This window comes from Echiichthys vipera (genome assembly GCF_963691815.1).
Source record: "Echiichthys vipera genome assembly, chromosome: 4".
In the NCBI taxonomy this organism is placed as follows: domain Eukaryota; kingdom Metazoa; phylum Chordata; class Actinopteri; order Perciformes; family Trachinidae; genus Echiichthys; species Echiichthys vipera.
In genome coordinates this window covers 6,082,524-6,655,000 of record NC_139829.1, presented here as the reverse complement: position 1 = coordinate 6,655,000, position 572,477 = coordinate 6,082,524, and the positions used below count along the sequence as shown (strand labels likewise).

Genomic DNA, 572,477 nt, shown 5'->3' with positions numbered 1-572,477 from the left:
ATACATATAATTTCCCCGGTTATTCAACAGACATGTAGAAATAGAGCAGCCATTGTACGGAACAACCGTGCTGTTGTTAAATTGTGAATTAATTGTAATAGTGAGCAACCTGCATCTGAGCAATACAACTGCGTTTCCAACACAAAGACTTCAATTGGGTGGGACGCTCTGTATATTAATGTCCGCCAAAGTATGCATATTTTTTTTAATCTGTCTGAGAAAATGGCGCTGTCTGCAATCCATTAACGACAATCTCCCCTCAGCCCACTGAATAAAAACATGATGATGCGTCGGATTGTCTCTAATAAGTTAGTCTATGTTCTTCACACAACCCTGTACATATATTGGCCGTAGACTGTATGAAAAATGGATGTAGCATTCCAGTTGGGGTCCGTTCTCTTGATCCAATCTTAGTCGCCTACGGGAGTCACCATCTTGTCAGAATTTGACTCCACCTCATTTCCTTTTACCAAAAAAAGGGCATGTATGTGACGTTGGGAGGAGGGAGGTACGTACATCTGGCTGACGTATACCTCCGAGGAGAAGTGAGGGCCAGCAGCTAGCTGTCACTCAAGAGGCTGTGCCCCTAATTATTCATAAACTTTAACCGCCAATAAAATAAAAACTAGCCTGGTACAAAAAAAATTCACCCCCTCAGTGTTGTCATGGCGATATGACCTAAACATACAGACTAGAATGTTTTTTTTGTACCAGGCCTTAAACAGGTTTAAATATGCTGTGAAAACAGTTTAACATGGGGGTCAATGAGAATTTTTTTTATTGTGCAAACTACCCTGGTGGACACTCGGAGAACTGCAAAGGAAGTCGCTGTGATTGGGGCTTGGTACTGACACACTGTACGTAGCTAAGCAGTTAATCTCACTTGTCTGTGTGTGTGTGCTAAAACCAAAATGTGTGTGCGGTTAATGGCAGAATTGAACAATTCACCTTGTTGCGGAACATGATTCAACCGGTGTACCCCTGACTTCAAGTGCGCTGAGAAATGTTGAAATCATAACATCAATCTGACGGAAATCATTCATTCATCTTCAACCGCTTGTCCCTCTCGGGGTCACGGGGAGCTGGAGACAGACAACCATTCTCACCTGCAGGCAATTTTAGAGTCATCAATGAACCTAACACGTGCATGTCTTTTGGATGGGAGGACACCAGAGAACATGCAAACTCCACACAGAAAGGCCCCAGCCAGGATGTGAATCTGGAATCTTCTTGCTGTGAGGCGACAGTGCTAACCACTACACCACCATGTAAACAACAGTCGTAAGTGACACTCCCACCACCAGACAGCCTTTGGTGATCGCCGGAGCTGCCTGAAGCTTCATGAATGCAACCATATGCATAGTAAATCTTCATCTTTTGTTTTGTAGAATACCCATTTCCAAACCACACATTAAGAAGTGTTTGTTTTTGTGGAAAACAAAAGATGTATTTTGTGCAGCGAACACATTTTCAGAGCTCAGATGGTGAAGCAGAGCCTGTGGATGGGCAGGTCAGAGCGTAGCGGCATGCCAGTGTTGGCTCTGCTCTGGGCTGTAGCAGGGACACAGTACAGGCTGAAATGTTAAACCAAGGTCTTTTGTATTATTGCTGACATTATGTTTCATTCCCTAATCCCCTGCACCACCCCCCGGCGTACGCTTTTTGATGATCAGCACATGCAGGCACTGAGTGGGCGTAGTGGAGTAGGACAGACAGATAATGACCAGTACTTGTACCGTAATAGCCGCCAACGTCAGAAAAGCAGCGTTTTGACTCTCCCACTTCAGCTGCATGGTCCTCATCTTAAAAGATATCATTGTCATTCCCAGTGGAATATATTTTTTATCCTTAAGACTTATTATGAAAATACAGACTTCACAGTGCAGTTGTAGCTAACAAATTGATAGATTGTCTTTCTGTGGAATCTGTTTTTCTTGAGTAAAGAAGAGTCTGATTGCTTTAAACTTAATTAAATTGAGTTTGATCATTATGTGTTTTGTGTCGCTTTACATTTGTGTTGAATATTTAGCACACCGCAAAGATGATAAGTTCTGTGTCTATTTGAGAGGAAGTATCTAGTCAGTATCCCATATTCGTACCGTAAAAAGGGTCAGTAATTAACTTTTTTCACTCAGCGGCCAAGGTGGCGGGTTGATGATGTCTTTAACTGAAACAACTCTTCACAACATCATCGTACGGTAGCCAGTCGCTTGAAACAACATTATCTCTTAACCGTCATTTCTCACAAAATTTTCTCTGACCATGTCCTTTCGCTTCTTTGTCCTCCTTTTCTCCGGTGGCTAGTTTGGTTTAGAAGGTTCACCGACTCCTTGTAAAACATTGCCACATAATGACTTAATGCTTGCTAGCAGCACACCTGCTGTTTGTGCGTGTGAATGGACATACTACAGTTTCTCAACGCCATGTAAACACTGTACTCCGGGTAAAATCAGAGTTCTCATACCCCGGTTAACAGACCTATATATCTCCTTCAGTACCCCCATTATTTGTGCATGTAAACAGCCTTCCTGGATTAATATTGGGTTTTGCGTCTGAGCTTCGTGGGTTAGAACTCTCCCTCCCAACTCAGTGGTACTGGCTTTTGACCCGGAAATAGAATAAACCAGGAAGCGACGGCACCGAAAACAATTAAAAAAACAACAACAATAGAGCATTAACTTTAAACTGAGGGAGGACTTTGCCATGGCAAGTAACCTCTCTACCAAGAAGACTTGTTTCTATCGTAATTCTGTCCAAAAGTCGGCCATTTTCCCCTGCTTGCGATTTTGACAAAGGTGAACCGGAAGAAAAAGCCGTATTCCGACCAGCTGTATGTTTTCAGAGCGCCACCTACTGTACCGCAGGTAGAGTTACTCCGTCGTTTCCCAATTCAACCCTTACTCATGTATACAGGGGGGAACTTCAATAATCCGATTATTCTAGGGATGCTCGATATTGGCTTTTCTGCCGATATCCGATATTCCGATATTGTCCAACCCTTAATTTCCGATACCGATATCACCCGATACCGATATATGCAGCCTTTTTACACCAAAATTCATCACATATCACCTATTATGGAATTAACACATTATGCCTAATTCTATTGTGATGCCCCACTGGATGCATACATAAATGCAACACGGCTTTTCAAATGTAAACACAGTCTGTACAAAATAAGTTATTGAAAAAAGTGCCATTCATTTATTTGTTTGTGTTTTTAGAGAGAATATTTTGCCTCAAACACACTACAGACATCACAACAAGGAAGATGCATAGCTTCAGTCCAGAGTAGTAAACAAACATAGTCCTCTTTTTCCAGACTGAGTAACGCCTGAGCCGGAACTTGGCAAATAATACAATCAATAAATTAGCAGTTAAGCTCAACATGCTAACCTGTATTGGATCTAATGGATACAGCACCAGAAATACGCTTCTCGACGTGACTAAACAATGCTGTACAGTTCGGGTCAGCACTGGTCTGAGAAATACTTGTGACTGGGCGTTATACAGACATAACGGGGCTCCAGGAACTCCACACGTTTGGTGAATCCGGCATCCTGAACGATAGAAAAAGTTTGTTTCTCGGTGTCGGCTGTTGCTTCTTTTCATCACTTTGCTGCACAGATGTAGCGTTTAACTCCGCATGATTCTTCTTCAGGTGGATGATCAAATGTGATGTATTAAAGGAAGACGCCTTGTTTCCTCCTCTCATAACCAACACCTTGCAGTCATTGCAAAGCGCACACTTACTGTTAATAGGTGACACTTTGAAATACTTCCAAACCACGGACATCTCATGCACCGGGAGAGCTGAAGCTTGTTAGCCACGGTTAGCAACCTACGAGTGAAGCGTGTTGTTGTTGTTATACGTCATCAAGCACGCGCCTGTAAACGGCCCGTGTTGCATTCAGGTACACTCGGAAATGCTGAAGCCTACAGAACTAACATCGGATGTAAAAACCCGATACCGATAATTCCTGATATTACATTTTTAACTCAATATCGGCCGATAATATCGGTGTGCCGATATTATCGGACATCCCTAGATTATTCCCTTATTCTGCTTAACTACAATTCAACACTCAACTGGAGACTCAACCTTTTTGTGTGTGTGTGTGTGTGTGTGTGTGTGTGTGTGTGTGTGTGTGTGTGTGTGTGTGTGTGTGTGTGTGTGTGTGTGTGTGTGTGTGTGTGTGTGTGTGTGTGTGTGTGATAGAGAGAGAGAGTGTGAGAGTGTGTGTGTGTGTGTGTGTGTGTGTGTGGTATGACATCATCCAGTGTGGGGCTTTGTTGCCGTGACACCCGTGGCCTTCTTGAGCCCAGACACCCCCCGTGGAGACCAGAGAGACGTGTCACCTTGATCATTGTGTCCCCGGGAGACTGCCACACACACACTAAAATTTAAATTACTATGTTTGTGAGGACTTCCAATAACTACATTCATACCCCCATCTTCCTACTACTACTACTACTACTACTACTAATAATGATAATAATAATTCTGTAAACCCTATATCCAACCAACTACTGTAGCAGAGTTTCTTATCCTTTCTTTCCTTGTAAGGATGCCTCCTTCACTGCTGTTTGTATATTGCCACATCTTCAGTCATACTGTGAAGCAGAGAGTTGATGTTAATGGATGTAACGGATGTAACAACATGATCTATTTGAAAGACACATAGCTATAGTTTTTTATTACAACAATAACTGACACTAAGCAGCTCAAGAACTCAACCGTCACCTTTTGTTTACAAACGCAACCATCAGAGTCCACTTCCGGACTTTTTTTAATAAGATGTCGTGAATTTTTGAGCAGAACTTTTTGTAAGATATCATACGAACCAGAGAATACATTACATTTGTACAGGTAAAGCCGATTTTAATGAATTATTTTCTAATGATTTTCCTCTCAGGTCTTTCTAGTCATTGAAATATATTTCAGTAATTTTGTGGTTTTGCAACTTATTTCAGTAATTATCAAGATAATACTACATTAGCATTTTGGCCAAAGATGATTAAACTGTTGTGTGTGGTAACCATGGGCAGTCTGGCTGTATGTGTCACTGAGTGTAGTTTGCACATATGGATGGATATATGAAGAGGCAGCTTCTAGCTTTACATGATCAAGATGATTTCACAGCCCTCAAATCAATTAGGAGCCAGAAGACAATATGGACGTCGGCTGGCCAGCGGCCGCAGCCTCCCACTGGGGAAATCTTCCTCTTCTCTTTCCAAGCACGACTTCCAAGGACGGGTGTGATGTCTCGCAAGTGGAGGGGTGGAGGGGGGGCCGGGGTGGTTGCGGCGGCAGGGAGCAGTGCTCTCCAGAGCAGCCGGTGTCTCTCTTGTGACAGGTGATAAAGTTTGAAATGCCAACCCAGTGCACTCCAGGGTGCAGGTGTGGAGAATATGTCCAGGAATAGCCAAACCCTCTGTTCACAAGGCTCTCGACACCGCTGCGACAAATAATCGCACCCGCAGAACAACCGCCGGACTGGAGACAATGATACGTGTCACCTTGGGTTCTGTCTCTTTTTTTGTGTGCGCTTCCTGCTGCAGCATTTGTTTGGATGTTTGCATCAGGCCAGTGGTGATGTTCACAAGTAAAAGAAAGTCTGCATCTAAGAGGCAAATGACAGAGGCTTAACTCTTAATTCCAAGTATCACTGTAGGAAGACAAACACGTACAGAATCCCATTGGTAACAGTCATTAAGACTGAAACACTTGTGTCTTTTTATAAACTGGTGCTTGAATTGATATGAACTTTGTGAAGATTTATTTTGATAGTCTGTTTGAGTCCGAATTATCTTATTTCAGCTTCTTAAATGTGAATATTTTCTGGTTTATTTTCTCCTCTGTGACAGTAAACAGGAAATCTTTGAGTTGTGGGCAAAACAAGACATTTGAGGATGACATTTTATTGCCCAAAAAAGTAAACTATTCATGTAATTAGGAAAATAATCTACAGATCAATCGACTTTTATCATAGTCTGATACCATTTAGATTCAATTCAGGGATCGATATGAGACAATATTATCTGTTACAAAATTAATAGTATCACAATCGATTACATTATATCAATTCATAAATATGATTTGACATTTTATTACTGATGTTCTTGTGACTGATCTTTCATTGTCTGATCACTTCTGTGTTTTCTTTAATATTTCTTTAATTCCGGAGACACAAACAGAATCAAAGAATGTCAAAAAGCGCTACATCAATGAACATGCTAATGTACTCTTCAAAAATGCCATCTCCTCGCTACCACCTCTAAACCCATGCCATGCTGATGATCTTGTAAACAACTTTAATCCCAAAATTGTGAATATCATAGATGTCATTGCACCTGTTACAGTTAAAACGATTTCTGGTAAGCAAAAGGCACCCTGGAGAAAAGCTGCTGTTGTAACAGCCCAGAGAAGAGAGTGCAGGAAGGCTGAACAAATCTGGCGAAATACAAAACTTCATATTCACCATGACATCTATAAAGAGAGGCTCCAGGCCTACAATTTAGTCTTAAAAAGTGCGAGAGAAACATTCTTCTCCAATATCATAAACAGCAACACTAATAAGGCCAAAACCCTATTTGCAACTGTCGACAGACTGACCAACCCCCCAACACAAATACCAGCCGAACTCCATTCCACACAGAAATGCAATGAGTTTGCATTCTTTTATACTGATAAAATTGAAGGCATCAGACCTACCATCAATATCTCAAACAAAAAAGTTGGATCACCACCCTGTTAAGGCCAAAATAACACAGCAATGATTGCAAGCTTTAATGCCATAGACTCTAAAACTCTAGTGGAAACAGTGACAGATCTAAAGCCAACCACCTGCTGTCTTGATGCTTTACCTACCAACTTCTTTAAGAATGTCTTTGACTGTCTATCAACAGACGTATTGCAAATAGTTAATAACTCTATTCAATCTGGCAATTTCCCAAAGGCCTTCAAAACTGCAGTCATTAAACCTCTTCTAAAAAAGCGGAGCCTAGATGCCTCTATTATCAACAACTACAGACCAATTTCAAATCTACCATTCATAAGTAAAATAATTGAGAAAGTTGTACTCCAACAACTAAATCACTTCTTGGCTTCTACTGGCTGCCACAACAACCTCCAGTCAGGATTTCGACCTTTTCATAGCACCGAGACGGCCCTTATTAAAGTTATAAATGACATCCATCTTAACACAGACTCTGGCAAAACTTCAGTATTAATGTTATTGGACCTCAGTGCTGCATTTGACACTGTCGACCACTCAATACTTTTGGACAGGTTGGAAAACTGGGTGGGGCTCTCAGGCACAGTCTTAAACTGGTTCAAGTCATATATGTGGAGTTCCCCAAGGTTCAATCTTGGGGCCGACTTTATTTAACATCTACATGCTCCCACTAGGACAAATCATGCAAAATAATAACATTGACCACCATTGCTATGCCGATGACACCCAAATCTATGTAGCGCTATCACCAATGACTACCGCCCCATAGATCGTCTGTGCCAGTGCATTGAGCAAGTCAAACACTGGATGTGCCAAAATTTCCTTCAACTAAATGAGGATAAAACTGAGATAATTGTTTTTGGTGCTAAGAAAGAAAGGTTTAAAGTCATCCAACACCTTCAATCACTGTCCCTGAAAACCTCAAATAAAGCCAGAAATCTTGGGGTTATTATGGATTCTGATTTACATTTCGACAGTCACATCAAATCAGTAACAAAATCGGCCTACTATCACCTTAAAAATGTAACAAGACTGAGAGGGCTCATGTCAGCTCAAGACTTAGAAAAACTTGTCCATGCCTTAATTACCAGTAGGCTAGACTACTGTAACGGTCTCCTTGCAGGTCTTCCCAAAAAAACTATCAGACAGCTACAGCTTGTTCAGAACGCTGCAGCTACAGTTCTAACAAAGACCAGAAAATGTGAGCACATTACACCAATTCTTAAATAATTACACTGGCTTCCTGTATGTCAGAGAATTGATTTCAAAATCCTCCTGCTCACATATAAATCACTACATGGTCTAGGGCCGAAGTATATCACTGATATGCTCCCACTACATAAGCCTTCTAGATCACTAAGATCCTCTGAGGACAATCTGTTAGTGGTTCGCAGAGTAAAGTCAAATCAAGGGAAAGCATCTTTCAGTCATTATGCAACAAACAGCTGGAATAAACTTCCTGAAGATGTGAGACTTTCACCCACTCTGACCACTTTTAAAACTAGACTGAAAACTTTTATGTTCACCTCAGCTTTCTGCTAAATCTTTGCACTTTTAACGTCCGCACTGTTTTTATTATTATCTATGTTTTTATTCTCTTTGTCTTTCTGTAATGCATTTTAATTCATGACATGTTGTGCTGTGAAGCACTTTGAGTCTGCCTTGTGTATGAAAAGTGCTATACAAATAAAGTTGCCTTGCCTTGCCTTGCCTACTGAGCATTTTGTGACATTTAAATGACAAACTTTTTAATACAGAAAGGATTAATGACTGGTTTTCTAAATAAAGCTGCATCTTAAAGATGGCTATATGTATTGATATTTTGACTTTGCATCGATGTCATTGGCTCATTGAATCAATATATTGATCCAGTTCGATGTATTGTTACAACCCTAGTGGACAATGAAAGCGATCATTAGTTTCAGCTCTAATGAACTCCGGGTTTAGTCCCGTTCGAAATACTGTGACGTGTCTAAATAGACTCCAAAGTTCATATTTTACATTGGAAACAGAAGTTTGGCAAAATAATCTCAACTCATGGTCTACTTACTGGAGTTTCAGCCACATTAATGGGATGTAGTTGATCATGGATCTTCTGAGTTTGGTTCAAAGCTTGAGAAGAAACTAGTAAGTGGACATTGAGTTAAAATCTTTTTTCCTGCTCGCGATTGACATTCGGCATGATAATAAAACCAGCTGAGAGCGCTGGAGACATTCTTGTATTTTGACATCTTGCAGTGGTCAAACGTTTAATTTCTTTGCAAAATGACAGGTTATAAACAAAATATTCTGCCTACTCTCCCAAACTTAGCAAATGAAACCTGTTACAATAAAAGGTTCCCTTCCTGAAAGTTATCATACTCATAAGTCCAAAAGATTTAAAAAAGTAAATCCCTTCAGACACTCACTCATTTTGGTGAAATGCAGATGAAAACATAAGGTTAGACCAGTCTTTCCCAAAGTTAGTTTTCTTTTTTTTATTTTATTGGTTTGCCAAGCAGCAAAGCATAATGCACAACAATGCTATGATGTGTGAATTCATTTTCATAACCAAACTAAAAGTCAAGAAGAGAGTTTTTCTTTCGTCATGCAGGTGTGTTCAGCTCAGGTGCCGTGTGTTTAGAGCCCTTTCTCTCTCTACCTTCTTGTCAAACTTTAACCTGAAACATGTGTTCACACTCTCCGGCTGAGGTAACTGTCACTACCTCATTCTCCACTGCCTGAATTCATGATGTATCTTTCTAAGTTTCTGTCCCCTGTAGACACCCAATTTCTCTTTTTGTGTTTTGTGCTGAAAAAAGTACAGGAACCCCTGGGTTAGACTATTGAAAGTTATGTGCCTGCCTGTGCAATAATTAAAACGAGAAATGCCATAATAACAGTAATAAAAGTACTCTACATATGCTTGAAAAAAATGTGCATTTACTTTGGACAATACGTATAAGTATATCTAAGGTACCAATGTTTTAAAAGAAAACGTGTTGATTTTTTTCTCGTTATTTATTCCTTTTTTGTGCGAGGGAAACAATAAAAATCTCAGTTATGAAAAAAAAACATTTTAAAGGTATTCATCCCTTTATTACACTATCTTTGAAGGTGCACAAATTCATCATCATCATCATACAAACAACCTTTAATTTAGCCTTCTTTTACATCATTTTAAATCTGTGCATCGCAACTTATCTTCGTACAAACTGGTAGGCATTTCTAAATTTCTGTTGTGATTGGCTTGTTGTTCCCTTTCAGTAAAACCCTCTTTGGTCAAAGTAAAGCCTCAGCAGTTTCCTCATGCTCAGGCAGACAATGGTCTTTCGAATGACACACTGTAGACCCAAATAAATACATAACAGCATGCAGTTCCTTGTAATTTCGGACAGCTGTTGTTCTTATCGCAGCTCATTTTACCATTTACTCCGATGTTTTACTATTCTCACAGTGGCCTCCTGACCACAGTGTCTGAGTGGCGACGGGGGCTTCAAGTTGTTTTCAGATCTCTGCTGCTAATGTCTTGCTGTGGGCTGGCCATCTGTTTTTGCATCTCCCATGGAAGCTGGGCCGGGGACGGGCTCCTGGCTCCCGCCTTCACTCCACTTCTGTTGGGGGTAATAATGTGTGCTGGTTCTGGGAGCCCAACTGGTGTCCATGAGTTTGTCCTTTACCGCCACTCATCCTTGTCCCAGTCACGCCACAGTGAGGGCAGAGAGCCATGCCGTGATGGAGTGGACTTCGGGGGGCTACTTTTCATCACTGAGAGGGGATTCTGGGCAGCCAGAGTGGAGTCACTCTCTCCACACTGCAGCATCTCCCCTCCTTTATTTAAGCCGCATCATATCATCTTTCAGTGTAATGTAACATTTTTAGGCTCTTACTGCTACACTCCCATCCAAATAACATCACAACTTTTTTTAAAAGGTTGAATCAGATTTGGCATTATGAATATTCAAACTGGAAGACTTTATTGACCTGGTAGATTTTTGAAAAGGGTTCGGCAGTGCGTTCAGGGTGACCACAACGTTCACAAAATTAGTGATGTGACGTTTGCGAATGAAACGCTTCTTTAGAACTGCTTTTTGGTATTAACAAAAGGAACCGAGTCATTACATCCAACATACATGACGGGCAGGCATGCATGTACAATGCCTGATGGATTTTAACAAATACAAAGTCACCGCCCACCCCTCAAAAAAAGATTTAACAAAAAATGGTGAGCCACTTTTTAAACGGCTCTCTGAAAAGAACTCCCATCAAAGAGCTCTGATTACCATCACTACACATAATATAGTCAACAAGCCCGACAAGTTAGCCCTTCGAGCTAATGCATGCTAACTACACTTACAACTGATCGGAAATGTGACTTTTCTAAAAAAAAAAAATTTGCAGAAACTAGATGCACTAGAGATACTAGCAAAAGTTAGAAAGTCTGTTTTTGAGGTAAGACTAAATTATTAGCAAAAGTGACGTATTTTTTATTTATTCATGCAGCTCTATGGGGATGCTGGTCCCTCTGTCTGTCCATACAAACGTGCACAGATCGTACAGCATTCTCACTGTAGTTAAAGTTATTTTATATCTGTCACATGAGCATCGTAGATTTGCATTCCCACTTTGTGAACCTGCATGTCAACAGTTATCAGCTGATTGAATGGTATGTCAGTTGTCATCACTACCATAGATATGCGGCGATATGGCCCTACTCTACCTCATAGTTGGCGTAGTATGTAAGCTGGATCAACCATCCACTTCAATATTGAACGCAAAGAGCAACTGCTTGACTACGATGTTATAAGATGACGTCGACAAAGTTCCTAACCAAGCAACGTTAGATTTGTTGGAATTTACAACAGGACTCCCAGAGCTTTAAAAGGCCAAGGTGTCCGAACCGAGCTAATGGCCACCGTTACCTTGTGAACAGATGATGACATGGAGCTCATATCTATGAGGTAGATAAGCACTGATGACACCCATCCAATGAAGTGTTAACATTCAAAACAGGCGGTTTAATCGTTCTTTTTTCTTGCAACCTTTGTATTCCGAATCCTTCCTCACAAATTACAAATTACCAATTGAAAGCAGTGCATGATGACAGGTGTAGACAAAATTCCCTGTGACCTGTTTAAAATTATGATTTATGATGAAGATCTATATAAAAAATAAAACAGGAGAAATAATACAAAATAATAAAAATCTGTTTGACTTCGGACAGTAACGGAGCAAATGGGGGGGGGGGGGTATTCAGGTTTTTATCTCATTCTCCTCTTTGTTTTATAGTTTTATTAACCTCTATCAGTCTAATACATTGGGCTATTATTACAAACATTATAGCGTTTGTAAAGGAGACTGTAGACTTTTTATTTCAGTTTTATCAGTCAAGTTATTTGGTTTGCCCTTAACTTCTGGTTCATCTGGCCAGTCACGTAACAGAAAAGTAGTTCCCGAATCAATCAAGCCATCAATGGAGCAAAGTCAGGACTTCCTCTCAGGCCCTTGGGTCTGCAAATGTGCTGATTTTGACACTGAGCCATTAAAGGGGTGACTCGAGCCATAGATCAGGGTAATTGTGGCATTAGGCAGCAAATTGGAGCTAAAATAACCAGATGCAGGGGCCGATAGCCACGTCCCACTCCAGAGACGGTTATCCCGTGAGTTCAAGGAGAGTTCAAGCATAGAGAAGATACTGTTACCTCAGCGGGTCCGAGCACACAGACTCCTCCAGAAATTATCTTCACAAATATACGATTTCCGAAGGGTGTAATTGTCTTCACGCTTATGGTCATTCATGCCTCATTTCATTTTCCATAAGTCTATATTTTCCTTGGCCTATTACAAGGGTATGTTGCACCTAAGGCCTGAAAGATGATTTTCTTTTTTTTTTCCTGCGCTTTGGGAAGCTTTTCATCTGAAAACTCCTGTCAATATGGATTGTAAGAGATGGCGGTCGTGTAAACTTTTATGGTGGTAATAAAGATCCGCGGCCCTCCTCCCAACCCCCCATTTCCCATCCGATCCCTCCCTGCACCCCAACCTGAACAGAGAGAAACATGGGATCTGACACCGGCCATTAGGAGACTATTGGCCAATGATTTTCACCTCTGATGTTAATCTTTTCTATTTTCTGGTGTGTACTTGTGTTTTTTTAACGTGACCTCTGACAGGAAATCATTGTAACATGTATTACAGTGTGTTACTGCCACAGAGAGGACTATATAATGAAAGCTGCGTTTGTTGTTCGGGGGAAGTAGTTTCCTTTATTTAGAAGACTGTCATCCCCTAAAAAAAACTACTCCATAGGGCATTTGTTCAAGCAGCTTATTACGACCCATGTTAACATTTATACTTCCAGTGGCCGCAGTAATTATGATGGGAGCAGAAGAGGAAGTCAGGTGACGTGTAAAGAGCAACAAAGTCTGTGTGCAATGATGTCACACAAAAAAAATCATAATTCTTCATTTTGTCCTTTCATATAATGTAAGAATAAACTTTAGAAAACCAACAAAATGTTTACGTGCAGTTTGTAGTTAATTCTGCACAATGAATGAGCTTGGTGCCAGGGTGCACACAGAGTACCTTCAGTATTATTCATCAAAACGAGAAGAATTTGTTTTCATTTTCTGCTTGATTTCATTTTTCAAACAGTCATTCTACAACAAATACTGTGTTGTTTTAGACTGTCTAATGCTTCAAGCTGCTGAATTACTTTTAAGACAATCGCAAAGAATCATCCTTTTTCCCCTTGCATCATCACGTCATTAGCTTCTACAATGTGACAATGAGTCCAATTACCCAGAATCCCCGTTCTGACTGTCTGCGGGGGGCTGGCCCGTTGCCAGAGTGCGTTCAGCGTGCTCTGATTCACCGTACTTATCTAAAATGTTCATTTTTTTTGCAATTTACTCAGATGGTATGACAGTGTTTAAGTTTTGCCCAGTTTTCTAAAATTCAGATGAGGTTGGAGGCAGAAATGGCCTCAATGAATGCTCTAACAGACTGTCTTATAAGGAAATGTGGCAGCAATTAAAGAAGAAGTGTTTGGGTTAAAAGTAAAAAGGGGTATTGAATTGAACACATCATTTTCCCAAACGCCAGCCTCTTATAGTCGTCGATTCATCAGCAATTCAATTCAATTCAATTCAATTCAATTTTATTTATAGTGTCAAATCATAACAAAAGTTATCTCAGGACACTTTACAGAGTAGGTAAAGACCACACTCAATGACTTATTTATGATTTACATAGACCCAACAATTCCTCTGTAGAGTACAGTGGCAACGAAAACCTTCCCTATAACAGGCAGGAACGTCAGACAGACCCAGCTCTGTGGAGGACGGCCATCTGTCTTGACCGGTTGGGGAGGAAGAAAAGGAGAGAGAAAGAGAGAAAAGACACACAGATGGACAGGGAGAGACAGACAGACACACTTCCAGAGATGCAAGCAAAGCCTAACAGTAACTATAATATTTATAGTAATGTGAATATGACGTATATGTTAAGGCAGTTAATACAACAGAATAGTAGAAACAAGCACAGCTAAGGTGACAGAATATGAAAATGATAATAATTATGGTGGCAAACATGATCAATGATGAGTAGTGGCAAAAGCAGCTACAATACAGCTACAAATTTTATAGTTTATTAAACTAGTGATAGTATATATGAGTAACAGTGACAATAGCAGCAGGAAGCGTCATGTAGGACCACGGCAGCAAGCACCACCACGATCAGCAGAGACCTGCGAGACGACAAAGCACAAACAGCTCCGGGGAAGAAGCTGAATCAGTAACATGCATTGATGGGACATGAATGATTCAGACAGAGAGGAGAGAAGCTCAGAGTATCAGGAAAAGTATTATCCCCCGGCAGACTAGGCCTATAGCAGCATAATTAAGCAGAATAAAGTCTCATCGTAAGCCCTAGCTGTAAGCTTTATCAAAAAGGAAAGTTTTAAGTTTACTCTTAAATAAGGGGACAGTGTCTGCCTCCCGAATAACATTTGGGAGTTGGTTCCACAGGAGAGGAGCTTGGTAGCTGAAGGCTCTGCCTCCCATTCTACTTTTGGAGACTCTAGGAACGACGAGTAGCCCTGCATTCTCAGAGCGCAGAGATCTAGTTGGGTGATACGGTACTATGAGCTCTTTAAGATACGACGGAGCCTGACCAATAAGAGCTTTGTACGTAAGGAGAAGGATTTTAAATTCTATTCTAGATTTTACAGGTAGCCAGTGCAGAGAAGCTAATACAGGAGAAATATGTTCTCTTCTATTTGTTTTAGTTAGTACACGAGCTGCAGCATTTTGGACTAACTGGAGACTCTTAACAGACTTATTGGAGCAGCCTGATAATAAGGAATTGCAATAGTCCAGCCTAGAAGTAACAAATGCATGAACAAGTTTCTCTGCATCTTTCTGAGACACAATGTTCCTAATTTTTGCAATATTACGCAGGTGAAAATATGCAGTCCTTGTCGTTAGTTTTATGTGAGAATCGAAGGACATATCCTGATCAAAAATAACACCCAGATTCCTTACTGTGGTGCTGGAGGACAACACAACATCATCCAGAGTAACAATGTCTTTAGCTATTGAGTTTCGGAGGCCTTTGTGGCCAAGTACAATAATTTCAGTTTTGTCTGAGTTTAACATCAGGAAATTGCAGGTCATCCAGCTTTTTATTTCCTTAATGCACATTTGAAGTTTATCTAACTGATGGGTTTCTTCTGGTTTGATCGACAAATATAATTGTGTATCATCAGCATAACAATGAAAATGTATGGAGTGCTTCCTTATAATAATTCCTAAGGGAAGCATATATAAGGTGAAAAGAATCGGTCCAAGGACAGAACCCTGTGGGACTCCGTGACTAACTTTAGTGTGCATGGAGGATTTGTCATTAACATGTACAAACTGAGATCTATCTGATAGATATGACTTAAACCAGCTCAGTGCGGTTCCTTTAATGCCGATCAGATGCTCTAGTCTGTGTAGCAGGATGTGATGGTCAATAGTGTCGAAGGCAGCACTAAGATCTAGTAAGACAAGTACAGAGACAAGTCCTTTGTCTGAAGCTATTAGAAGGTCGTTAGTAATTTTCACCAGTGCTGTCTCAGTGCTATGATTTGCTCTAAATCCTGACTGGAAATCCTCAAATAACTCATTATTATGTAAAAAGTCGCACAACTGATTGGCAACTAATTTCTCGAGGATCTTAGCAACTTGAACAAAAGGCCCAGTGAGGGGAATACGAAACTTTTTACATGTGGGCGGGGAGGCTGGGGTTGGAGGGTGAGGAGGGTGAGGGTGGGGGGTGTTCGTGGCTGTAGGCAATGACTAAAACACAATCAACCTTCTCCCCATCTCCTCACGCTGCCGTGGCCTCAGCCCCCCGCTAATTAAAGTGATACAACATCTCACAGGCCAGTGCGCACATCTAATGGGCTGGGTGAGGCCCTCCTGCCTCATATACTCTCACTCTGTAGCTACGACCACACACACACACACACACACACACACCTCCACAGATCATGAACCCAGCACGGTAGCCAAGCCTCTTATCCTGACCTCAACATCTAATGTGTATCTGACCTTAAACAGGGGCCTTGTCATGTCTGCAGGCTCACATCACTCTATTACACTGATGTAGGTGTATATAATGTCTTCTCCATTAGACAGATGGAAGCGAAATGAGAGAAAGATGCTCAAGGAAAAGAAAGGATCTGTTTCATTTCAGACATCAAAAGAGCAAGTTCAAGAAGAAGCTCTGTTTTTAGCTTTGTGACGATGCATTTTTTAGATAATCCAAGGGCTTTTTAAATCGTTTATACATAGATGGATTATGAGACAATGGGTTCCCTGGACACAGACATGTACGTAAGAGGTTTACACATATACCCAAGGGTCTCATGTCTTGTGGTTGCTTTATGTCTCTTTGTAGGAGAGATGGGAAATTGATAAGACTTTGATACTCATGCTTCTTATCGGTTCGATATTTCCTGATTTACTCCTGATCGGCCTACAATGTTTTCAGCCTCAACTGTTGTATTATCTGAGTCTGAACACAGTGTAGATAATAATCCATCCATGGGTTTATATAACTAAAGAAGTAGGGGAATAGTGTGCTTTCAGGTCAGGCCAAAGAGCAGCGACAGCATCGGACTCAGGAGGAGGTTCCTGTGCGTAAAGAAAGGTGAACGAAAAATACAGACTCCATGTGCAAAGACGTTATATCAAAAGAACACGAACACTTTGAAGACTGACAATATAAAGAACAAATAGGAGGAAAAATAGTGTTATAATCACTTTAATGTATGGATGGCGGGCATTAAAATATTGTAACCATTTATCAAAAGAAAGGAAAACTCAAGACTGGTAGGACTAAAGGACAACAGGACAACAACAACAAAGATACAAAGATATAAGAAAACGGTAATTATAGAAAACACAGAGATAAAAATTAGAAAAAGGCATTAAGAAGGCAGGAAAGAAACAAAATAAGGACAGAAATAAAAGAGTAAATTATTTAAAAATACAAAGAAAGAGAAGACAGGCACAGAGGTAAAGAAAGACAACGCACAGAGAAAGTGAAATCTTAAAGGCGGTAGAAGAAAGTAAAACAAAACAGAAAAAAGGGAGAAAACACATAGAAGTGCTTCTTAAATAAAGAGAAAAACCACAGCCAAGACAGATAGAAGTATCAATACCAATACAAAGAAAGCAAAGAAATAAAGGGAATGAAAGATAAACAGTGAGACAACGATGGACTTCTGAGATGTAGATGGAGAGAAAACAAAGACGAGGCGAAGCAAACACTCATCAAGCAGCCTGTGTTTGGTCATTTGGAAACTCTTCTTCTTCTTGGATGATGTTCCCTTGAACCCAGTGTGTATGCATGTGTGTGTGTGCATGTGTGTGTGTGTGTGTTAGTGCACGCTCACACACATTGGCTGCTACTGCTCGAGTTTTGCCTGCCAACATCAAAAATGAAGTGGTCAGCGGACAGCTTGGCTTGTCACAGGAAGCAGTAGGCAGCCATGCCACATGTAGCTCAGAGGACAGGCCAAGGAGGGGCCGGGGGGGGGGGGTGAAGGGGGGAGAAAGCATCTTCCAACACCCCCTAACCTGATCTCATCACGCCACATCTGTTGATGTGAACCCATGAGGTGGGTGGGTGTCGTCATCCATATTTGATGAGAGTTACAGATTTTTCGTGTAAGGCTTAAATTTTACATCGGTGTGAATGATAAGACCAACTCCACTCACCTCCTCTCTCTACATTAATAATGAACACTGAGCTCGAAGGTTTTTGATTTGATCACTTAAACTGTACTTTAGATCTGGTAATACTCAATCACTGTATTAAAAGAAATGGACCTAGCCACCGTGGCGTCACACACTGGTTTGTGGACTACCGCTTTGAGGCTTGTGTCTGGCATTTTGGCCGTCGCCGTCTTCGTTTTTTGAAACAGACGTGATCATATTTGGACAAGAGGGTCAGAGGCATGGTTACTGAGCAGGCCTACCAGGTTCAGACTCAAGGCTCCTGGACCAGAACCTCTGTAACTGTTAACATGTGTTACTGGAAAGTCAAACAACCACTAAGAGATTTTAAGGGACTACAAAGAGACAGAAAACTACTACAAAGAGATGCAGAATGACCACACAAAGACACAGAAAGACCACAAAGAAATACAAAAAAGGCGCAAAATGACCACAAAGAAATAAAGAAAATCAAATGACTACAAAGAGACAGAAAACTACTAGATGCAGAACGACCATACAAAGACACAAAATGACCACAAAAAGAGATTAAATTACCAAAAAGAAATACAAAAAGACACAAAACGACCACAAATAATTACAAAAAGACACTTAACGACTGCAAAGAAACACAAAACACAAAATAACCAAAAAGTAATACGAAATAGACACAAAATGACCATAAAGAAAAAGACAAAATGAGTCTGGGTGTCGTCCTCCTGTGTAGGAGGTGGTGTGCCTTTTACATGTCTGTGTCCATTTTAACCGTTATAATATATTTAATATATTCTGCATTCATCCTGCATCACCACTACAGCTCTTCAGTGTTATCCAGAAGAACAACAGTATGGTTTACTTTAGCAAAACACAAGTGAAAACCAGTTACTGCCCAAACAAGACCACTTGGAAACCTTCCTGTTTTCTGAACATTGATGTTTCAGAAGTGCAACAGATATTACATTTTAAAAGCTCTATCTGCATTAAGAGTTGGTTCTGATCTAATGTGACTGTGGTGGCAGCAGGAGCGCAGCAGCCTGCCCCCGTCTATGCGTTAAGGTGGCATTCAGACCCAGAGAGCGCTCCTAATACTGGGGAGACAAAGACAGAAGAGCGAGCAAGGTTTTAACAATCCCACATCAGCAGGGCTCCATCAGCCGTGAAACAAAAGGAAAGGGACCCAGTGATTTATCCAGCAGAAGGAGGGGGAGGGGGGAGGAGGCAGCGAGGAATTATCCGGAAAGGTCATCCTCAATTTCTGTCCAGAAATGATCTTTTCCCACTATGTAATAAACATTTATCTCATCCCGTTATTGGCTTTATTAGATCTGACAGTTTAGTTAAGCCATTTCCAGCCGCCGCCGCAGGTCGTGACAGTTAACGTTGCGCAAAAAGTTCCATTGCTTAGGTTTGTATTCACAGGACTGAGGGAGCAAGGGCAGGACGTGTGAGCCCGGCATTATTACCACTGTGAAACAAAGGCTCTGCAGACCTGCTCGTGCACATTTAGACGCCCATAAATATCCCTCCAGCAAATGGCAGAGCAGAACATCCAGACACCAGAGCTGACTGTGTTTAAGACCAAACACTGAATGTCAACTGGGTCTCCTTGTTGTAAAAGCTGCACTTATGTAAGAGGTGAATGAGGGTTGGCAAAATAATGTAAACACCTCATGACAAAGGTGACTTAATGAAGTATAATGAATGAATAATTAAACACGGCCACAACTTTGTCTCGTCTTTGTGGATTTGCATGGAAGGCCACAGCGCTAACAATCACTACTTTCATACGTGAGTTTGTAAACAAAACTTTTAAGATGCTGCATTAAAACTCAGCACTGAGACTGCAGCCCACCTTTGAGCATATTATTTTAAAAGTAGAAAATATTTAGAAAATGTTTAATAAGCTTTTGGAACTGGATCAAGACACCTAAAGGGAACATTTTTATTATTGTTATCCCCCATTTGTATTTATTTATTGGTATATTAGTAGTAGTAGTATTCTCAACATTCTCAACCTTTTTATCTGTATTTGTATGTATATATATATATATATAAATACATATGTATATATATATATATATATATATATATATATATATATATATACCATGCATACAGTACACTGTAGAAAAGTCATAATACCCTTTTAAAGTAATATATATTTTTCCAGCGTGATTTACACATTTTGCCTTACAACATTCAAGTGAAATATATCTTTTTTTAAATTTTTGAAACTAAATAAAAGATGAAAAACTAGAATATCAGTGTTGAAAAAGTGATGAGTCCCCAGATTTAATACTTTGTGGAGGCTCCTTTTGCTTTAGAAGACGAAAAATTCCTTTATTAGTCCTGCAACAGGGAAATTCATGTTTTTCACTCTATTATTGTTTTCGTGTTACACACACACAGGCCCGAAATACAGACACATGCAGGACCTATATACCTGCAATTAATGGAGAGATGTTAGAGCGAGGGGGCTGCCATTGGCCGGTGCCCCAAGCAGTTGGGGGTTAGGTGCCTTGCTCAACAGCACCGCGGTAGTGCCCAGGAGATGAACTGGCACCTCTCCAGCCACCAGTCCACACTCCATTCATAGTCCACACAGGGACTTGAAGCGGCAACCATCCAGTTCCCAGCTAAGTCACCTATGGACTGAGCTACTGCCGCCCCGACAGCATCAATCTGTTTGGATCTGTCTCTACCAGCTTTGTGCACCTAGAGTGGAGAATATTTCCCCATTCTTCCTGCAGAACTGTAGGAGTTCAGTCCAATTCTGTGGTGATCGCTGATGGACTGCACTCTTCAGGTCCATCCACAGATGTTCTGTAGGACTCAGGTCAGGACTCTGACTGGGCCTCTCTAGGACATCCACCTTCCTGTCCTTTAGCCACTCTGTTGTTTTTATGGAGGTGTGTTTTGGGTCGTTGTCATGCTGAAGGTGAACCACCTGCCCATTTTCAAGTGTCTAACAGAGGGACAAGGGTTTTCCTCAAAAACACCACAGTTGATGTCAGGTGAATAGAATAGAAAAACGTTTTTAATCACAAGCTGGGAAATTGCAGTTTTATGTGAGAATGTTTATAATGGTTATTCTAAATGGACTCATCACTTTTCCAACACTGCTATTCTAGTTTTGAATTATTTTTTATTAGTTTTTAGAAATTTTGAAAGAAAAAATTAACTTGAATGTTGTAAGGAAATATGTGTAAATCACACTGGAATTTTTTATTTATTCATGTAATATCAATTCAATTGAGGCTGTAAAATGTGTGTATGCAGTTATATACCAAGACATATCTGAACAGTTAACGGAGGCAATTTATATTTCACTGTCCTAAACTCTTCAAACCATCATAAACACTGTTGCAGCTCAGCAGTGCTGTTTGCCATGTGAGTTTGCTACTTTTAACTTATCATTGTTTCCCTTTTGATGCAACTCAAAGGGTTTGATCGGTTGATGTGTGTGATTTTAATCAGCAAGTGTGTGGTTGAAATGATGTGAACGTGTAGCATTCACAAGCCAATATGCTGCTGCAAGTCATGAAAGTAACCTGCCATCTAGTGATTAGCAGGTTACAAACCCTTTAGAAACGCTGATAAATGTGGCTCTAGGAGGCTGCGTGTGCTCCTGTAATGACAGCCAATCCTGCTGTTGACGCCTGCATCAGTATGCAGCGATAATGGTGCGGTTGCAGAAGCAGTTGGGGTTGTAAACAACGTCTGTCATTCAGTTTAATAGACTTGGGGGCATTGTAATGGCTTTGTAGTGCTTTCACATTTACTGCACCAAATGTGTAGTACAGCGCCAGAAGATCATTTTACCTTTGAAATAGATTAAATAAACCTTTCATCGCTTTCACACCTCTTTCTTTCTTCAAGGACGCCCCTCCCTCCTCAATATATTCTATTCTCTATTTCAATCATTTGTGCGGGTAAATGACAAAAGGTCTTTGAGATGAATTCTTATTTGTCTGTTTGAATGTTTCTGTATTTACTCAGCTGTCTCCGGGTGAATTACAGCTCCGTCTTTGCCACCTTGCCAGCCGCCTCCTTTTCCAGCGTAAGTGATAAGAACACCACATACAGTATCCTCAATCCTCTTTCAAACAATGACCAGCCTGTGTGCCCATGTTCCTCCTATTTGAGAAAGTGCTTCTTATTAGTGAGATTTATGAGGCCTCCACCTCGCCACTCTTGTGGTGGACCAGCCACCTTAGGATTAGTCGTTGGCATCCCAAGGTTAATTAGGTTGATCATGTCTTTAAATAGCAGGATCATCATTGCTCTTCTTTTTTCTCTACTCCCCCTGGTTCCCTCTGCCGGATTGCAGCAGCAAGACTGCTCATCGGCTGGGCTCCCATTCAGGAGCTGTCAGGTTTTTTTTTTTTTTTAACCAAATCCTGGCTCTCAATGTGGGGCAGGCGGGCTAAGTTAGCGCGAAAGTGAAGTTGTCACTCAGAGACAGAGGAGGTGCGGTGCAGTGTGGGCCGGAGGAGCTAACGGTTTGCCTGCGCCTCGCCTCCAATCCAGACCATCTGTGGCCCCAGCTGGAGTGCCAGCGATGGTCTGGCACTTGTACCGCGCCATATTTACAGATCTAAACACAAATGGCTACTGCCTGATTGTTTCACGATTCATTAGTCAGACAAGCTCGGCTCCCGCGCCAGCCCAGCTGTTACAGAGTAAACCTTTGTCACTTAATAGGGCTGCTTATTGCCTCCCCATCAAACGTATTGATCTGTGGCCTCCTCCTTTAAGGTGAGGTGACTGGTAGCAGGGGGGGCAGACAGGAGGAGGAGACTGTGACATGATGGGGGGGGGGGAGAAGATGTACGGAGGGTTTATTAAAACATGATCCACCAAGGGAGATTGGAACGAGTATAAGGGGGGGAAAAACTACAATTGATTTTAAGCACACAGCCTGCTTCACTTCACCGTTCACCTTGGACAGGATTTTACTTCACACCAAACAGCTGATTTTCAACCAAATGTAAGTTGTGTAAAACCAACTCTCATTAACACCCACTAACATCTGGCTTTTGTCTTCAGTTTGTAAAATTGGCTTTTCTTTCAGAACATATGTCTGCAGTGGTCACAAGTTATCGGCTCAAACTACGATCTGCACTAATGGAAACATGACATCCAAGTGGACTCTCTAATTTTCTGCCCATTTTGTGCCACGATGCTATGCTGCTATGCTACTTTTGCTACTCTGTCATCTCAGCCACAAATTTCGTCCATCTCCGTGCGAGCAGCGCTCCAACATCGTTGGATATCGAGTTTGAAAACGTAACCACTGTAATATTTTCACTGGACTACATGCTACTTTCTGTTTACTTACCCTGTTTTATGGTGCATTTATGACGTTGAACGTGACAAACCAGAAAAAAATAACTGAAAGGAATACTCGTCTACTGGCGATTGGAAAGGAGTCTATCGTTTATTTTTAGCTTTTCTTTTCTTTTTTTAAACCTGCATATGCACACATATTTGCGATCCTGTAGTTTAATAAAAACCTGCAGGCTCTCCAACTGTGATGTCCCATTTTAAAATAAATTGTCTCCTGTTTTTTTCAGTGAGGTTTAGGCTACTTGCTGCCTTTGAAACCTTGGAAAACCTCAGAACAGGTTCAGGTACTAATGCTACAGAAAGGTCCACTATGTGCAGCAGCATCATGAGTGGGAACGTGCTGCACTGCACTGAAACACCAAAACTATCCTGGTAGACTTTAATATTTTAATATTCAACCTACACAACAACCATAACTGGACTTGCACTAGTCATTAACACATATTTAAGTGAGTTTGATACCACATTAATACATTTACTATTACTTTATTGTACTTTATGTATTATGTTGCTTTGTATAAAGTTAACTTAGCATGTTATCCCAAGTATGTGGAAACTCCTGTCCAAAATTGTCAAATCATATTTTAGTTTCTTTAGTTGATAGAAACTTTACTGGCAGACTTTGAAGTATCGTTATAATATACTATTCTAGATAATAGTGTGCCTTCAACTTTATGAAAACGATTTTGAGAAGGCCCTTTCAAGCATGACAATATCTGTGTGCACAAAGCCAGCTCCATAAACAATTGGGTTTTCCTAGTTTGGTGTGGATGAACTTGTCTGGTCTGCACAGAGCCCCTGACCTCAGCCCCACCCAACAACTTTGGGATGAACTGGAATGCTGACCATGACCCAGACCTGATCACCCAACATCAGTGCTCGGTAATGATCTTCTGACTGTTGGCGAGTACAGTAAATACATGCAAAATGATACACTTTAAAAACTTATAAGGAACTTTTGTATTTGTTTGTTTTTCCCTGCACAAACGACTCTTTTTTTGTCTTGTAAAAGTCAGGTAAATAGTCTGTAAGGTTTAAGTGAGGTTGAGGTCAGAGTAGCCAGAGCCAAGGTCCTACAGGACCCAATATAACAGGAACAGCTGCCTCAGCAAATAAAAGCTGTCTTCAAACTTACGGACCCATTCCTCAGAAGACAGAGAGAGGAGGGAAAAAACAAAAAAAGGCAATCCTCAGGTCAAGCGTTTTACACTGGTGAGTGGAAGAGGGTGTATTGATTTCACATTAAGAGCACCACGTGACGGGCTCCAAACTATCAAAGTAATTCACTGATCTGGACCTCAAAGACAAGCTCAGCTATTGGCTTTCTGCCATTTTCCATCCTGCTCAGTAGAATGTATGAACAGCGGCTGAGCATGCGGCGTATGGTGGCCTAAACGCCGCCATTGATCCAAATGGGGTTTTTTATGTGTAAATTTGTCACAGCTGATCACAAGGCAGAAGAAATTAAACTGGTTGAAGGTTGAGGTGGGTGGGGTCAGGGGTCAGTTGGAGGGGGATGACAATGGTGCAGAAAGGGAAACCCCAACGGAGCGATGAGGGTCGGATTTAACCAACACCGTGACATTTGTATTGACTCGCTGCCATCCCTGCTGCAACATGCATGTAGAGACTCTCTCTCTCTCTCTCTCTCTCTCTCTCTCTCTCTCTCTCTCTCTCTCTCTCTCTCTCTGCAGTGAATGACACGTGTACGGTAGAATAAGCATTACACGTCTCAGAACTTTAAATATCTGATTTAATTAACACGTTATTAGCTAATTAGCTCATGTTGATTAATGCTCTATTAATTCTCCACAGACCCAATTGAATCCTCAATGGCTACATTGGGCATTAAAGTGGCAAATGGTGTAATTAGCAGCCCAGGCTCTGGTGGCTCTGCAGCTGTGCAGAGTTGGGATGATTTTCAAATCATTTTTCTTATCGTGGCGTTCTTTCAGGTCTTTTCCATTTGTATAATGAACTTATTGTCCTGTGTAAACTTTCTCTGCTTGCATCCATGTGTCTTTTGGGATTTTCATGTGTGTGTTCATGCTTCATATTCTGAAACTAATGACAGGAAACATATAATAGTTATAATAGCACCTGCTATATTGTTTTGTTTTGTTTTGTCCATTGACATGCAATCAGCTGTTTGATGACAATTTAGTCTCTGGGGTGTTCTTAACCGGGCCAAGACTTCCTCTTCTGAGCAGCAGTCATGTTGATGGTTGGATTAGCAACTTGAGATGCAAGAATGGAGCTGAGAATGCAGATAAATAATAACAAAAAAGCGAATGAAAGGTTACTTTGTCGTCGAACAATAGACCGCTACCCAAATCTTGTCCCTTTGCCTACAGATTCTATATTCATATGCAGAATCTGTTTATAAAGCTAGGGATGTGGAGCCTAGGAGAATTAGCAACCATTTAAAGTTTTTATTTAACTTTCCGAAATTATACTAATTTTCATACTTACGTTTACTCACTTCTGAGTTTCTACTAGAACATGTTTTCATGCTTTAATGTTAAAAAAAAACATTAGTTTCCTCATCATGTCTGAATACACCTGAATTCACCCTTGTTCTGTTTTAGCACCTGTTTCTTTAAGTACCCCTCCTGAAAACGCCCAGTCTGCTCTGATTGGTTTCTGGGTCTTCCACATCTCTCTGCACCTTCATTGCAGCTGAGGAATGACTGTAATGGCACTGTAGCTTTTAGATATTTTTACAGTATCTATAAAGCAACTCAACCTGCTTAATAATACATTTAAAAAAAAGACATGACAATCTCACTTTTTACATTACTGGTCCTTTAAGTAAATGCATGTTGAGTATAAGCTACAGTATGTGCTGTCTGTGTTAGTGGTATGTCAGTTTAATGCTGAATGTGGCTGAATGCGGTCAGAGCGGCTGAAAAAACAGACCTCTCAGCCATGGATGTGTGCTCTCAGGAACAGAATTTCCGGGTCATGTGGCTAGCGGATCATTGCAACACGGTCTGTGCAACTCCTTCCGCATTGTTACAAAATCGTAGAGGTGCGCGCCTTGCGCTCAGACCCTCCATGCACAGGTGGTAATTGTGCAGTATCGTCAACCGTACTGAGCGCATTAATGATGAAACACGTTTTACATTGTTAGTGCATATTGAAAGCTATTTTTCACAAGTCATCTACGAAGCAATGCATCATATTTCATTATTTAGTCCTAATCTGCAAAGTAACAGCTGTCAAATAAATGTAGTACAATAAAAAATACAAAAGCTTTTCCTTAAAAAGCCCTGACGAAGGCCGACGGCGTGTGAAACATGTTGACTGTTTTAAAGGCTTTTTCATTATTTCCTCCCTCTGTGTCATTTTGATGTGATTGCCTTCTTGTTTGTCTGACTTGATTCCCCATTTTCCGAGAGCATACAACACCTGTTTAATCTACGTTTTATTATGGAGCGACCGGTCTTAACAATATTCCCATTTGTGATGTAAGGGACCAGGAGTATAAAGTAATATAAATTGTAAATTCTTAACTACTTAAAAATTGTACCTGGGTAAATGTACTTAGTTACGTTCCCCTGCCTCTAATTAGTTTTCCTCAATGTGTTGTGAACGCATCCCTGGCAGTTTAGGGTGTGCATGCCTATGTGTGTGTGTTTAATGTATGTGTGCTGCTTTTCTTCACACACACACACACACACACACACACACACACACACACACACACACACACACACACACACACACACACACACAGCTCAGGCTTTGTACAGCTGCCGACCCTCAGAGAGGCGTGCTGGGGCAGCGTGAGCCTCCAGTGCATCTATCATCACGCTGACAGGGCTGCCGTCCCCACACACTGTTCAAAGTGAGATCTTCAGTATGGCTGCTTAGCAAATAATTGATGGGGTGCTTCCCAGTTTTTAAGGAGAGGAGCGGTTAGACGGCAGGCCAGCGACAAGCACTTTTAAAGTGACATGTGAATCACTCTTTCATGACCCATAAAGCCATCTGGAATAACAAAGCACCCGACTACCGTTTGGGTCTTTATTCAGAGTTTCAGAGACTCACCGGTGGAGTCGCTCTTTTTTATTTTAAGTGACGATGCCTTGTCTCTGACTCCCTGGTTGTCTAATTGTCCTCTTGCCACTGTTTCTTTCTAAGGAACTGGTCATATGTCTGTGAAAAAGGTTAGAAAGAAGTCCTGTTTGTAATTCTGTCTAGTTGTCTGTAAGCATTATATATATATATATATATATATGGTAAACGTGAAAGACTTTTTTTTAGTCTTTCACAGTGTTTGTCACATTCACCCTTTCACACAGACATTCACACTGATGGCAGTGGACATCTACAGACCATCTAATCTAACGATTCACACCAAATGTACACACCCATGCACAGTACAGGGAGCAATTCGGGGTTCAGTGTCTTGCCCAAGGACACTTCGACATGCGGATCAGGGGAGGTGGGGATCGAACCGCCACTCTCTCATTTTCTTCTACTTTCTAAAACAAGTTAAGTTTTAAGTAGAGTAATGTAACTCTTGCTGAAAGGGGCCCACTGTCACCACAAGTGCAGCTAAATGTATTTTAGACACTGACATTAGCAATCAGAGTAGTATGCTTACAGTTCAAAGTACAAGTTTCAATAGGGCTAAAATCAACAGTTAGCTAGCAAATAAAACAAAGTTCTAACTGCATTTTAAACAACACACAGCTGTAAGCACATTACGCAAATTGAGTAGATTTAAAACTCAGATTTTTTATGCACGCACAACACTTTGTATCTCCTAAACTGCCTCCAAGAGAAGTTACAGTAGTGGGCGGGGATAAAAACTGCTATGGAGGGGGCAGTCAATAGCAAATGGACAAACTAAATTAAAGAAAAGAATGATGAAAGACACCTTAACAAAATCAATATCAGTTTAAGTGTATGGTGTCACCACTTTACTTTGCCGTCAGACAGTCCTTTCCATTGGGAGTATATATTGTCAACCGCAGAGCTTCCGCATTCCTATGCATGACAGCACCGTGCACCGTCACATAGGAATGCAAAAGTTCTACTCTAGCTGCCATAATCTCGCCGTCTGAACAAGGCAGTAAATAGAAGTTTTTTATTTCCTGTTGGAAAAGTTACAGTTGGTTTAAACATCGGCCGTGAGCAAGGAGGATGTTCCTGGATTGTACTGTACTGGACTGGACTAGACTATACTATACTAAACTGAACTGGAATGGACTGAACTGAACTGGTCTCAACTGGACTGGACTTACGACTATAAAGTATTTGCTGTTAAGAAAATCAATAAATCTAAACTAGTCACAAGTGCAGAACCAAAAAAGTTCTTTGTGTTCTGCTCCAGAAAAAAAAAAAAGTCAACCCTCTTAGCCTGACATCTGTATTGACAGAACATAGTGAACAGTTAAGAGTGATGCCTGCAACGTCTGCGTGCTGTCTTTCCACTTCCTGTTATTGTCCAGCATGTTTGAATGGCGTCTGGAGCCCACTGCACCTTCCCAGCAGATGGACTGCAAATATGGCCTCTGATTTATCTGGCCACTGATTAACTGTGAGAAAACAACACTCCACCAAATGTGTATGTGTATGTGTGTGGTGGGTGGCGGTGGTGGGGAGGAGGACGCTAATATATTCATGAAAATGTATTCATAAAAAATGATAATTGTGATCGAAACCCTTCCGCGGCTCAGAGGATGAGTCAATAAAAAGCAGGCGAAATTGACAGGCGCCTGTTATATGGACAGCACTTGCAATAACAGATGGGGGGGCAGAGGGATGGACTGTGCACGGGCGCCTGATTGATCACACCAAAGTGGGTGAGTGTTAAAATGTTACGCAACAAGCTTTTATTCCCTTCCTTTGCACTACTTCATCATACATGATTCTTTCTACAGTGAGGAATGTTTTGTTAAAATCTATTTTCAGGATGTTACAGCTTTGATGTTAACACTTTCTAAGGCTCTTCAAGTTATTCTGAGGTAATTCAACTTTCTTTAAATGGCAACATCAGCTCAAAATGTAAACATTAACGTGAATGAGGTTCATACTTGGAGATGAGTTTTGCCTCTCTTTCCACAAAGTTTTTTTTTTTTGCTCGTCAGACTTCAACTCCCTTGTTGTGAGCGTTAAACAGCGAGTTGGACAAGACTCAGACATAGATGAATGTCAGCCATTATCGCGGGCGGCCATTTGTGCTGGTATTTGACTCACTAATGATCGTCTTCCAGGCAGGGTTCATCAGCTTAGACGCACACACACACACACACACACACACACAGACTCAAACTCGGGGCTAATTTGTCCCTCTACTTCATCATTTCCCATAACAATCAGCTCATCCACACTTGCACACCCTCCCAGTTTGCCTTTTAAAGCACTCAGTCAGTATACGTGTTTTATGTGTATTGTGGAGGGAGTTTGGCAACAGGTTTTGCGGTGTTGGAGGTATGATATCATTCCCGGTGTGGACTCCTGGCCTGGTCCGACCCCCTGCTGGTCCGTGCCAGTCTCGTGTGTTGGCAGGCCCACTTGGACCCAGGGCATGGCAGGAAGATGAGTGTTGGGGGGAGGCTATTTGTTTATTTGCAAGTGCCTTCAGGAATAAATCAACTCAGGCTGCACAGGGACAAATCTCTATGTGAGAATAATAAAATCTTATCAACTTTTAATAGGTCTGATTTTTCTTATTTTTAGAGGAAGATCTGTTGTGGAGCCAAAAATAACCTCATTGTTTGTGATAAACTCGAATGTGTGGAGACAAATAACTATTCCATTACAACAGCATTCAAGTTCAGCACCATAGACTGTATAAAACGATGGATGACGCTGATCCACGTCTTCCCACTGAACAAAGTCAAAATAACCCGGATACAGGTGCCTCCATGTTGTAATTTTGGAGCCAGAGTCTGCATAGTAGTGATCGGACAGTAGAGTCACGTCATTGAAGTGACGTCCATACACCCGACCAATAACGAGTTGATCACGGCTGTTAGTCATGACATTTTTAGAAGTAATTGATTAAAAAAAAAATGTACAAGAAAAACCCTTACAGTATGCAAATCAATGCACCAATACCAAAGAATTTAGCCCACCCAAAAACAAATCGACTTTGAAGTTGTTTATTTAGGTTCTTCTTATAACTAACTGTCAAATTAGATAATAAAATAATTCTGCGTTTGTATTTGTTCCTGTTTTACAACAGATTTACAAGAGCTGTTAAGAAAAGTTAAGTTCACGTATCAGAATTTAATAGGTATCGGTACCGTAACATCTCTAACAATCCTCAGTGTGACAACGGAAAAGTACTGTAACAAATTAAGCAGCTGATCACAGCAAAGTCTTTGGGTGGTTAAAATTCCAGCTGGTTCTTAATGAAGGCAATAACAAGAGTTACAACATAGTTTTGATTGGTAGTTTTAACATTGCTTCCAATAGTAAATCACTATGTTGCCATGTGTGCCCACCACACATGGGGGTGGGGTATAAATGGAGAGGGCAGAGAAAGAGTTGGCAGCACCGTCTGAGCCCTTCAGTAAGGTCAGATCGCTCGCCCCACTCCAAAATATCCCTGGGAGAGGGGCGGGGGGTGGGGGGGTGGGGGGTACATTATACCTAATGATGCCTCGCCAAGAGTTGCTGAGTGTTGGGCATCGGGTGAGGGAACAGGGGGAGATATATGGCTCAGACCGAGGGGAGGGAGAGAGTTGGTGAACCCGACTGTGGGGACTCTTCTCCATCAAAGTCAGTCTGACTGCTCTATCTGTACCACGTGACTTTCAAGAGTTTCTCCACAAATCATTTTGCATCAAAGTTGCAAAAATAAAACTTATCTGACACTGCCGGATTTACTCTATCAGAATTGAGATACCTTGTTTCTAGAGGCATCTTTGGCGATAAGATGCAACTGCATCTTTTCTTTTTTTTTGCTCTTTTGTCAACTTTACTGATTCCCCTCTTAAATCCATACACACATGTTCCTATTACACTTCTGCCCTAGCTAAAAGCCTGACTCAGAAATTGGAAGTTCCAAATTTCAGATTACAAGTGAACGCAGCATAACCGGCAGTGACAAGCTCCACCAGCAGACCAACCGCTGTAAACAGCGTCACTAACATGGCGGCTTATTTACATCTAGCCCGCGAATGTCGCCACAGACACGGATATTGAAATAATCAGCAAAAAGGCAACAAGTGCTTTCATTAGTGGGTCATATGATCGATAACCATTGTTTTAACTCACTCTCTGATAGATAGTAACTCAGGGGCACAGTGGGACACAAAAATCCACCAGGGCCAATTCTGACTTCACTAGCCCAGCACCGGCCCACAACTGGCCCAACCCATCCCCTCCACCAGGACTTAACGGAAATATGACCACTAGATGGCAGAGGGCAAAATCACACAACTGACAATAAAGTGTAGGTTTAAGGCTTTAATGTGTTGCAGAGCCCACTAATCTGTTCGGACTGAGTCTGTTGTTATCCGTGTGTGTGTGTGTGTGTGTGTGTGTGCGTATGTGTGTGTGTGTTCTGGCCTTTTCAGCCCCTCCTTTCTCTTCTGGCCCTCTATCAGGTGTAACTGCGCCAACCCAATTCATTTTCAACTGTAAGAAAATCCACTACTTCAACCTTGCCCTCTTTCTCTCTGTCTGACAGCCGCTCATTCATCCCTATTCGTTCATTGGATCAACGCGGAGCGATCATTGGAGCGATACGCAGTTCCCATTTCCCATGAGGCTTTGCTCCGACTATTCTACATTAATTTATGAACAAAAAACAAATTCAATCGTTGGCCATTTTATATTTGTGGCCATGAAAGTTATGTAACATCTGAATCAAAATAATTAGATCAAGATAGGAGGCTAAACAAAAATCAGTAGGCTGGATTAATGAGAGTGAGTGTGACACTGTAGCAACCATGAGTGAGATGTAGAGACACAACAAGTGTTATATATAAGTGTCCAAATACAACAGTTTTATTGTTTATAGAGATCTTGGACATTTGCTCAGGAACGTGCTTAATTCTGTTGAGATTTAACTCAAAGGGCCGATCATGAACATCACATGGCTGGGCAGAGACGTGACGAGAAGTTTGGTAGTTTTAGGTTATGATTAACCAAAATCAGCGCTGACTGTCAGTAGGAAACAGAATGCAAACAGCTGGTGTATGTTGTGTTAAAGTTAGACTTTGGTTCGATATCAATGTCACACTATTTTTCCTCCTTTTCTTCCCCAACAGACATCATCGTGTAATTCCTGCGCCCACGAGAGGGCTCTGTCACTTTACCGTAAACATATGACATTTTAAACACACTTGCTGGAATGACTGATGCTGTGAGTTTTTAAGGGAGGTCAGCTTGTAAACGCTCTTACACACACACACAACCACAAATGACTGGGAGCAGCTAAGCAGCGCTCCAACACAATTGAGATACATGAACAAATATGAATATTTAATATTTAAGTGTTGATATTAATTATTCATAAAACCGGCACTTTGCAAATGGATTAAATTAATTATGTTGATAGAATTAGACTAGATTTGGAGGTTAATATAATAATGTTTGTATTATATTTGCTGTAATGGATTCAGAGCCATCTCCTATTAATTGGATTGATGACAGTTCAAAGCCGCCAGGGTCATTTGTGCATCATCAGGGCTTTACATTAGTCAAGTTGGATGAGGTGTGTGCACGACTTTTAGAAGAAAAGAGAGTCTTCTTTCTACTGCCGTCCAAAACTTGACACTGTGAACAAAAGGATGACACATAATAGAGGTTCAAAAGCATACAGTGTCACGCATAGTACAAATTCTCCTTCATTTGTCCTTTGTTAATACCAGAGATTAGGTTAGTACCATTATTTTATTACACAGTAAAACCAAATAAGTTTTACAACTGTAATGTAATCTCAACCAACAGTTAATTACTTGAATCTTTTAATGACAGTTAAGATATATGGAAACCCAAAACCAACAAAAGTAAGTAAAGTGTCATTAAGTCAAGTAAACAAACAAATATTACTGAACTTTTACTCGTTGTTCACTTGTTGGCCGTAGACAGTAATGTAATGTAGTGTAATAATGGCCGTAGCTGCCATGACATCACTCATTGTTCGGAGGACTACCGTTTTGAAGCCAGGAGTTTGGCATTTGGCTGTCGCAATCATCGTATTTTGGAGTCAGCAGTAGCCCGCAAAGGAGTTGAACGTGGGCCGCTGAGGGGAGGACTTCAACTTTAATGAAATATGAAATGAACACACTGTGAGAAGGTCAAAGCCGTAAAACTACACTGACAGCACCCACAAACAAAGTTCAAGTGGTATTTAAATGACCACAGTGCCGTGGATGTATATCACTAAACCTTTGTCCTATTTGATTCTAAATGGGACCATCATTTACTAAATAAACATCATGCTCTATTGAAGAAGACTTAAAACTAGAGATTGAGACATAAACTCATTAGGAAAATGTTTACTCAGGTAACAAATCAAGTGAGAAGTTTAGGCTCATTTTCTCATTGACTTCTATACAATCACACTTTTTGGAGCCAGTCAACTAAATGCAAAAATTGCCCCGAAAGAGGAATAAAATCTGAATTATTAGTAACAATCCCAACATTAATTGATCAGTCAGACACCTTCTTCAACTTAGCAACAGCTAAATGTGTCCCATATCTGTTCTCCCTCCTCCTGTCAAGGTCACTGGTATTTGACCTTTAACCTCTCAGGGCTGATGGGAAGATAAACTCCTGAAAGGCGAGCCGAAATGTTTTATCATTTATTTTAGATATTGTACTTCCCTTCATTTTCACAGGTCTCAATTTGGCCCCACAAATTTGTACACTTACATTTTTATACATTTATCATTTGAACTTCCCAATCAGAATCTACTTTTTTGAATCTACTTTTTTGAAAAGTTTTAAAACTTTCCCTTTTGTTAAAAAATAATCATTTTCATTTTGTGTTCTTCTCTCAGAGGGTTGTAAACAGAGTTGTGTTGTGCTCTTGCAGTTACACTGAAAGAAAAAGTAAATGTGTATGCAGGCTGCAGCGTCAACGTAGAAACCTTTAAATGTTCAGTTTCAGTTTATTTATTAATGAAATTGTTGAATTCTTTTAATAATAATAATGCACTTTCTTTATATAGCACCTTGTATTAAAATGCAAAAAAAAACAGAAAATCAATCGATAAAATCATAAAAAGATAAAATAATAATAGTGGTAATAAAGCAAGTTAATAAAAACAATTTTAAGATACAAAAGAAGGAAAAGTATCAAATAATATTGATGTTAAATGAACGTTATCTAAACAAAGATATTTATGTATGCCAGAGTTGATTTTAACGACGGAATATAAATCTACACAAAGCTATAAATCTGCCACTAAATTGGGCAAATTTGAATGTACAGAATATCAGCACAAAGTACCAGCGATCAGCAGCTTCAATCCAAAGACATCAGCCCTTAAAAAACCCCATCAGTCAAACACTACTTTCAAGTGGTCCTGTCCCTCCTTCCAGCCCTGTGCCAACACACTTCCTCGCCTTTAAAATCATATTACATTTGCTGAAGCCTGCGTATAAATTTTCCCCGCGTCTCATCAGGGCCCCCCGCTCAGTATGGCCTCTCCTCTGACTGATATTGGCTCATCATACTTAATCTAGGGTGAAATTTCCTAGTCTGTGCTAAATGACTTGCAGCCTTCACGAGAGAGGAGATATTTATTTTTCTCAGGGCTAATGACCTGTCCCCCGGACCCACCCACTGATGGTTATTTACTAGGGCCCAGATGCTTGGGCTCAAAATGAGTGGTAATGTCAGCGGGCGCCATCCTTCATCGGGCCGCCCCTGATTGAATCCGAGTGATCCCATTGACATTGACTCTGTGACTTTTAAGGCCATTACCTTCCACCGCCCACGATGATCACCTCATCATCGCTTCCGAGCTGACAGCTGATTAGCAACAAATTACTGACAGGAGAAGGCTCTGACACCGGGTGCAAGAGGTTGGAGGGTGTGTGTGTGTGTGTGTGTGTGTGTGTGTGTGTGTGTGTGTGTGTGTGTGTGTGTGTGTGTGTGTGTGTGTGTGTGTGTGTGTGTGTGTGTGTGTGTGTGTGTGTGTGTGTGTGTGTGTTTGTGTGTGTGCAGAAAGAGGTGGAGGTGGGGGGGTTGCCAAGAAGTCAGGGGCCTCCTCCTCCTTCTCCCATACACACACAGAGTCAGACACCCCGCATACACTCAAAGTAATAGCCATGTCTATGATGCAGCGGTGCCCTCGCCACTAAGCTCATGGTAATGTAATAAGTGTGGAGGGAAAATGCCAGGGCTCATATGGTTAGCCTTCCTGCAACGAGTACACAAGCAGCTGCTCTTCATTGGTGGAGAGGAGGGAGCGCGCTTCAGTTCTGGGGCTTTTCTGTTTTGAGGCTGATGTGGTTGATCCATAAAGTCGCTCAGTAGAGAGTTAAGGGTCGCCACTGGCAAAGCATGAGAAGAGCGGACTGTGAGCGGAAAGCACTAGCTGGGGGATATTGGCTAGATTACCAGTTTTTTTTTTAAACATTTGAGCGTTGTCGCTGAATTATCGCTAGGTCACACGAAAAATCCTTCTTGTCAGGCTCCAAGTAATGTGTTTGTGTTCAGATCAAAAATGAGCCGGCCAATCAGCCTCCTGTGTGAGGAGCTACTGGCAGTTGAGGGGAGAGTGGGGGGGGGGGGGGGGGTGACGGAGACACGGGAGACAACCGCTCGTTCAAAACAACAATGGCAGCTCCTAAAGAGGTTAGCTTGGATGCTGCAATAGCATCAGTTTTATCAGAACTGGAGTTTTTCTCAACCCCAACTACAGCGATTTCCTGTATGATCCAATACAGAAGTCCCAAAAATTGCAGTTCTCGGAGTTGGCCACTCGTTTCATAATAGAGCAGTTTCTCATTGACCCCTAATGTTAAACAGGCCATTTTCACCGCATAATTAAACCTGTTTGAGGCCTGGTAAAAGAAAACATTCTAGTCTGTATGTTTAGGTCATATCTCCATGACAACACTGAAGGCCCCCACTGGCCCTCACTTCTCCTCAGAGGTAAACGTCAGACAGTATGTATCACCCTCCCCCCAACACCACATACATGCCCTTTTCTGGTAAGAGGAAATGAGGCGGAGTCAAAGTCTGACAAGATGGTGACTCCCGTAGGAGTTGAGTCAAGTTGAGAGAACGGACCTCTACGGAGAGGCCATGTCTTTTTTTTATACAGTCTATGGTTTTTCTTCTTTACTTGATAGAAAAGCTGTTTTCTCTCTTCTCCTGATTGACTTCTATTTGACTGTATTACTGTAAATGTCGACCATTTGGGACAACAAGACATACGTTCTAATGTCAAACACCAAGGGACACACTATTGGTCATAGAGATGCGGTGATACATCTTATTAGCACTTCACTCACCTTATCTTGTAGCAGATGTGGCAGCACTGTTGCTGCGACAGACAATCTCAAGATATGTCATAGTTGAATTTCCCCTAATTTGACAATATTCTTCTTCAAACTGCCTCATTAATGTAACTTACATAACAATATCTATGTAAAGTTAGTTGACACTCACCAGCATTAGACCATTAGGTACTGATCTTACCAGAATAAGTAAGTCTGTAGCAGCAAATGTGTGGTGTGAGTGTAGTGAACTGAGCATGCTTTATTACTTAGAAATTCAACTTTTCATTAGCTTATAATTCACTGTACATATTTTAAAGCTGTCTTGAATAGTCTTGACTGTAATAAGACTACCTGCTTAAATGAAGACTACCATTAATGTTTTTTTAAATAAACGTTTGAGTTAACTAACAACCTGTCATTCTTTGACTGCAGTTTTATCCGACTTAATGCCTTCAAGAATCCTCCAAAAAAGGCTCCAGCCGGTCACAGACATCCATTTCCTCTTGAGGCACAAACAAACCTCCCTCGCCTCCTGGAGGAGCATCTGTTTGGGCCTCCAGCCCTTAAGGAACCCGGACAAGATGGCGGCAGATGAGCAGGGGAGATGCTCCATTTGCTGCCAACAGGATCCATTTTTAATGCTTGGGGGCAATTTCAAGCCCCCTTTTAATTACACATAGGTCCCAGTATACCAGGAGTCATGGATGGAGGGGATTGGAAGGCCTCTCTGGCCTCATAGGTGCTTTGGTTCTGGTCTGGGGACTTCAGTGAGATGCTGGAGTTGATGGTTGACCTCGGCACTGTGAGTTCTTTATGAAGTTAAAAGTCCCAAAAGTGCCAGAGGGGAGGATGAAATGGTCTCCACATGTCTCTCTCAGGAACAGATACACTGACTGAACTGGATGGAAAAAAGCACTTTCCTGCAATTAAAGAGGCAGAACATCTCACATACGTCCCACCAGTGGATCACAGTGATGGGTCGGGACTGTTAGACATGAAGAGATTCTGACACACAGTCATGACTGAGTAGTAGAGTCACGTCATCAGAGTTATGAGTCGATCATGGCTGACGTTTCACCACGTTTGAGTATCAAATAACTAATTTAAACCAGATGTACACGTTAACAAACGACCTACATCGACAGAAACTATCTTTGGGAAAAGAGGTGTGCATCTTTTTAGTTTGTCCCATCCGCTAACATGGGGGGGGGGGACTTATGAACTATACTGCAGCTAGCCACCAGGGGGCGATCAAAATACTTTGGCTGCACTTTTGGGGAGCAGTCAAGCTGTCCATCTTTTTATACAGTCTACGGTTGCAACAACAAGAAAACGCATTTTAGACAGGCATGTGGCAGCACAGCTGTAGCAATCGCAGCATCAGCCGTTAACTGAATTCATTTTCTGTAACCGGTGTATTATTAAAGCATGGTGAAATTAGCAAGCTAGATAGCTACCCAGCCAGCCGCTAGATGTGTAAAATTAGTAACATAATGCTTCATCCACTAACTCTTGTCACAGCAATGAAAGCACATTGCAATTATAATCGTCTTGCAATCTCATTTTCTGTAACAAATGCAACATGAAAGCATGATGGAGTTAGCACGCTAACTAGCTAGCCTTCAGTCTCTGGTACTGTCAATTCCCATCCCTGGCGAAAAGTCTACTAGCGACAGAGAGGCAGAGGGACAGGGGGAGTTTGCTGGCTAGCTAACTTGCTTAAAATTGCTTTTATCCCTGGTCAAAACAATCATACCAATTACTTTGTGATAAGTGTATTTAAAGTTGGTGTAACGTCATGTGATATTGTATCATGTCCATGCCACTGTTCAAGTTCAAACACACCACCTCCAGCAGTAACACCAAGGTAAACAATACAACCTAAATATTAACTGTAACTTATAACGTCATGTAACGCAATGTTAAGCAGCATATCGTGTGTCACATATCTTATCTAACTCTATTTAGCTAACAATATGTCTTATACTAGGCTGTTGTATTGAAATATTAATGTTGAATTGTATACATTGTTGTTATTGGTTGAGGTCATGTGTCTTATCCAAACTAATGAACTATGAGACATGCTATCATATCCTGATGTACACTGTTTCTGGGGGTCCGACGGCTGGACCCTCCTCCAATTTAGCAGAAGATGATTGGGGCCAGACGAGTCTTCAGTGTGTGATAGTAAATGTTTTTTCTTTAGCCAGAGGACCTTTGAGTGCAGCATTATGCTTGATGCCATACATCATCCTCTGTATCGCAGTGTGTCTTTCTGTTTGTCTGCTCCCTCCCCTCCGTCTGCTGCAGCTGAACTCTGGCCGCTGTGATGCATCACGGCCACTGTTTGATGGTGGGGGGCGGGGGGGGGCACAGACTCAGTCGTCTCAGTCTCTGGCCTCTGAGAACATCAGGGCATTTAAGAGAGCGATGAAGACTTCCCTCTGGTGGATTGGGTCACATTGGCGTGTCTGTCACTTAGCCCGACTGACTCTCCCCTCTCTGTCCGCCTGTCAGGATGGCAGTTGATAGCGGAGGCCACCAGGGGACCGCTGGCTCCCAGTGAAGCACCATTTGCTGCCCGCCGTGGAGAATCCCCCACCACCAGCTGTATTTCAAGACCGTGGCACTGCTCTCACGGCAGAAACTCCCGACAACAAGGCGAGGCCTCTCCCATAAAACATCAAAAGCATCCGCTGCAATGAAAACACAAGTGAGGGGGGCCTTGTCAATCTTTACAGCCCCTCTCCTCTAAGTGACTGTAGCCCACCGCCACTACACACAGCTTCCACACTATTCATTCATTTTTCATGCTGCGCAGTCGGTGATCCAAAATGTGCCATCTATTCTGCAGCTGACATGTCCAAACGTCTGAGTTACCGTATAATGCGGCACATAACGGAGCTGTCTGTGAAAAGTTTTATGATATGGAAATATTCTAAGAGCCTCTGTGATGAATAGACGTTATGGGGCCAGAAATAACCCTAACACAAGCTGAATGCATGCTTTGTTGTGGACATTCAAAGGCTTTTTGACTTGACACTAATATTTGAGTGACATGCCCTCGTATTGCTAATACATGAAATACATCTTTAAATAGCTGCGTCAAACATTTGAAACCCATTTATACTCTTGGACATTGTAAGTGTCTGTAGCCTAAGTTACTTAGTATACAATATAGATTCAATTAAGTGGTTATATAGTGCTGTTAGGTTTTAGCAGCAGCATGTTTAGTAGGGTTGTACATCTATCCCAGTTATAATCCGATCTAATCTAGATAAGATACGATTCAGGGAACGATACTTTTTTAATACTTTATTGTCATGATATCTTGTCATCCATTACCCATTTTATTTAACTGATGTAAAGATGACAATATTTTAGGCATTTTTACACATAAATAATGTGGGTAGGTGTAACAGCAAAAAGATCATAAGCTCATGAGGACTAGTTGATTTGAAGACCTTCACACACTCACACTCACACACACACACACACACACACACACACACATACACATACGAGCACACACAGTTGTAGTAGTCACCATCATTGAAATGTTAATCCTAACCTTAAAGGCCTCATGAAATCACATCTATACTGTCCTAGAATAGAAATACTTATTTTGGGGGGAAATCGGTCTGTTACATTCACTCCATTCTTTCATAAATATACACTTATAGTGAATTATAACAATGAACAAGAAATATGTAAACAATGTACATTCTGCAGCAGAAAACACTCAACACATGTAAAAAGAAGAAAAAAAAGCAACAGTATGTGGGAGAATAGAGATGGGAGAAAAATTTGTGCTACAGTACAATATATACAACACATTAAAGAATAATACTGCTGAACTGATAATGTACTATACTGTGTGTATATATATATATATATATATCCATGTCACATAAAATATACCTGATGTACTTTTGCAAAATGAGATCTTGTTTTGCAAGAGGTGACATTGTTCCTGGATGTTAAAGTGTCCATTTGAAAGAGGTCTTTGAGCACTGACACTTTATCAGCACTGTATTCACAAATCTACAATCCCAAATCCAATCCTGACCCTCAATCCACCGTGTAAAGGAGCTGAGGAGTATCCAAAACATCCTCTTTAAGCAGAAATATCTTCACTGTAAAGGTCTACAAGTCAACCTGGTTCTCACAGAGATAGGGGTGCAGACACACACACACACACACACACACACACACACACACACACACACACACACACACCACCCCCACAGAGATGAATCCTGTATGCATTATGTCCAGACTGACACGTAAAGAGGCCCTAGATTAACTGCTCCCCCCTCCAGACTTTTTTATCCCCTCCGTTCCAGGGGCCACGCTCATTTACATAAACAGATAATCCTTGATAAAAATTTCCATTAGACAAAGGTGAAATGGATCAATTTCTGCTGCCAAGATAAATCTCACGTTTTACACCGACAGGGTCATTACACAAGCCACATTTCAGGAATAATGTATTTAAAAAGTCCGCCGATAGCGGCCATTTCCCGCTTTCCAATTACCTTAAAGAAAAGCTTATTCTGTGGACAATAAAGCACATTACGGCACAATATGATACAGTCCATAAAGATCAGCGTGTTTGATGAGAGGTTAGCGAAAGCTCAGCATATTTCGGAGGGGATGTCACAACCCCATGGTTATCGCTGACACCTCGCTGTGCTCGCCATGCAAATGTCCTATTACGCCCAGTCCAAATAGATTAAGAGGCCTGTTCAGAAATAAACAGTTTTTTCCTGTTTTTTTCTCTCTCTGTCTGCGGTGAAGGTGGGGGAGAGAGAAAGATGGGTGGGTTGGTTGGGGAGGGGGGCGGTGAGGTGGATTGACAGGACAGCGGGGTGATGCCACCGGTCCAGGGCAGGGAGAGAATGGAAAAACTCATTAGTTTGCTTCCACCCCAATTCGCCGCTCTGCATTTGACCTTGAGACATCCACTTCCCCTCCGTGCCCTGCCCACTCACCCCCCCTCCATCCGCCCCCTGTCTCCTATTTTAGGTGGATCACACTGCTGGGTTTTGGATGGGCAGGAAGTCAGAGTGAATAAGGCTTCCCCCACACTGCAGGGACAAGAATCAACTGGTGTCAGTAAAAACTACGTTAAACACCTTCATCGGAATCATCCTTGACCTCTGAAATAGCTGATGTGGTGTTTGCTCAGTTTTGGATGGTGTACCTGTTATGTGACCACCTGACGACTGTTGGGTCACCTGTGTCTCGCCCAAAACTGTGTATTTAAACGGTGAAGACTATAGACAACTGCCAAGTAGCTTGTACGTTTTGCGCCTGCGTGAGAGCAAATAAGTCTCCATACGGACCACAGTAGTCTTTTATCGTCATTGTAAAAGGGGAACCAGAAGAGGAACAGAGCAGATTCAAGATGCTGGTTAGCCATTTAGCACATAAACAACACTACCCGATGCTGAAAGAACAAATGATATTTACCGTACACGAACGAACAATAACACACGCAGTTATGAACTGTTTCTGCTTAAAAAAATAATCTGACCTGATATAACAAGTTGGGTTTCCATCTTACAGCTTCTAGACTAAACATTCAACACCCTGAATCGGCCGAAAAACAGCTGACATGGGTCGATGCTGTAGGACGCGCCACAAAAACTAGGGACTGACGCCCAGTTGGTCATCAGTCAGTGCTGACTGATGACCAACTGTCGACCTGGTGTGTTCCTGCCGTAAGAAACCCCCACCCTGTCTATAGGAACAACACACCCATACTCAGAGTCTCTCCTTTTTGTTATTTTTCTTGAGTCATTGTCTATTTGCATCTATTTGTTTGTAATTTTGTGTCTCTATATTGTCATTTTGCATCTCTTTGTGGTCATTTTATTGTCGGTTTGTATCGCTTGTATCGCACCTGTAATAGTTTTACACTTACTTTTAAGTCATTTTGAATCTTTTTGTGGTGGTTTGGATCTATTTTTAGTCGTTTTGTATTGCTTGGTGGTTTTTTTAAAGGGAGGGCGTTACTATTTATCTGCGAATCATGCTTGAGTGCTTGTCAGTCACGGATGTTATGTTGGATGAAAGTGTCAAATGCTTTTGCTGTATTTTCAGATGCTGCTGTCACTGTCACAGCTGTAGGAGGAAGCTGGTGTGCCACAAGGTGCTCACACAATCATCACCAGATCATGGGTTAGCAGTCAAATTTGGGCACAATGATGCAAAGAACAGCCCTCAACTATGTCTCGGTTCCCTTCGATCATACCAAAGAGCCGTTCAAAAGAACTGGATCGTCGACAAACTTAACATCACTACTTTGGGACCTGGGCCTGATAGACATGTTCACGATTTTGACTTTTTGGTCTTTTGTGAGTGCCTCAACTTTATGGAAGTACACCACTCAAGGTCCTCTTCAAATTCAATGTATTCATAATAATCTTCACTCCAGTACAATTTTTTATTGCAGGTCTGTTCATTTTAACATATGTTATTTTTTTTTCTCTCTAATCTCACAGTGGAGTTAATATGACTGCCCTAAACATACTTAGGTTCCAAACTAGATCCAAAAGCACTGAATATTCTTATTTTGACAGGGAAAAGAAAGACATATTTGATTGCATACTATTATACTACTGTCAATGCTGTGGGACTTTTCTGCACTACGTGCATTAAGATGCTGCTTACAGGTCAATGCATCAGTAATCTATATCTAACAAAAAAAAGGATTTCAGCAAGAAGTAAATTCAGAGTCCTTTATTATTGTTCATCACTCTCATTCTATATTATTAGTGATTGATATCCATACAAGTCAGATATGATCACAAATTTGGAAATGAGCGTGGATCATTTGGTGTGAATGCAGTCTGAAACAGATCCAAACGTCACCTCTCCTGCAGTGGAAGGTTGAGGGCTAACCTCCCCCACTATCTCCCCCTCTCCCCCCCTCTGTCTCTGTTTGTGGTTTTCTCGCGTTTTCTGCATTTCATGACAGAACAACCCCTTCTGCTGTGAACAAAGTGTCCCTCTTTTGTCCTCGCTGGCTGGAAACCCAGAGAATCTCTTCTCCAACCTGAGGACGCATCCTTAACTTCTGAGGTATTCATTTTGCATTAATGCGAGCTGTAATTGTTTTCCCTGTGTGGCAGCGTGTGCTGTAGACTCACAGGGTCGACATGCCCGCAGAGACGAGGGAGGAAACAAAAGAAATCAGCTGCAGAGATCTTTTCTGTCCCACCATCCACCCCTCCCCTTAACGCCAGGAGACATGAAACCCATTATCTTGATGGGATCAGGCAGCATCCATCTTAATACTGGATTGCATATGATGACAGTGATGATCCTCAGAGCAACATGCCACCAGCTAGAGAGCTTCCTGGTGGCATGTTTGGTACGAATCTCATGAGAAAATGTTCTTAAAAAAAAAAAAACACTTACAAAAAGGCTCGGCTTGTATCTCAATCTGGTTTAATCCAGCTGTGAATTATTTAGCAAACGAGGTCTGTCTGCTCGTCTGTCCATCCACACATCCATTTTTCATCGTCCATGAGTCCCAATCCTGTCATTTCCTTAATCATAACGTCAATTATTGCCCTGATCTAATGCACTAACTTTTAATAAATCATACCAGTTGAAACAGCCCCCACTTGGTGCGTTATTTATTATTGGCCTGATGCAGGAGCCAGTATTTTTGGGGGGGTCTCATATACACTGAAGCTCATTCAGGAAGTTGATGTCTCTATAGAGGAGCCAGACAGAGATACCATAGCTCCACCTGCTGTCTTTAGAGGGAAGTAATGGCTTAATTTTCCACTCAGTCTACTCTCTGATTCATCACTCTACAGCTGTGAGGCTTTTGTTGTCCCCACACAGGGAAACAGAAACAACAACTGGGTTCAGTGTGATTTACTGTGTAAAAGTCACCTAGCTGCTCATCCAGACTTTTATTCTTGCTTGGGGTCTTTGTTTTTTTTTTGGTCTTGTTAAGATGCTTCAAAGTGTAAAAAGGCACAGAATAAGCCAAATGAAATACACATAATAAAATAAAAAGGGGGAGTTTGTATGTCCCACAGGTTTAGGATAGTGACTGTGTAACTGCAATATTTCCACTTTAGATCTGGCTATTTTATTGCATTACATGTCCCTTTCTTCTTCCTGATCATCTTCTGTCAACTCTCTAATGTGAAATAATAAAAAATTTAAAAAAAAAGATGCATTAAGAAAATACGCAACAAATCATTTAAACAATATCAACTGAAATAGATTTGAAAATTGCAGTTATTCATGCTGTAAAATACAAAGTTTACATGTTCCTCTCAGTGCTGACTGATGAAATAAAATCTAAATGAAAAAAGGAACTGAGGGGGGAAAAAAAGCCTGTTCCTGACACAATTAGGATTTAAATTTAAATTCTTTCTGATTTAGTATATCTGAGGAGGTGAAGAAGTGGGTCACATTTAAATCTGAATTTAAATGATGATAATATTTATCATCCTATCCTTCGTGGCCATATACTGTACAGTCGGTGTCTCCTCCTCACTGACGGACAGATCAGATTCATCAGCTGAGTGTTTTATCTGAAGCAGCTCCTGTTCAGTGGGTGTTCTGCTGCTCTGCTGTTGGGTGTCGACGTCCGCAGCAGGTGCAGAGTGACCTCCGCAGGACGCACGCTGAACTGCACTCTGACGTCTGTCACTCAAAACCACATCTGAGAAACACCTAAATGATTATTGATGATTTCCAACAGCAGCTCATTAATTTTTACTTCTTTAGTTATCGCAGCAACAAAATCACAAGAACCACAGAGTTAATATGCAGAAAATATCCTTAATGGATACGGTGGAGTGGCAACTGAATGAGAGTCTGTTAAGTTGAACAAGATTCTCTCTTTACTTTGAAGAGATCCATCAGTTTAATTTCGTTTTCCAAGTTAGATTTACGCTGCGATTAACGTCTGCAGGTCTGATACATTTCACTGGAGAGGCTGCTGTTTATTGCCTCACACTCAGAAAGTTAGATTCACATACTCATAAGTAATATCCAAATTAATTCTGGCCACAGCAGCGGAGTGATAAATAAGCGACATTACAGATTACTGCAGTTGCTTCTCATGAATCTTCTTGTATAGTTTGACTAAAAAGCTACAGAATGAAGACCGAAGCGTGTGGTGACGGAGAATATAATCTGTGTGACAGACTTCAGTGCATCTCAGCCTCTCTCAAATTAATGTAATGAAGTCTTGTAAGACCTCTGAAGTCTCTCAAACTGGTTTAAATTTTGAATTGTATGCAGCCATTCTCCAACTCTTAATGTTGTAGCCTTGGTTTAAGAAATAATGAGGTCATGATTCCAAATAATGACAATTAAACCCCCTAATACAAACTGAAAATGGATTATTTTGTTCAGTTTTTTAATTTCAATTAACTGTTCTGTTAGGATTATGTAAATTAATGAATTAATTAATTAATTTATTATCATTGTACCAGTACAACAAAATTTACAGTACAATCCCTTAAAGTGAAGAAATAATTTAACATTAAAAGCATCAAAAAGAATAGGCTAGACCTTTAAAAGACACATTTAAAACGACAAGCTTACACACCAACACGCGCACACACATACACACACACACACACACACGCACACCGTAGCAGCTTAAAGAGACAAAACAAGAAACAGTAGATTGCAGAGACCCTGAGCATCATGGACCATCATAGGTAAAGGTATTTGCGGTGTTCAGCACTGTTATAGCTTTTGGATAAAAAAGTCTATTAGCTATTAATTAGCTATACTATTTCTCCACATCACTTAGAATATAATACAAAGTTTATTCATTTATTATATTTGTATAGGTTTAATTGATTTTTGCCCACAAGCAGATCATTAACACATTTTTTTGTCTACTATTGTAATTGTCACTATTTATCATGTGCTCAATTTATCTTCTTTCTAGGCAGAAAAGAGGGCCCAGAAATCCTTTATTCAATCATGTTATTGTAACTTGTAACGATGTTTTTTGCATTTTCCCTGACAAATGTATAAAAATACAAAAATGTTGACTTCTTTTAACTTGTGTTACGTACGCAATGTACTCAACTTACACTAAGTATGTAAGTAACATAACAAGCGTACTTATTTTAACCCAAACCACAATCTTTCCCTAAATCTAACCAAGTAGTTTTGTCGCCTAAACCTAACACTACCCTGCACGTTGTACAACACCACAAAATGAGGTTCCCACAAAAGATAAGCTACGGAGGAAAAAGCTGTCCATTTAATTTAATTTAACCTTGATCTAAACAGGCAAAACAATGCTAATAAAGACTTAACAACATAGACAATGGTGTCATTAACATAGTTTATATAAGTCTCTTTTTACAGTTAACAATATCCTCAATTCAAAAGTGGAGCAGAAAACATGAACACATCCCGTCTGTCTGAGCATGAAAGACGGCCCCGGAACAAGTTGTTTTAGGTGAGTTGTTAAAAAAAGGTGGAGAGGTAGATGAGTACAAGTAACAATCACCAAAAATAAGCTTTTAATAAATCTAAATCTTCTTCCTACAAAACCAATCTGCGTCCCATGTAACCCTGCAGAAAGAGGATGACGGCAGCAGTGCATATGCAGGTCTAATCTACAGGCAGTTGTATATTAAAGGGCTTTCTTTTTGTGTATTGTTCTGAAAATGGACCAAAATACATACTCTTTGTGTCAAAAAGCTTAAACAGTTTGCCTGAGTGATAAGGATGGACTTACAAGTCCTGATCCATTAAGGATTACCAGGGAAGTTTCAGTCCAGCTGCAAAAAGTGCAACATGGAAGCATTAATCTCATTCAGCAGCTGCAGCTAAGTGTCCTAAAACAACCACCCTGCCCTCCTCCTTTTAATCCCTCTACTGTTGCAAAAATGTGTTTTCGCTTTTCTTTGGAATCCCATCAGGAATTACAAGATTGGGAACCAGATGTATCTTCTAAGACTAAAAAAAAAAGTAAAAGGAGGCTCAGAGATTAAGACTAATGCCTTTCAATATTGTTATACAGATGAAACTTTCAAAGGAGAGAAAGCAAAAAAGCTATTTCATTCCCAGAAAGAGCTCAGTGGCCCAGATGCTACGAGGATACATGAAGACATTAGTGTTGGAACATTAGTTTAAGGAATATTTAAGTTTTTCTTTTTGTTTGTAATGTATGGTCTTCATTCTGGCCCTGACACAGTTTTAATCGTGTATGGAATTTCTTGCCTAATAGCAGCTTGGTTTTGTTTAACATCGGCTAATTACTAAATGACTTTTGTGGACATTTGTAGGAAAATTCAGTTCAGCACCTGTAGTCCCAGCAGCCAACTAAGATATTCATATCCAAATTATCTTAAACAATACAATCAAATATGTATTCATTATTTTAAACACGGTAAATACAAGTTCTTCTTAGAGGCCAACATTCGGCTGTGAACTGAAATAAAATCTAAAGTATTCCATCTGTCTTAGTAACTTCCTTTAAGTTGATTTGACAAAATATGCATAATAGACAACACAACATGTATAATATCACTGTGTTATTTTATGGAGGAGCCCTCATACCCATGTGAAAACTTTACGAAGGGGTTCCTCAGGGAGCTTAACGGGGCTCATTTATAATCAGAAGAAACCGGCAACATTCCTCCCTTTTGAAAAAAAAAAAAAAAAGATTGTTCTCAATCCCATTGTATAGAACAGACAGACAGGGGTGAGAGAGAGAGGGGGAGACACACAGCAAAGGGCCGCAGGTTGAGTCGAACCCACGGTCGCGAGGTCCTTCAGCCTCTTTACATGGGCCAGCTGCTCTAACCACTGTACCACCAGCTGCCAGGGAAGCCTTTATTTAGTCTTTACATTCAGGTTAGAACAAGGCTAAATGCATTACATAAAACTGTTATTCAACATCACACAATTACTATATTTCATTTTCAAACAGGTCCTAGCCACATGTTTGAATACAGTCACTGAAATGCTTATTAAAAACACAGTGTGTCATGTTATAGCGTAAGAGATGCATTTTATAACAAGATCCTTTTCATGTTATTATGACATACAAACTTATCACATTCTTGTTTTAACAGTGTACTGCGTTCGTACAGTGGTAATATTACTGCTGATGAGGGATTCATCCATTATCCCTTGGACAGCAGCTTCCAGCAGCAGAACTTCAACAACCTGCATAATTAGCCATGTGCTTTTGTTGAAAACTGGACATTCACTGAATAAAATAAAGCAAACATCTCCATGTTTATAATTATAGTTTTTTTCCAGAAAGCAGAATCTCTGCACGTTTCCTTATTTTGACATTAGTTTCACATTAAAACTATCTAATTTATTAAATTATAACGGGATAAATAAGTATATTATGTAGTTTTGTTATTATATTAACATGCTTTGTCCAGTTTTAACCTGAATGTCTAGACTTGACTGCTCCATTTTTCTTTTTCTAGCAGTGGCAGCAAAATTCTGCCGTTCATGTGTAATCTAAAAAATGACAAACATAGCTCACTGCGTAGCATAGTCTTAACACAGTTTAGACTGTAAAATATTTTGTTATTCTAGTGTCTATGATTTCAGAGAGATAGAACTGATTTTGCATGATTTCTGGTATTGTTTCCTCATGAGGAGCCTTATTTTTGCAATGGCGGCTGCATGTGAGGTCTGATGTTAGCTAACGTTAACGCTAATTAACCCACTCTCCAAAGTAAAACGTTGGCTTTTTTCATTAGGAAGAATTTAAGAAAGACATAAGCTAACGTTCTTTTGTTTGATTATGTTGTAGTCTGTCAGAATTTCACGGTTTCCAAGATGTTGTGTGTGAATGTTTTTGACTGTGAATATATTTCAACACGTGGTTAGGACCTCTTTTACATTGGTGTAAAAAAATCACAAACACAGCTCAGATTTAACTCAGTCTAGGCTATGAGATTTTTTTTTTAGTGTCCACGATCTGCAGCAGAGATGAATCTGATTTTGCATGATTTCTGGTAATGTTTCCTCGTGAAGAGCCTGTTTTTTCTTTTTTTTAATGGCGGCTTTCTCAGGCTGGTTCTTTTCAGGAACATGTTAACAGAGTATTTTCACACTCTCCCTCTGTGGCAGTCTGACTTCACCCCCCGCTCTGTGGGAAGAGCAAAGAGCTGTCCCCGACACTTTGTGTCAAGGCCCGAAGCACGGTCAGCCAAAGACATCTAGACGTCCTCGATGTGAAGAGGAGAGGACGGGAGAGGAAGAGAAACTCTGTGTGACACGGGGGGGAGGAGGAGGAGGGAGGAAGAAAAGGCGAGGCCGCATCAGACGGCTGCCGAGCTGCATCCAAGTGTCAGGGTCCCAAAATAGTGGCGAGCAACGACCAGACTGAAGACACCAAACAAACAACAGCTCTCAGATCAAGTAAACATCGGTTAACACACAAGACACGACAAACTGTGAAGCCTCCCTCTGTCTTCCGGTCTCGTTAATCAGAGCAGGGGAGAAAGCAATCGGAGGGGACACCCGTCCTATTAGAGGAGGCTGCAGCCGTCTCTCTCCCCTCCTCTGACCGGAGTCCTTGCAAACACTTTGCCTTGGAAAAAAAACATTGACAAGCTCCCTCTGTGTGGTGCTGTGTGGACACAGAGGACAGAGTCTCGTCTCCAGCAGATGTCTTGTGGCGCCGACTATAAATAAAGCCAATGAGACCAGCCGGCCGCTGACGAGCACAAGCCGCCGTGAGGCCGTGTTAGCTTTGCAAAGGGCCTGTCTAGTCTTGGCACGGCAGGCGGGCTAACATTTGGCGAAGCCCCGCGTTGAAGCCTGTGATGCCTGTGAGCTTTGTGTTTAGGGTTTGAGAGGAAAATAAAGATTGTAGTGGAGTTGAGGTTTTATCAAAGTTGTTCTTCACGCTGCGGCAGGTGAGAGACGAAAAGAAAAGAGGTGCACAAAGAAAGCTCAGTAGGGAGTCACCTGAAAACAAACGTGGACGTCATGCATCGTTCATTTCTCAATTGAGCATTCGTTTAACCACTCAGTGAGAAGAAGTTTAACATCCAATGTATTTACCATAACGTAATGTGCCATTCAGTGCGCTGCAACAGTCAGAGAGGAGTGTAGCTTTGTGTTTCATTGATGACCCTGGTAATCCCAAAGGACATTGGTGGCCCAGGGGACTGTCTGTCTCCATTTAAACCTCTCTAACAGCGCCTTGTTTGGAAAGGAGAGACTCTCACTCGCAAAGACACTGCAGGCACCCTCAATTAAGATGTAATGCAGTGCCGTTTTTATTGCACATTTCATTTTAGGACGCACCCGAGGTTAGCACTTTATGAAGGAAAATATCCCAAGTCGGCCATAACATCGAACACTTACAGCATCGCCGCGGTAATCAGCACAAATGTGATATTTCGACACTGATAAAATGGCCGATACACAAATCACCCTCCTGCTTTTTATAAGAAACATTCAGAGTATAAGTAGGAGCACTTTCATTTCATGTTCCATTACACGCCGCCTAAGCGCACAATTACATTGAGGCACATTTCTCTACGTTAAGTCTGACAGGGAAATGGAGGACAGAAATCAAAGACAAAGATTGAGGAAGAAAAAAAAAAGGTCAGACGACAGATTGTCACAGGGAATCAGTGAGGAGTCAGGAAGAAGGTGGTAGGGCGGGAGATGGGAGTGGTCCTTATGAAATCCCTTCGTCAGAGTCCTACCGTGCATGTGAGAGGTGTGTCCTCTGTCATGAATGTACCACTGGTTTAACGGCTGTAATCTGCTGCCATATCCTGAAGGAAACATCCAAAAAAACACACGAAGCTCCCAAAACTTCACTGAAAACAAACTGCATCTCAGCGGTTAAACCCTAAATAACAAATCATATTTAAAAGGGCAACCGTATTAAAAAAGACTGTTTTACAAGTCTTTGCCTTACCAGTACGTAGGTCCATGTTGACAGGTAGTCAATACAAGTTTTTAATAAACTCTGGGTTCTCTAACTACATTGTTGGTGCTTTGTTTTATGTCTAGGGACTCTTCTCATGCTACTGCAGAGGTTTGGTGTTATTTGGAGCAGTATTAGTGGTTAAAAAATTCTGTGTGTTAGGCAGTGTTAGCCCTTTGGAGCAGTTAGCGTCTCTTCAGGTATTCTTTATACATGGTTGATCAACGAAAAAAAAATGTCTCCATGACTTATTTGATGGATTTTCATGCTGAAAGACCACAGGGTCCCTTTTCATCGAACTAACACTCTCCCGAAAAGCCTAGTCTGCTCTGATTGGTCAGCACTTCCTGGTCTCCGCTCCACTAATCTGTCTCCGTACTACTCCAGACTGTATGACTGATGACAACTGAGTGTATATTGGGATATTCTACCTTCAAAAGTCAAAAATAAAGTCTTCTAAACCAAACACAACATAACCGGACATGTTGCAGCAGGACTGTGATACTAAATCAGGGAGAAATAAACAACACAAGCAACAAATACAGCTTTGTTGGCCGTTAGCATGTAAGCTACATGTAGTAAACAGCAGCACGTTCTATAATAGTTTTGCGTAGTACTTCATGGGCGAGCCCGGCGTTCTTTCCCAAGAGCAGATGATCTGATTTGAAAATCTGGGAAGGTTTGATGTCAGACTGCAGAGAAAGTCTAAAATTAACTGACAGTAGTGACCACAGTTGTTTGCCGTTTTCCTGTGCAATGAGGGATTATTAGCAACATTTCACATTTCATCTCCAAAAATCTGTGCCAACTGTTTAAATTGCCGTCTAATCGTCATGTTTCGTGCCCTATAAGTCCAGTTTGATAATAACTAAGAAAATACACTGGAATTATCCTTTAATTTGCTTTTCCTTTGCTTTTTTTTTTTTCTTTTAAGTCCCACTCAGAGATTACAATTGTTGTAAGGCGTGATTGACTCTTTTGCTGCAGCCATTGACAATATTTGGATTTTATGACTTCTGGTCAACTGAAAAAGATGGAAGCAAGAAAACAAACCCAAGTTCCAGGCTCTAAAATATCTATTTAGAAGTGTATTTTATTTAGTTTCTGGGTATCTGATGTCCTGTGTTTTTATAACAAATTAAAAATGAGTGGCCAAGAAAAAAGACATATTGTACATTTTCCTCTGCGTTGCCTCATTTGTATCAAACACTGCCAACTGTAAGCCCACGAAATCAATTAATAACTGAGCAGCAGCAGCAGGAGAGTCTTGTGGTTTGCCCTTGCATGCACGAGTTACTATCTTAACTTGGCAGCTGACACTTTGTCAGAGTGGATGTGCTGAGAGGTGTATTAGAAGTGATAATGAAGAACACACTTCCAGTTGAGAAGGAGGCAATTAAAGAGGAGTGTAAACAGCAGAGGGAGGACTGAGTGTGACTTCCCTCCTGAGGGAATCCTCCCAACATCCCTCACACCTGAGAGGTCTGTGGAGAGCGCTCCTCTGATGAGGATGGTGCATGACGGTTGGCGACAGGAGGATGTAACACAGTTGCACAGTGCAGCAGGAGGCTAAGAGCTGCACTCAGTGGCCTACATTTAAAAAGGCAACTCACAGGTGGAATTTTTTTCACTAGTTTAAGTCATTTGAATGCCTTTAAATAGTGTGGTAATATCATTTTTGGCACGCTCTTAAGCTTTAGAGAATTGTTTAATTATTGGTTATTTGCCCTAAATTTGCCCTCACATATTTGGAATTCTGAATGAATTCTTAATTTAATACTAAAATATATCAATAAGTATAATTGATTCAATTAAAAACATGTGCAAGAAATTATAATATATATTTGATAGGAATATATGAGAAATAAATAAAATAAAATAAAATAAAATAAAGAGATAATAATACTTACAATGGATTATGGAGAAGGGGTGGAATTAAATAAGTGTATACTTCTTCCCACTCCTTTTTTAAAAAAAAGTCTAAGTATTTGTATTCATGTATCTTTATGCGTTCTAGTTTCGCAATATTATTATTTTCTCTTTGACCTTTTCTGTTTTATTTTTTAAATGTGTAACAGACATGTGTTACAGACAACAGGGTAATATTTGAAAAAAAATCAAATCGAATCTGAATACCCACATATTGTTTATTTTAATTTGCTGTGTCTCTCAGTGTATAACTATTACCTGTTCAAATATTCAACACATTTCCTTGGAAACGTGCCCTGCAGGGTGTGGTTCAGGTCTAGTTTTGGTGGTCTGGGCAGAAATAGAATTCATATTCTATTTCTATGTCTATGGGTTTGGTTTGGGTCGGTTGGTTTTACTCAGGCAGTCCTTTGGGCACTGCAGCGGAGGGGTCCTTCACTGATGACGTCTCTGGTGATTTGGAAGATGTTGTAGCCGTAACTTGATGCGTTTTATTTTAAATTACAGTTAATATATGTATACAAATGCGCAGTACGTACTACAAGCCCCAAAATGGAACAAACGGCACTTATACTAAATTAAAAGGTGAGTTTGTTGTTAATCTTTTGCTTCTAATCTAAGCGGCGCGTTAGCTAGCCTCTTCATAGCCTGTTCAGTCCCTTAATTAGCCAGTAGCTGCCAAACCGCTTCGAACATTTCGTTATTTTAAGTTTGACTCGTTTAAAGACAGTACTTTTACAACGTGCGGATTGTTTCAAATTGGTTTCTATTTCAGTTGGTTCTTTGGACATGTTTGTCTTAAATTCACAAAGCAGGCACGTTATGTCAACAAAATCACAGCTGTTCAAACGGGAAATGTACTAATTCTCGCCGTAATTTAACGGCTTAAATTGCGATATTTCTTAACGAAGTCTCATATTAGTTTTACCTCCATACAGTTAAAGTGGAAGGGATAATCTGGGGATCGTTAACCTTTCTAATATGATATGACATGTACAACAAGACGGTGGCTGCGCCTCTTTAAAGCTACCAATTAGTGTTAGATATCTAATAATAGCTTATCCAGTTTATTTCTTAAAGACGCCATGGGAAGAAGCAGCTTTAACTTGGTGACAAGATGCAAATGTGTCATTCGTGTTCTTGCAGCTGACAGTGGCTGGTAGATCAGGCGATCTTAAAAGTGTAACAACTGTAACTGGTCAACCATGATCTTTATTTACACTTGTTCTATAAGCTGCAGCCTTGATTGGATGTGATCTAACTTTTTTTTGTTCTCAGCTTCCGGTCAGACTAAAGCAGACTCCTCCTACGGCCCAGCTATGCCTCTGAAACCCCAAAAGAGTGCCCAGAATGCACACTACATAGAGGTGGGAAGTTATCAGTACTGGCCCGTGCTGGTGCCCCGGGGTATCAGACTGTACACCTATGAACAGATCCCAGTGTTTCTGAGGGAGAACCCCTACATCACAGATGGATACAGAGCCTACCTGCCTTCCAGACTGTGCATCAAGAGGTGACAAGTAATATTGGCTATTTAGGATGACTCAGGGATTGTTTTTAATCAGCTGTCTGTGGCATAAAAGTGATTAGTTTCATTTATGTTATATAATCATACATTTCAACAACAGTGGAGGAAAACAAACATATTCTTCTCTGAGGCCCAAGTGGCTGTTGGGCTCTAGGACTAACAACTAATTTACCAGATGTTTAAACTCTAGTCCACTACTTAAAAAGTAAGAAAACACTCAAAATGTAGCACAGTTTAATCTATAAAGTAAATGTGGTTCCGCCAAGCCGTCCATCTTTATATACAGTCTATAGTGTATTCCCTCAGATGCCCGACAGATAGGGTTTCAGATAACATAACTGGTTTAGATTCATTTTGGTTGTGTAAGTCATAGCAGCCAAGGGATTCCCTTTCTGCATGTTCATACATCATGAAGATGAATTAAAATACTATCAGGTTGAGTTGACTGATGTCAGCCTGTAGTAAAAGATGATTATTATTTTTTTGGAGGAGCATGACACATTTGTTTTTCTTTCCTCTGGGCAGCCTCTTCATTCTGTCCAATGAGACGGTGAATATCTGGAGCCATCTGTTGGGCTTCCTGCTCTTCTTCTTTGTTGGTGTGTACAACATGTCCTCAGTGCTGCCGGTCATCGGCGCCTCCAAAGAGGACTACGTCATCTACTCCATCGGACTCTTCTGCTTCCAGGTACCAGGACTTAGTTTTACAAGTTCACTTCAGTCACAACCATCTTTAGAAATGTCCAGCTAGGATGTCCCCTTTCATGGTGGCCATACTGGGATGATATCACAGTACGGCTGTGGGTATAGTGTTAATAAAGCCCCCGTATAGTAAGGCAATACGATACTAGTTTTAAAAAACAATACTCGATACCTTTTAGATACTAAGAAAATAAAGTCCTAGTCCTAGGCAAAATGTTTGCTGATACAGAAAAAGTCACTTCTAGATGACAGAAAGACATGTTACAACAACAGTTTAAGTTTCTCTGAGGTGCACCTGAATGCACCATGAAGTCCTGTTGGTGCCGACTGGCTTTACCAGTTTTTTTTGTTTACTTACAAAACTCATAGGTAAGACCGCATGTTTTCTCTTTTATGTCTGACTCCAGCAGTGGCCAATTGCATTTTTTTTTTAGCTCGGGCATTTTGATACTATGGAATGTATAATTAACAGAGATTGTATCGTTTTAAACACATCAAAAACTATCAATGCTTTTGACAATCCAACTCTACAGTGGATTATTATAAAAGGCAAAAATTCCAGCACAGTAATCGTGCATCTGCATAGTCCGCTGTCCTCAAATGTTGATAATCTCGTCAGGTCAGCTCAGCTCTGTGCACTTAACGTTACCAATAAAATCCACTCGATATAGAGACGAGAAAATGTCAGAGACTGAGCCAGTGATGTCACATCCTGTCCATACTTGAGCTTTACCAAGTGTTGCGGTGGGTTCTTCAGTACACAACTGTATGATGCTATTAAAACACCACATTGAATACCTCTGACATTACAGATTGTTTAAGTTAATTTGTCAAAATGACAGAATACAGTCAGATTAAGCATGAATATATATCAAATGACAAAGCGTGTTCATGTTTAGCCAAATTAACATCGGCAGGGTTTGTTTTATGTTAAGGTTTCTCCTTATGTAATGTGGTGATTTTCAAATTAGCCAAATAGCCTGGAAACTGAATATGCGACAGTTGCATGGTGTTCCCTTAATCTGAGCGGTTACAGAAGGACATCAGACCTTATCCAAAATATTGGCAGTTCTTCTCAACAAATAAAAAAGAATCAGTCCAGGAGTTGGCTGCACCAGGCTTACCACAGAGTCTTCTAGTCCAATTTTTAAAGAAAATGAGTCAATTAAAAAATAAATGGTTGGGACAACTTTTGTTAAATGATCCTCTCAGTGCATATCACACCCTTCACTGCTGTAATGCCCGGCTCCCACCTTGTTGTCCTCAGCTGTGTATGCTGTGTTCAGTGGGTTATCACCTGTTCTGTTGCCACCGCTCGGAGAAGACCAGCCGCCGCTGGATGGCGCTGGATTACGCAGGAGTGTCTATCGGCATCCTGGGCTGCTACGTCCCCGGGGTCTTCTACACATTCTACTGTAATAACGTAAGTTCACCTTCAACCTGCACTTCACTTCGGATTTAGTTTATTCATAAACATTTCAAATGTAGTTATTTTATCTTATCGACAACACTAAACAGTAGAGCGCTTACTCTGATCCCTGGTCTCATGCAAAATGGTGGTGGGGCAGTGTGAAAGTAACGTAACTGGTGTGTGATCTGTTTGCCTGAACAGCGCATAGCACCAACGACTGCGGCAGGCCAAGTCTCACCGTTACTTGTTGACTTTTTTCTGTTGCTTTTTTTACATGGATATACTCAACTACATAGAATAAATACATTAATAAATGATAATAAAAATAATATGCCGTTGAATGTAACAAAAATAAATGTAGGTATCAATTGATAAAAGTCAACCCGCAGACACAGGCTCGAGAAAGAAATGCATAGAAACATGTATAAATAAATACATAAATAATAATAATGAAAAAATTTAAAAAATTAATCTAAGAATTAATACAATTTAATAAAAGGGAAAATAGGAATTAATACAATGGTAATTAAATGAATAAAATGCTAATTAAAACAATATAAATCTGTCACATTTTATAAATTCTTTAAATGCCTACATTTATTATTTTGGTACATTTAATGGCATTTATTTTATCATTTAATTAAATTATGTATGCACTGTATGTTTGATTTTGGCACATTCAGTCCTCCATAGCTACGTAGCTATGAAAGCTTTCACAAGAAGATGATATTGACGTTCCTATTAAGTTAGTGCGGGTGTTACATTTTTCGGTCCTCCTCAGTGGAGGGAATCGCATGTGATGTGTCTGAAACCTTCATAAACGCAGAGTAAGTGGACCTCGGTGAGCCCTATTTCAGAAGAATCAAGTGTAATTGAACTGTTCCCCTCACTGCAGCTTCATGCACATATATACACAATATGTTTGTGTGTAAGCGTCACTGCACGGATCACCACTTTTAACGTCTAACCAACGACCTCCCCGGAGACGTTTTAGCTCACCATCCTCGGCCCGAGAAGCCATAATTGAATAAAGCTGAAGTGGAGCCCACCGTCTGGCTCTGCGCGATTGACTCATTGTTCCTGGTGAATAAGCAACACGACACCTTTGCTGCGCTCGCCGTTTGGAAAGCAGCCTCTGATGACAGCCGCCCACTGCCATGTTTTTTTTTTTTTTCCTTTCCTGGTTGCTTCTCCGTCATTTATTTATTTTATTTTTTTTACTCCTGAAGTATTTGGCTGTGCTCTTTACTGTTCGCTTTCCCCCGCATATTGGAAGCGCCGGATTATTTTGCCCCCAGAACGCAGCTGAAATCTGCTCCAGCCCAAACCAGATGGCTGTGTTCACGGAGCGGTCCGTCACTCCTGTTCCCCACCATATGACGTTCGCAAGTCTGGGAGCTATCTCAGCGAAAGGGGCCCCCCCGTCCTTGCCAAGACTGGGGCTCCGCTTCTGGGTGGCTCCACTCCTGTGGCACGCCAAGTCCCTACAGAAAGACTTGATTTTTATATTTAGCTAGTCAAAGTCTCGTCTCGTCGGAAGTGTTTTTAGAAAGGCAGATTTGGAGAAGGGAACAGGGTGTCTGTTCGGAGAAGAGCTTAAGAAATTTGGCTGGAGCCGAGCGGGGCCTTGTTCCTAGTGCAAATTTATTCACTGTGAAATTCGGCAGGACTCGTCACATGAGGAGAGTGTGACTGGACGGAGGCCTACATCCACACAAACGGACAGAAGGGACTGAGACAAGGCTGTCCAGACTGTGCACACTTACTTATAGAACTTTAAGAAACAGTGAGGACTGGCGTTAGCATATACGTACATACATCTTCACTGTTTTATCGAGGAAGTTTGTTATATCATCATATGCCTTTGCAAATTAAATAAACCCACACATGAAATGGTAGAGATCACACAACCTGTGGTGTGAATTTAAAACGTTGTTGGGGGGGGGTAATGCATTAGAAAATATCAAGTTGGAGTACTCAGTTACTCTATTTTTCTAAAGATCATTTATTTCTATGATTGTAAAATGTACTCCCTTTCAAGGAAATGTGAGTGACGTAGTGAGAAGCAGCCACGTGTCACAGTGAGCAGGAGAAGTGCGCGCTTGTTACCGTGCTCATGGTGTGATTTGACCCCTGACCTCCCTCGTCCCCGCAGTACTGGCGGCAGGTCTACCTAGTGACGGTCCTGGCGATGATCCTGGCCGTCTTCTTTGCTCAGATCCACCCTCAATACCTCAGCAAGCAGTGGAAGCAGCTGCGCTCGCTCATCTTCTGCCTGGTGGTCGGATACGGCCTCATCCCCACCGTCCACTGGATCTGCATCACCGGAGGCTTCTCCTCAGAGCTCGTCCAGGTGAGTTACAAATACCATAATATCCCCCCCCCCCCCCCCCCCCCTTTTCTGAGATGGCACATTTCATTTTGAGCTGCTGATATCGTTTGTTATAGAGGAAAAGTTTCTCTGTGGAGGCGTATGTGTGCTGGGAAAAGTAAAAACACTGTTAAAATGATTTTTTTCAGTTATAATATTTATGCAGCTGTGGGAAATAAATTATCAAATTATTGTGACGTATCTCCAAATTCAGTAGAGTTCGGTCTCTAAATGATAAGCATCTCTTAAAAATTGGAGGATTAAGAATCATTTGGGTTGTTTTATTTTGTAGTTCAGTTTTGTCCACTCAGTAGTTAAATGAATATTTCTTCCCTTCAGGCTTTTGTTCCTCGAGTTCTGGGGATGTACTTCATCGCTGCATTAGCTCTCATTTTCTATGTTTCAAAAGTTCCTGAACGCTACTTCCCAGGTGAGACTCCATTTAGATTTTCTCTGTCACTCTACTCTTCATTCATTATTTGAAATGATTACAACTGTCTGGAACAACGTACAGCTCCATAGTTTATCAGCAATGATCAATATCATAATACTAACCAGTGAAACGTTCAAAAGGATCAAGGTGGTTATTTATTTGCGAAGGGAAACAATGTTTTAAACAGATTTTGGGGCTTTTTGTAGAGCTGAAAAGTGTGCGTGTATCTGCATATCATGTATTGTTGTAGACTGATGATAAAATGATACCTAAGCTCAAGTCTCAAACTCCTTTATGATATTTCAGTCTGTAAAAGTAAGAATTTAATCAAAGACAAGAACCTGTCTTCACCGACAGTATGGTTAGAACAGTGTGTCAGCATTTAGTAGAGACTCTGCTTTCATTTTGTGCTCTGATGTTTCTGCAGGTCAGCTGAACTACCTGGGCTCCAGCCACCAGGTGTGGCACCTGCTGCTGGTGCTGATGTTTTACTGGTGGCACCAGTCGTCCTGCTTCATCATGGCGTACAGACACAGCCAGCCCTGCCCCGGCGCCCCCCACCATGCCTAGGATGCTGCTCCGCACGCCATGTTCCCTGACTCTGTTAAACTGTAAGAAGCGCGATTACTTTAAAATTATAAGAAGATATTTTAGACAGGGTGTCCGCAGAGTATTATATTCTGTAGTAATAAAATACTGATAAATGAATCTAGCAACAGTTAAGGCCCGAAACGAATGACTCCCACCCCCTCCCACAGCAATGGAGAGCTCCTTCAGTGACAGGCTGCTTCACCCGAAGTGTTATCGCAGGTCTTTCCTTCCTGTACAACCAGCACTGCTCCCAGTAGAACACACGCAGACGCACACGCACATGCACACGCACACGCACACGCACACACCGAAACTGACAATAACTGCACTATAATGTTCCCCAGCTGAGTTCTCTTCAGTGTGAAATACTTAGCTCGGGTGAATTTCGATCTCAATGTGCAATACTAATATTTTCCTCTGTGTATTGGTTTAAAATATTTAAAAATAGTGTATGTATTGTTCCTGTTATTCATATAGTTTATAGTTCCCTCCTTACATTGTTCATATTTTCTATATTTTACAACAATTTAAGTTTCTTATCGATGCTTCTTCTATGTTTGCTATCCACTTTGCTGCTGTAATAAGGACCCCCCCCCCCCCTGCGGATCTAAGCATTTCTCGGATATATTTTGACTTTTTTTTTTTTTGTCGAAAAGTCAAACTATACTACTATCTCTCAAAAAAAATGCATAAATCATAGGAGAGCCTGTAGGAAAAATCATAGGAAAGCAGTTATGGTATAATTCTTGAAAAAGAATACAATACATACATATGATACATAAAAAATATATTTTTCCAGCCTGATTTACACATTTTGCCTTACAACATTCAAGTGATTTTTTTTTTTCTAAATTTCTAAAAATTTATAAAAAAATAAAAAACTAGAATAGCAGTGTTGGAAAATCCAGTCCACAGTTTATCATTTTGAGGAGGCTTATTTTTCTTTAATCACAGCATAGTTCAGTCAGATTCTGTGGTGAGCGGTGATGGACTTCACTCTTCAGGTCCATCCACAGATGTTCTGTAGGATTCAGGTCTGGGCCACTCTAGGACATTCACCTTCCTCTCCTTTAGCCACTGTGTTGTTTTTATGGAGGTGTGTTTTGGGTCGTTGTCATGCTGAAGGTGAAACACCTGCCCATTTTTTCAAGAGTCTAACAGAGGGACAAGGGTTTTCCTCAAGAATGTGGGTGGACTTGGCAGCATCCATGTTCCCTTCAATCCTGACCAACTACCCAGTCCCCGCAGAAGAGAAACAAGCCCACAACATGATGCTGCCACCACCATGCTTCACTGTAGGGATGCTGTGGTTAGGTGGTGTGCTGTGTTTGGTTTCTGCCAAACATAGAGCTCAGAGTTCAGCCCAAAAAGTTCAGTTTTGGTCTCATCTGACCATAGAACCTTCAGAATCTTCAATATGTTTTTTTTTTTAATGATACTCTTATCTCTCAACTATGATAGTCAAATTTTTTTCAGGAGAGGCTTCTTTCTCTTTCTCTCCACCCTGCCACATGTAGAACTTGTGAAATTGTTGTCACATGCACAGTTCGACCAACCTCTGCCATTAAGACTTGGAACTCCTTCCAGGTCACCATGGGCCTCTTGGCAGCTTCCCTGATCAGTCTTTTCCTGGCTCGGTCTTCAGTTTGGCGGGGCGGCCCGATCTAGACCAGGTCTGGGTGGATTCATATTCCTTCCACTTCTGGACAATACTCTAAACGGTCCTCAGAGGGAGAGTTAAAGCCTTTGAAATCTTTTATATCCTTCTCCTAACTTGTGCCTATCCACAACTTTATCCTGGAGCTCTTTTGCAAGCATCGTTCCAACCATGGTGAATTCTTCTTTGTGTTACCATGAACTACCAAGAGAGGACTCCTCAAGAACAGCTGATTTTATTCTGAAGTCAAATCAAAGGAACAGCTGATTTTATTCTGAAGTCAAATCAAAGGAACAGCTGATTTTATTCTGTAGTCAAATCAAAGGAACAGCTGATTTTATTCTGAAGTCAAATCAAAGGAACAGCTGATTTTATTCTGAAGTCAAATCAAAGGAACAGCTGATTTTATTCTGAAGTCAAATCAAAGGAACAGCTGATTTTATTCTGAAGTCAAATCAAAGGAACAGCTGATTTTTATTCTGAAGTCAAATCAAAGGAACAGCTGATTTTATCCTGAAGTCAAATCAAAAACACCACAGTTGATGTCAGGTGAGTAGAATAGAAAAACTTTTTTGATCCCAAGCTGGGAAATTGCAGTTTTACCTGAGAATGTTTATAATAGTCATTCTAAAGGGACTCGTCACTTTTCCAACACTGCTATTCTGATTTCTTTTTAATTTTCAGAAATTTAGAAGAAGAAAAAATCACTTAAATGATGTAAGGCAAAATTTGTAAATTACGCTGAAAAAAATAAATATTTGTTTTATGTATTTTTATTTCCGTCTGTAAAACAAATTCACTATTTTACGATGATTTTCTATCGGCACTGTGTGTTAAATCATTGTTCAGTATGTGGAGTTTATTACCCAGGCCAAATGTCTTTTATCCCTTAATTATTTGAACCATTTTCTTCTCTGGCAGCATATTCCAGCATGCACAGGTGGAGGGCATGGAGACAAAACAGACAGGCCTTCAGTCTATCTCAGTGCCCCTACAGACAGACAGACAGACGGACACATTTGTACCTGCAAGTGTCTTCAATCCTGCTGACCTGTGGAGGAAAACATGAGAGGGGCTGCACACAGGAAGAGGACCTGTGACCTCCTGGATGTGTTTAAGATAAGACCGGACCTCTGAGTGGTTCTTGGCAAACAATTACAGTCATTGAAAGTCATTTTTACCACCTAATCACCAACAAACAGCTGAAACTCTGCAGTCTGAATGTATATAACTTTAACAGCAGCTTTGAGGGAATAAAAAGACTCATCAGAATGGTTGGAAAGTCAAGTAGCAAGAGATAATATTTCTCTAAGTGCCTGCTAATGGGACATGTAGCGCTTGTTGAATGATGTACTTGTTTTTTTAAAGGTTTTTTAACCAGTAGTTCTCAATTGGAGGCGCCCCCCACACCAAAAACAATAGATAAATATTTTTAGGCTTCCTTCAGAAAGTTAACTTACCTTTTTAAAAGGTAAAATTTCAAAGTTTTAATGTCACTGCTCTGCAGAGTTCTGCTTGAATTGAACATCTCTTTATACAGATCTGCTGAGCTTCACTCAACTCAAATCATCTCCAACAGATTGGCTTTATTTCCAAACTGCTGAAGGTTGTTTGTGGTTAAACTGTCCGGCATTTACTAATGAGAGAAGAAGCAACAAAAGAACTAATTCCTGTTTAGATAGAAAAACCAAAGACTGCTGTGGAGCAGAGCTCAGAAATGTTATCTTCATCAGTTTCTATGACATTTAGTGTTAATTATCTCGTCCTCCAGTGTGTGTGTATGTGCGCAGTGTTGATGTTCCTTTGTCTCACTGAGGATTGTTTCCACACCAGGGCGGTGAAATGTGCTTACTCTAAAAACAGGTACTGCAAAGAATCATGAACTGCACACGTTGAAGTACCTAGAATGTGTTTTTTTTTTTTTTTGTCACATGTCAGGCTGCGCTGCCTCAGTGTTCAAACGGACATTTCTATCCGAGCTGCACCGGCGATTGATCCTCATCTCTTTTAGTATTTTCTAGTCTTTCCCAGTGAGAGCTGATGCTCATTACGCTGGGTGTTGGTGAGCAGCTCAGCCTCTAGGGGCTGCTACTGAGACGTTTAGGCCTTCAAACTGTGTCCCAATTCTACATATTGAACTGACACTGACACTATACATGAATTATGTTGACCTTGCATCCCGTTTGTATCACTTCATGTACACTAAAAGAGACATATACGCAACTGAAAGTAGAAAAAATGTTTTCTGCAGCATCGGCAGACATTTTAGTTGCCTTTATGCATCAGTGTTGAAGCACGCCTGCACTACATGTTCTTTCATTGCTTTATTCTACATGTGGACAGATTACTCAAGTTCTTTCAAGTAGAGCTTCTTTTAAATGTGAATACTTTCATGTTCTTTTCCCCTCTCTGCCCGTAAACCCAATATCCCTGAGTTGCGGACACAAGATATTTTATAGACCCCACAACTAATTGATGAATTGATCAAAATAATTGACAGATTATTTGAGCCCCACTGCCACGTAAGCATTGGTTTGAAATTGGGACACAGTTTTGTTTTTAAAGATTCAAAGCACTGATTACACATTTTTGGAAATCTGTATTTGCAGTTAATATTGCAACTGCACTGTTCCTCTACACCGTGCAGCAGCCCTGTTGTCGACTGCACGCTCAGATGACATTTATTAATTTTTTTTACAACTGAAGTGCGTTTTCTGCCCAGCCGTGTTCACCTGCAGTCGTTAAACAGTGTTTTCAGACACACTAACTTTTTCTCATTTAGGGTGATGTGCAATGTTAAAGCTTAACTGTATTTAAATGGCTTCAATCCTAAATGCAACACATCCATGTCGGATCTTAATGGAAATACTCTGAATTTCAAAAATATAAAATGTTCAAAATCTCTCAAATGTTAGTTTTATAAACTCGAGTCTTAATGTTTAAAATGTTCAAGCATTTCTGTCAAAGATTCCCAGTTAAATTGGAGGCGCTTCATTTTGGAATGAAAGTCGTTTTTTTTGTGTGCGATATTAAATGTTTAAGTTTTAGACAAATTTTGCTCAACTTGTTTTGTATTTAAATTATTCATTATGAACCTGCTCTGTACTGTCTGCAACAGTTTCTCTAAATGCTTGTTTTGTAGCAGCGGAACATTTTGTATCTTGACTTTTTCGTACCTGAGCAATCAAACTGCTGAACTTGACTTTAAATAAAATTAACCATGTACTGTTTAAAAAAGTGTTTTGTTGTAGATTCCACTCAAACTACACTGAGAGAACTCCTTTTTATTGCATTAAACAGCAGTAAAGCATGATGAACACAATATCAGAGTTACCCTTGTGAAAAACAAAAGATGGAAAGTAGTATCAAATGGTTCCACCGGTGAAAACACAGCAGCCTGCAGGTTTAATTTAAACGTGCCAGTGGTTGTGAAGGGAAATGCAGTGCACGCACGGCGGCTTCATGGAAGAATTCAGCGCCAAAATGTGCTTCATGATGACACGTTACAGATTTCTCAGCCCGTTTTGAATTTGTTGTTTCCCTTTATGAATGTGCCAGTTCACATTCTGCGTTAAAGAATAACTCATGATAGTCCTTATTGCTGTCGTCAACAAATAACAGGAAAAGACCAAAACCAATATCGACCTGATCCTACTTACAAGTATTGCCCGTGTAGCCGAGACTTAATCTAAATGTGGATTAATCCACCGCTGAAAATAGTCCCCGACAAATGCACATTCCCCGCTGTTAAAGTAACATTAATTAAGTTTATTAATTAAACTTCATATTTCTGAGGTGTTTTTAAAGGAATGGTTTTAAATTTGGGTCTGAAGTCTGAACAAGCAGCAGCTTAGTTTAGCATAAAGATAGGAAGCGAGGGGAAACAGCGAGCTTGGCTCCGTTTAAAGCCTCTTTCTGACATTTTATAGAGCAAACTACAAATTGATTAATGGTCAAAATGACCACTCAGAGATTAATCGACAATGAAAATAAAAAATCAAACTATCCCTCAGCAATAAAGTGAATCAGTATATCTCACAAAACGTCAAACTATTCCTTTAAAGGTTTACATACAGAGCGTCAGACAGCACTCAATGCATTGTTGGTTTTGGTCTTTTTCTTTGGATTTGTTTAGAAAAACAAAAGATATAGAATTCTGCAGATTTTTTCTTTAACTGATCACAAAATTCCCATTTATTCCTCAGCATTAATTATTCTGAAAATGTTACAACATCTGATGTTAGGAGCACTGTTAGGAGCTGAGAAAATAGCGGTACAGCGATCTAATTTGGCTTTGTGTTTTATTTCTTCCTTAAATCTAACAGAATGTGTTGAGTTATAACTTAATAAAAATAGAAAATGAACAGTACTTACCTAGAAGTTTACTCTTAGGAATTGAAGAAAACAGTTAAGAGCCTAAATTTAAACATGACCCAATTAACAACTTCTTAAGGAAGTGAAATAAAGTTGGACTCTTTCAAATATTCAAAGTGTAACGCAACACAAATCACAGCCACATTCAGCTGCGTAAGGACTACTGTGAAATTATGCATAGAGAAACATCTAATAAGGATAAAATAAAGTGGTTAAGGTCAACTCTGAAACAATTCCACCGACGCAAAAGGCCGACGTCGGTGTCGTGGTTTCGGAGGTACTGTGCAGCGAGGCGGAGCCCAGCTCAGATAAGGCTTTGTGGTGCTAAAAAACATATTGGTAGATCAGAAGGCAAGCTGTAAAGAGCTTTTTGCAGCGAGTCAAGCGGTCAAACGTTAAGCTTCTAATCACAGTACAGATTTCTCGAGTGGGTTTTACGTTCCGCGTTAAAGATGCAGCATAAAAGGCTTCCCAACAAACAGGTACAGCTGAAAGATATGTGGAGATATCACTCACACTCCACAGGATTTAGGTTTCTGCTATTCAAACAGAGGTAAAAAAGAAGCGTTGGGACATTGTTAACTTGTCATTTCATGATTGGTTGAAGATGATCCAAAGCCAAAATTTAAAAAAAAAAGAAAAAGCTCAGGGGTTATTTAACAGCAAATGGTGGCAGTTAATGCAATTAAAGTCACTGCTTCGTGGGAAAAGGTGCAGCTCCGAACGGGTCGAGGTCCGTCGGCTGTGAGGGCGTTGGCGGCTGCTCTTGCGGTCCGGTGTGGGTGACCATTTCTGTGAAGGGCACCGCCCCGAAATCATCCATGCTGCTGTCTGCAAGAGCACCGTGCAGGGAGCCCGCCCAGGTCTTGCCATTGGCTGTGCCCATGTCGCTCTTGCTGTCAGAGAGTCCTTGATACTGGCCGTGCCGGCTGCCGTCCTGAGGGTGGAAAGGTTTGGCTCCGAACGGGTCTAAAAGGGCCTCGTCCACCGCCAGAGATGCTCCTTTGTCTTTCCCTTCAGCCATGGTTATGTCCACACTGATGTTCTCTTTAGAGTCAGAGGTGCTGAGGAACTCATTGCTGCTCTGCGAGTCTCTGCGGCCGACCTTCTTGTGTCTGCGGACTCGCTCAGGTGTGCGGTAGGTCGGCTTGTTGGTCTTGCGGCCTCCGGTCGGCGTACCGTGGTGGCGTTTGCCGTTGCTGCCGCCTGCAGTGACCTCCTGCTTTGTTCTTCTCTGGCGTGACGACAGCTTCTGGAGGCTGCGCTGCTTCAGCCTCTGCTGCTGAGGGCTGGACCACTCTGCAACAGACGGCTGGTAGATATCTTCGACGCTTCTCGAGGTGGTGGGAGGTGGTGCGGTGGGGCCCGGCTCGAAGGGAGAGAACCCGAAAATGTCAATGGCCTCTGGGGAAACGGGAGGCGTTTGGCCCATGTTGCCCGACTTGGAGAGGTTCCGGTTGAATGGAGCTTTGGTAAAAACATCAAACTCGTCCTTAGCTAACTGCTCATGGCTGACTTGCCTGAAAGGCGCTTTGGCAAAGATGTCTGAGTTTTCTGAAGGCTTGACAGGCGAGGTTCCTCCGAGGAAGGGAACAGATCCAAAAACATCCACAGATTCGAAAGCTGGAGCAGCTCTCGCTCCGCTGGGCGACTCCGGGGGGGTGATCAGAGTCATGGCAGAATCCTCCTGAGGGCTCCTCCTGGTGGCGGCCGAAGCTGCTTTACCGGCCGCGGCTTTCTTCGAGCGGCTCTTGACCCTCGTGGGGTCGTAATCTGAGTCGGAGCTGTGCTTGTCTTCATCCTCCTCACCCTCTTCTTCGGAGTCCATCAGCAGAGGCCTCTGTCCTATATTCTCTGGCTCTGTGTCTTCACCGTGCTCACTGTTCAGGCCTTCTTCCTCCTCCGGCTCTTCATCCTCGCTGCTTTTTGGCGAAGGAGGATCGGACTCAAAGTCGCTGTCAGACTCTTCACCAGGCCTACAGTTGCTCTTTTTGCCTGGTTTCTGCTCCTTGGCAGAAGCCGGCTGCAGGTCCTCAACGGGGGTTGAGATGAGGGCAGGAATGCAGACTTCTTCATTTGTCTCCTCGGTCTTTTCCTCATTGGTACCTGCAGAAACGGGACCCAAATGCAAGAGTTAGGATTCATATTTTGTGGTTTTCCCACATAGAAAGTAAAATCAGAGAAGGGGCTGGAGGCACATCTACTCTTTCTCACTCACTGATAAATTCTGGAACTGACCTTTCCTAGGTGGAGACTTGTAAGGGGAGTCACTATAGTCAGTGTCAAACATTTTTAAGGACAGAAACAGAAGAAAAATACTTTCTTGAGGGAAGGGGACAATAATATTCTCCTGAATGTACATGCGCAGATATTTCTAAGCTTGATGTTTTAAATAACAAAATGAGTGGCATAAGGAGAATCTTGACGCCAGAAGTAAGAGTTTTCATTTCCTAAGAACGCCTCATGGCCCCTTTGACCGCTGTAATATGTGGCATTACTGAAATCAGGATTACTTGGTTTACATTTGGAAGTCCACAAATACAAATCCCAACAGTTGGTCCGCTATTGAAGCAGAAGGAGCAGCGGAGGAGAAATCGCAAAACTCAATATGGTCTCAAAGCTGCTCTGACTTCTCTACTCTGACCCTGCGGTAAGAGCTTTAGAGGCAGAAGAAATGAGACGCCCAGCTTTTCAAGATTCACAGAATTGCTTTCAAATATAAATCTCCTGCTGAAAAGATTCAAGCCGTCAGTCACTTCCTTCATAGATAGAAATAAAATAAACCTTTGTCCAACAATTACGTCTCCTTTTCTTCTACATTTCTATATATTCTCACACATATTTGGCGTTTGCTGGAAAAACTTGTGCCTTGTGTAAATTTATTTCCAAGAGATTTGCGTAATGACAACTTAGAAATTAGCCTAATTAGCGAGTGGATATTCTCCAATTATATTGAAAGTAAATCGTGTCATCCACAATGAGCCAATTTATTGTTCCCTCTAAGTGGGGGCTCTATATTAGAAAGCAGAGAAAAGGACACCCTGCTGTGAACACAATCTCCACGTCTTCAGGCGTCCAAACTGGCAGGGCGGGGGGACAATTTAGCCAAAAGCTTTGTTGTTCAGAAATAAAACAAAAGATAAAATAAAGTAATAAAACATATTAATGTAGGGAACATGGGTCGCTCTGCATCTGTTGGCTCTGCCCGACTGCTCCCAGATTATAATCACCTTCACCTCTCAGTGCGAGACAATCCCACAACAGAAACATCTTTAATCAGGAGAGAACACTGACACAGATTTGTTTGGGGGGGGGGGGCTAAAGGATTACACACTTACACTCTGAGCTCTTAAAGATACAAATAAGTGGTGAAAACACGCGTGATTGCTCTCTTGTCTAAAAATCTGTCGGAGATGTCGGACAGCAGGAGCTTAGAGGAGTCTCTTCCCTCACACAACTACTACCATGAGATTGATTTGACGAAGCTGCACCCTTAAAGAAAAGAAGTTTATTCCAGAACAGAAAACAGAAGAGGGAGGAGACAGATTGCGTAGGGATGAAAAAAAAGCTTTTCAAAGTGGTTAAAAGACAGTAGGTAAATTAAGCCTGTGAATGTTCTCATGTGTCCAGGTCAACGTTATCCCCAAAGCAATTTCAGTCAAAAGCAACTGGACTTGGTTATTTGTCTACATTTCACCTCTCATCCAAGAGGCTTCATCAGTTCATGTACGCATCTGGCCAGGTTGGGACTGGTCCAACTAACTGGTGTGGAGATCCTTTTTCCTTGAGATGGACGTGGACAGCCACGGCATAAACTGCATGGCCCAAAACAGGAGAGCGAACTCCTCAGGCCTGGACTCGGCTGTCGGCCTTGTGAGAGGTTAAATACCTGGATCTCAAACCAGTTAGTTGGACCAGTCCCAGCCTGGTCCTGGACCAGTCCCAGCCTGGTCAGATGTTTACATGAACTGATGAAGCCTCTTGGATGAGAGGTGAAACGTCTTCCTAGACAAATAACCAAGTCCAGTTGCTTTTGACTGAAATTGCTTCAGGGATAGTAGGTAAGTTATGTCAGTGGATGAAGAGGAGGCTTGTTAATATTCAGGTTAGCTAAAGCTGCTACTAAGAAAGACAGGATGGAGACAAAAAAATACTAACAACACTTGTTAGGGGTTATTTTGTTGTTCAGTCAGTTATCATTCCTTGAACTAGATGGTGAATCATAAAACAGATCAATTACAGAACTTGGGAGTGTTACATCCATTTGAAGACATTAAACAAAGTGTAACACTACAGTGCTGTCCAATAGGATATCCTTTAAAATGAAAAGGCCCTGTTTTTTATGTGGTTTGACTGCTGTATCTTTGAAACCTCCTCATCACAACGGTCATGTCCCTCAGGTGTGAGGATGGAGAGAAAGAATCAGGACAGACGGGTCGAGACAACAGGCTGATGCCACTTGATACCAAGAGATTAATTTCTAAATATTATTTATATTGAAAAATGCATTAGCAAGATGTGTGATTTATTCAAAGTTTTTAAAGACTGTGATGCTTGTGTGACAATATGACTCAGTGGAGAAGAACACAGGCAATGGGGGCAGGAGACACATGAGGTCCGAGAGTCTGCACAACCCTCAGACAGTAGGTAGCTGCTCCCCTGATGCATACTTAATAAAAGTGTATTTCCTCGGCTACTTGTACTTAATCTTTTCATACACATGTTCTCAGGAAAAGTGCTAATAAGTGAACTTATAGTATACTCTGAAGTAAACTTTCATAAACTAGAAAAAGGGAGCTAGAAGTATATTAGTGGTAAATTAAAGTGTACAAAAGGTTACTGCCCTTACACTTTTAGTATAATCAAAAGTATAGTTTTATAAAGGGCCGATTCAGTCCCAAGCAGTATTAACATAGTGTACTTTCATTTCTAGTACAGTGACACAAGTATTCAAGTGTATACTTAATACTACATAATTACTACAGTAAGTGCACTTTAGAAAATGATTTTGTGGTTTTCTTCCCTATAAGGGCAGAAAGATGTATTTACATTTAAACATTTAGTTTACAGAGTGAATCTGAGGGAGGGTAACTGGGCAGGAAAAGCTTCCAGAGGAACAAAATGATCAGTTGAAAAAAGTTGGTCGATCAGCGGAAAAGTCATCCGATTTTGAATATTTTGTCATTAATAATGAAGCAGGAAACGCAGCATCAATCGGCTTCTCAAAGGTTAAATCTGCTTTTTGTGTCCAGTCATCACAGAAATGCATCATTTAATACCTGAAGGTCTGATGGTCACATTTCAAAAACATTTGTGGGAACTTGTTTCTTTTTTTTTGGGTGACATTTTCAGGGTCTGTTCACCTTTCAGGCATTTTCATGGTCCTTTTTCAAGCCTTACAGTTGTGGTTAATTACATTTTCTTTTTCTTCATTAAAATCCTGTTTAAAGAGACGGTATGCTGTTATAAACTAAAATGGTTTCGTAATAACAGAAGGATAAGAAATGAAATTATACTTAAATTCTATAGCTATTTGTTTTGGAAGAAATATGGATATAATTTCAAACACTTTTCCTTCTTGAAAGCACAACATAAAAGTTCAAGCATTTCCAGGGATTTCAAGCCCCCGTACGAACCCTGCGTTTTATAGATTTAACGATAAATCAGACACGTAAATGTCCTGCTTTCTTAGATCATTTTTAACCAAATCTAAGACAGATCTTTAGACAAAATCATATTACATTTTGCCAAAAGGTCAGCGCAAATATAAAGTAGTGAGTAAAAAGGTTTACGCAACATTAAAAGTGCGGATTTTCGCGCTTTCACACTAACTTTGACCAAAAAAAGATGGTTAAATTAAATCAGATGAAATGTTTTTGGCTTAATAATGATTTTTAAAACCTTATATGTATCAAATTAAATTTAAGACACTGTATGTATGGTGTTTTTGATAGGGTCTGATAAAATATACATTAAGACCAGAATGTACTGTGGCATTGCACACAATAATATTAAACAGTCACAGATATGATTATGTTGATGACGGGTTATGTTGAAAATCAATCATTTTTCAAGGAGTATTTTTGGAAACATAATAATGGCATTTTCCAAACTTTTAAGACTTTTTACAAAATTAAAAACAGCAGGCGGTCCAACAGAAGGAAGTGAAACCTGTGACAGGACCTTTTTAAAAGATATTTGGAGGAAAAAAAAGACAAATTACAGGGTTCCTACAGCTTTTTCAAGGTCAAATTCAAGCACTTTAAGCACTTTCAAAGTCGATTTTTTAAGATTTTCCAGCACCTTACAGCCGTGGTTAAATGACATAATTCTATAAATGATTATTTTGCATTTTCCATTTCAGGCTCTAACTTCTTGTATTTCTACTCTATAGCTGTTTGTTGTGAAAGAAATGCAGATACAACTTCAAGCCCTTTATCCAGAATTCAATCACTTTTTTTAAACCTTGAAAACACAACATTAAAATTCAAGCATTTTCAAGGAGTTCAAGCACCCGTACGAACCTGACTATAAAGGCTGGAAACAGTTCTTATTCATCACTCTGATCTTGTTTATCACCGTGACGATGGCCGGTGCGTCTCGGAGAGTACGCTGCTTACGTTTGAACGTTTCACACCCCTGCTTAGTCGACATTATTGTGCGTTAACGGTTGTTTTGACCGTCACCTTCGTCACTGTACGTTATATTTGATCCGACAACAGAGAACTCAAAACAAAGACAGCCATGTTAAAAGGAACATCTTGCATGTGGTGTAGTGGTGGAGAGACTAAAACTTTCCAATACTTTCAAAAGAGCTATAAAAAAGGAACCAACGTGTATATTGATTTGGGATGTTTTTTATTTATCAGTAACATTCTATAAAGAAATACATTCACACTCACAGTATGATACAGGACCTTTTTACATAGTCTGTTGCAAAATAACAAGATATGTATAAGACAACTTATTGATCTATAGGTTGCATTCTCTGCAGGAGAGGTACCCGGAGCTGCTGATATGAGGACAACTAAAACTGAAGAGCAACGCTTCTACTGAGGAGGAATTCAAATAGAAAGTGTCTGCTTCTAGGTCGGCTTCTAGCAAAGAGGGCTAAGAAAAGTGGGGAAACCAGACCCCGACACAGAGAGGATAAAAGCACAGGAAACTTGCAAATGTAAACAATATATATAACAACATATTCAACATCTAGGTTTGCTTGAACGTCCCGTAAAAACACTGGGATCATATTTCACCTTTACTCACACTTTAAAAAAATAAAAAAGGAAATTAAAGTGCAGTTAATGGCTCTGGTCGTCCCTTTCACTTTTCATTTTGGCTTTTGATGGTTTCGCCTGTCCACACTATATATGATTAATATATTCTGTATATATATACATACATACATACATACATATATATATGTATATATATATATATATACATACATACATACATATATATATGTATATATATATATATATATATATATATATATATATATATATATATAGCTCCATCCACCAATACACATGAACAAGATGTTTCTGAGTATGGCTGTCTTACTGAATGAAAAATGAAAAGAAATACAAATAAAAAAAATTTTAAAAACTGAAATGAAGCACAAAAAGGCCCAATAAAAGCAGGCAGTGATGTGAGTGGAAACATGAAGCAACTGTTCTCCAAACTTACCTTCAGCTAAAAACACACGAGTTACATTTTTACCAGTTAATATATTTGTACAAAAATGTGTGTGAGGACTAAGATGGGTCACTGTTCTCACTTGCTGCTCTAAGGCGGAATAACAGCAGCACAGTGAGCATTCACAAACATACAGCCCTTTAGGATTGCATGGATTTCAAAAATAAAAAGAATAAAAAATAATATTAATAAGCGAACTCATCGAGCATTCCTTTCAGCACAACCATTTACATTTACACCGCTGAGTGTGCCATCAGCCTGTTGTGTTCAACATAAAGAACAGCGTTGTGTCAGTTGGTGTTCATTAAAGTCCTGTTAAGCACATCTGCATTATGTGTTGCTAACATCCCGTCCTGGATTTGAACAGGCGTTATTGACGGCATACTTGCAGGTTCACCACATCTCAAACTGGAGTCTGATAAAATCTTGGTCTCAGTTCGTCTTTATAGATTATACAATATCAATTTTGAGGCCTGTCGAATCATGCCGTTACGAGGTAAAGAGGGAATAAATGTAAGAGACATTTAGAAAACGCAACAAAACAAAACAAACTTTGGCCACAGTCTTAGAAAACAGTTTTGCTGGCACTATTTTATTTTTTAATTAAAAAAAGGCCACTTAATTCTAATTATTGTTTTAATCATCAGTTAATCTGATTATTTGTACGGTTAATCAATGAATTGTTTTGGTCTATAAGATGTCAGAAAAAGAGTGAAAATGTTCCAAGTCCAAGGTGACTGTTGTTGTTTTGTCAGTCAAAACTACTGAGATATTCAGTTTAATATGATAGAAAACAGATGAACGCAGGACATTTCTAGATTCTAGAGGCTGAAATCAGCATTTTCTGCCATTTTTGCAGGAAAGAGGACTTTCAAGATGAATCCATTAGAGAAATAGTTACTGTTGCAGCTCTATTCATGTCATATTCTGATCGGTTGGTATTTAGATGAGGGTCTATAAGCAGCAGTCACAAACTGAGGATTTTGTCGTAAATATTTGACGCCAAAGCTCTACATCTGATGCTGTCCGATCGTCCAGAACCGACATTTTACATTGTCAATCAATCAAAGGTTTCTCCACGTTTTACTCATAACGGCCGACTGCCCTTCTGCACATTGGGACGGATCCCGTAGTATTTTAAAGACAGAACACAGTTAAAAAGGTGAAATCTAACTATAAAGCAAGGATTCTCTGTGACTCTGTCTACAATTCACATAGCCCATGGGGAGTGTTGCGTCGAATTTGGTGCAGTTTAACCAGATATTGCCGTGTGAGGAAACAACAAACCTTAGGTTTTTGCCTCTAACTTTTGCTGCTCCTCTTACAAATCTCGATCAATCATCACCAAAATTGGTCTTGATCAAGCCAAAACAAGTGACTGTTTCAGTTATTTGATGTCTCATTCAGTTTTGGTAAAGCTGGTCCTCAAAGTTTACTCAAATGCTGCGGGTAGGGCTTATATTACAGAAAAAGGTCTAGATCTCCTGAAGGCTTTGTGGTATTGCGACCACATTTGGTGGACGTGTGTAGGTAGGATGGACGTGACAAATCAAATACCATTTGGCCAAAAGGCGGCAGTAGAAGCATCATCTAACTATAAGCAGAGAGATGTTTGTCTGTATGTATGACTGTCCTTCGCATATGTCAAGAACCGTTTATCCGGTAAGCACCGCGAGCAGCACCAGCGGGAGTCCAAACAATCCGCCAGCTCTGAACGGGCACGCATCCTGAACTAGAGACTTTAGATTATAAAAAACTAACGCTCCTATTACAGCAGCTCTGCCTCTGAGAAATGATTTATTAACAGAAGTGAAATCCAAACGTCGACAGCTGATTAAACACAGAACGACAGAAACAGAAATTAAACCTGTCTGCTAGTTGACAGCGGTGTTTTTAAAAAAAACACACACAATCTAAAACAACCAACTGACACACTCTGATGGCACAAACACAGGAAGCTAAAAAAGTTTACGCCAGCCGGTCCCAGACGACGTGGGTCATTTGACCGTTCTGGGTTTTCAATTCAGTACAAAAGTCCCTTCGATCTGTTTGGTTTCAATCTTTCTTTCTTTTTTTTTTTGGTTTTCCAATTTCAAATAGAATTTTATATATTCTTTAAGTATCAAGTGAAGACGATAAAATATTTCCACACCTACATTCAAGTGCTTAGAGGGTTATATTGCATCGTTATCTCGTCTTATTCTACTCTAAACTGTAGCCAGTGGACTTGCATTAAGCCTGCATGTTTAAGGACACGAGATGATTTTACTGTAGAAAAAAAAAAAAAATCGACTTCCTCTCTCACCTCTAGAAAAAGTCTGCGTGTTTTAGCGTTGATACTGTTTATCATTAAATATATTCTGAGTTACAAACAGCGTTTCTGAACTGCCTATCAAAACCAATTCACATTGAAGGAGCAGGTACAGAGGCACAGAAGCTTATTGCTGCCACCGACGTAATACATGTAGAAATACTGCACTGATATTCACATTGTTATAGCGCGGCTATGGTCTGTGTTGGGGTTAAACCTCATGCAGTCTGACTGGTTAGTGAAGCCACATAAGGGCTAATGATCAGGTTACGTTAGAGTGGATGTTAACATCGGCCTCCACAGTAAAGTGCACAGTCCACACGGAAACATTTGAGGCTTCGTCCCAACAATAAAAAAAAAAAAACATTTTGTGAGGAATCTTTGCAGTTTCAGTGGTCGAAGAGGGTCGATGGTGTTTTAATGTAAACAAACGGCAAAAGGCCTCAACTTTGGAAGTTCAAGTGTCATCTTTGTAAACCCTAATGGAGTTTATTAGTACCAGGGCTGAGTGATGTTTCAGTTAAATTGGTATTCAGCAGACTTTATGGATGTGTACGACATTGTGAGAGTTTTTTGTTTGATTGTTTTAAATCTACCGAATAAAAAATGGAAGAGATGGGTTCCTGCGAGTCACGAGGATTAAGAGATATATCATCTAGTATGTTGGCGTCAATTTAGTTTGATGTAGCATCACTTTCTCAACGTAAATTCCCAAAATCCCAGGCCCCTTTGTACAACTTTGAGCTCAATCCGTAGAGCATCTGCAAAAGGTTCAATATACTTTAGTCAATGTGAAATGATTACTCTAGGACATAAAAAAAATAAAAAAATCTACATATTCTAATTAATCCTTTCCTTCTGAAACGCAGAGAGACAAACTGTTTAACATCCACCACGTCATGTGCCTCGGAGCTTATGAATTCCTTTTATCAATGTTGGCATGCTATTTTGACAAGTCAGCATTAGATCAGCATTCGTTTCACACATGAAAACGGTTTTACGGAGTAATGATTATATCAGGGTTCACACAGGGATGCTAATTGCACGTTGGTTCCAGTCTGAAAACCTGTGACAAACTGGAAATCGGCATATTTGCATGTTGCAAAACAATGACCTCAAAGTGTCAAAGCTCCTGGAAACTTGCAACAAGAAGGAATCACGGAGGAGAGGAAGAAACAGCAGCAACATTCTGAAACATCTTCCTATACAAAATCTTATTTAAATGCGACGAAAGCCATGTATTTGACGGTCTACGCACGAGAGCCACCGCTTCCCAACTGTGCAGCATGTCAGTTAGCGAGGGAAATAACATTAGCGTTACGTTTTACTTTGACTAAGAAACCCGAAATATAAAAGAAAGCTGCACAAATATTCTCATTACATCTACAACGTGTTCACACTGGGATAATAAAACAGTTGTGCGGAAGGTGAAAACCTGTTGCTTGATCTGTAATCGATAAAGAATCGGACCCATAAGAAGAATATAGAAAAAAAACGTCAGTATTAATAAAATCGTATTAATTCCCATCCTTATGCAAGCTGCAAATAAATAAAATAAAAGTGTTTAGCCTTGTCTGAACGCATAAGGAACTTCTTTAAAAAAAACTGGATTGTATCAGTCTTCTATTCTCAAATGTTACAAATCCCTAAAAATTCACAGCATGACAAATCGACAACAGCATGCGTATGATTCATGGAGTTAGTTCAAAGACCTATGTTTTTTTTTCATGTATATAATTGTGCACACATCACTCAGCCCTAATGAGTATCAGCCATGTGTCACTTCAGCCTCGTTCTGTTCATATTGCTTTTTAGTGCAGATTGAATTACAGACTTTATTTATGCAGCTGTGTTTCCTTGTTGGACACACTGTGAGTTGGAAGTTGTTTTATGCACTGAAAAGAGTGTATACTTTTATAGTGAGGCCGCTTTGTATTAGTACCTTGATCCAGGCAGGGAATGTAACCTCAAAACCCCGGCAGAGTTTGTGCCAGTGAGCTGTTATAGAAGAGACTTCAAACACTTCCTCCAGCTGACTTGCATAAAGGTTTGTGACAGCAGGGCAGTTAGAAATGATCCACGGGCTCAGTGTTAAAGGCCGGAGCTGACTGCAGTGAATTTAAAAAGTGCTTCATCTGCTGTTCCTGCTTTTCCTCCTAATTTAGTCACAGAAGAGCCTCGCCTCACCTTTTCCTTATATTTTATACTGAACAGAAGAAGTAATCTGCCGACCGACACTATGAAAAAAAAACTGAACTGATCATTGGTTTTGAATGCCCCCACTGTGGGTTCTGTGTGGCATAGGAGCTCCTGACTGGGGACAGAAGAGCTGGACAGAGAAGGGGGCAGAGAGGGGACAGGTGGCTCCACAGTGTTTGGTCCTCTCTGTAGAGACTCCTCTAAGACTTGCCTGCGCTGGCCACGAACGGGGCCGAGCCGAACAGGTCCTCTGGTGGCAGGGGCTTGGCGGTGGCAGGCTGGGATCGGTCTGTTTCCACACTGGCTGTCCTCTCCACTGGTTTGTCTGTACATGGAAGGTCACAGGGGGGGGATATTAAAATTAAGAAATACTCCTTCTAGTATTCATTCATTTTCCATTCTGACAAATAAAATATGTGTTTCACTGAACCAGAAACTATTTGCTGTACTAGTGCTGCAACTAAAGATTATTCTCATTATTGATTAATCTGCCAATTATTTTTTGGATTAATCGTTTAGTCTATAAAAAGTCAAAAAATAGTGAAAAATGTCCAAGTTCCTCAAGGTCCAAGGGGATGTCTTTAAATGTCTTGTTTTATGAAAAAACAAATCCATTTTAGTTTAATGTGATATAAAACAGATAGAAAAAAAGGGGAAATCTTGTTATTTGAGAGGCATTGTTGGATAAAAAAATACTTAAACAATCAATTAACAAAAGTAGTTTGTCTATCGATAGACTAATCAATTAGTCAACGATTGGATGCAGCTCTGGTACAAACACACACAGTTATGAAGAGATACTGTATATTAAACTAGAAAGCGTTCACTGACTGAAATCTTAAGAAACGTTTTATCTCTTAGCTAAATAAACATTGTAAGAATCAATCAACGGAAACAAAATGTCTTTTGTTCCAGAAAACGCATTATTGCTTTATACAAAAATAGCTAAAATCATTTTAAATACAAATTCCCTATAGTAAATATGAATCTGCAGACACTAATCCCTTTCATCACATTTTTTAAAATAAAATGATTTGATAAATGCGATAATGACATCACTGGAGGGGTCACTTGCTTGCTCTGAGCATGTCGAACTCCCGGTCGATCAGCTCCTCCTCAGTCAACTTGGAGAAGTTGTCCTCTCCGAAAGGGTTCCAGCGCGACATGTCTGGGGGGTTGGTGAGCGTGCTGTTGCAGCTCTGAGAGGGCGGCATGATCACATCTGAAGCAAGCAGAGGGTTTCCACTGTGGAGACAGGACAACAGAGACAAGGTGTTATTAAAACATTGCTGTTACAGTCATCACAGAGTAGTACGGCTGTAAGATAAAAAAAAAAACTCAAACCAAAATCTAGAAGTTCAAACGAGGGAGAACTCTCTACTCTCTCACAAATGTACATTGCTAAATAAATAAATACAAGTGTAAGCGACCACCAAAGCCCCTTTCACACATGCAAACAAACCTGAAATCATCTAGACATTAACCGACGGGGCTATACGTATAAACCCAAATATCAAAGTCAGTCGGATCAGACATCAAACAGAGTTTACCCTCCCAGCTCCACAGTACAAAGACCGGGCTATTATTCATGTGGATACACGTGTATAAATTTGAATGGGGCGTTTTCATGATGTATATAATATGCGTCAAACCATAGCAGAGCAAAACAAACAAGCGGCGAAGAAGAAAGTTGATTTACACAAAGGCGACGACGAAAATGTCTAACTGGAGAGACGATAAGATTCAAACAAACTGCCTGAAGATCTCAGGGGCTGTTTTCACAAACCATCTTAAGGCTAAGAGTAGGTCCTAACTTTCTGATTAAGGAGTAACTCCTAACTTTTTAAGATAAGTGTAATTCACAAAGCATTTTAGCACTAAAAGTAGCTCCTAACCCTATAAAACTCAGGAGTCATCTGGAGTGCTCCTAAGTCACTCAGAGTAAATGAGGACGGAGCTAACATGGCTGCTGCAGTCAACATTTTGGAGAGATTCAATGACAGTGAGCTTTTAAAAAGGTATGGCCTTAATGGAGACGGCATTATGGAAGTGGTAGAGTTGGTCAGGGATAACATCACATCACCAACCAATAAAAACCACCCAATATCACAGCAGATTAAAGTTGGTACAACTCTCCACTGTTTGACCACAGGAAAAATACAGCTGTTTGCTGAGGCGATCTTTGGCGTCTCTCAGCTGTCGGTCAGGAGGATTTTTCTCCAGACAATAAATTACCTATCCAGACCCCGCAAAGTGCTGCAGTTCATTCACATCCCCATTGAAGTGTTTCTATCATAAATTGGGACTCATTCCCTCTCAGCCAATCACTGTGGGCATAGAAGGGATGAACATGATGTCATCCATAGCGACGAGGTCAACCCCGCCCTCTAGTCTAATCTTAGGAGTCCCTCCCACTCCTTAGGAAAAGGTGGTCTCAGAGGTTTGAAGAAATGACTCTGAACTAAGAACTTTAAGTGTTCCTTAGGAGTACTCTTAGTGCTACGATCAAGTGTTTTGTGAATACGGCCCCAGATTTGCACCAACAGAGTACATTTAAAAACTAAAGGCTACAATGTTTGATGTTAATGAGCGCCTTGTTTTGCCTTTTATATGTCTAGCACTTGTATTTTTCTTACCATTATGTAAAGCACATTGAGTTGCCTCTTAATATGAAATGTGCTATAAATAAAGTTGCCTTGCCGGAGATTTTTCAATAACTGGTTGCTATTTAAAAAGCATTTGAAAGGTACATGACTAGACATAATTTATTTATTTACCTAGGGTTAGTGTACAAGGGATCCACAGGTGACAGCCCCCCCATCTGCCCCGCTCCAGCTGCAGTTCCAGCAGTGGGAGTGGTCGCGTTGTAGGAACCCAGCGGGATCTGGAACTCAAGAGGGGAGGACATATAGGGGAGAGGCTGCTGAGCGGGATGATGCTGCTGCTGATGTTGATGATGATGATGATGATGATGCTGCTGCTGCTGCTGCTGCTGTTGTTGTTGTTGTAGCTGTTGTTGTTGTTGCTGCTGCTGCTGCAGCTGTTGCTGGACAAAAGCCTGTTGGTACTGGTGCAGCTGTTAGGAAAGGGAGAGAGGGAGAAGAGGGAGAAGAGGGGGAAGGGAATGAGGGACGGACCTTTGATTTTAATGGCGCACAATGATGGCAACAAGATGATGAAATGTTGTTAGAAACTAGTTCTGGATTTTGGAAAGCTGGGGACACGGTAGAGGGGAGGGATGAAGGAATGAAAGTCAAACAGCACGATAGGATACCAAACTGAATAAAAATGAACTTCAGAATGCAATAAGGATCACCTCAAACACTGGCTGATCATTTTAAAAGCTACATTCCTTGATTTCTGGGGGGACAGAAAAACTCCAAAACAAGCTGATGAATAATGTTGGATATAATATTATCAGTCCAATATTCACTCAACTTTTAGCTGTGATTTGGTCTGCCAGCTCCTCATAAATCATCAGAGTCTTTAGCTGCTAAATGCTCCAGTTTGGACTGCAGATAAACATTATTTCCCTGATGATCTGGAGCGTCTTTCTCCATTACAGAACCCAGATTATTGGGGACCTATCATGCTCCTTTTCATGTTGGTTTCAGGTTCATACTTGCGTTTTACTAGAGCATGTTTACATGCTTAAGAGCATGTCCAAATAGCGTTTCTTTTCTGAGCACTAGCGTCTTTTTTCAGTTGTTCTCAATGAGAAGAGAGCATGTGTGTCAAAACATGGCTGCTGCACCCCTGTTGTAGCGCCTGTTTCTTTAAGGCCCCACTAACCGAAAAAGGCAGCACCTTCTACTTTGAAAAAATAAAATCTTCTAAACTGAAAACTACACAACTGGACACGTTCCAGCAGAATCCAAAATTGTGGAGAAATTAAGAACATCAGCAACCAAGGCTACAGGTTCCACTGCTGTTAGCACGTAGCTACATGTAGCAGTGTATGTAATGTAAACACAGAAGTATCGTGCCTGGAACAGATAACCATTTAAAAGAAATTCAGTGCAGATTTATGCCAAAAGTAGAGAAGAAAAAAATGTATTACACTATGACTTTTACACACAATTACCTCATTTTGGGCTTTGGCAACGTTTAATATCAAACTCCAATGTTGTAACATTATATTTAGATATGATAGAAAATAAGGAAAAGCATACAGAAATAGGCCACCTTTAAAAAAAATCTCTCATATTCAAGGATCTGCAGCCGCAACAACCTGATTTAAGCATCTAGAACTGTTCAGGGACTAAAGCTGGGATACACAATAGAGCAGCAATGCAGATCTTTGAATATAAAATCTTTTATCTGAATTCATTAAAACTGAAACGGAACTTTTCCATACGGTTCATAATTTCATACTTCTAACCTGGTTCTTCTTTCTTAAAATTTACAATTGTTTCCTCCTTCCTCCCACTGCCTCCCTTTTCCATGTTTTCTTAACAAACAATATTTGTAAAGCCTGTTAGAGAATAGCACACGCGCACACACACACACACACACACACACACACACACACACACACACACACACACACACACACACACACACACACACACACACACACACACACACACACACACACACACACACACACACACACACACACACACACACACACACACACACACACACACACACACACACACACACACACACACACACACACACACACACACACACACACACACACACACACACACACACACACACACACCTTGCGCTTTTAAAGCACTGCACAAATAAAGTTGATCTGTTGTCATTACACCATATCACAAATGTGCAGTCACTTAGCTAAGCCTCCTCATCACAATAAGGAGTCGGACTAAGATCATAGGGGAAAAACATTTAGCAGGTATCTTGGGAATAAAAAGAGTCATATTTAGAGGTGCTCTCTTCCCCTGCATGTGAACTGCTTCATTCGTACGGAGGCAACACAGAGGGAACTGCTCGATTTCACCCTCTGTTCGATCCCCTCGTGGCTTCGCTCCGACCAGATTGCCTCTGAAATAAAACAGATGGTACGCGTTCGGTGGGAAACGGGCTAAAAATTGCGCCGCCCTAGCAGAGCGCATTTGGAGGACCTGTGTTTGTGTGTTTGATTCAGTAGCTGCGTAAATACTAGTTTTCTGAATATTTGGACAGAGTCAGTAGGAAGTTTGAGCGTCTGCTTCCAATGCTGTTTGGCACAGACGTGAAGCGGCTCCACTAAAGAGGACTTGCTGCCAGTGTTTGGAACAGTGAGAGCAATTTTAGGCCATTCTGACATTAAATGAAATATTCAGCTCCCGTGTTGTTTCATGCTGTGTCTCCATGTGTTTCGCTGTCATTTGCTCAAACTATTTGTTGCAGTTTTTGGATGAAATCTTCTGCTCTGATATTCTGTCACGATTTTGAGTTAGAAGCATCCTTAAATGCCTGAACAAGAGCGGAATCAGGCTGCAGGATGTCCATTTTAGGGCAGACAGGAGAGGTGGATTGTATAAACGGTATAGAAAGTACATCGATATAACAGTACGCTACAGTATGAATTTTGATTATGCCATGCTGACTGGTAGAGCCCCCGTGAGTCGGGAAGGACTCCACAAAAGGCCCAGTAATGGAGTATAGCGGGACTTTCTACCGTAGAAAATGCCCAGTAAAATCTTCTAAACCAAACCACTACACCACCGGACATTGTCCAGCAAGAATGTGATCCAAAATTGTAGAGAAATTAGGAATATCAGCAGCCAAGATTACAGGTTTCACTGGTGTTAGCATGTAGCTACTGCGTTAATGTAAACACTGCAGTATCGTGCATGGAACAGATGACCATATAAAAGAAATTCGGCGCGGATTGACGTCATCTCGAGCAGAAAAAAACAAAACCGTTGGAAACGGAGCATTCAGGACGGTTTTATCTGCAGCCACAACAACCCATTTAAACTTGGTCCTATGAGAAGTTTGTGTAAATAATAAACTGGGGACGTTTCTTGGTGATACTTTTTTAACCTATTTTAGTCACCTGTAGTGACTCTCCAGTACAGTAACAGCTGCCATGCAGTTGCTATACTAGTGTTTTAGCACTTGATGTGCTTCCCATCACTCTATGATATAAATTTTATACCATACCGCCCTGCCCTAGCAGACAGAAAATCCAGTTTAAGCCTCAGAAGCTTTGTTGCCGGGTTCAGACCTGTGAAGGAACTCACCATGGCTGCGTACTGGGCCTGTGCCTGGGCCTGGGCCTGAGCCTGGGCCTGAGCCTGAGCAACCTGCTGCTGATACATTGGCTGCATCATCATCTGCTGCTGCTGCTGCTGCTGCTGGAGGAGGAGGGCCTGCTGTTGCTGCTGCTGCTGCTGCTGCTGCTGCTGCTGGAGGAGGAGGGCCTGCTGCTGCTGCTGCTGCAGCTGGAGGGACTGCTGCACAGCCTGTTGGTACTGAGGAGAGGTTGTAATGGTATTAAATACCTTAACATTCCTGCTTATGGCATCTTTTTCAACCGCATGGTAGAGCTTGACTTGAGTCACTCTTTTTTGATTTACCATTAGCATAATGTTGTGGATAGTTCCTTTTTAGTACCACCTTGGTTGAGGTTCAAAGTGAACTGAGCCAATAATAAAGTGGAGTTAAGACTCAACTCACAGAGAGAGACAACCCAATCAAAACCCAATATTTCCTGATTTAGCTGCATCACAATAAGTACTTTGAAATAACAAAACAAAAGGAGACTTTTACTGTGAAGATTTTATAGGAAATTAAATGTTTTATATTTGTTGTTTTACTTGAGCTCGCCGGCTTCTAAATAGTAACAGCAAACATTGTTACATTACATTCATTCATTCAGCTTCAATGGTGCAATAATATTAATAATGATCTAAATATTAATACCACAGTAACCACTCCACTTCATTCTCCTCTTTTTCATGTATATAGCTTCTCTCTATTCCCTCTCTTTTTATACACATTTTCATTGTTTTAAGTGTCCATAAATTGTTTTGTTTTTTTTGTTTTTTGTTTTCTTATGCACTAAAGGAGTTGTACTCGTAATTTTGTTGTATGCAACACAACGTTAATATAGCGTATTGTATTTCAATTCTATTCTGTTCTAAATGCTCTACTTCAGATTTCTTTTTTTATATTATTTGTTTGTGTTTTAATGATTCATGGATCAAGGTGAAGTCTGAACAGGTGCATTCTCAGTCTGCGATGAAAGCTTTGCAGGGTCTCCGCTGTCCTGATATCCTAAATTTTTGTGAATTGAGGTACATTTTATGAAACTAAAAATAAGGTTATTGTCTACCGGCAGGACTCTGTGCCGACACACCTTCCTTTTGCCAGACAACATTAAAGCAGGAACACCAAACCAAAAAAGCACGACACCACCAACAGCATGAAAGTAACATCAGTAACACAAGATTCTCAGAGGCTTCTGAGAAATGAGAAAAAACACTGAAGTGTGGAGCCGGTACCATGCATGTAGAAAAATGCTAGTGACTGTTCCAGTGTGGTGGATGTACCTGGAGGTATTGGAGTTGCTGTGCATTTGCATATTGTTGCTGCACTGCTTGTTGCTGTTGTTGTTGTTGATGGTGATGTTGTTGTTGTTGTTGTTGTTGTTGTTGTATCTGCTGTAGACGTAGGTCACCAGGCTGAAGCTGCTGCAGGACTCGGTGCTGCTGACTGCTGGGCTGCGGCTGCACGGATGGCTGCCCAGAGCCAGGGGTGGGAGCTGAGGGAACAGAAATACACACGGTACGTGGATTTATTACTTTCAACACCACAGCGAGCACAGAAGCCAACACAAGTAAACTGTATCACTGAGAGTCTCCTAAATGCCTTAAGATGAAACAAGCGTAAGAGAACGCCAGTGGTGGAGTCTTGAAAGTTTGATTTTACTACAGTGCTGCCGCTTTTCAATTTAATTTCAGTTTAGTTTGAGTTAGTTTTGAGAGTGCCTTTGCCAGTTTAGTTGAGTTGTATTTTTTTTTAAATAAAGCCAGGTATAATGTCTCAGAAGTATGTAGCTACATGATTAGAGAATTGCCTTAATGTTTATTCTTCATGCTACTTTACTCGAATGAATGTAAGGAAAGATCATGGAAATTCATGACATCGCATTTTTTTAGCTAAGAAACTAAAGTTGAAATGACTTATGTTTGTTATTATTTTAGTTTTATTGAATTTACCTTATTATCTTATTTAGTTTAAGTTTCCGAACAATCATTTTTACTGCTTATTTTCATAACAATAGAGCACACAGACATCAACACGTGCACTACTGGCATCCAAAATGAATTTTCAAGGTATAATAATCTGATAAACCTGATTTTTATTTTTAAATTTTGACAAAGTAGTAGTGACTGATACATTCTGAACTTTAAATCATATTTGTTATGTTTTAAGAATAGTTTTTTCCCCATTAAAAAAAATACCAAAAGAACTTGGCAGAGACGTTTCATACTCTTCCTGTGGTAAAGCGTGTTAGTTTTCGGAATTTCTTTATATTGTATGGTCTATTTTCTTCAATGGATATTAAATCCCATCGATGTTAAACAAACCTTTCTGGCCGTTGCTGACGGGTGCTGAAGGCACGGTCATCTTGACAGGGGTGACGGTGTTGGCTAGCGGCAGGACGTTACTGTTTGCTGCTTTTGGCCTCTGTCTGGGAGCTATTGATGTCTCCGTCGGGCCCACTGCATCAGTTATCCTGGAAAGAAGTAGTCGAAAATTATATATATATATATATATATATATACGGTTTGTGTTAAATTAAGCAAACATATTTCAATGCATTCCTTTCATTAGCCTGAATAAGATACAGATTTTTCTTAAAGCACATAAATGAAATGCAAATGATCAAGGTTGAAGAGTTCTCTCCTGTTATTATATTTTGTAATGTATCTATCAGTACCAGGGAAAAGTGTGTATATCATAAAAACTAAAGGCAAACATCAGTCAGCAGTACCTGGCTTTTGTCATGCTTTTCCTAGCAGCAACCTCACTAGCTGTTAGAGGCTCTGGCAGCGACGTGGGGATGGGAGAGTTCTGGAAAAAAGAAGCAGGAGAGTTATGAGAACAGAGCATAAAGGCTAAAGCACAGTGACTGATACAGTCCAGTGACTTACAAAGAGATTTGGCACTGGGCAGTCTTTTCCAGCTGATTTGAAGGCAAAGTAGGACACTTGGTAAATGTCTGGTCTCTTCTCCTGGTCGGGTTCGAGCATATATCCTGGAAAACACAGGGAGATCATTTTCATACAGCATCACTGGCTGATTCACCCTGGTTAATGTGCACCATCTCTCTTTGGCCACCTGGTGGAGCTGTTGGTTGAATAATCTAGAAACGGAAGATCCTCTGTCTGCAGGATGCATTTAGGGAAGTGGGATAATTTGAAAGAAAACTAGGCCGCCATGACTGACATTGAGTCTGGTTCAAACAGGCTTAAGTTGAGTAAATGCATGACAACAAAGTCAGTCACTCTGTGGGTGGGTGAAGTAACAGAACAAGAAAAGAAAAAAGACTGTGGGTGCAAATTACAATCTGAACTCCCTGTGCTGCCCTGTGTAATTGTGTTAAGTAAGGATAATTTGACACAGTTAAGCCTGCAGTCCAGTTCCTTTATGTGGAAAAAGGCTCAGCCGTGTTGTCTACAGCTTTCCTTTATGACAGTATGAACTGAAAACATGGCAGAAAAGGTAATAATACTGTACACATATCTAGAGAAATTATGATTATCTCCCAAATCATCAGAACGGACACATGCAGTTTAGAAAAGGGAGAACTAGAAGTGATTCTAACGAGTGATAGAAAGTAATGCTGATGTAGTATGATCTCCAAAATCATTAGAATACACATTCTGACATGATTAATCACAAACTTACTGATTAAACAGTGCAACTTGAAGGAGAATTTGGAGTTATCTGGAACAATAAAGGTTCCGTCACATATGGCGACTTGACTCTCCCCAAATGGAAGTGCGAAGAAACACAGCTTGTACAACAAGCATCCAAGTGCCTGTGGAGAAAACACAAACAGTCTTGAAAATAAAGTTTCTGTAAATAGTTTTGTTATTGTTCAGTTCATTTTCAGAATCCACATGTACCACTCTTCACATCGCCATAAATTAGATCCAAGGCACTTCTTCCCAAAGAAAAGACGTCACTTTTAAAACGGCTTCCTGTTACTGGCGTTAGTAACTTCTTCTAAAACAATCTGTCAGCACTCGTGTGATTCACTACTGAGCATGTTAACCAGTACAGACAAAGTAATGTTCACTTCACCAGTCTCTCCTCTGCCCTCCTCAGTCAGTACAGTAGAGCAGCTGCGGATTAAAATGGACGCCGCACTACGCTGCTCTGTAGCGAGCATGCAGGCAGATGTCTGCACCACTAGAGCAGAGCATTAATGCACATGAGAAATCTCAGCACCGCCACTGCAGAATGAATGAAGAGAAACACTGACAGGAATGTATTGAAATTTTTTAGAAAAAGTAAAAAAAAAATAAAATAAAATAAAAAATAAATAAAATGAAAGTAGGAGGATGGTATACATTGGTACCAAGCATGACATGCTAGCTTGTCGGGAAGGGGGTTATATAACACTCCAAAGCTTGGCTAAATTTGGCGAGAGATATGTCACCGAATATTCGCTGACTGTAGAGCTGCACTGTATCGTGTTGACTGTTGTTGTGTGCTCATGTTAAATAAATAAAATGTAATCTTAAAATGCTTAAATGTAAAAGAAATCCACCAGGTGTTCAAACTCATCAATATTAAATTCTCATATATTTCTGATAAAAGTCTGACCAATCATTTTATTCGGTCCGAATAAAATTATTTGCCGAGCTTCCTACCTTTCATCCGTCACTCTGTTTCACTCGCGCTGCTCATGCTACGTTCCAGTGCCATGGGCAGTCCGAAGTTTCGGACCTCCAACGAGGCAAAGTGCACTAAAAAGCCTGTCAAATGGGAACCTCCTACTAGTGAATTCAGAGTAGGTCAATCGCCCTAAAAATGTACTTGTAGCAGGTTCTACTTTGACAGGCTTTTCAGTGCACTTTGCCTAATTAGAAGTCCGAAACTTCGGCCTTCTCATTGCATTCAAACGCAGAATTTCTCTATGGGGGAGCGTCAGAGGTCAGGCAGGGGGAGAGGGTGGGACTTTGGAGGGAATAGTTGTGAGACTTGCAAGAAAGGTAGGTATCGCTTTAATTTAAACATTGCTATTTTTTAATAAATCACCAGATCAGATGGTTCCTCTCTGAGAATCTCTTTCATATCCAATCAAAAAAAAAAAAAAAATGTTTTACCTGAAATATACCTGATCGACCCAATATGGAAACAAATCAAAATCTAATCTAATCAGGATCTAATTCCTGCTACAGTATGTGGGTAGTAGCTGGTTAGTGTTGTATTACAATGAACAATCTGTGTGTTTTATAGGGCTAGAGGGACATCACAAATGGACATTTAAAAAACAGACGTCTACAACCACTTTATCATGTCAAGTAGAGTTCATCCTAGTGGTAAGTGATCGCCCCAACCATGGCCATGTTTGTTGCCTTTCTCTAACCCACTGAGCTACACAGGACTGCTGAGCAAAGAATAAATGGTCCTTATGTCACTGCTTTTAAAATACAGGCCCTGAGTCTGCTCCACTGGCAATATGGCTGTCCAAACAAATCCACATGCAAAAGTGTTCTGCTCCCAAAATCATATATTCAGTTGGCTCTATCTTTGGCTCCAGCATCTTTTTCTGTTGATGAGATGAAAGAGACTGTGGAATTAGCCGCCGCATTAAGGGAATGTTTTTTCTTTTAAGCGCTCTATCTGCAGACGGATATTCTTCACAGTTCTCCGCTCAACAAGCTAATCCAGTCTGATGCTAAACTCCTAAACTGAGCCGGAGAGCACATCCTCTAACAACCTTAAAAACCGCTCGGATTAATGCATGCGACTTTTCTTTGAGCCGAAAATGTATAAAATCAGCAGAGTTTCAACCGTGGCTAAACATAGACGAGGAAGTGAGAATGCAGGGGTTAGTCCACAGGAAGTTGGTGTTTTTGTTGTGCGTCCGAACAGTAGTTCCTACAGCCAGATGTCTGTTTAAAGCTTATGTGTATGTGTTTGTGATTATTAGGGCTGCAACTCACAATTACTGTCATTGGCAATTATTTTCTTCATTAATGGGATTAGTTGGTTGGTCTATAAAATATCAGGAAATGGTGAAGAAAATGTCAATCAGTGAAGATGACGTCCTCAAATGTCTTGTTTTATCCACAACAAAAGATATTCAGTTTACTGTCATAGAGGAAGCTGAAATCAGAGAACTATATCATTTTTTTTCTTCTTAAAATATTACTCACACCAAAAAATCAACATAGGCGGATATTAATTTAAAAGTTGACAAATTCAACGTTGCAGCTCTATTGATTATACTGTTTTTGTTGCAAAGGCAAATCTGAAAGAAGGGTAAAGAAAAATGAAAAGTAGTCAGACTTTTGTCAGTTAACTCATTAACTCATTATTAATTAATTATCATTTTATAGGTTTTTTTTCTGACAAATCCAGATGTCGTGAAAATTTTAAAAACTGCAAATTGCACAATATTGTCCCCTGTCTAAAAGTATTAGCATAAAAGAGGGAGACCTACTTCACTGAAACTGTCAGCTTATTTAATTTGCACTGGTGTACATACAGTATGCGTATGTGTTAATGTATATGCTTCTTAATAGAAATAGTCATTTGAAGATTCACTTATAACGTAAACATTTAAAATCAACACTTGAATGATGCGCTAGGGTTGGATTACTGGACAATATAGCAGTGATTGGTCCAGTACATTGCCGTTTGTTCATTATTGATTTTGCCAAAGAAGTGGGGGGCTTTGGGGGGCAACACAGCAGAGAGATAAAGCGTGGAAAAAACAGCGTTTATAAGCAGCATTATTTCAAATGTAACTCAGTGAATTTACTTGGACCAAACCAACAAAGACTGTTTGGGTACGTTTTATGTTGTTTCTATCCAGTTTGATTGAATATTTTTAATTATTTGTTATTAGAGCAGAGCTCAGTGAAACCGCCGCTCATACACATCTCCCAGCTGAAACTATGAGGGCGAGTGAAGTCTTTTTAGATCTTGATTCAAACGTGACAAAGTCAAATCAAGTGCATGCGTTTATAATGTGTTCCATCAACAGCCAAGTCTTTATACGCTGGCTGTTTTAACTCCCTGGGTGCTTCAATTTACACCGCTCGTCAAAATGGCTGCTGTCCAAGACCCTGTTCCTGCCTCTCTACCTCACACCTTCAAAAAAAGAAAAACCAGAAACAGCCTAGGCATATTTCACACAAACTCATCGAGGTCCTCATCAGTGCCTAATTATCTAAAAAACGGAGGGAAAATAGAAGAGGACAAGAGGCAGCGGGGAGAGAGGAACAGGGACGAGGCGGAGTGTTGTGAATGATGTTGCTCAATGTTTAATGAGGGAAAAACACTGTTGGAGAGCTGGTGGAGGCAAACAGCCCGGGGCGAGAGACAGAGGCGGAGCGAGAGAGAGGAGGAACCTGTCGGGGTAGAGTGACGCCCAGGATAAACCAGCCCTGCAGGGTGCATTACTTACACACACACACACACACACACACACACACAGATACTGTACACACATACAAAGTAGGCCCTTACCCATATATCAGCCTTAGTGGTGATGGCTTTCCCTGCGTACAAGTTTATCATCTCCGGCGCCCGATATGAAAGGGTCGTGTACCTGTGAGACACAACAACAGGAAATAGTCAGTTGCAGGTCAAACTTCACATTGTGCTGATGCAAGTTTTGAGTTCCTCCTTTAATGCTTCTCTATACTTCTACTACAACTTACCTTAAAGTCGAGTGCCTTCTTTGCAAGCTATAGATATCATTTTACATACAAAACATATAATAAACCTATTAAATGTACGACATTGGTAGAGATTAAACTGCCCAATGTATAAAAGTGCAGTTTATATGTTAATGCATCAATTAAATCTGCAATGGCTGATTTTTTTTGGGCCACTCGGAGGCAGCCACATGTTGTCTCTTCATTCCGATTAAACACAGTATTTTTTTAACAGATAAAGATTAGGCTACGCTTATATTATTAGATAACAGACTGGTGTGATTCAAACATTTCCAGTAACTCCAGAGCGTTGTTAAGTCCACAAAGTCAAAAAGTAATGACAAAGAAATTATAATTTCCAACATTCACAACGAAATATTCTGCTCCAGTACGTATTTGCTGGCGTTTAGCCGTTCAAAAACAACATTTACGCTGCAATATAAGAGCTGGAGCAGATGCAGTAATCTAATCTAAATATTTTATTGTTGTTCTTGAAAACCTGAATAGAAGCTTTGAATGTCAAAAAACAACATTCCATACAGCCCTGATAAAAATATAGTCTAGCAGCAACAGTTGCCTAATTCACCTTTCATTGTAACATTTGGGTTTTTTTCTACTCGAGTTATTCTGATAACAATAATCAAAGCAGCTGTTTTTTTTTGGATAAAACCCAGCTGGTTTATAAAATGCAAACACTGTTGAGTCAATGCAGTTCAGAGGACTGGCGCTTACGATCAGGAGAGTTTACACACGGCCATTTACTGCCGATAAGCACCACACATTGCACTTTTATTGCAGCTGTAGATGTGGGATAGTTAGCATGCCTGATCTGAATGGACAGCTGTGATTTGAAACACAAACATAAGGACATTCACTACAACTGCACCGCAAACCACAAAGCCACAGTGCACAGGGTTGTGACCACACAGGGGAGCCAGATTTACCGCCTCCTACCACACCATCATATGCATTGGATCTACAACAGTGCAGATTGTTTTGCAGTCACGTGTATATGTTTGGTTTACTTGCATAAAGTTATGCAATTATATGCAATTACAGCTCTATGTTTGGGGAACGGAGCTAAAGTATTCTAATCTGTGCTCTGTTTGCCTCGCAAGCTCACTAATTTTGCCTTATGGACACAAATAAAAAGACCTTGAGTTGCAACAGGTTGAGTGCAACACTGTATTTGACAGCAGTCTGGCCACACACCACATTTGTTTAGTTGTTTTCAGTTTAATGACAGTGGTGTGAGTAAAAAGTGCAGGCTGGCCTCGGTTTTAGGCGGGGAAATTCAAAGATTTTCGATAACGTTCATTTTTAAGCTGGAACGGTAATAGACCTTTTCTATGTGCATCAATTTTGCACCGATATGACTATGCAAAGGTACTCAGAAGGCCCTATAAAATCTTTGTTATAGGGCATTTCAGAATGTTTGTGAACAGGCGTCAAGAAAGCGAGCAGCTTCCACAGACCTGAAGCTGACCAGCTGCTACTTTAAACAGTGTTACACAGTTAAAAACAAAAAGTGTTGTGCTTGGGGCTGAGCCGCCTGACATACAGCAAAAGGTTCCTTCAGAAAAAAGTGAAGTAATCTAGCGGGACCTTTGGGTGAGGAGCTTAAAGTGAGTGGACGTGGTCAAAAGTACGAGTGCTACAGAAGGAGCCACTTCTAACGGGGCAGACTGTGAACAAACCTCCATCATTTGACATTTTCTCACAGAGAACAAATCTGTGTCTCCAGACCGACAGTTTTGGGCTAAAGTCTATCAAACTTTCTGTTGAACCTACAAATATAAATGATGGTGTAATGTTTAGAGTTAATTTAATGGTGTTAAACTAAAGTCTAACTTCTTATCTTTGTAACCATATATCGTTTTAACAGCCTAATTTATCTTTGTGTTAACAAGAGCGGTCAAAAGGTCGCTAACACCAGTGAATTAGCCATGTGTTTTGAATTCTGAAATTCACAATTTTCTCCATGTTTCTGTTATGACAGAAACTACAGGGCCCTACATTATTGCTGCAATCAGTCTGTCGAAGACCGCCCCCGTCAAAAAAAGACACTTGCAACAGGGAACATACCGATAAAGGTAACAATACCTTTCCCTTGAATAAATTCACTAGTTGTTTTAGCCGTTTTAGTTCCAGGAACTGAGGAGAAACTACAAGTCAATTTTCCGCTCTCAATTTTACACTGCATCCGAAGACAGGTGAAGATCGATCAAATTAGACCAATTACAGAGCAACAGCTTTGTTCAAGGCAGCAGAGTTCTCACACTGTTCTTTGTAATTTTCTCTTGTGTGACTGTGTGTCTGCATGGATGTTGTTGAGGTGGGCTACAAGATCTGCTGTGAGCCGAGTGTTCTGGTTTTGTTTCAGCTTTTGAAGCTGCATCAAAAACAATTAGCAAATTAAATTTAGATTCAAATCGATAAATTGCTCATGCTCCTCTCATTAGAACGGTCTCTCTTGTTTTCTCCATAACTCTGTTAAAACATCAATAATGTTACGATAATCAAAGAAAGAAATAGAAAACCCACAATCCATGTTGTAACAATCTAGAGGCATTAGTTTGGCCAGTCCATTCAAACTCCTGCATGATAGGCAGTAGCAGGGACTTTTTGGGTGAGCAGGAACTAAAATGGAAACCTTCTGGGGCTGAAATGCAGGTTAACTTCCTGACTATTAAAAAAAAAGTTCTGGGTTTCCCCTAAAGTTCCTGTGGTGCAAAAGGCCCAAAACAATATTGTTCCAGAGCATGGAAGTGGCAGGTTTATACTGTGTGTATATATATATATATATATATATATATATATATATATATATAGGGTTTTTACCAACACAAAGAACATGACAAAAGACACGCACTTCTTAATCTCATCCTCCACAGCGGTCACTCCATCTTTATGTGGCAGCAAGATCTTGTGAGTGGAACTGCCAAAGTCACACAGCACGTAATTTCCCTGGTCGTTCAGCAGGATGTTTTCAACCTGGTGGAAGGAACAGACAGAGGTATTACAAGAGTTGAATATGGCTGATTAGAGCACAGTGCTACTGATCATTCAATAACAGAGCTGTAACCGCAGCAGCAATGTGCCTGGAGCGGACGACCATAGAAAAAAATCCAGCAACAGACTGATGTCACCTTGAGCCGAGATGTACAACAAAAGGTTTTGCTTTTAAAAACTTATGAAAATCCCACTAAATGGAATTATTTTTCCGTGATGGAGCAGTGAGAGAAACCTATATTACAATAATTCTGCCACAGGAGTCTCATCATGGCTGCTCTGTGGCCTGTTATACATAAGGCTCATTAAAATAACAAGTCAGTCTGAAAACAGATTTGTTTCTCATTTGTATGCTATCAGTGTGTTTCTTTTTGTCAGACCTCTTTTTTTAGCGGTAGGACAATAATTGTCTTTATCGCGGATCATGAACCAAAAAAAAAAACTCATTATAAGATAATTGTGGCGATATTCCTTAAATTGGGACAATCATGACTATCCCAATGAGTGAACTGACTTCAGTTTGTCCTTTTAACTGTAACATTAATTTGGCCACAGCCCATAAGTTTCAGGTCAAATCACAGAGTTGATTAGATTTTACAGGAAATCCATCTTCTCATTTGATGTAGCGAATAAAGAGAAGTAGTAACTGTTCGTTGCCTGTACAATTAACATCCTTGTGCATGTATTTATCAAGCAAGACTACAACAAATGTAAGTTTGATCATTTATTAGGCGCTCGGTGCTCGCAGACAGTCCATGCTGCTACAGTTTTTTAGGACATATTATATGATGATGTTTTTTTTAAATGGCATCTTTAATCCAGGGGATCTTATGATTTATGAATACCTTATTTAAGTTAATTTAAAAATAGATGTGTCCCGTCCGTGATGCAGTGTATTTTTTTTTTCTTAAGGTAAAGTTTTTAGTTTTCAGTATATTTTGATAATAATTGGGATAATATTGTGAATCACAACTATTTTGGCCAGGACAATCATGACATTAAATTTTCACATTGTCCCGTGCTTAATCTTGATAACAATATATATATATATATATATATATATATATATATATATATATATATATATATATATATATCCAAAATAGCAAGTTTTCCGATAATTTCATATATAAATAAATATATAATATGAAATAACCACATGGTAAATACTATTTTTAATTTTCTCATTTTATTGAGAATTTCTATTGAAATTATAGAGGAACATTTTTTTTTCAGCTATCTGACTTTGTTTACATGCATGTGTAATGTGTAAAAGCACAATCTTTGAATGATATTCCCTCTAGATATACGCATTAGATTTTCTAAGAAACTGGATTTAGTATGTGCTAATTATGATGACATGATCGGATGTCACAATATCTTAAAGTAGGTTTCCATCACTAATCAATTCCATTGAAAGATGGTAAATTATCATAGTGAGTAACAACATAAAAACAGCCAAGAAAGGTATGAGGAATGCTAGAAAACAAAATCTGAGACAAAGTGCAACATCTAAAAACATAAAACCAGTAAGGCTGTAGGAGTTTTGACTGAGAGGAGAAGGACAGACCAAAAAGAGTATCAAGAAAAAGATTTTGCTGAGCTAATGAAAGCTCCACAGTGTCTCAATACTGTTGACAGCTCGGGGTTAAGGGGCTTTTTTTGCACTCTCACTTCCCCTGGCGATGCGTGACTGGCCCTCCGCGGGTCTTTTGTGTCGCTACGATGTTATGTAAGCCATGTAGGCTGAACAGACAGATACAGACAGTGAACAGAGGACAGGCCTGTGAGGCTGAAGGGACCGCACTGTTCAGAGCCTTGTCCAATTGGACAGAGTACAGCGGCCTACTGATGGGGCACTGAGGAGAATTCAACGAGGGTGGGAAATTACCACCGGCCTCCGAGCATCAGCAAAAATGAGGGTGAATCTGGGTCACAGCACCTCTTGATTTAAATACCAAGTGAGTGAGGAATCTCAAGATGTACCCGCTATTGTTTCCTGTACAAGGAGTAGGTTTGGTGCGAAAGGAGTAAGAGGAAAAGGACGAGAGGAAGGAAAGGAAATAAGAGAGCAAGCTGGCGAAAAGGGGGGGCGGCGTAAAAGGAAGCAGAGGGGTTAAAACAAGCAGTGAAACCAAAATGTTCTTTCTTTTGCTGACCACGCAGATTTATTTAGGTTTAAAAAACAGCATCTGATATCATTGTTGGGTACACATTTGATCAGATACCAGTATCGATACTTTTGTTTCTTTCTCCCTGTGATAACAAAAAAATGTAATATCATTTGTAAGAATAAGTCTGAACCTATTCATCTTATTTATTTAGAAGATCTTACACAAAATAAAACCTGTTCTGTCAACCTCCGGCCTGTCGGTCTCCAGGGCATAAGAAACGCTTTTGTACTTGTATCTCAGAGGAAGTCTAATCCCAACCACTGTGGGACAGAGTTTTGAAAAGTGCAACCACAGTTGTGATGGCTTTCGGTTCACCACCGCCAAAATATGGCACCAATTGATTTAACTTGAGTCAGTTCTTGGTAGTGCTGATGTCATTTTGGTAAGTCCCCTTAAAAAAAAGTACCAACTTCGGTACCAAACCCTACTGATAATGAAACTAATCATTAGCTGCATCTAATCAGTTAGATGGAGGGGATTTGATGATGGGACAGAGAGTAACTCCCTCCTCACCTTGAGGTCTCTGTGGATGACGGGTGTCTTGCATTGGTGCAGGCGGGCCACGGCCTCACAGGTGTCACAGAAAATGTGGAGGACCTCAGCCTCACTGAAGCCCACATTCAACCGCTGGTTCATCTGCTTCACCACCTGACCCGCTGCAGGAGAAAGGGGGATTAAAACTCACTATTACAATATTTCAAATGGTAACTAAATGCTAAACTAAACTTAATTATCAGTATAAGTTGGCTACAGTTCTCCTTTTTTGAGACCATAACAATAAGCCATCAAGATAAAAAAAAAAAAAAGGGAAATGCCATGTGTCATTTTGGTGCATGACAGTATCTTCTGCTTTTAACTTTAACATCTTTACAGGACAATAACATGTGCAAGAAAATTACGGCAAGATGTTTTTGCAATATTTTGCAATACTTGCTACCAGCTGGGCCATGAACGGGATCAATGATTTCATCCGTTTCTAAGTAAACTAAATATGTCACCATGTAAAGACTACATCTATCTGATTATTCTTAAAGAAACAGAGTAATGTTTGCATGTTCACTTTTCCATTGAGGGTCAAACCGATCAAAACAGCCACGCTGAGACAACGAGCTGCCACGATCAATAGACAGAGGCAGCAACAAAGCACGATTAAACATATTGACAAAAGAAAACACAAGCCACTTTAAGTACATAGCCTGATAAACTAAACATAAATAGTTGTTGAATGTTACAATCTTTTTATTATGGAAAAGTGCAGCGAAGTTGGCTTTATTGGGAAGGCACCAACTTCCAAAAGAGATGTGAAATGAAGACCAAACATCTTCCACCATCATTACTACAGTGTGCAACAATGACCAAACACATCAAACACATATAAAATTTAAATTTGCGGTGGAAATATTATTTTAGTTTGCATTTAGTTTAGTAAAATTTCATTTAGTTTAAGATAAGAGGATACTTTATTAGTCCTGCAGTGGGGAAATTTGCAGTATTACAGTAAAGAAAAGACAGGTAAACAATAGAAAAACAGAAAGCAGTACACAGTAAAGGCAAACTATAAAAAGACTGAAATGTTGAATACACAGTATTGCACATAGGAAATGTTGATATTGCACAGTAAACATTGTTATTTTGTTATTGGATGTTGTTTGATTAACAGTCTACTTGAAGCAGTGTTGATGATCAAGTCCCAAAATGACCCCGACCCAAACAAAAAACCAAAGTCATAGTCAGTAGTAGTTATAGTATAGTTCGGTATAAAACATTGTGGTCACATCATGGTTTCAAAACATGTTTGCGTTTACCTTTACAGTATTCCATGAGGATCAGGACCTCCCAGACGCTGTCCGACACAGCGTTGATTGTTGAGTCCAGGTAGCCGACGATGTTCTTATGGCCCGACAGCTCCTTCTACAAACGGGGATGAAAGAGATGCAAGTGATCAGGACACAAAGACACAGAAGCATGCAAGAAGAAAAAGAAGCTGTGCTTCTCCAGAACTGTTAAGGACATAGCTCCTGCTACACAAGCCTCAAAAGACACAAGGTAGCTATAGAGGTGATTACAAAGGATATATGTGGATTGTGTACACACACTGTCGCCCCTTTAAGTAAGTGCTGATGAGCATTCATGTTTGGACTTGTGTAGTGTTGCTGCTGCTATATTTGTTTAGCAGAAGAAAGTTTCTACTCAATGTACGGTTTAAAAAGGAGCATGAAAATCCTGGAAATCTGGAAAAACACTGGTGTTTCTTCATCTCTTTTTAAGCTGAATAAGCAACAATGAATGTGTTAAAGAGGACGGACAAGTTAATTATGTGTGAGAAGTTACAGATAAACCAGTTACACTGCCTAAGGCTGCAAACAGCCACCAAAATGTTTGACTTTGAAGAATACTAACTGCTCATAATAAATTCAGCCTCATAAACACACTATGACGTTTGTATATACCTCCTTGTTTCCCTATGTATGAGCAGTGTACATCTAATCTGCCCACCACCAAAGAAAAAAAACTGCTGGTGATTACTTCTTCAGAGAAATCCCCCCCAAGAAATTCAGCAAAATTCAGTCCTGACTCGTCTTTGCAGTGAAGCTACTGTGTGTCAAAGAGGTACTTTTTGTATTCATTCATGTTCTTACACCATGCTGAGCTCTTAACTCCACTAATCTCTCTTAACTCAATTCATTTGCTGGATTAGAGCATCACAGTGTTTGTTGTTTTTCCAAATTTCAGCATGTGAAGAGAGACTTGAAGGCTGTGGGTTGTGGAAACCGACACACCTAAGGCAACGTCTCAACAGGCCAGAACTGTGTCTGTGTCAGGTCAGATGTGTGAGTGAGTATTACACAGCTGATGGGGCAAGTGAACAAACACACAAAGCTGGCCAAACTGCTCAGAGTGAGCTGTCCACTGACACGCCGGGGCAAATGGACATCTGCTGTTGTCCAAGGCTACGTAATTTTCAACTTTCTGCCGAGACTGTTCACATTTATGTTTAAATTGACCAATATTTGACATCCTTCTGTCAATGGTGTGAATGGGTCTCAGGGGGCACGTAGTGGTTGTAGCACAGTTGTAGCAACCATGGCAACAGTCGTTAACTGAAGAGTCATCTACGCTCTCTTGGGGTGTAGATACCGGTGCTTCAACTGGCCAACAGCCTGCTGAGTGTAGCGTTAAAGCACGTTGGAAGTACTAGCCAAACACAGTGCAGTAGGACAAGACTATTTACCTGCTCAGTGACACATAATGTGGAAAAACACCATAGACTGTATTAAAAAAAATGGACGTAGCCTCTCCTTCGAGGGCCGTTCTCTCAACTTGATTCAATCGTCCTTGCCTATGGGAGTCGGCATCTTGTCAGACTTTGACTCCGCCTCATTTCCTCTTACCAAGAAAGGGCATTGCCTTAAACAGGTTTAATTATGCTGTGAAAACAGCCTGTTTAACATGGGGGTCAATGAGAAACTGCTCCATTATAAAACCTGCCCCTAGTGGACACTCAGAGAACTGCAGTTTTTGGCACTTCGTGATTGGATTAAACAGGAAATCACTGTGGTTGGTTACAGTTGATCACCCGCAATAAGGCGGGTCTCCCTTGCCAAAAACTGTAAGACAAAACTGTCTGAATGTCGACTAGATTATTCAAACTGCAACAATCTTGTATTCCTCACTTTGAGAAAGAAGTGAACGGAGCGCCATTCACGTGTATCAATGATCACCCAATGATCGAAACCCATTCAGAGTGATAAGTCACCTCCGGAGTCTCGTAAATCCCTCTGGGGCTGTTTGTTTGTAATGGAGACATGCCAAGTGAGAGGACTTTTGAGAGGGCCTGCTCTGCAACTTTCCAACCGGCCCCATTTTACCCCAACAGAAATGCTCCTATGAGTGCACGTAGCTCAAGTAGTAAATAACAGGTAGAATACAAAATAGATGAGAATATCTTACATTGAATTATCAGCTGCAATCATGTGGCAGTTCGGTGTAATAGCTTAAAAGTATTAGTCAATGGATGCATTAATACAATGTCACCCGGCACACAGCCAACAGGCTTTGCTCTTGCAAGACTGGAAATGCTGGCAAACAGGATTGGTTAGAAAGGTGGAATGAAGCCATTTACATGCACCTCGCTTTATGAGAGCATGCATCTTTATGAGGGCCTGTGTCCCATTTCAATGCCCTTAAATTAAATACCCCATAACTGAAAATGCCCTCATGAAATTTTCTGATAATGAGCACAGTATCTTCATTGCAGATTAAGCCCTCTGTGCACAAAAAAGGAGAGAAATTCTATTTCCATCTCGGGAAGTATTGAAGGGAAATGAAGTTAAACTCAAGAATGAGTTTAACACGTTGGCACTGCAGCAGAACAGAGGAATAAAATAGTGTGGAGATCAGCAAAATGAGTAGCTAATTGTGTTATTTTCAACTTCAATGAACTGCGTTTAGGGATGCTAATTTAGATATTTTTTTATAGCTGACCCTCATTTACCAATGCCAGTTAATTGACAGCTGGGTTTCTGCCTGGAATATACACATATAAAATGGCCAAGGAGGGATGATAAAATGTTAAAATATCTATAGGGTATGTATTTTATTTTGTTTTATCCACTAAGGTTTTATGTTTTCATGATGTAAAGTTTATAATCATATACTGTATAAACCCGCCAGTCCTCATCGATATAATGGCATGTTTCACGGTCGAAGCTCTTAGTAGTGAGCACCGTCCAGCAGTCGGTCCTAAGAGCCACGGCTTTAGCAGTAAAAAAGAGCTTAAAATGCAAGTTAGCACTAGCAAGTTAACTGGCAGTTAAATAATAAGTTGTATAAGCTGTTTCTGTTTTAACATGAAACAAATGTTACATCAAACATAACCAACAGGTGCATAATTAAGCACAAAGAATATATTATCTTAATTTCCTATCCTATGACTTAAATGTGTGTAAATAAAAAACAGTGAACATATTTAAAATAAATCTTTAAAGACAAGCAGAAAGACCTCAGTCGAGTTGATAGATAATGCGTCTTATGCGACTCACCATGATAGTGATCTCTCTCTTGTACACATTTAGGTCCGGGACGTTGTTGACGTACATCCTTTTTAGAGCACAGCGGACGCCGCTGTGTGTACGAGCCAGGAACACCACCGAGAAGCCTCCTGGAAAACACACAAGATGACAAGTTAGCATTACATCAGCCCACTTACGTTTCACACATGATAATTATTTTGTGTGGTAATGATTATATCACACAGATGTGTATAAACTGCCTTTTAAACTGCCTATTAATGATAAATTAGGCAATGAGAGTTTACAATTGAAAAACAGACTTTGGTTTATGCTCCGACATGACAGAAACAATTGCAAAAGATGTTTTAAGGTTAGCGTACATGTCAATGTACATGACAAATGTTCCATTACAAACTCCTTTTCCCCCCAATCTCATTTCTCACACCGATACCCGATTTCTGTTGAGCAACATTTAATGCATGCTCAGTGGACAGCAGTGGAAGACTGTAGTGTAACCAGGTGTGAATGTGGTACCTACAGGATGTTGACCTATTATTAACAGATATGTCAATCAGATCAGGTGGAATAATGGATTATAATAACAATGGAATGGAAGCTAGCTGGCCTCATTTCCCGAGCAAGTGGGCTAAGCTCATTTAGCTTGCATTGGACTGACTCAAACAGGGTGTAATCCTGTACTAAATGAATCTATTTGCTTAATAAAATATAGAAAGGATCGATACGAATGTGATAAGCTGATATTGCACTGGGTGAGCAACACCAGAAGTGGGGTTTCTGGTGAAGGAATAGACCCTGTGAGGGGCCACGGTGTTAATCTGTTGTCACTGCCCTCTGTGCCTCTCTGGGTGAATGGACTCTAGCACTGTGATGGGACAGACCTCAGTCTCATTAGGAGGGGATCACTGAGTCACTGTGTGGCGAGCATCAAAGTCCACCGACTGAGAAGGAGAAAGAAAGCATCGACAATGGCGCGCTTGTTGCCTAACAAGTTACTTTAGGTCAGCTGAACAGCATGGATTTGGATTTGGAATGAGCAGACACAGCAGTCGGCGCAAATGCCTTCATTGAAGAGTGCATCAACACTAGGATTCAGTATCGGAAGTCGATACCTATAAAATCGGCTGCAATAATGGAGTACCACGTAGTATCGAAACTTCTCCAGTAAATGATGCTTTTAATCAGGGTTGGTTTTTTTTACACAGATCTAAAAACAGGTGACTATTTTTATGGTTTTGCTCACAGCCAATCACTACAAGTCTTCTTGGATTGATTGTGACATGTGATTGGCCCACTAACGGATCACCTAAAACCCCCACAGTTTGTAGTGTGGGGAAGTTAAGCGTGGTGTATTTTAAAGAGTTTGCAATTCAGCATGCAAAGAAGGAAAAATATATAACCAGTTCAGCATGTCTTCATAGAACCGGAGTTACACCCAGGTAACTACGACATGTCCCCACAAAATGTAGACAGTAACAGGGGGCCGTTGTGAGCTCCTCCAGCCCAGTTTAAACTGGTTTGGTCTAGATTAGTAACGTTACATTCACAAGTTCACTTTTTTGGGCTGGATAATTATCTGCAAGATGTTGGAACAAATTCACAGTGTTGGACCCTTTGCACTCACTTTTAGAAGGCACGCTTTACAAACTTGATGTCCATCTTCTACAACAACTCCATGCTCATTTTGAAGATACACTAAATGCTCCGTACGAAATATTTAAGGAGCTTTTTTGTCTGGGAAAAGGTGAGGTCAGTTCCCTCTGACATGAATACTATATTACGACCTTGTCTCATAACAATAAATACATAAAATGCAGAAGATATTATTATAAATGAAGTACTCTATAGGTGTCAGTGTCACTTTAAGGGTACTGGTATTGACATCTTTTAAACGATACCCAGTCCTAATCAAAACATTTAAACTCAGCTCAGAGGTTGTGTTGTTGTGAGGTCAGTGCGACATAAAAATACCAATAATTTATGCAGGTTAAACCTGTCTGCCCCCATGAGGACAGTAAACAGAAGATGGCAGACCTGAAAGTCAGGCAAAAGCAAAGCAAACATAAACAAACTGAAGCATATTGTTTGCTTGTATGTAGTGACATCAGTGACAGTTAGTGTAGCAGTTACACTATCAGATTAGAAGAGGTGACTGATGCCATTCTGCAGCATAGAGAGATAAACAAGCAGCTAATCTGACAAAAGACAACCTGCTATAGCTGCTGATAATGCAGAGCAAGGCAGAGCGTAGAGATAGTGTAAATGAGAAACTACCATGAACCACAAACAAAGTGACGGTACATTTTGACTGGGACTGGTTAAATCTATTCGGTCTCCTCTAGTAGTTCAGAAAACATCAAAGGATTCTGGTGATTTTTGATGCCACTGATCCAAAGATTAGCATTTTTCCTGCTGACAGTCACAAGGCCAGGGTGAGCTGCATATAGACAAATAATTATATAGATATTATAGACAATAAAAAAAACTGCCGATGAGACAACAAGCAGCTTATAAAACATAATGCTGATGCTGCTGAAATGGGGAACATACACGTTTTGATATCAATATCCGTTGCAAAGGAAAGAAAATACAGAACAGGGAATTGAATAACTTTAAAGTTCACCGATGCAGTGAATAGTTAAAATAATGTAACAAAATAAAAAGATGAGATTTGCTGCTTATATGAACAGAGCCTCTGAGTAGCTGCAGACTTGCTGCCATCTCCCAAAAAATAACAAACTGAAACATAAAATCTGCCAGGACAAAGTACAAGAGGCAAAGCCGTTTACGCATACTGGATGCTGTTCGTTGATTTGCCTTGGCCCCTCCTGCGTGCTAAGGTTAGCCCGATGGTCACTCCAAACTGCACGGCTGGGCTTAAATGGATTTCCTGTAACGAGGCAGTTGAGTGCAGAGCCCTCCAGACACTTGAGGGGGGGAGTAAACATTAGGCAGGAAGCTAAATCATATGACATAGTCTTGTGAGAGGGCTCATTTTAAAGACGGCCGATGCATTCATTTATGAAGACTTTCGAGAAACTGAAACTCAACCATGTAGAAAACCACCATAAGAAAAAAAAACCACCTGTGAGTCATCTTGTGCAAATCTCAAGCTTTATGTACTGCTTTGACACAAAGAAGATGTAGGATGCAGATGTAGTAACGATCAAACTTAAGGCAAGAATGGAGGCAAGAAGATATGGGGGTTGCATGGGCCGGATGACAGATTTTACAAGGCAAATCCATTTGCTCTGGCAAAGGGCCAAAAGGCTGAAAAGAGCAGGCTGTTTAAGCATGCATGGACAAGATACAAAAGCTAACCTTCACAGAACAAATTGGAGAGCTACACTTAACACCCCAACAACCAAAATATTCCCACTGTGTTGCCTTAGAGCAGACTACATAGCATTTTTTTGTTGACATTTTGTCTTGGAGTAAAGTGAAGTCAGATGAGGTGTAGGGATTATAAAAAAATTCCAGTCTAGGGCTGGAACTACTGATTATTTTTATTATTCATTCATCTGCCCATTTTTTTCTTCATAAGTCATGCTGTGACTTGAAATTGTTTATTGCATGCAACGGTTACAGGGCTAGGCAATAATTTAATGGGATCATTTATTCGTATTGTGATGAAATGATATATCAAGATTTTGTGACAGAAACTTGCATCATCTAAATTGATAATAAGCACATAGTAACTAAATTTTCTCAGGTTAAGTTGCACTAAACTTCTTAATAGTATTAAAGTATTATTTGTTTGTTACGTATTTATTTCACACGGGAGTATACAAAACACGCTTTACCATGTGGTTATTTCATTCTATATCATGATAAACACGTGTCTGTTCCAGGAGATTCTTGTTAAGTAGATTTTTAATCTCAATGAGGCCTTTCCTGGTTAAATAAATTCTAAGAAATTAATCATATGGTCTGTAAAACATCCCATCCCAGTACCTCAAGTCCAAGGTGCTGCATTTAAAAGGAGCTGTACACAACATTCAGAACATTAATATAGCAGCAAACTATTATATATATTATAATATATAATATATTATATTGTGGGTTACTGGTGTCCTGAACAAAGAATAAAGTCAATTTCCCGCTGATTATCAAAACACTTACCCTATTACTGTCTGAGAAAAGAGCGACTGGGATGAATAACCTGCTCATCTTTTGTCTCGGAACTCTACAAGATAAAGTACAAGATTTGTCTTGGACCAAGATTTGTTTTGGACCAGCAACAGTGGCAAAATTCCCATAGTGTGCGTTAAACTTTACAGAATATACACCCATATATTAACAGTGAATTGTTGACCATCCTTCTCTGACTCCAGCTGTTACTGTCATTAGAAACTATTTCACCGATCCTGGCAGTCTGCGTTGTGTCTCTAGAGGGGAGGCGGCTTTTGGAAAATAAAAAGAAGATTGAGACGCTAAAACGCATCATGTCTGTCTGCTGGCCTTCTCTGGAACCGACTGAGGCCATATGCTCCAGGATCAGATTTTCACTAAATCACCACCCTGGGGGATTTTGTTGACTCCCGTGACTATGCCAGCCACGGAAGTGGTACACTATTGAGTGCATTATTCTCCTGAGTGGCTCTGGATGGAATGGCTTGTTTAAGAGCAGCCCAGCATACTAAAATTGCTGGACAAATAAGAGACCCCGAAACAACACAAAGGGTCCTTCACTGTACAGGAGAGTGGCTTCAACCAATCACAAAGACAAAGCTGTCTGTAACTAACATACAGATGCAAACGATACCATGCCACAGTTAACAATGGGCTTGACTGAGGGGTGCAAATACCCTCATGAGTACAGACTCCGAGAAACGATAACTGGGATTCTCATGTAACCACAGACCTGTTGATGTCTGATGATGACAGTGAAACAAAAATAACAAGCATAATGACTTAACTACAAAAAAAGGAGGGATTTAATCCAAGAGATCTGTGAAATTCTTCCTACTAGAGCCAGACCGATATAGCGGTCGAGTGATATTATTGGCCTATTATAGACTTATATAGTCATATACTGTATGTGGTTTGATATGTGCTGATATGAAAGTTATCTGTAATTTTTTTTCCGCATTTCATGAATCATCTGCCTTCATATCCTCAAGCATTCTTTAACTAAAGGCACAATTACTTGACTGACGGTTTTGTTAGAAGCTGATAGATGATTTTTGAGGTTTAAGTTAGACTGATAGTACAGCACAGGAAGTTTCCCGTGCACAGAAGTGTAACTGAATCCTTTCAAGGTTTTAAAGCACTGCTGATGGGCATGTCTAAGTCTGGTACTCAGACGAGCAGGAGCGGGAAGTACAATAATGGTGAGATGTGACTAATGGGCTCTGTCGGTTAGCTGGCTGCACTGAGGAGAGGAGATGGAAGCACTTCAGCTTGAGGACATGGTCAGTTGTCAGTGGCAGTTGGGAGGAGAACCCTGAATCCATCAGGCCAAGGAGAAAGGAGCGGGGTGCTGAATTTACAGCCTGGTACTGAGCGAGGGCTGTAATTACTGGAGAATTCTTCCCCGGCCCTGCATCAAGCGCTAGGGACCCTGACATCACTGCGAAGCCTGACTAACTAGGACAGTCCCAGGCAGCCCACATGACAGCCTGTGGAAAAGGCTTTGAAAGAGGAGCTCAACAGCCTTTGCGAAACAGACACTCGGCGTGCTTGTGTTATAGGCAAGAAGAGAAAATCTTCAAAAGTGGCAGAAGAGTTTCTCAACAAGTGAGGATTAGAGGATTTAGTAACATGCAGCCAATAGAGATCATACATTTAAGGCGCAGATGTTCTTCCTCTGAAGCATGAGGTCATCTGTAATAACACAGACCGCTCTCTGACCGTCAGTCTTTCTGTTCACATCGCCCATTTCAACCCACAGCTTTATACTTAAGTCAGTGTGACGTCTTAGCTTGTTAAAAAGCTACAAACTAAGAATGTCGTTCGTTCAAAAGTGCCTCCTTTAGCTGTAGAGCATCTTTTAAAGAGGAGAGAATGCCATTACTTTTAGAGCAAGCTTAGGCATTTCCTCCTGGAGACCCCCATCCCCTAATATGAACCCTCTACACTTCCCCTACGAGTCTGCACAGTTGTAAAGCTTGAAGATAAGAGTAACTAGCTTAAAACAACTTAAAGTAGCCTGTGGCTGCACAACATTACAAAAAGTGAGAAGGATATCTCATTTCCTCATCTCATTTTAGCTCAAAAGTGAAAATGATTATGTGAATGATGAAATTCTTCTATAGTGAAACTGTCACCATTCGAACGTTCCAATCAAAATGTCCATTTAACTACAAATATTAACGATTGTGTAATGTTTTAATTGAATTTACTGGCGTAAAACTCAAGTCGCAGGAAAAGAAAATAACTTTGTAAACTTTGCAAGAAAAACTTCGCCTATGACTTGTCCACGACGAGCATGACCTACCCTAAACACGTAAGTAACGTTAGTGTAGCTACCTGCCTATGTTCCGACAGTCTTTTTGTTGATTTTTTTTGACACATTCAGAATTAAAATCTGAAAAAGATTGCTGTGTCATTAACACGCAACAGACTTATAGCATGCGGCCGTGCACATTTGTAAAATAATGGTTATCAATTATGCTGAATTATGTTATTCAGTCTGTGAGGCTATACTTGGGGGGGGGGGGGTAAAATATATATATATATGCGTCGATTAGTCGACTAATCAAGATCTTAGCAAGAAACTCCGCCGGCGGCGGCAGCCCTAGAAATTAGCCACGCGGACACCCAGATCTCCTCGTTGTAAACACTGGTTACCGCTTTTTTTCAAGGGGTATTACGTCGCCCAAATTCACAATCAATTTGGGACCACACTTCTGTTTTTTTATGCTTAGTATAAGCTCCTTAATTTACATTTGGAGTGTATACCACCACCGCTGCTTATTTACTGTGACAACTGCATAATCAATGAAATATCTTCTCCATCCAATGCTCAAAAAATCAGAACCATGCCACTGTGGAAACGACACTTGATCAGTTTGATGCTAATGAAACAATAAGATTATTTTATCTAAGCTTTGTAACATTAAAAAAAAAAAGTGTTGTTTGCCAAAATATTAAATACAAGTACTGCTATATGACTATAATCGTCAACTTCAAACAAGTGTTACAAATACCGTATTATAGACTATACCAAAAGTGCATAATAAATACCATCCTTCTACACTGTTGCATTTCTCATTTCTCAACGGGCACGGTCTTTCCACAATAAATGTAGGAAAAGGATTTCCATCAACAGGCCAAGGTGGCCAGTTTGAAATGTTGCGCCAGCTGCTCTCGCTAATTACCAATAATAACGTTTTGATCCCAAGCGCTTTAGCAAATCCTTTGTGATTTGGTATTATAGAGACTAATGCGAAAAGGACTTCTGTTCTTTGGCTGATTAAACAGTGACCAAACAAGCCATAAGCCTGCAGAGCTGTAAGTCAATCCATCACTTTCATACCAGATATCAATCGCAGACCCTCCACAGACATATCTTAAATACCTGAAATCCACTTTAGGCTAACGACTATCTGTAAAAAAAAAACACTGCTTAATCCGTTACTCTCAAGTCCTCAAAAGTTCCACTGAAGAAACATTCAGAAAAGAATCAGTGGCATAGGTTGTCGGCCTTAAAATAGATATGCACTTGCTTTTAGCAGGCAGTTGAGAAATTCAGCACTCTGAGCATTTTCCTGACTGAACACCACACCGACATGGCATCTTCTCTGGACTTTTCAACTAAACAGAAATCCTGCTTTTGGCTTTTTGTATAGATGAAGATCTTTTAAAATGGAAACAATATGATTCTTAATTTTTTTCACAATTAATTTTTTTAAATCAAACGTCTGCTTTATTCATGTGCATTTATCATCCTTTTGCACACAGTTAACCTACAAAACACCAACGCTTACGTTTCCTCTTCCAAGGCCAAGGAGATAAGCAAGGTAGTTGCAGGTCAGATATTTTAAACTTTTAGAAGTGAGGGTGGAACTGTGCCAAAACACAGAGGAGATAGTGGGATGCTGCACGCATACTGTTAAAAAAAATGAAAGGTTCATTCAGACGGTGGAGAAGGCAGCTGAAAATCTCAATCTGGCAAAAGTTTCAACATCTGGGAGTGTAATTATAACCAGCATGCTGATTGCATTTCAATGTTACCAGTTTTAGAGGAAACACACATTTCACTTTAACTGTATAGAGTGCAGTAATGCATCTCAAATATGGATCAAGATTTAATTTTTCATATTCGCTTTTTGGTGAAAATGTGGTCACAAAAATATCTTTAATTAACCTTTATGGAACCTTTTCTTCTCATAGAGGATACAGTGTTTAGAAGATCCTTTAATGAAAAGATTATAAGTAGAATCTCTGACTCTCTTCATCACTTAACTTACAGGTACATCTGCTCTGTATTTAGCACCACACTGCACTTCCTCACAATGGAGAGGTCACTTTCAGCTGGCAAGTGCCTTGTACATCTGCTTAGTACAAGTGCAGAGTTTGAGCATGACAGTCTTGTATGAACTCCATTTCTTTCCTATGATGAAGTACTGCCCGAGATATATGAAGCATTTTGTCCCGAGCATAGCACTTAAAGGTTCCTTGTGAAGTTTTGGATCTCTGAGGGCGCAAGGAGCACAGGCATGCATATGTGCGGGTGACACTCCTGCCAATGGTTTCACACTATTCCACTGAACCACAGGTGGCGGTAGCATGCCAAGAAATGCAGCAATGCAACAACAAAGGCTGGTAAAAAGGAAGACCGCAAGCAAATAAAACAAATTTTAGCAATTTCGATTTAAAATAAAAATTGGCTTTGCATATTTTCATTCATACCGCACATAATGCAATTGGTGAATAGCACTGAATGCAAAAGTAACTTTTATTTGTTTGCAAGAGAGCTCCACAGGGAAGCTTTAAGGACATTTTTCAGCAGAATTCATGGCTGCCTTCTAGAGCGCCGTGTGTGATAAGTCAACTACGTAGATGTTTCTAGTCTGCATAAGTACCAGCCAATTAAACTTATTATCAATATTTAGCTCTGATCAGCTGCTCCTGACTCACTTCTACCTGGTCACGTTCTCCTGGCCCCAGCTGCCACCACCTCATCTTTCCAAACTAGTGTCTGGGTTCAGCAGTCCGCCTGGTTCTCTCCTGATCGAGCCGCAGCTGGATAGCTAGGTACTAATTAAGTCTATATTAAGTCAATTAAATTTACCGTTTCCCTACTTTAAGTTTTAACTTCAGTTTCAACCTCAGAACCCATCAGCTATCTGTCTGATGACAAATTAGCCTCTGGGGGCAACAGCTAATATTTCAGGGTTTCCTGTGTAGCCAGTGGATATCCAGGCCAAGACTTCCTCTTCCGAGGGGTGGTCATTGTTCAGTCCGATTGGAAACTTCAGCCACAAGAACAGAGTTAGAGCTGATAAAAACAGACACCTGCATTTGAATGCAAATAAATAATAAACAGCAGAGATGATGAGAAAATCTAAATCCTCGACAGACATCGAAGATGGTCTCCATAATTGCATGACAGCCAATGCGTTCTACCTCGTTTGTTTTCTAGATTACACAATACATTTTGTACAACATTTTATACCCCATTTTAACTACGTTCTTATGAGAAAAAAAATGTCCGCGTTCACCACTCTACAGTTTTTGATACTAAGCCTTACATGAATTGACATTTTGGCCTGGTACGCTGCTACAACGGAGGTCAGACAAGCAACAAAAACTTAAGGATTCATCTTCTGAGACTCATAATTATCCAAAGCAAATTATTCTGAAATCCAGCCATTGGTTTTTAAGATATCTTGTCTTCTACCAAAGTGTTAGTCAAGGGGTATTTAGTGTAGAAGAAAGGTTAATGGTAAAATGTTACCAGAATTATTCAGAATCATCGCCGTATACTTTCAGGGCAATATAAAGTCAGTATCTGTCCAACATATCAGTCAAACCTAACTCGTGACCAAAGAATAAACATGGATCAAAAATACAAACAATCATGGCTAAATAGGAAGATAAAACATAAAGAAGAGCCACAAGAAAATCAAAAAGCAAAGCATCAGTTGCAAAGAAGGTTTTAAAACAAAGAATAGCCAAAAGAATTTCACTGAATGTCTTGTCAGCTTTGTTTTAACCACCCCAAATCTAACTCTCCTATCTCCCCGTAAAACACACCGTAATACTGGTGTGAATAGTAACTCCTGCCTTGCAAGTGAGAACTGCAAACTGCAGAAACTTTATGTGTCACACAACTGTCAACATGGAATACAGCTCCCCTTCGTTATTCAGTTTTCCTTCTTCCCCTCTGGCCTACGTGTTAAAACACAGGAGCCTCAACTGCATTCAATCTCCTTTCTACCCCGACACAGGTGAATGATGCAAAGCACTTTAAAAGACAGATGCAAGTGTGTGAAGAAGTCTTTCTGAAGAGCAAGTCCATAAAAGGTAATATGAGGAGGTGCAGCCATGAGTGTACGTTTTTTTTCATTCTGGGCTTAGTGAGCTGGAAGGTTCTGGCAGTCAGCTCTCATACATCTTACCTCAACAGTGTTTACAAGTGAACCGACAGACACAAGTGGCTGTGCTTCGGAGGCTTTATGATGAAAATGGGAAAGAGACAGAGATGCTGCTGGATGAAAAGGAGACACAGGGTTGAAAACATTTCAATCAAAGGGTCAGTAGTGGGTCAACACCATCCTGACATACTGAGGAAAAAACAAGAAAGAAGGAGGGAAAAGACTGCCTTCTGCTGTTAAATGTGTTAGATTATCTGATGTCTTTGAGGTCTTGTTCAAAGATCAATGCATTTTCTGATAAGACAGCTTCACGTTCATTAATGTATGTAGGTTTATCCTCGTTACTTTGTCCACAGTCTAATGCTCAAAAAGGTCAAAAAAAGAAAAAGAAAAAAGAAAAAATCTTGGGCAAAGACATTTCCCGTTCTTATCCTTTGTGAGAAAAATTCCTTTTCATCACAGTAACATGAAAACTGTTGGGCATAATTTAGGACAGACTGCATACAGTTGTCATTTTGTCAATAGAGAGACTGGAGGCAAAACTGTGTCAGTGTAAGTCAGACTATAAAATGTTTATGTTTTGCTCAATGCGGTCAGTTCAGACTAAACAACAGCTATTTAGTGTAGGTAAGTAGTGGAGTATGCCAAGGCTATGCAAACATCACCAAAACCGTTTTAGTCTGCTTAGGACATTTTGCAGTCCCATGTGTTTGTTGCTGCTACAAATAGGCGACAGACAACAAGATTGCCCTCCTTTTTTTCTGGTGTGTCACGTTCAACATCAAACGTGTCAGAAAACAGGGTTAATAAACAGTAAAAAGCAGTGTGAAGGCCAGTGACAATGTTACAGTGCTGCTTGGGCAGTGACGGACGAAATTTCTGGTTGAGATGAAAAATAGTTGCAGAAGGGACTGAGGCCCGTCATAGCATTGCGGTGGAAAAGAAGTGAAAATTAGCATGTCTACCTGTGTTTCTTGTTCCCAACATTGTTGATCGGAGCTGGAACCGATAAATAACCGCGGCTACTGCAGTAGGAAAACTGGAAATATTGTTGTCATTTTTATTCACTTTTTTTTTTTGAGAAATTGAGATACTATGCAGTTATACGCCTTGTTGTTTTTTGTTTTGGCATATCTGGTTCTTTTCCAGCTGAATCAATTTGCGTTTGTTTGGGATGTTGAGGGGTTAGTGGAACTTTTCACACCACAGTCAAACTTCATTGGCTTCTCTATTATCTCTAAAAACAACCTGTGGGCACACAGGTGTAAAAACATGTAGTTACTTTAATGACTTTGTATTGAAAGTCAACAGGAAGAGACTACAGCAGTATAAATGACTCATCATAGGCACCTGCTGCGTAGATACAGCAACTCTTCAACCAACCAGTCTAATTCCAGGCTGTAGTCGGTTTATACCGTACTGTAGATTTAAACTTTGACAAGTCACAGCTGCTCTGTCACATGCCAGGTGTATATCACATGTACTACCTCTTTTTGTTGCTCTGATTTGACATTACATCATGAATAAGTGATCAAACTGTTCCCACAGAAACAACAATAAATATTGCGTCACATTAAACATTTGTAATGATTTTGTAATTAGAGAGTACTGGGATACGACATGCATAATTAGGCTAAATAAAAGGGCTGTCAAAAAAATCAATACTCAGTATTTAATCCGATACTAGTATTTAGTATTGATTATTTTCTAACTTGTAAAAGTAACAATACTTTTGCTGTCAACAGTGCGGACTCCACCTCCTCCGGTTGACACATTATGTCCCCCAGAAGCTCCAGCTCGACTCTCTGAGAACATGGACGCTAGTTCATCAAGTTAACAACACTGAGCTGAAAACCTTTACTAACGGTTTAAGTCGAAAACGAAAAAAGCTAAAGGGCAGTTTGGAAGTATTTAGCATACGAGCCTAATGACAGGGAAAGGCTAAGGATGTAAACAAGCAGCTAGTGTCTAATAATAAACAGTAATGTTAACGGCGGAGCTAAGCAGCCGACATCATCAGTCCTGTCCGTCTAACGTTAAGACGTTGATTTGACAGGACACAATAACGTGTCAACCAACAACGAGACACAAACAGTGGCAGCTGCTATACCACCTCTATGTAATCAGCAGAGATAATATGGAGCCGAGTCAGCAGAAACACGGAAGATAAACAGGACTGTAGCTGAATACATTAGCATGGAGCAGATCACTGTTTACACTGTGGAGAAACCTGACTAACAACTGAACCCAAGGTGTAACGTCCTTCATGGAGTCATTTAATGTCCACAGAAATCCCTGAGCTATACAACACAATACAAGAAACATTTGTCATATTCATATTCACCCTACAGTTGGGTGTTTTCTTTCTTATTTTCACTATGTCAGAAAACTTTTCAAAAGTGTTTGTGTGTGTGTTTGTGTTTGACGTTTGTATTCTTATCTTTTTTTTTTAAATTCTGCGTTCATTTTTTTTAATTTTCTTCCTGTGGTATCGAAAATACTATTGAGTATTTTTCTAGGTATCGGTATTGACTTTGAAATTCTAGTATCGTGAGAACCCTACTACATAACAGCTTTAAAACAAAGACTAAAGTCTCAACCATCTAAACATAAAAATCAGAGCCAGGGAGCTATAAGACAAGTTTTTCCTTCATTTGATTTTGATGGATGGATGTCTACATTCTTTTCAATAACAAACAAAAATCAAACCTGTTTGCACCGGCTTGTTGACAGTGCAGTCATCATTCATCACTTCTGACTTGTCATCGAATCGAGTGTAGTCATGCCGGAGTCACATAAGCCTATGATCAGTTTCCAACCTGTACTTAGTCTCTCAGGAAAACTGATCTCTACTGGGAGCGGACCAGGAAACACAATAGCTTATTGACACTTGGCCTGAGCAGTATATTGAATTATAATAATTATTTCTTATTTTATTACTACCATATCTATATTCTGGATATCAGAATGACAATGTCGACATCAATATGAAAAATAGATGACAACCACTGACTGACTGACAGAAACTGGCAGAATAGAAAATAGCTTCCTGTCCACAAGAAAACAAAAACATTGAACTGGTAGCAACTGTGCACTCTGTTATACAGACTTAAAAGCCTACAGTCCTCTGTTTAAGATAGTTTGCATTTCCTGAGACATTGGAGTTAATGTGTTTGTCATTGTGAATTTAGATGATGTAGTTATGTATCACGATATATGATTCCATCATCATACTATTCCCTTGCTAGACGATAGGTTATTATATTTATTGCCCGGCCCCAAGTACACTTAAAAAGATCTGCAGGCACATTCATAAAAGTTGTCCTCATTCAAGGTCAAAGCAACCAAATCATTTCTTTCATAAAAAGCACAAGAGGCAGCATGGTTCGCTGCTGTATTTGATTTGAATCATGCTGCATTGACTGTTTAAATCCTCCTAAATTGAATCCTAATGATGCATTCATTCATTCATTCATTCATTCATCTTCATGCGTGTCTCAAATATAGAGTTCTGATAAATACAAAAGACATAAATCCGTCACTGAAAGAACTCCGAAGTGAAACACTGTGTAGTGGACTTCCACAACAATGTCCTTCTGTTTGGCTCGATGTGGCCCAAGTTCCCTCCCATTTGGCCTGACGCCCTCCTCCGATAAGGTGATGAGGAATTGGGAGAAAATTATTCGTTTGCCGTTTCACAAAAGAGGAGAGGGACGACAACACTAGAGAGGCAGATACAGAAGGCCTCAATGAGCAAGCACAAAGGCAGTGATACCATCACGGGACCAAGTGCTGCGTCGTACCAGCATTCTTTCTAGGGTGCTAGAATAAGACAACAAAAGCGCACAATGTGCCTATTCATCACCAGTACAGTATGCTAATAATGTAGATGGGATGCATTCTCACTCGTTTCAATCAAATCACAATGTAACTGCTCGAAAATCAAAAGCATTTTGGTATTTAAAAAGGGTCTTTCCAACTCAGGGCTGAGAGATAATCAAGTAGTCATTCATTGTTTCATTTGTCTACTTTCACTGGAATTGTGTCATGTTGATATTGCGTTTTCATTTCACAAAGCTCAGTTGTGAAAACACTCTTGTTTAATGATACTTTGCTTGGACATTAGGTACGACGGATTTGTACCATGTCTGAGTATGATTGCCCCCGCTGGTCAGTTTCACATTAGCCATGTTGTTCCCTACTCAAGTACACTCATGACAGCATCTACATGACATTTGTTTATGTTTGTTGCTGCTTGCTGCTGTCGGGCACGGAGCTTTCCACCTGCTGCCAGAGCTCTGACAAAAGGTTGCGAGGCCGGATCTGGGTCTGTATTTGGCGGGTACGCTACCGTCTGATATAGAGCCATCCGTATCACAATGAGTGTGTTTTATAACCGGTTGAAAACTCCTTGTAGTCATGTTAAATAGCTTGTCTGTTTCCGTGTTTTGGTACAGTTGGTTTTTACACATGAAGCCAACCGTGCTCAGAAAAAACCTTTTCACCACCAAGTCACAGATCAACCAAATGTGCCCGGGAACGGTACGTAGTGTTCACACTAATCAAAAGACCTTTAGGGTCAAGTGTACTTGGATCCGGGTCCAGGTCACTGATGTGAAAGCCCCCTAAGAGTCTAAAGCCATGCTAACAGCTCTGTAAGGTTGCACTTGCTTTGAGCAAATTACTAGGTCAGCATGCTAACATGCTCAAAATGGAACAGGAATAATGTTTATGTTCATGATTTAATTGCAGTATGTTAGTATGCTAACATTTGCTACTAACCACAACACACAATTTACAGCTAATTTTTACAGCTAGTTTGCAGATATATTGTAAAGAAAATTAAATATGAGTGACAAATTTAAATCTTAATCTGATACCGGCGCTATATGGAAAGTCAGGGGATCACCACATGTATTACAATTTATCTTGAGAGGGACAGCAAATTTTATAACAATCAAATGGTTAATGAGACATTTAACTCAAAACCTCAAATGTTAACTCTCTCTCCATCTATAACCGCTATAATGAAAGTTAGGGTATTGCCAAAGTCGTAGGCTTCATCCTCTGAGGATCACCGATGCCTGTACAAAATACCATGTTAATCTATCAAACGGTTGTTGGTCAGTGTGGACCAAAGTGGTAGACTGACAGACACTTTTAAAAGGGGCAAGAGGACAATCGTGGCAATGGAGGATATAAAAACTTGGATAATCTTTCATCTTAGGTTTCTTAAACGCAATGCTGTTTTCAGTCTGAACCAGAGCAGCGCCCTCCACATTATTGTAAAAACACCAAATGAGGGAATACAGTGTGAAATCGCTCCATCTATGAAAAACGTTGCTATTAATAACATAATGCTGACTTCAACCATATAAGAGCCCTGCACCGAGTTTTCACTTTATCTTAACCGTATCAGACACAAAAAGGCAGCAGATATCTACAGCATATTTACTCAACATTTGGCTTTAGCTTTCATTTATTACAATCTCTGTGACAAAGCAAACACTGCTGAATAAATTCACAACAGAAAGCTTATCAAATGTTCCTGTTTCAAGTCAAACTGCACTTGCATTGATAAGATTTCTTCTGTATACTGCTAGTAGTGCACAGGCCAAAACCTGTTTGGCGAATGCATGGCGTTTGTCCAGATCACGAGTGGCAAAAGGACAATGTGAAAAAGCAACATGTTCACTGTGAACACAGCAGCTGTTTGCATGGACACAGTTATTTGCGTTTCTCCTGTTTCCATGAGCTGTGGCGCGTCATGGTCAGACCAAGGCTGCCCTCATCTCTTCAGCCTGTGTCTTACAAAGCACCCCAGTGTAAACGTGTCGAAATTCTGCTGGCAGCAGGGATGCAGGACTAATATGTGTGAAGTCAGCGCGTTCATAGGTAAAGTTTTGTTTTGTGACAGTTGTGTGTCAATTAAAGCCGAGAGTCAAGCTTTCTTTCTGAAGGTTTAAACGATGCATGAACAGACACAGGGAACCACTATGAAGCACAAAGTCTGCAGATCTCTGTTGCTTGAAGAGTGAGGTGACCTTAATAAGAGGAGGCGGTGATGAATTATAGCCTTGCTGTTAACATGCTTGTAAAAGTGCAAACAGTAGGAAGTGATAATGCCTGCTAATTAGAAAGAGAGGCACTGACAATTTAACACAAATTCACCAACACATGCAAACATGAACTGTTTGCGTTGTACCTCCAGTGAGAGGCAGGTACAGTACAGCAGTCGTGTAATGTGGTTGTGGTCTGGTGAACAAACAACACTGACATAAGGGCTGTTATGCAAGTTAAGCTGACAACAAGACATGTTCCAGAAGCAGTTATCTGTTAAATGCTTAGCTGCTGTTCAGCAAATAGCTTGATTAAATATTGCGACTGCAGATGCAGAGCTATCAGTTTGGGAACAGTTTGTCTGCCTTCCTAAAACTGTGTCGTCAAGCATCCAAAATAAAACCAATGGAGGTGTTTTCTCCAAAAGCTGCCCGTTTTCTCCAGAATAAAGAAAGACAGTTCAAGAGAGTCAATTCATTAGGAGCACCTATCTATAACTAAGAGTCTAAATTCAATAGTTCTGCGAAAAAATCCTACCTTTATGAATGTTCAGGTGTGAGTTTATGTTGAAATAATTTAGAGGGGTTGATTAACAGGTTTAATTTTGGAGGCTACAGTTTGGGGTGCTTGGGCTGTTGAATTACATTGCGTTATACAGACAGTTGTTACAGGTAAAGCAATTCTTACATTTCTGGCATTGTTACACTTTTCTTCTGTATTCTTAAAATGCTCCTAATAAGCATATGAAGAAATCCACCAGGTGTTTAAACTCAACATATAATAATAATAATAATATTCAAGTCTCATATGTTTCTGATAAAAGTCTGACCAATTTGCCGAGCTTCCTGCCTGTAATCCATTGCTGTGTTTCACTTGCCCTTCATGCTGCGTTCGAGTGCCGTGGGAAGGCCAAAGTTTCAGACCTCCAATTAGGCAAGTGCATTGGAATGACTGTCAAAGTGGAACCTCCTACTAGCGAATTCGGAGTAGGTCGATCTCCACCGAATTCGCTAGCTGGAGGTTTCACTTTGACAGGCTTTTTTGTGCACTTTGCCAAGTTGAAGGTCCGAAACTTCGGACTTCCTATTGCACCCAAGCGCAGCATTTCTTTCAGCGCATGTGTCAGGGAGCGTCAGAGGTCAGGCAGGGGGAAGAGGTTGGGACTTTGGAGGGAATTGCTGTGAGACATGCAAGAAAGGTAAGAATCACTATAATGTGTGTCTACTGTACTGTGATATCCCTGAACTTTGTCAGGCTTTTGGGGAAACTGCCAAACTTTCCAAACCCACACTTTATCAATTTCATTTCCACACATTTCCTAAATTTCCAAACTTTGGAAGCCCCAAACGATAAGAGTTAGTGGATAAAAGGGTGACATGCTCACAGATGCATCCTGTTCCCACATGTCATTTCTGTGCTCCTCTTGAAGACAGCAGCAGATAGAGCTAAAGAGAATCCACAAAGGCTAAAGGGGACTGGAGGGGAAATGACTATGTTCCTAGCACTTAATGTAGGAACTGTCCAGCTCTGCAGATATGTGCCTGGGGGGAAAAAAGCTAACCACATGGCGTCAAGAGAACTTTTGAGCTTGACGAAAGTCTAATCTTGAATATATATACAGTGGGTACGGAAAGTATTCAGACCCCCTTAAATTTTTTACTCTTTGTTAAATTGCAGCCATGTGCTAAAATCATTTAAGTTCATTTTTTTTCCTTTTAATGTACACACAGCACCCCATATTGACAGAAAAACACAGAATTGTAGACATTTTTACAGATTTATTAAAAAAGAAAAACTGAAATATCACATGGACATAAGTATTCAGACCCTTTGCTCAGTATTGAGTGGAAGCACCCTTTTGAGCTAATACAGCCGTGAGTCTTCTTGGGAATGATGCAACTAGTTTTTCACACCTGGATTTGGGGATCCTCTGCCATTCCTCCTTGCAGATCCTCTCCAGTTCTGTCAGGTTGGATGGTGAACGTTGGTGGACAGCCATTTTGAGGTCTCTCCAGAGATGCTCAATTGGGTTCAAGTCAGGGCTCTGGCTGGGCCATTCAAGAACAGTCACAGAGTTGTTCCGAAGCCACTCCTTCGTCATTTTAGCTGTGTGCTTAGGGTCATTGTCTTGTTGGAAGGTGAACCGTCGGCCCAGTCTGAGGTCCATAGCACTCTGGAAAAGGTTTTCGTCCAGGATATCTCTGTACTTGGCCGCATTCATCTTTCCTTCAATTGCAACCAGTCGTCCTGTCCCTGCAGCTGCAAAACACCCCCACAGCATGATGCTCCCACCACCACACTTGACTGTAGGGATGGTGTTGGGCAGGTGATGAGCGGTGCCTGGTTTTCTCCACACATACCGCTTAGAATTAAGGCCAAAAAGTTCCATCTTTGTCTCATCAGACCAGAGAATCTTATTTATCATAGTCTGGGAGTCCTTCATGTGTTTTTTGGCAAATTCTATGCGGGCTTTCATGTGTCTTACTCTGAGGAGAGGCTTCCGTCGGGCCACTCTGCCATAAAGCCCTGACTGGTGGAGGGCTGCAGTGATGGCTGACTTTCTTGAACTTTCTCCCATCTCCTCACTGCATCTCTGGAGTTCAGCCACTGTGATCTTTGGGTTCTTCTTTACCTCTCTCACCAAGGCTCTTCTCCCCCGATTGCTCAGTTTGGTTGGACGGCCAGCTCTTGGAAGAGTTCTTGTCATCCCATACGTCTTCCATTTAAGGATTATGGAGGCCACTGTGCTCTTGGGAACTTTAAGTGCAGCAGAAATTTTTTTGTATCCATGGCCAGATCTGTGCCTTGCCACAATTCTGTCTCTGAGCTCTTCAGGCAGTTCCTTCGACCTCATGATTCTCATCTGCTCTGACATGCACTGTGAGCTGTAAGGTCTTATATAGACAGGTGTGTGGCTTCCTTAATCAAGTCCAATCATTAGAATTAAACACAGCTGGACTCCAATGAAGGTGTAGAACCATCTCATGGATGATCAGAAGAAATGGACAGTACCTGAGGTAAATATACAAGTGTCACAGCAAAGGGTCTGAATACTTATGTCCATGTGATATTTCAGTTTTTCTTTTTTAATAAATCTGTAAAAATGTCTACAATTCTGTGTTTTTCTGTCAATATGGGGTGCTGTGTGTACATTAAAAGGAAAAAAAATGAACTTAAATGATTTTAGCACATGGCTGCAATTTAACAAAGAGTAAAAAATGTAAGGGGGTCTGAATACTTTCCGTACCCACTGTATATGAAGAGGCGATGGTGTCGCTGGCACATTCAAACATGTTTTTATCTGCTTCTCTAGGGCCTATAGATTATGTCTTTGGTTTTAAGGGAATCTCGTGCTTTTCATTTAACTGGAACTGCTGCCAGATAACAGTTGAACAAGTAAGCTCATGAGCATCAATCACAAAAACTGACCAAGTGCCACACACTGTCCAGCGGCGGGGCTTGATCAAACCTATGCACACTGTTGAACCTGTCCTTTGTGAAAAAAATGGACGGGAAACTAAATTACACAATTTGCCTTATGTGGTATTCAGTATGATTAGGAACACGTGAATAAATTGATCAATCTTCGAGGAAGAACTTCTGCTATCATGACGACCCCGGTTTCAGCAGAGTTCTGCAGTTAATTCAGATTTTTGTTTTCACTTCTAACAATCTGCAACACGATTCAAGACAACTACAATGTGTATCCTCTGGTTTATTGGTTTATTTACCTAAATGAGTAACACTTTTAACACAATCTTAATCCAAACATGCCTGCTGGTCTCTGAGCCACAGAGGTAGGTAAATTCCCAAATTAACCTTGACATGGTTACCACTTTCCCAGCATAGTAGTAGGTCTTTAAATAAAACAGGCCCTCCAAATGACGGCTGGTTACCTGCCAAGGAGTCCCGACCACAAACCCCCAAACCTCAGCAATGAATTATAGCAACAGTTGGCTGATGGTTAAGTCCTGTGTTGCTGAATGGGCAGCACATGGGACCACCGCTGACAGAAGAAGTAAAGTGCTCCACTCAGAGTCCAAAATTAGCACAGGCCACTCACCAAAAGCAAGTAAAAAAATCTATGTTGACGAATAAAATAAATGAACATATCACTACAACATCTAGGTGGATTAACCACGTTATGCTTTGACTTTACACACTGGTGGAAGCATGCAAATATGGTATAACAACCAATTATTGTATCACAATTCATTGATAGACCCTGCTACCCTGATCCACCGCTGCTACAGTTACACTTACTTTATCTAGCTCACAACGGTTGGGCTGCACCATGTTGGAAAAGAAACTGCCATTGGAAAAAGATCCAGGCGTCTGGATTCGACCCTTTCCAAAGTTTTGAAGCTGTAAATATCACATCACATGTTTTTGCTTCTGGTGAACATAATGTTTCAATCTCTCAAGTGTCCAAATAGCTATTAACTTGAGCAGATTGTTATGCCTCACACTTTTTATTCCACCTTCGAGGAGTGAAACACGATATTCTACTTTTGGAGACGGACTTCAGTATTTTGTCTATTTCTAAATGCAGCAGACACTGTGAGTGAAATGAAATAGACAATTGTTGTATGAGTAACTGTGCAGCCCTGACAGACGCAGACACACAGCTCTTACCTTGGAGCAGAATGATGAGCAAAGGTCACAATGTAACCCTGTGCTCCTGTAGCGAAACCAGCCACTTCACATGATTATATGATGACACAGACCCATGACTGCTTGCATGGAAGGGTTTTGTGTGTGTGTGTGTGTGTGTGTGTGTGTGTGTGTGTGTGTGTGTGTGAGAGTGTGTGTGTGAGAGTGTGTGTGTGTGTGTGTGTGTGTGTGTGTGTGTGTGTGTGTGTGTGTGTGTGTGTGTGTGTGTGTGTGTGTGTGTGTGTGTGTGTGTGTGTGTGTGTGTGTGTGTGTGTGTGTGTGTGTGTGTTTTCCGTTTTGTTTTCTGTGCAAGTGAGATCAGGTTTACAGTGTGACTCAACAGCATGTTTACAGTGCGTTACTTGAGGAGACAGCGCTAACTAAAGGCCTGAAACATTTAGTTGGTGTTGTTTATTCATAGTGACTAACAAAGAATGATTATAGTTTCAGTAACAATAGAAGGATGCACGCAAAATATATTTTATCACGTCTCTTTATAGTTTCCAGCTATAGTGAGCTGGGAGTAGCTCTGCACACAGTTTCCCTTTCACCTACCTAAACTCCGTCAAGTTTTTATCATGTGGGCTGACCTTGACTAATGAAATCCTCAAACAATAGAGAGTTGTTGATTTATGTAATAAGAAAAATATATTTTAAAACACAGGTGAACCCAGTACAGGAGATGGGATCTTTTAAGATCTAGTGGTCATTAAAGTCTAAAGCATATATGTGAATATCATTTTGCTGGGTGAAATTGGACCCCCCTTTTCCACTAATGTCTTATTAGTATTACTTTATTCTGTAATAAATACTGGTGTAGGAAAACATCAATACACTTGAGTATCACCATGTTCTGTTTTGAGATACAAAAACCATATTGATTTTTAATTAACCCTTTGAGACCGTCAGGACCGCTGGCAATCTCAGCAGACATTCGTTTTAAAAGACGCTGTAGTCTGCTCCGTAGTCAGGAAAGGGGGGTGAATAACTTATGAAGTTCAGCTACATTTTGGCGAGAGAAAAAAAAAGGGGTTTCTCCCATGCAGTTTGGGGCAAAAAACATGCAGTCTTCCCTTATTGTAAAATGGTGTACTGTAATATTTCTGCATACTAGAGTCCATAAACAGTGTTGAATGTCATAAATTAGGTCTGACTGTAAAGATGACACTTGTGGATTCAATGAGCCTAGTTGTATTCATGTGTGATGATGTAAGTCCCCATAGTAGTCATTTAATTGTTGGGAGACTACAAATAAAACTTGACCTCATTGGATATTAAGGTTATCAAAAGTATCGATTTTTTTTCAATACCATGTTGTTGTTTTCAAAACAATACAACATCCACATTTGTATGTGTTTATTAGTATTGAAGCTATTTAAAAAAAAGCAGATCAATACAATCAGATTTTTTTACAGATTCAAACCATATCCCTGCAAGATTCACAAAGTAAACAGGGAAAAGTTGTGAACTACACCAGCCCAGTTTAAACTGGTTTGTTCCAGCTGAGAAACATGACATTCACTAGTGATTTCAGCATGATGGGGTGGATGATTATCTCCAAGATGGTGGAACACATTCAAAGTGTTGAAGCACTTTGCAGTCACAACTCCCTGGTAATTTTTTAGACATCCAAAAGGCTCCCACGCTGCCGATTTTAAGGCGCTTAAATGGCGGATATAGAGCTGGAATGTCAGTTCCCTCTGACATTTTTGACAGCTCTTCTTCAACACTACAGGTGAGTGGCACGGTGCGCACAAACACACACTTGTTACATGAGTTTGCGAGATTCGTTTTCATAGGGCAAAGATGGGATATTGTAGCTTCTACAATTCTTACAATTGTGAAACCCTGACATTCTGAAACCGTGGTTATAGCAAAATTTTGTTTATCTGGACATCCCTACTTATGACCAATTAACCATCTAATTGGTTAATCAATCGAAGGGTGTTTCTAATGAATACACTGTGATTGTGAGTTACACTTCCTAGTTCTCTGCCTGTGTGACTGTACGCAAAGGAGTCTCAAGACAACATATTTGAACACAGGGTTTTGTTAAAGCATGGAGGAAATGTCTAATGTTTCCAAGAAGTCTGTCGACATCCTCAAGCACGAGCTGCACTGGGTAGGCATGTGTGTGTTTATCCAGCAAGCAAGAGCTGTTGTTACTTGTTTTTTTTAAAAAATGGTATGCAACCCCTAATCAAATTATTTCACACAAAACTAGAGGGTATCTCAGTGGGCTTATGGAGAATCTTTTAAGCAGCTGCAAAGAGAGGAAAAAGTGTCATATTCCCTGAAACAAATCCACATGGGGACAAAAGCAAACTGGCATTAACATGTTGGACAAAGTGTTATCTAATAATGGCTGGATCTTTGCATGCTGTGTATGTTGACACAGGAGGTTTGGACCGTTGTTAGCCTAGAGGCAGTGGAGCAGCTGAGGCAGAATGTAAACTACAGCTATATTTTGGGGTGTTACACGTTTTGATTCCAGCTATAGACCAAATAATCCCTGGTGCCCTCGCTTTAAAATACCAAAGCCTGGAAGAGGCAAGCGACCTATTTCAAAATCCCACTGCATGAAATTTCTTGAGGAATAAGCAAACAGATGTTTAGGGAGGGGCGGGGGGACACTCGGCTTTTTTTTATTGTGGAGTGCAAAACCAATTACCAACCCATAAAAGGAACAAAGCTGGAGGAGTTGCTTCACTGCTGTTTGTCTAAACAGAAGATGACGGGTGTGTCCCAGAAAACCCCACGGTGTATGAAAAGGGTTGCAGCACACGGTGTAATGCTTAATCTACTTCTTTCTACGTACCCTCTGCGATGAGCTCCTCCACGGTGACTTGAAACCGGCCGACTGCAAACACTTTCCCGAAGTAGCTGCTGACTCCGGAGCAGCTGGAGCCGGACCCTCCGACCCCTCCGAGCCCGCCGCTCTCGGACTTTGGCATCCTTGAAAACTTCTTCATCCTTTAATTGTTTTTTTTTTACTTCGTTTCTCTGCCAGCAGCGACCCAACCCAACGCAAAATGCAATGCAACCCCCCTGATTTGGTGGTAGATCAACACCACCACCACCACACACAGTCCAATTTAACTCGGTCGTGTCCCCCCTTCTTATCTATCTACTTATGTAGAGTCTTTTCTTCTCCTGCATGCTCCGCGTCTGGTTCTTCTGCAGGGACTACTAGCTGTCGGGTGGTGACACGACATGAAAGTACAGTACAGGATGATACAACCCAGTCGGTACCAGTGACAGCATGCACTCACAAAAAAACACACTAAAAAAACCCTGATAGGTTCGTTAGCTACTGTGGCACATGACTGTATAGCTCCCTGCAGCCGTTGCTAACATGGTGAGGGCAGTCAGGGGAGCGGCACAACAATACAGCTGGCACCGGTGTTGATATAACACCCACTCCAGCACAGTGGCGACGAATCCCTCCGGACGATTATATCCAACCGCCCTCCGGGGAAAATGGGAGCCTCGGCGCCGTTTTAGCTTCACACGCCCCGCCGTTCACTCCACTAGTTAGCTCGCTAGTTAGCTTAGCCGCTAACGAGCTAGAGCGGTTCCTCCTCCACAACAAGCCGAGCTTCAACGAGTGCAGGTGGGCTTAAAGAAAAGTAGGCAGCCCCGCGACCTCACGCACGCCCGTGTCTCATTAGAAACCCTCCCAGCGAAGACGTCTTCATTGGCTTCACCCGTGTCATCTCTCTCCACTCACCTCTGTGTTATTTCTCGCTAAACTTCTCGTGACTCCCACCCCAACAACCCGACGTGATTTTTTCTTTCACCTAGGATGGCGAAGGCGTGAACCCGCCCTACTCTGCCTGTGATTGGCTGAGCGTGAAATGTCGTTCATCCAATCATAGCGAACAAACCGTCGCTGGTGAGTGTTTGTTTTTTTAGAGGATTCGCGTCTAAATGGTAACCCAAATCAACTAAATAAATACAATTATAAATGCTTCTGATTCTAACTTTAAACGGCTTATTATGTGCAAACATGTCATTGTAAAACTGCTTTTATAAAATGAAGGGGTACATGATATGGCTTTTAAGTGGTTCCATTCAAGACAGCCACAAAATGCTCTTTAAAGCCACACATTAACACATTAACATTAACAAAGTCTATTTGCATTATAATGCAAAAGTTAACACAGTAAATATGTTGTATTTTATTACTTAAGTTGTAGACGACAATCATTTTGTCCTCATTTATGTCCCCACTCACCATCATCACATTTTCATTCAATATCAAAAACATAAAAAAATGCAATTAGTACCAATATGTTGCTGTTAACATGATGTTTGTTTACTTTAACTAGAATGTTTTTTTCAACACTGTCATGCCATACCATTTAAAACCCTGAAAGAAAAAAACATATAGCTAAATCAAAATAATGGGTCAGTCCCTGGGACATCATCAATGAGGAAGTGACATCACAAAAGGCATCATTTCCTTGTTTTTAATGTCAGATTGAGATCATCAAGTTCAACTCTGTTGCATGAATAAATGATGGTAAACATTTTTTTAGGAAAAAATAAACAGTAGTGTTGCAAAATATTACAATTGCATGATGTCCTGAATCCTATGTGGTGCTATTATCTTAGCTAAATACAGAGTTTTGGCTACTTTAAGCCAAAAAAGAATTTTTGACACTTCTTATTAAAGATGAAATTAAGTTAACAATTCAACCCCATTATGTGATACATTTTATTAATATTCTGATAAGAAATATCAGGTTAATGTTTGTTGAATTACGTGTAGAATTAGGATGATCAGAAACATGAAAGCCTTATCAAATCCTTATATAAATGCATATTTATATGTATATAGATGTGACATTATGACTTGCTTTTGCACTCATAAAGTGAGTATTTTAAAATAAAAATGATACTTCCATTAAGTGATCTTAAACATAGAGAGTCTCTTTAATAAGGTTCTTCTTAAAGTTAAAAAATCTGTAGGCAACAAAATAAGTGGGTGGTTAGTCATTTACCCAATGAGAGTGACAACCTAACGTGACGTGGCCCCGCCCCCTCTTATTGTTGTGATTGGGATAAGTGGGGAAAGTATGGAAGCCCTATAATGCCAAGAAAAGAGATTAATGAATGGATGAATGAATGAATGAAGTTATGCTCAATAGGAAATATTTTTTATTGACTAATTCCGGGCCCACGCTTCAAGATTATTTCAAATCTTAAGAGACATTACAAACATGAGAGACCCCACATATTTATATATAAAGATAAATTTACACTGATTTACTCACAAACAACCAGAGTACGAAGTGGTCCAAACATCACAGTTGGTGCGCTTGAAAGACTCAATGTCAATGTTTGACAGTAAATGTAATCAGGCAGTATGTTGTGTTATGGCTTGTAAATATTGAACATGTAAGTTACATATTATTTGAAATCAATGCGGCCAGGATGGACCTGCGAGCAGATCGGGGGCTGTTAAAAACACTGTTAACTAACCTGACACAAGAGGAAAATCTGGCAAGATAATCTTTAGAACCATCAGAAAATCAAGGCTTTTCATGCGCACCTCTCTGAATCAGTCCGTTTACATGCAGTTTAAAAAGCTGATTATATTCGCATTAAGGCAATACCCCGGTTTCTCGAACGCCATGTAAACACCACGTAAACACCATACAACGGGTAAAAGGGTTTTCATACCCTGGTTTACAGACCTAGATAACTTCAGTCATAGGAGTTCTCATGCATGTAAACAGGATTAATAATGGGTTTTGCGTCTGCACATAGAACTCCCCCTCTCCACTCCAAGGCGGTGGCATTTGACCTGGAAGTAGAATAAACCAGGAAGCAGCAGCGCCAAAAACAACGTGAAAAAAACAACAAGAGTGTTACATTTAAAACGAGGGAGGACTTCCCCATGGCGACTTACATCACTACCAAGAAGATTCGTTTCTGTCGTAATTTTGTCCAAAACTACACCATTTTCCCCCCGCTTGTGATTTTGCCAAAGCTGAACCGGAAGAAAAAAACATATTCCGACCAGCTGTATTTTGGCGGCGCGCCACCTACTGTACCGCAGGTCGCGTTTTCCCTTCCCCCCGCTCATGTGAACAGGGGGAACTTCAATAATCTGATTATTACCTTAGCTGGGGAAAGACCATTTTCGGGTTACTGCTGTGCATGTAAACACACTGAATGTCAAGGTAGTCGGCCGTAAGTGCAGCTAAGGCCTCAAACTTGCACTTTTTTCCCTTCAGCTTATGAATCCATAAAAGTTATAGGCTAATGAAAAGCACGCCTGACTCGAACTGAATCAATCTGTGGATTTTATTGGATTAGTAGTGAATAGTGAATTTGTTACGAAGTGTTCATCTTTTTAATGCCTAAACCTTTTATGTACATTTGCTTGGTGGCAATGTGCTTCCATAAGAAGCGCCCAGACAATGCTAATCTATTAAAGGGACGTGTGAGTGACAGACAGAGGAGCAGTCTGGCTTAGGAAGGAGAGCACAAAACAGGCTGGAAAGAATGCAATGCATGCATAAATATACATATGACAAGGCTACGCTAAAGTAATGTGTTATCCTCAGTCACATTCATCATCTTGTCCGTTATTTAAATCCCTAATGAAAACGACGTCTTTGTTCTGCCTCTTTTTTTTCAAAGGTTATTACTTCCTTGGTAGAATTAAATGGATCTCACAACACTCCCTTCGATTTTTGATGATCATTCACGGTGGAAAAACAATGTAATGTTTCACCCGACACTGCCAACGAGGAAGTGGTGTGACAGCTGCCTCTGTGAACTACAGGCTGTATGAACAGAGGCGTGTGTGCCAGAGACTCCACCTCATAACGCTACATGCCTTCATTCCTTCATGGTCATCACCTAAAGTCACCTCTGTCGTTTGTACGTGGGTCACTAGAGGTGAAAAATGTCTGCTTCTTCTACTGGTCACCATTAGCACATCCAGGTCAGTGGTTATAGGGGCGAGCACATGGCTGAGATGGGGATTACATAAGAGAAGAGGAGGAGCGGTGGTGAAGGATCACATGACTGTACAAACCCCCCACGTCTGGACACATCCTGTTTCTGCAGGGGGGATCTTTCCTCTCTGACACACTTATTGTTGCACAGCTGTGTGTGAGTGTGTGTGTGTGAGGGGTATGCTGCCACCTGTCGGTGTTTGAATACACATGTGTGCTCAGAAACATCATTCAGGAAGTAGATGCATGGACAAACATCCATCCTGCTGGAGTGTCTTTGGGGCAGAACCAGTTCTAAAGCTGACCTCTGACCTCCTGGAAGTTTAGGGGAGTCTCCCAGTGGCTATTTAAAGGGATGGTTTGGATCTTTAGAAGTGGGGTTGTATGAGCAGTCAGTGTGTTACCTACAGTATATTGCGGCTGCATGCCCACAGTTTGGAGAAGCTGACATGGAAGCTAATACATATACTGATGTGGACTGGGGCAGCAGCTAAATGTATTCTAAAGTTGTAGTTGTTTTGGCTTTTTAGGCCTTTTATTTGAGAGTACAGGTGAAGATTTTAAGGAAATGTGAGAGAGAGAGGGGATGGCATGAAACAAAGGGCAGCAAGTAGGAGTTGAACCGAGGACACTGCGGCAAAGACTTAGTCTTGGATTATTATTTTATTTATTATTATAGTACAGATGAATATTGACAGGACATGAGGGAGAGAGAGAGAGAGTGGATGACATGCAGTAAAGTGTCGCAGGTTGGACTCAAACCCAGGCCGTCATAGCGAGGACTTTCAGCCTTTGTATATGGGGTGCCGCTCCACCGCTGAGCCACCGGGCACCCCAGAAATATCAGTTTAAGTGTGCTCTATATTTAGAATATTCTGACCGCTTTATCTTGCTGTCAGACCGGGAGCTGAGGACGCCATTATATCTCGCTCTCTTCAAAAAGCACCAGACTCCTTTAAAAAACACAAAACAGTAATTTTTCTGTTGCAGAACACGGAAGTTGTTGCTCTACGGCTGTCGCAATCAGTTAGTTTGCACAATAAAAGCACATTAGCAGTAAATCACAGGCCCGGGCACTTCCAAATGCAGCCATAAAAACAATGGTGGAACAATTTAATGTGGATAAGCTTTTTTTCTAAATTCAAAGATAGAATTGTAAAGGGCTTTTTGTTGTACGCAAGAGCTTTTTCAGCTTCAGAAACATAAAGCGGAAATGTAAGGGGGAAACCAACAGTTTAAGGGGTTCGATAAAATCCCTTTGTCCTTAGCATACCCCCCACCATCAGCTTCGCTTGGTGTCTCCATTCATCCTCACACACAGTGAAACAGTGAAGTGTTGGCGAGCCCGCGGCGCTGGTCTCTACTGTACTTCTGAATGGCAGTCCAGTTTATGAATGGAGACTCTTCACGTAGGAAGAATATGTAATTGGTTGGGATTTCACGGACAAGTTTACATTTCCTTGATTGGTGTCAGGAGTGATAAAAGCTCTGCTCAAGAATTCCTGTCTGGTACACTTTACACTTGGTATCCTCACACACCAGTTTGGACCCTGGAGGGTAGCAATGAACTTGGCCTACATTTCCCCCCTGTGAGTTTCATTTTCTTCGCTGCTGTGAGAGCACACATTGTCACAGATGATACAGTAACAAATTATGGGCTTCATGCCGTCTAATACAAAGACCTACAGTGATGCAAAACACATGACTTAACGAGTGTGATAACAAAGCTATGAGTCTATGTCTAAAGGAATGTGATTAGGGCATGAGAAAAATCCACAGCTGCTCAAAAACACTATTTTATACATATTCATAAAATATACATATAAATATTCTTTATAATTGCATATTTTCACTGTCTGCTGCAACACTAGTGTACATACACTTACCTGCACTATACTCTTCCCATACATATTTGCACTACTGTCCATATTGTATATATCTCATCTAGTGTATTCATATTTAATGCGGGTGGATTACTGAACAGGTCTACCAGGCACAGGTCCAGGAGCCTATATGGGGTCAGGGCCCTGACTTAACCACAAATAGACACAAAACGGCCAAAAACATACACATAACAATTACAAATGACCCAAAACCATCAAAAAAAACATGTAAACAAATTAAAATAGGTGCAAAACCATCAAAGACGACCACAAAATGACCAGGAGGAGGTGCAAAACGACTAAAAATAGATATAGAGGGACCTCAAAGAGACAAAAAAAATAACCACATAGCAACACTGGATTAAAAATAGCAACAAAAACATACAAACAAATTATAAAAGGATAAAAAACGACCAAAGAAATTATAAGCAGATGCAAAACGGTTAAAAACAGATATACGGACACAGAGAGACACAAAATGGCCACATAGCAACCTAAAATGACTAAAAGTAGATGTAGAACAACCACAAAGACACAAAAAATGACCACATAGAAACATAAAACGACTACAAATAGATGCAAAACCACGCTAAAAAGATAGAGTATTTGAGTTTGGCCGTCTTGTTCCCATGTAGACAGGCTGGGGGCTTCTTACATGTCCGTGCCCAGGGGCCCATAGTCTAATAATCCATCCATGAAACACCACCACTGTCTATAGGCTACTTGTACTTACACCTGTGCAAAGAATTTGAGATTAAATGTTTCAGAAGCTGTGATGACTGATGTTCATCAGTAACGAAATTCAACAAGTGGACAGCTACAAAATCCTGGTAATAGGACGAACAACATACTACCTTTCTTTAGAAAGTGCACCAGAGACCTTCAGCTGAGGACAGGAGACATTTAGACTAAGTGGTGCGTAGCACTGCACCCAGAATAACCAGATGTGATCCCTGCAAATCTATCAGTCTAGACAGCCAAAGAAGGGCCATATAAAGTTTTAAGCCTCTCTGACTCGGCTATAACAAGCTTTTTTTTTTTTTATTTCCCTCCCTCTTAAGACCAGAACATCCAGGTTCCAGAGCAGCACATATCCTGAAGCTGTCCACCTCCATTAACACTACAAAAAGCACTGCCGTCCAAAGTTCAAATAATTGTGTTCAACAGATGTTTTTAATGCATTTTGTCTAGGGGGTTGTTTGATGTTGCAGTCATTTACCTACATGTGCTAGAGTTTATTTGTGGTGGTGTTAGCAAGAAGCTTACATTAGCCAGCTATCTGTAACTTAGCTAAGCTGCATGGATGTGGCGTTGATTGTTTAGTAACATTAGCTGAGGAGTCTGGATGAATTAGCTGACGTTATCCACTCAAATGCTACGTAAGCTAGCAAGCAACTCATCTGTATGAACAAGCAAGCTAACATTTGCAGCTAAAACCACAGTATATTTCACATGTTTTTTTTCACATGATTTTATCAGCACTTGAGGAAAAGGGTTTTGTTGTACCACCATAACACATTCCACACATGCTGTGCCTCCGTTACACACACTATGCAACCCTCAGCCAGCGTATACCCCAGGCCCGGGGGTCTGATCCCCAGAAGAACAGCATGTGTGTACATTTGTTTGACGCAAGCAGACTCCATTTAGCCATCACTGTAGGCTGTAGGCTAAAGAGAGGCGAGGGATTCAAGGGAGGGCGCAAAGCGTCACATCCTTTTCCTGGGAAATTCATCCCGAAACCTTCACATAGAAGCTGTCAAAGGCAACAGTGTCGGAGACAGTAGAAAATATTAATAGTTGTAAAATGTTACAGACAGAACCTTTAAAATGATGACATCAAAAATTTGCACACAGACAGCCTGATGTGCCATAAGTGCAGAAAACCTAAAAGTTTACAGTCAGCTCTTTAATTAGCCAGGAAGGAAGCCTCCCTTTGACCCGGTTTAATGGGACAAGACTGCATGTTATTTGGGCCAAATAACTTTGTATCTGCATGAATTATGGCTTATTGTCAAGTTGGGTTTTTTTGCCTTAAAATAGGTCAAACAGCATGGTTCGTTATAACTGTGCTTTTAAATATATTTGTGCTGATAACTTCCTGCTTTACTGGCTCAAAACACACACGCACTCGCACACACGCGCACGCACACACACACACACACACACACACACACACACACACACACACACACACACACACACACACACACACACACACACACACACACACACACACACACACACACACACACAGGGGATGTGAAGCTGTCAGAATATGAAGATGTATTGACGTAGGCCTGCAGCCTCTGTTCCTGTTTTGCCTTCAGTTCAGATAGAGAGGGAGGGGCGGAGGGTTGTTAGCAGCGTGAAGGAGTCTGGGTGATTACTTCGACTTTAATGAGGAAAACGTCTTTGCCTGCAGGCTCTCATCCACCTCAATAGTCTGTGACTGTGTCTGGGCTGAGTTTAACTGTCGGCTCCCTGCAGGACCGGAGACATAAAAACACGAGGTGCCGCAGAGAGACGACCACTAGATTTCATCTGATGTGTTTTACAGCATAAATAAAACAGCAGGCATTTATGAAACATTATATTTCCTCTCAGAGGATTCATGTCCAGGCAGGACGGAGAGAAACTAATCCATTCAGATCCTTCCCCTCCATTAAAACCTCGGTAAAGATGTGAGATTTACATCACACACTCTGGTCTTTCATTTGGTTCTGTTGTATTTTGTTGCTTGTGCAATGCTGTTTCTGCTAAAATTGTATCAAGGTATTTTATTAATATACTTATATTCTTATTATCTGTGTTTTGATTTGATCATTTCTGTGTTTGTAAAGCATGTTGGGCTTTTTAAAAGTGCTATAAAAATAAACTGGACTTGAAAGACGATTGATGTTTACGTGCATCTCCTTTAATGATCCAGAGGAGTAAAACTCTTCCAATAATCTCCACAGTTCAGAGTTCCCCTGGTCTCTGGAAGCCTCTTAGGGCCCCCTGCTGTCTGCAGACCTGCAGACATTTACAGCCTGCTGATGGGTCACTGGTGCCCTCTGCTGGGGACTCTGATGGACTTTCAGACTGTTAGTGTGTAAAAACAAACCATTTCAGCAGCTGTGAATAATTCATGAAGGTTTATCATTATTATTATTATTTCTGGAAGTTACACAGATACAAGAGAGAGACAGAAGGGTAAAGATCTGAATAAGATGCTAATAAAGAATCAAATTTATCTCGTTACTGACAGGACTACAGCATAATAACCTAGAACATATTTTAAGTATACACATTACTCTCCTCCTTACACTCATTCCCACAAACTCTTAATGTAATAATCTATTTTCGTTTTAGTCTCTTATTGTTTTACAGGACAGCAATTTACAAATATTTTCCTGTATTTTCCCATGAAGTTTCCTGTAAAGAAACATGTAGTTATGTACTTATTATGGGGGGGGGGAATTGAATTCCTCCTAAATATAAATCAAGTATTTAATTGTGGCACCTTAATTCTTTGTATTTACAGAAATGTGCGCTGCATAGATTATGAAAGCGAGTATTATATAGAGTACTTGTTATCTGTAGTACCAAGCTTTCGACATTTGGAGTTTTCAACAGTAAGAAGATCAATAACATTGTCAAGTTGATTTTTCCTTTAGGTTTCCTTTAAATAAAGTCCAACTGTAAGTTTGGGAAGTTGTTTCCTGTCGTATTTTGTGGATGGAAAGGGCTGCAACTAACGATTATTTTCATTATTGAGGAATTAGTTATTCGGTCAATAGAATGGTGAACAATGTGGATCAGTGTTTCCAAGAGTTCAAGATGACGACAAATGTCTCGTTTTGTCCACAACTCAAAGATAAATCTTTAAAGCATGACTCAAAACTATTACTTTAATAGTTGACAACTAATCGATCAACAGTTGCAGCTCTGGATTAAAAATGATAAAATGACAAAGATGGAAATAAAGACAGCGGGAGTAAAAGAACAAGGATGTTACTCATCATTTCCCCTCGTCAATCAGACAGAAACAAAACTGAATTTCATATTAAAACTTTGGTTGATGTTTTGAAATTTGAAAATCAATCTTTAATGACTGTGTCACATCGCACGCCGTCTGTCTCTCTGTTGCTGTGAGGCTGTAAACGAGTCATCAGTTGGTAGTTTGGAGATGAAAGTAAAGAAGTTGAAGATGAAGCAGGTTTCTTCCTTCGGCCTCAGGTGTTAGTTAGTCGTCGTCTCCTCCACAGATGGCCTTCACACAGTCCCCGAAGCTGTCCGACAGATCTGACTGGAGAACACAAGCGAGAAAAAAGGGTCTTCAAGTACAATTCTGTGTTTTTTTTACTCCATTTCATTTCCATTTTATGCTGCTTTATAGTTCTCCTCCACCACAATACAGAGAGAGATATTGTACTCTTTTACTTCATTACATTAATTTGACAGCTTTTAGTTACTTTTGCAGAATCCTATTATTAAAACAAAATATGAATCCACTAATAAATGATGAGGTATAATCAGGGCGTGTCCACATAGCCTCTTTTTTTATGGCAGAAAGGCGCTGGCTTGAAGTGGGATTTGTTTCTATGACAAAGACATTGATGTTAGCTAGGTTGCTACACCGCTTACAACAAGAAAACACTGTACTGGGATAAAAGCGCAACAGTCACCAGCTATAGTCAGCGTCCGGCCGATCTGCTCCCACAAACAAGCTTTTTTCTGTCTTTGTCGTGATTTAATGTTTCCTGAAAAGTAGCGACGTGATGACACCAGCGCGCTGGGGAAAAAAAGGCGCCTTTTCTCTTGGCGGCAATTTACGCAGTGGGATAAGCCAGTGAATGTTCTCATTTGTCCAGGTCATCGTTGTCCCCAAAGCAATTTCAGTCAAAAGCAACTGGACTTGGTTATTTGTCTAGGAAGACGTTTCACCTCTCATCCAAGAGGCTTCATCAGTGCACCAGTCCCAGCCTGGTCAGATGCGTTCATGAACTGATGAAGCCTCTTGGATGAGAGGTGAAACGTCTTCCTAGACAAATAACCTAGTCCAGTTGCTTTTGACTGAAACTGCTTTGGGGAATACGCATTGGGATCAATTGAATAAAAGGCTCTGGTGCCCAGAAAAAAACTTGCTAAGTGGACAAAGGCCCTTAAAGATTAAGCGACTCAGCAGCATATAAAGTGATTAAATTAGCCGTTGCAACATTAAAGTGATGAACACATTAATGCATCAAAATTAGAATCCATTAATATACAGTATTCTTAAATGAGCCATTCAGCATAATGACGTCTTAAATGATGCTAATACATTTAAGATTAAATAGAGGACTTAGATCCAGACCGATATAGCGGTCAGACATACATTATAGATATTATTGATCGATATCATTGGTGTTTACATTTCCTTATATGAGCTGATTTTTTTACAGAACATATAATGCAGAAATCATGAAATGGTGTCATATAGCTATTTTATTCATTTTTATTTATTGGTTATGTAAATAGTGACTGATACTGAACATACAGTTGGCCATTTCATTTATTTTTGACTGATACTGAACATGATGTTTATTAAGCTATTTATCAAATTTTTATTTATTCTGTAAATGGTCCGTAATTGACTGATGCTGAACATGAAGATTATTTAGCTATTTATTTTACTTTTTTAATTCATTCTGCATTTTAATGGTGACTGATACTGAACATACAGTACTATTTAGCTATTTCATATATTTGTTATTTATTCCGTATTTATTCCGTAAATCAATTGAATGATAAAAATATTTATAATAATAATTCATCTATTTGTATTATTTTATTTATTCTGTATTTAAATGGGGACTGATACTGAACATACAGTGCTATTGAGCCATTTATTTATTTTATTTATTTAAATGTCAGCAATTGACTGACACTGAACATGTGGCTTATTTAGCTCTTTATTTCATTTATTATTTATTTCAATAATCAGCAATTGACTGATGACATGATGATTATTCATCTATTTATTTTATTTATTCTGTATTTAAATGGTGACTGATACTGAACGTACAGTACTATTTAGCCATTTCATTTAGTTTTATTTATTGGTTATATAAAGGTGACTGAGTAAAAAAAGAGTAAATAAAAATAAAACATAGCTAGATGGTACTGTATGTTCAGTATGGATTAGTTGACAATGTAACACATTATATTTGTAATGTGTAATAATGTTAAAGATTCTTCAATAAGGTTATTTGAGCAACTTTGCAAAGTCATATCTGGTGCAAAAAAAAAAAAATGTAATTATTTTTTATTCCAGATCGAACATTTTACTATCTCAGCTGTAATATCAGTAGTTTTCCCGTCTAAAATCTGCATCGGTGTTAAAAGTCCCGTATCTGTGCGGCCCTAGAGGTTGCATTGAGTTACAGAAGCTAGTAAAACAGCGGTTGGCCTGTAGATGACGCCACAGCCTCGAGGAAAGATCTGTGTGACTAAAACTTCAATATTTCTTTCAAATGATGGATGTTTGCTTGTCTGAGAGGCTGAGCTACAGCTGCTGTAATTAGAATCAAGCCATTGGCTGGATGTGGCTTTGATTTACCGCCTTGGACACATCAGCTGTCTTTTAATTAGCCTCTTGGGCTGCAGCAGATGGGGGTGTCTTTTTTAAATCTCTAAATCATTTGATCAGGACTGGAGACCCAAATCCACCTGTGTGCAACCACAAGGTGTAAAATAAAAGAGCACCTAGAAAAGACCCACGCAACCTTTACCACCCAGCAAAACACATCTCTCACCAAATAAACAGTTTGTATTTGACCTATGAGTTACTGTTTCACAGCTCCAGTCCTCCTGCAGTGTCAGTGCAGTCTTTGTGTGTCTCAGAGGACCTTCTGTGCTTCTGCGTTCAGAGATATCAAAGTGGCTTGCCAGATAAAAATCAAGCTGTTGTCAGTTTCGGTCAGCGAGATCATTCTTCAAACTCCGACGACTCGTGAAACTTCAGACAGTAAATCCACAGAGGCCAGAACCAAACAGATCGGGCTCTGACAAATCCTCTGATCACACTTTTGGTTGCAGTGAATTGATGTTGCTGCAAGGATCCAATTAGTAAAATGTACTCTGATGAATTCAGGCTGTCCTCATCCTCTGTTTGTACATATACACCAACTATGAAAAGTAATGAACTGTAATTTGTGCGTAATCCATGTTTTTATTACCATAGAAATGACGTCGGAGCAAAGAAGGGAATCAGGTGAGGTAGTATAAGAGGGCAAAACTCCACGTGGGGAGGAGGGACTTTCACCACAAGCTTTTTTATGATACAAACTGTGTACAAACGAGTGTCTCTGATGCCTAAACGTTACGTGTCAGCGCTTTCATTGCACAGATATCATACGAACCCGTAGGTGAGAATGCTTTACTTTTATAATTTGAATGTAACGTTGATAAAAAGTAGTTCCTCACCTCGATGGCGGAGTGCAGCGAATATTCATAGAGTTTCTTGAACTCGGCTCTGATGTCCATCAAATCGATCTCAGACCGGCTAACCATGATCCGGGTCAGAGTCGACTCGTCGGTTCCAGCACCCTAAAAACACGTACATGCAAGAGGGAAATAACTGTTACACTTGTAAACATTAATTCATGTACAGTATTTTTCCTGCATTAGATCTGATGACTTTTCTCTCAATGATATAAAAATAAGCACGTAACACTGAACTCTTTTGTCTGAAAACCTTTACTCTTGCTGCATCTCCCCTGCACGACTCTACTCAACTCGACCTTCTGCAGCCTGCAGGACTACACATACGCTACACACACTATGTCGTGTAATCGACAAAGTGCAGACATTGTTGCAGATGAAAGGATCCAGTGAGTGTTATGAGCCAGGGGTTGGTCGGTGGTGGACAATAGCTTTGTCCTAAATTCATTCTACAGACTGATTCTAAGCAGGTTTTCAATTGAAGTGTGTGGACATAGGAAAAATGAAACAACAAATGTCTTTTTTTAATGGACCTACTATCGTTGGGTGTGTCAAAGTTGGGCACTTAATGTTGTAATAACTCCCATACAGTAAAAAGGGAGGACATCTATAGTACTGCTCAACGACTGCAGAACGCCGTTTTATCTAAAAACAAATACTCTCTGCTGAACAGCTTCATATTATGTTGCTGTGAGCGCGACATTGTTTGCGTCTGTACAATGTTCTACAATTGCAACATAATTATGCAATAACAACAGCATCATTCACCTTCATGCAGTCATGCAGGCGTTCTGCAAAGTAGGCCGGTACACTCTTCACACATTTCACTGCAGGAGGCCAAAATATAACAATGTGGTTAAAACAGTGTTAATACAAAGAGAAAATTATTTGAAAGTTGCTAAAGCTAGTGACGTAGTTCCACAAGGTTCTGTACTTGGACCACATCTATTCACCATCTCTTCACCTTGGGCCAGAACACCTCCGAAACCTATTATCTAAATATATAGTTACTTTGGATGGTATTGCCTCGGTCTCCAGAGTTAGCTTCGATCAGGATACATTATTTATTTAATTTATTGTAGAGTTGGTTGACATAAAAATGACAAATTCTTAAACAAAGTTATTTGTTCAGGAAAGCAGCCTTTTCAATACCTTTGCTGACTTAAATCGTTGCACGATTCAAATAGAAAAGGTGTATTTCTATAGTATATATTTATATTAAAAATATTGACTTCTGTGAGGTTGAAGATAGATTAACTTCTTTGAGGACTTTCCTCAATATATTGTCCGCCTACTTTTGGCTGCATGGTCAAATGGTGTGAAATATAATGTGTTAGAATTTTAAGTTAGAGCACGTACCGACTGCCACCAGCAGCTCCTCCAACTCCCCTGACATCTCTCCTTCGATGCTCTGCTGCAGGGTCTTTCCACTGATGTTCTTGTATTCAACAAGAGCTACGCAAAAGAAAAAAAATCTCACTTTACATTTCTAAATTACTCCAAATTCACCATAATTTGTAAGAACTTTATTCTAGTCCAGATTAAACACATAAGTTATATAGTGATAGAAGTTAAGACGTTGCATACTTTGTCTCAGTTGAGGTATACTCCTCTGGCAGAGGATGTCAACAAATTTAGATTCATCGGTGCCCCACTTCTTCTCCCCAGCTTCGTAAAGGGCCTGGGTGGAAAGAAAGCAAAATAAAGAGACTTTTACACAGTATATATAAAAAAGATTTTCTCTATAAAACATGCTCAAACACTCACCTGGGCGTCTTCTCTTGCCAGCTCTTTATCTACTGCGGTGCTCTCGTCCCTCTCGCCCTGGAAATAACATTTTAATCACATCAAGCACCCATCATTTTAAGCTGCACATGCCTCTTTAAACTACGGAAGCCCTTAGAAGCAAATTAGAAAAAGAATTCTGGTGATCCATTTTATAAATCTGTTAGAAATATAGGGTAGTTGTGCGTTTCAGCCTCTAATAAAAAATATTTTCCCCTGCAAAAACAAGTTTATTGCTGCAATCAAACGATTATTTTCATTGTCCATCAATCTGTCGATTTTTTTCTTGATTAATCGATTAGTTGTTTGCTCTATAAAATGGCAGAATACGGTGAAAAATGTGGATCGGTGTTTCCCAAAGATGACTCAAATGTCTTGTTTTGTCCCCAAAGATGTTCATTTTACTGTCAAAGAGGGGAAAAAAACCTGAAAATATTCACATTTAAGAAGCTGGAGGCAGAAAATTATATTAGATAAAAAAAAAAAAAAGACAAAGTGATTAATCGATTCTCAAAATAGTTGGCGATTAATTTTATAATTGACAACTAATGGATTCATCACTGCAGCTCAGTGCACTCTAAAAACAAGGTATATATATTGTTTTGTAAGGACATAGGGTAGTGGCGTACTTTCAAAATATTACAAACATTTACAAAAATGATTTTCACCTGCAAAAAAGAAAAAAATCCAACCCTTTCACAGAAAAAAAGGAACTTAAAAAATCCCGGCAAAACCTTTTTCAACCTGTTATCTTATAAACACATGAGAGAAAACTTTAAAAAATGGATTACCAGAACTTTATTTCTCACTTGCCTCTTAGGGCTTCCGTATTAAAACACTTTCACTAAACTGCCATTGGTTGGTTCACACTCCCAAAAACCTGTTGTGCAGACAAGCCTCGTTCAAACCAGTACAACTTGTTTTTTCTCCCTTTATGTTCAGTAATTATTATGAGCTGACTGTTTGTTTTGTACCTTGTTCTTTGTATCTATCAAACCAATAGGGAAGGAACACGTAAGCTGTGAATGTGACTAGATTCCTTCAAGAATAAAATGATGTATACAGTATGTTTAACTTAATTATGTCTCTAAGTAACAAATAAACTCCACTCTCGTTGCCGTTTGTATTCAGGTTTCCTACACCTTCTCCAAAGTCAAATTCAAGCATTACAAGGTGCATTTTCAAGCTTTCTGCGCACTGGTAAATTACCTATTTATATACCTATATGTACATAGGGTATGCTATTTATTTTTACTTTACAAAATCATGTTTTGTGACAACTTTCAGAAGAGTGACAAATCTAAGGAGACCTAAAGATTCAAAATGAGTCTCTTTAAGCAGATTTGGCATCCTGTAGAACCTAAAATTCAAGCAGTTTAAAGCGCGTTTCAAACCTTGAAAACACCACATTAAAATCAAAGAAAACTCTGTATTGTGATGACAAACCTCAGCCAGGAGGAGAATGGCGTCACCAAAGTCACCGGACACTTCCTCCCTCAGGTCAAGGCTCAACTTCTTCTCCGTTTCTATGGAGGAAAACATCCGAAACAAACTTTTTATTCAGATAATTGTAAATTAAACAAATCATAAAAACTTATAATAATAATAATAATAATAATAATAATCCGTTTCATTCTTTACCTTCTAAATAGACGTAATTGAGAGCTTTGATTTGTTCGTTGGATCTCGACGCAAAGATTTCAATCAAGATGCAGTCTTCTGTCCCAGCCCCCTGAGACATCACACACACACAGTTACTTTACAACATTTACATCATGAAATAAAATGAGCATGAGCTGAGATTTAAGTTCACACAGGACCACCACCATATATATTGTTTGTTTTTGTAAATGTCTCTATTTTCAATTTATGAACCTTGACTTTTGCAGTGGTAGTTGTTTCATTTTCTTTCCTTTTACCATGTTTATCATGCACCATTACTTATAATTATGGGAAAAAGTCCTTGTATGTGAAAACCTTTTGCTAGGCCAAAAAAATTATTCTGTTTCTGATACAATATATTAAGTGTAGGGAATTTGAACACTTTGGGGGCACTTTTGAAATATAAAAATAAGGGCATAAAGTTGCTGTTTTTTAATACAGAATATGAAAAAAAAAATCATTCAGTAATCACCACCTTGTGCCCATATGAGTAAATAAAAAAAAACATACTATTGCTCTTAGAGCATTTATATGTAACAATGTAAGCAAGTGGTGTAAGTCTTGAGGGTCATTTTTCCCTCTCAATCCTGTTTTTTAGGGGCATTCTGAGATTTCTTAGGGCACTTTCGCCCTTTGCCCCTCTTCATTTCTGAGACTGGATACATTATATTTAGTTCAACTCTGCAAGCTGAATGCGTTTTCCCTCAAAAAGGAAAGGATAAAAAAGGGAGAAACACTGACGTTCATGGCCCGCATCACTTCATGGCAGTCGAGCACCGCAGGAGGCGTGACGAGTGCCACCAGCATCTCCTCAAAGTCACCGCTGGTGTCTCCTTTCAGGTCCTCCACTAATGTCTGTGACGTGAAACACAACCAGTCACTTTTCAAACAGAAGCACGCTCATATTTCATGCAACACACAGCCACTCCCATGCAAATACAGCCAGGCCTCACACACAGAAACTCTGACAACCAGTTACCATGTTGAAGCTGCACAAGACAATATTTTAATACAAAATCAGTTTAAATCAAAGAATGTGACGCTCTGGTTGAAAGATTCACAATAAAACGGTTAACAATGCAACAATTTAATTACATACAGCATGTGTCATATTCATAAATAATTAGGATTTCTATTGAATTAGGTCAGGCTATATCTATCCTGATACATCGTGTCTTGATAATGATATATATCCCTCATCAGTATTACCTTTATAGAGCTACTAAAACCAGCAATGTGCAATATTCAGTGTCATATTTTCAACTGTTTCAATCACAACAAATGAATACCTCCTTAACTATAACATACACACATACGTATATACACTCACCAGCCACTTTATAAGGTACCTGTCCAACTGCTCATTAACGCAAATTTCTAATCAGCCAATCACATGGCAGCAACAACATGCATTTAGGCATGTAGACATGGTGAAGAGGATGTGCTGCAGTTCAAAGCAGCATCAGAATGGGTAAGAAAGGGGATTGAAGTGACTTTGAACGTGGCGTGGTTGTTGTACCCATTAAAGTGGCCGGTGAGTGTATTTATATATTCTTTTATATTCCTATTTATACTTTTTTATTCTTTTCTATTGCTAATTTCTTTTTGCTATGTGTGAATATATGTGAGCATGCTACTAAATTTGGTTGTGTAATGACAATAAAGGAATTCTATTCTATATTGTATATAAAGTTTTACTGATAACTTGATAAATAGTCTATATGGACTTTAGTGCAAAATGAATGTAACTAATAATTAAGCTACAGCTAAATCATGGACTGTGTTTACATTAATGCACACAAATAGTGTGACGTAAAAACAGAAACTGCAATCTCCAAATGTTATTCCCCTCAAATAGCTCACGTCAGATTTCTGAGAAATATTTAGCACTTTAGAAAACACAACTGTTTATCAGGATGTCTCGATATATGATTTCATCCCGATTTTTGAAAGATGATAAATTATCACTATACATTTTCGCCCAGCCCTAGTCTAAGTTTTGCCTTTTAGGGCGCACTCCCACTGTCCGTCCGTACCGTGCTCTGTGCTTTAGGGCACTTGTCCCCCCTCCCCCCGGGTCCGGCACGTCACACGCATTGATGAGGTCATCGCGATGCGTCGCTTTGTTTAAAAATCTTTCCAGAGTTTTTGTGCGTCTTGTCCAACTGTTTTTGAATATTTTCATCCGACCAAATCTAAACACTCCACCTTTCGCCGCCATTGTTTTAAATGTCACTTTATGTTTAGTGCAACCGTACCGCGCCTAGGAGCACTCAAACTGGTCAAACGAACTAGACTTTAGCCGTGAAACGTGCTTGGGCACGGCACGGATGGACAGTGTGAGTGCGCCCTTAGACTGGTGTTAATGCAATAACATAAACAGAAACTACACTATTTTTTTCCTTCTTAAATTTGGACCTAGTTATAATATCTACAATATCTAAGAACTAATGGTAACAAATCAGAAACACCTGCAGCCAAACAAGAGGAAAACCTATGTGTGGTTGTGAATACAGGGCAAGGCTGAACTTTTTGTTATGATTTAGTCTAAAAATAGACACGACACATTCAGTGTAAATGCATGTTGCCCTTGAGAACCAGCTCATGTTTCAACATAAAAAAAATGTGCCAATGAAGCCGCATGATTTGTTTAAAAACTCATGAATACAGATTGTTATTCTCTCTGGATAAAAAGCATCTTTTAAATAACGTCAGAGGTGATCTCTTACTCTGCCAGTGGCTTCCAGATAAGCTTCACAGATGACCTGCCTCTGGTCGTTGCTCCGGTGGGCCAAAATGTTAACAAGAGTCTCCTCTTTGGTGCCTGGAACATTTCAGAAAAAAATAAAATGTGAGGAAGGACATCAATAAACATGAAAAAAGGACAACATAAAAAAATCAATTCAATTCAGTTTTACAGTGCCAATTCATAGCATAGGTTATCTCAAGATGGGAATGTGGAAGAAATGGTTCTGGCTCTACAAACAGAGCAGTTACTACAGATGCAATAAAATTAAGAAAAAACCCTTTCAAGTTTTGTCTGCATAGCAAAAGTATGCAATGCCTTTATTTTATGCCCTTTGCTAACTGTCTATAACCATTAATATTCAATCAATAAAATAAATACATTTCCCAAAGAAAGCTAAAACCACACCAGATTGCATGAAATCCACTAAAAATAACAGCTAAGATTGCAGTTAGTGCTAACAACTCAGCTAAGCTAGTTTCCTTTAGCGAGTTTAGCTGTTTTTCCTTCATAATTAGATTTGTCTGTCTATTTTAATTTACTTATACCAATATGTTTGTACTTCAAAGTGTATAAATTACATTTTTCTCAATTACAGATAAGAGTGCGGGCAATTTTTCAAAGTAAATTTCGTTTCAGCTTTAGCTAAGGCTAGCTGTAGCTTAGTGTCAGAGACATCCTGTCATGTAGGCTACTGAAGTTATGTTAGCTGGTGTTTCCTTGGAACGATTAACCTTTGTGTTATACAGTGAGTTGTTGTGTGTGTGTGTGTGTGTGTGTGTGTGTGTGTGTGTGTGTGTGTGTGTGTGTGTGTGTGTGTGTGTGTGTGTGTGTGTGTGTGTGTGTGTGTGTGTGTGTGTGTGTGTGTGTGTGTGTGTGTGTGTGTGTGTGTGTGTGTGTGTGTGCATTTGTGTACCAATTCCTTCAATAGCATCCTTCAGAGCCACAGCATCATCCATTGGATTAAAGTCTTCTATGGGCTTGATGGTTCCTCTGTCCCCAGTCTGGAGAAAGGGCAGTTTATATTGTATACTCGATCTTTTGTCATTTGGGCAATAAAAATAATTATAATAATAATAATAATAATAATAATAATAATGGAAAGTTTTTTTTGGACCTACTTTTGCTGAGAAGGAGGAAGGTGAGTTCACAAGATCGTCCAAGTCATCCTGCGGAGTGTTTATCAGTTTTGTTTAAAATGAACAATCAGTCGGGGGAAAAAGCTTTGTCCTGACATAATAAAACAGACGTTGGCTTACCCATAAAGACGCCATGATCCCAACAGGAAGTTCCCCTGTAACTAAACACAACACATACATTATTATTTTGGATGTTGGTGAGCTCTATTCTTGATGTATTATGATGATAATCCATGCATAAAACAGCACAAATTTGAAAAAAATGTTTATACAATGAGGAGGATACAGTAATAATTTATTGTGTGTATTATGTTTTATTGTGTAATTACTCCCTCCTCGACTGTGTTGTTCCTTTAATGAGCTAGAGCTTGTTTAGCTAAGTCAATAAATGAGTTTACAGTTGTTACGTAACAGCATAATTTAATCTTTGACAAAATTCTATTCTATCTTTTAACTCGACTTTTGATTTATTTCAGAGGGAAACTATTTTATCGATGTTGATAAATTACCCACAGATCCCCAAATTTCCTCCCAGTTCAATGCTAATTAAAAAAGAAATAGCCTGCTGGGACATTTTGTGAGATTTCAAGGCAGCTTTATCAGAACTGTTATATTTAGAACAATGAAAAAAAAAAAACCCAATCATCCTCTGTCCATACTGTAATCATGCACCTTATAGCACCTTTGGGTATTTTCTTTTTGATTTTTCTTTGTCTAACAGAAGGCTATACTATTTCTAAATGTACTGAGGTTTCTGTGTAGCATCTGTCAACGTCTACAACAGGATTAAGCCAGCCTTGTCATGTTGACACATCTATGTTTGCCCATACAGTCAGCTGTTCTTATGATGAATGGAAAGTAAATACACCTTGCTGCCTTATTACTGACGCCAGCATTCCAAATGTAAAGCAAAACAGGGCCTTTTTATCGATTATTTATGATCACAAACGTCGATCAATGAGAATAATGTAAGATATCAGATGAGATGAAAATAACATCCCATAGATGAAAGCACATTCGAGATTATTGAGCTGAGTTTAGAGACATAACACATATCATTTAATAGAATAAACTTACTGTTGAGTTGTAAGCGAGTAATTGGCCTATACATTCACTGTGAGACTTTAATGTATGAGATTTGACTACTACTTCTACTACTACTACTACTAATAATAATAATAATAATAATAATAATAATAATAAAATAAATATAATAATAATAGTTGAGCAGAACAGTAATCCCCTGTACAAAGCTCAGCTCTAACCTTTAATAATGTGACTCCAACAGCCAAACACAGAATCAAACGCGCTGGAGGACAATAAATGAACAGACACCAAAGAAGCTCACCTGCTTTATTTGTGGCTGAACCGGAAAAGTGCTGCGCCACACCTGTGGGAACAGATATCTACCTGAGGAGTCATCTGACCACGCCCACTCTGCGCAGACACGTGCCGCCTTCAGGGACGGCTCGGACATTTTAACTATACATATATCTCCCCAGCGGCCTGGGAACGCCTCGGGATCCCCCAGTTAGAGCTGGTTAATGTGGCCCGGGAAAGGGAAGTTTAGGGTCCCCTGCTAGAGCTGCTGCCCCTGAGACCCGACCCCGGATAAGAGGCTGATGATGAGTGAGTGTTTTTTAATCTGTTTTATTATATTTCATCCTTGTTATGTTTATTGTGTCTGCACTGTAAATGGGGGTAACCTCAGTGTCTCTCGAGCTGAAATAAAGGTCATTGATTGATTGATTTAAATATATTGGTTTTATAAAAAATATTTAATTATTATACTTTTTATATTTTATGTCCATTTTTTGAAAAAAAGGGGTTTCTGAATATTACAGAGAGAACCTCTAATGGAGGAAAACCCTGTTATTTTCAGAAACATGTCCCTCTTCTCTCCACCTGGTCCTGGGTCTTCCCTGAGGCCTCCTCCCAGCTGGACATGCCTGGAACACCTCCCAGGGGGCATCCTTACTAGATGATCCTGAACCACCTCAACTGGCTCCTTTCAACGCAAAGGAGCAGCGGCTTTACTCAGAGTTCCTCAGGGATGGCTGAACTTCTCACCCTCTCTCTAAGGGAGACTCCAGACCCCCTCCTGAGAAAACCTGTCAGCCGCTCAAAAACAAATATAAAATAATCTTTAATAAAATAGAAAGAAATAATAAATGAGTAATGAGTTAAGCAGTAACCCTCTCTCTGGTTCTATTTCTAAATAAAAATCAAATTTTCTGACGTAATTTGCAAACAAGTTTATCAATATGAGATTTAAAAGAGAGTTTTTCATCAAGCCAGATGCCAAGATATTTGTATCCAGACACTTTTTCAATAATAGACCCATTTATAGCGTAAATGCACAGACTATTGTGGTCCAATTCTCTAGAAATATAAGAAATGACAATAATAGTCATAATATCTTGTGTGTCCACTTTTTTTGGTCATAAGGGTTAATGTACCCATATACAAATTGAATTCAACTGTGAAGACGTTAATGGAAGGGAAGAAATTTAGAGAATTTTGCTTTATGGATATGAATTTTACCAATAACAAGTGTAAGATTTGACATGTAACTTAAATATTTATTACTACATTTGAAATTAGTGACGATGTCCTTTGGCATAATTGTTAGAGTGTTTCTCTCCAAAACACAAGAGAAGAGGGGCAGCAGCAAAACAAATGCAAAGCTGTTTCTAGCTCAGCTCCACAAAAAATACATTTAACATTAACAAATTATGGGTGGGCGGCACGGTGATGTGGTGGTTAGCACTGTCTCCTCACAGCAGCAGGGTTAGTGGTTTGAATCCCAGCTGGGCCCTTCTGTGTGGAGTTTGCATGTTCTCCCCGTGTCTGCGTGGGTTTTTTCTCCGGGTTCTCCGGCTTCCTCCGACAGTCGAAAGACGTGCAGGTGTTAGCTTAACTGATGACTCTAAATTGCCCGTAGGTGTGAATGTGAGTGTGAATGGTTGTCTGTCTCTGTTTGTCTCTATGTGCCCTGTGATAGACTGGCGTCCTGTCCAGGGTGGACCGCGCCTCACGCAGGGACAAGCGTTTGAAGATAGATGGAAATGAGTGTAACATGGGTAAATATGATGTGAAATTTTAAAGTACATATGTTAGCTATGGATCTGGCATTGCTTACCCCCTGTCACTTTTTTGTCACTTTCAGGAATAACTGTTGTTGGTATAATTCCTGTCCCTGAACATCACATCCCATTTTGGTGAGTAGGATCAGAAAAAGCCACAAATACACACGTTTGATATTTACATTACATGTACAAAATGTGAAAATATTATTTACAGAAGCTTGCAGAAAAAAAGTAGCAGATTTGTCTATTTTCATCTAGGTCGGAATTCATTTTTACATTTGTACTTTTCCCCCAAAATGAAGTGAAAAGAATCAAAACAATTGTGGGTTTTCATTTTTTTTATTTATTACTAAAAAGGCACCAAATACAGGCATCATGTTGATAGCATTGTAATTATTTTTTCACAAAATGATAGCACCAAAAATATAGTTATTTCCCATAATTTCCTGTTCCCGTGTTGTTTTGATAGGCACACAGTTGAAAGAAGACAGGATGTGGGATCAGAGAGACATTTTCTTTTTTTTCTTTTGCAGTGCTCTCCATCCAGTGTCATACACTTAAAAACATGAACGCAACATCATGGGTACATCAGTAGCTGAGCATAACATAATACATCATAAGAGGGTAACATAATATTACATAAATGAGAAAAAAACAGGGAGTTTGTGTCTTTGGGCTGGACGAAGGCAGGCAGACACGCACGTCTCTTATAAAACACATCATTTTAAAAAGTGGTTATTGTCATTAGAACAGTAGTAAGGCGAAAGCACTCAGTCATGTGGACGGGATCCTAACCTTTATTCTTTTTTTGATTTTCAACTGTACGGCAGCGAGTCATTTATTACAATCACATGAAAATTTCCACTTTCTCACTCTTGTCAAAGAAAAAAAAAACACTTTGGATGATTTGTCTTGAAATTCATGAGGAAAAATACTGCATGGCACTTTAATATTGGCAGCTATCAGAGTACAGTACGGACACAAAAAAAAAGTAATTTGGGTTGAAACAAGAAGGATTCTCTGCTCCATGTGACAGTACAAATGTCTCTTAGTAAGGCTTGAATGCAAACAAAGTTCCTGCTCATGAAAGGGAAGGATCAACAAAAGTTATGGCATAATTGCACTTGAATAGGTATCATTCATTTTTGTTATTATTTACACTCTGCAGCACGCTTGCTGCGCTTAATACTTTCAGTCAGACGCAGCTGCAGCCGGAGTAGAAGTACCTTCGTTCTGTTGACGTTTTTACAGTTTATACAGCTGTACCCAGTGACTTTAAAAAAAAAAAGTTTTACATCAGAAGCTTCGAATGTCTGCTATATTTTACGACATCATCACCCTGAAATAAACTTAAATAACCACGCAGATCAGACAGGAGCCACTAAAAAGATGGTTGGTCTCTTCCTACGTTTGTATTTTTTAAACACATTTTATATTGTGCTATTTACGACAGACACTACAGTTGCTTATTAGCGATGGTCAGTTACCTTGATTACTAGAAACTTGCAGCTCCCTTCAGACAGCTTCCACCTTCTTTAGATTTTTGTGGTGAAATGAGCAGGTAATGTAAGGACCAAAGGCAGGACTTCAAAAGGACATAGGAGGCAGGATGTGTAGCCTTATATGGTATTATTGGGGCGTTAATTATGCTAATTTACAATTCTCAGGTGGCATTCATCATGTTTACGAGGGTCGTTTTCACATTTAGGAGCTGAATCTGAAGCGGCACACTCGCCTGAGTCGACCTTACTAAAACAGTAAGAGAAAGGTAAGATCAGAATACGAAAACTTTCTTGCATGAGGTCCAATGTCGTGAATGAAGGTTTGAAGCTTTGACCTATTCGGTACAGCCGAATGACAGTAAATATATCTTCAGAAACGGTGCACGATAACTTTAAGGATCAATGCAGAAAAAGGAGGACTTCTACGCCGGCTCCACAGTAGTGACATTTAGTAGCAGTGAAATGACTCAATACAGCAGAGAAGCTTTTGTTTTTTTGTCCAAACAATCACCAGTATCTGAGCTACCGGTCACCATTTTTGGTGCTAAAAGGATGAAAATGTCAAGTAAAACAGTGATGAGATTAACAACGGTGACAGGTGGATGTTTTGGCTGTTTCACGCAGCTGAGTAGTTGGTGGATTCCTGAGGTAGCCCAATTGCGAAATGATTCAAACACAGCGTAGCTGTCTGCACGTCACACTCTTCCCTTTTTCAAAGTGGTATAAAAATACATTAGCAAACATCTCGTTCCTTAAGTACAAACTTTCTTTTAGAAAATACCTCTCTTTTCATTTTACTTCCTCCTCTTCCTCGTCAGTGTTTCAGACCTCAGTGCCGTCGTTGAGGTTGTTGTGGAGTTTGACCTCCAGGTTGACCTGTTTGACCTTGGCCTTGCCGTTGGCCTCCTGGTTGCGGTTCAGGATGTTGATGTTTCTCACGGTGCAGTGTTTGGTGCTGAAGTTCTTCTCCACGCACTTGTCCATGCACACCTCCACCTTGGTGTTGAGTGGATACTCCTCGTACACTTTTTGAGCCTTCTTGCTCTTCTTCTTGGCCGACCGGCGGCAGCGGCGGAACAGGAAGCAGGCAGCCAGCAGGACCAGGACCAGCAAGGTGACGGCGGCCACGCCCCCGCCCACAGAGCTGCCCACGTGCGCGTTAAAGGAGGCGGAGGGCCCGGCCTCCAGGCGCAAGGACTTCATGTTGGTGCCGTTCTTCACCTGGTCGCCCTCGTTGTCATAGATCAGCGACTCGTCCAGCGTCAGGCGCCCGCTGCGATCCACCAGGTCTCGTTTAGGACGGCTCAACTGGTAGGTCACCGAGCGCTGAATCCTGGGGCTGGAGCGGGACTCCGGACTGATCACGTAAATGACCTGCAAGTACCACTGGTGCCCCGCCTCCACCTGTCAATCAACAGAGAGAGAGAGAGAGAGAGAGAGAGAAGGAGGACGTTAGCTAATGAAATATGTCACCACAATAAATGTAATTTTCTTCTTTCTAATAAAGTAATCTGGGATGTGACGGTTTTTCTCAATGAATGAAACTGAAATCAGATTTGTAACACGTGAACCAGCTGTAGTGCAGGTGGATCCACACACCTTGTAGAGAGCGTCGACCTTCATGGTAAAGCCGTCGACGCCCGGCATGGCGGTCATGGTCTGCAGCTCTGGGATGTCCGAGGCAAAGTGAGCCTCGAACGGGACGTCGTGGAAGAAGTTGTCACACACGTCCGGCTGTTTACGATCCTGCAGAGGAAAGACGAAGAGAGAAAATGATAAAACATCTAATTTAAAGGTTTCTATATTAAAAGTCACGTTTATAAACATACAATTTTTCAGTCAGTGGTTAAAAAAAAAAACCCTCTCAATGTCTTGCCTTAGAAAAATGAACCCTCTCAAAGAAAAAATCCAACATTTTGAAAAATAATTCCTGTGACCGTGGCAAAGACATGACCAGACGTCATTTAGTTCGAAGTGTAAATCTTTATGACGGTTTATATAATGTCTACAATATTTTCTTATGATTTTATTAAATTTAAGCAAGTTTTGACAGCACAATATGCAGCGAGATAACAATAAAAGGTCTTGATGCGGTGAAAAAACAAATATATTTGTTTATTATATCATCTATTGTCATCTATTGGAAGTTAGAAATAATTTTGAAGTTCAACCAGTGTATCTACAGTCAGAGGGACATCGCTGCAGGGCAAATGCAGGTGTGTCAACAACAAAAGACAACACAGACAGAATTTACATGGTCAAAAGAGTCAGTTTGCATAACCTGCAGGCTTTTGAATATGACGGTGGGACGGGTCAGACTGGTGTGGCAGGTAAAAATTCCATCAAGATCTGTTTGTATGTATGTTTGCCTGCTGCGTATACATCACAGGAAGAATAAGGTCATCTAGGATCTGAGACTCTAATATCACGATTATTGTCAGAGGAAATATCACGGTTTCAATTAATGAGAGAGTTTCTAAATGGACACTGGAAGGAAAATCAAACCAGTCAGTCTACTTTCTCTGTAAAATATTCAGGTTGAGCACATCCTCATAGAACTGGAGTTACATCCAGGTAACTACTACATGTCCCAGCAGATGTAGACAGGAAACAGGAAGACGTTGTGAACTCCTCCAGCCCAGTTTAAACTGGTTTGGTCCTCCAGCCAAGTTTAAACTGCTTTGGTCCTCCAGCCCAGTTTAAACTGGTTTGGTTCTCCAGCCCAGTTTAACATCTTTTTTTTCCGAAAATTCTCTAACTTTTTTTGGCACAAGTTTTCGACTTTTATCTCAAAGAATTTCTACTTTTTTTGTTTTTTCTTTATCTGAGTTTTTGGGCAATTGATTGGTAACACAGTCTGATTTCATATTTGAATTATGATCTTGGTGATGATATTTAACCCCAGGTTGGCAGACAGTTCGTGCATTTTAAATAACGCTCTTCAAATATGCGGAACAGACCAGACTAAACAGGAGAAAAAAAATATATATTTGTACCAGCAGCAGGAAGCGGTGTTTGAGGTGTTTGTTGGGCTGGATGCAGCCGTACTGCGGCCCCTCATTATACAGTGTCCCCGTGGGGTCGAAGAAGGGAACGTATCCGTCCCTGCCGGTGCAGAGGTACACCTTCTCCAGCTGTAGTTTGTAGGCTGCGTTCAGGTTCTGCTCAGGGTTCCACAGCACCCTGCCGTACAGAGTCTGACCTGCAGGGGGCAGCAAAGGGAGGAGGTTTATTTGATTTGTACATGAGCACAAAAATGTTTGATCTTTGTGAAGATTACAACATTATCTCAGTGCATTGGTTAGAACTTCCTTGTAGCAGGATGAGATATAATACAAGTATGACAACAGTGATGTTAGATAATGTGTTTGTCTACACGTACCCATGGAGAACGCTCCTTTGTAGTCCATCTCAGCCATAGAGACGTCAGCGGTGGCGGGGTCCATCATGAACACCTTCTCGTTGTTACACAGCTGGAACTCCGTGTTGAGGGAGTAAACCACAGGAACGGGCCGGTTGGTCTGCTGGAAGGCGATAGGCACCAGAAACCTGTCGGAGAACAACGTCGACAAGACGTTTCAGTTTTGTTTTGCCCTGTTCCCGCAATGCACCACCAGGCTCTCTTTAAAATGAAAGACGTACTTCTCTGGAGCGTGAGCCGTGCAGGACAGGGGTTTGTCACCGGGGTCGATCCAGGGTTGAGTGGGCTGGACGGTGCAGGGGACCAAGAAGACTGTGTACTCTCCAGAATAATCCTTCCTGTTGAAGGATTCACAGTGAAACAAAAAGGATTGTTACCAAGGCACAGTGAGGCGCACGCTCTCTTGTAGATCACAAGAGCTTTTGACGCTGCACTTCCTCTGGTCCTCAGAAATACATCATGAGTCGCTTTCACATTGAAAAATCCATCCTGACCTTGTTTTATCATGCTTTCATTGAATCGGTTTGATTATTTTCAGTAGGAGTTTGGTTTGGAAACCTCTCTCTGAAAAACAAAAGCTCACTAAACCAAATAGTGAAGTGGTCCAGCAGGCTGATTGGTGAGCCACAGCTCAACGTGGAGACCTTACACACAAAACAGCTAGGCGCATAACTCGTTCAATTCTAAATAACAGTTCCCATCCATCGCACACTGAGTTTCAGCTTCTCCCCTCTCTCAGGTTAACAATCTACATGTGTAGAACAAAAAGACACAAAAACAGTTTTATTGAGGAGTAAGTCATAGCTATATTTGGCACAGGGGAATTTTCTCAGTCCGACACACACAGAATGGATTTCTGCCTGTCTGACTGACATTTCCATTCAATGGATGTCCGCACACCGACTGAAACTCAACCTAGACAAGACAGAGTTGCTTTTTCTTCCTGAAAAAGGCTCTCTCACCGAAGATCTTACTATCCCCCTTTTTTTCCTAATTCTGTGGTAGTCCCCACCCACACCGCAAGGAACCTGGGTGTGACATTTGACGACCAACTCTCCCTTACCGCCAACATTGCTGCAACAACCCGATCGTGCAGATACAAGTTGCACAGCACCAGGAGGATACGTCCTCTCCTGACCCAGAAGGCAGCACAGGTTCTGGTCCAGGCTCTTGTCATCTCATGCCTTGACTACTGTAACTCCCTCCTGGCATACAGAATGCAGCGGCTCGACTGGTCTTCAACCTACCTAAGTTCTCTCACACTACACCGCTCCTCTGCTCCCTTCACTGGCTTCCTGTAGCTGCTCACATCCGCTTCAAAACACTAGCACTTGCTTATAGTGCTACTAATGGACCAGGCCCAGCTTACATCCAGGACATGATTAAACCCTTCACCCCAGCCCGCCCTCTCCGCTCCGCATCAGCAAATCTTCTTGTAGCTCGACTAAGTCACGACTGTTTGCCGTCCTAGCTCCAAAATGGTGGAAGGAACTCCCCATCGACATTCGGAAGGCAAAAAATCTACACATCTTCCTCCGCAGGCTAAAACGCAATTATTTCGACTGCTCCTTGGTTAAGACGAGGATTAAAAGAAGAAGAAAAAGCACTTATATGTAGCACGTAATACAAGCTCTCATAGTTTGTACAGTAATTGTTGAATGCACTTATTGGAAGTTGCTTTGGACAAATGCGTCAGCTAAATTAAATGTAATATTCTATGTATATACTCAGTGCTGTATTTATGCCTTTTACTTTTTTATTGTATTACTATTTTTTTTTTACCCATTATGTTTTCACAATCTAAATGATTTTTACTGATTTATTTGGTTTTATTTGATTCTATTTTTACTATTAGTTTTTATATTTTAACATGATATGTAAGAACTTTTTAATTTGCCATTTCCTCTTAATTTCCACTGTCTTAGTGAAAGTGAAATCCCGGAGATGTCGCTAAAAGCCTATTGCGGCTAACAGTGATTAGCTTGGGGCAGCAGGGTGAAGGCATTAAAACGTCTTTTTTCAACCACTAATACTGTTCAAAATAACACCAAACCTCTGCAGCAGCATGAGAAGAGTCCCTACGTATTCAGCTGTTAGCGACTGTTGGGGGCCTCTATTCGTTTTTCCCAAATGCGTATGAACCCTACTGCAAACAAAATCTACCTCCAGGTACTAATAAATAAACTTGAACTTGAACTTGATCTGCCAAGTGTGAAGTCAACCGGACGAACGGTTGTGGAGAAAATGGAAGGACAGACAGACAGTCCTTCCATTTTAGTTAAATATCTGCTGCATGGTTGGTGACACAAGTTTCCCTATATCTCTAAATTCTCCTTAGGCAGCAAATTCTTAAAGCAGCTTTGCAATAAAACTTCCAATATGATTATTATCCAGCTGGACTGTAAAATGTCAGCATGTCTCCCTCTGATCATGGCTGCGGATGAACGCACTGACCTGCTGTAGGAGCTGGTGGCCCTCCACAGCTGGTAGGGGGAGTCAAAGGTCTGAGCGCTCCACAGCAGCTGAATGTCAAACTCGATGCCTCCGAGATGGTCAGGAGCCATCAGGTGGGACTTGTGGCCTGGCAGAGTGTGGTGTTCAGGGACAAACTGACCTGGAGGAAGGAAACACGGAAGAAAACAATAGATGTTTGTTTTTTTCTGTGTTGAAGTGGATCGACTGAGAACAAAAATCTGAGTATATGTGTTGTCTGAATAAGACTAAAGGAAAGTTTTAAAGAACAACCAACAAGATACAGACTTCTCTTGGACCCTGACGTCTATGGTGGATGATGTGAACTGACCTCTGAACTTGGCGTGGGTTTTGAACTCAATCACCAGTCGTCCGTCTTCTCTGATGTAGATTCTGATGATCTGCAGTCTGGCAGAGAGGACGCTGTCAGTCTGGATACCTGTACCCAGAAACCAGTAGCCGGTGAGGTCAGAGGTCAAGTCGAGGTTAAGGTATAAGTGCAACAACGATCACATGAACAAAACAACAAAATATGATACCGATCCTTTCAGGCTATGTGTCAGATGCAAACATGAACCCAGTGCACCTCTACATCAACAAATGAAAGTGTAAAAAAAAAAACGTAACAACTGTATGTAGTCGTATCATTTCATCCTGCATCTCCTCGCTGCCGAGCAACATTATGCATAAATAAATATGGAGATACACGTCTTGTTGCAGAGTCAAGTTTAAATGTAGAAAGCACACTTCATGTTCATGCTTTGGTGTTTTTAGTAGCTTTCAAAAGCTGCAATAAATGTTCTTATAATAACTTGAGACTGAAAAGGTGTATAGAGACAGAAGAAATGCATAACAGGAGACTCGTACTAACTTTACATTAGAATAAGCTGAAGAGAAACACTCAGACACTCAGTTTGTAAGTTTTGGTCCTGACCTGTCCTCCAGAGCACGGTGTCGTAGAAGAAGGAGAACTCCATCTCAGTGTGATGCTCCAGAGAGGCCCAGCCTCTCGGCGCCGTCACGTAGATGTAGGACACGTAGAGAGGAACCTGAACTGTCAGGAAGGACTGAGCCGAGTCCCGAACCTGGAAGAAGAACAGCAATGCTTTAAGGTCCCTACGAGCCGGGAGCCCTCAGAGGGTCATATGGAGCCACTTTTTATCTTGATCTTGGTGGTGACGGATGAAAATGTACTTTTTCTCTGCATATGTTTACATTTTTCTCATTATACCCTGAGTTTATTCGTTTTTTCTTGTCTGACAGATGGGCTCAATAACTGATTAAAGCTTGATTTATGCTTGATGCATCCAGTTCTGTGCCGTGCGTTTTCACCTGTCTGTGCACATCAGATATTTTCGAACTAAGCGGAATCGGAGGAAGGAGAAAACGGATTACTTTTATGAAACCATGCTGTAGACGTGAGATTTTCATACACTGCCCCCTACAGTTTGGGAGAATATCAGTCAGCTGCGAGGAAAAAGAACACGCACAGAAAATAAAAGAACCAAAGCCTTTCATGTCTTTGCGACGGTCCATGCAGAAAGCACAAGTGAGGCTTAAGCTTGACAGTTCATTCTCGGCCTTGGAGACAGCAGCCAACAAAACAATCTCCACTTTAGGTCCATAAACTTGTTCTGGGACTTTTGACAGTACTTCATGTGGCATGTTGTTTCCAAGGTCAAGAATGGACCGTCAAACTCAACTCAAACATGGACAACAAGTCCTAAAAGTTCTCAGAATTATTTGAACTTTTGCTGTTTCATGACAAAAGACCAAACTTCTGACGATGAAGACTGTGTGATATGCTAGAAAACCACAGAAAGAAGAGGCCCTCAACTGTTCTTACGTACCTGGAAATCTGCGGTGACGGAGCCCCCGCAGACGTCAATGAGCTCCGTCATGTCGTAGTAGGCGTCAAAGGTCCAGATGCAGCTCTTGAGGTTAAGGTGCTTGTAGAGCTGGATGCTCTTGGCCTCCCGGACGTTGGGGTTGAACTGGTAGGGGCGGTCGTAGCCCGGCCCCAGAGAGATGCTGTCGTAGGATACGTCGTCCAGGAAACCCGCCTCTGTGGAAGCATGTTGTCAAAGTTTAGATTTAACTGGAACAGATCTGAAAAGACATAAATAATAATTTCTGAAGTTTACGTTTGCGTGACCGACCGGAGAGATCTTTCAGCTCTTTGAGGGTAACCAGGTTGGAGCAGACGTGCTGCTGCCTGTAGATGGACTCTGACAGCAGGAAGTGCAGGTTGTGCAGCGGCATGGTGGACACCAGGGGGAGCATGCCGTCCTGATGGGGGATCTGCACTGAGATATGGATACTAAACAAGGACACAGAGAGAGAGACGTTAACAAACAATATGTAAAGTTTTGTTCATCCAATAAAAAAAAAAGCACCGGTTTCTCACCGGTTGGGGTGCTCCTTGTGCTTGACGTCCAGGTATTTGAGCGTGGCGATGAAGGACTGAGCCTGAAAGCCCCTGGCGGTCCCCGTGGTAACGGGTGTGTGGCAGATGGAGCCATCTGTGCCGATGGTGGCGATGTTGCTCCTCAGCGGCGTTCCCAGGTGACCCGCCTTGTCCCTGGCCTGAGCGACGCAGCGGACATGGAAGCGACGGCTGAAATAAATACTGTCCAGGACCTGAGAGAGCAGCGTGGAGACACGTGAGACCATAAATGGGATGTTTAATGCGTTAGCCAAGTAAATTTAAAAAAAAGTTTTTCAAGCCTTTTTATTAATTAGGACAGACAGGAAATGGGGTCTTATTCAAAGACCTTCAGCCTCTTTAAATGGGGCGACTGCTCTAACCACTCAGCCACTAGCAGCCCATGCCAGGTAACTTTTAATGTTTTTACACCATCTGAGCGATCTAGCTGCTGCCTTTATCACACAGTTAGAATTGGTCATTATGTACCTTTGACTTTGCATTCAACTAAAGGGATAGTTTGAATCTAATGAAGTAGGGTTGTATGAAGTCTGTTATCCAAGAAGCAGGCTGGAGGGCCAACATAGAAGCTACGTATTTTAAACATTTTAAGAGGCCTAAAAACAGTTTGAGATCAGTTCAAATGTGCGCCGTTATATTTAAAATGTTTTAAAACAGGTCTATCTTGCTGTCAGAGAACGATCTTGACGCTGTTATCTATGCACTTTAAAGAAACCAGACTCCAGTGACAAAAACAGTCATTTTTTGAACAAAAGGAGTTGCTGGTCCAATGCTGCCTCGATCTGTTAGTATGCTTGAGTTATGATGTGACTTTGTTTTTTTTAAAGGATTAGGAAGTCACAAAACCGGCAAAGGGAGCGGTGGAAAAGCAACTTCTGTGTTCTGCTTTCTAAAATTCTGGTGGCTTTGACGAGAGCATAGATAAATATAACAGCTCCAGTTTCTTGTCCTAAAGGGCTGTCTGACAGCAAGGCAAAGCAGTGAATATTGTCTAAATATAGCGTACACACTGATATTGATTTTTTAGTACTAAGTACCTCTACAACCGCACTTCAAAACATTCAAATTATCTTTTTACAGAAATCCCAACTCACCATATGGTTGACGCTGGTATATGGAGTGGTGTCTGTGACTGTCTCAAAGGGGGACCGGGCACCACTGTTGTCGGTGGGCGCCGCCACTTCCCAGGAGAAGTGAACCTGGGTCTGGTTGATGCCGGCCTCCTCGCAGCGCTCCTTCATCACAGAGTACTTGGGGTAATGAGGGTCACAGGGGGTGACGCACACAAGAGGGTAACCCGGAGAGGGCGTCTTCTTGCTGCCCTCCTTGGTCACCTCCTGGACGTGATCATAGTCCGCCAGAGAGACCACCTGAGGAGGAAGGAAGGATGAAGGTTTTTCTTCTTTATTTCATTGTTTTTATTACAACAATAGAGGTGGGTGGAGCAAGAACCTGAGATGAGGTTTCTGCTGATGTACTGAAAGGCATTTGGTTTGAAATCACCAAACACATAATATCACAGCATGTGAACATAACTGTGAATTATTGTAAGTGCTTCTGTTTAAATGCATAAGAAATAGAAAAGCCTTAAGTAAAGCGCTGCACGTGTTTCCTTAAGTTAAGCTTATGAATACATTTCAGAGGAGATGGTTCTGCTTTCTATGAAGCCATAGGATTGCAATAAAGAAGAATAAATCTGTAAATAAATAAGAAATTGTATTTGGTAATTTCAAGTGGAATAAATAAAAGGAATAAATAAGTCAATAAAATGTGTAAATATAAAGAGGAATAAATAAAAGAGTAAATAAGCAAATAAAAATGAAAATATAAAGAGGAATAGATACAAGAGTAAATACAAATGTGGAAATATTAAGAGGAATGATGAAATGATTATTATTGTATTTATTTCTGTATATATTCATATGTATATATTCATTTATTGCATATAAATCTTCTGTATATATGAATTTATTTTTATTCCTTCATTTTCCTCATTCTCTTTATGTTTTTTTCTATTCCTATCCTTTTCCCTGAAGGCTCAAGCTGTCCAATGAGCCGAGGAGCTTTGACTTTATATTTTCATATTTATCTTCTTATTCTTTAATACTATTTTTGTATTCTAGAGTCAGGCTCTCTAAGAACTAAAAACCTCTTAGGTTTATTTTCTCTGTTGAAAAAACAAACAAACAAGCAGGTCCCTAAAGTCGTGTAAAAAGCTGCTTAAAACACGTTGTTATGTTCAGTGTTTGCGTGTTATCGCTGAATTAGTTTTGTCACTAGTTCAGTTCTTACGATAGGCGTGGCAGGGAGGATGAGGCTGCCTGAAGCCTCCTGGTCTAGTATGGTCACTGTTGCCGTGGTAATCTCCCCAAGCACCGCCTCCACAGGGTCGTCAGGGCCAAGTACCAATGAGAAGGACTCGTGCCACTCCCTGTCCTCATTGGACAAAATCTCCACTTTGAACAGGATGTGGTCCATCCCTACAGAGGAGAGCAAGGCGAGACGGTCAAATCATGTTTAGTTACAAACATACAACAGAATCATGTCTTTTGAAGTGCACTGACCAGGGGTGAATTTAAGCACTCGGCTCTTGGGATTGTAGTCGACTCCGGACTGGGCCGATCCGTCCCGGGTGCTGCAGCGGATCTTGGAGGTCCGGTCCAGATCCCCCCCACGGAGCACCTTGATGTTGAGCACCTCGATACCGTCGGGACCAGGAGGCTCTCTGACCTGGTAGGACACCTGCTCAAACTCAATGGTGGGAGCTGGAGGAACAGGAGAGGGTGTAGTAACTTGTTAATATAATGCACAGAGAGTGAGATTTAGGACTTTCATGAGATGGAGAAAGAAGACCAATGTAAAAGTGAGGTGCCACAGTGGTTTAGAGTCAGTTAGACTGCATGTATATCATGTACAGGCATGAAAACGGGTCAGGGGTGAAAAAGGGTGAGAGGGGTACAACCCCCCCCCCCCCCCCCTTAGAAAATTTTGAATGTTTCATATTTAAAAGAATCAATCTGAAGAATTTTGAAAGAAAAATCAATCAGTATAAATATATAATAAAGTATATATCTCAAATCTCATAAAATGTACAACAGCCAAATTTTAATCGCGCAATCTGCCACGGAATGAAAAAAAGGTAGTCCTTAAAGAGCGTGTTTGAACCCAACTAGATAAATTGTTTCAAATGTGTTTTGAAAAAAACAATTCATTTTCCACCGGAGGCTGGATGCCTTTTTCAGCAAGCTTTGATTCTTCTAGTCATATGTTACCTGTAGCTAATGTTGAGCCTGTGTCAAAGCGTTCAGTATTTATGCTCCACAAATATGGAACAAACTGCAAAGGTCTGCTGCAACTCCGAGTTCTTTTAAATCAAGACTGAAGACTTTTCTATTTGCCACTGCTTTTCAGTAAACTGCACTGTAACTTCTGTAACTGTAATCATCTTTTATATGTTTGTTTTTTTTAAGATGATTTTTTTTGGCAGTTTTTCAAGCCTTTATCATTTAAAACGGACAGTAAATGGGGTGAGAGAGAGAGGGGCAGACATGCAGCAAAGGGCCGCAGGTCGGAGTCGAACCCGCGGCCGCTGCCTGGAGGACCTTCTGCCCCTTTACATGGAGCAACTGCTCTAACGACTTACCAACCGGCCGCCCAAATACATGACCTTTTATGTATTTTCCCAATGCTTTCAATGTTTTATGTAGAGCACTTTGAAGAACCTTGTTGTTGAACTTTGCTATACAAAAAAAAAACTTTCCGGGCCTTCTGTTCAGCTTCCGAGTGCTTTGGTCTGCAAGAGTGAACTGCTTGTACACAAACCAATCAGTAGTATTCCCCTGCCTTCCCAGAGAAGAAACTGGTGACGCGAGGCCCTTCAAGCTAATATTTCCATGGTCTCGCACTTGTAGAGTGCATGTTTTTATCAAATTCAGGGCTCCATACCCCGCCCCTCCAGCAAAAAGAAATAATTTCTCATGGGATTTACACGATTCACGTACGCCAACTGTTTTGGTTTCAAAATGCTGAATTTCGCCGAAAGGTGAGTGACTTTGATGTATATGTGACTTATGAGGCGACTGAGCAGCTGCTTACCATCTTCATCGTTGGTGATGGTGATGGTGACGATGTCGCTAGCCCCCACCATGGCGCCGCTCCAATGGTCACCCAGCGGCGTCCCAAGATGCACCTGGAACTCCTCTTCGGGCTCAAAGACTGAGTCATCGTTGATGTGAACGCTGCAGTTTTTCACCTGGAAACCAACACAAATAAACATTTTTAATGGGCAGATAACTGAAAAACAAACAAACGCACAAAGAGACTTGATCTACTTTAGATGAACACTTTGAACTAAATTCTACCTTCTCTCCTTTGAGGAAAGTGATGCGTGACTCGTCGGCGTTCCTCCTTTCCTCGAAGTCGTCCATCACCATGGCCGACATGGTGCGAGTGAAACAACGCACCGAGGACTTGAAGGATAGGTCGCCTGTGCGGATGATGGGGATGTGCAGGACGCTGTCTTTCTCCTTCACAGTGTAGGTGCTCTTCTCAAACTGCATGCTGGGAACTGAGAGAGGAGACGACGGCAGTGAGACAGCAGATGATGGAGAAGCCTCAGCTGAAAAAATGAAATTAACATTTGTCTACTTACTGTCCTGGAACGTGTCAGTGATGACCACATTGGCTTCGTAGGGCTCTTGGAGGACGGCGCCCTGAGGAGAACTGAGAAACACCACAAAGGACTCCGATCCTTCGATGGTGGGGTTCTGGATGTCGTCCATGATGGTCAAACTGCACGTCTGTGAAAAGAGGAGGTCAGGGCGTTAACAAGGTTTCTAAAGGTATTTTCCTCACACGCATGCTGACTTGGCTTGACTCGGTTTAACTCGGCTCAGCATATCAGGGATTTGTATCTCCATTAAAACAAAAACTGGTAATAGAAACACAAATCAGCGCGGCATGTTTTGAAGAGTGCAGATGGAAAAACATTCTAAAGGTGTGCTTTTTCAAAGGTACGTAGGAAGGACACATTGCCTTTTTTTCAATATGTTATTTATATTTATTATACTATATGATGAGTGCATATAAAATCTGACATAAGGCTGAAAACACCCTGGCAGACTTCTCGTACTGCCTTTGATGGACGTCCTTGGACATTGATCACGAAAAGATATTAATGGAGAGGTCTCTTTACTCTCTTTCTAATCCAGCTGCCTTTCACTCATCATGTTTAGCTAATGTCCTCGCTGTCCTCACCTCCTCAGTTCTTCCGGGTTTGAACTCGACCTTCTTGGAGCTGGGGATGTAGTCGACCCCCGGGCTGGCTGTAGGGGGGTCTGAAGGTCTGGTGGCACACCACACGGAGGTCACAGAGGACAGGTCGCTGCCGTGGCGCAGCACCGGTATTTCAATTGTCCCTGTAGTGTGGAGATGATTGAGAGAATCAGAATACAGTAAACATTTTAACTAATAGACATCACCATGAAAATTCCCCAGTTGCTTACTGACATTAAAGTGTAATTCATTAAAGACATTTTTTTTTCGTGTATCAACAATTAACGGAGAAATCCAGACGCTAACAGCGGATGTGGCTAACACTGATTAGCTCGGGGCAGTACGGTGAAGGCATTAAACGCCTTTTTTAACCACTAATACTGCTGAAAATAACAGCAAACCTCTGCAGCAGCATGAGAAGAGTCCCTACACAGAAAACAAAGCTCAATGGGCTTCTTCCTTTTAGATTGACTTTGGTAATCCACTTGAATGGACTTTACTATGAGAGGAGCTGGTACAGGGGCCAGTAGGTAAGTCTTTAAAACACTCTTTTAATAAACTCTGGGTTCACTAACTACGTTGTTGGTGCTTTGTTTTCTGCTTTTTTGTTTGTTTGTTTTTGCTTTGCTTTCTAACTGTAGACACAAATGGACACAGTTTCAGCTTCCCACCAGTCTTTAAGACATGTTAAGGAGGCACAAAACCTCAAAAATTACCAGTATGTTTTTTCCCCTGGGGTGTCTCATCATCATTAACATAAATCTTTCTAATTTTTGACACTAGCTTTCAAGTTCAATTTCTGCTAAATCCAACAAAGTATTCGCGTCAACACACTCATTCTAAACAGTAGCCTGTAGCTAATTCAAATGGAAATAGAAGAGGGCAGCTATCATTTATCCTGTTTCCTCAGACAAATGACTAAAATGTACAGACTAACTTGAAGAAAAAGAGAAAAAAAGGATAATAATCTTGTTCCGACAAATGAGATGTGTAAATATTGAGGGAGTTCAGTTTCCTGTGTAGTGACAGCAGGACAGGAGCCCCACAGACGCTACTGACAAGAAACTAATGGTCTGAAACTTCCCTTTCCGATTTGTAACTCTTCTCTGCACCTTCCTAATTTCCCTGCGGAGATCATTAGATTTTCACATTTCCCTTTAATAATACAGCCACGTTCTGACATCTGAAAAAATGTTTCTGGGCGAAAGAGAAAAACTTCAAAAGTAACTATGAAAAGAGAATGATACCACAGAAACCACTCATACCAGCATCTTCACTGAAAGTAAAGGTGGCGTTCCCGAGAGTGACAGTGGACGCGTCGTTGGGTCCGTCGATGACGACCTTGGCCGTCATCACGTCCCCCATTCGGGCGTTCTCCGAGGCGTCGGACAGCACAAGCTCGAACTCCTCAGACAGCTCATACTCGCTGTCGTCGAGGAGCTTGACGTCGCAGGTGGACATGCTGACGCCGGGGCCGAAGATGACGCGGTTGTCGTTGGACATGCCGCGGCTCTTGTAGTCGGAGCCGGACTCCAGAGCGTGGAGGCTGCTGCCCTGGGCCGACTTGGCCACGGTGTAGCAGAGAGCTGACACGGTGCTGGAGGTGTCACCTGACAGGGAGAGAGGGAGGTGAGAACTTTGCATTTCTCTAAAATACACAACTTTTAAAAGTGAACAGCGAAGCTTTGAAGCATTCAATGGAATTCCAGCACAGCTCCTTTTCTATGTTCATACTTTATTGACTGCACTCTGGGCCTAAATACAGACATGTTTGCTTGAATTTATGTGGAACCATTAGAGAGGGGACATTAATTGACCTGTCCGAGGAGATAAGGTTGCTGGATCAGTGGCTTCTTTTAAATCACTTCTTAAAAACACATTTTTATTATAGACTTGTTTTTATGTGATGTCGCATTTTGATTGTATTTATACCATATCATCATATTTATCATCTGTTAAGTTCTTTTTATTTCTAGTTATTTGTGTCCTATCTTTTATTTCACTATTATAAAGACATGATAGGGTATGTGTATGTGTATAAGTGTATATATATATATATATATATACACATATATGTGTAAATTTGTTTTAATTTGTTTTCACAAATACATAAAGACAGGTGATGAAGTAAATCATCTAAATATTAAAAAACCACATGGTTAAGCCTATTTTTGTATACTCCTGTGTAGTGCTGAACCAGGTAAAGTAAAAACGTATGGACATTCCCTGAGATTAGGAAGTCACAAATTTAGGAGAAAAAGAGTCAGAAAGTAGAGAGTAAAGTCTTGGATATTCTCTGACATTTGAGTGGTAAATGTACAAGTAAACACATTTAATCCATATTGCTTTATTTGCGAGGTTGAAAGAACCTGATCCCATGATGATACACAAAGGACTGAACGTACTGAAATGCAGCAAAAAGCCTCATAGATTTGATTGTGCTTTTACTCTGTCTCTCAAAGCACTTTGTAAACTTTTGTTTTTAATGGTGCTTTACAAATAAAGTTGATTATTATTGATTATATTGTTTTTTACCATGAAGTGTTTCCATTTTCATTTGGCTGTGGTGAACATGGATCATTGAGCTTCTCTATACACTGAAACCTACAGTTTGGCATGCTCTTGACGGCATTTACGTATACACAGGTTAGTGTAAACGAACACTTTTCTGTGTGGTGTGCATGATGTTATTTTTTTTAAAAAGGAGCCAGCGAAATGTCCGTTTATGAAAATAGCTGGCCACCTGTAAACGTAGCCTGAGGATCTAAACTAAAGTCTCTGTGTTTTCAGCTTTAAAGCTTGTGGAGACTTCCTGCTCACAGTGAACAAACATGAATGTGAGCCTTACAGTATTTAACATCAGTTAAAGACTGCTCTGAAAATGGGAATACTGAATATGAAATGCGGTTAACATACACATTTACAGCCGTTTTAAATTATTTTATCTTAGAATCAGTATTCTTCAATTAACCTAATTTGAGAAACACTGCTTTAGGTGATAAGAAGCTCCTGATCTTAGATATATTCATTTCTGAGCTGGAAGAATCTAGATTTGATGACTAAATTAACCGAATTTCTTGTATTTTCTTGAGTACTGTTGAAAATGATTCAAAGCTTTTTTGCAAAGGCTCAAGTGTGGTTGGATAACTGGTTGGGGGGGTGGGCAGTAGTGCTGGGGGAACAATATGATGTCTGTTTAGTTTCCATTTATTAGCCAGGGTAGATGGTCTGTTACCTTTCCTCTCAATGGGTGCGTGGATGAAGCCGGTGCTCTCGTTGACGTGGTACGTCTTCTTATCGAACTGCAGAGTTGGTTCGTCCTCGGTGTCGTTGATGTTGACGAGGGCACGCGTGTTTCCGCCCAGCAGCGCGTACACAGGCATGCTCAGCTCCACGTGGAAGCTCTCTGTCCCCTCAAACACCTTGTCGTCGTTGATGACGATTGTGCACACCTTGGTGTCCTCACGCTCATCGAACTGGACCTGTGGATTAACAGGACAATGGTGTTGTGGGTCCATTATGTGTTTGTGAAAAAGAAAGAAAAGAAACTGAAGCCCCGATGTTATATCAAAATCTTAAATCATCAAGATAAAGCTAGAGGTAGACGCAGGCTGAAGCGTCAACACTTCGTAAAAATAAAATGATATGTTGGTGAAGCCCTATTACCTGTCCAGCATATTCCACGTAGTCCTGCTGGCTTGGACGGGATCCCACGCTGCTGGTGGAGGTTGCACTGCCCTGTTCGGTGCGGCACAGCACGATGGCGTACTGGTTCAGGTTACCTGTTCGCTTCACCGTCACCGCCACCATGCCGGCCTTCTCACTCACATTGTAGCTGTGGAACCATGACAGGAAGTGACACGTTATTAATGGATTAAGGACGTATGAGAGGTTCTGACTGGGATAACTTTTGGAATACAAAGAAACATAAAACAACACTGGAAAATAACTATAAAAAATGGCAAAACAAACACAAAGAGACACAAAACAAAAACAAAGAGACACAAAATGAACACGAAGAGACACAAAACAAACACAAAGAGACACAAAACAAAAACAAAGAGACACAAAATGAACACGAAGAGACACAAAACAAACACAAAGAGACACAAAACAAAAACAAAGAGACACAAAATGAACACGAAGAGACACAAAACAAACACAAAGAGGCACAAAACAAAAACAATGAGACACAAAATTAACACAAGGAGACACATAATGACCACAAAGAGACAAAATAATTACAGAGACACACAATGACCACAAAGAGACAAAAAATAACAAGAGAAAGACACACAATGACCACAAAGACACAAAATAACTACAGAGACACTAAAATAATTACAAAGACACACAACATAACTACAAAGAGACAGAAAATAACAAAAAAAGAGGCAAAAGCATCACAAAGTCTGTGTCTTGCTCCTCTGTAGGAAAGGTTGGGCCCTTTGTCTCATAATCCATCCATGTTGATAATAACTCTCTCTGACTGACTCACTCTCTGACAGTAAACGGACAGATGTTGGTTTGGGTTTACGGACCTTTTGTGCTCAAAACTGATGAGAGACCACTGGATATGGAAGACGTTGTCGCTGACCACATTTGGTTTGGAGTCTTTGACCAGGAACTTGAAGTTGTCCATGGTTTCCTGAACGTTCTCCTGGTGCAGCACGTAGCGGATCAGACCCAGGTTGATATCAGCTGGAGAGGAACAAGGTCAGACGATAAAGATCAGACGCTGAGTCAGTTCGTGTTTCTTCTCATCTTTTACACTCTTTTCAGTAAAAACACTGAAGGTTAAAAATCAGTGTTTATCCTCAGCTTGTTTCGCTGATAACATCCAGACATCTGACGACTAGAATAGAGTTAGAAACAACCAACATCTAAACAGTGATTTGTGAAAATGTGTCTTAAAACTGGATAAAAAGTCAGTTTATGAAGCTTCTGACAGTGAAATGTAACGGAGCGTTTCCTTGAAAATGACACATTTCTCTGGTCTGAACGTTGTTGGAAACACTTGTGATAATGTAAGAACACAACTCAACTAAATATATACATATACATAGACATTTAAATGGAAGAATGTTTCATATTATTCATATGAGGAGCTCTTTTCCAAAATGCTATAAATCCATTTGAATAGTTTTCAGGAAATTACATTTTTTACCCAGACCCACACATCTTGTCAAAATGGTTTATGGCTCAGTCTGAACATGTTGAACGGACGGACAAAACAAAAAACTCTCCTGCTTCAGAGCGCCGCCATGTTGGATCGTATAGAACGCTCACTGAATTCTGATTGGTCGAGAGGACGTATCGCATTTAGGCTAAAAATAGGTTTGGCTCTTGTCGCGGTTTGTAAAGGAACTGCATCTTGAGGACCATTTTAAACAAGGAAATATAGAGATTTGGCAGAAACACTGATGAAGCAGTGAAAAGGTTCTGTATACAGCAAAGTGGCATGACAAACCCATTTTTTTTTAATTTGGCTTTTATCTCGTTTTGGAAAAGAGCTCTTCATATTATATTAAAGTATTTTACATGCTTTTATTTCATCATGTTTTAGATGACTTAAACAGCCTTTTCCCATGCCTAAATATAAAAACTATAAAACATAGAAAGACAGTATAGAACTCCTGGCTGAGAGAGAATGAGTCCTTAAGAGTGACTTTAATCTGTGGTGATATTGGGTGGTTTTTTATTGGTTGGTGATGTGATGTCATCCCTGACCAACTCTACCACGTTCATAATGCCGTCTCCATTAAGGCCATACCTTTTTAAAAGCTCACTATCATTGAATCTCTCCAAAATGTTGACCGCAGCAGCCGTGTTAGCTCCGTCCTCATTTAGTCTGAGTGACGTAGGAGCACTCAGGATGACTCCTACGTTTTTATAGATTTAGGAGCTACTTTTAGTGCTAAAATGCTTTGGGAACTACACTTATCTTAAAAAGTTAGGAGTCCTAAAATTAGAAGTGAAACCCCCCTTATTTTTAAGAGTTACTCCTAAATTCTGAGCCTTAATATGTTTTGTGAATACAGCCCCAGATCTTCTAAACCAATCTATTCATCAATACATCAGTTACAGTAAACCAACTGTCTGCCACTGCATCCATCCTAACGACTAAAGCACTATATTCCTCCTCTTATACAGAATTAACAACACAATAAAGATGGATGTGGGGGCGGACAGCTGGTTTATGTAACTGATGTATTGATGAGTAGATATGTATAGAACAGAGATAGGAATAGATAAATCTAGTTTATTTATATATAGTGCTTTATAAATGAAGACATTACAATTATCATATATATCACACATTACATGGAAGAACATGGAAACACCGTGTTGTTGGTCATCAGTTCATTCATGTGAAAAGATATATTTCCGATTTAAAAAATAATGTTTTAACCATTACATAAAGAAGAAACACATTTGATCAAATGCCCTAAAGGACAATTTTACAATTACCCAGCATGCCCCTCTGACCTGACCTGAAAAAGGAAACTGTCTCTACATTGGTCGCATCTTAATAGTGAAAATATTTGTGAAGAACGGATAATGATTCCATATAATGGATATAATGCAGCCTCTGGCCTTTTTCCATTAGGAGATAATGAAGATGAGAATCATTAACAGCTTCCAGAGGACAAAAGGACTAAAGGAATGACTGTAGAATTGAGGGCTGAGGCCAGGAAAAAAAAAAGATGACAGTCAGTGTGATAGAAAGATGTTCAATGACCTCCAGAAAGTTCAGAATAAACACTTGTGATGAACTGAAAATAGTGCTAAATAAATGTGTGCTGTAATATCCAGAACATCTGAAAACATCCTCATACTGATCAGAGAATGTGACAGAAAATGAGAGTAAATGTCGACCGTTTGTAATGAACCACTTTATTCATATTTGTCTCTCTCAGGGTAAGGGCTTACTTTAGTTATTGAATATTTGAAATGATGTTTACGAGCTGGAGAACGCAACACATCAAAGTGACTGCAAGCTGCTGCACTCCAGCGTCAAGGATCAACATTTGACAAAAGCACACTGAGGTTGATCCCTGGCTGCAGCCCAGAGGTGACTGGGAGCAGGCTGCACACACAACCTCACACACACACACACACACACACACACACACACACACACACACACACACACACACACACACACACACACACACACACACACACACACACACACACACACACACACACACACACACACACACACACACACACACACACACACACACACACACACACACAGTCCTACATGTTTGCTGTTGTTTGTTGAGCAGACCAGAGCATAGTTTTGTGTTTTTAACCCTTAACGTTAGAATGTTTTAAAGATTTACACTGTTGAGGGTGGTACTCTTTTCACTTTTTCCATACTTATTCAGACCTGGAAGTTAAATAAAAATTAAATTCCATACTTTTCCATACTGCGTAGGAACTGTTTACTAAGCTCTTTTGTCAAAAAGTGAAATAAAAAAAAGAAGTAAATATTTTCTGTAAAAATGGAACATCTAGTTCCTGTGTACCTTGTGTGAAGGTGGTGACGGGATTGCCAGGTTTCAGTTTGCTCTCCAGGAAGCCGTGTTTTGGCTCCGCGGTGACTTCGTAAACCAGCTGTCCGTCATCTGTGTCTGGATCCACGGTCAGCAGCTCCTTCTTGGTGATTAGGTTGGTGGCCTGATGGATGAAAAACAGAGATGAGTGAAAATGATCAGCTCTGTAGAAGCATTTAGACTAAACATTGTACTGGAGCTATTACCCCACAGACATGTAGTAAGGCCCTACTGTTGATCATGACTGTGGTTCTGGCTTCTGTCTCTGGATAAAGGAAGGCAAACAATACTCTGTTCTGCCTCTAACACTTAATGCTTAAAAATATAGTTTAGATGGGTTTTTATAAGTAAAGTGTTTTTTTTTTTATAGTGGCGGGCTTATGAAACCATTTTCTTAGGGCTGCAACTAACAATTATTTTCTCAGTGATTAATTTTGTCCATCATTTTAATCTGGTTAATCCATTAGTTTTTGGTCTTTAAAATGTCAGAAAATGGTGAAAAATGTGGATCAGCGTTTCCCAAAAACCCAAGATGACGTCTTCAAATGCCTTGTTTTGTCCACAACTCAAACATTTTCCATTTACTGTCAGAAAGGAGGATGGGGACCAGAAAATATTCACATTTAAGAAGCTGGAATCAGATAATTTGGACTTTTTTTTCTTAGAAAAAGACTCACACTGATGAACCAATTATCAAAATAGACAACTAATCAATCGGGACAGCTCTACAATTTTCAATACCAGTTGTTAAAATTAATATATATTCTTTACTTATATTGAAACCACTTTTTCCTAAAAACACATGATTTAGAGGTATCTAAACCTGTATTATTCTAAAACCACCACAGGCAAACACACGAAGGTCAAGCACATGAATGATGCACACTGTGAAGTCTTACAAGCTGCAGCTGAAAATACGTTGTGCTCAATAATTTGTTCTTTCCAGCTGTTAGAAGCAGATGCAGGAGTTTAACATTGTATGCTCATTTTCCTCAGTGACTTAATCAGCAGTGCAACTACACAGCAGGGGACTCAGGATGAATGATAAACAACAACGCCTGCTCCAGAAACTGGTGGTTGCATTGTGCCGAGGTGTTTAAACCAGCAGGGGGAGCAAGTCAATTACACATAGTGAGTGAACTGACAGAGCCTCTTTTTGCACTTCTGTCAGTTTAATATGTTACGGTGATCAGCTGGAGAAGACACAGAGCTGTGTTTGAAACTGAGCATACAGACGACTCTGCAGCCTGCTGCTCAGTCACTCCACTCCGGTGAAACCACAGTTACCATTACCCTTTCAAATTGTTATTGGTTTTCTAGTCGAAGTGGAGACCAATAACAATTTAAAAAGGGTAATTAGAAAGTTGATCTCCATCTCCGGGTCCATTACTTTCTTTTTTACGTTCAATTAAACCTGAAACAGAGCAAAGGCGAGAGTGTTACCTTGTTGTCCATGTACTCCAGCCACTGCAGTCCAAGGTTGGTGACGATACGCGGCGTGCCATCGTCAACCGGCAGAATATCGATCTTGAACTTCTGCGGAGCAGCCGTCACGATCTGGAAAACCCCCCAAAAATAAAGAAATGCATCATTGAAGACGTTTTTTGAGAAGAATGAATTCAGACAACTCACGTTTGAGTTGAACAGCAGAACATAAAGTTTGGCGTCTAGGCTTCATCACTTAGATAGCAGATGGTTTACATGGGATACTGGGGAGTGAGAATTTAATATATATATATATACCAGCCTGTCTGAGTCTGCAGGTGGACGCTGGGGCTGAAAGAGCAGCAACACTGATGCAGGGCATCAGCGACATTGACAAGTCAGAGGGAGAAAAGGGAAATGTTTGCAGCTTAAACAGATGGCCATATTAGAAGGGTGTGTTTGTGGAAGAAGATATGTCACATGAGTATGAAGCAGTGCAGCTCAAGTTGACTGGCTGAAGCAGCTCGAAGCTACTGCTCCTTTTTTTAGGTTTTAATGGCCCAGGTTCTGAGATATCTGTTGCTCGGATTACTGCCTAAATTCCAACAGAACAGAGGTAAAGTGTCATTTGTGGTCGCTTAAAAAATGACATTTAACCAAAATTAACAGTTCGGTGTCTGAGGTGCGATGGGGAATACAGAAAGAGAAACTTTGACACATGCATTCAGAAGGATGCCTTCAACCAAAAGGTTTTCATAGGAGCTCATACATTATTTAATCACACAGCAGCTCCAGTGGGAACTAATTCACCTCAAACATCGGATTCTGAGCTGCCGAACATGTGTGACCATTGAACCAAATGTCCCCAGGCATTTAAAAGATAAACACAAGCCTGAGGAGTGTGTGTGTGTGTGTGTGTGCGTGTGTGCGTGCGTGCGTGCGTGTGTGTGTGTGTGTGTGTGTGTGTGAGTGACTGTCGATATCAATTCCTGTCTGCGGTCATTCAGTTTAATCATATGGACTATTTGTAGTGACAGGTGGTGCAGGACGGCTAAGAGGGACGGCTAAATTGACAAACGCAGGAGTCGATTCACCCTGAGGCTCGCTCATAACTACCACCATAAAGCTGACATTAACAACACACACACACACACACACACACACACACACACACACACACACACACACACACACACACGCACACACACACACACACACACGCACACACACACACACACACACTCACACACACACACAAACATTTGTCCTTCTACACTTGTGAGGACCCTCATTTAATGCATTCTAGACCAGTGGTGGCTGGTCCAGAAAGCAAACCACTGGAGGGTTGACAAGATGAAGCGAAGGGATTGTGACATGAATATCAAGTAACACATTGAAAAAAAGACAGAACTGTGCTCAGTTTTGAGACTCTTCTGAATCCTTTGATTTTCTTTGATTTTTAACCATGCCCCCACCACAGCGACTTCCTGGTTGATCCAATAAGGAAGTACCAAAAATCGCAGACCTCTGGATGTCCACTAGGGGCAGGTTTCCTAATAGAGCAATATCTCATTGACCCTCACGTTAAACAGGCTGTTTTCACAGCATAATTAGACCTATTTAAAGTGTAATTCCGGCATAAAATCATCCCATGGTTTTTTTCGACACTTCCATACATCAAATAAGCTATCAAACAGTTTTTTTCATATAACAACTATTAACGGAGAAATCCAGGAGTCGCTAACAGCCAGACATGGCTAACACATTAAACATCTTTTTTAACCACTAATACTGCTCAAACCTAACCTAAAACACCAAACCTCTGCAGTAGCATGAGAAGAGTCCCTAAACTTCTGTATCTGCAAGCATCTTCTAAATAAGTTTTAAATGACCTTTTATGTGTTTTAAAATGTGTTTTTTGTGTTTATGTGTTATTTCTCCCAATGCTTTTAATGTTTTATGTAAAGCACTTTGAATGACCTTATTGTTGAATTGTGCTACACAAATAAACTTGCCTTACCTACATAGAAAACAAAGCACCAATGTTTTCCTTCCTTTTGGATTGACTTTGGTAAACCACTTGAGTGGACTTTACTATGAGAGGAGCTGGTGCAGGGGCCAGTAGGTAAGTCTTTAAAACACTCTTTTAATAAACTCTGGGTTCACTAACTACATTGTTGCTGCTTTGTTTTCTGTGTAGGGACTCTTCTCGTGCTGCTGCAGAGGTTTGTTATTTAGAGCAGTATTAGTAGTTAAAAAAGACGCTTTAATGCCTTCACCGTACTGCCCCGAGCTAATCACTGTTAGCCACGTCCAGCTGTTAGCGTCTCTACTGGATTTCTCTGTTCATAGTTGTTACATGAAAAAACTGTCTCGATGTCTTATTTGATGCATCTAAGTGCCGAAAAAGACCATGGGATGATTTTGCACTGGAATTCCGCCAGAATTATACCTGAATTACAAGGCGGAAGGCCTTGTACAAAAACCCATTTCCGTCCCTTTTTTTTAAGATGAAATGAGGCGTAAAGCTACTCTGCTTCACCTTCCAAACATGTCCACAATTTACAAGAATATCCTGCTTTTCCTAAAATGACCCCACTTTCAAAAATGTGTCCAGTTTAAAAAAATGTCCAAAATATTTCGACAATTTTCTGACTTTTCATTGTCAAAATATCGTAACTTTCCCAAAATATCTTTTTTTTAAAAAAGAAAATGTCCACACTTTTTAAAAACGCCCTCACTCTGTGTCTATAACTCACTTAACTTATTCCTCACAAAGATAGAAGCACAAAACACACACACACACAGACGGCTGATTCACCCCTCCTCTCATTAAAAGCTAAGAACATGGACTCCACACACACACACATCCTTACTCAATTCAATCATCCAGCTGTAATAAATACATCAAGAAGCTGCCTCGCACACACAGCAACACACAATCTAACTGCAATTTCAGCCTTTGTGCTGTGGTAAAAATGTCAATACACACACACACATACACACACACACACATGCTCATACCTCCTTGCCGCCCTCCTCCACCATGAAGAGCAGGTTGGTGCCGTCGGCCACGCCGAAGGTGAAGCGGTCCTTGAGCGAGTTGGAGCCGTCGTGGTTATAGCTGATGCGGTTCTGGTAGATGTCGTCCATGGTGAAGCTGCTGGTCTGACGGTAGTGCTGGCCGTTGCTTGTGCGCTCGATGGTGCCGTGGCGAGGAGCCTGGACGACGGTGAAGACGATGGACTCCGCCTGCACGACGTGGTGTTGTTTTAAGTGATGGGAGAGGAATGAAAACAAGAGAAACAGTGAGGGTTTCGCCGAAGAAGACAGATTGATGGGATTAGCAGCCATAAGAGTATTTAGATTTTTCTCTTTCAACCAACAGAGAATAATCTTTGTGATGTAGCCAGAGAAAATAAAGCTGGAGAGAGCAGCTGGCTTTCTAAACAACAGCTTAGTTTGGCCGGCTTAGCTGCTGATCACCAGCTATTATTCAGAGGTCCTGCTCTTTTATCAAATAAATAAATAAAAAGAATGAAGATTTCTCAGGGATTTGAGTGTCCTACTTCAGTGTCTGCATCGGTGGCTTTCAGCTCAAACTCGGTGATGGTCTTCCTCACTCCTTCCTGAACCCTCATGCCAGGAACCTGGAGCAGAGGCAGGGAGTCGTCCACTGGCTTAATGGTGATGTAGAACGTCTGGGCAACCTGGAGACCACACACACACACACACACACACACACACACACACACACACACACACACACACACACACACACACACACACACACAAAGGTGTTTTCAGACAATGTAAATGTGTTAAATAGATTTGCACTTTTTTCAAGTCTTAAAACGGCCCAAATGTACCATATGTAATGAGATATTGTACTAAAAAATAAAAAACTTTGGCTTTAGATAGCCACTTGATTTGTATTCAAACTGCAGATGCCTCGTATTAAATGACCAATTACGGTGACTGACATCTCTTTAAATACACGCTTTTTATTATTTAGTTCACCTTTATTTCACTACTATTTCACTTAGATTAAGAATCTCTTTTTCAAGGGAGACCTGGTCAGACAGAAAATGCAAAAAAATACATAAATTCATGTGCATATTAATCGAAAACAGAATGTGGAAGCCTGTTGGATTATCTGGAGAAAAAAAAAGCATCACAGCAAAGCTGAAAACTTTTCTATTGGAAATATGTGCTTTTCACAGGACACTGATGACATGAAATTATATTTTAGATGTATTGCACTGAGAGCAATGATGACGGTAATGGTGCCAAATACATAAAATAACATTCGCTTGTAGAGGTTTCAGTCAAGTGAAAATACTATATGCAGTCACTTTCAGGTGGAAAGTTAACTCATCTGTAAAACCCGGATGACATAAACCGAATAGCACTGAAAAAGCTACAGTTATTACATAAACTGTGTACCAATGTGCCCGTGAGAAATTCCCTCTCACCACACACAAGAGAAGTATTCTGCTTTGGCAACATTTTAAAAAGAAACCTCAACTGTAATGCTTTAAAAGTGGTTAGTGATATGTCGTGTTTTTCTAACAGAAAACTGGACAGGCCTCCCGACTGGAGAGAGAGGAGAGTGGACAAAAGCAAAAGCACACCACTTCACACACACTAACAACTACAGTGGCCACAAAAGCCTTCGCACAGTGCAACCAGCCAGGCGTGGAGGCCAAATGACCTTTTTCACATGTTTACTCAAGTCCTTGTGGTCCTCATTAGTCTGGATTAGCAAGGCAAAATTATGCATGAGGCGAACTGGACGGGCTGGGGGTGGGAGGCCGCTTCCTCACCGCTCTAAAAGCTTGGGGTTCGTTAGATTTTATATTGGTTATTTGTCTATATATTTATACTGCACATGGAAAAGTAATTAGTGTGATACGGGTCAGAAAACCTTTACCGGCCATTTTAATGGAACGTCACAAGATATTTAATGGCAAACAGCTTTGTTTTAAAACAAAAAAGCCAAGGACAAAGCCCTCTGAAGGGCCTTTTATGTCGAGTATGAAAACTGTCTGCTTTTTATTCATCATCATGAGAACTGAGAGAAGCCGACGTGTCAAGTGGGGTTTGTTATTGTTAAAAGATGCTCAAGCAAGAATCACGTACGCGCCCGTCTCCCTCCTTGAACATAATTGTCTTTCCTGAACTTTTGATTATGTCATGGGGAACGCCTGACACTGAGCAGACCATGCTTTGGATGCTTAGGACGTCTGCAGCTTTTAAAGACAAAAGAGCGACAGTTGCTGTTTATTTCTGTCGTAGCCTACCTAATTGTATACTACAGCCCTGAACATAGCTTTCTTTAACATGGCACACAAGAATGAAGGGGAAAAGAGGCCATATACTCTCTAACTATCAATGTTTAATTTCATTTTAATAAGTGTTTTTTGTTGAAAAATGTTTGCTGTATGGTTTGTTTATTGATAGAGGAGGACTTTGGTTTATGTTCCAGATTTAACATATACACCTCTTGAAAGTGCTGAAGGTGTTCCCCAAGAAACCTCACTGGGTCTGCTTTTATTTCCATTGTAGACAATTTTTCCTCTCCTTTTAATGATTCACATATTTTTGCTGTCGGTAGAAAACCTTTTATGTCCAAAACCGTCATTTTTCAGGAATGTGAGGTTTTGCTGTTTTAGAATCTAATGATGTTAGAATATTTAGTCACACGCTCTTTTTAATATTTGTAAAACTAAAACTTTATAAAACTCACACTCAGATGTGACCAATAGCACTGATTTATGAATTGATGGATCATTTTTTTGTACTTGTCACAGTGTACCATCAAGTACCATGAAAAACGTTCTTCTTCAGCTCCCACAATTTTGGACCAAACTGAACCAAAACACACCTAACTGGTCGTCAAAGTCCCCCTGTTGAGCCCCTGATTATTCACCTCATTTGTCCCGTCGGACACAGTAAAGGAGAACTGGTCAGCGTGCTTCTCTTCTTCACTGGTGTGGATGTACTGGATGCTGCGTGATGCCAGATCGGCCTGGGTGAACGTGCTGATTCTGGTGCCTGGAGAGGAGGAGAAGGAGAAGGAGAAGGAGAAGGAGAAGGAGAAGGAGAAGGAGAAGGAGAAGAAGAAGAAGAAGAAGAAGAAGAGTTGTTAGTCAAGTTGGGAAAGTCTGTGTGAGAACTCATGTATGTCTTTCTTTGAACACCCACACACTCATTGACACACTTACAGTAAAGGCTGCACACAAACAACATACACACACTTATGCAAAGGAAGCACACACAAAAACATCATTAAGACATTCATTCTTTTTCTCTCTTTGAACACATGCTGCCACGCTCACTTTGCGTTACTTGTCATTCATGCATTTTGTTGTATTTCTTCCAATCGTTCCCACATTGAATTTCACCCGTCTTCTGTCCAATTCTTCTGTGTCTCTTTGTCATTGTACGTTTATCAAAAAAATATTTTCTATTTTGGCATCAGATGGTTTTATGAGCCAGTTGCTCTTCTCTTTTCTTTTGTTGGATTTTGTGATTTTAATCAGCGAGTGAACCTAAATCCAAATTGAAACGTTTTTAACGAGACTTATTTTTCACTCAGACGCCTCCTCGGGTTAAAAAACCCAGTGGGAAACATACTTCAGTTTGATTGCAGTGATCAAACACAACTCTGCGTGAAACTAAAGAAAATTGTCTAAAAGAACCAAAACATATTTCGAAACACAAGCCATCAGTTCAATTTCTGCTGATTTGTTCAGGCTGGATGCTTAAAGACACTTGCACACGCTTAAAGCGTTCAGAAAGGAGACAATGGAAGTCTTTGTTTGACACTTCAATGTATTTACGGATACGTTTGACACTGACATGATTTAAATATTTAGAGAGAACGGACAGAAGTTTTCCCATCTATGATATTTTATTTTCACAGCAGGCAAAATGTTATCATATGAATTGCTGTATTAATACCAGATGGGTGTAGAGATTTTCATACCTGAAAATGAAAGCCTGTGAGTCCTAGAATTCAAAGCTAACAGCGTTTTACCTTAATATTTAATTTTTTTTAAAATTGGGCTGTTAGTTTGTTACCGGCCAGTCATTGTATGAAGGATAGTCAATAAAAAATAAATGGACCTGTCATACAGCCGGTGACTTTGATGCAAAGGTAATAACTTTAGTTATTTCCCTAAACAGACGGGATGGGTGCAATAGTTATTTTCCTGTGCAGTTTGGACATATTTTCCAAAGAATACAAACCAACATCATTGAAGCAGGTCAAATATTATACAGGGAGGGTGCAATAACTCATTTAACATGCCGCCAAGCGCCTTAAGGAAATGTAAATAAGAGGCTTTTCAACATCAATCTTCTTCACATCAACTTCTGACACAAACAAAAGTCTGCGCTCCTCTTCGCTTGTGTCATCTATTCCCCCAGCTGGAAGCTTATACATCATCATAATCAGGACAGGCACACACAGGGACACAGAGACAATACTTCCAGCCAGAGATGAAAATACCTGCTTATTCACCCCATCAATGAAAAAAATGTATTTTGCAACACACTTCTATTCTGATTTAATTCTACGATATGAGAAAATAAAAAAATAAAAACTTTCTTATTTTCAAACATAAAGTCAACAGATGAAAAGGCTTCAGGAGTTAGGGCGTACTCACACTGTCCATCCGTACCGTGCCCCGTGCTTTAGGGTACTTGTCCCCCCCTCCCTCTCCCCCGCGGCCCAGGCCCGTTTCTACTCACACTGCCTGGGCCTCGGCGAATGCTTCTTGCTGCCTATACGTCATCATGCCGTAGCACGTCACACGCATTGATGACGTCATCGCGATGTGTCGCCCTGTTTAAAAATCTTTCCATAGACCTCAGAGTTTTTGTGCGTCTTGTCGACTGTTTTTGAATCTTTTCATCCGACCAAATAAGTAAACACTCCACCTCTGCATCACACCAACGTGAACCTTTCACCGCCATTGTTTTAAATGTCCGCGCATGGTCCCTCCTTTTTTCTACGTGCGAACAGGCGCACATAAAATGACTTCAGAACAGCCGTAGGCCTCGTGCTCGTACACAAGTGCTCGTACACGTGCACACTCGTACATGTGCACACTCGTACACGTGCACACTCGTACATGTGCAAACCTGCTTTACAAAAGCCCACCTCTCCCAAACGGGCTTGGCCGGCAAGCGTACTGCTCCTAGGCGCGGTAGGGTTGCACTCACACTGGTCAAACCAACTAGATTTTAGCCGTGAAACGTGCTTGGGCACGGTACGGAAGGACAGTGGGAGTGCGCCCTTATTTACTCAAAACCTACTGTCGAAAAGATTAGAGTAAGAAAAAAAAAGTACCATACACAATGAGGAACAGGCAGGTCAATAGTTTTAGTGCTGTATTATATAATTTACTATCTAAAATCATGTCTGACGCCTCGTGTTGTCTAAATCCGGCAAAAGATGATCATCGATATCTGCACTCACTGCTTGGTTAGGCATCATTGCTTTCTCCGTGCCAATTTAAAAAGGCATTTTTTTAAAGGTTTGAAGGTGGAAAAGAGAGTCAATATTTCTAAAGTCTTGTGGCAAAAACAGCTGAAGGCTCCAGACCCTCAGGGTAGTCAAGTGGGCAGATAGTGTGGTGAGCTGGAAGAGGATCTGAGAGGACAGAGGAGGAGGGAGGGTGTAGCTCAGAAAGACACAAAGGAGTGAAACTAATGAAGCCCCTCGGAGCAGATTGGTCTAGTTGGCTCACACCTCCTTTTTAGAAATTTGGAAGCAATGTCACGTCACTTCTGGAGCTGGCGGCGGTTTATGAGGAGTGATGTGGCAGGAAAAAACGCCCCCAACAGCCACAGGACCGCTGAAGTCTTGACAGAAGTTCATAAAAAGCTGCACTTCATCTCTTTTTTGGCATGAGCATCTGTACTCGGGACTCTTTTTTGTACTTTTGCACTGAAAGTCTGAGCCACACACACATTACCCTAAAACTCTGTGTGTCTAACAGAATTTGGGGTGAACAAAAGCAGTATTTGAGGTGAGGCGGTGAGACACAGTCAAACGCTGGACCTGAGAGGGATGTCAAAACCTGAGCCAGTTTATAAGCCTTTTTGAAGACTTTGGCTTTGAAAGTGGGCCTTCATCCCTCTGTGCGGTTACCTTGACACTCCTCGTAGGCTGACAAGCTATCCCGCAGGAGCAAGGAAGCTAGCTGTGCGTGTTAGCATGGATTGACAGGTCGGCTCAACGGCTAGCGGTAATTATCCAGAGCTGCTCGGCGGCTCTGAGGTGAGCTGATGCTCAGTGATTGGAGAGCGGTGTTAACACCCAGCTAATGAGCATGCTGCGAGAGCATTCAGAGATGTGGGGAATCCATTCGGCCAGGGCGGGTTTGTTTAACGGCACAGAAGCAGATAATCACCTCTTTGTGGTCATAAGATGCATCAATGTTCTGTTTGTTGTCATTTGTTTTTTTGTGCCTAAAAAGTTTAAGGTGACATACTGCATCCCATGTGGGAATAAAAACGGTGATGTTTATACTGCGGAGGAAATATGCACGTAAAAAGGTTGTTGTATTTCAAGAGTTTGGGAACACACTGAACACACACAAGGGAATTATCTAAGGCTGCAGTCATTCAGTATCTGTGAAAGTGTGTGTGTGTGTGTGTGTGTGTGTGTGTGTGTGTGTGTGTGTGTGTGTGAGCCTGTGTGTTTGTTTGTTTGTGTGTGAAAAGAAACAGGAAAGACAGTGTATGAATGTGTCTGTTTCGTAGGTGGCAGCTGGAATACACCAGAGATAAACAAGAGAGGAATTACACTTACCTCTGTCTGGTGTGAGTGTATGTGTGTGTGAATAGAATAAACCTTTCTGTATATCAATTAGTGCATATGAGTCTGCAGCAAATCCATTAGACTCATCAATGTTGCAATGAGGTTTTTTTTTCCAGAGTCTATTCTTTGTTCGTGAATAATGCATGCTGCAGTTATCAGTGGATTGTTGTAGGAGAGATACATTTTAATACACAATAATACAATTAATAATACAAGAAGTCAGTAATGATGTTGCCCTTGGTTTGGTTATATGTGTTTTGATAAGCGTTTTGTGTGATGATCAACTTAAATCCTCAATGCCAGTATAAATGTTATCTAACTCAGGTTATCAGTCTCCTATTATTTTGATTTTATCTCTGTTTCTGTATTATTGTATTCAAGAAGTGAATTGTTCAACGTGTAGTTTAAATGGAACTGGACATAATATGTTATCTACAAAGAAAAAAAACGTGTTGACACCTCAAAGTCCATTTAGTAATTGTTCTGGAGGTTTTCTGTCATGGCACATTGTCTTTATTAGCAGATGTGAGTGGTGAGCACTTCAGGGACTTCTCGTCGACGTTAGCTTCAAACAGTGAAGGGATGTTAAGCTGATGCCAGGGGAGATCATGTGCTACTGTATGATTGAAAGCGCCAGCACAAGTTGCTAGAAGGTCAGTGGGTGAGACTCTTTGTTTCTGTTGTTTCCGAGTAAAACGGCAAACCACGCCTCACTCCTGTTTTCCTTTAGCAAAAGTTGTGGAGAGTACCTGGTACTAAGCTCATTTTGTTATGCTTACTTAATTCTGCTGCTATAGGCCTAGTCTGACGGGGGATAATCCTGTTCCTGATCCCCTGAGCTTCTCTCCTCTCTGTTTGTATCATTCATGTCTCATCAATGCATGTTACTAATGCCTGCTGCCGTGGTCCTGCATGACACTTCCTGCTGCTATTATCACTATTATTCATATATACTATCATTAGTTTTATAAATTATGAAATTTGTAGCCATAAAAACATCCTCAGTAATATACGTATCTCATTGTATGGCAGCTGTAATTACCACTACTCATCATTGATCCTAATTATTATCATTGTTATATTCTATCACCTTAGCTGTACTTGTTTCTACTATTCTACTACGTAAATTAACTGCCATAACATATAAGTCATATTCACATTACTATGGATATTATTAGAGTTATCGTTACTATTGTAGTTGCTTGCATCTCTGGGACTGTCTCTCTGTCTGTCTCTCTGTCTGTCTGTCTCTCTCTGTCCATCTGTCTGTCTTTTCTCTCTTTCTCTCTCCTTTTCTTCCTCCTCAAATGATCAAGGCAGATGTCCGTCCTCCATAGAACTGGATCTGTTTGTTCCTGCCTGTTAAAGGGAAGGTTTTTGTTGCCACTGTGTGCACAAGATTGTTGTTGCTGCTTATGCAGGAAATGTTGGGTCTATTTAAACCATAAATAAGTTATAGAGTGTGGTCTTTACCTACTCCATATGTAAAGTGTCCTGAGATAACTTTTGTTATGAATTGGCACTGTAAATAAAATAAAATTCAATTTAATTACTTTTTTCATATGGAAAGTAGCTCCCGAACTCCAAAAAAGGCGTTACGGTGGAGGAGAAGATCTAAGCAAACAAAACTCACAGATACAACTAGAAAGTCCTCATTTATTACAGTGGAGTTAAGTTTGTTCTGTGTAATTCAATTCATGTCTGTACGGGGGGCCACAGAGAAGAAGTTACTGCTGATGAAAGAAACAATATTTCCTGATGCTGCTGCTTCAGAGGAAAAGCTTATAATAATAACACAACAACTTTTATTGTGAAGGATATAATGCAAATAACGTGTTTTTTTTTCACCGTTTTACAGCTGCTCCTCAGACCTGCCGGCCTCTGAACGGCAACAGTGGATAATCCCAAACACAAGATTAACTTGCAGACGTTTCTGTGACACGAGAAATACTTTGACAATCTAATATTTAAAAATGCAGCCAAAATACACACAGCTAACACCACTGAAAAGCCAGAAAATCCAGTGAAGACACGCCTTCCAGTGGGTAGATCTGTTGCAATGAAAATGCAAATCCCTTTCGTTCTAGTCTGACACGCCGGGTCTAACCGAATTGAGCCCCAGCCAGGACTTGTATGTATATGATAACATGATCATAATGTAGACAAACAGTACAGTAGACTAAATACAAGCAGCCGAGAAGATCGTAGCTCTACTCTATCCAGGACATCTCCCTTGCCCTCCCACCCCTCACACAGACTGTTTCACAGCATCAAAACCAGCTCTGCAAGGTTCTGCAGCAGCTTCTTTCCCCACTCTGTCAGACTGTGAAACTGCCACCAACAGAATGAGCACTTCACCACTTCTTCAAACACTAAATATACCCCACACCCCATCTTTTGCTCAAGTGAATATTATCTTTTAAGATAAACTATTAGCGTCTTGGGGCAGTGCAGAAGTTGAACATTTAAAAATTCAATACCTGCTGACCTTTGCATGCATTAAAAATGTGCAGCAATGGAACAAATGTCATAACTTTTATGAGTTATTTTTGCAAAGTCAGTAACCTTTTTGCATTATTGAATTCCAGGCTGAGTTACTTGTTCTCTTAACATAAAAGGTTAAGTCCAAGTCAGAAAGATTTTGAGGAGACAAGATCTGTAAATGAAGTCTCCACCACTGAAAAATGCAGTCATGGTCATGGTTTATTTTTCACTCTTTAGACTAATGCCTCAATAATGTTACAGAGGGCCTACATAGGGCAATTCAATTCAATTTTATTTACAGCGCCAACTCATAGCAAAAGTTATCTGTGGACTGCAGACGCTCTACCAGTTGAGCTGTAGTTCGGCCAGGAGATTTCTTTTATAGTGTTTTCTTTCAGTGCTAACGTTACCAGCAACACAGGTGGTGAATACATAATTTCCCTCTGTTGATTTTCACATGAACAACTCTTTACATCATCCAAAACAAGAAACAGTCCCAATCTGTACCTGAAACCCTGATCTCAGTGCTACAATAATTTATAGGCTACCATATGATAGCTCATGTAAACTGTTTAATTGAGTTGTAAACTGTTGTATTGACTCTTAGTAGAATGCTCTCTGGTAAGCAGTGACATGGTGTAACATTATGTTACGCTGTATGTCTAGTGCTTTTATTCTGAAAGGTAAATATAGAAGTTTGCTGTCGTTCTACCGTATCGTTAAACTATGGAGCCTGCCAGTTGAATTTATTGTAAGTGAAAGCAAAAGCTCATATTGAACCAATCTAATGTCTGGAGGTGTCATTATTCGATAGACATTACATAAATAAATCAAAGATTTACCACATAATGATAAGTTAAAAGAGACAACAACTAGTATAGGTATAAAAATATGCTCCATCAAAGGGATGACTCAGAGAATAAGTAACTCTCAGTTCCCAAACCTGAATCCAGATCTGGTGTTGGTACAGTACCTGGACTGGCGGCGTGCTCCAGGTGACCCAGGCTCGTCTGTTTGGTGATTCGGTATATGAGTTCACCCGGTTCGCTGTCCTGGTCGCTGGCGGACAGTTGCAGCGTGGTCAACTTCTTCAGCGAGTTCTCATCCAGTACCAGGCCTTTGTTCACCACCACAGAGGGAGGAAGACGGTCCTCTGGAGGAGAGAGAAAGACGATTAGTCACGAGAAGAAGAGGCGAGAGGAGGAAAGAAGCGTAAACACCTCCAAGCAAAGGTTTATTAGTAAAAGCGGGGTGGCCTTTCCAGAGTTTATGAAAACAATTCATCCGAAAGGGAGATAAAAAATATTGAGGGTCTATTTCTCATGCTGCTAAAAAAAGCATGGAGTGAAGCAGCGGAGGAGAAAGAAACAGACTGACTTCTGAGAGGAGATAAGAGGAGCAGAGGGGTGTGTTGGAGAAATTGAGAAATGACACAACAACAAGTTAGATAGTGGAAAAAGATTAAGCTGTGTGATGGCACATTGGTGATATACGTTTGAGAGATTTAGACAAACGGATCAGGAAAGATTTAGAGAAGGGCATGAAAGTAATCAGAGGGCAGTGTGGTAGGAAGAGATTGGAACATATGAGAGCTTCAGAGTCGTCACATCTCAGAGCGCACAAGAGGGAAAAAGTGAGGGAATAATAGAGAACATGATAAGACGTGAGCTGGAGAAGATATGAGCAAATCAAGACGCCGTTCAACCGTGAGGGACAGACGATCCTTCAGTCTCCGGGAGCCGCATTAGTCTGAAGCGAGTAGAAAAATAAAGTTTGGCAGTGTTGTTAGCCGTCACAGGCGACAAGAAACTATCCGTCGGAGTGGGAGACACAGACGTTTGATGATACAGTGAGCTTCATTTGCATGAATTTCTTCCACAAAACAGCTCTGACATTTTCTGAAATTATATAGCACGGCCCCCGGGCAAAATGGGATTTTGGTTATATATAATTATACTGATTTTAGAGACTTTTTCTATGCTGATTTTGCACCCGTATGACTCTGAAAAGGTACTTAGAAGTCTGCTTTCCTAAACAAATACCTTTATTGAAGAATACAGAGAAAATAAAATAATTGATCAAATAAAAAGCTGAATGAGCATCATGTTCAGCATCAGGGCGGACCATTTCAATGAAGAATAAATGCAAATAAATAGCTCAATAGTACTCTATGTTCAGTATATGCTTGAGATTTAGATAAATACAATTTAAAAAAAGCTATGACGCCATTTCAAAATCACACCAAGCATCATTTTCTGCATATGTTCTGTAAAACAATATTGTCATAAAAATCGACATTGATATCGTGTGCAAGACACCTGGATCAATACTGTTTTTCGATATTAATATTATCATTATTATTATTGTTATAGATATTGCGACTTGCAGTTTCTCGTGGAGGACTTATTGGGTCTATATAAATCATAAATAGAGTGTGGTCTAGACCTACTCTATATGTAAACTGTCTTAAGAAAAAAAATGAATTATTGAATCAGTCTGGCTCTTTTATATACACATATGTATGTATATACAAAAGTATTTATTCAAACCAATTTTTGGTCTGAAATGAAGCTATTTCCTCTGAAACAGCAAACGACAGTGGCTCAATTCATATTCAGGACGTGCCCGAGGTGCAGCAGCGATGATGCAGGACAAAGGGATAAAAATCTGTTGTTATCTGCCTTTTGAAGGGAAGCACTTGAGCCTGGTGGAGCGCTGACGCTAACAAGGGGATGAGAGAAACTTTACCGAGCACACTGATGAAGAAGGACTGGTCGATTAGTTTGTTGCCCTCTGGATCCGCCAGGTTGAACTTGAAAGACAGGCTGCCTCCCTTCTCCCCTTTCTCATGGCTGTACTGCAGCAGGCCTGCAAGACAGGGACCAGGGCTCAGTGTCAACTGTATATTGTCTCAATGTCAGCTCCATGCATTTAACACATTCACATTAACTGCCGGGGATAATTCAAGCTTTCAATAACCAAGTTACAAAGTAGAAGCGTTTTTTTGGGTGCAGTGTACTTCTGGGGACGCTGCTCTCCAGTACAGACAGCACAGACCTGGGGTGAGTCTGAGTGAGACAGAGGCAACTGAGGCTACGACATAACGTTATCTCCGGCCTTCTGCTTAGAAATGCAACTTTATAATTAATATAAAAAATGTCCCTGGCTCTTGTTTGATATCCAGTGTCGGCAAAAAAATGTTGCTGCACATTTCCGCTCTGTCGTTACTGTAGTAAACACGCATTTTCTTTTTTTTACTATATTGCGTGAACGTCACTGTCAATCTCAATGACGAATCCCGTTTCAAATTTGGCACTTCACAAAAAAAGGTTGCACACCTCCTGTTAACCTTTAGTGCTTTGATGAAGATGAAACATTTATTTTTAGGTAACGTATGAAAAGGGATACTTTGGACTTTAAAGTGTAAGACCGGCGTAAATCGACCCTATGGTCCTTTTCTGCATGAATAAACATCAAATAAGCCATCATTTTCGTTGATTAACTATAAGCCAGACATGGCTTACACTGATTAGCATCCAAAATGTCTTTTTTAACCACTAGTACTGCTCAAAATAACAGCAAACCTCTGCAGTAGCATGATAAGAGTCCCCACACATAAAACGAAGCTCCAACAACGTAGTTAGAGAAGCCAGAGTTTATTCAAAAAAACTGTTTTACCAGTCTGTGCCTTACCAGTAGGTCCATGTTGACATGTAGTCCATACTACCGAATTACCGAATGCACTGGAGTTCAGTTCAAGGAGGAAAGTTTTGAACTGTTGCTTGTAGTATCGTAAAACAGTTTTTTTTAATAAACTCCGGGTTCAATTGTTTTTTGACCATCAAGCTTTATCCTTTAAAGTTCTATATTTTTACAACAAATATCGGCTTCTAAATTTCTTGTCATCTCCAACATCAAGTACAACATTTTCCCCAAATATTTATCTTGGGGATACAGAAAAGTAGCTTAAAAGGAGCTTTAAAGTTAAAGTAAAAAAAATAATAGAGAAGCTTAAAAAGCTGGCACCTTTGTTGACGTCCTCCTGGGTGAAGCTCTGAACGGGACCTTTAACAGAAATCTTCTCCACACGTCCGCTCTTGCTAAGCTGGATTTTTCCAGTGGGGGGGTCTTTGGTCAGGATGTACCTGAGCTTCAGGCTGTCCGAGTCGACGTCTGTACCCTTCAGATTCTGCTCTGTGATCTTAGACGAAGACCCTGAAACAATTCAGAGCGCTCGGTGTCTTAATCTCCATTTGAACGGCTCATTCCAGACTTGTTCTCACACTCTCTAAGACGAGACCTTGTATCGATGTAAAGTGTGGACGCTCTCACCTGCCGGGAGTTGCAGGCCTCTGTTGACAGTCATTCGAGGTCCTTCGCTCTTTGTGACGTCCATGGTGAACTCCAGGCGTCCCACCTGCGTATAGATACCATCTGTGAGGGTGAAACCCATTTCATCTGCACCGCCGCTGACGGTTTCAGGTGTGTAGACCAGCAGCTGGTCGAGGACGTCCTGGTATGTGAAGGTAGAGCCCTGCGTGAGGACCCGGCCATTCTCCAGCGGCTGAGAGTAAAACTGCCGTCTGCGGAGTTTACCTGAGGGAATAAGAGAAGAAGATGAAGAGGGTGCAGGTGTGTGTGGTAGCCCAATAAAGCAGCACCTCAAACTGCCTCTGGTTAAACACAGTGATTATCTCAGTCAAATGGACGCTTAAGTTTTTCATGCAGTACATGAAAGACAAGACAGGTCTTTGTAGAAACTAATGAGACTTTTTAGATTTACGCTAAATTGCACCGATTCTTTAATCAAAGCCCAGGTTTAAATGGGATTTGAGCCTAAATCCTGGAGCTTAATGAGAGGACATTCACAAACACTCTCTCTCTCTCTCTCTCTCTCTCTCTCTCTCTCTCTCTCTCTCTCTCTCTCTCTCTCTCTCTCTCTCTCTCTCTCTCTCTCTTTTCCCCTCATATTTCCTTCTTTCTTTTAAAACTGTTCTTTTATATAAGCGAGGCTGGTGGTGAATCAATATTGGAAGATAAAAAAAACAAAACAACACAAAAACAGACATGACAGTATATTACCCAATAATTTTGATCTAAAAAAGGCAGTTACAGTGGAGAGATAATGTATTAATCCCTTGGCCGCCATACTGGTGCCAATACCAAAGAGCTTTGGCAGTAAAATCAAATTTAAAATTGGCAAAATTATTATTTAGATAACAGCTGTTGAAAAATGAAGTAAACAAGACTCTCTGAAGATGGATGCGTATTAAATGCCAGCTTTCAGTGGCATTTTCTTTTGATACTCAGTGTTACAGACAGATCTGGGTTGGTACCTGAAAAGGTTCTTTGCATGGACATGTCACGATCCCTGAAATGTAGTTTTTAAATAATTGATACTAAGATGTGATATCAGAGTTAAATAATAAACTTGTCTGTGCTCTGGTGAACAAACTTCAGTGTCAGGATCCCAGTCCTGTCAGTCTCTTCCCTCTTCCTTTTGTGTGAGTTTGTCTCCCTCTGTCTGTTTTCTCCTACTTGTGTCTTTCACTTAGTGATGGTATGTCGTTGCTGGTAGGCGTGGTCCCGCCCAGCTGGTGATCATCAACTCATCAGCGCTGGAGGATAAAAGGCCAGATGTGGCTCACCTTCAGCGCCAGACCGTTGTTGTATTTACGTGGTATCGTGTCTTTCTTGTTTGGCTACTAGTACTTATGATCGTGTTCTCTTTCCATGTTATGCTGTTCTTTGTTAATGGTTTCTTTGTTTCTTTTGTTATAGTTTCCCGAGTTCCTGTTTTTCGACCACCCGTTCGTGTTAGTCTCCTGATCCCCGCTTTGGTTTTTCCTCGTCTTCACCCGGACCCTGTACCTGTTTTCACCATTCCCTGGATCCTGTTTGTTTCTTGTTTCCCCATTAAATATCTGTTTAAATCTTTCCCGCTCTTCGGGGTTATTCCCCGCACCGTTCATCACATTCAGGGGGTAATGGAGACATTGTTTCTTAATTACCTTCTGCACTTACATTACTCTATGAATATGAGCATATGTGCAAAACTATAATATATCATCCGTCTCACTATACTCACAATACTCACAATACTAGAACAGGAATAATGTTCAGAGGGACCTGAAATTGTCAAAGCTGATAACTATTTTAAAGGATTGCAATTGCACCTGAATATTCCCCTAAAATTGTTTGAGAAAATATAATATAGTATCTGTTTCTTTTGTATTGCATATTAACTGTATATTGTGTTCACTCATTTGTGTTTGTCTGTATTGTTTATGTTTATTGTTGTATTGTTGTGGTGGTCTTCTTGACCAGGTGTCTCTTAAAAAGATATGTAATCTCCCTGAGACTTTTACCTGGTTAAATATATATACACACATATACAGTATCTGTGTGGGAGCATGCTGCAGAATCCTGACGTCTTCATTAGAATGAGTCTCCCTGATAAATCTGTGCATGTGTGTGTGTGTGTGTGTGTGTGTGTGTGTAGAGGCAGCCTATTAAATAGACTAGCTGCCTGGGACTCATTGTCCTGTACCAAATCACTCCTCTCCTGCTCTCAGTCCCATCAGCTGTACACCCTGCTGGTTTTATTGCGCTGGTACACTCGGTTTCACCGGCTGCTTTATGGAGCTTTTACTGGGGATGGATGTGAGGGAAAGGGGGGGATGTTATGAAGAATGTCCCCAAGCAGGTGTCTGGCAGAGGGGGGAAGGGTGGAAAATAACACCCGACGAGTATCACATGAACGTTCTTGGCTGGAGTAAACTGTTAAACTCTTTGAGCTCGGTCATTAAGAACAGAAATTTAGTTAATCTCATATTGTTGCATTGTTGTAACAATGTCATAATGTTTAAACTAGAGTTTTTTTATGAGCTGGCATTCCTTCTCATCTTCACCTGATAACAATAAAGAGATTCAGGTTGGACGAGTTTAAAAGAAAATGAATATGTGAGGTATAGCCATACTTGAGGAGACTTTTAGCCTTGACATATTGTTAATAATTGTGAATAGGTGATCAAAAAAAAAATTGTTTCGATGGCTTATTTGATGTATTTTCATGCCAAAAAAGTCCATGGGGTGCACGAATACCAGACTTAAACTTTTAAACTTCCAATAAATATGATTTATAGATGATTAATACATGTGTTAAGTGGTTTATTCCATGCTCTGGTTGGCTGCCAGCTCCTCTCTCTCTCAGGCCTCAAATGTCTGATGATTGGTTGACTTTATTATAAAGTTAGTATCTCAAACAAAACAGAATCTAATTTGTTTTTGATATAGATATTTTTTTGTCTCTCCTTTGACATTATTTTCACCCAGTTCCTGATTTCTTTAAAACTAAAATGGGTTAAGATGATACATTGCGTATGATTTATAGTTTTGTTTTTTGGAAAGCAATTTCTTTTAGTCTTCCAGGCTTCTTTGGCAGGCAGTGAAGAAGACTTAATTTGGGACAGTGAGGGGCGTCAGGGAAACAGAGTTTGTGGAGGTCAGTTGATTTTAGTGTGTGTCGCTGTGTCGTGTGCAGCGAGTGTGTGAGGAATGGCTGCAGTCAGCGTGCGGCGCTGCAGCGGACAGTCGGCGTGTTTGTCTTCTTTTAAACTGTTTGGGTGTCGGATGCGAGAGTAATGTGTTGACTAGCGTGTGTATGTGTGTGAGTGTGTGTTTGTGTGTGTGTGTTCCTCTCCATCACGTTTACAACAATTTACTATCAACGTGCTGGATCGCCCCCAGCATAACTCTCTGTTGGACTGTTTATTAGTTTGTGCTTTGTATGAATGTGTGTGTGTGTGTGTGTGTGTGTGTGTGTGTGTGTGTGTGTGTGTGTGTGTGTAGAAGGAATATCTGATAGTATACGTGTTTCGTACGGGAGTGTGTATGTGTGCATATATGCTAATATATCCACTACACATCTGTTAGCATAATTTCCCAGTGTGCTGTATGCTGTTCCTGAATGTACTTAAATATACATGAGAATCTGCTTTTGAAGCTGAAACATTATATTTAAAAAGCTGTAATTATAGCATCATAATTACAACTTAATTACTGGTTTAAAATAAAACACACTGTAAATACTTTACTAAAAGACCGAAATAACTGAATAAATGCACCTAAGGAGCGAAGGAGAATTAAAGGCAGACGTTTTCTCGTCTAGATAGTTGAAGGATTTATTGCAGGGTTTCTGTATTAGACTGCGTTAGTTTGAGCTATAACTGATTCAGTGAGGTGTGTGTCATCTACGCTCACCGTAGGAAGGCTTCCTGACGATGGTGAAGAGGATCTCATTTTCCGGCGTGTCCTGGTCGTGGACGCTGAGAGACGAGTTGGTGATGACGACTCCAGAGTTTTCCTCCACGTGGATGCTGCTCACCGCCACCACGGGCTCTCTGTCCTCTTTACTCTGCTGAGAGAGGACGAACGAAACTCTCCATTACATCGTCGTAAGCATGGTTTTATTGCTGTATGATGCTATATTGATTCTTTGGACAATGAGGTGATATTCGCTGATCGATATGAGACGTTTACACAACCAGCCCCATTTATATCAACTCAGAAAAAGCCACTAAAACCTGATTTGATGGTTTTGTTACTGAGCTCTTTCAGACATTTAAATGAAAAACACTTTATTATTTCAAAATAAAGGCAAAACAGGGGTTACTACACTTTTTCCATCCATGAATGCATACTTTTTTTAAATCATGTTAAAAAAAGAAGGAATTTTGCTATAAAAAACTAAAATTGTGTTTCGTAACACCAGAAAACTGAGACATTAAATTTCTTTGTTGTGAATTATAAGCATTTTCAAGCACTTCATCCAAAACTCAAGCACTTTTCAAACCTCGAAAACACTCTCACTCTCATCTTCAACCGCTTATCCGGGGTAGGGTCGCAGGGACCTCGAAAACACAACATTAAAAATCAAGATTTTTTAAGGATTCTCCAGTACCCGTACATCCCTGCTTAAAGATTATCTTGTGCAGATTGTGACGGCCCTGATCCTCTTACTTGGGTGCTGGTGTTCTGCTTTTTTGCTTGCAGGTCCCAGCACCTGGCCAGGCCTCCCAGCCGATTTAACCCCACCTCCCCAGAGACCAGCGTGGCAGTCCCTTCACCTGCACCTGATGATTTCTTCGTTTAGTTGTTCCTTGGTTTAACACTGACAACATACACCCCGCATGCTTCATGCATTCATACACCACTTATTCTGACACACCTCGCTGTTTATTTGCTTGCACATTTATTTAATAAATGTTACTTTTGATTATACGAAGTTGGTCGTGCATCTCCCACTTCTGTTGTGGCCCATGAGCCAGTCCTAACATGTTGAGGGCTCGTTTGCCATGAATATTACACCAGGACCTCTTTATGATGGTCTCTTAATAACTCTTAGTTTGTTTCTATTGAGAAAATTTGGTTGAGTTGAGCGTTTTGTTTTCACGGGAGCACATGTCATTTCAGTATGAGTGGCTGGGTGGAGACAGCTTTTGGATTTCCCAGGTGGTTGTGACGTAAGTAGCTATATATGGTGTTTGCTGCACTCTGCCTTGAGTTTAGGCATGTTTTGCAGCGCAATTTTCTGAATTAATGAATTGTCTAATAAATTGTCTTTATTGTCATTGTACCAGTACAACAAAATTAACAGGACAATCCCTGAAAGTGCAGAAATAATTTAACAGTTATCATGAAGTGCTTCGAGAAACTGGTACGTACAGTCCTGGCTGTGTGCGGTTGAAGGAAACTCAGTTTGTTTTGTTTTTTTCCCTCTCGCGCACTTCTGTTATCTTTAGAGTGTTTATCCATGTAGGAAGGGACCTGTGTGTGTGTGCTTTAACTGTAGGAGTGGTTCCCCTTCTATGTAAAGCGACGTCTCCCCTTTGGGTTTCGTTGGGGTGGGTTTGTAAAGTTGGGGTACGGCGTAACGGTTTCCTTTTTCCCTTTTCCCTTTGCATGGATGATATTGGAACAATGGTCATTGAATGGATAAATTGATCTGGATCGATGTATCGTTACACTAATTAAAGACTAACTGAGCTTGTTAAAAATCAAAACAGTTAACAGTACAGTACTTATACAGCTCACGCACACACACACACACACACACACACACACACACACACACACACACACACACACACACACACACACACACACACACACACACACACACACACACACACACGCACACAAGCACACACGCGCACACACACACACACACACACACACACACACACACACACACACACACACACACACATGCACAGACACACACACACACACACACACACACACATACACACACATACACACACACACACACACACACACACACACACACACACTGACAGCATCATCAATTCAACTCAAGCCATAAAATAGGCTTAAGTGAATGATTTGGAGGCAGAGTTTGCTTTTAGGCCGGCAGCTCGAGGACGGCGCTGTTTTTCATTTTTCTCAGCTCAAGTCACATGTACATTAAGGACGGTGCTTTTGTCTGTTTTCATGAAGCTGTGAGGTCCCAACTAAACTTCACCAGCTCAAACGTTTCTTTTTGACACAGAGCAGCTGTAATAGTCCTTGTGTTGTGGTCACAATAATGTTACGCTCCCTCTGCTGTCGATAACAAGTCTCTCTCCAGAAGCGCTCCAGTGAACTTGATTGGGAGCAATCAGCGGCCCATAAGACAGAGCAGCAACCTCCTCCACCATTTTTACTTTTTCTTCTGGTTTCCTTTTTCCTGTTTTTACAGCAATTGTTCACTCATCCACTACACTACTGACTTCATGGATTCCTCCCTCTTGATTTGATTCTTTTTTGGGTTAATAAAATCTCTTAATTTGAAAGTATACCCCTGTGTCTCCCATTTCTTTTCTCCATCCTATAAGAGCCAGGCTGTGAGAAGTAAACATCAAGAACCTTTACGGAGTTCTTTTGAAGACCAGAAATGATCAACAGAGATAGCTGATGTAATTTCCATAATACAGTCCAGGAAATAAACAAACCTTTAGAACAGGGGTGGGCAATTACGGTCCCAGAGGGCCACTGTCCTGCATTTTTTAGGTTTCTCCATGCTCTAACACACCACCTAAACTATTACTAAGGGCAGAGAGAAACCTAAAACATGCAGGACAGTGGCTCTCCAGGACCGGAATTGCCCACCCCTGCTTAAGAACATTTAAGGGTTTTATTTGTAGCACTGGATTCAAAAAATCCAGAATCTATCATATGAAACTAGAAGGAATCAGTTTGTACCAACCACCTCATGCTAACTTGTCGGGACTAAAGAAGTGCAAATGCTGTTTTGTAATTCTTAAATCAACTTATACCATACTTTGTTTTGATCAATAGTCATATACAATCATTGGTAGCCTACAATGTACAACCATCATCAACCACAGAACTGCTGTGGTTTCAGTGTCTCACTCAAGGACACTTAGACATGTGGACAGAGGGAACCATGGATCAACCTTGTGGTTAAAGGACAACCTGCTCGACCTCCTGAGCCATAGACGCCGCCTGTAGGTTTAAATATTACGTAAAACTTCCACAAACATGTTCACAAGAACCTACTGAACCTTATATACTTGACATCAGGATTATTGTTTATTGATTTAAACTTGTCTCTTGATTTTAGGCTGCCAACCTGGCCATGGACTACAGATGAAAGCTGGCAGCGGCTTTGAGAAATAAACTGAATAATCATATTAAAAGTAAGAAAAAACTAGTTACCTGGATGTCAATTTCAACGTTGTAAGCCTCTGTCTGGCTGTGTCCATCACTGATGTAGAAGCTGAAGACGTCCTGTTGGGCCTGAGCTTTGCGCTGGCCGTCCTGGACGTAGAAGATGTGGTCAGACGTCAGGTCCTCCACTGAAAAAGGCTCATCAGGGGTGATGACCCGCGAGCCGCCGACTGAGCCTCCTGGTGGACGGCACGATAGAGAGACGGTTCATATGAAATTTGAATCTCTTTAACTCATCTGTTTTGTCACTTTGTCACAGCGTCTTGTGAAACTCTCCATTCATGTGCGTTTCCAGCTGTGACTTCACATTACAGTAGCACTTTGTTACACCGTGCGTTAACGCGCTGCAACACAAAGCTCAGGCGACCAGTCACTGGGACATCACGTATAACATGCGACAGCTGGAATGACAGAAAAGAGCGTGTCTCTTTTCCCCAAACAGCCTTTTTATTTCCTTTTAGTCACAATTGGCAGTTTGGATGCAGGAGAGATGCACAGAGACACTTTTACAGTTTAATTCTGGCGTTTCATGGCGTCGGAGGAGAGTCGTAGTGAACGTACAAAATCAACCTTGAAATCTCTGAAGTTTGAGACAAAGTGTGAGCGCCTTTGTCACAGAAGATGGATGACTCTGCCGTGAGCTGAGTCAGGGCTGATGTGTGTTTAAGGCACAACACTTAATCACATCACATCTCCATCTGATGGAGATCTGGCTGTTACAAAGGTGAGTGAAGGGAGTCTCTCATGTGACCTCTCATATCTGAAATGTGGGGAAAAGTTTAGTTCTGTTCTCAAATGTGTTATCTAAGTAACACTGCAGGCATCTCCGTCTATCTCTGATTGAACAACTTGCAAAACTTTATGAGAGTGGAGGGGAGGAAATGAGTTGGAGTTGTTCAGGGACAGGAAGCACATGTTTTGTGTAAAGCCGACTGGGATCAAGAATTCTGTTATTTCACAGTGAAAAATACCTTTAAATGTTTCTGAGACTTTAACATTTAAGTCTACACTTGTTTTAAAGGAATAACTGACTGAAAACATTTGTACTGAATGCTTTGTAATTATCCCATTTTGCAGAGGAACTGCCAGCAGGCAGCGTAACTAACTACAATAAAAAATAAAACTACAGTCAAGTCTGTATTGTGTTAATTACTGTGTTGAATTGAATAAATCAATTAATTCATGACAAATCATTTAATGAAAACTTAAATGAGAAACAGTAGCTGCTGTCGTTTTTAGAGCCTGAACGGTTGAGGTGACGCTAGAGGAAAAGCCAGAGGTTCACTGAATTCAAAAAAGATTCATCCTTAGGTGAGCGTGAATTTACTCGACAATTTGCACTATTTGTATTGCACTATTGTATGTAGATATGTGGAGCTACATATGAAAACTCACATTCTTTTCATCAGATTGATAAAGCCACATGTACGCCTGATTCCAACAAACACTGCTAACTTCAGTCTATTATTTTATAATTTAAATATGCGGTTATATGTGTGTGCATACTTAAAGTGAAATACCGGTGTAAAATCATCCGAGGGTCTTTTTCGGCAAATACAATCAAATAAGCCAACGAGACAATTTTTTTCGTGTAACAATTATTCACAGAGAAATCCGGGACAGTTGCTAACAGTCGGACGTGGCTAACACGGATTAGCTTGGGGTAATCTCGTACGTCTTTTTTAACCACTAATACTCCCCCCACATAAAGAGGCTGAAGGACCTTGAGGCAGCGGCCGCAGGTTTGATTTGACCTGTGGCCCTTTGCTGAATGTCTCCCCCTCTCTCTCTCTCTCACCCCATTTCCTGTCCGTCCTATCTAATAAAAGGCTTCAAAAACTGACAAAAAAAAGAAAAAAAAAAGAGATTGTTTTGAAAGACTCACCTACAATTAAAATCATTACCAAAGTCAATCCAAAAGGAAGGAGCCCATTGGTGCTTTGGTTTATGTGTAGGGACTCTTCTCATGCTACTGAAGAGGTTTGCTGTTATTTTCAGCAGTATTAGTGGTTAAAAAAGACGCTTTAATGCCTTCACTGCGCTGCCCCAAGAAAATCTGTGTTGGCCACATCCGGCTGTTAGCAACCGTCTGGGATTTCTCTCTTAATAGTTCTTACACGAAAAGAATTGTCTCGTTGGCTTATTTGATGAGTGTATGTATGTATGAGGGATGATTTAAATAGAATAAAAATAAAAATGCACAGTATAGTATAAGGGAATGTCTTTAATGCATCCCTGTATGTTGTGCCTGTTTCTTTGTTAACCACACAGATGTAAATGCTAATGTTTCGCTCGAAGCTGTTTTGCATATAAATACAGAAAATGTGTATTCTGTTCTGTAATATAATGATGCATATGTACAACATCAACGTGTGGATGAATGCCTTTTGTGTTTCCGTGCATCCGCACATCAACACACAGCCTGTGCGCGTAGGTTTTTGTTGAGGCAAACAGGCGATGTATTGACGGTGACACCGGCTTGCCTCCCCTGTGTCCCGGTGACAGCAGCAATCCAGTCACCTCACACTGCCAACAGACTCTTCTGAATACCAACGACCGCCCCCTCTGCTCTAGCAGCCACCAAGGACACGGAGCGAGAAGACTGGAGCCAGCTGCTCTTCTACTGCAGCAGACAGTATGAATATCTGACTCCATGACAGTATCCTTCATTGCATCTGCAGATAGCACTTTACTGCACATAATATGGCAGAGCCTAATTTGTATTACTACGGCTTCACATATGTTATTATAAAAGAAAAGTGCTGCTTTCCATATTAACTCAGGACGCTTATCTTCTGCTGCTGGGGTGGGTGCCCCAATGTAAAGTAATAATCTGGAAGATTTACATTGAAGTAAATGTCTGGTAAGTCACTCTCTCTGGTAAGTCATCTCTCTCTGAATGAGGTAACACAATGGTGATTGAGCCTGGCCTCACTCATTGCAGCCCTTTATTTGCACTATTACCAACTGGGTGTATGCGGTGACATTCCCAGGAAAAATCACAAGCAGCGCTCAGCTGCTCACTCAGCAGTGTCAGAAGTGAGATCCAAGAACACATGCCGCAAAAAGTTACAGGTTGTAACTTTAAAACAGGATGTTAAGTTGCTTTCTAACTTCATGTCCGCAGAGTTTTCAATCACATCGCACAGCCTTACTTACTAACTGTTCTTACTTTCATTATTTTTCAATTACCTGGCAGTTCAAAAGTATCGTTTACAGATCCATTCTTTGCATTCTTTCTTTCTGTGGTGACGTTCCTGGGAAAAATCGCAACTTTGCACGAGAGGCGAACCGGCACCTCTACAGCTCCCAGTCCACACTTAGTCCATACAGCAATTTGAACCACAACCCACTGATTTGTCCCCAAAGTGGCAATTCAAGGGCACATAGGGTAGTTGTACACAAAACAGACAAAACAAAAACAGTGCAAAAAGAAGCAAAATACTGTAAAGACTACAATGACGCCAGCATCAGTGCAAAAATATATAATATATATAATATATATATTTTCCTGAACTTTTGCAGTGTTCTTTCCCTTCACAATAAAAGCCCTAGACATAAACACTGTGCTATTGTTAACAGATTTTCCTGTCATTTATTGGTCATGCCTGTCGGTGTGTAAAGGCCTTCACTGAACAGTTTTGTATCCTGCATGTAGGTCATACTGTGTGGGCGACTGTATTAATGAATCCTAAAACTCAGAAACTGCCTCATCAACTCTGTAAAATGAGCTACATATGCAATTACACACGCTATTATCCGCAATTGTATTACTTTACTGTAAATAACTTTTCTTTTGAAAATTTCTGTCAATATCACAGTCTGTTATAGCTCTCACAAGGAAACATTTTCTCTTTACAATTCATCTCACCTTTCTCATTTTTCCAAACAGTTCCTCTGAGGGACAGAAGAAAGTACAGCGGCGGTTGAGCGAGCATGAAGTTTGAAATGGGACTTCAACAATGGCTCCATCTGTATCTGGATATCTGGCAGTGCTAATCCACAACATAATCAAGCTGTGACAGATGGCAGCGGCACCGCGGGGAATTCAACCCAGAGATTGTGTGCGTATGAGTGTGACGTAAATAGAAATGTGGAATAGATTCGGGGTTGATGCAGGTGTGACTGTGTGCATGTGCACAGAAGTAACACCGTGTCACATGTGCTCATATGTGTATCGTATGTTTCACGCTCTGGTTTGTAACCTCATGACAACTCTGAAACTGTCATGCAACGCTAATGAAACACACACACATGAAGGGCTCACCTCTGTTCGTGTTTTCGATGAAGCCGTACTTTGGAGGACTGACGAGCCAAACCAGCAGGTCCTTCCTGGGCGTGTCCAGGTCCGACACTATGATGTGATTGGTTGACAGCTGCACTCGGCCGCCTTCCTGGACCTGAACAACAAAATACTGAAATAAGTCCAGATGTTTTTTGCTCCAAGGGTCATTTTTATGTTGCAGATAAGGGCTGGGGTTGGTTTATTAGTAGTCAGACATTTGGATCTCATGTTAGACCTTTTATTTACCCTCTTTGCTCAAAACAAACTGCAGAAAACTCCCAACCATCTCTAACACCAGGAAAGTCAGGACTGACTTATGACTTCATGTACATACTGACACACTTTCATTTACAACCAGTAAAAGGGAGGAATTAGAAAAGACAATCATGATAAGTAAAATGAATTTGCACACCAGGCTTTCATCCCAGAAAGCTTTTTTCAAATCTGTCTCAGTGAATGATTTTCGGAATTAAACTAAAGCAGGATCTTTTCCTGAACCTAACCATGTAAAGTGTTGGTAAGTAAGGAGTAAGGAATGAGAACGGGTCAAATTATCAGTTTTTTTATTTTTTTTCTGGTGACAGGTTTCTATTTACAGCAAGAACAACAAAGGGCCCAACAAGTGATTGAATAAAAAAATCACAGACACAACCACACACACAGGATTCATTTAAAACATTTTGCTCACGTTTCTATGATTATTTACAATAATTGGACCTGGTGGTTTCTGTAAATGTATTCTCAGTACATTACCAGTACCACTATTCGCAAATATTATAAACATGCAAAAAACTCTATATAAAGTCTCTGCTTTTATCTGTAGAATATCTAACTTCTGACTTAACTGCCGTTATTGGGGGCGTTAAATCCTAACAAAAAGTTTGAAGGGATAATAGACTGGCAAAGTCCCGCCCCTACTGCTAGACCCACATGGGACCTCTGAGATCGTAATGAAATTGCTCAGTTTAAGGCTGTAGAGAAAACACAATGAGAAAGACTACATGTCGCATATGTGATGTCACGTCATCTCCCTTTCTCACAGCGATTCACAGCCGATCAAACCAAGATGCCGGTGTGTTCTGGTCCTGAATGTTAAACAATATTATCCTCCCCTTTGAAAAAAAAAGGTGAAGTGCAGCGCAGATATCTCCATGTCTGTACCAGAGGACCAAGCGCGGATAGTGATGTTAGTCATTTGGGTCGAGAGCAGTGAAGAGTTGTAGTTCAGAAAGCAGCCTCACACAAAAACCGCCATTATCAAACTTCTTTGTGATAAATCATATTTTTTTTTTACATCTAACATATGGTATGTAAAATTCATGGCACAATTCAAACGGGACTAGAAAATCATTTTTATTAGCCGTAGGAATACATGCATCTGAAATTCTTATTGAGATCCCATGTACTGGAAATACACAGCCACTCTATGGCCCAGTCCACATGAACACAGGTATTTTTGAAACCAAACTTTTATGGCCCCCAGTTTAAAAAAGTTCCCGTCCACACAACCGGTGTGATAAAAAAATATCTCCTTATACACACGAACCGCAAAATTCGCCTCCGTCAGCTGGTCACGTCGAGAGCGCTCCACAAGTCTCCATTGATACAACTGACGTCTTACCGTCGCACAGTGAGACGTCAAACAATGTCGACAAGAAATAGCGGTTTTCCTCAGTTTTCTTGTCCACACATTACGGCTGAAAACGGACTTTTCGAAAAGGTTCAACCTGGACTCCGGTTACAAAAAGCTCTGGTTTCAGGAGCCCACAACTGCGGTTACGTGTGGATGGAAGGCCAAACCGTGCAGAGAAACACGGTTTCAAAAATACCCGTGTTGGTGTGGACAGCCCCTATAAAGTTGTTAGATAACTCTCGGCTGCTTGACATTTGTGGGGGTACTTCCACCTTCATAATGTTCTTTTTAGGTTCCCAAAAAAAAGCCAACTGTTAACAGGTGTTGGTTATACCTGTTAACTGGAGAAGTGTATTTTCAGACATATTTCCCACCTCCCAGCTAACTAAAGGAGTGATTTCTCTTTATGTGTCCTGGTTCTGCACTGCTTATACAGAATCCATCCCTGAGGGAGACTCTGCAGTGAGTACCAGTGTAACCTCATTAGGTCTTACATCATCTCTCCTCCACCGGGCGCCCCACACAGCTGGAGCTAGGCTCGGTCTCTCTCTCTGTTGTGCATTCTTGTTCCCTTCAAAACATATTTCACATTTTTAACAGCCGAAAGACAGATTCGTTACAGGGGGTAGTTAAACGGAGAATCCGATGGATAGTTGATGAGCGAGCAGGAAAAGGGAAGTCCCAGGATTCAGCACAACTCCAACTAAGAGCAGGCTTCTCTGTGTTCATTTTCATGTGATGCATGCTCGCTTCAAGTTGAAGAAATACATTATATAAATAACAAATCTGGACCGTTTCTTCCTCTCCACCATGACTTCTTATTGGTGTATGTTTCCAGCAGCGTATGACTTTTATGTCACTGTTTTGCGATCGAGAAGAAAAGGAACCGATAAGCTTAAAGGCATATGATTCTGGTTCTGATTCTGTTACCGGTTCTCAACTGGACCTGTAGCTGAGGAAGATTCTCAAAAGCTCCCCTGTCCGTCTCTCTCTTTATGATTTGTTTGTGCGTGTTGGCGAGGGCGTTATCCTGGCTATCCTGGTGTTGGTTAACGTGCTTCCTGTTGATTGTTTATTTTTTATGTGTAAAGAGTCTTTGAATACTGAGAAAAGCGCTACATAAAATTGATCTATTATTATTATTATTATTATTATTAACAATAAAGTAGGAAGTAGCAGGAAAAGAAAAGACTCAAGTAACTCAAAGTATGAATTTAGCTACAGTCCACCAATGTAACCGGGTTGGTCTGACACTGTCTGAGGGGCAACGTTTCCATGTGTGATGACTTCCTCTGATCCGTTGACTTGTTAAAGACTGACTATAGAGTATATGAGGGTTTCAGTCTCTCATGAGCAGGCAGGGTAATGGAGGGGAATTAATGAATGAATGTTTATGTAGTGTACCAGCCATGAAATTATAATCGTTATATATATGTAGGATCGTTCGTGTGAGTGTGTGTTTCTGTACTAAATATGTGTGTATTCAAGTTGTCCTCATCCACTGTTTGTTTAGTAATAAACAAAATAAACTAAAACCAACTGTAAGGATATATTCATGCACTCATTTTCAATAATACACAGAAAAATACAATCATACACCTTCTGAATTCAGGTCACAGATTATTTCTCAATAAAAGCAGCTATTAAATGTTTGATCTCCTCTAGAGACGTGGGAAATTAAAAAAAAGACTCCTGTTCCCTCCTGGTCCTGGAAAGAAAATCTCAACAATGTCTCCCACTCCCGTCTATCTAGTAGCGTGTGCTGTTAGCCTAGCTCCTGGGTGGTGAGTGAATGTGGCTAATCCAGTAAACGTCAGCCAGATGGACGTATCTCCCTCCCCCCATGTCACATCGATGCCCTTTTTTGGTCAGAGGAAATGAGGCGGAGTCAAAGTCTGACAAGATGGCGGCTCCCAGAGGCGAGGACGATTGGAGCAAGTAGAGAGAACGGACCTCGGCGGAGATGCTACGTCCATTTGTTATACAGTGGTTTGGTCTCAGAGTATTTCAAAGTAAAAGCAGTTCCTAAGTGTTAGGTCTCGGAGTATTTCACAATAAAAGCAGCTCCTAAATGTTTGGTCTCGGAGTATTTCACAAGAAAAGCAGCACCTAAATCTTTGGTCTCGAAGTGTTTCACAATAAAAGCAGCTCCTACGTCTTTAGTCTCGGAGCATTTCACAATAAAAGCAGCTCCTAAATGTTTGGTCTCAGAGCATTTCCGGATAAAAGCAGCTGATTAAAATATATTTGAAATAAAGCCTTAATTCACTGAGTAGGACGTGGAAATACGACCATTAAATTAGATATTAGATTAAAAATTCCAAAACTATCACCCAAATGTCAAGCTGTACTTGGTTACCTTAATGTAACGGGGGTGGTCACGTACCGGTCGCCATTTCACAGGCTTAAACAGAATGTCATATTTCGTAACACACCCTACGGCCCTATTAATGAGAATGCTTTGAAGTGAGTGAGTACCTTGAGGCCACTGTGGACTGTGACCACTGGCGGCTGTCTGGGCGTGGAGGTGATGGTGATGGTGCACATCTGGTTGTCGAGCCGATTGTTGTGTCCGTCATAAACAACAAAGTGGAAAATGTCGGTGACCGGCTGGCTGCCTGTCTCTAAGGAAGTGATGTACCTGCAGATGGAGAAATTGTGTGGTTTAATAACTCATTAGTGTTTGATACAAAGATCTTTAAATGTTAAATAAATTTCTGTTTATGAGTGTAATCCTGGACTTGGGAAAGCTTTGCATCAGCCCTCCCACAACAATGCAGCTGTTTATCTCTGCAAAGCACTAATAAAAATTGAAATTCATACCAGTATACTCTCTTCTAATCCCATTTAATTCACATAAAACAATTCCCTTCTCGTGTTTGTGCGGGCCGACATCACAGAGACAAAACTAATACAGATGATTTGAAAATTGCCCCCCGAGAGGATCGTCCTGCGCTAAAGCTAATCAGGGCCTGCATTATGGAAATGAAGCAGTTAGCATGCGAATATTTATATTTCATCTTGTGGGGCCTCAGTACCTCTTGCAGGTAATATCAGAGTGATGCTAATTAGCATCGCTGGTGCCAACAGGCTGAGTCACTGAACATAACGGGGAAAAGGACATTATTTCCTGCAAATTCATTTGTTTTTTACTGGGTTCTAGGTAACATTAATGTCCGTGGCGTTCTCGTCAGATTGAAGGAAACCAAATGTCTCTCTTACCACTTCCTGCTCTGCTGTAATGCTGAGGGGAACAAGATCCCTGACCGACTAAAGCTGCAGTGGAGAAATTGATCACGACTACGACTGCAGCGTGAAGAACCCTCAAGCCCTTTTTCTGTATTATCTCTCACAGAGTGGAATCAACAGAAGACTTTTCTGGTAAAACAGGCTCTTTATTAACGGCTCACAAATCCTTCCAGTGCCTCCGTGAAACTAAAAGCATATCACTCTTTCCTGCTCTTGACTTCAATCTAAAGTGGTTCTCATGTTTTAACTTTTGTTGAAGGATCCTTCATTCATCTGAAACACTTTTCAAACTCTTTTAAAACACACTGGATAAACTTAACATGTCTGCAGGTCAGGGTGAATTCGTACAGTATTCATCATGAGGGAAGTGTTCGCAAAACTCTTTGAATGTTTTTTTTATTGAAGAACTAAAAGAAGTGCTAATTCGCTCTCTTCTTCTTTATTGCTTATACAATGACTGCTTCTGGAGGGTTTTTGAAAGTCCTTTTTGGTTAATAGCTGCAGGTTTTATGCTGATTATCTGTCTTTATAAGCCTCCGAAGGAGCTTTTAAACTGTCATGGGAAACTTAAACCCTGCACTCAAACCAAGGATGTTCTTTTTGGCGCTTTTCATCTCAAATTTTTAGAGACGCCTGCCTCTGAAGATGAGTAAAATACTTCCAAATCACATTTGAAGGGTTTCTCTGGTCACAGCTAATTGATAAACAAAAATAAAGGAGGAACATACTCCAAGGTGTGATCATGAAGTTAAAAAAAAGACCCATGCATCAGTTTAACCTGGCAGAATTTTTCATGTTTGCTTTTAATTTGAAGCACTCTTCAGGTTTGGATAGAGTGATTCTACATTGTCTGCAAGATCTTAAACCTCTGATGTGTGAAGCAATCTGAGTCTGACCGCAGGATCATATTGGTGATCATATTGGGATCATTTGTGTTTGACCGATGTAAAGCAGGAGGCATTGTAGCGTTCATTCCGTCATCAGCCACGCCTTGAGATAAAGATTTTTGTTGCGATTTAATTTCAATAAACGGATCAAAAGTATCACGGAATAACTACATTTCGTTTCCCATTTGTGAATAGTCTGAAATCATAATCTGTCAGGTGTGTTCACAATTTGAACTGCTAAAAATGTTCTAATAAATATTGTGTGAACGCACTGTAACATTCGTACCAACAAAACTGCCTGTTGTCCATCCTACCTGATCATGTGCTTGCTGATGTCCTCCATGGTGAAGGAGGAGTACTCCCTCAGCTCCTGGTGCTCCTGCTGAGACTGGCTCCTGGTCAGGATGCCGTACATCGGCACGGACACCAACTGGATCTGAATCTGCTCGTCTGGGGACGTGTCATCCTGCGAGAGACAAAACACTGTGAGTGTAAAGTGACAGAAGAAAGAAATGATTCTGCATTTAGAGCACATTAACAGTTCCACTTCCTTTAAACTTAAAACAAGTTCATATTCACAGTAAATAAAAAGGGGGCAGTGATAATAAAAACGAGCCTTAACTCACACATAGTTGAAGGACAATTACAGTCTACAGCTGACAAGCCTGAACACAACAGTTGCTTTTTTTCAGGTTTTAAAGAGTTAATGCAAAAGGCAAAAAATGGCATGGCAATTTATAATATAATATAATAACACACTACTAATGTAAAATGCATTTGCAGATGCTAATGGATAATCAAAGGTAAAATGTATACTGTTAGGATAGGGAGATTTGATTTCCTCCCTGCCTATAGAAAGTACATAAAAATATTTTTAATAAATAAAATCAAAAAATATATTCATAACCACATAGGATCTGATGTATTTAAAAATACTGGATATACTACTCATGCTTATCTTTCCTCCACTGGGTTTCACTGGCATTTCTCTCCAAAAACAAAAACCTGAAATAGCATCTTAACTGACTCAATGTGTTCTTCAAACCGAAAGAAATATTGACAGCTGTCAGTTCACTCACAGTGTAGGCCAGGTGTGAGCGTCGGATCACCGTGCTGCTCTTCTCACCGACTTCCAGTGACAACGTGGCGGCCGGGTCCCGCTGGGGCCCGTCGCCACCGGCGCCCAGCACTTCTACCTGCACCACCGTTGTGGCCATGGATATGCCGTCGCTGACGGAGAAGGTGATGGCGTCGTCCTGGGTGGTGAGGCCGGCGTGTCGGTAGAGCAGAACGTTGCGGGTGATGTCGCTGAAGGTGAAGATGTCGCCTGGTGGGACGGAGAAGGTGTGAACAGAGGTGTGTGCACAACTTTTTACAAAATAAACACACAAAACATTGATTCAAGAGATTTCTAACTTTAGACACCTGAGCAAAATATTTCTTAACACTCTATAAGTTATATAAACTTTGAACATGTTTTAGTTTTTGAGATATGATCATTTTTATGAGCGTAAAGGCCTTTTGATAGCACAATCTGCAAGTGAAACTGAGGTTTTGTAACGGACGTACAACGTAATGATGAGAGAGACAGAAGCCTTAACTCTCTGCTGCAAAAAAAATGAATGCTCTAAATATTATGGTCTTTATTTGAGATTGTTTTATAGATCCGTTTTGAAAGAGTTGTAGTCCGCTTTGTGCTTAGACATTGCAAACTTTCCACGTCTGTCTGTGTGTGTGTGTGTATGTGTGTGTGTGTGTGAATGTGTGTCATGTTACCATTGTTCATGCTGATGTGTGTGTTGCCGTCGGTCTTAATCAGCTCTCCGTGGGCGGGAGCCTCCACCAGCTCAAATTCCAGCTCGTCTGGAGCTGTGTCAGCGTCGCTAACCGCCAGCTGCTGACCCCCTGCACACACATACACACACACACACACACACACACACACACACACACACACGAGGAAAGGAGCATGAAGAGAGATGGGAAGGGGAAAATTAACTGTCTGTACCAGACTGTAAACACTCAGACACACACAGCTCTTCCTCCATTATTGTTGCTCATCAGGGTCGTACTTCAGAGCTCATTACCTCACACAGACCACTTCATCATTTACTGGACCTGTCTTCTCGAAAATGTGTATTTTATGTGTGTTTCTATTTTCGTCTCACCTATGACGGCCTGTCCCCCCAGGCTGACCTCCAGTAACGGGTCCAGAACCTGAAACACCGGCGGCTGCTGATGGTTCGACAGGAGCAGGACGGCAAAGTCCAGCTCCGGAGTCGTGTGTTCCCCATCCGACACTGAGACACAGACACACACACACACACACACACACACACACACACACACACAAAAAAGAAGGAAATCAATCAGATAAGCAGACACATACACACACACACACACACACACACACAAAAAGAAGGAAATCAATCAGATAAGCACACACACACACACACACACACACACACACACACACACACACACACACACACACACAAAATAAGTAAATCGATCAGATAAGCAGACACACACACACACACACACACACACACACACACACACACACACACACACACACACACACACACACACACACACACACACACACATCTCTGATACCCATCAACTCCCTAGCTTTTTAAGGGTTTTTTTGGGGACAAAAACAAAACACGAATCAACTTCCTCAAGTTGAATCACTAAGCGCAAAATTATTAATATGAGAAAGCGAAAAAAAAAACCACACAGGAGCTAAAATTAATCTGCAGAAATCAATTAACCAAAAAGCTGAAACAATTTATCAGAGATCCAGGTGGAGGTTGGCTGCACTCATTCAATGTTTTCAGCCTCATGGCCCCACTTGTCACTTCTACACATGACAAAATAACTAACAAGTACAACAAGCCGATTATCACATACAGATATAAAAAGAGAGTGTGATCGATTAAGAATGACAGAGCAGAAGTGTTACTCTCACATTTTCCTAAGAGTGAAATTTGGATTGAAATTTGGATTTAATCTGCTGAATAATTAAAACACAGAAGAACTAGTCATATGTGCACAAGGCTGTTTATGATTTAGCGTTTTGGATAGTTGTAGAAAACGCAAGTAAGAGCAAACGACCGGAAAACAGCTGCTAAACTAAGCCGTGTGAGAGTTTGTACCTCAGAAGGACTTTAGCTGCCTGTTGCTGCACTTTCTACTCCGCTTGTACCCAAAAACACTATTTTGGAAATGGTATAATATTCTCAATATAGTGCACACTTAATATAAACTAATATAGATATTTTTAGGTGTCTTAAATCCGTTTAGCTGCTGCCCCTGTCCACAGCAGTACATTTCTTAGCATCTGTGTCTGTAGCAACATACACACTTCAAAAGATCCAAACTATCACCTTAAAGTGGCATTTTAATGCCTTCACCTTGCAGCCCCAAGCTAATCAGTGTTAGCCACTGCCGGCATTGAGTGACTCTCCCGGATATCTCCGTTAATAGTTCATCCATGAAAAAAATTGTCTTGATGGCTTATTTGGTTACCGAATATGCCAAAAAAGGCCCTGGGATGAAGAGCTGAGAGAAGATAAGAGCATCAGCGTGGAGGAAAGACGAGAGGAAGCTGGAGATGAGAGAAAAAGTGGAGGAAAAAGGAAGGACATGCATGGTAAAGATTAAAAGGAAAGGAAGAGAAACACGGAGAGGGGGAGATCAAGGGAGGAGAGAATATGAGAGAGAGAGAGGAAATCAAAGGTGGGAAGTGCAGAGAAGAGAAAACTGGAGAAATTGAGGTCAGAGGAAAGGAGAGAGAGAAAAAATGTCACAACAAGAAAGATGAAATCAGAGCGGAGACAAGAAAAGATGGAGAGGAGATGGAGGAAAAATGAGGATGGAGCATGGAAAAGAAGAAATTGCAGGATGTGGGAAGGACGGAGAAGTTCTCTCCCTCCTCTCTAAATTGAGGAAGATGAAGTATTTACCTGTGAAGTAGACGCTCAGCGACTCGGGCAGACCTGTTGGGGGTTAAAAAGACAAAACTTTTTAGAGCTGTGAGGTGGTAAAAGTGAAAAACAGTGGATTCAGGCAGAGCTGACGGGGCGTTGCAGTGAACATAAAAAGTGAACGGGTGATGCTATAGAGACATAAAAGTCAGCAGGCAATGTTGAAGATTTACTGACGCAAAGCTTTTCCTCTGGAGCTCCACACACACACCCAGATTAAGAGAAACTAAAGTCATCTTTGATCTTGGATTATGGGATATCTTCTGGCACGTACGTCTCTTAAAAAACGGCTCCGATTTACTTTGAAAATGTCTTTAACGCCCTCAGATCATTTTTAAAACAGTTCAAATATTCATTTATTGGTGACGGTGCATATGATCCAGGATTTAACATTTATAAAGAGACTTACATGAAAAACCCAAACGTTTACATTCTGAAGAGTGTTTGCCGATCAAAGTCAGATTGAGTTGACAAGATAATATGACTTGTACAAAATCATTTTCTGGGCCAAATGTAAACTGGATCACCATGGAGATAAGAGCTCTTTAAAGCCCAACACATGCACGGAAACCCTGATCTTATCTGGATGTTACACAGACGCACAAGCGCTTATTTCCTTTCAACACTGAGGGGGACACATATTAAGCAGGGGATCAAATATTTATTTCGGTGTATTCAGGTGGATCTATGCACCAATTTTTGGTGACGATTTCAAATTTAAAGCTCAAATAATATGACTCGAAGCAACCTGTTCTATTATGACTTAATTCTCAAAAGCTCAGATTATTATAATTTGAATGGCGCTAATACTCTGTTGTAGTTGACAGACTAGGATTCGTCTTTTCGTTTAAATTCTCGCTCTTATTTATTCATTATTTATTAGAGCAGCTTTTTCTGTTTTTATTTAATCGAAAGCCTTGACATCTCCTCTTCTTCTTTCTCTTCTCTTATTTTGAGATCATCACACTGTTGCATCTATGAGTCGCATTGAAGTGGTTCTTCAAAGTAAAAGTCCTCTTTTACACATGCTCTACATATTGAGGGGGATTTCTCCCCTGTGCACAGTTAGTCCGTACATTAAAAAGACTTTTACACTACAACTCCCTGATACAAAGCCTGTGTAAATGTCCGATTGAGCCCATGTGTCTTGATGACGTTTTCTATCATGCCGCTGAAATGAAACTGGAAGAAAGCAAACATCCAAGGGTGAAAAAGAAGGGTTATTTACACAAAGATGAATGTCTAACTAAATGGAGGGACGACAAGATGCAGGGACTTCTGTCGGTAAGGGCCAACGCCGAAATCATCAGACAGATTCAAGGAACGGTGAGAGACTCAATTGTTCGTGAACAAATTACAAACCAGCTACGTGACTCCACCTCTCGCCTAAACCGAACAGAGTATTTCCAGTAAGTAAGGGCGCACTCACACTGTCCATCCATACCGTGCCGAAACAGGTTTTACAGGTAAAGTCTAGTTCCTTTGACCAGTGTGAGTGCAACCGTACCGCGCCTAGCTGCGGCCCGCTTCCTGGCCACGGTTCGTTTGGGAGAGGTGGACTTTAGTAAAGCACGCATCGCGATGACGTCCTCAATGCGTGTGAAGTGTTATGGCGTGATTACGTATAGGCAGCAAGAAGCATTAGCCGAGGCCCAGGCAGTGTGAGTACAAACGGGCCTGGCCCATGGGGGGAGAGGGAGGGGGGACAAGTACCCTAGAGCACGGGGCACAGGGCACGGTACGGACGGACAGTGGGAGTACGCCCTAAGAACACATCTGACAGGGTGGATCTCCTGTCGTGTGTGAAGTTTATACGGAGTTGAAATGACAAAATAGTTCACGTTCATGTTTTCCTAGGTGCAGTGAATAGTCTGTAAGGTAGCAGGAGGAGACTTTTTTCTCTCTTCACTCTACCGCGCCTCTACCTCACTTGATAAGCCGCCACTCGTATAACTTTAGGGCCAATGAAGGTGGACATGGCAAACGCTGCAGATAAGTGTGTCAAAGCAAACAGAATAAATACTGCAAGTTAACTTAATACAAATCTGAAAATATAAATATATATATATATAAATAAAATAAAAAATGAGGAGAGAAAAAATTAAATCCTAAATAATTAAAATCAAAAAATGGAAAATAAAGAGAATTATATAGAAGAATAAATAAGTAAATTTCAAAAAATCGGAAATTTAAGAAGATACATACATAAAATAATAAATACACGTAGAAATATAAAGACAAATAAAGTTTAAAAAATGTATTAGTTAATTTATGTCTGTATATATTAATTAATTTATTAATAAAAAAATATTTTTTTATTACATTATCTCTTTATATTATCCGTCATTTATTTATTTTCATCCCTTTATTTTTCCTTATTTTTTCCTAAACAGAAATAAACAATTACATGTGAAAATAAATAGAATTTTATTATGTATATTTCCACTTATATTTTCATTCATCCGTAACTTTCTTTTCTTACCCTTTTACAGATTGTTTTTATTCGCGTCACTCTCATGTCTCCATATATACTGCCTCGTCTTTGAGCCAAAGGATTTTCAGTGTGTGAAGAGTCATTCACAATGTTCAAACCTTTCCGCTGAATGTGGCCAATGAAGGTGGACATGGAAAACAATTATCGCTGCAGGTAAGTGTCATTCTGGTGAACTCCTTTCCAACGGCATTCTCAAGCTGCATTACAAACACCTGTAGGTAGTTAAGAACACGGGCTCTCTCTTCATAAATATGCCGTCTCTGAGAATAAAGCCAAGGCACTTCAATCTTTTTTTACGGCTTGATATATATTGATAAAGACGATATTACACATCTGTCTAGAATGGAGTGTCCCTTTAACAAAACATCAAAGTGAGTGAAAGTAGATGACACACTCAAGAACTTGCAGCACCTCTATGAATAGTAAATCACCTGAAAATAACACGCAGCAGCGGCGAAATCCAGTGTTTTTATGTGAATATATCTAGGAAACTGATACAGTGTTAAGAAGCTGGGGCGGCTGATTGTGTCTCCGCAGGAGGTGCTTGTGGTGGGCGAGGGCAGACCGCTCAGCTACAGATCAATATGTGGCTGCTCAGGAGGAAACAGTTCGAAAATAAAGCCCGCCGCTGCAGCCAGCTCGCATTAATGATGTTTGCAGAATGCAAACATGCAGAGGGAATATTATGAAACTCACACACACACACACACACACACACACATACACACACACACACACACACACACACACACACACACACACACACACACACACACACACACACACACACACACACACACACACACACACACACACACACACACACACACACACACACACAAAAAACCCCACACACACACACGCAAACAAGCACTCAACAGTAATAATGGCCAAGCTGACAAACTGCTACACTATTACCCAATGACACAGCTGGTAACTCCTAATTAAATTAAATTATACAGGAGCTGAAGGATAGTGTGTGAGAGTATGTAAGCTTGTTTTAATAATTGTAAAGACTTATGAGAGGTTGGGAGGTGTGTGTGTGTGTGTGTGTGTGTGTGTGTGTGTGTGTGTGTGTGTGTGTGTTTGTGTGTGTGTGTGTGTGTGTGTGTGTGTGTGTGTGTGTGTGTGTGTGTGTGTGTGTGTGTGTGTGTGTGTGTGTGTGCGTGTCTCACCAATAAAGGAGTACTGGTAAAGCTCCTGGAGGTGAGAAGGGGCCTGCGGTGGTCTGTAGATGATCTTTCCCTTGTTGACGTCGGCCTGAGAGAAATGTTGCGCCGGTGTGTGCGGCCTGTCCCGATGCTCGATGGCTCCTGAAGACGACAGCAGCAGCACAGGAAGACTCTCAAGATTCAAGATTCAAGATTCAATCAGTTGTTGCCTCATCAACTGAGCTGGATTTGGACTTTGTTCCAGTGCAATCCAATGAAACCAAAACACATAATCACACAGCTGAAATGACACCATAGTACCAACAGAATACATAAGAAAGAATGAAAGAATAAATGTGGAAATATATAGACAGGAAAAAACGAAAGAAAAAACAAGTAAATATAAAATGCGGAAATATAAAGACAATAAATAACCAAATAAATAAGTCAACTTCAAATAAATAAATAATTAAATGAGTATGTTTTAAAAAATAATTTAGTAAGGGGAAATAAATACAATAATAAATAATAACATTTAAAAAATGGAAGAGGGAGAAGAGGAAGAGAAATATATAGAAGAATAAATAAGTACACTTTAAAAAATCTGATACTAAAAAGATATATAAATAAAATAGATAAATCTATAAAGAGAATAAATAACAAAATTACATTCTACATTGAATGTAGAAAAATATTAAAAATTATATAAAAGAATAAATAAGTAATTTTAGAAAATCCAAAATTTTAAAAGATACAGAAACTCAATAATAAATAAATGTGGAAATACAAAGACAACTGACAAAATATAAAACAATAATTATGAGAATTAACATATATTTGTTCATTAATGCTAATGAAACACTTTTCCCTGAACAAATATAAACGAATACATGTGAAAAGAAATACAATTAAATTATATTGTGTTATTTGTCTGTATATTTCCACATTATTTATTTCCAAATATGTTTTTTATTTATCCCCACATTTATTTTCTTACCCTTGTACAGATTATGTATTTATTTACGCCACTCTTATGTCTCCTTATAAGCTGCCTCATACTTGACCCAAAGACTTTTTCAGCGTGTGATAAGTCCTTTACAATGTTCAAACCTTAAGTGATGACACAAGATGAGAACACTTTCTATTACCTCTCTGTTAGAGCTATAAGAATGCACTCTTCGACACCACAAGTTTCCAAATCGGCCTTAAAAAAGAATAGTGTTCATTGAACTGATGGTGAATTTGTCTTCTCATTTCAGGGAGGAGGAGATTTTGGTCCCGAGGTCAAATGATCCACTCTCTACAGTCTGGCCTACGCCGGAGTATGACATTCAGGCTTGTTTCTCAGAGGAAAACCTGTTCTGGGGGCTTAAACACTCTCTCTTTTGCACAGCGAACAAAGATAAAGAACTACATATTTTTTTGATAGATAACACAGAAGTCTGGTGAAAAGGGCAGCAAGGAAGAACATTAAGCTCAGAACAACTATCTCAAAATCTAATGTCAGAAAATAAAAGGCTTGTGGCAAACTCTGATGTTTAATCTGCCTGTCCTCCTCCTCATTGGCTCTGTTCAAAATGATTTCTACAGATTTAATCGTCCATTAGTTGATGAATATGACCCATTGTAAATCGTTTTTCTCCCTTTCATTAGACGGAGAGCACCAGTCTGTCAGACGGTCCGATGGTGAAATGAATGGCTCCACTGCTGAACGCCACATTACATTCAACGAAAAAGGAAATCAACACTCATTCTTGTAACAGTCCAGACTGTAATTAAATCACTTCTGGACCGGGGTAAAGTCACTGAAACAGACTGATGAAGAAAAGCTAAACCCTTAAGCAAGGCATTGAGTTCTCCTAAATTAAGCATATTAGAATTTAAAATGATCATCTTTTCTAACATTTATCATTAATAGTAGACGTATAACTGTTTATCAGTAATAGATTTTTTTATCAGTAAGATGCAAAGAACTACTTGATCAGCTCTGATGCTGAAAGCGATGGAGCCCAGTGCCTTGCTTATGGGCACTTAAGTGATAATTAACGCGGAACAGTAAAGCTTAAACATTAGCACAAGCTCAGAAGATTAACTCACTGTGTCTAATCAAAAGGCTCCGGCCCCCTGACACAACTTAGATTGGAATTCTTTTAATCTGTGTGTGTGTGTGTGTGTGTGTGTGTGTGTGTGTGTGTGTGTGTGTGTGTGTGTGTGTGTGTGTGTGTGTGTGTGTGTGTGTGCCTGACCTTGTCCTTGCGGTAGGGGTTTGGTGATGTTGTAGATGAGCTTCTCGCTGGGAGTCTCAGAGTCGACGAAGGACAGAGCTGAAGGCGTTATCTCTGTCACCCGATCCTCCAGAGCCTGCACGAACATGAGCACACACAGACACACACACACACACACACACACACACACACACACACACACACACACACACACACACACACACACACAAAAACACACACACACACACACACACACGCACACACACACACACACACACACACACACACACACACACACACACACACACACACACACACACACACACAAACTAGGGTGAGAACAGAGGTAAAACAAGAGCTAATACATCCTCCACCTCTGACTGCCACAATGTAATTAAGGGATCCACACGCACAAACGAGTAGAAAACAATGTGTGCTCATCTCGAGTCCTCGTATATATGTCAGGACTCACCTGGGTGAACTCACTGGGTATCCCTGCGTGTCACACTATAACGCTCCAGTACGGCCGCTGTTTTAAACATGATGTATACTGAAACAAAGCAGCCACTTTGTTAAGGTAAGAAAAAGACGGATTGTGGGGTTAAAATATGTGGGTTATTGACGTTACTACAATGACGTGCGGGACACACGGGACATGAACCGCGATCTCCTCCATACATGGACTTTGTTGCTCTTACTTCATGCTCTGAGCGTATAATATTGCCACGGAGGGGTTTTACAGTTTAAAGCACGGTGCGTTTCATACTGACGCTCAAGGGCGTCTTGTGCGCTGGTATCGAAAGCAGAGGTCTGGACAGTAACAGCAGTGTCCCTGGCCCTGGGAACGGACAGAAAAACCACGCAACCAGCAGCATTTTGTGTTACTTTACTTCTCTGATATTTCGGATTTGCTCATGATTTGCTTATGTATTTTTCAAATGTTTTGTGTTTTTGTCTCAGCCCTATTGCAAATAAGGTTGCTCCTAAATATATTCCAAAGTTTAAATAAAGGTCATAAATCAGTTAATAAATATTCCCAGAGATTTCAGGGTGATTCTGAAATACATACTGAGTGATATTTCTTATTTTTCTGAAATAAAAATGAATTGTAAGTTCATTTTAAACAGCCTGAGTCTACAGTAAACTCAGGTCAGGCTGCCTCCAGAGAGCCAGATGGAGCACATTATGATTTCCAGCTTCAAGAACTTTTTTAAGACTATACGGCTGAAATATGATAGGAGAGAGAGCAAGAGGGCAACATGCGGTAAAGGGCTGCAGGTCGGAGTGGAACTTGGGCTGCTGCGGTGAGCACTTATAGTCTCTGTATACGGGGCAGGTTCAAGAACTAAATAACGGAATATTCAACAAATAAAAAACGCCAATAAAGTTTCTCCACATCATAAGACATGACTGACAGGTTTCAGGCACCAATCGTTGTGTTCTCTTAGAGTTAGAATTCTGAATCAGTTGAAAATGTGATCCAACAATGACACATGTATATGTCATAAACACTATTACATCCTCCAGGACAGTGGGTTAATACTGCAATAGGTGGAGAGCAGTATGTTTTATGTGTTACTTTTGATTTCCTATTAAAGCTATTTTTACCTTTCTTGCATGTCTCATAGTGCTTCCCTCCAAAGTCCCACCCTCTTCCCTCTGCCTGACCTCTGACGCTCCTTCCTCCCCCGACAGAGAAATGCTGCGTCTCAGTGCCAAGGTAAGTCCAAAGTTTCGGACATCCAACTAGGCAACATGCACTGTAATGACTGTCAAAGTGGAACCTTTTGCTAGCAAATTCGCGGGATATCGATTTACCCCATTCTCTAATAGGAGGTTCCTTTCCCTAGTTGGAACTCCGAAACTTCGGACTTCCCATGGCAATTGAACGCAGCATGAGAAGCACATGAGAAGTGCAGGTGAAAACATAGCGACGGATAACAGGCAGGAAGCTCAGCAAATAATTTTATTGCGACCGAATAAAATGATTGGTCAGATTTTTAGCAGAAATATATGAGAATTAAATATTGATGAGTTTAAACACCTGGTGGATTTATTTTAATTTTTAAGGTCCATACGCTTTTTAGGAGCATTTAAAGATTACAAAAGAAAAGTGTAACTGTCACACCGCGGTGAGGAATGTCCTGTCTTGGGCTTTTTGTCTTTTGAATTTCATGGTTTTATTTTGAAAAGTAACTCTCCTCTCGTTTCAGGTCACTTGCCCTTCCTCTTGTGTCACCGGTCTGGTGTCTCCCCTAATCCCTGATTGTTTCCACCTGTGCTCCCTTCCCTGGTGTATATATTGTCTTTGTCTTCCCCTGTCTCGTCGCCAGAGTATTTCGTCGTGTCATGAATCTCCAGCCTTTCACAGCCTTGCCACAGAGTTGCCTTGTAATTGATAAGTATTGCCTTGCTTGTTTTTCTGTTTCCTTGTATACCTCTGAAGAAGAGTGATTTTGATTTTGGATAAAGTTTTTTTTGGTTAGTTGTGAACCCTTTTGTTTTCTAGAAAGCCATAGCCTTTTGTTTTGTTCCTCCCTCCTTGTGGAGCGCTTTGATTTTGTAATTATTCTCTTGTCCTTTTCCTCCTCGAGAGTGATTTTCTGTTGGTGTAACTTTTCTTAGTTTATTCATTATTAGACCAGTGTAGTGTTTGTTTCTGGTTTCCCCTCCTTCGGGAGCGAATTTCAGTTTCTAGCCCTGTTTATTGTTTTCTTGTCTCTCCTCTGTCTGTTGACGAGGTAGAGTTTTAAAGCCATTTGGTTGTCACTTCTTCTGAAGGAGATAAAAGTGTTTCAGAATAAAAGCCTGTCATACTCGTTCTCCGACTGCATCTGAGTCCTAATTTCGCCAGGCCTGACAGTAACAATGCCAGAAAGGTAAGAATGGCTTTAAACACAGAAGTCAAGGTTTCCCTCACCGTGACCTGCAGGTCGCAGTCGGGGGCCAGCTGGGGGAATCCTGGGATCTGAGGCAAGACTCCTATGGTGAAGGTCTGGGCTTCGCTCTGCATGAGTGGGGCTGCCTCTGTGGAAACCTACACACACACACACACACACACACACACACACACACACACACACACACACACACACACACACACACACACACACACACACAAACACACACTCTGTTTTAGAGACTGAAAACTTGCATCTACAAGAAAACACCTCTCCCCTTATCTTCCTCCTCTACTCCCTCTGAAGCTTGAAGTGTTAATCTGCACATTGTCTCAAAACAATTAATGTTTTTTTTGGGCTGAACTTGCGCGAGCATTATGCATTATTTTCAGAGCTGATAGGCTCTCAGAAACAACAAGAAATAATAAACACATGCTCCAGTCTATAACTGTGACAACAGAAATTGAAGCTGACTTAAGGCTGCTCCGAAGGGACGAAACCACAGAATTTGATTTTCTCCATAAATCACTGTGAAAGCCACAGGAATATTAATAAAAGACAAACCAACATAAGTTCAATCCAGTGTGATGATCTCAGCTTGACCACATTTGAGTGTTAATCTGTGCCCAGTGTATCTCTTAATGAAGCAACCGCAGCCCTGATTACTTTTAAATTACTTTGTAGAATTCATAAAAATCTGTTTCAACATGGAGAGTGCATATTAGGACAGAGAAGGAGCCTCAGAATGGATTATTGAGCAGCAGGTTGCTCAGCGGGGTGACAGCAGCAGACAGCTGTTTCTGGACCACGACAGACATTTCTGTGAGGTTCATTAAAAAGGATTTCTCCTCTTTTCCAAACACCTTTCCTAAAGGTTTTCTGCTGACATTTCCTGCTTTCAGTGGTCAAATAATGTAATGCAAGAAATATTTTCACCAATTTAACTGGTACAAGATGTGTGGCAGATTTCTGATAATCTTTCAGCATTCAGTCGATTCTCCGTTTTCAAGAGTTACAATAAGTTTTTAAGTTACACCTACAGTCACTTAATTACATCTTCAACTGTAACTGTGCATTCAAGTTCTCGCTCACAACAGGCCGTAGCATGTTGTGATCATGTCACAGCCTAAGGGACGCCAAGACGTTTGGTGGCTCTGAAGAGAGCATAGATAACAGCATATAACAAAACCCGTACTATAAGCCTGATTCAGAAGTTGGAAATTTCAGATCTCAGATTACAAGTGAATGCAGCATAACTGTTAGTGCCGAGCTCCCCCGGCGGACCAACCGCTGTCAGCAGCGTCACTAACATGGCGGCGTATTTACATCTAGCCCGGGAATGTCGCCACAGACACACAGATTGGATTATTCAGCAAAAAAATGCTTTCATTAGTGGGTCATATGATCAATCACCATCGTTTTAACTCACTAACTGATAGATAGGAACTTAACAGACAATTAAATAGATGAAGGAGAACATCTTCAAGGTTGCAAAACAACTGTCTATAAAACAAACATTTGTTTAACAAGAAATAAATGCATGCAATCCACAAACACATTAAATTCCACTGACATCTACAGGAGCTTCTGGTTTCCCTCGGGAGGGCACGACCTTGGCTCTGCCAGTCTGACAAAGGTATCTTATATATCAGGTCTCTAGTGTTAGGCCAGTCCTAACAGTAGTTTTACAGCTGGATAAGTTGGACGTATAAGTCTATTTTAAGGCTAAAAAGTGAGCCACTCTGCCCCTTGAGGCTTACTGTGGATTAAGAGCCATGGTGTTGCTGAATCTAGACATCTATTTAAAGTCTGACCAGAAGTCAGACCTAAGTCAAAGTCCCTCTTTGTGAATCCAGCTCCTCGTCTATAGCCACATGTGCTTATTATCCCGAGCCTATAATCGGTTTGCTTGATTTGAGCTACCTGTTTTATAAATGAAAATAAAACGCTTGAAATGAAATATCTTGAAACGTGCATGAGCTGTGACAGCCAGTGTTGCTGCAGAGTTGAAAAAAAACCTCCTCTTTTCTCAGCTCTTCTTCTTTTCTCAACACATTTCACCTCTGTACATTTGCTTGCTTATAATGGTTTAAATTATAATTTGAGATTATGTTAATTGAATTGCTGAAAGGTGACGGAGAAGCTGGTGGAACGGTATTAATCCGCTCTGGTTTCCTGACTGAAAGTGTAAAACCACACTTGAATTTTTTGCTCTGCTCCTTCACGCCCACGCTACTTAACCAGTTTTCAACAGTTTAAAATGTTATATCAAACTGTGCTCGGGTTTCTTTTATGTACATAAGTGTCTGCAGCAGCAGCGACATCGGTTGTTCCTTATAAAAGCTCATTTTTGTCCCCACTTACTAATTCTGCTGCTGCTGCTGCTGCCTGTCATTTCAGTGGCATTTGGTGGCATTTAAGGGAGGGGAGAAAGTTCAAGAAGTTGTTGTCAGGTCTGTCAGTCAGAAGAAATGTAACGCCAGTGTGCGGCCTGGAGTCAGCGCCACCAATCACAAGTAATGGTGTTAGCAAGCGAGCCGGTGCTGAGTCAGCTGGATTTATTGAACGTGGTGTTGCAGCAGCAGTAAATGATTGATTATTCGCTTGATTCCATTCAACATAAATGACATTTTATTATATGTTATGTCATTTGAAATACAATTCCCTTCCCGAATCAAACTCGTGTGTACAGGCGTCACGTCTTTGATCTGAATGGTACGCATGAGACTCCTGCATGCAGTTCACTGACATCAGGTCTAATGAGAGCAGCTGACTAAAACAATCTCCATCTGGAGCCATCAGGGTTTGTTCTGCGGCGCGGCTTAAAACACTGATCGACTCATTTGTGCCAATTCTTTTTAAATTGTGTTGACTGAACATTAGAGGGATATAAACGAGACATGAACAGGGCATGAAATGGATATAAACAGGACATGAAGGGGACATGAAAGGGATATAAACAGGACATGAACGGGACATAAAATGGATATAAACAGGACATGAAGGGAACATAAAAGGGATATAAACAGGACATGAACGAGACATGAAATGGATATAAACAGGACATGAACAGGACTTGAACGGGATATAAACAGGACATGAACGGGACATGAACGGGACATGAAAGGGACATACATGAACGGGACATGAACGGGTCATGAACGGGACATGAACGGTACATGAAAGGGACATGAAAGGGACATGAACGGGACATGAACAGGTCATGAACGGGACATGAAAAGGACATGAAAAGGGCATAAACGGGACATGAACAGGACATGAAAAGGACAAGAAAGTGACATGAACGGAACATGAACGGGACATGAACAGAACATGAACAGGACATGAACGGGACATGAACGGTACATAAAGGAGACATGAACGGGACATTAACGAGACATTAAGGAGACATGAATAGGACATGAACAGGACATTAACAAGACTTGAGCGAGACATGAACGGGACATTAACGAGACATGAATTAGACATGAACGGGACATGAACAGGACATTAAAGAGACATGAACGGGACATGAACAGGACATGAACGGGACATTAACGGGGCATTAACGAGACATGAACAGGACATGAACGGGACATGAAAGAGACATGAACAGGACATGAACTGGACATTAACGAGACAAAAACGGGACATGAACAGGACATGAACGGGACATGATTGGGACATGAAAAGGACATGAACAGGTCATGACCGGGACATGAACTGGACATTAATGAGACATTAAAGAGACATGAACAGGACATGAACGGGACATTAAAGAGACTTGAACCAGACGTGAATGGGACATAACGGGACATGAACGGGACATAACGAGACATGAACGGGACATTAATAGGACATGAGCGGGACATTAACGGGACATGAACAAGACATGAGCAGGACATTAACGAGACATGAACGGGACATGAACCAGACATGAACGGGACATTAACGAGACATGAGCGGGACATTAACGAGACAAGAACGGGACATGAACAGGACATGAACGGGCATTAACGAGACATGAAAGGGACATGAAAGGGACATGAAAAGGACATGAGCAAGACATGAACGGGACATAAACAGGACATGAACAAGACAAAAAGGACATGGACAGGACATGAAAGGGACATGAACGGGACATGAACAGGACATGAACGGAACATAAACGGGACATGAAAGGGACATGAAGGGACATGAATGGGACATGAAAGGGACATGAACAGGACATGAACGGGACATGAACATCATGCAAGGGACATGAAAGGGACATGAAAGGGACATGAACGGGACATGAACAGGACATAAACAGGACATGAACAGGACATGAAAGGGACATGAACAGAACATGAACGGGACATTAACGAGACATGAGCGGGACATTAACGAGACATGAACGGGACATGAAGAGGACATGGATGGGACATGAACAGGACATGAAAGGGCATTAACGAGACATGAACGGGACATGAAAGGGACATGAAAAGGACATGAGCAAGACATGAACGGGACATAAACAGGACATGAACAAGACAAAAAGGACATGAACGGGACATGAAAGGGACATGAACAGGATATGAAAGGAACATAAACGGGACATGAAAGGGACATGAACAGGACATGAACGGGACATGAAAGGGACATGAACGGGACATGAACAGGACATAAACAGGACATGAAAGGGACATGACGGGACATGAACATCATGCAATGGACATGAAAGAGACATGAACGGGACATGAACAGGACATAAACAGGACATGAAAGGGACATGACGGGACATGAAAGTGACATGAAAGGGACATGAAAGGGACATGAACGGGACATGAAAGGGACATGAACAGGACAGGAAAGTGACATGAAAGGGACATGAACGGGACATGAACAGGACATAAACAGGACATGAAAGGGACATGAACGGGACATGAAAGTGACATGAAAGTGACATGAAAGGGACATGAATGGGACATGAAAGGGACATGAACAGGACATGAAAGTGACATGAAAGGGACATGAACGGTACATGAAAGGGACATGAAAGCGGTCTTCTGGGTTAAAGTCTGGTGTTTCCTCCTTATGCAAAGTTAAGCGCTCTTAATCCCGTAGCACTTGCTCTAATATTGCTGCTGACTATGACTTTTTATAATAACTCACCCATTAAATTTATTTTAAGACTTAAAGTTATACATAATGAAGGTTGTGTTCAATTTGAGTGACAGGTTGGCGCCATCACAGGTGGTTAGCGTAGATTGGAGCCACTTCAGTGCGTCCATGGTTTATACGGTCTGTGGTCACAACATGCAATCAGGGACTTCTATTCCTACAAACACAGTAATAACCCAACAATCTCTTTAATCAACCCCGTACATTTGCACAGATGCCCAGATGCCCAGATCCTTTGCTGTACAGGTTCAGTCAGTTATTCCATGAGCCACACAAGTGTGGGGACTTTTTTCTCTTTCTTCCACTCTAGAAACTCAATCACAATCTCTCTGATTGGCACACTGATGGGCACACTATTTAAAAAAAAAACATGCTGGCTTGTGCATGATAGAAAATTCATACGTAGAGTGCCGTGCAACCTACTTCCTTCAGCTCGCAGAAGCAGAAGGAATTTCAAATCAGTGAGTTCTAACAACACACCCCACACTTCAATAAATAACATGGAGGACAATAGAAAATCACCACCTCCCTCGCCTCCTCTGCTTCCCTTCGCCTCCTCTGTTTTCCCTCGCCTCCTCTACTTTCCCCTCGCCTCCTCTACTGTCTTCTACTTCCCCTCGCCTCCTCTACTTTCCTCTGCCTTCCCTCGCCTCCTCCACTTTTCCTCGCCTCCTCCACTTTCTCTCGCCCCCTCTGCTTTCCCTCGCCTCCTCCACTTTCCCTCACCCCCTCCACTTTCCCTCGCCTCCTCCACTTTCCATCGTCCCCTCGTCTTTTCCTCGCCTCCTCCACATTCCCTCACCCCCTCCACTTTTCCTCGCCTCCTCCACTTTCCCTCGCCCCCTCTGCTTTCCCTCGCCTCCTCCACTTTCCCTCGCCCCGTCTGCTTTCCCTCGCCTCCTCCACTTTCCCTCGTCCCCTCCACTTTTCCTCGCCCCCTCCACATTCCCTCGCCCCCTTCACTTTTCCTCGCCTCCTCCACATTCCCTCGCCCCCTCTGCTTCCCTTGCCTCTTCCACTTTCCCTCACCTCCTCTGCCTTCCCACTTCCTGTCAAAATGATGACACACTTGAGAATTTAATTTGAATCCTGCACTGTGTAATTGAAATGCGTTTGCCTTGATATACAGAGCCAAAACGTGGGGGCTGGACAGAGGGAGAGAGAGAGATGATTAGATGTAGCTACGAGCTCTTGGCTGCCTCTCGTTTTTCTAATGGAGTCGAGGTGAAAGCTGAGACTGGCATGGAAACGCTCTAACTTGCGCGGTGATGAATGCTGCATCGGCTTCACCAGGATTGTCTCTGTTTTGGAGCCAATTTGCGAATAATTTGGGGTCATTAACACTAATCAAGATATGTCGTTACGGTTGATTTTGAGTGCCTGTGAGTCACACACAAAGTTTGGTGCCAAGGTCTTAAGTGATGGAGAAGATTTCACTTGAAGGAGAGTTGGCAGGGAAATGAGTGAGAGAGGACAAAAAGGAGACACATGCGAAAGTACTGAGAGATGAACAGACTGAAACTTATATAATAAAAAAAAACAATGGCTGGAGAACATATTTTACAGATTCCTGTAAAAGAGTTTTATAGATACAATGGTTATAAAATAAAATAATAATAGAGACAGAGGTGAAACCAGAGGTGAAAGAGAGAGACAGATACATGAGAGGAAGAGGAGGCAGGAAGAAATAAATCCAGCCAGAGGGAGACATATTGGAAAGGGACAGAAGTGGTAAACACAGGGGAACACGAGTAACTTCAAAGAACAGTCAAGGACGGCGACACACGTCTCTGTCACCGTCTCCTCCTCCTCTTCTTCTTTCAGGACAAGACGTTCTTATCAGCCCCCTGGGGTTGCCTCGTCTCGCACCGGATCCATTTTCTTTTATCAAATTATTTATAAATACAGTCGTAGTACTACACACTCAGCAAAAGATAAAACAACCGTGTCATCATGTGTTTATTTTGACAGTTCATTCCTCTTGAAACGATTTCATATAATGGTCTACTGTGGGTGGTCCCATAACTCATCTGTTTCCTTTGAGCTTTGAAAGTAACAAATACAGTACATTTCAATGATCAGAAGAACTGAATGAGCAAGTTTGGATGGAAGTTACTTGTTTACTTGTTTTGTTGTGGTAACGTACTGACCACATAACTTAGGTTTATATCTGTTAACTAATATTTGGTGTTCTACTGTATAAGGAACGTCATAATGTGAGATTTTGATATGACCCACTGCACTTTTAAGCCCAGTTCAGACCAAAGTTTCGCAACAAGACCAGTTGAAACTTGCAACTACTTGCAACGTGCAGGTCTGCAATGTGAAATCTGAAACCTGCCAGTTCACACCAGTGAGAGGAGGCAACACGGTGAATCATCTCCATAGCAACAACTCTCTGTACTTCTGCTCTAACATCTGACTTTTCAGGCTTTTTTTGTAGCTGGTTATAATTTGTAGCATTATGATATATAAATGAGGTCAGAGATAGTGAGCAACTTGCTACAGCTGCATTTCTAGTTGTGATTAAAAGGAGAAAATACTGCTTCCCTGATTCACTGCTTTGGATTACAGCGCTCTCTCTCCTTAAGGGGTCTTCACATGATGTTTGTGTGTTTTGCGCTGGGCTCACCGCGAGGTTGGGCGCAGAGACCCAGTAAACGGCTAAATCAACATTAGCATTAAAACATCCGCTCGTAATCTGCCTATTCACAGACCTGATGGGACTGCCATTTTCTTCTGAGATAGTGATACAACATTAATCCGGTTTGTGTCGCTCTCTGGTTGCCTAGGAAATGTCAACGTCACACTCCTTGGGCCCCTTCCTTGGGCGCTGCCGCCTCCTTCATAGGAAATGAATGGAACAGCCGATGCAAAACGTTTTTAGCGTGTATCATGTGTAGGGGCCTTTATTCATTCCATTCACTCTATCTCTTTCTCTTTCACTCTCACAAACGTACGTCGAGCCTCAGTCCAAAACGGCCTTTTCAACCAGCTGACCGTCTCTAAGTGACTTGACCAGCTGACTTTGCTGAGACTTAATTGGCTGTTGATACAGGTGACGTGTGTTACGTTCTTAAACCAGCTGCTGGAGATTTGAAAAGCTGAGTCTCAGGTGATAACATCAGCCGGTTTGAGTCCAGACGAGACGGGTCAGTTCACACCGCTGCAACTTTCACCTGCGACGCTCTAAAACAGTTTCGTCGCATTGCGGATCATTGGTCTGAACTGGGCTTTAGACGCCATGCTTTGCCAAACTGAATATTCATCTTCTACAACAACTCCCTGCTCATTTTAGACACAGTAAATGCTACACGCTGCAGATTTAAGGAGCTTTTTTTGTGATACTACAATTCCACATATAAAACAATCCAGCATACATTAAGTGACTCACGAGATTCATTTTCAAAGAACAATAATGCATGAATGAAGAATCCAAAGATATCGTAGCTTCTATAACTCTTATGGTTATGAAACTGCGATTAATCCTGACATCGCGAATCGAGATATGAAATTACATATCAGGGTAAAAGCTTTAGTATCGTGCAGCCCTATTTCTGTAAATAGTCTATTTATAACCAAAGCATTTATCAGTTATACAGTGAAGAAAAATATGACTGTGTTTCGTTGCATGTGGATTTAAGTGGTGCTGCTAAATTTGTGCTAGTGTTCCTAAAATATTAAGTAGTAAGCTCCGGTGTTCCCAGGGTAAAAAGTAAGTCTGGTGCCCTGAAAAATATGCTCCCTGTTACCTGTGTAAACGTGTTGGTGTAGACAGCTGTATTCATTCAAATGGAAGCATATTTACTTAAGCAGACACCAGTGAGACGGATGTCAGAGACACGTCTGGTGTTAACAGGGTATAAGAGTCAGCACTGACCTGGAACTGGAAGGAGTCGCTGTCTGTGGCACTCCCAAAGTGCCGGTACCAGACGGTGCCGTCGTTGACGTCCTGCTGAGTGAAGGAAGTTGTGGGCGTGAAGCCGCGGTCGTCGGTTAGCGAGGGGTGCCAGTCCTCTGCAGGGCCGTCGGCTGGCATGGACACCAGGACCACCTCACCTGAGACAGAGCAGGGTGGAGGTGAGGAACCGTTTCATCTCAGTTATTAATCAGCACACAATTATTATAACGACTGGGATTATGTTCCACAATAAGGGGTTTCATAAGAAGTGATGGGCTTTCATCTTGGCCCATAACCATAGTGGAATCTGTCACTTTCTTTACATGTGAGTGTAGTAAAGAGTTCGTACCATGTTTAGGTTTTCCGTCTGAGGCGAGGATGGTGTAGACGATGTGGTCAGTTCCGACTCCCTTGTAGTCAGCCTGCAGGTATTTTTTATCTAGTCGCACCATGCCTCCTTCCTTTACCCAGGTCGTCAGCGCAGACAGCATGTGAGGAGAGTCAGCAGCCTGAAACACACGCAAATATGACTTCACTGATAGTGTCGTGACTGAAAAAGGGTAATGACAGAGAGGAATGACATGCAACAAAGGTCCCTGAAATAGCAAATACTTTGTTAAGTATTATTCCATATAAGGCACAGGTTGTCCGACACACATTTTCTTTAAAGCACGCACATACAGTGTATTTTAGAAACAATAACCTCCGGATGACTTTCAAGGAACAAATAAAACAAAATCAAACCAAAGATGAACGTGTAATTTTAACAAAAGTGACTGAATGGGGCGGCCACTGGCACAGTGGTTAGAGCAGTTGGCCCATGTAAAGAGACTGAAGGTCCTCAAGTCAGCGGCCCTTTGCTGCATGTCTCCCCCCCTCTCTCTCACCCCATTTCCTGTCTGTCCTATCTAATAAAAGGCTTGAAAACTGCCCTAAAATAATAAAAGCAGTAAATGCGGTCAGAAAACTTTATGCCCTGTTACCTTATTAACTAGGACAGAGCATGATGTGGTAAAACAAAGGTAAGGAAATCCCTACAAATCAAACTTAGGTCCATGTTTCATTCATTTTATAATCCATAATTTCAACCATAACTCAAAACAAAGTTACTTTAAGAGTATTGTAAACAAAGAAAGCTCTAAATGGCTCCAACAGTCCCAGTGCTGAATCTTAAGGACGTTGCCACCCCTCTACCAAGGTGCTTCACAAACATGAATTTTAACCCTTGTAGCATTGTGGTTGTTTTCTTTTTGAGCACAGCAAGTGCTGCTCATTTTCATATAATTTAATTTGAGATTAACAAGATCCATTTATGTGATTTCCATTTCATAACCTCCGTCTGTCTACAGGATTCACTTTGAGACTTTGACAAGATGTTTTTTTTTTCCTAGAAAGTATTTATATCAAATATAAAAGCAGTCATGACCTGGATGTTAGCTTGAACAAAATGCTGAGTATAACTCCGACTGACTGACAAACCCCTGGTGGTGTAGGCACTGATATATGAAGAAGCAGACTCCTTGTTCCTCGGGTGCAGCCTGATGCCTTTTTCACTTTGTTTTGTCACATCTGCTGTAACCTCAGGATTGTGAGTTGTAAAGCTCTGTCAATCAGCAGCCGTGTCACCGGCGCTCTGAGCCCTGGAGTCAGCGTATCACTCTTAGCTTTTTGTATTCAAGAACTGACAGCACAATCACACTTATTTTTGTGATGCTGTATCGATCAGTGACAGAGAAACTCATCGTTTTGATCGCCCTCTCTCAACAGCAGAGAACAAAGAGCAGGATCAGCTGCAGACAGCACTCAGAGCTTTTGGATGAATCAGTGTTGCTCGAGGACATTTCAGCAGCTGTCAGGAAGGGGTTTGAAACTAGACCTCTTACTCTCTGACTCTGTTTCACCAAGCTGCAAAGATGAAAACAGGTATGACATACTTCTTTCGCATCTACATTATACTTATATCACCAACCTGGTATTTATTCAGGAAACCGAGGACCTACATTTTACGTGGGTGAAGTTAAGGAGCTGAAGTCATCCATCTTTCAAGAAATAGTTTATATGAAAAAAGATACTGCTTGGGCAACTCTTGACTGTACCGAAATCATATGTAAATTCCGAAACAAGGATATACATACTTCAAAAATCTTGTTTTGCACTGAAAAGCCGTCATTAGCTCACAGTTAAAGTACATAAGGCCACACTGTATTAAGTTCCTGACCCTAAATTCTGGCAGTCTCTAGGAGGTGGTGCTACATCCAAGTTCCCTGTGCTCTTCGGGGGACTTAATTCGGGGTAAAATGGAAATGTTGGAAGGCTCTGTGGTTTCAAGGTTACCAGCTCTCAAAAATTGGAAGCAACCCGAAGTTGTAGTATCATTTTTGTAAAAGTGGAACATTATTTAAGCCTGAACTCTGGAATAGGAATGGTCCACCAGTGCCTACATTGGTATTTTTGCTTAAGCTTAAAGCTCAAGTCATTAAACCAAATAATTTAATAAAAACTTGTAAATGGGGTTAAGTTATAAAGCATTATAACTTCTTAGTCCTTAATACAACTTTTAGAACAGGTGTTAATAATATTCACATCAGGTCAACACACACACACACACACACACACACACACACACACACACACACACACACACACACACACACACACACACACACACACACACAAACACACACAAACAAACAGTTGACCATTTCCTGCAGGAGATCAGCACAGTGGCAGAACCACTGTGGCAGCGGGTGATAATGGATTACAATAGTTCGCACAGGTGTGTGGGAAAGAGTGTGTGGCTGTCTGTGTTTGCAGATAACAACCTGACGGCCATCTGTGGCTCTTATGCCTGCAGCTCGGCCGATTCAAATCACACTATTTCAGTGAAGCAGTTGCAGCAGCAGCAGGTGAAGAACCACAGACGAGCAGCAGAGGAAACACATAAGTCAACACGGCAGACGTTTAACTCAGAGAACCACATCATCAAGGAGATTCTCAACCTCTCCTGATGAATTCCAAGGTCACTCAAGGACACTCACACCCCTGAACAGCACACTCTCAAAATGAAATAGGTTAGAGGATTTACACGTTTGCCAATACTCATGATTTCCCCTGACTTCTAATTCTTTGTAATGCAGCTGCACCCCCACTTTTCTAATTTTCTATCTTGAAAAACACAAATCTGATGAGTTTTGTTTGCCCAAGTGAGATTCATGCTGCCCCTTTAGATGGACTCGCAAAGTCTTATCTCCTCCAGACATTCAGGTGTAGGTATTTCTCTGCTTCTTCACTTGTTGGTGAGCAGCAATCTGAATTTGTTTGATGTAATTCCAGACTGACGAAACATGGAGGGCAGATAAGGTGGATAAACAGATTGTTGAGAGAAAATTGAGAAGGTGAATTAAAGAAATGTCAGAGAGGGACAGGGTTTGCAAAGATAGACAGTCACAAATTAAAACTCACTTAATTCACAGAACTGAGTGACTCCTTGTCAGAGGTGCTGATGGTCTGTGAGCTGCTGATATAATTGTAATTAGTGCTGGTGTAAAGCTTAAAGTAGTGTTAATGCAATGTTCCTTTAACAGGCTGTGAACGCTCATGCAGATGATGTATCAAAGCTAAATGATAAGTGATGAGGTCTTTAGTCAACTGGAAACGGATCAAATGTATAACCTATCCTGAACATAATGGCTGATTAAAAATATTAATAAAAACAATCAAGGCTTCTTGATGATTGTTTTAGGTTAAAGTAGAATAAAAAAGTTTGGTAACTGCATTTTATTTCTGTTCTAGGTTGTATCAATCAGGTCTAAAAACATAACAATGGATTCTAACATGATTTTTTTTCATTTATGAATCACCTCTGCATTAGTTAATAACGCATATCACATGCCATTCATCCAGGTTTGCTTTGCCATGACCACCTCACTCTGGCTCTGTGTCCCACCTCGGCCACCCCAGTCCTGGAAACGCCACTGACTATACATAGGACAGGTTTACAAAATATACTTTTGAAAAGTGAAAATTACATTTGCTTTCATTCGAAAAAAGGAATAGTATTTAAAGCTCTAAGTTCCAACAGAGATGAAGGATTCAGTCACAAAAATGAGGACTGACTTGCACTTATTTGAGACATGGCACCCTGGAGGCTTAACTTGAGACTAGGAAGAAAAGGAATTCAAATCTTGATTTGGACTTGAAGGGAAATATATTCATGGGGCTAAAATAGGGTCAGACAGAGACAGGCGGACCTTTACACCGACCACTTCAAAGGTCAACTTTCACACACGTGAATGACTTATAAATGAATGCAAAATGCATATTCTTTTGGAGACTTTGTGGCATGACTCGGTCTTGTCCTTTAGGACTTGAGGCCTGTTTTAAATATTAAAATCATTTCTGGCAGCCAGGCTATTCAAAAGTGAACTTCGGCCGCTGATACTGCATCTGACCCATTAATTATGTTATTATTATGTATTAATCCTGCTCCAACCTGTCTTGTATTATGTCATGTTGCCCTAGGATCATGGTTGGTCACCAAAAGTACAAACATTATTTGATCACCCATGTCCAATTGTGACTGGAGTTTATGCTACAGATGCATGTGCAACTATTTTGAAGACTCAATAAAAATGGTTTATTGTTGTACTATTTTCAATATATCTATAATGTAGGGTTTAAAATGGTAAGGAAGTGAGGGGTTGTTGGTGGGAATAAGTGAGGGCCATAGGCTGATGCTATATTTTTCACACTCTTACTGTATGTTGGCCGGAATCTATGTAAAACCAAAACAACATTATTCTCCTCCTCTGCTGCAGTGCTTTTGAGAACAAATGCATGAAAAGTGAATAATCAGAGACCTTTAAAGAGCTTTGAGCCAGCAGGTCTGAGATGGACTGTAAATAGAGTTGACGCTGGATGCAGAGCTTTTGGCTGCACTCCACAAAAACAGAAATAAATGACTTTGCCGAGATGGAGTCGGCATCATCCATAAAACATCGGCTAGCTGCCTGCTGGGATGGTCCTGCTGTTGTAATGACAATGACATTGCCATCTTTCATTATTCCATAATTCCCATAGGGGAGGGGTGAACAGTATGAGCTGATGGACATGTCAAACAGTAAGTGAAAGTCACAGGAAGGAGATTGAATCTTTATCAGCGACACATTCAAATTTAATCTCAATGAGACGTGCCGTTGTGGTGTCTGAAATCAGAGCATGCGGCCAAAGTAAACATCGGGACTGCCAGCTTCAACAGACACAAATCACAGCAATCAAAAACGTAATTACAGACTCGGGAGGTGGAGTCTCGCTAAAAAAAAAAAAAACTCAAAATAAATTATCATATTCTCTAACAAAGATGAAGGCAAGTGCACAAAGGGAGAAGAAACTCAAAAGCACTCAGTTTCCTTCTGCTGCTTGACAACAAAGCTGAGCTATTAGTCTCCCAAAGCTGGGCCGCTGATCAGAAAAAATATCTAATTCTCTTCCATTTCTGCAGAGGAGCAGAAGAGCTGAAGAGTGTTCTCCCCGAGACAGTAATTGAAAGCCAAGGGTCCGGCTTCCTATTCATCTGAGCTCTAGCTCAGCTCAGGGCTCAGCCCCAGAGTGCATCCATCAGAGGGTCATTAAGGCCTGATTAGTCCCCTGCTTAACAGCTCAGTAATCCAACTTTCAGGAAGCTTATTGTCCCCTTCACAGCCTGGCGTCGACAGCTTCTGCTGCCGCCTGGATGTTGGGCTTGGAAGTACAAAGAGTGCCACAGAAAGAACTATGCTCTGAAAACTAAAGATCCATTGGTTTGGGTTTGTAAAAGTCCAGGCAGAGCCAATAATCCCTCAGGGTTTTATTTTTGAGCATTGTGGAAGTCAGGGTTCATGCAGTCTCCGTTGAGCTTTAAGTGGATTCTAGGTTTATTGCATTGATGTCATTTTCTTTTCTTTTCTACGCCATTTCTCATTGTCCTGTGATCCGTTAGGTTTGCAGCTTGTTCCTGTGCACTTTCCAAAGTAGCTTCCTCAGCAGGATGCCTACACTGTTACAGCTACATTGCAGGAGTTGGAAGCAGCTCAACGTAGCAGCAGGAGGTTCAAACTTCCATTTGGACTTGATTACCCGAAAATCCTGCAAGGTGACATCAGTAAACCGCACACTGCATGTTCATGTTTACCACGCACAGCTGCTCTGTGATGCAATATATGAAAGGAAGCCGAGAAAACACAAGAGGATGGAGATGTAATTTTTCATGAGGGAAGCTTCCTCTGCAGTTGTGCTCTCTTGCTCATGCAGTTCACACTTTGTCAGCCAATTGAATGGACATTATCAGTTGATATCACTACCATAGATTTGAGGCAGAATGGCCCCACTCTGTAAGATGACGTAGTATGAAGAGCAACAATGGGAGGGAATAGGTTAAAAAGACTGAAACTCTGCATAAGGACGAATGTGACATAGTGCTAAAATCCACATAGGGAGGAGGGTCTGGGTGGTGGATGGTCCCAAAACACAGGACTTTCACCTGAAGGACCGGTGTTCATGTCCTGGAAGAATTAACCAAACCACCAACTTTTTTCTGATCTTAACAAAGTGGTTTTATTATCTAAATTTAACCGTCACCTTTTATTGTCTAAACTTAACTGTCACCTTTTGTTCTCTAAACTTAACTATCACCTTTTGTTGTCTAAACCTAACCTGTCACTTCTTCTCCTTCTTCTCCTTCTCCTTCTCCTTCTTCTTCCTTCTCTAACAGGTACTCCCCCCCAACCCTTGCTGGTTCCTTGTCTCTATTCTGTGGTGGTCTACCTGTGTAGACCAAGCGGGAGGCAACAAAGAGGAAGTAGGAAGACTGCTACTGGGACTCGTCCAAAAAGCCTTGGACATAAATCCTTGGGCGTTCTCCCAGCTTTCCATCACGCTGTCCATCCTGCTCTATCTAATGCACGACAGAATGCAGCATCAGGACATTTCACAGTAAATGGAGACTGGTATGTGTGTGTGAGTGGGATGTTATTGATTTACAGAAGGGGAAGAAGCAGAGGAGTTGAGCCTGAAGCACACCATCTGTATGCAGCCAGACAAACAGAGAGAGAGCTGCCCTCCAAAACCAAACTGTAGTGTCTGCGTGAGCAGAAAATACATCACTGGAAAGTTTCTCTGTTGACAGGACAAAAGTACAACTGGACAAGGAGGCGGGCTGTGTTTCAGTACCATGTGGAGGTTTCTGTTTCAATGATATGATATCTAAACCAAAGTTCAGTGCACTTACTATCCTGGACAGCTGAGATAGAAAGCAGAAGAAAACATCTAATATCTTAAAGTCTGTGTAGAAGTCAGGTACAGCATCTGTTAGATGTGAGACCTGACTAAAATCTGTCAATACACGGCATGATTGAAACAAGATACAAGAATAAAGACTTACAAACTGACTCACAGTAGAGCTGGTGTGGATTTGATGTAGTTGAGAATCCTGAAAGTCAGTGTTGCTTTAAGAATCAAGAACATCTACTGTAAGATTAAAAAACAATGGATTAAAGATATATTCTGTATACATTTTCATCTATTTCAGTGGTTGTCTTTCTTTGTACGTGCCATACCACCTGAGAAAATATCAGGCTCTCTAAGACCAATGTTCAAATACAGTAGTGTAGGCCGACACTATTCAGCTACAGACAGGAAGGTTTATTCCTAATCAGAAGATGATTTATTGTTGACGCTCTTCAGCCACAGCCAGACTGTATGAAGAGAGCATCAGAACTGACATGTCAGTGTTATTTTACCTTGGCTTACTATCTTCCATCCCAGTTTAGCTCTTGAGCATGACTAGCTAATTGAAACTAAATTATTACAGTTAATGCTAAACTTATTTAAATTTTCATTTCATAAACTATATTTATTTAGTAATTACTGTTTCCTTTTTTTATTTTGGAGATTCCTTCAAGTAGCACCAGAGAGAGCTTGAGTACCACCAATGGTACAAGTACCACAGTTTGAGAACCAGTGATCTATTTAATTGTCTGTTAAGTTCCTATATATCAAAGACTAAGTTAAAACAATGGTGATTGATGATATGAACCACTTCTACTTGCCTCCCCCCCCCCCCCCCCCCCAAATGCTTTTATTGAATTCTGCAGACAAGTACGCAGAAAAAGTATGACAGTTGTACAGAGCGTCTGCTTTAAGGTGGAAAACCACAGACCAGAACAGAAAAAACCCCAACATGAATCCCGCTATCCCTCCCAACAACCCACGTCAGATAGGGTCACAATAACTGACCGAATAACCAAATAACATGTAACATAGGTAGAAAGGCAAGGTAAAAGAAAAAAAACAACTAAAACTAATAGCAAAAATAAATAACAAAATAAATAAATAAAGTTTTCTCAGCATCATCAGGAGTAACAGTAAGACTGTTACTAATAAGAGCCAGCAGTGGGTCCCAGGTTTGATGGAAACCTTAACTTCTCTAACCTTAGACATTGTAAAATTTCACGGATCCAACCGTTGTGAGTCGGTGGAGAAACATGTTTCCATTTAAGGAGAATGTTACGTCTGGCGAGCAGGGTGGTAAAGGCCAAGGCACGTTGTGTAGCAATGGGCAGATTTTAGACGGAGGGAGCCCAAAAAGAGCAGTCAGAGGATTTGGTTCCAAATTTGTGTTAAGAGCCTGTTTGAGGGTTTGAAATATATCGGACCAAAATTCAAAAAGCTTCAAGCACGTCCAGAACATGTGTGCTTGGTCAGCTGAGGACTGCTTACAACGGTTACAAGAGTCACTGTGACTAGATTATATCTTAGCCAGTTTAGCGTTGGTGAAATGGGCTCTATGGAGCACCTTCCACTGTAACAGGCCGTGCCTGGCACAAATCGAGGATGAGTGGACCAGTTTCAGGATGTCCCTCCCCTGAACCTCAGTAATTACTACCCCCAAATCCTTTAACCATGCATTTTTAGGTGAGGTAGTGGGGACTGGGTTCAGAAGAGCAATCATATTATAAATGACAGATATCAGTCTTTTGTGTTGTACATTGAGAGACAGGAATTGGTCCATCTCAGCTTCAGGGGAGCTTCGGAAAATGTGGGAATTGCTTCGGGATAAAATGTCTCATTTGAAGGTACCGAAAAAAGGTGGCTATTATGCAGGCTTGATTTGTCCGACATAGATGCAAAGGACGCAAAAACACCTTTGTATATGTTTTTTGATTCTGCCAAATAAAGGCGTTAAGTTGATTTGTTCAGACAAATTGGGAGACGTTGAAAAAGATACAGAAACTTTGGTAGAATTACCATCTTAATCAGATTAACCCCGCCCATCTAGACAAGTCTGACTTGCACTTATCCAATAGCGGCTGAAAGTTCTTTTGAAAAAAGTCCCTGAAGGAGCTGGTGATAAACACCCCCAAATAATTGATCCCTTCGTCAGCTGTTTTAAAGGGGAATATGGATTGTGGGAGTGATCTCGCCAAGTTGTTGACTAAAAAATAACTCACTCTTCTGAATATTCAACTTATACTTGGCTTTTTACAGAGTATTCCAATATCTGTGTCTCTGGCCATGTTAGTGACGCTGATGACAGTGGTTGGTCTGCTGGTGGAGCTCGTCACTAACGGTTATGCTGCATTCACTTGTAATCGGAAATCTGGAACTTCCAATTTCAGTCAGGCTTGTAGTAAGGGCAGAAGTGTAATAGGAACATGTGTGTGTATGGATTTAAGTGGTTAACATATAGGGGATGAAATGGAAGTAGAGAAGTGAATGTGTGTCAATAAAGTCAAGAAACAAGGTATCTCTGTTATTACGGAGTACAACTTTAAGTATGTTATGAGGACTATTTACTTGACTCAAACATGTAATAGACCTTTCCTCGATTGCAATTTGCTAAAGAAGACCTGATAATTGATTTGGACTTTGCTTAAAATCCTGAAATCGTCTGTAAAATTTGTTATTATTATTATTATTATTATTTAGAGGAAAGTGCTGTTTGCACGTTAAAGAAGTGAGAATTCAACAAAATGTCCTCATTTTCCTTAATGCTCTTACTGTCAAGGTCTGAAATGACTGAAGTACAAACACCCACACACACACACACACACACACACACACACACACACACACACACACACACACACACACACACACACAAACACACACACACACACACACACACACACACACACACACATTCAAGTCTCTAATGCTCGTCTGTCTAGACATCTTCAATATTGGACATGTGTCCTGAATCATCTCCAGTTCTGTCTTTCCCCCTCTTTTGGTCGAGGTGGCCGGCGCTTGTTGCCAGATAATTGCGTCCCTGTCATAAAAGCCTCCCCAGAAGCGATGACAGGTGAAGGATAACGGCTGCCATTTCAAAAGGTCTGACCTGCTCTTTGTGTAAACACGCAGGGCTCAGCCTGTGTCTCCAGAAAACTGTTTTCAGGGATATAGCCGACAGAGCTCAGAGACCTCAAGTACAATGAGTGAGATTAATGCTAAAGCTGAGGCAATTAAAGGAGCTCAGAAGAGAACAGTGGAATGTCCAAAATGTTTAGACATCAAGTCAGAGAATAAATATGGTCACTCAACTGTATAGCAACGTAAAAAAAAAACTTAAAAATCAAATTTTATCTACAACTTCTGCACATAAATGCACTTTTAAAAATCTGCTTTACAGCAGTCGAATGCAGTTACCTTGAATCCGACTGCTTCAATCTTGTATTCATGAAATATTTTTCTCTTTTCCTAACTGTTGAACTTTGAACTCTTGGAGGGAATATACAGAAATCCGTCCTTGAGTAACATGAACGCGGCTTGGTATTTATTCAATTGAAAACAGATTATTACTATAAAAGTATTTTCACTTCTGCGTATAAAAGTGCTTTCTGCTACCAGAGGAATATTTATCCACTAAGTGAGCCCTGAAATGGATAAAAATGAGAAAGACATCATGCTGTCCCTAAGAATCCTTTAGAATTAACAGTAAAACTGGTTATAGATCACCACAGTATGCTCATGACACAAATGGCTGTAATTATATAGGTGATTTTTGGTGGATTTGTCAGCAGGTTCACTTATTGTAACACAGTTTTTGTGAACTTATGAAGTCTGGCTCCTCCAACAAGATGATATGTTTGAAAAAAATCAATTAGTGTTTTTTTGTCTCCTTTCCTGTCTGAGTTACAGACAGGAAAGGTAAATTTGTGAAGAGCTGCTGCAACACATCATTCAGTATTAATATTGGATCAATGCAGATATTTTCCTCTGCAGAGATGTTTGAACTGAACCACTGAGCAGCAGGATGAATCTAAAAACAATACTCTAGTATATTTGTTATTTCTATTGTTTATTTCGTGTTTAAATTTTAATTTTAGTTGTAAGCCAGAGACAGTTTTCTCCACCAGCACAGGCCTCTTTCACAAGGGAAAAAATCTTTCTAGTATAGAAACAAACTACTAACAAACCCTTTCCTGACAGTGATTGATGGCCAGAAACAGTGGAGTATTTTGGAACTATACAAGGCAACAAACTGACATTATAAAGTAATACTGACATGGTGAACAAGAAAAGCCAGCAATGCCTCTTTTGTCTCAGGAAGCTCTCTCTGCTGGTACCAATCACAAAAATGTACTCAATAAGGCGGTTTGATGTCTGCAGAAAAATAACTAGAAACCCTGCAAGATCTTTACAACAAACAGAAACATTAGAAAGCAGAATAATTATTTCAAGATTGTTCCCATCCTTTACATCAGCAGCTCATCAGATTTCCACTCACTAAAACAAATACATTAAGATACTCTGCTCCTCCGCTCCCTTCACTGGCTTCCTGTAGCTGCTCGCATCCACTTCAAAACACTAGCACTTGCTTATGGTGCTAGTACCGGATCAGGCCCAGCTTACATCCAGGACATGATAAAACGCTATACCCCAGCCCGCCCTCTCCGCTCTGCATCGACAGATCGTCTTGTCGCTCCCTGACTGAGAGGAACACAGAGTCACTCGACTAAGTCACAACTGTTTGCCGTCCTGGTTCCAAAATGGTGGAACGAGCTCCCCATCGACATTGGGAAGGCAAATCTACACATCTTCTGCTGCAGGCTAAAAACGCAATTATTTGGACTGCACCTTGGTTAAGGAGATGATTTATTAAGAAAAAGCACTTATATGTAGCAGTCTAAAGATAAACACACTTACTTAATGACTTGCTCTTCTGGTTTGTACCCTAATTGTTGAATGCACTTATTGGAAGTCGCTTTGGATAAAAACATCAGCTTAATGAAATGTAAAACACTCTTTCACGAGACTAACTAAGACTAAACTAACTCTAGACCAAGACTAAACTAACTCCGGACTAACTAAGACTGAACTAACTCTGGACTAACTAAGACTAAACTAACTCTGGGCTAACTAAGACTAAACTCACAGGACTAACTAATACTAAACTAAATCTAGACTAACTAAGACTAAACTAACTCTGGACTAAGTAAGACTAAACTAACTCTAGAATAATTAAGACTAAACTAACTTTGGACAAACTAATGTGAAACTAACTCTGGATTAACTAAGACTAAACTAACTCTGGACTAACTAAGACTAAACTAACTCTGGACTAACTAAGATTAAACTAACTCTGGGCTAACTAAGACTAAACTAACTCTGGACTAACTAATACTAAACTAACTCTAGACAAAGACTAAACTTTCTCTGGACTATCTAATATGAAACTAACTCTAGACTAAGACTAAATTATCTCTGGACTAACTAATACGAAACTAACTCTAGACTAAGACTAAACTATCTCTGGACTAACTAATACGAAACTAACTCTAGACTAATACTAAACTAACTCTGGACTAACTAATACTAAACCAACTCTGGACTAACTAAGACTAAACTAACTCTAAATATAAATATCATGAATCTCCCATGATGCCTCTCTGTCCTTCTTACCTTCTTATTGATGTGTACTTGGAGGAGAATATTCTTGTAGCTGTGGCCGTCGTTGACCTGCAGCACCGCCCTGTCTTCTGCCCCCTCTGAGCCGTCGTGGATGTACTGGATCTGTTCCCGTGACAGCTCCTCCAGCTTGAATCGGCTGAGAGCCCTGTCACCGTGGAGACGGGTCAGCCGGCCGTGGCGGGGCGGTTCAAGGACCATGACCAAGACATCGGCTGGGTTATCAGGGTCGTCGACCTGCAGGACTGACTTGGTGATGATTGCCTGGGCGCCACGGCCCTCCACAGATAAAGGAGCAAGGGTCACGACCCTCGGAGCCTGGAAATGATTAAACGGAAGAGAGATACACGGATAATCAGATAGACAGACAGATCCTTGCAACACTTTGTTTTCATGGTAAAAAGCAAAGTTTCTGTGTCAGTGTGAAACTTTTAAAGGCTGGCTGAGAGCACAGCAAGATGACAAAGCAATTTCTCCCAAATGTAAGTTGGTGGTGGGGCATGCTGTCCCGCTGCCGAGGGAAATGAAGAAGATGAACGTGAGGTTAAGCAGGGCGCCTCATTAAGCTGCACTCAGCCGTACCTGGACGCTCACCGCGGTGGCAGGGACGCTTCATCACGCTAACATAGTCGTTTCAGGAGCACCGGGGAGAGCAGGAGGCCTCCTATTGTGGGCAAGGGTTTGACTTTATCCAGAGCTCACTGTGGCGCTCTCTGCCCGACTTTGTACCTCAGTGCTTGTGTAAAAGGGATATCGAGAATTAGAAGTGCAGAGCAGGGATATTAATATACTATATTATAGTAAAGTCATTTTGGCCGGTCCTCCCTTCTCTGAGGCACCAGACTGAATAAGAACTAGTTCCGTTTTTTTTGCAATTTTTTTTTACAGAAAAAAAGAGATAAAGCCCAATTAATTCATATCTTGGATATTATAATTGAAACTCTCTTTACATTTGAAAGTTACCCTCATGTGCCAAACCCACTGACAATCAACATTAACTCTGCAACTCTATGTAGCTTTTAGCCCCATTTTACTTGGGGCCGAGCTGTGATTAACCCACCTTACGCCACCTGCCCAGCACCAAATGGCAGCCAGACAACATCAGCAACAAGCTGGTGAAGACACTGGAAGAACTAGAAGCCAAAGATTTCTAAGGAGTTGGTGGAGACCAAATCTCTCCAAACAGATTCTATATACGAATGTAGAATCTGTAGGCAACAGAAGAATTGGGGAGCAGAAGCGGTCTGGTTTCTGTTTGTAGCCCAAGTAGTATTGGCCAATCACGTTTGAGCAAAAGCTGATACTGAGTTCTACTAAACTAAAGTCTTTCCTACTGAACACATCACAGTTTAACCGGTGAGATAAATGTTACACTCTCTGCTAGCACAGCACACATTGTTGTTTGCCTGTGTAGAATAAATGAGATGTCATCGCAGGATAAATGACAAAAAAAATGCAAAACAGTGGCCAGTGACAGCACAGTGCAACTAAGTGTGTAGGCTGCTGTTTAAGAGTGGTGAAGAAGAACTAATTTTTCCGGGAAAATGGATGTTTAGTCTGAGTGAGTACATCTTCTTGGGGCTAAAACATTCCAGATGAACTCTACCTTTGAGCATGGAGTTAATTAGTGATAGATATATTATCGGCTGACGCCTTTTAAAGTTCACTAAGTTCAATAAAGCTTTTTTTTAAAAACTGAGACTCGTAACATATCCGTATCTTCATTGGCTAAGGCTTAAAAATTATTCAGTGTAAAATTATAAAATCATTATTATTATTAGCTAGAGAAAAGAAGTGCATTTGCATCTTCTGTGTGTATGTTTTTGAATATCTAACACAAACACAAACTAAAAGGCCAAACAACAGCAATGATGCAGTTCATTTCCATATGACTCTCTGCCAGAAGATATTAGCAGGGCAGCTTGGCAGCGATGGAGGCGCAGGTAGAGAGGCATGGGCCGTGTAGACGCCACTCTGCCATGTTCCTATATCAAACCAGTTTTCAGGCCGGGACCTCCGAGCTGCTCAGCAGGGCTCGACTTCAATTTGTTGCCTTGGACGGCTTCTGGATGAGCTCCAACCCTTTGCCATTACAGCAGCAGCTTAAGTAAACGGGGGATGGAAGAAACAAGCTGGCGCCGGAAGAAACAAATGACTTGGGGGAAATCACACACACACTCACACATACCCTGTGTCATCACTCCTGCAAGAGGAAGACAAAAGGTTTTGGATGTGTTGGCGGGGGCTGCAGGTGTGTGTGTGTGTTGCTTTTAAATTGTGCAAAGACATGCCGGCTCTCCCCTGAGGCAGACAAAAACAAACACACTCAGGTGGGAGGCCTTTTAGGTGAAGTTCATGTTTGGGAGAAGCTGTCGTCACCCGTGGGGCTCATGGGGCCCTGCAGCAGACGAAGAAGCTAGCTTGTGCTGCTTCCTGTTTTGATTTTTTTTGTTATTAGTTTGTAAATGTTTGTTTTACCTGCTGTGATCATGATGGTTGGCGTTTCATCCACTTGTCTGCTAAACCCGTAGCTATGTCACGTAAATAAGGTAAGTTATGTATGAACTATGATCTGTTCATGAACCTAACCAAGCAGTTGTATGGCTAAAACTAATCAAACTCCAACCATTTCCCAGCGTTAACATGTTTAACGTGGCGATCGTTACGTTTATGTGATCTGCTGCCACCAACAGAAACAGAGGCGTTCATTCATGCTCCTGTGGGATGTAGGTCAGGTTTGCACTAATTTCCTGGTAGTACTAATTTATTTATTTATCTAAAGGGGCAAAACAAATAGATAACAGAAATCATCATGACACTTCCCCAGTTTATAACTGACATCAAGACTATTCTTTTTCTTTTTAATTGTTTTCTGAAATGTTGATTAATTAAATTCATAAATATGTACTAATTTGCATACATGTCCAGAACAGAAATGTGAACATGGTATAAGGTCAGGTTTCAAATTCTTGTTTCATTTTGTTGACATATTAGAGAGAAAACATAGTCAACAGCCATAAAAATACAACAATTTTCTCCATGTTTTTAGGAATAAAATGTTCAGGCTATGAATAATATATGAACAAAGCCCTCTGCAAAAACCTTCAGAATATAGAGAGGAATGCAACTGGAATGCCTGGTGTCTAAGTGGAGATTTCTGGTGAGAAAAACTCTTTTTGAGAAATCTGCCTTTAAAGATATGGATTGTACAATTCATACATTTTGACAAACTACAGGTGAATAGGGTAAACATCTTAAACTAACAGATCTCACCAGGAAACTTCCCCAATTATAATATTACAAGTTTTCTGAAATGTTCTGTTTAAATATGCAAATGAGTCCTTATCTAATGCTAACTTTTGTTGAATTCAAGAAAAAACTACGTACACAAACACACAGTTTAGTAAAATGTGTATTTTGGATGTTTTCTTTCCACCAGACTGGAAGAAGACATGTTAAGGAAGCAAAATCTTCACAAAATTAACAAAAGACCAGTACATGAACAAATGATGTTTTTGCATGAAATGTCTCTCCTTTAATGCAGACCTTATAGGTCTTGTATAATGTATGCATTGTATACGGCTGTGTGTGACTGCTGTCCTCTGTAAATTTGTGTTTTTAATCAGGCTCGGGCCCAAACTGCTGCCTCGGTTCAGGCTCCGGTTGGGCCGGGCCAGAAAGCTCTAGTTAGGGGTAGGGGCAAACAACCTATGTGGTGGTATGGGTTGGAGGACTTAACGTAAAAAAAAAAATAATGCTATGAATTTTAAATAACAATGGGCTTAAATCCCAGCGTGTTCTGTAATGAACACTCTCGACTCACTCCTGTCACCATTCTGAACTTCATCAACAACAAACAAAAAAATTCATTGCAGCAGGTTTCCCACCACTGATTGACAACTAAGGACACTGCACAAAGTCCAGAGCTGGCTGCCAAAGATATCACCAGATAAAAGAGAAGCAAAACGTCTCAGAAACGTAAAGGGTGCTCCTTTTAAGGGAAAAATGTAGACTACGAAAGCCCTGAGTGATTTCTGTGTGTGTGGGTGGGGGGGTCCACCTCTTTATGAATGCCATTAGCAGATAGTGGACTCTGAAAGCTTTTTCTCAAAAGAAGCAGTCAGAAGAGGGGAAGGCTATCCGCAGCTCAGATCTTTCATTCCTGAGGCTATTGCACTCTAAGGTGCCTGCTGGCTGGAGATCTGATGGAGATTTCAATCAACTATTTCTCTCTCTCTCTCTCTTTTTTTTTTCTTTTTTTCATATTTTTCATACAGGGAGGGCTGCATAAGCACAGATGGTATTTTTCTCTATGCCATCCTGCTTGATAGTCTACCTGTTCAAATGTGCCTTTTGCATTTACGGAGAATATGCAATTTAGTTTGTTTGTGACGGCTCTGGCTACATTCACATCAACGCAGACATACCTGTGTTTGTTCCCCGTCTCCCTATATACAGCATGTTGTGCGTCTGATATTTAGGTTTGAATACACTGAATGGATTTTTTTAATAAAAGTCTACAACCTTGACATTTCCTGTAAGACTGCCTGTAATACAAATGTACAAATACTCAAAAGATTTATATTTTCAAAGAAAAAGGCGAGGTGAATTTATGGGGATATGTCTTTGTAGCACCGGAGTAAACAACAACAACGCAGAGAGTTGAATCACAGTTTGTGATGCTCTTTGAAGTGGAGTGAAAGCAGAAATCACATGAAACTCTGTGGCTGCGGATTTCATCTTTGTGACGTGTCTGAGGCATTTTCTTGGAGTGAAGGGGTTCAAAAATGGAAAAAAAACAGCAGTTTGTTCTCAGACATGACCGTAAATTGAATGGACTAGACGATGGAGATTAAGTCTCGTCTTGGAGAACCCAACAAGTTCTCATGCTGTAACTTAAAGACAACGAGTTCTCTGATCTGCCACCTTAATACCAAAGGTTTCATTAAGTTTAGGCAACTTCTTGGTTAAGGTTAGGGAGGTAGTGCTGTTGGTTGGGAGAGGACTGTCTCACTTTGTCACTACAGCCCCTTTCACACATGCAATGTGAATCTGAACAGACCCCGTGGAGTTGTAGTCGTCTCAGTTGGACTGGACATTAAGCTCCCCAGTGTAAAGTCTGTAAAATGTCCGATTGAGCCCATGTGTGAATAGAGCAAACAACCTCATACTACTTAATTATAAGTCATTATTATTATTAGTTTGCATGTTGTCCCTGTGACTGCGCAGGTTCTCCCCAGCTTTCTCCCACAGTCAAAAGACATATTAAGTTAATTGATGACTCTAAATTGCCCATGGGTGTGAATGTGATGGTGAATGCTTGTCTGTCTCCGTCTGTCTCTATGTGCCCTGTGATAGACTGGCGTACTGTCCAGGGTGTACCCAAACTTACACCCGATGTCAGCTGTGATCTGCTCCGTCCCCCCGCGACCCCGATAGGGACAAGCAGTTGAAGATGCTGAATGGAGGCTATGTGATGGAACTTACAATTGAAATGTTTTGGGCTTTAAAACACAGAACAACACATTCTTCCTCTCCTGGTGATGCTGAGGTTCTTTATCTGAACATGCAGCATGTTCAGCTCTAGAAACACACAGAGACGTTGTACATCCCTTCATAAGCATGATATTAAAGTATATCCTGCTCCTTTGTTGTCCTATCCTGTGATATAAGTGTGACTAATGTTACTGCCTTACCTTGTATGCTGACTTACGTTTTCATGTTCTGTATTAGAAGCAAACTGCCCTCAGCACTGGGTCTGTCTCCCTACCAGCCTATGTGGTATGTGCCTGAGACGGGCCTTTTTCTGCAGAAAAATACTTTGAAAATACTACCACGGAGGAAAGCCAAACTTGTTTGGTGTCTAATCTTTGTTGACAGACTTCTTCCATAACAGCTATTAAATAATTAATAAACTCTGCTCCTTTTCTGGTGAGGACAGTCAGTGAACAGAAAGTCGTCCAAAACAAGTCATAAAGATGTCCAGAGTGAAAGTCTTTTCTGGAAGCTGTTTTGTAACCTAACTCTGTTTGTCAGTGGATGTCTAGAAGTAGCTCTGGCTGATGTCATTTCTAAACTAATTCTGGCACCACTGGACGTCCAGATTATAGCCTGTGGGAACGGTTTGTCTGTTTGTTCGTCCAGACTTTGGCACAACGGAAGTGACACCACAGACGTTTATGATCATCCCTGGATCTGTGGACTCTGTTGAAAGCAGCTCAAGCCCCACCTGCAATTTAATAATTAACTCTTAATGTATGTTATTTCTGTTTTAGTGGTGTTTTAATCTTCTTACATTCACACATTTAATTTTTTAAATGTCTGTTTCCTTGTTTATTTTGTAAATCACTTTGTGACATTCTGCTCTGGAAAGACGCTTAATGAATAAATTTATTTATTATTTACTGACTGACACACCCTGCCTCACCACACCAAGTGTGTCACGTTGCACACGTTTGTTGCACTGATATAACTTTACTGTATGAACCGGGACACATTCTTACACTGGTGCTAAAGACTTATAAATGGTGTGTTTGAAAGAAAGCTGGTGTTCAATATTGTCAAAACACATTCTCCAGCATAGAGCTCTGTGCATAAATTACTGCTCTTTCCTTATCAGCTGCTTCTGCTAATATTATCACAGAAAGCTGAGCTAATCGTGATGGTATAATTGAGCGCCCCCCCAAAACACACTCGAACACTGAAGCTCCACTCAATCACCATCTGCAAGCAGCACGCTGAGCTCTGCGCCTGCACCACTAATTTACTCGGGACTCAGGCAAATTTAAGAAAGCAGTCACGTATGCCAACAAAGTGGGTCTTGTCACTGCAGAGACCTTGAAAAATAAAACCATTTGCAATGTTTGCTAAACACTAAACAGGGACTTAGGAAGCCGTTTTTTCTCACCTACATAGATTATATTATTATGTATAATCTATAATAATTATTTATACTAATACACTAAACAAAAGACACATTTTGCTGGGTAGTGTCAGTGACGGATATGGATGATTTAGTTTTTCCTGATAAAGACAAACGGAGCATTTTCCACTCAGGTAATTGCATCATCACTTCAATTTGTTGCACACGTTTTCAGTTCTGCTCCTATCTGTCAGCCGTCTGCCACTTTGTCCCCTATGCTGTCTCTATCGCACACACACACACACACACACACACACACACACACACACACACACACACACACACACACACACACACACACACACACACACACACACACACACACACACACGCACATGCTCACTGTGTTCCACAAAAAAATAAGATCGATAGATGGGGTATTTTGTGATCCTGTATTAGAGGGAAGTAATTATTTAGCCCCTGACTCATGTGATTATTTATTCAGCTACATAATGTAATCAATCTAGTTAGCTTAATATGCTATCTAGTTGTAAACTAGTTGCTCTGCGCTCTATTAAGCTATTACAATTGTCCTCTAATGCTGCTCCATCTCCCCCTTTTTTTCTATACAACTGATGTGCAAATAAAGTTATGTTGTAACTTAATGGATTTTACTATTATTATTTTTTGTTATATATATATATGTATGTGTGTGTGTGTGTGTGTGTATTTTTAGTTGTGTTATGTCAAAGCACTTCGTAAATTGCTGTTTTTAAAGGTGCTATACAAATCAAGTTATTATTATTATTATATGCAGGGCAGATATTAATAGTCAGAGTAGTATAAATAACTAGCTGGGCAGCCATCTATGTTATTATGTAAATGCCTCAACGCTGCTCCTCTTTACTAAACTAATTTTGTGCAAAAGCCAAATATGACATCACTGTATAGTGCATGAAGTGCTCAGTCATCTTCTGAAACCCGGCCCATATGAGATAAAGCGCCGTGATTGGTTTGCTCAGGATTGGTTTCCTTCTTCCAACACCTCTGCTGGCTGTGTCATATTTATTCATTATACAGGGAAACAGAAGTTAAATCTCTGAACTTCTCATGTGTGCAGCATCTCAAACTAGAGTGTCTTTTTTTGTCTCTGAGGCAAACTTTCTGAACAAGGATGCAAGTATCGACTTGGCATTTTAACCTCAGAGCCCAGAGCGAGACAGTCCATTGTTCCACAGTAAAGTACATTTAGAAACAAATGTGCCCGGGCAGGCTGTTCTTCTCTATTATCTGAGATGTTGCTGAATTGCTCTGTGCAGCCGTCATTATTAGATATGTCAGTTTGAAGCTAATTCTCGGCTGGGAGATTATCGCTGACACAGTCTGAGGCGTTGATTCACAGTCACTGAGAGTAGCAGATGAAATGAAGGAGAGCAGAAGAAGTGCCTGTGTTATCTTGCAGTACCTGCATCGACACGGCCTGAACTGGAATCGTCTCTGGTTGAGAAAACAGCTGGGCATCAGAGACACGCACGGTGAACTCACCAGTCCTGCAGCAAGAAAGAAAGGAAAGAGAGGAAGAAAGATGGTAAGAGCGAGATAAATAAATAAAGAAGAACAGATAGAAAGAGAGAAAGAAGAAAGAAATTAAGACAGACAAAAAGAAAGTACATTGTTAAATCATGTATAAAACAGTTTTCGTTTAAAGAGGTTAAAATTTGTTTTCTCTCTCTCTCTCTCTCTCTCTCTCTCTCTCTCTCTCTCTCTCTCTCTCTTTGAATGAACCTGATCTGCACACAGCCTCTAGTTAGCCCCAGAGAGTTCTGGGAAAATGAGTCCTGTGAGGCTCCTCTAGTATCAGTCATTACATCTAATCGCCTCAGTGCTCTCTAGGTGAGTGAAGGACAGTAAAGTCTCTCTCTCTCTCTCTCACACACACACACACACACACACACACACACACACACACACACACACACACACACACACACACACACACACACACACACACACACACACACACACACACACACACACACACACACACACACCCTCATCATCTACGACATCTCCTCTCACCGTGCTGCCTCAGCATCATCAAAGACAAGGCTTATTACCCACAAGTCCCTGTGGCTGCAGACTAAATGACTGAGCAGGTTGTTGGTTTAGTGAAGACTGAAAGGGAGTTACGGCTACAAGCTGAAGCATATGAACTGTTTAAGAGCAAAAACATGTTGATGGCAGGTAACGATACTGGAAACATGTACAGATTACCCATATGGCGGCTGATAAAAATATAATATAGTGAATTTTTGAGCGGAAATTAAAGACCTTATAGACCTTTCCTGCATGGATTTTGCAGGATTTTTCAACGAGAAAGAATAAAGAATAACTAAAATAAAATAAATATTTTCAATAAACATTATGTTCAGAATCAGTCAATTGCTGTCAAATTAAATAAAGAATATATAAAAACAAAATAAATAGTTTCATAGTACTGTAGGTTCAGTATCAGTCAACTACGCACAATTCAAATTATTCAAACATTATGTTCATCCATCTCCAAGCAGTTGAAGATGGATGGATTTTTACATTATGGTCAGTATCAGTCAATTGCTGATTATTTAAATAAAGAATGAATAAAAAATACAATAAATAGCAAAATTACAGTATTTTCAGTATCAGTCAGCTGCTGACCATTTAAAATAAAAATGGAAAAAAACAGCTATATGACACTATTTCAAAATAACCCCAACCATTGTTTTCTGCATTAAAAAAAGGGTTTCTTATTGACGTATATGTTTTCCGATATGTGCCGTTAAGAAAACCTTTTTTTCAGATACCGAGATACGATATCTGGATATCAGCTGGATGACAAATATGGATCTGGCTTCAGTCGGCATCTCCGTTGAGCTCCTCATCTAACGGTAACACCAATAAACACAAATGATCCTGTTGTCAAACTTGAGCAATCGGCTTAGTGTTACACAGTATCACACAGTATCACATTTCTTTTCATTTGTCACCCATCTGCATATTCACTATCAGCACAACACTCCAAGAAGGCAACTTGGCGAGCTCCTCTTTAAAATTCATCCTCCACAGAACACACCCTCACAGCGCCTTTCAACAATAATACAAACTCTTGTGAATTACAATTTCTGGCAACCGAAGGGAGATTGGTCACAGCTTTAAAAGTGTTTGTTATGGTTGGAATAATTGTGGCCCATTAAAGAGGAATTGGACGGCTTATTAAAGTAAAATAAGGGATATATTTCAGACTTCTAAATCTCTTTTTATGTGATTCTGACTGGTATATTTGTTGGATTCTTTATAGATGAAAAATAGATTTTTTTTTAAATGCAGCCTTGAGACATGGAAATGGAGCAGCTTTTGATCCGTGTCCTTGTGTATGTGTGTAAACACTTCTCAGTATTAAAGAGACATAAAACTTGTGTCTGTGTGTTGACACTTGACTTGTTCTGTTGAGGCAGTAATGCATGAAACCACCGCTTTTATAGCCCACCACATCTAACAGTTAGATTTGTTGCTGTCTTTTGTCTGTGATTTGCTTTGTGTGATTAGAATACATTTGGACACGACATGTTTTACTCTGTTGGACTGTTCGAGGATTAAAACCTGAGCGTACAAATGGATTACTGTATGAGCCTACAGGGCACACAGAGAGATGTAGACACAAAACTATCAAGAATGTACACAGAAGGACTACAAACGGCCCAAAATGACCACAAAGAGAAACAAAATGAACAAACAACAAAACAACTTAAATTAGATGCAAAACAATCCATCAAAAAAAGAGGCAAAATTATTAAAAACAGATCGAAAATGACTACAAAGACACACAAAACAACCACAAAATGAACAAAAAGTGATCCAAAATGACTGAAATTAGAAGATGCCAAATTATTAAAAATAGATACAAAATAACTAGAGACACAAAACAACGACAACATTACCACACATAGATTAAAAATGATAGATGCAAAACAGTCAGAAAATGACCACTGAACAATACAAAAACTCAAAAAAAGATGCCAAATATCTTAAAATAGATGCAAAACAATCACTGAAATGAAAAACGACTACAAAGAGATGTAAAACATCCACAAAATTACCAAAAAGAGAAGCAAAATTACATTAAAATAAATAAATGCAAAACAATCACTGAAATGCAAAACAACTATAAAGAGCACAAACATCCACAAAATTTCCTTAAGACCCTTTGATCTTGGGTGTCTTGTTCTAACGTAGACAGGGCGGGGGCCTCTTACATGTCCAGGGGCCCATTGTCTCATAATCCGTCCATGTCTGAGGTCATTTGTTTGCGGCCTAGTGTCTGTAGCCATTATCCTCCACTCCCCGTAATTTGACAAATATGGCTATAATATGCATATTAAATCCTCTTTGAATTTACGTTATTGTCCCCATTAATCTACTGGCTCAAGACTGGGCACTGGACCATATTTTGCTAAATCACTGGCGTGCCTCCACTTTAGGCCCGACCAACTGAGTGAGGATTGCAAAACATTTGGCTTTCGATTGGCTGAACGGACATCGGGCTGAAACTCAAAATACTGCCGACTTGTTGCAGAACAGCTGTGGTGAGGAAATCTGGCACCAGGTTAAGCTCTAAAGATGCAGCATTCATTTCTTCTATACTTACTAGCAGGCTCTTTGATCTCTGGCACTGAGATCCACACTGTCAGACACAGCAACAACATGCAGGATAAATGCATATGCAGATTTGTCCACATTAACCAGGAAGTGTAAATGTGATGCATCTTCCAGCCCGTGCTCAGGTTAATGGAATTGAACTTTCAAACCAGAGTGCTACATAAATCAGACAGCAGACGGCAGACAGCTGGGCCAATAACAAGAGCAGCAACAGATAAAATGTCAGGAGAGGCAAGGTGTTTAATACTAGCTTTGAAAAAAGTTGTATATTAAAAGAGGCTCGGCGTATCTTACAACTGACACTTTGGCATCAAAAAAAGAGAAATTAATTTCAAAAGCAGATTTATTTGAAAGTGTGTGGAAAATCTAGCCTGGCTTCTCTTTACGCAGTCCCACTGAAATGTGACCAATTAAAGTAAAACATGAATAAAACTGTGGAGAAAGTTTCCATGCAGGAATCCAGGGCTCAATGGATGCTTTGATGAGTATGTAAAGGATGTGATGCTGCAACCTTCAGTGGCACTTACTCAGACTTTCTGTCAGTTGGCCTTTTGTTTCTGCAGACCCCAGACAGCTGAATCTCTAGATGTTGAATCTCAACGTTTCTGAACCCGTTCTCATTCTCGTCACATACCAGCACTTTGTTTTTATGCTCCACGGTTTCCGTTATAAAGTTTGGTTAGCGTTGTGAATTCAAAGAAAAACTATTACTTAGGTTAAGGCATTGAAACTATGTGGTTAGGTTTAGGAAAAGAACTTCTATTAAAATTACATTAAAAGAAGAACATCTATTATGTAATTAAGTTTCCCTTCCACATAGACATGAATGGGAAACAAGCCGTGCTTCTCCTGGGTTAAAGACCGGTGTGTGTTTGACCCGACCTCCGCCCTTAGCAGAGTTTGGGTCTTGTTCAGACCGGATGCGATAGACGCGATAGACGCGACAGAAGCAGCACTATTACATACAAGGTCAATCTACAGACGCAATTTCAAGATTGGCAGTGCTCTATAGTTATATAAACATATATAGATATATAAATATTTACGGTATATCTATATATATACGCGAAAATCAATTGATATTTGCATCCAACGTGCAAATTAAATATATTGAACTATTCAGCCGTCTGTTGCACCCGGTCTGAGCGCACCATAAGAAAGTCAGGTGCGTGTCATACTTATGCTAGAAGGGCGCACAAAATGTTCTTATCAATGTCACTGTGGTGACTTAGGTATCTGTTCTTTTTCATGCAAAGTGTGCTGAACTCAACGTTGCATCATCAAATTGCTATTTTACTGCAATCTTGGTGTCAAGAAAGAGCGTCTTCTGTTTGTTCTACAGCACGCACATACCTTTTTACTTATGTTTTGCTTAGTTTCCCCTATCATCCCAATCAACTGACGAGTGATAGAAAAATCAAAAGGTTAGTAGCTCACACACATGGCTTTTGCTTTGCTGTGGTGCCTCTGTTTACAGGCACCTGAAGGCAGAAGGTATCTGTTTCATCTGCAGTCTCTAACTGAAGGGATGTTGTGCACTGTCAAGCTGTGATTACACAGAGGCAGATCATCCAGTTAGATTTTCTGCAACAAGCAGCAGACTGTTGCAGAGTAACCAAAGAGCCCCCCCCCCCCCCCCCCCCCCCCCCCCGCTTATGTGCACACCAAAGGTGCAGTTAGGATTCGGTATTCTACTGTTTCTGTTGTAGTATGAACCATCAGCCGTGTTAGAGACGGATGCAGTGAAAACAGTTCACACAGTTCCAGGAAATATCCTAGATCAATTTAAACTTGTGCGTTAATGACCCCCTCAGGACTGTTCACCGGGGGGGCTGCTTCGTTCAGAACTCTGTTTTACAAATAACACTCGAAATGATGAAGGCACATGCAAACTAGTCTGGCCTGGAGCTCTGCATTTTACAGTAAATGATAATACAGGTAGACGCGTGGCTGTGACGAGCAACATGATGTTTTGGTTACATTTTATAGTGAAACAACAATGTGTTCTTTTTAAAATCCCAATTTATTTGTGTCTGACCTGGTTGTTGAGTTAACATTTAACAGTATTTCTCCACTGACCTGGCTTTGTCTCTCTGATGTCTGAGGCGGACCCGACCAGTTCTCAGCTCCGTCCAGGTAAAGGTGTCGTCTCTGGTGAGGTCTCGGCCCGCTTTCTCTCTGCCTCCCTTCTCTTCTCCTTCCGCCCCTCTGAACAGGACCAACCGCCCGTTGCTCGGGCTCTGAATGAGCTGGAAGATCAGCTGCTCAGACGGACTGTCGGGGTCCTTCACCTGCAGCAGGGTGGGGGGCAGCGGGGCAACACCGCCGAGGGGAACCAGCAGGGAACCGTTGACCTGGAGGGCTGGGGGGTGGGTGTTCACTGAGGAGGAAGAGGGAGGGCAAAAAGAAAAAAGAAAAAATGAAAATGAATGAGCTTTGGTGCAATAATAAAAGCTGACGTGAACTTGAAAACCTCTCTCTCTCTCTCTCTCTCTCTCTCTCTTTCTCTCTGAGGTGAATCACACACAAAAGAAGATATAAGACAGAAATAAGAATGAGTGGTACAACTTGAGGATATAAAAGAAAAGTAGGAAATTAAGCGAAATAAAGGTACCTGACATGTCTGTGCAACCTTTAGGCTGTTAACAATCTGACAGCGAGCTGGGCAGAGACATACTTTGACATTTTAGTGTCTGCAGAGACGTCTGTCCTCAGTCTCTAATGCATAAAAGTCGCACTGGGACGGAACTTTGATGAATGCGTGAAAATGAATGTGTTACATTACTTTTTACAACAAAAAGGTAATGCGAGTACTCTGTATCTGAGTAACTAACTTATTACTTTGTAAAAATAACTTTCATAACAAAGAAAAACATACAGCCACTAATTAATCATATTGATACATTTGAATGCATTTTAAAGCCTTACTTTTTTTCTCATTAAAATTGCTGCGAGTGGGTGCAGGGATTAGCCGAGGTTATGGGATGTAAAGGGGAAAGGTGTGTGCGTGCGTGTGTGTGCATGTGCGTGCTATGTGTGTGTGTGTGTGTGCGTGCGTGCGTGCATGCATGTGTGTGTGTGTGTGTGTGTGTGTGTGTGTGCGTGTGTGTGTGCGTGCGTGCGTGCGTGTGTGTGTGCGTGTGTGTGTGTGTATGTGTGCGTGTGTGTGTGTGTGTAGGTGGGGTAGAAATGGCTGATGAAATACGAGCAGGTCTTGGCGTGGCATTTTAGAAGTTGACTTTAATTGAAGGAAACTTTTTAAAGATCAGCTGTAAGGAGAGGCCACGTTGTAATCTCATTAAATCTCCTCTAATGATGCCAATAGGCACTCTAAAATCTCAAACTTTCAGCCATGTAATTAAAGTCACAAATGAGAATAAGTCTATAATTTAAAGCACTAGTTTTTCAACTTTTTTTTAATCTTGGCAGACAAAAAAGTTTTCGATCTAGGCTATTTCGCCTGATTAACTAGTGGATTAGTTGAAGCCTAGAGGCGGAAACATTTTCACTAGTTCACAAGATAAATGCATTTATCACATGATAAATGCATTTATCACAAAGGGTGCATGATAATATATTTCTCTATAAGAATCATGCTTTGTCAAATGTAATGTAAATCATCTCCTAACCGCAGTGTGATGCTGGAGGCCTGCAGTTTGACGAGCACTGTTTGAAAATAAAAATGTAAAAAATAACAGTACAATACTCTTCGAATGGCCTACCTCTGAGACAAGGCTCTTCTCACTGTTATTCAGGAGAATAAATTAGTACTTTACTAACAGAAATGTCAGCCGGTTAATGTTGGCAGCCTGTTCTTCCACAATTTTGACAGCTGAAAAGAAGGAACCTGACTTTAACCTTATTTAAAGAGACGCCACAGAGCTGAAAAACACTTTAACTAATGTCACTACAGAGGCATTCAATTATTGTTTTCAGCTGTGACCTGCAAGGGCTTCAGTTGGAAGTCTGTTTTTAAAGCTCACTGATGATATTTATTATTGTAACAATGAATACATTTCTCTGAATCCAAATCTTTGTAGCCTCAGGGGTTTTTGGAGATAAAAAGGAGCATGTGAATACTAGACTTACATTCATCAGGAGGTCAGAGACACGACTATTCAGGAATGCTAACGTTTTATCTGCTGAGCGTGTAGTCTGCCATCACATGCCAACTAAACTCGTTCAGGTGAATTCACAAAAGGACTGCATCACTAAACCTGCACAAAGGTGGGGCTTTGTTTTTGCAAACATTTTTACAAAATTGGAATGTGTTCTAAGGGTGAAATGCACGCCGAGCAGATTAGCATCTCAGTGCTCCTGTGCTATTTGCACGTATTTAAATGACGTAATATGCAAACATTTGTTCCAAAAATTACCTATTTTCATACAAATGAAAAACAATTCACAAAGTTCAGTGTCAACAACCTCACACTGTTACGTGAAAATATTGTGTGCCTGTTTAATGCTGCACTGTGAGCTAACACTGATTAGCTAGGGGCAGCACGGTGAACGCATTAAAACGTCTTTTTTAACCACTAATACTGTTCAAAATAACACCAAACCTCAACAAAGCACCAACAACGTAGTTAGTGAACCCAGAGTTTATTAAAAGAGTGTTTTAAAGACTTACCTACTGGCCCCTGTACCAGCTCCTCTCATAGTAAAGTCCATCCAAGTGGATTACCAAAGTCAATCCCAAAGGAAGGAAAACATTGGTGCTTTGTTTTCTGTGTAGGGACTCTTCTCATGCTGCTGCAGAGGTTTGCTGTTATTTTCAGCCGTATTAGTGGAACTGCCCGAGCTAATCACTGTTAGCCACGTCCGACTGTTAGCGACACTACCGGATTTCTCCGTTAATCGCTCATACACGGAAAAAAATGTCTCGATGGTTTATTTGATGACCAAATTTGCCAAAAAAGACCCTGGGATTGATGCGTCAAGGAAGATTGTATTTCAATGCATAAACCTGTGTTCTGTATTTGATCTTATTTCTGTTTTTTCAGTTTTAAATCTCAGTCATTTTCTAAACTCTGCTGATACATTGACATTGATAAGAAGTGTCCTCGGCTTTAAATCATGCCGTCTTCTCTGTCCGTCACTTTCAAATTCCTCGCCTGAACTTTAGATGAATGCCTCTGATCCTCGTCGGTCATGACCTGCAGTTCACGCTCTGATTATTGAATTTTTTTCAGACACATACAAAAAGAAAAAGAAAATGTATGCACTGTAATATCATTAGTGTAATATATTTTGTGAATCAGACCTTGAGACCTTGATAGCGGTTGCAAGTACTCATGCGGCCAATTAAAACCTACTTGGTGCAGCTGTAAAGGGTTGTTATGAAAGCTAGGATCTTTATCGGTAACCATTCATCAGAAAACTCAGCAAATCAAGGTGGTTGCCATGAACACCAAGATATAGAATCAATCACTCCTCAATATGTCTCTGCTGTTTGTCATTATAATTTCAAAATTCAAACTCTCAATCCTAAAGAGCTGCATATGTCTTTGTTGCAGATGGAGAAAGTTCCCAAGTATGGATTACAGGTTTCTCCAAGGTGTTGCCTTTTGTGTTTGATTGACAGCTGATTAATTAGTCAGGACTAGCTGAGAAACCCGTCCATCAGGCTAAATTTCTCACCATGAAAACTCCTTCATCCCAGTTAGAAAACAATACTGGGTATTTGTACTTAGTGTCAATTTGAGCCAGGAGCCAGTTGGTCAAGTCGTTGGCACAATGTGTCTCTGAGCATCAGGTGACTTGTTCTGGATACATTGTGAATTAGCAACGATTGTATAAATATTGCTGTTAAATTAACTAGACAGTGAGAGAAGCACACATATTTCACTGCATGAGCAGCGCCTTTGGAGGGACATTAACATTAACAACTTCCCCTTACACATGCATCAGTAAACTTGGTTAATCAGCCTGTTGCCTAGCAACCAGCCATGTGGACCTGTTTTTAATGTGACGTCTTGAGGATTTACTTTCATTATTTATGTTGCTTTCTTGATTTCATTCACATGTAATAAAAATGCCCTTTGCTGTGGTGGTATTCCCACTTCTTTCAGATAAGACTGACTATAAGGCAAATATAAACATTTATTCGAGGGACATTTGTTTGCATTTCTTTAAACCAATAACAATTGTTTTGTGTGGCTGTTGCAAATAAGAGAGCAGAGATAGCGGAAGGGAAGGAGAATGCAATAGCCGGCTAACGGCAGGCTTTCTACCGACAGGCTACATCTGGTGATCAGACCTTTTCCCCTTTACACAAAAAACAAATATAATGTCATTACCATGGCAGGTCCTTGTCTTCTGGTCGGCATAGAATCCATGTCCACAGTCAGGCGTGCAGTATCCTTCCATGAGGTAGGTTTGGTCATGACAAGCGCTGCAGCGTCCGACCCCGTCACATAGCACACAGTCAGATGAACAAGCTGAAGGAGACAAAGATCAGTCGAGAGTGTTGGAAGGAATCTTTGGACAGCTTGCACAACTTTTAATTCGATTAGGTTCTTTGTGCTCAACTACACAATGCCCTTTTCATACTTCTGTTCTCACATTAAATGATTCATCTCAAAAGGACACAATGTTTCTATAACTTCCAGCCTTGCATAGATGCCCTCTTTTGGACTCCTTAAAAAGGATTATATTCAATAAAACAAACTCTTACGTGTGCAGATTTGAGAGGAGGCGTCCAGGAAGTAGTTTCTGCCACATTCTAGCACACACTGACCCTGCAGGGTGGCGTAGGGAGGCTGGCATCGCCCGCACTGCCCAGGACCCCGACACTCCACACAGTGATCATCACAGCCTGGCAGAAAGAAACGCACGCACACACACACACACACACACACACACACACATGCACTAAAGCATTAAACACAGCGATACAACCAGTGATATGAAGTTGTGACTTCAAAGGGAGCAGTGTAATCGTATCAGTTTAATGCCTATTGCATTATTATGACTACTGTACATGGCAGTCCACGTGAAATTAAATAAGAGCTGTAAAGAACTTTAATATTGGACCTGAACAGTTAAAAGACCACGTCATGTTAAGGAACATGGAGAGACTTCAGACTTATAAAGGAGTCTCTGAAGGAACCTTTTGGATCTCCTGCTGTTGATGAACTGTTTTAATAAGAAACAGAAGATACAAAAAAAGTCTGCAAGGCAACTTCCAGTGGTCACTAATGCACAAGGATAAGATAAGAATGTTGTTTCTTTGTTTGTGATGATTGTCAGCGTAAGTGCTTTTTGTTGGACTGACCGAGGCATTTGTCTCCATCCTGATAGGTGCCAGGGGAGCAGCCCTGGGTGCACACTCCATCCTGCAACACGTATCCCTCCATGCACAGGAGACAGTCTGTCCGAAGAGGGCCTTTACAGGCGTTACAGCTCCAGTCGCACTCTGGAAACGGGACGGAGGTGCAGCACATGAGGAGGAGGAGGAGGAGGAGTTTGTGTGCAAGGATGTGAGGATGAGAAGTGAGGGCATTTTGAAGGCGAGAGCAAAAGGTGAGAGCAGAACAGAAGAGAGGGAGGGAGGGAGGGAGAGAAAAATAGATTAATACATTCATTTCAGCAGGGGATTTATTCTAAACCCATTTGTGTTTTTTTCCCCTTTATCTCTTATCACCTGCACATCTGTTGTGTTTGTGCTGCGCTACATTAATATTGACAAGAGAATTAAACACAATTAAGACAAATAAAACTCTGTTTGTGTGAGCTTCTAGGTTTGTATTAAAAGTAAATTAGGACACAGATTTTACAAAGACGAGATGACTTTGCACGGCATTCTCAGCAATTACAGAGTGACCTGGGGGCTATTATATTATTCAGAATATATGCTTATATAATTCTAACACTAAAAAGAGAATAAAACAGATTGTAAGATGGATAAAAGTGAAGGTTTTCATCCTTTGGTGATTTAAATGAATAAAGTGGCTGCAGTAAATGTCTTGATTAAGTTATATAAAAAGGTTTAACATGTTAAGAGCATTAAAGGGGAAGTTGTCGATATTTGATTATATCATCCCCACCATTTATCCTTTATTCTGTGGGGAGCTTGAATGTATACACCCAATGTCTACAACGAAGTTTGTTCGATAGTCAAGAAATTTCATTCAAGAACACGAACTGTGAACCTGCTGGAGGATCACCAAAGTCATTTCATACCGTAATATATACAGTCTGGGAACCATGAAAATTGTGCAAAAATGCAATGCAATCCATCCATCAGTTGTTGAGATATTTCGCTCTTTATCCCCAGAGCCCCCGTTAGCATCTTTGATTTCAAATTTTGTCAAGTTTGACTGACATATTTGTGATCTCTGCTGATCTGAAACATTTCAATTTTAACAAATTGTTTTTACCCCCAAAATCTCCTTAGTTCTTTTAATGATCAAAGCCTTACATTTGTAGTCTGTCAGATGGTGCTAGATCTGGAGTTCGATCTAGATCTGAAGTTCAAGAGTTAGTTAAAACAATGGTGATTGATCATGTGACCCACTAATGAAAGCACTTCACTTATTTCTGAGAAATACCATCTGAGTGTCTGTGGAGACTTTCCCGCGCTAAAAACAAATGCGGTGCAGAGTTAGTGATGCTTTTTACATCGTTTCCCTTCTCTCTTCGGAAGTCCTATCAGTGTGGAGCATGTGAAGGTATCACGCCTCATCGCTGCAGGTGAGAGCTGCCGATCTACTGACGTCATACAGTCGACACTGTTCGGTTTCCAAAGGAGCTCTGGGAGATGAAGTCCCACAGTCTCGCCTGCAATAACATCTGACCGCCAAAGAAGCCACTAGAAACAACGTATCTTAATTCTTACGTATTCTTACATATAAGAGGAGATACGTTTCTATCACTCTCCTGTTACTAAACATACGGAAGACCTAAGAATAATTTTAAAAATGTGTTCTCTAAATTGTTTTCTCTCCTGTGTCTATGACTCAAATTAAAGTGTTTGCCAGGATAATATCAAACATTTTTTCTCACTTGCCTCTCAGGGCTTCTGTATAAAAAATAATTTTAAAGTTTTTATACATTTCTCTTCATTCTGTCTTACACGAGAAGTAGTAACACATCTTACAGTTGTTCTTTTTACACTCTATGTTTTACTTTCTTACATGACAGTGTGAGGGTAGAAAGCTACTCCATACTGTGATAAAAGGCTTCCAGAGGGGTTTCCCCTGTATAAAAAGATCACAGATGTGTAGGTTGTTGGTAGACGTAACAGGGAACTTTCTACTGTGGCTGTGAACTGAAAGCTCCAAAAGATTTGTCAAAGCCCTTTTGGTTTTCAGAGAATGCTGCTTTCTAACGCTTTGGGTTCATTCAGGGTAGAGGGGATTATCCAGATAGCGGCTACGGCTGACCGGGAGGGGGGTGGCACATCGCCTGATGGATGTTGAAAACCACCTGCCATGGTGGGAGGCACTGCGAGCAGCCTCGCAGGAAATCAAACTGTATCTAGCCACTAGCAGTTATCTTAGTTTCTAATCCCATGTTAGACATGGGAAGTGTAGTTCCACCTCAGGGGCCAGTTCCTTTGGGCCCCTGATACCTGGAAAAATCTCATTACACTGAACCATATCGCTGATAAAGGGAAGCCTGTGAGGCGACGTTTGTGGGAAGTGAGCTTCACATGAAATGGCTTTCTGTGAATTAAGTGGATGTCTGTGTTAAGCCAGGCTGACATTCTGAACTTAAATCCCATCTCATCATTATTCCTTGAGATAAGCACAAGAAAACATATTTTCACACATCTTATTTTTGAGTTGGCAAAGAAAAGCAAGTGAGATCCGGCCTGACAGGATGTGGTCTGGGCGGGTTATTGGGTAATTGAATATATGAACAGAGTTATCGCATGCAGAATGAAAAAAACAGGATTAGTTGTTTAGTTCAGACATAGATCCTCTGAGGCTCATTCATCAACTTCCCTGCAGGATGGAAGATTTAATATAGTTAAAACACACATACACACACACACACACACACACACACACACACACACACACACACACACACACACACACACACACACACACACACACACACACACACACACACACACTCACGCACGCACACACACACACACACACACACACACACACACACACACACACACACACACACACACACACACACACACACACACACACACACATCATCATACTGTTCAGGATATGCATAGCTGGTCCCACAGTTTATGATTTTATCAATGGACCCCATAAACTCAATGTAGCACATTGCGCTACATGCAATATAGAGAGTAATTTATGAATATCATAAAGGGCGTGCAACATATCCTCATTATTAATCCAATGTCCCTCGACCTCACTGTAATGCAGTGTGTGTGTGTGTGTGTGTGTGTGTGTGTGTGTGTGTGTGTGTGTGTGTGTGTGTGTGTGTGTTGGGTTGTCATGGCGCCAGCAGCAGTGTACCTCTGCAAGCTCGGGTCGTGGTGTTGAGGTAGTACTGATGAGCGCAGCTGTCGTATTGGCATTCCCCAAACAGCAGCACCTTGGCCGGGTCGCGGCAGGAAGTACAAACCCCGGCCATGTCGCACGTCAGACACTGGCTGTCACATGCTGTCGGGACAAAAAGATCATCATTGAGGTCATGTTATATAGAGGGTCAGAGGGGAAAGGATCAGTGACAGGGTGTAATAAAAACATGTCGTCGCCATGTACCGGCTGAATGTGAATGTGTTGGAAACAGGAATGTTCCGCCCGTCAGGTGATCTCATCAATACCCAATGTATGTCAATAATTAGGTTTGTTTGCAATCATAACTACTACCATGTGGAATGAATCTGAATGCTAACTACTGTTTATCCGTTACTTTAGCTAGCTATTTTAACCGTTATCCAGTACTTTAAGCTAACCATTTCTACTGTTTATCAGTTACCTTGAATTAACTATTTCAATTGTTTATCTGTTACTTTTCACCAACTATTTCAACTGTTTATCAGAAACGTCTGCCCAACTGTTGGGGGCGCCGATCCATTTGCAGCACCCTCGCTCTGACATCTCTCCATTAATTGCACGTATATAGGTCCTGTTTGCGCATGTGTGTATGTATTTCGGGTGTGTGTGTGTAACCTGAATAATAATAATAATAATAACAGAGTGAAAAAATTGAATTTCCCCTTGCAGGATTAATAAAGGAATTCTTCTTCTTCTTCTTCTTCTTCTTCTTCTTCTTCTTCTTCTTCTTTAGCTAACCACTTTAACTGTTATCCAATTCTTTAGACTATTTCAGCTGTTAATCAGTTACTTTGAGCAAACTATTTTCACTGTTTATCAGTTACTTTAAGTTTACTAGTTTAACTGTTTATGAGTTACTTTAAGCTTACTAGTTTAACTGTTTATCAGTAACTTTAAGCTTACTATTTCAACTGTTTATCTGTTACTTTAAGCTAACTATTTTAACTGTTTATCACTAACTTTAAGCTTACTAGTTCAACTGTTTATCTGTTACTTTAAGCTAACTATTTTAACTGTTTATCACTAACTTTAAGCTTACTAGTTTAACGGTTTATCTTTTACTTTAGCCAATTATTTCAACTGTTTATCCGTTACCAGCTAACCATTAAACTTAAACACATAACTTTTAGCTATATATTGCTACCATTTGTTCATTACTTTTAGCTACCGGTTTAAACTTGTGTTTTCAGCTGTTACAGGTGATATTATTTTAATCAAATTATACACTCATCAAGCTTGTTTTTTCAAAATCACCTTGGCTTTTTCACAATCTTTGACCCCTGGCTGAGAATCACTGGTCTAAATAATCTATTGAACACTAAAACATGGTTTTATTGTCGTCATGATGGCTGACATTTTAATAACAATGTCTTTTGAGTTTGCAAATGATTCACCAACTCGACACCGTGTTGATTTGATTTGGTTTGTTTTCCTGCTGCCTAACAAGATATTTCAAATAGTCTTAACATTTAAAGGGTCATTTTAAAAGCAAACATTGCTATTTTGTGGGCAGGTCAAGGAATCTTTCAAATAATTCAATTTCAAACAATTTTCAACTATCAACTATCAACTACTCAGACGTACTTGAATGAGAACATTTATGGCACATGTATCCTATGAATGTCTATCACAGGATTAAGAAACCTTGGCAGAGGTATGTCCCTGTCTGAGTGCTTTTTAGTTACTAAAGCTCTTGCAAAGGTTGAGTCAAACTGTTATGAATACCAGGTAGCAGTATGTGCTATCTCGAATAAATGCTTTAAATGTTTTCAAGGCAACTTACAGAAAAATAACAATATAGAGACATTTTGACCTCAACTGCAGGTGCTTGAGTCACGAATACTGCAAACACACAGTAGATAATGCAGCAAGTGGAAAAAGGACATTAGCAAACTGTAGATGAACAGGACTACAAATATTTTTTATCTTCACTCTAAAAATGCAGATCGAGTTGAAGTCAAAGTTGAGTCAAGACTTCAGAGATGTGCTGGTACTACAGAACACCAGAACTGTGTAGTGTTTTTTACTATTTGGTCCTCCTTGTGAAAGTCATTAAATTACTACAAGGAAATTTCATTTAGTGTTGATTTTGGCGGCCCTGTGGATAAATGCGGTCATGGTCTTGTGTCATAAAGATGTCCAGGTGCCAGACTCCCTTCAAAAATCCTCTCACTTTATGGCAGCAGGGTCCTACAGTCTGCACCGCACAGTCCTAGTGTACAGTGCTGGCGCACAGTCCTGGTTCTTGTTCTTGCAGCTTCTTTCCTGCTGGAGTCTGCATGCCGTAAATCATCTTGTCTGATTTCAGGGGGAATCTGACCCAGTGGCAGGTGTGCAAAATAACTTGTTTGTTTATGTAGGTCATAGTATTACGTTAGTTAAACACTCCTTGTGGTAAATTTAGGAATACCCTGCAACACCATGTGATCTCAGATGTAATCTTTGAGGGTCGACTAAATGTTGTGTAGTAACATCTCTGGTTCTTGATGTGTTATCTTCCTCCAAATCAGACAGAACTGTCAACTCGTTACACTATGTTTCCATCTTCAGTCTGACTATATAATGGAAGCATGGTTAACTGACTTGGTTGTGATTGGCCAGTGATGTAAACACACAGCTTGAAAATGGTGTTAGTCCCGTGTCCCGTGGAGCTGATTGCCTAATCGCCAGTGGGCGGATTCTAAAGTCTGGACCCAGGCAACTACTTACCCTGACAGTTCCTCTGGCCGTTGTCATAGTAACCAAGGGGACATTTGGGGGCGCAGAGTCCCGAGGGCAACAGAACGCTGCCGGCGGGGCAGGAAGTACAGGAGAGAGGCCCTGCCCCACTGCAGGAATCACATGATGCATGGCATTCTGAGTAAAAAGAAAAGAATAAAATAAAATGTAGTATATTAACATATGACGAAACTTAAAATATTCCATGTGGACAATTTGGCTCATAGAAACAACATAGAAACAAATAAAAATGTGAGATAACATAGAATAATTTAGCATAAATATGATGCAAATAACAATATCAAAATATATATTAATGAGGTACCGGGTTAAATAATGGAGAATTATTGGGAACCGACATACTACTGACACATGGAAGTACAATACAAGGAAAACACTGTATGACATTTACAGTACATGCAGCATGAAATCTGTACTGTAGTTATGTGCCCATTGTGAAAATCTTGAAACTCAGAAATGTGAGATGGCTAAAAGCTGTTGAAATATCAAGTCCTTGATGAAAAAAAATATAAAAAATTCAAATTAAAACCACATTCTTGAGTTTAAAAATACATATTCATAAATCACACTAATCATTAAGGGTCTAATCATTCTTAGATTGCTCTGCTTCTCCCGCTCCCCTCATCACCACCACCACCACCGCTCATATCTGGCTTTTGCATTACAATAATCATCAAGATGGAAAATTATAATTTTACTCTGATGTGGCAAAATTCATCACCAGGGCCTCAATCAACAGCAGGAGGAGTGAGATGTCACCAAAACTAAAATTAAAATGTGCTTTGTCCATACGTGCATGATTATTTAAGATAAGATGAGATAAGATATTCCTTTATTAGTCCCACAAGGGGGAAATATTTGTATCAATAAGCGATCACTCTTGCTTTTTTCCTTCTGTGTGTGTGTATCTGTGTGTTCAGCTCAGTGTGGAGGCAGCAACTACAGCTGCTGAGCCACAGTGTGATGAAGAAGAGGATGACGATGAAAGATGGGATGAAGGATTATAATGGTAAGTAAGGTAATGATGATAATACTGATGTGATTCATCATAAAAATCCAATACAGCATTAATTTGAGCCATAAAAGAAATTAAGCAAAAGTGGTAAACTGTGTCAACTTGAACTTAATTTATTTAGATATTTGTTATTTGTAGAAACACCCAGAGAAAGTCACTTTAACTGAACTCCTTTGTGCAAGAGGAGAGGGAGAGACCCTGCACTGTCCTGTCTCCACTGATGTAAATTCTTTACACCAATGACTGCAGAAGCCAGCATGGGGACAGGCTCATCCTGAAACACACTGACGATACAGTTATCATCATCCTGCCCAATGAAGATGAATCTGAGCCGATGCTGGATGAGTTTGTCAAATGGTGTGATGAGGCCTTTCTCTAATTAAATGCCTCAAAGACCAATGATATGGTTCATCCCACCATATTAGACCTTCATCAAAGGAACTGGCATTGAGTTTGCAGAACTGTGTAAGTATCTTGGAACGGTCATTGATGAAAACCTGAAGCTTGATGCTAATTCCGATGCGGTCTGTAAGAAGGGAACGTTAGTACTTTATAAACTTTATGAACTCTGCAATAGAAAGGGTTCATTTGTGGGTGTTTTTGCTTATTGTGATGTCATTTCTTTAAATACTCCACATAGCTAAGGTCTGTTAACCTGACTATCGCCAGATGACTTTCGTTCCGCCTTGACTCCGCCTAGCTCCACTCAACCATCTGTGTTTTTATTTATACTCATTTTTATAAGGCAGGCGTTTTGAAAGTTTAATCTGCAATCAAAACCAAGATTGATCATGTAACGTGACAATGTCATCACAGGCGTTCACTGAAGTCTTCGCTCTTTGCTGCAAAAAGAATTGATGCTCTTGCTATTATGGTTTTGATTTTAGACCGTTTTTACTGGATCGTGTACCTAGAACCTGTTGTTTGTTTTGCAAACATCCATAGCGCCTGTATCATTCTGTCCCCTCAGCGCAGAGATGATGTTGTCAGGCACAGTTCGTGCACAAGCCACAGATCCCCCCCCCCCCCCCCCCCCCCGCGCTTGCTCATGTTACAATATCACAGGCACACACCTCAAGCTAGGCATACGCTAAATGAGTTGTTATCCATGAGTAGGTTAGCCAGACGACCTCCATGTAGCAAGTACTCCATGCTGCTTATTGATGAGAGAAGACACGGGCGCCTTCACAGGAATCTGGTGCATGCGCATTCGTGGAGAGAGCGGAGGAGCTTGGTGGTAGAGGCGGAGGAGCGGGAGAGTTGTTAACGTTCAAAATTTGATTGAGTCAGCTCGATCTGCCGACTGCAGCTTTAAGTAATTAAATACTTTAAATATAGATCATAAAATTATTTCTTTTTTTTACAAGACTTTTATTGAATCTTTATTGAAACTTTTTTACCATGATGCCTGTTATGGTAACCTGGTCAGTCTAAGTGACCAGCAGGCACTCCACAAGGCCATGATTCTGTTAAACTGCACAAATCACCCCCTTCACCTTGAGTTTGACTCTCTCCTCTGAGCCTGTGGATCAGTAGAGCAGCTCAACTCAAGACCAATAGGAGTAAAAACTGCACCCTCCCCTGTGTGAGAGACTGATGACCAGGAGTGAGATGTTTTGCTGGCCTAAGTAATAAACCCTAACCCTAATGTGGGTGGTGATGGCGTCACAATCTCTAAACTTGTGATACAATGAAACACTTTTTTCTGTTATCTTTTCTTCCAGCATGAAGCCTTTTGTACTACAGTACCACTTCTAGTGCAGAGTAACTGTTTCAACAATAATACCTCCAAATCCCCAAACATCTGTCCATTGTTTTCATCTTTACACAGTTTGCATCCGAGTGTCGAAGCATCAGCAACGGTGAGCTGGGAGGAAATGTGGGGATTTAGTGTACTTTTAGGCATTATAACAGAACCAGGCAGCGTATGTACATGTTTAAAGATTGAGGAGATACAGAGAATAATCTTCTATGAATGTTCCTCCGACGAAGTAAAGACTTATTCGTTTTTTGTTTTTTTTAAACTGGCTGTGAATTTAGTTTTGTTTCAAAGAAAAAATCCTACCAGGTCAACAAAAGGAACCCCAATTTTAAAGACATTGGACTGCTGAATGAAACAAAAAACATTGGTGGGATTTTTCTCACAGGTTTGCTACCACCTGACCTCGGACCTTGTTATGTAGTGCATTTAGGCAGGGGCTTAAAAGTCCTTACTGATGCATGCTCCGTGCCAGCCGTAGTGTCCCCGGGGACAGTGTGAGACGCAGTGATCGCCCAGCAGCCAGGTCCTCGCCACTTTACACCACAGACAGACGCTGCCGACACCCGTCTGGAGGTCTGCCGTGCAGCGCTGACAGTCTGAGCTGCACTCTGCAGAAAGGACACACACACACACACACACACAGGACGCATTTATTACTTCAAGGCAGAGAGCTGATGAATCTTTATACATGCACTTAGACTATTTAAAACCAGTATTTCTAAGGCCATCCATTTATTTAGAAGACAAATCTGTGAACATTGGAGGGCATTACAGCCTGAGGGAGCCTTCTTGAAAGATGTACCAAAAAAAGCAACAAATGATGATGTCTCATCTAGAAATGCTAAGTAATACGTAATGATTCTGCCTCTCTCCTTCTCTCTAACTAACGTCTCCTTTTTTCTTTTATATAATTGTTTGTACATGTCACGCACCGACCCACAGACCCGTATGTACCCACAGAAGGAAGCGCAGCAGGGTGGGCCGAATGGAGCCAAGATTAGCAGAACAATGAAGAACACTTTGGGGTGTTTTATCTGATGGTGTCTGCATTGTGACTGCTGGTGGAGGTGGTGGTGGGGACCTTTAAAGTTATCTGTCCGTGGCGAGATAACAATCTACAGTGAACAGCAGAACAACGGGGCTCTGCAGGTGAAGAGCTGTGTGTAGGCCAGGTGATGGGAACTGATGAACACACTGATTACGTTGGAGTGTCCATGAAAGCACTTCTTCTTTTTCTTAAACTGCGCCACAACAAGATCTGGATTTAGTAAGAAAATGCAACAAGTGATCTTCTCTCTAGGTGTTAGTTGGCTGAAAATGGTCAAAACTACTATTTTAACGGGTTTACCCTTTAAAAATAAGAGGAAGACTTTGACGTTAAGAGTTTAGTTTAGAGTTTAGATGTGCTTTAAAGGGCAAATGAGACACAAAGAGATTTTAAAATGTATTCAGCAGGAATAACAATGAAAAAAAGAATGAAGTCATCAATTAATGCAAGAACTGCACAGCTGAATCTTAAACCAAATGTTAAACACAGCAAAGAAACGCTTCTACTGCAACATTTCCAAGACTTATCTGACATGAACTAGAAAGAGTAGGTGTTGTTTTTAACATCTTTGCCCTGCAAACACTGGCATGTTATATTTAACTCCCTGTTTCCAAGGCTAGGTTATATACTTATTCATACACAGTACTTTCTTCAGGCTACTACTTTTTTCAATCGTTTCCTTTTCTATAAAAAAATATGCAGAAGTTTTAGAAGTGTTTAGCAGACGATGCTGACACCAGCAGAGTCGGGCTCGGGGCCCTGAGGGCAGAATCCTGTTTACCTTCAGTCTCCGGTCCTGAATCTGAATGCTGATTCCTGTAGTTTCATCTCTCCTGTGCATTTTCACATTTTGCCCTGCAGTGACCTGAATTTTAGGCTCTGTTTGTTTGGGTCTCGCTTTTCATTTTGGCTAAGCTCAGTCCGGTTGACCTTTGTGACACAGTTTGGGATCTGATTGAAGTTTAGACGCAAGAGGAGCGACAGTGAATGAAGTGGAGAAAAAACTACGTTTGATAATGCCAACTCATGGATGTTTATATTGTAATGGAGTTCTTGGTGGTTTTATTAGGATATACAGTATACAGTATAGTTTTGTTCAACAACATGATCGTCACCAAGTAAAAAATCTAAATTTTGGCTATAACAACGCCACCGTAGCATGACTTCAACGCCATAGGGCACTGGCTTCCAATTCGTCAAATTATTTTGCACTTACCTCTTCTACAAACCCCTTTCCTCTTAGTGTTAGACTAGTTTGCAAGTGTGTGAGTGGAAAAACATTGAGGTTGTACAGGTGAGTAGATGATATATAATGTTCCCGGCAACCTCTGTAGTCTCATTAAGCCAATTTGTTAGCTTTTAAGTTTTTACCAACTTAACGAAGTAGAACAAAATGTAAGAATCTCTGATTCTTGCGTAAACCACAGACCTTTTTCCAGGCATCTACCCCAAAACCTGTTCAAATAACATTAACTTTGTGCAATAATGATGACTCATGGTCATTTGGTTTGATGTTAAAAATACAGTAAATGGCATCTTTTACTTAGAAGTTAGACATTTTTTTAGTGGCTTTTCTGTGAGAACAGGGTCAACGATTTATTTATTAATTAGATATTGATAAATGTTTTAACTGAATGGGGAACTGTTTTCACCTTTCTCTTCATTTGTCTGACAGCTATATTTCTGAATGGCTGACATTTAACTCAGACAGTGAGGATTTCTGCCTCCACAACAGCTGTTCCTCCGACGAATGCTCGCAGAGCTCAGGCTCCTGAACGTGTCATCTGAACCAGGTGAATCACACACTCCTTCTGACACTGTCCAATATCAACAGTGTAAAGGAAAAAGTGGAAGAGGAACTTCCTCTCTTGTCATCTCTCATCCACACCTTACATATCACATCACTTTACAACAAAACACGTATCAGCTTTCCCCCTGCCAACACTCTGCAGGCAATCCGCTCTAGGCACTAAACAAATGGCTCCACGGTAGAGATAAGATAGCTCAGGCGTCAGGGATTATTGACTGTGCAGACTAAAACTGAATATAAAAATAAAATGCTATTGATTTGGGCCCTCAGAGTCCCTCTTTATGGCGTAGTTACCATTTTTGAAGCACATAAAAAGGTGGGAGATATAAATGCATTGCACACATTTATACCAGACATTATCCCATATCAGGCTCCTTTTTTCTACATCTCCAGAAATATATAGAGCAATAATTTCTAAAACATACATGACAATCCAAACTCTAATGTCTCAATTAGTCGCTTCCTTGTGGCTTTGTGCAGTTGAAAATAGCGTTAGACTTGTTTCTGTGAGTGGAGACGGAGCCTGAGTGCAACAGAAGTTCGGAAAGAAAGAGGAACAAAAGTGGGACATCTTCTTTATTTGAAGTTACAGGCGTAAGAAGAGACAAAGTGCTTCAGAGAAGAAGAGCTGTGTGGTCCTCTGACGCTGACTTCACCCTGTCTAGACATGTTGCCCCGACAAAGAATGGATTTTTTTTTTCAGACGCAGCTATTAAAGAAGTCCTACTTTCCACTTGGTGCTCAGTTCCCTTGGCCCTGTCCCCCAAAAACAGGAAAAGTTCTGCTGTTGTTTTAGATGTCAGAGTAATGATAAGGATTGTTCTGGAAACTGGCAGGGAGACACATAAGTCAAACTTCAAATGTCACTGAAACAAAGGCCTGCATTGATGCAGAATAGAAGCAGAAACAATATGTGTCTTATTTAGACATTGCTACCATACAAATGAGGAACAAGAGCACACATGACTTGATCTAAGTGGACCCATTTATACATTTTTAAAAAGCTACTCAACAACAACAACAACAACAACAACAACAACAACAACAACAACAACAACAACAACAACAACATACTTGGTAATAAAGATGATTCTTCTTATTATTATTCTTATGAAAAAGGGATATTATGTTCCTTAAAAATGAACCCCAATGGCAGCAAAACACACAGTGCATTTTCATGCACAGCAGTAACCCGAAAATGTTCTTTGGCAGGTTAAGGGAATAATCAGATTATTGAAATTCACCCTGTATACATGAGTGGGGTTTGATTGGGAAAATGACGGATTCATTTTAGTTCCCCTTTGTCAAAATGACACGCAGGGGGGAAACGAATGACTTTTGGACAGAATTACGACAGAAATGGGCCTTCTTGGTAATGATGTCAGTCGACATGGCAAAGTCATTACTCGGTTTAAAGGTAACGCTCTATTGTTGTAGTGTGTTTTTTCACGTTTTTGGCACTGTTGCTTCCTGGGGCCTGTTTCACAAAGCAGGTTTAGTGAAAACTCTGAGTCTGTTAACCCTGAAATGAGGGAAACTCTGAGTTTTCCGTTTCACAAAGGGAGGTAACTCAAACCAGAGACAGAGGGGTAACTCTAGCCTGTTTCACAAAGAGAGGTAACTTAACCTCTCGGTCAGTCACCATGGTAACATGCTCTCTGAAACTAACCTGGTCGGGACCAGGTTTTTCTCAGAAAACCTTGAGTTTCTCTCTGTCTCCGCCCTCTTTCAGCTACACACGGTGTTTGATTTCCTCATTCATTCAGTCAGCGGGCGAGTTTTGGCGTAGTATAGTTCCGTCTGTTTTTTCAGAAAATCACTGCAAACATCAGACATTAGAAGTTATATTAGGTGGTGACTATTTCCACTACCATGGCGTGTCCGTCTGATAACAATCCCGTGGATGAAGCTGCAGCATTACTGCGCAGAGAATTAAATATTCGTCGGGAGATGATTATCAAACTATTGATTATAGATCTTCTTGCATTTCCAGGCAATTCTCTTTTTGAGCGGTACTGTTTCATATCACAGCGGATATTGTGTGTTGCGCTGCGTTTTTTTGCAAAAGGGAGTTTTTTTTGCAACATATAGAACAGCCACTTACGGTAATATTTACTTTACAATGTAAAACATGCTCAAAATGAGGCGTCACCATGAGACAGTGCTGAGGTTTTACCTGTTTGAACAATGTTTTTATGTTTCATCTTAAGCTGCTGCCAAGTGCGCTTCTCTCCCGTGGGAATGCACTTAAATTAAATAAATGAATAGGCTACCACTCAAGCAGTTCCCCCTGTGATATTACTGTGATTGCAACAGGACTACATTTAAACTTATGCACTGACCCAAGCCGCAATGTTCTCCCGCACCGTCTCCCTCTCTTTTGCTGCTGCAGCGGAATAAACCTGCTCAAACTCACCGTATGAGCGCATTAATATTTACAGTTCCAGTTGTAGCGTAGCCCTCCGCTTCCCCATTGCCATGGTGACTCGTCGAATCAGGGCTCCATTGATGCTGTCTTTTTTTACTTGTGGTGCACGCGCTTAACTCCAGGTCAAACTACTCTGAGTTGATCAACCTAACGCAAATCTGCTGTTCTGGAACCGAAAACTCAGAGTTTCCTATCTCAGAGTAGATCAACTCAGAGTTCAGGGTTAGACTCAGAGTTTGTTGAACCTGCTTTGTGAAACAGGCCCCTGGTTTACTCTATTCGGGAAGGGGAGTTCTAACCCACGGGGCGCAGACGGGAAACCCATGCAATCCAGGAAGGCTGTTTACATGCACGAATAATCAGGGTACTGAAGGAGTTATCTAGGTCTGTTACCGGGGTATGAGAACTCTGATTTTACCTGGAGTACGGTGTTTACATGGCGTTTGAGAAACCGGAGTATTGGCTCAATCCGAATATAATGTTTTTTTTTTAAACTGCATGTAAACACACTAAATGAAAAGAGGTTGGAGCCAAAAATGAGGACATGATAAAATTATCCTGTTTACAGTGTCAAAGGCAGCAGTCAGGTCTTAAAGCACCAGAATCCAAGAAAGTTCCCAGAATCTACAGTCTTGAAGCTGTTTCTGTACTATGGTGTCGCAGAGTAACTAATTTCACTTCAGCATCAATACATTGTACATGCATATAAAGAGACATCGACAGCAGCTGTCGCTGTGGGCAACAATGTGTACTAAATGTATTTCCATGGAGGTTTTATTCTCTATTGACAAGAAGAAAAGTATATTATTTCAGTAATGGTATGCCTTGTTTCTATGGTGATGCACCCCTGTTATCCAACGTGCAGGTCTATTTTAAGCTTCGCATCATGTTAAATAACACAATTATGACGCAAAAATAATGTTGTGTAGCTGCTTAAAGCTTTGAGCTGAAGTGTTCCAGAAAACTCTTTTATTTGGACTTTAAGAAGTCAGATCTCAGAAGTTGGTTCTCTTTACATCAGAAAAGAAGGATTTCAGACAAAGGGAGAGTGAGAGAGAGAGAGAGACAGATAGCGCGAGCGAGAGAGAGAGAGAGAGAGAGAGAGAGAGAGAGAGAGAGAGAGAGAGAGAGAGAGAGAGGCAGCAGTTCGCCAAGATTAAACTGTCTCTCACTGCAGCTCGTATTTCTCCTCGTATGAGACTCACATCTTAGGCTTCCAGTAAGAGCAACATTTTTTTTCCTTTGTTTGCATCGCACAGGTCTTGATTCCTAGTTCCGTTTTTTTTTTTAACCTCACTATCACTATTATTATTTAACCTCTGGGAACCATTAACATCCACAGAAACTTTTGAAACAATCTGGAGAAGAAATAAGGAAAGCAAAATACATTTCATCTTGTAGCCTTGTTAAAAAAAAACATGACACCTACGAAAAAAACATGAGAGAATTTGTATTTATCAAAGTTAATGGATGTGACAATGACAAGATTTGCCTTTAAGTACCCCCCCCCCAACTGTCTACAAGAACATTATGCTTACCAGTGTGCAGGTGTAAATGTACTGCCAAACTCAAGTGAAGACTGAAACAATTAATAAAAGGTATTAAGTATATTGTTTTGGCAAAATGTGGATGCTTCACACACATCTTCAGATCCAAACAATCTGCACAGTTAAAAGATGAGTGTCATCAATTCAGTAACCGATCGAATGTCACCCCTCCTGTTCCTGAATTATGAAACATTAATTAGAATTAGACCTTGACCTTTTAGACAGAAAATGTCTTCACTTCATGATTTTTTTCTTATGAGATAATTGTGTGAAATGTTGTCAGAAGTAGCGTAGCGTTTGTGAGGAGCATCTCTGTCGGGGTCCTCACCTATATGAGTATTATCTTGTCAGACTCCCCCTAATTTCCTCTTACCAAAAAAAGGCATGTATCTGAAATACAGACTAGAATGATTTTTTGTATCAGGCCTTAAATAGGTTTAATTATGCTGTGAAAAGTGCCTATTTAAAGTTAAATTCCGGTGTGAAATCAACCCAGGGTCTTTTTAGGCAAATTCAGTCATTTGGACATCGAAACAATTTTTTTCGTGTATGGGGATCAATGAGAAATTGCTCTATTATGAAAACCTCTAGTGGACACTTGGAGAACTGCAGTTTTCGGAAATCGCTGTGATGGGGGCTTCCGTTTGACCGTATCTAATCAGTTCATCTTTGAAACCAAGTGGACGTTTGTGCCAAATATAAAGACTTTCCCTCCAGGGATGCCTGAGATATTGCGTTCACAAGAATGGTACATATGGATTGACGGATGCGTGGCGTCACCCAAACTCTTCTCACTGTGAGGATTTTATCATTTCACCTGATGTCCTTCTCTGCTCCGGATGTAATTTCTACAGTAATTAACACCTGGATTACATACGGATTACAGTGCATTGCTTTTTAGTATTTGTATGTACTAACAGTGAATGAGGACAACCTGACAGATTTCAGTCTCCAAACTTCTTTTTTAAATCCTGCAAATGCATTACTCACAAACGAGGAGCAGTTCAGGACTGAGTATGATGGCCCTGAACAGTTTAAGGTTTAAGGCAGGAGCGTTTTAAAGACGAGCGCTTATGGAATTTGTCAAATCACTTGGCTGGCCATATGAGCGACAACAGCGCTGCTGACGCTGTCAAATACGAATCAAGTAAGAAGAAGAGATAGAGAGAGAGTGAGACAGGAGTCAGACAGACGGGGATAATAAGAGGAGACAGCCAATAATGACACATCTGCCTCTGATGGCTGCTCTCGTATGCGATTGAGAGCGAAAGCCTCATCGCCTTAAGAGGTTATGTAACAGCGAAGGTACGGCCGGGTGGACAGAGGTAATCCTAGGCTGTGAGTGTGTGTGACAGAGAAAGTGTGTGTGCATGATAAATTAAGTACGAAACAGAAAGAAAGGAAGGTTTAAATAAAATAATGAAACAATAAAGGAGGAATAAAATGTGTGTGAAAATCTTTTGCAATTAGAGAGAGAGAGCTTAGTGTAAATGTGTGTGTGTACAGGTGTATGTGTGAGTGTGTGTGGATATATGTGTGTGTGTTTAGGTCCTTGCCATGCAGAAATGATGACCCCAGTATTTCTGTGGCCTAGAAGTGCCCCAGGCCATCTTTTATTAACCACAGTTTGGCTGAGCTTGACCCAGTTGAGATTTGGCTGCGTGCTGGTGTGTGTTTGCAGACAGATATGTGTGTAACCGTGCTTATCTGCTTGCCGGCAGTGTCTGTCCACATACATGTGTATGTGTGTGTGTGTGTGTCTGTGAGCTAAAGTCTGGTTGCAGTTTCACATCTCCAAACATTGTGCGTCACCAGAAACTGTAATTAAAAGTCAATGCGTCTTTGTTTTCCCCCAGATTGTGTTTACCCCCCTGCTATCTCTTTCATGCTGGCTTTCCATCGTGCAAACACGCCTGTTTTTAATCTACAACCAGCGGTCCAGATAGGTAAAAACTCATCTCATTACCCAGCAGGAGCTACCTTTATGCACTGCAAGCTTACCTTTTCTGTTTAGCTTCCGGCTGGTAGTTTATTATTTTCACCTGCCAAAGACAAATAGCATTTTCTTGTGCAAAATGAGGATGAGAAGTAGGGTGAGGAGGTAAGAAGTGTCTTAGGCTGGTGTTTATTAGCATAGATCTAAAGAAAGCTCCTCTTTATCCCCGTGTCATGTACAGTTTCTCTGAAAAGCGTAACTGCGAGCAAGAAACTCATTAAAAGTTTTTTGTTTTAAATTACACCAAAAGGCGTAGATACGTTTATGGAAAGAAACTTTTCTCCAGTTCGTTCTGGAGAAACCATAGTTAAATAAGTATTTTTTAACACTTTAAATTCACATTCAGAGTTCTCTATTTATTTTTATTTAAAGATGCCCTATTAGGGTATTTTTCAGGGTCATATTTGTATTTTTCCGGTCAACTACAATAGGTTTACATGCTGCGATCTTTAAGAAACACATTATATTTCTCATGTTTTCCATTGTGTGAGGCAGGCTCTGCCCCCCGTAATATTGTAGCTATTAATGCAGGATGATTTAAACTGTTGCTGTTTCAACAGCTTTCTACAAAGTTTCATCTTTAGCTTCAGCTCACTGTTGCACAAAACAGAATATAGTATTGCACGTGTGTTAGTGAAACACACAATGGGAGTTTTGGTGAACTTCTCACTCTTTTCAAAACTTTTTTTTCCAATCAAGGAAACAGATGCAGACGTTTTGTAACAATGATTCAACCATCTTTTTGTCCATCCAAGACTTCAAGTGTTCCAAACGTCAATGCCCTCAGTACAGGGGCCATATTATTCTATTCTTATGACTTAGTTGCAGACAGGTGTTCCTTGGTAGTGCATGGCATTTAACTGCAACATTATGGTTTCCAGCTTTTGGGACAGGAAGAAGTCCAGCTTGGTGAAACTGTGATTTCTACAATTTTTTCCCAATATGGCACCTTTTACATGTAAACAAATGGCCAGTCAATCACCTGCTATAATTTTTAAAACTCTATTTGTTCTTCGCTACAAAGAGAAACTTGCTTTGTGTCCAACTGTCCCTACGGAGAACAGCTGGACAAAAGTGCTGAACTATTTCAGCAAACATACATTTAAAATGACTTTTATTACAGCTTGTAGCTCTGCAGATCATTTTAGACCCAACAATTCAAAAGAAACAGACTGCAGGGCTTTTACGTAAAAACATGCCAATCTAAGAACATCTATTTTACAAGGATGGTTGGCATTTCTCATGAATAATGCAGGTTATTGGAGCTACAGGCTGGTTATGTCTCTGTGTGTGTGATCATGCGAAGCTCAGCGGGAAGAGCGACCTGCACTAACCCCACCAGAGTTGGTGGCTCTCATCCCACAGAGGCCACTCTGGGTAAAAATATGAGCACTCATGTCAGCGTATTTGATGAAAGCTTCGTGCACATGGCATACAAATGACACGCAATTACAAACACACACACACACACACACACACACACACACACAGGCTGACTTACTGAGGCACTCTCCAGTGACTGTGTTGAGGAAAAGGCCCTCTTGGCAGCTCGTCCTGCAGTAGCCGCTCTGTAGGGAGGCCAGCGGGGCGCAGGAGGTGCAGTCGGCCTGGGAGGGCCCGGAGCAGGACTCACAGGATGGGTGGCATGCTGGGAGGTGGAGGACATAGGGAGGATAGGGACAAAAGGGTCAAAATCAGGTTAAGATAATATAAGATGAAGTGTTAGAAAGTTAGGAGACAGGACAGGATGCATGAAGGAAAAAAAGGATGTTTAAGGAGTAGAAAACGAGGAGAAGAGATGGAGGTGAGGAGAGGAAAAAGATGATAAAGAAAGGAGGCAGGGCAGGATCAGGAAGAGGACATGGAGAGAGAAAAGGATGGAAGAGGAAGATAGAAGAAAGAGAAAGAAGAGGGTATAAACACATTCATGATGGAGGCTTTCATTAAGTACTACACAAGTGTGACTAACTACTTCTAACTAAAGTACAATGTCAGCTGTGGCAACAAAATAATAGGCCATTAGATACAATGATGGACATATTTGAGTACATGGAGATACTCTAGGGCAGAGACTAATGCCCGTACGGCTGCAGAAGACACAAGAGTGAAAGCAGGTATGATATTTACAGCAGACAAACATTAAACAGATCATTTCTAAGAATGAGGACCGTTATACAACCGCTTGCTCAAGGTTGTCATCTTATTCATTTCCCCACGCTATTCACCACCACTCTACTGTTTCTTTATGAAGACAGGGTTGCACAATTGAAAGGCTACCTCCACACGACTACATTTTAATTCTGGCACAGCGTTTTAAAAAACGTTAACAATCTCCGTCTGCACAAGCTTTGTTGGCTCAGTAGGGGAAATAATCGTGGTCCATATGAACACGACTGAAAACACATATCACCTGAGCATTCACTTACACTGGGCATCTTATTGAGTGTGAATGGTATGGATATGTATTGCCGTTTTTTCTGTTTTTGAAGTATTATTAAAATACGTATGTAGTCCCCGGGTAGAGTAGTTAGTACGCAAATATGGAAACCACTAAAAATGCCCATCCCTATCCGTAAAATAGTATGACCCTTGTTATTGTGGATATGTTGCAGATAAGTTATGTTATATACCAACTCATGAGAAAAATTTCTGACTCTTTAGCTGCTAAAGGCTCCACTTTCTTCACCTGTTAGTGCTAATAGTGTAGGGTGTGTCCAGTGGCTTTATCAGGTGTCTGCTGAGGAACGCTGACACTGAACCATACAGACACATAAAATGCCTTAAAGCCAAAATAACTACCAAATAAAAGAGTTGAAAAGGCTCAGCAGTGCTGCAGAGTTAATGATAATCCACTGTTTGTCATTACCAGCCACCCCTTAGTCATTTGATTCATTACCATTACGAAGGAAATATTGATTAATGGAGTTTTAACTACACACTGTGTCTTATTGCTGAGCATGAAAAGTCTCCAATGCACCAGAACTTTGTAAAAGTTAACTCTCTTTAAGACAGGAATAGGATACTTCTTCAGGGTAGCTCCTAATGAGCCAATCAACAATAAAGGAGGCGAGGCCAACTAAGCAAACAGAGCCCATTTATTTTGATATCCCGCGGGGAAACGTAATCTGATTCTGTGTATCTGATCGGTCAGGAAGACTATGTAGGTATACCTCTGCCTCGGCCGGTTCAATTACTCACACAAAGTTAGGAGGAACAACATTAAACTATTAAAAGATAAAATGATTTTTACCACATATTTTTTTTTGTCTTCCTCAAGATAAACAATAAAATTGGGTATGCTTAAAAAAGACTGGAGATAGAAGGGGTCGTCTTGCTCTACATGAGGTCGGAGACGGTAAAACGAGCCGATGCAATGAACGGGAGATTAGAGCTAATGGATTTTCGTTAACAAGGTGGAGGGGAGGGGAGTGTACACAGGCAGAAGAGTCCTGTTCAGCTCTTTTCAATGGTTAATGGTTAACATGCTAACTATTGTTAATCATTTACTCAAGTACCTGACACACTTGTACATTACTTTGAGTATATCCATTATACTTCATACATGTACTGCCATTTCATCTCAGAGGGAAATATTATACTCTTAAAGGTTCAGTAGGCAGCTTATTTTTGGCAGTATTAGGCAAAATCTTCCATAAAAAAGTAAATGTAAAATTAAGTGATGTGAGAGACGATCAGACTTCTCCTAGGCTGTGTTTGCTAGCCTGCAAAGAATCTACCCCGTGACGGAAGACTTTGACCAATCAGAGCAGCTGAGACAGCGAGCCCTGTGATTGGCTGTTCTACTAAAGCAGATGCGCGTTCACGTCTCTCCAGTGGAAACCCAGTCTGCAGCAATGGCGGATGACCGGACAGGAAGGATTGAGAGAAAGATTCCACAGTTGGAAACACTCGTGTTCAGTGCAAAACAATCTAAGAAGAGGAAGACGGATTTGTCATAAAGAGAGTCGGACAACAAACGCAACAATCAAACGCGTATCAATATCAGCATATAAGAGTAGTTGGGGATAACATTGGTTTGAACTTGGACTCGGAGCTCGCTGTTCTTCTCTTTGACGGGTAAACTGCTAAATGATTTGTCCTCTAAGAACTCCCTTTGCTGTGATGGGGTTCAGTTGTTTGGGCTGATTTACCAGGTAAACAGCCTGGTCACAGTGGCTACCGAGAACGCATTGTCAGAGGTTGCTAGTACGTTAGCCTCCTGCTAACCATAGCCAAAGGCATACGGCTGCTGCTAATACAAGATCAGGTTTGTGTTGCTACGTTGGAGTCCCGGATCACACTATGGAATATTCTTCACACACCTACAAGTTTGCCAAGAAGAAAAGTAAATCCCTTCTATAATTTTAACAATAGCAGTCATGATCGGGACGAGTAAGCAAACTGACACAGGTGAACGTATGAGTAAAGTTAGTTATCCATTTCAGTCTCGCCCGCCGTCTAATGAAGTCATTCAGCACTGTTCAGTATTGCCTAAATATAAATACTATTTACTATCCTTATGTGTTTTAAACAAAAATATTTTCTTACTGCCTACTGAGCCTTTAACTCCACACTCATGAGACATATAGTTACTTTTAACATAAAAAAACATGATGTATCTAAAACTGGCTCCAGATGTTCTCACGTGTAAACACAATAATATAATATACTATTCTACGCTCACACTTAACTTATTCCACAATTTAACTGATTACTTTTGATACCTTAAGTATATTTTCCTGATGATACTTCTGAACATTTAGTTCACCCTCAAAATGACCATTTGTCCATCAATTACTCAACGACTGAAACCTTTGTTTTTGCCTTGAGTGAATGGAGAACCAAAGAATGGAGAAATGGAGAAGCTCAGTACTACCCAAACACATGAATGTTCATTGAAACCTTACTATTTACAACACTAAAGCTCCTCATCACAGAAGCTTGCACAGGAGCACTACTCTGTTAGTCTGGTTGAGTAGAATGCCTGTGCACGCCACACACTGTTTATGGGGAAGTGTTGTTAAAAGTAAGGTTTTATTAGAACAAATGTGGAAAAACTTCACTAACATTAGAATAAGAATTACTTGATGAGCTTCAGTTGTCCTTCCTTTGATATATAAGTTTATTACAAAACAAATCATAATCCAGAGAAGATCTTGCATAGAAAGTCATACCAAAATGGAATATGTATAGACTGTGGTATTTCTACTTCTGATCAAAAGGTATTCAAACAAGACGTAACTTTTAAAACAGTAGTTTTTGAGAAATTTGTCATAATTACTGTTAATAATAGAGTGCACCTGCACCGATCCCACTTTGGTAACAAGCTGTGAGAAGCTCTCACCACTGACCTCACAGGAAAATAGACAGAATTTAAAACACCTACCTGTGGGGTTGTGGGCCAAATTAATGTTGTGTAATATCAAAGCTTTTCATTACACTGACTGAACTAAAAGCTGTGGTCTGGAGCCAAGAACAAGAGGAAGCACATAATAACTCATCCAAAACAGCTTCTGAAGAGAACATTTAAAAAAAAAAAAAGGTTCATTTGCAGCTCATCTTATTCTAAAATTTTTTTTTTTTTTTTTTTCAATTCACTGGACATATGAAGAAGATGTAACATTTATTTTTGGGAGATTGCACTGTTGACCTACCTGCATTAAAATATGGCCATCATAAATCACAACATTTCACAATTATGTTTTGGTTGCATTACACTCTATTATTATGCATATGCTGCTTATTTCCCCGTGTTCCTTCCAGTAAAGGTGTTTGGACACGTTTTCTAACTTACACCGTGAAAATAGCTTGTCTCTGGGTCAAACAAGGTGAATGGACAAGCACTTTCTTTTTTTTTTGGAATGTACCTTGTGTTACATTCTACAGTTAAAAACATCACTTACATAACTACATTATAAAACAGTTCACAACATTGCAGTGGGGAATATTGGATTTTCACTCAATATAGTTAATTTACAAATTCAGATTATCATTTAAATCAACTCTATTTACCCGCTGCAACATCAGAGTGATTTGTACATTAATCCGTCAGTGATTAGTCGGTTTAAGTCATTTTTTTAAGCAAAAAAAAATCCAAAGTTCACTGATTTCAGCTCCTAAAATGTGAATACTTTCTGGTTTCTTACCCCCTCTGCGACAGTAAACTGAATATCTTTGAGTTGTGGTCAAAGTGGTCACAGTTTTCTGATATTTCATAGATCAAACAACTAATTGATTGAAAAAAAAATGAAAATAATAGTTGTTTGCAGTCCTAATCTTGGCAAATTGTTGTCCTGAAGACACTAAATGTAGCAGGAAAGTTTTATTTTGCCAGGTGTTTAAATGCCTGTCTTTCTGTCTGCGGACAGATTTTCTCAATGCACTAACGTCTACGGTCAGGAAACTAAGATCGAAATGAAGACAGAGTCTGAATATGGGTGTGACCCGGGCAAGGGCGCTGGAAGAATGCGACTAGAAAATAGGGAAGTGTCCATGAGCTCCCACTTGACGCTCCCCATCACAAGATGGACTGGAGTGATGCTCATACTTTTGTACTTTTACTTGAGTGAAATCCAGAAAGTGGGACTTCTTAGAGTATTTCTATGCTGTGGCATTTACTGCTTTTTACTTTTTTTGCTGCTCTTGCACAGCTATCTTTGTGATGACCAGCTTGAGAATGAGGCCATCTTAGTGAAGTGAGGACATTTCGTCCAGTCCGCACTTCTTCAAAGGGCTGTGAGAGAATTTTAGGTTTTAGGGTTAAGGTTTTAGGTCAAGCCTGAGACAAGGGAATGAATCATAGAAATGGATGTGCGCACAAGTATAGAAATAAAAAAATGACAATGTGTGTGTGTGCGTGTGTGCGTGTGTGTGGTGTGTGTGTGTGTGTGTGCTCTCACCTAGGCACTGGTTGTCCTGGATAAAGAAGCCTTGTGGGCGGCTGGGGACACAGCGGCCCTCATGTATGCTGGACTGGGAGGGACAGGACGTACAGTTGTCTGCAGATGGCCCGGTGCAGAGCCAGCAGGAGGGATGACACTCTGAGAAGGGACACAGATCACATTTTCAAGCTGCAGCACATCCTGACACAGAGGATGCTCCATCTCCCAACTGTTTCTTCTTACTTTCTTACTGCGACCATAAGACGAATAAAGTGAATAGAATACCGACTGTCTTTGTCTCAAACTCTGCTGCATCAGTGTACTTTTGATAAATCTCCAGGAAAGTTTTATTTGTAGAGGAAGGTAAAAGATTGATTAAGCGCTCAGAAGGAACCCGCAGTGTACTGCTACAGTGAAAAGTTAACTGAGGGCATCGTGGGATTGTGCAGCTGTATATATTATTATACTTCCACTCCAGACACGTTTTAAAAGTACTTCATTCATATTTTCTTATCCCACATTGGACGTCAGATCATGTCTATTTTGGGTCCGTCAGTCCATGACCAACTCTGGATGTCTATTCGATGTCCAAACTTGGACGTCAATATCATCATTTGACCTTTGAACCGAGGACGATCATTTGGACGTCTAAGACAGGTGCAGGAAATGAACATGATTTGTGTTTTTTTTTTGTTATTTTACATTTTCCTGTTTTTCTTTAACTGACTTATTTTGAATAATCAAGTTATTTATTTCTGCATATATCTATTTCTGCATTTATCTAGGTTTTTTTTTTATTTGAAAATGCAATTAGTGATAAATAATTTCATAGTAACCTATCCATCTTATTATGACAGAACTCTCCGACAGTCAAATACTACCGGGCCAGAAAATGCAGGTCAGGAGCAACAAGCTAATGTTAGCACCTCTGCTAGGGTCGGTGGTCCGATCCCTGCCATACCTTGTGTCATGATTGTTGTGTCCTGGCGCAAGACCCTTCAGCCACCTTACCTCATCTGAATGCTGTATGTTTGAGGTGGTGGTCTGAGGGGCCATAGGCACTGAATGGCGGTCTTAAGGTCTGTGACCCTAGAGAAGTGCCAAGATATTATTATTATAGAAGTAGTCTAAAATGAGTCTAAATTGGATGTTGAAAAGACGTCCACAAAACCCATATTTGGACTATAAACAGCCATTACACGGAGGACTCACGGACGTCAACATTGGATGTTCGGTAAACGTCAAAAAAAGACGTCACCTGGCGTTACAAAACTACCCCTACTACTACTACAAATCGGACGTCCAAAAATGACAGAAAATACGTCACTCCAACATCACATTGCCCAGAGGGATCTTTTCTTAGTTTCTGTTGTTTGTTCGCTTGTTGTCTTGTAACCCTCAGTGTCTGACAGCTATGATGGCAGTGTGTTTTCTCTCTGTACTGACCGTCCACTCTGAGCTGGAGGTTTCACCTTTCTTTGGCAACTTTTGTATATCAGACAGCAATCGGCCAACAATTTGTGAGGTAGCGACTAAAGTTTAGCCATGGTATGTTTGAATCTCAGATCTTAGAGAAGAGCACCTCTCCTCCTTCAGGAGAGGAAAGTGAAAACACCTCTAGTGACAAACTCTGCACTGTACAGTCAACGTCAGACATTTGAGGGGACATATACATAAGAAAAACCAAAGTGTAGCAGCATAGATACATCCCGTAGTAAAACACTATCATTTACAACTTACTTGTTTTTATCTTGTTATTTTGCTTCTATCTTTTTTATATCGTTTGCATTTGCTGAAAGATCCAGATTAGACCTCAACGTAAAACCAAAACAAACACTATACATATACATACATACATATACAGGCTCCCAAATGTAATTATTTGGTTGTATGCCCACAATGATAATAAAGTATCTTACAGTGCTGCTCTTACTGCTGTAAAGGTAACTGTACACTTGTATCTTTTTCTGAACTGCAGCCAATTTCCACCACTATTTATTTTACCCTGCAGCCATTCTGCTGTAATCTCTCTTGTTCATTTCCTGTTCGCAATTTTGGAATCTGACTCACAAGCTTTTAGTCGGCTCTGCCACTTAGAAGTAATGTAACACTCAGATGAAGCCAATCAGAAGTTATGCATTAACGCCAGAGTCGGTGCCAGCTCAGAGAGCCTGATCCAAGAGGGCCACGAGCCAGCAGAGACTTCAGAAATATGCTCGGCTGCTTAGTTTAGACTTTTTAGTTAAGATGATGAAATAAATCTTCCACAGGGTTGTCAGTTTAGGATGATTTATATCTAAAGGATATGGATATCTAAAGGATTTGTAGCTTGAAGGTAGGGAGGTTAAAGCCAGAGAACTCCTCAGAAACCATGTAATGTGTCATCACTACGTTCTTGTTTCCCAACTCAGTGATGCGTCATAGCAAGGAAATCCAGAAGGAGAAGATTGAGTAGGCCGGAGAGCAAGATCACTGGTTTATCTGATATATTATTTCACTGTTTTTAGGTTTTGTTCTTACTTGATGGACTGAGGTTTCAAATCTTCAGGTTTTTTTTCGTTCCCAATGAAATAAAAGCTCAAATCAAGCAATCTGATGGTTCATAGCCGTGATATAATAACTATACACAATGGCTATGACTTCTCGTTCGTTTGCACAATTGTTTCACTTCGGGTCTAAAAACGTTACTTTGGCCCTTTCCAACGGGGAACTGAAGCTGTTTTTGCTGCATCTTCAAAGCCTCCAGACTCCTTGGCAAAAACAGATATTTTACAGGAGTTGCTGGTCTACTGGTGCCACGATCAGTTACTTTCTGACTTTGTCGAATGCTTTATATTTGTAAGTTTTGGCGACTGCAGACACATTCTTGTGTTTTTTTTGTGTTTTTTTACACTTGGCTTCAAATGCATGCAACATCCCCTACCCTGGATTATTTACCCTTCCCTTACATGCCCCCACACACTTCACCCCACACCACTGCTGCCCTGAAACAGGCCTTTTGTGCAGCCTTTGATGTCTGCTTTGGCAGTGCAAAGACAAATAGCTGAGCGGCTCTGGCAGCTGAGCCGAGCCACATACCGACCAATTGGCCGGCGGCGGTGGTGGTAGTGAATGAAAGAAAGACAAAAGGCCTGTCACCAACTGGCCATGAAAGAGCACCAAGAGCATGTGTGTTTGTGTGTGTGTGTGTGTGTGTGTGTGTGTGTGTGTGTGTGTGTGTGTGTGTGTGTGTGTGTGTGTGTGTGTGTGTGTGTGTGTGTGTGTGTGTGTGAGTCTGTGCACTGCCTGACTTTTTTAGCACACGGAAAATGCACTCAAGTGTGTGTGTTTATAATTACTGCTCTCTGGATTCTTTCAGAGGGCTGTCAGCTGCATCCGGGTCTTGTGTACACTCTGCATGACAGCTACTGGCAGGAGCAGACCGGTGCTCTACTTGAGCCAACACTGCAGTGTGTGTGTGTGTTTGTGTGTGTGTGTGTGTATACCTCGACCTGAAAAAAACATTTACCCTTAGGGAACACCTCTGTGTCAGAGTTAGGACCTTGAAAGATTGTAGCCCGAGACTGTATCAAATAATTTTGGTAGCTTTGATAGAACGTTTGGTAGCTTCAAACTCTGTGTTTGATAAACTGTATAATAAAAAAGGACGTATCTTCAGGTTTGAAAAGTGAAATCAATGGTGCAGTGTCTGAAAGCTGCATTCCCTCCTAATGTCCAGCAGGGGGAGACTCCACTTAAAGCTGCATTCTCTCTAATGTCCAGCAGGGGGAGACTCCACTTAAAGCTGCATTCTCTCTAATGTCCAGCAGGGGGAGTCTCCACTTAAAGCTGCATTCTCTCTAATGTCCAGCAGGGGGAGACTCCACTTAAAGCTGCATTCTCTCTAATGTCCAGCAGGGGGAGTCTACACTTAAAGCTGCATTCTCTCTAATGTCCAGCAGGGGGAGTCTCCACTTAAAGCTGCATTCTCTCTAGAGTCCAGCAGGGGGAGACTCCACTTAAAGCTGCATTCTCTCTAATGTCCAGCAGGGGGAGACTCCACTTAAAGATGCATTCCCTCCTAATGTCCAGCAGGGGGAGACTCCACTTAAAGCTTCATTCTCTCTAATGTCCAGCAGGGGGAGACTCCACTTACAGCTGCATTCTCTCTATTGTCCAGCAGTAGGAGACTCCACTTAAAGCTGCATTCCCTCTAGTGTCCAGCAGGGGGAGACTCCACTTAAAGCTGCGTTCTCTCTAATGTCCAGCAGGGGGAGACTCCACTTAAAGCTGTGTTTCTCTCTAATGTCCAGCAGGGGGAGACTCCACTTAAAACTGCATTCTCTCTAATGTCCAGCAGGAGGAGACTCCACTTAAAGCTGCAGTCTCTCTGCTATATCCAGCAGGGGGAGACTCCACTTAAAGCTGCGTTTCTCTCTTATGTCCAGCAGGAAGAGACTCCACTGGCTCCAGAAATAAATCTGATTCTATAGAAGTCAATAAGAAAATGAGCCTAAACTTCAAACATTTTTTCTAAAAAGTTTATGGTCTCAATTTCTAGTTTAAAGGCTTCTTCAGTACAGAATACATCATTTGATATCTATTATGCAAGTAGACACTTCAGCTTCTTGTGTTATATAAAAAAACTTCAGTTGTCATTTTTTAAAATTTTATTTGTCTGCAGTGAAACACCATACAGTCTATATTTTATATTACATTCACTGAAATTAAGAGGAGGAGCATCTTAAGACGGCAGAGAGGTCAAAGTTATAATCATTTATTTAAAGCGGCTTCACGTTTTTCTTCATAAACCAGTATTGCTAACGCTGTAGCCTGTGGATGAGGTTCATGTCTTATTTTTTACAGGATGAATAAAGGATGTTGAAAAAATTAATGATGAGTGACAATGGTAGGCTATGATTATGTTGTTGCGCTGGCATACAAACGTTATGTGCTACATAGAAGAACATGAAATCAATATATGTAGTACATGACCGACGTATTGATTGAATATATGTCTGTATACGGAAAAAGATTGCTTCACTGGAAGTTTCAGTATTTTTTTGTCTGCATTTCCTGTCTAGGATTGGCGCTGTCCTCAGATTGCTGTATGCAGCCTCTCAACCCATCATCACCCACCTTCCTCCCTGCCACCTTCCCATAACCCTCTTCTCCTCCGACTCAACTTTATTGGTGAGTTGAGATGATAATGAGATAAAATCAGAAACTTCACTTTTATTACACTGCTGTGCTCGACAACACAACAAAATTACATGGTAAACAATCAGAGACAAATTACCGTATTTTCCGCACTATAAGGCGCACCACATTATAAGGCGCATAGAATAGACGCTACAGTCGAGGCTGGGGTTACGTTAAGGACCGCCTCTAAATTCATTGATGTTAAGTTCGTGTGCTAGCCTGAGTAGCATCCAGCTGCAGACCCGGAGCACAAGCCTGTCACTTGACACAAGCCCCTCACTTGAAAAAAAAACTTTTGCGTCACTTCAATCAAGCAAGGGGCTTGTGACAAGTGAGGGGCTTGTGTCAAGTGAGGGGCTTGTGCTCCGGGTCTGCAGCTGGATAGTATTGGCTAGCACTGTTGCCTTCAGTCGAATAGTGATTGTACTGACACTTCTACTTGCTGCTCTCTGTTCAACAACCCACTGTTCGAGTTTGTCCTCCAACTGTAGCCATCTCGCTCCGTACCCTCGGAAACTCTGTTTAGTTTTCTTTACTTGGCGCAGGTCATCTTGTTGCTTCCTCCACTTCCGCACCATTGATTCGTTAATGTTAAACTCTCTTGCTGCTGCTCTATTCCCGTGTTCTACTGCGTGACTAATCGCCTTGAGTTTAAACTCTGCGTCGTAAGCGTGACTCTTAATAGGAGCTATTTTGGCGTCTTTACACAAACACACAAATGGAAATGAAACGGCACGCTTCGCGCAGTCGTATATCTCATCATGCACCGCGCGTTACTTCTTCTACGGGGGAAAATAGAGTCGGCGGCTGCTTACCGTAGTTGGAGACCTGTTGTGGCTCAATATTGGTCCATATATAAGGAGCACCGGATTATAAGGCGCACTGTCGGCTTTTGAGAAATTTGAAGGTTTTTAGGTGCACCTTATAGTGCGGAAAATAATGTATATGTTTCTATGAATGAGTTAACAACATGTCTGCTCATCCATAAAAACGCCACCAAGTCTCACCCTGGACATAAACACCCACTAAGTTCCGCAAGCCTTCATATCAACAGTCAAAAGAACAAACCCACACTTGTGTTGAATGGGCTTCCTGTCAAACCTCTCCCATTAATAAGAGGAGAGAATAAGAACGATAGCCAGTCTCTCATTCTTTTATTGCAGCTTGGATATCTAATTTGTTGTGCGGTGGAGAGCGCATATTGATTCCTGTAATATCCAAATTCATGTGCGCAGGCGTTCTCATCACACATTATCTGGTGCACGCGCTCAGAAAATCGGATTCATTACTGTGTTTTGTGCTGATGGGGTCATAATTTGAGGAGTGTGCAGTCGATGAGCTGGTGATTTAGTTTGGGGATGTGAGTGCTTCTTAATGCCTTCCTCAAACGACGCTCCTGGTGCAGTTCAGAGCTGATCGCCGCCTCAGTGCAGCACAGAGTTCAGCACGCTACACAGCAGAAACACAAGTGCAGGGTTATATCTCATTCATCTCGAGTGCCATCCCATTGATTCTGCTATGTTATGGTATGTCAGACCACTCCAATGAGAGTGGGGTTACAGACACATCAAGAATAAATGTGCTGTTTCCAGTCTGACTTTGCTATCGAACACACTGGAAGTATTATTATTGTGCTATAAATCACTTTAATTCTATTCAAATTGCTCAATTAAACTGCAAATTAGCCCGAGCTTCTCCTCTTGTCAGCTGGTTGTGATATCAGGTTTCCTTTTCTAACCACCTTTCCTTGTCAAGTTCAAAAGGAAACCAGCAGCTGTCTCCAGCTCCTCTGGGTCTCCATCCTAAACGGAGGGGACACTGAGGTGAAGAGGTTTCCGTATTGGGGTCACAACTGCCATTACATGGATACCAAGATCCTCCCAAGCTCTTCCAGCACAGTGGCCCTGTTCAGACCTATATTTAGTCTGAATTAATATATTTTCTTTTTTTTTTTAAAAAGACGGGTTTGACAATGACTGTCTATCACATTCTGTTTAAATTGTACCAGCCAAGAGCGTCTGGCATTACGGGTTGCCAGGGTTGTCTGTTGTTCGGCGCAGCTACTGTAGGCTGGCGCTGGGTGAAATGGTTATTTGTCCCAGCAGCTGTCAAGTGTTCACTCCATGGATTGAGGTTAAGGAGTTCAACGATATTAAAACACACACCGAAATGTCTACGTCTCTCCTTGATCGGTAAGATCACTTTCATCTTTACTTAGCTGTAACGGCCGGTGGCTAACAGTAACTGTCAGTCAAACTCCTCTGCAATACTTGTTTTTATAGTGTGATTTGCCAGAGGGGATGGGTTCAAACAGGCTCAAACTAACTCTGGTCTCCTGTAGGCTACTGGGCCGGGACTGACCAACATGGTAACCCAATTGCTGGAATTATTTTTTGTTGTTGCGACTACGATATTGAGACACTAGATGGCGTTGCTCTGCTCATTCTCCATATTCACCCTTTAACATCACATCTTGTGATCCGATCACAGGTGGACAGCTAAAAATGTAGCTTAGCGAAAGCTCAGACAGAAAGACTGTCCTTCGCCATCGTATCTCACATCTCTCCCTCGTCCTGTCACTTTTCTTCCCAGGCACATTAAGCTGACAGCGTATTGTGGGTGGGTCACCACTTCACTCTAACCTATCATGTCTCTCCTTGATGTCCCTCAGCCAATCAGGCTGTAGCCATCAAAAGTTTAAAAGTGGACTCTCTTTTCAGCTGTCATTCCAGTTTGACGGGCGATGGCAAACACCCACCTCCAACCCATTCCCCTCCAAGTCTTCAGCACCATCTACATCATCTGGACTACTTCTCCATTTCATCAGTCTCTTCACCTCTCCTCGTTCAGGGGTATTCTACTCTACCCTGGGTTTCATGCCCCCTCTAACACGATGTCACCAGGGTACTAATTGGCAAAGACTCTTATTCAATTCAATATTTATCTTTATTTTCACATCTAAAACTGGAATCATAAAGTCTCTCCTGATTAAAGTACAGGAGTGAATGAACCCAACACACATCAAAGACGCACTGACATTTATTTCACTGGCGGCTGGCATAAAAAGGCTGGTGGGCTTTTAATTTAAAGAGCCAGATACAGGGAGTCGTACCACTCAATGACAATCAATGTCAGTGTTTTTTTGTTTTTTTAACACGGCAGGTCCCTTTGACATCGTGGTCAGACAGTTAACAGTTAATATCCTATCATGTCGGGAAAGACGTCTAAAATATGGGATCACTTTGAAAAGAACAAGGATGACCCCAAGAAGGTCACATGCAAACTTTGCAAGAAAAACTTTGTCTATCACTCGTCCACGACGAACATGACCTACCACCTAAACATGCCTAGCTACCTGCCCATGGTCCCACAGTCTCCTTGCTGATTTTCAGAATTAGAATCTGAAATTTTTTGCCGGTGTCATTAACAGGCATCAGACTTATAGCAAGCGGCCATGCACTCTTGTAAAATAATGGTTATTAATGATGTTGAATTATCTTATTCAGTCGCTGAAGCTATACTATATATAAATATATATACATGTATATATGCGTCGATTAGTCGACTAATCGCACTGAATGACGACAACTGCTTGACCATGAAAATCCTTGGTTGGGGGCAGCCCTAGTAGTCTCATTCGTCCAGTCACTTCATCAGACTCATCAGAAGTAAAGTAAGAGACCCACTTATCAAAAGTGAAGTTGATCATGTTGGAGTTGTTTGTTGACCTCAGTGACTCTTGCAGTAATTTTCTTTCAGGCTCTGAGGCTTCTGGTTGAATCATCAAACCAAACTGGTCACAGGAGCCAGAATATTCAGCTCTTACATATTAAATGTGCAAATAAAGGCAAAACTATGATTTTTATTTGCTCATGTTGGCACAAGGCGGTGATCACTTTATGCATTTTATTCTGAGGCTAATTTAACATTAAAAAACAGAAACATTATACACTTATTACTAGTTTTTAAAAATGCCCCCAAATTTGTGTAAATGCCGCAACAGTGGGGGCAAAAGTTGCCCTTCAACTATTTTTTTAAATTTCCCACACTGTACCTGGTGCTCCTTTTGATGTAGGTTCTATTGTGCTTTTACGTAAAAGTGTTTAAATGTGTCCTGTAAAGATGTGAATATGAAGTGTTTTAATGCACCCTTTTTTATAGCAGATCTTTCCAATACAGGATTTTCTATTATATGATGTGAGTTTCTTCCGTTTTTTCTTTACAAAAGGGTACAAAAAGAACTCTTTGCGCAAACTTTCTCAGTAGTGTTCAAGTAGAAAAAGGTTCTTGTGTTCGGAATGCAGCGTTAGCGGGACGATGTGTCTGAACCTTCAGTGCAGCGTTTCACTCGACGGACAGTGAGATAGTGCACGTAGTGCTTAACCATCCTGCTCCAACATGTGCAGCTGGTTTCAAATGTGCAGCTGGGATCCAAAGTGTTTTAGTAAACAGACATTTGTTGCAAAGTCTCCCAAATAAAAACAACATATACAGAAAATATGTTGATGTTTCAATCTTCTGTTTTTATGTGTGCAGTGTTTCGCTGGACGGACGACCGAGCAGCGCGCATACGGCTAAACCAGATCTTGTGCCAACGTGTGCAGCTGGTTTTCAAAGTGTTTTAGCAGACAGACGTTTGCTGCAAAGTCTGAGACTTTCACACCAGCAGTGTGATTAAAAAGTACTGGAGTGATAAGAAGTCCTGGTGAAAGCTTGTTAAGTAGACTGTAATAAATAATGAAATGTATTTTTCGGTGCGCTATGCTCACTATTGGTCATTATGATAGTACCGGCAAGAAATCAAAACTAATTTCACTCCTGCTTAGAACCCTTAATGTCTCTGATATTAACCAACATAGCTCAGGTGTGTGTTAACCCGTCCTGTATGTGACGGCCTGCTGCAGCTCAACCTTCCATCAGGCAGCATTATACCTCCTGCAGACTGGAGAGAAAGGGGCTTTTCAGCTGTTTCACACACCTGACAGCTTGTCAGCTCAGGCCTGTGTATGTATGTGTGTGTGTGTGTGTGTGTGTGTGTGTGTGTGTGTGTGTGTGTGTTCACGTAAGCCTGGAGTCTGTGAGTCTCATGTGCATGTTTATATCCTGTCGTGCTCTGCTTCAGGACAGTAGCTGCTGAGGAGCTCTAAGTATCTGTCAGAGCGACACAGATTCTGTACAAAAGCCTCCATTGTTCGCAGGTGTACACCTGAACCCACTGACACTCCACTGAGGGAAAACCTTTGTAACGAAGAACAGAGGCAGACTGGAACAACTGCTCTACATGTTATCGTAAATAGAGCTTTAACGACACGTCATTTATCAAGCTGATCCTCAGCTCACTGTGACGAGCCTAATTTAGGAAGAGAAAAAAAAGTGTCAGACACAATAGCTGCTGTACAATGTGACTGGAGACAAGCAGTTCAAATCCAATTTTCTATATAACAAACACAAAGATTGCAACAGTTATTCATGTCACAGAAACTTCCTCCTGCAACATTTTAAGTCATACCTGAACAGGGTGTTCACTCTTTTCTCATTTCTTTTCCAGAACATTCTCAGTGATGATCTAGCTGGAATAAGAAAGACGCTAATATGATCCTCTCTTGTACAGTCTGCGGCTTCTTTTAACTATACATTTCAAAGTAGAACCAAATTAACATGATGGTTTGGACATCTCTCACCTCAGCTATCTTCTTTCTCTTACCTTTTGTCCCATGTCTTTATTTTAAAAAATAAAAATAACTTCAGGCTGTTCCGATGTGCACTTGTCAACGGTTCGCCTTCTTCACTTCATTTAGCACTGGAAATAATCAGCTTTTTCCTCTCATTTTTCATGTGTTTTCCATGACTGGAAAATGGGTCAACTATTTCCAGGTTTGCGAGTGCTGAAACAAGTCTAGCACAGAACATCAAATATGGAGAAAGAGATCCTGAGTATGGCTTGACATTTGTAGCCTTCAACTTAAATATTGTCTTTGAGGGAGAGAGCCTCTAAATGTATGTGGATCAGAAGGAGTGATCTGATCTAGTCTGAGTGTGTCCCAGGCCCCCCCCCCCCCCCAAAAAAAAAAAACCCCAACAAAAATCAGACGGACTAAAATTCTGACTTGCACTGAAACAACATTAAGTGCCCATTTGGTGAATCTGTTGTTCCTTCTTTGTCTCTGTATCTGCTTTGAAAGCTCCAAGCCAAGTTTCTACTTAGTGTCAATAGCCTTTAATTTGAACTTAAACCTCCAGTATTGACTCAGAGTTGGTCCCATGCAATCACACAGATGAATGGGTGTTAGAGGGCCCTCTAATAACCCAACTACTGCTCATCGATTTGTAATTGTGTCTTCCAGGATGATTAAGGGAATCCAATACTACTAACGGCTGTTAAATCCAGGTAAAGTAAACAAACGTACTTTGGTCGGCTCTGAACTTAAAACTAAACCATTTTGACGAATCACGCTACGACCTGGATGGTTTCAGGCTCCTGATCCCTCAAGTCAAAGGGATGCAGACTCAAGACCCCCTGTTGCAGGGATGCATTTAATCTTCATGCAAAATGAAGAATTTGACTTTCTTTTTTCAGGCTGTTTGACTCAATTCATTTTTTAAAAAGGACGCCATGGGAAATCCCAATAAACCTACCCAGAATGCAACCTCATCAGGAAGTGCCAAAAACTGCAGTTCTCTGAGTTAAGGTTTCATAATAGAGCAGTTTTTTCATTGACCTCCAAGTTAAACAGGCCTATTTAACAGCATAATTAAACCTGTTTAAGGCCTGGTACAAAAAAACATTCTAGTCTGTATGGTTAGGTCATATCTCCATGACAACACTGAGGGGGGTGACATTTTTTTAACCAGACTAGTTTTTATTTTATTGGAGGTTAAAGTTTATGAATAATTAGGGGCGTGGCCTCTTAAGTGACAGTTAGCCTCTGGCCCCCACTTCTCCTCAGAGGTAAACGTCAGCCAGATGGACGCATCTCCCTCCCCCCAACGTCACATCAATGCCCTTTTTTGGTAAGAGAAATGAGGCGGAGTCAATGTCTGACAAGATGGTGACTCCCGTAGGCGAGGACGATTGGATCAAGTTGAGAGAACGTACCTCGACGGAGATGTTACTTCCATTTTTTATACAGTCTTTACTTCAAACTCTTCATATCTCACACAGTTCACTGAAATCAAAGAGGTGAGAAAGACAACAAAAGCACCCCGACCCCGACATCCCCATTCCAGTTTTAAGTGTTCATGATAGATAACTAGAACAGTGAAACAGTGAATGTAGTGCCGAAGATCTGTTTGTATTTTAAGCTGTTTTCACACACCTATGCTTCTGGTTTTAGATGTGTAAAATTCCACATTAACGTAAAAAGCAGCTTTATGGCAGCGTGTGCTTTATCTTTCACGTAACAGCAGTTCTCTGACAGAGAGAAAGTAGCTGAACAAAAACGTCTTGGCTGTGCCCGAAGAAGAGACAGCAGGTAGAACAAATACCGTGCTCTCTGCCAAATTCACAACGCAGTGTGGTCAGTGCGTACAAGAGGCTGAACGGGGAAGTTCGGAGATAGCAGAAATGGACTGAATTTCACAGCACACAGTTGGAGGTACAGTACAGTAGGAGGGTGGTAAAGAAAACTGTCTTTTCATCTTCCCTTTTTCCTCTTTGTTGTTGTCCCGCTTCATTTTAAATAACTAAAAACACCCTCTGGCATTCTGGCGAGGAGGGGCTTAGCACGGATGCGTGTGTATGTGTGTGTGTGTTGGTAGGTTGGTGATAATTATTCTCACTTGATAGACTATCCCCTGAAACGTTAAACCCACCTTAAAATTAGCTCATTACACGCACAATTTCACACTCAAAAACAAACTAATCAGTTGACTCCACACACACTATCTTCATTCTGCAAACAGAAATACATCCTACACACACACACACACACACACACACACACACACACACACACACACACACACACACACACACACACACACACACACACACACACACACACACACACACACACACTACCTTCCAAGCACCAAATCAAGAACAAACAATTTTCACACACTGATTTGCTGTAACACTTTGCCCAGAACATATGTTTAGTATCGTCTTGGGGCGTAAATATCATCTACAGTAAACTCGACCACACTTTTAAGAAATATTTTCTCACAACAAACCTCAGATTCATATCTCTGTGATAGACGCAGGTGTTTGTTGTGTCTTTGTCACGAAACCTGGATTTCATTACGTAACATTTGTGCTTTAACTAATGATTATTTTCCTCACTCATTACTCTTTACTCAACTTAGCAACTTATTGTTTACTCTATAAAATGTCCGAAAAACAAAGACAAATTCTCAGGTAAGTTTCCAGAGACAATGAAACAAAAAAATGTCATCTTTCAACTGATTATTTTGTCTGACACGGTTCAAAAGCCGATAATCTGCAAATCGTTGAAGCTCGTTGAATGACTAATTATTTCAGCGCTTGTTACCCTTATTGAAATGAAAACACACCAAGCTTTATGTTGGTTTTTTTTGTTTGCCTTGTTACAGATTTTCCTTTGTGCTTTGATTGAACAAATGAAGCTTTGCTGACGTTGAGTCAAGGAATCTCCTGAACTAAGCACGGCATCACTACCTTCCTAAATATACTCCTTTGACAACAGGGTCAAGTCGCTCAAGACTATTCTCAAAATTTCGTGCATACTCACCTCCGCATGTCTGTGTGTAATCCACAAAGCTGTGTGCAGGACATCCGGCCGTGCAGACGCCATGCCGGAGGTGGCTGCCCTGCAGCAGGAGGGCTTCCTCTGGTTTCAGACAGCGGAGGCAGTCTGAGGCTAAGGGTCCCACGCAGGAACGACAGGTGGGATGACAATCTACAAGCAGCGGGGATGAAAGGTCAGAAGTTGGCGGATCAACAGTGGTGCAAATGTGTATAAAAAGCTTAGATATCAGCTCTTACTGTGACAGGTGCTGTCCTGGGAGTAGAGTCCCTCCCCACAGGCCTCCACACACTGGCCCTGGTGGAGAAGGCGCCCATCTGGACACAAAGTACACTGGGATACCGAGGGACCCCAACAGGAAGTGCAGGAGCTGTGGCAGGCTGAGGAGAAGAGGAGAAGGGTGCAACTGAACCACAACTGTCAGGTTGTAGAGGACTTTCTCTCTCATTCATGACTTGAGGGAGCCTACCTCTGCATCTGCCGTGAGTGTCCAGGTAGAGCTGAGCCGGACACTGGGAAACACATTTCCCATGATGCAAGGCGGTCCCTGGCAGACAGCTCATGCACTTGGGGTTGTCAGGGAAACAGGAGGCACAGGACGCATCACAAGCTGTGAACCACATAATGTAAATATTAATGGCTGTGTCAAGGCTGTGAGCATTTTTAAATATTAATATTTTTAACGTATTTCTGATGTCACAGAAACCACTGAATCAAACAGCAGCGGCGGTATGGAAGTCTCGCTGAGACGAGCGGTGGACAGTAGAAAACTGGAGGTGAGATCGCAATTATCCCAATTATCACAATTATCACAATTATTAACGGTGGTATGATAGCCGTTAGCCACATGAGCTGAAATGTTTAGCATTGCTTGATAACACCATCAGCTGCTCCGGCACTCTCTCATATTGGTTATTGTGAAAGCCCTAATCATAATCGTACTACTAAATATCAAACATGTTTGAAATTATTATTAAGATCTCTAAACCTCTGACAATACCAGATCATTTAGGCCCAACGTATGTCCTGTTCAAGGTGACAGACTTCTTCTGAGGGGTGAATCGAGGTTAAATCGGCCCGAAACTCCTGTAGTGTCAGCCTGAATTCACACAAATGTAGGATATCACTACTAAAGACATGACTGTTCTCACGTCTCAATGCCTGCTGTTGCTATAGAGAGGCCAGCGAGCTTGAGGTGCGGTTAAACAATGGATGGACACATTTAATTTCCTTTAAAATCTTCCCAATAAAAGTCCCCTGTTTCTTTGTTATTTAAAATCTTTAATTATGAAGAAACTAAATCAGGAAATGTGTGTTTCCAGCAGTAACTTGGAACTTTTAAAAATGTATTTCTCTCTGGTTAGTACCAGGTAACAGGTACGATCCACAACTTTTGCTAATGGAAAACCAAAAAAGAGTGAGACGAGTCAAGCTGTACCATGAGGTGGAGAGTGAAGACTACTATGGAAGTTAGTCCAACTTTTAATTTCAAATGTTAAAAAGTATGTATGTGTAGTTTTTGCTATGGTTATAGTTTTAAAAATCCTAGAGTTCATAGAGTGTAGAGTTCCAAATTAACATTTTGACATGTTCAGACAGATCTTTGCCTCCATTGTAACAGAGGCTGAAATCAGTGAAAGATTTTCCTACGGCACGCTGGAGGGGACAAAAAGAGGAAAACTATCAAACCTAACACAGGAAGCCCCGAGGAAGAAAACTGAGAAGTAAAAAATCTCTTCAGCTCTCTCCATCTGTTGACATTTTAAGCCAGGCCTAAAAGCACAAACTGGCAAATTCCAAATAGGTCTGACCTTTTTCTAGAATGTTCCCCAGGTTTTTGACATTTTGTGAAAGAGGGCTCCTCGCTGAGTGCATCAAGACTTTCTTATAAGCCGAAGGAGTTAAGAGTCTACCCCTCCTCAAACCCCTCCAGGTGCTTCAACCAAAGAAAGAGCTCAGCTCTGTGCTGCTTAGTTCACCATCACCCAGAGGGAGGCCTATTCTTGCACTTCTTCCTCTTACCACTCAAAAATAGAAAACATTCATATTCATAAAGGATCTCCTTATTCAAATAGCATCTGAATCCTCATTAGTACAAGAGAGAACTGCTAATTATTTCTTAAAATGGTTTGTTTGCTACGTCTGGGTACTGCTGACTTATCATTTTGGCACTCGTTGAGTAGATATTGGCAGGAAGCTCCACAGAGAAATGGTGTACATCATTTGATATAACCTGAAGTTTAATTTAGGATGCAGCTTTGTACACTGTGACAAGGTCTTCATGTCGTAAATCTGCAATAACTTTAGAGTGTATAAGAACATTATGATGGAAGTATATGAAGGCCATTCTCAGCTATGTCTCATAAGTTGCAATTTTTTGGTTGATACCCTTTGTTACACAGATTTATTGCTAAATTTACCAATTGAGAATTTAGTTTAAAAGTCCCTCCATTATCTCAAATAACACAATACTTTTTTAGTATTTTTCACATATTTCTCATATATATATATATATATATATATATATATTTATACACTGGAGATTAACATTAGAGAACAAATTACTAATACTTGATTTGCATAGGGCAGGGATCTGTCTCGGTACTCTGTGCACTTGTAGCAGCAGAGATGCAATGCAGAAACAATACCGCCTTTGTTTTCTATGTCATATTTTATGTCCATTTTTCTGGGAAACACAAAAAAGTAGTCCTTCAGGTAATAGAGAAAAGGGGTCCGACAGGAAAGTTAAAATAATATTGATCTTTAAATCGAGGTGATTTTAGATTTCCATAAGTTTGTGTTTGGGTCTGATCTTGATCTTAGACTAAACCTGAGGATCAGCTGGACTTATGAAACCAGTGTCTTAGTACAGAGGAATAGTAGGAGTATTCCTCACATTCCTAAAATCCTATTTATGAAAAGGAAAACCTGCTCCATCCATAACAACATCAAAGACACGCGTCAGCATTACCATAGCAGACGCCTTCTTGACTGTAGAAACCAGCGCCACAGTCAGGAACACATTCCCCATCTTTGAGCAACGCAGCCAACTGCAAACAGGACACACACTCTTGCTGGCCCGGCCCGCGGCACTCTGAGCAGGACTCATGACAGCCTGGTGGAAAGAAGAGAAAAAAACATTCACTGTAGGTTTCTATTTACAAGTATTATCATGGTCATTATGATGCATTTCCAAAATAAACCAAAGCCTATTTCAGATCTCTGCCTGAAGGTGAGAGGAACATTCACAAATCTTAGAGACTAGAAGCTCGGTTTGAAAGAAATACAATAAACCTCAAGACCCTAATGCACTTTACTCACAAAGGGCTGCAGGGATTAGTCAATGGGTTTTTTTGAATAGATTTTTGGTTAGATGCCTTAAATAAGGTCCGTGGTTAACACAGGCTTAAGAGATTTTAATGTTTCGATCTACGAGAAAAAATATGTCAATAAATGCTTGTGTCTTTTAAAAGGAGGTTGCTAACAGGTGGCTGAATGAGGCTACAGACATCATCACGCCATAGGCTACACGTAATCAGTTGGAGGCTAGTGGGTGGTGAAGCTAGTTATGTTCGCTTTTTACTTCTGGAGATTGTATTTAAGCTTCAAGTCCATTATTATTATTATTATTATTCAAATATTTGTATTGACTTTCAAATTATACACTCACAGTAGAAATCAATACCCCAGACAAGAGGGAAAGCAAAAAATAAATAAATGAAATAAAATATATAAAAAACAATAATGCAGTAAATATTGATGGTAATAATGAGAATAGCAAATAAATACTCAGTATCCACTAAGTAGTTATACATACACGGACACATACCTGCATATATAGTGTAAAATTTAACACGAAAAAAAGGGGGGGGAGGGGGCTGCAACATGTTTAGGGAAGTTCATCTTTGATGTACGATAGAAATGGTTGCCAGAATTTATAATATCTTTGGTTAGTGACCCGGACAGTGTATTTAAGCTGTTCAAGTTTGAGGTGGGATATCACCTCCTCCACCCAACGCCTGTGAGAGGGGGGCGTGACCTTCTTCTAACTAAGGAGTATCAGACGTTGAGCTAGCAGAGTGGAGAATGCTGAGGGACGACCCCAAATAATGAAGTCAATGGGTAGGGACAAAAAACTTTAAGGCTTCAAGTTCCTTTGTGGAGATTATCTTGCTGAACAAAACGTATCATTTTCATAAACTTTTGTTCACCACAGAGCTTACAGTATTTTCTGCAGTAATCCAAAATCCAATCCCAGTGAAGTTTTTGTCGAGGGAACCAGGGCGATGTCAGGGTCGGACTACAAACATACATCATCACTTCAGTTTGTGTGTGTGTGTGTGTGTGTGTGTGTGTGTGTGTGTGTGTGTGTGTGTGTGTGTGTTTGTGTGTGTGTCTGTGTGTGTGGTCTACATAGCTGCCATTACATTGGTATTTTATGAGTGCTGGTAAAACCGGAACTAAAACCACTGACAACTGTGTGAGCAGGAGGCTGGAGTGAGGTGAGCTATGTGGGGAGTCCACTTAAAGAATTAAGAGTGTATCTGCTGTGGGAGTGTGTTCATGTACAGTATGTGGTATGTGTGAGGGTGTGATAAGGAGAGACAAAGAGGGAAAGAACGAAACCAGGAACAAGACACACACACACACACACACACACACACACACACACAAACACACACACTCTAATAATTACAGTTAATTAATCTTGTTTTGTTTTTTGATGAAATGTGGGTGAAGTTTGTTTATTTTTGTGTCTTTGGACACGTCTGCACACCCATCTGTCTCTGTGTGTGTACGTGAACACATAGAAGCTCCAAAACCTTATTTCAACCCCAACTGGTATGACACATGATTTCCCAGCGGCCCACAGCCTGAAGCCAGATGCCAAAGAAGAAGAGACAAAAACAAACTATAAGGAGAACACAGGAGTGCTGTGACAACACTGGCTCTGATACAACTCTGGCACTGACAACAATGTTTACTTCACAACTTACACCAGATTTCTGAAGCAAATTCACATTTTGCTGCTGCTGTTTTGTTCTACACAAGCATTAAAGTAAGATTCCGGTGTAAAATAATCCCAGGGTCTTTTTAGGCAAATTGGGTCATCAAATAAGCCATCCAGACAATTTTTTCCTTGTATGAACTACTAACGTAGCTAGTCGCTAACAGCCTGCCGCAGCTAACACAGATAAGCTTGGGGGGTTTGTGACAAGGGAGTTTATTAAAAGAGTGTTTTGAAAGACTTACCTACTGGCCTCATTCAAGTCGATTACCAAATGCAATCCAAAAGGAAGGAATTGATTGATGATTTATTATTTATTCCAGCAAAACACGTAAACATTGTGGTTTGTAGCAGTTTGGTGAAATTTCCCACCCAGCATCTTTCCCGGCAGCATCGATACATTCTGCAGAGGGTATGTGTTGCCGGGAGACACACAGTGAGTGCAGGCACGGGTTAAGACGACTAGCCCACAACTTGAAGTGAAGAGAGACAGAATGGTTCGTGTTTATGTCTTTCCTGGCTGCGAAACAAAAATGAAAGCTTACAACCCAGAAACTTTTCATAGGCTGCCATTACGGTACGATGACCATGCTCTAATAAACCAGTGGCTTATTGTTTTGAATCTGGACATTGAGACACAGATGGAGACGCTCAGGCAGAGGGAGTACCATTTTCTGCAGTAAACCACAACATTTATGTCTTTTGCTGGAATAAATCATCAATGGGCTCCTTCCCTTTGGATTGCATTTTGTAATTGACTTGAAGGTCGCAGCTGGTACAGGGCCAGTAGGTCAGTCTTATAAAACACTCTGTCAATAAACCATGTTCACATACTACGTTGTTGGTGGTTCGGTTAATGTTTAGGGACTCTTCTCATGCTACTGCAGAGGTTCAGTGTTATTTGGAGCAGTAATAGTGGTTAAAATAGCAACCAATTTGCCGCTCCGAGCTTATCCGTGTTAGCCACTTCAGGCTGTTAGTGAACTCTCCGGAAAATCTACGCTAATAGTTTATACACGATAAAAAATGTCTCAATGCTTATTCGATGACCAAATTTGCCTAAAAAGTCCCTGGGATGATTTTACACCGGAATTTCACTTGTCCACACTCAAAAAATGGGTAATACAAAAAAAATGGTTCCTTGTAGATTGCTTATAGGTTGTAATAAATAATGGCTGTAGCCACTGTGACATCATCCACTGGTTTGTGGATTACCGTTTTGATGCCAGAAGTTTGGCATTTGGTCATCACCATGTTAGTATTTTGGAGTCAGATGTGACCATATTTAGAAAAGAGGGCATAGCTGAAGTGGACTGGGGTGAGCAAAGATCTCCCAGCACTGGCAGCGTTCATATGCATCTACTGCAGCCGGTTGGGAATGGGCAGTTTCAGTTAAGTTACAGTAATTTAGCAAACTACCGAACGTTGACAAGTCAAGACGTTTTACACGACCAAGACCTTACAATCAAGTCTGATGAAGTGAAAATACTCTGTGAAAATTAAAGTCCTAAAACGATAACACAGGCAAAAACCAAAAACCAGTTCACGGCTATTTTTATGTCCACAGTGCGATGAATATGTATCGCCAAACCTCTATCCTGATTGACAGGTGGCCGTGTAGCCCCGCCCTAAAGCATCCCCTGCTTTCTGGTCTATTTGATTCTAAATGGAACCATGATGTACTAAATGAACATCATGCTGTACTGAAGAATACTTGGAACTAGAGATTGAGACATAAACTCATTAGGAAAATGTTTAAGGAAATAAATCAGGTGAGAAGTTTAGGCTCATTTTTTTTTATTGACCTCTATACAATCAGAATACCAGTGGAGTCATCCCCTGCTGGATATTAGAGAGAATGCAGCTTTAAGACACTTCGCCCTTGGCTTCACTTTTCATATCAGGAAGTTATGCACACTGTCTTGTACAGTCTATGGGATCGTCTTAAATGAAATGTTTTTCAGGCCTTTTTGTGAAACCTCACATCAGTTTATGGAAGCATTCTTTGGTTGTCGATCAAAAAGAGTCCCTATTACCTATTTTTTAGCGCCCTTAAAACTGCTTGCCTTGAAACTTAACATTTTTGTGATCTTAACATTGGTATGGCTTTCACTCTTGATGCCTGTCTTATCAGATATAAAGTGGTAACATCCAGTATAAATCACTTTGGGTAATCATGCATGGGCACAGCCCTCAGCGTTTAAAGAGTTGTATAAAGAAACTTTTGAAAACCGAAGGCAGACATTTGATTGGCATGAGTTTGAAGACACTGACATACTGCAGACACTGCTGGCTGGTGTTCGTAAAAAAAAATGTTTTACAAAGTTTAAAAATTCACAGCTTTTCCTAAGTGATATTTGTGCCTCCATTTCTCCTCAGTGAGCTTGACGTTGCAAAGTAGCTGAAAACCTTGAAGGCTTCTTCAAAAAGGCAATCTTAGGAGAGCCCATAAAGGTGCCTTGTGGAACTTTAAAGAGCTTGTGAACCTTGAATTCACTTGTACTGAAATGTGCTCTATGAATAAAACTGCATTGCCTTTAAGATCTACAAAGCCTTGTATTGGTATCCTTGTGCACATTCGTCTTCGTTTGTGAAGATCACTTTACATCGGTTGTTAGATAATAAATTGTTTGTTGAGGTTCTTTTTATTTATTTATTTAAATGTTAGCGTCCTTCACTCCTGCACATGTGTGAAAGGATAAAGACGAATAAGTGAAAGTCAAAGGTAAACAAAGGTTGAGGAAGGGAAGTGAGGGGGATTCAAAATGCATAAGAAGTGAGCAAAACACAGCAGGACAAGAGGATATACACCAGAGGGGAGTGTAATTAATTTAATCAGCACCATTTAAGACACCAGAAGTTAACCAAATATGTTATCACGAAAAGTTGTCGTGAAGCAGCGTGAGATAAATCTCCTGATTCTCTTCATCATCGAGAAATCACACATTACCGACCAGAAACACAACATACTTTACCTGTTCAATCACACACACACACACGCACGCACACACACACACACACACACAGGCACACACACACAAACCCTTTATGTCATTAAAGGCACATCGAGTAAGTTTTATTTCCCTTGCTGTTTCGTTATTTTTATTCTTCAGCATGCTGAGCTTTTGTGTCACTGATGTTCTGATTAGAATTAGATTAGAATTAAAATTGGATTAGATTTTAGAAAGCTTTATTAATGCCCTATGGGGAAACTCATTTGCCACCAAATCAATTTATACAGACAACAAAAGGATAGAGACATTTCATTCACACAGCACACAACAAATTACAAAAACTCAGTACTGCTGCGGGAACAACAGACCTTCTGAGTCAAATGGAATGGTAATGGCGCTTTTATCCAAAGTGCTTTACAATTTTAGCCTTTCAGCAAGCTACCGTGCAAGGTGCTGGCCAACCAATTGGAGCAATGAGGGGTTCAGTGTTTAGCCCATGTCGACATGTCGTGTTTTGCAGTTTAAAATGAATTTAATTGTAAGCCAAAAGTATGGTTGAATTGTATTGACATTACCAGAGTCTTTATTGTTGTCTCTTTGACTATTAGCAGGATACCGACACAACAAGGCGGTTTTTTTATATGGAAGTAAATCTGTCATCGGATTTTGAAATTAAAAAGCCATTGATTTTTAAGCACTGAATATGTATGCAATGAATTCAAGATAAAACAAAATTAAAATATCAACACTGAATTTTATAAACTGGATTTTGCAGCTGAATTTGTCCTGTTCATTTTTTTTTACTTTGAATTTTTTTGTATACATTGTATTTTTCATCTGAATTTGGTATAAAATACAATTTTTACATTGGATTTTTTAGCCTTTTTTTGGGACGTAACCTATTTGAAAAAGAGTGGCCTATTTGGCCTCTATGGCAACACAGTGATCGCTTGTATTTCATCTACATGTCTCTTTATGAAAGCATGATTAATCTAAAGGACCATAACTCGCGAGTTTGACCCTCTGTTCACACATACTCCCCCAGAATATCACAAAGTTGCACCTCCAACAAGACTAAAACTTGTTTCAAGTGAACCACATAATTTCCATACTCAACACTGATTGGAGAATTTTTTTTATTCCTGCTGCCACATGATCGTTTCAATTGCAGGAAGCTCATTAAAGTTATATCTCCTTGAGTGAGGAAGCTGATTTCTGTGACAACCTGCCACCCGTTCTCACACATGTGGACTCAAACACTACGTATATACGCAACAGGCTGCCATTAATTGTGAAAGGCATCTGAAAATAGCATCACAGTGCTTCCCCCTTGTCATTGTGGTGCAACTTGGAGAAGCTGAGAAAGGTTCAGTTTTATGCAAACTGTCCTGACGTGCAGAAACTACATCCCAGGGACAACTAATACTGCATGTTTTGATTCCCTCGGGACAATCATGTCCCCGATCACAGTCAGCCTGATTGCAGAATATATATATTTAATGCAAATTAAGAGTCAGATATGGGTTAAACATTCATTAACGCTGTTATTAAAATAACCAATTAAAGCAATGCAGCCTAGATAGAGATATGTGCTCTCTCACCTTCTTGCCGAGACGTTTTAATTTGGGTTTTGTTTATCTCTTCCAAACAGATTGTGTTTATTTTCTCCATCTTATTTTGCAGCTTTTTCTTGTGTAAATGCAAAGTTGAGACTCAGCACATCTCCCTCCAGGCCTCCCCCATTTCCATCCCTGCTCTGTAGACAGCTTCATACAGCACAAGGTGACTAAAAGACTGGAAAAACGGAGATTTGTATTTGAAAAAATGCATTGTAAGCCCAAGTGTGTGCTCCATGTGGTGTATTGTGCATGCCTGATACAGTCAATACAGTGTTTATTGTGGTCTGTTTTGTGTCGCATTATTTAGTGTGTGTGCAAAAAATAAAATGAAGCTCTCTATAGAATCAATACTTTTCACACTGTGCTTTTCAACAACTCTTCTTTCTTTTTCTTTGAGTCTCTTCTTTTCTCACAACTTTTTTTTTCCTTTTATACATTCAGGGTGAAAAACTACCACCAACCACCAGCCAAATGGAGTATTTTATAGTTTTACTGTGGGTGGATGAATCTTTTCAATGCCAATCCAAACCAAAGAACCACACATCTTTTGGCCTATCAACTACAAATCACATACGTGTTAGGGTTACTTTTCAAATGACACTTTTTTTGTCTTCAGCTCATGTCATCATAACATAAGAATCTTCTCTAAGAGACTTAATAATGAATTATCTACCATTTATATATCTGAAAATTTGTAGATTTATGGTCATATTCAGCATCTTTTCCTTCACGCTACATCGAATCTCCACCTTTGAAAATTTGTGTCGGCTTCTTGACACACATCACTCTCAAATGTCTGCATTTTCCCAAATAACTCAACTGTAGTGTGATGCGTCAAAGATGTGACACGGTCAAAGTTTAAGGAAAATACTTCAAATCTCTGTGATTTATTATCCGTCTCAGGCAGAGTTCAGGTCTCTGCAAGATCATTTTCATACTGCTCTGACATGCATGCAAACTACCTGGGAGAGAGGGAATCAATCTTAACTTTTAGAATAAGCTCTGAAATATGGATGGCAGTAAAGCATACGCATATTGTAATTAGAGAGTAGTAGTTAACCGTTTATTCTATGTCGAAATAAGTCAATGCATAAGGATTTAAAGTGATGCACAGGGCATCCAAAGTTTACAGAAGAGTAAAGTTTCTTGCTCAGTGTGAAAAGGGTTAAAGTTGCCAGTGACGGTTGGAACCAATCCTTCAAAGTGACAGGTCGACTGACAGGTGAAATAGTTTCCTGGCTCACTTTTACATTTTTGTGCTCCTCAGCTCCTTCCTATTTCCGTGTCATCATTTCTCTGTCTATCTTCTCTCTCTCTTCCCATGGTTCTCTTTTCTCTCTGTCCCAGGCCTTTTCTTGCCTCAGCCCTCTGGCCTTTCTCCAGTTTCAAATTTGGATTTCTTGTCATCTCTGTGTCTCTCTGTGTGAGTGTCTCTGTTTCTCTCCAGTTCTTTTTTTAACTGTTCAATTTTAATGCCTCTCCTTCTTCTCCTCAGCATGGGTCCATGATACCTTCTCTGTAGAGTGATCCTACATGCTGTCCTGCTGAAACGAGACTCAGGAGAAGTGGAGTAATATATGTAGGGCAGTTTATATGGCACTGCATAACTTTTTTTTCCATTTAAGGGCAAACATTACCGTATTTTTTCAGATTATAAGTCGCAGTTTTTTTCATATTTTGGCCGGGGGTGCGACTTATACTCTGGAGCGACTTATGTGTGAAATTATTAACACATTACCGTAAAATATCAAATAATAGCCCGGGCTGTTATTTATCTCAGTAAGAGACTAGGCGTATATCAGCAATCGTCACACACACGTCAACCAATCAAAATTCGGCGGGGGCGGGTCATGGCAGAAGTGCAATGTGAAAAAAAAGATGCTACCTGCTACTTGGAGTTGGCGGAGTTGTTCAGAAGTGACACCGAGGAAGAAGAGTTCAGTGGATTTAGTGATTAGGAGTGACAGATTGGTTGGTAAACGTATAGCATGTTCTATATGTTATAGTTCTGTGTGATTAGTGACAGATTGGTTGGTAAACGTATAGCATGTTCTATATGTTATAGTTATTTGAATGACTCTTACCGTAATATGTTACGTTAACATACCAGGCACGTTCTCAGTTCGTTGTTTATGCGTCATATAACGTACACTTATTCAGCCTGTTGTTCTCTATTCTATTTTTATTTTAAATCGCCTTTCAAGATGAAATGTCTATTCTTGGTTTTGGATTTTATCAAATAAATTTCCCCCAAAAATGCGACTTATACTCTAGTGCGACTTATATATGTTTTTTTCCTTCTTTATTATGCATTTTCGGCCGGTGAGACTTATACTCCGGGGCGACTTTTAACCCGAAACATACAGTGCTTTGCATCTCATTTTCTCTATTGAATGGAACCTCAGAGGGAACTTTATCACATTTTCTCTACTGAAGGGAACCCTAGCAGAAAAGTATCACATTTTCTCTTTAAGAAGGGAACCCTAGAGGGAACTTTATCATGCTTGTCTACAGGTAGGGAACTATAGAGGGAACTTTATCATGTTCTGTCTACAGGAAGGGAACCCTAGAGGCAGGAAGTTTTTTGAATCTTGAATCTGCTGCACTTACGCATCATTGATTTTCCACAAAACAAAAATATCTTTGGATGAAGAAATGACCTCAGCAAGAGACATTTCTAAACAACTGTTCTTGCAGATGAAGCAAAAAGACACAACATGCACCTCCAACCAAACAAACAAACAAAAGATGGCACTACATGTATGAGTGGGTCACTCCACGCACAGACACATACTCCCACTCCAAAAATGGTCAAGCAAACAAGGGGATTAAGCGTCCTTTACCTTGTCCCTCACAGGAAAGCAATTTATTTTTCTGTACAGCCTGAAGCGCAAAGTTATCAGAAAATGTAATCCCAGCAGGCCATTTGCCAAAAAACCTCCTCTAAAGCCTACTCTGCATAAACTAGGGGAGGTTCAGATGAATGCACAGTCACACAGTGCAGAGGATAATCTTTGCTCTCTGTCCTTCTGGGACGGGCGGGGGACAAACGATTACTGTGCCGCCACAGTTCACAGCCGCCCGAACCCTGAGTGATGAAACGAGATGGGATGAGAGATACAGCAATTAAACCGAGCACAGAGGGAAAGAGTGCATTTGAACATTTGGAACATTCTGAAAATCCTGATTACTGGAGTGGAATCTGTTTTGCATTTGAATGTTTTTTTCTGTTTTTCTGATACCTGGGAACTGAGAACAAAACGCCCATATCTCCACTTTTATTTGAGAAGCTGCAAACCAGCACAGCGGCATGGCTGTGACCACAATCCAGCCATTATTGCATAAAAAAGCAACTAGCCAGCACTCTGTTGGTTTCAACTTCTAAACAGCATGGAGCAAGAACAAATGGTTCTTCTCCTTGATGACACTGAACTGCAGAATTTGCCCAGCATGCATACAGGAGAAAAAACAGATCTTCAACAATGGCTCTGAGTAAGCCCACACCGGTGGAACATTTTATACCACTCTGGCATGGTTGTTTTTTGGGGCAGGGAGCCAGAGAAATTGTGCGTTCCACATGGCTGCCTTGGCTCCTCACTGCCATAATCATAGCGAAACTGAAAAAAGAAAATTCAGGTAGCAAAGGTTCAGGCAAAATTGGGCAATCAAGTATCGATTGAATCTGTCCTGGCTTTCAAAGACACACAGAGCTGTGAAAATCATGACCAACAACAGTAGCTGCCAAAAAGCTTTTCAGGTTCTGAGAATAAATAGAATAGCTCTCTCAAAATGCTTTTCTTCTCAGGTGATGTGTGAATGAGACGTCTTGATACAACAGCGTAAAGACAGAGTAAAAATAGCGTTCTTGAAAGAAAGCTCTCACAGAACACAAGAGACTTTATGAATGATCAAGATGAAATAACATACGTTTGTGGCATTGATATTGTGTTATAGCAGCAGTCAGATTGTGAGAATTTGGTCCCATAGTTTGATTCTGATAATCTAAATCAGCCGTCATTGTGATCTCCGACCATTATGTATGACTGATATCGGAAAATGTCATCAAGTTTCTCTTCCTTCACCTGGAACAGTGTGAAATGGCACAGAGCACTGGGGCTGTAACAGCGTTAAGAGGTCAGAGTAAACTTCAGACCTTGGTCCACGACAGATTAATTGCTTTCTTTGAACAATGAAAGCAACTTCCTCCAACTTTAAGTTACATTTTGATGAATTTCACCAGAACTTAGATCAGAAAACATACATGGATTATTTTTAGAAGAGTTTGGGAACTTGTTAATTGCATCTGTGGAGATACTGTAGAGATAATTTGAAGATTTCTATCTCCCAAAGGACTTGTAACACTTTTAACTGCTCCCTTTAAAATGTCTTCTTTATGACATGTTTGGGTTCGAAAATATGTAATAAAGAGAAGACTTTAGAGCGAGCAGATAACGGTGTTACGGGTCCTTTGGGAGACAGAAATCACTGTTACAGTTTTTAGGACCCAGTGCCTGAATAGTAATCATATTTCACAGAGCCTATGTTTCTAAATAAGTGAGCATAACAGGGCGGTTTAAAAGCGAAGAGACAAGACGAAGCTTCTGCACTGAAACTAGTTAATTTTCCTTTACTTTGACTCCAATGAAACATCCAGTGAGGAGCTGCACAGTTTGTGCAACTAGCTTACTGTGTCTGTCTCACAGAGCCATTAGAGAGGGGAGGAAAAACAGAGGAGGGAGAAGTGGGTTAAAGAGGACAGAAACAAAAGGAGAGAGGGAAGAAAGAGGAGAGAATAATATCTTCAGCACAACGTCTCCCATAATTATTAACAAGCTCACTTTGAATACATGAACAAGCAGATGCAGTAAAGCCTTCAGTCTTGAGCCAGAGGCATTAAGAAAAAAACACAGAGGCCTCCGGGGACGCACTGGGCTCTGGGTGGTCCTGGTCCTCTGCCAAGAAATGCTACAATCCGCTGTAATTGTCTCCAGCGCCTTCCAAAACACCTCACACACTAATAACTGCTGTCAACTCTCATGTCCTTACCTCTCTTCTACCTCTTTTCTCATTCCTCCCTTCTTTTATCTTCATAAACAAGCGTTGGGATAGGAGTTAACTCAGGCTAAATCCACCCTAATAGCCTCGGCCTAAGCACCTACTGGTTTACAATCACACTGATTGTGAGTCCCACTTCCCACTGCTGTTTCTTTTTCGTCGTCCCCAGGAGAAACTGCTTGGAAAAAAACAAACGGGAGGGCTTTGCTCTCATTACAGCCAGTTGGAGGTTGAAGAAAATGGTCTGCTAGTTACCTCAGACATACTTTCTTTTCACAACACAAAAGTGGTTTTTATTCGGCCTGTTCGGACATAAAAAAATGAAAAAAAAAAGACGGACCATGCGCGGACATTTAACAACAACAACAATGGTGGTGAAAGGTTTGCGTTGGTGTGCTGCGGAGGTGGAGTGTTTACTGCAGATTTGGCTGATGAAAATATTCAAAAACAGTCGACAAGACGCACAAAAACTCTGAGGTCTGTGGAAAGATTTGTAAACAAAGCGACGCATCGCGATGACGTTTTGGACAGTGTGACGTGATGGACAGGCAAGAAGCATTTGCGCGAGGCCCAGGCAGTGTGAGTACAAACGGGCTGGCCAGTGGGGGGAGAGGGAGGGGGGGACAAGTACCCTAAAGCCCGGGGCGCGATGCGGAAGGACAGTGTGAGTGCGCCCTAAGACACCAATTATCTCCAGTTTACAATGCTGCCCTTTCATCCCTTCCCAGGAGATTCAACAATCTAACCTCAAAGAACAACTGTTCACAAATCGCCTCCTGTGACTCCAACGACTGTTGTTCAGACTCAATAGAGAACTAACGAAGTCTAAACCAACTTCCCACCAACGACTGCCACTCTAACGACGACTGGCACTTGGAGCACAAAGGGTCCCATTGACATCATAGGCCTTGTGAGAGGTTAAATACCTGGATCTCCACACCAGTAAGGGCGCACTCACACTGTCCTTCCGCACCGCGCCATGGGCTTTAGGGTACTTGTCCCCCCTCCCTCTCCCCCCGCGCCCCAGGCCCGTTTGTACTCACACTGCCTGGGCCTCGCGCAAATGCTTCTTGCTGTCCATACGTCATCATGCCGTAACACATCACACGCATTGATTTCCGTCATCGAAATGCGTCGCTTTGTTTACAAATCTTTCCACAGACCTCAGAGTTTTTGTGCGTCTTGTCGACTGTTTTTGAATATTTTCATCCGACCAAATCTGCAGTAAACACTCCACCTCCGCAGCACACCAACGTGAACCTTTCGCCGCCATTGTTGTTGTTGTTAAATGTCCACGCATGGTCCCTCCTTCTTTTTTCTATGTCCGAACAGGCGCACATAAATTAGTCAGAACCGTCGTAGGCCTCGTGCACGTGCCTGACAGGTGCGCGCGCTCGTGCTCGAACATGTGCAAACGGGCTCTACAAAAGCCCACCTCTCTCAGGCGGGCTGTGGACGGCCGCAGTTATGTGCGGAGCGGGTGCACTCACACTGCTCAAACGCACTAGGCTTTAGCTGAAAAAACGGTTTTGGCCCGGTCCGGAAGGACAGTGTGAGTGCGCCCTTAGTTGGACCAGTCCCAGCCTGGTCAGATGCGTACATGAACTGATGAAGCCTCTTGGATCAGAGGTGAAACGTCTTCCTAGACAAAGAACTAAGTCCAGTTGCTTTTGACTGAAATTGCTTTGGGGGTTGTCATCAAAAGACAATTGAAGTAAAGTGTTTTTGAAAGCAGCAACCATACATTGATTATTCGTATTATATTAAGTGGATAGTGTCATTAAATATCAATATTGCTTCCTGTAGGTTAAAGCCTTCTGCCTTGGCATGATCCCTTATTTATTATTGTGCAGACAATGCAAAGGCAACTTCCAAATGAGAGTCAAAGGTCAAATTTAAGCTCAAGATTTTTATGTTGCATAAAAAAAACTTCATTTGAAAAAAAAAAAGTGACATTTTCAAATAATATGCCTACAATTCATTTATCTGGACACCAAAACTATTTTAAAGTTGCTGAGTTTGGGTCTTGTGTGCAGTATAGAGTAGCAGTATAGATGCATGGTGACTGCATGAGGGGGGACTTACTTTGCTTTTACTTTACTTAACTATTTGAGAATGCAATATATGCAGTATTAATGCAGTGTACATGTCTGATTAATGCATGAGAGGGGGATTCTACAACAGATGCTGCCAGCATATACGCCACTCAAGGGGGACAGGGGCAGCATAAATGTATGAAGTGGGATTCCCACACTGAGTAATAACTAGCATTGTACAGTATACATCACACAGAGCTGGATGGAAGGAGGCAAGATAAAACAAAGCTGGCTGCTGTTGCTGCTGCTGATGCTCTTGCTGTGTATCCTATTCAATGCAATCCAAGGATCATTTGCGCTGGGAGGTCTGGAATTCCAATGCTCCTGACAATACTTATTAAGGTGTGAAATTGAGCTGCAGAACCACACTGTAATCACATTGTGGTTACTCTCTGCCACCCCCCCCCCCTTCTCTCTCTTTATATTTCTACCCATCATCCCCAGGAGTCACAGCAGGTCTTTCCCTCTCAATTGAGGCGCTTGGCTAAATAGTTCAGAGTATATTAGCATGCCCACAGGGGTTCAGCTCGCTGAACCAGAGGTCTATTTATTGGGCCAGGCTTTAGAGCTCTAGGAGGTAGATTGCTTGAGTAACAGTCTTTGTACATGGTCCCCTCTTTGTGATTTATACTGCTTCAGTGCGGTGTACAGTAGCATCGAGCCTCCCTTCTTGCTTAATCCACCGTTAAGACTACAGAGACCCCTGGTACATTTAAAACATAAATACACAAGGGTTTGTAGTAGTTAGATTGTGTCTGTGATTACATCTTCTGTTACACAACAGGAGATGTGAATGACCGTTATAAAGATTACTTAAATTCTGGTAACAATTTAAACACAGTTACATCAGAAACAGGGGACTAATTAGAGTCCAGAGTAACAGCCTAACAGACGTGTGGCTTCAGGAAGGTTCTCATCTTAATACGTCAAGTTGACAGGTGACACTGACTCACAGGAGCACCGAACATTATTCTGCACATTTTCATGGACAAAGTTTCAAAACTTTTCAAGAACCCATGATAACATTTCCATGGATTGCACGAACAGAATCCAAATGATTGTCTGTTTCTTATTGCATTAGATTATGAATTCATTTCTGGAGCCAAGTCTGAAAAACAACGCAGCAACATAAGTCTGTAAGCTTCATGCTACAAAATACTTCATAGTTCTCTAATGACCTAAACAAAATGTAACGGATATAAGCCACGGCGTATTCATACCTTGCTTGGCATTATTCAAACATTTCAGATTCAAACATCATTTCAGCTAGCTGTCATACATGGAGGGACAGACAGACTGTGCAGATGAAATTAAGAAACGTAGGTAGCCTGAGAATACTGCAAACATGGAACCCCCTTGCCTGCAAGTCACAAAGCTACCCACTAAACATTGGACATCAGATAGACATGCAGATTATGTCTATTTTGGGTCCATCAGCCCAAGACCGACTCTGGATGTCTATATGACAGGTGCAGGAAATGAACATGATGTGTTTTTTTTTGTTATTTTAAATTTCCATGTTTTTCTTTAACTGGCTTATTTTGAATAATATATATGTATATTTGCAAATGTATTAGTGTTTTTGGCAGTTTTCAAGCCTTTATTATGTAGGACAGACAGGAAATGGGGTGAGAGAGAGGGGGGGAGACATGCAGCAAAGGGCCACAGGTCGGAGTCGAACCCGCGGCCGCTGCCTCGAGGACCTTCAGCCTCTTTACATGGGGCAACTGCTTTAACCACCCAGCCACTGGCCACCGGCCACTGGCCACCCCTTATGCCAGGGATGTCAAAGTCAAAAACATCAGAGGGCCAAAAAAACAAAATTGCTACAAGCCGAGGGCCGGACTGGTTCAATGTTTATTAAAACATATTAAAATGATGCATATAACCTATTGAACCAAGACCTAACACAGTGTACCGTATTATATATAATAATTAAATAAATAATCCAATATTTTTGTATGGCTCCAGCAGTAATTTCAGGTGAAAACATTTTTCCACAGGCTCACAGACAAAAACAAACTTCCTTCAAAGAGAAAACACATCTGTATCCTGTACATTACATGAATAAAGCAATATATTCTTATGACTTTAGTTATTTCAAGGAAAACATTTTCAACAGGCAAACAGCAAAAAAGAAAATGTCCTTCAAAAATAAAATGTGTTCCTTAATATCAAGATAAAGACACACAGCTTTGCCTGTTACCTCCGTGAACATGTGCTCCGCCTCCCAACGAGCTTAAAACACCCTGTTCTCATCGTCCACCTTCCCTTTAGCCATTATTGGGGGGGGGGGGGGTGCTGAACGTTGACATCTGCCCTGAATGCTTAAGAATATTGAAGACGGGGCGGCCCACTTGCGGCGCTTCAGTGAGTTCGCGGGCTACCGTTGCATTGTGGGTAATGTAGTTTTTGCGTGAAAAACACCAGCAGGCGGCTGTGGCGTGCGGGCTGGTTCTAATACTAATCAAATATCATCCCGGGGGCCAAGATAATTCATTGGCGGGCCGAATCTGGCCCGCGGGCCTTGACTTTGACACCCATGCCTTATGCTGTATGTTTGAGGTGGTGGTTGGAGGGGCCGTAGGAATGGCAGACTTGAGGTCTGTGACCCTAGAGAAGTGCCAAGATATTATTATTATAGAAGTAGTCTAAAATGAGTCTAAATTTGATGTTGAAAAGACGTCCACAAATGACCACATTTGGACAGTACATTTTGGATACAGTAAACAGCCCTTACATGGAGGACCCACAGACGTCAACATTGGACGTTCAGTAAACGTCGAAAAAGGACGTCACCTGGCATTACAAAACTACCCCTTCAGTGGACCGAAATCGGACGTCCAAAAATGACAGAAAATACTTCACTCCAACATCACATTATCACAGTGGGTATGGTTGATGAAGTTCCAATGTGTAGTTCTGCATGATACCAGACTTTCTCTTAGAGCACAGGCGTTCCTTCAGTACAAGACTCATTTCACTGAGTTGCACCACAGGGCGCCACAGGAAGTCATTTTTGCCTTTTCAACTCTAGACTGGCCCTTGGACTTATTTCACCTCTGTCAGCAGCTGTAACACCATCATTGATGTACCCCATCATTTTTATCTTTAGCTGTTAAATACTTACAGACACAGATGTCCTGACTTAAACCAACCTGCAGAGCCCCACACAATTTTTGTCACATACAGTATCAAAGGTGTTTTCATGACTTTCTTTGCTTTAAAAAAACACACCAATGTAGGATAACCCGGTCAAAAGCACCCTGTTGCAGCTTCTGCAGTTTTAATAGATAAAATAGAATAGACAGATAAAATGTTTGCTAGGGTTCCTAATTTGAAGGTGAGTAGTTGCACTCACAGATGTCTACTTTCATTTTACACAACATGGAAATTAACTGTAACTTTCTAAAATGAATAATAATCAGTTATGTGTTCCTCAGATGACATTAAACACACAACTAATCATGTGTGTGAGGAGATGATGTTTGTTTCTTACAGGAGTACTAGTCAGTCGTCTTTATGTTAAATGTCTTGGTAGGATGAGAGTTAACAGAACAATAACTTTATGCAATAATAATAATTAAATGTGCAATACAAAAATACTGCATTTATACTGAACATTTCAACTATCATTCATTACTTTATACTGTTATTGTTGCATTTAACACTAATCATGGATCCTATTTTTCAGCATTAATAATATTTACACTGTTGTTTTATAGTAATAGAAATTCTTACATACTTCTATATCATATGATCATATGATCATATTTAGTATTATTATTATTATATTGTAAATATTTTTACATACTCCTATATCATATTATTATTATTATTATTATTATAAAGTGTGGTATTCAACATATTTTTACATACTTCTATATCACAATATGATGATGATGATGATGATTATTGTCATTATAATTATTATTATTACTATTATGATATTGTAGTATATTGTACATATTTTGACATACTTCTATATTATATTATTATTGTTATTATTATTAATATATAGTGTGGTATACAACATATCTTTATATTTCCTCTATGTTTACATATATATTTCTATTATGTTGTGATGAAACAAAAAACATGACATCATCCAGGAGCAACAGGGTCAACCCCGCCCTTTTTTCGTAGCTTAAGACTAATCTCCGTTCCTCATTCAAAGTTGGTCTCAGCAGCTTTGTGAAGAGGTTTTCAGAGTGTGATTTCGGAGTCCTCCTGGTGGGAGGATCATGGATGTTTTGTGAATACGAGTCCAGGTCTCTGCAGTGCTCGGTGCACGTTTTGCTTACACACCTGATTGTATAACATCCTAAATAAATAAGAGGCGGATTTGAACATACAGGCTTTTTTGTTTTTTTAAAGGGAATTATTTCCTGGCAGAGAGTTTCTGTTTTTGTCTCGTGGGTGTTGAGTGACTGACAGGAGAGTGCAGCTTAATGCAACAGTCGTGACTCGTGATATCAAAACGCAGCTTTTGTTGAGAGAAAGCACAATAAAACAGAAAACTTAAGCCAGAAGACAAATTAAGACTCTGGGATTTAAAAGTGCATTGCTATTTGATTTCCTTCATGTTCTTCTGAAAGACTTTGTGTGGTGGCGGCAAAGAGACAAATATTGAAAGAAATGTTAAAAAATATAGACTTTTCTTCACAGACATTTAAAGCACTCCCTGTGCCCGCTTTTAGAGTCAGACAAACTTAAGTGACTTTTCCAAAGTACTCTGCCGAGGACATTGAGCCAAAGTGCAGCAACAGTTCAGGAAGCATGCAATAAAAAGGGAGTCAGCAAAGCCACAACACTGAATCACTAATAGAGAGAGTGCTCTCCACTCAAAGTTACCCTGAACTGAACCACTGGAAACAAGTCACACAGAGTTTATGTGAAGCACCCCACACACTGCGGGGCACCAGCTGCCCCACTGTGAACCTGCTCATTTGCTGTACGCACTTTCTGCCCCACTGCAGTCAGAAAAATATCTGGTTTTGATGTCAGAATCTGATTCGTTGGACATTTTTTCACACAGAACAAAGACACAAAGCATAAAAAAAAGAAAAGGATGAAAGGAAAAAGAAAATGAGGAAAGTTGAGATTATAAACTTCACACATCAGCCAGTTTAGTCTCTATTTGATGCCATGGTGGAGGTCTCTGGCTGAGTGACTCCAGTAATGATCCTATACTGATAGATCATATACGGGTAGATATTTTAATATTGTCGGAATGTTGAACAGATGCTGTCTTGACTGGTTGGTTATTAAGGTTTAAATACTTTGTAACAAATAGTAACGATTGTGACAAATAGAGTAATCTGATGTATCTAACTATTATTGATATAATCAAACATATGTGAATTTAAACATTAAATCTTCATACATGGAAATATGTATTTCGTTTCTGTAAAAGGTAAGTTATTAATATAGCAAGTCAATTAAAGCTATTTTTACCTTTCTGGCATTGTTACACTTTTCTTCTGTATTCTTAAAATGCTCCTAAAAAGCGTATGGCACACTAAAATGTAAAAGAAATTCACCAGGTGTTGAAACTCAACATTATTTAACTCTCATATATTTCTGATTAAAGTCTGACCAATCATTGTATTCAGTCCAAATAAAATGATTTCACTTGTGCTGCTCATGCTGCATTCAAGTGCCATGGAAGATCTGGAATGCCTGTGAAAGTGGAATCTCTTACTCGAGAAATCGGGGGAGATCGACCCTCCCTGAATTTACCAGTAGGAGCTCCCACTTTGACAGACATTCCAGTGCACTTTGCCAAGTTGGAGGTCCGAAACTTCGGACTTCCCATGACACTTGAACACAGCATTTCTCTCTGAACGCACATGTCGGGGGAGGAGGGAGTGTCAGAGGTCAGGCAGGGGGAAAAGGGTGGGACTTTGGAGGGTGGGACTTTGGAGGGTGGGACTTTGGAGGGAAGCGACCTGAGACATGCAAGAAAGGTAAGAATAGCTTTAATAGAGCATATATATTTAAATTTATTAGTCTTCAAATTATGAATAACTGAATGGAATAAAAGATTTGTCTGAATCAACCTAATCTCATTCATTTTAACCCAAATTTAAAGAATGTTCAAAAGAAATGACATAATTCAGACGTTCAACAACGAGCTGCACTTCCTCAGAACTAAAAGTTCTGTTGGAATTGAATCTTTCTCAGCGTTACCTCCCCAGTTTGGGCACCTTATTTGTGGTTGAATCTGAGCCAAAGCACCATCCACAGAGCACATTAAGTCACCTGGCATGGTATGATACTCACGGCGACAGTGTTTGTTGTCATGCTGGTAAGACCCAGGAGGACAGGAAGCCAGGCACTCGCCACTATCGGCGCTCAGCAGGGGCAGCTGGGAGTCACAGGACAGGCAGTCCCACCTGCTGGAACAGGTGGCACAGGAGGACTGGCAGGCTGTGTATGTAGGAGAAGAGGGAGAGAAGAGAAAAGAGTCCAACTGTCAGTCACTTCAAAAAATTAATTTTCTTCTTCCTATCTGAGCTTCTTTCATGGTTACAGAAGTGCCTGTCACAGCTAAGCCCCCTCGTAGTGGAAGGCAAAGAAGCCAGAGAATCCGACTGCAGTTCATTAAAGGTGAACCCTGTAAAGTTACATTCACACCTTGGTGCCCTGGATGAGATGTTCAGAGCCTGCAGACAGAAACTGGTTGATGAATGGAGGAACGCCACAGAACTTTCTTTTAGAAAGTTTGATAGTGAGATGTGACGGTAAAAGGACATAAACAAACTACTTCAGAATCAATATTTCCAGGGCTAAATCACGTACTTTCTGGTACTGATATCAGCATTTTAAGTTGTATCAGAGGGATTTACCATACTGGAACTGGTATCAGAACAACTCAAGATTAGTGTCATCAATTTAGTATCCGACCAAATGTCTCCACTTCTGTTCCTGAGTTATGAAATATTATGTCATGGTGAATGTAACCTTTGGCCTAAATATGTGTTGAATATTTTCATAATTAGGAATTCTTTAGTTATGGGCAAAATGTGCTTTCTGAGGTCATAGTGACCTTGAACTTTGACCTCTAAAATCTAATCTGAAAATACCTCCAGGGGTAAATGAGATTTAAAGCTATTTTGACTTTTCTGGCATTTTGACACTTATCTTTTGTATTCTTCAAATGCTCCTTAAAAGTGTATGGCACTAAAATGTAAAAGAAATCCACCAGGTGTTGAAACTCAACAATATTTAATTCTCATATATTTCTTAAAAAAGGCTGACCAATCATTTTATTTGGTCTATTTGCCTGTCATCGTCGCTCGGTTTCACTTGCACTGCTCATGCTGCGTTCGAGTGCCATGGGAAGTCCGAAGTTTCAGACCTCCAACTAGGCAATGTGCACTTCGGAGTAGATCGATCTCCCCCGAATTCAATAGTAGGAGGTTCCACTTTGACAGGCATTCCAGTGCACTTTGCTTAGTTGGAGGTCTGAAACTTCGGACTTCCCATGGCACTTAAACACAGCATTTCTAACTCATCCCTGCATGTGTCAGTGGAGCGTCAGAGGTCAGGCAGGAGGAAGAGGTTGGGACTTTAGAGGGAAGCACTGTGAGACATGCAAGAAAGGTAAGAATAGCTTTTAGACTAAATCTTTGCTGTGAATGAACTAACATTCTCTCAGCAAAAATTCTTGAGAGGGTGCAACAAGTTCAGAGAAGCAGCAAATGGATCTGTCATACTTCTCTTGAACTGTTTTACATCATGGCAGGTAGCTGCTACTTCCCACATGAGATGGCCCTAATTTTGCCTCTGCCCATGCACACTGTGTGACTTCTTTTTTTATTTTTATTTTTCATGGATGCACTTCATGTGGGAATATGTTAAACTTCCTGATGAAGTGACAATGTTTTACTTGCAGATGAAGTGGAGGCAGGTAATGGAGAGTGGCAGCAGTCTTCACTGCTCTTAAAAAAACAAGAAGAGTCAAAAGAACATTCTGCATGTTGTCCGTATCACCTTCCCCAGCTCTGAGTTTTGCATGTTTAAAGTTTCTGCTAATAAAAGTTGTAATCTTTATATATATTAAGTTTTTATTAATTTAATCATCTCACCACCCAAAACATCTGAACCTGTAGCTTTTATGAAAAGACATTGCTTTAAAGAAAGTATATTAAAAAAAAATTCAAAAAGAAAAGTTGATGTTCCACTTGAGATGAAGTATATAACACTGAGAAAGGAGTTGTTTCATCCCAATATTCTGCTGAAACACACCCATATATGCTCGTACAGATCTTTCACTTTGGCAGCTAGATACTGTTTGGTGCAACGTAATCTACTTACAGACATTAACATAATACCAAAACAGTGTATATATATGAAGTGAGAGAAAATGAAACCTCAATTGTTCTTTAATGAGAACTCAAGATTACAGGACAAAAAGCTGCAAAAGAAAAAGAACTGATCCCCTTCAGACACCCACTCACACAGAGGCAGCAGGAGGAAGAGATGTGTCAACAGAGGAAAACAAAGATCATGATCAGGGCGAAGATGACAATGGTGAAGGATAAGAACCGATTAAAAAAAGAGATTGGGAGATCGATAGACTCGAGGCGAAAGGAGGAAGAGATGTCTAGACAGATGAAAAGTGGTCTGAGGGGAAAAGGAGGAGAATGAAAAGAGATGATCTTATCAACAGTGCAAGTTCAGGCTCGCGGCTTAATTTTCCAGCCCAAAGTATAAAAATGAGGCCGTGTGGGATTGACAGAGGGAGACTGAGCATGTTTCACACTACTGGAAGCCATATTGGTTCAAACAGGGATCTCACTCACACAGAGTGTGTTGTAATTGTATCTGTATTGTTGATATTATATAATTTAAGTCTATATGTTCTGTGTTCCATTCTGCTGCTGCTCTCCTGAACTGCTTTGGAAGATATTTTTAATCTCAGTGAGGCGCTTGCCTGGTCGAATTCACTTATTTATCTTTGCACAATCCTCTCAATCAGGACACAAGACGCCCTTTTTGTTTCTCTGAAGCACAAGTGTGGGAAAGGCTGTTAAAGATTCAGCCGTTAGCGTTAGCAGCTATTGGCTTCAAAGGTAATACCTTTATCTGTGCCTGATAGCTTTACAGCGACGGGGCGTTTGGTGTTTACGGCTTTCAGAATAGATGTGGGCAGTAAATGTCTGGCTCACCAGGAGAACAGGTCAATGGGACGGTGTGAATCCAGCGCAGTAAAAATGCTAAGAAGATTACGGCAGTCGCGGGTCAGTGCTCGGTCAAGGTGCTGGTTTTCGAGATGGGCAAACGTGACCGCGACAGGCTCTAACACACATACATGAATAGAGGATGAGGAAGACAACATACATACACACCTCAATATAGACACACTAACACAAACATGCAGATGCTGTTGTAGTCCTAAATGTTAATGCATGCTGCACAAATATTTCCTCTTGAAGGTGGAAACAAATGCTTTGTGTGATTTATCTGAAGGTAAAGATGCAGCTTAAATAGAGAACATGGATTTTATATTGTGTGGAAACACAATAAAACGCAAACTTTTCTTTGTTCACCGTCATCAGAAAGTTAAGGTCCTGTAAAGTGAGTTAATCGGGAACAAATCCTGCAGAGATACAACTGGAAAGATCAGGTTGATTCCAGCAGTATGTGTATTGACTTCTTTGTTTCCATTGTTTTTTTTTAGCATAGTTAAAATGCAGGCAGGTATTTTGTCCCACATCTGCTTCTGACCTAAGACAGTCTACTTTGTGTGGATGTGCAAAGGTGTTAATCACTTTTCACAAAAAGGGATTCTCCGTTTGAGGTTGGATTCATCATCAGTGAAGGCATTCATTATGGGATGTGAATCCTAGCTCGGGCACAAAAACAGCAAGTGAGGACTGTCCATGCGACAAGTCATGAGCACCAGACCAATCAACATGTAGCTGCAAGCTACATTTTTTTGTAAGAGGAAGAGGGGGCAAACGTTCCTTGAAGCCGTACATTATGGTTCATTGTCTAAATCAAATAACAAAAGACAAAACATTACCTGATTATGAGTAAACAACAACCTGAAAAATGACGCCAACACCTAAGTGCTAAAATCTCGAGTGGCCCCTTGAGCCGGGCTCTAAAAACAAGGCTTTTCAGAAACAGGGTGATGTCACAGAGACTACATCCATGTTTCCATAATAAGTCCATAATGCAAGTCGACCAAAAGTCATTCATTCATTCCTATCAGAAGCTCTGTGATCTCTGAAGTGTTTGGGAAACTCCTCCTTCAGTTCTTTTTCAGTCCAGATTTTCCCTTGAGTACGTTGAAAAAACAGAACTTTTGCAGCGGATTTCACACAGACCGTACGGACTGTATAGCATTTTATGCTAATTAAGCAAATTAGAAGCATGCTGCTTCATTCAATTCAATGGACTGACTATGTTGATAGTCAAATTGTGTAATAGTATCATTAAAAATATACTAGTTCAACTAGTTTAACACACTGTGAAGTTAATGAATCTATGGGTGATGTCACTGTAACAGCATGCTGATGAATTGGTTGGTTGTAGCTTATTTAAAGTATATATTTAAAAGAAGTCCTACCTGCACAGGCTCGTCCGTCAACGTAGTAGCCAGCTGGACAGATGGATAGACAGCGTCCCAGATGGAGGAAGGTCTTTGGGTCCCTGCAGCTCTCACATTGGTCAGGAGTCCCCAAGCATGACAGACAGTCTGAATGGCACTGGACTGCAATAATAAATAATAAACACACATTTCCTTTATTTCATTTGTAAAATTCATCACGATATGTTGCATCTACAGCAGAAAATAGATGACATATATGTGACAAACAGAAAGATGCTCACACACATTCATCTGGACAGACTGTTGGTGGCACTCTAAGGCCTAAAGTCAGTCACTCTCTCTCTCAGTGACACATTTTGACATTTAATTGTATGCAAATTCTGTCCACCAGATTTGCATCTGCACTGAATCTCGGTTGGTGGAGAGATTTCACAAAACCACACGCTAAATTAAATTACATACAATTCATTTGGTTCTACAGTCACACTGTGTTAGTGGCAGTAGAGAAGTTTCACTTTGTAAAATGTGCCCTAAAGGGAGTTTTTGAGCACATCCACACTGTCTGCCAACACCTCCACTGGTGCATTTCATGATGAGGTCTTTAAGTGCTTTCTCTGCCCACACTGGTTCCCAGTTGGCCTAACCTTTTACCAACAGCTTATTAGCACAAGCTTGTTTCTTTAATGTGTCGACCAACTGCACTGAAAAAAGTCATTATTCACTGAGTAAGCCAGTGAGGAGACAGTTTTCTCATTACCTAAATCATACGGTAGTACATCTGGAAAGCACCTAAATGCTGCTTCTGTGGGGACAGCTGCTGTTGGCAGGAATCATTATTTAACTTGCTGTTGTACATCAGAGTTCATTGACAACAAACTGTGTCAATCTTGTCCATACTTGTATTTTACTTGCAGCAAATGAGAATTATGCGAATCAATCCATCTGGCAGAGTCAGGTTACAGAAAGACACATCCTCCCATTTTTCATCCTGCCTACAATGCTCGGATTGTGTAAAGGGTTCATTTGGATTCATCAAAGTCACACAATAGCACAAACAAACCAACCGATGGAGGCAGCGGTAGAGAAGCAATTCCTGCGTTCTGAGAGGTAAAATTACTGTATATAAGAAATTATAGATAAGAGCTTCAGTTCCCCGTCCACAGCCTGTTTCTCCAAACTGGGGAACCATAGGTAATACACTGACTATGGATAAGTACCAAATACAACCACATACAACAATCTGAACTATTCCTTTGAGAACAGTACTTGAGTACTTTTATTTTCAACCATTACCAAAGTCATCAGATGTGTTGTAAAGGTCACTATCCGATATTTAAGATGTAACAGCTCAACAAAGACCTTATGAAAGAAATATTTTTTACTGAATCTTATAGTGTTAAGATTCTTTTTGAATACAAAAACTTTTACTTTCCCATCATGTGATCTAAAAACCTTATTCCTTCTGGGTTTCTTAAAGTTGTTTTTATAAAGGTACATTTTGAAGGTATGAACACTGTTCTCCTTTAACCTACTCTGGAGAAAAGAAGCTAAAATCAGCCTTAATACAAGTAACGTTTGAATCTAATTAGAAGAAAAACAATCACAATCTTGCAGAGTGACCCATCCAGCCAGGCAGTTAAGTCTCTACTGACTTCACTGTGATGAGGGATAAAGAGCGAGGAAGACTGTGTAGGGAGGAGGTCAGAGTGGATGGATGGCGCAAACAAACACAGGACTTTCACCAAGGAGACCGGAGGTTTGTGTCCCGTGGGAAACTAAAAGTTGAATTTATTTTTGTTGACTACTAAATTCATGTATGAAACATCATAATTTGCATTATGAACATACTTATTTTAACCCAAACCCGATCTTTTCCTGAACCAAACAAAGCCGTTTTGTTTGAATTCACGTTAACCATGTGTTTAAAGAAATGTTAAACATGCTAAACTCTAAGCCAAGCCCCCACCACAGCGATTTCCTGGTTGATCCAAACAGGAAGTGCCAAAATCTGCAGTTCTCCAACTGTCCACTAGGGACAGGTTTCATGATAGAGCAGTTTCTCATTGACCTCCATGTTAAACAGGACATTTTCAAGGCATACTTAAATCTATTTAAGGCCTGGTACAAAAGAACATTCTAGTCTGTATGTTTAGGTCATATCTCCATGACAACACTGAGGGGGGTGAAATTTTTCGAACAAGGCTAGTTTTTATTTTATTTGAGGTTAAAGTTTATGAATAATTAGGGGCACTGCCTCTTGAGTGACAGCTAGCCTCTGGCCCTCACTTCTCCTTGGAGGGAAATGTCAGCAAGATGGACGTATCTCTCTCCCCCCAACGTCACATCAATGCCCTTTTTTGGTCAGAGGAAATGAGGCGGAGTCAATGTCTGACAATATGGCGACTCCCGTAGGCGAAAACGTTTGGATCAAGTTGAGAGAACGGACCTAGTAGAGGCTTTGTCCATTTTACCATACAGTCTATGGTCTAAGCCCATCCACTTTCTAGCAGGCTAATCCAAACTTACCTCTTGTAAATGATTACCGCTCAACAATAAAGTGTACGCTAAAGATACTCAAACTTTGAAAGTGGCATGCTATTTATACGCCTTCAACCCATCGGTCAAAGTCTCTGTGTTCTTTTGAAAATTAACTTTCTTTCTTTTTTAAATAACTGAGAGACATGTCTGCAAAATTAAAACTTTCAGTTTCACAGTAACACCCTCACATAAAATCCCTGTCAGCAGCATCTGAAGTGACAGAACCGGGGACGGCAGCGGTAACACTGTCGTATCCGGATGGCAAAACAAGTGAATTCATGAAGCCTCTTGTCAAACAGTATACGTGGCTGCCTGCACATGATTGCACTGTGATTGCTCCATTCATTATGTGAATGCATTGTGTAAATAAAGTGCTTGCCGCTTGTAAAAAAATGTGACAGAGGGATCCGAATAATGAGCGGAAAAGGAGGAAGAGAAACAGAACATTAAAGAAAAGGGGAAAAGACTGTAAGGGGGGAGGAAAAAAGGGGACATGAGAGAGATGAAGATGGGACGTTGACCTTAATGGCCAATAATACTGTCAGTAAGCCAGAACACCCTGTTCTAAGTAACTCTACTACCTCTTGTTATCCTCTTTCACTGTCTTCTTTCTCCTTTACGGATTCATATTCTCTTACATCCATTTTCTTTTCATCCGCCACGCATCCTCACTTTTTGACCTTACCTTTCATCCCCCTTGTCCTCTTCTCTCTGACTGAGTAACAACTGGAGTGCAAATATAAAGAGTGTGGGAAGGAGAAAAAGTAGAGAGAGAAAAGTGGGGGATTGAGATACTTAGTACTGTATGTCCTGGCCCACTGACGCGCTTATTGGCTAATATGAATATTAGTCAAGTGTTTATCTCTCTATTCAGCTGTGGCTGCTTCAGCTCGCGGTAATGTACCAATCTCTCGCCGATAGATTCTCCGCAGAAGTCTTTCATCTATCCTGAGCTCATTTCTGAATCTTAAACAGTCAAAATAAATGAGTACATTTGAATACAAAACTCCACCTGAATAGTTAGAAGATCATTTCTTGTTTGTTTTGACAGCTGAGAAGTGAACCAGAATTGGATTCCCCCTCACCCCTTGAGGATAAAGGCACATTTACAGAAACAAGTTGAGCAATCACACGCTTTGCTACAAGCCATTGTTTACAGGAGGCTGCCTTGACGCACGCACACTGTACTTTAATTTCCTCATAAGCATAGCGAGCCAGACACCTTCAGCACAAAATTTAAAAAACTGCAGCTGTGATTAAGTTGCGTGAAAACAACTGTTCCAGAGGTGTGGATCCGGGCGTGATTAACTGCACGCCTCCACCTGATTATTTGACACTGCTAAGGAGAAACTTTTCACTGTGTGAAAATGCTGATGTGTTTATTTGTTGGCAGAGATGTTGGTATTTTGTCACCCAGCGTCATTAGAAAATTATGGGAGAAAAAGAAAATTACCTGCCAATTTGACTGTTAGTACAAGCTTGACCTCCATCTGAGAGCTCAGCTGGAGAATAAGCCAACTTTTCAACCACAGCCAACATTTACCAGCACTTGGCTGCTGATTCAAGGTAATTTCACCCACTAACTGGAATTACTCAGTCAAATCTACCTCATTTCAGCATGCAGTGCATAGCATCATGATTCCACATGATTCAAACAATATACGTACCATTTTTTTCTCTGCTAATATATTTTTTTGGACCAGTGCTGGTTATTATTACTCATCAGCGACTCTTTTGAATAGTTTCTTCATGAACTTGGAAGATGGCCAGAAACGCATATGAGGAACTTGATGATCTAAGTCTGATGCACTTATAATAACATAAAATCGGTTGTAATAACTCACCTTTGTAATGTAACCTTTGTGTAAACATATTGCACATGCTTCCATGATGAGTAAAGAAAGTGAAAAGCTGTTCAGAGTTTTGTCAACGCATTTGTACCTTCATGTATTCTATAAATAACCTGAATCAATCAATCACCTAAATGCTAGAATAAATAGAATACTAGACTAAACCCTGTGCTTATACACATAACATAACAGTGATTCACCCATACAGTCTGCTACCAAATGTGCAATCAGGCGACTCTTTATTTGACACAATAAAGCCTCACAAAGGATCATTTCCATTCAAGTCATTCATCATAAAATGGATGAAATAATTGTGAGGGGATTAGTGAAATAGCGAGAAGTGAGTTAAGTGCAGGACTTAAAACAGGTGTGTGTGTGTGTGTGTGTGTGTGTGTGTGTGTGTGTGTGTGTGTGTGTGTGTGTGTGTGTGTGTGTGTGTGTGTGTGTGTGTGTGTGTGCGCGTGTGTGTGTGTGTGTTGGATCTAGTTTTGGATGAACACACACATCTTCAGGATCTCTGGGCTTATCAAACATCTCAGTGTCCCTCTTGGGAATCACTCTGAGAGTTAAAGTGAAAACAGTGCATCCTCAGAGAAGGAAGGACTTCAGAGTTATTTATGAAGCTTCCAAACTTAAAAAAAAGGACATCTCCTGTGAGACGGTGCATGACGTCGTTGCTTCATGACGCTCGATGATGTGTTGTAGCTTCAATGGTGGAAGAAGTATTCAGATGATAAAAGTAGTAATACAAGTGTAGAAATACTCTGTTACAAGTAAAAATTCTGCATTCAAAAGTAAAGTACCAAAAGTAAAGCACTGAACATAGGAATAATATATATTTTATATTACTGAAATATAATTACTGATGCATTACTTTAATATTTCAGCTTATACTCAGGCTTTATTGTTTGTTAACATATAATTAGCTACATGATAAGAGTCGTTACACAGAAAACAAAGCACCAATGGGCTCCTTCCTTTTGGATTGATTTTGGTAACTGACTTGAATGGACTTTACTATGAGAGGAGCTGGTACAGGGGCCAGTAGGTAAGTCTTTAAAACACTGTTTTAATAAACTCTGGTTCACTAACTACGCTGTTGGTGCTTTGTTTTCTGTGTAGGGACTCTTCTCATGCTGCTGCAGAGGTTTGGTGTTATTATGAGCAGTATTAGTGGTTAAAAAAGACCTTTGAATGCCTCACCGTACTGCTCCGAGCTAATCACTGTTAGCCACGTCCAGCATTTAGCAACTCTCCCGGATTTTCCGAAAAAACTGTGGCTTATTTGTATGTAAGTGCCAGAAAAGAACATGGGATGATTTCGCGCGAGAATTACATTTTAAGAATTAGTAGTTTTAGTTACAATGTTACTGTGACACTGTGATCATTACGTTCAGGTATGAGGACAAGTTGATCTGCTGCCATCTGTAGGGGGCGCTAATTCAGGAAATGCTTGATAACAAAGTTACAGAGCTGTGTGATGTTATCCAGGATTTTATTGTGAGTGTTAGAGAAATTAACACATTTGCACATGCACACTCTGAGGCACTGGAAGAGTCAGATTTGATGTATTATTGCCAGAACGATTGCTTGTGTCAGACACAAGTAATGGCTGTTACAAAGCTGCAGTTTCCCTGTTGCCAAAAGACATTAGGCTGTGGAGTCTTTGGGGAAGGAATGATTGCATCCTGCAGAAGTTCAGACATGGAAAAATATTCATCATGAGTTCCCTAAACATCTCTTCTTCATCATAATGTCAAATTAAGACACCTCTGGGGTAATTTCCAAAGGAATCCTAAGAGTAGACCCAAATATGCATCAGTCTAAGAACACTTTAACCAGTTAGGACTGGTTCCTTCCTCAGAGATACTTGATAAAGACCTGAACTACTTTTGATCTAAATTTGTTTATACATATATATATATATATATATATATATATATATATATATATATATATAAGTACAAACATCTCCAGAATTTCCTGTGAGACCTGAATAAAGCACGACTCCTGGTTACAGCCAATGAAAAGAGGAGGCTGCTGACCTCTGGGCCAATAGACAACCTTGATTAATAAGATTAAGGAAGATTTAAGGTTCTAATTGGAGAAGAAAGAAGGAAAGAATATCTTTTCTCTTCTTTTTTCTACTTTTTGCTGCAAACTTAACACAGTCAGGGAATCCAATTCACGGACTAATGCAGGGTAAACGAGTGAAAACACACGTTCAGTAAATCTGAAGTGAATCATGTTTAAATCATTTAGTTAAGGCATGCATGTATGGATTATGGTGCATTACGGGGGTATTAAAACCATTAGTGCACACACACACACATACACACATACTAACACAAACAAGCTGCAAGGTGATGACAGGCACAAGTGTGAGTCTAAATTATTCACTCAGGCACACATGATAATCACTGTGTATGCATGCAAAACACACATGAGCTACACACACAGTTATTTAAAGATGATCGTTTTGGCAGTTTTTCAAGCCTTTATTATGTAGGACAGACAGGAAATGGGGTGAGAAAGAGTGGGGGAGACATGCAGCAAAGGGCAGCAGGTCGGAGTAGAACCTCATGGACCTTCAGCCTCTTTACCTCGGGCTACTGCTCTAACCACTCAGCCACCATGCCCCTTTGACAATTATTTTAATGAAACCATCTGAGAAGTTTAGGGGGGAAATGTGACTTAGGTGGAACGTGACACTGATTGAGGGTCAAGGAAGAACCGAGAACAATGAGTTGTGTTTCATAAGATCATCATAAGTTTGATGTAAAGAACAAGCAAGTATTGCTGTTTGAATAAGTGCTGTGGAGTAACAAAATGAAATAACTCCCTCTGAAATATAGAGAGGTAGACATATTAAATATTGACAATATTACCATGACCTATAACACAATAAATAATAGTTTGTTTGTACGTATAACTACGAAAAGTAATGTAATTCTAATGTAATTCACTTATTTATTACTGTAGAAATTATTTCTGGAGGAAAGAAGCAAATCAGGGGACATAGTGTGAGAGCGCTATGGTTCCCAAAACACAGGACTTCCATCTGGGGTCCGTTTCCCAAAGCAGGTTTAGTGAAAACTCTGAGTCTGTTAACGCTGAAATGAGGGAAACTCTTCACAACTTCACAAAGGGAGGTAACTCAAACCAGAGAGAGAGGGGTAACTCTAGCCTGTTTCACAGAGAGAGGTAACTTAAACTCTCGGTCAGTTACCATGGTAACATGCTCTCTGAACCTAACCTGGTCGGGACCAGGTTTTTCTCAGCAAACCTCAAGTTTCTCTCTGTCTCCGCCCTCTTTCAGCCACATACTGCATTTGATTTCCTCATTAATTCAGTCAGCACGCGAGTTTTGGCGTAGTATAGTTCTGCTATAGTTCCGTCTGTTTTTTCAGAAAATCATTGCAAAAATCAGTCATTATAAGTTAAATTAGGTGGTGACTATTTCCACTACCATGGCATGTTCTTTTGATAATGATCCCGTGGATGAAGGTGCAGAATTACTGCACAGAGAATTAAATATTCGTCGGGAAATGATTATCAAACTATTGATTATAGATGTTCTTGCATTTCCAGGCAATTCTCTTTTTGAGCAGTACCGTTTCACGTCACATCATTTACATACACAACCTCATCCGTCCTTACATTTCCAACATTAACAACCAAAGTCATGCTCTCACATCCCAGCAGATATTGTGTGTTGCGCTGCGTTTTTTTGCAAAATGGAGTTTTTTATACAACATATAAAACAGCCACTTACGGTAATATTTACATTACAATGTAAAACATGCTCAAAATGAGGCGTCACCATGAGATTGTGCTGAGGTTTTACCTGTTTAAACATTTTTTTTATGTTTCATCTAAAGCTGCTGCCCAGTGCGCTTATTATTATTGTGATTGCAACAGGACTACATTTAAACTTACGCACTGACCCGAGCAGCAATGTTCTCCCGCACCGTCTCCCTCTCTTTTGCTGCAGCAGCGGTGTAAACCTGCTCACACTCACCATATGAGCGCATTAATATTTCCAATTCCAGTTGTAGCGTAGCCCTCCTCTTTCCCATTGCTATGGTGACTCGTCGAATCAGGGCTCCATTGATGCTGTCTTTTTATACTTGTGGTGCACGCGCTTAACTCCAGGTCAAACTACTCTAAGTTGATAAAACTAACGCAAATCAGCTGTTCTAGAACCGAAAACTCAGAGTTCAGGGTTAGACTCTGTGAAACTGTGAAACGGACCTCTGGAGGATCGGTGTTCATGTCCTGGAAGAACTACTGTAAACCAAACCACAAAATCTTTTTTTTTTAAATATTATACGACTTTTCATAAGCCTGTTGATACGAATAAATAGACAAGAAACAATAGATGAAACATTACTGTCAGAATAAACTTATTAGAGTTAAATTATCAGCCATGCTTCATAGCCTTGTGAGACCATCCTAATCTTGTGAGCTCCACTGTATTATACTCACAGATCAGTCTGGTAACGTGCGGCAGAGAAATTCTGGAAAAGTTTGCCAAGCGACCAAAACAACCAGCGTTGGTTTTGAGGCGTATTTAAAGTGTGACGAAACAAGAAGCAACTGTTCAGTGTAATGAGATGAGCAGCTATCGAGCAAGCCGCTCACTATCTCTTTTTTCTCTGGATCCTTCTGATGAACATGGACCGGGCTCCTGAAATTGGGCCTTTGATCCGTAAATTCATGTTACACAAACGGCAAATATCCTTTACCGACATGTTGTTTACTTTCTGAGCTTTGCCTCAATGCTGTTAGGACGTCATACGCTTCATTGATCTGATTGGTTGATTTGGCCCGTATGTTGGTGATAGACAGATGGTTTATCCAATCAGCACAATTGTCGCCCCTTCCTAAAAGATCTCCAAACCAGAGTTCCTAGATGGATCTGCTGAGCAAATGAGAACCAAACCATCTGGAAGAGTCAGGTTAGTGTTTTGTTAATCTGATGAATTAAACAAGACTTTTGGAGGAAATCAAATTTTTCTATTGAAAACACCCTGAGTCCGTCAGAGGACAAACAACAGGTGACTTTTTTATTGGCGTCCCCTCCCTAAATGTGAACAACTTCATCCAATCCAACCTCATAAAACGGTTCTGTCATCTCAAACAGTCCATTTATAGGGTGCGATGAAAAATGTCTCCCCTGGCCAACTGTAATTATACAGCCAAACTTAATTAAAACTCCTCATAAATCTTAACTATGTTGTCCCACTGTTTAATGACCTGTTGGGGTATTTATCTATATGAGGAATTAACATACGTTTGTTTGGTTATAATTGCTGCCAGTCTCTGTTCCCATTTTCACTCAATATAACAGATGGATCAGCTTCTTTTTTTCTAAGGAGGGAGGTGACACAGACGTGCTGTGATGTGACTGTGTGGTTTACAGAAGGAAATTAGCTTGGAGCCATAATTTAATGGCTTTGAGAGCATTTTTTTATTTCTTCATTTGTGGTCAGGGCTGTAACCAAATGTTTTTGAACATTTAAATATTCTATTGAGGTTTTGGAATGATGCTTTGAATGTCTGGCATCATATTTTATGACCCCTGAATTAAAATCCTCAATTTGAATAGTGATTCATCAGATTAAATGAGTTAAATCAATATGATCTTTGTATTTTATAACTACTTCAGTGATTTACTAGAACAGTGTTAGAGCTGCTAACACTATTAGAGCTACTAGACTGCCCCGTTTAAACAGTGTGCAAGGCTAGAATAGTTCCCAAAGGGGCCCAAATTTACAATATGGGACCTTTAAGTAGAATTTGAAGGTATCAATCTGTGCAAAAATACCCCGTCTCACTGTGAATCTTGGGAACAGTAACATCTATCTTTTTCCAATCAGTTTTGACTTTTGGACTGAACAATGCTCTGGAGTTATCGGAAATATTTGGATCACAGTCGGAAACCATCCTACGCAGCCACTTGTGAAAGCTACACATGGAAATGTCTTCCCTGTATTGGGTCATTTGTGAATTGGAGCAGGGATCGATAGTCAGGGGAATCTGCACCGCCAACTTCTCACCTCAAGACCTCATAACATTCCAGGAAAAATGCTGCTAAATACCAGAACATTGTGAGGTTAATTTGCCAAGAACTATGTGTGAAAGAGGCTTAATTCCACAAATAGAATAATATGTATTCTATTTGTGTAGCCTAATCTTTATCTGCAACTGTGCATAGTACTGGTTTTAAACAGAATGAAATGACATCCATCCATCATCATCATCTTCTTCAACCGCTTGTCCCTATCGGGGTCGCGGGGGGGCTGGAGCCAAACCCAGCTGACAGTAGGCATAAGACAGGGTACACATAGAGACAAACAAACACAGACAACCATTCACACTCACGTTCACACTTACAATATCCTGTTGAAACAGGTTCAAAGGAAATGGAAAGATCCCAAAACAATACATTTGTACCTACTTGGACTGAGCTCATCATTACAGTTACAATGTATCATACTAAATGCTAGCCTCATGAGACCATCCTGATCGCTCCATTGTATTTTACTTGCAGATCAGTCTAGCAACGTGCGACAGAGACAATTTGGAGAAGTTTGCCAAGAAACTGAACCAATCAGTGTTGGTTTTAAGGCGGATTTAAATGTGACGAAACGAGAAGCGACTGTTCAGTGTAAACAACATGGCGGCTTTGGTGGATGAGATGAGCGCTACTACACTACTGCTTTGCTACAGTGCGGACGCTTTTCTGCTTGCTCTCGCCTTTGCTTGCATTTTTTGCTACTATCTGCTACTATTTGCTTCTCCTCAATAAGAAACAAAGAGCAACAGCTCCTGGATACTTACAAAACCAGTGGGATTATATTTCTTTTAGATAACAGAGGCATTTTTCAATATTTTTACGACTTCCTCAACGCTAGGCAGGGAGGCCTACCATTCAAGATAAGCCTGAGCCTGTGCTACAGTGCTAAAGGTAATCACCAGAAGATGCCTCCCTTCTCTAAGGAAGATTATCACAAACTACTACAGAAGATTTTGCTGCTGGAAACAAAAATTAATCGGTTAGAAGTATTTATAGAAGTGAATGGATATTGTGACAACAATACCACCCTAGCACTGACTGAAAACAGTGGACAGGGGCAGGCCAGAGCCCAGCTAACTAGCAACGATGAAGCTACGAGGAAACGGGAGGTCCCTGTACAGGGTAATAAATCTACCAGCGAAAATCCTCCCTGGAACACACTTGGGGCAAAGCCAAAGAGAAGACCACCTCCCTGCGACAAGGGAGAACGGATAACCGGGAGGACCCAGCGCCCCGATATCTCTGATCTGACCGGTTGGCCTGCGCTACCATCTCTATCCAGGCATAGCGCTTCATCAACTCCCATGCCACGGAGGACACAGCAGCGGACAGCTGAGAAGAGGAAAAGTACCAAGAAACTTCCCCAGCAAGCAAGTGTTCAACTAAAGAACAGGTTTGCTCCACTGTTGTCGGGCAATGGATCCCCCTCTGATTGCCTGAATAACCCACCATCACCACGCAGAAGGGTAAGACCTGCTAACTTAAAACCACCGAGAAAGCTAACAAGTGGGCCTGAAAATCTGATTGTGGGTGACTTTTCTGTAAAAGATATGAAAAGCAATAATAACACCAAAGTACTCTGCTTTCCGAAGGATACGGTGTCTGACTTGGAAAAAAGAATCCTGGATATTGTGGCTGCACACCCAAATGTGAAAAATATCATTCTGCACATTGGTTTTAATGACATTGAAAAACAACAATCAAGTGAGCTGAGAGAGCACTTCAATAAACTCTTTGAAACAGTCAGCGCTGTGAATGCTGAGGTGTTTATCAGTGGTCCTCTACCCCCAATCAGGAGAGGAGCTGAGAGATTCAGTCGACTTTACTCGCTGAATGAGTGGCTCTCCAGCGTTTTTCTTGCTAGTTCGATGCATTTTATTGACAATTTTAGCTTTTTCTGGGACCGCAGGCATCTTTTTAAGGCAGACGGACTTTGTCTAAATAAGCTGGGAGTAAAGCTTTTCATGACCAACATGTCTTACTTCCTGCGTCATCCATCTATCATCACTGCCAAGGACAACAGACAAGAGGAACCAACGGAAAAGACAGACACAACACAGCTTATCATGAACGTCGAAGGAGGACCGCCATTGCAAAAGGAGAGCGCTGACCATGAGAGACACCGGAGCAAAGAGGAGACGTGTCCATCCCCCTCTACCTCCCCTTTCATTTCAAATGGGCGTGAAGATCCCTCCCCCACACCCCCCAAGCCTAAATCCAGGTCTCCATCCTTCTCCCTTCCTCAAGTAAGCCTTTCTCCCCCCTTATCCCCTTTGGAGTTCCGGGAGCTACCCCCACCCACTCCCCGCCCTACTCCTATTTTTACTCCCCTTGACCGACCTCAGCGATCCCCCCCTCAGCGTTATCTCAGTGGCACCTCCCTCCCACCTCCCCCCCCCCCCCCCTCCACGAAAGTGTGCTTCACAAACCCTCAGCCCTACTCCGCCCCCCTTACGTAAACCCCCTCTACTCCCTCAACGTCCACTTCCAGTAGTTCATTCCAGCTCTGACGCTGCCCACTCCTCCTCCCCCCCCTCATGGCCACCCCCGCCCCGCCCTGACAGCAGTCCTGAATATTATTGATACAAAACAGGGTTCAGCAGTAGACCACATTATCAGCTGGGCCCAAGGCTGCCTACGTCAAAGCTTGGCACCTTCTGCATTCCTGTTGTGACGACCGAGAGAGTGAACATTGGGAAACGTAGACACCCTGCTAACCTGAACAATCTCATTCCTATCCTCTCCAAATCAAAGTCAACATCGAAGCCTGTCAATAACACCATCAGGATGGGTCTGCTCAATGTTAGGTCTCTGAATAACAAATCATTTTTAGTCAACGATTTTATTACTACTTCCAAACTTGATTTTATGTTTTTAACTGAAACATGGCTGGAGCAATATAACAGTGCAAGCATTCTGATCGAGACATCACCCCCCAACTATAACTTTATTGATGTATGTAGATCTGGGAAAAGGGGGGGAGGGGTTGCTGCTATATTTAAAAACATATTTCAGGGGAAACAGATGTCACTTGGTGATTTTACATCATTCGAATACCTGTGTGCTGTGTTGAAATGCTCTCCCAAAATTCTTCTGTTAATTATTTACAGGCCACCTAAATACTCAGCAAATTTTTTCGATGATTTTACCGAATTATTGTCTAGTATCTCCACTGACTTTGACTGCCTAGTTATAACTGGTGACTTTAATTTTCATATTGACGATTCGAATGGCAAGGGTGCAAAGGAACTTTTTACTATTTTAGATACATTTGACCTGTCTCAACATGTGAAAGAGGCTACTCATTGTAAAGGACACACCCTGGACCTGATTATCACAAAAGGTCTCAATGTTTCTGATGTTCTTGTGACTGATCTTTCATTGTCTGATCACTTCTGTGTTTTCTTTAATATTTCTTTAATTCCGGAGACACAAACAGAATCAAAGAATGTCAAAAAGCGCTACATCAATGAACATGCTAATGTACTCTTTAAAAATGCCATCTCCTCGCTACCACCTCTAAACCCATGCCATGCTGATGATCTTGTAAACAACTTTAATTCCAAAATTGTGAATATCTTAGATGTCATTGCACCGGTTACAGTTAAAACGATTTCTGGTAAGCAAAAGGCACCCTGGAGAAAAGCTGCTGTTGTAACAGCCCAGAGAAGAGAGTGCAGGAAGGCTGAACGAATCTGGCGAAATACAAAACTTCATATTCACCATGACATCTATAAAGAGAGGCTCCAGGCCTACAATTTAGTCTTAAAAAGTGCTAGAGAAACATTCTTCTCCAATATCATAAACAGCAACACTAATAAGGCCAAAACCCTATTTGCAACTGTCGACAGACTGACCAACCCCCCAACACAAATACCAGCCGAACTCCATTCCACACAGAAATGCAATGAGTTTGCATTCTTTTATACTAATAAAATTGAAGGCATCAGACGTGCCATCAATATCTCAAACAAAAAAGTTGGATCACCACCCCGTTTAGGCCAAAATAACACAGCAATGATGGCAAGCTTTAATGCCATAGACTCTAAAACTCTAGTGGAAACAGTGACGGATCTAAAGCCAACCACCTGCTGTCTCGATGCTTTACCTACCAACTTCTTTAAGAATGTTTTTGACTGCCTATCAACAGACGTATTGCAAATAGTTAATAACTCTATTCAATCGGGCAATTTCCCAAAGGCCTTCAAAACTGCAGTCATTAAACCTCTTCTAAAAAAGCGGAGCCTAGATGCCTCTATTATCAACAACTACAGACCAATTTCAAATCTACCATTCATAAGTAAAATAATTGAGAAAGTTGTACTCCAACAACTAACTCACTTCTTGGCTTCTACTGGCTGCCACAACAACCTCCAGTCAGGATTTAGACCTTTTCATAGCACAGAGACGGCCCTTATTAAAGTTATAAATGACATCCGTCTTAACACAGACTCTGGCAAAACTTCAGTATTAATGCTATTGGACCTCAGTGCTGCATTTGACACTGTCGACCACTCAATACTTTTGGACAGGTTGGAAAACTGGGTGGGGCTCTCAGGCACAGTCCTAAACTGGTTCAAGTCATATCTACAAGATAGGAACTATTTTGTTTCCATTGGCGACTTTGTATCAGAACAAACCAACGTAACGTGTGGAGTCCCCCAAGGTTCAATCTTGGGGCCGACTTTATTTAATATCTATATGCTCCCACTAGGACAAATCATGCAAAATAATAACATTGACCACCATTGCTATGCCGATGACACCCAAATCTATGTAGCGCTATCACCAAATGACTATCGCCCCATAGATCTACTGTGCCAGTGCATTGAGCAGGTCAAACACTGGATGTGCCAAAATTTCCTTCAACTAAATGAGGATAAAACTGAGATAATTGTTTTTGGTGCTAAGAAAGAAAGGTCTAAAGTCATCCAACACCTTCAATCACTGTCCCTGAAAACCTCAAATAAAGCCAGAAATCTTGGGGTTATTATGGATTCTGATTTACATTTCGACAGTCACATCAAATCAGTAACAAAATCGGCCTACTATCACCTTAAAAATGTAACAAGACTTAGAGGGCTCATGTCAGCTCAAGACTTAGAAACACTTGTCCATGCCTTTATAACCAGTAGGCTAGACTACTGTAACGGTCTCCTTGCAGGTCTTCCCAAAAAAACTGTCAGGCAGCTACAGCTCGTTCAGAACGCTGCTGCTAGAGTTCTAACAAAGACCAGAAAATGTGAGCACATTACACCAATTCTTAAATCATTACACTGGCTTCCTGTACGTCAGAGAATTGATTTCAAAATCTTCCTGCTCACATATAAATCACTTCATGGTCTAGGGCCGAGGTATATCACTGATATGCTCCCACTACATAAGCCTTCTAGATCACTAAGATCCTCTGAGACCAATCTGTTAGTGGTTCGCAGAGTAAACTCAAATCAAGGGAAAGCATCTTTCAGTCATTATGCAACAAACAGCTGGAATAAACTTCCTGAAGATTTGAGACTTTCACCCACTCTGACCACTTTTAAAACTAGACTGAAAACTTTTATGTTCACCTTAGCTTTCTGCTAAATCTTGGCACTTCTAACGTCCGCACTGTTTTGATTATTGTCTATGTTTTTATTCTCTTTGTCTTCCTGTAATGCATTTGAATTCATGACATGTTGTGCTGTGAAGCACTTTGAGTCTGCCTTGTGTATGAAAAGTGCTATACAAATAAAGCTGCCTTGCCTTGCCTTGCCTTGCCTATGGAGAGAGCCACTTGTAAATGATTTTTTCTCTTGGATCCTTCTGTTGGAATATGGAACGGGCACCTGAAATTGTGTCTTTTATCTGTAAATTTGTGGTACAAAAACAGCAAATATCTTTTACCGACATGTTGTTTTTCCTTGACGCTGTTAGTACGTGACACACTTCATTGATCTGATTGGTTGATTTTGCCCGTATGTTGGTGAAAGACAGATGAGAATCATGCGAATCCATCCATCTGGCAGAGTCAGGTTAACTAAAAGCATTTATTTTTTACACTCATTAATAGTTAAATAGGTGTATATACTGTATGCTGCCATGGAAAATTGTCAAACAAAGTCAAAGTCATTTTTCATCTCATGTAACTTCGATTCCCCAGGGAGGTGAGGAGCAGCACTGTGTTCGGAAAGTTTTTAATTTTTCATGTTTTTTTTACAGTAGTGTACCATTCTGCTCTTTCAAAACTGCACAGGAAATATCTCGACTTCCAATAATGATTTCTGTTTGAAAAACACAAAGAAAACACATCAAACAACAAAATGGACCTGGGAATCTAAAAGCACATCATTTCCTTTTACATAAGAGTTGGAAGTTGATGTTAATGTGTAGAACTGAATGTAAATATGAGCGTAGAGCGTAAATAAACGTTTGAATGACAGTTAAAAGCAGTGATATAGAGAGGATCATTAATATTGACTCTGTGTGACTGCTCAGGTCTCTGTCCTCAGGCCATGGCATGCTGAAACATACCGAGCAGCTTGGCCACTGCCCACCTCCCCAAGGACAAGTTGGATTTTGTCCTCCTCCTCACTGCCTCGCATATCTAAAAAGATCTCACTCTGTCTTTGTGCCTCTCTCTCCTGTAATTATCCCACCAGCTTCTCATTTACATACTCAGTATTTAAGTAAAGTTTATTTATATATCGAGAGTAGACGTTGCAACAAATTTAAAAAACGAGAGCAGGAGACATAATATACCTTTTCTAACGAAAACACTGCAGCAGCTGCTGTTTAGGGAAAGGGATCCATGTTTCAGATCATTTAGCGGATCTATATGACCAGATGATAACTTTTTTTATGTTAAAGGGGACATATTATGCTAATGTTTCAGGGTCATACTTCTTTGCATGCTTTAATGTTCAAAATACACATGATTTTCCTCATACTGTCTGAATATACATGTCTCAAATTGTGAAACTACGGGCTGTGCATTTCTCTGTGAATTCTGTATTTTGATATTTTTACAGTATTAATAGAGCACCTCCACCCACTTTATAATCAATACAGACAGAGAAATGTTTTAACATATGGGAACTTTAAATAGAATTTTACAGGGGACAACGTGTGCAAAAACACCCTGACTAACACGTTTTGACATGCTTGAAGGGTATTTTTCATATTTAATGAATCTTGACAGACAATATGGCATGCAGTTATTTCCACTGAAACCATGGAGTGTCAAATCCTGCAGAATGGAAGAGAGAGGACGTCGTTATGTTTTGTACCAACAACAAACAATCGCGCAGAGAGGAATCAATCAAAGTAAATGCAGAGATAACAACTGGTACACCCACAGGGGTGAAAACGCTAAAGTGCAACGCTGCAGCAACAAAAAACAATGTGGTTCAGCAGCGAAAATAGAGGCAGTATGACGTTTACATACTTTTTTTTCTAGTTAGTTGTATTGTAAACACTTCTTTGATTGAGTAGAACATTTCCAGGTCAGTGTGGTTAATGAGACGAGCCTACAGTTACAACTTCATCCCAAACAACGCTCTGAATATCACGGATACAACAGTGAGAGTGACAGTTGAACCTTAAAGATGATTCACAAGGCCTCAGAACTTTTCAGAATGAGTCGACTACAAAAACAGGTCTATGAAGAATTAACTGAACACCAACAGGCACCGACACAGTTGATCCTGTACAATGTGTGCAGAGGGAGATGTAAAAAACTAACAGTGTTTGATAGAGCAGGGGGACGTGGCCAGACACACAACGTACCTTGGCGACAATCGGGGCAGCATCGGCCCTCCTGGCTGACGGCCAGAGTGCCCAGTGGACAGGTGGGGCAGGAGCGCAGGTAACATGTCGCCTGGGCATCACGGCATTCACACTCCCGGCAACTGCTATCAGTCCAATGAGCCAGGTCCTGAAAGATGAGAGGAAAAGTAGAGGGATGGGGGATAAAAGTAGAGGAGAGAGAGGGGGAATAGTTTATTCGACCTGGACCTGGTGAATGCAGAGGTCCAATTATTTGCATGGTGCAACTGGGACTGAATCTTTATTTACTTCTCAGGAATACACTGAGGGGTGGAGCCTCGTTTTCAGCTATGCCCGGATTACATTAGGCAACAGAAAGACAAAATAACAATAAAAACAATAACAAGAAGAACTATAATAAAACATAAGACGGATAATCAGTGTTGGTTAAAACAATTCCTAATTAAGATAATTAATTGCAGAAACATTAAAGGGATTCTTCACCCATTTGCATTAAGCTTTGTATGGTTAGAAACCAAGTCATATCTTTGAATGGTCCTGCATCTTTCCCCTGAGACGGGAGAGAGCTGTATCTATCTCTCAAACTTCAGAGTCATGATGACATAAAAATCAACCTTTTTGCATCATCGTCAATCTGAAGTCTGAGAGAGACTGGCTCTAAAACTACAAGCTCTATTTCCTAATTTTTTAAACCTGCCTATAGGGGGTGAAACCCAGTCACACTTCAGACCTATCACAGATCAGTGGGTAGGACTTTACTTGGTGGGTGGGCCGCAACCTGCAGAAACTCTGTGCGTCCATGTTTGTACCTTGTAGAAAGTAATCAAACATGGCGGAAGGTAATCACTATGAAATGGAAGAAGGGGCGTTTGAAAATCTGATGCTTGAATCGGATGTTCGTGGCTACCTATACGAGCCGCAATATTGTGACGAGCAGCTGCATAGGAGAAGGAGGCCGATCCAGTATTCCGGTCCAGTCATTTCTTTTTTTATTACAGTTTTTCTCGATTGCTAAGACACATTTCTTGAAAGCTTCTCTCCTTTTCTCTAAACTGTGAACACAAACCCCAATTTTCAAGCTACATTCACAAAACCTCAGACTCTTCTTGCAAAACCAAACTTTCACCTCAAAACAGTTCAATCTGTGCCCAAAACTGAACTTTGTTGTCAAATCGTGCCCCAAGTCAATCAAAATTAAAAACACTACTGAGCAGCCACTAAACACTACATAGAAAAATAGAAAACACAATGCTCAGGACATGAAGCTGAATGCATGTTGCAAAACAAAAAAACTTGCATTTAGCACTTTACACAAAAAAAACCCAGAAATCTTGTGCATTAACATGTAGCACTTGTACAGTACAAAAAACAAAGATCTTTTGCATTTACAGTACACATATTATTTGTTCAAAACAAACAGAAACCGTATGCATTTGCCACTTGTGTACAGTTCGGCATTGTCCTCACGGACCATATCAACAATAAGGGTCTCTTGGTGTGGGGAGAACATACCTGTCCTCACACCCTTATGTGACAGTCTTTCAGTTCTACAAAAAGAGAACATGCAGTTACAAAAGATATACATGGAATACTAGGCCTACAGACAGTTAGACTAACCCTCCATTACAATACTACAGTACATTGGCACAGTGATGTACTGAAACATATATTTACTTACAGTATACTGTGGTACAGTATATACTGTAATATGTCATACAGTAATTTGCTCTCAACATTGACATACTTTACTATAATGTCAAAAAAGATAATTACCTGTTCTCTTCTCTAAATCTTCGGATTATGGTGGACACAGTGAATCTAGCGATGTTTGGTTGTACACTTTGTCCGGCCTCCCTCATGCTCATACCATGGACAAGAACATGGTCAATCACAGTAGCTCTGATTTCATCAGATATTACTGTTCTTTGTCTTCGCTGACCACCTTGACCACCTTGACCTCCTCGACCTCCTCTCACACAAACTCTTCCTCTTAGATTTCTATCCATTGTAGTGCCTCACAAATCAGTGCTCTTTGAACTGGCTTTATATATTCCCTCACATCATTAGCCACAAGTGTTATCAATTTTGAGTTGTTGTGTTCAAGTAGTGACAACTGTGCTTTAATTGTGTTTGACTTTTGCCACCTGTGCTCACCATTATGCAGCACATGTGCATCACAATGAAAATGTGTTGGTAAGTTGTGTCTAAACAGGTGAAAAGTGCTCATGGTTTTGCCAAAAGAGTGATTGATTCAATCAGTGGGTTCAGGCAACAGAGGAAATTGGTTCAGACAACAGGGTTTAGTGTTTTAGCAATTGAGAAAAACTGTAATATCATACACAACAAGTTATTTAAGCCATTGTTTGTTGGGTTTCAGGCAGCTGCTATGTTTTATATTACATTTTTAAAATATTTGTTTGTAGTGCACTTTACATGGAAGTGTTATATATTTATTTTTGCTGCTGATGTACATTTTCTGTTTTGTTAATAAAGAGTCTTAAGTACATTGACAGTATATCTGTGTTAATTTGTTACCTTTATTTAACAAGGCTAAATGTTTATGTCAAGCCTGATGCCTTCACTGGATCGGAAAAAAATGGATCGGTGCATCTCTACTAAATATACAGATCACTTTCAATACATATCAATGTTTCCACCGCTGAAGTCATCCTTTAAGATAAAAGGTCACATGACTGGAAAAATCAAAAGCCCATCCGTCATACAGACGGATTAAAACACTGAGAGCAATCTACCATAACTTTAATTCACAAATCGTCCAGTCAGGTTGAAAGTGTCTGTGTTGTACAACAGCAGCAGAGTCACAGGAGTCAGAACAGTTTACCGACAAGACGTGACAGTGGCGCCTATTTGGCCCCATGCTAATAGGGAACCTGATAACATTGAAGAGGCAATCTGTAAAGTGTAAACTCCAACGGACGCCTCGCAGCCGGAGCATGGTGCAGTCGTATCAGTGAAGTCATGAATTTTGGTAGCTTGTTTAGGAGCTTTGTAAATAAATGAAAACCAACGTTATATTGAATAAATGCATATATTTTCAGGGGAAGGACAGAATGTGCAAAAATCAGAACTTTGAAGATGAATCATTAAGCTGAATGTGTCAGAAATATAAAGAAGCCTGACAGTCACGTCTCTTTTCAAAGTAGACTTTTACTGACAGGGGCCCACGGAGGACTGGCAGTCAGTCAAACAGCAGGAACATCACTCACAAAAACACAGCAAAAACTGAGGTGGTTTCATAAATCATAAACAATCCGATGGCAGCAGGTCCCAAAGTTCGCAGACAAGGACGGAGACTTCGGATCACAGAACCCAATCAAAACTTTTCTGACTGACAGAAAAATAACAAGCCTCATGAGCTCGTTTTTAGAGCAAGACAGCCATTCACAAACCACTCGTATCCAAGGATTTTATCAGAGGAGCACAAAACCTGAGGCCCTGAGAGAGAGAGAGAGAGAGAGAGAGAGGGAGAGAGAGAGAGAGAGAGAGGAGAGAGAGAGAGATGAGAGAGAGAGAGAGAGAGAGGGTGAGAGAGAGAGAGAGAGAGAGAGAGGGAGAGAGAGAGAGAGAGGGAGAGAGAGAGAGGGAGAGAGAGAGAGAGAGAGGGAGAGAGAGAGGGAGAGAGAGAGAGGGAGAGAGAGAGAGAGAGGGAGAGAGAGAGACAAAGAGAGACAGAGAGACAAAGAGAGACAGAGAGAGAAAGAGAGACAGAGAGAGATCTGCAGCCTTCTGTGTCTGTATCTCATCTGAAACTGTTGAGTGAGGTTGTATAATTGTTGAAGAACATAGGGACCAAACACTGATCCCTCATCATTTACCATATTTATCATAAACTCAAAGAAAGGACCATTGGATCAAGTTGAGAGAACGGACCTCGACGGCTACTTCCACTTTTTTATGCAGTCTATGGTTGTGACTTGATGACTCAAATGACTTGTCTGTGTTCATTGTATATTTTCAGTTTTAATATGAAAAATGTTATGTTAATGTTGACTTGTCAAGTGTCTGGGTAACGTTACCCAATATCTGTGAGGGCTGATGTTAGCTAACATTAGCCAGATAGAATCTGTTCCATCAAATCTCCGTAGTTACCGGTCTGTCAGTATTTCACTGTTTAAAGGTCATGCGGAGAGGATTCTCTAGTCTCCGTACTTGAGTCCAGACTTCAGGCCAAGTCCAGACTAGGTCAAGGCTTTTTTTCTGATTTGTGTTCATTGTCTCTGTGTGCTTAAAATCAATGAAGCGGTGTGCAAGGGCTCGCAACATGGCTGAATACCCCAGCTCTATTGTTAGCTTATTAATGTGCTTCTAAATCATCTGAAAGGTAAACATATTTTACTATTGCTTATTAACCTTCCCCGCTGTGGTTTGAGTCACTTGAGAAGTTAAACCAGTCATAATCTCATCACAGACCTGCTGCTCTAACCTTTTCAAAAACACTGGAGAAGAGAAATGCACGTATGGATGTGTGCAGAATAAGTATGCAGTATCCATCTTTGTTTACTCCTGATAAGATGAATTCCTCGGGGAGATTGGAAAAGGATAAAAGCTCTCTGTACACTTGCTCCAAGCATCAGCCTTGGCTGACTGTCCTGCAGCATTTAATGAACTTCCCTCCTTGGCTGGAAATGTCAAAGAATTAAAGCAGTTGCATTCTGGACTAACCTATGAATAATGAAGTTGACAGCAGAATAATAATTGTTTTGTTACAGGCCTAACAGCCCAAACTTTTCTAATAGGTTTTTCCTAAAACAAACATTAACTCAACTGCAACTTTCAAACTCAGTGTTTTTATTTATATATTTCTAAGCAGCTTTATATTGATGTAATTGTTTGTGTGTGTAGCAGCCTCCTCTGCAGTGAGACTTTATGCCACTTCTTTTTTTCACTTATGAGAATAGAGAGTTTGCAGAAGCCCTGTGGTGTCTTTGTGTCACCCACACACTTTGGATTTCTTGCTTGATTTTGCAATTTTCCTCCCGAGCTCATGTGCAAACACACACTCAAAGTGAAATACCTTGTAGGATTTCCCCTCGTACAAACAGGACGGTTTCACAGAGGAACACTCCGGACAGCACTTTCCCGGCACGTGAATGAGCTCTGATCCCTAAAAGAAAAAAAAGTGTACATTTTAATTTAAAACTACCGGGAAAACCCTTATAATAAGAGATCATCATACAGTGCAAGAGAAGTTTGTAGAGCTACAGGGAGTCAACACTATCCATATTCTTAATCCAAAAGCTGTAGTTTTTATACTCGGGAACTGCGGATCATGTGTGGTTCATATTCAGCACAATAAAACAGCAAATATATCTAATATCTAAGTATTTATCTGTCATGTCAATGTTTTAGGTTTTCATATCATTGCCACAAATCTCTTGGGTGAAACCTTATATCTTCATGATGTGAATATTGCAAGAGTTGGGAATCTGCCCTGATTTCCAAAATATTTTATAGTATTATAATAGTATTATTATTAATAGTAGCATTATTATAGAATTTTGATTTTGTTAGGCTTTTAAATTCCCAATCTGCTCAGCCTATGGACCTTGCAATCCTTTAATAAGAATGAAAATTGAAAAATATCTAAATCAGGGTTATATGCTTTGAACATTACAATGGCAACACGCCACTGATGCAATTTTCTGATGCTGAGCCTTCCTTTCAGGACCATGACAGGTCATTTTCACCCTACTACCAGTGCCTTTCTCTGCCTATTGATCCACTCATCTCATTAAACCCATAACCTCCTCTTATTCATTCTGCACTCCAACACGCACACACACACACACACGCAGAGGTTGAGAGCTGCATGACTCTGATCTTCTTAGCAGAGTGACCTTGCTCAATTCAGAGCTGGACAAATGCCAATTACACTGCTTAGGGCTAATGACACTTACCAGCTGTAATTATCATTGTACAGCGTGATTAATGGGGGCTTATTTGGTCGTGGCAGGGGATAATAAAGTAGTATTATTAAATCTGCTAGATGTAAGAAAACATTGTAAGAGGTGTTGAGTCAAGGCAGCGGCGAGCTCAAAGCGGACCTTTTTAAGGGATAAAAGTAACTATGGGAACATCGGAAGAGCTTTGTTTGTTTGTTTGGGCCTCAAATACTCCCACGTTCAACGTCCTATATGAAGGCCACCCCTGACAATCCTGGCATGGTCATTCGAGGCGGATTTGACATGGGGATATTGAGTTAAAGCTGTGATGCATTCTGGTGAAGTTTTCTGAGAGTGATGTCAGCTTGACGTAGGTGCAGTACGTCTAATTTCTGTGTGTCTACAGACAGGCTCTAGACCTGAAATTGTACTGCAAGTTCACTTAACCCCTGTGATTCTTCTGCAGCTGTGCCCAGCCTCCACACAGATCATTACAGTTTCATCTTGCCTCCAATTTATTTCATCTTAACTGAGTGAATTACGTGTGATGGAAGCAGCCCACCTGGTTACCACAAATGATCACCCAATTCTCCCATCCCTCCCAGTCTCCTAAATACAGATGAAGACAGTTACATCAGACCTTGTGAACTGGTACATTTCACTGCAGCAAATTACACCGACCATAGGAAACTGTGAACAAAGTAACAGTGACATCTTCCATTAACTTTTTAGTAACCCGTTTGAAAGCCAGGAAATGGGATTTCTGGGTGCTGACATGTTGCATTTTGGGGTCAAGAGAAGTTGGGTCGAAAAGTTGAGAGCAGGAAATGTTTCAATAAAGAAGCAAGTAAATAAAGCATATACTCTGTGTGTGTGTGTGTGTGTGTGTGTGTGTGTGTGTGTGTGTGTGTGTGTGTGTGTGTGTGTGTGTGTGTGTGTATTATCACGTGGAAAATAGGTCTTTGTGTCATTTAGTGCTGATTTAAACTGAATAATGTGGAGTTCTAATTTGTTTTGCACCAAACATTTTGCAGCCAAATGATTAAACTGGCTCTTTCTAAAAAAATAAAAAATAAAAAAAAGAAGAGAGTTTTACTTAGCTAAAATAGCTGCTCTGCATTCAGAAATAGTGGAATCTAATCTCACTTTAGTTTAAACCGGAAGACTCAAGGACAAAGGACAAACTCAAAATAGTAAATATAAAAAAAATAGTACATTAGTAGCCATTTTATTTATTTACCATTATTGCATTGATAATGCATATCTAAGGTAGCCTTGTGAGACCATCCTGATCTCTTAGCTCCATTGTATTTCACTCACAGATCAGTCTGGTAACGTGCTACGGAGAAAATTTGGAGAAGGTTGCCAAGCTACCAAACCAATCAGTGTTGGTTTTGAGGCGGATTTAAGTGTGACGCAACGAGAAGAGACTGTTCAGTGTAAACAACATGGAGGCTTCCACAGGAGAGATGAGCACAGCTATGGAGCAAACGTTTTTTTCTCTGGATCCTTCTGTTGAATATAGTCCGGGCACCTGAAATTGTGTGTTTGATCCATAAATTCATGTTACACAAAGGGAAAATATCCTTTACCCACATGCTGTTTACTTTCTGAGCTTTGCTTCGACGCTGTTAGAACGTCATATGCTTCGCTGATCTGATTGGCTGATTTGGCCCGTATGTTGGTGACAGATGGTTTATCCAATCAGCAACCAGTATTTTCGCCCCTTCCCAAAAGATCTCCAAACAAGAGTTTCTATCTGGAGGAGTCAGGTTATATCTAATGATGATCTAAAAGTCTTCATCAGTCTTTAGTTATCTAACAGTGATAATTCAATATGATCATTTATCATCTTTCAGTGAAATCATAATATTGTGATAAAAAGGATAATTACAAGCACATTGTAACTGAAATGTTGCAGAAAATCTGATGTGAATATTTTATTCATATTACCACATATGTGTTGCTGAATGACAGTAATGCCATGTAACATAAAGTTTAAAACCAAGGTTTATCGAGGATCATCTTTTTAGCTCTCTGGCTCGACTATATAACATTTGATCTAACCAATGAGTCCTTCCCAGCCCTAGAGGGTAGTTATGCCCCCGGGGGAAATGTTTGTATCCAAACTACTTCCCAAATATGAGGCTACTCTTGCTCTTTGGTTTCTAATAAAGACTTTATTTCTTTCAGGCTCACCTGCGGGCATTCAACACGACCACACTCTGCTCTCTGGCAGAGGACCTGACCCCGGCTGCAGGTGCAGAACTCGCAGCCCGCGCCGTTCCACATGTCTCCATGGTAACGCACTGCGCCCTCGTATAGGCAGCTTCCCTTGGCGGCGGCGCATTCGTCACAGCACTGACCAGCACGCTTCACTTTGGTCTGACCCTGCAAAGAAGCAGCACAGTAAGTTTTGTTTAGTTTTCATGTACAGTACCAGGCTGTCTTTATTCTCTCTTTCTACATTTACCTATGAAAATACTGCAGGAGCACCAAAATCCACGTAGGGAGGGGGGTCGGGTGGTGAATGGGTCCCAAAACACAGGACTTCCATCCAAGGAACCCTTGTTTGTGTCTCTATTATGTTTCACAGCGTCATATTTCATAAGATATCACACATACTGTTGTGTGTATGTTTCTTTAAGATCGTGTGAACCACTTGATGAGAAAATGTTGACAGTACAGATGAAGGAACTCAAACTGAGCTGTGAGACAAGATGAGGAGCTCAGAGAAAAAGCGTTTTTTTGTTTGTATGTTTGAGCAGAGAGAGATAGAGAGAGAGAGAGAGAGAGAGAGAGAGAGAGAGAGAGAGAGAGAGAGAGAGAGAGAGAGAGAGAGATAAGAGGATGAAACAGAGAGTGTGTGTTGCATTATTAAGGGGAAACACACAAGGCACTTAGGAGCAGAAATATCTTATGACTTTATTTGAAAGTGCTGAGAGGTGTAGATTTACTGACGCTGCAGATGTGACTCTTCCACAGCTGAGAATGTGAGATTCTCTGAATCTCATGAAGACGGTTCATGTGACTCTGGAATTTCTTTTTCCTCTAGAAGTTTAGGCACGGTGTTCAAAGTCTATCCGTTTATTAACAGAACAGAGCAGTTATTAGCTCAGCTTTTTTCTCCTTGTATCTGCTTATTTCAGAGAGGTGGTTTTGAGGCTTTTGAGTCCACTGGGATTGTCTCTTTGCGGTGCTGCTTTTATCATCAGTGGAGGGAATGGGCCGAGAGCTGAGAATATTTTTACTTTAAGTTTGAGGTAAAGTTTTTTAATGAAAAGTGAAAGTGAAAGAGCAAAGTACTTAAAAAATGTTTCCACTGGCTTCACAGTAACAGCAGGAAGCCTGATGAGGCAGGTGTTCCCTCTTTATGTGTTTGATGAGAGCATAAAAGTTCTGACCTCTATGCTTTTGATCCATTTGTGTGTTCAGTATTTAACAGAAATGGTGTAAATTGTGTGATTTTTATAAAACAAAACTGAAATCAGGAGTAAAAGCTTGATACTCTCTGGTCTTTTATATTGTAGATTTCCGAAAAATCTACTACAATATTCTTTTTTTCTGCCTCTCAGATCCCAGGACAGTTCTTTCATCACATGCATTCTTTTTCCTAAATTGTAACTTTAATTACTTGTTTTATTGTGTTTTTATTGTTTTTATGCTGCTTTCCTGCAAAAATAATTCCCTCTTGTGGAGCACCGATGATCTGAAATGAACTGAATTATGTATACAGCTTATTTGCAGTCTTTTTTGAGTGTTGAGGGTGGATGGCGGAGTAGGGGGTCAACAGTAGATGCCACACACAGAGAAGTGATGTACATCCTCTGAAAGCTGGAAACCTGAAGATTAATTTGAATCAATTTGAGATGGGGCTCAGAACTGTGTTAAGTTCTTCTAGTCATAAATCAGAAAGTAAAAATGAATAATTAATGATTGAATTAGAATAAATTGTGAAAGTGTATAAAGGCTTATAACATTATGCTGTGAGTTCATGATTCCCATACTCATGCTCTATTATGTCTCATAAGCTGTTGCAGCAATTTTTAGGTTGCTACACAAATTTGGTTCTACATTTTAATGTTTTTTTACCACTTGATAATTAATAAAAATGGTCAAAAATACCACATTTAGACTTCCAAACCTAAGAGAACATCATATTTTTGTTAGTTAATTGTCTTAGGCCTAGTCAACATGAACACGGGTATTTTTGAAACCGAACTTTTTATGGCCCCCAGTTAAAAACAAATTCCCATCCACACCACCGGTTTGATTAAAAATATCTCCGTCCACATGAAACCGCAAAATCCACCTCAAACAGTGTCATGCACATGCCAAAGCTGTAGGTGTTCATAGCACTCCTCACAGGAAGGCCATTTTAGCCAATCGCAAGGCTGGAAAAATTCATACCTGAAAAAAAACAATGTTGGACCGAGGCTGGGCAGATTCCTTCGTGTGGACTGACAGTGAAGTTGAGTTACTTCTCACTGTCACTCATGAATTTATAAGCGGCAAAATTGAGAAAAATGTGGTAGTTGTATGAGACTTACACAAAGTGCTGATAAGTTGGCAGCAGTATTTTGGCTAGGTCTTCCATAACAGGAACTCCATCAGCTGGTCATGTCTAGACCGCTCCACATGTCTCCATGGATACAACTGACTGTTTACTGTCGCACAGTGTGACGTCAAATAATGTCGACATGAAATAGCGGTTTTCCTCAGTTTTCCCGTCCACACATGACGGCTGAAAACTGACTTTTCCAAAAAGTTCACACTGGACTCCGGTTACAAAAAGCTCTGGTTTCAGGAGCCCACAACTGCGGTTACGTGTGGATGAAAGGCCTATGCCCTCATTCGTATGGACGGCCCCTTACAGCGTGCTCACACTGTCCTTTTGGCCGCGGCCAAAACCGGTTTTTCAGCTAAAGTCTAGTACCTTTAAGTAGTGTGAGCGCACCCGCTCCGCGCTCAACTGCGGCCAGTGGACCGTCCACGGCCCGCTTGAAAGAGGTGGGCTTTAGCGGAGCCGTTTGCACATGTACGAGCACGAGCGTGCGCACGTGCACGCGCACGAGCCCTACGGCAGTAGCGTTATGTCCGCCTGTTCTGACATGTAAATAGAAGGACGGACCATGCGCGGACATTTAACAACAACAACAATGGCGGTGAAAGGTTCACGTTGGTGTGGTGCGGAGGTGGAGTGTTTACTGCAGATTTGGTCGATGAAAAGATTCAAAAACAGTCGACAAGACGCACAAAAACTCTGAGGTCTATGGAAAGATTTGTAAACAAAGCCACACACGCGATCAATGCGTGTGACGTGTTACGGCTTGAAGGCGTATGGACAGCAAGAAGTATTGGCCAAGGCCCTGGTAGTGTGAGTACAAACGGGGCTGGGGCGCGGGGGGGAGAGGGAGGGGGGACAAGTACCCTAAAGTCCGGGTCTCGGTCCGGGAGGACAGTGTGAAGGGCGTGATCACACTGTCCCGTTAATCTGCTGTTTTTAGTTTTATGGGTGTATATTGTCCTTTACTGTCTTTCTTTCATGTTTGTTTATATTTAAAAGGTGTTCATTGACGCCTGTAGAACAGCTATGAAGTACAGCAGCAGCACAACAAGTCCTAAAACTGACCTGGTGAGACGACACGGGGAAAGCTACGCGGGTGACAAGAATCTTGTGGACGCCAGTGACGTTACAGCGAGCACGAGCAAGAACACAAAGACAAAGGCCCTTAAACAACTGCAGCACATTCAGAACGGATTTTCTGGCAAAACTCTACATCTTTCCATGGTGCGCAGAGGAGGGAAAAAGTCTGAATGGGTCAGAACTCCAGCAACAACACATTTCTGCTTGTGGCTTCAGTTTCCTTATCACAAGAACCAGGAGCACATCACTTCTGCTGTCCTCCACTTCAGTAAAGGAGAGATTTTAAACTGCTGCTGCTAGTTTATAATTACTTTCTGGCTTAAGGCTAAAATACATTTTTGATATACTTTAAGAATATAAACTCAGTTGGGCCTTTAGATCTTTAGTCAGCTGGTCGCCTCCAGTCACAACCAAACAAACAGTGAAGCTGCATTTAGCTTCTGTAAGGATCTCAAATGCGCCCAAACTTTTGTACATTTTAAACTTGCATATGATATAATTTACTTTTGGGTCCATTGTTCTTTTACTGCTTTGCAACGACTACTTTAACTCTTTTTTCTATTAGTTATTTTTAGTCTATTTTTGTTTTATTTAAGTCTCCGACTTCACTTACAGGAGTTCCTGCACAGAATGGAAGCTGCAAGCCCAAATTTACAATTAAACCTCACCCAGTGTATGTGTGTGTGTGTGTAAAGAAAGTGAAAAGCTGTTCAGAGTTTTGTCAACGCATTTGTACCTTCATGTATTCTATAAATAACCTGAATCAATCAATCACCTAAATGCTAGAATAAATAGAATACTAGACTAAACCCTGTGCTTATACACATAACATAACAGTGATTCACCCATACAGTCTGCTACCAAATGTGCAATCAGGCGACTCTTTATTTGACACAATAAAGCCTCACAAAGGATCATTTCCATTCAAGTCATTCATCATAAAATGGATGAAATAATTGTGAGGGGATCAGTGAAATAGCGAGAAGTGAGTTAAGTGCAGGACTTAAAACAGGGTGTGTGTGTGTGTGTGTGTGTGTGTGTGTGTGTGTGTGTGTGTGTGTGTGTGTGTGTGTGTGTGTGTGTGTGTGTGTGTGTGTGTGTGTGTGTGTGTGTGTGTAAGACTACTCACCTTATCACAAGTGACAGGCCGACAGGTGTGTGTGTGGCATTTAGACTGACCATGGTCACATACACATGTGGTGCAGGCGTTCTTCTGCCACTGTTCGCCATGCTGCCAAGACACACACAGATACACACTTAGACCATCTCCAAACCACACAAACACACTAACACACACACACTTTGGAGCTCTTAACATAATTCTACATAATGTAAGGAAAAGGAAACTATGCGAGAGAGGAAAAAGAGTCTCTTGTTCATTAGCAAACTGGGTAATTTCACTTTTTGACAATGCCTGTTTATTCAACAGAGTAAATCTACTCTTTGGTAAAGGAGTCTCACAAAATGGGCTATTTATGAGCTGACATAATTCTCTTCACTCTTTAATGAGTTTAAGGTCAAAGGGTCAAGAGAGTTAAGAAGGGAGGGGGAGATGATAGGAGGCCAAGGACAGGGAGGGCCAGAGACAGGGGCCAGTTCAGTTTTGGAGAAGGTCTGAGAGGTTTCTGATCAGACTGGCATTAGGGGTGTCTTCACGAATAGTGTCCACCTTCTTTGATGACAAGACAAATGGCACTATTTCCTACAAAAAGTTCAATACGCTTCACAAAACAGCGTAAAGAACTGAACTGTTAGAAAACAGGAGGAGCAGTGAACACACACATCCGCTCAGAGGCATTCACATGATTATAATTAAACACATTACACTCCACCTGGTAGGGTGAACGCTGAGACAATTAGCCGCCTGTGAAAATGATTGTTCCACACTTCTGATAATCAATTGTCAAAGCAATGAATACAATAAGTAATGATTGGAAGCTTAAATAGTCTAAAATGTGAGTAATTACTTCTTACAAATGTTTGCATGAATGGAAATAATATTTTTACAGCCCTTATCTGACATTTTAGAACAGCAGACAACATGCTGGATTAAAGTTTATCCAGTTTATTACTGTGACAATTGAAAAGATCTGCAAATCATCAAAACAATGCTAAGTGGGTGGTGAGAATGATTGAGAAACAGCCGTGAAGAGTGAAGCCTCTTTACAAACCTCTGTTAGAGAAAGTGTGCGTCTGTGCACTTACTCATCAGGACACTGAAGTGGAGTTAATCCCATAGCTGCTCCATGCCTGATGTGTTCCAGGATTTAAATATACAATCTGTTTCAATTTGGGGGTCAACTTCCTGTAGCTGTCATATTAAATCAGAACTCCCTTCCTCTTTAGGCTTAAACTGCTCGATTAAATATTGACTGAAGCGTGGAGGATGCAAATTAATTCATTATTTCACAAGAAAGAAGACGTTTTTCACCAATATAACATTTATTACAGTCATTTATCAAAGCACTGTTAAGCACTTTGCAGAACAGAACTCTTTGAACACCGCTCACCTGTATAAAGTATATATGATGACTTAGAAACGTGAGCGATTTGTAATGAACTACTGCACAGACCTCTTTGTAGAAGACTGGAACTCACATCAAACCTGGCGATCTAAGGAGGTCTGAAGAAGCATCTTTGAGCATATTTCACGTGACATAAGTCACTAAACTTTGAAGACATTCACACAAACACACACCCTAAATTATAAAAACAGGATACAATGTATAACAAAAACTTATGCAAAGACACGCAGACTTTACACACATTTAAAAACACAGAATGATCTGGAGGTACACGCCATTTAAAGTTTGCATTAAAATGTCTAAAACCCGACTAGACTTAAGGCAGCAGCTCAAAATGCTTTGCGCCGATTGTAACGGAGCACGCCGCTCGAATCTGCCGCTGCACTCAAAGTTCAGCTCAGTTGAACTTTGACCTTGTTGCTGCTAACCTTTCAAAAGCGCAACCAAAGCCCAACCAAGTGTGACATTTATGTTGCCTAGGCAACCAGAGAGCGACATCAAGCAGGCTAGAAAGTATTAAACGTTAAATTAAAGTCGTATCATGATCTCAGAAGAGGTTCATAAGCCTCACATCAGATTTGTGAATAGGCAGTTTGCCAGCTAACAATTGTTACAATACTAACGTTGATTCAGCAGTTAGCTGGGCCGAACGCAGGGCAAAACGCTCATCATGTGAAGGCCCCTTTAGGGCATATATTTAGTTGTGTACTTACATTATCACAAATGTTTCCAACAAATTTCAAACCAAAAACTTGTGTCATTTTATTTGAGGTTATGCTGCCTGCAGTGACGGAAACAACCTTATGACATAGTATGCATTACAAACCATTTTTTGTTGTTTTAGTACAATCTCAATTCTAATAGGAGTCAAACAAATCAATGTGTGGTTCCCAAAGCTTTCTCACTCACTAACACACACGCACGCACGCACGCACGCACGCACGCACGCACACACACACACACACACACACACACACACACAGACACACACACACACACACACACACACACACACACACACACACACACACACACACACACACACACACACAGTTTGAAAGAAACACTTTACTATGGACTCCTCAGCTCCTCAAAGCAAACAAAAAACATATTGAATCCAAGTGGTAATTTTAATTTCGCTCTTTCAAACTAGATCGATTAAACATTCAAAGTCTGTCGGATGAAAACCATTCATATTTCCAGGGATCATAGTTAAGTGTTGTTGACTGTGGGAGTCAGAATCCCAATATTACTGCACTGACTGGTTATGGACAATACTATTACTTTTAAATATACTATGATGAGGCTCAAAAAAACAACTCTTGTCAGGGTGGAAAACTGACAAGTCGACATACTGTTTTTTTTTTTTTTCTTCTTCTTCTTTTTTTGTGTGCAGCCAATCTAAGCGCTTACAGTTGAAAATCTGTGAAGCTTTCAGAAAACCGCTGGTGTCGTCACTGTCGCTCCTGTTCAGAAAACTATCAACTCAAACAGAAAAGCCTAAATGTGTGGCAGCAGATCGGTGGGACACTAAATGTTGTTGGAGCTTTTATCCCCACATTTACACCTTATATATGCTTGTTGGTAGCTGTGAAGTCAACCTCCTTCCCAACCAACCTCCAGCTAATGTTAATACTGTTGTCATAGAAACAACATCACAACGTCCCTGCCAGCTCCTTTCTATCATAGAAAAACGTCATGTGGACACACGTCCTAGAGCATTTAAAGTGACACTATCTGGTCTTCCTGGTGTCCAAGGATGGTTTATTGGCTAAATCTCTCTCTCTGAGTGAGCCGAAAATTGAATCCAAATTTCACAATGAGGGACATTCGAAATGTAAACAGCTTCTGTTGGTGTGTGCATGCGTGTCAGTCTATAAGGACTTGGTTTGGTAATTTGACACCAGAAGTGAGATGACATCTTTCATGCTCTTTAGTAAATAGCAAATTGAGATCTCCCTGACACTTCATGACAGAAAAAAAAGCATGTCTGATATCACGACAACCCAAGAGAAGAGAGAGAGAGAGAGAGAGAGAGAGAGAGAGAGAGAGAGAGAGAGAGAGAGAGAGAGAGAGAGAGAGAGAGAGAGAGAGAGAGAGAGAGAGAGAGAGAGAGAGAGAGAGAGAGAGAGAGAGAGAGAGAGAGAGAGAGAACATGATCAAAGGAGAAACTTGGCAGTGAAAGAGGGAGTGTGTGTGAGTGTGTGCACTGTAAACACAGCAGGGGAAAGACACAGCAGGGCAGATGAGCTGATGCACACTAAGATTAGAGAGGACAGGAGAGACAAGACAGGATAGACAAGACAGGAGATGAGAGGTGGAGAGAAAAGAGGGGAGGAAAGAGGAGGAAAGGGGGGAAAGAGGGAAGGAGTGGAAAGGAGATAATAAGGGAGGAGAGGTGGAGGTAGATGTAGAGAAGGAGGAGGATTAGAACGGGACATGAGAAAAGAAGGGTGCAAAGGAAAGGAGAAAAGACGAGAAGTTGAGGAGGAACAGAAAAAATGAGAGAAAGAAATGACAAGAAAGAGAAGGAGAAAACATGAGAAAAGGAGAGGAAGATGAAATACTGGAAATGGAGATGAGGAGGAGGGGAGGGGAGAAAAAACTTAGACTGCTTTGATCTCAATATAAAGCACACTCTTTCTCTCTCTCTCTCTCTCTTTCACACACACACACCCACACACACACACACACACACACACACACACACACACACACACACACACACACACACACATATACACGTCAAAGTCTTCCTATCATCATGAAAAACATATTCCAATAGATTCTACAGAGAAACACAAACACAGAATAAAATGTGTCGGGTCACATAAGTACAGATTTATGAGCTGTCATGAGCTGCACACACACACACACACACACACCTTTTATGGAAATATTTACACATATAACAGCTCTCCCAGAGGCTTTATGTGACACAGAGAACTTTGACAGGATAAAACACACACACACACTCAGGTGATGTTCCTTACCTGATGCTGTTTCCCAGCAGACAGACAAGGGTTGGACACACACTGAGGGCAGCACTGGCCTGGCTGGATCACCAAGTTCTCATGCTGAAGAGAGGGGACAGGTCACCAACAGTCACAACAGGTGTGTGTGTGTGTGTGTGTGTGTGTGTGTGTGTGTGTGTGTGTGTGTGTGTGTGTGTGTGTGTGTGTGTGTGTGTGTGTGTGTGTGTGAGGTCTACAATAATAAATCATCTGTAAAATAATACAATTCTGTGATAATATAAGCTGTGACAATTTGATCACATCAGTATCTGCCTCCAGCAGCAACAGGGACGAAGTCTAGAAACTGTCAGGATAAATACACCTTCCAACAACTCCAAACTCTTATACATTATATCTACATCTATATATATACAGTTATATACAGTATAAAGCCGTAACAGCCTTAACAGTTTTAAGGCCTTCACCGTACTGCCCCAAGCTAATCAGTGTTAGCAACTCTACCGGATTTCTCTGTTAATAGATCATACACAGAAAAAAACCTATCTCGATGGCTTATTTGATGTATGTATGTGTCGAAAAACATGGGATGATTTTGTGCCCAAATTACACTTTAACTAACCACATGTGTAAGTTATGTAACAACCACACTTCTTTTCCTAGACATTAACAAGTGGTTTTGTTTCACAGGTTCTACACTGCACAGTGACTGCTTGTGTTGCTAGACATCCGTGAGATAAATGAACGCAAGAATTGCACATCATTTTCAGAAAATATCATACAAACTGTTGTATGAGGATATGTAGCACACATTGGAAATATCCTTTTGACCAACAATAGTGACTGCATGCTTTCTCTTGCTAAATAGCTAAGCTAGGCTACACTCAGCAGCTAGTGAAAGATTAACATGTGCTGTTCTTTTGTGGTGTTGGTATTCCCTTTGGTCACACTCCTGTGGGAGCCACGCTGACCCTTACAAGCATTTATTATAGAGTACTCCACTTCGTTATCATTTAGAAAGTCCCAGTGCGATTTGCAATGAAAACAAGTCAAGAAGGTGAATCTGTATTTTCTTTAAAACATTGCTCTGAGCGATATAGCAATAAAGCCAATCATAATGATGCAGAGGAATAGGAAATAAGGTCATTTTTGTCTCATATTTCTATAGAAATTGCTTCTATTCCCATTCCAAGGACAGAATAAATATGGAAGTATAAATATGGAATAAACTATAATCAATTATGTATTCGATGAAATGTATTATCTTCTTATCTACATTCCACAAAAAGCAAGAGTGTAAGACATTTCCTTCAACAACTAAACGGGAGAGGGACAGACACAGAGCTGGTTTAAGTGCCAGGCGTGAACATGACGGGTTTTATTTCCAGGAGCTCACCGGTTTGCAGACCACCTGCTGACACTCTGCAACTGAACACTGGACGTCTCCGTTGCTGCAGACACATCTGGAACAGAGGCTGGGCTTCCACTCTTCACCGTCTCTGTATACAGTCCCCTGCCAGGAGCAAGACTCTGACACGCACACACAGATACACACAGAATGAGTAAACAGTGAAAATGGGTGTGAGGTAATGAGCTGACTGTTGGAGTATTGTTTGCCCTCAAACTCACTGATTTACAGTGAGGCGGAAAAAAAGAAGACGCTAATTAGCTGCTAACCGTTGGGATGCTTCATAGCAGCCCATTAGAGTCGACATTAACCTCTCAGCTAGGCTCCAACTGCTCCGCACCCTCTAAAAACCCAGGGTCTGTCACGACTACATCCTGTCTGATACAAGACAAGACACCTCACACCTCTACGCACCAAGTGTTTTTGAACAGTCCACTAAATAGTCCACTGACGAGGTTAGTTAATAAAGAAATAAAGTTTTAAGATACAGTATGAGCCAGAACAACATGCATCACAGGGTTTCGTCTCAAGAAAAGTGTATTGTGTATATAGAACAGGGTTCATTTATTTACCTCTGAGGTGGTTTATTTAATGGTTTTAATGTGAATTATCACTAAATGATCTTCAACTATGTTTCACTTTTAGTGTGATGCGAAGTCTCCACCAGCTGTAACTAATTTCTAGTAAGATTCACACCCATATTACTCACCACTGTAACCCTTATAGCATTGTTCTTTTTAACTATATGAAAAGCATTTATCTTATTTATTAAGATGTGCATTGGGAACATTTACATTTGTATTGCCTTTTTGTGTGGATGGATGCACCAAACTCACTTTTACTTTAGAATCAAATCTCTAGGACTCAATTAAATTAACTATTGTACAAAGGAAAATGGAAATAAAAACATATACATATACATAATCCAACAGTCCAGCACAATGTATCTTTTTTTTAATCTTCATCGCAATGTCAACACTGCGAACGACTGCGTAGTTGAGTCTCATTAGAAAACTGCACTTTAAAATCAGCTTTTTAAATGTGCCATTTGTGTTCAGTTCAATGTTCCATTTGTTTTAAAAAGGCATGTTAAATAATTTATTATAATTTGCCATTTAAATTTTGGCAGCAAAAAAGCAGAACTGAGTGCATTTTAAAGGGATAGTTCAGCTTTTTTGATGTGTGGTTGTACGATGTACAAACACTGGCACGGCACCAGTTTGGAGAAGCAGACAAGAACACTCACAAAAAAACCTGCTGCACATTATGCGAAGCACCAATGGGCTCCTTCCTTTTGGATTGACTTTGAATGGACTTTACTATGAGAGGAGCTGCTACCAGGGCCAGCTGGTCTTTTAATAAACTCTGGGTTCACTAACTACGTTTTTTTATGTGTAAGGACTCTTCTCATGCTACTGTAGAGGTTTGATGTTATTTTGATCAGTATTAGTGGTTAAAAAAGATGTTTTAATGCCTTCACTGTGCTGCTCTGAGCTAATCAGTTTTAGCCGCATTTGGCTGTTAGCGACTCTCCGGATTTCTTCGTTAAAAGTTGTTACACAAAAAAAAATGTCTCAATGGCTTATTTGATGAGTGTATTTGCCAGAAAATAACCTGGAATGATTATACACTGGAATTTCACTTTAAGTGTACGCAGTTTATGGAATAAACAAATAAAAGAAAACAATAATGGATAAAATCTGTTTATATAACACAAGCAATATGGTTATCACAATATTCAACAGCGTTAGCACATATCACATATTTCCTTCATATCGTGCAGCCCTGGTATCCAAACACCGTGCAGTAGTGGACAGCCTCAGGCAAGAATCATATAAGAGTAAAAATAAACAGTTGACCAAAACACTCTGTGTTGAGTGGTTGGATTATAAAGGGTCAAGGCCTCGCCAAAAGGAGCATCAGTGAAACCCATTTGTGGTTAGAAAAACCTGAACTGAGAGCAGAGCTCAAGCTTATTGAAAGAGGAGAAAATGAGCTAACCTGAGGCAGTGTGCTGCTCTGTAGGACAGACAGCTCCAGCACAAACACACTGAGATTCAGGTTTCCTTTGTGAGTGTCTGTGTGTGTGTGTGTGTGTGTGTGTGTGTGTGTGTGTGTGTGTGTGTGTGTGTGTGTGTGTGTGTGTGTGTGTGTGTGTGTGTGTGTGTGTGTGTGTGTGTGTGTGTGTGTGTGTGTGTGTGTGTGTGTGTGTGTGTGTTTTCCTGCCCTAGAATGAGTTTTTGTGTTTGGGGTTTAGTTTATATGCAGTATGTTGTTCTTATGCATTTTGCGCTACATTGTTTATTGTGTATTTTTGACATTTTATGTTTCCTTGCATTTCTTTCTTTAATCAGTAACCAAGTAGCAAGGGAACTCCAAGTGTCCAGTAGAACTGCCCTTAAGAGAGCTGAGAAGCTGCTGTTGGTCAGCAATCCACTGCACTAATTAGAAATGTGGACACAAACAGGTTTATGCTGCCTGACAGAAAAACAAAGGCTGTTGAAGAACAACAAATAAGCAAACATGGCTGTTATGGGAAAGGATTGTGTGTATTTTGCCGTTTGAAGATTTGTGCACATGCATGTAACTCCCAAAGCTTGCATGTCTGACACTCACACGAGCACTTGAATGCACCGATAACACAGCTTTCAAAACAGCCCCTACTCTCAATTTCATTCAAAGTGAACAGCACCATAACCTTAGTTTCAAAAATAAGAAGGAAAACAAGGAAAACAAAAGTTCTGCCAGGAAGCAGGATACTAATGCAAACATGTAAAACAGGTATGGTCCTGCATCTCAAATCTGCCCGATATCACCCTCACCTCCGTTGCGGCCACACTTGGGGCAGCACTCTCCAGCCGGGGTGAACAGACTCTGGTCCCCGGGACAACTAAGGGCGGGGCAGGGGAGAGTGCGGCACGAAACACTCCCTCTGGAGCAAACGCACATGGAACAGGGCGATGGACTCCACTGGCTGTCATGCTGTGGGAAACCAGAAAGAGAGACAGTCACACACACAGAAATACAACGAGAAGGGGAAGAAAAAGGAGAGGAAGAAACAGAGAGACAGTAGGATGAGGAAAGCTGTTTTGCTCTCTGTGGACAAGACGACTTTGTACGCCTAAGCCTGAGTGACAGACAAGAGAACAGAGTCACAGAGGGGGAGAAGGTAGAGGAAAGATGTGTCAACGAGAGCATGGGAACGGAGGAGAGGAGAAAAACATAGGGGGAATGTTGATGTGGATAAGGAGGCAAACTGGGAGAAGACATTCCCTTCACATTTGAGAAATGAAATGCAGATGTGTGATTTTAGTTTGTATGATAAGCTGTTGTATGTCCAGTGAAAGACAGGTTTCCCGCTGTTGGCTCAGCTTGAGGCCAGCAGTAAGCTTGTTTGCGATCTTCCTAAATTTCTCATTTCTCATCATTTTATTCATATACTAGTGTTGAAGAAATGCCTCGGGCCGACACACGTTGGTATAACACCATCTGATACTTGCACTACCATCTATGGTGTATTCACGTGATGAGTACTGAGGATAGAAGACAACCATTTGTGGATATTTGAGTTCAGCGTAGTTCTTTAACTCTAAAGGAGTTATCAGCATGTCGATGTCTCCTGCAGTCAAAGTGAGGATCTGACTTTACTCATTTTCTGAGGAGTCAGGCTGAGCAATAAAAACCTTCTTTCGTCTGCATAGAATAAATCATTAGAATTAGAGTTTTAATGGAGAATTGATCTAAATGCATTTACAACCTGGAAAGAAAATGTGTCTGTGACAAACAACAAGCAAAAGCATTTTTATAGTTTTGGTATGCTGCCAATGTGCTTTTTGGTAAAGAACAACAATGTGATGCTGAATTAAAAGTTTGGGTCATGATCGCTGACCAGGGTGCTGATTCTGGAGCTGTCCAAAATCAAAATCAGCTGGTAGATTGAAAAACAAAAGTATTGGCAAGTGTGTGACCTGGGATGTCTTTTATTCACCGTGTGTATCTGTTTCTGTGTTGTACTGGCTGTGAAAACAAATCTTCCTCTTTGACAATGAATCTAAATCCAGAAGCTTAGTTTTACCAAAGAGTTGTTAACGGGAAAGGAGCAGTAGTAATGAGTTTCCAACAGCAGGTTCTGTTCTTCAGTAAAGCCCTCAAAACGCCATGACTCCCCTCCAGTCCTCCTCTCCTGGTAGTTCAGATTTGTGTAAAGTGCCACTTCACCAGGGATGTGACGCCAGGGGAATCAGCAAACCCGCCTTTGTTCTTGGCTTGAGGACGCGTACTGTCCAAAATGGCTGCCAAAAAAAGTCCAGCTTGTTAAGCCAAAGGCCCCTCGATGGAAGATGAACACGACAGTGATTGTTTCTTTAGTCTTTAGTGAGAGGGAGGCGGAGAAGGGGGTGGCTCTCTGAAACCGGTTTTTCAGCCCTGACCAAATTTAACAAACAGATGCCTTTGAAAAGGGATTTGTGGGTTTAATCACTGTGGATGTGAACGTTAATGATTTAGAGCTTCACACCAAATTTCGCCCGAATCCATTTTGGAATAACAGTCATACCAATATTTTAGAATGACACCGCAAAACAAGTGATAACTCAACTTGTCCTTGCAAAATTAAAGGCATTAATCTGCTTCTATAACAAACTTCACCGTTATGGTTTCAGTCTTTCCACCAGATTTTGAAACCCAGCAGCAGGAATTTGCTGGAGGTCAAGGCTCAGTGCTAGAGCCTGACTGATTTATCCCATACATATCAGCATCTATTGATATTGGCACATATAGTGTCAAATATGTGCTGATATGAAAACTCTTTTTACAGAACATGTAGAGCAGAAAATGATGGTTGGGATGATTTAGAGATGGTGTCATTAGTCCTTCATTTGTAGCTATTCTTACCTTTCTTGCATGTCTCACAGTGCTTCCCTCCAAAGTGCCACCCTCTCCCCCCTGCCTGACCTTTGACTCTCCTTCCTCCCCCGACATGTGCGTTGAGAGAGAAAATGCTGCGTTCCAGTGCCATGGGAAGTCCGAAGTTTGGGACCTCTAACTGGGCAAAGTGCACTGTCACAGTGGAACCTCCTAATAGCGAATTCGGGGAAGATCGACCACGAATTTGACACTTTGACAGTCATTCTAGTGCACATTGCCTAGTTGGAGGTCTGAAAACTTCCCTGTGTAACTCGAACGCAGCATGAGAAGCACAAGTGAAACAGAGCGATGATGACAGGCAGGAAGCTCTGCAAATCATGTTTTTCTGACCGAATAAAATGATTGGTTAGGCTTTTATAAGAAATATATGAGAATTGAATATTTTTGAGTTTCAACACCAGTGGATATTCCTTACATTGTAGTGCCATATGCTTATTGGGAGCATTTTAAGTTTACAAAAGAAAAATGTCAAAACTCCAGAGAGGTAAAAATAGCTCTAAACGGTCAGCATTTGACTGTTACTGAACTTACAGCACTGATGTTCATTTAGCTATTTATTTTATTATGTAATGTATAATAATGTTAACTGTTCTTTACTAAGTTATTTGTTTAACAGAACAGCCTTCTGACTACCTTAGAGTAATGTTGGTGCAATATCAGCACAAAAAAGGTACATTTTCATTCCAGCTTGAAAAAAATGTAACATGTCTGTAATCTGTGACTTATTCCACTCTTTATCAGTAACAGTAGCAAAAACTCTACTCAGTGCAGACTGTAGAAGTTCTTCCACACCAAACTCAGAAATGATTTTAGAATGGAGATGGATCTGGGCACAGGGGAACTGCCACATTAAAACAGGAAGGGTCAAGTCACTGTCTAAATATATCAGTGTATATGTAGTAGCAATAAGGTTTCCCTGCATTGAAACTTAGGGTTTGGAAAAGTATGTGGATAGCAATGTTTCAGGACCGTGTAGTGTATTAAAAATCGATGTGTGTGTGTGTGTGCATATTAATGTTTTGCATAATGGTTGGAGAGTTTCTTCTCCGTCCTCTGTCATTTCCACTTACTCCATAAACGACTCCTTCGTACTTGCAGGAGTCCTGGGCTGAAGAGATGCACTCTGGACAGCACTTGTTGGCAAGGATCCTCAAACGCTCGCCCTTTAGAAAAGACACGCACCGTATGAATTCACACAGAGTACGACCAAAATACACAGAAACCCCAAGAGACAAACAGAGGAAATGGATGTGGGTCCCTTTAACCTGCAGGAATATAAAACTTGTCGACTACATCTCTCCATTTCCATGTAAATGAACTGATAACAGACACAACATGGCACAACGGAACCGGTAATAATGAAAATATTAAGACTCTATCAGGCGTCACAGCTTCTAGAATACATAGAGAACGCGGCCAAGGTGTTATAATACATATTACAATACAGATTCAACATGCAGCCCTTTATCCTCGCTACCTACACCCTGATTGAGGCAGAATGTGCAGAAACAAGCAAATGCTAAGGCAGCGAGGGCCAGACGCAGAGCTGGTGAATGGTTTAGGTGTCGTTTATTTGTGAATACAAAGGGTACGGAATGGAAAAAGAAGGAGGGGAGGAATGTAATTTGTGTGAGGTGAGAAAAAATAACCCCTAAGAAGGTACGGAGAATGTCTTGTGTCAATCGAAAAAGAGAAAAAAACTGAATAAAGGTGCATTGAATCGGCAGCAACAACAAAAATTGCATGTGAACAGGCAGAGGAATGGGAACTAAGTGCAAAAATAACAACGGTGGGGAATAAAAATAGATGGAGAGTGAGCTGTGCAGCGAGGTTATTATACTTTCAGCTCCATCGATCACCTACAAGCACAGAAATCACAGCAGCCAATTTGTGCATACAAATCAACCAATAACAATCGAAAGTTTTCAGATATTTAAACTCTTGTTCTCTTTTCCTGAACTTATCATCATTTGGACCCTCTGGCTCTTTTTCTGTCTGCTGCCTCAAATCTAATTACCAGAATGTGGCTGTAGTACAAGAATTTGATTTCAATTTCAGATTGTATTGCTGCAAATAAAGAGGCTCAGGGAGAATGGATTTATTTATAACTGGACTGCTGCATTCTTTTAGTAGTAAGACTATAGTAGTAAGTAGCTTCTCTGAAACAGCGGAGAGTCAATGTCAGATTTACAAGCCAACTTCATGTCCGATATTAATTTAAATTTTCTAGGAATCTGAAATAGCACTAACAAAATAACAAATAACAAAATTGTGAACTTGAAACAGTGAAAAAAGTGACACTGAATTATATTATTCAGTACTACTAATTGCATCAGTGAACAGAAAACATAGTGAGGCAGTTTACCCTCCATTTCTTTCATAAAAGGTTTAACAAAGTAGTCATTAAATATAAATATGACAAAATAATAATCAATAAGATGGAATTTCAGTTTCCAGCTTTTAAAGTAGGAGGATTTACATGATTTTCGACTGCTGGTAAAGCTATTTAAGGACACACTTTGGGTTCTGGAGAGATGTGAGTGATGGGCATTACTAACTTCTTTTTGATGTTTCATACAATACAAAATCATTGGTAAATTACTTTGCAACAATCATAAGATACGAGCCATCCTAACCAGATATACACATCCGTAGTAGATGATTAACCGAGAGTTCATATTATTATAGAACTATTAAGATACGATTGTGTGAAGTTTAGAGATGAGCTTTAGCTTTAGCTTTTGTAGATTATGGCAGTGGATTTCAAAGGGATATATAATCAGAGAAGACCAGATGATAAAACCTAATACTTTAATTCATCACAGTGTAGGTGAGAGGGAGTCACATTTTAAGAGCTTTATAAATGGAGGTAGCACACGGCTTGGCATGCATGATGACTAATTTTAATTAACATTGGACTGCTAGCCAGCAGAGTGGAATTCATTAGACATTGATTGTTGCCTCAGCTCAGGGTTGGGACTGGATTTGATGCCTTGACCGCAGGCTTTGGCGTTTAAATCACACTGAAGGAGAAGCACAGGGAGGAACAGTCAGACAGATGGGAGTGAAAAGGAGCTCTGAAAATGTTTCCCCTGTGAATTCAAATGAGCAGAAAAGACAGGCGGGAAATAACAGTCTCCGAACAGTTGTCATTGTGGCAAATTAAACGGTGCAAAATTCACTACACAGTAGTCTGTCATTTCATTTGATTGATTCTTGTTGTAAGGACAACTCACAAAGGCAAGTGATTAAACGAGCCCTTGAAAGTACATCTGCACTTCAAGGTGAAATGGGGAGAGGGAGATTAAATATCACAAAATACTGAGTGTTTAAGGCCGTATTTACCTAGTGTTTGGAACTAGTAATGATTCTGCTAGCTTTCCAGTTTTATAATTTGAGTATTTTAAATATAATATAAATCAAATGCAAATATAAACAATGGGTCTGCATTGTTAACCACATAAAACACATGGGTAAGTAAACTTTTTTTTCCATATCTTTTATTCCCAAAAACCTTCAATCACTTCAAGGTTTAAGCTACTTCTGAAAGTCCTTCTTCAAAGGTAGAGCTGCTTTTTAAACCATGGTGTCATGGCGCTGTGTGCAGATACACAGTGTTTGGCTTCCCTCCATGCTCGGAGCATCGGAGGTTCCCCGGGAGTCCGCCAAGATCTGCTGGATGGCAAATATGCTGAATTATGTATTCCCGTCATCAGGTGGATTTCCACCACAGAGCAAAGCCAAACACTGTTAATCTACACACACTACTCACACTGCTATGATGCAGAACCGGTTCAAAATCCTCCCTTTAAAATGTGAAATTAGAACATAGGACAGACTTTTTCTTTTAACATGAACGATTTTCTCCCAGTTTCTTAAATTTCAACACTGTAAGCTTACAATTGTCCTCTTCGGGTTACATCACAAAGACATTGTGGTGTTTACCAGGGCTTGACACTAACGTATTTGCTCACCAGGTTTTCAAAAGTTACTAGCCACTCAGCATTCTCAGCAGCCACAAGTTTGTATACATAGCATATTTAGAAAAAATAGCCTATATAAAGGGCAGCTTCTTATCCATATCGAAAAAAATGGTGCAGGGATGTAGAAGATTAATTAAAGAGATAACTCTACTGAAAAAGGTCCAGCAAGAGAAATACTGTCTGTTTGAATACAGCATTTATTAACAACATCATTTATTTATAACAACAATAAACACTGTAGCCTAATACAATTATAATACGTACAATTCATAAAAGATAGAACATTTAAATATTTTAATCGCTTGACAGCCTTAATAATTACTCTATGTACCATATATCTAAGCAGCAATCACATGCAGGTGCATCTCAAAACATTAGCAATCATGACATTTTTTCCCCATATATAAAGTGGCTGGTAGGAAAAACTGTGTTACGCGCCACGGCCGAAATTCACCCGCATTTGGCCGGCAGGCGGGTATTAATGTCAAGCCCTGGTGTTAACCATGATATGTTTGTTTTGTAGCAGGTCTATGTAAGGGTAAGTTATAAGTTAAATTTCCAATTTAGTTTCGCTGCAATATTTGTAAAATGGTTTAATAACTAAATATTTAAATTGCTAGTATGCTCAGTTGACTAACTACATGTAAGATAAAATGTTTAAGCAAATTAGTTTAATTTATTTATATCATTAAAAAATTAACTAGACTTCTTGCATTTCAAGGGGTTAGAGGAGTAAAAGCTGATTTTATGAAACGTAATGATCTGATACTTGCTCAAATGGGAAAACATTTATATTATACCAGGTCAGCTAAATGAATGTTAGCCTAACTTTTGTTTAGTAGGCTAGCAGCTCTATTTATTGAAAGTAAGTTTTTAGTTTTGCAATAGTTATCTGCTGCACTAATTGAGTAACAGCATGTGTAGGTATAGTCTGGTTAAATAGGTAAACCTTTTAAAATGCTAAACCTCCACCTGCCTGCAAAATTAATTTCTATTAGCTAAACATACAGTTCTTAGATGCCTAGCTAACTGAAATTTAAAGACAAGATAAAAATTAAGAAAATTTTGCTGCACTACAAGTTTAGTACAAATATTCGTAGCCTGGTTAATTTCATTCATACATCTACCCCCGAAATAATTTTCTATAAATACTAAAACTTAATGAGTTAGCTTAATGCCTAACTGACATTAATGCTACAAGTTCTAGCCATACCAGTCATTTTTTTGCTATCTTGATAACATTAAGTTAACGCCAACTTACTTGCATGTACAGGAGGAAAGAAAGGTGGAAGCTGATCGTATGATGCTTAAAGATACTTAGCTTACTAACTTACTAAAATCTACTCTTCAATTTGAGGTCATCCCTATGTTCGCTGGGTCCTATGTTCCCTGGTCGCATAAGCCTCTGCATTCACTGATTTAATTCAGCATTTTGTTAGGGTTAGGGGTTATGGATAGGGTTAGGGTTAGGGGGTAGGTTTAGGGTCTACATAGGCCTATTTTCCATGGAATTCAGCTCTGATGGAAAAAAAAATAACAGATCAGCAAACAAAGGACCCTTTTTTAAAAAAAGGGTCAGATTTTCCCCGGCCACATACAAAGCGGGGAACATAGGACCTGGGGAACATAGGTACGCTCCTGCCAACATAAGCTTAGTTAACATTTGCCTATCTGACATTAATAATTCATATTCTGAAATCAGGATTTTGATTTTTATCCATAATGTCGATGAAAGGTTAGCTTTCCACGAGCTATGAGATTGTATAACAAGAGTTTCTGCTCATGTAGAACCCAGAAGTCCGAATGATATCAACTTTGTTTTAAGAAAAGCATGTTTTATTCGAAATGTCATGGAGAAGTACTACACCACCCACAATCCTATCCTGGAGCTCGCTGTAACCATGAAAACGTTGACCTGAACTTGTGAGTGAGCAGCTACAACTGTACTATTGTTATGTACACAGTCTTGTATCTTTGCCTTTTCTTCCGTTTTCTAAATTAGTTTTTTTGCTCTGAGTCGACTTAATTATAGTCCTGCTTCATCTCGTGATTGGTTAGCTTGGTTTCAGGTTTATACTCCAGGTTTTTAAGGTTAAAACATTACATCTCTGGAGTAAATAAATGGGAAAAATCACTTCCGGAGCCAGAGTTGTTTAAAAAGTGAGGGGCACGGTGAGCTGTTGCTCCTCTACCTGTATAGACAGGCTATGAATTCAATGTCACAAATGCCATGGGAGGTTTACAGGTACATTCTATATTATAGTAACTTACACTATTACCAAATGTCCTTTTTGTGCCATTTCAGCTTGTCAAACACACCAAAATCTCAGAGAACCCTTTTTACAACTAAAACTACACTTTTTTCCCAACATTATGCTGGTAAATGGTTCCTTTATGGTCAACAAATCCTGTGAAAGAGGACCAGAACCAAAATTGAATTCAGCTCTCTCACGTTTGATATATTCTTATGTGCCATACAACTCCATTGTTGTCCAAAAACTATTAAGACTGGGTGACATGTTCCTTCATTACCATGAACACACACACACACACCCACACACGCACTCACACACAAACAAACACACACACACTCACATACAAACACACACACACACACACACCCACACACGCACACACACACACACACACACATACACACACACACATACACACACACACATACACACACAATCCCACATACAAAGTCCTGCTGCCAGAAACAGTCATTAGCGCACTGAATGTGTATTAATCTGCCACTGAAAACAGCCAAAAACAAATGCACTATTTACTCCTGTCTGAGTAAAGTATGGCCAGCTGTTTAAGGGAATTACTGAGCCTTTTTTTAAAAAATGAAACTAAAGTTAAAAAAAAAAAATGTCTCACCCTCTGGAAGTCACACTGGGGGTTGGGGCAGTGTGTGTGCCTGCAGATGGTCACATCGCTGTGGCAGGTACACTCCTGACACGACTGCGGTCTCCATGATGTGTTGTTCTGTCAAGACAAAAAAAAAACAGACATGAAAAACCACCAAAGGCAGACTTGATTCATCGTTGCAAAAAAAAAAAATAACACTCCGATGCTCCATTATCATGTCCTGGCACACCCACATGTCATGTTAATGTTGACAGCTCGGGCAAATGACAGTAAACATATAGACATACATATAGAGTCCTTTGTGCATATTAATGTGACTGATAACTTCACTTGCATTGAAATTTGCATTTAATGTGCAGTAACTAGTTACTTGCATCCTGTCTAATATTCCAAAGTTAATTTTCTCTCACATCAGACACATAAAATATACAATGGATTTATATCAATCAGTGTCGTATTATGAATCAGAACTGCATCCATGCGTTGCAGCAGTGAAAGCTGAGTGATGTAGTACGGCTCTAGTTTACAAAATGCAAGCACAGCCGTTAGAAAAATCATTTCACACTTTGAACTCTTATCATCCATGTAGTTTAATGCTTTGAAACACTAAAGAATGTCTGCTGTAGGTGGAGAGAAACTGCTTCAGTGTTGATTAAAAGCCTTGAACACCATGGCCAACTCCACAGCGAGAAAAAAAAAAAAAATCTGAAGATCACTTCTGCCAGTTGTTGGCTGAACCCTTTAGCGTGGCTGTTTTTTTTGTTGTCAATAGCTTATAACACAGAGCTGACAATGTCTTATGGCTAGCTTAATCCTAAAATTAAATCAATAGCCCCGCCTGCATATGCTCAGATATATCATCTTACAGTCCATAAATCCAATTTAGCTAGATGATTAATTGCCCGCTCATGACGCGAATATCCACAGGCAGCTGTGCTTATGGAGTGGACACTTTGTGGTGGGGGAGAGACTGTTAAAGGCAGAGACTTTTCTGGGTAACTCAAGCAGACGTCTTAATGGAATGGAAACCTTAGCCTCAGGTAAACCAGACCACTAATAGACAAATATAAATGCTAACACTAGGGATGTCACAGTGATTATTATCAAAGGAAATATTATTGTTTCATAGTCTTCCAGATTATTAATCAGGGAGTTTATTATTGGACACTAAGACAAAAGAAAAAAGCCACACAACATTCTTCTGGTCCTACAAATAAAACCAGTCAGTCTACTTTCTCTGTAAAATTATCAGGTTGAGCACATCCTCATAGAACTAGGGTTACATCCAGGTAACTACTACATGTCCCAGCAGATGTAGACAGGAAACAGGAAGTTGTGAACTCCTCCAGCCCAGTTTAAATTGGTTTGGTCCTCCATCCCAGTTTAAACTGGTTTGGTGTTCCAGCCCAGTTTAAACTGGTTTGGTCCTCCATCCCAGTTTAAACTGGTTTGGTCCTCCAGCTCAGTTTAAACTGGTTTGGTCCTCCATCCCAGTTTAAATTGGTTTGGTCCTCGAGCCCAGTTTAAACTGGTTTGGTCCTGCAGCCCAGTTTAAACTTGAGTAGAAAGGGCTGGAGGATTATCTCCAACATGTTGGAAATATTTGCAGTGTTGGACCCTTTCTACTCACTTTTAGATGCTACGCTTTGCAAACTGGATATCCACTAAATGCTCCACGCTGAGCATTTAAGGAGCTTTTTTGGCTGATATAAGACTGAATGTCAGTTCTCTCTGACATTTTTACAGCTCTTCTTCTCAACGCTTCAGGTGAGTGAAGACAACTCTCTTACACACGAAAGAAACCAACGAGCACACGTGACTTGGGAGATTGCTGACGACAATAAGGCGGAAATCAATGACTCCCAACATCCCTAGCTAACAAAAGAGGATATAAGAGGGTACACAGTAGGAGACATTACACTGTGGCTTCTGGATCGGTTCAGGTGTCCTGGTGGTGCAGACAAGCTCAACTTGCTATTCTTGCATGCAGAAAGGAAACATTGCATTTCATTAAATCAAAAAAGCAGTAATACTAATGGGTACAGATGGCAATTTGGCATGCATGCAAGCTTAAACCATCATCTTTAAATACCTATGTGCAGGATTTAAGGATTCTTTTTGACATTAGCAACTAGTGCTGATATCAAAAAAAGACAAAATGACACTGGCACATTAAACACCAGACGACTCCGCCACATTCCCAACCCTCGGGCACTGAGATAATTGGATGCTGTGAATATGGTTGTAAAATTATTCACCAGGACTGACGCATTCATCTACAAACAGAAAAGTATGCCATCAAAGCAGATTAATATTAAGCCATCAAGACTAACACATCACTGCCCAATGGGATCATTCCAGCTTTTCTCCACTACAGTTTCACTTGTGCTGTGAATTGTATAACAAATTAGGAAAACACATTTCGCACGTCATGTTTTGCAGAAGGTTTGAAGTGTATGAAAAAAAAATAAAGTCAAATCAGAGCCTTCAGAACAGATGTCTATGGGCTCATGTTTGCACACATTCAATTTTACTCTCTCTAAACACAGTTATGCACACATTATAAGGAGAAAATAACATGTTAAATCCAGTCCTCAATCATAAAAACTTCTGGCAGCACACCTGGTGATCAGTAATAATAGACGGAGAACATCCACCAAGAAAGCCCACAAAACTCAACACAACCTGTTACACTTCCTCAGCCTCAAGCACTTTGAGAATAGAAGGTATTAAAAGAAGCAATGTAACCTGAATAAGTGCTGGATCGATTACTAGCTGTTTCTAACCTGAATGCATGTTTCTTTTCCCAGATCGCAGTTTTGAACTCCCAGAGCACAACAATAGGGTAATGAATTAATGAAAAATAAAACAAGTCTTGGTATAAACTGCAATCATCTCTTAATGCTGCAATAATGGCTGAAATATTACTGAACCATTACTTTGAATTTGTTGGAAAAATGAGAGGCAAACTTAATTCTAAAAAAAGCTTGTCTTGGTAATTGAGTTGGGGTACAAGAGGAAGTCATGTAGCATGCAGTAAAGTGTGGGAATAGCTATAGGTCATGTTGAAAGACAAAGACAGAAAAGAGAACACCACATAATGAAAATTTAATTAGGGAAAGCAGCCAGCTGAGGGGAAAGGCACTCCTGGAGAGAGCATATGTGATATGTTGAGATGTTCCCTGTAATGTGGTTTGAGCTCTTCATGTGTATGTGTGTTCTGATGCAGGTCTGTGGGAGAGCATCTCTCTGCACAGCTGTGGCCAGATGTGTAATGAGTTTTATGTAAGGGCAAACATGTCACGGGCAATCTCGGCTCGCAATATTCACGTTCCAGCTCAGGGAGGAGGAGGAGGAGGAGGAGGAGGAGCGACCTTCGGAAGTAACGCAAATGTGGGTGTCAACCGGGGCGCTGCAGTTTTCCCAAGTAGGCTGTCGACCACTGAGACAGAAACTGCTCAATGCACACACACACACACACACACACATACACACACACACACACACACAAAATTTTAGATGTAGAGTGCTGACAAGGAAAAGTTCTGTCAGCAAAACAAAACTAGTCGATGCATAAAAAGGTTCTGCAGAAGGTGTAAATCAAATTAACATCTTTAACTCTTTACATTCTCCTTAAAATCTCCCTGTGAGGTTATCAGAAACTAGAATTAGCAGCTTGTAGTTGTATGACTCCGCTTTACAACCAAAATCTCCAGAGTTACATGCAGTAATACAGTCTATGAGTAATATACATCGTGAAGAACAGACTGAATCAAGTGGGGCACCTGCACACCCACAATAGATGTCAATTAAAAGTGCTCAGATTGTTATCAGAAGTGTCTGACACATGAAAAAGATGGGAGAACAGGGTCCAGATTAAAAAATACAGAAATTCCCCTTTTTGAAGAGGCAGTGATAGTAAACAAAAAGTTGTTAATCTAGTCTTATTGAAGTGCTTGGTGAACGGTTTCACCAACTATTTTACATGATATTTAATGTTGTATGAGCCAATACCAATAGCACACCATTAACAACCTAAGCTATTATGCAATCTAATTGAGTTCTGAATGATGTTTATGGATGACTGCACACAGTTTTTAAAGATGGAAACAGGGCAAAAAACAACTTAAAACAGTAAAAGAAGGGGTTATAAGAGACTCCAGTAGAGCATCAGTGCACCTGCAACCTGCTGTTGATTTTATAAGTCAAATTATCCAGAAAGGTCATTATTCTTTTGTGATTAGTTTTTTCTTAATCTGTGAAAAACAGGATGGCCTCTGCGTCTTTTATGAGAAAGGATCTGAGAGCTGGAGCTTAACTTTTTAAGTGTAAACGCAGTACAATTTAATTTATTGCATTGTATTTATCAAGTATACTTGTTCCTTTAATTTTACTTTAATAGCTTTTGCATTTGCTTGTACTTTAGAAACTTTCTAACCTCAATCTTCCTCTAGGTTTTTGATGAAGTTTTCTACTCAACCACGTTTCTAAAGAAGAATTACTGGGTAGCCTGAAGTTCTACTGTTCTGGTCCAGTCAGAAGAATTTTCCATTTATACGTTTGCTTTGAACCTCTCTTTCCCTCGTGGGGGCAATCTGTTAGAAAGCTATCTGATAACGAAAAGAATGTCACCACTTGACTCGTGATGAGATTGGTTGGTTCGGTGGATCCATGCTGAAATGTTTATGGTCACGCTGGCCCTTTCGCTGTGACCGTACACTTCAGAGTTCAGAGGAGGCCAGGGGCAAGTGTCTTTAATGCAAACAGACACTGAGAGGGATCGCTGTCCTCGTCACCGTGACAAACTGATCCCACTTTATCCTGCGAGTTGCTCTTTGCAGTCAGAACACATTACCTGAGAGACGGTTCCACGTCCTGTTACAGAGGAAATTTGCGGTGCAACTCTGAGTGCCTGTTGCAGTGAATCTGGTTTTTCTATTTCACCTTGACTGCTTTGTTTTCGTATTTGAATGTTTGTTGGTACATTTTAACACGGGCAAAGACAGAAAGGAGTCTGAAGAACTGTCATATGTTACATTTTTGCAGGAAACATGAATGTGTGTTGGGATACAGTAATTGTGCTTGTTGATTATTATTAGTTACTATTGTTTGTTCATTACAGATTGGTTTCACTTATTCACTGTTATTATATGAGGCTGAGCTTGTTTGTTTTGTTTTTGTTTTATGGATATGGCTACCTTTATTTTTGTTTTATTGTCTTATCTTGTTTTATTGATATAGTGTGATTTTATTATTGTTTGTTTTAATTGCCGTCGCTTTCTGTGTGGACCTCAGGAAGACTATACTAACTAATGAGGATGCAAATAACGAATAATGATAACACAAAATGAATCTTCATCATAATGTTTGTGCAGTCTGTCTTTATTGTTCACACTCAGCCAATGGATGGAGGAGTCGTGTGTCTTTCCTGTGTATGTCCCTATTTTCATGAGTGACGCTAACCTGACTCTGCCAGATGGATTGATTCGCAATTGCTCAGCATTTCCATCTGGGAAATCTGGTTTGGAGATCTTTTGAGAAGGCACGAAAATAATGGTTGCAGATTTGATAAACCATCTGTCTATCGGGCCAAATCAACCATCAGATCAACAAAACGTTTGACGTAACAGCGTCGAGGCAAAGCTCAGGAAGTAAACAACATGTCGGTAAAGAATATTTGCCGTTTGTGTAACGCAAATGTACGGATCAATTATCCATAAATCCATATTCAACAGAAGGATCCAAGAGAAAAAAGAGATAGCGAGCGGCTAACAGAATAAGGGCTACAGCTGTATGAAAATGTGTCTAGATTTCGGATTTGCATGCGTTGCATCACACTTAAACCCGCCTCAAAACTAACGCTGATTGGACGTTTCCTTGGCAAACAGCTGAAAATGGTCTCAGGAGGCTAGAGTGACGCAGCAGCACCGTGGTCTCCTGTTCATTATTTTCAACTCATGCTGAAGTGTCTTCATCGTGTCGACCTTGAGTGAATTTGCATTCCGACCTGCATTTGCATCTTTTCTTTGATTTTGTGTTCATACACCTTTGACGTTTTTTGTGGATGTTGTACCTAAATGTATATCAAGGTGTCATGTTGGTGACTCTCTTTTGAGGTCAATTTGTTTCCATTTTCTGCAGTGGTCTAAACATGTTGTGTGGGGTTCATTAATATAATACAAGCATTATTTATGAACTTCTACACTTTGTAAGCTAAATTTTAAATGCTTTACTTCAAAATTGAATGGAAAAACACAGATATTCAATTTGGCCTCACATGTAACTGCCCCATTAGCATTCAACCTTTGATATATCATATATGTGTGGGAGTGTTTGAGTGTGTGTGTTTGTGTTTAGGTGTCAGATGTTGTGACTTGTTTGCCGTTTGTAAAACCTGATCGTCATGTGCAGCATTTGGATTTCTTTGACTTAGATTGAGTAAAGAGTTCACTGGGGTTAATAATAAGTCTGTGTGCATGCAGAAATAAGCTTCCTGTTATGGCTCTGTGGCTATATTCAAGTCTTAATGGAGCTGTGTAAAATTAGCACAGCAGCTAACAGTGTAGATGACTTCAGCTGTGACTGAACGCCGCGGCTCAAAGGGCCAGTCCATTTCAGCCAAGGTCTCGGGGGGGCTCGAGGAGGTCGCAGTCAATTCCAAATCCACGTCCTGTTTGCCTCCTGAATGGGCTGCGGGCAGAATGGGATTGACCCCCGGTCACTGTAAACGGGGACCTCTTAACGTGGCTGGGGCAGGGGAGCAAACCTGTACCTGCTATTACCTGGCCTCCCAACCTCCTGCTCAGTCAAGTCAGAGCCAAGGGAGCGATAACGCAGACAGCTGCACGGGTGGTAGTGGCAATTCCTCCCCTCCTCCCAATGAGATTGTGTCCCCTGCAGGGACCCATACCTGGGATGCTTGATTAAATGTCGAAGGAGTTGAGGGCTTATTTCATTCCCCCCTGGAGAAAGATATCTGCCTCAGATTTGATTTAGGACCGAACCAGCTCAGCCAACGCAGCTGCACGTCATCCATAACTTTCATACAGAGTGAATCCTAGTACAAGCTGTTAGATAACACAGAGATGAGTTTGGGCCTGTGGCTGGTAGGCTTCATTCGGCTTCATTCCCAGTCAGAATTATGTGGATGGTAAAAGTGAATGAAGACAAAGAAAAATTACCTTTTAGTCACGTTGAACAATTAGACATGCCACTATTGAAGGAAAATAAAAGTCTGTTAAATTTCAAAAAAGATCAGTCCATCTCAATTTGCCAAGTTACAGGGGGTTTGAAATGATTAAAAACATAAAAGCAAAAATCCTCACACTGAAGAAGCTTAAACTTGCATTACGTGACTTGAACATTTAACATTTTCCTTAATTAAAGTGCTTAAATGATCAATCAACTAATCGTTTTTTTAGCAGTTCAACTGGTAGCTCCAAGTTCTGGCTCATGATGAGTTTGACCATCTGAATACCAAATGGCTGTCTATAATGCACTTGATTTTTAACGTTAAAACTCAATGTGAAAGCAGCAACGGTGCTAAAATGAAGTCAGCTGAATCTGCTACATTGGGTTAAAGATGATATTTATACAAAAATAAAAAGTATATGTGACAAAAAAGTTTGCGCAAAATTGCAGTGAAAAATATTTATTATATTTTAGATAGTTCCCACATTGAGTGATAAATTGTCCAAAGCCCAAAACTTTATGTTCACTAGCATATATGACATATGCAGCAAAGTCTAACATTTAATTTTTACATTTTTGCTTAAAATATGAATGGCACTTTTAGTCGCAGGCTCATTTTCTGCAATTTGACTAATCAAATCACTGATTTAATGTTTCAGCTCGACTAAAAATAACTGAGGACTTTTTAGGATGTTGTTTATGGCCTCCCCTCGTCATGCTAACTCTGGAGAGAGCAGTGAAAAGTTTCTTCCTGATGAAACAGAAAAAAACAACCTCAGGTCAATTCTCCCAGGATAAATAAAGAGGGAGGGGAAGCACTCGGCCGCCTCTACACTGGCTTCAGGAGCACATTCAATTAAAATCCAATCAAAAACAAAAGGCAGAGTCAAACATTAACAGGGCTCAGTTTTGTGGAGCTGTCAGCTACAATAGTCGGCCTCTCCCGTTCAAGACACGGGGGTGGGCGAAGAAAGGCAGCCTGCCAGCCTACCAACAAGTAATTGGACTAAAATTGGATAGAAACTAAAGCTATTACTGAGGCAAATTCAATCTGGGGACCCGATGGCTTACAGCAGCCAAACAGCTCGGCTGAGGACTGAGATGCTGCAGAAACACTTGAGCCTCTCCTGGAGGAAAACCTGCTCCTGTCAACACAGCTTTATATTTACAGCTGATCAACCTGATCACACCGGGGCCTCGTGATCTCACTGTGTACAACAGAAAACTGGGTCAGCTTTCAATAATGCACTAATAACAGCAGAGCAGAGTGAGTAGACTCCTAATTAATCTCATTATGTGCTGACAGCAAAAGAATTAACAATACTTTGTTCAACATGACCTCGCTCTTCTGATAACACAAATGATGTTTGGAATATGAATTACTTTCTCTTTTTTTAATAAAGGAATCAATAAATAAAGGAGAGACTAAATGGCTGAAAGACAGAGAGGAAACTTCTGTGGAAACTGGAGGAAAGAGCTGACTGATAGCAGGGTGAAGTGGCAGAAATATTCAAAAAAAAAGCATACATTTAAACTGCTAAGATGTTGAAAATCTGCAGCAGTAAATTGCTTATCTTCTGTGTCGGTACTGGGGATAATACTTTATGCAACCACACTTCAAAAAAGCCAAACTATCCCATTAAGGGGCACTTGTATTTTGCTTGCACCAGTTTTGGTTCCCTTTAGTCACATAAACATGGATCCAAACCACCACAGCATCAGCATTTAAGTTCATTATTCACAACATTTAATAAACTCTTATTTGCCAGGTCAGTAATAGACTTCAACACTTGACATATTGTAGTAGCTACATATACCACACGACTCAAATTTTAGCACAACATAACTCCTGAAATGTCCTGAACATCCCAGTTTTTTAATGTTTCATGAGACTGAGCTTGTTTTTTTTCCCTAAACAAATGGGGTGTTTCAGTGTGTGCCACTGCTAATTAGATTACACTGTGCCATGTGAATTTATTGAAACTGTAAATCAAGAACAGATACAGCTTCAGTCGTTCTGCCTGATGGTTTGAAGCTGCAGAAGCAGCATTTTAAAAAGAAAAAACTTTTCTGCTTAAGTTATACTCAAAGCATAAAAGATCCGTTCAGAGGATGCTGGAGGAAAGTAAGCTGTTTGATGTTTACTTGGTAACAAAAACTGGACTGGAGCAGCTCATCTGAGCAACACACACACACACACACACACACACACACAAACAGTACGGCACAACCTTTTCTTTTATGTTTTTAGGTATATTAAAATTGTGAGCCACACCGCAGCGCTGGCCTGACAAAGCAGTTCCCAGTTGTAACATCAAACAGCCCGTGCGCTCCTCCTCATTATCACTACCTGCCTCCTCATCATTCTGGATCATCAGAACTATGAAGGGTGTCAACATTTCCTGTTTTTTAGAGGAGAACAGCTGTGTTGCTCCTTTTCTGCGGTATACCTCGCTGCCAAAATGAATTTATCCACTGCCATTTAACTGATTTACTCCACAACTTCTTTCAATGCCTTCGGAGTGATTATATGCTGATTTCTTTGGAGGCAAGCTGTGAAAACAAGCATAGTTACAGCGCTGCACAACTAAAGGCCACCAAACAGTCCCAGTCCCAGACAAAAAGCCCCATTTAATCGAAGCTTTGGCAAATATTCAAAGCGGTCTTAAAGAGTCAGGACTCTTGACTGGTCTAAACATGGATTTCCATGGCTGTCCTGTGTGTTATCCATCATCTGATCCCTGATACAAGCTATTTAGCAGCTGAGTAATCTGCATGTGAAGCAGGAGACTGTGTGCTCTGCCAGGGTTAGCATTATCATGCTAATAGCCACACATATTCATCTGCATGGGGAAAGGCTGAGTTTAAAAGTTGCGTCTTAGCTCATTGATTCAACTTTTCCCCCATATGCCTCCAGTCCAATAAGAGAACCTGCTGGTGGGACATGACAAATGACTGGCTGATTGTTGGCCTCCCAGTGCACATAAATCCAGTTGTCTAACCTCTCCCTGCACATAGCTGCTATCGTTCCTGCAGCCAAATATCAGCATTGAGCGCGTAATGGGTTCTGGATCATCAAGCAGATGGCCCCCGAAAGAGTCAGGGTCCACCACAACAAACAGAGAGATTAGCACTGGAGCCACAGTGAGGGTGATGAAAGATTGTTTTGTGACGTAAATAGATTTTAAGAATGCGTCAGTGTTTCATTTGAAGAGATGATCAGATGCAATAGAAACTGCTGCTTGATAGGAGAGGACTGTGTCATGTTATCAAACCATTCCTTACACGATGGCGTGCTACAGTAGGAGCCAAACAAAAATAACTTCCCGTTCTGCTTGGATTATTCCAGACGGCAGTCACAGTCGCTGACCCATTTAGGAAGGTCAGGAATAGAAATGCACACTCACAGCTGTTAATATTTCTGAATTTACAAGATACCAAAGCAGGAAATAAAGCCATAAAGAGATGCAATTTTAGATATATCATAAATAGGCAGAGTTACGGCCGACAGAAGAAGGTTTATGACCAAGCCAGGTGTGGAAGAACAACATGTTTTTTTTTTCTGACACAAACAGAAGCCTTTCTTCCCAATAACTCTCCTCCTCTGTCTCGGAGGCCGTTAGCTCTAATGAAAAATCCATGTCACAGGTCCAGCAAAAAGTTTTTTACACAGCTCTGACAGTTTGCGCTGCACTTCGGATTTAGTTTGATTCAGAAAAATTTCAACACTGGAGCGATAAAAATTCAAGAAGCTACTCTCTGTGAGTCAAATAAATCTCGTGGGCATTCAAAAAAGCCCAAAAGAAAAGAGAAGGAAATTACAGTGACAGAGTAGTACAGAAAGTAAATCATACAGTTTTTCACCTCCACAGCGGTGATACATAATGCATGCTGCCAGCATTCAATCTGAGGAGCTTCTTCCCTTTCTTTCCATGCCTTGTGGAGGAGCTGACTCATTCATTACCCAGTTTACAGGTTTCCTCACGTCTGACAAAACTCATTTGCATTCAATCAAAAGAGATATCATGTTGAAGCCACGTTGCGTAATTTTGAAATCTGTTTGACAAATACAATATGTTCCTGTCTCGTTGCTCCTGCCAGCCCCGGCTGCAGGCACATCGCCGTCCCTTCGGCTTCACATATTTCACCTACAACACCGAAACATCTTTGCAAGCAACAGTTTGCAGCTCTGAGAAAAGAACAACAGCTTTTTGGATAACACAACAATAGGTTAATAATTCATATACGTAGATCGCTCTGTGAGCAAGCCTTTGAAGTAATTCTATTGTTTTCTCCGCCGTAGAGAAGATGCACTAAAGATGGTAAAGATTCACCTGCAGCTGTGACTCGGCCCTCACATTCATGCGCACGAGCGTGCCGTTCAATAATGCATCAGCTCCCCACTCAGCCGTGGTGAAAGTCATGTTAGGTGATGCGGATAGCTGCCCCTCCATCGCTCTAGCTACAGTGTAACCAGGGATTTGAGGCTGAGCAACTTTCAAAATCACTGTGTCCAACCTCGTGGGAATGCAGAAAATGCAACTGCAGTTAAAAATTAACGAGTCATTTCTGGCCCATTTTTGACGCCTCTGATTTCTTCGCTAAAGAGGTGCTTTTGGATCTGTGACCAGATTTTAATTTGGAGCATCTGCAACACAACTGCAGTCTTGCTCTGAGAAATACCAGCTGGATAATGTCTCATGAAACTGCTGCTGTAACTTCAGAGGAGACAGAAGAGAAGGGGAAAGGTCAAAGGATGTCCTGTTGGCAGCACTACTTGGTGCTAACCTGAGTCATGTTGCACATTCCCAGCCGAGGTTTAACTTTAAACACAGGCGACGCTAAACTACAGTTAACAGTTAACAGTTGAGCCAGTATCATCTGTGCGCTATTGTCCTTTTCTCTCTTTGTAAAGGGAGAAAACATCATGAAAGCGTTGTGCTGAAGGTCATTGTTGAGTTCTCAGCATCAAACATAATCACAACATGAAAAACCTTTTGTTTTAAATCCACTGCTCATTTTGTTTTTATCTTGCGCACCTAAATTGAGTTTCTTATCTGCGGATAATAAAGTAACTGAACCGAGCTGGCACACAGTCGATGCTGCTCCGTGTCATCAGGGGACTCTTTTTCACGGTCTTAAACATTTCTTCATAGCCGTAGAAAACATAATCCTAAATAGGTGATGTAAGAACTTGCATATATCAGAACTTTCCTTCATCCTTTTTTTCCATGTGAAGGTTTCCTTAAAAGCTCAGTTGAGGTGGCATAAGGCACCTTAACGCTCCATAAAGCCTTAAGAAGAAGAAGAAGAAGAAGAAGAAGAAGAAGAAGAAGAAGAAGAAGAAGAAAAAGAGAGTCAGAGAGTTGTAGTTGGATGACAAGATAGGGAGAAAAATGGGTTAGAAACTGGTTTAATAACTCTGAGTAGCAGTCATATTCTGCTTAAACAATGTTGCACCTTTACAAAGTGGGGTTATAACTTAAGCGCAAGATAGTTTGCAGCAGGTTGAAACCACAGGGCCGACCCTATACATACCCTGGTTGTGACAGATGAATGAGAGACTGCCGCTTGATCATTTAACCAACATACCTTGTAAGATTTAAATGTGGAGAGGGAGCAGCAATTTTTTTGGCAGTTTTCGTATTGGACAATAAGTTGCAGCCATCAAATACACTTCTTCTTATGATTTAAGGTCAAGGTGCAGCATTTAAAACTTCACTTCCTGGCCTTTTTTTTCAGATGCTACACACAAACAAAATGTTATAAAGCATAAAGTGTTGGAAGGAAGGAAGAAGATCAGAAGCTGAATATGACTGACTTTCATGGTTGGTTTAATCTTGATTTCTGTACAGTCAGAGTTTTTTTAAAGAGGTATAGCATCTTATGATCCATCATCCACACTGTACTCCATATTCAGAACAAGCTAAAGTTGTTGGTTTTTTGGAGAGAATACTGTGCCTCAGCTCTGTAGACACCAGTCCGCTCCTTGTCCTTCCTGTCGGGTTGTAAACAAATAGTAAAGCTTTCTTTCCAGAGTGGAGAAACGCAGCAGTTTAGAACTGAACAACCTAAGAAAACATCAACAGAAGTTACGTACAATACAGTACAGTACAGTACAGTAATACAGTATAGCACAGTATAGTACAGTACAGTATACAGTTCAGCACAGTATAGTACAGTACAGTATACAGTACAATACAGTCCAGTATAGTAAAGTATACAGTTCAGTACAGTCCAGTACAGCGCAGTATGTAAATCTGCTCCCAGAAATATGATGAAAGGAGTAGCAGATGATAAAAACTCAATCTAACGCTCGTAAAAGAAGCACATCACTCTTTATGGGTCTGAAACGACTAGACAGGTCAGCCTGCCATCACACACACACACACACACACACACACACACACAGATGAGGATGTATGGATTACCAGAGGGGCAGCTCCTTGACAGCTTTAGTGACCAAAGGCAATCTGACACAGGAAACAAGGCGTACTGCTGTCTGAGTGAGAAGAGCAGCTGTGTGTGTGTGTGTGTGTGTGTGTGTGTGTGTGTGTGTGTGTGTGTGTGTGTGTGTGTGTGTGTGTGTGTGTGTGTGTGTGTGTGTGTGTGTGTTTGTGTGTGTTTGTGTGTGTGTGTGTGTGTGTGTGTGTGTGTGATGGGTGGCTAACCTCTATCATCTGAGCTACACAACAGAAACAACATATGTCATTTAGTGTAAGTGTGTGCGAGTGTGCAGAGCAGGAGACGGCAATTAGAGCAGAGTTAAGATGAGGGTGGCAAACTGCAAACACACATTGTGTGAAAGCATGAGGTGTGCAGACGCAGGAAACACACACACACACACACACTCAAAATACTCCTTGCGGGTCAGTAAACTCTCTGTGATAATAGTACACAGCATTCAAAGAGAAATACTCTCAATCTGATTTTCCCTTTACTGTACATCTTCTGCAGGCGAAGGACATAATCACAAAGAAATATATATATATATATATATATATATATATATATATATATATATTCAGTTTACCGTATGTGTGTCTGTATGTGTGTGTGTGTGTGTGTGTGTGTAATGTCAGCGACATAAAGTAAATACCCTGAATATAGTAATTCATAGAAATTGCCATGAAATGTTGCGGTTTTATATTCTGGGTCTTTACTGTGCTTATTCATTTTATTTACAGTTAGAAAACTGCTTCTATTAAAGTTATCGACCTTTTGATGTATTCTCATCATCAGGTTCACACAATATGTTACAACGACTAGAAGCGGTTACGTTTAGGCAGCAAAAGGTGCCGTTGAGGGTTGGCATCAAAATAAATAGGTTGTATTTTGTCTTAGTAGTGGCAAGACATGAACACTGTGTCCCCCAGGTGAAAGTCCTGTGTTTTTGGACCCATACACCACCCATTCCTCCTCCCATACGCCCACTCATATTATGTCACCTGATTTCTTTCTTTGCTCCAGATGTAATTTCTATTCATACTTTCATCTGAATCCACACAGCTGGTAAAAACAGACATGATGAGAGCGGTTAAAGGGTGAGAAAGAGAGACGTATAAAAGAGGAGAGAGAAAGGGAGAGGGCAAGAGTCTTCACAGGAAACCACTAAGAGGATTAACTACACATGCTCGGCATCGCCACATTTCCATACATTTCACTTTTCAAACCGCAAAACAACCTGCGCACACATCATCATACACCCTGGTGTTCCTCTTCCCCGTGTGCTGTTAGTGTCTTGATCAGGATAAGTGGAGCACAGCTACTGTTAAAGAAGCTAAAACGGGCCAAAAAGTGTGTGTGTGTGTGTGTGTGTGTGTGTGTGTGTGTGTGTGTGTGTGTGTGTGTGTGTGTGTGTGTGTGTGTGTGTGTGTGTCTGTGTGTGTGTAATCCGATCTCCCTCTTCCCTACTCTATAATTGGGTTTGTGCTCAGCAGCTCAGGCCAGGGCTCGGGCTTCTTTTTGGGGAGGTTTTATCTACATTTTCCCCTGCACCCCCCGCTGAGAAGATACTTCTGCAGGACGTGATGTGACGAGAACCAAGCTGTGTAGAGGTGTTAGCAGTAGTGTGTGTGTGTGTGTGTGTGTGTGTGTGTGTGTGTGTGTGTGTGTGTGTGTGTGTGTGTGTGTGTGTGTGTGTGTGTGTGTGTGTGTGTGTGTGTGTGTGTGAGAGAGAGAGAAGCAGTTTAGTCCCCCTGGATGACTGATCCAAGTATGTTATCCAAACCCTAAAACACACACTTAGGAGGGCGTTGTATTTACTTGACTTCATGCTGCTGAACTGCAACAGCGCAAAAGCTTTTATGTTTTTTTTCCATCAGCAAGTTGTGCATAGTAACAGACATTGCACCTGTAAATGTGCTCCAACCCAAGAACATTTTTTCTAGACATCCTGGAGACATGCTGGAGTGGACAGATACATCTCAAAATGTTTCTTTTCCTTTTCACCTGCATCCATTCATTGACTCTCCATGCTACAGCTCTTTTCCTTTGCTGCTGTAATGACTCAGTTTCCCCTCAGGGATCAATAAAAGTTCATCTGAACAGATATCATCTTCTCGTCTCTCATCTTATCTCATCTCGTCTCATTTCATCTTTAAAAAAAAATAGAACAAAAGCTGCAGATTCATCTGACGCTCCTCGAGAAAAAAAGGTTTGAAGTAAGAAAGGATTATATTCAATAAGGCCTTTTTAGATTTATTTATTTCCTGTTCAGATTTTATGACTCTTTTATTGAAAGCTGCTTCTTGAAATACAGAACTCAGCAGAAACTTTTTCTGCTTGTTTTTCTGCAGTTTTTCATTTTCCAAACTGACAGTATTTCTCTCTGCTTATTTTCATTTTGGTTTTTGTGAATGTTCCCGTCCATGTTGAGTCTGGATGTGACTTGATTTCTCTCCTTTGTCTGTTTGCTGTTTTACTGTAATCTATTTTTTTTTGGATGGATCCTTTTTTCTGCCCAAAGATTCCTGAATTCTTTATATCAGTGGAACAAGTTGTACAACAAGGGCAAAAGTGGCAGGGCCCCCATGACCTACACCTGCAAAATGCCACTTGAAGAGACACATACTGACCACAAAGAGATGCAAAATGACAACAAAGACACTTAAAACAACTACAAAGACACGCAAAGCCACATCAAAAGAGACACAAAACAACTCCAAAAGAGACAAAACTATTACGTAAAAGCGTCTCAAAGTCTTTGTCACTCTTGCTCCTAAGTTGGAAAGACGGTGGGGCTTTTAGCAGGTCTGTTCCCAGGGGTCCATTGTCTCATAATCAGCCCATGCTGCAGACAGATATTTATTCAAATCATATCATTTTTATGAAGTATAACTTTAAACTTTAATGACTGACCGACTCATCTTATCTTATCTTTCAGGCTTCACTTGAATTTATAAAGCATTGGCATGCAGGCAGTACAACCCCATGATTGAGCGTCGGAGACACGGACTTGTGTCTCAATGTTTCTACATACACTCCTTTGATTTCACAGTTAAAATAATATATTAGCATTTGCACTGATATCTAGCTGTCACAATCAAGATATGATAGATGTATATGGATTTATTAGTGTGCGATGATGATATAAAAAGTCAGGCAGCCCTTTTTTTTATTCCCCCGCAGGCTGAGAAAAGGTGCAGCTGCTCCGTGGGAAACAGTGAAAAAGTAGGTCCTCTGCAGCCCTGATCCGTCAGGTTCCGTCAGCTTTTTAAGTCACAGACCTGGCTTTGAAAGTCTTTATGGAGGGAAACTGTCCAACAAACTGTGCTGCGTTGACTGACTTCACTGAGAAACGAGAGCCAGGATGTAGTGTGCCATGTACTTTCTCTCCCCCTCCAGTGAGCACAGCGTCGAGGTAATTACTTGGCAGAAGACATCGCGAAACAGATCTGACAGCTGCAATTATGACGAGGACAGGGCATGACTGCCTCGACTGCCCCGTAATTTCTGTAGTGTTACAGGCCGTTACGCCACGATGGGTTCGGGTGGAGAGGGAGGGAATCAGGACGAGGGGGACTTTGAGTCCAGTTGATTGGTTCTGATCTGTAATCACAAGCAGGTGACGTTGAAATATGAACTTCAAAAACTTTAAAAGGAGGAAAGAATTTGAATTACAAGTGAGAAGAAATGGAGTATCTTTAAAAACAGACTGGACTATAGAGTAAATCTGAGTAATATGGACCAATTTAAACAAGCAAACCAACGTCACCACCTTATCAGTTTGTGAGAAACGGTAGGTGGAGAAGGCGATCATTATTGCAGTTTCTTGGATTCCTCTTTTGTACTCTTTCCTGCAGCAGCAACACTCGCTAATGAGCAATACAAGCTGTACGCCTGCAAGCGCTGACATTCACCACATCAACGTGTGAGAAATAACGTTGGCGTGATCGCTCAATTTCTTTCTTCTGCAGTGAGTTTCAGGATGGTGATGTTGGGAGGTGGAAGGGTGAAGGTCCTCTGGTTGTGCTGCTGCACAGAAAGAAAGATGCCCGACGCTTCTTGCAGCATGAGTTAATCCCACACCACCTGTTATCTCACGCCCTACTGCAGCTCAAGGGTCTTCTCTCTGAACTCTTACAGTAGGGCTGTCACTGGCCCTCTGTTGCTGGTAAAAGAGACATTAAGCTGGAAACACTCCCATTCATTATGTAGGACGAGTATTTACTACAGTTTAAAAGCTTGAAGGAACTGGTGGTAATGGTGATGTTTATGGCTGAGTTATCTAAAAGCTTCTGACAGTCAGATTTAAAGGGTACTCGATGAAAAGCTCACTTTTTCAGTGCTTGTGCAGATATTTGGGTGCCTACCTAACCCACAAACAAGACAACTCAAGTCTTTTTTTTTTTGGTTGCTGTGGTATCAGAAGAGGTATTGAGTATCATTTTTTAATGATAGTATTGTATCAAAGTTTAAAATTGTAGTATCGTGACAACCTTAACTAAAGTATTGCAAACATTTTAAGTTTGACCTGAGGATGGTGCAAGATGAAAATTGAAGAGGTCATCAATGGATGTTTAAAGAGCACTGGATACAGCGTTCGAGGTTGCTCAGTGGCGCGTGAAGTCAAAAAAGAACACTGGAGACGTCCGTCAGGCTGAACTGACTACTTCTGGTTAAATGCTCCGGCCTACTTCAATGGGGATTAAATCATTTAATCATGCAGCTCTTCTCGACTTCCCAAATGTTATCAGACCCAGTGGATCAAACTCTGATAATAAAACGAGTCATTTTGCAGGGGTTGTGACTGTGATGTTTCTTTCCTAATGCAAGTCAATGGGAAAAAGTCATTTTTGGCCAAATTGCATCACATGACGGACATGGTAGTTGCAATTCCACTGTTTGGCCACTATGCCAAATTAGCCTCGAAGCCTGGTGCACTTCCTGGGCGCCTGGGATCACCAAATTATTACAATTCATCCTGCTGAGAACAAGAATATCTGATCTAAATTTGAGAGCAATCATTAGGATAGTTGTCTAAACATTAAAAAAAAAAAAAACCCTACAAATATCAACCTAATGGTGGAGCCAGAGGAAAAGTCAATGGATCACCAAATTATTAAGGGTTCATTTTCTGGGAACCATGAACATTTGTACAAAACGTTGCAGCAATTCATCTAATTTGTGTTTAGATATTTCGTTCTGGACCAAAGTGATGGACTGACAGAAAAAAACTGATTTTTACCACTTTTCCTATTGTATAAATGGTTCTCTGACTTTTTCATTGACCTGCAGAATACCTGACCTGAATTCACATATGTATTTACCTCTGGGAGTGTCCAACCTTCAGCACTTCAGGCCGAAGCAGATAAATCTTTAAACCAGTGTTAGTGGAGATTGACATGTGTACCGGCCCCAAAAGGTTTGCAGAGGAAATCAAGAGTCTGCGTCAATCCAATCACCTTTAAGGAGTTAACTGAAAAGGTCATCGCGTCCAATCAATACCCCTCAGAGGGCAATTTGCAGTCATCACCTGTCAAGTGAACACAGCATCCAGACCTTAGGGCGAATCAGCCAGCATACTTTAAGATACTTTTCAGGAAAGTACAAGAGCTTCAAGGAACCTTTAGGGGTCCTTCAGGCTTCAGAGCCCAGGAGAACCGGCAGCATTTCCTTAAAGAACTGTTCCACAAATCTAACAACCAAACCTCCTAAGTCACAGTGTTCAGTTTATTCCCAGCATTTCTATAGTTTACTTATCGGCCATAATATGTAAATAACAATATGAAATAAGCTGACAAAATGTGCCACAACTGTTACTCTAACAGAACCAAAGTTAATGCCGCCTTCTGAGCTTTTTGTTAGAGGATTTAAAGGAAAAGGTCGGTAGTATTTCATTTCGCCCTGCTCGGCAGCCTGGATTCCATGGATCCGATTTTCGCCTCAGCAAGGGATACGATGACGACGTCACACCAAAGCTTGTAGTTTATTAACATCTACAGATCCAACATGGCAGCAGATGTGAAGTTACCTTTCGATGCAGCCGATATAGCTCTACCTTCGTCCCTCAGGTTTGTCTTGCACATACTGCTATAGTCACTCAACGCCATCGTGAACACATGAACCTCTGACCCATCGCCTTCTTCCTTGTCGAATTTCTGTCGCTCTACATACGTCACCTGGTATAATTGATAAGATTGGCTATGAGCATTTGATAGACATTCTTAGCGCTCAATAAACGGCTCTTCTGAAAACAGGCATGAGAGAGAGAAAGAAAAATTGAGAGAAAGAAAGAATGAGCGAAAGAGAAAAGGAAATAAAGAAAGAGTAAATGAAAGAAAGAAAGAGCTAAAGAAAGGAAGAAAAAATGAAAGAGTAAAAGAAAGAAAAAGCAAAAGAAGGAAAGAAAGAAAAAAGAAAGAAAGAGCAAAAAAAGAAGAAAAAAGGAAAGTCTAAGAAAGAAAGAAAGAAAGAAGTAAAAGGAGTGAAAGAAAGGAGCGAAAGAAAGGAGAGACTAGAAGAAAGAAAGAAGGAAAGAGTAAAACAATGAAAGAAAGAATGAAAGAGCAAAAGAAATAAAGAGTGAAATACAGAAACTTTAAGACTTTAGACATTAATATCATAAGGATGAAATGTATTTCCCAGTACTGAACCATCTGACACACACACACACACACACTAACAAAGAGACACCCCACAGAAAAAAGCTACACAACAGCACAAAGCATCAGAAACCACAATGACGGACTGACACACTCAGGCGTAATGAGAAACAAGTGCTGCATGTTCAACCTAAACACGCAACTCAGTGCAATAAAGCAATAAAGAGAATCCTAAATGAGAGAACAGGAGCCTGTCCATGAAACTTTAACTCTACCTGCGAATGTCAATGAACTCTGAATATTTTTAGCAGCAGCCGCATTTTATTCCACTCCAGGTAACTCCAACAGACAGACAGACTTAAACATCAGGGAAACGCTGTGCATCACATGTCCTGTCTGCACTGAGAGGCAAGTGTTCAGGCTCCACTGCACCTTCAATTACAAATGCTATATGCTATAAAGTTCACGTCGTTTTAAAATGATTTGAGAGGAAGAAGTTCTGTGTCCAGTCAAGCAACCATCACTTGGCTTTAGAGGTAATTGATTGGAAGATGTCCGGACTTCCCCAACATCATTGGGACTACTGGATCCTTTATTTGTGCAGCCGCTCAGAGTCATGGATGGATGGATTACTTAAGGGGCCTCCCAGTCACATGAAGTCAGGGGCCCCACAAATTGACCAAAAAGAGATGCTAAATATATACACAAAACAACCAAAAAATAGACGAATAGAGATACAAAACAATCATAGAGATGCTAAATCAGTGAAAATAGACACAATACGACCACATAGAGACAAAAAGGACAAAAATGTGCAAGATTATTAAAAATAGATGTAAAACGACCGCAGAGAGAAGCAAAACGACAACATAGAAACTTAAATTGACACAAATAAGATGCAAAACCACAACAAAATAGATGCAAAATGTCTAAAAATAGATGCAAAACAATCACAAATAGATGTAAGATGACTATAAATAGATCAAATATGTAAATGTAAAACAATCACAGACACACACAAAACACAATGACCACATAGAAAACCGTCTAACAATAAGTACACAATGACCTCAAGGAGAACCAAAATGACTACAAAACGACTAAAAGTAGACTCTTTGAAGCAGACAGAGTGTGGGGCCTCTTAAATGGGTCCAGGGGCCCGTTGTCTGTGAAAACGTCCATGCCCAGACACATTATAAGCTTGTTGTTAGCTTGTTGTTAGCTTTATGCTAGTTATCTAGCCTTGACAGCTTTAAAAATGCATTAATATGTCAGAGGAGCGTGTTCTTCAGCCCTCTAATGGCCAAGAAAAATCAGTTAATGCGGCTTTAAGCAACTAAAATGTTACATTTTAATGAATATCCAGTGTACAAAAGTATAAAACACGATACTCCAGTCATTAGTGTGGAGGAGTATGAGTCAGTCACCATTGTGTCCAGACAACAGGTGAAACAGAATACTCCTGTGACCTTTGAGAAAAAACCCGCACAGCAGAAAAGAAATAAAGAGCTTAGGAGAAAAAGGTGGAAGGGATATTTTTACCTCAAGACAGGAACAAATTGATGCTCATTAGAGGCAGCAGAGGAGGAAGACAGGGGAGACGGGGTGTGTGACTCAGGTGGGACAGGGGCGGCGACGTGAGGTAATTGTTCAAGAGATGAGATTTTGGGTTACAGGAGGAAACAGGAGTCCTGAGTGCACGGCTGTCCTGAAATGACTTTACTTCTCATGCATTTTTATAAAGTTATCCCGATCTTTCTGACCGAGAGACTCTCGAAAGGAGATCGATGCCACACTAGACATGAGTGTTTTCAGTGTTTGCAGTGAGGAATAAAAATAACACATTTTTTAAAAGTAGGCGACTGCAGTCTTCCATATAATCCACAGATTGGGTTGTCTTTTCAGTGATATGTTACACTTAGATATTCACTCTCAGAGGCGATATTGACGAAAATATCATGACAGCACCAAAATGTATTATTATGACACTGTCTACTAAAAAACACCCAAGACAGTATCCAATTAATGGCAGATTTTGCACCAAACTTCACTTGGAGCTCTTGATTCACTATTGAGTTATTCAACAAAACATGTTTGAGTTTCCCCTGCTGACACAAAGGTGATGCATGATGGTGACTTTACACTGCATCAGAAAGAACAACGGGACCCCATGGGAAAGCATATAAAAAAAGTATTAAAATAAGCCATTTTTTTAATAAGCCCCTGATGTGACCAAACAGATGCTTTACTACGGTGGTGGTTTCAAACAGAACTTCAGTTCAAACAACAAAACTAGGTGGTTATATTTTGGAAAAACACTGGTTTGGGTTAAAATTAGGATGTTTGTTAATCAGCATAAATAACCAAAATCAACAGTAATACCATAAAAAGATGCAAAATGACAAAAAATAGATGCAAAACCACCACAAACAGATTTGTAGAATTCTTTTTGTTACAAAACTATACGAACAACAAATATTATACCAACAACATATATCAGAAAAACTAATGACGAACTAAGCTGAACTTCTCATCCTCTCGCTGCTGCTGCTGCTGTTGGCATGAGCAGGTGCTCTTGTGAATCCATGACAGCCCCGTCCATATTTAGTAAAGCTCTGTGATGACTCCACAGACGCTCCCTCTGCCTCCAACACAGGAGTATTTTGGTGGCAAAGACTTTCCTGGCACCAGCGGAGAAAACAGCTGCAGCCGGGCGCCATGAGGAAAACACGTCAGCTATTTTAACTTTCACTTTGTAACTGAATATCCAGGAGGAATAAAGTCACCGGGAATGGAGTTATTCATCCAGATAGAAAATGTATATAAGTGATGAGATTTACATGTTCAAACAAAAAGAGGAGTAGTAAAACATTCCTGACATGATAAACAGATGAGGGCAGTGGCGGCGGCGGAGGCGGGCAGGCGGCCATTATGAATCTGATGGTAGCGGCTCCAGGCGTGGCCGACAACGCAGCAGCAAACATGATACTGCAAGCCAACTATTTGTGGCCTCATAAAGGAAACTGCCAATGTGCCGTACTGTATTTAACCGTCTTGGCTCTAATGTTTTTCTGCCACATGGAGAGAAGGATGAAGGAAATGATTTTAGATCCTCTCAGGCTGGAGAATATTTCAGCATGAGAAGCACCACTACAGAGATTCAAAGTAACTTTTACTCCCATACTTTCTGAAGGAAATATTGCATTTTCTATTCCACTACTTGTATATATATATATATATATATATATATATATATATAATTTTTTTTAAATAAAAACATATGATTATCTTATAAAAATATGATGCATCTGTATAGATTTTATCTCTATGAACAGATAATGCTGAGGAATGTAGAATCTGTACCAACAGGAGGGTGATGCAGTCTGTTCTCCGTTTGTAGTCCAAGTAGGATTGACCAGTCATGTTTGAGCATGCTTTGGTTCCACGCAATTTAGCTTTTCATTACCTTTTATTATAATTTATCTGCATTCATTTGCAGATATCTGTTTATAGTGACAAGACTCTCACGTATCAAGTTGCAAACAATGGTTGCTGCTCTAAAGAGGAAGACTTGGTGGCTACACCGGAAAGAAATATTGCATGTTTCTATAATATCGTTGTACCACAACCTTACATTTTTTTCTAGCTGAGCAGCAGGAGGTTTCGGGTTGTGAGGGTTGGTGTTTTACAGTTTATGAGCATAGTACTGTGTTGACTTTCAGTTTAAATCAGAGATCATAAATGTTGGCTGCCTGCACTTAACCCACGGAGCCGTTGTGTTCCATGTATCTTTGACACGGGAGCGCCTGCACTTGACTAGACTTCCTGTGTCAGTCTCTACCCTCTAAAAAATCCTGTTCCTGTTACAAAATTTTAAAAAAAAAAAACCGTTCCCTCCCAGACCCGGGAAAAAATCTCAACATTGACTCCCACTCCTGTTTATCTAGTAGTATCTGCTGTTAGCCTTGCTCATGGGCGGTGGTGCTAATGTGGCTAATTCAATAAACGTCAGCCAGATGGACGTACCTCCCTCCCCCCAATGTCACATCAATGCCCTTTTTTGGTCAGAGGAAATGAGGCGGAGTCAAAGTCTGACAAGATGGCGGCTCCCAGAGGCGAGGAGGATTGGATCAAGTTGAGAGAACGGATCAGATACTATCGTACAGTCTTTGGGCACAAGAGGGTCCTTTACTCAAAGACTTCGTTTTGAGTTCTTTTGCATTGCATTGCAGCTTTCTTACTTAAGATGTGAGTTCTTCTTCCATCCTGCTGCAGACTTTAATTTGACAGAATCCTCTGTGAGTCAGTCAGTACTGCAGATACATTTTATCTCACTTTTAAAGTAAAGTCTGCTTTGCATTTGAAAGTCTTTGCAGTGAAGAAGAAGAAGCATCTGAAGAACCAGTTGAGAGGTGGTTTAAATTATATTTACACTCAAATTAAAAATCAATGCGAGCATTACTGCAAATATTGGACTCCATACTTTTTTACTTTTCCGACTAAAGTGACGTAAAAAACAAACATAATATGCTGCAGGGATGACTGCAGTAAATAGTGTGGACACTTCTTTCTCCTCGTAGAGTTTGTTTTGAAGATATTCAGTCATTTGAAGATGTGTCAGGGCTGTCCTGCTTTCATCCTGTTTCTATGAACTCTGGATGGTGCTTTTCATCCTCTCGTCACTCAGTGGTCATACACGATGTGCTGTAACTACAGTGACATTAACTGAAGTGCAGCTTTGAACAGAGTAACGTCCTCACAGTGAAGATTGGTCTGAGGAAGATGGAAGCATATTAAAGATAATTTGAGTATCATTAATGCTCTTCTGTGCCTCTTTTATCTTTTTATTTTTATTAAGATCAAGGGAATTTAAATCCACTGTTCACATTGTATCAGCATTAGACCTGCTATTAAAACCGCCACAGTGTCCTTCATCCGTCTCATCATTAGAGGAGCATTCACTGACCAATGAAAAGAAAGAAAGCACAACATGATTTATCTTGAAATTAGAAAGTGTGAATCTCAAAAGCGGCAACATCATTAAACATGTTAGCAGTGAAGGAGACGTTTGTAAAGCAAAAGTGGTCCACAAGGAGTCCTGAGGGCAGTCGAGTGAGAAACAACTGAGGGGAAATCAAAGATGGCTTCCTCATCTTGTCAACTCGTCTTACATCAACGCAACAAAAAGCACTTACAGTACACACATCAAAGCTCCTCTTGTGTTTGATATCAATACCTTTCCTTACTGAAAAAAACGTCATTATCCCATACTTTACTGTACAATGTACACAGGCATGAACCTGCTCCTGTAACAGCCTCATCTCCTTTGGTTTCAGGCACGAGATGTTTCTGCAGGGATTTGCTCCCCATTCAGACACAAGAGCATTACATCAATTCACCTACTTTGAATGTCATCAGCTGATTAAATGGACGGCATCAGTTATTATGTCTACCATAGATGAGGGCCCTACTCTGTCTCCTAGACATCAGGGGGGCTTATTTGATTAGTATCATTTGTAATTAATGTTGCTTCTCTGGTTTCTGGTGTCTCATTTTTTTCAATCAAAATTGAAAATATCTAATCGTTAAGCTGGATCGCTCTTCCACATCGATATCAGGCGCTCGGAGCGACTGCTCGACTGTAAAGCTGCATGGACCACAGAAGAAGAGCACACCGACAGTAGGAGGCGGTGTGCAACTCTGTTTTTTTATGTGTCTTATCTATTTTTCTCTCTCTACACGTGGCTACACGGCCCTCCAACAGGTAAAAATAAAACAAAAAGAGTACAATCTGTTTAAAAATAAATCAAATAAATGCCTCATTGTACTAGAGGGAGTGCAAAAACACCCACAAGGTTGCTCTGCTGCCTCACATTGAAATAAATCAATCCAATCAATGTGCATCCACTAATAACACAGATGGGTGTAAGTGATGGATTCCTCGAGAAAAACAACAGCACTTGACCCGAGACACAAACATCTTTGCTTTTTTTGGAACTGAACTTCTCCTCACCATCAGAGAGGTTGTGTGACCTACATGACGAGGGTTACTGTGCCAGGCCCAGACGACATGAAGGGGAAAGCAGTGACACCTTCTTCGGCAGGACTAGTTCAGTGAGCCATGCATTGAAAAAACCCTCTGGAGTGGTGGAAGTCCAACAGGCACCGGGACAAAAAAACTGAGCATTGTGTCAAAGTAGCAGCTGCTGATCCCTGCCACCTCTGAGCCAGAGGAACGTCTGTTCTCCACAGCAGGACTGATCATTACCAGGAGGACCAACGAGGATTTAATCACGTTTTTGTGAGGAAACAATGTTTTGAAGTTGTGGATGTGAAAAAATCAATCCTTAAAGGGAAACTGTGAGTTTTGAAATTTGAATAAGCATTACTGTAGGTGTTGGGTAGGCGGTATTGGAAAAACAAGTACTCGATTGGCCCTCGAGGGATTGATGAGATCCCTCGATCTAAGAATTGACTAATCATGCCAATCCCTAGTTAATACAGCCTACACTTCCAAACTTTGCAGTACCAACAGCATTATCACTTGGCAAAACTCAACCTGCACACAGTGAAGCTGGCAGCAGCTGAAGCTACAAAGACGCAGTTCATCACTTATATCTCCCTAGAGCGTCTGAATCAAATAACAGATGAGTCAATCAACAGACTCATTCATTGATCTCAGCTTCAAAATTCTAAACTTTTCTCAGTTTGATGTCAGTGTAAATTGAATATCTTTGATCTTTAAACTATTGGTCAAACAAAACAAGCTATTTAAAGGTGTTACCTTGGTGTCTGGGAACTTGTAATGGCTATTTTTCATAATCACCTCATATATTTAAAGATTCAATTAAAAAATATCTGAGAAATGAATGGCTATTGTGTCTACTAATGAAGCTACTGCAGTTTTCCTATTTCCTTGTCTAATCTCCTTGTTGTTATCACCAGACCATCAGCTGGAGCCAGAGTGGACACTGGGACTCCGGTCTGATTGGTGGAGCTCCCCACAGACTCGTGTGACACACATGCTCAAAATGACAACGTGATGAAAAGTGGCGTTAGGCTGCGTCAGGGACCAAAAACAAGAGACATGTCCACCAGCGAGAGACCACAATGTCCATGTGTTTGTTTCATGGGTGCATGACAGAAGACCACACCAGTGTCTCTTCATGTTTAAACTTAGAAATGCACGCGTTTGCATCGGTTAAATCGCGTCATGCACAAGGGCCCAGACGACTTTTTACTTTCAAAGGCTGTCGTAGATTCAGTTTTACAACAATAGTGGATATATCTTGACATCTAAAACTAGACTTTCTAAGTAATCCTTTGGTACCAACCATCAGAATCAGAATCAGAAATACTTTAATAATCCCACAGGAAATTATTTTGATATGTCATGCTACCGTGTTGTGAAAGGGGGTAAAATAACACAAATTTCAGAGAGTGAAAATCCGACAAAGCCATTTTCAAAGGGGTCCCTTCTCCTCTGACCTCAACATATTTAAATTAAACTAAAAAATGAAGAATTTTGCCTTGTAATACTGTGGCCCTATGGTTATTCTTAAAATACTTTATGTTTTCTCATATAAATGTTATTCTTATAATATAATGACTTATTATTTTAAAACTACAACTTTAATCTCAGGATTTTTAACTTTTTGTCAGATTATTTTAGATTTTTTCCTTAAATTGCAATATTATTCTAAAAAAATATGACTTTTGTCTTGTATAAGTATAGTTATTCTTTAAGTATTTATACTTTATTCATAAGATCTCGACTTTTTCTCAAATAATTTACACACTTAATAGCAAATCATTTATCTGATTGTTCTCATAACATTACTCAAAACATCCTAATATTATGTAATTCATGTTATTATTCATATGTACTAATCAGGGTTTGTGCACCTTTTCAAAGGTCGTATTTCAGCCTTTTTAAGGTCTATTTTCAAGCTTTTCCAGCACCTTACAGCTTTGGTAAAATAATATATTTCTCTTAATACATACGTATTGGCAAATGATGTTTTCACGTTCACGTTTTCATTTGAGGCTCTGACTTATTGTATTTCTACTCTATAGCTGATACAATTTCAAGCATTTTTTTAAGCACTTTATCCAAAATTCAAGCAATTTTCAAACCTTGAAAACACAACATTAAAAATTCAAGCCTTTTTTAAGGATTTCAAGCACTGTACAAACCTGACTCTTCTTGCATCACATATAATACAATAGTTCATGGCTAAAGCATGCAAAGTCCCTGATGTATGGTCCTTTCAAAGTGCTAAATGTGAACTGCACATTTTTCAGTGACTGAAAAGAGGTTCAAAGGTGGAGAGCGGGTTCAGAATAAGGTGAGACAAGTTCTTCCTGCCATGCAAACACAGTAAACACAGAGCAGCAGCGGCGCTCTGTCCACAGCCTGTCAGAGCACACAGATCTCACTCAGGGGGAAGAGCAGCAGAAAGCTCTAATCTCCTGTGTTTCCCAGCAGAAGCAGACTGACAGAGCAGCCAGTGGATATTTGGCCCCTGGCGAGGCATTTGGAGCGGTGCAGCAGGTGCCAGGAGGCACTCCGGCACAAGTTATGTGAAATATGTAAACAAGTGGCAGGCAGAGTCAGCAGAGTCATGTCTTCTCTGCTCCTGCAGCCTGCAACCGGGGCCAAAAAACTCCCAAAAAATCAATACTAGACTGTGGTTTCCACAGACAATAAATATCCTCAACAGTTTTGTATGCAGCAAGATGTTTTAAAGTATTGAAAAACTCCCACAGAGTTTCATAAATTAAAAAAACCTACATACTAAAGAGAAAAGTATTGAGAAGGTCAAAAGTGCAGTGTTGTTGCCGCAAAAACTTTAGAAACAGAAGTGAACAAACACAAGTAATCTCTGTTTTTATTCTTTATTTTTTGCAGCAGATCAGACTGTCAGACTGTCTTCAGACACTCAGGAATGATCAGGAAAGCATGACGTGAGACTGAGGAGCTTCAGAAGAGTCATCAGTCACCATTAATAAGATTTGGTTTGGTTTTATAGGAACCATTCTTTACTTTTGATGCTTCAAACCAATTAACGCTAAAAAAAGGATAGAAAAATAGAAAAAGTAATTGTGCATAAAACCCAAAGGTATTTGAGAGCAAAGGTCAAAGGTTACTGCCTGTTCATCATATACTGCGGTTCAATAGTGGTTCAACTTGCCCCCGTTCACTTCCTCTCAGCACTTCCCCTCGGAGGGAACTTCTTAAGGGTCGTTCCAATAGTCTGGAAAACTGTAGTGGACTTGTTGAGATCGACCCTTGGAGGGCTGAGTGATCGAGTGAACAGCAATGGTCACTCCAGGGGTGGATATCACCCATAATGCAGTGCAGTTATTCATTTGGTGGAAGAGAATACATTCATGGGTAGGTGTCATTAATGGACCTAAAACTCACCACTAAAGAAGAACAATATGCATCACCTTTTTATTATCACCATTATAAAACGTCACTATCTGACATGCTTTTCAGTTTCAGTTTTCTATAAATAATATCTTAATATAAGTCTGTATTCTTACATGTGTGGGCTGTTCACCTGTTGAGCAGATCTGAAGAAAATCTCATTGATGCTTCATATTTGACTGAAAAATGAAAAGTTGCAGTGAATATTTAGTCTACTTATTTTTAGTTTATATATCTATATTTGTGTGGTTTCTTCTCAACATTATCTGTAAACGCATTGGATAAGTGTTATTTTACACTATATCATAGCAATGATAATGATGATCGGTGCCGACTTCATCTCACTGAAATGAATCTAAAGGAATTTGTGATTATTTGTAAGGATTATTATTATTTGAGTCTCATAATTCTCATTTGCTCAGCATATCCATCTGGGAACACTGGTTTGGAGATCTTTTGGGAAGGGAGCTTGCAAGATTAGGCTGGTCTCGCAAGGCTAGTACAGCGCTAAATCTACACCTGGTGGTGGAACCATGATAGTTTTGCCTGAAGTGAACGGGGGAAGGTGCTCCTCCCCCCGCACAATTTCCCTCAGCTCTCCAAGTGGCCTCCATGTGACGTGTGCTGCAACGTTTTGCCAAGGGCTGAGGGGAAGTGAAGGAGGGCGTGTTGAACAAACCAATTAGAAGCAGCTTTAGTTTCACCGCACACACACATGCTCATCAGTACATTACCAGTGCACTCACAGAGGAGGCAAACTGTCAGAAACATAACCAGCAACATAACCATTTTTTTTCCACACATGAGCGCTGATACAGAGCCTGCACCTTAAAAAGCTAAAAAGATTCCTTTCCATCCTTCAGACGTCAACAGATTCCAGTCACGGCTCTAAGACTCCCTGACGGGGTGTTTCTGTGGCGCAAAAGGAAATTGATCCAGCTTCTGAGTTTTGGAAAAACCATCACTCACACTCTATGCCACATGCCAGCAGCCCTCTGATGACCACTCATTTTTCTTAAGGACCTGGAGTACATGACAATTTGTTTTGTGCCTTCTGGAGAAAGAGTGCGCTGCCAGCAGAGTGGGCTGTACTTACTACACCTGTGACCTCACATTTATTCTACCAGACACCATAAACATTCCTTAAATACCTCTGACAAAGCCAGATTCATCATCTCTGCCGAGCCTCTTTTTCTCTGCGCTGCGCATCATTTGTACACAGCGCTGCAGCTCAATATGTGCATGTGAAAGAGAGCTCTCGACCCTGGGCGGGTGTCGCCATAATCAAACTGACGAGTTGAGATTTGTCTTTTTCTTTCATGAAAAACCTCCTCCTCTGAAAAAAAACACACTCTCGCACTGGAGCTCTGAGGGGGGAAAGTCTTCTTTCAACTTTCAACACTGAGGAATAAATTGGGCTTTTAGATGAGAAGAATGGTCTTGAATTTAAAAAGATGAAAAAGAAAAAAAAATCAAAGAAGCGAGTGGACATGTTCTCATCTGCCAGGGTGTTCAGAGAGGAAGGAGGAAGGTGCCGAATGCTTTCACTGGGCCTCTCTCATGTGCGTTAGTGGGAACAACAGCTGACTCCCTCCGATGCACTTAAAGGTGGAAACACTTTTTCACCAAAGATCTGAGATTTAACATTTAAGTGCCCCTTCGCTAAAATTAATATAAATAATAAAGTTTTTTTTATAAAGCACTTATCTAAACCGGACATTACAAAGTATCAAAATCAGCTGATTCAACAGCAGTCAGACAACTGAATGGGCGTTGTCGGTTGCTTGTCGCTACCATAGATGAGGCGCCATGGTATGTCCCTACTCTACCTCGTAGTTGGCTCAGTAGCATCTGTTGGTTAGCTGGATCAGACTTTCCTGTCACTCTCACAAGCTCGACCACGGCCCTGTACAAGGGCATTCAAACCAAAAGCTATGGAGGCGATGAAAGCGGCAAGCTTAAATTTAAATCAATGTAAATGATGCGATGCCGCTTCAAGGTACGCGATTCGGGCATTTTGGACAATAGGGGTGACTACATAAAGGAAATCAGACTGTTCCTGTGGATATAATGTAATGGACATAACTATGGACTGTGGATGGCAGCAACGTGTCTTTAGGCATCTAGTCTGTGGGAAATCCAGAAGAAGAAGAAAGCCGTCAGTGCAGAGTGAAGCTGAGGAGGAGACCGGCAGCACCTGTACAGCTACGGAGGTTAAATCACTGATGGCCTGATCTCACTGCAACACAACTGCTCTTTCAAGAGCCACACACTTCATCTGAGAGCTAATTTCTGTTCTTTTTAAGAAGCATTCAGACCCCTGTTAGCACTAGCATCGCTTTCCTTTTAGCACAACAGCAGAGCAGGCTGAGCCTTGGCTGCTACCTGCACTTGAAGTGATGAAGCGACGATCAAAAATGTGACAAATTTGATCAAGCAACACGATACTTGCATTCAGGGCGATTGAATCGCCTCCATCGCTCCTGGTGTGAATGTACAGTAAGATGAGGTAGTTACATCGGTAGGGAGTATTAAAAGATTGAAAACGGGAGGAAGGTTCGGGTGGTAGATGATGATGAACGGTGAATTTTTGAGTTAACATAATGTTCATTAGTATTTTAACTAAGACCACGATTTTTTTCGTACCCTAACCAAGTAACGTTAGTTTTGTTTGAATTCACAACGGGACTCCAGGAGTGTTAAAAAGTCACGCCTGACTAAGCTAGCATGTGAATAGATACTAACGGCCTTTTGAACCTACTGGTAGGCCTCTTCAATCTATAATTTGTTAGACTTGCTAGATTTTTGTAGAAGGTGGCGCTATAAACTCAGGATGGCTGTAATCTGCCAGTAAGCGGAGCAGTAGAAGTCGGGATTACTAACCAAAAAAAAAAGAAAAAAAGTCGCCTCGTTCTATCTAACCGCATCTCCCAGAGGGTTTTTTCAGGAATTTGTTTCTATTGTGAAAGTTTTAATAGTTCTTTCATGTCAGCTAGTATTGGTCATGTGAGACAAAGACAGGTTATGGGAATATCCTGAAACAGCTGATCAGTCATGTGAGTTAAATATTTTCTAGCTAATGTCAGAACAAATTCATCAAAGGTGTTTCGTATTTTAAAAATGCCAAAATCCACCAAAAGCGAGTGTAAAAACTGTTATGTGCATTTAATTTCGAATTCAAGAATGTGCATTAGAGCACGTTTCTGGAAACACGGCTAATGAGGCTGATGAGCACTGATTAAGGCCATTCAATGGGAGTGATAGTCTAAAGCGGAAAGAAAAGACGTTTAACAGAAGTTATTCAAAGCATTCCATGAAGCGATTTCAAAGGAAATAGTGTCTGAGTTCATCTGCCAGATGGTTCCAAAGTTAAGATGCCCTGACAGGGAGAGCTTGGTCCCACACTTTGACATGGGGACATGCCTGATGACCTCAGACTGTGTGCAGGTTGAAAAGTAATGCAGCGATAGTCTGAGGCCATGAAGGGCTTTACAACTAAAGAGTAATCAGCCAAAGACTCACAGCCCCAAGGTGTTCCACAGAGCTGCACTTATATCCACTCTCATTACAGTCTCTGTAACTCTGGCAAAATGCAATACATCTTCTGTACTTACAATAACCTCCACACTGCATCTAAAAGGGTATATGTTTCCTTTCTTAGTACTTGTCTTTTGATATTTGCGTCTTTGAACTTCTTCTTTTTCTCTCATTGGAAAAATAAAGTATAAAGGTGCTTTCACACCTATTCATTTCATCTGGTCCGAATCACTTTATTACATGCTGAAGTGAACCGAAATGTAGCCGCACTCCGGCTCAATAAAGTTTTGGGATGAAAAAGAGAAAAAAAAAGCGTAGATCCTGAGCTGCTCCGATTGGTCAGAACACTGAGACGGCAGACAGCGCACCCAAAACAAGTGATGTCACAATGGAGAGAGAACTGCAGAGTTGATTTTGGTCCTCGATTATTACATTGTGTGTTGTCGTTGTCTTGGTGACAGGGGACATTACGTAAATCCTGTAGCTGCCTACAGGAGCTGGGTTGGTCCAAAAATGTGCAGTGTTTTCTGCAGTTAGTCGAACCCTGGTCCGATCACGTTCTCACCACAAACGAACCGCACCAGAGTTCCTTTGGAAGTGGACCGATACCCCCTCTACTTCCAGGTCTCTGTCCACTTATTTGGTCCACTTCTGGTGTGCACCACAGTACCATCGCTGCATTCCCACCTACACAAACGAACTGTAGCAGACAAAACACATTCAAGTTCCATTCAACCGAACTAAATAAGGCTGGTGTGAAAGCTCCCTTAAACTTCATTTAAGCACTTAAACTTCATTTAAGCACCACTGATATCAAAATCTTGTTTGCACAAAGTCATGGTCATGTTTTGAATCCCTTAAAATGAACCGTTTGACCTCATGACCTTTTCTTCCCTGAGGACAAACATCCTCTACAACTGCTGAGGAACAACACACTCTTGCTGCTTGGCTTGAAAGTGAACTCTGGGTTTTATAACATCAGATGCAGAGTAGAGGCCTCTTGAGGCCGACAGTCTGCTCAGTTATGTCTCATCTGTTTACTGTAATTACACCAACATCCCAAAATCTGACACGGTAATTATATATTTATGTCAAAGTGCTCAGCGTAGCACCGCTGCTCAGCCAAAAAGAGCTGAACTTCAGCCTTGACCCCGGTGTGCCCCCGTCCTCAACCTTTCCCCCTGGGGTTTATCAGAGCGGAGAGAGGAAGGGAAGTGAAGGAGGGCTTACATCTAATCCTTCATGGATTCAAGGAGTGTGTGTGTGTGTGTGTGTGTGTGTGTGTGTGTGTGTGTGTGTGTGTGTGTGTGTGTGTGTGTGTGTGTGTGTGTGTGTGTGTGTGTGTGTGTGTGTGTGTGTGTGTGTGTGGGCAGTATGTGTGGTGAGAAAGACAAAGGGGCGCACACACACTTCTATCGAGCGCTACACCCTCGTAACACACCTGTGGTTATAAATACATTTACACACAACTTCCTGATTCTGGGTCTATAGACAGACGTGAAAATTAGGTACGTTTATTTTTTCACTTTCAGACAGAAATGTTAAACTTTACAAATGGATTGAAGAAATACTCCAAAACACCCTCTGCTCCACTCCACTGGCTGTTTGATGGATGAATGCGCTCTCTGCTCACCGTTTCAACAGGAAACAACATGGCGGCCCATTCATAAACTTCAATCCATCAAAATCAATTTCTGAGAGATTTTTCCGTTCAGCAACTGGCACCTGAACATCACTAAATTATCACGACAGCACAATTTGTAGGTTAGAAAAAAACAAAAAGACGGACTCTTCTGAGAAAAACTGTGAGAAAAAATTCAAGTTGTAAAATGACTTGAAAAAAACAAATACCATGAACAAATTTAGTGTTTTTTATTTATGTCAAGCAACCACACTATATGCCACATTACTTTCACTTAAGGTAGGATCATCACACCGCAGACATTTTCTATTGGGTGGATTCTGGTGACTTGAAGAATTAAATATAAAACCATAATAACTACACTGTCACTGCCAATGAGAGTCTGTGCACGCCACTGCCCTCTGCTTAAGTAAGCCTCTCCATGGTGATTCACGCCAGAGCGACCCCCTTGCTCAAAATGCAGATTTTACAAAAGACACGCCCTTTTTTAAAAATAAATTTACATAAGAAACATGAATTATGCTTTTCAGAAAGTCTAAAATTAGCTTGAGGCGTGAGCAGCTCTCTTCCGCATCACATACACCAGGAAACAACATTTTGTGTAGCTGTAGCTGTCTTAGCTTATACACACTGTGCCAGAAACTGGCTGCGATAACGAAAAAGGAGGAAAAGGTGTGAAGAATGCAATGAAAAACGGGATCCTCCAGGAACATCAGGAGGATCTTCTGTATTTGTGCAGCATTAAGTCAGCTCTATGAGTTCTTCACCTGAATGCATGAAGCTTGGGTTCATAAATCCAGTCTAAAGATGACACATGGAGATATGAAATCGTCCCAGAGGCTGACAGGAATGTTCCTGCTGCTGGACAGAGAGGCTGATGTGGCGGATATTCACCTGGTGTCCCTCACAGCGTCTTCCGTGTTCTTGTGCAGACAGGAGAGAGGGCTGAAATAGCAGCGACGGTGACCTCTTTGCGAGAGAGAAGAGCAGGACAGATGGAGGGAGAGAAAGAGTGGGAGGAAGCAGCCAAACGTGTCGCCACAAATCATGTTCAAGCCAGACTGGTGACTGCAGCACATTTCTGAGGCCTAGGGGGTCCGCTGGGGGACTAACGGGCAGCGAGAAGGTGCAGCAGGTAAATGTGACTGACAGACCGGAGAGCTTCGAGTTCAAGTGCCACCTGGGAGAATGTGAGTTACCAAACAAAAATGATGTATACTGGGCTCCATTTAGCAGGTAGGGGACTCTTTGACCGAAACTTTGCTTCCAACCGCAGAATCAGCTCTTTATAAGCAATTTTCTCAACTCGTTCTAAGTGGAAAACGACTCCCAGGGCATCTTTAACAACAGTAACATGGTGTGTTGCAGGATTAAAAAATTCTCTTTGGGTTGTCAGTCTAGTCCAGGTTTAACCAAGTACAACCGGTTTTGTTTTGAATCCAATCGAAAGGACAAAACACTGAAATTGTCCATATTTTCTAATGCAGAGCTCATGTTTTATTTGCAGAGGCATCACATTCATTTGCAGCCAAAGCCAATCACAGAGGAGTGTAACCGGTCCAAATTTGAAAAGGGACACGTTCCGCTGCTTTTATCGGTTGTAATTCTATCAAATTGCGTCGAGAGGCATTTTGAAAATTAAGTAACTGGTTCCGAACATGTTTTCTCTTACAGAAACATCTGAAATGTACCATTAATTCCTCAAAACCAAAAGATACTTGTTGACTGCTGGATTTAATAAGTTACAAGATTGTCAAAGCTATACATTACATAAAAATCCTTATTAACTTTTTATTAAAGATTTGTTTGCTGTCATTATAGTCATAGTTCATTCTTGACCTTGTAAACGATGTTATAAATTATCTTAACGCTCATCAAATCAATCTTTATCTGATGTTTTCAACTCACCTGCTTTAATCTGTATCGCCATCTGCGAATGAAGACCAAGAGAGGTGTTTGAAAGCTCTGGGGAAAAATTCATACTTAATACTAATTAAGATGAGTTCAACTCAAGGTTAGATCAGTTTCAGAGACAGTTGTCACCTGATAAGGTAGAGATAAGCTTTTACTCTCATCTCTAAGGTTGTGGGGAAAAAATATACATCTTGTGCTAATGTTCTGTCAGCCAATCAGAAAGCAGAATATTCCCTGGCACTTATGACTCCCCGGCTCTGAAGCACACTAGTCTGTGCACTAACAAACAGGCCAAACAGCTCCAGGCTTTTTCTTAATCTTTTCGTATCCACACTGCTGCACCGACTGCTGTCTCTGGGGGAAAAAAACCTCCCTCCGCTCCAGATGGCCAGTCGGCCTCTGGCTGCCAGGTATGACTGTCTGTAACTGACTGAAGTGTCAGTGTGAGGCAGAGCTTATGCGCTCTGCAAATCTGTGAAACAAAGGTTAAAAATCTCCATCTGGCAACGCTCAGGACAAACTCAGGGCGTCCCTGCCGAACACCGACCTGCTGCTGCTGCAGTGGTGAAGGGCAAAACTTCACCAGGAACATTTGTAGGACTTTGACGCAGCAATGAAAGCTGAGGAGAGAAGCACCACAGGCTGTGCACGAGGTGAAAACTGGAAGGACATATTCGACTGCGTGGGAGGCTGAAGCACTTGATTCTGTAAAAGGCCAAGTTAACTTTGTTCACAGTGTGAATTTATGGCCCAATGAAACTGCTTTCCAGTAGCAACTATGAAGCTTGAAAGTTGATTGTTGATCTTGGAAACAATAATTTGACAAAACAAACACATCTCAAGGTCTTTCTCACGTGTATTTAAAGTGTAATTCCGAAATAAAATCATCCCATGGTCTTTTTCGCCACTAACATACATCAAATAAGCCATTGAGACAGTTAAACTGAGAAATCCAGGAGAGACGCTAACAGCAGGACGTCAGCTAACAGTGTTTAGCTCGGGGCAGTACGGTGAAGGCATTCAAACTGATTTTTTAACCACTAATACTGTTCAAAATGACAGCAAACCTCTGCAGCAGCATGAGAAGAGTCCCTACACAGAAAACAAAGCATCAATGGGCTCCTTCCTTTGGGATTGACTTTGGTAATCCACTTGAATGGACTTTACTATGAGAGGAGCTGGTACAGGGGCCAGTAGGTAAGTCTTTAAAACACTGTTTTGATAAACTCTGGGTTCACTAACTACGTTGTTGCTGCTTTGTTTTCTGTGTAGGGACTCTTCTCATGCTGCTGCAGAGGTTTGCTGTTATTTTCAGCAGTATTAGTGGCTAAATACAGTTTTTAGCAACTCTCCCGGATCTCTGTTAATAGTTGTTACAGGAAAAAACTGATGCCAATCACTGATGTTTCAGGTCACTCTGGGGGCCTCTTTAGACCTATTCAGACAGGATTAGTTTAATGTGGGGATGTGGGGTAAGGTCATTTTTACCAGGGGTTTTAGTCCTTTCTGATAATCCATGTCAGTAATTATTCCGGAGAATGTTAGTAAAAATTTCTGTAAAACAGTCTGGAAAAAAAGCCCTCAGGTAAAACTAGTCCCCTCTGAATAGGACCCTCTGTAAAACATATGTTGATATTCAGTAATATCCTCTTAATACAGAGTTTCCACATTTTTTGGAGCATGGAGGCGCTTGAAGAAGCACTCTGATCACTGTTATGAGATAATCAAATCTGTTTTTTAGTTTTGTGTTTACTTAATTTTGTGATATCAGGAAGCTACATAGGACGCACATGGAGACAGGAAGGTGATGAGATGATGAGATAAATCGAGTAACCCCTCCCCCCTCTGGTAGAATCAGGGATTTCTTAATCCAGTGCGAATTGGCCATTAATATTACAGATGTCGTGAGTTAAGACTATTTTACCTTACGTCCCCATGTTAAACTACTCCCACCCGATAAAGGGCTTTAGCTACTGGTCGCAAACTTTGTTTGTCTGCTATTTAGTAATAATACAAGGGAAGTAAAAGCCAAATTATCAGTAACAAGAAGCTAAAGGCTCTTCAAAATGTAACTTTTCTGCATTAAGATGTCCAAAAACAACTAGAAGTATGTTCTATATTTACCTGAGTTGTGTTCTGACATTATCCCAGATGTTTCCAACAACGTTCAAAACAGAGAAATGTGTCACTTAATTCAAGGTATCAATCTGTTACATTTGGTCACCTGTTAATGTCGTCATATCCCCTCTGTTCATTTTTAACTCCGTATTTGAACCGGATGAAGGATTTTATTAATCGAATGTGTGGATCCGAAATCATCAGAGAAACATGCTGAGCAAACGTTAGCATCCGAAGAATTGAACAGTGTCAGAGAAACTCTGTTTTTTAACTCAAAGCTGCTTTCAAAAAGGAGGAGAAAACACCTGAACACAGAATCTTAACGGGGAGAACATGACTGACGTGAAGACAACAGCTCCCATGATCCCACGCTGCTTCGCCACGTCACCAAACGGACTCTTTATTGTTTCACTGAGACCTCCAGCTGCAGAAAACTGCACTTAAAGCTGCAGAGTTTGAGGATTTGTCACTGCAGGCGACCTCTGCCATTAGTCAAATGATCATGTAACTGTTTTCAACTAACTAACTTACTCAATTGCAAACTAATATGATGACATATTCTGTTTCTGTCTGTTTTACATTCTAGTAAATTCATATTTTTGGTGTTTTGACTCTTGGTCAAAGAAAATGAGAATGACAGCAATGGATGATAAGGAATTTCCTGTATTTTTTTGACAATTAACAATTTGTGAGCAAAAAAAGGAATCAACAAAAACATAGATGGTCATGGATGAAAGTCTTAATGAAATAGTGAACCTAATTACCAGAGTACTAGCCTGCAGTTGAGCAAATAATTATATAACAAGTGAGTGATGTAATTACTGCCTGATCCCAACTTCCAATTAGACATTGTGACACACTGAATCTCTGATGAGCTGTGCAGCGTTTGAGTGTCAGCAGTTTTATTGGAAGAAACATAAAAGAAGTCAAAGCCAGGTCGCTGATATTAGCTCAGACAGGAGCATGTTTACACAAATCCCTCCTCTGCTTTCTCCCTCTCCTTCGATTCTCCCCTCAAACGCTGGAAGGAGAGAAGGGTGGTGGAGATGGTTGAGGTGGAGGAGGACAGGATTGAATGGACTCCAAAGACAAGGCAGTGTTGTGGGTGTAAACAAACTAAATGAATTCCTCCTGTCGATCATTGCAAGTTCAAAGCCGTGCGGCTCAGCCACCACTGAATTTCATTATACAGCTGTGTTTGTGTGTGTTCGGTGTGTGTGTGTGTATATGTGTGAGTTTGTGTGTGTGTGTGTGTGTGTGTGTGTGTGTGTGTGTGTTTGTGTGTGTGTGTGTTATGTATTCTCATTGATAATTTGTATGATATCTTACAATATATTCTATTTAACGTAATGAAAGGGTGACCAGAAGTGAACAGTTAAGTTTAGACGACAGATGGTGACGGTTAAGTTTAAATGACAAAAGGTTACGGTTAAGTTTAGACAACAAAAGGGTACAGTTAAGATTAGACAACAGAAGGTGAAGGTTAAGTTTAGACAACAAATGTGACGGTTTAGTTTAGACAACAAAAGGGTACAGTTAAGATTAGACAACAGAAGGTGAAGGTTAAGTTTAGACAACAAATGTGACGGTTCAGTTTAGACAACAAAAGGGTACAGTTAAGTTTAGACAACAGAAGGTGACAGTTAAGTTTAGACAACAGAAGGTGACAGTTAAGTTTAGACAACAGAAGGTGACGGTTAAGTTTAGACGGCAAAAGGTGATGGTTAAGTTTAGAAACTATTGTGTTGAAGTGTGGGGAAACACGTACCAGAGTACTATTAACCCATTAGTCATATTGCAGAAACGAGCAGTGCGTATCATTCATAAGGTTGGGTTGCTAGATCACACTCATGAATTGTTTATCCAGTCCAAGTTACTAAAATGTAATGATCTTGTAAAATATAATACAACTATAATCCTATATAAAGCTTTTAACAAATTATTACCAATTCATCTACAACACTTGTTTTCAATTCAGAAAAAGAACCCATGACCTGAGAGGATATGGAGACTTCACACTACCTAAAATTCGAACTACTGGACGCACACCACAAGCAATGCCAAAATATTCACAGATTCAAACTTGTATACAAACATCTGGTCTGGTCACAATATACAGAGAGAGGGTCTTAATTGTTCTGTACTTCTAGTGTTTATGTTATGTATTGGTCATTTCCTTACCATTGCTGGTATTGTCTCTTACCATTATTGGTATTTGTCTCTTACCATTGCTGGTATTGTCTTTTATCATTGCTGATATTGTCTCTTACCATTGCTGGTATTGTCTCTTACCATTGCTGGTATTGTCTTTTATCATTGCTGATATTGTCTCTTACCATTGCTGGTATTGTCTCTTACCATTGCTGGTATTGTCTCTTATCATTGCTGATATTGTCTCTTACCATTGCTGGTAATGTCTCTTACCATTGCTGGTATTGTCTCTTACCATTGCTGGTATTGTCTCTTATCATTGCTGATATTGTCTCTTACCATTGCTGGTAATGTCTCTTACCATTGCTGGTATTGTCTCTTACCATTGCTGGTATCGTCTCTTACCATTGCTGCTATTGTCTCTTACCATTATTGGTATTTGTCTCTTACCATTGTTGGTACTGTTTATTCATTACCATTGTTGGTAATTGTTGTTACTATGTAACTCTAATGTGTTCCCTATGGTAACTCCAATATGTGAATACTCAAACTGTTACTTTCTATGTTTAATATAGTGCACAACTTTGTATGAAATTAGTAGAAAGTTGTTGATAGCCTTGTGTCACAGTGAAGCTGATTTTTTTGTTTAATATGTATTATGGGGGTAGGATTAAATAAGTTTTCTTCTTCCTACTCCCTTTCAGGCAACTATTTTGTTTTGTTTTTTGTTGTTTTTTCCTCTTATGAATGTTAGTAATATTTTATTTATTTTTTGTTGGAAACTATGATGGACAAGAGGTGACTTGTGCCCAATGTTTAATGTGTGCCTGAAATGAATAAATAAACAAAAAAACAAATAAACAGAATACAGAAGGTGACGGTTAAGTTTAGACAACAAAATGTGACGGTTAAGTTTAGACGACAAAAGGTGACGGTTAAGTTTAGAAGACAGAAGGTGACGGTTACGTTTAGACAACAAAATGTGACGGTTTAGTTTAGACAACAAAAGGGATCAGTTAAGTTAAGACAACAGAATGTGACGGTTAAGTTTAGATGACAAAAGGTGATGGTTAAGTTTAGACGACAAAAGGTGACGGTTAAGTTTAGACAACTAAAGGAGACGGTTAAGTTTCGACAACAAAAGGCGACAGTTAAAGGACTTGGTTCAGATCATATAAAGGTGGTGGTTTGGTTAATTCTTCCAGGACATGAACACTGGTCCTTCAGGTGAAAGTCCTGTGTTTTGGGACCATCCACCATTCAGACCCTCCTCCCTATGAGGATTTTGGAGCACTGATACTACGTCACTTGATTTCCTTCTTTGCTCCAGAAACAATTTCTACAGTAAATATGTGATGAATACACAGTAATGACAGTGCATTAATTTAGTAGGTATAGCAGGCAGGGAGAGAAGGTGTAGCTGGTGGTGACGTAGGTGCTGACTTCCAGGAGAATGCCCACGCTGAAACCCTCTAAAAGGAACAGCAGAGTCACTCTAAAGCCAACAGGGGAACAAATTTGGCTGGACAAAAGCGTGTTTTTGGAGGTCGTTTGGTCTCTTTGGAGGCGCTGGGAGGACTCCCCCGAGCACAAAGGCCTCATTCATGGCTTTGACGACGGAGCTCATCCGAGAACATCCCTTTGTCCTCCCAAGTGTGCGATGAATACAAGGTGAAGTGAAAGAGCGTCTTCTTCGATCGTGTCTTCCGTGGTGCTCCTAATTCTTCAGACAGAAGAGCAACTGGTGTTTGGATCAGAGCCGAATCTGAGCTACTGTCATCCAGAGGAAGATGAGTGTAAACGACACGCATCTTTAAATACTGTACGTGAAATGATATTACCACAGCGTAAAAGTATCCCATTACAGTTTATGTTTCCTGTAGCAAATCAAACAAACAATAAAGTGAACTTACTGTAAATGTCCAATAAATAAGCAACAGAGCAGGAAACACAGAAGAACAGAAAGGAAAAAACAATGGTTGATATAAAAAAGAGCAAAAAATGAAAGACAAACGGAGAGAAACCAAAACAATCAGAAAGACAAAAGAGCAGAGGAGTAAAGGAAACAAGGAAGGACGGAAGGTAAGAAAAGAAGGAAATATGAAAAGTAAAGAGGGGAAAAAGAAGAATAGAATAGAAGAAGAAAAGACTAAATAAAAGGAAGGAAGAAAGACAGAAAGAAAGAGCAGAAGATAGGGGACAGAGGGACAGAAAGAAGGAATGGAATGAAAGAACCCAAAGACTAAGAAAAGAAGGAAAGGAAAAGAGAAGGAGACCATAAAAAAGAGGAAGAAAAGAAGAAAAATTGGAACAACTAGAAAGCAAAATGGCAAAGGAGTAGAAGAAATAAGGAAGAAAGAAAGAACGAAACGATGAAAAGGAAAAGAGAAAAGAAAAATTGAAGCGGAACGGAAATAAAGAAGGAAATATTGAAAGAAAAGACGGAAAAGGAAATGAGGTAGTTGATGTTTTGAAAGAAAGAACAGAGCAAAAGATGAGAGGAAAGAAAGAAGGTAAGAAAGGAATAGGAATGAGGAACATGTGAGGGAAAAGAGAGAAAGTAAAGGGAAAAACAAAGAATAAGTAATAAAATGAAGAACATATTTAACATATTTTCTCATGTAGGACATAAAACGAGCAGCGTGCCAACAGCACGGGCTGAGATTTACGGCCTTTGGGACTTTGGCTCTATAATAATATATTTAGTTCACTCTCCGCCTCCTTTAACTTTGAATGAACTTCAGTCCAAGTTGTCATTCAGAGTTATTTCACGTCATATTTCTGCGGGCCGCGTGTGACTTCTGTCCTTAAAGCTGCAGTGAATCCATCCGGACCTGCAAACGCAAAACGACTTTCAATGTCAGCGGCTCCACACCTCCTCCTCCTCTGTGACACTGCTGATATACAGCACTAATGGAGCACCATTGTTTCAGCCCGACACCGCTTTGTGAAGGTCAACGTCGACTTATTCAAGAGCTCCTGACAGTTTTAGCTGCGGGTCCTTGTCAGACAGAGGAGGAGATGGAAAAAGCTCCAGCACGGGGTTTTGTGCTCTGAAGCTGTACGGTTGAGAGTTTCCAAAGACGATAAACAAAAAACACATTGTGTTCATGGAGCTGCGATCAAACTGTGGAGGTGAGATTTCATGTTCATCATCTACGATACGTCACAGGGAAATATAGCTCAGTTACAGCAGCATATTACATTTTTACTGAAGGAAACATGAGCAATAAAAAAGTATTAAAGTGTCCAAAATCAATGAGACTGGGGGAAAGGAAAGAAACAATGACTGAAATAAAGAATGGAAAAGGAAATGAAGGAAATTAAAGGAGAGAAAAGGGGAAAGAAACTAGAAGAAACATAAGGAGAGAGGGAAATTATGAATTCAATTCAATTCAATTCAATTCAATTCTATAGTGTCAAATTATATCAAAAAGTGATCTCAGGACACTTCACAGAGTAGGTATACAGTAGACCACGCTCTATGACTTATTATGAAGAAAAGAAAAGCACGGAGAAGAGTTAAAAGAAAGGGGGGATGACAAGAAAAGAGGGGGAAACTGAGGAAAGGGAAAAAGACTATAAAGGAAGAAATGAAAGAAGAACAAATGTGGGAGTAAAGGGAACAAGGAAGGACAGAAGGTAAGAAAAGAAAGAAAGAACAAAAGGAAAGGAAAGTAGGAAATATAGGGAGGAATGGAAGACAACATAAAGCAAAGAAGAGAAAAGTAAATTTCCTTTTCTTTCCTTCAAATTTTCTTTGCTTTCTTTAGCTAGTTATGTTAGCAGATTGCATTTTTATTGTATAAGTAAATCAATATTAATCAAATAAAGGTGACACGGTGAGTGGTGGTTAGCACTGCGAGAGGGTTCCTGGTTTGAATCCCAGCTGGGGCCCTTCTGTGTGGAATTTGCATGTTCTCCCCGTGTCTGCGTGGGTTCTCTCCGGGTTCTCCGGGTTCTTCCTCCAACAGTCGACATGCTTGTGTTAGGTTCATTGATGACTCTAAATTGCCCGTAGGTGTGAATGTTTGTCTCTATGTGCCCTGTGATAGACTGGCGTCCTGTGCAGGGTGTACCCCGGCTCATGCCCGATGTCAGCTGGGATCAGCTCCAGCCCCCCACGACCCCGACAGGGACAAGCGGTTGAAGATGAGTGAATGAATGAATGAAAAGTAAATCAATAGTGCATCAACTCTATCTCGAAAAAAGGGCAAAAACCACCTCAAGTGAGAGTAAAATCGCTGTGGGTTTATTTAATGTTTTATCTAATTTTGCTGTTACCATAAAGCTTCCAACGCAAATCTTCAAAATGCGCATAAAAATACATTTATGGAAACGCGACTACTGATTATAGCCATTTGAAACACTTCCATCCAGAGCAGCAATAAGCAGTGAGGCATTAATAAAATGATGACGGAGATAAAATGTTTAAAGATGCACTTACAAGTTATTAAAGTGGTGATAAGACACAGTGAACACGAGTCATGCAGCACAGCGTTGTAAGACACAACTTTAAAAGAGCATACCGAATGATTAAAGTTCTTCTTCTTTAAAAGACTCTTCTCTTATTCACGTCCGCAGACTTGAGAGTTGGGATGCAGGACTTTGACTTGTTCTCAGAGTCTCTAGATTGCACTTCTATCACGACAGAAACTACACCACAAATCTCCGTCTTTGTGTGCTCCTCTCAACAACAACCTCACATCGACAAGAAGGAGAGCGCCATTACAGAGAAGGCAATCTCAGGTAACGGATGGAGCAGAAGTCTTGTCTGATAAGGACATAAAGGATGTGTGGGGTCTTGGGTTTGGCAGCATCTTTCCTCTCAGCTCCTGTCGCCCTCAAAGAGGACAAAGAGACTTCAGACACATAAAGTTGAGCTGAAGGCCTGAGCTGCAGCAACCACACACCCTCCGTGTCCTTCCTGTTGGTGCTCTGGCCTGCTTCACTTCCCTAATCCTCTCCTCCCTGCAGGGGGGCTTCGGAGAGGGCAGAGAGGAAAGCCTATGTAGTGCTACCTTTAGCTTAAGACATGGATCAGGATCACGGCTTTCCTCCTTTTTTTCCCTTCCTTCTTTGTTTCTTCGACTAATCTGAAAGGCGCTGTTCTAATAACAACGAAAAAGTAATGCACAGTGATCCCCAAAGCAATTTCAGTCAAAAGCAACTGGACTTGGTTATTTGTCTAGGAAGACGTTTCACCTCTCATCCAAGAGGCTTCCTAGACAAACAACCAAGTCCAGTTGCTTTTGACTGAAATTGCTTTGGGGATAACGATAACCTGGACAAATGAGAACATTCATAGGTGCCCTTTTGGGGCGGAAGTAGCTCAGTCCATAGGTGACTTGGCTGGGAACCGTAGGGTCGCTGGTTCAAGTCCCCGTGTGGACCATGTATGGAGCATGGACTGGTGGCTGGAGAGGTGCCAGTTCATCTCCTGGGCACTTCCGAGGTGCTGTTGAGCAAGGCACCGAACCCCCAACTGCTCGGGGCGCTGGTCACTAGCAGCCCCCTCGCTCTAACATCTCTCCACTAATTGCATGTATAGGCCCTGTTTGTGCATGTGTGTATTTCGGGTCTGTGTGTGTAACATGTATAATAATAAGAGTGAAAAAATCCAATTTCCCCGTGTGGGATAAATAAAGTAATTCTTCTTCTTCTTCTTCTTCTTCTTAATACACAGTGATTTGTGTGTGTTGCACGTAGTTGTTGTGTGTATTCCCCACAGTGAGAGCATGTGACGTAGTATAAGACGAGGAGTTGCCGCGTTCCCTAACCGTCACCTTTGTAGGCTAAAATCGTTGTTTTATGTGCGTTGTAGCACAACCGGTTTCTCATGTTTTACCTTCCTCTTTGACCCTGCGGTCCGTCTATGTGTTTGTTGGTACGAATTTCTGTGCGTGACTTTACGTAGGAGTTGATATGAACGTCTTCATGAGAACACGTCGAACCTGGAAGCGCCAAAATCCTCAAACAAGCTACTTATGACTTGCTCCGAGTTCACAACTTTTTCTTTCTCTTTCTTTCTGTTTCCCTCCTCTCTCGCCTCCCTGCCCTCTCTGTTTGTTGAATTGATCTGAAAGCATGAAAGTCCTATTACTTTTACTTTTAATATGAGTGCATTTTACTGTGAATATGTGTTTCATATTCAAGTTCAGCACATACATTTCATATGATATCTTACGAAATGCTGAACATAAGTTGACTGAGAGACGCGATGGACAGAAGGTGGCCCACGTCTGTTGCTTTTGGTGTGCTTTACTGCGGTTACGTTACTGCTTTTAGAACAATAAAACATGACGGTTAATGTTAGGCATGGAAACCACGTGGGAAACGAAACCCCACTCGCCAGGGTCAGACCACCCCAACCTGCCTCCGGAAGTGGAGATTCAACGTTTTCTACTACGTCTCCTGCTTTCAATACGTAGAATACACATGAAATAAATACGTTGAAAATGCATAAATTACTGCACATTATTTTTCATTGTTATATGTATGAAAAATGCATGAGAACCACCTGTTGCATTGACACTGTTTATAAACATGGAAACTACCTAAAATGACAGAAAACATCTATGGGAGAAATTTATTTCACTAAGTGATTTTAGTGTGGCTCACCTGCTAACATAGAGGGGGCAGGACTTATGAGCCATACTGTTACAAATTGCTGTGAATTCTACAGTATTAATCAAGTGAAAAGCTAAACATGGTTCCAGTTTATGGTTTACTTGCTTGTTTTCCTTCTTTCTTTCTTCCTTTCTTCCTCACCTCTTTGTTTTCTTTCAAATGATGTGAAGGCATGAAAACACAAAAACTGCATAAAAACACTCTTTCCTTCTAAACTATGTATGTTATTAATGTTGATACTTGATAACTGCTATCATTTGTTTACTTTTAATGCAGCAAAAACCTGACTGCATGACTTTAAATGTGAGTGATGCTGCAGAAGGAGCCAACCAAGCCAACAACATGCTAGCTTTAGCTCTCGCTACAGCTCACTGCAACAGAAATTCAGACTTGTTCATCCCTCCTGTTACTGTAGAGTCTTTTTTATGAGGCCGAGCCCTCGGGCACATTAATGTCAGAGCTCATTATGTCCCATCGTCGTCAGGTGCTGCGGGTCACGGAGGCTCCGGCTGCTCGGGCCTCTTAAGGCTAATTTACAAGAGAAGCGGCCGCCTCGGGGTCAAAACTGACTCATCAGAGTCTGGTCTATACTTTCTGCTTAAAAACTTCCTGCCCTCTGGTGCTTTGATTCCCGTTGGAGCAAAGGAACTTGGAACGGGCGCTGTGTAATTAAAGAGTCAGAGAGAAAACACCCCAAGAGGATCAGTCATCATAAAGTACACGGTGCTGACTTCATCCCGGTCAAGCACGTGGAAACCAATTTAACGGTCGCTCGCTGATCTTCAAGAGAAATCAATTGATCTTCTCAGGAAAGCCATAAAGAGGCTGTAGGTTTTTAAAGCTTTGTGCGGCAGAGTGCTCAAATCTGAATCAAAGCCATATAATGTGCCTTAAGAGAAGAAGAAGAAGAAGAAGAAGATGGAAATCACTACACTTTGTCAGTTTCTAAAACTTTTTAGTTTGGGGAGAAACATAAATAATTCATAATCTTAGTCCTGCATTTCCATATACTGCAGAGCTGCAAAGACGAAGCCTCTTCTTGTTCAATCATAATTTACATGTCACGCGTTCAGCTGATGGATACTCGTGTTCAGGGGGACTGGAAGAGCTTCAAATGGGTATAAACATGTTATTTCTACAGCTTTCCGTCAGCTTTTAAAGACGACTTTGGATCAGAGATCAAATGGAAATGTTCCTCACATGCATCCGTGTTTAATGTCGTCTTAATACAGACAGACATTCCAGAACTACTGTGAGAGAAACGGGCTGAAATTCAGTTCAAGATTAAGACTGAGCCTAAAACATTGCGTGTGTTTCCATCAACTGGCTGAGGGTGAGGCCTGCATAACTTTTATGTGCATTTGAGGAAGTTTAAGCTTCAATCCATGAAGTGAATCATCCAAATGTGCATCAATGTGCGTTAATGAAACACCTGCCTATACACCTCACCGGCCGCCGAAGTGCAGGTAACACTACAGGTCTTCACCTCTATCTATGATAATTCCGTCACGCAACAAAAAAAACCCAAAAACAAACAAGAATTCTTCTTCCGCACACTCCTGCTTGTTACTCTGCTACTCACTCACAGGCACCACCGGGTGGTCATAGTTAGGCAGCACATCCAAAACGTCAAGTAAAATTAAGACATGTGTAAGACAAATTAGAGACTCTCGGACTACCCTGCACAGTGGTCATGAGCCATGTATACTCCTTCTTTGTGCCTAAATATTTATATAATAAATGCATTGTACAAAATTCTCATAATCGTTATTTCAACATCACTGTGATTATGACTTTTGCTATAATCGAGCAGCCCTACCAAATCCTGAAACTGTGAGGCAATAAATGCAACTTTCAGTCCTTCAGTGGAGTCCACTCCCACCAGGCTTGTGTTCTTTCCCACCGTACACACATACTAACTCTATTCACAGCAACCTTTGTTCCTGCAGAAACAATCCATCACCGTTGCCTCCTGTAACTAAGTCGTAAAGCCGACCCTTTCCTCTTTAAATGAGAAGTAAACACAGGTTGTACTCACTTGTGTCTAATTATCACCTACAAACAAACTCCTGTGCTTTGCACAGCGTTGTGAAGGGTCTGCGGACCTTTATGATGCAAACACAGCGGCGAACAGAAGTTTCACAGCTGCTGTGTGAAAGCTAACTTTAACAAACTATTGATCAAGTTTGAATTTAATTCAAATGAACAGAAATACTCTCATCCCGATGATGATCTTGTGTAAAATACACAATCCCTTTACACACTGAATAATGCAATCTGAACAGGTTTATCTCTTTCAATAAATCATAATAATAACGATATCTCCAGCTGCCACGGGAAGAGCTTAGCAATCAATATCTGGTGGAATAACAGTCATTCTTTATGACAGCTCTGATATGTCCTCCTCGCATGCTTCATCAACACCTGATCAATACCTTATTAAGCTAAATCAGATGAATCTGCCCGTGGAAGTTAACAAACCCATGGCTGCTGAGGGAACACATTTAGGGACAAATACAAAAAGATCCAAAAGTCCTGGAAAAAGCTAGAAACTGGACCTAGAGTTAAACATTTTATTTTGTTTCAAAAGGTCAAGACTGAACTTGATAAACTGCTACTTCCGTCAGTGCAGATTTTGGTTTTCACATAACCCAGGATTTCACATACATGAGCAGATATTGTGATATAATAAAATTGATAAAGACAACGATCCTCAAAACGATAAAATATGTCTATCGTATTTATTTGTCTACAGTTATATCGTTTCACTCATGATTTGCGGAAAAAACAGCAGCCGAACTGACAATTTTATGTGATTTGGACGACGCCATGCGTTCTGATTCTTGAAGGGTATGTTCTTTTTTTTTTAAAGATTATTTACTTTGGCAGTTTTTAATGCCTTTATTGTATAGGACAGACAGAAAATGGGGAGAGAGAGAGAGAGAGAGAGACAGCAATGCAGCAAAGGGCCACAGGTCAGTGTCGAACCCGGGCTGTTAGTCTCTGTATACGGTGGGGGGGGGGGGGGGGGGGTGGCACGTTATGTTTGCACTAAAGTTCTGAATAAAATGAGGAGAAAGCACTCATTTGTCAAGTTTTAAGTTCATACAGGAGTATAACGACATAGGCTTTACCATGTGGTTATTTCATATAGACCATTTATGTATTGAATAACCAGAGAACATGCTTTAATATGATATATATTGTTATAGAGTTATGATATGACCTACTGTAAATCTGGATGTTTGAAACTGTAATAATAACAGACAGGATTTTTACTGTCATTTATCATTAATCCCCAGTGCTTTCTCACCTAGTGCTCTCAACAGTGTGCCTCATTGATGCGTTTTTAATAGTTTATAACAACAGTGGAAGATAAATCAGCCGTTGATACACACTGTTGGTTTCGGCCTTTTTTGTGGAATCTGTTCCCAATTAGAAGGATATTAGCAGACTCATCCTGTAGGCAGCATTTATAAATGTAACTTAATAATAGGACAGCCAAGCCCCCCTGCTGCCGCACTGATCGTCCCGAATTACCATCGGCATGGCCCGAATACGTGACAAACTGCCACGCTTTCCCCAATTAAGAGGCTCTGGGCCACAGGTTGGAAATCCTAATCCGACAGTTAAAGCATTACTGCACACAACAAGACCCCCGCCCCGAGAAAAGAAAACAACAAGTGCCCCCCCCCCCTCCGCTCCCTGCCTCTCTGTGTAGATTGTTGCACTCAATAAAACCTGACGCTGCCCCATTTTCACCTGTTCCATTCAACTGGCCTTTTTGTGTGAAGCGAGCTGTGTCGAGGTCACAGAGGGCACTTTGTTAATGCGGGCAGCAGCTGAAACATGCCGCGAGAGCCGAGAGTGAAGTCCCTGTGAGAAAATCTGTCGGTACAAGCATCTAAACTAAGCAAAATCCTGTGTAGGAATTATATGAATATTTGTCTCCTGATTTCTTTCTGCTTACTCTACACTTAAAAGACTAATCCCAAATCAAAATATCTGTGTTCGTTAATGCCCTGTGCAAGTACGCTAATACCAATGAGGGTAAACCTTTCCAGAGTAGAGCTACCAAGTGCAAACTAAAAAGATCAGCAATAAAAGGCAATAACACATAACAGTCAGGATTTATTGTTTATCTTGCAGAGATGTTGAGGAGTAAAACTGACTGCACACCGCTCTAAAGCAGGTTAAAATCATGTTGAAATATGTGCACTCTGAAGGAGCTGCTTGCCTCACATCACCTTTTCTTTAATTCAGGATCATTACACCTGAACTCGTCCCCTCGACTGCCTCAGGGCAAATAAAGACATGAACATTAGATTATACGTCTGCATTTGTGTGCGTTCAAAGTGCCGATATCTCTTCTGTAATGGTTCCCCTCCCAGGCCGCTGAAAGATTTCTGTTGGGATGTTTCTCCTCAACGAGCCATTTGAGACTTATAGAAGAATGAGTGCATATTAGGAGGGAAATGAAAGAGCAAATGTGATGCAACAAAGTGAGAGAATCAATTCAAAGTGTTTGAAAAAATGTGCAAAAGTCCCTGCACTGATATGGAACAGAACTTCTTTAAGAAGTGAATGGCGAGCAGAGGAACAGGCGGTCTTAATACTTCCTAAGCAGACGTATTCAAAGACATGACAGTCTTTTCAATCGATGTTCAACCACAAACTGCAACACAGAGGAAGCAGTTTAAGTACAGGAGCAGGATATGGCCATCTAAGAATGAAGAGATGTTTTCTTTATACTGCTAATGTTACCTCACACAGCAGCTGAATTTCCAGTAATCACAGGTCCAAGTGTCACACAAATATCCATCTTGTCAGGCTCCAAGTAATTATGTCAGACAGCCAATCAGCATCATGTGAGGAGCTACTGGCAGTTGAGGTTTGAGCGGGAGGATGAAGACAAACCGAGAGGCAACCGCTCGTTCAGAATAACAATGGTGGCTCCTAAAGAGGTTAGCTTAGATGCTGCAGTAGCATCAGTTTTCATTAATGTATCATTATTCTATCAATTATTTTCTGGATGAATCGATAATTGTTTGTCAGAAAACAGTGATAATTGTCCATCCCAGTTTCTCAAAGTCAAAGGTGATGTCTTTAAGGGTCTGTCCAAAACCCAAATATTCAGTTTAACATGAAACAAAACAGAAACAAGCAGGAAATCTCCATATTTAAGGGCTGAAAACGGCATTTCTGACATTTTTCATGAACAAATCAATATCTACAACAAAAACAAAGAAAAGCAGGTTGTGCAGTTTAAAAGACCCCAAATCAAAATAGGCATTCTTCTTCTGTTGTTTCAGCTCAAAATGTCGGTAATGTGTGGATTTGGAACCAGAAGCCTTTTAAAAAGGTGAACCTTAGTATGAATGTAATACTTTTATAGTGAAGTGTTGCTGCTTCTGTGTGTTTGTGTTCCTGCCAGATTCTGTTGGGAATAAAACGCTGCCCTCAGAAAGAACTCCTCTCTGCTCTTAACATCATCTTTTCTCATCAGCAGTAACCGACTCATCACAGTTGGAGAGCCGCGTTTTATTTCACAGTGCATGAAACATTTGGACTCAGTGTGCCAAACTCCCAGCCTCTACTACTCTGCGTGGCCTTGAATGTGGCATAAAGAGCAAACAAGATCACAATCAGACCTGTAATATGTGTGAATCAACCAAACAGAGTGTCTGCTCAGCAGTGGACCGAAGGCAGATATATGTGTGTGTGTGTGTGTGTGTGTGTGTGTGTGTGTTTGTGTGTGTGTGTGTGTGTGTGTTTGGAGGCTCAGAATAGGTCCCCGCTGACAGAAAATCAGCCATGTAAGTGGCTTTCTCAGAAATAATGATCTCCATGAGAAGCTCTTGTTTCTCCTATTCATAGGTGGTAACCAAAGTCAACACGAGGACACCGCCGTCACTGTGCAGCTCTTCATTAAGACCTGAAGCAGCCTGCGAAAGCTCTCTCATGCAGACTATTATGAGCACGATCAATACCTCTCAAGCATTGATTGCAGCTGTTCCTATACATCTGAGCCGCACACATATAGCAGAAACTCGGCATCTCGAGTCCCTGTGGCCTACTTGCCCTTGGACTACCACTCTTTTCTTGTTCCAGCTCTGAATGCACGCCCACCTCCTTTAAAACAGACGTAGCTCTTCTCACAGAAATCTCCCAGCCTCTCACGGATACTGCCGACCTGTATTTTTTCACCCACACATGCCAGAGAGATGAATGGCTTGGCCGACTAATGACAGGTAACGAGAAGCCCGGCCTCTAGTCTTTTCCCAGGCAGTCCCGCCTTACCTTGTTTTTACTGCCTTTCCCTCACAAATTACAGTGGAGTCGACTCTAGCCAGCGCAGCGGTCCAGATGTTGCGCCGCAGCATCAGCGACGCCTGACGGTATATCACCGTCGCTCCGCTGCTGCACTCTGAAAACTAATTGCAGGTCTGAGAGTTAAAGTGGTTGTTTGCAGAGCAGCTCTCCCGCTGTGAAATATCTGTAGGTGCATCTTAAACTCCTCCTCGGATGTGTCCTGTGCTGTTTGAGGTGCCCCAGGGTTGTGTTATTACAGGATTTCATTCATAAAAACACTACACCTGCTTTACAAATCTGGTGACGGATCATGAAATTAGCCGGAGGGAGGGGGGTACTTCACAAGATCCCTGAAGCAGCAATTACACTCCACAGTCTGCAGACTTGCAGACTTGACTTCTAACTGTCTTTTGGACTTCATAAAGTTCTGCCTTTACTGTCCTCATCCCACTTTTTCTTTTCTTCTCTTCTTTCTTTTTTGTCTTCTTCTTGGCAAACCAGCTAAAGGTTCACACTGGTGCACACAACTTGTAGTGTGTGCAGTCACTTTTTTAGGGCTGCATGCCGACAACATGGTGGAACATGGCCGGATGACGACAGGATATTTATGTCAGGTGGACCGAAGTGTGGTAATGTCGGTTTAACGAAAGTGCCGCTCGCCACATTAATTACACTTATCTACAGCTGGGAGGTGCAGATAAGTGTGTTTCAAGAGAGAAGAAGTTCTTTGTACACAGGTCGACATGTCACAGTACTCTGTTATTGATTGGCTGCAGGTATTATATGGCTCTAATTCACCCCTAAAAGTTAAACTGTACTCAACTTTTCGTTTGGCTGCACATCACCGCAGACCATGGCTCTCTGAGCTCGGTCACTGTAGCTCACCGCCGGTTGCACTTCGCTAACTGGGTGTGTTTTTCAACGAGACTGATAAAAACATAGAACCAATTAATTGTTCTGTCAAGTCACCTGGTATTGTTCATGTTTTGAAGACGAGTTATGGGAATATCCAGGAAGAAGCCAAGACTTTGGTTTGGTAAAGGCGTTTCTACATCCCATTTTGCGTATGTCTTTTTCCACAAAGACAAAAGACACCTAAACTTTTTCTGCACAACTGAGGTATTTTTTTTATCAAATGTTCGTTTCCATAAAACTTTTCTAATGCGATACTTCAAAATGTGCATTAAAATATGTTTATAAAAACATGACTGCAGTCCTTTCCAGTGAGGATGAAGAAAATCAGAATTAGACTTTATGATGAGCTAAAAACTGACTCCAAAGAGCTCGCTGTTGATGACGATGAATTTGTATCTCAGAGTTGTCTGCCTGATGATATCTATCCATCTGTCTTTTGTGCATCACCATGAATCTCAGCAGTGTTGGCCACCTGCCAACACAGAAACGAGGAATGTATCCCTCAAGGAAAGTGCTACTTCAACTTACAACATTTTCTTTTAACATTTACATTTTCTTCCAACTCGTATCTTAAGATTTGTAGTTTTGTCCTTCATTTCTGAGTTATAAAACGTGGTACTCCAAAGTAAATAAGTAAGAAACAGTGTTTGGGAGATTTTCTACCTTTCAACCCTCCATTTTTCAGACAGAGATTTCTTTTCTCATAGATAAAATACTTTTATCTGACAACTGTCTCTCCGTCTGTCTGTCAGTCTGTCTGTCTGTCTGTCTTTTCAATTTTCCCAATAACCGTCCATCTGATCGACACACGGCAGCTGTATTGTTGAGGACCTGAGGAAGCGCAGCGCCAATTGCATGGGGGTGACCAAGGGCGTGGCCTCTTGAGTGACAGCTAGCCGCTTGCCCTCACTTCTCATCGGAGGTAAACGTCAGCCAGATGGACGTATCTCCCTCCCCCCAATGTCACATACATGCCCATTTTTGGTAAGAGGAAATGAGGTGGAGTCAAAGTCTGACAAGATGGCGTCTCCCATAGGCGAGGACGATTGGATCAAGTTGAGAGAACGGACCTCGACGGAGAGGCTACGTTCATTTATTTATATACAGTCTATCGTTAGTATAACATTTAGAAAGTCTAGAAAAGCGCTCAATTAAATAATTTACTCACCACCCAAAGAAAGTCTCTAGTGCGTCTGCTCTTCAGGTCCAACATTGCAGAAGCAGTGTTGATCATCTGCGTAATTTTAGCAGAAGAAGTTTAACTTTTTTTGGCTTCCTGCGCCACTGAGCAGCTTTCATAAGAATGAACAGGGCTCTGCTCTCGAACGCTGTATCCATCTCTCTTTATATACATCATGGTGTACTCTAGCACTGCTAGGGGACACACCTATGTCATGGCAGGTGTATTGCTAAGGACCCAATGAAGTGTGAAGTTGTTTGAATGATCAGTTCGCGAGAGAACACTAGGCCAAGCAATCGACTCGTTCTGAAAGGGCACGTTTTCAACGGGCACTGCACTAGTTACATTTAATCTGCAATAATCAGAAATTCCACTATGATCATTATTTTTATCTTCTTCTTCAACTGATCTGAACGCATGGAAATCTACCAAAATGAGGACCACGCTATAATATAAACTAAAATGGACGTACTTAATTGTATGCTTCCTAACTTGACAAAGGGGGGATGGGGGAGTGAAGAAACACAAAGCAGTAGTAAGAAGAGGAGGAGAGGAGGAGGAGGAGGAGGAGGAGGAGAAATATTGCAGCTCCTGAACCAAACTTGCTTGTCGATACTGTGACATTGTTTATACTCTAGATTAATGATTGCTGGGCCTCTGTGCTTCGGAGGGAAGGTAGGAGGAGACGATGGGGAGCCGCAAGACTGTGTTTACCTTTCTATAACAGCCGCCAGCTGAGGCTCCAGGGTCTACTGAGGCCGAAACAACGAGCAGGAGGCATGGCCAGCTCTGTGCTATTACCAGTGGACAAGATAAGGGATGCCCGAGTTGCTGTACTCAGATGTGGGAGGCACAGGGTGCTGGGTAGCAGTAATTGCTTGCTATTATTGTCCCTCCAGGCTTATTGGTGGCATTTTAACCCTGTGGATACAAGAATAGTGCCTCCCTCTCTATTTTCTGCTCAGCCTAAAGCATCCAACTTTAAAGTTTGCCGCAGCTTTTCTATGCATGATGAACCGTATAATGTGCACCGTGTAAAGCTGATAGAGTGGAAAATGTAAGCGATGAAAGTACAACTGTTGTTAAATGGATTCTTTATGATGTTACAGAGAGAGAGGTAGCTACATTTATATGATGCCTCTTGCCCTTTTGAGTGCAAATGAAGAAGAGGGAGATTTATCTGTTAACTTGTCATTTGGTGAGGTTGTCGTTGTCATAATGATAATAATAATAGTACTAAAACAATTTCTCAATTTGTATGATATCTTATTTAATATGACGTTCTATTTAATAGACGTGAATGTGAAGGTAAACTTTAGGCATCAAGACCACGAAAAGGATGTGGTTTGGCTTAGTGCTTCTGGGACACAAACACCAGTCCCCTGATTATTTTGGGATCCATCCTCTACCCCGAACCTCCTCCCATAGGTGGAGTTTATCGCTCTTACATTACATCACCTGATTTCTGATAGTCGGAGATCAGTAACTATACAATACAATACAATACAATACAATAACACACTGGATCCAGAAGGGAATGATCCAAATGATAACCAATGTATACAAGGAGAATAATAGAGGACAGAAATGTCAATGGTGCGTGAAGTGCAACGACAAATATTAGAATATATAAGCTCCCTATGGCTTAAGGTTGTCATAATAACAGGATTTTAAACTTTGATACAATATTAGTTTAGAAAAAAAGAATTCCTTGGTGGCACAAAAAAAGTTTACTTTTTTACTTTAAAATCAAAAACCTGCTTTTTTGATGGAAAATCTGATTGTAGATCTGTAGTTTTAAAGCTTTGGCCCTTTCAATACTATCGAATGTATAATTAACAGAGATCTTATCATTTTGAACACATGGTATAGACCTTATTACGGGTTGTATTGTACTTTATCTCTAGAATTTCTCTGAGGAAATGCTGTTTAAAGCAAGAAAAAAGCTATTATAGAGGAACCGGGGGAAGCTAGAGCCTCTAACACAAGAACAGATGGCTATTTTTTTGCTCTGTTCTTATTAATGTTGCAAATCTTTCACTAGAATTAGACATACTGGGAGTCTTCTGCTTCTCATATCTCCCTATAAGGAGAAATAAGCTTCTCAAGTCAACCTCTATGGCATGACAAATATGCCAGTATCTTCCTGGGGTTTCCTCAAATTAAAACCTGGATGCCAAACTAAAACCCCCCCTCTCTTAACTCTGAGGCCTGACTCCTAAACCCCTCCTCCAGTCAGGACTTTGTTTGCCTGTCTCTCTGGCAATAAAATGGACAGACACCCCACCGAGCAGCAGCTTCCACAGGAGTAGAAACCTTCAATAAAACCCCGACAGTCCGCCAGAGACAGAACTGTCAAACGCCCAGAGGGTGTCACAGGGCAGGACCGCTGACTCAGTGCCACCGAGGAAACAAAGCAGGAAAAATGGGACATGTAAATGTAAATTTCATCTATTGCATAAACGCTGTGATAAGAGCAGTGCAGCTTCCAGCCACAGTGTAATTGTAATGAAATTATTTGATGTTCCGTCCGCATATCAAAGCAAACAAATCTCAGTGTACCTCCTCCGTGCTCAGCAGCTCATCAAAAATTCACCCAGCGTTCTGGCTCCGAGACAAACGCTCGTGCCTTTTTCCTCCTGCCTAAGAGCAGCACACCTGTGAGACAGACACACTGTACTCAAGAGAAAGGGATGAACTAGATATTTACACAGCAAGCTCAACAAATGACGTGCAGATGACTTCCTCAGTTTGCTCCTCTTTAGAGCGCTTGCAAGGAATTAAAAAAATTAAGCTGTTTCACTGTGAGGCGTAACGAACATTAACATCGCAAACAAATGTGGAAATTTATTCAACCGACAAAGAACCAGAAGAAAAACATGAACCTGAACAGAAAACAAACAAAAAGGACATTCGTGAAGTCTTCGGAAGATAAGTATCCCGGCATCTTTGAACTGGACAGAAGTATTTTTCGTATGGCAGGCTTATACTACGTCACCTGATTTTGTTCTTTGTGGTAGAAGCTACATAATAAGCGAGACATGTGGACGTCAGTTACGACACTTTTTACCGCGAGAAAATAGGTCAACCAATAAATATGATATAAACCAAAAACTACACAATCAAACATGTTCCTGCAGGAATGTGATCTGAAATTACAACAACAGACCTTAGTGCAGTGTTTACATTTTACATACACTGCTGCATGTAGCTAGCTACAAGCTGGATTTGGGTTGCTGTTAGTTTCTCCCCAGTTTAGGATCACATTCCTGCTGGAACTCGTTTGATTGTGTAGTTTTTGGTTTATATCACATTTATTGGTAGACCTTTTTTCTCGCGGTAAAAAGTGTCGGAACTGCCTGTTGAAGCTGTTGAATGGCGTTGAGTATTGACACCTGCGCAGCAGTAGCAGTGATGACGTCCACATGTCTCGCTTATTATGTAACGTCAGGGAAATCTGCATATTGGTTGTTGATGTTAATTTCTTCCCAATTTCAGATCTTATTCCTACTAGAACTTGTTTGATTTTGTAGTTTTTGGTTTAGAAGCTTTTATTGGTGACTTCTAATGGTAGAAAGTAACGCAATAAAGTCATTCCACACTGCTAACTACATGTAGCTACATCAGGGAAAGCTAATTTCTTCCCAAATCAGATCTTATTCCTGCTGGAAAATGTTTGATTTTCATTTTCATTTCTGGTTTAAAAGTCTTTATTAGTGAATCTTGCTGTAAAAACAAAAAGTACAAAAAAGTGCCACTACACTCTGTTATAGTCGGTCTAAAACACTGTTGTATGTCGTTGAAGCTTAAGTATTGATGCCTACTCAGTGTTTGTGTGAGTGTAAAAAGTTAGTGTTGAGGCCTACGGTAGGTCATATTTTAAGCTGTCACTGAACTTTAAATCCATCCTTTTTAACCCCTCGGGGCAGAACTACATGGCTACCGGGGAGCTTGAAAAGACTTGAAGCTTCACATTATGTTAAATTCTGTCAACCAAGTTCCTTTCACAGGCAAAACAAAAAGGGACAGAAGCTTTTAGTCTTCACCTCAGACTGGCCTGTAATAAAACGAGTGGAGGCATGTTCCCTCTCCAACTGGAGGGCAAAGATCATTCAAACAGGCCAGAGAGTGCACGGTGACTTTTAACTGGACTCCAAGTGTCTTTTTAAAGAAAAGGTCATTACAGGCTGGTAACTAACACAAGGTGGATATTATAATAGTGTCCTCCTGTCATTTTGGAAATCTAACAATGCTGGCTTCAGAATAAAAGTTCTAGTTAGGAAAGGTCGTGAAAAATGTTCTTCTGAAAATGACATGTTCAGCAACTTCAGGGAGAGCAACACGTCTAAAACTATCTAGCTGTGGAAGAATACTTAAGGCTGTAGGTCTGAAACACGGAAAAATCTGGCAGGAGCACTTATTGATTTTGGATATAAGAGCCGAAGGCACTGAGGATGGCATAGCTGTTGTTGTCAGTTGCCAGAAAGGATTGATTTGCTGGTTTGCAGGTCAAAATATGTGGCTAAATTTGGTGGAAAAAAGAAAACATGAGGCATCAAGAATGGACCATGCTTCAAAATGGACCAAGCCTTAACTCACATGTGGCGGTCAGTGCTACATGGTGGTTGTACGTCTATCTATTTCACACTGAGGGCCCAACCAGGCTCCATTTTGTGTTTGAAAGAGTTAATCCGAGTTGACCAACAGGTCACAGGTTGGACAAGTGTTGCATTTAATGTGAAACGAACACAACAGGGGTTGTTAAGTACCAGGTAATTGTGATGCACTGCCCCCAGGTCGTCCAAAGGAGGGTTGGACACAGGTCAGACAAGAAGAGCAATGGTCTCCAGAGGGAGAACCTGAACAGTTTTGTTCACCAAAATGTCTGTCAAAGCAATAAAATCAACTCAGCACATTCATGCTTACTAAAGAACAGCTTTCAAGATGAAGTTCACATTGCTGTCTTTACTTCTGGTGAAGCTCTAAGAATGGAAGAATCATCTGAGTTATTCCCTTGAGAACAATTAGTAATAAACATTGTAGCGCCTATAGGGGCCCCTGGAGAAGCTGTAAACTTTTATGAGTCTGAAATGACTCTCTATCTCATTCCTACTGCATTAATATTACTGTTCCACGTTTTATTGGAGAATCGAAATCTCAGTGTAACATTAAGCCATGATATACGGTATAGCTAAAAAAAAATCCTGTCATAGACACAAAACGTCCATATATCTATGTGTATTACATTTTGGTAACAATCTCAAAATGCTTTGCCTTCTTACTGCCAAAGAGGTTGCTAGAAACAACGCATCTCAATTCTTACTGATTATGACTTTAACTAGTCAGCAAAAAGTACATTTAGCCGATACCATACTTTTACTTCAGTAAGTCTTTTAAACAGGACAGTGTGGTATTCGTACGTTACTTTTACTGCAGTAAAGGGTCTGAACACTTCTTCCACCGCTGGATACTGCTCAGTCAGTGCGTTTACATGCACATCAGTAACCCGAAAATGTCCTTATCCCGGTTAAGGGAATAATCGGATTATTGAAGTTCCCCCAGTATACATGAGAGAGGGTTGAATTGGAAAACGAAGGTGTAACTCGACCGCGTAATAGTAGCCGGCGCTCTGCCGACATACAGCTGATCTGGATGTGGCTTTATGGTGGGCATTGTGTTTATACGGTGTTTGAGAAACCGGAGAATGCCCTTAACCCGATTATAATCGGCATGTAAAAGCACTGACCGTAGGCTAAGACGTTTGTTTATTACGCAGGGAACAGCGGCTCAAAATGATTTCTGACAGCAGAGTCTCAGTAGATGAAAAACAAGTCTCCATGCCAAGTCCATCTCTCTTGAATAAAAAAAGCTGTATGCTTAGAAATCTTTACGTGTGCAAGGGCTGGAGGTGTGGGAAATGCAAATATCCAGCCAACTGTAACCCGGTAAACTCTCAATCCATAAGAGGATGTAAACAAATAGTCAGCAGAAGGCCAGGAGAGATGAAGTCAAATTTACTTGCCAATCATGAATAAACACGCGGACACACATCTACAGCTTCAAACAAGAGGAAGTGAAAGAGATCAATGCAGCAGTCTTTATGTTTTTTTTATCAGTCGTGGCAGCGAGCCGAGAGGAGGGATCTGTCGAGTAAATCCCAGCATCCTGTGGGGTCAGACGGAGTGGCTTTGTTTTCTGCTGAGGGAGGCAGCAGCGCCCAGGTAGAAGGAGGGAAAATTAAGTCATTGACAGGCCAGGTCTGGCATCCAACACCTCACCCCCCGGGGCAAACATCCATCTACCCCTGTCATCATCTGCTCTGCCGTACAGGCTGCCATTCCACCAGACCCCTTTTCAGTAAAAGGTTAACAGTGCAAGGTAATGAGCACTGACTCAAAGACAATGACACTGCACTCATAAAAGTCTCTAATGCACAATTATACCGCCTAGCTTTAAATCTCTAGGAATTTTATTTTAAGGCTTTTCCTGTCGTGGATTTGGAGATTCATGCCAATCATACCATCAAAATAGGGACGTGGATTTAAGTCTGATCATCTATTCATGCAAGGGAGAGGAGCTGACATTTCCATATAAATAAGAGTCAGATTTTGATCTCCCTATACAATATATCTATTGTGCATCAATGATTTGCCCACATGTACTTCATCAAGACATAATAAGAGACAGAATTAGCACCTAAAAACTTGTCACCTTTAAAAACAGGTGAGGTTATTAAGTCTACATTCACACGTTTCAAAACAAGCATTTTAAGCTCCGTATCAGGAATTATCCGCGTCCATATTAACACGCCTGAAAACACACACCTCGTGACTGGGCGTGTGTCACAGGTGAAAACAGGAAGCCAACTGTCTAACGTTACTATGCGGTTGAAAATCATTGATGAAGATGTTGAAAATCCCTTAGAGGAAGAACAGCAACGGTGAAAGGTCAGAGCAGAGATTTATTATCTATGAATGGCGACGAGGTGGAACTGTTTCTGACAGTAACACATGAGTATAAGGCGGTAACGACGGTGGAAAACGCAGATTGGGAGTGGACATATTAGAGCCATGGCAAATGAAAGGGAGCAGCCACACAGTCAGGATAAAATCACAGTCAGGTCTGTCAGCCTGCCTAACTGATAAGACTGACTGACGTGGGTGTCTGCGTCATCGTCTCCAAATGAGTTTTCACACAAAAACGGGCTCAGTCGCGTTTACAAAAGTCTCCGTTTTAGGGGCTCAGAAACACCAGGGTAGTGTGGACGTGACGCATAAACGAAGCAAAAGATGTGAGTTTTAAAATGAAAAGGCAGTAGTGTGGGCGTAGACTAAATCTCTGGACGTATAATAGAAACGTCTACAAACGTCTCTGTTTCTGCCCGTCTAGACTAAAACACAACCCCGACGTTTTCACACTAAAACGGGCTCAGCCGCGTCTCCCACCACCTGTGATTTAGGGATTCGGAAATGCCGGAGTAGTGTGGACGCGACACGTAAATGATATGCGTTTTTAAATGAAAACGTCTGAATCGCGGGGTTTTTATGAATCAAGATAATTATTTTATGTGTCTAGAGGAACCCACTTTTGTTCTCACCAGAACAAACAACCTCATCGCATACAAGGACATCAAAAGCCTGTTGGAAGTTTAAGAAGCTAACACCAAGGATTTGGATAATTTGAACACTTTGAAAAGTATTTGTGTAAAAATCCTTTGGACGTGGAGGAGCAGTAGAAGACCATCATTTATTACTCCCACCTGCTTTTCACAAATGCTTCTAAAGTGTACAACTGTATCATTTACGTTCTTTAATCTTAAGAAGATAAAAACATTTGTCTCTCAGGATTAGTCAGCCTCAATTTAAAACTTTCTTCTTGCAAATTAAATCTTTCTGTGAAAAATTCCCCAGAACTGTAAAAATAAGAAATTCAAAATTCATCATTCTAAAGCATAAATGCTCTCTTATTTCTACTGTTTAAATGTTTTAAAAAACAGAATGTGAAGCCCAATAATACGGTACAAAGAAGTACACTGGGAGAACTTCAAAGTCCTTCGGCTATGAGTGTTATTGTCAGCTTTTATGCACACGTGAATGAAGCTAAATGCACATTTTGGAGCAATATTATCGTAGCTTTGGGTTATTATTTTGTAGAATGGCTGATCAGAATATCTTGTCTTCCAGATGACAAAGAAAACTGGTATAAACATTGTGCGTTCATGAAATAAAAAACAAGACATTTAATTCTCCCGGTGCTTTTTAACAGACACATGCAGCAGAATTAAGAAATAAGATATAATCATTAAAAATCTGCTAAATGTAAAACTCTCCCTCGTGAGCTCTCACTCTTAGTCGGTATTTGAGTTCCTTTAGTCCTTTCTTACAGACAAAAGAATTACGTTTTTGAAGTGGTGGTCTCTAAAGATGTTCTCCTTCCTCCTCCTCCTGCATTCAGGACAGAAAACAGGAGGGAAACCCGCCACAGAGCTGAAAAAAATGAGCCCTGTGGTGGATGTGAGCTTTGTGATCAGCGGCGTGTGTGAACACAGCCGTCTCAGCCGATGGGGACAAAGGCTTGGCTCACTTTAACGCTTCTCTGTCTAAACACTTGTAGCTCCAAGAGCCTGCAGGCACAGACAGGAGGAAAAGTAGAGCGAGGAAAGACGACCCGGGGCTGGCGGGGGCTGCATGCTGGTGTTTACAGATAAGAGACAAACTGGCCTGAATGGCGAGCCGGGATTCAAACACTCTGAATGAAGTGAAAGACAAAAGGCCCACGACCTCTCAGACCTTCTGCAATGAAACTGTCAAAGCCACCACCGGATGGCCTGAAGGGTCGGGGGGGTCAGAGATGTCAGGGAGGGGGGGGGGGGGTTGATGAGAAAGAGGCGTTTGTTTGCTCATTAGCCCGGCAGCTGGGTGTTTGCCAAAGGTTGCTCCACTTCACTCCAGTCCTCCACAGCTCTGCATGTCTGCAGAGAGCTGGTGGAGGGAAAAAGGGGCTTAGTTCCAGTCGAGGGAGCATGGTGAGCTCTCATTTAGCCCCGGCTGCAGTGCTGAGGCGTGGGACAGTGTCTCAACCCGAGGATCAGGCCCCTCGTTACATTAAAGATGGAAAAAGTTATTTCCAGTATTCTGATTAAAGCCTTTAATCAACTGAAGCCATACCTCATAAACCCATCTTTTTTCAGCTTTCATCCCCGGAGGCGTTGGTCAGACCAACATTAGCACTGCCCCAGTAAAAGAGCCTCCTCAATCATTTCAGCGCTGGCACAGCAGGGGTCCCGACACACATAGCTCAAGCAAAAAATTAAATTAAAAATGCAGCGTCATCCAGCGAATAAATGCAATTCAACACAATCTAGCAACACACTTCACTGGCCAATAAAATATGCATAAGTAGATTGTTCTGAAACATGAAGGCTGTGCATTGAAGTACAGTACAGTTTACAAAGTGGTAAATTAGGTGAACATCCTGCCTGACAGTGTTATAAACTACTGTGCAACTTCATGGATGATACTTCATCTTCTCACCTCCACCTGTGGCAACATTATCGCACCTTATCCTCCGCCTCCTCTCTGCAGCCTCCTCCAGGTGTCAGCTTCTTCTTCCTAGGCTCGGACATTATTTAACTACCACTGTGTGTTTTATGGTCGAAATGACGAAACAACATGGAAAGTTAAACTTGAAGGAAATAGATAAGCTGTATCTACACTTTTAGGAGAGTAAATGTTGCTGTAGTGTGCAAGGACGGCCAAAATGAGGAGAAAACTTAGTCTTGATCACATTTGTCTGCATTAAAAGAACCATATCCATGGCTTGATAGTAATCTTTTCAGAGATGCAGCTCTGCAGCTAGACCTTTATGAAGATTTTCAGAATTGTAACCTGTAGCGCTTTACTGAATAAGTCTTAAGGTGTCTTGAAACTTTAATGCTTCCATGCATCTAAACCGACCTAGGTGATGGACATGAAAGTAAAACAACATTGTTTTTACGCTGCACTTTTATCCCGTTTCTCCCTCGAGCAAAACAAATGAGACAGTGGCTCAAAAGTACATAGGGATTGGAGATGCAAGAAGAAGTTTAGCTTTAAAAGCATCTTGAAAAGAGCAGCCAGTGTAGGCACTTCACAGCCTCGGGCCACTTAATAATTCAGATGTGGTAGCGCCACGAATGGCAAGTCCTCAAATGATCTATTTCTGTGTGTCCTGGGCCAAAGTGTTTTCTAAAAAGCCTCTATTCTCCTGACATCCGCGCGGCAGGCACTCGGTTCATTATGTCGGGAACTTCACACATCACAGCAGCGGGGGAAACCTCTCAAAAGAGATGAACGGAGAGTGCGAGAGAGAGAGAGAGAGAGAGAGAGAGAGAGAGATGCCCCCTCAGCCTGCTGATTCTGGGAGTCTGTTCACAAACACAAGCAGAGACCCCTGACAGAGACACCATCAGACAACGGTAATTATAAGAAACTAAAAGAAAACTACCTGACACATTGAAAAGAACCTCTAAACAGAGAATATACTGCTGCAGACCCTGAACACGTGATCCAAAACTACAGCAATCTTTGACTCTTTTAACTATCACTGCCCTAGATATAAGGTGGTATGGCCCCACTCTACCTCTGAGAAAGAAAAAAAGAAAGTTTCTTTTAAAATAACATATAGGCTACAGTCAGTTTTTTTCTTTCGTAATGTTTCCTTATAAACTTATAAACACCTTAAACTGTGTTTCCATCAGACACTTCTGGTATACCAGAACCATGTGCTGAGTAACAAGCTGGAACAACCTTTTCATTCCTCGCTGCTCAGGCCGATGGTGAGCGACCATCCCCCCCTCACCGTTGGCACCGTTGTAGCGCTAATGCTAACATGTAAGATAATTGTTTTTTATCCAATGAGCTCTTTAGCGAATACAGTTCCTGACTGCCCTGTGTTTTGTGTTCACTTGCACATGGTAAATATTGCTCTTCTTCAAAATCAGATTGTGCTAACTGGTGTCTTGAATCCATTTTGTCGCTCTTCCAGTTTCTCTTTTAGAATGGCGATTACAGACTAGCGCCGCCTGCTGGTGCGGAGAGTTATTTGCTCTCACGCTTGCGCAGGACTGACGTGCTAGTTGGCTGTCACGATACTTTGTGGAGTGTTGAAGTGACACTTTTTGGGCGCCATGAGGCGATGCAGCAGTCGGCCTTCGTTGCCGCCAGTTCTTTGAAGTCGGCCGTGTGTCCCTGCTCTCACACATCCTCATTCCTGCCTTTAATTTATCCCTGTCATCCCTCAGATGGTTTTTTTTTTGTACTCCTCTGTGTCTTTTCTCTCTTTTCCCCCCTTAAATACTTTTTTCCAGTTTCAGTATCTTCCCTCCCGCAGCACTGAATAGTTCCTGCGGTGTATTTCTTATCCCTCTGGGGTCTGGTGCGGGGCGATGGGGGCGGCCTGGGTTCTGATTTGGCTTTTCCTCTCATCACATGGGTCATTAAAAGCCTCAGTCACAGGGGGGAAACAGCAGCGAGAACACCAGTCAGCAGCGACCCGGTCGTCACAGAGGAATTATAACTACAGCCTGAGTGCTAATCCACAGAGGGGTCCAGGGGGAAAAAAGGCAGTTTCCGCTAATATACATATTCTGTCCAACAGCAGTCAGATCCTATTAGTGTTTTTAATGTCATACTTCACTGCCGAGCCCCAGCAGGCCACAATGTGGATGGATATGAACCCTCCTGCTGGGGATATTACCCTTCGGCACAGAGGAAGTCAGAGATATAGGCTCTTTTAAAATAGCTCACTGTATTTGCCTTCACTGTACCCTGCTTTAATTTAATTTGAGCTTTTCTTTTTTTTTTTCAATCATTGTCGTCAGGCTCAAGTTGTGAAGCGTGTCGGGCAGTGGCAGCAATCAGAAGTACTGCTGCTGAGATTGTTTTTCTGACAGTGACCGGAACTGTTCTGCAAAAAACTGTTTTCCCTGAGAGATCACCTTAGTGTGCTGAAGTTAAAGCAGCTGTAAATGACATACGGAGGCTGACTTGATAAGGGTGGAGGTACTAAGGTAGCAAGTGATCAAGGCTGCTTAAATTAATAATAAGAATATTCATGTCAAATAGGATTTAAAATGTCTGTCATTTAGGAGACAGCTGCATTTTCTGTGCAATTAATTTCACTGCTAAAGGTGTCTTTATTCTGTAGCCATTAGTATTGTACTTTTTACTGCACTACGTTTGTCTGACAGCTTCTTAAGATCAATGAAGGATCTTCTGGAAAATGCATCGTCACACAGCTGAAAGCCAGTTGTTGTATCTGTTAAAACTGTTTATCCGGACACCTCAAACAGAGTTTCAGTCAAACATTTAACCAGCGTCCTGCATCAGCGCTCCAGGTATTTTAATGATGTTAGCGACGGTACTGAGGCTTCACATGAAACTAAACTAATCATGTGTTAAACTGCAAACACATTTTTTTAAACCGAGGGTTAAGTGGTCATGGTTTAAGGGTCGTGTTGTGCTCAAGCAGAGCTAGTTGTTCGACCGCGTCAGGATTTCTGAAAAGAAGTGTTTATAGTTGTTCCGAATGAAGAAGCAGCCATCGTGGGAAGTGTCTCCAGCTGTTTTAGCTGTCGGGAGCTGAAAGTATAACAACAGGTGACGGTTAAGTTTAGACGACAAAAGAAAATGCTTAAGTTTAGACAACAAAAGGTGACGGTTAAGTTTTAGCAACAAAAGGTGATGGTTAAGTTTAAACGACAAAACGTCAGGGTTAAGTTTAGACGACAAAAGGTGACGGTTAAGTTTAGACGACAAAAGGTGACGGTTAAGTTTAGATGACAAAAGGCGACGGTTAAGTTAAGACGACAAAAGGAGACGGTAAAGTTTAGACGACAAAAGGTGACTGTTAAGTTTAGACAACAAAAGGTGACGGTTAAGTTTATGCAACAAAAGGTGACGATTAAGTTTATGCAACAAAAGGTGACAGTTAAGCTTAGAGACAAAAGGTGACGGTTAAGTTTAGACAACAAAAGGTAATGGTTGAGTTTAGACGACAAAGGGTGACGGTTAAGTTAAGACGACAAAAGGTGACGGTTAAGTTTATGCAACAAAAGGTGATGGTTAAGTTTATGCAACAAAAGGTGATGGTTAAGCTAAGACGACAAAAGGTGATGGTTAAGTTTAGTCACTTAAGTTGACGGTTAAGTTGAGGCTTTAAAGGACTTGGTTCAGATCATATAAAGGTGGTGGTTTGTCTTAGTTCTTCAGGGCTTGAACACCGGTCCTCCAGGTAAAAGTCCTGTGTTTTGGGACCATCCACCACCCTAACCCTCCTCCCTGCGGGGATTTTGGAGCTCTGATACTACGTCACCTGATTCCCTTCTTTGCTCCAGATGTAATTCCTGCAGCAATAAATACGAGGATAAAATATGCATTGCCGTGCAGTACTTTTTCTAGGTATACATGCGAACGGTGAATGAGGACAGCCTGGATAATGACCAGGGCTCCTCTCTCCTCCTCATTACTTTTATGACCAGGACACCTCTTCATGGAGGATCGTTTACACATCCAAAAATACAGGGGGATGGGGGGTTATTATCATGCCAGAGTTGTTTATATACTGCAGCCATTTTAGTGAATGGAAATAATTTGCTCTACATAAATCCATAAAAATCTGTCACGCACACACTGTAAAGGCCAAACACTAACCACAAGGCCCTTCAGAGAGATTACAGTGGTTCAAAGGGACGTAAGAAGAGTTTTCCCCAAAGTGCACGTAGGGGTAAAATCCATGACCTTTTATGGTTGACCACGTTATAAACACAATACATGTGCATTGATGCTTGCATAAGCTCAGCAGGTCAAAGCTGAGCCACTGAAGTCATGTTGGGGTCAAAAAGTATCTCTCATTTTCAGCAGTTCTTTGGGTTGGAGCTTCTCAATGATCAGCAGAACATTGAATCAGGAGTAACAGTGAGGGGACTGGGACCGGACCCCCTCTACGACACCTGCAGAAGTTACCATGAGCCGCTGTGATCGAGGGCTTTCAGCTTTGTTCAGGTTAAAGCCGTTAAAGCTCTGCCCTCCTTGTAAACCCTGGTGTTACTGCCCAGACCTCCGTCCCCACGGAGCTATTCTGGAGGTGCCCTACATTTTTGATTCCTACAGAAACAGCGACTCGCAATGCCAGGAATTCAAGCCTTGAGGGCCAGGTGATATATTTGGACATGGTGCTGCATGTTGCCGAGCCCCGCTGTCCTTTCACTGAGGGGATATACGCTGTATTTTAGCAGTGTCAGGCCCGGTGCCACACTGCACTACCGCAATAAGTCAGGGGTTATTTAAATCTGTCAGGACGCATGTGAAACACGTTGCCCACAATGCTTCATACCGTACAGCTGCTGAGTAAAAGTGGACAGCAGCATGGGCTCATGACTGCAGGATGAGGATAGTCAAACACTTCAGCATACTGTCATTACTAACATTGGCCGCCAAGAAACAGCACAAAGAAAACATTAAAATGATCACGTAAAACATAAAACACACAGACAGCTTGGACTCAATAGATTTCCCCACTGTTTTTAACTCATTCACTAGGTTTTGAAGCTTTCAGATCAATCTGAAGATCCATGAAGCAGGAAACCCCCCTTTCCCAATTCAGTTCTCCAAAAACTGATCATACACGTTAATCAGCATGTGAAGGTAGCGGGCCGAGGCGTTCATGGCCTACACGTCCCCGTAATTAATGACAAGTCGAAAAAGGTACACTCCACTAGTTTTCTGTTTCATACAAAAAAAAAGAGCAAGACATATTTCTGAAGTCAGCTCAAAGACGATTGGTTGAGAGGAATATAAACAAGCCAGAAACACTTTTCCCCCTGACCCAGAATGTTAACTCCTGCAGACAGATGTGGAGAAATGTCTGGCAATACAAGACACTTGCTGCATGTTGTTCCCCTACTCTTTCCCCACATTTCTTCTTTAAAAAAGCCACATTTACACATTTATAGCCCTTACACCTCATGAGAGCTGCGAAAAAAATTAATATCAAAGTATTTTGATAATCCATTGTTTTTAACCTCTCTAATATGGAGATTTCCTGCTTTTCTCTGGTCTATATCATATTAAACTGAATATTTTGGGGCTTCGGACTGACCTAGCAACATTTAAAGACATCATTTTGGAATTTGAGGGACTACTTTCACTATTTTCGGATATTTATAGACCAAACGACTCATCGAGAAAACACAGCGATCAGCCATCATTGAGCCAACATCTGTGAACATCTGTGGCTGTCCATCGTCTGAGTTTTGGGCTGTTTTGCTGATATTGAACGTGCGCACAACGTGTCAGAGACTGAATTTTAAAAGTGCAAGATGCAAGATGAGAAACTTCCTGTTCTCTGCAGTATCTGTTCTTCTAAGTGAAGAATCTGAGAGCTGCCATGTTTAGTGCATGATGTAAGCGCCCAAGCTGACATGAGCTGACGAGACCGGTTTGTTTAGGGTGACCCCAGGGTGACGTCACTTCCTGTTTACACCCAGACAGACGGCTAGAGGCTCCTGTGACCTGATAAATCAGATCACAGGAGCAGCTGACTGATGAAAGAATTAGTGCCACACACCGTCTCCACTGACCTCCTGCAACGTGTTGGGAGAAAGTGAAGCGATAAGAAGGTGTGATCGATGCAGCCGTGGGAACTTCTCTTTTGATCCATCTCACACATTGTGCCACTTATAAAAAAGCATAATTTCTTTCGTAAAATGGGGATTTTTTTTATTTTGTTTTTATTTATTTAAATGATACAAAGAAAATGTTGTGTTCAGGCGCCGCACCAATATAACACAAGTTATTATTTAACATTCTCTAGTAGGGGGTCGCATCGCCTGACTCATTGTCTGAACATTTAACAACACGGCTGTTGGACAATTAGACAGATTTTTGGCAAATTTCCTCAGTTTATCTATTAGCTGTTTTGTCTATAAAATGTCATAAAATGGTGAAAAATGTGGACCCGTGTTTACCCAAAGCCCAAGAGTTACAGCTCTAATGAGAAATTTTGGAGTTCAAGCAGTACAAGCACATGGCTGCTGTCTCAAACATCCATAATAAACTTGCTCACACACAGTATTATTGATGTAAAACGTTCTTGACTGAAACTCTGCTGCGATAGAAACAAAACGTAACTTTTCTTTCTGCAACAGACAAACCATAATGCCCACATCTTTGCAGCCTTTGTGACTCCATATTCTCTTTTCTTGTCAGTCATTGCGTTTGCATGTAAGTAACCAGGTCATCAAAGAATGTGTTTACGAGCACTGCAGTGGCCTGGTTACTGTAAATCTGCACTTACATGCAGGTCAATAATCAGCTTTCTCCCCGACCTTATTTTGAGACTATAGCTCACTGATTTTAACTGTACTGGTGATATTCCTCTGCTACAGAAGACTCCCACGCTCTCGCAATCAGATTCAATTAATAACAATGTTTCGGTACGCAGACTTTCATCATGTTATTGAAACGTTGTTTATGATTATCTCTGAGTACAAGTAAGGGGACGGTTTGCAGGTTTGCAGGTGTGTGAGTGTGTCTATGTGTGCATGGCGGTCCTCTCCTACGCACCTACCGACCTACAGGTGTGCAAAAGTTCTGCACATCAAATTAGATAACTGCATACTTGTATATAAATGGCCAAGAAATCAGCATTCTCCAGGGGAAATGTGTCTGGGGTTATCAAGTTTCTATAGTCATGTGTCACTATAGTTATAAGTAGCTATAACTTGCTGATTTAGGGGAAACTCATTTTTATCATTGGATGAGGAGAGCAGGGAATACTTCAACACAGAGAGATTGAATTTGGAGTAAAGTGAACAATGCAGATGTCATGCGAGCTGCCAGAAGAATATCACAAGAACTTCTGCCTTTAAAGAGGAAATAATGCTTTCATGACCCCAGAGGAATCTTCATTTCTGTAAACACAAAAGTACAGGACCAGTACAATGACACCCAGCCACAAAAAAATTCTAAAAGCAAAGAATCGTGGTAAAAATGCACAAAATGTAATTTTAGGACTCCGCCAAGTATTTTGATGCTTTCATGCAGCTGTGAAGAGTCAGGCAATCCTCCTCAAGATCACCTCAACAAATTGGAAACCTTTCATCATATGGAGCTTTCTCAAAAGGTGTGGCTTCTTCCAGACTTTGAATTTTCCATAAATAATGTCTTTGTTTGCAAAAAGGAAGAATCTACATTAATTAACATTCAAAACAAATGCACCCATGTTCGCTGAGAGGCTAGTTTCATCGGCAGTCCCTTTCCTAAAAAAAATGTATACAGTTAAAACTGTTGTACATACTGTTGTACAAACAAACACATGTTGTGAGCAGTCAAACAAAGCGAACAGTGTTATGAATAGAAGTTGTCGTGCAGAGAGGGTGAATAAAACATGAATAAAACGTGAGTTAAACATATAAAGTGAGTTAAACATATACAGCTTATAAAATGTTCTCTTGCACATGATATGAATGCAGAACTTAAACCCTGAAATGATAAATGGACTTGTACTTCTATAGCGCCTTTCTAGTCGTCTGACTACTCAAGGCGCTTTCACAGTGTTTGTCACATTCACCCATTCACACAGACATTCACACAGATGACAGTGGACATCTACAGACCATCTAATCTAATCTAAGCATTCACACCACATTTACACACCCATGCGCAGCACAGGGAGCAATTCGGGGTTCAGTGTCTTGCCCAAGGAAACTTCGACATGCGGACATGCAAACCGTTGGTCTCTCGAATGGAGGACGACCCACTCTCTCACTGAGCCACAGCAGAAAATATCCTGTTTCTACAGACGAGTGTGGAAACGCACGGAAGAATCACTTTTTAAAGTCTGGAAACATTTTATAATAGCTGGAGAAACTTTCAGAGAAGTCTTTGATTATGCATATGAGCTGCACTTTTCTGTCATCTCACATATATAATTAAGCATTTATGCCCTACTTTTTTTTTATTCAGCAGTGAAGAATGAACAGGGTGACCTTTTTTTACCACAGAGTTATTATTGAGCGTAAATCAAGCTGCACACCAAAAGCTAATGAAATAAAAAAAAGTCTGGAGGAGGAAGAAAGAGGACACTGATCACGCTGTGATGATTTTCAGCTCCCAGAGAGGCCTGAGGGCTTCTCCACTTTAATCTGCGTGTTGCTTTATTTTCCATTTGTTCCCATCTGCCCACCACTCCAGGTGTTGAGGCGGGAAGTTCTTCACTTTGAACTCTAGAAGGGCCTTTTCCCCGACTGTGTTCAAACATGCTGGGACGTCCCACCTCTCGCCCTGCTCTCAACTTTTTTTCCCACAAACCTCCTCCTTTCCCTTCCCCGCCTCCTCTTCCCTCCTAAAACACTGACTGAACCCTTTCTTTTTCTTGCTCTAACAATTACTCCCATCAAAGCAAAGGGGATGAGTAACACGGAGAGGCAGGATGTGTTCTCACATTTACAGGACTGCAGGTAGTTGAAGGTATGTCACAGCTTTACTGTAATTACGCTGATAACACGGCAGGAACAGAGCAGGAATTCGTCATTATTCTGCATGGGAACCGAACCGCTACTGCTGAGCACCATGTTTTTAGGCTTTTTAACAGAGATTACCAGTTGTTGCGAGACACAAAGTGGCGTTTTTCTAAAGTGCACAGCAGAAAATGTCATGCCTTTTACTTTGTGTCCAACCTATAAAAGGAGACAGAGATGTCTTACAGCTGAATCACCTCAAAGTACAACCTGTGCTGAAGTTAAATGTCGGAAACTGCTCAGTGTTTCGCCGTTTATGATGGCTGTGACTTTCTTGACTTGCAAAATGATCTTTTAAATGGAGAAACATCTCATTTTATTTATTTATTTAACCTTTTCGTAACCAGGAAAAGACTCATTGAGATTAAAAATCTCCTTTACAAGAGTGTCCTGGCCAACACAGGCAGCGGCATAGTCATACATACTCACAAACATTAAAAACACATAGCATCCAAAACAGCAAAAATTTCAAGGTCAGCTACAATAATACAAGCCTCAGGTAAAACATGCCCAGCCAGATGTTTCTGTCTCCAGGTCATTCAATGAGACCAACTAATTTTGTTTTTAAGTTTTCTGTAAAGTGTTCCCGGCTGAGGGAGCAGCAAACCTAAACGCTTTCTTTCCCAGATCAGTTCTGACTTTTGGAACAGACAGCGAGAACAGATTCAGAGAACGAAGATTGTAAGTCCCAGCATTATTTTGCTTAATGTAGGACACAAGGTAAGAAGGAAGTAAACCTAGGATTGAATATGCAGGTGTCTCAGTCTACGTGTTGATAAGGAGGACCATCCAACCCGTGCCTACAGTGATGAACCTCAGAGCTCCATGTTACACAGTGTCAAGAGCACGTGAGCTTTGAGACGAGGCTTACATATAAACAACATCACCGTAGTCCAGAACAGACATAAAAGTGGCAGCAACCAATCTCTTTTTTGATTCCTAAAATAAAAACCCAGTGTCAGTGTCAATCCTTTTAAGCTGCTGAATATAATTTGTGAAAGAAAGGGATTCATCAATTAATATGCCAAGATATCTATAATTGGAAACACACTCTCCACAATCTGTAGCAACGGGACAAGAGAGGAGAGGGACTTCACTCCCTATTCTGCAAGGGCACCGTTGTTCATCTGTGGCTTAGCACCAGATCAGTCAAGGTGATCGTGATTGGTTTCATAAAATATAAACAAGCCAGTGTTTTTTTTTCCATGCAGCCAGACCTCCCTGCAGCACTGGGGCTGATGTGTCATTGGGAGAGGACACCTGTGGCAGCTTGTTCATGCAGCTGCGTTCAGAGATGAAATCAACGGGTGACAGTTGACATCAGAACTGGGATAAATGGGACTTTTTCTTGATGCTTTACCTGTTCTGCATTTGAAAAAAATCCCAAAAAATATCCGGGCATGACTGTCATCTCTGTCTCAAACTCCACTTTTTTACAAACTTATATTCAAAGAGCAAATCGCGACTAGTCGATGCCTCGAGCCAAACCCAACAGACACTCAACATTAAAACAAGTCTCAAGCCAGGATAAGAGGATCCTGCAGCAGGGTTTAAAGAGCATAAAACAAAAGAGACCAAATGTTGTGTTCATGTTCTTCAACGGCCAGCAACACCGCAGGAATAAAGCTCGTCACAAACTTCTTTCTCAACTTTGAAAAGAGCCCTGCCTTCAATCGCCGGAGCGGCCGCGGCCCGCCGCTGAGCTGAGCTGAGCTGAGCTGCATTGTGCTCTCTCTCATTGCCATTATCATCCACAAAGTCAGTATGAGGCATGCATTATAGATGAGACACATCTTCTCAGCTACATCAGGATATGCAGCAAACCCTACTGATAATACACACACCTTTTTACCACCTATCTCTGCACAACCGTCAGTCATGCTAACCTGGAGATGTCCCCTGTGAATACATGAGCAAATACCCATTAGGCTTCACGGACAAACCCGGGATCCTAATTCTGTGAGTGGACAGGAAGGATATCTGAACCAGTGATTGTGGAGAAGTAAAACAGGACAAGACAGGGCGGATGCACCTACCGCATACAGCGATCCCTCGTAGATACAAGCTCCTGGGATGACAGATGTAGGGAGAGAGAGAGAGAGAGAGAGAGAGAGAGAGAGAGAGAGAGAGAGAGAGAGAGAGAGAGAGAGATAGCATTAGAGTCCAGTCACAACCTTTCCATATGTCATGAAACAGTTTTTCATGAAACAGGGGATTATGTAAATCTGTTCCTGTAAAGCCCCGAGTGTCATGTGGGTCGCTGCATGCTGTCAAACTCTTGAAAGTGGTCAACAGAGGAAAAAAGAAATGGTGAGTAAACTGATTCTGAATCCCAGCAGGAGAATAATCCAAGAACAAATATTCAAAATCTCCTCGAATCGAAGCGAAGCCATGACACCAGCGCACTTTAAAAAGGTGACAGGTGTTCGGGTTTCACTGAAACAGTACGTGACCACAAATGTTCAATGAAGATGATGTTAAAGTTTTCCAAGTTTGGAAAGCCCTCTTTTATTTTGCAGATATACGCTGTTTTCTCATATCAACTCTTGACAACGTTCTATAGATCGGGTGCAGACATTGTCCAAAGTTATCTTTCACACGTGCAGCACACAACAGGAGCTCCTTCTCAGACACATTTTCAGCTACTGGAAATACTCTGTTGGGCTGAGACAAGGGGCGGCGCCTGGGTAAATGTCTGGAAGAGTTCAGGTTTGCTGTTTAACCTGATTTTCTCTTCTCATTTATCGTTGAAAATGTGTCCAATCAGCTTTAATTTTCAGCATCCGAACAGAAACGTCTCCTGTAAACCAATACACCTTACTGTCCTCTGAATTTATGCATCAATTCAAAACTTTCAGGTTCAAGTTTGAATGCACTTTTAATGACAAAAACAGAAGGCCAACGGAAATATGACACATGCATGAGTTCACCTACAGAGCAGTAACGTACAGGGATGCAGCTTTACAACATCCAAATCACCTATGTTATATTAAACACATTTACGCATCATGTATAATGCGGCGCACCGTGAACAGTTGTCATTAGGGTTTGTAGAAAACAGAAAATATGGGACATCGAGACATAAATGGCACTGATGATCATGTCTGCTGATCTTGAGGGCTACATGTTAAAAAAACACAGACGTGTGAAGAGGCAGGAGGACGCTGTGAGGTCTGAGCCTCACAGAAGCCGACTGGAGAAGTCTGAGACGCCTCAGGGGGAAAGTACAGCAAGAGATAAACATTTACTACAATGGTGCAGGTTCACAAAACAGGAGTAGAGTTACAGCTGCGTTCTCACACGAGAGAGAGAGTCTGCTGATGCTGCTGCTTCATGCTGTGGTCTCTGTGTCGCTAAAGTGCACTGCAGAACATGATCTGAGAGTTTTTAGTTGTGGGCAGAAGTAAAAGCTGTGAAGACTGTCTCCAAAAAAAAACATTAACAGTTCAGATTTCAAACAATTATTAACTCTTTATTTGACTGTGAGGCATGATGGGAGTATGAAGACTTTGTAATCCAGTTTCTTTAAAAATGGAGATTTTGTATGGATTCCTGGCACACTACCTCCTTCTAAGGTGCATGGAAACATCAGCTTCAACTTTTGTCAAAACGTGTTGGCTGCACAATGAAGTTGTTTTTTCGCACTATAAGTGCTGCTAGAGTATCGTGATTGATTGACTTACTAGGCCAAACGTGGAGGTCATTTTCTGTAGTTAAAGAGTAAAATCTTAGTTTAACATGCATATTTTAAACAGAAAAAATATGGAGTTCCTCCAAAGGAAGCCAGAGGCGTATGGTACTGCAGGAAGGAGTCCAAAAACCCTGAAGTGAGCACTCAGTTCCCTCGCCTGAAAGTCAGTGTTTTAAAAGTTTTTGGTTGGATGCCTGAAATAAAGTCTGTGGTTTACACAAGCTTAAGACATGTTAACGTTTTATCCTATGACCTAAAATACTAGGGCTCCCCCAAAATAGTCAACCAAGCACCACTCACCAAAAAATCATTAGTCCATTTGTTATGGGGGAAAAAAAAACATTTGGAGCCAGGTCTTGTCAAAATTAAGTGAACATCAATGTGACTGGAGGCTGGCCTAAAAGGCTGGAGGGCTTTTCATTTTGTAGGGCCAGATACAGGAAGTAGTATCACTTCCATAGCGGTTAGACAGTTAGAAATTAATATCATGTCGGAAAAGACGTCTAAAATATGGGATCACTTTGAAAAGAACCCAAGAAGGTCACATGCAAACTTTTGCAAGAAACGTTAGCCTAGCCTAGCTACCTGCCCATGTTCCGACCTATGGTTCCGACAGTCTTCCTGCTGATTTTTTTGTCATTAACAAGCGGCAGACTTATAGCGTGCTGCCATACACACTTGTAAAATAATGGTTATTAATTATGCTGAATTACGTTATTCAGTCAGTGGGGCTATACTATAGTATAGTCAATTAGTGAGTCAATTAGTCGACTAATCGCTCTAAATGACAACCAAGAAACTCCTTGATCAGGTGCAGCCCTAGAAAATACGTCAATAAAAACCCCACTTGTGAGTTTTGAAGCTTGTACATGTCTTACAAAGTGTGGTTACTAACAAGTGGCTAAATAAGACTGCAAATATCATCACGCCACAGAAAAGTATCAGTAGCTCGTTTATAGCGTTAGCTTTTTAATTCTGGAGATCGCATTCAGGCTTCAAAAATTCTAAATGTGGAGTTCATTTGTGAAATGTATCTTGCTGAGAGAAAAAAACGTTTAAGTATCCAAAACTTTTCTTTGCCACAGATCTTATTTTCTGCAATAATCCAAAGGGAAAATGTGGTTGCCTTTTTGTCGAGGGAACCATGGAGATGCTGACTTCAGGGTGGCTGACAAACATACGTCATCCCTGCAGCACTTTACCGCTGTTGTTGCAGTTTCAAGGTTCCAGTTTCACTTTGAAACCATCATCAGTGAGTAAAACCTGATGCTTCTGTCCCTTTTTTTCGGGTTGGGATATAGTTTCAATATAGTGCTATCTATCATCTAAATGGAGGTTTGGTGGAAGATGAAGGAGGATTACGGTAAGCTGAGAGAAGAAAGGTCTCTGGCTTTGAAAGCCCGTTTGATGAAGCCAAGGAGAATCTGGAGATATCAAACTCTTTTGATTGGTTTCTTGTGATCAAGCTTCGATTGCAGGGTGTGAACTACAGGGGACCTGGGATGGGGGGTGGGGTGTTTCTAATGTGCAATTTATGCCATGCATTTCTATTTTTCTGTATTTTCACAACCTATTTTCATCACTTTAATAAACACACCAGCGTAGATGCTGCTGCAGCCATCACCATCAGAAATATGAGAAAATTCACATACGGTGCCCTGCTTTATTGCGTATTGTCTCATACTGTGTTCAGGATTTGATATATATTTATTTCGTCACATCAGTCCTCACACAGGCGTCCGCTAAAAAAAGTGAGTTTCAACGAAAGCCATGGTATAGTTTGCACACTGCTTAAAGTTCCTCATCAGCTTGTGATATTGGTGGTCTGCTGTTAGTGAGTTTCATGGTGCAGAGTTGTTCCTTACAGCCCTGGAAGAAACGGGCATCGAAGAACATCAGGGACATGATGAAATATGACGGCCTGCACATCATTTAACACATTATTTATATCGAGAAAATAGATAATGAAGTATTCCTGGCAACTCACAGCTTCAACCAATCATAATCTGCAACATCAGGACTCTTTCGTACCACACAAACATTCCTTTAATAGTGTTTTTGAATGAGCGCCCTCCACAACGGAGGATCTTTGCTTCTATTCTGCATAACAAAGAGAAGATTGAACGGTTTTCTCATGGAGTTTGAGCTCAAAACCGTCAGATTTGAACATCTTTTTTGTGTTTGTATCCCATAAAAGCGTTGATTTGGTGATTTGCAGGTAAAAAGACAAACTTCTGTGTTAAAACTGGGTGAAGTTTAGTTGAAAAGTGAAAATGTGTACAGTTGTTTAAACAGTGTTTCAGTGATTAGAACTTGTAGGCGAGACTTTACATTGAAATATTTAAATGATGAATCCTAGACATTTAAAACACTCTATCCAGCCCAGATGTGACATCTTCCAGTGCTCCATGGGACAGAAGTGCGGACAAGTGTATTTGATTGGGAACGCTTTTATTGCTTCTATTTTAGTGTTTTTAGTGGTTTTCTGAATGTTTTTAAAACATACAAATTGTGAAGAACAGGAAGATACTTTCTGTTAATTCTTTGCAGGATATCCTCATTTTTTTTTGCTTTTTGCTTGTTTCATATGACATGACAGAAATCAGTGTTTACACATTACATGTTCTGACTCAGATTGTCTTCTATATCCATCAAGTGTCTATTCCAAGTCTGGAATATAGCCAGTTAATTGCCTCAAAAGTACAATATTCAGGCTCAATATCAAACAAAAATCCTCTCCAAGTCGAGTAAGAGTCTCATCTGGTTTAGTTAGGGAAAATAATTAAGAAAACAAAAGTCAAATTCCTCTGATTCCAGCCTCTTAAATGAGAATATTTTCTGGTTTCTTTCCTCCTCCGTGACAGTAAACTGAACATCTCTGAATTGTGGACAAAAGACATTTGAGGACGTCCTATTGGGCTTTGGAAACACTGAGCGGACATTTTTCACCATTTTATAAACCAAACAACTAATCGAATAATTGAGAACATAATCCACAATGAAGACACTCGTAAGTCGCAGCCCTGCAGGACTCTTACTAAAGCAACATGTGAGTTAAACTTTTGCACAGAAAGTCCTCTCTTCATCTCAACACCCGTCCGATCCATCGAGCAGCGACGGAAGGAGGCGAAGCAGCATCTTTATAAAAGTTTTCATATTATTCAGAGCAAGTGGTGCCAAGCAGGTTGGAGGCATGCCGCGTTGGAAGACAGAGGACGCCTAGTGATTTGGTTCTGCTGCTGCACGTGAGCAGAGAAACGTTCACCTGCAGGACACACAAACACGCAGCCCGACTCTTCTACTGCAGGTACTTGACTGTGATATTGGGAGTTTGATTTGAGGAATTGAGTGAAACCGTGAATGGGTCAGCGCAGTAACAGCTGCTTTGGATTCAGCTCCTGAGAGTCTTATGTATTATAACTCATCCGATGGGAATACTATAGCTTTGCATGGGCAGGCCTTTTTAGATGTGATGCAGAGTTATGAATATTTAAATGGCGCAGAGGCCACGGGCCGAATCAGTTTCCAAGATGGGTTTGATATATGCAAGAAAGTGAAAATGCACAACAGGTCGACTCAGACAGCAAGTTTAGTCCTTGCGTTTCTGGTCTCCTTAACAGGCGGGTGAACGTGTCTGGGAGCATTCGCGGAATTATTATCCATGAAGCCGTTTATAGTCTCACTCACCTTGGAGAATATTCTTGGATTCATAATGAGTCTGAATACTGTGAAAGATTAAGCGATTAGCTGTCAACTGTTACATTAATTAATGAATAACTATTTTGATAATTGATTAACTGGTTTGAGTCTGATTGCAGTTTTATGTGAATCTTTTCTGGTTTCATTCCTCCCCTGTGACAGTTAACCAAACATCTTTGAGTTTATGGACCAAACAAGACATTTGAGGACGTCCTATTGGGCTTTGGGAAAGACAAGCAACAAAAACAAGGATATCCTACAACTAAATAACAACAGAAATGAACTTCAAAACCCTGCCCTACAGTCTAAATCCTCAAAAAACATTCACTTAAAACACTAAAATAGAAGCAATAAAAGTGTTCACAATTTAAAAAAAACACTTCCCTTGACTGCACTTCTGTCCGAATGAAGGATTGATTTGGTGATACTGCAGGTATAAGCGTCAAATCACCAAATCAACACGATTATGGGATACAAACACAAAAAAAGATTATGTTTTGAGTACAAACTGGATGAGAAAACAGTTCAATCTTCTTTTCGTGATGCAGAATAGAAGCAAAGATATTCTCAGGTGGAAGGCGCTCATTCAAAAACACTGATTGAATGTTTTTGTGATATGAAAGAGTCCTGATGTTGTGAAGTTTGGTAAAAGGTTTCTCTGCAGAAGCCTTGATTATCGAATCATCAAAATTAAAAAGTGGTAAAATGTGCATATTTCCTCATGTTTGTGATGTTTTTGATGCTTATTTCTCTCAAGGTTGGGATGAACAACTCCACAATTAAACTTACTCTTACAGTAGACCATGATTATCCCATTAAAATCTTTATGTGTGTGTACGTGTGCGTGTGTGTGTGTGTTTGCGCGCGTGTGTGTACGTGTGTGTGTGTGCGTGTGTGTGTCAGTGTATGTGTGCGTGTGTGTGTGTGTTCGTGTGTGTGTGTGCGCTGTGTGAGTGTGTGTGTGTGAGTGTGTGTGTGTGTGTGCGTGTGTATGTGTGCGTGTGTGTGTGTGTGTGTGTGTGTGCGCGTGTGTGAGTGTGTGTGTGCGTGTGTGTGTGTGTACGTGTGTGTGTGTGTGTGCGTGTGTGTGTGTGTGTGTGTGTGTGTGTGTGTGTGCGCTGTGTGAGTGTGTGTGTGTGTGTGTGTGTGTGTGCGTGTGTATGTGTGCGTGTGTGTGTGTGTGCGCGTGTGTGAGTGTGTGTGCGTGTGTGTGTGTATGTGTGTGCGCGTGTTGGTGTGTAAGCTTGTCATTTTAAATGTGTCTTTTAAAGGTCTAGCCTATTCTTTTTGATGCTTTTAATGTTAAATTATTTCTTCACTTTAAGGATTGTACTGTAAATTTTGTTGTACTGGTACAATGACAATGAAGACAATTCTATTCTCTTCTATTCTATCTTGTGAAAACGGGCTGTGCGATCATGAGCAACATTCCTTAATCCCCTGTCATCTTCCTCCCTGGACCAAAGCTCCATTCACAATTCATACATTTTTACTTTTTTATCTGGAAGCTCTTTCTTCCACCAAGTTTTTTTTTCAAACGGACTTTTATCTCACTAAGAACTGAGTTGCAGGTCAAGACATGTAAAGGCTTATCGATGTAAATAAGATGTTTAATACATGTAGATGCATGCAAATGTTGTTTGAGCAGCACTGCAATAACTTCAAATCTCTCACTCTTTACATATCACCTCTCCATGCTTCCTGGATGAATCTGATCTGAGCGCTGCTTTAACAGTTAACAGTGAACAGTTATGCCTCCTGGTGATGAATTATTCAGCTCAGCTTCTCATTCAGAAATCCTCTCAGATTCACGCCTGTGCGATATGAAACTTTTCCTCTCAGGGGGGAAGCTCTGCACATTTTAATCTCTGCTCTCACCACTGGGGAACAACGAGCTGCTCGGGGGGTCCCAAAGGCAGGACTCCCTCCAGGGGTCCCCGAGGGAGTCCCAGAGTGTCCTTGGCAACTTGAGGAATAAAATACACCCACTGGTGCCTGGATCAATGAAAACTGTTTCAATTAGAAAAGGTTTCCCTACAGATTTATAATTAAGGGCTTGGGGGAAAGTGGCAAATATTGAAGTAAATGTGTGATGATATTTGGGCTCTAATGTGAGTGGTCCCTGATAACCCCTGACCTACATAACATCCCGAATAACTCATTTGGTCAAAAAAAAGAGAGAGAGAGAGAGACCAATACTACTAACCATGGGTCCCACGGGAGGCGACGGTGAGGATCCCAGCCAGAGCGCCGACAAACATCCACCATGCACCCATGGTCGCAGCCAAAAAGGGCATTAAATCCAAATCCAGTCAAGAAGGGAGGAAAACGCGCGATATGGTTACTGTTTCTCTCTCTAGCTCGACTCAAAGCAGTTCCCACTGCGCATTACTGATGTCCCGAAGAAAACAACCAGGGGAAAGATCCAGGGATCGTGGGGGAGAGACGGAGGAGCGCACCGGGTCCGACTCCTGAGCGCTGCGCTCCGGGCTGGAATGCGGCGCAGTCCCGAAACCTTGGAGAAGTATCCACCTCCTTCTCCTCCTCCTCTTCCTCCGCCTGTTCACTCACTGCTCTGCTCACAAAACTCTGCTACAAAAAAAAACCCAGATGCAAGGTGCTTCGTCCTCTCCCCAGCAGCAGCAGCGGCGGCAGGAGCGGCAGCAGCACCCGGGACGCTTTTAAAAGCCGAGACGCATGACGCCGAGAGGCGGAGAGGGGAGAAATGTTGCGCGGTGTTTGAAGTCACTTCTTGCGGTGCAGCCTTCTTCGTCTTGTCCTCCCCGAACCCCCCACTCCCTCTTCTTCTTTTTTTCTTGTTCGTCTTCCCCTCCTCTCTTCAGGAGGACGTCCCACCTCTACTCTTGCTGCTGCACCTCCCCTCCTCCACCTCCACCTCCACCACCACCACCACCCACCTCGCTCATATAATCTCACATGAAGGGGGGGCTCTACTGCTGCGGGGATTAAAACATGACGGGGAGTAAATAGATATCAAGAGAGATTTCATGTTTTTAATCCCATTTATGGCTGTAAATCTGAGGTTTGCAACAAATGATAAATCTCTGAAATAGTTACAACACTCACCACACTGATACACACTCAAATCATTTCACTCTGGGATTATTACATTATTTCTGATTCTGATTCTGACACTTTATCATCCTCTGACACAGATCTGTCACCTGGGGTGGAGTGTGTCTGTGGGACTCCCATGGCCAGATCATGAAACAATGGGCCCCTGGGCACAGACATGACATGACAGGCCCCATCGAGTAATTTTGTGTCCATTTACAGTCGCATTACGTCTATTTTTACCTCATTTTGCATTTTTGCAATTTTTAGCATTTTGAGTCCCTTTGCAGATGTATAATGTCTTTATTTTTTTGTCATTTTGCAGTCCTCTGGTCGATTTGCATCCAATTTTAGTAAGTTTGAGTGCTTTAGACTCAATATACATGTATTCTTAGATGTATGACTTTTCTGTGTGGTCGTTTAGTATCTTCGTGGTGGTTTTGTGTCTATTCTTACGATGTTTTGCTTCTCTCTGTGGTGTGTTTCCATCTATTTTTAGTCATTTTGAGTTACTGTTTTTTACATTCTACATTTCCTCATTTTGCATCCCTCTGTGGTGGTTTTGTAGCTATTCTCAGCCTTTGTGCATACATTTTTAGTCATCTTATATATTTTTAACATTTTGTATATTCACACTTTGTATATGTTATGCATCTATCTTCAGCTGTTTTACCTCATTTTGCATCCCTTTGTAGTCATTTTGGATAGTTTGGAGTTGTGTATGTCATTTCTTGAGTCATATGGGCCTGAGCCCGTAGGCCCGTTCAGTAATCCATCCATTGGTACTCTAATCACTTTGATAATGTTGTGTTATAGTGTTGCAATTGATACACTTCCATTTATTCCTTTTTGGACAATTTAATTTGTGTTTAGGAAAAATTTATTGTTGGGTTTGTGTATAGATTTATCTTTCATTTCATATATATATTTACTTGCTACATGTTTGGAATAAAATATAAAGAGAGAAAGAATCTGTAAAGGTCCTATATTCTGCTCATATCTGGGGGGGGGGGGGATTATTTCTTTCTTTCTCCAAGCCTCTAGAAATATTCAAATTAAAACAATATGAAATGTGGAAATTACTTTTTGGTTGAATTCCTCACAGCTCAAAGATATATGAAACTTGAGCGTGACCTTATAAATGTTGTAAAATATACATATCATTTTTCTTTCACAGTGTCTGGGCCATGTGTGGAAGCTAAAACGTAGTAGCTTCAGGGGTAAACTGAGGAAAACCTGAAGAAAAGGTGAGTTTTTAACTAGTTTTGCAATAACTTAAACATGTTTCATCTCTTACTGTTTCATTAGAAGATTCATATTATGTTTCGTATGTGTATATATGTTTTATAAGGAACTTTTATTACTTATTGTGTCATTAAATATTCAAACTTTGTGTTTTATTACCTTTGAATATGTCTGATCTACTTTCTCCATTATGTGATGTCACTTTAATGATTTAAAATGCCTTAATATTGAGTTTATGGTAACTTAAACATACTTTAATAGTAGGTTTATCCGCTGGTGGCAGCTTATGTGAGTTTTTTAACCAGTTGACAGTAACTTTAAAATTTTTTATCACCTGTTTTTGTTTTTTGGGGGGTTTTAGATTACTTTTTTAGCAGTTTTTTAAGCCTTTATTATATAGGACAGACAGGAAACGGGTTGAGAGAGAGGGGTAGACATGCAGCAAAGGGCCACAGGTCGGAGTTGAACCTGCGGCCGCTGCCCGAGGACCCTCACTATCTTTACATGGGGCGGCTGCTCTAACCACCCCTTTTCACCTGTTGTGATATCCAATTCTTTACTATTACTCTTTACTATTAATAGTATCAGATGTGTAATAGTTAAAACTCAGTGGAAAGTGAAGTTTGAAAGAAGGTGATAAAATATTGAACTAATCAAGAGCTTTTTATTACTCATTGTGTCATTAAAATATACAAACTTTGTCTTAAATTAACTTTTGAATATGTCCGATCTACTTTCTCCATTATTTGAAGTCACTTTAACGGTTTAAAATGCCTTAATATTGAGTTTAAAGTAACTTAAACATACAAAGTAGTTTTATCCCCTTTACATCCGTATCAGACTTCACTTTATCTCACTTAACTGCATTTAATTGTTATTAACATATGTTTTCATGACACAATATACTGCAACATTTAAGTTAACATATTCTTGTGTAACTCGCCGGTGTGTATATTATTTTTAGAGCTTTTCCATTGAACATTAATAGAATATTGCAATCATAAAGTATTACAATTTGACTTGTGGTGGACTTATTTTTCGCCTAATTCACCTGATGCCTGTCTAATAACTGCAGAGTATTATGGTATGTTTAATCAGAGGGAGTGCAGGACTGAGATTCCTCGGTGTCACGTGGCAGAAACCTGATCTCCACACAGCCCTTTTGTCCTCTGCCAAAAACAGGGATCAGAATCTGTTTTACCTTTGAACAAGTTTTCTTTCTTTCTGCTTTTATGCTGCTTTAATTCTGTCTGTAAACCCTCACACTATTTATAACCAGGACCCAGATCTGGGAAAAATCTTGACCTCCTCTGTCTGGGACCCTGGCTAGTCAACGTGACCAGAAATCAGTCACAATAATTAACGTTTTCTCAGTTTTTAACCATCATTATTGTGACACTTCATGTGGAGTCTGCTGAGACTTTCCTCTCACGCTGAGGTCAAACTTAATAACGAGGTGAAACTCAAGCACGGCGGGTTCACCCTCATACATCTCTGCTTGTTATGACCACAGAGACATTTTCACAGTGATAATGAAGAGTTAAATAATATCAATTAGGATTTTTTAAAAAGTCATTTGACGCTCAATCAAGGTTGTGTGTGATTAGGGGGAGACAGGGAGACAAACGTGCTTTAATATTAACGGCCATAGTGCCAAACTATGCACACGTTAAAGTCCACAATCGGGTTTATTGTTTAATATTATGATTATTTTGTTTATATGTATTGTTCTCAAATTTGATGTAACCATGGCAAATTAATTTAACAATCATTTTCAAAATCGATTAATCGTTTGAGTCATTTTTCAAGCAAAAATGATAAAACACTTGCTTTTCTTTGTTTTATGTCATTGTAAATTGAATACTTTTGTAGTTTTGGACTCTAGATGGGACAAAAAAAGACGTACTGTATAAAGACTTGGAAACTGTGACTGGCTCAGTAGTTTTCACGCCTTAATTTAACCGTTGTGTTCCACTTCCGGTTGTGGTTTCATGGCATTCAATAAAATGTCATATTTTGTCAGATCTCATAATAAATATTGATCAGAATACTTTGCGCCAAATCATGCTAGGGCCGTAAAATAGAGGTGAGCCAAGGGCCTCTTCTTTTCTTTCGGCCCCCTTGCTCAGACCACACCCATCTTTGAACACAATCTTCATTTTGATCTAAATTACAAACCTGTAAAATGACGTGACTGTATCTTGAACAATTGTGGCACTATTGCAGTGTTGAAATCTTTCTGCAAAAAGAAAGAAAGACATTAACACCTGGAAAAGTACTCGAAACAGCTTGTTGTGGAGTTCACACTATTAATCACAGTTTCCAAGAGCCCGATGACGGTTTTAAATGTCTTGTTTTGTCCGACCTGGAGTCAAAAAACCCAAATTTATCAACTCACAATGATATAAAACAGAGAAAAGCAGCGGTGGGAAAGCTGACACATCAAATAAATCATTTATCATATTTGCTTGAAAACTGACTCAAAATAATTAATTGATTACAAAAATAATCATTTAATGGACTTTGTGTCCATCCATCACTCCCAGAAGAGAAACCATGCAGTAAAAGTTGGGCACAAAAAGTCTGTGATATTCTTCAAATTCGGATCACAGACATTCATTTTTCCAAATATAATGAGACATGACATTTCATTGCAAGTTTCTTTTATCTTCACAGTCAAACATGTCAGGTCCAGTTTCAACAAAACCTCCCACCACAGCTGTGTCCTGAGGGGCCCTGGTTATTACGATTTGCTTGTGTGACGTAAAGGAATTATAAATACATATATGAATCCATTATGTTTTAATTTACTTTAAACATAATTTTAATGTTGAAGGTTTCTGCTGTCAACACCTCTTGGAAGTCTCAGGTAAGTCAAGTCATATTTATAGATATAGAGTCCTCACAATCTGTCCAGCCTCCATTTTTAAACAATCTTTTTGGAAAAGGAAAAAGCCTTTAACAGGAAGTAAAGAAAAAGAAAAAGCAGCAAACCGCAGGTGCTTTAGAGGTTTTCAAGGGCGGACAGACATTCAAAACATGTCCAAAACAACAATAATAAAACTACACATTACGCTACATTATGTAAAGATTGAAAACATATATGATGAATACAGAGACCATTTTTCTGAAGCTGAAGCTGCTGCTTGTCAACAGCAAACAAGTCAGTTTCATCATTTTTGCCATTTCACAGTATCTCTTTTTTCTTTTCTTTGCCAAATCCCATTACATTAGCTTCTGCAACAGCCTGATCTTCCCACCGGGACCAATAAAAGCCCAGACTTATCTCAATCTTACACTGAATATCAATCTGCACAGAATCAGAGGTCGGCTGTGTGACCGGCTCTACACTGTCAATTCAATAAACACAGAGTTTGAAAAGACGTTGCGATTCCCACTGTGGTTTGGGACATCAAATATCGTGCGTTACCGAAGACATGCTGCATGTGGTTAGCTGCTCATACCCACGGATGGATTACTGCGCAGAACGGGCACAAAAGTGTCAGAACCCCCCGCCCCGTCCTTCACCTGCAAAATGTCACTCAAAGAGACACAAATAAAAAAAAAACAAATACAAAGAGACACAAAATGGCTACAAAGAGAGGGCAAGCAACTATAAAGACACACAAAGTAACTACAAAAAGACACAAAGTAACAACAGAGACACAACGTAACTACAAAGAGACACAAAGTAACCACAAAGACACACAAAGTAACAACAAAGACACACAAAGTAACAACAAAGACACACAAAGTAACAACAAAGACACACAAAGTAACAACATAGACACACAAAGTAACCACAAAGACACACAACGTAACTACAAAGAGACACAAAGTGACCACAAAGACACACAACGTAACTACAAAGAGACACAAAGTAACCACAAAGACACACAAAGTAACTATAAAGACACACAAAGTAACAACAAAGAGAAACAAAGCAACTACAAAGACACACAAACTAATGGCAAAGGGACATAAAGCAACTATAAAGAGACAAAGCGGCTATAAATAAAGAACCACAGCAGCTACAAAGACACAAAATGACCACAGAGAGACACAAAATAGCCACAAAGAGACACGAAATGACCACAAAGAGACACAAAATGACCATAAAGTCATAAAGTGACCTTGCTTACGAGCATGAGCAGATTATCTGAAGCTGTGTGCAGTGCAGAAATAATGGTTGTTGGGTCATCAGAGCAGATTTTGACCTTCACAGGGACAGCTACAAGAATATTTACCTAATATAAATACAACTTTTTTCCGTTAAAGATTATATTCACTGGTTTAACTTCAGGCTTCCAAACCTGAACATTAATTAATAAGGATACCATTCAATTCAGGAAAACACATAGAGGAGCTTAAACGCAAGGACGAAAACTAATCACTGGGTTAATCCTTCAAGACGTGGATGTTGACTTGAGGTTTCTTCGTCCAACCCAAGAGGTCTTTTTAAAGGAGACACTGTGCGGTGCACACACATCCACACATCGATACATTATAAAAGAGTACATCTCAAATAAACTAATCAGTAACCATGTTCGCCTCTACAGGATGATCATGTCCAAGTGTCGATGGCCTCACAGGACTTCATCAAATGTCTGATAACTTTAGCTGCAACAGGTTGAATTCATTTGCGCAGAGGTCGGCAGCAGAGGCAATGTCAACACTGCCTCCTGGTGTTCACATGGCAGTACTGCACCTGAGTTATACCAACTTCTGTAAGTAGGCCACCAAAGATAGTTTAGCTTCAGGACCTGGCTGCCGAGATTTGCCCATTCAGACACAAGATCCAGCCAAGTTCTTCCACCCCAAACAGGGAAAAGCATTTTTTTTTAACCTAAAGCCCTACTTATGACAGGTGTTGTGAATTAGCCTTGGCTAAAACACTGTGATGCATACATCAGATGACTGTTTCAGGCATATCTATGTTTTTGTATCCATCCCTGTTAAAATAAACCTTAAATACAAATGACAACTTGACAAACACAAATGACTACAAAGAGACACAAAACAAACCACAAAGAGACTCAAAACAACCACAAAGAGACACAACAACTACAAAGAGACACAAAGTAACTACAAAAACACACAACAGAACTATTAAGAGACTGTAAATAGACACAAAGTAACTACAAAAAGACACAAAAGAACTACAATGAGACACAAAGTAACGTCAGAGACACGACGTAACTACAAAGAGACACAAAGTAACGTCAGAGACAGGACATAACTACAAAGAGACACAAATAAAAAAGAGATTTGCTCCCATTCAGACACAAGATCCAGCCAAGTTCTTCCACAGCAAACAGGGAAAAGCATTTTTTTTTTTTTTTTACCTAAAGCCCTACTGATGAGGTGTTGTGAATTAGCCTTGGCTAAAACACTGTGATGCATACATCAGATGACTGTTTTAGGCATATCTATGTTTTTGGACCCGTCCCTGTTAAAATAAACCTTAAATACAAATGTGTTCATGGAGCTGGCTTTGTGCACGAGGACACAACAAACATACATGCAAACTGTTGACTCACAAAGTTGGAAGAACACAATAAAAAGGGCCTTCAGTTTGGCCTCTGCACAGGTGAGAACATGAATGAATGAAGGGCTGGGCTTCATCTTTTTACACCAACAGATCACTGAACATTTTCACTTTCAAGGAGAGTTTAGTTTTAGTTAAATCTGGACAATCATATGCAATCAGTCACTCGTTTTTATTTCTGATTTTTTTATTTCAATATTTTATTTTTCATATCTTATATACCATGCTATTATTTTGTTAATATTATTTATATGTTATTTATTTTGATTTATTTACTTATGTATTTATTTGTGTTCAATCGTTCAGTTGTTTTATTTATTTCTATATCAAATCATTTACTTTCTTATTCAGTTGTTTTATTTATTTTTATTTCATACCTTCTATATCATTCACTAATTTTCTGTTTAATTATTTATGTGTCCATATTTAAATTGATTCCTTTACTTATTTAGTTTTATTCAGTCATTTATTGTTATTTATTTTATTTTTATTTCAATCATTCTCTCATTTTTATTTATTTTATTTTTATATCTAATAAATCATTCAATTACTTTCTGTTTATATAATTTTTTTTGATTTATTCACTTATTTATTTGTATTCAATCATTCAGTCTTTTATTTATATTTATATTAAATCATTCACTTATTTATTCAGTTGTTTTATTTAATTTCAATCATTCTCTCATTTTTATATCTTATTCATCATTCACTCATTTTCTGTTTATATTATGTAAATATTTATATTGATTCATTCACATATTTATTTTATTCAGTCATTCACTTTTTAATACAGTATTTTCAATCACACTTGTTTTATTTGTTTTTTTTTATATTTAATCATGTATGTATTTATATTGTTTTTATTTACCAGTCATTCATTTTTATTTTAGTCATTCACTATTTTGTCACTTTTTAATATTTATGGATTGTTTTTCTCAATCACACACTTGTTTTATTTTTTTATATTTAATAATTTATTTATTTATATTATTTATGTTTTATTTATAAGCAGTCACTCATTGTGCTTATTTTATTTTGTATATACAATCACTTTTTAAAGATGTATTTGCAGGTTTTATCAAGCAACTTTCAACTTTCACCACATTTTTTTCATATATCTCAGACTGAAAAATGAAAGACCATATTTTATTATCTTCAAGGACATTTGGATTTTTAAATCTGGAGACAGATATTCAATTTTAGAGTAAAGATATTCACATTTGTCAAGGTATTTGCAGGTATTAGGGAGCAGAACTTTTTAATGGACTTCAAATAGAGAACTATTGTAAGCTGAAGACCATTTATGAACTCTTAAAGACCATGAGATTAAAGAACTGGATTTTAAATGCCTTTCCATTAAGTCATGTAACATTTATTCTACCATTAGATGCTCTGTAGTTTCCTGTACGTGTTTATTGATAAAACGGTCACCTTGGATGTTTTGGCCTCCTTCTATTCTCCTGGGATTATTTAAAAAAACAATATGTACCAGAACTCAGGAGCCAAACTCCGAACAAATCCTTTATTCAAGTGCAACAGTGAATATATAAACAATCGGAGCCTATTGCTCCTTCTCCTCTGCTGGTTTGGGTAAAACGTCTTCGCTGTTGAACCACAGGTCTTCACTGGTCTCACTGGAGATGGTCGCCTGCTCCACGAACGGTCCTGAGGAGAGGAAGAGTGGAGGAAACGATGAAACAAAGTACCAATATAATGCAATTTCTAAAAGTACAAAAGTTATATCCTTGCAAAGCACAGAAATGAGGAAGGAGAATGGAAATCTCACAGATGTTAATGGCGCTCATTCATTTTGTTCTCTTTTCGCTTTGAACTTTTTCTTAAAAGCGCAGCTGCAATGGGTTTTTTTGTATTGTCCGTTCATGTTATGTCATTGAATCTTGTATTTGTTAAATGGTGAAGAACAGGGGTAGGAGTTCAAAAGCCAAGGCTTCTTCCTATCCCTTTTTGAACGAGTCAAATGTATATTATATTATACTGAAATTGGCTTCTATATACATATATGTATTCTTTTTTATTTGTTTATTTGTTTTCATCTCTTTTTTTAATCATCTAAAAATAAAGATATCATTCATTCAACTGTGTCATCATTAAGAACTTTAAAGTTGTAATCCATAAGATTTGAGAAACATTGTTTTTCTAGCGGCCTCTTTGGTGTAAATTGTAACTGTAGGTGAGTCTGTTCTTTCTTTCAGAGCCTCCATCTTGTCGCGTTCATGGCCACTATGTGTGTGAACAATTTTTAATTTTTTTTGCTCTTTTGTTAACTTTATTGAAACACATTCACATCTCTACTTCCGGTCCGTCCCCTATATGTTCCCCTCTTAAACCCATACACACATGTTGCTATTACACTTCTGCCCTTACTACAAGCCTGACTCATAAATTGGGATTTCCGATTACAAGTGAACACAGCATAACCGATGATCTGGGCTGCTGGTTCTCAAACTGTGATACTTGTACCATTGGTGGTACTCAAGCTCTCTCTGGTGGTACACGAAGGAAACAGTAATTACTAAATCAATATAATACTAAGAAAAAAACTTAAATTTAAAATAAGTTTAGCATTTCCTGTAATAATTTTGTTTCAATATCAGCCTGCTAGGTAGTCATGCTCAAGAGCTAAACTGGGATGGAAGATAGTAAGCCAAGGTAAAATAACACTGACATGTCAGTTCTGATACTCTCTTCATACAGTCTGGCTGTGGCTGAAGAGCGTCAACAATAAATCATCTTCTGATTAGGAATAAACCTTCCTGTCTGTAGCTGAATAGTGTCGGCCTACACTGCTGTATTCCAACATTGGTCTTAGAGAGCCTGATATTTTCTCAGGTGGTATGGCACGTACAAAGAAAGACAACCACTGATCTGGGCCGAGAGCAGCGTCACTAACATGGCGGCTTATTTACATCTAATCCGCAAATTTCGCCACAGACACGGATACTGTAACGTTAATACTCTGCAAAAAGGCAAGTAGAAGTGCTTTCATGAGTGGGTCACATGATCAATCACCATTGTTTTAACTCACTCTTTGATAGATAGGAACTAAATCCAAAGAAAATGTCCACAAAACTTGAAAGATGTTAGGGTTTGTAAAGCCAACAATGTTTTTACATCTGCTGAACAATAACCTGAAGCTGCTGTTCTTTCTCTTTGGCGAAACAGAAGAAGTTTAAGATGACTTCAACGATCACGATGACCTCAGTTTGTTTGTTTGTCTGCAGGATTAAGGAAAAACTACCTGGACTATTTTCATGAAACTTGACAAACTGGTGTAGCGTGGGTCGAGGGGGAACCCGTTAAAATTCAGAGCGGATCGGACTCACCAATTGTTTTATTCATTTAAGTTACACATTCCGAGACATTGGCATTGGCTGCGTTCGTGCCCTGTCGGAATAATCAGAAAAATGAGCTCCCGACAGAAAATTCACATCACACATTGTGAGATAGGGAATGTGTTGGTAGAAGTCTGTTTTTTTTTGGTTTTGTCCCCTTCCAGATAAGGCGGCAACTAAACCTTTTTTATCTCCTATAACAACAGAGGTTAAAGTTATTACAAGATGCAATGATGTGAAGAATAACTGCCACCGGTAATAAATAAACTGAATCTGGAGGTTTAAGTCGTGGAGTTTGACAGTGAAAAAAATATGGAAATATAATATGAATAAAATGATATCACGGTCATTTTTTAATACGTCTTTTTAATTTACAACTTACTATGGTGTTTAATGTCGTTCACATTTTGTTCTTTCTTTGTTATTGGAAATAAAATAATTTGAGTCCCATCTGTGCATTAAAAATAGGTTTCTTGGCTACATGTAAGTTAGAGTGTCGAGCATTGTAAAACTGAACGTCTACTTTCTATAATAATAAGGCGGTTGTGATCCTGGTAGATGAATAAATAAGTAACAATAAATAAAATAGGTAGTAAGATATTGTTTAGAGTCAGAGTCTCCCTGGATAACAATGCTAAAAAATAAAAACTAAGAAGACTTTCAACCCATATCAGGCATGAGATTATGTTGAACAGCTGCCTGCAGTCTCTCACCCACACATCTCGTCTCTTGTATTTAAAAACAAGCACAAATTCCCTGCAGTTTTTTATTTCCCTTGCTTGTTTTCTTTTGTAACTTATGAATAGTTATTAGGTTTCCCTGTTGTTTCAAATTTCCTGCTTTCAGGTCGTTATCTATCAGGATATGGAAGTGCTTTTTGTCATGAATAATTCCCGTCAGCGCCCTTGGGGGGTTTCTTTTCCCCCCACACGTAGCATCTCAGCCTCTCAGCGCTCTTGTCTGGGTTTTAAGCGTTTCTCTGTGAAGTTTCTCTTGTTTGTGCCCATGCTGCGGCCGTTAGCTCCTGTTCAAATCACTCTTTAAAAGACAAAGAAAGAAAGACAAATATTCTGATTCTGGACTACTGGCTGCAGACAGAGGAAATTATATTCTACCCTTGTGCACCCCATGTTGGAGAGTTGAGCTGCTTCATAATCTTAGTACAGGACTGCGCCAGGACTCTCAGAAAAGCCCAGGTGGCTCGGCTCGACGCAGCACCTTCAGTGCCCCACGATGAAAGTCACAAAACCGGAACGCGAAACGGAGCGAGGCGTTTCACTCAGCTGCGGCGGCGGCGTGGAGGACGCTCTCTGCAGCCTGGCAGGGTTGAGCAGAGTGTGGACATTTCTCAGGGTGAGCGGTGATGAGTCCCTCAAGGATCATCCAAGATAAAACTGCACAGACTCGAGTTTACTGTGAGCACTTGAAACAGCATCTGTGAGTTTGGCCACAGACCTGCTGCTGCTGCTGGGATTCTCTGCTCTCAAGTGAAAAAAAGACTATGTTTTTCCTTTTTGGTCACCTTTGATATGTTTCATGAAAGTTGGTGGAAAGATTTCAGCCATGAAGAAAGAAACAAGGGATTCTTTTTTTGAAAGTGACTTTAAGTGACAGTAGATCGCCCTCAGTGTTTTTTAATCCTTCAGATGTTTCCGTCATTATTTAAAAAATTCAGTCAGTGAGGTAAAATATACGGCCCGAGGTTATATCCAGTGAGAGAGAACGCATCACTTAGGATTTGTCTAAATCTGGGAGCTGTTTGGCTAAAATGTGGCCACATGAACGTGTTTTCTGAATATGACTGTTTTTATACAAACTGTGGTGCTTTATTTTCTAGTGTGGCCAAAAGAAAATCTTCCACAGGAAGGAAAAAAATCAAGCAAGAAAGGAATTATCCAGTGGCCGACTTTGGTAACACGGTCCTCAAGAGAGAGATCAAGATAAATGGGAAAGTAAAGAGTTCTTGATATGAGACGTTCCAGGGCCACCGGTTTTTAAAGCGTCTTCAATCAGTGTTTCTGAAAGCTCTGCGGTTCACTTCAGCTCTGCTAATGACATTTTATTTAGCCGGCTCAGAATCAATTATATTGCAGATCATTTAAGCGTCTCCCTCTAATGGGGGTCCATTAGCTGATGATTACACTCTTGCATCTTATTATCGAACGGAAAGTGAAGCAAATGTGCAGAAAATCACAAATGAATTAAGTCCAAAGTACTAAAAGAATAATAATACGGTTCTTTTATACACGGAGAAGGGCGGCAGCTGCCTCTTCAGAGATCTGGGGTCATTTTCATTCTGTGTTCAAAGGGGCAGAACCAGCTGGTTGTTCCAAGATCCCGCTTGTAAGAACCTTTGCTGTGTGATCCCCAAAACTGTGGAACTCTCTTCCTATTGAGATCAGACTCACCACAACCTTACCACCTTTTAAATCCCTTCTTAAAACTTCCTTTTATAGGAAAAGCATTTATGAATCTTAATTTGATGCCAGGTTTTACCATTGCTCCTTTTTTTTTTTCTTTATTTCTTTATTTTATCCTCCAGTGTTTACGTTTGATGCTTTCATGATCCCACTGTCTGTTGTTTTTGAGTTTGGTTTTATGCTCTGTTGTTATGGAAAGCACTTTGTAATTTTGTTAAGACGAGTGCTATAGAAATAAAGTTTATCATCATCATCATTATTATTATAATAGCAGAAAATACAAGCTCTTCCATTAGTGGGTCAGATGATCAATCACCATTGTTTTAACTCACTCTTTGATAGATAGAAACTTAAAAGACAATTAACTTGATGAAAATCTCATGGATTACAACTTTAAAACCAACAATCTCTTGATTGTTACAAATCAAGACTACATTAGTGTAACAATGGAATATACGTCAACAAATGTTTTAATCCAAAATGAAATAGTGACCTTAAAATTGAAGTCTAATCAAACTGTGGCTTTGGAGAATCATGACACCTCTACTCAAATGCATGCAACAAAACGTGATTAGTTGACGCCTATTCACGGTGCGAAAGCTCAGAAAAATTGAAATCATTGCAGTTGTTTTTTCACCTTGTAATGTTTGCGTTCTGTGTTGACAGTTTGAAAAACTATATTGGCATGCCGCCCCGGCGTGTAAAGACCTTAAGCCTGGAAAGATCACAAAGCATGCTGGGCTGGCATGGTGTCTCCATCAGTGTCACTACAGAGGCTGTAATCTGAACCACTGAGGGAACTTAAAACCAGCCAGCAGATAAAAGCTGGCACATTTCTCAAAGCTTTTTCTCTTCTTCAACAACCCCTCTGGCAAATAAAAATCAATCGACGATGTGCTATTTTATCCCCAAGAGCCGTCAACACAGCTGAGAGTTCATCAGCTGCTATTGACAGACGGAGAGCAGCCCTGAAACATGTGTGCGCTGATTTATGGGGTGGTTTTTGCTGGACGTACCCATATCAGCTGGTCTGTGGGAGTAAACATCAACCAGGATCGTCTGCAGGTTGGCTAAGATTTGTTCCGTGGGCATGTCGAGCTGCGCAGAGGACAGAAAAGAATATTACTGCAGCAATGGGACAAAAGTGATTTTTATTATTACAATATTCAGTTTTCCCTTGTCTTGCTTCTGCTGAAATGTTTATTTGTCTCACCGCTGCTATTTTTTTCCCCCAGGTTTTACTTCTTAAATACAACTGTGGTCATGATGTGCTGCCTAATAATGACTCCTGTAAGGTTCAGGGTTCCTGCAGCTTTTCCAAATTCAAGCATTTTTCAGGCTTTTCAAGGTGCATTTTCAGGCTTTCCCAGCACCTTACAGCTGTGGTAAACTACATATTTTTATCCAGAACAATCCTCAGTATTCAGTTAAGGTATTATTGCACTTGTTAATCAAATTAATTGAGATGTTATTGTCCGATAAACAACCAACATGGTGTTTGGAGACGGCTTTCTACAGAAGGAAAACTAACTCCACAGAAATATAGTCACCAAATATTCTGTTCATCAGCAAAAGTGATTTTTTTATGCAAAAATGTCACTGAATTCTGTTTTCAGTCTCTCAAATAAGCAGATCTTCTTCTCTCTGTTATATCATATATGACATCATCATATCAAGCACTTCATTCAAAATGCAAGCACTTTTCAAACATCACACTAAAATGTTTTCAAGTATTCACAGAACCCTGAAGGTTGTATTTTGAAGTCTAAAACACGGGCGTGGACGTTGCCATGTACTTTTTCAAAAACGGTTCACGATTTTGTGTTTTCAAACGTCACACAGATCCTTTAAAATGACACATACACGTTCCCCCCACTCTTTTATCTTCCAGTTTCCTGTGAAACTTATTTAATCAGGATTTCTTTCTAAGCTTTGACCACCTCAACTCGCAATGACGTGAAATGTAAAACATCCTCGTCTCAGCTGGTGCTGTTGACAGAAAGACATCCACCCTCACATCACTATCAACCTTAATAATTAATCACACTCAAGTTTGTTGAGACGTACCATCGCTATCTGGGTCTTGATGTTGCAGTCTGTCTCCACCATGTACTCATGACCTGTTTTAAACAACTCCAGCATCTTGGGAATGTGGATGCCGACTGAGCCTGAGTGTCAACACAGAGAGAAGCCGTGAGGATATTTACACTTTAGACATTTAGTGTTTGTTGTCTTTAAAGCGGTTTGGAAATCCTAATACCCCCCTACGTGAGTTTGTTCTTTAATTTGCAGGGACACAGGCCCTTTGTCCTGACCCTCAACTTACCTCTCTTGCTCTTTGGAAACTTCTTCCTCAGTTTGTTCTTCAGTGGTACCAGCTTCGTCAGCATTTCTGGCACCGCTATGTAGAAGTCTGCTGAGATCTCATCATCTAAGATCTGGAAATGTATCAAATCTAATTCAACTTTAATGACTCCTACAGGGAGTTTAAAGGACACGTAGAGTCAAAACAACTGCACTTGATGAATGGAGCAAATAGTTGTTGACAGATATACAGGTTGAGGCTTGCGTGCGTGCGTGCGTGCGTGCGTGCGTGCGTGCGTGCGTGCGTGCGTGCTTTTTCTGTGTAGGGACTCTTCCCGCTGCTGCAGAGGTTTGCTGTTATTTTCAGCAGTATTAGTGGTTAAAAAAGACGTTTGAATGCCTTCACCGTGCTGCCCCGAGCTAATCACTGTTAGCCACGTATGTCTGTTTAGGGACTCTCCAGGATTTCTCCTTTAATAGTTGTTAGACCAAAAAAAAACTGTCTCGATGTCTTATTTGATGAATTGAAGTGTAGAAAAAGACCATAGGATGATTTTGCGCCAGAATTACACTTTAACATCTTATGTTACAATAGAAACTTATGATGATAAAAAAATAATGTGAACTTCCAGTGTTTATAATCTGTACCTTTGTTTAACCAACTCACCGGCTGCAGGAGCTCTACTCCTCCAGCAAACGCGGCTCCGTTCTCCTGGGCAATCTGAATTTGAGCAGGATTCTGCAGAGAAGAACAGGGGCAATGTTACCAATTTAAATCTGAATTGGGTGTGTCAAAGTCTGGCAGACCCCGCCAGTGTCATTCATTATGGTCGTTAACATGCAACATCTAAGTTACAGCCCACAACCTGTGCTGCTCGACAGGAATATTAATCAAATCCTGCTGTGATCAAAACACCCGAGCACATCCATTACAGACAAATAAAAAAAGGTGCTGTTGCACATCTGAATCATGTTCAGGCAATATTAAAGCAATTCATCAACAGCAGGCAATCAATTGACTATGAAATTAAGATTCAGTGGCTGAAGGGTCGCAAAAAAATGAAAGTTTTTTACCTCAGTAAAAACTAAAACTTTGTTCATCTCTGTGTTGAAGGGGTGCGGTAACTTCACAGTGCTGATGAAGGGGTCGATTTTTTTCTGAGGAGAGAAAAAAATAATTATTATTACAATTATTACAGTTTCAAACCCTCAGCCCGCTCCAGCAAATACAGAATTTAGGAGAAACATAGGGGTGTCAATCATAGAGCATGCCCAGATAATCAAGCTTTCATTTCATTCTGCCACCACATGTGTCTGGAGTGTTAATTCATTATGCATAGGAACACTGGTGCTGCACAAGTTCTGCAGAGCCGGACGGATGAGAGCGAGGCGGTAAGTACGTGTGCCTCATGTGGACAGTCTGAACCACACAGCAGCTCTGCAGAAGCAAACTCATGATGTTCTGTTTCCTCTGTGTCACGCTGTATTTGCACATTAACCACAACCGCTCATGTTGCAAAGACTGACGCAGTAAATATCCCCCTCCCACTGTCTTTGCTGCTAAAATGAGTCTCCAGCAGACACTTGGCTGGCAGGGGATCATCCATTATCGGGACGTCCTGTTCTAGTCCAAAACCAGCTAGATGGTTCAAATAAATAAAATCAGCTAGTGGTTTCTTGGACACAACAGTGACGTTAAACAAATGCCTAGACATCCCCACAGATCCATGGGCGTAACAGAGAGCATATTCATTAAAGAAGAGGAGCTGAAGGGCGTTCAAACACACATTTCAACAGGACTCTGCTTTTGAAGTTGCCAGTTTCTCTGCTCAGATTTCCCCAAATTCAAAGCAATATAGATGTGATTATTTAGCTAGCTGTATAGCCCAAATGTTCTTTTTTATTGTAATGTGCAACAACACTTACAGAGAAGTAGTCTTTTGGCAAGGAATATCCTGAAGCCAGTTCAGACCAAAGATTCAGAATGAGACAAGCCGAAGCTGTGCAGGTCCGCAACGTCCGTCTTGTCTTGACCTTCATGTATGCTACAGCTACATCTTTTATAAGCTGCTCACCATAACTGCAGCACAACCTGTTCAAGTCTGGAACCTTTGTTGTAAAGTTAAAGTCCTCTCCCCTCATTTCCTGTCAGCTTTCATAGCTAATAAAGTATCTAAAGTATCAAATAAACCTGCTCATGGGTTCATGACTGTGGATAGCTGCGGCCCCCCCCCCAAGTTTTACTACTTAATAAATGCCTTCAAATGAATCCTGTAAGGTTCAGAGTTCCTGCACCTTTTCCAAAGTCAAATTCAAGCACTTTTTAAGCATTTTAAGGTGCTTTCTCAGGCTTTCCCAGCACCTTACAGCTGTGGTGAACTACATATTTGTATCCAGAAATATCCTCAAGTTATTATTGCACTTGTTCATCAAATTAAATGAGACGTTTTTGTCCAATTAACAACCAACATGATGTTTGGAGACAGCTTTCTACAGAAGGACGACAAATGAAAGGAAAACCAACTCCACAGAAATATAATCACCAACTGTTCTGATCATCTGTTCATCAGCAAAAGTGATTTTTTATGAAATGTCACTTAATGTTGTTTTCAGTCCCTCAAAGATACAGATCTTCTTTTCTCTTTGTTATAATATATATGACATCATCATATAACAGAACATTTCAAGCAGTCTTGAGCATTTTATTTAAAATCCAAACACTTTTCAAACCTTGAAAACTCCACTCTAAAATTAAAGTGTGTTCTAGGATTTCCAGAACCCTAAAGGTTGTATTTTGAAGTATAAAACATGAGTGAACTCGCACAGAAACAATTAATCGAGTTACTCGATTACAAAAATCCATCAAGGCAAAATCTCTGCCTCGATGATTCGTTGAATTCCTATCTTGCGCGTTATGCGGCCTGTTCAATGCAGGGATCATTGTTCCACACGGACCGTTCTGGTTTAAGGAGGGCAGTTGCTGTGGTGACGGATAAACAGGAAGAGAATGGGTATCATTAGCTGCCCTCTTGATTGCCTCTATGTTTAGTTTTTCCTGAATGTTAAACATAAGGTCACCTCCCTGATCAGTCTTTATAGTTTTATTTGAGTAAATGTGTCAGTGGAGTTTTGTTCGTTGCTTGTTGTTACAGTAAACAGGAAGAGAGAGACTCGCTCTTCCTGATAATATCTATCGTTAATTCATTTTCTAAATTATCCATTTCTCTTAGAAACCTGTTTGAGTAAACACGTGCATCAGGTAGACTTTTATGCACTACTTTGAATTGTTTAAATAGTAACTTTTTCATGGTAAACTGCGAGTGTATTCTCACACACACACAAAAAAATTCTATACATTTTTTTTATGCGATTACTCGATTAATGGATGGAATAATCAGTAGATTACTTGATTACAAAAAGATTTGATAGCTGCAGTCCGAGTTTGACCTCTCATAGGTTCATAACTGGGGATGGCAGCGCTTGTTTACGTTATGAGAAGAGAACAGCACTGTGATATATCTATACTTCTTTTCTTGTCTTCTTAAATATAGTTCATTTTCCCGCTGCACCAGGTCCCACGACTATTTGCTCCTTGACAATCATCAAGTAAACACTGAGACTGGGAAAGTGGATCTTAAATACGATGCTGCACACGAATGGAACAATCTGCAGAAGCAGGTAAAATGAGACAAGTTTATCCGTTTTAGTCCGTTTAAATCCCTTCTGCCTGACTCGGAACAGTGTGGATGCATGTGTTTTCTTTGTGTCGGTCTGTTTGTTGTATAATTTGGTGTACACTCTAACTTTCGTGTACTTTATATTGCTTTACCTGTACTGTAATCAGGGCTTTCTTGCTCTCAATGGTCTCCCCCTGTTTAAACTTAGGTATGACTAGGTATAATAAGGTATGACTTCTTACTACCTTTTTCTCCAGCTTCATGTCCAGCCTCAGATCGATTTGAACAGGCTGTTTGGGGGGAGTGAAGTCCAGCTTCTGGAAGTTCTTCAGCATGTCGATGGCCTCTGCTGCGTTGTAGATCGTCCGGGGATAGAACCTCGTGACGTACACGTCATCCACGGGCGCCCACGCAGTCTTGCCAAAGGGCTTATGTCTGTCTTTGTCATCGATAACCTTCTTCTCTTTCTTCTCCTCCTTCTGTGTGCTCCCTTTCTTTTTTGCCCTGACAAAAGTGAGGGAGATGTTAAACTGCGAAATATTTGGGTCACCACGCGTACCTCTATCTGCTTATCTGCACTGGATTTGAAGGTTCACATTTTTTATTCGTCGAGTGAACAACAACCAAAGAAAATCCTCTCTGGATGGAGATATTTAAAGCTTAATTTATTTTTACTAAACTAAAGGTTTATAAACTCACTTTACAGCTGCGAAAGTCCTGACAGGTAGATTCCTTGGTGCAGTCTGTGGAACACCCATGTAGGCGGGACCGCCGGCTCCCAACAGCTGCCTCTGACATCCTGCTAAAACTGGAGTAGAGAAAAAAGAAGAGATAAAAAAGCTGCTAAGAAATATAATCAAACAGACTAATGTTGTCCTCTCTCTCTGTGGGTCATGCAACATGAAACTACATACCAAAAGTTTGACACATTTTCGTAAATATTATAAAACACACTTTGATTCTACATAAACCACCAAGAGGTATTTATTTAATTGCACCAGAGGACACCGTGCAAGTTAAGCTGTAAGCTCCAGAACATTAAATCATCTAGGTGTACTAGGTCAAATAATGCAGAAAACGACCAAGCACACATGTTCCGGACATGCCCGAAAATTTTTTAATTTTGGTCCGATATATTTCAAACCCTCAAACAGGCTCTTAACACAAAATTGGAACCAAATCCTCTGACTGCTCTTTTTGGGCTCCCTCCATCTAAAAATCTGCCCATTACTACACAATGTGTCGTGGCCTTTACCACCCTGCTCGCCAGACGTAACATTCTCCTTAAATGGAAACATGTTTCTCCACCGACTCACAACGGTTGAATATGTGGAATTTTACAATGTCTACAGTTAAGAGGTTAAGGTTTTCACAGAGGGGATCTTTGAAACCATTCCACCAAACCTGGGACCCACTGCTGGCTCTTTTTAGTAATAGTCTCACTGTTACTCCTGATGATGCTGAGGACACTTCCTAGTGCTTGGAAAGAAAGAAAGACACACACACACACACACACACACACACACACACACACACACACACACACACACACACACACACACACACACACACACACACACACACACACACACACACACACACACACACACACACACACACACACACACACACACACACACACACACACACACACACACACACACACACACACACACACACACACACACACACACACACACACACACACACACACACACTTTTTTTTTCGTCTCTTTTTCTTGAATTACCTTATTTATTTTTCCATTATCTATGGATTTCACTCTACTTGGTTTCATTGTACCAATGTATCTACTTATGTTATATGGTGTTCAATTATTTAGTTGGTTACTGTGACATGGGTCAATAGTGGTATTTATGTCGGGGTTTTTGGTTTTTGTTCATGTTTCTTTACTTTAAGGCAGATGTATTTACACACTGTACAACTGTTGTACTTTTTCTACTTTGACCATCTGCAAAATTCAGTAAAAAAGTGAGAAAAATAATGCAGAAAAATGTCTACAAATACTAAAATGTCCTCTCTACTTTTAAAACTGCAAAAATATGTAAAGATCCTGTAGCATTTGACTTCTATGTAAACATGTGCATCAGGGATTACCTCGGCCAAATTTAAGCAGACTAGTCTTTATGCTTCTTACATGAAATTCTAATAATTGTACTAATATTATTGCATCAACATGTCAGAGAGTTCAAGGATCTGAAAGATGCCAGTTCAAATGCTTGTGTGAGATTGTTAACTTGCACCAGTTCACACGCCACCGGTGCTACTTTCAAGTTTACCACCAAAAGTACTTTTCCCCAATCTCGCAGAGGGCAGGAGAATCTAAAGCTTTCTGTTAATTAGAAGTAATAAATCTGAGGATGCCTGCAGGGACGTGCGCAGGGAAAAGCTGTCTCATTATGGCGTGGTTTGAAATCTGTGTCCGTTTCTGCTTCGCCTACTGTGCAGCAGGATGAAATGCTGTGGTTAGTCCTGGGCGTGCAAAGACAGATGATGTGACGTTACGTGCAATGTTTGGTAGGAGATACAGTTTCCTCATCTCATCGTCACTGGATTTGGATGTAGCAACCAATCTTTAAGTCACGTGAGAAATATTATACATGCATTTGGTCAATTTCATATTCATAAAGCATAATTCCCACATTGGAGTAAAGAGGAGAGCAAATTGACATATTTTGATGAATTGTTTTCAGTGGCCACTGTTTGACCTATTGTGACTATTGCTATCATTGCTTATTATTATATATACAGGTATATATAAAATATTATTTTATATATCATCTGCACACTGATCTTATTTGTATATTTTCTGCTAGTTCTTGGTATGATATAATGATTTCTAAAAAATAAAAAAAATTAGTTTTCGGTTATTTAATTATTTACCCCGAAACTCCGTTCAGGAATTTGACAGTTCGACATGCCCTATCATATAAGCAAAGACAAATATTTAATATATCATTTTAAAACCTAGATTGAGCTATTTATCTTCATTCTTTAATTCGGCATACAAATTATTGCGTACATGTGACAAATATCAACTTTTTAGTGAAATCCCTTCTCGTTCCAGCCCACAGCGACGTATTCAGGTTCAAGGACTCCCTGGAAAAACGGTTCTTTCATTTATTAAAAAGCTGCTTTGTAAATTATATTAATGCCGAATCAACAATAAGACCTCAATTATTCATACACAATCGTAAGTTATGTTGCACCGTGTGAGTAAGTATTCAATAATCAAGGTAACAGAGAAAAATAAACACATTTGCGACCTATACTCGTTTTCAAGGATGGCACGTGAACACAGCAGCTTGCACGCTAACATGATGTGAAGACTGTTTTTAGAAACCAAGAAAGACCCCTGAAATATTAGCATATACGTATCTTAATAAAGCAATAAGAATAAAGTCAATTTCACAAAAACAACTGACCTTTCCACACGTTACGCGTGCAGGTTGCCATGTCTGGGAACGCCACTGGTCCGTGTGAAAACAAGAGATACGCGCTCAATGGTTCCGCCTGTGAAGTTAATACATACATTCAAAACTGTGCAATTTATAACTACCTTACTTTTGGGTAAATACTCACATTATATATTAAATATGGATATGAAATTGTAATGGTCTACTTACATATTCGGTATGCGTATGATATAGTAACCCTTCCTTGTTTAGTACATATTTGACTCATAGGAACATTTAGTCATTTCCAAAGTCATAAAACTAATATTTTGTTGTTATTTTGTTATGGAAACAGAAATACATTAATAAATAAATAAATGTAGTTGAACAAAAATGTAGAAAAAATTGATTAATTTATTTAATCTACATTCATTTATGTATTTATTTCTGTATTTATATATTTAAACATTTATTTATTCATTCATTTATTAATACATTTATTCATGCATTTATTTCAGGCCTTATTCATTCATGTATGTATTTATTTATACATTTAAAAATACATTTATTTATGCATTTATTTCAGGCCTTATTCATTCATGTATGTATTTATTTATACATTTAAAAATACATTTATTTATGCATTTATTTCAGGCCTTATTCATTCATGTATGTATTTATTTATACATTTATTTATAATTTTATTCATGCATTTTTTTCAGGCCTTATTCATTCATGTATGTATTTATTTATGCATTTATTTATGCATTTATTTATTTATTTATTGAGACTCTGGGGGGCGCACATGCCTGTGAGCGGACGAGCACGAGCGGAAGTCGCGTTTGTTGTTCTTCCTTCTGTTTCCGAGACGTTCAGGGACTAAACGGGTTCAACAACCGTGTCTGCATGTCTCCACCAATTCACTATACAAATTGTCTTCTACTGCTCCCGAATGAAGGTAATGCCACTTCTGACTTTGTTCTTATGCTGTGGACATTTAGTCCAGGTTGTCCTGGGTTGAATTACACAGGTTAATCCGTTTTTACACCAACTGTCGGTCTTAACCCCCGCAGTCCCAGTCGTGAGCCCGGGTGGTGTGCGCCCTGCTGCCGCTAAGCCCAACAAATCCAGCGCGGGGCTTTTGAGCTCGCCGGGTGGTTAACGTGTTCTCACTCTTGTTCAGAAGTTTTAGATTTTTATATAGCTTTAACACTTCCGAAATGTCTAAAAATAGACATAACCAGAGGGCACGTTTACACCTCGTTGCCAGGTGTGACAGCTGGTGGGCCGAACTTCACTTGAACGGGCCCCCCAACCCTGTGACGTCAACGTGCGGTACTTGTTTTTTAAATTCTTTTTTTTAAAATAAATTTTAATTTGGTATTTATTACAAATATGAGGTGAAAAACGAGTGTACATCACTCTGAAAAAGTTAATAACGTGTCAATGTCAGGGTCCGTTATAGAATTAAAATAAATGAATTGACAATAAAAAGGGAGCACAATCCTACAGTTTGGCTATTTTTTAATGAAAATATCTTCATGTAAAATACGCTAACATCTACTTTATTTTAATTAATTTTTACAAAGCATTTTATTTCAACTTGGTATTTATTACAAAGAGAAAACGGTAATACATCCCTTATTTATTAAATATATACATATACAATATATACATACGTATATGTTTATACGGTATGAATAAATAACATAACAAATAATTGATATAAATAAATAGGGAGCACAATCTTATAGTCTTTATGGCTTTTTTTTCTTTGGCAAATTTACATTTATGAATGTAAAACTTTTCAAAGAGTATGAGACTGATAAGAAAATATTATTTTCATTATAGTATTGTATCTGACAAAACCAAATATTATATGTATAAATAATTGTATGGATATGGTATTTTTCTAAGCCAATGATCAAGTTAATTATGTACCTTTGGTGCCTTTTGTTACTTTTGATGTTACAGCTAGAGGCGATACTAGAGTCTGTTGGGGCCCTGGGCAAAAAAATTCACAGTGGCCCCTCGAAACAGCTTTCACCACCATTATGTCATTAAAATATCTCACACCAACAAAAAAATGTTTCAAAGGTGCACAATTTTTGTTATTTTTAAAGTTAGTTATGAATATAATGAATATAACGTCACTGTATCGCCAGTCGGACGCCGTTCGCTGGTACATTTTTGTCCCTATATGGACAGGGCTGATCTTTTCGTGGTGCTCTTTCATGGTGATCACCAACAAAGTCCAAATAGAATTTATTTACACACTTTGAAGAATCTACAAGTTAAATTTCATATATGTGCATGAACATTTAAATGTCTAATTAATATAAGAATGTGACCTTGATGAGTGAAAAGTAGTAAGTCTGAGCAGCTCAGGTGGTGGTTACATTAAAATGGAAATTAAGAAGACGTTATGTTATTTTTTGGAGCTGTTAAAGCCATTTTATTGTGAAGGACTGAAGTATGGTCTCAGATGTGTTGACGGCATTGATGTTAATGTGGACGACCAGCAGCTCCCAGTGTTTACAGAGAGGAGATCGGGGTGTCCGACTAGGGCTGAGAGCTCACCGGTATTGGCGTCCTTTGACGACTCTCTTGTCAACACAAAGCTAAATTTGGCCCTTAACATGATATTTGGTCACAAAGGTAACAAGTTAGACTTCAGTTTAACACCATTAAATTAAAACATTACAGTATCATTTATATTTGTAGGTTGAACAGAAAGTTTGATAGAACTTTAGCCAAAAACTGTCCGACTGGTGACACAGATCCATTAGTTATTTTCACAATATGATTAAAAAAGATTTAAAAAAAACTTGTAGGTACTTAAACATATTAATATGAAGAAAGATAAAAAGCAGAAAAAAAGCGTCAGGTGGGGCCCCCTTAGGGAGGTCAGGCTTGTACAAATTGCAAACTTTGAGCATTGTCACTGCTGTAGTTTAAAGTTTGTCATCCCTCAGGGGGCCCCCTACCGGCCCGGGGCCCCAAGCAGTTGCCTGCATCGCCTGCTGACCAGCGGCGCCTCTGATTACAAGCTATGTCTGGATACTCAGCTGTTGGTGCAGTTGCCATCACCAGATATTTTCCATTTGCAAAAAAATCCCACCCTTTTTCAAGTAACAAAGCAACAGATTCAGGGTTTATCGTATTATCTGTCGCAGCCCGTAAAAAAGTGTTGTTATCAACCCAGACATGTGATCAAAGTCTCTGTGTGGTTGTGATATGAACAGCTGCCAGCAGGCCGGCCGTATATATGTGCCCTCCAGCCGCTCACTTGTGACCCAGCAGTGTGTAAACAAGTTATGCAAGTCTCCTACAAACTTGTTCACCCTCAGCCAAACTCATGGTGGCGGCCGCATAATATCATGCACCCTTCATGTTTTCCATTTTTGCAAGCTGCTTCTGCTCACATGCACGGTGTTAAAGAAGTCTGTGTGTAAAAATATAACAAGTCATGCAATGTTATATGTGCATGCCCTGAGCCATGCAGGCAGCGGAGTGACAGCAGAGGAGTTTAAATAACTGGGTGGTTGCTGAGAAGACCTCCTGCAGATTGTGGCGCTGCTGCTCTGATATTCAGGATGTAACAAATTCCTCTTTCTTTGACTGAGTAACTTGGGTTTTTTTTTACATGCATATACGGCTTTAAAGCAATTCCCACAGTGTCTGAGAACAAGCTTGTGAAGTTCATATGATAGGCAATTATTTTCAAGCACACCTTGTCACTTAAACTATAATGTCACTTTTAAGCCTTTTAATTAATTGTATTAATCAAACTCTGAGGTGCTATCTTGTCTCATATCATGTCATAGATATTATACATGTATATCTCGTCTTGATAGTTGATGGGTTTTTTTAACCAGATCTGATTTTCAATTATAATCGGGGGGTTTTTAAACTACTAAAGATGAAAAATGATTTCAAATATTTTTATTTAAATGACAGAACAAACAGGAATTTCCCTACAAGGAATAAAGTGCCAAACTTTCACAGTTTCACCAGACTTCATTTGTAAAATATATCAACAAAAAGAAATGAATAAAGTGCAAAATTAGCTTTCCCTTTTTGTAAAATAAAAAAATTGCCGCACTGCCTCAAGGGAGGAAAAAATGTCTAGCATCCCTTAATGAAACAAGTTTGCAAACAAAACTGAACATATTTGTATGAAAAAATAATGGAGCGGAAAGGGAGCAGAGAGAGAGAGAGAACCCAAGTTAAAGTAAAAATCGATTGAATTTGTCAACATTGTCCAAACAAATAAGTCCAATTTCGATTTTTAAATTGGTTAATCGCCCAGCCCTACTTCGTAGCATCTTCTTTATGTTTACCTGCTTTGGAAAAACACACATCCTGGTTACTTTTTGAGATATGTGTTATTAACAGTAATGTATGTTTATATTATAAAGTTGTAAACTTGCTGGGAGGAAGAATAAAAACGTGTATTCATACATCCTTTTCTTTTTTGCGCGCAGGGCTGTAGATAAGAGAATCTAAATGTATTTATTATTAAAGAACATTTAACATTATTAAAGTATAAAATCAACCAATTCTAGAAATGCACACTAAGAAAATAAAGAATAACTAAAATAAATGGCTATATGACACCATTTCTCGATCGCCCCAAGCATTGTTTTCTGAAATATATGTGTATATATATATATAACAAATATATAACCTGACATACAAGCTAAAGTTCTCTGGATTTTGTGTTTCCATGCATGAACTCTTTACTCATGTAAAGCACAAACTGTAATACTAAAGATTTGTAAAGTACAGGGACGACCAGTTAAATATATTTTTTTATTACTAAAAAGTATTGCCAAAATGCACTATATCTGTTATATCGCTCATTTAGAGGCCACTTATTTATTTTTTTATTAAATAGTTTTAATTGATTCTGAATTCAATTGAATTATTTCACGTCTTTCAGCATTAAGCTTTAAACCTTTTTAAAAATCTTTTTCCTTCATTTAAAGATGACCTGTGGAGTGTTTTGTATTAATTGTTTAAAGATATTTTTATTATTATTTGTCCTGCAATTGAATGGTACTGAACATATAGTACTAATGTTTATTAAGCTATTTATTTTATTTCTATTCTTTATTTTCTCATTCTGGTCCTAAGCAGGACAAATAATAATCATAAAATATATATTAATAAAAAGCACTCCACGGGGAATGTTTAGATAAAGGAAAAATGATTTAAAAACGAAAATAAAAACAATACCATTATAAAGTTTAATGGCGAAAGACGTGGCAATGAATTCAGCTCTTCAGTGCAGGAAGAAAGCTAATGAGTGTTTCTCGCCTTCTTAATGTAAACACTAATAAATGTGTGTCTTCCTTTTGTGTTTTCAGATTAACAGGTATGCCAAAGGAAAAATATGATCCTCCAGATCCCCGCAGATGTTACACCATCATGCCAGCGGAGGAGGCGGCCAACGGGAAGAAGTCTTACTGGGCCGAGCTCGAGATTTCTGGTGAGTCTTTAATTATCTCCCCCTAAAAATAAATAGATTGAGATTGACTACTTTATTGTCATATACACTTCAGTGCGCACAGCCAGGGTCTGTAACACACGGATGTCATCAGTTCTCAGATGAATATGCGCTATTAATTCAACTTCACAATAACGCTATAACAATACAATAGATTTGGTCAGCTGGCATGAACCTGAGTCACTGCACCATCTACATTTATGTCACACGGGACTCTGTTAGCTCCAAAATCCTTTTACGCACATCACAAGGAAATAATCTCTGACTATTTAAACGTTATTGAACAGTTCTTCACATCCATTACACAAAGATCACATAATCAAAATAACACTCTCCATCCCCACCACCTTGCAAAAATACTATAGTGTGACGTTAAACTGCATGAGTAGATACCGGACAAAAGTGCGCTGCGGCACCATGCACTTACTCTGAGCTACAGGCAGGGCGCCATGGTTACAGGTTGATCTGGGGTCATGGAGATAAAGTCTCTCATGAAGGGACGTTGAACTGAATAATCAGTTTTTCTGTCTCTGAAAACATGGCTCTTGTTTGTGGCTGGAGCTGTGTCAAACATGATGCTACATCTTGGACTGTGACACACTTAGGCCCTCTGTCTTTTGTGAGATCAGCAGCTTGAGTTCCAAGATCTGGAAGTGATGTTCTCTTTTTTTTCTGCCGTACCCATGTTTGTCTCGACGCAGGACGGGTGAGAAGCCTGAGCAGCTCGTTATGGACGCTCACCCACCTGACGGCGCTGCACATCAACGACAACAACCTGAGCCGCATCCCGCCGGATATTGCCAAGCTGCCCAACCTGGTCTACCTGAACCTGTCGTCCAATAAGCTCCGCAGCCTGCCCGCCGAACTGGGCAACATGGTCTCTCTCAGGTGGGTCGGCCCTGCTCAAAATAGGCTTTTTATATATGTTTAGAAAAGTTCAATTAATGGGATGTTTTATTCTAGAGCTTTCTGGAAGATCACAGTTCGTCATTTTACATTGCAGTGGGGAATTATATTGTTTAATATTAACATTTCTTAAAGTTAAATTGGGAAAGCAGCTTTCGTTATATGAAACAGATGTCTTTTTTTTTTTTTCTAATAGTCTGATTGAAAAACCTGACAAATCAGGTATTGATTTTAATAATTATTAAAAAAATCATCATCAAGATATACTATAAACTAAAAAAAATGGCACTCAAACACACTTGAATCACTTTACGTTGCATTCCCTGTTAGGAAACAAACTATTTTAATGCATCTTGTCTTTTCTTTTTTGTGAAAAACAAATAATCATAAATTGTCGAGTCCCCCTGATTAAAAATGTAATTTCAAAACAGTAATATCATTGGAAATTAATAAAAAAAATTGCATTCGAACTGACTTGCAGCAGTCACAGAGAGCCTTTATAAATAATAAAACTTGCATTTGTTGTTGTTGTTGTTGCTGTTGTTGATAAATACACAGCGATGTTAATCGTACATGCAACAAAACACTGTCACTACACAGAAAACAAAGCACCACCAACGTAGTTGGTGAACCGAGAGTTTATTGAAAGAGTGTTTTAAAGACTTACCTACTGGCCCCTGTACCAGCTCCTCTCATAGTAAAGTCCATTCCATTGGATTAGCAAAGTCAATCCCAAAGGAAGGAGCCCATTGGTGCTTTGTTTTCTGTGTAGGGACTCTTCTCATGCTGCTGCAGAGGTTTGCTGTTATTTTCAGCAGTATTAGTGGTTAAAAAAGACGTTTTAATGCCTTCACTGTACTGCCCCGAACTAATCACTGTTAGCCACGTCCGGCTGTTAGTGACTCTACCGTATTTCTCCGTTAATAGTTGTTACACGGAAGAAAAGAAACGTCTTGATGGTTTATTTGATGTATACAAGTGCCAAAAAAGTACATGAAAAATACATTTTTCTTTGGATTCATTCAATGGAGTACGAGCCAGACAATCCCCAAAGCACAGAAGAAGAAAAGTGATGATTAAAACACAACGATCAAACATTCACAAGATTATAAAAAAAAATGTGTGTGGGATTTATCCTCTCATCTCAAAACTGACAAACTGAAGAAAGAAATGAAAGATGATGAGCAAAGACACATTTTGACTGGAAGACAACAAAAGGACGACATGGTAGAAGTTTTGACACCAGTAAACATACATCACTGACAAGGAATTACCACGTTGTTTGAGAAAGTTTTTTTAAAAGACAGAACATCCTCATACAATATACTCATAATAATTCTCCCATTTTCTTGTAGGGAATTGCTTTTAAACAACAATCTTTTACGAGTTCTGCCTTATGAACTTGGGAGACTTTTCCAGTTACAAACCTTGGGGCTAAAAGGTGAGGCTTTTCTTTTTATTTTGGACTCAATTAAATATTCTAAAGTGAACCCAGTCATAATTTATTTATTATACTAACGTCACGTCAGAAGGTCAAGGTGTGGTGAATTAAAAGTGTGTTCCCTGCTTTTGCATTTTTATTACACAGGGTTATTATCTATCATGTGGTTGTTTTGCAGGAAACCCTTTGTCCCAAGACATCCTCAATCTCTACCAGGAGTCCGATGGAACCAGGAAGCTTTTGAACTACATGCTCGACAATCTCGCAGGTAATCGGCTCGGGCGGGACTGGTGCATGTTTAAATGTAAACCTGAGCAATGCAGGTATATCATAGCAGGCGTGCCACTGTGTTTGGCACTCTGATTTCCCCCTCTGCCCTGTCCTGTTTGCAGTGCACCCAGAGCAGCTCCCCCAGAGACCTTGGATCACTCTGAAAGAGCGAGACCAAATGAGTCCCTCAGGTAGGTTCGTCAGAGTCAAACTTCCTGTTGGAGCAGAGCTAAATCATTGTATGTTGTATGTGTGTAGGTGAAACATATTCCTCTTTACTTAAAGCTGCATCTGCATCATCTTTTGTCAACTTAAATTGAGGTTTTGCATCCCAACTTAATGAGACACTGCCTCAGTGGATGTATTCTGAGCCAACGGGCCCCTGGGCACAGACATGTAAGAGGCCCCCCACTTTGTCTACGTAGGAACAAGACACCCAAATTCAAAGAGTCGACTTTAAGTCATTTTGGGTCTCTTTGTGTTCATTTCACACCTATTTTGAATCACTTTGCGTGACTTTGCTGTCATTTTTTGTCCCTGTGTGGTCATTTTGTTTCTATTTTCAGTCACTTAGCATCTCTTTGTGATGATTTTTTTATTCAGCAACATTTTAGGAGTCAGAGCCCCTGACCTTATGGGTCTCTGGGCCTGTGCCCACTAGGCCCATTCAGTAGTCATCCATGAATGCCTCCTTTTTGTTCAAAGTGTGAAGCGAGGGCAGGTACTCATAAAACTGACTCTCGCCAGATGACTTTCATCTGCCTTGCTTCCGCCTTGACTCCGCCTAGCTCCACTCATCCATCTGGAATCGCTCCGGGTGGGGTTTAATAGATGTGACGTAGCAGAGAAGCGACTGTTGTGATTTAGACAACAATGGCGGCTCGCATCGAAGAAGCAGGCGTCAACATCAAGGCTGCTATTTCATCCATGTTGTCCAATCTAGAGAATATTTCTTCTTTAAAAGAACACCAGAGAACGGCTCTGAAGGCATCAGCGTCAAGGGTTAGTTTCTGTGTGAGTGGTTGAAGTACCACGTCAATAAACATGACAGACAAGTGGTTAATCCAATCATATGCAAGGATTTTTGATAAGACCCAGCCTCCTGAAATCACTTTCCTATGGAGAGATCCCAGATTGATGAGGGAAGCAAGGAGGAACGAAATTCATCTGGCGAGAGTCAGGTTACTGAATGACTGCCCTCACTTCACACTTTGAACAAATAGGAAGGCATTCATGGATGACTACTGAATGGACCTACTGGGCACAGGCCCAGAGACCCATAAGGTCAGGGGCCGAAATTTATCTGGCAAGAGTCAGGTTAGTCATTCATGTGTTCACCAATAAGAAAATTTTAACTTTATTACGAGAAATCAATCACTTTCAAATCAAGCACTTTATTAAGGACATTCAGCAATAGCATTTTGCAATAATAACCAGAGCTTGTATGCACGATTGCCACTTTATATCATATGTTATTTTTTATTACCGTCAGCTCTGTCATTGTCAAGTTTTGTTGTTGTACTTCATGTACTTCATGAATAAATGATGATGATGATGACAATTCATAAATGTTCATTAATATGTTCTGTCCTATTTTTAAAAATAAACAAAAAGTTAAATGAGAACATTAACTGTAAATTACACTCTTTATAGGGGTCCATATAAAGTGGAAAAAGTTTGGACAAGGCTTAATCTTAACCGTTTTTTTTGAATTTTGAATATACTCCTTGATTTTCAACATAATCTGGTGTCCCATCTACACGATCACTAATGTTAACCAAAAATTTCTAATATGTGAAATGAAAAGAATGGTCGTCGTGCCAGATGCAGACAGGACGGGCGCTACATCGACTGATATGAGCGCTGAAATGAACAGGGAGGGCGACCATCTGCTCTCAGAATGTGCACGTCTTCTGACTTTTCACATTTATATAATAACTATTTCACTCGAATATCTTCTAAAGTCACCTGCAGCATTTGCATGATAAAAAATGTCCAGGTGTCAGAAACAAAGGGCAGCAAACACTAGGGGAATAAAACGAAAAGACTTGGACTTCTCTTTATTGATCCCTTGGGGATGATATCCGGAAGTTAATCAAATTTCCAGCAGCTTCCTAAAACACAAGGGAGGTATAAAAAATACAGTATGAGATAACCAATAAACTCTTAGCTATGTAAAAGAGCTAAAAACCGGAGAGCTACTGGATAGGCAGCCATCCCCTACCACGCCAGCACGATTAGATGGATCTAATTTTTGTGTTTTTCTGCAGCCGTGTTCACTGTCATGTGCTATAACGTGCTGTGCGACAAGTACGCCACGCGACAGCTGTACGGCTACTGTCCGTCCTGGGCCCTCAACTGGGAGTACCGGAAGAAAGGCATCATGGAGGAAATCACCAGCTGTGACGCTGACCTCATCAGCCTGCAGGTAAACGAGAGGGTCTTGCAACTTTAAACAGACGTTAACCTCCATGTTCCCCTTGTAATTATGTGTTGCTGTTTTTTTTAAGCTGACTTAAAACTGACTTCCAAGGAACAGGAGAAATGTGGGAATATTTTTGAATTTCCAGAGGTGGAGCAGTTCAGAAAATCAGGACCGGGAGATACAGTGCCTATAGAAATTATGATACCCTTTTGAAATAGTCACAAGCCCACAACATAATGCTGCCACCACCATGCTTCACTGTAGGGATGCTGTGGTTAGGTGGTGTGCTGTGTTTGGTTTCTGCCAAACAAAGAGCTCAGAGTTCAGCCCAAAAAGTTCAGTTTGGTCTCATCTGATCATAGAACCTTTAACACATTGCATTAGAATCTTCAGTATGTTTTTTTTACAAGACTTAGTGTGACATTTTTTCAGGAGAGGCTTCTTTTTCTTTGGGTATCATACTTTCTATAGAAACTGTATATTTTACACTTAAAATAAAAATGGAAAGTACTTTACAGCTATTTCTGACGGGCTGGGACTAAAGAAATCTTTGAAATGTAAAGTTATCGATTTTTGCATCAAAATGAATGTTTTTATGACGCAGCGGACAAGTGGAAATGAAAACATTCAATTAGGAAAAAACTATCTCCGTAGATGTTAGTCTCTCTCACATTTGAGTTTTTTTATAGAAAGGCATCTTCAGGACAGAACAACCTCTTCTTGGATCAGGGAGACCAGCCCATAATATTTGTCTTTCATATGTTCAGCTGATGCTCACGCCTTTACACATACATGTCATTGACTCTTTCAGGTGACATTTCTTGCCCTGTGTGTCTGCAGGAAGTGGAGACAGAGCAGTACTACACCATGTTTCTGGAAACGCTAAAGGAGCGCGGCTACGACGGCTACTTCTGCCCAAAGTCTCGTGCCAAACTGGTTTCTGAACAGGAGAGGAAACACGTGGATGGCTGCGCTGTGTTCTTCAAGACAGAGAAGTGAGAGAAAGATCGATTAAACACACTTGTGTATTTGAAGGTTTCAGTATTGTTTGTATATCCGAGAATGTTTTCTGTTTGAAAAGAGCGATATTCAGCGAGGTGGAGCTCGACAGAAGGTCATTTTACTCTGACCACATCGACTGCGTCTGTTTTGTAAAGCTGGATTTTATCCATTCAGATGTGTGACAGTAGAAGTCTCTTATTTTTGAATGGTCTTTGATGCTTTTTGCTTGTAGACAACCCACTTACAAATACCGTAGATATTGTTTTGAAGGGTTTTGTTTCGTACATGGACAACCAACGCTGAAAAAAGGTTCACCCAGACCAGACTCTCTACTGAGAGGGCACAAAGAGACAAAAATCCCTCTGAGCTACAGTTAAATAAGAAATAATCAGCCATTGGTAAAAAAAAAAAAAAAAAAACCTGGAAGCTTAGCATCAACATATGTGCAGATTAAAATGGGAACAGGTTGCTGTTTTTGACGCAGATATTCTGCAAAAACACCGAAAGCGAATGCGGTGTAAAGATTCAAGAGGGTTTGTTGTCATTACAGCCTTATACTGTACATATTACACAGTGCAATGAAATTATGTTCCTCTAGAACCAGTGGGTAAATGTGCAAAACAGCAACACAGGACAGTAACGACCGTTAATCAATCCACAAGCTGTCAACTTTATACATTACCGTCGCACAGCTGTCAGGAGAGAGAAGGACATGTGCGGAGGGGAAGAGACGTTTGACTTTTGCACACAATGTTTCTGTAAATGAATAACTTGTGCTACTTGACGCTGCTCTGTCACTTTTTCGACCCTCCTGTGGGTTGACTCGTCATCACCACTGTGTGTCGTGAAGGCTTTCCCATCCACACAGACGTCTTCTGTCTTTGTTCAAATAGTTGCTATTGAAGGAAAGAAGAAGAAACGCCAAACTGTTCAACAGTAGTGCACTGAAGCAGGGACATTTTCACATGTTTTCAAAAGTCCTAGGTGAATATTTCTGCTGCTCTGTGGATGTTTCTACAGGTTTACTTTGATCCAGAAACACACGGTGGAATTCAACCAGGTGGCCATGGCCAACTCTGAGGGCTCTGAGGTCATGCTGAACAGAGTGATGACCAAAGACAACATCGGGGTGGCCGTGCTGCTCGAGGTCAACAAGGACATGTTCTCTGATGGTAAGAACCATGGGCAGAACATTATGTTACTATCACTCATGCTGTAATCCAAGGAGACACTTGAATCTTTAGATCATTCTTTTCAGTGTCAGAAAGAGTGAAAAGGGCGCAAGGTGACGTCTTCATCACCCAAAGATATTCAACTTACATAAATATAACAGAAAATACTCATATTTGAAAAGCTGATAAACTGACTACGCATTTGTAACTTTAACAGATCATATAAAAAGCTTTTTTATTAATTTATAATAAGGATCTATGGTTGCACTGTAGACAAATAAGACACATAAAGTGTACCTGCAGTAATGATTTGTTTCCACACAGTGTCACTAGTGATTATTAGATTCATGAAAGAGTGTTACATGTTAATAAGTGTAAAGATTATTTCTGTTCTGTTCTGGTTTTTGAACATGTTATATAATCCGTATTTATCAGCTCATTCATTAACTTTGCAGTGAGTAACACACATGTATGATGATGTTTGTGATCATACAGTTTTTGGTTTAATTTTTATTTTTTACACTCTTCTTCTTTTCTTCCGTAAATTCTTGTCTTTTTATATTTCGCTGTCTCAGCACTTTGAGTTTCTAAAGCTGCATGCTTTCTGTCACCAAAATAAGACCACGCTTAGGTTTTTTTGTGGGGGGGGTTTTAAAAAGCAAGCTTTTTATCTTTATGTTTGAGGTTTTGATATTTTTGTAATCCCTTTTAAATGTTTTTTTTTTAATCTCAAATCAGTGTTTTTTCTTTCTTAAAAACATAGTTTTGTCTTCTCTGTTTTCAGGCATAAAGCCGCCACAGGAGAGGCAGCTGATTCTCGTGGCCAACGCCCACATGCACTGGGACCCCGAGTACTCGGACGTCAAGTTGATCCAAACCATGATGTTCCTGTCGGAGCTGAAGAGCATCGCTGAGAGGGCCTCGGGCTCTGTGGCGACCGGTTCGCCAACCTCCAACCCGTCCTCCATCCCCATCGTCCTGTGTGCTGACCTCAACTCGCTGCCCGACTCCGGTAGGGCTGTCTCACTTCTCAAGATCCCTGTTTCAGTCTTTTAGCTTAATTTATGTCGGTATTAGGGCGTCATTGTTGGATACATTTTTATGAGGTATACACTAATATACTGTTTAGTCTTTTCAATAATAGCAGTTTTCCTTTCAGCCAATAGATGACACAGTCCTGCTCTTCGTAATCGGATGTTCACCTTTCACAAAAGAGTTTCCCTTTTGTATGATCCAGGTGTGGTGGAATACCTGAGCAACGGAGGAGTGGCCGAGAACCACAAGGACTTCAAGGAGCTCCGCTACAGCGAATGTCTGACCAACTTCAACTGCAACGGCAAGAACGGCAACTCGGACGGAAGCATCACACACAGCTTCCAGCTGAAGAGCGCCTACGACAGCAATCTGATGCCTTACACCAACTACACATATGACTTTAAGGTAAGAAACCTCCCTCCATGTGTTTTGTCTGGTTCAGTTCCTCAAATGTGCTGATTATTTTTTCCAAAAATATTAGAAAATGTATTAAACAGCAAAAAGGTCAGCAATAACAAAAACAATGTGTTTTGTAGTAATTGGGATAAAACCATAGATAATATATAAAATGGATGTAGCCTCTACGTTGATTTCAGTTATTTAAATTTCGATCCAATCATCCTCACCTATGGGAGCTGCCACCTTGTCAGACTTTGACTCTGCCTCATTTCCTCTTCGAAAAAAAGGCATTGGTGTCATGTTGGGGGGAGGGAGATGCGTCCATCTGGCTGACGCATACCAAATTAGCAACATTAGCATGACGGCCCGGGAGCTAGGCTCATAATAGAAATAACGGCTGTTGTTGATCTACTAGATAAACGGGAGTGGGCGGTAGTGGGAATCAATGTTGAGATTTTTTCCAGGAACATGAGTAATATTTTGTATTTTGTAATGGGAAAGGGTGGGAGCGGGACCCTGTGTCAGTCTCTAGTGGAGAACACGGGAGTCAAGTGCAGGCAGCCAGCATTTATGATCTCTGATTTAAACTGATATTCAACACAGTACCATGCTCATAGACTGTAAAACACCGACCCTCACGACCCAAACGCAATTTACAATACATCATTCAATTACAATTAAAAGTAAAGGAGCCATTTTTGCAACCGAGAACAGTTAATGCATCGACATATTAAGAAGTTTGTCTTTTGATTTAAAGCCACTTAAAGGAACGAATGCACTAAGTTTTAAGTCATTCTATAGCAAATTCCATATTGAGGATGCAAAGTAAACTTTTTCCCTGTTCTGTGCGGACACGGGGGACAGAAAGCATAAAAGCCTGAGAACGCAAAGAGTGTTGCCCAGCACTTTTTTGGGTAATGAGAAAACATAAATTAGAGGGAAGCACACCAAGAATTGCCTTATAGCTAAGGTATATAAGGTATCAATGACAGAGCCTACGTGTGGCCATAGCCATATCCTACCCCAGAGTAGAACACTCAGTGGTAAGTGTGAGCTTTACAGTTGGTAATGAACCTTAAAGAAGCAAGTTAGGCTGAGTTGACCATATGAAGACACTGTGCAGAGGAATTCATATATAATAGATCACCATAGTCCAACACAGATAATAATTCAAATAAAAAGACAGCTTATTTATTTCCGCCCAGCTTTAAACTGATATAACAGGTGTTTTTGTCTGCAGGGCGTTATCGACTACATCTTCTTCTCCAAGACCCACATGAGTGTCCTGGGCCTGCTGGGACCGCTGGACAGCCAGTGGCTCGTCGAAAACAACATCACCGGCTGCCCACACCCCCACGTCCCCTCGGACCACTTCTCCCTGCTGGCCCAGCTGGAGCTGCACCCTCCTCTGCCCCACCCGCTCAACCCCCTCAACGGGCTGCACCTGCCGGTCCACAGGTAGTGCAGCCTGAGAGAGCTCCGGCAACCCTCCTTTCCTCACCCTTGAAAACACTGTCCTCCCCCATCGGCTCCAGCTTTATACAGGACCCTGTACAGTTGACCGATTATGGTAAAATTCAGACACCATCCCACCCCGAGACACACCTACCCTAAAGGAGTGAAGTATTTGCCCATTTGTTGCTCCTTTTTGTGTTTTTGCACACTGTAAATGTTTCTTTTATTACCGTTTTTTTCTCCCCTTGAAAAGGCTTCATACCAAATGTTGGGCTTGGGATGAAGTTGCTATGGTAACCCCCAATGTCGATTGTTTTTTGTTTGTTTTTCGGCCTTAAATCATAATCGTTTGTAAATTCTGCTCCTGCAATAACCTTAACTTTCAACTTTTAAAAGCTAAACCACACAAATGTCAGCACATTAGCTGAATATCATTTTTGTTTTTATTTCACACTGCTGTGAAATTTTAGAGTCAAAACACAACGTAATATGGGTGCACCACAACTTTTATATAGTGTTACAGAGGTGATACCTGCTGTCACTCCTAAATTAACTGACAGGTATTTTATTGAAAGGAGAAACACTACAAACAACTGAAAGTTAGGAATATTTCCGAGGATGTGAAGGGTTTTGTTTACGTCAATCGTTTCTGTAAACAACAGGTCCAACATGTTCAATTCTGATAGGCCGAGAAAAACACCAAAAATACTTGATTAAATGTGGAGAAAATACCTGCAATTTTTAAGGTTAAAAAAAGTACCTATTTTGCGTTTTTAAAAGTAATGTCACAACACTAAACTGGTGTTTCACATGTGAGCTGGAACATGAAATCATCTCATGGCACAGCTGCGTGTGAATCACATAACAGCACTGGTAATATTGATTGTTTTAGGGGGTTTTCCTAAACACGTTTTCACATCATTTGAGATTACTTGCCTGAACAGGATGTCAGCCGGCAAAGCTCAAGCTTTAAAGCTGCCTCAAGCTGCTGCGTTCACCTCTTTGGACTTTTTTCTTCCATAATACGGGTCTTGAACCTCTCTTTGATTATTGCTAAATATTTCACCTGCAGAGGTATCGTGTTCATCTCGTTCGATTTTATGCTCACAGAAGTTTAAAAGAAGCAACCTGTGAGTTCTTGCAGCTCCATGAGGTCCTAAAAGAATCAGGTCCGGTTCTAATATCAAATATTAAGAAGCATTGCAGCCAAATTACCCCCGAATGTTTTACTTGCTTTGAAACCGAGATGAAATATATTTTGTAACGCAATCCTGTGCTTTATACTTTTAGCTTTCATCACGCTTTCCTGCTTTCAAACACCTTCGGTCTTAAAAGAGTCTCGCCCCGTTTTCCCCCTCACCTAACCGCCCAAAGAATCTCCCCACAACTAGTGACTTATGCTCTGTCAATAACAGGATAGTATTTATTTATTAATGCCAGAGAAAAAGAAAAGAAAAACGTGCGGAGAAGCATCTGCCAATGATTTTGTGACCAGGAGCCGAATGTATTCACCAAAGGCTCGCTGTAAAATGAGTTGCTGGAGCCTCTTTTATGCCTGATTCCTGTGGACTGTGTGTGTTTGTGTCAGATGATTAGAACTAAGAGCCCTTTATGTAAGTTATAACTCAGGGCTATGCTATGCATCCAGCAGTACCTCTCAAACTCAAGACTCTCTGCAGAGTTGCGTCGTGAGAGCAAAACCAAACAGGAAGCTATCGGTTTGAAAATCCTTTCAAAGCACAGGTTAATGTATGTACCTACATACATACATACAGTATGTTGTTGTTGTTGTTGTTGTAAAGTCCCACGTCTTCTGGCATTTTTGATAACAAAACTGCTGCTGCACTTTTGCTCCATTCACAATGTAAGAATAACTTGGGAAATTAAAATTAGTCTCATTTTTCAGTTGTCAGAAGGTGCAAAAAAGTGTTCATTTAAATTTAGTTTAGACACTTTTTTTTTAAAAACCTTGTTATTTGCTTTAGTTGTAAGGCTTTTAAGAGAAACTCGATTATCAATGTGGGATCGATGGGATTAATGAAAGCAGAGGTGGAACTGGCTATCAATACAACAATGATTTCAATGTTAGAATTTTTTTTTAACGTCATTTAAACCGGTGTCATCCAACCTGATGTCATGAGATAATTAAAAAAGAAACTCAGCATTTTCTACCTTTTTATTTAGGGCAGCAATACGACTGCTTTCCCTTAAAGTAAAAATAATTCAAATCAGGAACAATCTGGTTAAAGAATTAGTTAAAAAGATTATGAATCTGATGAGCGTTCAATGCCAGCTTTCAGCACTTAAAGGGTAATTCTGACGCAAAATCATCCCATGGTCTTTTTTCAGCACTTACATACATCAAATAAGATATTGAGACAGTTATTTTTGGTCTAACAACTATTAACAGAGAAATCCTGCAGAGTCGCTAACAGATGGACGTGGCTATCAGGGATTAGCTCGGGGCAGTACGGTGAGGGCATTCAAACATCTTTTTTAACCACTAATACTGCTGAAAATAACAGCAAACCTCTGCAGCAGCATGAGAAGAGTCTCTACACAGAAAACAAAACACCAATGGGCTCCTTCCTTTGGGATTGACTTTGGTAATCCACTTGAATGGACTTAACTATGAGAGGAGCTGGTACAGTGGTCAGTAGGTAAGTCTTTAAAACACTCTTTTAATAAACTCTGGGTTCTCTAACTGCGTTGTTGCTGCTTTGTTTTCTGTGTAGGGACTCTTCTCATGCTGCTGCAGAGGTAGATAGAGGCAGATGTCTTCACCGTACTGCCCAGAGCTATCAGTGTTAGCCATGTCCGGCTGTTAGCGACTCTACAGGATTTCTCCGTTAATAGTTGTTACACAAAAGAAAACTGTCTCAATGGCTTATTTGTATGTATGTAAGTGCTGAAAAAGACCCTGGGATTTTTTTTTTTGACGGAATTACACTTACACTAACATATCTCAACAGATCGATGCTTTTTGATTTTATTACAAAAAGAAAACATTGATACCCAGCCCGACCTCTGCAGGGAATCTCCACGTCTGCTGCCTGCACCTGCACTCAGTGTTGAACATATCTGGCACATTTCACACTGTGGTGTCTGAGATTGAATATAGTTAAATTGAGTCAAAGCATTTGAAAAAGAAAAGCCATAATTTTAGGGGTAACGCGTGTCAGCACAACACGGCGCCCTCTAAACCTCAGCTTTAAGCCGCAGTTTTAAACCGGCTTCGCTTCACTTGCACATGATTTTTGACGCTTTAATGGACGCTCCTCCAGTTTCAGGTGGAGTTGATGAAGTCTATCTTTGTGAGCATTTTTAAAGGCCTATACTTCACTCCTTTAAAAACTCAACTCATAGGGTTTTCTGATTTTGTACAACAGCTGTACATAAATGAAATTGCCTTGGATGACGGGGCGTCTTTCACACGTCTTTCACATCTGTGAGGGGAATGTACCATTCTCCAAAAATAAGGGGCGTATTTTTTCTCACAAATCTAAGATGTACCTGGGGTTGTATTTTATTTTTCTTTACACTAAGGTCTCACATGTGAATCCCATCTCCATCTGTCTCTGATACTCCTGAAGAGACAAAACTGGTCTCTGTCCAACTTTTTTGTTTTTGAACTACGGGCATTCTCTGTCTAACAACAACAACAAAAAATGCAGTCTTTCAATTGGTACTTTGTACAATTCAGTATTACCAAGTTTTTGAGAAAAAAAAGATAAATGTTCGAGGTTTAAAAGCAGTTTTGTCTTCATGGCTTTTATTTCTCCAAGCTTTTCACGCTCTGAGATGATGCTTCATCATCTTTATACCTCCTCTTCCTCATCTCTCTTCACACACACACACACGCACACACATCATCCAAAATCCATTTCTTTTAGGGTTTTTTCCATAGTCATATCCAACCATCATTACCTACAGTACAAGCATTTGCCCTGTTGATTTTGTCTCTGTGGACCTCACATACTTTTTCTACAAACAACGTGCCTAGTTTGTACAGTTTCCAACAGCAGCACTGCCCATGAGACCAAGACGCTCAGAGATTAACCCAGCACCATCATCCATCATCCCCCCATCATCCACCCATCATCCATCCATCATCTTTATCCCTCCAATCCTTCTTGAACCAACTCAAGAGGAATCCTTGATCAGATTGCTTCCAGATATCTGAAGTGCACTCACTCACACAGTTTGAGTTTTCCCCGGTGAGTTTATTTTTTTGGCAGTTTTTTCACTGCAATGACGTATTTAACAGGATTATCACGACCGTCATCGCATGCGTTTTTTGAATGTACAAAAAAAATCCTGTTGTTCAATATCTGGTCGTGGTTTGTTCTTTTTGTTTGTTTTTCTTCCCCTCTTGAGCTGATTTTGACCTCCGTGTGGACACTACATGAGGTTTTGTTGAGTCTCTGGTGGCCAATAAGACACATTAGGATTATCTGACAAAGCATTTAGCGTTTGGTGCGAAGGGCTTGTTGTCTTTAATTTGCTTTTTACATTTGACTTAGCTTTACCTCGGCCAGGTCGAGGCATCCAGACAAAGGAAACATAAACTTAAAGTATGCTACGTAAATGTGTATTAACCTGTGGGAAAGGAATCAAGTCAAACACCAGATAAAAATATAGATAAGTAAGCACACCTTTAAGGAATACTTTACCCACAAAATGACACAACTCGTGCAGAATGCTCAGTACTTCCCAAACACGTGCACTTTCCCTAAAACGTTGCTATTTACGTCACTCCCGTTACTCGACTGAGAAGTTTGTGCAGGCACTCTACTCATCTGGTGTGAGACTGTTTTGTGAGAGTCTAACGGATGTTTTGGTAGTTATTAAACGCGGTCCCCTATTACTACAAGGATTTTCAGTGTTTTTTGGATTTGCCGTTCAATGTGCAGTAAAAACTTGAACTGTGAAATGCTGGGAAATTCCAGTAAATGGCCATATTAAATCCCAGTATGTATGTAGTTAATAACAATAATACAAACTGTAAAAAACACGGTAAAATGGCTGGCAGCACAGTTTCCAGATGGATATGTGAAATTACAATATATAACATGTTAAATTACAGAATATTAACTGTTATTTCACTGATTACTTTAAAACATGCTCTTCTTTTTTTTTACAGTGTATTACATGTAATTGTGTGATACGGTTATTTACTGTAATTTGCCTGTGGTTTTACCCATTTTCTTACAGATTTGTTTTTTTACAGTGTGGAGGCATGTGACAAAAACAAACTTTTCTTCAAGAATTCACTCAAAACACTGAGAGTAACTGATATTCCAATGGTCCTTTTGTGGGTGAAGTATTCCTTTAAAAATCGCCGGTGTATCATGGGAATTTTCAGTGAATCTTTGTTCATTTACATCACTGACCACACGTTAATGTGCTGCTTAATTTGCTGAAATGAGGCCACTATAAAATGAAAGATTTCGACTATAAAAAGGGGAAAGGCAGCAACTTTTTAAGTTTCAAAACACTTCCAATAGTCTTCCCCAGTCAGTTGGTCTGACAGTTTGAAAAAAAAAAACATCGTCAGACAGTGATGAGAACAGATGCTATTTCTGGAAACTTAACTATTTATTTTCTCGGAGCATTCCTTTAAAAACAAGTTTTTTAAGTTGCAGCCTTTCAAAAAACTTTCAGCAGATTTGTTGTTTTCATGTGAAGTGAAACTGGGTAAGGATCCTCAGCCACCAGCAGTCAAACGACGGTGCTACATCAGCTCTCACAAGGATTTAAAAAAACAAAAACAACCTGCATTTAATCTGTTATCCGATTCCAGATGAGCAGCTTTTTACACCACATTGGTTTTCAATCCAAACAGCCTCCACCGCAGACGAGAGGAAGCATTCACCAAGCGTTGTTGGGTTTGGAAGGGAGAACTCTGTGGTGCAGAGCTGGTCAACTTCAGACGAAGCTGGTTTGGTATGGAGGAAGCCAAAGTGTGCATGGTGTCTGACAATTAAATGTCAAAAATGTGCAAAACTTACTGTTCGCCTGCGAGCACGAGTGGAAGGTTTTCGTGGGTGGCAGCGCTGATGGAAAAAATACAGATCATCCTTTGAAGGGGTCCTTATTCTTTTCTTTTTTTTTACATTTGTAATGAAACTTACAGCTAAACACTGTCTCCCAACAACTCCCAATATATAATCATCCTACTGTAATTTGAGGGAATATTTATGCTTTTCATATAATTTATAAGATGATGTTCAGAAAGCTTTTTATAGTTAACATAATATTCATGTCACACCCTGATTTTACAAATTAAGTTCAGTTTACTACAGTTAACCTGCTTATGCAACAGTGATATTATCAGGGTTATGTCAAATTTGAATTTGAAACAACCGGGAGTTTAGAAAGCAGTGTGGAAATGCTGGTTTTCACTTTACAACTCGTCAAATACAGCAGCGTGGTCAGTGGTCAGTTCTCTATAGCGCCCGGGTTTCCACCGCGGCGCTGTGAGATGGCGTAGCGTAAAGCGCCACAAAGTCCATGTTGAGGGTGGAGGGAGGTGCCCCGCGTTATTTTTACTGGCATGGAACAAACATTCTTATTTTAAACCTAATAGGGCTGGGCGATAATTCAACATGATAATTTTCCAATGGAGTTGTGTCGTTGTGTCGTTGTGTCGTTGTGCGTCGTATAACTGAGCAAGTGCTCACTTCAGGCCTATGATGGGATTATATCACAGTTAAGATGTTCGCCTGAAGTGAGCTGTTGCTTTTGTAAAACGAATATCAAGTATAGCAGGGCAACGGACATTTTCCAATTTAAAACTTTATTAACGTAAATCGTCCATAGAGCATTGTTCTTACAAAGAAATAGGTCCTCCTGGCCATCTGTTGCTATGGAACATACCTGATTTAATTTAGCCTGTTGCCGCACTGTTAGCTTAACCGAGCGTAGCCTAGCTTAGTTTATAGACATGGTGAAGTTTCTCAAACAGAATAAAGACAGCACATACACTTTAGAAAACAAATTATTAATACTTGATTTATTTTGAAATACTGTTGTTTTTTATTGTTCAGAATGTGATAGAATATCAGTTGTGTCTATACCACTGCTGTACCAGCATGTTTTTTTAAATAACAAAGGCACTTCAACAAAAACATTTATTTAGTGAAAAGAAACAATGATCAAAAGTAGAGAACAGTGTTGATTGTGTCAGAAGAGAAGATTTCAACAATGTTTTCTTCTCTAGGATTCAAAGCTGAACAGGAAGTGTAGAGGCCAGAGGCCCATCATTAACTGTTGTTCATTTGTTTCATATTTGTGTTGAATGTTTGTTGATATACCTTCGACATGCAGTGACTTTTAATCCCATTTCTGTTGTACTGATGTGTTTGGGCCTGTTTATCAACACACACTATCTTTAGATCACAGCTGGATGTTAGCTGTATATGTGATGTGTGAATTTCATACAAAACACATTTTATTAAGAAATGTAGTGCAAAATATAATCTCAAAATATTTTGATAAATAAATTTGTGTGCTTATTATTATTAATATCAGTGCAGACGACATAATTGTGCATCACAATATCTCAATGAATGATTTAAATCATGATACGATTCCACTGAAAGGGGGGAAACGATCATTTGGCCTAGCTCTACTTGAGAGAATTAGAAACCAAACTTGTTATGTCTTTATTTTGTCATAGTTTATTCAAGTTTTAGTTTTGTGGTCACGTTGTCTGTTGAAGAAAGAGACACAATGTTAGTTTCGCAGGGCCTCAGTAGGGCTAGACCTGGAAACACAACGCAAACTTGTGTTTTCCCAGTTCTCTCCCAGGGTGCAGCATGATACTGCACACATTCACTCTGAAACAGATGCACAAGGAGAAGGCACTGACACATCCACAGTTCACATTAGAACAGGGTCCAGTCGAATGGTTTTTCAGTATCAGTATGGCAGTCATATTTGAGTTTCAGTACAGACGCGTGAAAAATACCTTTTTAAACACCTTGAGTTAAATAAACATGTTTTCTTTGTCATGTCAGAGGTAAGGTCATTTTTTTTATTTTTTGTGAAGGTTTCTTGCGGTGGGAGTAAATGGATCACCCAGAGTAAACCTGTGCAAGAAGAAGAAAGAGTGAAGGAAGTTTTAAGGGTGAATAGAGAAAGTAGGAAGGTTTCTTGCGGTAGGAGTAAACTGGATCACCCAGAGTACCCCCTGTGCAAGAAGAGGAAAGAGTGAAGGAAGTTTGTTAGAATGAGCAGAGAGTGTCAAGGCGGCAGGATGGTCCTGACACTTGGTCTGCGCTGTCAGGACATGGCGTGAGCTCCTGAAGTCTTGAACAAAGGGCGTCGTTCTGCCGGATCAAGAAGCCTTTCTCCGGTTGAAGGGAGTCGTGCAGGTCTGCCAGAGCTCTTTCATCTCGGAGTGGGTCATCCAGCTCCTGGATCCTAAACAGAAGAGTGCTGTTTTCTCTGCTCAGGGCTTCGTTCTCTGACGCTACCTCTCGGTTTTTCTGCTCCAGAGGTTGTTGCTTTGAGAACTTTTTCTCCAGCTCTCTGAGTTTTTTTTGCAGAGTGTTATTCCGGTTGATTAGAACCTTTTTCCCTGTCTTCATTAGTTTATAATCTGCCTTAATAGCAATCAGAGATATGAGCCTGTCATTGACACTCCTGATGTTGTTGGTAAGTCCATCATTCTGGAGCACCATGGCCTCGGTCTGTTCCTTCAGCACGTTGTACTTTTGCTGCCAGTCTTGTTCCAGCAGAAGCTTGTTGAGGACGTCAGAATGGGCTTTTGTCAGGGTTTTGTTTTGCGCCTTCAGGACTTTCTCTCCGGCTTCAAGTTCTGCGTGTTGGTCCTTGCAGTATTTTTTAACCATGATCTGTTTGCTGACAACTTGGATTTGCTGTTTCAAATCATTGTTGCTTTCCTTCAAGACGTCTATGCGGTTCAGCGTTTCCCTGCAAACGTCACCCCAAATTTTTAAAGTCTCCAACTTTTCGTTGAGACCCTGGAGTTCCTGCTGCAGGACGTTGTTTTTACATATCATGTCTTCCTTTGACGCTTCCATTGCATCTTTCACGTCAAACAAAGCTTCTTCTTTCTGGATCTCTTTGTTGAGCTCCTGAATTTCATGTTGCAAAGCGTCGTTCTTCTGGCGGATCGCCTCTGCAACATTGTAAGATTCCTTCAAAGCTTTGACGTGCTGAAGTCTCTCCTTGAGCTGCAGGATTTCATTCTGAAAGGCGTCATTTTGCTGGTCCATTGCCTCTATGTCCTGCTTAAATGCTGCACACTGTTTCTCCCTGGAGGCTTCCTTTCTGAGCTCTTCCTGCAGGTTATGCATTTCTCTCTTGAGCTCCTTTTGCTCTTGTTTTGCAAATCCATAATTCTCTCTCACATCATCAAAGCAGCTCGTCCTTTCTTTGAGGTCCTGAAGTGTAAGTTGCAGAGCCTCACACTGAGAGCCCATGGCCTCGTTTGATGCTGTAGTTTCTTTGTACAGTCGATCAAGTGTGCTGTGATTTTGGACCTGGTCTCTGAGCACCTTCACCTGTTCTTCGAGGGAGTCACAGGTTTCCCTTGCAGCTCTTGCCTCCGCCTTCACTGCGATGAACTCTTCTGTCTCATTTCCCCAGCTCTTGAACTGTCTCTGGTGCTTGTGAATTTGTCCGTGCAGGGTCTTAAGCTGTTGGGTGATGCCCTGTAGGCTCAAACTCATTTTATGGTAGTTCCTACCCATATCTGCCTGTTCCTTGCAGACCATGTTTTCGTTCTCCATTGATTCCTGAGAAGCAATGCCGTTTTGGTTTTCAGCTGTCTTAAAGATTGTCAGCGAAAAATAGTGTTGAAGAGATGATTGCCAGCAGAGTGCAGTGAAGTCGTAATGAAAGTACTCGCAATGAGAAATTGCATCTGTGCAGACTTAAGAGAGTTTGGAATGTCCGCTCAAAGCCAACAATCCATCATAGGAATGTCAACTTGTGACATCATGTTCAAAAATAGAATCCTTGGATGACAGCTGTTGCCTTGGTAACAATGAACAGAGTTGCATTATAGCTAATATAGTCAAAAATGGGTAATATTGTTCAAAAATGTCACTCTTAATGCATTTTGATCAACAGAAAGCAGATTTGTTTATCCATGAAAAGAACAGGAAATTGCAATAAAATTCATAAAAGACAGCACTCATCAACTTTTCCTGTGTGAAGTTTCTTGTTTTTGACAACTGAACCAATGAATATAACACCCCCTCAACTTTTTTCAACATTTATGATGATCATGAATCAGAATCCTGACATTTTCAACTGTTGGACCATTTCCTCAATCCTGAGAACCAAGCTGTGCAAAACAAACTTTACATTTTGGACCAAACTTTCTACTGTTGGATTATAAAAAGAGATGTCCTGATGAAGATTGTTCCTTTCCAATATCTGAACTAGCATATTGACCAATAATGAGTACCGGTCTGATACCAGTGCAATAAAAAAAATACATATACACTGGAGATCAAAATAAGTATCAGTTCTTGATTATTCTGAAATGTTATTTTTTATTGTTCATAATTTGATAATATATTGTCTGTGGCTATCCCACTGCTGTACTAGCATGTTTTTTTTTAAATAACCAAGGCACTTCAACAAAAACCTTTATTTTGGGGTATCACAGTGGTTAGAGAATCTCTGGAAAATCCTCAGCAACAAAGTAATGTGTAAGAAACCCACTCCAGTTAGTGAACTGTGGAAGAGAGTGAGTCAGAATGGACCAAGATCAAACCAGAGCAGTGTGAGAAACTAGTGTTGTCCTGTGGGCGCAGATGTGCTGAAGTCATTCAAAGCTGTGGCCTCTACACTTCCTATTCAGTTTTGTTCTCTAATTTAGATCACTGTTTTTTTTTTTTTTTTTTTACAAAATAAAGTTTTTTTTGGTTGAAGTGCCTTGGTTATTTAAAAAAAAACAAAAAAAAAAACATGCTAGTACAGCAGTGGTATAGCCACAGGATATTCTATCAAATTCTGAACTATAAAAAATAACTAGTTATATATATGTTTATATATATGTGTATATATATATGTATATATATATATGTATATGTGTATATATATGTATATGTATATATGTATATATACATATATAATATATATATATTATATATACATATATATTATATATATATATATATGTGTGTGTGTGTGTATATAAATACATATATATATGTATATATATAGGTATATATATATATGTATATATAAATATGTATATATATGTATATGTATATATATATATATATATATATATATATATAAATATGTATATATATGTATATGTATATATATATATATATATATATATATATATATATGTGTATATATATATATACAGTACAGACCAAAAGTTTGGACACACCTTCTCATTCAATGAGTTTCCTTTCTTTTAATGACTATTGACATTGTAGATTCACACTGAAGGCATCAAAACAAAAAAGTGTAAAACAAATGAAAATACGCCTTATATTCTATTTCTTCAAAGTAGCCACCTTTTGCTCTGATTACTGCTTCGCACACACTCTGCATTCTCTTGATGAGCTTCAAGAGGTCGTCACCTGAAATGGCTTTCCCTTCACCGGTGTGCCCTGTCAGGTTCAATAAGTGGGATTTCTTGCATTATAAATGGGGTTGGGACCCTCAGTTGGGTTGTGCAGAAGTCAAGTGGATACACAGCTGATAGTCCCAGTTAGAATTTGTATTATGGCAAGAAAAAAGCAGCTAAGTAAAGAAAAGCGAGTGGCCATCATTACTTTAAGAAATGAAGGTCAGTCAGTCCGAAAAATTAGGAAAACTTTGAAAGTGTCCCCAAGTGCAGTCATAAAAACCATCAAGCGCTACAAAGAAACTGGTTCACATGAGGACCGCCCCAGGAAAGGAAGACCAAGAGTCACCTCTGCTGCGGAGGATAAGTTCATCCAAGTCACCAGCCTCAGAAATGGCAGGTTAACAGCAGCTCAGGTTAGAGACCAGGTCAATACCACAGAGAGTTCTAGCAGCAGACACATCTCTAGAACAACTGTTAAGAGGAGACTGTGTGAATCAGGCCTTCATGGTAGAATAGCTGCTAGGAAACCACTGCTAAGGACAGGCAACAAGAAGAGACTTGTTTGGGCTCAAGAATACAAGGAATGGACATTAGACCAGTGGAAATCTGTACTTTGGTCTGATGAGTCCAAATTTGAGATCTCTGGTTCCAACCACCGTGTCTTTGTGCGACGTAGAAAAGCTGAACAGATGGACTCTACATGCCTGGTTCCCACCGTGAAGCATGGAGGAGGAGGAGTGATGGTTTGGGGGTGCTTTGCTGGTGACACTGTTAGGGATTTATTCAAAATTGAAGGCATACTGAACCAGCATGGCTACCACAGCATCTTGCAGCAGCATGCTTTTCCATCCGGTTTGCGTTTAGTTGGACCATCATTTATTTTTCAACAGGACAATGACCCCAAACACACCTCCAGGCTGTGTAAGGGCTATTTGACCAAGAAGGAGAGTGATGAGGTGCTGCGCCAGATGACCTGGCCTCCACAGACACCAGACCTGAACCCAATCGAGATGGTTTGGGGTGAGCTGGACCACAGAGTGTAGGCAAAAGGGCCAACAAGTGCTAAGCATCTCTGGGAACTCCTTTAAGACTGTTGGAAGACCATTTCAGGTGACGACCTCTTGAAGCTCATCAAGAGAATGCAAAGTGTGTGTGAAGCAGTAATCAAAGCAAAAGGTGGCTACTTTGAAGAACCTAAAATATAAGACATATTTTCAGTTGTTTCACACTTTTTTGTTAAGTACATATTTCCACATGTGTTAATTCATAGTTTTAATTATTTCAGTGACGATCTACAATTTTCATAGTCATGAAAATAAAGAAAACTCTTTGAATGAGAAGGTGTGTCCAAACTTTTGGTCTGTACTGTATGTATATATATATATATATATATATATATATGTTTTTCAGAATATATCAATTTTTCAGAATATATCTATATGTGTAGGCAAAAGGGCCTATATATATATATAAGGGCCCTTATATATATATATAGGCCCTTTTGCCTACACATATAGATATATTCTGAAAAATTGATATATTCTGAAAAACATATATATATATATATATATATATATATATATATATATATATATATATATATATATATATATATTTATATATATATATATATATATATATATATTTATATATATATATATATATATATATATATATATATATATATATATATATATATATATATATATATATATATATTTATATATATATATATATATATATATATATATATATATATATATAAATATATATATATATATATATATATTTATATATATATATATATATATATATTTATATATATATATATATATATATATATATACATATATATATATATATATATATATATATATATATATATATATATATATGTTTTTCAGAATATATCAATTTTTCAGAATATATCTATATCTATATAAGTATTTGTTTTCTATTTGTTATCCCCAGTGTATAAACACTAAACTGCTTTGCGAGCTCAATCGTGTTGTAACTAAAATATCTGCTGAAATTTTTTTTTTTCTATGGACAGATTTGAGCAAACTATCATTTTATAAATATATTGAAATCAGAATGATAAAGAATTGTTGTAAGGAATTGGACATCATAGCCGTGATTTACCAGAATCATATCATGACTAACAAAAATCTGCAGACATTAAAGGTATACAAAATCATCAGTTACAATTATCCACAGATACCTCTATATAAGGGTTTTATACAGCAATATTTAACAGAATATGTCAGTTTTTTACCTTCTTCTTCACACAATGGCATCACATCACCGTCCTCCTGACTGAAATAGCTCCGTGGTCCACACACAGAACAAAACAAAGACCATAATGCACTTGGCGCGGTAACAAATATATGAACAGACCATATTTTAGCTCTGACTGTGGCAAAATATTTGCAATAGTTTTTACCATAGAAATGGCATTATCAAAATAAAACAACAAATAACATATGACATCAACTTTACATTTTCATGTATTTAATAACTCGAGTGGAAACTCAAACATGACTGATTTTACCGCCCAGTTACATTAACAAGCACATACTAAATTCCCAATTTTTCAGAAAATGTGAAATATTTTGAGTTTATTTGTTACGTATTAAATTCCCCCTGGAGTATACGGATATATGCTGTACCATGGGGATATTTCATACAGAGTATTTATTTATTGAATTAGCAGAAAACATGCTGTATGGTGATGTATATCCGTATGGAGATATGAAATTATTTTGCCCAGCCCTAAACCAAACTATGATCTTTTGTTAACCCTAACCCTGCACATTGAGAAATGACACCCACAGCGTTAAAACACTACGCCAGGGGAACTGACAGAGCTGCAGTATGGGACGAGTGAGGATGTGTGGAAATGAAAGGATCCAGAGTTTCTCTTGGTGACACTTTGATCTTCCTTTTGTGTCTCTTGTGAGTGAGGAAGTGAGACCTTTTTTGTTAGAAAGTGAAAAGCATGACTAGACTAGACTAAAAAAAACAACCAATGAGACACTTTTCTTCAGGGATGATGAATAAAATGAGTTAGGAGATTTGGCGTAACTCTTGAAAAGAAGCTCGTGATCAGGTCTCAGCTCTCGTGTGTACAAATGGTTCCACGCTAATATAGGGGACTTCTACAAAGGCTTCATCTGTGTTTAATCACACGTGAGCTGCTTCACTTCAGCTGATGCTCAACAGCTCTCTCTCTCTCTCTCTCTCTCTCTCTCTCTCTCTCTCTCTCTCTCTCTCTCTCTCTCTCTCTCTCTCTCTCTCTCTCTCTCTCTCTCTCTCTCTCTCTCTCTCTCTCTCTCTCTCTCTCTCTCTCTCTCTCTCTCTCTCTCTCTCTCTCTCTCTCTCTCTCTCTCTCCACCTCCTCCTGTAGGCAATAAACATGTCGTATTTTACGTCTTTTTGTCTGTGTCTTTTTATTCTTTACGAGAAGAAAAAGTCATGGATACGACACAAACAATGTGAGAGGTTACAGCATCATTGCAGTTAAAAAAAATAAATCCATACATCAGATTCACATTATCTAGTCAAATTTACAGGAAAGCATTCTCTGTTTATTCTTTATCAAAAACATTTTTACTTCAACTGGCTACATATACAGTACATATCTAAAATGTTTTTAATTCAGAGTCTTGTCTTTTTGTGAATTCACAGTTGAATCTATTTTGGATGAAGCCGTCAGAATGTCAGATCAGACCACGGTGGTGGAGGATGACATGGGGCTGAGTGTTGAGTTGGAGTTCAGATTTCTACTGTAATAAAAAAAAGACCAGGATTCATTAAAGACTGGAGTGAATAACAGATACAGCAGCTTAGTGTTTCATGATGATCGTGTGTTCAAGTAAACGTTTTTATTATCATTATCACAATAAATAAAAAATAATCACTTTTTCGTTTATTTATTTGTTTTCAGAGACGGAGAAGGAGAAAATACATTTTTTCCATGTCAAAAAAAGACTTTAAGATAAAAGACAACCGTCTCGAATGATCACAAAACCTTTCTCTATTGCAATGTTATGTATATTTATTCAATTATTTACTTTTATATAGTTATTTTAATATTATTGTTTTTTTAATTTTATATATAATATTATAATAATTTTCTTTCTTATTTTATATATATATATATTCATTATTTTTTTACTTTTATTTGTCATTTCTAAAAGCGTTCAATTCACTTTTGTTTTCAGAGTGGGTTTGTGGGGTTCAGTCTCGTTTTTATTGTGTAATGTTTAGTTTTTTATTAGTTACGGTATTAGTTGTTTTGTTTTTTATTATAATATATATATGTATATATATATATATATGGGGGTATCTGTCAGATTTTATAAGGTATTACCAGACAAATACAAGACAAATTTGATCAAATTGATTAAACTAAAGAAATCTCCTGATTATTTGTATTTTATTTTTGTTAACTTTCTAAGTAACTTTCTTGTTAACTTTCTAAGTAAACAATATCATTTCAGTTGATTTTCTTTTATTTTTCTTTTAAAAGCCAAATCAAGTCCTTACTTTTGCAAAGTGATGATCCACTTCACATTTGGGTTGACGCACACTCGAGAGCCGTTCCTCCTGCTGATACTGTGGAGAAAAAGCTTTTCAGTGAAAACACAAAGAGACTCTTCAGAGTGACAGAAAAATCAGTTTCACATTAACAGAAGTGGAACTTAAAGCACGTTTACTGAAGTGCTACAGTGATGTAGACGTGTATTTTGAGGTGCCAGTCCATAACTTGAGTTTCACTTTTAGTGTAACTTTGTACTTTAACTGCAGTGATTTCAGTTTTGTTCTGAATGCACAGGTACAGATATCTGTGTGCTAATCCAAGTTGCATCATTGCTTTAATGTCAAAGCTGAGCATAGATGAAAAGTATAAACTCAAAACACTGTAAGTGGAGGACTAGTGCAACATTTTGGGAAATAATATTGGAGCTGGAGAGGAGGGGGCGATTAGCTTAGCTTAGCATAAAGACTGGAAGTGGGGGAAAGAGCTAGCCTGACCCCCTCCAAAGTTGAAAAATAAAATAAAATAAGATACAACATGTTAATTAATGAGCTTTAGAGGTGTGGATAGCTAGCTGTCTCCCCCTACTCCCAGTCTTTATGCTAAGCTAAGCTAACTGCCTCCTTCTTCTAGCTCCAAGGCAGCTGCACAGACATGAAGGTGTGATGGATGACAAGAAAGTGAATATTTCTCAAAATGGCAAAATGTACTTTCAGGTATTTGGACTTTGCAGCTTAATAATACTTTATACATGTGTAAAAAAAAAATATGATGCACTTTATAGACCTTTTCAAAGATGTGAAAATAAACATGTCCAAGTTTGATTCCTGTTGCAGTGAATGAGGATGACATTAACTGACAGGAAGTTAGGGACCATGGCTGTTGCCTAGCAATGGAATTCCATTAAAAAGGTCTATAGATAAAACACCGTATGCGTACAGTACAGTATGTAAAATTGTTGCGACCTCAAATTGCTACAAAATTGTATAACATTAATAGGCTGCTGCACAATGAATACTTTCACTTTCAATATTTGATGTACCATATTCTGCTGATAATATTTACTCTAGGTAGAATATTTAAACTCCATTTTGAATGTCAGATTTGTATTTAAGGGTTTTTAACATTGTGTTATTGCTACTTCACAAAAAATAGGATCTGAGTACTTTTTAAAGTATTTTGTCTAATAATGCAGCATTTTTCTTTACTTCTGTCACAAAACAGTCCTGCAGTCTTTGAATTCATCTTATTAATGATAAATACTTTTTTTATACGTTGCTTTAAAAAGGATACTCAAATGCACTTCCTATATAAAAAAAACAGAAATCTAATCTTAACTACTCACATGACTTCAGGCCGACGACAGCTTCCTGAAATAGGATACACCTCAATTTTCTTGATGACCCGAACAGGGATGGGAATGGAGACCGTCTTTCTGCAGCGACAACTGTGCCCCACAGCTGTGAACATTTTTTAAAAATGAATAAGCTTAATTATCAAGTTTAATTCTTATCTTCGACGGCGGTGGTAAACAACAGTCTGGCTTTGTTAAGCTTCAATATGACAACACATTGAATCCTTGAAAATCAAAATGAACATCTGCCAGTCTTCCTGATCACGTGAGGTAAGTTTGACACTTCGTCCACGTGATAACACAGGGTGGTTGTGCATGAGCAAACTCCATCGGTTAAGAAACAAATGGATGATGGATGGAGTTACACTATGGATAAATAAAAGTCTCTAAAAAATACAATTCTGAATACATATATATATATATATATATATATATATATATATATATGTGAATACATTAATAAATATACAAATATGTTAATATATATCATTACTTGTCCCATTTAGTGATTTGTTTATTTATGGTCAACCAAGCATTAAATTCATTTTAGTTATTATTAATTTATTTTTGATTAAATTATATACTTGGGTATGTATTTATATATTTAGTTATGGCAATTCAAACCCTTGGTGAGAAAAAGCCCAGATTAAAGATTAGTTAAATATCATTATATGTAGACGACACCTTATTGTGTCACTAACTTTAGTTGCATACATTTAAAAAATACTAAACTGACAATTCGACACCCTGGATCCCATACTTAAGAATATTTTAATAAAGCTTTTCTTTCTAACACTAATGCAATCATGATAAAGTGGTATTAATATATAAGAAAAGTCCCTCACCGTGCAGAGAGGAGATGCAGCAGCAGACAGTCAGAGCAGCCAGCAGGAGCAGTGGTTTAGTCATCATGTTGGCGGTTGTTTTGATCTTTCAGCACCAATGAGGATGTGAGAGTGTGTTGAGAGTGAATGGAGTAGAGTCTGGCCTTATAAAGCAGCGAATAAGGAAGTGAGTGTAGGAAGCATTGTCTTGACACAAAATGTAAAAATTGTGGCATCTTGATTTTTTCAGGGGAGTTTTTGCTGAATGAGCTTTGAGGTTTTTTCTGAGTGTCTATTTTTACTGAGCTATCAGCCAGACAAGTTGAGTAAAATAGTATAAAGGTATTACTTGTTATTTTTTCTTGCACTTCATATTTTTTCTGCACAATAGTTGGAAAACTGAGTGAATTATTGACATATGCTAATATGAAAGGCAGTGGAGGTAACCGGTAATAATTACAATTCCTTTTAGCCTTGAATGATGAACTATAGCTGACAAAAGGCAGTAGTGTTTGTTTGCAGACACTTGTTATTATTATATATTATCCACCAAATCTGACTTGTCTGAATATTTAGGATTAAGACTTAAATTAAATTCCCCTTTAAAAGAATACTTGATTCAATCAACTCTATCATTAAAGTTACAATCTTTACAATCTCTGTTTAAAATGTTAATTGCAGGTGTTGTGTTTTTTTAATCAGAGATGCAAACAGTGATACATCGCTCTTTTCTTAGTCTGTTAGGCCAAAGTAACCGTTTACTGCAACGTAAAAGAGACTGGGGGAAAAAAACACTACACCACTTTAAAAACAACTGAGTTAAAGAGCAAGTCTGTAGTTAGCGGTGCCCACCTTCTCTGAAGCACCAACCATGCTACTTCTGAGGATGCAACTGTGCTGTTTAGGATTTTTTTCGGAAATGTTGCCAGGCACACACGGTTCATAATGCTGAAAATGCAAAGGGCTCAAAAAGGCTCAATCACCATTGTGTCATTTCAACCATGTGAAAATGGATCCCATGGTCTTTTTCGGCATGAAAATACATCAAATAAGCCATCGAGACCGTTTTTTGCGTTGATCAACCATGAATAGAGAATGGTTTATGTGTAGGGACTCCTCTCATACTACTGCAGAGGTTTGTTGTTATTTTGAGCAGTATTAGTGGTTAAAAGATTCCCATTTGGATGCGTTCAGCGCACCGCCCTAAGCTAATCTGTGTTAGCCCATTGGGACTCTTAGCATCTCTTCTGGCATTCTCTATACACGGTTGATCAACACAAAAAACTGTCTCCATGGCTAATTTGATGTATTTTCATGCTGAAAAAGAGCATGGGGTCCCTTTGCCGGACTTATAACACTTCAAAATATCTTTAAGGCTGAAACTAAGGGCGCACTCACACTGTCCATCCGTATCGTGAGAGAACATGATAACGTTCTGACCAAATCTGCAGTAAACACTCCACCTCGCGTATGTGTGTGTGTTCGTTTAAGACATGTTTTGACTGACCAGATGACCAATTGAGATAATGTATGTGCCTTGGCAAACTGCTATCAGCATGTTGAGCAGCTGGCTTTCATGGTTCCGAGTAGAAAAGGTTAATATGACTCAGCTGTGATCCAAATTGAGAAAAAAAAGCAAAATAGAATTGTTACATACATGCTGTGAATCAAACAAATGAAGTTTCGCGGACGTTATCATTTTGACAATTGAAATTCAAAAGTTGGGTGTGGCTATAAAGGCCAATCGCCATTTTTGAACAGTGGTGCAGAAGAAAATCGTAAATAGGTGTGGTTGTGCTATCAATCGCCATTTTGTAGTTGGGGCGCAGTTGAAATTTAGGTATTGGGCGTGGCTTGGAGGCCCGCCATTTTAAAACCTGGTCGCCATTTTGAATCAAACGTTGTGTAGTTTAAATTCTTGGTACACGTCACTTTTGCCAGGAGTGGTTTGGCAGACCGCCAGACAGGAGGGGGGTGCAACAGACAGCACCAGGTGAGAGGGACTAGCAGTTAGCTATAGGCCCTAGTAGCATAGCTACCAGAAAGGCTAAGCTAAGTTGTTAGCATTTACGATTGATTGCACCTATTACCATAGACTAGTTTAGCATAACTAGCATAGCTTATGCTAAGCTAATTAGCATTGAGCAAAAAACGAGCAAATCAATTTAGACTGTGGGTTTTACCATAGACTAGCTTAGCATAACTAACATAGCTAATGCTAAGCTAATTAGCATTGAGAAAAAATAGCATATCAAAATTAAACTGTGGGTATTGCCATAACCTAAGTTAGCATTACCAATATAGCTAAAGCTAAACTAGCTAGCATTAAATCTAAAGAGTTAACGGTTCAATTGATTTCAATATCATTAAAGACAAGCTTAGCATAACCAAGGTAAGCTAGGCCCAAACTTACTACCAGTGAAACATAGAAATAGCATCCTCAGAGAAACAATGGAGCACATAATTGACACGCCAGTGCGACTCTACACAGACCTAAACTAAGCGAGATGGGGCCAACTCAAAGCAAACGCGACGCAGGCGTAGCCCTAAGCCCAAATCTCCAGTACATGAACAAAACTACGGTGAATCTTGCGTTGACCAATTAAAATTTTGGGCCACTGAGTGCGGTTTTCCCAATACAGGCAGTTTTAGTCTCAGACAATTGGATTCTGAAAAGTAACCTCAGGCAGAAACAGAAAGATGACAGGGAAAAGCAAAAGAGCAGGAGGGGCAGAAGAAAGGAGTCTTTCAAAGCTGATTGGGCCGACGAGATAGCTGGCTACAGGAAGCCAGGCTGAGAGACAAAAGGCAGCAGACAGGCAGGGACAGGGTAACTTCTCCTCCCCCTCCTTCTACTCTGTGTCTTAAACTAGATGCGACCCTCGACCTCGACTCGGCTCCTCCGACCAGGCTGGCTCCCCAACCAGCCAACCAGCAGCCAATCAGCAGGCTCAGCAGGCTCAGCCCCAGATCCAAGAGGCTGCCCAGCCTGCACCACAACCGCACCAACCACTCTACCCCCTCGACGACCTGGCTGCACTGGTGAGGGGGAGAGGTGGCCAGCCGGCCACCACGACAAGCAGATCCAGGGGAAGAGGCAAAGAACTCGGCCCCCGGCGATTGCGATCATCTACACAACCCCCCACCTACGTGCACAAGCTGGCTCCCACTACACCAGGAGCAAAAACCTGAACGGCGTGATGAACATGAAAGAGGTTGCCGCCCTGTTCCCCAAGGTCAAGGATGTAGGATAGAAATATGCAGCAGAGCTCCTGACTTTTTGTCAGCACTTCCAACCTACCACGAAGAGACAATCACCACAGAGGTCGTGAAAAAGGCAGAGGGCGTGGCCGAGGGCCAAGGGGGCAAGAAGCTGTTTCATTTGCGGAAAGCATGGACACTGGCGAAACGACTGCCCAGAGCGTGAACAATGGCAGACCAACCGCCAGGGACGCCAAATTGTTGTGGAAATAGATTCTTCAATAAAGATCAACAAACAGGATCAGCTTTTTCTCCGTGGTTTATTTTGCCAAAGCATTTTCTTCTGCAGACAAAAATACGTTCATCCCCACATCCTCACAAGTTAGAGTCTAGCAGGGAATGACGATTTGCCAAAACTCACACAGTCTTTTAGGGAGAGGGACAGGACGCGAATAGCCTTGGTTGGGTGACGTCTTTAGACCAAACAAAAACATGCCTTAGACATTACAATTCTGAACATTCTGAACCTCTCTCATCACAAGGTCTCTAACACAGGGTACAGATGCACAAATATGCCAATATATCATCATGAGTTAGTTATTTGCATTATCCCTTAAGAATATGAGACAGAGGAGACACTGAACTGTGTCTGACCTGACAAAACTATGATTATGAATTACAAATATCCAAAATTCCCACAACAATGTCCATGCATGGTCCCTCCTTATTTTTTCTATGTCAAAACAGGCGCACATAAAATTACGTCAGAACCGCCGTAGGCCTCGCGCACGTGCTCGTACGCGTGTGCACGCTAGTGCTTGTACATGTGCAAACGTGCTTTACAAAAGCCCACCTCTCCCAAACGGGCCGTAGCCGGCAAGCAAGCCGCTCCTAGACATGGTACGGTTGCACTTACACTGGTCAAACAAACTAGACTTTAGCCATGAAACCTGTTTGGGCACGGTACGGATGGACAGTGTGAGTGCGCCCTAACTGGCAAACATTAGGGACATGGTCATGGTTAAAGAAACCAACACTGACTGCTAGTAGGAGTTTGGATTTCAACAGCTTCCTCCACTGTCAAAGGAAATGTCAGGATAGTATTTGATAAATGGGCCAATCTGTCAGTTTGCTGGTACAGACATTCTGGGCATAATCAGCCAGTAACTTAGCTTGTTTAGTGGTTTAGTGGTTGTATGACAAGTCAGAAGTGGTGGTTGAAATGAGAAGTTGGAAATACAAGAACAAGTGCCCAATAGACGCACTGAATGTTATTTGGGTCAAATTGACCAAGAAGAAAAATGGTTCAAGAATATTTTTCTTTCTCCCCAAATCTCAGCGGCCTTAACTTATTTCATGTGATAAACATGTACAAACAAAACATTTACATCCTTCATATGGTTTTCAGGTCAGTTTGATGCACAGACACACAGACTTTCTGTTCATTTGAATTGAGATAAAGGCAATATACACTGTATGTTAATAGTTTATGAAGTAAAAATTTATTTCAGACTTGTTTTTAAAACCCCAAATATGTCCAGGGTCAATTTGATCCAAGGGACACCAGAGTGTCACAAAAGTGAAGACAATACAAGGGCTCATTTCTGTCCCAGTCTGACGTATGGGTCCTCTAGATGTGTTAAAACCCCCAGTGTGCTCACTGTTCCAGCATCAAAATGGAGAACCCAGTGCAGTACAGAACTTCTCTTTTATCAGGTCAGGTAAGAATGATACCAATTTAACACTGAAACACAACAATGCCAGATCCTGTCCTGGTTAGCAAGAACACTATTGTATTCTTTCTGTTTACTATTGTATTGTTTTTGTTGTTACTATAGCAGTTAGATCATTTATGTTGTGTCGCTTACCATTGTCTTGCACTTTACTAATTGTGTCTTACCTTTGTCTGGTCTTTGTCCGATTCCTTGTATGTCTTGTTCATGTGAAGAATTGACAATAAAGCTGACTTTGACTTTGACTTTGAACACTACACAGATTTAAAAATACCAACGCCACAAGAGGGTGCATCTGTGGGTGTTTTTATGTTTTGATTAAAGACTGAAATGAGTTTTCTGGGTCTGCTTGTCTATAAGAATACTCTACTCTGCAACAACGACTAATCCCTCTGACTGAATCTGAGAATTGCTTACACGTGTATTGAACAAAAACTATTTTAATATTGTGTAGACCTCAGCTAGGAGAGCTCTGAAAATTGTAACTGTTGCAGTTAAGTCCGATGCAGGACACATTTAGTCTTGATTGCACCAGTGTGGGATTTACCTGGGTCGCAATCAGGAACAGAGAATAGTTGCTTTAGGATACTGGAGAGTACCAAGACCTAACGCACAGAGCTGTACTTCTGTATTTGCCTTGGAGGTCTCTGACTGATAAAACCACATCCTTTTCTGGTAATTAATTGAAAGGACTAAAATTAGGCTGTAGTTCCCGTTTATGAAAATAAGATGTTTATCTAAGATTAAATTTAGGCTTAGTCATGTACAGTAAATACTGAGCTCTGGGGGGACTCTCACATCAATCATGAGGGGGTTTTAATGGTTCAAAAGAGGACTCAAAAAGTTTGAGGTTGGATTTTACGTGTTTTATTTTACAAGTGTATTTCCAGTTAATAAGGCTTCAAGAAATTGATTACAAGGGGCCTGTGTTCGAAATGTAAAAATCTGTAAGGATATCTATACGTTTCAGATGTGATAATTAACGATAGTAATATGGGAACAGAGAAAAAAGGATGTGCAACAAAGGCTTAATGTGAAAGAGGAATTCACTCCACCACATTTTATGTGCATTTAATGCAGCATTTGACACCCGATTGATTCGTTATGCAGCGTCAGTTGTCCCTAACGACCGACTTCGACAGGGGAAATTTATAGAACTGCCTCATAATTGTTGGGGATTTTTCCTGATCTGAATCGAGGGTCAAAGGATGTCGTATGGGTGCACACGATAAAGCCCCTAGAGATACTGGGCTACACACGGTAAATAAGGTTAGGCGGTATGTTCTCCCTGTGTCAGCATGGGTTTTATCCCAAAGACCTGCAGGTGTTTCTAAAGGTGATTCTAAATTGTCTGTAGGTGTGAATGTGAGCGTGAATGGTTGCCTGTCCCTATGACTACATCGACCTGATTACGCTTCCAATCTCTAACAATGTTTCCAAACATAACAAAACAAAAAAAAAAAACGATCTCTGTCCACACAAGCGTTAGATCTGTATCAGAAATAAACTGCATCCATACATCCAAGCCTGAAAACACATATATCACCTGACCATGCATGTACACTGGGCAGGTGTGTGCCAGTGTAAACGGACTAATGTTACAGTTTAAAAACATGATGTATAATTCTGAAGATACAGAATTTATTGAATCCAATGACGACATAGAACTATTACTGAAAGTAACACTTGAGTGTATGGCGGTGGCAGAAAACATACATTATGAGTTGTTGCAAGGCAAATGTGGTGACATTAAGGCGGTACCGGGAGTGTTATCTATCACAAGAGGAAGCCATAGCAAAGAGAACATAGCCCCCACACAAAGCCTACCTAACTGATAAGACTGACTGACTTGGGTGTCTGCTACCCCCCCCAAATTTTTCACACAAAAACGGGCCATGCAGCGTTTCCAAACATCTACGTTTTAGGGGTTCGGACACACTGGAGATGTGAGGACACCAGGCGTAAATGTAAAAAACGCAAAGTTGTGCATTTTAAAATGCCTTCGCCTGGTGTCAGCTGGGATTGGCTCCAGCCCTACGCGACAAATGGGATAAGTGGTTACAGATAATCGACGGGCAGAAGTATAAATAAGATTCTAAAACTATAAAAGTTGACTTTCCCATAACTAGTTATTTGTGTGTACAATATTATTTTATTCCATACATGACTTCCGTCATCCCCTAGACTGACTTTACTTAGTCTGATGCATGATGCATAATTGCATATATTTTAGGCCTGTTTCAACTAATTTCTGAAATCTCTTCGGGAAAGCAAGTTGCTGGAAACCTCAAGAGAGACGGTTGCCGTGTTGTTATGTTATGCTTCTAATTTGAAGTTTGATTTTATATTTTGTGCAATTATCTGATTATTGACTAAAAGACAATCATCACAAGAGCAGATCACAATATATATATAAATACCTCTATCAACATTTTATAAAATTTGATTGGTTCAATCAAAGTGGCCACAGTGAGAAGACAGTAGCTGAAAAGAAGAAAAAGAAGGAAAATGCTACTGTAATGAGCATTTTATGAGTCATACATTTGCACAGAAACGATACTTCACACCAACTCAACACTAAACTACTAAGATCAAAGCATAAAGTGTGAACTAATAACGCGTTCATGATGCTGCAAGAATGAGCAACGCTAACACTTCTTTTAAAGTGTGAAAAATAATAATCTTTTAAGGAAATTTACGGTAAAGGTCAGAGGAAGTGAACGAGGAAGAGAGAGTGTCTGGAAGAGAGTTCAGATTGAAAGTCTGCTCTCCTGAGTGATCACTGAGATCTGGTGCTACTGTAACTAATAATCAGATTTCAGATTAGGGATTGGCATTTAAAGCAGAAATACTATTACTATATTATTTATTATTATATATCAAACTACTATTTTATATATTAACTGGGAACTAATCTTCAAAGGTGCAACTAAAACATGTTGCTAGCCTGACATCACCAATCTAATCACAAATGCATATTATTCTGGGCTCCCTCTGGGTGTTATCAATGGTGCAGAGGATTGACCTTCAACCGAACACAGCCATGAAACCTGACCTACGACCAATCACAGCAACCAAACGTGACCTTTGACCAATCACAGCAACGAAACGTGACCTTTGACCAATCACAGCAACAAAACGTGACCTTTGACCAATCACAGCAACAAAACGTGATCTACGACTGATCACAGCAAGGAAACGTGACTTGCGACCGATCACAGCAACGAAACATGACCTACGACCGATCACAGCAACGAAACATGACCTACGACCGATCACAGCAACGAAACATGATCTACGACCGATCACAGCAACGAAACATGACCTATGACCAATCACAGCAACGAAACATGACCTACGACCAATCACAGCCACAAAACTTGACCCACAACCAATTGGAGCAACTGGCAGTGCTTGCATAGTGGAAAACAATGGCGGCCGGATCACAAATTTCCAAAATTACAGCTAAACAGAATTTTTTTAAATATTTTATAAGAAATAGTCGATACAGTAACAGAATATCAAGTCTAGAATATCTAGTTTTTCAACTCTGTCTTGATAGTTTGATCTGAAAAAAAAAATCTAATCTAATTTTGTGAGGCTGAAAAACTGCACTGAACGGACCTGCAGACAGTGACGCTTTTAGTCATCATCTCAAACCCGCAAACATGAATCAAACTGTGATTGGTCCACATAGGGCCAGGACGACTGGAAATCTGTCTATATGAGAGTGGCCAGACCTAGTCAAAGAGAAACACACAGGCTTCGTTTCGCTTTATATGCAAAATAAGACGAAAGTTAAAGGATTTCTTTGAAGACTTTGTGCTTTGCTGCAGAAGCAAAACCAAAGCAGAGCCTGCTTCCTTCTTCATGACAGGCCGCACATCCTTCACCAAACAAACCAGCTCTGCAGTCTATTATTTGCATGTTGAAGGTACTCCACCAGCCTATAAAGGAGAAGCCCATCTGTCTGCCTACAAAGGAAACCACTGAATTTAAATTTCCCGACCTTCTACATAAGAATAGAAAGGGAAGATTCTGCTGAGTAAAGAGCGCACTTAAGACCTGACTGCTTAGCTCAGCAAGATTTCGTCAGTGTTTGGATTCTGTTGAATAATCTGTTGCCATTTATAGACAGTCCGCTCCTTGTAATACAGTGCTAGTTGTTGGAGACGAATTAGATGATTTAAATGTTAATATACTACTTTATGCTGATGATATTGTACTTGCAGAGGGAGAAAAAGATCTACTAGTGCATGTCAGACATTTTACTAATTTCAAGAAATGTATAGCATATATATAGGGGATGGGAAGCTCTAAAAGTTCTTACACTCAAGCCATGCACTGTAAACCTGATGTTATCGAGACACCAGAGGCTGCGCTTTGTCATCAATCCTGTGATTTTCATGATAGGATATCGAGGTGTGGTAGGGAGGGGTTGCAGGTTCAGTCGTCTGAGTATCTCATCTCTGCTTTTTGCAGATGATGTGGTCCTGATGGCATCGTTGGTCAGTAACCTCAGCAGGAAACCGGTGGATTGCTTACTCCAGGTAGGGGATACCCCAAGTGAAGGAGATCAAGTACCTCAGGATCATGTTCGTGAGGGAGGGGACGATGAAGCGTGAGTTTGGCCGGAGAATCGGAGCAGCGGGGAGCAGTATTGCAGTCGCTTTACTGCACCGCTGAGATGAAATGAGACGGATGTCAAAGCTCATGAAGATCATGAAAGCTGGGTCATGGCCGAAAGAACTAGGTCATAGATACAAGCGGCCGAAATGGGTTTCCTCAGGAGGATGGCTGGAGTCTCCCTTAGAGAGAGGGGGAGAAGTTCAGCCATCCGTGAGGAACTCGGAGTAGAGCCGCTGCTCCTTTGCGTTGAAAGGAGCCAGTTGAGGTGGTTCGTGCATCTGGTAAGGATGCCCCCTGGGCGCCTCCCTAGGGAGGTGTTCCAGGCACATCCAGCTGGGAGGAGGCCTCGGGGAAGACCCAGGACTAGGTGGAGAGATTATATCTCCACACTGGCCTGGGAACGCCTCGGGATCCCCCAGTTAGAGCTGGTAATTTTAATACCTTTTCAGACTCGTTCCATACATTTTAAGGCGCCACTTTGAGTTTGAAGCTGTTACATCAGTTACACACTTTAACTTACATTTATTGATTGTAAGACAGCACAACTGTCTGTATGACTCCCTAGGCCGATCAATGCAACATAATTCACATAGAGAGGGTAGGAACAAAGCTCAATTTATTATTATAATTATTGTTATTATGGTCCTCCAACCATTTGTCTAAAGGCTGTCTTAACCCTGTTTGCATGGCAGCGTAACCCTCGGTAGCTTAACACGCGAGCGTAAAGGGACCGTCGAGTAACGTTATCAAGTCGCAGTCAGTCGGTGGGTCAGTGAGTGCTGAGTACGTTTCTCCTTTTCAGATAAAGTCAAATCCAGCATTACATAAATAAGATACAAGCAAGCCCACCCACACACCCACGCTAAGATTACATTCGAGCAAACTTTCACTACAGCTTTGTTGGACAAATATAAATACAGGGCATGGAATTGGTACCCGCCCAAGCGCCAAATGCAGGTAACTTTTGTGATTGGCGGGTGAAACTGTCAATCTACGCGCCACGTTGGCGTGTAGCCAATAAGACAACACAACACTGAGCTTTGTGTTGTGTGTTGTTGACCAATCAGGTGGCCTACTGTTGCGTTGTGAGCCCCGCCATTTTCTTGGACTTTCAAAAATAAAAAACGAGAAGAAGAAGAAAGAAAATAAAAAATGTGTCGGCATATTGCTGGCGTGAAGAGGCCGCTGGTTGCAACATAATTAAAAGAGGATGAGGAGAATGATAAAAAAATATTAAAAAAGACATTTTAATACAAAGTTGAAAGTGGAAAGGGATGACCAGGTACACGACTGACTTGTGTACAACGCCACAACAGAGAAGATGCCTTGTCGGGATTGACTAATGTATGTAAGGGCGCACTCACACTGTCCTTCTGGCCGGGGCCAAAACCGGTTTTTCACCTAAAGCCTAGTACCTTTAAGAGGTGTGAGTGCACCCGCTCCGCGCACAACTGCGGCCAGCGGATCGTCCACGGCCCGCTTGAAAGAGGTGGGCTTTAGCGGAGCCGTTTGCACATGTACGAGCATGAGCGTGTGCACGTGTACGAGCACGAGCACTACAGCAGTAGCGTTATGTGCGCCTGTTCTGACATGTAAATAGAAGGACGGACCATGCGCGGACATTTAACAACAACAACAATGGCGGTGAAAGGTTCATGTTGGTGTGATGCGGAGGTGGAGTGTTTACTGCAAATTTGGTCGGATGAAAATATTCAAAAACAGTCGACAAGACGCACAAAAACTCCGAGGTCTGTGGAAAGATTTGTAAACAAAGCCACACACGCGATCAATGCGTGTGACGTGTTACGGCGTGATGGCGTATGGACAGCAAGAAGCATTGGCCGACCCTGGCAGTGTGAGTACAAACGGGGCTGGGGCGCGGGGGGGAGAGGGAGGGGGGACAAGTACCCTAAAGCCCGGGTCGCGGTGCGGAAGGAAAGTGTGAGTGCGCCCTAAGTGGAGGAAGCAGAGGGCAGTGTCTGACCTCCACGTTACACTGTGATGTAGTTTGGTTTCTGTTCATTATTATGATCGTTATTGTTGTTGTTTATCTAAATGTTATTCAGTCAAAATGGTCAAAATATGTCTTATCTTGAAAAGCAACATTAACTTAGAAGTCATTTGTTATAAATTTGTTAAGTAATGTTTAATGTTAATCTAAAATAAAAAATAAAAATGTTGAACCTGGATATCTAATGACACTACAGTGACAAAGAAACAGTGACTAATGGATTGCAGTGAGATGATTGGCTGTTTTTTATTTCTGTTATTTTCTATTCTAAATGCTGCCACACCAGCTCAGACACAGCTGGAAGTCCTTATGTAGGTCGAGTCATTAATGAGATTAAGTTGGTTAATAACTCAACAGCACTTTAATGCGGATTCTGTACAAGTTCAAGAACCATTCTTACTCATTTTCCATGTCGTTCACCTTTATTTTAGGCACAAAAAATGTGGCTGATAGCAAACCACTGTGGCCAAAAAAGTTAACTTCAGGCCCTGTATAGATATTGAAGCTACAATTTAATACCTCGCAAAATGGGGTTTAAGACTTTTCTTAACACTACAACTATCAACTTTAATACTAGAGCCTGTAGAAACCCTGTGGATACTTCAAGCACTGTCTGCAAGTATGGCTCCCATTGAAACAATAGTGAAGACAACCGGTGCAGAGCCTCACTCAACATTAGAGGAACTCCTGTTGTTTCTACACTTCCCTGGTTATTCCATACTTACTCTTTTCAATGTTCTTTTAATGCACTTTATGTGTTTCTATATGAGTTCTGTTAAGTCTTATATTTGGAAACATAGGCGTCGTTAACGCTGGGGACGTCCCCACCACTTTTTACAGGTATAAATTGTTAAACATGTTCTGAAAAACAGCATGGGACAATGATGACAACTGAGAGTTGACTGATGAGAGGTGATGGGAGCAGTAATGGGAATAAAGGCTTTAAGCTGTTTTTGGTAATAATAGTTGTTTTTTATTATATGAAAAAAAGTGTCCCCACCACTTTTCATAACAAAGTGACACCAATGCTTGGAAACAAATAAATTGTTCATTTGAAGAAACTTTCTACCACGCACATGTGGTAGAAAGGCGTGCATGTCTTAACACATCATATTTCACTCTAAGTGTCAGCTGCAGTTGCCCACTGGTGTTAACCCAGCAGGATACTTGACTCATAACATACAGGAACGCTTCTATCCTTGAATGCCACACAGATCAGAGCTGTGAAGACTGTCAGTTGATATCTTTGATAACATTAAAAGGTGCCAACCACAAGGCTGCGGAGCATCAGCGAACGGAAAACAGTGTGAAAAAGTCTTTCTTTGTGTTTGGACGGAAACAAAAGCAAAACTTTGAGCTGTTTTTTTTTCTGATGACTGTTTTAGGCTGTCAACAAAACTGTGCCAGTCTAAGTTTCAACAGTGGATTTGAGAAGTATTTGGAACCATCTACTTTGTCTATGGAGGCAGGAGGTCTATATACTATTAAAATCAAAATGTCTCGCTGAATTTTAAACCCATTTTCAAGAGGTTTGGTTTATTACAAATGTCAGACAAGTATTTATGATGCAGGACACATGGTTAAAATTGGAAATCCTTATCTTGTAGCAAAAGTAAGTGGCTTTAAGCCTTAATATAATTTAAACAGAATTCACCCCGGGTACAGTTATCATGCACCGGGAAATTGGCTATAGTGACCAAAAGCATTTTTTCATCAGGCTATTTAACTCATTTATTTAACAGTAAATTCCCTTTGTTCTTAATATAAGGGGGGCATCTTACCCTACCTCACAATTGAACTTAACTGCTTGTAATGTAACTACTTTCCACCACTGAATATAGTTACGTAAAGATACAGTGTATGGCAGTAAAACCAACATTTATATCACTCTGAATGTGGCTATATAGATATTAATGTAGATATATTTACATTTACACATATAAAAATGTAAAATACACCCAAATAATGCTATGTGTTAACGGTGCATGAGTTACTATCAATGTTACAAAAACAATTATACCTGTATGTTAATAACCACTGATATACAGTATCTTGAATACAGAGGAGAAACATCAACTGCCATCCAAATGAATCAATTTGCAGATTTAAAGAAGCCAAAATGGCGCAGCTTCACTCATTAGAAACACTAATTAGTATATTAGGTAAATAAAGGGAAACCCCTGTAAACTTGCATAGATGTGTAGTGAGTGACTCTAAAGGCTGAGCACCATCTAAAAATACAAGTTTCCTATAAACAGAGGTTGTTTGGCCACTATAAAAAATGTTTGGTGATAATTAGGCATTTATTATGTTATATATATTTTATTATTTTAATACACCAGAATTGGTGAATGGCAAAATATAACTAATAACATTTCCTTAAGCACTGATTTATTTATACCACTTTATTACTTTCACTGCTATATTCAGAGGAAAATTGTTTCTTTTTTACATTTATTTGACAACTTTTACAGATTCAGATTATTAATACAAAATATAAAAACAGCTAATAAATGATCATATATTGTTATCAGCCTGTGAATGTTCTCATTTGTCCAGGTCATCGTTATCCCCAAAGCAGTTTCAGTCAAAAACAACTGGACTGGTTATTTGTCTAGGAAGACGTTTCACCTCTCATCCAAGAGGCTTCATCAGTTCATGTACACATCTGACCAGGCTGGGACTGGTCCAGGACCAGGACCAGGACCAGGACAAGGCTGGCACTGGTCCAACTAACTGGTTTATTTGGACTCCCAAAAATCCATAAAGAAGGGGCCCCGCTCAGGCCCATTGTCAGCAGCATAAACTTGGTCACTTACAACATTGCCAAGCACATAGCCAATATCCTGGCACCACTGTAGATGTTAGCAAATAGATGTTAAACAATTACAGATTCAGATTATTAATACAAAATATAAAAACAACTAATAAATGATCATATATTGTAATGGATTTAATTATTTTGAAGTATATATACAATATAAAAAAATAGGTTGACCTTTACCAACTGCAACATTAGTGATGCTTACACATTAATAAATCTATATTGTTCTGAAATGGGCTATTCTGCAGAATGAGCTACTTTTACTGTTTTTTGGTACTGTACTTTTACTTATGTAAGATTTTAAACGCAGGACTTTTATTTTGTGAACAATAGATGATTTGAAGGCTTTAGAAGCATGACGTATTATCAGAACATACATATATATATATATATATACATATACAGTATATATATATATATATATATATATATATATATATATATATATATACACTGTATATACATAATACTGTATATCCCTGTTTAGAAGTAAAAGCTAGTCCGAACTGAACAGCACCATCTTCAGTCCATGTTTATACATTACTGACTCAATTTTCCATCTAATGTTCTGATCTGTGATGAAATGTAACTGTTATTAACATGATGTCGCAAAAAAATGTCTATAAATACACGTTAAACAATTACAAAGACAAAAAAAAACAAAAAAAAAACGCACATGTCCTAAATATGTGATAAGAGAGATTCATGGCACTGAACACTGATGACAAAAAAACACAACACAGAAACACTCAGATTAGCTTTTTATTGGTCCGAAGTCATTTCTGCAGGGATATCAACGAAAAAGAAAAACTATAAATTTCCATTATACTAACTTTGTTACAATAGAATAATTTGTTAGAATTACTAAAAGAAAAAGAAAAAAAGCTCAGGGGGGTGAGTTGTGTGCATAGCTTATCACCAAACCTCCAGACAACAACAACAAAAAGGAGTAAAAAGAATAAGGAATAAAATATATAAATAAATGCTTTAAAACAATACTAAAGGCTGTGGTGATGGAAACCCAGCGCTCAGTGGTTCAATCGTGTGATTAATCAACTACATATAAACAGGGTAGTGTAAAGAAAAGTGATTCAAGGTATATATGATGAGCTGGATTCACCCAGTGTAGTGTGAAGACGCCGAGGTGACGGGAAAACTGCAGCTTCACTGGAAAAACTACGTCCATAAAAAAACGTTTACCGATAAAGAACAGAGTCTTAAAAGCAGATTTTTATTGTAAAAGGGGAAAATATTCTGCCAGATGGATTCTTTTTTTATATTTCTGATGTAACAAAAGTAGGACTGAAATAATAAGTCCATTAGTTGCTCAACTATTCATTTATTAACTAATGAATCACTTAATTTTCAAGCACAAATTACAATAAATAGCTTGATCCAGATTGTCAAGTGTGAGAATTTGCTGCTTTTCTCTATTTTATGATTGCAAATTGAATAGGTTTCGGTTTGTTTTTATATTATATTCTACATTATGACATATAATTATAGTCTTAACGATGAACTAATAAAGTGGTTCACCAAACTAATTATGGCTCATGGCACATAACATCCCCGTCATTTCAGTAAATTTAAGAGATTGATGCCCTGCATTTGAAAAAGGAGCGTTATTTCTCAGACTGACAGCTTGTTTCACCTCTTTTACAAACAGTAAAATATGATTTTAAGACTCTGTACGAGATATAAAATCCCTCTTGAGGTTCAAACTAAAAAATAAAAAAGTTTCCTCTAAAACTAAACCAAAAAAAAAAAAAGCATCAACCAGCCGGCTGGTTGCCAACATAACCACTACTCTTGTGTTTGTCTGTGCTTCAGACACTCTGCCTCTTTTTTCTGCCTCTTTGGTGTTTGTTCATGGGAACCCTGCTGTAAACAAACGGCTGTAAACAAACGGCTGTAAACAAACGGCTGTAAACAAACGGCTGTAAACACCAAAGGGCATGGACTCATGCCTTAAACCTGACAGCAGGCTGTTGCTCCACCAGGGGGCAACAAAGAGCTTTACAGTCTGCACAAATCCCTCTCCAAATAAAACCAGAACAGTTTGTACCAAAGAACTAGACCTCATGTGTAGTTTTAACGGAGGACAATTAAATGTGATCCTTCATGGAGAGATGGAGCAACATGCTCTGAGATTACAGTGGGATTCCCCCAGAACGGGTGGCCACACCTGCCAGTGACAACACGAACAAACAACAGGCAACAACATTTCTCTCCTCACCGTCACTAGCACGCTTTCTTGTCACAGTTTTCGTGGTGCTTTAGGATCATTCGAGAGAAACTTTACAGGCACAAAGTGGTTCTTCTGCTTTACCCCCGCCCCGATCTACAGGGAACAACTTCAGAAACAAAAAGACAAAAGCCATTCAGAGCTTCTGCATCTTCACGGTTTGCTCAGTGGTTTTCTTGATCACATTCAGAGTTTGTGTGCTGTTGGGATACAGTTTTAAAAAGGTTGAAACTTTTACCTACTGACTCAAATTGACACATTGAAGTGTAATTCCGGCGCAAAATCATCCGATGTTTTTTTCTGCACTTACATATATCAAATCAGCCATCGAGACAGTTTATTTAGTGTAGCAACTATTAACGGAGAAATCCGGGAGAGTTGCTATCAGCCAGATGTGGCTAGCACTGATTAGCTAGGGGCAGTACGGTGAAGGCATTAACGTAAACAACGTAAAACGAAGCACCGACAATGTAGTTAGTGAACACAGAGTTTATTAAAAGAGTGTTTTAAAGACTTACCTACTGGCCCCTGTACCAGCTCCTCTCATAGTAAAGTCCATTACAGTGGATTACCAAAGTCAATCCAAAAGGTAGGAGCTCATTGATGCTTTGTTTTCTGTGTTTGGACTCTTCTCATGCTGCTGCAGAGGTTTGCTGTTATTTTGAACAGTATTAGTGGTTAAAAAAGACATTTTAATGCCTTCACCGTACTGCCCCGAGCTAATCAGTGTTAGCCACGTCCGGCTGTTAGCAACTCTACCGGATTTCTCCGTTAATAGTCGTTACATGACAAAAACTGTCTCGATGGCTTATCTGATGTATATAAGTGCCAAAAAAGACCATGGGACCATGGGTACTGTACGGTATATTAAGCCCTTTCAGACGGGGAACTGAAGCCGCTCTATGCTGTCTTTCAATGCCACCTAACTCCGTTGAAAAAAACAACAGTCTTTTTTGCCTCACAGAACACAGAAGATGCTGGTCTACCGCTGCCTCCATTCGGTTTGTTTATGTGTGTTATTGTGTAACTTTGGTGAATCTGAACTAACCGTTTAAAAGCACCCCAATACCAGAAACTAACTAACTGATCAAAGCGGCGATGGACCAGCAACTCCTGTGTCCTGCCAGGTAAAATGACTGTTTTTATCAATGGAGTCTGGTGGCTTTGAAGCGAGCAGAGATGGGTGATAACGGTACTCTCATCTACTGTAGGTAATACACTGACTATTGATAAATACCTCATAAATCCACACTTTAAAACATCGGGACCATATTAGTTATATATTACAAAAAGGGAGCTTTAAGAAAATCGGCTCGACAAAAGGATTGTTGCTACAGTTGAACATATCATCCTGCAGGAGTTGTGGGTAGAATGTTTCATGACTTTAGAGGAACAATTCAAGTTTATCATAAATTGGCCGTTTTTGTAACCAGAAGTGGACATTAACGATTTTCACCCATCATCCCCAGTACATCAGTAAGTGACTTCAGTCCGGCCTGCAGTCACTTCCTGTCCGTCTCTATCTGGTTTTAATATAGTTTAATTACAAGTTGTTTTCCTGATATAAAGTCACTCCTCATTTACTTGGTTCTTCTCAGGCAGAGAGAATCTGTTATGAGAATCAACTGGGGACACATGGGTGACACTATCAGGTCAGTTTAAATCAATATAAAGTGTGACGATCCTGAAATCGCTGGACTTCTTTAAATCTAGATTCCCAACCAAATTCTAGTTAGGTCGACACACCCCTAGAAGGCAGCAACGCCAGAGAAACATTTTCTGAGTCAACGTCATACAGGAAAAAAACAACAACATCTGAGCAGAGTGCAGACAAGACAAGTGCCGCCACAAACTTCACATAAAGTGCAAACTGACGAGGTTTTTCCCCTCACGGCGTCAGACCGGCTGAAGCTCTGGGAAAAACCTAGCGGGGACAGAAGACAAGACGATCCACAGGTCAACATGTCCGTCCGCTGCTCAGGCTTAATGGCTCTCTATCACCACGGGCTCGTACCCGCCTGCAGACACCCTGCAAGGACCCAAAACACACAAGGACAGCAGTCAGAGGGTGTGTGAACACGTTCAGTCGTGTGTTTAAAAATACATTTATGATTTTCTGCTACACCCTGCCCTCAACTCTGCAATAGAAACGGTCCACCAGTGTCCACGTTGGTGTTTTTTCTTATTGTGATGTCATTTCTTCAAATTCTTCATATGCCTAAAATCTGCACAACCCTTTAAGGTTATTTAAGTGATCAAACCATTATAGTTAATAAAAGCATTGAAATTGTTTCATAAATTCAAAAACAATATACAATAATCTGACTTTTTTTTCATCAAATTTTACAAACTAAACAGACAAAACATTGATCAAAAAGATTTCTAACTGCAGACACATGACACATATATTTTTTAACATGAAGTTATTTGAACTATGTGCATTGTTTGGTTTTTGAGATATGCTCCTTTTTATGAGTTTCAGAGTGTAAAAGACTTTTGATAGTTTCATATGCAACAGAAACTGAGCTTTTGCACCGGGACGTCACGTAACTTGACGACGTCATCACCAGCATACAACGCAATGGCTTGAGGAGGAAGTGATGGAGGAAAGGAGAGTGACAGTCAGAGTCAGAGCCGAGCTTCTCACCTGTTTCCGAGCCTGATGCCACTGAGTGCAGTTGTTCCATCTCTGCTGACGAACAGGCGCAGGTTGCTGTCTGAGAAGCCAGAAACAAAGAAAACAGAGTAAGCAGCCGCTGACGGAAACCAGAAGGCAAAGACACACAGCAGACGATGAAAAGGTGACAAAACACAGAGATGGAGACGGACGGTGGATAACATGCCGAAAAAACCTTGATGCAAAGAAATCACTTATTATACTTATTATATCGTAACACTTTCTAAGCTGTTTTAAACTCCCACTGTACCTTCAGTGTTGTTTATGTCTGCAAAGTTTTGGCTTTGGACAATTTTCTCCACAATATCGTCGGCATCGATGCGAGTGTCGTTTACCCAAGAGGGCTGACTCTCCACAGAGTCCAGCTTCCTCCTGAAACGCAGCGAGAAGAAGAATAATCTAAGAACAACATTACAGTCTGAGGGAACAGCAACAGGGCTTGACAGCAGACTGTACTCTGCGTCTGTACCTGGGGGGCCTGTTAGGGGGTAAGCCTGGCCGTGGGGGTCGAGGGGGCCGCTCTGGACGTCCAGCGTCCTTATCGGCCTCCGTAGGTGTGTCAGCAGTGAAGCACAGGCCTCCAGAGGTGCTACTTCCTGTCGAGGTGTTCCTGCGGTGTGTGAGGTCAGAGAGGCTGGAGGAGCAGGAGTGCTCAGTGCTGTAGCCTGCAGGGACACAACGAGACATCAGGAGACATCAAGAGACATCAAGAGGAAAACAACTTTGTGCCACTTTGGGTAACTTCCTACAAAACTATTGAGAAATTACTCATAAAACAAAGTTAACTCCAGTTCAGAGCATATAAAACATAAATACGGACGGGATAGTGAGATACTTGCTACAGCTGCATTACTTGTGATGAAAAGGAGAAAATATCTTTTTATTTATCTGACTCACTGCTTTGTTCTCAATAACGGCGCTCCCTCTCCTCGTTTATTCTCTAGCTCGCTCGACTCTCTCTCTGTATCTCTTTAGCCCCATTCACACAGCTTGTTCGTTGCGTAGCTGTTGCGCCTCTGTTGCGCCGAGTCGACGTCTGTGTGAAATCACAACTAGGGCGGCTTTACGGCGTCTGTCTGAATGATAAAAAAGCTGCGTTCGCTTATTGTGTAGATATTCTGCGTGAAAGCCCTTTTTTCTCTCTCTCGCACTCATTGAGCCTCCGTCCAAAACTCCGACATTTCGACAGCTGACAGGATTTTGTTGTCTTAGCTGACTGGCTGTTGAAACAGGTGACGTGCCTTACGTTCTAAAACTAGCTGCTGGAGACTTGACAGGCTGAGCCGCGGGCGACACCGTCAGCTAGTTTGAGCTCACAGTTCACACCGCTGCAACTTTTCTCTGCTAAAATGGTTTTGTCTCATCACACATTTGTGGTCTGAACTTGTAAAGTTGTCACAATACCAGAATTTCAAACTTTGATACAGTTCTAGTATAAAAAACCCAGATATTCAATACTTCTTTCGATACCAGTGCAAAAAAAGGGTCCATGGCACAAAAAAGGATCATGTTTTCACTGAACACAAACCAACACACGGCTGATTTTGTTCGCTGCCATTTCATCTGTGCAGCCTTGGGTCAAAAATCGGATTGTAAATTTGCTTTTTTTTTATAGCTTCAGTACTACTGATACTGAGAAATAAGAAGACTGCGTGAGAAAACTGCTGGTGAATGTTGTACCTGATATTTTGCTGTGCTGGCTGGCGTAGCTGGAGTTACGAGAGTGACCGGACTGGAAGATTTCTGCAGGACCGGACGGGTTCCCTTCTGACTCTTCAAGGAGACCTGAAGGCACAGAAAGAAGAGAACATTTACTTGAAGTCAAAATATAGTTTTTCTGTATTCTTCTGCAGGATCAGACATCAAGCAGACTTTGTTTACTTCCACAGTAAACACAACATGTTTCGTTTGTTTCTGAAAGTCAAAGCGTTTAGATTTTCAGTTTTGGAAACTACTTTTGGTTTGAAATGAAACCTTGAATACTGGTGGACATCCGTGTCTCGTGCAGGAAAAATGTGCAAGTTTTTCTCACGTAGATAAAAGCTGAAGCACAAGTTCTGCTGCTGTGAACGACTTCAGCCTTTCAAGTTGTTTTCTAAATTAGAATGAAAACACATGTCTTCTTTTTTATTATTTGATTCCAAATTAAACAAAATCAGATACTATTTATTAAGTAGGTCTGCACAGACAAGGAATTTGTGCAAAAGTTTAAAGGCATAATATAAAATTAAAATAAGAACATTTACAATAGAATGTGAAAAAATATAAGAATGTTCTTAAAATGTCTGTTTTCATTGTTTTTCCATGCAAGGAAAGTCTTCTCAAAAATAATTTCTCCAGGATGTTTTGGCTCCGAGTGAAACACATCCGGCTGAACTTTAATAAGCAAAATGAAAAAAATTCAAGTGAAACAACCCAAAACTGACATGAGAGCATATATTTAATTCTCTTCCTGTCCGAGATCCGTCTACATCTTGAACACACCAGTCTGTCCAAATAAATCTTGCAAACCTTGATGACCTTGCAAGAAAGCCCACTTATTTGGATAGTGTTCCTTCATCAAACAGATTAATTCAGCTGTGAATGCCCTCCACATCATATCAGGTTGGCATGAATTTTGCAGTGTAATCCTGGCAAAAAATCATCCAGTGGTCTTTTTCGGCACTTACATACATCAAATAAACCATCGAGACAGGTTTTTTCGTGTAACAAAGAGAGGAGCTGGTACAGTGGCCAGTAGGTAAGTCTTTCAAACACTCTTTTAATAAACTCTGTGTTCACTAACTACGTTGTTGGTGCTTTGTTTCTGTGTAGGGACTCTTCTCATGCTGCTGCAGAGGTTTGCTGTTATTTTGAGCAGAATTAGTGGTTAAAAAAAGACGTTTTAATGCATTCAACGCGTTAGCCACTATCCTGGTTTTCTCCGTTAATAGTTGTTACACAAAAAAAAAATGTCTCTATGGCTTATTTGATGTATGTAAGTGCTGAAAAAGACCATGGGATGACTTTGCGTCGGAATTACACCCTAAAGAAACTGGGTATTTTTCCAGCTCAGAACCATACAGAGTACAACAGACTTTAAAAAGGACTAAAAAAGACCTTTTAAAGTCTAAATCTTCCTGCCCAGACATGAATTGTACCTGAGCTGATGATAGAGGGTCGAGGCTTGGCTGTTCGACCCAGAGAGACCCCTCCACCAGCCGGCCCGGGCTCGGCCGTTCCCTCCCCCTTACAGTCCAGCTGCAGGGTGTGTTCCCGTCCTGAGATGGAGATGGACTTTGCTGTGCTGGGAGGCCTGCAGGAGAAAAAAAGAAAAAACACAACTTATCAGTCTGGAACAGATTAAATGGAGTGCAGAGCTGCTTAGCTTGGCACACTCAGATAACCATAACATTTATCGGCTGCGGGGAAACTGAGTCACTGCTGCAACAAAGACGGAGGAGCACAAAAGGTTAAGAATGTACATTAAAATAGTGGACACGTAACGCAGAACTCCAACAAATACAGCAACATATTTAGGACGAACATCATTTTGAAACCTTTGAGCAAACTGGTGAGATGCATTATTTTCCTCAAAGTGTGTGTAAACGGAATGGCTAAGACTGAGTTCCACAGACTTATGGTAGAAGATGTTTACAGTTTGTCAAGTTGGAAATGTCTGGTTTGGTTTAGAAAAACAAGTTTATAAATACAGAAAATGCAGTGTTTTTTAACTTAAACGTTGCTTAGTCAGAGACAAAGTGGAAAAAACACAACAACAAAAGAGAAAACACTTTTAAAGTTTGATGTCAAGTTTAACATGGTGAGACTAAAGAAACACCACAGTGGTTTGAAAACAGTTATGATGTACTGTGTGTACTGAATGTACTGAATACAGTGTATGACTGTATTTGAATGTATTTAAACAGACAAAACTTATTTAAAAACACTCATATTGAGACAAGCAGACTGAAAAATGTATTTAATCACTCCGTGCATTCATTAAATCACTGTGACGTGAGGAAAGACCAAAACCTAAAATACTCACGTTTTAAAACACGGATCCCCAGACAGGAGGGTCATCCCGATGATCACCTTTAAAAAGAAGCAATAGATACATTTTTACCTCACATCGCTTTTATTGATTTTTTTTTTTTCAACAGTCAGTGTCAGGGTTTACACACAGCAACACCAATGCCGGAACAGATGTTTCAGGTCTGTAAATTTTTAGACTATCACTCGGTGTGTGACAAGTTACAGACTGAAAGTCATAGTTTTTGGGTTTTTTTTTACTTTTTATAGTGTGTTGCATCCACTGAAAAAATAAAATATGAAACAAGAAAGGTGTCAAACTGATCATAAGCATTATATCCAAATAGAAATGATCTTGCAGTGCATGAAATCCTGATTGACATCTGATAAAGTTCAGAGCTGAAAAACAAACAAGAAGTTCATTGTATTCTTTTCCATTAGATGCTGGCTGGCCCCTCTGCTGTCTGCTCTGTTCTTCACTCCGTTCTTCTAAACCCAGTTTCATCTCTTGTGTTCAGAAGTCATTTTTGTTTCACTGTCCACTCCTTTCCTTCCCAGCGTTAGTTTAATATCTTCAGTACAAGACTCTGCTCTAAACTCAGTTTCATCTCTTGAAGAGAAACTGAGAAAACAGAGGGATAGGAGTGAAGAACAGAGCAGAAAAGACAGCAGAGGGGCCAGCCAGCATCAAATGTAAGGGAATAAAATGAGCCTCTTTTCTTTTTTTCAGCTCTGAAGTTTATTAGATTAGATCAGGATCACATTTATTAGATTAGATCAGGATCGCATTAACTGCAAGATCATTACTATACCTTGTGTTTTATATTTCCTTTTTTCAGCAGATGCAACACACCTGTTTGTGGATCTTTCAGGACAACACCTTGGTCTAGATATAGTTGGTTTGTATTTTCTGTATCAGCAATAAAAAACAAAACCCCAGAACTTTGTGCATACATATTTCCTCCCTCTGGGCTAAGCCTCGGATCTCCCATAATCCTAGATCCGCCCCTGGTCCTGCACGACGCTTCCTGCTGCTATTATTACTATTATTCATATAAAAAAGCATAAGTTTTATTAGCCATAAAAAAACATCATCAGTAATATACGTATCTCATTGTATGGCAGCTGTAATCACCACTACTCATCATCTATCCTAATTATTATCAGTGTCATATTCTATCACCTTAGCTGTTTCTACTATTCTACTACGTATATTAACTGCCATAACATATAAGTCATATTCACATTGCTATGGATATTATTATAGTTACTGTTAGTTTTGTGGTTGTTTGCACACGTGGAAGTGTCTCTGTGTCTGTCTTTGTCTCTCAAATATGCATGTGGGCTACATCCATGTGTCGACATAGTCTCCAGCATGGCTGCTTCCTCACATCACTCTAATTTTGCAAAACATGCAACAGGTAGATGTCAGAAACAGCAAAGACGTCTGTGTCATTACCTTGAGAAGCAGAGTAGAACGATTTCAACAATGTGTACTTTTGCCCCCACAGTCTTTTTGGGGGCACTTTAAAGTAAAGTAATTAGGGGCGGCCGGGGGCTGAGTGGTTGGAGCAGCCGCCCCATGTAAAGAGGCCGAAGGTCCTCGGGGCAGCCCTTGGCCCTTTGCTGCATGTCTCCCCCTCTCACTCACCCCATTTCCTGTCTGCCCTAAGTAATAAAAAGGCTTGAAAAACCTCCAAAAAATAATCATAAGAAATTAAATTTAAAAAAAAAATAGTAATTAGTGCATAGAGCTACTATTTTTTTAACCCTACAACACTAAAGTTAGGTGATATTTACCCTCGCGATTGTGGTCATGGGATTGTCACATTTTGTCGTCGCTGTCTGAGTCACTAGAGTCCTTCTGAAGCTTCAGTCTTCTTATTAACGTTACCGAATCACTGTGTTTTTCAGCAGGGTAGTGGTAGAAGGTAAAATAATGTCTATTGTAAGTGATGCAAAAAAAAAAACGGTGTAACTTTTCCTTATTCCTTCACCAAACAAGGTTCACTTGTCCCAGGAACGGTTGGACCGGAGGACAAGTTTCCATCTCCATTATTTTGTTAAAAATTCCCTAATTTTTCCAATAATTGTAGAGCTTTTTTATAGAGTCCCAGAGCTATACCTTTTTTCATTTTATGAGATGTTGTATGGGTGAAATGAAAGAAGAGTACTTCAATTTGCCATATATAGTTGTACATTAATATATTTAGTTCTTTTTTTATCGAGAAAAGATACCCAACGTTAGTGATGGTGTTACTAATTTTAGAGTTAGTGTTCTAGAGTTAATAGATAAAAATGCATGCAGTAATCACCACCTTGTGCCAACATGTGTAAATAAAAACCATATTGTTGCTATTAACAGTGCATTTATACATGTATATGACATTGGTCTAAACAGATAAATATATATTTTGTTGTTTGGTTTTTTTTGAAAGCTTTGGGGAAATTTTGCCCCTGGATCAGATTTCTGACGCTGATCGAACATTTACATAATGATAAAACATTTTCCCACACTTGTGTAATTTCAGCCTTTTTCCCTTCGTAGTGCATGTTCTTTCCATTTCCTGCTTTTCTGCACAGCGGTTCATCAACATACTGTGGATCACAGCACTATTCCTGTCCTTATCACAGGAATGTGGTGGAAAAAGAATTCAGATCTTTGACTTAAAGTAAAAGTAGTAAAACCATAATGTAGATTTACTCAGTTACAAGTGAAAGCCCTGCATTCAAAAAGTAATGCAATAAGTAAAAGTACAAGTTTCGTTATATTATTTTTTCCATGTATGTGTGTGTCAGTAGTGATTGCTCTAAGACAACAAGGGAAGCTCGGCTCCCCCTAAGTGTCACTGAAAAAATGTTTTAAAAGTGATGAAATATGAACTGCTATGTGTACATTTCATTGACTAAATACGTGTTAGAAAGCCTTCATCTTTAGTTTAGAATCAGCTACTCATCACAGGTAACCGGCGCAACTTCCTTCTCATTCACCCCCACAGCTCCACAGTGCTTTACACAGTCAGACGCTCAGCTTCTACTGACTTCAATGGGGAAGCGTAGAGCGGGTTGATCCACTGGAGAGAAACTAGACGGTCATTGGATAAATGCTGGGCTTTGTCCCGCCCATCGGATGCTCAGCGTCTCTTGGGGTCTATGGGACAGTGGGCTGGCCCGGACGCTCGGCTTCTGCATGATGATTGGATGAGCTGTCTGTTTGGATTGACAGCTAAATGAGCGAATCAGCGATCTTTAAGAATAAACATCCACCGGAGCATTTTCCAAGTTTTTCATTCCGTTGTTCTGAACGGACCCTTACAGGCGGTCACACTTCACAGTAGCCTGGCGCAGCAGCTCCAGCTGGGCCAAGGCCGTTTAAGCAGCCTAGCTCTATGTTCTCATTAATTCAGAATAATATACAGTATATTACTGGATTATAATTATTGATACATTAATGTGTTCATTACTTTTAATGTTGCAGCTGGTAAAGGGTGGAGCGCATTTAAATTACTTTATACACTGATGGTTATCTTAACTTCTCATTAATAATTCATCATAAATAATCATAATAAATAAATGTTAAAAGTAACTAAAGCTGTAAAATAAATTAAATAGTAGAGGATCAGAAGTATAAGGCAGCATAAAAATGGTAAAGTAAGACTAAAGCAAGTCAGGTAAAAAAAACTGATCGTTAAAACCAACGAGAAAACAAAAGATTAAAAATGATCTTTAATAAGATCTTTTCTTTTTTATACAGTTTTTTATCTTATTTAATTTATATTGTGCCTATTGACTCTCTGTACCTTACTGATGTGAGGGTTTCTACCTCAATTTCATTGTACATTTGCAATGACAATTAAAGATATTCTTTTCTCAAAACATGAAGCTAATGAAATGACAACACTGCAACACTGAACATGTTTTCATCTGTTGGCAGCTGCAGCAGCAAGTTTCAGTAAGCTGGGAGTAAATTCCCAGTAAGCTCACTGACGTCTGAGTTGGGCACGAACACAAAGTCTTCCAGAGGACTGGGACGACAGCAGGAGACTCGTGACTGTGACTGTGTTGGCAGCTCTTTGTCTCCCGGAGCAGTTAGTGTGGATGAACTCTGGGTGGAGCTACAGAGCGAATACTAACCTCCACAGTCAACGCTGATGAGTCAGTAGTGATATTTGGGATGAGGTGACACATACAGTCCAAACCCAGAACACACTATATTTATTGTGTCCTTCCCTCATTATTCCATACATGACCTATTGTGTGGAGCTTTTTATAAAACAAACACACATCCTGTATGTAAAGTGCAGAAGAAGGTCTTAAGAATTGTCAGTTGATCTGGTTTTTAGCACCAAACACTTTTCAGTGACATTAAAATCCTATGACCTTGTTGAGTAGTTTGCTGCACAAGTAATTTATAAAGTGTCTCATCATTTACATTTATCATGTCTACAGAACCGGTTTGAATCCAGAGTTCTTATCAACTCAGAGGAACAAGTGAATATAAACTAATATTTAAAAATAGGTCAGCTCGCTAAATATGGTTAAAAGAAAGCTAAAAACTTCACCTCAGCCTTTAACTAACTCCCAGTTAAAGGCTCAATCTTTACCCAATTTTCTTTACAGATTTTTTGGTACAGAATTTTGTCATAGTACACTTTTAATCTTTATTTTCTTTTTTAACCTTACTTTTGCTAGTATTATCAAATGGGTTTTATCAATGTTAATATGCATTCTATGGATTCTATTCTTAACTTGTTTTTTGTTTTTTTTTGTTTATTTTCATTCTGTGTCTTTTTAATGTGAAGCACGTCATTTCTTTGTTGTAAAGCACTTTGGGCAGTATTTTGTGTATGAAAGGTGTTAAAGAAATAAAGTTTATTATTATTATTAGTATTGTTATTACATATGCCCCAAATAAGACACATTAGTCCTTGAACACCCGTGTCCTTGCCTTCAGTATGGAGTTATCCTGCCGTGTGTTCTTGGTGTCGTATCCCTCCAGCAGACAGCAGCGCACGGTGGAGCCAGAACCCGCAAACTCCGCCATGTTGAGGTCTGTGAAGCCCAGCTGAGATGGAGAAAAAGAAGAAGAAGAGATGACGAGTTAAATCTGTAGCTTCACTTTAATGGAGGGGTTTCACTGGTTCCCTTTATTTTTGGCACATCTGTGACACCCGTCATTTTCTTTAGCACACAGAGCAATTTCACATCGTTGGAGAAGCTTCTGAAGTTTTCTTGTATGACAGGGAGAAGAAAAAACACACGTCAAATCTCAGGAGTGTCATTTTTAAAGAGGCTTCGGTGAAAGCAATTCCATTTTAGTAAAAAGTGAGCTGATGATACCCTCCAGATCTGCACAGACGTGAGCAGGTGCACAGTTCAGCATGTGGTGATTTAACTTGTTTACTGTCTCTGTGACCTCAATAAATCAAAGAGCAAGAGTAATGTCGGTCCCCCGTTTGGGAACGACTCCTCAGAATATAGGTCGCTTTTTCTATTCATCTCTGCAAGATGCAGCCCGTCTGTGGGTTCACTTCTGCTTTTCTACCTCGTTAGGAAATAAGTATGAATATTGGTATCTGTTTGATTTACAGAAGGTTCTGAAGAAAAAGCTTGATCTCCCTTCTTCTGAGTCTTCCAGAAGATCATGTCACTGATATGTATCATGTATCTTCAGCACTGGATCCCAGAGAAGGTGTTGGGATGGCACAGGGCAGTAACTGAAGACAAACCTCTGGACTTTCTGGTCTTCTCTACTCCAGAACTAATGTTCTTGAAAGAATATGGAAACCATTTCTTGAATATATTTAAGCTATTCTCACCTTTCTGGCTTGTCCCACGGCACTTGTTAAAAATTTGAACATGAACAGCCCCTCATCCCTCCAAAGTGTATTTCACTCCATGTTGCCTGATGAACCTGTCACATTTACCCAGAACTGATTTTTCTGTTTGGGTTTTTGTGTTTCTGATCCCAGCTTGTTGTTGTTTTGTCTGGTCCTGTCCTCTGTATGCTTGTTTATGAAGAAAATCCATAAACACATTTAAAAAAAAAGATTTTAAATTACAGACATGAGACAAAAGCCAGTTTAAACAAGTGAGTCTTTAGCTTATGATGCAGGTTACCATTCAATATTTTAGGAAGAATAACACACCATCATATGCAGTGGCGGATTAAGGTGGTCATGGGCCCCTAGGCTACTGTTTGTTTGGGCCCCCCACATTATTAATCATGCTTTATCAGAAAAAAACACTAGAACAGAAGACCGGTTAACCTCAACCTTAAAAAAATCCTTTCAATTAAGGAATTTTCTTTAGTAGATCTTTAGTTGTTCTTTGAGTTGTTGTGCTTTTCTTTTTCGTGCTCTGCTGTCACATTTCCTTTCTGACATTTTGCTGCTGTACTGTCTAGTAAGTAAGTGAGTGACGTATCATTTGACAACTAAACTGACCTTATGAACCCGGCCACATGATGGCAGCTGATTTGGTAGATGTGTCCCATATCTATCCAATCAGCGACTTCATTTAAAAAAAATACTTCTAAGGGTCCTTATAGGGGCCAAGGTTTTTTTTCCAGTGTAGTAAATGAAGAAAATTTTAAATAGTCTGGCCAATCCAGGGCCCCTGCACACCTTGGGCCCCTAAGCTGCAGCCTAGGCCAGCCTGTCATTAATCCGCCTCTGATCATATGCATACGTTGTTACGTCGAGATGACAGAGCCCAACGGCTTAAGACACTTTACAAATGAACCACTGACCGCCTTAAATCTTTGCATGAAAACTTTTAATTAAAAGTCAAAGGACTCTGCCTTCATGACCTTTACCTCTAAAAACAAACCTCACTGCCTTTTGTCTATGTTATTTTAAATCCGCTCTGCAGCTCCTCTCAGGCTAAAGGTTCCCATTCTTCTTTCTACAGGTTTCCCATTTTCTTTGAGCTCGTGTTTTCATAGGTGCGTATTTAAAGGAAGCCGACTTCTAAGGAGGGAAGCGGAGTATATTTAGCTGAAAAGGAAACCTAAATAGAGAGTGGGCAAAAAACAAAGGAAACGGTTCCTGTCGCGGCAACAACTTCCACAGATCGACACAAGTTTACCTTCAGCAGGGGTTTGACCTTGTACTTTCATTCCCGTGATGGGACTGATTCGTCAGGAGCTCTTACAGTTACGGTTAGAGAGGTGTTGGCAGGATGTTGTGCAGACTCCGGGCAGGTTTCTTTTGTTTATTGTCAATGCTAATATTTACACGATGTGGCATTAAGGTTTACAGACAGCTCATCTGTAACTGTTTCTATGTGTTTATGGACGTGAGACCGAGGAGCTCTTACCTTCGAATATGCTTTTCCTCCTTTGAGTTCCTGCAGAGAGAAAACAGGAAATCAGTAATGAACCCTGGGATCCAAACTGATCCAACATTATATTCCAGTGGCCTCCGATTACAGGGCTCTGATGAGAAAGTTGAAATTACAGGCTGAGACCACACTCGTGGTTCCTCAGAACCGGCGTTCACGTGGGAGAGCTCAGCATCAAGACTGCACTGAAATATCCTTGAGACGTTTTTGTGAGAATGTCTCCAAACCTTTTGTACAATTCTTTGCTTGATCAAGTTTGTTATACTTATTTTATGACCTTACTTGAGGGATCTTCTGTCTTACAAATCCTTTCCAAAAAGCACTGATTTGGTGATTTGAAGGTGAAAATACATCAACACATCCAGTTTTAAACTCTGCAAATTTGGTTGAAGAGTTTCATTTTAGAAGACTAGGATATGTGAGGGATAATGTAAAGCGAGACGCCATTATTGTGATATCAGGATTAACCACTTTTGCCATAACCTCTGTTACATAACGTCATGGTTTCATAACTGTAGGAACTGTAGAAGCTACAATATCTACGATGTCCTGATTCCTGCGTTATTGTCATGTGAAAACCAATCTCACAAATCATGCACCGGTTTCTTTTGTGTGTGAGAGAGTCTTCGTGCAACTCAGCTGAAGCTTTGAGAAGAAGAGCTGTAAAAATGTCAAAGGGAACTGACATTAAGACTTATGTCCTCCAAATCTGCAGCGTGGAGCCTTTAGTATGTGTCCAAAATGAGCAGGGAGTTGTTGTAGGAGATGGATATCCATCAAAAGCGTGGCATCTAAAAAGTGAGTGCAAAGGGTCAAACACTGTTAATATGCTAAAAGTCGGAATATTTTGAGAAAAAAAAGTTGGACGATTGTAACAAACATGTTGGAGAGAATCCTCCAGCCCAAAGCAGTTTAAACTGGGCTGGAGGACCAAAGCAGTTTAAACTGGGCTGGAGGGCCAAACCAATTTAAACTGGGCTGGAGGGCTTAACCAGTTTAAACCGGACTTACCAAAGAAATCAAACATTTGACACATCTGTTAAACATGCAGAGTGTGTGCGCTCTCAGGTACCAAAATTAGACGCCGACAGATTTAACATGAGTTGGTACCCGTCAGGAATTCATCAGGACCCTTTAAGGTACAGAGGTCGGTACCCAACTCTATCCAGAACAATTTTGAGAGGCGTACCTTCCTGACTGACACCCTGCAGACAGAAGGGTCCAGGACTCCGGTGTGGGGGTTGGCGCTCATTTTGGACACAAAGGTGAACCTCTTCCTCCAGCGAACACAGTTTTCTCGAACCTCCTGTCTGTACGGAGAAGACAAAAGAATAGCATGGAACTCATAAATCTCTGCAGTGTGGTATTCGGTGTTCTAGTGCATCCAATGAATTATTCATCATTTTGAAATTTCTCTTTCTGCTTACTCCTCACTTCTTCAGCTCCAGACTTTGTTTAATGATAGTATAAATCATTTTGTTCTGTTTGTCGATGTAATAAAACTGTGACAAAGACACAGAAACATATTTTGTAAAATGGCAGCAACCTGGATGAGCCCCCAAATATGTTACTAGGTAACTACTACTACCAGTCTAGGGGATGAAGGGAGTAGCAAATTATGTAAACAAGAAACTGAGTGAGGGGAAGGGAGAGAAGCACAGGGAGAACACAAGGAGCAGACATGAAAGATCAACTAACTGATTGATAAACACTGTTTTCATTTGACATTTAGGTCAAAACCCAAATTTTCTCAAGACTTGGTGACTCATTATTTTAATCTGCTTTGACTTATTTTTTCCTGTTATGTCATCCAAAGTCTTACAGCCTCATGATGACCAGCGTGTCCACTGAGGATCAGATGCATCAGAGCACTGAGAGAAAACATGTTGTGAGCAAGTTTTTCCAAAATGAACTGAGTTGATTCCCATAACTTCTGACACTGAAGACAGTTTTTAGTTTTGGAAACTTGGCCGATTCTTTTGCTGATTTTTTGGGGGTATACGCAACATGTTTGTTTTGAGTGGCGGTGAACTGGTGATGTTTTGTCAACAAGGAACGGCATTACAGACATGTAGACATGGGTTGTCTCTCCTGTCAAGGAAACCATGGACAATGGTCAAAAGACTTCTGTGAAAACACAGTTTGCTTGGTCAGAAAACGCCAGTGGAAAACCTTTAAGTTTCCATACATCCTGGCTAATGGCTGGGAACAAAGCAGGAGGTGTTTAAAAAAAAAAAACAGAGCGGGAGGCTGATCTGTTTGTTTCTGAAAACAAAAGCTGATGAGGCTGGAGACAAGAAGTGTCATAGAAACACAGAAGCGTGCAGCGAGTAAAGAAGAATGTAGATTTCTTTAATATATCAATGTGACGTGTGTTGTGTTGCCAAAACAAGTCTCCCATCTAAATGGCATTTTCTGCAGCCCTTCACATCATCTGTAAAATCTAAAAAAAATCGATTAAGTGGATCAACATAAAAAAAGGAACACCCTTCAACTCTTTTGTTTACTTTTCATAGAAATTGCCAACCATTACCTAACTCCAGCTGGATGGGGATTTCCATCTTTTCTTTGTCTTATAAAGACAGTTCACTGCCTATTTATGAGATTGTCCCACTGTTTTTTGTACTAAACAAGCAATTTAAAGATGTCATTTTAGGATTTAGGAAATTGCAAAGGCCATTTTTCACAAATTGCCTGATATTTTATCGACAGAATGTTCCAGAGTCCAGATCTAAACCCCATAGAGAATCTCTGGAAAATCCTTCGCAACAAAGTAATGGCTAATAAACAGAAAAAATACAGCAGAGGTATAGCCACAGCTGATATTCTATCAAATTCTAAACAGTAAAAAAAAACAGTATTTCAGAATGAATCATGTATTTATACTTTGATCTCCACTGTAGAGTGGTGGATGCTGCTGTGCACAAAGCCACGTCACAGTGAGCAGAGCTTATTTCTGCTGTTAATTATGAACGTCTCTGGTGCCCCAACAGGGAGACGTCAAAAAAACAAAAGTCAGATTCAAAAAATGCTGCATACCAATTACAGGGAACAGATCCTTACATTCTTCTTTACAGGCACGTCTTCTTTTATATGGAAGTTATGAGAAGCTACAGTGGTTTGTGAGCGACCAGATAAATACCATCCAGCTAAAAGAGCACCATAATCAGTGTAGATGTTCTGTCAATCCCAAGTGAAAGCAAAAAGGCAAACAGCTCATTTTGGAAACTTTCATAGGATTCTGTTTCAACAACATGCTGAGAAAAGAAGAATCAATTGAACGGCCAAATGTTTCTGGAGTTACTTTCACTGCACGACGCCTTTTTGTTTGAACACGAATAAATCAAGACATCAGCGCGGCATTCCTTCAAAATAAAAGCTGAAAGAGAACGGATGAGCAGTTTCTTTTAAAGTAGAGATGTTTAAATACCTATATTTATCAATTGATTGATTTAAATGTTTGTTTAGAATATGTAAATGAAATTAAAACAGGAAAAAAAACTATAAAAATAATAATAAAGACAAATTATCATACAGGCAGCGGGAAAAAAAGAAGAAAACAATGCATACAAAAATAATTTATTAATAAAAAACATGAAAATGAATTAATTCAATTTACATAAAGGAGGTATAACTTGTGTATTCCCACCCTTCTCCATAATTAGCAGTATTTAAATATTTTGTAAATATATTGTGATTGTAACATATTAATCAACACTTCTTTTTTACTTTATAACAAGAAATAAATGCATTTCAGCATATTTATTTATAATTTATAATGTATTAATCACCACTTATCTTTACTTTAGAATAAGATATAAATTAATTTTTGCTTATTTATTTATAATTAATAATATATTAATCACCACTCATCTTCACTTTATTAGAAAATATGAATTCATTTCAGTATATTTATCCTACATATTAATCTTTTCTCTGGTTCTGAAGTGGTGTTTTGTGCATAGGGGATGCAGAAAAATACACACATAGGAAACACAAAATGTAAACAGAAGAAACACAGAAGAAATTAGGAAAATACAAATATATGTTAAAAAAATTCAAGTAGTAAATAGAAAAAGAAAATTTCCTGTCAATCTTCAGCTGTATTAAAAAATAAAAAACAACTTCCTTTTATTATCGAGTTTGTCACTCAGTTATAATGGAAAAATAAAATAAATAAACTACTTTTTACACGTTTGGTTTATGGTAATCAGTGTAAATGAGGCCGTTTGAGTTTTTGTGTGGGACAGAAGGTGCTAATGACACATGTCACACACACACACACACACACACACACTATAGTGCTAACAAGCAGCATCTGCTCCTCACACTCCCCTCCCCCATCATTTTATTCACCATTATTCACCATTATTCACCATCTCTACACAATGTGCTGCATGATTTCCACTGCTTCTCTTCTCTTTATCTTTATGAACCACTTTGAATCATTTTTTCACAGTTTACACACCTTAAATAAGAAATATTATTATTACTTCCACTCTTTCCTTCCTTTAGTTGTACAATGAAGCCGTGAGGACATCTTATTCCCATTGCAGAATCTGTGACACACCTATCACACCATTTATTTGTAAGCCTTTATTTGAAAGTGAAGCTGAAGATTGTTATACTGGGCATCAGCTCTTTATATCTGCATTATTTCAATGGTGTGATTTTCCTGAAATGTTTTAATCCTGGTTCAACAATTTTAAACACTTTGTAACTTTGTTTTGAAAAGTGCAGTGTAACGAAAATGTAGTAACATATTATTATTATTATTATTATTATTATTATTATTATTATATTTGACGGGACACAGGGTGGTTTTAAAAGACTTGCCTACTGCCAAACTACCAGCTCTTCTCGTACTAAAGTTCGTACAAGTGGATTATTATTTTGTAACTTACATACGCAACTCCTTTCATTTACGTGTCAACACTCGATACACATCGTCACAAACAGCACAGTAATAATGCAAAAGGCATTTCCATGGAATTATAAACGCCAAAATTTTCCTCCTTGAACTGAGCTCCAGTGCATTCACTAATCCACTTGTACGGACGACTTGTCAACATGGACCTGTTGTAAGAGACAGACTTGTAAAACAGTCTAGGTTCATTAACTATGTTGTTGGTGCTTTGTTTTATGTTTAAGGACTCTCATTCTCATGCTGCTGCAGAGGTTTGCTGTTATTTTCAGCAGTAATAGTGGTTAAAAAATGCTGTTTTGGATGCGCTTAGTGCACCGCCCCAAGCTAATCAGTGTTAGCCCTTTGCGGCTGTTAGCGTCTCTCTGGGCATTCTCTATACACGGTTGATCAACGGAAAAAAAATGTCTCCATGGCTTTTTTGATGGAGTTTCATGCCGAACAAGACCATTAGGGTCCATTTTTCCAGACTTACACTTTAAAAAGGCCTGGGTTTGCTTAAAACAAAACGGTGGCACAAACTCACGAGAAAGAGACCAAAGACAAAAAAAAAACCACAAATCATGTTGCAAATCTTCTCTAATCCTAAATCAGCTCTTTAAAATAAAGATTTTCCCCTCAAGCATTTATAGCTGAGAACAAGTGCAGTTCTCAGAAGAGTGGAAACAACAGCACGCGCACACACTCACACACACGGCTCTTATCAGGACCCCCTACGCTATTGGTCCTCCAGTGTGTTAACGGGGAGCGCTCCCAAAACCACATTCCTCAGTCCAGATGGCTTTGTTCAGACTCCATGGAAACCTCACACTCCTCAAATCCACCAACGCTCTGCCAGCAGCTCAGGGGAGGAGACGCTCTCACACACCGACACTCTCTCTTTCAGCCTCAAACGTTTTTATAACCCTCCACCCGTTTGTTTTTAATCTCACCTGCGACCTTTAAATCTCTTCTGGTCACTCCTTTTATTATAACATGTTTATTCACACTTTGTGCAGGAGGAGGGCTGGGGTGTAGTGGAGCAGTTAAGAGCGTTTTTTTTCTGGCTCTGAACTCTGGCTTTCGCCTCCTACATGAGACTCACATCCCAAGTATGTTTTGTAATAAATGTGAGGAACAAAAAAACCTACATGGAGTCACGCTGTTTCAGTTCATATCTGATCTCTAAATCCGATCCAGAAGCATGAAACCTACAAACTGCATCATGAGCACTGAAAAACTGATTTTTGTCTGGTTACACCCAACACCACAGAAAATAAATTACGACACTTTTATGAAACAAAACACTGACCATAATTGGAAAAAAAGAGAAAAACTAAAGCAAAAGCCACACATTTAATAGGCGAGGGAACTATTTTCTCTGTCATCTGTGTAACTTTACTGATCTAAAACGCACAACAAAGGCTGAAGACAACGCTGACACTCAGTGTGGATGTAGTCAGTGGATCCACACTGAGTTCATTTTTATGCACGGCAGTAACCCGAAAATGATCTTTCCCCGGTTAAGGGAATATTCGGATTATTGAGTTCCCCTTGTATACATGAGCAGGGGAGAATGGGAAACTGATGGAGTTACTCTTCCTCCAGTGTAGTAGGTGCTCCCTGCCAACATACAGCTGGTCAGAATACAACTTTTTCTTCCGGTTCCCCTTGGCCAAAATCACAACTCTGAAAGCCGGAGGAAAATGGTCGACTTTTGGACGGAATGACAGAAACGGGTCTTCTTGGTAGTGATGCTCGTTGCCATGGTGAAGTTGTCCCTCGGTTTTAAGGTAACCCACGTGTGCGCTGTTACTTCCTGATTCATTCTATTTCCAGGTCAAAAGCCACGGCCGTGGAGTGTATGACCCACGGAGCATGTGCAGACGCGTGACCAGATATTACTCCTGGTACGCCGTTTATTTAATTAGGTTTTTAAAATGCATATAAATGCACTGACAGAAGCATGTTGAGATGCCAGAGAAGAGAAAAGCATCTTAATTTTGCTGGGAAAAGTGGAGGTAAATAGCTCAGTCACAACCATCACTTAATCAGATAAGACAATTCATTAGTTAAAGTTCATTTATTTGGTTCTTTATTAGTGAAAAGTATTTTATTTTATGCAGTAGAGATGGACCGATTTCACATCATGGCTATAGCGACCTAAATGATCCCAGTTATTAGTATTATCGTGGTGTTGCATTTACATGCAGTATAAAAACAAACTTGTTACTTTTGGTCAAAGGTAAACACTGATGTAAAGTGTCTGTAACTCCAAATTTATAGTGATTTTACTTTGGTACATTTATTTACTGTAAATGTGTCATCACAGCTCATGTTTCTCTGAACAGAAACTCTCAGTGTCACTGTGTGTTACCTGTTAGCTCTATTTTTGAATAGAAAGTAAAAAATAAAAAACAAATCAACTAAATCTGCAAGTCAACTAGATCAGGCAGACAATCGTGTCGCTTCTGAAACGCCACCCTTGTTGTATGAAGCCGTGTGCAGGAGCACGGCAGAAGACCACACAGCAGCACGCGTTGGAAGCAGCAGCTAACAGCTAACTAGCTCTCCTCCTGCTGATTTGAACACAGATTTGTCGGTGTAACATTAGCAATATCAGCAAAGAAATGGGGTGTTTCCACTGGACTTGTGGACGATAGTGAGTTTTTTCTGTGTCCTTTTAGATTTTTTGGAGAGAAGCGCAAAAATAAATGTACCTTGCAGCTAGCTAACTTTGTGCGAAGCATGACAACATTCACCGCTATATTTTCAAAGCGCGATGATCAAACATGTAATGATAATTAAAAAATGAAAATACTGTGATACTGTGCAACTATTAGTACGTATTTATGGTGTGCAAGAACTTGTTACCTGCTAACAGCAAGCAGTCTTCATGGAGCTATGCATTTACTAGTTGTGGACATCTTTTGAGAATTGAACTTCGTGTCAAGACCTCACAAAGAGACTTGACTCATCCAAAAGTAGAAGCCAAGATAGGATCAGCACTTGAGCACTGTTGTCAATGCAGACTGCCTCTCTAGAGCAGCGGGCTGCGGTGACAGTAGACAGACACTAGAGCTGCTCTCACTGCTGCAGCTGAACAGCGCTCACATAAACAAGAGGGCCGACATGATGAACGCCTGCAAAGGAGAAACCAACACAAAGGCCGCCATTGTGAGTGGCTTCTTCCGTGCCTTATTCCATGCCTTCTTGCTTGCATTTTTTGTCCCGCGTTCAATTCTTTCATCATCAAAATTGCCTCAAGTAAACATAATTTACAGACAGCTGGGGAAAAAAATAAATAAATAAAAGAGTAAAACCTGATGTTTCCCTCACATCCCGAACAGCTTCAGGAAGAAGTAAGACTCCTACAACGTCCGTACCTCCATCTACATTTAATTCATTGTCACTTGTAAATGTTCACAAAAAAGCTGTGTTGAAAAGAGAGATCCAGAGAATGAGCTCAGCCTCAGAAGAACCTCAAACCAAAAACAGAGATCGTAAGAGGACAGAGAAGTCTGCCGGCAGACCGAAGCTTGGAGAGTAAACGTAATTTAATGTAGAACAGGCTCAAATTCCTACATCATCAACAATTACATGCACATTACAGTGAGCAGGCCAAAAGCCAAAAGGGCCGATTAAGCAAACACGAGATGCAACAAAAATATTACTGTGACTATATAATATCCAGAGATTAGGGAGAAGTGGTAGGAAAGCAAACAAGAGCCGGGGAAGAAGAGGAAGAAAGGATTTATTATAAGTAAAAAAAACAAACAGAAAGAGCAAACCAGAGGAGGAAGAATTGAGAAGAGAAGTTGGGTTTTTTTGACGATTATTTACAGGAAACATGGGAGATGGTGCACAAAACAGAGGGTTTTATGCTTTGAGACGTAACCGCGAGAAGATGTGAAGCACTTATCGAAGAAATTAGTTTTCAGTTTACAAGCAAAGGAATTAATTTAAAAGTTGGTGTTTGTTGCTGCAGAGACTCTTGGCTTTCTCCTTTTTGTTTTGTGGTTTTGGAAAGCCTTTTTTGGTTGTTTCCCAAATCTTATTATATATGTATTTATGTTTGAATATGAGGTGTTTTGCTTCTCTCTGTTGTTGCAGCCTGTCCTGGCAAGAACAAATATTAATGTCAGTGAGGCTTTTCCTGCTTACATGTTACATGGATAGATTTGCTTTTTTCCCCCACTTACGACCAGCTTAAACGTCGAGGTGAAGTTAAACTCACACTGACGTCTTACTAATCAGCTGTCCATGATGCTTTTTCAAACCTTACATAATGAAGTAAACTGTGTCGTGCTGAGCTAAGAGTCACACGAACTGGAATGTGATTTGTTTTGACCTTATCCGCGCTGCCAAAAATCTGGCAATCTGGCAAGACGACAGGTTGTTAAATCTCTGTCCAGTAAACTGGGCTGTTTCTCGCTCCATGTTACTGGTGTTGAAAAGTCCCTGTGTGCTTGTTATGTAGGAAAAACTGCACCTAAATGAAGCAAACAAAGTAAATAGAACTTCTCCAGTAGGATTGGGCCTGAAGACTGAAGCTGTGATTGCACCCTGACAGTACTCAGAAAGCCTGAAATGTAAACATGAAGTCTGGGATTCGAGTTGCCCCCGACAGGGACCCCTGAGCATGTGATGACTCAACGTGTCAGTAATGCAGCAGTGTGGGATCCTTATCTCTCCTCATCCTGGCTGCGTGGCTCCTGGGGGCCCTGGCCGTTTTGCAGAAACACAAACAGCAGCAGCCCGGGCCGGGCCGGGCCGGGTCGCATGGAGGGCTCAGATAAACAGTGCAGAGAGCTGAGGAAGCAGACAGATCCTGCAGAGGGGGGCGGTGACGTAAGGACAAACCAGGAGGGGAGTGAGGTGTCACGGAGGATGTTCCCGTACTCCGAAAGGGGTCACAGGGTCGATCCTCGCTGACGCTCTCAACATTTTAAACAACCATCTGCAGAAAGGACTCCGGATAGATCACTGTATCTCCCCCTTACATGTTCCCTCAATATTTAATTTGCACATGATTAACATCAACATGGACGTATTCGGAGAAAATGGGCCCCAGGGCATAGACATGTAAGAGACCCCCCACCAAGACTCTACTTTTAGTCGTTTTGAAATCATTTTGTTTAGATTGATTGTTGTAAGTGTTTGCGGTGGTTAAGCATCTAATTTAAGTCATTTTGCATCTTTTTGTGGTGGTTTTGCATCCATTTTAGAAATTTTACATTGCTTTGTCATGGTTCTTTCTTCTCTCTGTGGTCATTTTACATCTATTTTTAGTAATTTTACGTGTCTTTGTCATAATTTTTGTCTATGTGGTCGTTTTGTGTCTATTTTCAGTCATTAAGCATCTTTTCATGGTCGTTGTGGGGATTTTTCCGCAACATTTTATGAGCCAGGGCCCCTGACCTTATGGGCCCCTGGGCCTGTGTCCGGTAGGCCCATTCAGGGATCCATCCATTCTGCCCAAGGCCAATTTTCAACAACATGTGGGACCCTTCACCCTTAAGCCCTCTTCCATACATGCACTGCAAACCTGAACTTATCTAGACATCAACCCAGGGGAGCGGTTTGTGAGAAGGAACATGTCTGAATCATTTGGATCAGACATTAAACATAGTTTACTCCAATGGTACAGAGTCTGTGCAAAACCGGAAGAAAACAAACATCTGAGGGTGAAGAAGGGTGATTTACACAAAGACAGAATCGTTCTAACTGGGGAGATGATATTTGATATCAAAATGATAAAAAGGAAAACACATACTTCCTTTGTCAGTGGGTTTTTCGTTATCATGGACCTGCTCTCAAGTCGAAGTGCTTCAATCCGAGTTATTAATTATTCATCGTGACTGTGCTTTGATGACTCTTTTATTTCTGTTAATGTAATTCAAGATAAAATAGGTCAAACTTAAAAGAGAGAAGCTCTCACAATCAACTTCACGGGAATTCCCCTCTATGGAGGAAGAGACATTTTGATTACCTGGCCAGATACCAGAGGAATAATGTCCAAAAAAACACCCCGCGCCCCCGAACACACCTCCCCTCACATCCCGCCAAAATGGCAACGGCTGTAAAAGTGAGATGAAAACAGGAAACAGCTGTCGAGAAGCCCCCTCGTCCCAGTCGATTTTCTAACTCTCCTCACAAACTCCTTCCTTCCTTTTCTCTCACGGGCCAAATGTCCAACCAGGTGACAAAAGGCGACACTTTCTCTCTCACGGTTACACTCGTGGGTGCTGCAGGTACATTTTGGTGGAATAGTTTCGTGCTCGGATGCTTCTCTCAGAGCTGTTACACGGGACTTGTGTTCCTAATTTTTGAATTGGATGATTCTTAGTAGACGATACTTGATTTTCTTTGTGTGATTTGTTGTACTGCGGCTACAAATAATTATGGACGTACTCTGAGACAATCGGCCCTTGGGCACAGACATGTCAGAGGTTTGCATCTATTTATACTCATTTTGCATCTTTTTTGGTGGTTTTGCATCCATTTTTAGTCCTTTAGCATGTTTTTGTGGTTGTTTTGCAACATCTTTTCATCGTAGTCATTTTTTGTCTCTTTGTGGTCCATTTTTGTTGTTTTGTGTATACTTGTGGTCATTTAGCATCTCTTTGTGATCATTTTGTCATTTTTTTCAGCAACATTTTATGAGTCAGGGCCCCTGACCTCAGGCCTGTTAGGCCCGTCCACTATAGTAATTGCTGCTTTTATTATCAGTGGTAACTATCTTCATTCAAATTCAAGGTATTAGCTTGACTTTATACATCTGCCCCGCTACATCTGACAGCTTTAGTTGCTTTAGACCAACGATCCAAAATACAAAAATAATACATTTTCAGTGATAAAACAGCAACAAGTCCTCACATTTCAGAGGCTACAACAGAAAATACAGACTGAATTGTAAACTGAATAACTGTTGACTACAGTTCTTCTGTGCCATCACCCTCTCAGAGGAACCATGACTCTTCCACAGAGCTGTGAACAATCAGACTGGTTCCCCTGAGAACATGGCACTTTCAAAACAGTTAAAGCAGCGGCCCACAGGAGTTTGCACCTGAGAAAGCAGGTAAACACGTGTTTTTTTTGTTGCCATCACTTTGTGGGATGTGAAAGTCAACACAGAGCTCCTCCTTCACAGCAACAATCACTTAAAAACTTCAACAGGGACATTTATAATTCAACGCAGTCAAGTGCTGGACGGCGCCGGACAAAAGACAGTCAGGAAGCTCTGCCAACTCCACCCAAAAGTGATGGTCCTGAGAACTGCATCCTGAAACACTAACACAACCTGTGAACGAACAACGGGACACGATACTGGACCAGAAGTGAACCAGTGTCAGGAGTTCAAGTCCTAAGTTTTCTTAGTAATGTTAAAGGGAGATTTACAAGCTGGCATGTAATCTTTGTAGTTTGATTATTGTTCAAATCAAAGAAAAGGCTAGAAATACCTACTATTTTGTCTATTAGATACTCATACACAGACTGAGAGACTGCACCAGTCTAACAGATTCATACAAACCACAGACATACATAGAGAAATCTACAAAAATACAAAAACGACTGGCAGTGTGACATTTGGATGCATTTCTAGTACTCAAGAACACTTGGAAAAACTCAACACTGGAGCTGTTCGTTTGAAGTGCAAACACAATAAACCCAGCAATGTGGCTGATGAAACGGTTATTTTCATCATCGATTAATCTGTAGACCTTTTTCTCGATTAATGAATTAGTTAATTGCTCTATAAACTGTCAGAAAATGTTGAAAAACATGAATCAGTGTTTCTTAAAGCCCGAGATGACATCCCTCAAAACTCAAAAGGTATTCAGTTTCCTGTCACAGAGGAGGAAAGAAACCAGAAAATATTCACATTTAAGAAGCTGGAATCAGAGAATTTGGACTCACAATGATTAATCGATTATCAAAATAGTTTCCAATCAACTTAGTAGTTGACAACTAATCAATTAAGCAATTCTACCCAGCAACTGAAACAACTGACTCCCAATTGTGGTTCAGTTGTTACTGAAATGCAGATGTTAAAACTACCAGTTCTGGGCAGAAGGCGGCCTCTGTGAAGTGACAGCACTGGCTCCTTGTTAAACCCATTAGGAAACCGCGGCTGCACAGGACATATACCTGTTTTGCTTAACACGTTCTATGAATAAGTGTGGACAGACGGCATCGATGCAACACGATAGTCTGACGCCCGCGTGCTGTTAGGACATGATGTAACATTTTCAGCCATGACTTCCAGCTACTCTCTGAATCAAACATGATGGGGGATGAGAAATATAGACGATCCTACGAACCCTCTGCTTTGGCAGATCGTCAGAACGTTCTAATCAGGGCTGTAAACTAACTTTCTGCTCACCTGCCTAGGGGACCAGCAGATGAAAGAATCTAGCAGCCAAGTCATTTTCTTACCGGCCAAATAATACATTTCCTCTTTTTGTTGCATATCCATCTGTTTCAGTCCTTTTCATTGAGATAACAGTATTATAGAGCAATACATGCTTAGAAAAGAGACAAAGTATTATTAAGAAATACATTTTATATTATTAATTGAATTTCAAAACATTGCAAATGTAAAACTTTAACAGTGCAAAACTTTGACAAAGGAAACCCTCATTAATGACTCATCAGAACTACAGACGGCACCGATCCGATCCAGTCTGCATCTCTAATCAGAACACCTCATCACTGTCTTCAGCTGACACCCTCTGTGCACCACCATCCTTACAGTCAGAACGCCTGCTTCTAACTGAGCTCTGGGGCCACAGCATCACAGCCACATATCTCCCCGTGTTTTCCCTCTCTGGTTTAGTCACAGAGAGATGTGCCACCACATCGCTGCGCTCGGATCAAAGTCACTGCGGCACACTTTTAAAGAGCGGTGACGCGTACGCTGCGTTGCTTCGGAGGGGAACTATTTTCTACAGCGGTGACGTCGGGGGAGCTACTTCAGTGCGACACACAACAAATCACTGGTTTAGCAGGAATATTTGCTACGTCATGATTTATCATTTTATAGCTACTGCAGTGTTTTGCTATATAATGCATAATTTATTGCAAGACCATTGGGACAAACATTTACCCGCCCCAGGGGCATGTAGCCTCACAAATCAAGTCGTCAGGGAAATATTTTAGTCGCATTTGGCAATTGGCCACCATTAGTGACAGCCCTGATAATAATCCTTCATGATTTCATTTTGTCATATTGCACACCCCTATTTTTCAACATTAAAGCATGTAAACATGTTCTAGTAGAAAAACAAAATACAAGTATGAACCTAAAAATGAGCATTACAGGTCCACTTTAATAAGTAAAGTTTGTTCTAAATGTGTTCTCATTTAAGACTCACTGGCTGAGTTTTTATAAAAATGACCTATAACAAAACGGATTTTCAGTGAACTCAAAATAACTTTTTTTAAATGAACACCTGATGTGACCCTGTAATACCTGTGATGACGTTATGCATCTGTACATTTAAAGCCTCTTACTGAACATGGTGTGTGTGTGTGTGTGTGTGTGTGTGTGTGTGTGTGTGTGTGTGTGTGTGTGTGTGTGTGTGTGTGTGTGTGTGTGTGTGTGTGTGTGTGTGTGTGTGTGTGTGTGTAAATGACCACAGTCTGTCCACGTTGCCACATCACAAACACCCGCTGTGCTCCATCACAGCCTCCTATCGGGTGTCCTTTAGCCTCTAACTGGTCCAACATTCCTGCTTTTTCTTGACCTCTAAATATACAAAATTCCTCTCTCCCACTTCTTCCTTCACCTTCCTGATTACTGAGGCATCAAAGAAATGTCTCGTCGCACCCAGAATCAGGTTGTTGTGATTGTGTCTTCACTGCAATGTCAGAAACAGTCTAACTTAATGTCTAAAATGTCAAATTACAGCTGATGAAGCCTGAACTCGTGCACCAATGAAACCATGTTTTTCTGCCAAATCATGATGAAGACCATCTGGGTCCTAACGCTGCAGAGTGGATTGGGAAAATAGCTTTTGCACACACTATAAAAGCTGTGGGTCCAGGGGTCGGAGTTAACAGAGCCAAAGAACTAAACAGCCAGGCGATGGGTGCAGCGATGCCCGCACTCGACTGGAGTATGGACCGTGCTATCATCACGTTCACCGTAGACTCAGACTGATTACCCCACTACAAGTTTATTATTATGAAATATTTATTAATAATAATAATAATACATTTTATTTGTATAGTGCTTTTCAGGGTTAAACAACAAGCGTCAGTGTTTCCCCTCCCGTTATATTAAGGGGGGGGGGGGGGGCACTGCTAAACAGCCTTATGTTATTCATCTTATTTGCACGACGGCATGTTAGTTCTGCCTCTACATGTTTGCGTGTTTACAATTCTCAAAAAGCGTTGGACTTTCACTTTGCCATATTCTCTGTCATAATTTACCCACCATTCATATTTTAATACTTGGTTAATTATGCCTTTTCTTTAGCTGTGTCACATATTTTTGTACTGCTCTGTTTGTAGTTTACATCAGGAGGGTCCCTTCTATGGGATTTGTTGGCTCCTCTAACATTTCAGTTATTTCTTCTCCTTCTTACTTATCTATTATGTATTTTCTTATGCATATGCATATTCTTCATATATATGTTTTGCACCTCAGTAATATCAGAGGTGGATGACGGACGTCAGACAAAGAGAACATGACACGTATCAGTCACATTCGCAGCATGTGATCCTCTCTGCAGACTTCATGTGGTGCAGCTCGACCCGCTGCATAAGTTCGCTGTTAATTCCCTTCCACTATTCCCCGAACCCACAACAAGGCGAGGCTCCCGGGCCAAGCCCCCGCGCACAAAGGCTGGGCTTGTTAGTTCTGTGACATAACGTTAATCTGTGTCCGCCGCAGAGGGAGCCTCCCTGTGCCGTCGCCTGGTCCTCTGAGAGAGCCTTGTTTTCAGCCACAGAGATGATAACTGAGATGGGGGGGGTCTGAGCTGTTACATAACCTCCAGAGAGAAGAATGACCTCAGAGAACAAGAGGCCTCGGACATCGCTGCTGACAACGGGAACTTTTAGTTTGTTATTTTCTTCAAATTGCAGCTAAGAAAAAAAAAAATCTCACTGCATCATGAGCTGAAGCACAATGTTTTTGCATCACAACGTAACAAACTGACAAACATAATAAACTAATGCAACACATTCTGCGTGATCAAGTAACCAGACTGTTGCACAGTGCGGTCACAGAGCTGAACTGTGACTGAACATGTGATGTTGCATGTAAGCAGATGTGAGAACATATCCATTTCAACATTTCTTGGAATCAATGGTTGTTTGTTGTCTTCCTGTTTTTCACTTTGACATGAAGAGGAGGGCTCAGATTAAACAAGACTGAGTCTACGGTCCCCACTCTGAGGCTGCACTCCGGCTTAACATCAGCACGGCAGCCAGGTGTTTGCAACCCACCCAAAAGTTGTTGAAGTCAGTGGGGTTCATTTCAAAAGCAATCCGTCCAAACTCTTACGCTACGTCCCACAGCAGCTCTAATGCACAATTCAGATTTAGTGCTCACATCCTGACTGTTCACATTACGTCTTTAAATGTGGCCTGTCTACGGATGCTGTGTGAACAGCTCACACTCCTGGACCTGCATGTTCAGTCTGGTGTTGACAAAAGCGAACAGATTTATGAGATTAAATTTAGCAAATCTATGAGAAAAAAGCCGCAGATTTATGAAATTTAGTGCACATCGCATGATCTTGTAGATTTACTACTTTTAAATCTTATGAATCTGCGAATTGGCGATTTAGAAAAAAATAAAATGATATATATACTTGGCCCTAATATGCCGTCGTACCGATGAAAATCAACTGTATCCATTATTGTTTCTTTAATAGTTTAAAATTCTGGTATGGTGACGTCCTCAGCAGCAGCAGTAAATAAGGTGTTTAATAAATGAGGTCCTGCAGTGACTTCATGTGACGCAATGTCAACTCACGACTGTTTCAGGTGAGGGGCGCTCATGACATTTCCTTCTCAGGTTCGTTTGCATTCTGAAGCAAACCTGAGAGAAGGCAATGACAGAAGACAGTGTGAATCAGAGCCGCGTTTGCTAAAATAATGATAAGTTGCAGGTTTAAGATGAGATATTCCCTTATTACTCCCACAAAGGGGAGATTTCCTGAACATGTGGTTCTTTTGTTCTGCTTTGATCATCTGTGCTTTTGAGACTTAAATCTTACAATCTGCTCTTTTCTTCAGTGATGAAAGGTAAGCAAAACGGAAACACTCGCTGACAAGAAACCTGATGGAGATGACAGCGATCTGTCAGGTGGTCACTTTTCCCTCACACACACATGCACACACACCCCCTCTGCACCGGGACACGGGACAAACAGGGAGGTCGAGCACATCCAGAGAGCACTGGATCTGCTTTTACTGAGAGAAAATGTTCTCCCACGTACTGCACATCAGTCAGCTCGGGTGTTTGAAGTTTAACAGGCCTGTTTGAATCGAGCTACTCAACAGATCAGATGATGGACCTGGAAAATCAGGTCTGTCCTTTCATCTGTAAAAATGGGTCAGAGGTTCTATGCCAATAAAACACTTAGCCGGGCTGACAATATAACGCCTCATGTTGTTTAACAAGCTGAGGTTAGTTTAGTGCATCAGATTCTGTGAGAGAGGGGGAGCAGCGAGATCACAAACTAACCACCTAAAACCTAAAAAAAAATCACCGCAAAATCACTACATTTACCAAAATAAACACATATAAACTATATAGAATATTACAGAAACACCACAGGGCTTGGGAAAACTCCTTGGGGTATAAGAATGTAACAATTTAACTCCATAAATGCATTAAAGTGATATTGCAAGAGGAAAAAATGCTTTAATTGTATTAAAAGAGTTTTAAAATGCCTCTTTAATAAATTTTGCATGAATGCAGTGATGTTTAAGGGTTTAATCACTTTATATAGCAATATAAACGCGCAACAAACAAGTTTAAGAGCCATAAACAATATTATAAAAGAAAAGAATTGAAGAAATGTCAATAAATTCACAATATAGCTCCTTGAATGCAATTTAAACTCCAGTCAGTGTATTAATGTGACTTTAACGGAGGAAGAAACTGATTTTTAAAGAAGTTTTGCATGAATTAAGTGATGTTTAAGGGTGTTTTCATGCAAACCAACCACCTAAAGCAGAAGAAATCCTGCAAGGTGACTGCAAAAATCACTATATTTACAACAATAAACACACAACAAACAAGTTTAAGAACAGATATACAATTTAAAAAAAGACAATAAACTCACTTTATAGCTTCATAGATGGACTTAAAACTCATGTTAAGATGAAAGTGACTTTGATGGAGGAGAAAATGTGTCAAATTGCACTAAAATACTTTAAAATGCATCTGAAAATTAGTTTCTAGATGTATGGAATGATGTTCCAGGGGATATTTTTTCTGCGATTTGCAGTGTTAGTAGGTCAGACTGCAGGAAAGAGAGAAATAGGAGGAGTATAAACAACGTACAGAGTTTAAAAGGCCTTTTCTGTAATGCTTTCCCACCTATTCATCACATTACACCTGTTGTAGAACAAGAAAAATCTGCTAAAACCGGTCACGTCTCAACCTGGTGACTCTTTTAGCTGGTTTTTCTTTGCCACAATGAGATCAGGAAAGGGTCGAACCGTCTCCAGACTCTCACAGCGTCTCGTCTTTACCCTCAATCGAGTATAAAAAACAACTGGAACGGACATCAGACGAGACTTTGAAGGCTGTGTAGTCTAATAAGTGCGTCCAAGACAAGAAAAGGGAAGAAAGAGATGAAAGTTGTTGATGTTAATGAAGTCCAGGGAGAGAATCTGGACTCCACTTAACCACATCCTGGTGCCGTTTGAACCAGAAACTACAGGTCAACAGCAGAAAGAAGCAGAGGGTTTGGAAGGTTTGCTCGTGTTTAGTCTGGTCGTCACTTCACATGGCAACACCCTGCGTTTAAACGGGACTCTGAGAATAACCAGCAAAAACCGCACACCTGAAGTACTTCAGTGCAAACAAAGCAGCAGTAATTATTTTATTTAGATGCACTTTTATGTTACTAAAGAGGGGGAACCAACCACCTAAACATAAGAAAGCCTGCATGACAAAATACACTATATCTACCAAAATAAACACACCACGAACCATATAGAATATCATAGAAACACCACAGGGGTTGGAAAAACTCCTTGGGTTATAAAAAATTGGATTCAATTGTACCAAAAGAGTGTAACATACTTAATAAATAACAGTTAAGCAGATATGCAGTGATGTTTAAGGGTGTTTTCATGCAAACCAACCACCTAAAACATAAGAAATCCTGCATGATGACTCCAAAATCCATATATTTAGCACAATAAACACACAACAAACAAGTTTAAGAACCATATCCAGTATTATAAAAGCCATAAAGTATTAAAGAAATGTCAATAAATTCACAATATTGCTCCATAAATGCAATTTAAGCTTATGTAAGTGCGTTGACGTCACTTTGACAGAGGAAAAAAACTGATTTAATTGTATCCAAAAAGTTTTAAATACTTATTTAATAAGTTTTGCATGAATGAAGTGATGTTTAAGGGTGTTTTCATGCAAACCAACCACTTAACAGAAGAAAGCCTGCATGGTGACTGCAAAATACTCTTTATTTACCAAAATAAACACACCACGAACCATATAGAATATCATAGAAACACTATAGGAGTTGGAAAAACTCCTTAAGTTATAAAAATGTAACACTATAGCTCCATAAATGCAATTCAAGCACTTTTAAGTGTAATAAAGTGACTTTGGAGGAGAAAAAAACACTTCCAAACTGCATTAAATTGCACCAAAAGAGTGTAATATACTTATTTAATAAGTTTTGCATGAATGCAGTGATGTTTAAGGGTGTTTTCATGCAAACCAACCACCTAAAACAGAAGAAATCCTGCATAGTGACTGCAAAAATCACTGTACATACCACAATAAACACACAACAAACAAGTTTAAGAGCTGGTACACAGTATTAAATAGACAATTAACTCACTTTATAGCTTCATAGATGCACTTCAACTCATGTTAAATGTGTTAAAGTGACTTTGATGGAAGGAAGTGGTAATAAATTGCACCAAAATGCATCTGAAATGAGTTTTGCATGAATGCAGTGATGTTTACGGGTGTTTTATTGCAAACCAACCCTGCAAGGAGAGTGCAAAAATCACCATATCTACCACAACAAACAAGTTTAAGAACCATACAGAATATTAGAGAAACACCAAAAAGCTTGGAAAACTCCTTAAGGTATAAAAATGTCACTTTACAGCTCCATAAATGCAATTAAATCAGTTTGAAGTGTATTACAGTGACTTTGTTGGAGGGAGAAATGCAGTTTTGCGTGGATGCAGTTGATGTTTAGAGTGTTTTCTGTGATTTGTGGTGTTTCTACCTGGAAGAAGTAGCGACGAAGTCTCCATCCAGAAGCCGCATCTTGCAGAAAAGAACTCCGTTGACAAAGGGCACCGCGGTGAGTTCCTCCAGAGTCAGTTGCGTCTGGAACTTGAATTTCTTCTTTTTCACGAAGAACGCCATCGTCTCGGCGCTTCTGTTCACATGAAAGTCAACTACAGGAGACAAAGAGTCGGCCGCGGCGGTGAGACGACGCACAGCCACAGAAAACAGACGCTTCTCCGCCGTTTTCCTTCTGCACCGAGGCGACAGAGCAGGAACTTTAGCGTCATCAAGCTAGCTGAAGACGCGTCACACAACTTCCGATCTAAAACCTTTCGGAGTAAAAGCTCAACTCTAGAAATGCACCAATTCAAAAAATGGATAAAAATACAAAGTACTTGAATTTAGTATAATGTTGAGGTGCTATTTGTATTTAAATAAGTGAGCGAGCCTCGCAGAAAACGCTTTTTAAACTCTGGTTACGTGGTTTATACTCCTGTCTCTCTCTTTCTTGCAGCGTCTGACCTACTAACACTGCAAATTACACAGAGAAACACCCATAAACATCCACACCCATACATGCAAAATCTCTTTCAGAGGCATTTTAAAGTATTTTGGTACAACTTAATGGATTATTTCCTCCATCAAAGTCACTTAAATACACTTAACATGAGTTTCAAGTGCATCTATAAAGCTATATTTTTGTGTGTATCTGTTCTTAAAGTTGTGTGTTTATTAGGCTAACTTTAGTGATTTTGCAGTCACTACAGGCTTTTTTGACACTGTGTAACCATAGAAGTGACTTAAAAAAAGAAAAGGAACAAATCTGTGAAATAATAAGAGCAGAAATGTGGAAATATATGAAAATAAATAAATATAAAAATACATGAGTCAGTAATAAATGTGAAAAGATGAATGGATGACAAAATACAAACAAGCTAAATAAAAAATAAATGACACTTTAATTAAAGTGAAAAAAAATGAAAATGCCTTTCATTATTATTTTATAATTTGTTATTTGTCTTTGTTTTTCCAGCTTTTTATTTACTTATTTGTTATTCTTTATATTTCCACATTTATTTTCTTATTCTTTTACAGAATAATTATTTTCTATGGTGTGTATATATATATATATATATATATATATATATATATATATATATATATAGGCCATTAGACATAAGTACTTTACTTTCAGTAAATAAAGACATAATGTGGGAATATAAAGACAGAGAGAAACAGCAACAGCGGAAATAATAAAGAAGCACATTTAAACAGAAACATAATTCATGTCACATTTTATCAAATTCATCACAGATGAATGCCTATGTTTATTTGTTATTTATTATTTTAACAATTCAGATCCATTGAAATGTAATAAGAAGGCTATTGTATATACAGTTGTGGCTTTATTTTTAAAGGCAGATCCCCTAACTTCCGGTCTCCCCCTCGTTACCTTGACCGAGCTGCATCTCTCCCGCTGCAGCCTCAGCGGGGAAACAGCGACACCATGTGGCGACTCTGTGCAGTGATGTTACCTTCAGGGATACCTTGGAAATTCTAGCTTCCCAGGAAAAAAATTTAAAAAACACGGTATTTATCTGGATACGGTTTTTTTTTTTTTTTTTTCTTTTACAATAGAATCCAAAAATATAAAAACAACGATTTTCGTGCGAGAATAATGTGGTCGTTCATTGTTTGATTATTATTTAGGACGGTTGCTCTTTTATTTCAGAAATACCGTCACATAATTTGTGTCGACTACAGCAGTTAGTTTACACTTCGTTATTGATCCCTGAGGTGTTAATATTGCCTCCAAATACTCTGTTAGATTAAATTAAAACACCTCAGGCACTTTTATGTGTTTATTAGTATTTATCATGCATCATACATGTGAGTAAAATCTATATTTCCGACAGTTACTGAAGGCAGCACGAGTATATAGGTTAGATTATTATTATTATATTTTTATGATTTGGATTTTAGTTAATTCCACTTTATTCTAACATCGTTGCTACCATTTACATTTTTTTTCATGTTTCATGATTGTTTTTTTTAATCTTAGAATTGTTTTTATCTTTATCAATTTGTTTATGTTACTAGTATTGTCCTAATTATTATTTTTTATCTATTCAGGATTTTATTATTGTATTGTTTCCTGTGTTTAATACCTGTGCTATCGAATTGTTTTATTAAAAGCACTTTGATCTGCATTTTATATTATGAAAGGTGCTATGAAAATATTATTATTATTATTATTATTATTATTATTATTATTATTAAACTATATTTTGTTACACTGAACATTATGTCTTTAGTAGAGTGCAATTAATAATAATATATTATTCATTGTAACCCCCCATTAGCCACATAAGGTGTTTCATCCATTATATCACCACAGTATAATATTTGTTTTGTTTTGTAATATTTTTAGACTTATAGTTATAGTTATATGATGAATAGATGTTTTTTTCCACAAGGACAAAAAGAATAATGTAAGTAGATTATTCAGTAAAAAGGTGATTTATTTAAACTCATGTTGAGCCATCAGAGAGCAGCAGAGCACAGAGGGAAAAGTATCATTTACTGTTGTAAATGTGTCCAAATCTTCTCATGCAGCTACAGTCTGTGGTCCACACGGCTGGAACCATGGGCAGTAAAATGAGTATAATGACAGTAACAGTAACAGAGAAAAGAATAACTGGATGATAATAATAATAAACAGCATAATATATTATAGAAAACAGACTAGACACAAACAAACAACTAGACTAGTACAAACAAAGTAATAAAGAGTTGATTAATGAGTGGAAAGGCACAGGCAGAAGCGTAAGGTTTACATATGTCCCGCCTACATTCTTATCAATGCAAGAAATACTAAATAATATAATAAAAATCATTTGTTTTCACAGTTTTAACCCTCAAAAACAGCTTTATAGCATATTCTTAGTTATTAATGTTCCATAATTTAACCCCATGAGTAGAAATACATCTTCTATTTAATCCCTTTTTTGAACGGCAAACTTACAAACTTAGGTCCAAACTTTGTGCACGGTCTGGTGGTGACTTTGTTTTACCTCTGAACATGATTTGCATTCTTTTCTTTTCCTTTATTATATACAGGTTTATAGTAAGCAGCCTTATTAATAATACATGTAGCTTGATTTTGTAAAAGACTGTTGAACATATCGTTTCAAAGATTCACCCCCTCATCTCTACACAGTAAGACCTATAAGGAAGTATAAGTTTACAAGTGAGCAATACATTATTATTATGATTACGATTATGATTATGATTATGAATATTATTATTATTATTATTATTGTTGTTATTATGATTATTATGTACACTTGTAATTGAATATATCCCTACATTTATACAGGATGACTTTTTACTTTGAAATTGTACATTAAAGTGTCAATATGTTGTTTTTTGTGTTAGTTTAGGATCCCAAAAGTACCAAAAGTACTCATTATGCTGAATGTCCCATTTCAGAATAATAAATAATAAGTATCAGTGGATTATAGTGTAGT

The 572,477-nt window shown here is 40.4% G+C and overlaps 8 protein-coding genes across 11 annotated transcripts; 2 read left to right on the top strand and 6 right to left on the bottom strand.

Annotated features, from left to right (window-relative positions):
* The first annotated feature begins 54,063 nt into the window (after positions 1–54,063).
* paqr3a (progestin and adipoQ receptor family member IIIa) lies at positions 54,064–65,508 on the top strand. The gene is made up of 8 exons (XM_083911735.1): positions 54,064–54,203; positions 54,897–55,131; positions 55,672–55,834; positions 57,116–57,271; positions 59,415–59,612; positions 59,970–60,060; positions 60,491–60,674; positions 63,233–65,508. Exons 1-7 carry the CDS (start codon positions 54,143–54,145, stop codon positions 60,631–60,633), a joined length of 1,047 nt encoding a protein of 348 aa, XP_083767861.1. The 5' UTR covers positions 54,064–54,142; the 3' UTR covers positions 60,634–60,674; positions 63,233–65,508.
* A 72-nt stretch (positions 65,509–65,580) lies between these two features.
* Positions 65,581–128,002, bottom strand: bmp2k (BMP2 inducible kinase). The gene is made up of 16 exons (XM_083913246.1): positions 127,056–128,002; positions 102,993–103,111; positions 99,756–99,861; positions 98,464–98,606; positions 95,637–95,758; positions 92,574–92,655; positions 88,773–88,905; positions 88,016–88,119; positions 87,856–87,935; positions 87,449–87,597; positions 86,408–86,619; positions 85,097–85,327; positions 81,671–81,969; positions 79,969–80,138; positions 79,105–79,218; positions 65,581–68,791 (listed from the first exon to the last, which is right to left on the bottom strand). Exons 1-16 carry the CDS (start codon positions 127,207–127,209, stop codon positions 67,377–67,379), a joined length of 3,633 nt encoding a protein of 1,210 aa, XP_083769372.1. The 5' UTR covers positions 127,210–128,002; the 3' UTR covers positions 65,581–67,376.
* Positions 128,003–136,973: 8,971 nt separating this feature from the next.
* On the bottom strand, positions 136,974–149,270 carry anxa3a (annexin A3a). Of its 3 annotated transcripts, none has more exons than XM_083912021.1 (14): positions 149,242–149,270; positions 148,014–148,054; positions 147,876–147,923; positions 147,671–147,758; positions 146,738–146,832; positions 144,750–144,863; positions 143,988–144,078; positions 143,793–143,872; positions 142,329–142,385; positions 142,149–142,242; positions 141,921–142,016; positions 141,330–141,388; positions 140,544–140,666; positions 136,974–137,385 (listed from the first exon to the last, which is right to left on the bottom strand). In XM_083912021.1, exons 2-14 carry the CDS (start codon positions 148,026–148,028, stop codon positions 137,323–137,325), a joined length of 1,023 nt encoding a protein of 340 aa, XP_083768147.1. In that variant the 5' UTR covers positions 148,029–148,054; positions 149,242–149,270; the 3' UTR covers positions 136,974–137,322. The 3 variants fall into 3 exon arrangements, with proteins under 3 accessions (XP_083768147.1, XP_083768148.1, XP_083768146.1); XM_083912022.1 differs by lacking the exon at positions 149,242–149,270 and adding an exon at positions 149,159–149,189; XM_083912020.1 differs by lacking the exon at positions 149,242–149,270 and adding an exon at positions 148,971–149,009.
* Positions 149,271–151,324: 2,054 nt separating this feature from the next.
* fras1 (Fraser extracellular matrix complex subunit 1) lies at positions 151,325–461,534 on the bottom strand. Of its 2 annotated transcripts, none has more exons than XM_083913052.1 (73): positions 461,164–461,534; positions 453,604–453,635; positions 376,949–377,056; positions 371,153–371,245; positions 367,979–368,138; positions 365,145–365,278; positions 363,770–363,853; positions 359,381–359,482; positions 354,804–354,995; positions 351,737–351,826; positions 346,702–346,849; positions 328,486–328,629; positions 324,189–324,335; positions 304,143–304,286; positions 301,641–301,781; positions 301,411–301,551; positions 301,157–301,324; positions 287,286–287,426; positions 281,888–282,034; positions 272,010–272,165; positions 268,751–268,897; positions 265,997–266,143; positions 262,819–262,959; positions 262,219–262,359; positions 261,842–261,982; positions 257,622–257,922; positions 252,313–252,397; positions 243,980–244,303; positions 231,390–231,549; positions 231,020–231,198; positions 221,997–222,113; positions 219,098–219,212; positions 216,876–217,013; positions 213,186–213,218; positions 211,383–211,514; positions 210,991–211,119; positions 210,294–210,541; positions 209,529–209,680; positions 207,557–207,719; positions 203,428–203,560; positions 199,149–199,339; positions 195,669–195,825; positions 191,739–192,002; positions 191,433–191,621; positions 190,155–190,274; positions 188,380–188,559; positions 181,020–181,144; positions 178,657–178,797; positions 178,112–178,339; positions 175,106–175,219; positions 173,636–173,786; positions 170,639–170,798; positions 169,764–169,932; positions 169,333–169,579; positions 167,363–167,707; positions 166,080–166,240; positions 165,475–165,622; positions 165,185–165,390; positions 164,919–165,075; positions 163,388–163,588; positions 163,116–163,303; positions 161,918–162,193; positions 160,785–161,017; positions 160,537–160,697; positions 160,228–160,442; positions 159,312–159,462; positions 158,709–158,816; positions 158,360–158,519; positions 156,127–156,243; positions 155,867–156,033; positions 155,481–155,686; positions 154,084–154,230; positions 151,325–153,888 (listed from the first exon to the last, which is right to left on the bottom strand). In XM_083913052.1, the coding sequence occupies exons 1-73, from the start codon at positions 461,252–461,254 to the stop codon at positions 153,307–153,309; spliced, it is 12,054 nt and encodes a 4,017-aa protein (XP_083769178.1). In that variant the 5' UTR covers positions 461,255–461,534; the 3' UTR covers positions 151,325–153,306. The 2 variants fall into 2 exon arrangements, with proteins under 2 accessions (XP_083769178.1, XP_083769179.1); XM_083913053.1 differs by having other exon boundaries at positions 195,669–195,822.
* Positions 461,535–470,320: 8,786 nt separating this feature from the next.
* Positions 470,321–484,064, bottom strand: mrpl1 (mitochondrial ribosomal protein L1). The gene is made up of 9 exons (XM_083913169.1): positions 484,024–484,064; positions 481,279–481,387; positions 480,825–481,083; positions 477,977–478,060; positions 477,570–477,641; positions 476,925–477,036; positions 476,666–476,766; positions 475,615–475,696; positions 470,321–470,490 (listed from the first exon to the last, which is right to left on the bottom strand). Exons 1-9 carry the CDS (start codon positions 484,052–484,054, stop codon positions 470,387–470,389), a joined length of 954 nt encoding a protein of 317 aa, XP_083769295.1. The 5' UTR covers positions 484,055–484,064; the 3' UTR covers positions 470,321–470,386.
* Positions 484,065–484,843: 779 nt separating this feature from the next.
* cnot6l (CCR4-NOT transcription complex, subunit 6-like) lies at positions 484,844–503,364 on the top strand. The gene is made up of 12 exons (XM_083912866.1): positions 484,844–484,951; positions 489,366–489,487; positions 490,207–490,393; positions 491,767–491,852; positions 492,031–492,120; positions 492,245–492,313; positions 494,393–494,550; positions 495,388–495,542; positions 496,570–496,721; positions 497,506–497,733; positions 497,959–498,161; positions 499,396–503,364. Exons 2-12 carry the CDS (start codon positions 489,376–489,378, stop codon positions 499,615–499,617), a joined length of 1,662 nt encoding a protein of 553 aa, XP_083768992.1. The 5' UTR covers positions 484,844–484,951; positions 489,366–489,375; the 3' UTR covers positions 499,618–503,364.
* Positions 503,365–514,682: 11,318 nt separating this feature from the next.
* Positions 514,683–518,033, bottom strand: cxcl13 (chemokine (C-X-C motif) ligand 13). The gene is made up of 4 exons (XM_083911985.1): positions 517,922–518,033; positions 517,068–517,182; positions 515,731–515,799; positions 514,683–514,967 (listed from the first exon to the last, which is right to left on the bottom strand). The coding sequence occupies exons 1-4, from the start codon at positions 517,986–517,988 to the stop codon at positions 514,907–514,909; spliced, it is 312 nt and encodes a 103-aa protein (XP_083768111.1). The 5' UTR covers positions 517,989–518,033; the 3' UTR covers positions 514,683–514,906.
* A 15,013-nt stretch (positions 518,034–533,046) lies between these two features.
* On the bottom strand, positions 533,047–569,189 carry eeig1a (estrogen-induced osteoclastogenesis regulator 1a). Its single transcript, XM_083911938.1, has 11 exons — positions 568,943–569,189; positions 549,765–549,885; positions 548,552–548,581; positions 546,180–546,296; positions 541,248–541,294; positions 540,361–540,515; positions 538,901–539,005; positions 537,690–537,885; positions 537,471–537,592; positions 537,191–537,260; positions 533,047–536,572 (listed from the first exon to the last, which is right to left on the bottom strand). The coding sequence occupies exons 1-11, from the start codon at positions 569,083–569,085 to the stop codon at positions 536,527–536,529; spliced, it is 1,152 nt and encodes a 383-aa protein (XP_083768064.1). The 5' UTR covers positions 569,086–569,189; the 3' UTR covers positions 533,047–536,526.
* Positions 569,190–572,477: the final 3,288 nt, after the last annotated feature.

Bases quoted from the DNA above. Each gene is read 5' to 3' on its own strand.
- paqr3a (XM_083911735.1), top strand. From the start codon at position 54,143: ATGCGCAGTACGTACTACAAGCCCCAAAATGGAACAAACGGCACTTAT. The intron at 55,835-57,115 runs GTACCAGGACTT...TGTTGTCCTCAG, and splicing joins TCGGACTCTTCTGCTTCCAG to CTGTGTATGCTGTGTTCAGT. The intron at 57,272-59,414 runs GTAAGTTCACCT...TCGTCCCCGCAG, and splicing joins ACACATTCTACTGTAATAAC to TACTGGCGGCAGGTCTACCT.
- bmp2k (XM_083913246.1), bottom strand. From the start codon at position 127,209: ATGAAGAAGTTTTCAAGGATGCCAAAGTCCGAGAGCGGCGGGCTCGGA. The intron at 99,862-102,992 runs GTGAGTCGCATA...CCCCGTTTGTAG, and splicing joins AGAGAGAGATCACTATCATG to AAGGAGCTGTCGGGCCATAA. The intron at 85,328-86,407 runs GTACATCCACCA...ACCTCTCCTCAG, and splicing joins AGCAACTCCAATACCTCCAG to TACCAACAGGCTGTGCAGCA.
- anxa3a (XM_083912020.1), bottom strand. From the start codon at position 149,004: ATGTATAGGCCAATTACTCGCTTACAACTCAACA. The intron at 144,079-144,749 runs GTCAGTGTTTCT...GTGATGTCTCAG, and splicing joins AAGTGATGCGGGCCATGAAC to GGGGCTGGGACAGAAGACTG. The intron at 140,667-141,329 runs GTGAATGATGCT...ACGTGTTTTTAG, and splicing joins GCCTGCATGACTGCATGAAG to GGTGCTGGAACCGACGAGTC.
- fras1 (XM_083913052.1), bottom strand. From the start codon at position 461,254: ATGCCCTTTTTGGCTGCGACCATGGGTGCATGGTGGATGTTTGTCGGC. The intron at 175,220-178,111 runs GTATGAGCATGT...GGGGTTTTCCAG, and splicing joins TGGAGGAGGGCGGCAAGGAG to ATCGTGACGGCTGCTCCGCA. The intron at 162,194-163,115 runs GTAAGAACTGAA...CTTCCTCCTCAG, and splicing joins TCCTCCCTGCCACGCCTATC to GTGGTCTCTCTGGCGGACTA.
- mrpl1 (XM_083913169.1), bottom strand. From the start codon at position 484,054: ATGGCAACCTGCACGCGTAACGTGTGGAAAG. The intron at 481,084-481,278 runs GTGAGTTTATAA...CACTTTTGTCAG, and splicing joins AGGACTTTCGCAGCTGTAAA to GGCAAAAAAGAAAGGGAGCA. The intron at 475,697-476,665 runs GTACGTCTCAAC...TCCTCTGCGCAG, and splicing joins TCAAGACCCAGATAGCGATG to CTCGACATGCCCACGGAACA.
- cnot6l (XM_083912866.1), top strand. From the start codon at position 489,376: ATGCCAAAGGAAAAATATGATCCTCCAGATCCCCGCAGATGTTACACC. The intron at 491,853-492,030 runs GTGAGGCTTTTC...GTTGTTTTGCAG, and splicing joins ACAAACCTTGGGGCTAAAAG to GAAACCCTTTGTCCCAAGAC. The intron at 494,551-495,387 runs GTAAACGAGAGG...GTGTGTCTGCAG, and splicing joins CTGACCTCATCAGCCTGCAG to GAAGTGGAGACAGAGCAGTA.
- cxcl13 (XM_083911985.1), bottom strand. From the start codon at position 517,988: ATGATGACTAAACCACTGCTCCTGCTGGCTGCTCTGACTGTCTGCTGC. The intron at 517,183-517,921 runs GTGAGGGACTTT...AAATGTTCACAG, and splicing joins CTGCATCTCCTCTCTGCACG to CTGTGGGGCACAGTTGTCGC. The intron at 515,800-517,067 runs GTGAGTAGTTAA...TTTTCTCCACAG, and splicing joins TGTCGTCGGCCTGAAGTCAT to TATCAGCAGGAGGAACGGCT.
- eeig1a (XM_083911938.1), bottom strand. From the start codon at position 569,085: ATGGCGTTCTTCGTGAAAAAGAAGAAATTCAAGTTCCAGACGCAACTG. The intron at 548,582-549,764 runs GTACGCCTCTCA...TTCTCTCTGCAG, and splicing joins GCAGGGTGTCAGTCAGGAAG to GAACTCAAAGGAGGAAAAGC. The intron at 537,261-537,470 runs GTACAGTGGGAG...CTGGCTTCTCAG, and splicing joins AGACATAAACAACACTGAAG to ACAGCAACCTGCGCCTGTTC.